The sequence below is a fragment of the Onychostoma macrolepis genome, chromosome 14, assembly GCF_012432095.1.
Source record: "Onychostoma macrolepis isolate SWU-2019 chromosome 14, ASM1243209v1, whole genome shotgun sequence".
NCBI classification, from domain to species: domain Eukaryota; kingdom Metazoa; phylum Chordata; class Actinopteri; order Cypriniformes; family Cyprinidae; genus Onychostoma; species Onychostoma macrolepis.
Window position 1 is genome coordinate 17,987,384 of NC_081168.1, and position 488,760 is coordinate 18,476,143.

At 36.8% G+C, this 488,760-nt stretch overlaps 9 protein-coding genes across 17 annotated transcripts in view; 5 read left to right on the forward strand and 4 right to left on the reverse strand.

Moving 5' to 3' along the window:
- Positions 1-2,162, forward strand: part of sncb (synuclein, beta) — a 13,392-nt gene extending 11,230 nt beyond the window's left edge. Inside the window, exon 6 of the mRNA XM_058797125.1 lies at positions 1,343-2,162. Within this exon, the coding sequence (XP_058653108.1) occupies positions 1,343-1,372 (30 nt within the window). The 3' untranslated portion in view covers positions 1,373-2,162. The remainder of the gene's footprint in view (positions 1-1,342) is intronic.
- A 6,473-nt stretch (positions 2,163-8,635) lies between these two features.
- On the forward strand, positions 8,636-11,511 carry LOC131553511 (G protein-regulated inducer of neurite outgrowth 1). The gene is made up of 2 exons (XM_058798233.1): positions 8,636-8,755; positions 9,219-11,511. Exon 2 carries the CDS (start codon positions 9,303-9,305, stop codon positions 10,818-10,820), a length of 1,518 nt encoding a protein of 505 aa, XP_058654216.1. The 5' UTR covers positions 8,636-8,755; positions 9,219-9,302; the 3' UTR covers positions 10,821-11,511.
- Positions 11,512-11,679: 168 nt separating this feature from the next.
- cdhr2 (cadherin related family member 2) lies at positions 11,680-27,181 on the reverse strand. Its single transcript, XM_058798234.1, has 31 exons — positions 27,173-27,181; positions 26,550-26,615; positions 26,255-26,326; positions 26,012-26,151; positions 25,787-25,840; positions 25,616-25,705; positions 22,652-22,741; positions 22,445-22,567; positions 22,062-22,205; positions 21,658-21,733; positions 21,293-21,411; positions 20,930-21,154; positions 20,667-20,822; positions 20,233-20,391; positions 20,083-20,144; positions 19,742-19,985; positions 19,234-19,473; positions 18,957-19,029; positions 18,246-18,830; positions 17,705-17,776; positions 17,549-17,598; positions 17,266-17,426; positions 16,922-17,018; positions 16,748-16,836; positions 16,523-16,591; positions 15,220-15,367; positions 14,982-15,103; positions 14,417-14,530; positions 14,231-14,314; positions 12,920-12,983; positions 11,680-12,392 (listed from the first exon to the last, which is right to left on the reverse strand). The coding sequence occupies exons 2-31, from the start codon at positions 26,599-26,601 to the stop codon at positions 12,240-12,242; spliced, it is 3,927 nt and encodes a 1,308-aa protein (XP_058654217.1). The 5' UTR covers positions 26,602-26,615; positions 27,173-27,181; the 3' UTR covers positions 11,680-12,239.
- A 7,026-nt stretch (positions 27,182-34,207) lies between these two features.
- rnf44 (ring finger protein 44) lies at positions 34,208-50,861 on the forward strand. Of its 4 annotated transcripts, none has more exons than XM_058797738.1 (12): positions 34,208-34,528; positions 39,023-39,224; positions 39,298-39,517; positions 40,470-40,637; positions 41,567-41,740; positions 42,779-42,940; positions 44,280-44,395; positions 44,557-44,644; positions 44,853-44,897; positions 45,021-45,142; positions 45,240-45,339; positions 47,164-50,861. In XM_058797738.1, exons 2-12 carry the CDS (start codon positions 39,118-39,120, stop codon positions 47,224-47,226), a joined length of 1,365 nt encoding a protein of 454 aa, XP_058653721.1. In that variant the 5' UTR covers positions 34,208-34,528; positions 39,023-39,117; the 3' UTR covers positions 47,227-50,861. The 4 variants fall into 4 exon arrangements, with proteins under 4 accessions (XP_058653721.1, XP_058653720.1, XP_058653723.1 ...); XM_058797737.1 differs by lacking the exon at positions 34,208-34,528 and adding an exon at positions 36,603-37,098; XM_058797740.1 differs by lacking the exon at positions 34,208-34,528 and adding an exon at positions 36,607-37,098 and having other exon boundaries at positions 40,470-40,589.
- A 2,165-nt stretch (positions 50,862-53,026) lies between these two features.
- Positions 53,027-57,923, reverse strand: faf2 (Fas associated factor family member 2). The gene is made up of 11 exons (XM_058797741.1): positions 57,779-57,923; positions 56,840-56,908; positions 56,611-56,745; positions 56,262-56,338; positions 56,016-56,154; positions 55,786-55,871; positions 55,604-55,695; positions 55,296-55,473; positions 54,924-55,095; positions 54,004-54,147; positions 53,027-53,751 (listed from the first exon to the last, which is right to left on the reverse strand). Exons 1-11 carry the CDS (start codon positions 57,839-57,841, stop codon positions 53,569-53,571), a joined length of 1,338 nt encoding a protein of 445 aa, XP_058653724.1. The 5' UTR covers positions 57,842-57,923; the 3' UTR covers positions 53,027-53,568.
- Positions 57,924-58,308: 385 nt separating this feature from the next.
- On the forward strand, positions 58,309-60,988 carry higd2a (HIG1 hypoxia inducible domain family, member 2A). The gene is made up of 2 exons (XM_058798356.1): positions 58,309-58,542; positions 60,097-60,988. Exons 1-2 carry the CDS (start codon positions 58,359-58,361, stop codon positions 60,261-60,263), a joined length of 351 nt encoding a protein of 116 aa, XP_058654339.1. The 5' UTR covers positions 58,309-58,358; the 3' UTR covers positions 60,264-60,988.
- A 175-nt stretch (positions 60,989-61,163) lies between these two features.
- cltb (clathrin, light chain B) lies at positions 61,164-69,621 on the reverse strand. 2 transcript variants are annotated; one of them, XM_058798354.1, is made up of 7 exons: positions 69,537-69,621; positions 69,188-69,428; positions 67,732-67,781; positions 67,485-67,602; positions 66,675-66,786; positions 65,717-65,770; positions 61,164-63,132 (listed from the first exon to the last, which is right to left on the reverse strand). In XM_058798354.1, exons 2-7 carry the CDS (start codon positions 69,366-69,368, stop codon positions 62,961-62,963), a joined length of 687 nt encoding a protein of 228 aa, XP_058654337.1. In that variant the 5' UTR covers positions 69,369-69,428; positions 69,537-69,621; the 3' UTR covers positions 61,164-62,960. The 2 variants fall into 2 exon arrangements, with proteins under 2 accessions (XP_058654337.1, XP_058654338.1); XM_058798355.1 differs by lacking the exon at positions 65,717-65,770 and having other exon boundaries at positions 69,188-69,596.
- Positions 69,622-71,616: 1,995 nt separating this feature from the next.
- Positions 71,617-118,098, forward strand: pdlim7 (PDZ and LIM domain 7). 2 transcript variants are annotated; one of them, XM_058797401.1, is made up of 11 exons: positions 71,617-71,773; positions 74,598-74,696; positions 88,600-88,751; positions 95,596-95,626; positions 96,934-97,109; positions 110,189-110,250; positions 110,732-110,969; positions 112,100-112,280; positions 112,843-112,963; positions 114,776-114,891; positions 116,093-118,098. In XM_058797401.1, the coding sequence occupies exons 1-11, from the start codon at positions 71,753-71,755 to the stop codon at positions 116,177-116,179; spliced, it is 1,284 nt and encodes a 427-aa protein (XP_058653384.1). In that variant the 5' UTR covers positions 71,617-71,752; the 3' UTR covers positions 116,180-118,098. The 2 variants fall into 2 exon arrangements, with proteins under 2 accessions (XP_058653384.1, XP_058653385.1); XM_058797402.1 differs by lacking the exon at positions 71,617-71,773 and adding an exon at positions 73,174-73,312.
- Positions 118,099-120,041: 1,943 nt separating this feature from the next.
- On the reverse strand, positions 120,042-322,232 carry unc5a (unc-5 netrin receptor A). 4 transcript variants are annotated; one of them, XM_058797404.1, is made up of 16 exons: positions 321,647-322,232; positions 224,836-225,057; positions 195,663-195,806; positions 191,839-191,942; positions 190,691-190,871; positions 184,304-184,471; positions 162,530-162,694; positions 149,675-149,863; positions 148,641-148,940; positions 146,929-147,016; positions 146,229-146,397; positions 140,278-140,511; positions 127,647-127,796; positions 124,205-124,369; positions 123,193-123,371; positions 120,042-121,341 (listed from the first exon to the last, which is right to left on the reverse strand). In XM_058797404.1, exons 1-16 carry the CDS (start codon positions 321,735-321,737, stop codon positions 121,176-121,178), a joined length of 2,715 nt encoding a protein of 904 aa, XP_058653387.1. In that variant the 5' UTR covers positions 321,738-322,232; the 3' UTR covers positions 120,042-121,175. The 4 variants fall into 4 exon arrangements, with proteins under 4 accessions (XP_058653387.1, XP_058653386.1, XP_058653390.1 ...); XM_058797403.1 differs by having other exon boundaries at positions 149,642-149,863; XM_058797407.1 differs by lacking the exon at positions 184,304-184,471.
- Positions 322,233-488,760: the final 166,528 nt, after the last annotated feature.

The window sequence follows — 488,760 nt, forward strand, 5'->3', positions numbered from 1 at the left end:
ATATAAAATCTAAATGCCCTTCAGGGTGATAATCAATTTTTATTTTACGATAATACCCAGCTATTTGTACATTAAACCTTACATAATTGTGTGTGTGTTGATCCAGGGTTATAATACTAATGATTCTTCACCGAATTATGTATCTAATTTAACCCCAGACATTTATTATTAACACATGAATTTCTCAAACGTGCCATTGGTGCACACAGATATGGTGGGATTCCCTGTGTGACATCTTTTCTGCTTCCTCACGTTCCTCTATTCCTCCCTCCCCCTCCTTCTGTTTGCTTCTTCCCTCTCATTACCTTACTGCCATGCTGATTATGCCTGCATGGGAGTGGTGGTGACGTCAAATGCCCTGTTGCATTGTGGGTAGTTTTGGAGGCTCCCCCTGCCCTGTTGAGGAGATGAGCTCTTCCAGTAGATGCTCTCTCTCTCACACAGGGAAACCGGGACCATCATATAATGATACTGACATTTAAGATGTAGGGTATCCTCAGATTCAGATCTTCAGACCTTACTAATATAGCTCCAGCATGATGTGCAATTATATTCATTAAATAAATCAGATGCTTATGCTCTGAAAGCATCAGCTGCCACCTGCTGGGGAAAATGAGGCACTGCAACAGACCTCAAACAGAACCAATACAGTAGGAAAAGCATCACGATGAGATGTAGTTAATCGTCATATTCGGATTAAATTGACTTTATGTGTGGGATCCTATTGTATATTGTGTAAAAATAATAGTAATCATTTTAAAGATAACATTTTGTCTTAATATGTTTCTCTGGGCTAATCAAAAGCTAAAGGTTTGCGTACAGTGTGTTTGGGTTCAGTTTAACTCAAAAAGTACACTGTAGAAAAATACAAACAAAAATGGTGTGTATACCAAAACAATAAAAAAACTATGTGGGGAAAAAGTCTGCCTTTTTTGTTTTTGTTTTATAAGCAGTAGAACATTTTAATGAAGGCAAAAATAAATAAATATATAAATAATAATAATTTCTAATCTTATAAAAAAATATATATATATGTTAAATATTTATGTCAGGTTTTCATATTAAAAAGTGTGCCTTTAAGCTAAGAATTGTATTTAAAAAAATTGTATAGGAAAAAAAAGGAATTGAGTAATTATTTGAATTTTATATATATATATATGTGTGTGTGTATATATATATATATATATATGTGTGTGTGTGTGTGTCTGTGTGTTATTTATCTGGACAGTCTTACATGTAGATTTTACAAAAAAAAGAAAAGAAAAACATCACAAAAACAAATCATTTCAGATCATTTTCTTCTCATTTTTAACATATTTAATTTTTCTGTTTCTGCTCACAGGACAACCAAGATTATGAGCCAGAGGCATAAACATCACATTCCAAGTCCAAGTCCAGCCAGCAGCACAAAAAGTTTATATCAATAACAAGTACAAATCCTAAACACAATAAACCCTGTTGCAAAAAAAACAAAACAAAAAAAGTGCAAAAAAAAATAAAAATACTGAAAAACATAAATATCTATTCCAGTTAATCCTGCCGAGAAATGTTCTTCCTATCAGATATATACTTTTATTATGATCTATTGTAAATGTCATGTTCTGACGGTAACGTGTTGGATGTAGCTCTATGCTGACTGCCGGAGGGCGCTCTGTCTCGTTTCCTTGCCTCCCTCCCAATGAAACGAGACCTGCCCTTCCTATTGTGACTCTTTGTACTTGTGTACCTGCATTTCTATTTGTGTAATAGATGTTTCAGATCTTCCAATGACATATTGGGGGATAAAATATCTTTGGGTAAATATGATATTATATATAACTGTGTGCAATGCCTGTTTGTGGGATTTTACTTTCATTTTTAATTTAATATTGAAGCAAACTATTTATTTAATGTTTTCAAAGTAAGAGTTTTATACGTTGTAACTTTATAGTTGCTTGTGATATCATTCCAGTGGATTGTTTGTTAGAATTGGGCAATTTGTATATGTGTGTATGTATGCGTTTGTGTACTGGAGATTTTAAAGTTAGTGTAAATGTGTCTTGAAATGTTTATGGATGTCAGGTCAACATGTGCTTTACAATGCTGGAAATGTCAATATTAAGGTTTCTGTGTCATTCAAGACAAGTGAATCCTCTGTAAATAAAGAAAACAAACAAAAAGTCTCCATGTGTAGTCCTCTTTTTCTTTCTTTCCCTAAAAGTAAAGTCTATGCAACACTATTATGTACTATTTACACAAACACGTAAGAACATGTCAAAACAAGTGCTTATAATAATTATCTACCACTGTTTTGTTATGCAATACAATACAAAGACACACATCTTGTTTAAATGTGTCCATCCTTTGGCATCCAGACAAATATTACGAGCAGAGAAACCAGCGGAGGGAGTGACGTCCTCCCTCCAGTCTCTTATCAACAGGATGTCTGGCTGTCTCCAGAACAGAACACAGTGCTCTACAGACATGCTGAGCACAGCAGAATGAGTGCAGTGCCGTGGCTCAATAGCTGGCATACCTGCATAAGCCGGGCACCATTGATGGATTAGCATGTGCAGTCACAGGGGAATGTGGTGCCCTCCGGCAGCAGAGGGTATTTAAGGACCCCCGCTGGCAGCGTCCAGCTTACGCCGGGCCGGTAGGACTGTGGGTGTATGTGCTCAGTATCATGGCTTCCTTTAAGAAGTCTCTGGAGGGGCTGAAGGACACAACACAGTCAGCCACTAAAGGCGTCACTGACAGTGCAGGTACTAATGGTTACACACTGCTCATCTGGGCTTGCATTTGTATATTTGGAAAATATTTTGAAGGAATAGCCTTACTTTACCTCATATGTGTTTTATTATTGTGCCATGGACTGATTTGAAAGAACTTTGTCCAACAAAATGTTTTAATTTATTTTAACATTAAATACACTTCATCATTTTATCTTATATTTTTGGATGTTTTTTTATGATTATTTATTTATTTTAAAATAATATTTATTATTATTACTATTTATTTTTGGCTGGTTAATACTTGGTTTTAAAATTTTACATAGACAAAATAGATGCTGTCTTTTTTTTAAAGATTGTATTTCTTTTCAAATTTCCGTCAAATTAAATTAAGTAAATGATGATAATTTAGTAACTTTTGTATACATATTGTGAATTCAGAATTAATTATTCCATTAAAATTCATTTTAAAGTACTATTACCAATTTATTAATGTTAAAACTGAAAATGTGGCTGAAGATGAGCCAAATATATGATCACTGAAAATTATTTATTTACACTTGTGTATTTTAGATGTAATCGTATTTATTGTATTGCACCTTACATGTAATTGTATTACAAGTTGTAAAATATTTGTAAATATTAGGTGTGATGTTTATATGTACATAACTTGAGTTTTAAACTATCTTCACTTTGGCATTAATTTAACTAATTTTATACTTGACAAAGCATATTTAAATAATTAAACAATATACTGTTTAATGTATATTGAATATACTATTTAATTAAAGTGTAGTCCGTTTCACCATGCATTAACAACATTTTTGATACTGCTTTTTAGAGACCTTTGCCAATGAATGTGAAAAACAAGCAGTGTGTTTGATAATGTTATTTTAGTTCAGGCAGCGCAAGATGCTGTGCAGCAGGTGGCAGAGTCCTCCAAAGAAACCACCAGTGCAGGTGAGAGAAAGAGTCTGTTCAATACAGCTGTACAGAAATAAAGATGCATTTAAGTGTGGATGTGCATGATTTCACAGCTTTTAAAGTGTACTTTAGTGTATGCATACTAGTGTATGCATTTTAGTGTATGCATTGTCTTAATGTATTTAATCTAAAATTTGATTGCATTGCTTTTCCTTATCTCTATCAGTTTATTTGTATGTTGCACCATGAAGAATATGCAAATACATCCCTAAAGGAACTCTCTCTCTCTCTGTCTCTGTTTCTGTGTATGTGTATATATATATATATATATATATATACAAACAGCTGCTGAGGAGGCGTCCAGACAAACACAGTCTGCTATAGGCACAGCTGCAGAGAAAGCATCAGACACCATTAAGGATTTTGGACACAAATTGAGTTCCAAATAAATGCTGCACTGCCCAAACAATCTGACATTCCTTGTTATCAGAATAGATTCAACCTGAACCTTGTGAACTGAATCGTAAAAAATTGTACTAGCAACTTTGTAAATGTACCAGCTCGATTTCATCTGCACTTCCAATGCAGATTATTTCAGAAAGATTTAATTTCAGTTTAATTGTTGATCAGCCTATATTCCAAAGTCTGTTCAAAGATGCTTGTGCTTAAAAATACATGATACATTCCGTTCAGCTGCTGCAGTGTCTCTTTATGGCCATCCTACGTGCTTTTCTATTCTAGTGAAATACGATTTGAGGATATAGAGTATGCAAGAACACGTCCACTTTCTTAGTAAAAACCCCTTCTATTATTATTATTATTATCCTCTGCTCCCACGTCACCGGAGGGAGGGTAATCAGTGATATGTTGCTATGGCAACATAACACAGCTAGACCACAGTGAAAGAACTTTCATTCAAAAGTGCCTTAGGGCAGATCCTGCTATTCAGTATTCCTGTGGATGTCAAGAGATGATGCTTTTGATTACGAACAATAACCCTTTAAATAACTTGCCATATGTTGGCTGCTACTCACCTACTTGTGCATCCTGTTTCAAATGTGTTGCACAGCTTAAAATCTTTATCAATTTAGTGTAGTTCAATTCAGAAGAACTGCAACAAAGAATTGCAGTGGGCATCAAGTTCAATATATAGTTGAAATTTAAAGAGTACTCAGAATGTAACAAGCATAGCTGACATTTTCATTATGGATGCATTAGCCCTATAGATTAACTCGCTGTATATTTCATGCATGGAAACCTGCTGAGAATAAGCTCTCTCTCACCATTAAATCAATGTGTCGAATATTTCCTGCAAAGTTCAGGAGCAGATATGCTTGGTGTCAGGCACTTTATGTCAAACCTGCCATAAGAGCAGCTGCTGAGTCCATATTGCATGTGTTGTCTAAGGTGTTGAACAGACTTGGTATGATTTCAGGCAGCTGCAAGTAAGAATAATCTATAGGACTATAGGCTATATAATGTAATATTTATTTTGCATTTATGGCATGTAAAATTGAGAAAAAAAAATCAATATATGATGCCAGATTGTGTAGGTGTCTATAAAAGCTATTAAATGGAAACAAATATCCTGAACTCTTTTTTAAAAGCAAGACATCCCCAGTGAATAGGGTTAAAAAATTAACTAATGGACTGATTACATTGAGAATTGCAAACATTTTTTATTACAAGTTTTCTGAAATGTTATATTTAAATATGCAAATGATGCATTATCTAAAATATGCACTCATTTGCATACATTTTAAGAACAAAAATCTGAACACTGGATGAAGCCAGTCTCAAAATTCTTTTTTCACTGTTGATATGTCTTTATCACTCTTTATCTCTCTGTAAATCAGAAAATACTGTCGACAGCCAGAAAAGAAAAAAAAACATTAATATGAATACATACATACATAACTAATATACTAATACATATATGTATATATACAACCTGAATTCCGAACATTTTTTAAATTTGAATAAAATTAAAACTATAAGACTTTCAAATCACATGAGCCAATATTTTATTCACAATAGAACATAGAGAACATAATGAATGTTTAAACTGAGAAATTTTACACTTGTATCCACTAAATGAGCTCATTTCAAATTTGATGCCTGCTACAGGTCTCAAAAAAGTAACAAAGAGCTGAAAAAGCAAGAAATTTTGAAAAGATTCAGCTGGGAGAACATCTAGCTACTAATTAAGTTAATTGACATCATGTCTGTAACATGATTAGCTATAAAAGGGATGTCTCAGAGAGGCAGAGGCTCTCCAATCTGTGAAAGAGTGCGTAAAAAGATTGTGGAATACTTTAAACACAACGTTCCTCAACGTCAAATTGCAAAGGCTTTGCAAATCTCATCATCTACACTGCATAACATCATCAAAAGATTCAGAAAAACTGGAGAAATCTCTGTGCGTAAGGGACAAGGCCGAAGACCTTTGTTGGATGCCCGTTGTCTTCGGACCCTCAGACGACACTGCGTCACTCATCGGTATGATTCTGTCATTGACATAACTAAACGGGCCCAGTAATACTTCCGGAAACCACTGTCGGTAAACACAATCCGCCGTGCCATCTGCAGATGCCAACTAAAGCTCTACACTCTCAGAAATAAAGGTACAAAACCTGTCACTGGAGCGGTACCTTTTCAAAAGGTACACTTTTGTACCTATTAGGTTCTAATATGTACACTTTATGTACTAATATGTACCTTTAAGGTACCAATGGACTCTTTAGGTACAGACATGTACCTTTTGAAAAGGTACCGCCCCAGTGACAGCTATTGTACCTTTATTTCTGAGAGTGTATCATGCAAAAAGGAAGCCATATGTGAACATGGTCCAGAAGCGCCGTCGTTTCCTGTGGACCAAGGCTCATTTAAAATGGACTGTTTCAAAGTGGAAAAGTGTTCTATGGTCAGACGAGTCCAAATTTGACATTCTTGTTGGAAATCACGGACACCATGTCCTCCGGGCTAAAGAGGAGGGAGACCTTCCAGCGTGTCATCAGCGTTCAGTTCAAAAGCCAGCATCTCTGATGGTATGGGGGTGCATAAGTGCATACGGTATGGGCAACTTACATGTTTTGGAAGGGTCTACGAATACTGAAAGGTATATAAAGGTTTTAGAGCAACATATGCTCCCCTCCAGATGACGTGTATTTCAGCAGGACAATGCAAAACCACATACTGCAGCTATTACAGCAGCATGGCTTTGTAGTAGAAGAGTCCGGGTGCTGAATTGGCCTGCCTGCAGTCCAGATCTTTCACCTATAGAGAACATTTGGCGCATTATTAAACGAAAAATACGTCAAAGACGACCACGAACTCTTCAGCAGCTGGAAATCTATATCAGGCAAGAATGGGACCAAATTCCAACACCAAAACTCCAGAAGCTCATAACATCGATGCCCAGACGTCTTCAAACTGTTTTGAAAAGAAGAGGAGATGCTACACCATGGTAAACAGTCCCCGTCCCAACTATTTTGAGACCTGTAGCAGGTATCAAATTTTAAATGAGCTAATTTTGTGCATAAAATTGCAAAATTTCTCAGTTTAAACATTTATGTTATCTATGTTCTATTGTGAATAAAATATTGGCTCATGTGATTTGAAAGTCTTTTAGTTTTCATTTTATTCAAATTTTAAAAACGCCCCAAAATTTCCGAATTTGGGTTGTACACACACACACACACACACACATATATATATATATATATATATATATATATATATATATATATATTAGGTGTTTTTTCTGGCTGTCGACAGTATATTTACTGCCCAAATCTCAAAAATCTCAAAATTGGCCGATGCATGAAAAAAACTGTTTTTGCTGGTTGTGTTTCATAAATAAATATATAATTTTGTTGTATATTGAAGATATAAGCAGTCGAGATATACCCATTAGTGTTCATGTCTGTGGTAGACGCAAATGTCAAACATTGTCATCCTGAGGAAAGGTTACTCACCGCGACTTAATTTACAGTTGATCTCCAGCACTTTTGGCCCTCTCCCCGTATTCTCCACCTCCACATCCCCATCCTCTTTACATCCCTATCCACCTCCACCTCCTCCTCCTCATTTGCATGCAATGACAAGCAGCACCCTCTTGTTTTCAGAATATGACATGTGTTGTCTAACCCCCCCCCCCCCCCCCCCTCCCCCCCCATACACACCATTACCATGAACACAGTCACTCCACCCCCCTGCATGTACATGGCTGGTTGCTAGGCAACAAATATTCTGTGGGAGCGTACGATTGGCAAAAGCCCTCGATTTTTATGGTGAGAACATAGGCGATAGAATACAGCTCTCCAAAACGCACTCTATGGCATGGTGAGGTGCAATGGACCAGTGTACGAGCACCAAGTGTACGAGTCCAAAAAGCCATATTATAGTTACCATTCAGCCTTCAGTTCACTAAAATTCAGAAAGAATATTTATCAGATGGTATTTTACATAATTGCAGCAGTATAGTGACCTACATCATCCACCACTTTACACTAATTTTGTTCTATCGTGAAAAAAAAAATGAAAATGTGAGATCATTCAACGACTTGAGCTTATTCTCTGTCTCATATGAAAAGAAAAAAAAAAACGATAAAAACGTGAATTCATTATATATATTCATTCTGTTATATAAGAAAAACTAAACTCTATCAAATGTTTTGTTCCAGAGATCACAAAGACATTACTGGTGCACCCTTTTAGTATCTTGTCTGCCATAGTAAATGTATTCCATTTGAGGTTTTATTACATAAGAGCCTTGTTTATTTTTATTTATTTTTTTATTTTTTTTCGACACATGGATTTTAATCACCATCATTTGCTTCTGATTAAAAAGCTACAGATACTTTGTCATTTCATTACCACTCACTGCCAGGTTGAGTCTGGTTTCCAGGGAAACTAAAAATCAGAAGCTTTCAGTACTCTCAGCCACAGTGAAATCCAAGGACCACCATCCACTGAGATTCTTCTGGAAAACAAACCATCTACAGCCTGCCTATTATCATTACCAGCACCTAAAAGAGGAGCTTGGAGTGTGAAGATATGCTTTGGCTGTGAAATCTTTGAAAATATGGATACAGCGTTTGATCTGTCGTACAGTTGAGGTATGTGTCGTTGGGGTGTTTTTCTATAGTGGTCTCACTGTGTGCCGTCGTAGTTTTGTTTTTAGAGGGTACTGCTAGTTTTTTTTTTTTTTAAACAAGTTTTGTGTGTGTGTATATGTGTGTGTGTGGATGAACTGAAGCAGACAGCTGCCATAATTGGATCTCTGTTTTTGGGGATAAAAGAGGAATCAGTTTATTGGCAATCGATACTGTATTCCTGTAAGTATTGTAAGACAAGTTTGTGTGTAATTTTATGTTATAATTAAAGAATATAAATCATGATTGTTTTTCCGTGCCTGAGATCATTACAAAACAATCAGACTTGAAATGAATTGTACCTAATGTAGTGTTTTCAAAAATGACTGTTTTTGTGTGTGTGCCGTCATTAATGCATGTCAAGTGCTTTTTTTTATTCATTGCACCTGCATTAATGCACTAATGCAATTATGTGAATGTTTTCCAGCAAAACCATCAGTGGCGTGAGACCGTGAAGCTCAGACGTTCTACTCCCCCTCTCCTGGATCAACACAAACCCATCTCTGAACACATGGAGGGTCCTGTTCTGACAGAAAGTGAAGTTTGGAAAGTTGGCTCAGGGACCAGCACAAGTATAAACACTGATGACTATTCGCCCCTTATGAACGACAACGTAACTGATGAAAACCCAGGGACCGCAGTCCAAAAGGAGATCTGTGGCAGTATCCAGGAGCAACCTGACCAAGAGGTTACATCAGAGTCAGTAATTCCACATGAACAGCGATTAGAAGAGGATCTATCTTCCACTCAAACAGCAGTCGAAAGTGATGAACCACCTGCGGCAGCGTGCCAACAAGAGACGAGTGTTAACCAAGCAGAGGAACCAGCAGATAAGATGTGCTCGCCGTCTGGCCAACAAAACCTGGATCAGGAGATTACCATAGTGGTGACCAACCATGACTGTACTTTAGAGGATGAGGAGGATGAGGAGTTTGGGGAGCAGAAGACTTCCAGCTGCCCTGCTGAACCCGAGACTGTCTCTTCGGTTAAAGGTGAAGGAGTGACTGAGGAAGAGAGTCTCGATGGTTCCATCGTTGTGGCGAACGTGATTGAAGTCAGTCAAGTCCAGAAGACCAGCGTCATAAGCCACGTATCAACTGAGCAGAATGCCACCAATGAAGAACCAAGATTACCCGGAGATTCAGGGGATAGTAGCAACGAGACAAACTCTGTAAGCAAAAGTTTAAGCACCCCGCAGAAAACAGATGCAAGTAGCACAGGCATGGAAGTGAAAGTTTGCAGTCTGAAAGATCAGCCCACAAAGCCTGAAGATGTGGAAGTAAAACTGAAGAAACCGGAGTCCAAGGATGCCGGACGGCCTTTGCAAGAGACACTCACCTTGACTCGGTCGCCTGGACGCACACAGACCGTGCAAACCCAGGTTAGCCTGGAGGTGATGTACCAGTCGGTGGCCACCAGCCCCATGACTCCTCCAGAGGGCTCCGGAGCATTCCTTTTTCCAAGCACCTTTGGAAAACTCGCCAACAAGTGTAGTACAGATGTGTCCCAGACCATAGATGCCGAGATGCAGGTGGGCTTTCAGGTGGAATTCCGTTCAGTCGCCACGGCTCCCATGACCCCGATCATTCTGACCGCACCTGAGGCTATTCCCGAGCCGGAACCACGGATCGGGGTGACAACAGAAGAAGTGCCAGAACCTGTGCAGGAGGTGAGCTGGGACGAAAAGGGAATGACTTGGGAGGTGTACGGTGCAGTGATGGAGGTGGCAGTGCTGGGCTCGGCCATCCAGAAGCACCTGGAGAAACAGGTAAACAAGCAGAAGAAACAGCCTGTGGCCTTGCCCACTCCTACAGATGCTCTGCCAGCAAACCCGACTGAAACATCTATGTCGATGCCTTCCAGTCCTCCCCCAACATCAGACCTTGACGAAAGCAGTCTGGCCAAAGGACAAAGTGAAGAAAAGACGGTGAAGAGTGGCAGGCGTCGGCAGAATCATTTTCGCCAGTGGTTCAGGAACATCCGGCGGCCAAGTTGTTGTTCAAGGCCACGTCAAGATGAGGAAAACTAATGAAGGTAAGGTGGTCCAAACCATCGTAATAGACAATCTTTCCAAATTTTGTGCACTTTGGATGTGCACAGGATTGGGTTTTGTTCAATGATAAGCCCCTTTAAGACATTTGAAACGACTTGTATTGACACTGCATCACAAGAAGCCCCTATATAGGGGTAATCATCAATTTTGGTTTGGTTTGATACACAAATACAGTCGTCTTGATTTCTCCTTGCTCTTGATTTTAAAATGGCTCCTACCAGCTTTGTTGCTTTGAATGTGGTTTTGCTTGCTTTTGTTGAGACCGTGCTACCCTGATGTTGTTGTGGTCAGAGAGGATCACTTTTAAAGTGCCCTTTTACAATATTTTACACTAATAATTTTACCTTTAATATTTATATATTTCAAACATGTATATATGAATTCAGCTTGTATATTTAAGGAACGGTAGAATACATTTATAGAGTGACAGTACCAAGTACTGTGTATTAGGCAAAAATGGTGTTTCAGGTAACAAGTAATAGATGATGTCTCTGATTTTTTCAACAGTGAAATATTTGGTGTTCTTTGAGTTTTGGATTGTTCTTTTTCTATTGGCTTTTGTATAACCTCGTAAATATTAAATGGATTTGTCTTGTATTTGCAGTTCAGCTCAGCACACCCGTAACGAACACACCTTCAAGCCTTACATTCCCTGTGATGTTTTGTGGCTGTTGTGAGAACTGTAAAGTGAATAGTTTTGAAATTAAATCATGTCTACAAGGGGAAAGCAAACTTGATTTGTGACTCATTTTAATAACATGGTCAATTTTATTAGAGCAAAATACCAAAACTATTTTTTTTTAAATTCACAGAACATGTTATCAAATGATTGCACTTAGAACAAATAACAATACACCATATATAGACAATTTAAGATATATATACACACTCTGGTCACCAATCTGGCATAGCAAGATATGAGTTTAATTTTTTAATTTTTAATTTTTTTACTTCATTTGACTCTTAAACTTAGCAGACTAGTGCCAGGAAATATTTGGCAGGATACACAAGCAGTTTTACTTTAGTTTCTGTTGATGCAGTTTAGGTTTTTTGTTCAGAGACAGAAAAGAATAATGATTTTTTTAAGAGAGTCCCATTCTTCTGCATGACAAAACAATACAATCAATGAATAGGTATTACATACTAGAGAATCCAAAAGTTCAGAATATGAAAAAAGGATGATGGAAAATAATGGAGAATAATGTAAGTACAATTTAACTTCAAATACTGTTTGAATTACTGCTTGTTTTCAGTGCACTGAGATTTTTTTTCCCCCTCCAACTTTAGAGTTAGAGTTTGTCCATATGGAATATATTGTGAAACTGAGTCTTTTCTCCTTTTTGGCAGAATCACGTATAAAAAAATGGCAAAAGGGTGGAGGTCAGAGGCTGAATGTTAGAGATCTGTGGTGTCTATGGAAGGGTTTGCAAAAGTGAGACCGGGACTGTCTGCATCTCTCCGCTTTTCTCGCTGGGCAAGTGCAGCACCCAGAGGCTCAATGTATGGAGATTCACTCCTTTCATCATCCTCCTCTTCCTCCTGAATTGCCTACCGCACAACAGAAAATGTAAGTACTCAAAACATACTCAGTTAAAGAACTTATGAAGTCTTTTTGCTGTTGTGTCCCCAGCATTTATAGAAAAATATGTTTTTTGCACAATAAGAGGAATTTCAAATATGCTTGAAATTCTGTGGAATTCAAAAGTCTGCCATCACACTGAAAATCCGTAATTGAGAACCTTAACTTTTAAGGCTCTAATTATTATTATGGAATAAGAAATATTTTAGATCTGTCACCAATCAAATAAGCAAAATTAGTGACAATGTGAATGCCTCAAATCATGCTTGAGAACATGATTATCAAGTTTTACTCAAACTTGGAATGGAATTCATGCAGCTCGAGTGCTGCTGTTACTAAAGCAAAAAGGTAACATGACAAATTATAAGAAATTCTTCAATTCATGTTTTTTTTTTTTTTTTCAGTTCATTGTTTCACAAATTATGTTGACTTTCACTAGTGGTCTCAGACTTTTGCTCCCCACTGTATATTATCTTTATTTTAATAATACATTTACCATCATTGGCATAGTGTCTTTCTCTGTCATGGTCATATCAATGTTGTAGTCCAGGGAATTAAGGCTAAAACAGAACAAACACACAGCATACACACATAATCAGAATCTCACAAAGCAACTCTTCTGTATAAAGACTTGAGGGACATTATGGGGGAAAAAAGTTACCAGTAGAGACATTTCGGACCATTTACGTAGCTTGAAATAAAATCAAAAACATGCTTCATTTAGCATGTAGTATAGCTTAGTGTGATTCTGAGAAATATGGGGTCACCAACATCACAACATCATTTACCTAAATCTACTGCTACTGAAACTAATAATCTACCATTACCCACAGATCAGTGCAGATAGATGCTATCTGTCATGGAGAACCACAGTATCGTTCCTGGACAAATGGCATACTGTATCTTAAACGGATTTGTAGAAGCCATTTAAGTTCATTGGCAGAATGTGGGTTTCCATGACAAGATAAACATGCTTGCAAATGCTTCCATTGTAGGTCAGTGGCTTTCATCTTTTACAGTGAATAAAGGTAAGATCATTGTTTAGATAATTTCAGAGCAAGCAAGATGAAATTTTACCTCTCACTGTCCAATGTAATTACATGGAATCACAAACTGAGAGACCAGACAGTTACGATGCATTATGTAACTAAAGGGGCTGTTGATTTAGTGTTTGATAATTTACTAGGATTAATAATAAGTGTCACATGCCCCTTGATCTATACACAACAAATCAAAAGTTTGAGGTCTTTTTTTTTAAAAGAAATTAATATTTTTATTCAGCAAAAATATATTAGATTAATCAAAAGTAACAGTAAAAACATTGTAATGCTCCAAAAGATTTTATTTTAATATAAAAGCTGTTCTTTTGTAGCACTGATGATAATAAGAAATATTTCTTGAGCACCAAATCATCATGTAGGAATGATTTCAGCAGCCATTACCCCAGTCTTCAGTTTTGCTGTCACATTAATAAATTACATTATAAAATATATATATATAAAAATTAAAAAGTTATTTTAAATTGTAATATTTCACAGTATTACTGTTATGCTAAATAAGCATAAAACACTTCTTTCAAAATCTTACTGACCCCAAACTGTCATTTTAATAAATGAATATCCTAGTAATTAAATCAATTTGGTAATTTAGCACAATTTTAAACTAGAATGACAGTGATGATGTAAAATGAGACATGTTTGTTGATGGTGAGTCTATAAAATCTTCATTAATGGACTGAGCAGTACAACAGTATGAACATCTTTTCATCATTTTTTTCAATAGTGTTTATAGTGTACTGTCACGATACCTCTCTCTGTCTGCGCTGGAGCCATCTTCATCAAAGCCAAGGTCTGTGGCCGTGTCAATATTCATATTAAGCACTGGGTTTGCTCTGTGGAATACATATCAGACAGTCTCACACACTGTTGCTGAATCCCTGTTCACAATTATATAATGGGCCAGCATTTTAGGCAGCCCATGATGTCTGTCTTACCCTTCTTTGGTGTATTTGTTGGTTCCAGGAACAACAGGGCCGGACTTCTGATTCTCTATGACCACTGTGGCTGCTGAATTCATGGCTTTGGCTGCCTTTAGTTTCCTCTTGTAGCTAAAGGGTAGAAAGAGGCCAGCAGCGTTAAGTTGTAAATCCTATACGGTCGCAGACAGGATGAAGAAACTTGTGCATATGTGTGTGGGTGCACATCAAGAAGAGCTATTTTAAAACTGGTTAGCAGATTGGTAATGTGTGTGACCCAGACTGAGGTTAGAGGGTCTTCCATAATGCCATGTACTGGCTCCATGCCTGATGTTGGGAACAGGTCTGACAGGCAGGATCTTGCAAGTTTACTGCATAACATATAAACCTCACATGACTGGCAATGCCTTCCCGTTCAACTTCAGAGGCATGGTTGCTAATTTTAGCCCTTTAAATATTACAAATTATTTATAAGGGAAAATATAAATGAATGGTATAATACAGAGACTGATAAGCTGTACCAAGAGCATCATGCAAACCATAAGTGTTTAACATCATGAATGGGTAATTCAGTAGATCTTACTTTCTTCTGATGCACACGAGAGAGGTGGTTGTTACGACAAGAACAATCGCCAGCGCAGCCATCAAACCAATCATGATGAATACCTCTGTCTTGACTTCTGTAGACTCGGTAACAGTTGTTGACTGGTAAAGAAATTAAAAAAATTTTAAATGTAAAGCTTAACATGATGAATTAACAACAACTTTAGCCTTCATGATTAACTTTTGGAGTACTGGAAGAGGATTTTTTTGTTACTTACAATGCCAGTAAATCCAAGCTGAGTTAGTTGGTATCCAAATTCCGTATAGACCGCCTCTGAATTCAGGATTGAGGTCACTGCATCATAGTTAAGAGCTGTGCCATTTGGGAACACAAAATAAGCCTCCAAAATGGTTGTCTCTTCAGCTCTGCAAAGGACATAATCAATTCTGCTGTCACTGTATATTAATTTATATGCTATTATAGCATTTATTTACATATTTAATGAACATTTTTATACTTTTAGTTTTCAATTTACTTTTAGTCATTTTGTTCTTTTAAAAATTTCAATTTAGCTTTAATTTATTTTTATTTCAGCTTTAGTTATAATAATAGTTCAACTTAAACTTATTAAAGTCATTTTTAAGTTTTTCATCTAGTATGTATACATTTATTCCTAATCTAGTTGTCAAATAAACCTGGAATTGTATATTATGAATATTGTTGACTCCTTGACGAGCTTTTGTTCCTCTTTTGTAAGTCGCTTTGGATAAAAGCATCTGGTATATGCATAAATGTAATGTAAATGAAAATGTATTTCACTTAACGCATTTCAATTTTTTATATAGTTTTAGTTAACAATAACAACACTGAACTTTCTTTAAAATGTCTCCTTTTATATTCCACAGAAGAAATAAAGTTATACAGGTTTTGTGGAGTAAATTGTGAACATTTTTGGGTCCCTTGAACAGTAAAAAAAAAAAAAAATTGTAAATATACTGTAAAAATACAATATGATTAGTTAGTCATGGCAACCTATGTTTTAAGATGAACTCGTCAAAATAAGTTGAGCAATTTCAACTTTTTAAAAAACTTTTATGAGATTCAACTTGATTTTTTAAAGTCAGTTTAATATCATTTCAATTCATTTCAATTCAAATGACTTGTACGACCAAACTGATTATAAATAAAAACTTAAGATTAGTTGCTGACTTTTTCAGATTTTTTTAAGTTGAAATAAGTGGAATTTCTTTACAGTGTAGATAACGTTTTGCTGATCTTTTTCCAAAATTAAATCCAGAATTTTCTGTAATTATGCCATATAAAGGAAATGTTTGCTTAATAACAGAAGCACTGACTGACAAAACAGGAAATCTCCAGAGAGTTTTGTGTCGCTGGGAGAGAAAATATGAACTGACTTGGATTCTACATTAGTCTATAATGTACACGCCACCTGCTGGATTATACATATTATAACAGGAATTAAATGAAAAATCCAGATATTCCAGGTTTACATGAGTTTGGTGAGATTAAATTTAGTTTACTATATGTATAGGTATTCATGGGATAAATTTGAATCTTACCGTTGAGCAACCGTCTCACTAAACACATTGAAGAATTCAACCGTTGCTTTTGTAGCACTTATCAGAATCCTGTAAAAAAATATCACACACATTTACTCCTTTTGACCTGAATTTTAAAAAAGCATCAAATAAATAATAATAATGAATCATACTCCAAGTGTCCTTTAAAATAACACTTCTTTACACATCAACAGATTCAAATCAACTTTAAAGTGCATCTCTTACGCTCTGATTTGAGACAAATTCTCGTTGATTTCAGACACAGATGCACTAAATCTTAGGCTGACTCTGTAGGAGCTGTCAACTGTGAGAAGCTGCAAAACAATGCAATTGGAAAATGAACAACATAAACAAGACTGAATAAATTAATAATAAATTGTAGGGGTGAAAGTGCCTTACCTCAACCACAGAGGTGGAACTGAGACCATCGGGGTTAGACGCCTTCACCTGCACAATGAACTTTCCTCTTTTATTATTGTCCATTGCTTTCTGGGACCTGGACATTATAAAGAAACATTTGCTTGTTTAGTTCCAGTTTAGTTCCTTTTGTGTGTAACCAGCCGCATCGACATTTTGACTGTTGCACACTGAATAGTTTCTATTTTCTGATTGTGTTTTAATTTACACAGCATTTCAGCCTTCAGCATGGACAGACAAATTATTTAATGTTGGAAACTTGTTGCATCACAGCACATTATGCCTATTTGTGATTTACAAACAGGTTAGAAACCTGAATTTCTCACCGTATATGTGCACTGAACCTTCCATCAGCATCTTCCTGATCAGCAGAGTCAGCATAGAGAAACAAGCTCTCTGAGGAGGAACTCCCTTCACTGCCGATAAAGTCCAGCTTGGTCACTTCAAATGTGGTTTTCTTGTTATCTCTTGTGTCTCTGTCTGTGGCCTTAAAATGGTAAGAGGAAACAAACCCGGGAAAAATACTTTATGGAGACTCAAAGATTCCCTTGACTCAATTGTAACATAAAAAAGTCCTCAAATTGTCAATAAGTAAACTATCACACTTACATAAACTCTGCCGACAGATGTGCCCACCTCAACTTTCTCAATGACTACAACTAGAGAAACAGAAATATGTTAAAACTTTTTGCATAAACAATATAAATTTGCTTATATGACAATAATTTATTTATTTATTTATTTTTTAATATAATTTTTGTTTACCATAGAAGTCCTGCAAGACGACGAACTCTGGAGCGTTGTCATTGATATCCACAATATTAATAGTGACAACTCCTACAACCAAGTGAACAATATTTTATTAATATTCAATGCACTCAATAAAGACCAAAATGATTAAAGGTACTGGTTAATGTGAGTGAGAAAAAAATCTCAATGAGATACATTAAAGTTAAAGGAATCATGCACCTAAAAATAACTATTCATCCTTATGTTGTGCAAGTCCTGTATTTTTCTTAATTTTTTAAGTTTCAATTAATTTGAAATCACTTATACCTAATGTGTGTCACATAAATGATTGTGTTTGACTCTATTTGTCCAGAAATGTAAAATTGTAATTTGAAAGGATTGTCCCATTTAAAAAAAAAAAAAAAAAACACCTGTTGTGCTCCATTCATGAAAGAAAATGATACAAATTGGAACATTTTTGGGATGAGCTATTCCTTTAACAACAGAACATATTATGAAAGAAAACGTAAGCGCAGAAAGCACTTTTTAATGGGCAATATGAAGCAACAGAACGCACCGTTAGTACTGTTACTCCTCTTCTCAGTTAAAACATCCACCACCTTGGCATTCAAGAACACTTTATCACATTTCTCGTAGTCAATATCATGGACAGTGTTAGTTATCACGTCACCGTTACGCTCAACTTTGAACCACTCTTCGGGACATGGACCTCTGATGCTATTGCACTGGCATTCAGTAGAAACAAGCTCATATTCTAGACGGTGTTCAGTGTCCACATCTTTGCCTTCGATTGTGTTCAGAGGCAATGACAAGGTGCTGTTCTCTTTTACATCCAGGACCATGTTGGATGGGAATTCAGGCGGAGTGTCGTTCACATCAACCACTATTACTTTGACTGTAGTTTTAACCTTTTCCCCACCCAAATCCGAGGCTTCTACCGTTAGATCGTACGTCTGCCGTTCACTTTCGTAGTCCAGCTCAACAGCAGGATCAACGGTGATGTTTCCCCTGTAACCTTCACTGATGGCCTCAGAAAATAATATGAAACTTCCAAAACTGCCATCAGTAATACTGAAGAAAATTCGGTTATAGAAGTCTGATTGGTCGGCATCGTGAGCCCGCAAAGAGCCAACCCATATGCCTATAGAGGGGAGACAAAAAAAAAAAGTTCATATTTCTTGAAAATATTTATCCATTTCTGGAAATTTTCTGAACAATTGCTTAAAATCATAATGAAATTTGTTCAGAAAAAGCACAGGTTACTTGCCTCTTTCACTTTCCTTTACTTTAAATTCATAGGGAGCAGGATCAAGGTACTGTGGAGAGTTATCATTTTCATCCTGGGAAAAATAGAAAGAAAAAAAAATAAGTTACTTAATTAAATTAATGAATTATACTTTAATATACCTCTAAATCTATTTTGATAAATGTATATAAATATATGCAAATTTATATACATTTAAATGTATACATATAATTGCGAAGACATCAATAAATGGTCAAATTCATCTCTAATATAAATATATATACATATGCATTCTCACCCCAATGTTGATGGTCACTTTGGCTGTGGAGGACAGGGATGGTGTGCCCATATCTGAAGCGATCACCACCAACTCAATCATACCATCTAGTGAAGGGTCAATAGCCTCACGGTCCAATGGACCACTGTTTTTTAGCAAACCAGAGTCTTTTTCTATGGTAAAGTTTCTACTGAATGGGCTGTCATCAATGCTATACTGGATTTCGCTGTTTGGTGAACCTGGATCGTCTCCGTCTCTAGCCTATCAAAAAAAATGGCTCTTCCATTAAAGACATAGATACTTCAGTTTCTTTAAATTACTTGGCAGACACTTTTATCCAAAGCAACTCACAGTGTATACAGTTTTTTCTGTGTTCCCTGACAATCAAGTTCATGACCTTGGTGTTGCCAGCACCATGCTCTACTATTTACATGAGTAACGGTGGCATGCAAAACAATCACACAATCTCTCCTCATTATTTCAGATGTCTGTGCTGCTTTCTCAATCACCATTAAATCCATAAAGTTACCTGGATTCTAAGCTCTAACATTTGGTTCTCTTGTACATAGGCCTCATAAAGATCTCTGTTCATCTCTGGTGTCTGATCATTAATATCCAGAATGTTGATCATCACAACAGTGGTACCAATATTGCGGGCTGAATCTATGGCCTGCAGGGTGGGTGAGTAGGAATTGGTGCTTTCTCTGTCAAGAAGCTGTCCATTTTTTACAGAGATAGTTCCAGTTTCTGGATGAACATCAAAAAAGTCCCGCCTGATTTAGGCAAAGAAAGAAAATTACATCTTAAGTCTTTTTTTATGGCAAACTTGCAATGACTAACTAATGATAGCAGACTGAATATTCCACATACATGTTTTCGGGCATCAATTTGTAAGTGAGTTTGTTTTCATCCAAGGCATCTTTATCTGTTGCCTGCCAAACCAGAACATTAGTGAGTGTCAGATCAATCAATCTTAGTCACCACAAAAAGGAAAAATTAGTAAATAGAAGATGCACTTACAGTAATGGTGCCCACAGCTGTTCCGTTATCACAGTGTTCATCAACAGAAAACGTATAAACATCCTCCTCAAACTCAGGAAAGTTGTCATTCATATCATTGATGTTAATGGTGACAGAGGCCATAGAGATGAAGTCTGCACTGACATCTTCAGCAATAATCTGGTGAGATATAACAAAGTATTAAAAATGCATTTTACTATAATTTTGTCTACTGAAAAGATTATAGATAGATAGATAGATAGATGATAGATAGATAGATAGATAGATAGATAGATAGATAGATAGATAGATAGATAGATAGATAGATAGATAGATAGATAGATAGATAGATAGATAGATAGATAGATAGATAGATAGATAGATAGGCATTGTCCAAACTACTGGACCGGTTATCACATGTGTAAATCTCCAGAGACACACCCTCATATACAAACCTGAACAGACATTACTTTCTTCTTCTCATAATCAACAGCAGATGGATCTTTTACTATCACTTGTACAGAACCTTCTCCCACCCCAGTGCTGGGACTGACAGCGAACGCATCCTTATCAGGTCCTTCAAGACGGAGATTGAACCTGCTGTTTTGCCCCTAGATCATAAACAAGTTAATCATCAACACATGGGGAAAAAACTTAAATAATCTTCATAAAAAAAAGATCTCCTCAGAAGAAACAATGCAAATTTGTAACTACAGACCTGGTCTGGATCTTTGACTCTAATATTCAGGTCATTTACTGAAAGTCCTGCAGATGAATGCTCATCAACTTTGCCTTCGAAGCTGTTTTTCTTTGTGCAGCTTTCAGTTTCACCTTCACACTCATAAAATTCAGGGCCATTGTCATTCAAATCTCCAATAGTAATCTGTAGTTCTCCTATTGTGCTTGCAATAATTCCATCCACATTAAGATTTGTTTCACTTGCCTGAATTACAGGAAGAAAAAATCAGGAAAAATAAAACACAAATCAAGTAATGTTCATGAAATTTATAGCTTATGATAGTTACTACATAGGCTAAAATAATAACGGGATATAATTAAATTCATTAGTCAGTAAACTCACTTTTATTTCCAAAATTACAACAGCATCTATATCCAGTAATTCTTCACGGTCAAATGCAGTTTTGATAGATATGTCACCAGTCATTTCATTGATTTGGAACAGGTCTGGTGCATTAGTACCTACAGGAAAAAAAAAAAAATATTGACAAAAAGTCATAAGTGGCCTAGAAAAAGGTCTCTTCTCATGGTGGCTGCCACATTGATATCACATGACCAGCCGAATATTACTTACTATATCTTAATCACTGGTGACAAAGATAATTGAGTATCACATTTGTGATTTTAGGGACTATGTTTACAATTGTAATTAAAAAAAAAAAAACATTACAAAGTGTAATGTTAAAATTAAATTTCCAATTGACTGACTTTCAATGCTGTAGTGGATCTGGTCATTGACCCCAGTGTCTGGATCTCTGGCTCTCACAGTAAGGATTGACGTACCCTGAGATGGAGTGTACAGAGAGATTCAAAGGTGAGAGGTCATTATATATATATTTATATATTATTAATATTTTACATTTGACACCAAGCGGTGCCCAGTACCACAGTACCAAAACTGTTTAGTTTACAATGTTACACTAGATATTTCATTATGAAATACTGAAATGTATTAATATTACAATGAACTAATATAAAAAAACCTAAAATATAAAATTATAATAGTTGCATCATTTAGCATTGATTTTTGCATTGTGACTTAGCAGGAGAGCAGTATAGCAATTCAAAATTAATTCAAAAAAATAAAAAATAAATAAATAAAAAACACTCACCACAGCTGAATTCTCTTGAATAGTAACAAGGTTAGGTAAATTCAGAAACTGTGGGTCGAGATTTGGCATATCCTTCACCGTAATGAATGCAATTGCTGATGACGATTGAACCACATGGATACCATTCAGTGGCCCACCACCATCCTGGTGAAACCAATGAACACTTAGAAAATTACACAGTAAATGGCTTGTTTGTAGATTTTTTTTTTTTTTCTTTTTGCTTGTGTTGTAAAAAAATAAAATAAAATAAAAATTAGAAGAAAGACCTCAATGTTTTTATGCATCTTATTTTAAGTGTACACCCCATACACAGATATTTTCCCTCATTCAAAAAGCAGCCCATTGCTTGTCTGAACATGATTACTTCATAAATAAATACTCACAGATGCAATGACGCGTATCTGATAGAAAGGACTTTTGTCAGTGAAGCTCAAAGTTCCCTCCAGGAGAACAATTCCAGAAGTCTCAGAGATTGAAAATAGGCTAGTCCCGTCATTTGGGGCCACCTAAGACAAATGTACTATGTTATGAATACAATTAAAGTGAATTGTGAAGGTGAAAATGCAATTTATGACATGAAGGGAACATACTTCATCAATTTTGTAGGTCACAATGGAAGCTGTGCCAAAATCCTTATCTGTGGCGTTTGCTCTGAACAGTGTAGTGCCCAGAGGTGTGTTCTGTAGGAGGGAATAAAAAAAATTAAAAAAACATAAAACATAAATGTGATGAAACTAAAGAAAAAATGAAACAAACACACACTCTCACTTCTTCATGCTCTCTCTGTGCTAAACCGCTCAGACTGAGAGTAAAGTTAAATTGGAGCAGATTAACCCAGCTCACATTCACACAGGATCAACACCATCACAGCCTGTAGATCTTAACACCTCTTAAATGATTAGTTCATCCAAAATAACCCATTTGCGACCCTGGACCACAAAACCAGTCATAAGTGTAAATTTTTCAAAATTGAGATTTATACATCATCTGAAAGATCGGACAATATTTGGCCGATATACAACTATTTGAAAATCTAGAATCTGAGGGTGCAAAAAAAAAAAGAAAATCGCCTTTAAAGTTGTCCAAATGAAGTTCTTAGCAGTGCATATTACTAATAAAAATTAAAAAATTAAGTTTTGATATATTTACAGTAGGAAATTTACAAAATATCTTCATGGAACATGATCTTTACTTAATGTCCTAATGATTTTTGGCATAAAATAAAAATCAATAATTTTGACCCATACAATGTATTTTTGGCTATTGCTACAAATATACCCCAGCGACTTAAGACTGGTTTTGTGGTCCAGGGTCACATTTGTTCATATTATTCATGCTGTCCTAAACTCATTTGTTTTACTTTCTTCCGTAAGATGTACAATTTTGTACAACAATGTACTTGCTACTTTTTTCAGTGCAATTTCGAAACTTTCAAGCTTCAAAAGGGAAGCAATAGCACCATAAAAAGATTTGTGCGTTATAAACCAAGTCTGTCTTATGCCATGCAATACGATAGCTTTATGTGAAAAAAAAAAAAAAAACTAAATTTAAGTTCTACATTTATAGTCTCCTAATATGTTGTTCATCTTATTTTCTTTTCTTTTTTCAGTTAACCTGACTGGAGAACAGTATTTATGACTGAAGCACGGATCAACCAGATCCAGTTCACAAAATAATGACTCATTCACAAAGCAGACAGACAGGCTACAGATCTCAAGTTAAACACACTGACTCAATGACCATTAAAAAGATCCGACCAAAGAATAAAGAACTATGGAAGATGTTTCAGTGAATAACAAATTTCACTTATACTGAAATTAGGGGTGTCCCCGACTATGGATTTTCATAGTCGAATCGGAATTTTCGAATCATGCCGAAAGTCGACTGGTAGTCGAAAAAATATATTTGAGGGCGGGGCAAAATACATTACCAAGAGTCAAGTCAGACATTCTGACAGTCATAAATAAACAGGGAAAATGTGTAACGGACACCTCGCAGATACAAACGGGGTAAATAGTGTTGTATGTTTTGATTAATAGATAGTTAACATTAAACGTCAGCGAAATCCTTAAGAATTAAAAAAAAAAAAGTACAATAGTGCTCTCATTATAATGTTATGAGTTATAACGTTCTGCATTTATGTTTTGAGCTGTGCGCGCTGAAGATGACCAGTAGAATGAAGCATATGATAGCCGGTTTTTAATCAATGGGATTTAACTCATTTATCTCACACAGAATACGCTTCGTTATTTATATAACATAACGGCTCTTCAGTTAAAATTTCTAGTGGGGTCCTTTTGTGGACGCGTTCTTCACGCAATAACATGCAGAAACACAACTAAACACTAAAAAATCACAGCGTTTTATTATAATAGTGTTTCATTATAATGCTATGTACAGTATATGACAGTGCCATTCATAGTTATTAATATTCTGCATTGTTGTCCTGCTCACACCGCGCGCTGAAGAGATAATCACCAGGCTACTACAATGAAGGGCTTTACTGTAGCATAACTCAACCAAATGCATCTTATACGAGATAAATAATATATACACAATATAAATAAACCGACTGAAACGTTTTGAAATCACTTGTTGCACCCTACCTGATCGAAAAAAAAAATTAAGTCTTCCACTCTGCCTGTCAATTTGAAAGATGTTAAAGATTTAAATCCCTGCCGCCAAGATGTTCCTCTGTCGGTGACGGATTAGAAAGCAAAACTTTAATCTATAGGGGAAATTGGATTTATTCACGCACGTTAAAATTTATTTAAAGCTTCTTTCTTTTAAAAGTCTTATTTACAGCATTTTCATAATAGGCTGTATATTAACTTATTGGGAGAAAACCGGTAGTTCTATGTGAAATCAGACACTGAGCACCCCAGTATAGCCAAAATGGCATGATCATAACACCCCGCGAATATTCGACTGTGAGATTGGTAGTCAAATCAGGCTCCTTGAATCGACGCATCGAATCGTCGACTATTCGGGGACACCCCTAACTGAAATACAGTACTCAAGTCATATTGGCTGCTTTTATGAGGCTACTATGATACTTTTTATTTTATTTATTTTGAACTTGGCAGCTTCAGTAGCTATCTTCTTTTACTTCTCAGTAAAAATACATCTAAAGAACCTCACTCACACCTGTGTTTTATGACTTTTACAGCTTTTTGATAACAGTATGTTATTCGGCCAATAGGTGGGCTATTGTCAATCAGAAGGTTTCAGCTGATAAGGTAATAATAATAAAACTGTTTGGTGAAATAGAGAACTTATGTCTAACATCTATGCTAACAACTATACAAAGTTTACGGGGAAATTAAATAAATGCAATGCCATATATAGCCTATTTTGTCATTTATAATATTTTTACTTCTTTTAAAAAAAAAAAGTCCTAGAAAAAGCCCTGTTCTAAAAGACAGGACGTGAGTTAACAACAAAATTATTGGGTTTAGGTGAATTATTCCTTCAATGTAACAACTGTAAGATGTTGAACAGTTACACCACATTTACATCCTTAATACACACCAAAGGATAACAGGCTCACTCACCTCTGAAACCTCTTCATTGTAGGGCAGATTTTGGAATACTGGAGCGTTATCGTTAGCATCTTCAACAGAAATATAAACCGTTTTTGTCACCTAAAAGGACAAAAAGGCATGTTAGGACTCAGGAAAGTTAATTTTCTGAGCATGGTAATACATCCAGTAGATCCAACTTACATCGTCATAAACGCCATCGTTCACCACAACCTCTATGTTTAAGAGGTTGTTTGTCTGAAAAAAGAAAACACATAAACATACACAAAGTTAACCGACTGTTAACCGTCTTTTATGAAGAGTAATATTAACACAAATTATTTAAAATTCATAATTCCCAACTATTGTTCCTTCTTGTCAATTCAGGAATGCAAGGAAAACTTTAAAAATTCTAAAAAAAAAAAATACCTCTCTGTCCAGCATACTCTTGATTCTGACTTCACCAGTCGTCCTGTCGACGTTAAAATGACTAGAGTCTGGCCCAGCAATACCATATATTAGAGGGTCACCATCTGGATCAGATGCTTTGATTTGAAACGCAAATTCACCTGACGGGGAAATACATTAGAAAACGTTACATTCATGCATGCAAAAATGCAAAATTGGATTGAGCAAAAAAGTTGAGACTGAAATTTGGGCTGATGTACAGACCTACTGCAACATCTTCCATCACTTTTTCCACATTCATGTTAATCACAGGGATAGAATTACTCTGTGAGTACGCTACAGAAAACACAAACATGAACCAGCATGTGAGTCATAAGAAAGCAAAAAGAAATAAATTTGTGAATTCTCCTCTGTAAATGACAGTAAAACGAAATCATATTGGCTTCTGTCCACTTAAGACTGTATCATTATTGGATCTGGACTTTGAGCTAGTGCAATGTAACAAGTCACAATTTTTAGATAAATGAAAATGGACACTGACTAACTCTCAGATACTCACAAGAAGCAAAAAAAGCAAAAAGGAGAAATAAAGGTTTCCCCATCTTCCCCATGTTTGTCTGTAAGGCTGTAATATTAAAGAAACAGAAAACAAAATCACCATTAAATGCAGAACATTTCCACATCCAAAATTAGGCGACAGAACATTGATAACTTTGTTATGTTTCAAATGTTATGAAATACACACACACACACACACACACACACTCAAATCTTGAAAGAAAGGTCAATCCAACACTGAAATTTAAGACAATAATTAATAAAGAAATCAATCTGCCTTATTTAATTTTTTTCAGACCTTAAATTACAGGCCCTGGAATGGTTGAATGTCATCAGTGTGCACTTATTTTTCATCTAATACACCCATTAATCACAACTTAGCCTATATCTTTTTAATATCTCAAATAATTCTCATCAATGAGATTAAATTGAGACTTTTGTCTCCTGCTTAGATTCGTCAAGATACTACAGTCTACAATCAAAATTTACAAACCCATCATTCACAAAAGAATAATCTCTAAAAAGTAAAGCTTAATCTGGGTATAGGCTCTTGAGCTACATGCAGTCACTTAAAGTAAATAGACATAATAAGTCGAAAATGATATAAAGCTGATGAAGACTTACTGTGCCCAGTCTGCTCTTTGTACAAGGTATTCCAACAAGTGGCGTTCTTCAAATGAGGGAACAATATATAATATATGAGACCTTTGGCTAGTGCATCACTGGCTATTACTGTCCTTCAGTTGTAAACGTTAATCATTAACATCACAGCGGAGAAAAGACTGCGTGCTCAATACAGTCTTCTCACCCTGTAGACAGATGACAAAGCTGCTTAGTGCCACCACAGAATCAGATCCTAAAACAGTGTTCAGAGAATGGTTTATCAGAACAACAAGTGTGGGTACTAGGCAAACAAATGTCACAACAGATTATGTCCAGAATAATCCGGCCCATTCACACATTCATTCAGCAACTCCTGAGCAAACTCAAAAGACACAAGATTAATGGACGTTGGATTAGAGACATTGATAGAACTAGGGTTAAAGAAATGTTTATTGTTCCTAAATATAAAATTAAAAATTAAAAAAAGAAAAGATTTATTATACCTGATTAGATGAGATCATAAAAGCTAAGAAACCACATGACAAAGGCATGGCGCAGCAACATTAGTGAAGTGTTTAGCAGGGCATCTATACTTCCTAAGCCAACCGTGCGTCTTTGGATCCAGTTTTTATTTTCTGGCTATTTCTTGGCATATCCCCAGTGAGCTGGACATAATGTGGTCTGAGAGATTCCGGGAGCAAATGAGCTCATTAGCTATTCAAGAACCTACCTACCCTCTGCCCAGCTCTAATGAGCCCGTTTCCCTCGTGGGCCTTCATAATTAACGAGAGATGGACAAAAGATTACTCTCCCCTGGGGAGAATCTTTACCGCTACCAAACAAAAACAATGGAGGAACTTTCTCCTGAGACTGACAGAAGAGCTTGTGTTTGTTTGTCTCTAATTGTTTGGTGTTGATCATAGTGGACATGCTGTGGAGTGAGGGATCAAAATAAAGCCACTGCAGGCCTGAAGATCAACTAATACTAAAGTAAATTTTATTAGCAGCAACGGAAGAAACATATGCTGTATTTTGACTTTATAAAATATATATGTATGAAAAGATTGTATTTAAGGCTTGTATAATATTATATGATACAGATTTTATACAATAAATACAAAACACAAATAAACTATAAACTAAAAGCATGTACTGTTAAGTATAAAATTAAATATATAAATTAAAAAATGTAATTTAAAGCTTATCTGTGGCAAGTTTATGCAGCCTTTGACAATGTATAAAGTCAAAATAGAGTGAAATAATATTAGGGACAAAATGCAATTTATTTATTTTTTTATAGGGAAAAATTAACAAACAAATACATTTCTATATAAATATACCATGGGGATCTGTGATTCAGGTGTCAGTGTGAATATGGGTGTTTTAAAATAATACATAAAAATATATAAATCTATCATAAATCTGTTTACTAGAGCTTATATTGTAAAATGTGACCTGTTCGTGCCACATGTATTACAGTACACCAACATGCACCCTAATCTTATCGTTTTAGACTTTGGTTTATGATTTAGCGCAATGATGTTAAATGGGTGAGGCCCAATGATCATGAAGCACAAGACAAGTCTTTACTGATATGCACATTGTGTAATTATGCTGGGAAATGAAATAACATTTAAAGGCGTCATGTCACAACGTTCACTGTAATAACAATAATGTGCGATAAATTTTGGTATGGTTATTATACATATAACCACTGTCTAGTTAATCATTAACAGATCTAATAGCTTTCCATGACACTATGGTGTTTTGCTCATTTATTGCTGTCAACAGTGCAGCCATCTTGCTGACCAAAGGTTATGAAAAGTATGGGCCTGGTTAAGAATATGCACAAAATAAACAAATAGACAAACATACAGTATGCCAGGCTCAAAAAAACCTGTTAGACCTGCGTGAATACATACATTCTAGATGGTGTAAAAGAGACAGACCCTCACTATGAACTCACGTTAAGTAACATTGTCCCTTCCGAAAATTAACTATGGTTTTATTGTAGTAAAATTGTAGTAACCGTGGTTTTTTGGCGTACTGATTACCATTTGTATAACCATAGTTTTACTACAAAAACCATGGTTAAACTATTGTTAGTGTAGCAAAACCATGCTTAATTTGTGGTTACCATAGTTTAACCATAGTAACCATGGTTTTTGTTTTAACTGGTAGTAAAACCATGGTTATTTTTTGTAAGGGCATCTTGTTTTTAATAAGAAACATTGCGAGAATTGCGTGATGGTGCGTCACCCCAGGCGCTCTACTCACTTCCTCGTCTGGCCAGTAGAGGGAGACAAAGCAAAGCACATTCTAATCATAGACTAGAATTTACGTAATGTGACCCTGATTAGTTTTTCCATAATGGATGCAAGGAATCAAATTGATGATGACATATGCCTCCCTCATGATGCAAACAGCTTTAATTAGAAAACAGAGCACAGGTGTAATGTCATCATCATCATCATTATGAAGTAAAAATAATCCAGTCAGCTATCTATTTTTGTCATTGAAGAAGCCCGACGAGGATTTAAGCTTTCATTAGTTTTTATTCAATGTGGAGAACAGGATAATAGGACAGTCTATGCAATGACCTAATCGTAGCCCTGTGATCTTGTTAACCGAGACTTGACATTGGGAGCTCATGAGGACAAACTCGTACAGTGTTTACGGTAGAGCAAGACGACTGTGGCAAGCCGGCTTAACATTCATTCCTTACTAACTAGTGTCTGTTTTTCGTATCTGGTTTTACCTGGCATGGCTGAATATCATAATATCACATAGCCTACACTAATTATTCATTCAGTGTACCAATAGGCTTTAGGTAAAATCACACATAAAATCTTCCGGACAGAAACGAGATTCAATGTAGAGGAAAGAAGACTATGCTAGTGCTTCTTAAAGCTGCAGTCTGTAGGTTTTGCCTCTTTGTCGCCATCTCTGTTTGAAAACGTGGAAATGCAGCTGCTTGCAGAGTTATCTTCCTTGCGGGGGTGTGCTCCGGCATGGCTCCAGCACAGATGAATCTAATGTTTTGAGGTGAATGTGTAGCTGTCAGTCACTGCACCTGTGTGGATGTTTACTGTACTTCGCAATCACAGATTCTAGCCTACGCCTTGGAATATATGACCAAAATAAGAATTTTCATCTTATATTGTCATTTGAACAAGTCTGCCACGTTTGTTCTGATCAACTGAGGGAAAAAAAAACATTATAATAAATCGTACTACCAATGGTGATTTAATCTAAAGATTGGTTAGCTCATGTCACATCGAACTGTGCAAATTATTATTATTGTTATACTTTATTCTTAAATTATTAATGTTAACAACATTAGCATTGCATGACTATGAGTAGTGTGTATAGCGTGTAGATTTCAATTTCTGTACAGTCTAATCTAATTGTCATGCCATTCGAATTTCATATTAATAAATTATTTTAACCCAAAAAGCAAATTATGCTCCCTTCAAACTGGTTTTCTTTAAAATACAAATCTTGTGTAATAAGGCTATCTGTAATCAGAAGTACATTTAAAACTGGAATATAATTTAATTTCATTCACATGTGTTTCATAAACACATAATCCTTTCTGGATTACATTCCGCCATCAAAATGATACATTTAATTATTCTATAGCTGCTGTGAGAAAAGGCTATAAACGATCTGTCACCTACAGCATCCTCACATGCGACAGCCTAGTAGCCGGAACAACTTCTTTATGTTTACAGACGTGATGTAATGATGCAGTGCCATGCTCGAATTTCCCCAAAAAACCTACCCATACCACTCAAATTAGAAAACATTATTATAAGCTAAACGTTGTGAATAGGGCTAAAGCTTTAATTAATATTAGGCTAACAGTCCCAATTGTGAGTATCTACAACCTGAATTCTGGAAATGTTGGGACGTTTTTTAAATTTGAATAAAATGAAAACTAAAAGACTTTCAAATCTCATGAGCCAATATTTTATTCACAATAGAACATAGAGAACATAACAAATGTTTAAACAGAGAAATTTGACACTTTTATCCACTAAATGAGCTAATTTCAAATTTGATGCCTGCTACAGGTCTCAAAAAAGTTGTCACGAGGGCAACAAAGGGCTGAATAAGCAAGAAATTTTGAAAATATTTAGCTGGGAGAACATCTAGCAACTAATTAAGTTAATTGACAACAGGTCTGTAACATAAATGGGATGTCTTAGAGAGGCAGAGTCTCTCAGAAGTAAAGATGGGCAGAGGCTCTCCAATCTGTGAAAGAGTGCGTAAAAAGATTGTGGAATATTTAAAAAACAACGCTCCTCAACGTCAAATTACAGTGCATAACATCATCAAAAGATTCAGAGAAACTGGAGAAATCTCTGTGCGTAAGGGACAAGGCCGAAGACCTTTGTTGGATGCCCGTGGTCTTCGGGCCATCAGACGACACTGCATCACTCATCGGCATGATTCTGTCATTAACATTACTAAATGGACCCAGGAAAACTTCCAGAAACCACTGTCGGTAAACACAATCCGCCGTGCCATCTGCAGATGCCAACTATCATGCAAAAAGGAAGCCATATGTGAACATGGTCCAGAAACACCGTCGTGTCCTGTGGGCCAAGGCTCATTTAAAACAGACTGTTTCAAAGTGGAAAAGTGTTCTATGGTCAGACGAGTCCAAATTTGACATTCTTGTTGGAAATCACGGACACCATGTCCTCCGGGCTAAAGAGGAGGGAGACCTTCCAGCGTGTCATCAGCGTTCAGTTCAAAAGCCAGCATCTCTGATGGTATGGGGGTGCATAAGTTCATACGGTATGGGCAGCTTGCATGTTTTGGAAGGACATGCACTATGAATGCTGAAAGGTATATAAAATTTTTAGAGCAACATATGCTCCCCTCCAGACGATGTGTATTTCAGCAGGACAATGTAAAACCACATACTGCAGCTATTACAACAGCATGACTTCATAGTAGAAAAGTCCGGGTGCTGAAGATCCAGATCTTTCACCTACAGAGAACATTTGGGGCATCATTAAACGAAAAATACATCAAAGACGACCACGAACTCTTCAGCAGCTGCAAGAATGGGACCAAATTCCAACATAAAAACTCCAGAAACTCATAACCTCAATGTCCAGACGTCTTCAAACTGTTTTGAAAAGAAGAGGAAATGCTACACCATGATAAACATGCCCCCGTCCCAACTATGTTGAGACCTGTAGCAGGCATCAAATTTGAAATGAGCTCATTTTGTGAATAAAATTGTAAAATTTCTGAGTTTAAACATTTGTTATGTTATCTATGTTCTATTGTGAATAAAATATTGGCTCATGTTATTTGAAAGTCTTTTAGTTTTCATTTTATTCAAATTTAAAAAATGTCCCAAAATTTCCGGAATTCGGGTTGTATTTCAGTTTTACTGGTACCTATTTGTTAAATAATAGAAACTAATTCTAAAATAGTATCTACTCCAATTGTTTAACATTTCTTTGTAACATTACTAGTTACAATTACTTTTTTACTGGTCATGTCTCTGACGAATCAGAATGGATAGGCCTACTTTTGGTACAAATTCATATTAGTTAACAACTCGAATACAAAAAGACTGTTCTATTTTAACTGTTACAAATTAACTAAAGAATACAAACTAGTCCCTATTTCAGAAGGACCTATTTCAGAGGGATAGTTCACCCCAAAATTTTGTCATTAATCACTCACCCTCATGTTGTTCCAAACTAATAAGACCTCCGTTCATCTTCAGAGCACAAATTAAGACATTTTTGATGGAATCTGAGAGCTCTCAGACCCTCCACAGACAACAAGGGTCCTTAGAAGATCAAGGTCCAGAAACGTAGCAAGGAGATCGGTAAAATAATCCATGTGACATCAGGGGTTCAACCTAATTTTACGAAGCAACGAGAATACTTTTTGTGCGCAAAATAAAAAAATTAAAAATAACGACTTTATTCAAATTCGCCTCCTCCACGTCACCCTAGCGCCATTTTGGAGAATATCCACTCTTCTGTGTCAGCTGCGCCACACGGATATGTTGTTTTCGCTCAAATCAATGTTTACGACGTAGAAAACAGGTGATGCAGAGGAGACGAATTTGAATAAAGTCTTTTTAAATTCTCGTAGCTTCGTAAAATTACAGTTGAACCCCTGATGTCACATGGATTATTTTACCGATCTCCTTGCTATGTTTCTGGACCTTGATCTTGTAAGGACCCTTGCTGTTTATGAAGGGTCTGAGACCTCTCAGATTTGTGTTCTGAAGATGAACGGAGGTCTTATGAGTTTGGAACAACATGAGGGTGAGTAATTAATGACAAAACTTTCATTTTTAGGCGAACTAACCTTTTAACTGCAAATTGTGTGATTTGCTTGTTTGTATTTATCACTATGAAAGTGAATGCTAGCAAAGGTATAGGCTACTGAAGCTGATGGATAAGTAATAGCGACTTATTCAATAGATACTTGTCAATACAGTATAGAGACTAATTAATAGTAATTACTAAAATACTAGTTTCCAATCAGTAAGTGGGCCTACTAGTTTTTAATGGACAATTAGTGACACTGAAAAAGATAGTTGGATAATTGTTATTTACTAACAATAAGCAGCTATGGAAGCCAGCCCCCACCACCAGATAAGTAAAAATAAAGGTAATGGCAGTCTTTCTGACTTTTTCATTCTTTTTTTTCTTGCAATTCTTTTTCTTCCTTATTATTTTCTCAGATATATAAACTTACAGTTTTCAGAAGGAAACAAATCTCGAATAAAACCAAATCTCGAAATTCTGACTTTCTTGTGATTTTTTTTTTCACCCAACATCAATAAAAATGCAAATATAAAAAATATAATTGCGACTTTTTCTCAAAATTATATCCCCCTCATAATCGCACATTTAGATCTTGCAGTTTTCTTTCTTTCTTATTTATCTTTCCCCCATCTCGTGAAAATAAGTTTCCAAAAAGTAGCACACTACATTATCATAAACAGACACTAGTTATTTCTACCGAATGATGTTAAATCGGCTTGCCATAAGTCAGCGGCCTCTAAATGCCCCTCATAGGGGTATGTCACAAAAGCACGCAAATAGGCGGCGGATGATGCTGGGTTCAACCGAGTGCATTGCTTTCGCCGAAGTCTAATGCATTCAGAGAGAGGCTGTTTTGCGCGAGATGCAAAGAGTAATGCCACATTCTGCCTTTATTCCTCGGGCGAGCTCCAGTTTGTACCTTTCTCCCAATTCAGTGGTGAAATCCACGGAATGTTCCATTAACAGGAACAGCTGAGGATCATGCCGCACCGAATATGGGAGAGATGTGCAGGATTACAAGGAGAAATGTCCGCGACTGAGATGCTCACAAATTAACAATCAGGTAACGCACGCGCCTGCGTCTTCGTGTTGATGGCGTGGATTTCCGTGGGTTTTCACGGTCTTGAATGCACCGCACAGAGGCATCGGTGTGTTTTTATGCGTTGTCCCCCTAAAGCCTTGAGCCCCTCCTTGTTTTGTTGCTGTAATGCTGTAATGTTTACATTGGATTGGAAGTGCATGGATGGATGGGACGCGGGTTTGCTTGTCTCGCGCTTGCTTCAGATGTGCGTGATCGTGTGCACGCGCAGCGCAGGTTACTCTAGAATCTGGTTTATTTGAGCTATTTCCCCGTGAGTTAAACAGTAGCAAGGAAGGTTACATTGCGGCAGTGAAGCCAGTCGAGAGGCCCTTTGAAAATGCTGCAAAAATCATTCTGACCTATGCGTACTCCGACGACTTAAACTCAGATTATTGTAAAGAAAAATAAATGCTACACTTAGTTCTCATACAGTCTGCTTCATGCGTTGTATGATGCATTATTCTAGAGCAAATAAAATCCGTATTTTTTAATTTGTCAATTCATGAACTTGAAAGTGCATAGAATAAAGAAGATGTTACTTTGACCGCCCCTCAAGTAAAGACGCTTGTATGTGTTTCTGTCCGCCGGCTCGCCATTTGGCGCAAGGCTTATGTAACAGACTGGGCTGTGTCACACTGTCTCTGATGGAGAGGCGGATGATAAATGCTAGAGAGAACACAGTTAGATGTTCCCCAACATGATGTTCTTTCCTGCATTGCATTTAGTCCACAATAACAACAACAACAACACTAATAATATAATAAATTAAATTGTTATTATGCCACAATTTATGATGAAAAAGTTAACTTGTACATTATTTGCAACATAAATTGTGTAGAAAATATAATATAGTCGTTTGCATATTGCAGTTTACTTTTTCTTGATTCCATTTATAAGAGATATGAAACATATAGGAGATGGTCAATTTTTACAGAAGAAAACATTTAAGAGAACCATAAGTTATTGTGGGTAATCAGAAGTTCAGGAAGTAGAGAAAAGGACTTCCACTTGCAATGACTTGTTCTTATTTATTTATTTTGAAGTATTGCTTTGATTGTTTGACTGCTGTTTGAACTGTTTTAAGATTATATTTACCTTGTGAATTGTGTTGTGTTAAAGGAATTAAATAATTAGATGCTGTCTTGCTGAATTATAATATACAACATGACTGTTGCATCACCCTTGTTTGATAACTGCAACACAGGCCTATCCCTTGTGACAAACAACATCCCCTTTATCTGGGACTACCCATGCAACCTCAAAATGAATGTCAGTGGGATAATAAATCATCACCGATAACATGCTCTGCCTGCTATGCTTATGTTTAATGTGTTGACTTCTGCACAACACAAATCATCTGACTTCATCCGCTGGATTGCAAAACCCTTTTGGCATCTGAAATGAACTCTTTTATAGTGTTTTCACACTTGGTTTGGTTTTTGCGATCTAGCGATTTGCATGGATTTTGACACATATTTGAATGCTCCAAAAGGAGAAATTAAACCATTGGGAAAAAAAAAAAAAAACACTCCAGGCTTCACATTTGCATGAAAGTTACTAAACTATGACATAAATATAATGTAATATTATTTTATAATGACTGAATTTTCTGAAATTTGCCTCCAAATAAATATTTTTATATCATATTGTTTTATTGCATTAATTTTATTCTTTTTACGTTACAGAAAATAAAACTATATGTAATATATTTGATGTGAAAGATCCATAAATCCATATGTTTTAATAAAAAAGCAGTTACATGAACCTCTGTGCTGTGCAATTTTTTTTTATTGAGTGGTGTTAAACATAACTAAGTAATTATTTTCAGTAATAATCATTTTAAATATTATATTACAGCAATTTTTAAGTTTGGTTGTTATTTTTTTTTTTGAAAAACAATGTAAATTATCCATTGTTAATGGACTGCAGCTAAAGTGAACCACGAGTGTGGATGCAAGAACTAGGTACCTTTTTAATTCAATTCACTTTTTGGACCACCTAAAGGAGTCTGTGCTTGTTTTTAGTAAAGAGGAAGTGTGAAAACATCCTTAAAGTTGGGATCAGTTTGGAACGATTCGACCAAACATCAGCATCTAAAAAGTGACTGGCTGTCTGTCTCTTGCGTGGTAGTTTTTAGAGGAAGAAGGCGTGACTACAGCCACACAACCACCACAACAATATTGAACTGCACCCATGTCACAGAGCAACCCCAGTTTGAATGCATCGGACATAATAATAAAGGAAACAACAAGTGCACGCTATAACAAGTTTGTTGGAGCTAAGTTATCCGATGTTAGGCAGCAGAGGAATATGCATTTTTTTTCTTTCTATCCTGAAGATCGACGCCTGTTCAACAGCAACAAACTCAAGCTCGTGGACGTGAACTAGGAAACGGACGATACCTATGTGTTAACCATGACCGTCTGCTAGTTTTCCTGGACGATTTCTTCTGGATTAGTCTGTAAAATCACCAAACGAGACATCCTGCATCGTTTTATTCGCATAAAAGCAGCGCGTGGACTAGTCGGAAACTCGAGCGCCATTGAAAACAAGTAAGCTCGATCATACTTTGCTTATTGGGCACAAAGCTGTCATATTCCACGTAAAATAAAAACGAGAACACTCTTGGTATTTGGAAGTTTGCATTCATGACGTGCAGACTGTCTAAATGTGGCGTTAAAGCAAAACCATGTTTCTTTTGTCAGGGGTGCATCCCTGCATTTCCTGTTTGGGGCTTCATCTGCTCGGTCTGTATGCTAGCGATAGCAGCTAAGGGCTTGGAAAGTGCATGCGATTTGTTGAAACATTTTTATGCAATGTACAACCTCCGTGTAGCATTAAGAACCTGTTCAACGAGCACAAGGGCAACTGCGGATGTTTGCGCGAGCTCGTGTAAAACTTCGGCCTCGCGACTTCTTTGTGCTATTGTTGATGTCCACTGCTGGGCCACAATGACACTTATAAGTGTTTTATTCATGGGAAATGTGCACAGTCCATATTTGAAGTATGAATAATGTTTAAATCATACACACAAGCCCTTTCGAGTGATTATTTTTGATAAAGTGAGGCAGGCAAGGCTTGGTGGCGCTCCTTTGTTATTGCTTTGTCTGTGTGGGAGCACATGGCCCTCCACGCTTTTGTTGTTGAAGTTACAGCTCCCCCTCTTTGTGGCAAATCAGCCCAGTCTTTCCATTAAACACGGTTTACGCTTCCAGTTTGTGAAGATTTGTTGGTATTTTTTTTGTTTTAATTTTACACATGGCATGTAGCCTACATTTGAATGTCATGTGTAGCATGATGAGAAGTTTAGACGTGCTTGCGTGATTAATGCACACTCCACTGATTTTGAAAAGAGAAATGTAATAAAATGTATTATAAATCTTTAGAAATATATATTTTGTTATTAATTCAGATTCATTTCAGTGTTTGTGCCCTGACAAGTCTGGTTTTGTCTAGTTTAAGCTCCCCCAGTCTACTTGTAATTTAAAGATTATTAGATAATGAAATAATATCAGAATCCATAAATTAATACACATTATTGGTGAATTTTGTCTTAATTTCTTGGAAAATGACCTATATGCGTTTTATTCCCATTGAAAGTAGTACTGGTCTTTTCACATTTTAAGCTCATGGTCATTTTTAAGGAATAATTCACCAGAAATATGTTGTTAGCTTGTGTGCTGTTAATTGTTAGTTGTCTACAAAAGGAGAACATTTAAAGAATGCAAATGCTGCTTTTTTTTTTTTTACATACAACATATATAGTGACCACAGCTGACAAGCTCCAAAAAGCACCTTGGAGAAAAACAAACTGAAAGTCATTTTCACTAAAGATTTGTTTTCAAGCATCATTTGACATGCTTTTGCTTGTAATACTGGCTAGAACAAAAGCATCTGTGAACAAAATATATTGCAGTCTCCCCCAAATGCAACACATGTTGATCACTGGCTGTCAAAGTCAGTTGCATTTTTGCGTTCACTAAAAAAACAAAACAATAATTGTGTGTGAGGTTGGGCTTTGAACCAGGTTCCCCTGCATGTTAAACAAAAGTGTAAACTAATTTGCCTCATGTTTTGAAAGCCTGTGATTGTCACTAATGTTGTATAACCTATAAATGATGTATAACCTATTTGAAAGTGCTATATTAGAATTTGAATATAGCAGATGTAAAGGACTTTAGTAATAATAAATAAAATGTTAAGCCTGTTCCTCTGTCTGAAGTTAGGAGGGCTAATTTAATGGTTCTTTGTGGAGCTTGACGGACATGGTTACTATGCACGTAACAAAACAAATAAATAAAAAAATAACAGCATACGGGTTTGAAATGACATGAGGGTGAATAAATAATGACAGAAATATGGTAATATTAAGTTAATCTAACATGAAATGCTCATGTAATTACTACAAAGGGTTCTGCTGATTTTCTCAAATCACCATTCAATTCACAAAACCCATATTTCTTGTGTTTCAAACAGAGTTCCGACAATCTGAGGCTGTTAGACACAAGTGCCTCTTGCACTTCTGGTCCCCCCACCCCAGGCAGGTGTGACTCGTTCATACGACGTCACAAATGCGACCATGGGAAGTAGCAGTGAGTAGGCGGCCATCAACAGCCCCCTTAAACCAGAGGAGGGTCGTCGGGGAGCCTTGCATCACCCCTTTGCACCTCAGGAGAAGGTGGCCGTCATCATTTTGAGTTCATAAAAAACATATGCCGAGTATGTACTTACAATCTGTGTTTATGTCCTAGTCCTCCAGTACGACGTCAGTGGGGACAGCGAGATAGACCTGCTGTGCACACTTCCCTACATCAGGATGAGAACTTCCACCACCCTGTCTTCTCCCAGCATCAGCAGATTCCTTTAGATGAGTCCAGGCAATATAGCCACACCAGTGCACCTCCACGCATGCTGCATACTGCCACACAACCCCCCCAACAGAGCTCCATCATGGTGGATCTTCACGAACAGGTATTAGTTCAACAGTCTTTCCTTTAGACCATAGGTCTCAAACACACATTTCCATCTAGGTGTTGTTCTCCATTAGAAACATTCATTTCTTGTTCTTTATATAATGCACTATTTGATGTTCACTATGTTTAAGAAGTATATATATAAATAAAAATATAAAAAAGGTAATATCAGTATAAACTAAAATAACAATACAATAAATTTTTTTTGTGCTGTTTCTTAGGCTACAAGTGGGCATTTATATTTAAATTTCAGGCCTTGAATATAATACATTTGTAAAAAATGAATGATACATTTTTGACAAATTTGTTGTTGTTGTTACTTAGGCCTGTTACTTGTATTACAGCTACTGGCCATTTGTATTTGCATTTTAGTCCTTTAATATGTTTAAAATAAATGTATAAAGTATAAGAACAATATTATTGAAAATAATTTTGACCGATTTTTACTGTAAAATCAATAAATATAAAAATAAATTAAGAAAATATATGAAAAAAATAATTATATAAAAAATATAAAATCAAACTTTTTGACAGATTTTTTCATTGTTACTTAAGCTACAACTGAGCTTCAGGACTGTTTCAGAAATGGTTAAAAAAATCTATTTAAATATATAAATACATTTAAATTTTGACAGATTTTTCATTGTTAGTTGGGCTACATTTGGGCAATTTGCATTTCAGACCTTTTAATAAATAAATAAATAAATACATTTAGAAAAATATATTTAAAAAAAATCATAAAGAGAACTGTCAGCCCGGATGCAGAGCATGAAAGTTGATTCATGAACCAGATTTAAGCATAAGCTGGTAGTTTGAGGCCATTAGCATATAGTCAATAATTGTATTACTCAGGCTTTGATGTGAAAGTGCTATGTGTAGACTGTAATTATGAATAGCATTTATTTATTTATTTTTTACAAATAACCTGAAATTTTGTGTTGTCCTTCAAGATGCATCAAGGATCAGTTCCGATATCTTACACAGTTACCACGGTGACGACCCATGGTTTTCCCATCCACACCGGGCAACCTATCCCAGCCTGCAATGCTCAGCAGCTCCCAGCATGCTCGGTAATGTTCAGCGGACAGCTCTCTCTGCTCTGCTGCCTTCCTCCTCCAGTGAGTTTGAAAAGGAAGAGCTGGAATGTCAGTGAAGTTTGTGTAGAGCACACCTAACATGTCCCATCGCTCCAGCTTTACTTTAGCCGATGTATGCTTGTCCCAGGCAGCCATTATGCCCACCTGTCCTCTTAGCCAAAGATACTCTATTATGAGTGTTCTGTACATCCCTCTCATGCTTACACATTAGGCATTGGTAAACGGCTACATTTCACTTTTTGATTTTCATGTAGTCATTTCCTGTGTCTCTAGAATGTGTAATGACCTTTTTATGATGCAACTTTCAAGGGACAATGTGCAACCCCCCCTTAGTTTTTGTTTGTATTGCCACTGCAAGTGTCTGGGGTATTCTGTCTTTGACATGGACAGCAAAGGTGTACTTTCTGCTAATTGTACCATCTGCTCAAGTCATTGCATTTGTGTCAACATACCCACCTGTATTTTATTTTGGCCACAGTGATGTACAGTTGAAAGTGTCTTAAATTGTGCAGGGCTATATAATAGGGCTATGTGTATTTTCAGTCATCTTTGCATTATATATATATGTTGTTTTATTTTATGTTTCATGTTTTTTGTATAAAAATTTAATATAATAGGAATTATAAAAGCAATAATAATATTAATATATAACATTTTTATACAAAAAACATGAAACATAAAATAAAACAATAAAAAAAAAAAAAAAAAAACTTTTTAAAAAGTTTTCTCCATGCTTTTGAAATGGTTTAGCAGATTCCTAAATAGTGCAGAATAGCGGAAATTTTAGATGTGCTTTACTCCAGAGTGTGCTTTCCCAGTATTAACAGTCATTTCTTAAACTGCACAGCAATTCAATATTCAAATGCCCATACACTTTCTTCATGAGTGTGTCTATGGTGTTAGTGACACTTTGTTGTCTGCTGTTTCTCTGTCTGTCTGTCTGTCTGCAGCTCATTCAGGCCTGTACCATGCAGCACCTGCCTGTGTCCTATCAGGCATTTCCACCATTGATCTCCAGTGAGCATTTTATCCTGCACCCCAGTCCACCGGTGCCGCCCCACCAGCCTCCTCATCTGCCTCCACTCAACCAGTTTGTCCCCATACAGCCCCAGCACCCGCGCATGGTGAGTGCAGATAATAAAATCTATGAATGCTACTGAATGTTCTTTTCTATGCAAATTATGGTGAACAATGTCTGTAATATTTTTATAAGTGTGTGTAATATATGTGTATGTGTGTGTGTGTGTGTGTGTGTGTGTATGCATGTATGTGTGTGTGTGTGTGTATATATATATGTGTATGTATATGTGTGTGTGTGTGTGTGTGTGTGTGTATGTATATATATATATATATATATATATATATATATATTAGACATTTTTCACCATAATTAAAATATGTAAATATATATAAAATATTATGTTCTTACGATTTTATTTTTTAAGTACAGAAAAAAAAACCTTATTTTGTGCATTTCACATAAGTTATGTTGACAGCATAGGTGGGTGGCATGACCAAAATCCTCTTTGAGTGATTTTATATTAAACTGTAAATGTAGTGATACAATTATTTTTTACTGGAAATTCATCACAAAAAAATTTAAAATGTAGTGATTAGTTTCTTTTGGTGGTAATTCAACATAAAAAAACCCCCCAAAAAACATTTGTTTAGTAGTAGTGCTGTTCTTTTATATAATAAAACAGTTAATGTCAAGTGAGTTTTGATTCTTCACTCTTTTGATTATTTATAATTAAATGAGTTTCTAACCTGACAGATACAAACCAAAGATAGGCTTTTTCTTTTTCACATTGTCATACTTTAGTTAAAAACAAGATTTGAAACCATACATTCACGTGATTGGATGAGCCAGTTTATTATTATTCCCAGTGGTAAGTGTAGTGCACTACAGTAATATGTGTAATGTGATTACAGTTCAGACAGTGTTGCTAGTAAAGCTATCCCTTTACAATCTAGAGAAAACAATTAGTCATGAGTAACAGGTTAGTCACCACAACTGATTGTAATCTTAATAAATAATAATTAAAAAAAACGTTAAATACTGCTGCAACAAAATGAATTCTTTCTAAAATAGCACATGATTTTATGGTATTAATAGTCGTAATTGTATGCTAGAAGTATGACTTGTATACTTGTGTGTTCAGCCTCTGCAGAGGGTGGATAATGAAGTGGATCTTCGAGGAGACCAGCATCCGTTAGGAACATTCTCTTATCCTCCAGCCCACCATCCACCAGCAATGACCCCCTCCGTCCCCCTCCAGTACCTCCCCCAGGAGCCCCTCCATCAAGAGCTGCCCTACGGAGTGGTGAGATGTCTTTGCTTTTGAATGTCAACAAAGCATATAAATCACTGTAATCAAGTCAAAAATGATATACTGATTAAAATGAGCAGCATTTGCATAAACAGGTAATGACATTAAGGAAAAAATATGCCCTTAGTGTAGATAACAGTGAAGGTTTACTGGTGTTCATTAGTGGTTAAAGGTCTGGTTTGGCATGACAAAAAATAGGTTCAAATTCCAGAAAGCAAAGTTAAAGTTTGCAGTAGTACTACTAGTGTCAAATAATGGTAACAGTAATTTTAAACATTTTATTTTAATCAGTAATTAAAAAAATATATATAGTAAAAAAAAAAAAACTTTTTGGCTTGACAAAGCATTGTCAAATAAGTTGTAAAAATTCTTTGTTTAGTGTTGGCCTATGGATATGTAGCTTTGTGTTTACAATTGAACCATTTGACAGTTGAACTGACAGTTGACACTTGTAGAAATATGAGATTTTTGATGACGTGCTGAAATAGTGACCATAGCTCAAAGCTTTAGAAAGAAAATTGTCCGTATAAGCATATGGGAAATGGGCAATTTTGATCAAAAACTGTTTGTCCATTCAGTTAGAATAATACAGCACAAACCAGTCAGAACAGGTTGAAAGACTGTGCCTAGTTTGGTCAACATGAAAGCAAAGTTGGTTTATGTACTTGATGTATGTTCCTAGTCTTATTATGGATGGTTAAATTGTAGAAGTAACCTTCTGGAATTAACCTACTTTGCCTTTCTATTGATGTTATTTAAAATGCACAGGCTATAGGATAATACATCTTAATTTTCCCTTTTTTCTAAATTGCCTAAAGTGGCCTGTTTTTGCTTTGTTTTCTGAATGAAATGCTCTCTACAGTGCTCATACATTACATGTATGCATATTTGCATTGCTTTGACCGTTCTCTCTGTAGATCCCACCTGCTTACATGCCATGCCATTATGTACAGTGCCTGCATACTGTTGGACAAACTGCTTTTGAGTCATCAAGTATGAAAACAAAGCCAAAACCCATACGTTTTAGTCAAATTAGAAATCCCAGCCAGGACATGTCCGGGAAAAGGTGGACATATGGTCACCCTATTGGATAATATTAATCAATTGCAAAAATAGCCACAGTTATCAACCCACAGGTGGCTTATTTCTGTTTCACTTTGCAAAGTAAACGGGAATAAGGGAGTGTATTTCGCACACTTCATCTTTAGTCTCAGGTTGCTGCAGGAGGATTGTTCTTGTAGTAGAAATCCTGCCGAAGTAGCTTTGGGTGAGATTTGCTAAATGAATAATAATAATTCAAAAGGTTTTCCTCATGTGTTGTCTGTTTCCGTAGCCATATCCGCACATGCTGCCGAGGCGTATAACTGGACAGAGGTACCGATTACAGCAGCCTCTGCCTCCCCCACCCCCTCCACCGCCCTACTACCCCGGCTTCTTACCATACTTCCTGTGAGAGTCTCTTCTACTCTTTGTAATACAAATCAAATGAATTTTGCAATGTGAATGTTTCATATTCTAATAATGGACGGTTATGATTTTATAAAGCCTTTGTGATATTTTTTCAGTAATGACAGAAAAGGTGATTTATGTGTTTGTGATCTGTGAAACAGCTCAATGCTTCCTGTGCCTCCAACTGCTGTGGGTCCAGCTATCAGTCTGGACTTGGATGTAGATGATGTGGAGATGGAGAACTATGAGGTAAATAGAAAATCTTTCCCAGGGTGGGTAATGGAGTTGCCCTACTGTTTATATAACCTAACTTGTCAAAAATAAGCCTTTGATGGTTTTCACGTAATGCCTGTTCCAAAACCTAGTGAACTGCCTCACCGTCTACTGTCTGCAGCTAGCTAACTTCTAACGTTTATACACACATATTTGCAACTAAAAGTCATTTGTTTTCAATAAGAGGGACTCTGTGGGCATGTGCAGTGATGCAACAAAGTTGAAAAAGGTTAGCTTTATAGAATTAGCAAGTTACTTTATAGAATTAAAGCTAATTTTGGAACAGAGATAATGTCATTATCTTGTTACAGTTTCGGTGAAGAGTTCTGAACAACTGTGATTTTTCTCTCAGGCGTTATTAAACCTTGCTGAGAGACTTGGAGAAGCGAAACCTCGAGGACTAACGAAAGCTGATATAGAGCAACTTCCGTCCTACAGGTTTAATTTAGAAAACCACCAATCTGAACAGACTCTGTAAGTGTTTTCTGTTCTATGTGCCCTGGGTTATATAATCTTGAAGGTTTGATTGTGACTTGGTATTGATGATGCATTGTATTTAATTTTCTTACAGGTGCGTTGTATGCTTTAGTGATTTTGAGTCAAGGCAGCTACTTCGAGTATTACCCTGCAACCATGAATTTCATGCAAAATGTGTGGACAAGTGGTTAAAGGTAAGAATGATGTATTGATGCACAAAATCTGCAATAACTAACGGCGAAACCCTGTAAATATTAGTGTTCGAATGATATATGTTTTTAAGTGGCTTACGGTCGACAAAATGCTTATGTAGACTATTGTTTAAAAGTGTGAGATCAGTACGGTTTTTAACATTTTACAATGATGTCTCTTATGCTAATCAGTGATACATTTATTTGATCAAAAATACAGTAAAAACAATATGTGACCCTGGACCACAAAACCAGTCATAAGTCGCACGGGTATATTTGTAGCAATAGCCAACCATACATTGTATGGGCCAAAATTATAAATTTTCCTTTTATGCCAAAAACCATTAGGATATTAAAGGGGTCATGTGATGCTATTTTAAAGATCATTATTTTGTGTATTTGGTGTAACAGAATATGTTGACATGGTTTAATGTTCAAAAAACACATTATTTTTCAAATACTGTACATTATTGTACCTCTATGGCCCGCCTCTCTCAAAGCCCCTGCTTCCGACAAGCGCAGTCTGCTCTGATTGACCAGCTGACACAGTGCATTGTGACTGCCGAACACCACAAGTGCGCGTCGGAAATGTAACGCCCCTTACCATAATTGCGAGCTTCAGCTTTCAAAGTAAATATAAAGACAGTTAATAATGTCATTAGTTTTACAATCAGTTCAAGCCCGAGAGGGGAACAGAGTCGCGTGACAGACACAGTGATGATGCAGTACACGAGCCGCGGTTAAGACAGCTGACGTGCTATGATTTCTGATGGGCTGTACACTCTGCTGTGATGTGACCCTGTTCCCCTCACACACACACACACACACACAACGCGTTACTCTACACTGTGCAAAACTCCGCATTTGAACAGTCGATAGCAAATACTTAAACTAATAACAAAACATACTTACAGTCGCTGATTTAGAAGCGCCAGATTGTCATAGCAAAGAACGCTAACTATAAAGATAACAATATTAGCGTCCACACCAGCAAACGATATCGTCTGTTTATTCTAAGCGTAGGCGCGTTTGCCGCTTTAAATTCTTGAGGTCATTATACCTGTATGGATTCTGATTGGTTGTGAATGTTTTTATCGTTCATCAGCACGAAAAAATCGTTCTGAAAGTGATTCCAGTGATATTTTTTCTCTGTGCCTTTATCGTTATAGTTGTGGTGTGAACTCTGCAGATCTTATACATGCACAAACAGCTACATAACACACTACAGAAAAGGAAAACAAGAAATCGCATCATATGACCCCTTTAAGTAAAGATCATGTTCCATGAAGATATTTTGTAAATTTCCTACTGTAAATATATCAAAACTTAATATGCATGGCAAAGAACTTAATTTGGAAAAATTGAAAGGTGATTTTCTCAATATTTTGATTTGTTTGCACCCTCAGATTCCAGATTTTCAAATAGTTTTATCTCATCCAAACCATACATCAATGGAAAGCTTATTTATTAAGCTTTCAGATGATGTATACATATCAATGTGAAAAGAAAAAAAAATACCCTTATGACTGGTTTTGAGGTCCAGGCTCTCATATTGTGAAATATTATTACAATTTTAAACAACAGCTTTCTATTTGAATATATTTTAAACTTAATTTATTCCTGTGATAAATTTTCAGCATCATTCATCCAGTCTTCAGTGTCAAATGATCTTTCAGAAATCTAGTATACTGATTTGGTGTTCAAGAAAAATTGAAGACATTTGTTATTATGCTGTCTTTAATTGCATAGGCAGGCGATGTATAGATCCTCAATAATGTATGGAAACATCTCTGGCTTGTAGAAATTAATCCGTAACATGTCTTGCAGACCAATCGCACCTGTCCAATCTGTCGAGCCGACGCGTCTGAAGTTCACCGCGATGTGGAATGAGTTCAGGTTTTTGTCCTTCACTGGAAAACAGCACAAATCCTTGAGTGTGTTCTGTGAGTGGGGACACCTGATCTCCAGCCAAACGCAAATCTACCCCCCCACCCCGCTCCCAACCCCACCTCTACAATAAGCAATCTCGGAATTTGTACGGAACCTGTTTGACCTCTGCTGTGCGTCATTGTGTGAGTTTCATGAAAGCTACTGCCGCCTATAGCCACTTCGGAGTTCTGGAATTGAGACCAGGTTTTTTTTTTTTTTTTAGGTTCTTTTCATCTTTCTTTTTCATTACCCTGCCCTTGTTTCGCAGATTCCAAAGATAACCTGTAATACGTGTTGTGTTGGCATATTCGTTTACACAGTTGAATATTCTCTAGTTGTTTGATCACAGATAATTAAAATCGTGCTTTAGCGTCGTTAGGGACTGTGGGAGTGGGCCTGGATGAAGGTGGTTTTTGGCTTTACTGTGCAATCAGATGAGTTCGTAGGACGCGACCGCTCCGCCGGTGAACGACCATCATAGATGCATGTCTGTATAAGTGACGGGCTGAGGGACTTGTTAATAATCTATGTTTTGCAATAATGTATTGATCATTTGAATATCTTAATCCCGATTCTCTTTTATCTGCGAATGCTGTTGTGAAGGCGTGACTTTCAGTGGTTCAGAGTTCCAAGGCCTGAGGTTAAAGAGGGAAACGTAGACAAAAAGGACTGCGAAACGACAGCCGTGAATCCATCGGGAAAACTCCCGCTGGGCTTTCACCACAGTTGTAGAGACATTGTGGAAGCTGTGGCGTTTTTTCGCTTTTGCTGTTTGCTGGCGAGGCCAATCGGACTGGCCATTGAGAACACAGGGACGAGGACAGCACACTGCCTCTGCCAGCTCCCACCTGGCTGCACTGCACAACCCCCATCGATTCTGGACTGGCCCTCTTCATCCCGCTCCCTCACACTCAGCTAGATCCAGGAGAACATCTCACAGGCCTCGCGCGGACTGTTCTTTTAGACTAGCAATATTTGAATTAACGAGATCCACCGCATTTCAGCCACAAGAGGAACGTCGGACGGCCTCCGTCTCGCCATTCTCCCGTCCGGAGGCCGAGGAGCTCGCATTTGCCTGTCCAGAATGACTTTTTGGGAAAGGGTGGAACACTTTGCGGAAAGCAATACGTGCAATGAGTGTGTGAAGTGAACGCAACGTTTGACCTGATTTTGGAGGACTAGGCTTTTTGTTTTTCCTTATTCGTGAGCCAAATAATCAATATACTCTACAAGATTTTAGCTCTGCCTTCTCAAGACCTTGACAAGCACAAACCTGTTACTAATCTTCAGACATCCTTTGTCAGTTCCTCTTTTAAAAGTATGCGTTTGTTTTTTTAAGTGGTGTTATTTATTTCTTCTTTCGCGAGAGTTTTTGAAGGATTCGGTTGGAATACTAAAACATCTTTAGCGCGTTTTAGTTTGCCTCCCGTTGTCAGGTCTCAGGCCATGTTCACAGTGTAAAGTGATGTGAAAGAAAAAAAAACATTGTATGCATAGCCTTGGTGTGAAAGGTTGCAAATTATCGTCTTGTTTTTAAGACAAAAGAATGTTGAAACCCTCTGTATTTCTAGTTACGCCCTCTCCTGTGTGCCAGTTGACTGTAATCGTTCCACGAAGATCCCTGATAGGATTCGAAACGGCAGAGATGGAGCGTTAGGGTCGTTTAAAGAAAAAAAAAAATGCACTGTAAAACGCTTAACTCGTGGTTCACTCGATTCCAAAAACTAACCTGAACGTTGTTCGGGTGAAAACTATGAACTATTTGGGTTTTTTTTTTTTTGGTTCCCTAAGTACTTTAATTATAGGACTTTTAAATATATATATTCATGAGTCGTTTGTCCACTGAATAGTCATTGTAACTCAATAGACACACTGGCTTTCTCGGGTAAAGGGACTCTCTTAAGAGAATGTGAGTATCTTGTGTTTGCGTGCCAGGTTTTAAAATAAGCCATTGTAATGAATTTAATCCACACTTTTGATAAGTAATCTATGTATACATATCTGTTCACTGGCATATATTTTGAGTATAACGAAAAAAAAAAATCACTCAGGGCCTCTCTGTAATTGAAAAATAAAGGAAAACAGTCCATTTCAAATGGGATTGACGCCATGGAGATATATTTGGGTATTCTGGGTTGTTTTCCTCAGGCCATGCATATTTTAAATGTAATCAACTGAACTAATATTCCTTTTATAAATAGTGGTGAATATTATTCCATTATAAGACTGGCATGCAAAGAAAAAAAAAGATGACATGTTGTATCGAGTGAGAATAGGCTTTTCGTCACTGCAGCCGATCATTAGCGTATGCTACTCGAACGTGTTTTCCAGCCGTTGCGTTTTTCCGTGTTCTTGTACTTGAACCACACATAAAGGTTGTAATCCCGTTGAAAAACGTGCCACGGTGCACACTGTTCTACCTAGACCACTTCCAAGACTATTCTTACAGTGTTTGCATGATTTAAGGATTAAAAAAAAGAAAAAAAGTCAAAAAATGAAATCTGTATTTTCAGTGAAAGATATCTAGACAGGGGTGGGCAAGTATTTAATTGTGCACAATATGCATGCATGTCTAACCAGGTCCCAACTGGTTTTTAGGTAGATCTAGTTGGCTTTGGGTTCTGGGTGTAGGGGACTTTCTGCTCAGCTGATAACTGCCATGCACTGTACTGCACACATTTGTAATAGAACCGAATGACTACAAGATTTTATTGTGCTTGTACTTGCAAAAGAAAAAGAAGAAAAGAAAAAAAAACTAATAATATAGGACGTTTAAAATAACAACATTAAGCTTGATGCCAATGGGAAGACAGTGGCTTTTTGAAGTGGAAAAATGTGATTTGATAGGCTCCTCACCACATTTGTGCTTCTATTGTTGCCTCAGTTACTGACACACTTGCCTGGAATCTAGATAATGGAAAGCCATATAGTAAAAAGGTGCTAGATATTCTATATTTAGGTGTAATGCTACATTCACATAAGAGAATGCAATAGTTTGTTATGGGTCTCTATTCATGCAGCATGCAGTGCTACTAGTACCCTCAACGGTGGTCAGAAACAGTTAATGACATTATCAACAGGGGTTTCAGTTAAGAAAACAAACAGAAAAAAAAGACGACTATTTAGCTTTACTTGTATGTGCTGGTAGACCGTTTTAAAGGATAATAATATTTTACTGCCCGAGTGATCAGATCCAATACATCTGCCTTAAATCGAAGTAGTAGGAGGTGTTGTGTGGGTTAAAAAACATGGCGTTATCACTCATTCACCAAAACGGTCAGAAATATATGTACCTGTTGTACGGTTCTCTCTACCTTGAGCATCTGTAACTGTTATGGTTTCAAAATAAGTTGTTGATATACACGCAAGCACTTTTGCTTGGGGTAACCGGCTGTGGGCTATTTCTAATATATCCTTATTTAGATTTATAAAGGAATTTTTCATAATAACCAAGATTCCTTGAAAACCTCAGTGTTACCTGTATTGAATTACTAAAAAGAAAGAAAGAAAAAAAAAACAACAACAATCTATGAGTTATGATAAATAGAATCTTGTAGTCTTTCTGTGATTCAACTAATAAATAATCTCACAGCTTGTGTGGTGGAAAATTGTGTTCCAATAAGCAGCTAAATACTTTAGGATTTGTGATTTGTTGATTGCTCCATAGACGCCACTGATTGTTTACCAATGATTTCTTGCTGTGGTGGGATAGTGGATTGTTTACTGTTCTATTCTCCTCCTGGCCTTTAGGGGTCAGTCATTGCCTGAACTCCAGACTACCCAGCCAACAACAGGGCCAGGGGCATGTGTTCTGTATTAGGAAGATATTTTGCTTTGGTACTTGCACATTTACAGTTACCTCATTTTTGCCATGTTTGTATTTGAAAAAAAAAAAAAAAAAAAAAAAAAAAAAATGAAATAAAAAAGCTAATATATATATATTATATATAGGAAATGGTTCTTAATGCTATAATTTTTTCATTCCATTGGAATCATTGTTTGTAGCATTTAACATATAACTAGTTATAGTGTATTATAAATACATCTGTATACTGATTGAAATTTTTAAGATTTGTACTTTTTTTAAATGAAAGTTGCTAGTTCTGCTTTACTGAGTAGTGCAATCATTTTTTTTTTTTTTTTTTTTTTTTAATTGTGGCTGATTGGAGAGGGTTGTTCACTAATAAATGTGTGATGTATACTCATACTACACTGACTAAAGTAATCACTGCTTTAAACGTATTGCACAATACAGATGTATTGCAGTTCAGTTGCTTGTCTGAAGGTTTCTGTCTCTCAAAAGAGTTAAAAGGTGAATCTCATAAAGAAGGTTCAGGTCATAATCAAAAGCAATAAACCTTAATCAGATTAGATGGCATATTTAATTTAATGTGGATGTAAACAAGGCTGTCCTTACAATGGCACACACTATACATCTTTCAGAATTGTTTTAGTTCTTGTCTACTGAATTTATTTTTATTTTTTTAAGTTTCATCATCTGAACAATCGTTACTTTGTTAAACAACAGGACATGCAACGCATTCTGTCATTCACAGCCTCGTTTTCATTCCTGTCAAAAAATCAAATATTGCACTACTCTAAGTTCTATAATGTGTTTTGTTTAAAAAAATTACTCTGTAAAAATTTAGACCTAGGGATGCACAATATATTGCCACCATATCAGTTATAGGTCAATATCTGCCTCTTGTTAAATTTGTTTTAGGAAGAAATTGGACATTCATTTGTTTTCTGATGTCTGTTCCTAGTATGATCTAGGACAGCCATGAATTACTGCAAAAATGTTATATTTGAGAGGGGGAAAAAAAGAAAGAAAAATATATATATATATTAAATATATATATAATTGAAGTTGCTTTGAAATGTACAGTGAACTCTCTTTCAGATTACACACAACTCTCTGGAACATTACCAAAATAATCATTCAAATTCATTGGTTGGGTTTGTGTACGTTTTCTATAGCAGATTTCATAATGAACATTCATACAATATTATCATACATTACAATGTGGCCTAGATTCACCTCTATCGTACAAAAAACATTTAAATTATATTTAAAAGTATAGATTTAAAATATCAACCATTTATTGGTCATAAGAAAGATGTTACCATATTGGCTAGAATATTGATGCATCCCTATTTAGGATTTTTTTTAGATCTCTTTTTTTTTTTTTGCATTGAGATATTAAAATATCACCTACTTATTGGTTATAATAAAGATGTTATCATATTGGCTAGAATATCGATGCATCCCTATTTAGGAAGTTCGTTTTTTTTTTATTTAATTTTTATTTCTTTTTTTGCATTGAGATATTATCAATTCATATTCTGTGTTCATTTCTATGATACAGTAATATAAATCAACCAGTGTGGACATGATTTATTAATTACAATAAGAATAAAGGCAGTATAACATACTACCATGGTATATAAATACTACACATTTTTTTCTCCATTAAAATGAGGATGTATTTTGACTTAATGAAATAACCATATCTTCTGACCAGCTTTATGAGATTCATCCTAATAGTTCAAACAGACTTAATCTGGGTTACTGCCTCTCCAATTACTTTTTTCAAATACAATTTTACAATTAATGTTTTAAGTCATTATTTAGCACCGTATTTTATTTCCACATACCTACAAAAATATTAAAATTGTCATGGCTTCAGGTTTGTGCAGCAGGCTGCAATGCAAATGTTGAACAAGCTTGAACCAAAACATAGTTAGTCAAACCACAACAACATTTTAAAATGTTTAATTTAGAATTGGAAAATTACATCTTTACATGACCAGACCCATCAGATGGACGACAGGCAACATAGGCATCTATGAATTACCACAGCCACTATGGGCAGACTTGCACTATACTCTATATAGACGAAGCCACATGGAAAAGCTGTGGCCTTTAGTTTTCTTGTTTGAATTCACTTGAACCGCAAGCAGCCCATCGGATCCTTTGCCGACAACCCTCTTTTGGTCGTTAGATGAGATACATTATATGGTCGACTTTGATTTGCATTAAAAAAAGAAAAGAAAAAAAGGTAACTGTTGTGGCTTCCAGGCTTGTCCTTAAATATCTAGGTCATAATATTTACAGGGCCATTCACCTTGCACTCATTTTACGGAACAAAACTTCACTGCAGGGAAGGATGGGTTATTTTTTTTTTCTTTTTAAATTCGGTAAAAGGTTTATCTCGGTGACCCCTCGTCCAGGCCATCAAACAGAAGAACAAACTGGAGGGGAGGCGGGACTCGAGTGGTGCGCAGGGGGTTAGCTAAATGTCAATCGTCTGTGAGATCCTGCACAAAGAGGACTTCTGACCGGCTCAGACCAGCCTCCATCAGCGTGGGGGGATTGGGCTGCTCTTCCGTCGGCAGGCAAGGCAGGACCCGGCGTGGGAAATTCGTTACTATTTGGAATTTCTCAGGGGTCTCTTTCAATGAAAACAGGAAGTCGTGTATTACCTAAAATGGGGTGAAAGATGTTTTAGACACTGGTTTTCAGTTCAAAAAGTTTTTTTAGCATTAGGTATCATGTAATACAATAAAAGACTACGCCTTGTTTTTTTCCCCAAACATTGGCGTCAAAACCCTGAAAACAAAGAGTGTCTGGTGAGCCTGTTTTCTTATCTTTAACCACAGACACTGATATCATACTGTTATGGTACTCCATAAACTAGAAAAAAAATAAAAATAAAGCAGATGAAGGGTGTTTACCGTCAATGACTGGCTGAAGAGGAATCTCCGCTCCACGCGAGTATCGTTGGGCAATTTGAACACTATTTTGACACTGTCTGGGTCATCCAGGGGCGGCTCAGGAGGAAGACACTCAGACTTGCGCTCCTTCTCTTCTTCCAGTGTCTTTAATTACACAGTCATTGAGTGTGATTAGTCATAGCTACAGACGTCAGAAATTTGTCAACTGATGGGCATCATGAACAATTACTTGTGATGGGCAAAGAAAGAGACCGAAGGTTTTAAGTTAGAGACAGTACATGCAACTGTTCTCAAGAGTATCAAATTACAAAATACGTTTGTCATAGACAATTTTTTTAGTGCCGTCAAATTTGTGTTGATTTAATTTAAATTTAATTGTATTTTACTATGATCGGTTACTTAAAAGATTTATAGGGATAGTTCACCCAAAAATGAAAATTCTGTCATTATTTACTCGCCCTCATATCGTTCCAAACCTGCAAGACCTTCGTTCATTTTCGAACCACAAATTAAGATGTTTTTGATGCATTCCAAGAGCTCTCTGACCCTCCATAGACAGCAAGGGTCCTTACACGATCAAGGCTCAGAAACGTAGCAAGGAGATCGTTAAAATAATCCACATAATCCATGTTGTGCAAAAAGTATTCTCATAGCTTCGTAAAGTTATCGCTGAACCACTGATGTCATGTGGATTATTCATATCAAAAATATCTTAATTTGTGTTCCGAAGATGAACGAAGGTCTTGCAGGTTTGGAACGACATGAGAGGGCGAGTAAATAATGAAAGAATTTTCATTTTTGGGTGAACTATCCATTTAGTTACTTATATTGTGTAATTCAACGTTCTTTAAATGACTGACAGCAATGGTAATTGTTAATTTCTAGATTTATTTTTCTTTACATAATATCAAATCACTTACTCTTCGTCTCCTCTCTTCGGCAAGGATGCTCTGGCGCTCCTTCTCCTCTTCTTGACGTTTCTGCTCTTGTTCTTCTCTTTTCTTTCTGTCTTTTTCCTGGTCTGCGCGTAGGGATGCCAGGTAAGCTTCATCTTGCTGCTGCCTCAGTACCTGCGTCTGATTCCTCTCCTCCCTGGAGTTAGATAGATAGATAGATAAAAAAAAAATAAAAAAAAATAGCAGAACCAAAACATCTTATGATTAATACTATCAATCAATTACAATAAATTATATAAATAAAATTGTATAAAATATAGTTTCTTTTTATAATTAAATGCCCTTCACACATCGGGTGAGTTTCAATTCTTTAGAAAGCAAACTGCGTAATCTCACCTCTCTAGCCGTTCTGACATGAGATATGTCTGGTTTGCCTCCATGATGAAGGTCAACTGGTTGATAAGATCCTCAGGCTGGATCAGACCCTCCAGTCTCCCAACAACTGTCATTTTGCGGTCCTTCAGCATGATCATAGCCAGGAAGGGATAGGTGTTCTCACGCAGGGCCTGAGAGACTGAACACACAACATAAAGACAAGATAATCAGCTCAAACCACATCTTGTGAGATAACGATGACACCACAACAACATTTAGAAAGGGACTAATCCGAAACTAGGAAGTGAAGTTGATGTCAATCTAGTTACCTCTGTAACCCTCTGGCTTGCTGGTGGAGCATGCCCAAAACAACATCCTTGTGTTAATGAAGGTCAGTACCTCTTCTGAACATAATGTGGTTCTGAGAAACAGACAACAGCTCTGGTTATGAGATCAGAAGCTCACCAGATGTGAATGTGTATAGAGGAGAACATCCCAACTGAAAACCTACCTGCAGAACTCATCTGTGTCCTGGTGATCATCTCCATGAAGATAAACTAACAAGTAGCGAAGTTCTCGTTTGGCATCATTCAGAGCCTAGAAAAAAAAAAAAAAGATACACAATTAGAACAATTTTTGATCTACTTAACACGAGATGTTTCAGTCTTCAGGTGTCTGCCTGGTGAATAGGTCAAATACATGAAAAGTTAAATGTACTTAATCTTTTCTGTATTAACATACCTGACTATATGTTCCCTGGTAGAATACAGGATGTGATCGACCATATTTCTCCTCAAAACTATGAATAAAGGACATGACATCTCCAACAGGATCTGTGACACGACCCCTTGGATCCGGTCGAATGAATCTCAGGGCGAATCTGAAGAATTTGAGAGAAGAAGAAAAAAACCTCAATAGAAGTACTAGGCTAGCTACTACTGTAGTGTGAAATATTACGAGCCTATATTAGATTAACTGCTTTAATACCTGAATATGTCCAGAAATGTATAATACGTAAACCTGAAGGGAAGCATTATCAAGTAGTAACTCCAACCTAATAAGCCCTGTAAAAGAGAAAAAAACCCAAAAATTTATACAAGCAGTTTATTTAATATTTATAGAGTACCACGTTGCAATGTCTGTCACAGCGCTGCTTTATTTACTAGGGCATTACCCTAAATTGTCTGTGTCAAACCAGGTTGAAACCAGAACCTTTCCATGGCATTTTCATATTTACCACAACTAGATATAAATGTTTATTGAAAATACCAAGTACAAAGAAATGAGCACTGGGAATGAAGGAAAAAACAGAACACATAACATAAAAACCTCTTACTCTAGGCTGTGGCCTTGAGACAATATAGCTATACACTCTGTGGTCTGTTGTGTTGACCTGTAACGGTCTGGCGGGCGGTGGGTTGAAGACACTCGGAACTCCTTCTTGCTCATTTAGTCTGTCTTGTACGGCAGCCTGTAAAACAATTCCAATTAATTCCAATAATTATAATAAGGTTCCTAATAAAAAAGAATGAAAGGATCAATTCATTTGGTTTACCAGCTCTCACCTCAATGTTCCAATTGTGTTGTTCTAATGTGCGCCGACATTGGTCCATTGACTCCAAGCCTGTCAGGTCCTGAATAATAAGGCCAGATCTCATGTTATTTGCAAACAAAAGAAAAGTGCTGAAATCTATTGTCATAAGTTAAACAAAAAAATATCCTGCTGCATGGCAGATGTGTTTATAAAATGAGTCAAGTTTTGCTAATGAATGAAACATTTGGGTGGCAGTGTGTTTATAAAATTCTAGATTAATTGAGTGTTTTTGAGATCAGTCATCATTCAAGAGCATATTTTTCTTTTATATTACTCCATGACTCAGGAGTAACGTTAGATGATGAGCAATTAAACTTCTCCGATGATTGCTGCAACCAGTTTAAAAATGTTTTTTTTTTAAAAATCCCCTAAATGTGCCAAGTTAAAAGTTGAAGTATTGCCAGACTGGAGGCAGATTAGCACTGTGTCTTAAAACCTAGTACACTGTCTATCTAGATAGGCATTTTACGTACCATTCTAGTTGTTCCCACTCTGGCCGTCAAAAAACCTAGAATGCTGCATAACTAGAGAACACTTTGGACATCACTTTGACCAAATCTGCAGTCTAGATAAGCAGCTCTCTAGGTTTTGGGACACAACCAATGTCTCGCTACCTAACTGACAGCTGTTATTTCAACTAAAACAAAGACACCTGTATACAGGATAAAGTCTTTATATGGACATAAACGAAAAGGATATTATTCAGATTAAATCTGCATTTATTAGATAAACTGAAGCTGGTCTCGGTTGAGTAAAAACTAACGATCTTTACGGCAGTTAGCTCGCTGACTGGTCAGTGGTCATTTATACTTAAAGCAGCTGAGCTGGACACCACGAACACTATTTTTCTGATAATTGAGTCTATAAAAGATCCAGTCAGTATGTGTTAACCAGACAATCTAATTGGTACCTGAAACTGAAGGAGTTTTTCAGTTTGAGCCTGAGATAATTCCTGTTCTTCTGGCGCCGCCATCTTACCTCGCCGAGCCCTAACAAAACGCGATGACGTTTAAAGCGTGCTGACATTACCAATACGTTAAACGTTGAACCAACGCTTGTTTCTTTTTTGCGCCGCCTGCTGCGCAGGAGTTGTGTGGCGCACATTTTACCTTCATTTGTTTTACAAAGAAAAATATTAATTTATAATATAAATAAACAATAAATAGTGTTCTTGTCATTTAAATTGAACACTAAGTGAAGCTAGTAACCACAGTTGATTAAATATAATTATATATGTTATACAATCATATTGCGGGTAAAACACATGATCTATTGTGTTATTAGAAAAAAAAGAAGAAGAAAAAATAATATATATATATATATATATATATATATATATATATATATATATATATATATATATATATATATTATAAGAAAAAGTCTAAAATTACAACATATAAAGACCAGTTATGTCATGTGATGTACAGCTGGCGGAAATACCCTGTTGTTTCTGTTTATGCCACTTCCTGTTATCTGAAGTTCTAAGCATGGCAACTGCAACGACCCCGGTTGGCCAAGATCAACCGACCAAAGCAGATCGTCCACCTGTCGTGTTTGATTTGTCTCAGCCTCCGGTAATCGAGGGATTCAGCCCGCTGCCCAGAGCGAGGGAGGAGAATTTTAAAGACAAATTCATCAGAAAGACCAAAGAGAATCCATTCGTCCCTATAGGTGAGTTACGCAAGTTGCAAAACATAATTATATGATTCACCAAAATACAGCTTCATATGATTTTTGTTGCCAACAGTTAAACGCCGTTGAAGATAGAATGCAGAGAGTTGTGAATAGACTTAATATAACGTTATTCGTGCAATGTCATTGCATGGAAACCTCTTATGTCGTGCATTTTAGATCAAGGTGATCATTTTGAAACATATATATGGCATGCAGCTGATATCTTTGCACTGACATTAGTTAAATGTGCAGAGTTTGACTTTCCTTAACCCCTGTCAAAGTAACACATAGCAATTGATACACTGAATTCCCTCCTCTGTGTTATGGAAGTGCTGCCGTGCGCATTCTTTGTTTGGTGTCAGAGGCTGAAAGAAAGATGGAACAATAAACAAAAACAGCGACAGTGTTTTTCAGAGGAACGGTGATTCAAACCAAACGCAGTAGAGCGCTTTCTCTCTGTTATTTGTGACTTTTGACAAGTTTGTTACAACTACAAAAAAACAATAATAATAAATGTTCCTAAATTTTGATACCTTCTTGATAGATAGCAAGTTAAAGTTTTCTAGTATTAACAATTACTGTTGTAACAAAATTGTGTCAAACATATACTACTGTTCATACGCTTGCTTGGGGCTGGTAAGATTTAAAAAAAAATGTTTATTCTCACAGAGGCTACATTTATTTGATCAAAATATAGTACAAAGAAAAGTATTTTAAATATTATAATACTATTTTATATATATATATATATATATATATAAGTTCTATTTTAATATGTTTCAGAATATAATTTATTCCTGTGATGGCAAAGCTGAATTTTCAGCAATCCTAATGTCACATGATATTTAAAAAAAACAAAAAAAAACAAACAAAAAAAACATTATATGATATGCTGATTTGGTGCTTAATTAACATTTATTATCAGTGTAGAAAAGAGTTCTGCTGCTTAATATTAACGATAATTTTTTGATGAATAGAAGGTTTAAAAGAACAGCATTTACATGAAATAGAAATATATTTTTTAATGTCACTTTTGGTCAGTTTACTGCATTATTAAAAATATATATATATTTTGAGGATAAAAACCTTTTGATGGTAGTGTTTGGGGTGGGTAGTAAGTGACATTAAATCACATTCTTTTCTTTGCTTCCATTGGTCACTGGCTGAGTACATTTGTAAACATCACAGAGAATCCCATGGCACAGTATATTTTCCACTGAACACACCCTTCTCTCCAGCTGTGAGGTTTGAATGTGACCTGCACAGCTGTCCAGCTGGGCTTTACTCAACCAATGAAAACAGAAAATAAAGACGGTTGCGCCAAAAGAAATAAAACTACATTTTAATATTTTAACATATTTCACAGAAAGATTCCATTTTAGTAAACCACTTAATAATGAATGTGTATATATTGTGTGTGTGTATGTATGTATATATATATATATATATATATATATATATATATATATATATATAATATGCATAATTCTTGTTATATGTAGTTTAAGATCAGTAGAATAGCTGTATTTTTTTGGTGGTCTTCCTTCTCAGGTTGTTTGGGAACAGCAGGAGCATTGATCTACGGCCTCGGCGCCTTCAGACAGGGCAAAACTCGACAGTCGCAGCTGCTGATGAGAGCCCGTATCTTCGCTCAAGGCTTCACCGTTGTTGCTATTATAGTGGGTGTAGCCGCCACAGCACTGAAGCCCAAGCAGTGAAGAGAAGACAGCAGACCCTGTTTGACCACACTGACAAGCGCCTTATATGGTCGATGGCTGTAATGTGATGTGAATCTGGAAAGAACTGAATATCAAATGCCAATTGTTAGCATTTTTATGTTCTTTATATATAAAGGCCCAGTGTAAGAACTCGTATATTATAGATCAACTGTTGCCAGATGGCACTATTTGCAAACTTTATCAATATGCCACACATTTAAAGGAAAAAAATCTGTCATAATTTACTCTCTCTCAAGTTGTGCCAAACCTGTATGAGTTTCTTTCTTCTGTTAAGCACAAGCGATGATATTTTGAAGAATGCTGGTAACCAAACAGTTGACGATTGCCATTGACTTCTATAGTATGGAAAAAATTAGGTCAGTGGCTACCTTCAACTGCTTGGTTACACACAAGCAGTGTGTAACAGAGGAAAGAAACTCATACAAGTTTGGCACAACTTGAGGGTGAGTAAATGGTTATTTTCATTTAATTTAAAGAGTCACAAAATTGTTTGGTTGACAGGCATAATACCTGTTTTTCCATGTTGATGACCATTGCTTGAAACTTTGCATTGCTTTTCTTTTTACATCAATTTTCTGTATGTATTTAGATGGACTACAAAAGGTGCTGTGTATTGTATGCAAAGAAAATATTAACTTAAATATCCAAGTGTAATAAATGTTAGTCTCATTTTGAAAAGTCACAATAAAGATTGTCTGAATGCATATGTTTTTAAATGAATTTATTTTATTTAACGTGTTACTGAATACAGAATAGTTATTGCATGGTCTGCACTGATGCACACACATTTTGGAATCAGGGTAAGGGCTAAGAGATCTATAAAAGGGGGACTGAGAAATCCAACCAATGCTAAATTACAAATGAATTTTCACTCGATCGTTGAATTAGAACCAAAAGTTTAATTGAAGCAGTCAAAAACTTACAGACGATTTCTTTGGTTATTAACCATCATTTGTTGTAATATGCAACGAAAGTTATCTTAAAAGCCAACTAAAATTACATTTTCAATAGAAAGAAGGCCTCCTAACTTAATCAAACTATCTGTAACATGTATACATGTGCCATTAATTAACAAGTAGTATTACAAATTCAAAATCTGGTCTATAAAAAGCAGTATTGTTTTAATTCCAGCAGGTTTATGTAAAAATACAACTACCTGCATTAACTTACCGTGCTACGTTTTATTTCTAGCGGTTTTGGCAGCTTTGAATGATGAAGGCCTACAGATAGACAAGCAAGTCTCACAGTGAGAAAAGGTTTAGGCACATGATTCATTGCCGTAGACTGAGGCCACAATTACAAACTGTACACTAGAAAAGCACATGGTTCAAACATATTCTTAGTCCCTTTTGTATATAGTAACATAAAACAAAACAAAACAAAACATTAACTGCTATGTAAGCAGCACAGGCATGTGCTTAATGTGCCAAGAAAGATTTCTGTGCAGTGGTATATCAGCAGGTTAAATCTGAGTATTAATCCTTCATCTGTACAAGATTTCTTCTATTTTAAATATAATAGAAGCTTTTATGGGCAACATGCACACTGAATTAAAAACTGCACCCTTAACTAATAACTACTACTAGCCGCTTTTCCACTATCGGGCCAAACGGTTCTCTTTGCTTAACCGTTCCGTTCCGGGCCAGTCAGCACGGATACGGTTTCGTTTTCCACTGCGGGGCTGATAACGGATCTCTTTGGAATGCAATTCAAAAGCGTCAGTCGTTGCCATGGTAACACAAGTGTTTACATATGATATGAGGTGTAAATAACCACCGCATTATGGAGGATGATCAGAAATGTCTTTAGATTGTATTACTAATTTGTGTTTACATTGCTCAAAATAGTGCGCTTAGCAAGCTAGAAACTAGCAGCCAGGCAACAGACAAGTGACGGATCCTGAGTGGCGAGGTCACGCACACGCACTCTACCAGCACGGTTCGGCACGGTTTGCCGTACCAGGCTCACGTGGAAAAACAACTGGAACCGTACCTGAGCGTTCTTAGAACCGTTCGGCCCGATAGTGGAAAAGTCTGAATATTGAAAAGTGGTAATGTGTAAATTATAATAAAACAAGAACCTTAGCAAGCTCAGAAATGTAACGTCCCTCTTGGAAGTGAACAGAAATACACAAACGCAGATAATGCCAAACCCAGATACTGATTACAACACATAACATTCAACTTAGGAAGACAAATAAATGGTAAAAAAATACTATATAGGGTGAGAGATGGTAACTAAACTGTTCATGTGTAGAATGTAACCAAACACTTCCATTTCCTGTGTAACAAGGCAATAAAGACACTTATTGGTACCAGTGAATTAATGCTGTCCAATGGGCTCTGCAAATATTGTGACAATCACAAAAATAACTAACCAAAATACTTTTGGCAACATCTGCCGCCTTTCATGTAGCTTGAGATTAAGGGAAAACTTGACTTGTTTTGAATGGATCGAGGCACACTTACAGTATGTTCTTTAACATATGGAACAGCCAAAGTCTTTGCAAAACACCAGGATGCATAAATAGGAAGTTTAAATACAGTAAAGCGTACACATTCAATGACCCTTTTTAAAAACATAAACGCTTAAATCTGTTAAAAGTGTTCAGCCTCACTAAAATAAAGTGCAAGAGGGATCAGGAAGAAAGCCTAGAAAAAACAAGAGGGAGTTACGTTAGCGAACCAGAGGCGTCTGTTTTAGAGAAATAAGAACTGAGCGCATCCGAGAGACGTCTTTAGTCTGACGGCTGGTTTTGGGGTTAAAGTCGCATAGACGGGCCACTTTCTCCCATTCTGTTCCAGGACTGTCATCATCGCACTCCTTGAGGAAGGCCTCCTCTGACACTCTACATGGACGGATAGGAGAGAATCATGAGAACCAGCATTTCACAGATGCTTAGGTAACTTGTCATCATCTCAGAATTCAAAAGAAATTAGAGATCGACCAACATTATTTCTACATCCAATAGCGATTATTTTCTGTCTTAACCAGGTCTAAACACACTGATTGACAATCACAGACATTTGATGTTAATATTTCATCTTTTTGGGTGGGCATGTCTAAGTGTTAAGAAAGAATGAAAGGTGGAAGTTATAGACCTGTTAATAAGAAATTAAGCATGAATATCGTTAAACACGTTGGTGAAACAGATCATTGGTCTACCTCTACATTAAATGAGAAATAAAGCATTTATGTTATTACACTAATTACACTGTTCAAAACTTTGGGGTCAGTAAGATTTATTTATTTATTTTTTAAATATTGATACTTTTATTCAGCAAGGATGCAATAAATTGCTCAAAAGTCACAGTAAAGACATTTATAATGCTACAACAGATTTCTGTTTTAAATAAATGCTGTTCTTTTGAACTTTCTACTCGTCAAAGAATCATAACAGAAACATGTCTAAAAATATATATTAGGGATGCACCGATACCACTTTTTCCAGTACTCGCCCGATACCGATACTTTTATTTTTGGTACTTGTCGATACCGCGTACCAATACCGATATTTTCATTGCATTTGTACATTTTTTAAATATTGGGTACAGAAACCAAAAGAATATGTATAATGTTAGTTGGTTAACTTAATTTATCACATAGATACAGTCAAACCAAAATTTATTCAGACACCTTCAACATTTCTCACGTTATCACAGTTTATTCGCTATAGTTTATGGTAGTAAAATATGACAAGAACTCAGTTAAACTGTGTCAGAACAAATTCAGCTCGATAATATCAGATAACTTTGATAGAAAGGTATGTGATGGATTACAATCAACCAAAATTATTCAGACAGCTGTTAGTATGACAATATTTACACAACTATCAATACTTTGTCAGGCCACCCTTATCCTTAATGACAGCCTGTAGTCTCCTGGGCATGCTGTCAACCAGGAGCATGCAAACCTGAACTTCAGTTTTTTTTCCCAGACTCGGTCTGAATAATTTTTGGTTCCAAATTTGTATCAATTTTACTGGTAGTCCACTGTATGAAGAATTTTTGGATATAATATGTCACAGTTTACTTTATTTTGCTATCCTCACTTACATAAATGAACTATAGTGTCCTGCACCCACTAGTAAAAAATAAGAATTATATTTGGTCTCTGAATAATTTTTGGTTTGACTGTATATCCCTGGGTTATTTTCACACTTAATTATGCACATTAAAATGTATTTTACAAGTTTTTGTTACTTTCACTGTTCATTTTTTTTTTGCTCTATGGTGCATCATCTTTAATTCAATTGCATTAGAGCTGCTAAAATCACGCGTTTTGCTGTAATAATGCAGGGAACCACTCGTTATACATCTCCTAACTGTGATATTTTCAGAAATAGAAGTCGTGTTTTTCTTTGCTTTTCTTTCTAATGCAGAAACACTCATGAAGCAAGCAAAACATGCACAACGCGCGCACGTATTTGTACTGGTGCAGAATGAGAGGGACAATACAGCCTCGCGCATTTCACACAGGCTACTAGTTTCACTTTCGCCAGAAAGTCGTGTATTCTTAAGGTTGAAAATAAATTATTTATTTTATAGTGAATGCCCCTATAAATTGTCTTATATTTACGATTCAGTTTTAATCCAAGTGATGCATGCTATGTGAGCGAACATCAATAAAGATCACAGAAGTGCGCGCATGCTCTATCTCTCTCTCTCCCTCCCTCCCTCCCTCCCTACCGTTAAGTAACTTGTGCATTGTTTTGCTTACTTGTTTCTGACATATCCGACCGAACTACAAACGTTCCAGACCAGTGATGTCTGTGAGAAAAGTATATTCACTCGACAAGCTCGCGCATCTGCACCGGAGCCCGCTCAATCCACTCAGCGCTTTGCTTTTCAGTTCGCGCACATCAGCTATAAAGGCATTAATACTGAATGTTTAACATTATTCATTGCATACATCTGCTTCGTAGACATCCTTAATCTCTAATAACTCCATTCTGCTGCATGTTGTCCTGTTTCTTTGTCTGAATATGGCACTTGTCACATGCTTTGAGGTATCGGGGGATTTTAACGAGTACTAGTACGAGTACAGGAGCTCAGTATCGGGCCCAAATAAAAACATCCCTAAAATATATTAAGCAGCAACTGTTTATAAAGTACCATATTAGAATGATTTCTGAAGGATCATGTGAGACTGGAGTAATGGCTGTAGAAAATTCAGCTTTGCCATCACAGGAATAAATTACATTTTAAAATATATTCACATAGAAAACCGTTCTTTTCAATTTGATTAATATTTCACAATATTAGTGTTTTTAATGTATTTTTAATCAAATAAATGCAGCCATGGTGAGCAAGGGAGACTTTTTCATTGTAAAAAATCTTACCGACCTCAAACTTTTGAATGGTTGTTTATGTGATGCAAGCAAGAAACTGAGTGCAATTATGTGAAATTTCACTGATTTGCATTAAACATACACAAAGCCTATGGCATCAGAGTTGGGCTGTTTGTAGAACGCCTTATCAGCGATCCTAATGCACAAACAGGCAGGACAGTAGAAGAGGAAAAGAAAAGAAGATAAATGAAAGGAAGAGAAAAATTGGGAGCCGGAGAGTGAAAGAGAGGGACACATAAAATGAAAGTCAGTCTCACACAAACTGGACATGAAAAGAAGTGTTAAAGTACATCAAATACTTTTTCATGACACCAAGAAGACTGAAGATACAACACCATATGCTGTTGATTACCATAGAAAATCTGTTTGATCATCTCCTCATTTCCAGTACGATTTTGTCTAAAGTCTACATTTTTTAAGAGCTTAACCTGCATTGAACCAGGAACATTCCTCCATTGATGATTTAACTTGACACGTGCCTTTGTATCTCTCTACTATAAATTCACACACACACAACACACACTACAACTGGAATAAAAGGGATGGTACACCCAATAAAAAATTATAACTATTTGCAATATGACACAAGTCAAAGTCCATGTGATTTCTATCAAGAATTAAAAGCATACAGACAGCATTGGGAACAGTTTTCTTTGTGCACATGAAAAACTACATTAAAAACAGAGAGAATCAGATATCATGCAAGTGTCTGTTGAGACGTGTATGAGGTGGTTGGCATTAGTATCTCAGCAGTAAGACTCATAATGGATTAATTACATTTACTTATGAGTATGACAAAGGTAAGACCTCTAAATCCAAAACATACTATAACTGCAAAAACAATTTCAGAAAACAAATATCTTAAAATCAGCTAAAAATATACTAATGACAATAGGAAGCCTGTGGGAAGCCATTTTATTAGGCGTTTTCCATCACATGTCTTTTCTCATATGGACTTATGGTTCACAACTGTCTGCATCCTAATTTTCACTAACAAATACATACAGCTCAATAAAGCCTGGATGTTAGAGTGAAAATACCTGTTGTTGGCTTTATTCTTCTCCATCTGTTCATTCTGGTGTACATGCCAGTCCTCTAGTTCCTTCCGGGCCTTTTCCCTCCACACAGCCTCAGCTGCTTTAGAGGCTGCATCTGCACATCAGAAAACATAAGAGTTCATACACAACATTTTTTAAGTAATAAACAATAAGCTAAATTTATCCTCATATTTGACACCACATTATCTTTGGCTTTTTTCATTTATGTCTTTAAAATCCATATTTCTATTATAAACCAGCTATTTGAATAAAGCCGTTTAAACTGTTTTTCCATTGAAGTGTTCTTTTTCTCATTTGTAACTTTTTATGTTTTGCTAACAAAATGGTATGTACTGATGTCTTACGTGGCTGCAGCATAACCTCAAGTGATTGTTTTCGATTACTGCTGCCACTGTAGAAGCACTACATTCATCGCCCATGATTCATTTGTTTCACAAAACAAGAATGGTTTGTGAAGTGATTAGAATTCAACTGGCCAAGTGATCTAAACATGTCGGCCCTCATAATAAAGGACCAGCATTTTGTGGAATAACCTGGATAATTTTAAACATATTTGTCAAATGCACTATTAACTGACTGGTTTTAAATTGAAAAAAGGGTGATTTTTAAATGAAATAAAGTTTTTAAGAACCAAGGCTATCACCTGAGACATTTCTCCCATCTAAAATTATGACACGCCAAATAATTGTCTTAATTGAACTTGGCAGGCCATCCAGTTTGTAACACACAAACACAAAAAGCACAATTTCCTCTTTAAGGTTATTTATAATTATACAAGAAATAATTGCATACCTAATTCCTCCAGCCGAGCCTTTTGTTCCTCCCTCCATTTGCGCAGGCTTTCAGGTTCTTGTCTCTGCATGTCAACTTGGGCAATGGCTGAGTAGCTGTCAGCTGTGCCGTTGGTTTCCTAATGTTACAAATGAGGTAACGTTAACAACGTCCATTCCTGGCACAATTGCCAATTGTGTTGTAGTACATAAAAACAAACAAGAACATTTAATATGACAAGATTTGTTGTTTTCCTAACCACACTCACTTGAAACATATCTCCGTTTACAGCAGTATCTGGTGCGTCTCCAAAATCACCTGTACTCAAATAGCAGAAACAACATGAGTTTAAGCACTCGTTAGGCAACAGTTTCTACGCTACGTTGACTACAGAGACATTACAAGCATCACTGGAATGCAGCGCACCTTGTCGGACTATGAGTACGTAAAAACCTCTCTCACAATTTCTGGGTCTAGTCACCAGGTGGGCTGATGTGTTCACTTTTCAAAGCGGTTTAGTTCAGCAACCTTAATTGTCTCTACTTTTTGTTATACACAATTAGCCTTTACTAGTGCGCTTTTCCAGTTTGCTTGCTTGTCTTAACTTGACAGTGTGGCAGGTGTGACTTTAACTCCAGCATTAAAGCTGAAGATGTGATGTTAGACTACTGAAAAACTTGATTTGGTGGTATTACATTGAATTTCACTTAACAACAATAAACTATCCAAATTAGAGTCTTCAAGGTTGTTGTCAATCATGATTAATCTCTCTCCACGACTGTCAGCTTATGGATCATTTTTATGATGATGATGAGTGTCGGCCACACAATTCATATTAGAGGATCCTTGCTATATTGTTATTATTATAATTAGAAAGTAATAACGATTAGTATTATCAAACAACAAATACAGTTGTTATTATTTTGTAAACTTATAATTGTTTTTGTTGTAAGTCATTGAATTAATGTGCACTTTTCTTTAATAAAAAGTACTGTAGCAGTACTAATGTACTTCTTCCATTTAATATAATATAATATGTGACCCTGGACCACAAAACCAATCATAAGGGTCATTTTTTTTTAATTCTGAGGGTGCAAAAAAAAAAATCTAAATATTGATAAATATTGATAAAATCGCCTTTAAAGTTGTCCAAATTAAGTTCATAGCAATGCATATTACTAATCAAAAATTAAGTTTAGATATATTTATGGTAGAGACTTTACAAAATATCTTTATGGATGATCTTTACTTGATATCCTAATGATTTTTGGCATAAAAAAAAAAAAATAGATCATTCTGACCCATACAATGTATTGGTGGCATTTGCTACAATTATTACCCGTACTACTTATGACTGGTTTTGTGGTCCAGGGTCACATATAATATAATATGTTTTGGACATGTATCTCGGGATTCTTAAAAGTACTTGTAAATATCACGGTACAGTAAGTTTAATACTGCCACATACTTTTTGTAAGAAATTGTCAAAATCCATGGCACTTTTTTTTTGGTAAGTGATGTGGCACTCATTTAGTACCATATTCGTATACCCCGGTATTTACATTGTACTCCTGATACTTACATGTAAGAAGGATATTGTAGTAAGATATTACTAAACGTTTACCCTAATAAACTTGAAAAATCGTATAACAATATAATAAAAATCGTATAATTATAATAATAGTAATGAAGTTCAAGCCAACAGGCCGTTGTGACACATTCACCTCCGAAGGACGTGTAGGTGTTCGCGGGCGGAGGTCCACCGTCCTCCAGAACACCGAACCCGGCGCTGTCGTTCTCGATCACGGCGATCTCGTTCTCCTGCTGGGCCAGAAACGCCGCGGCCGGATCTTCTTCTGCATGAACTCCGTTGTCGGAGGCCGAAAAGCCAAAGTCGTCAGCCATGTTTAACAAAGTAACACCGGTTTCCGTAAAGCTTCACTAAAACCCTCCAGCTGTTTTGTTCTTCAAGCAAGTTAGGAGTGTTTAAAGGAAAAATAAACTTACATTAGTTGTTAAAGGTCAAACAGAGACAGAATTGTGCCTTGTAAAAGTATATGAGATAATTTGTACTTTTTTTATGGCAGCAGGTTGGCTATGCGTTGAATGACACGCAGCTCTAGTTGGGAGGGCTGGGAAAATTTCAGTGACAATAATGTTGAACGCACAGTAGATTTGTGGTGTTTTGTCTCCATCTACTGGAGATTGTACGTAATTCACACTTCAACCCTGCATCGAGGTGTTTTGATATAAAGCCATAGTTCATACTGTGATGTGATGATTTCTTTTCTTTTTTCATCTTTAAAAGTGTTTATGAAAGCTACTGGTTATAAACATAATATTTAAGCATATTTGGAAAACACTGCCAAATTGCAATGCTGAGCTGTCTGAGTTGCACGATTGTATGACTGTTATAGTTATGTATGCTTTGACTTACTGAGAAATTCTTAAGGAGCATGGAATATGGATGTATTTATGTCAGAGCAGTTCTCTGATACTAGCTAAAGTTTCATGATCCTGAGATATTCCTACACCTCAGTGATCTCTTGTAAAGTACCTGAAAATACAGTAAAGTGCAATAGCACTGACCTTTTCCCAAAATAATTTTAAATAGTGTAATATATATATATATATATATATATATATATATATATATATATTACACTATTTAAAATTATTTTGGGATATATATAAACTGTATGGTGGCAAAATGATTAGAACACTAGTATTTTCACCAGCTAAAAATGGTTTTAAGTCAGTTATTTCTATTTTTTGCTGTAGTGTGTCAGTAGGAAATATCAGTTTGCATTTCCAAACATTCATTTGAGTGAAATTTTTGTTTGCACAAGGAATCTGATAACAGCCAGTGCTCCACACAGAGATCTGATCTGATCTTGTCATCCAGTCTGCCTGGAATGACATGAAGAAACAGAGCAAACTGAGACAGACTAAATCCAGAAGAACTGTGGCAACATCTCCAAGCTGCTTCAAGAAACCTACCTGCAAAGCTACAGTACTGTTAAAGGTTTTAGGCACTTGTGTAAAAATGCTGTAAAATGTGGATGCTGTCAAAAATATTTTTTTTATTAATTAACTTTTAACTAAATGAAATCAACATTTTCTTGTAGGTTTCTTGAAGCAGAAAGCTGTCTCAGTTTGCTCTGTTTCTTCATGTCATTCCAGGCAGACTGGATGACAAGATCAGATCAGATCTCTGTGTGGAGCACTGGCTGTTATCAGATTCCTTGTGCAAACAAAAATTTCACTCAAATGAATGTTTGGAAATGCAAACTGATATTTCCTACTGACACACTACAGCAAAAAATAGAAATAACTGACTTAAAACCATTTTTAGCTGGTGAAAATACTAGTGTTCTAATCATTTTGCCAATGTAAATGTAACATTTGGTGTGGGACCATCCTTTTAAAGCAGCTTTTGCCCTAGGTGCACTTTTCAGGTAGCTTTGCAGGTAGGTTTCTTGACGCATCTTGGAGATGTTGCCACAGTTCTTCTGGATTTAGTCTGTCTCAGTTTGTTCTGTTTTTTCACATATATAATTAGTTTGGTTATGTAATTGCATTTAATTGAATTGAGGAGTGAGGTTCTTCATGTGGATTGGAAAAAATATAAATGCCATTATGCAATTGAGTTTTTTCCTCCTTATTAATCATGTTTGTGCATTAAAATCTGGTCAAAGCCAAGCCAAAATGATGAACAAATATGTATTGGATTGTTTTCGTAATTACTATCCAATTCTAAAGGATCAAGAAAGAATCTTTAAATATAGGTTAATAATATAATAAAATCCTATTGAAATATAAACAAGCAAATGTGTACATATGCAAATACACTAACAAATTTAATTAACTAACAAATTATTAATGGTAGAAATAAATAAATGGAAATAACTATTTCACTAAAAATACGATATAGGCTAAATGATTGTAAAACAATACAAAACAAACACAACTGTGACTGTATTCAATAAAACATGAGTAGGGGCCTACTGCTTGCTGGAGGGGGTTATAGACTCTCAATAAATGTATAAGTGAATACAAACTCAAACATCACAGAACATATGTGAGTCTGGCCACGGGGGCGCGCCCACCGAGCCCGTGCGTCAGGCCTCCACGTGACGCATGACGTATCATCAGAGTCCTACTAAAAGAAAATCCAACAGGGAAAACCTGCGGCTTCTGCGCGCGACCTGACGCCCAAGTCCACAAAGTTGTGAAGTTTACTTGATCTCTTTATAACAGCCCATCAGATCAGAACACAGGAGGCTGCGATGTCTGCCGATCAGAAAGAGGTAAATGCGCTGCTTCCCAACTTCTTTTTGGATATAACTTACCGGCAACAACCGGCTTTAAAAAAAGAGTGTATCACGTTTCTAGGTTACATAGACTCTCATCTCATATGAGAAGTACTGCAGAAGATTATAACCGGTTATGATGGCAAACTTCTGCATCAGTTTGAGCTGTGTGTATTTGATTCATGATGTAATTGAAATTGCTATAATGTGTTCGTGATAACGCGGCATGTTTAAAACGGTAATTTCACTTGAATGCATTGGCTACTTTGTTTTTTTGTTGTTGTTTTTTTTTGTTTTCCCTTAACAGGCAATTAGTAATACATACGTTTACATTTTAATGTGGTATCTAATATGGGTTCCCTTTTAATGAGCTAATTATTGTTTCTGTAGGAAATTGGATTTTTAAAAAGCCTTTAGTTGTAAGTCATTATTACGGAGTTAAATCCAAGTTTTTTTCATATTGTGTAGTTGTCAGTTAGTTTCACTGATCAAAGGCCTTGACATTTGTCTTATTTCCTCATATTGAAGAAAAAAGTTAAATTACACAAATTATTATAGTTTATGTATAGTTCATAGATCAATACTGCCTTGCATGCAGTTTGCAAAGTACATGATTAATTCTTGCACTCACATAACCCCATAGACAGAAATGAGTTCAGACTGCTTGAACACTTGACTGTTTTATGCATAATTATGTGCTTTTTCAGTTTTATCAGTTCTTAAGCATAACATTCTAATTCACCCTAAGGGATGAAATGTCAGACTTTTGAATGCAAGTTATTTTAAAAGTAATTTTTATCACAAAGGACTGTATGAAATTGGAGGTTGTTAGTGGAAAATTGAAATACACCAGAAAAGAGACCTTTGAGAAAGGACAGTGCCCTCTCAATTACAGTTTTACCACAGGGTACGACAACAGCAGTATTTTTGTGCTCTCAAATTGTATTCAATATGACAGCCTGCTTTTGGGTGGTACGGTTTTGTCGTCTAAAACATATGTTATTCGCACAGTGCGAAAAGACCATTCAGAATTTGTAATGTCTTCTCAATTGCAGTTTTACCACAGGGTAAAAAAAACAGTGCTGCTGCTCTCTCAAATTGCTGTCACATACCCAACCGTGGGTGCAACCATGAAACATATGTTATCCGCATTGAGAGGAATGTTCATTTGGCTTCCCACCCATCCAACCTGCCTTCTGATGTCTTTTCTAGTAGTTTATGGGTTTAAATGTTCCATCTAGAGCCAGATAATCTGAGGTAGTAGATGTTTTCTCTTCTTCACTCCCTCCCTCTCTTTCTCGGTCTCTCTTCCCCCTCTCCGTGACTCGTGGGTGTTGGGCTGAAATAGTTTGGTGTAGTTTTACATTCCTTATATAGCCTGTGGAGTAAGAGAGACGTGGAGCGAACCCGTGTCACAAAGAAGGAGGGGAGGGAGTTGAGCTTTGCCAGCAGTGAGAAAGTCAGGCTGTCTCGCAGTGCCAGATTTCCACTTGGTTTTCTGGAGGTTTGGGTGACACGTTTGGCCCTTGGCATAAGGTATGTGTGCGGCACGCCACACTGTAACAGGTAAACTCCTTGTGGGATAGGATAGCCTCTGGAGTTTGGGGACTATGAGTCACAGGGAGGTGGGAAATGTCATGATTTGGGGGTCTCAGCTTGTCCTTGGCTTTCAGTTTTATGTTATGTTACTATTTGCTCTTGTACCAACCAACATAATCAACATAGTGATGCAATGATGTGCTGGAGCTGCAGCGGTGGATTATTTTAGTGTTTCAGAAATATAAAATGACTCATTAATTCATTAGTTATTAAATTAATCTTCTGTCGTCACATGCAAATGCTTTATTTGAACAGCCACTGAGTGCTATAAATCTGTGTTGAGCTTTTAAAATGTTCTGGGTTGTCATAATGTGTTGCATTTTCACTCGCGGATTTACTGGAGTGTAGATAATGTGCACTTTCATTGTGTATCACTGACCAGTAATTTGCAGTTCACCACGGAAATATATAGGTGCTTATTTCTGTCACCTACCTGATAATTAATTTAAATAAGCCGGTTCTCAAATGTCTCCAGTAACTGTTTAACAGTGAACAATTGGTCACTCAGGAATAAAAGTGTTTTCTAATGGTTTCAGTACTGTTAACTTTCATTGAATTGTCAAGTCAACTTTATTTGTATAGCGCTTTTCACAGAACAATTTTCTTTTAAACCTGCTTCACAAGTGTCTTAATATCTTTATGCCTAGTCGCATTTAGCAGATTAGAACTGGGCGATAATATAGTTTACATTTTGTGGTGATATAACCAATCAAGCAGTTGAGGTTTGCTATATAGTCCACATTGATTTATGTGAGCGTGTTCGATATGCTTATTCATCCAACTTTACATAGAGACCTTTGTGATAACACAGTATACGATATACTGTATATTGTTTTGTGAAGTGAAATATTCCATGGATGTTGAAATATCTTTGTGGAACCACAGATGCCAAAAAAAATCTTTATTTTTAGAAGTGTATATGTATATATATATATATATATATATATATATATATCTCTATCTTTATATGAGTGTACTGCATGCTTGAGGGTAAATTTGGATAACTATATGTTTAATATTGTACTATCTAATTGTTCAATCTACCTTCCAATCCAAAATGTTTGGGTTTAAGTCACGGACAGTCAGACGTCAACAGCATACCAGACACGGTTCATGTGTGTGGGTCTGGAATGTTTGGTTTCAGCCTTGTTAGGAGCTCTGAATCACTTATAATATTATTACTGTGACTATAATCTTTCTTTTGTGTTTGTTTTCTCTTCAGGCCATGAATATATATAGTGTAACGCTCAACGGACCTGCTCCCTGGGGTTTTCGGCTTCAGGGAGGCAAGGACTTCAACATGCCCCTGACCGTGTCCAGGGTAAGTGACCTCCATCTTGGATGTAGCAATGGGTAATAGACATGTTTTGTTTACAGCTTAAGCTGCTAGCTGCTTATAAATTATGTATTCATCTCATTTATTCCCTTTAACTTTTCAGTTTGACAAATGAACAAGGCGTTTCGCAGATTTCATTTAGATAGCGTGAACCCATCACTCACTCAAGGTGTTTTCATCCTCATAATGAAGTTTTGCACCAATTCTTTGTCGGTTTACAGTCCCGCCTCTGCACACAGAAAGGCATCAAACACAACCTCATAAGGAAATGCAATAGAGTTAATGAGAAAAGTGTGCTCAGTGCTTCGTGAGGTCTATTTCAACACTCGCATTCCTTCAGAAACATGTCACTGCTTGATATCAACCCTGTAAGAAAAGGGCTGCTTCAGAACTCCATTCAGATGTCTCCTCACAAGGATATGTTATGCTTTGTTTAGTTTCCAGCATGCGTTGTTCTCTCTTTAAGGTCATTGAATCCTGGCTTAATAGCACCTCCAATGGAGCATATTGAACAGATCAGGTCCAGACGCAGAATTTCCATTCCTTATATGAGCAGTGTTGTTTGTAGTATACACACAAGCTCTGGTAGCTAGTGCGTTTGTGGACCTGAAAGGTCATCTCGCATGTATATGAATATCATAGGGACAAATAATGAGGCCTTGGTTTTGATAAAATGTTGCCGATTATACTTTCTTATATCTCAGATTAATATGCACAGACAACCATAAGTAAGCTATTTGTAGTTTGAGTACACATATGAAATCGTAAACATTGTGACTTCTGATCAGTGGCGTGTTTCCCAAAAGCATCATTAGCCAGCTGTGGTCACATGATGTTCCATTGTTACCAATATTTGGGATTTCCCGAAACTGTAGTTCCAATGAGCATTTGCAAACATTATTGCAAACTTGTAAGGTCTTGACCTGTAGTTAGAAGCATGTTTTTATTTTTTATTTTTAGTTAACTTCTCCAAATCATCAAACTGCAGTGGTTAAGCAGTGAGTTATGGCATTGTACAAGCAACACGCCTCAGCACGAGTTTGAGAAAATTATTTCAAAATGAAAATAATGATTTCAGTTTCACTCAGTTATGCTATTGTGGTAGAAATGACATACTTCACCTTTACCAAGTGTTGTGTCTTCATGTATGAACAGAAGTTTTTTTTGGCCCAACTTGTTCAGTTTTTTTTAGATTAAGTATTAAGTAATCTGTCTTTTTCTTCAACTGCTTGTGTTTTTAAATAATGATTGATACTGCCTTTTTTTTTTTTTTCTTCTTTTTTTTTTGCCATTTTGAGATCAATAACTATTCCCACTTGGCTGAAGAAGTCACCAGAAGTAGCATTAAAGTTTAAAAATTTCCTGAAAGCTTTAATGGATGTTTCATAAATTTTTCAATATATTTCTATGTTTTTAGCTCTGCCAGACTTTACAACATTTTCTCCATTTCCCTCACTTTGTCTGACATGGTAGTATAACCTGCAGCTGTGTACATCTGTTTAGCTCTCAGACGTCTGTCGGCGCTGATGACTTGCACTAACACTCCCTTAAATGTCTGCTTCAGTCAAAATGGTGACTTCATCCGTCAGTGTGAGAGCCGGTCATAAAGCCGCCTGCTGCTGCCAGATGTTATGCAATAGCAGGAGCGTGTCTGTGCGTGTCATCCTTAACCTGATTTAGTTTCTCATAAAGCACGGTGCAGGATCTTGTGTTTATGAAGAATGATTTCATTACAGGATTGAACACATACCGGCATGTCCTCACGCTAGAGCTAACATGGCAAAAATGATGCCTATCATTTTAAAAATGAAGCCTATCTGCTGATTTCTGAGTAAAACTGCAGGAGCCACTTCAGTGTTGCTTCAGAAAAATGAAAACTGATAAAAGTAGAGAGAAGTCCATTCAGATGGATCAGTTATTCACTTCATTGTTCAGTGGCTCTCTATGTAAGGCCTATCTCAATTGTAAAGCACCAAACTGGCAGGTTATCCCCGTTTACTACTTTAATACTAATCACGTGACCTGCACGTGACTTTGACACATCACAGTAAAATAAACACTTCATTCCTCTTGAAAGACGTGAAAATGAATTTTCAAAGGAATTTTACAGCCAGACGGCTTCCTGTGTTCAGGTTGACATCCGCGAGTCATTAGCATGACAGAGGGTGAATCATTAGGTGTGTTTGCTCTGTCATTTGAGATTACACTATGCTGTTAAACGTGATTTGTTAGTCTGATATGAAGGGTGGCGGTTCATTCATCTTGACAGAAGTCTACGCCCTCTTCTTCCAGTTCCGAACTGTTGAGTTATGCAGTGTTAAATCACAATAGGTCTAAGCAGGTCATGAGGTAATGGAGATATGCTCTGTCCACAGGTTCTAAAGTAGAGTGATTTGAAGACGGGTGGTCTGTTCCCCCACCCCTCTCCACAATGGGAGAACAAAGAGGTTAAAGAGTGAGGTTTTATGGGCTTAGGCGCATAAGGCCAGCCATTCAAACAGGAGAGTGATGAAATGGAACAGTGGTTTATTTATAGGGGCTGCTTGAACGTTTGCTGTTATACATAATAATTAGTGGTGCTTGCTAAGATTAGTGATTTGTTCAAATCCTTGTGTTTTAAACTTTGTCATGTAGCATCCTGCATCGTTTGTGCTATACAGGCATGAAAGATGACGATAGGTGTTATTAAGCAATTTGATTTATGATTTTTGTCTAAACGCACAGTAATCCGATAGGGGATAGATCATCCAAACATGAAAGTTCTGTCTTCATTTTCTTACCCTCATGTCATTCCAAATGTCCATGTCACACCCATATTGTAAGTGTTTCTCCATTGAAAGTCCAGGTAACCAAGCTGTAGTAAGGCAAATGTGAAACAGATTGGTCACACTTTATTTTAAGGTCCAGCTCTTGCTAATTACAAACCATTAACTATGACTTTTGCCTCAATTAAAATACTAAATTGCTGCTTACTAATTAGTTAGTAAGGTATTTGCTAAGTTTAGGTATTGGGTAGGATTAAGGATGCAGAATATGTGCTTTATAAGTACTAATAAACAGCCAATATGTCATTTAATAGGCGTGCTAATAAGCAGCTAGTTAATAGTGAGAACTGTTCGCTATATTAAAGTGTTACCAACAAATCCATATGAATCAAGAGGTTTAATCCAAGTCTCGCTTTATATGATGAACAGATATACTTTAGGCTTGAACTCTATTCATTTGGATTTTTGGATCTTTTAGGTTTTGGTTACGTGGACTTTAAATGGACAAACATAAACTTCTCGGGTTAAATTTAAAAATATCTAAATGTGTGTTTTGAAGATTAACCATAGGTGCAACATTTGTAACAACATGAAAGTGAGTAAACGATGACAAGAATTTTTATTTTTGGGTGAACGGTGCCTTTAAATGAGGGTCCAAGCTATATTTAGTGCATGTCTTTGGTTTGGCCTCTTTTGACTTTAAGGACCATTACGTAACCACCTAGAAACACCCTAGAAACCACATAATGCACAAAAAACCCACTCCAGTCTCCTATTACTAATTCCGTCTAGCAGCATTAGCAAATGTGTTTTTTCTATGTCATAAGTAAGAATTCAGTTCATCAGCTGATGGTAGTTGGAAGCTGGATTGGCCTTAATATTTCTCAGAGCATTTTCCTTGATGCCTCCTTTCCTCCACCTCCTCCTCCTCCTCCTGTTCTCTTTCCATTGCACACATCGGCGCATTTCTTCAGCATTCCTGGGATTTTAACGCTGCTTTCCTATTCTTGGCAACAGAGCGGCCCTTTGTCTACTTTTGCACCCACTATCCATTAATGTCTCAAATCATTCCCAAAACCAGATGACATGCTCTTGGACCTCAAAAGAATACTTTCCTGGTGAAATCAATAAAAGTGAAACCTACAGATGACACGCACAGAGATGGCTGGATCTGTGTGTACTAGCTATGAAATCCATAATCATTTTAGTGTACAAATGTTATGATTTGCATTTGCTCCAGTGGATCAGTCCATCTGGTTTGCATTAGCAGGCAACATGCCATTCAGCTGAAATTAAACACAACTGCAATTAGAAAATTATATATGATGCAATCTTTAGAAGATTAGAGCACAGTTTGAGTTTTTCTTTTGTGATTTGTTCCTGGGGTTCCAGCTCTGTGACATTAAACCGAACTGAGGCCGGTCTGCTCCTTTGAAGACATTTATTACTTTGTGCATTTTACTCTGGAGGTTAGAGACCCCATAAAATTAAAGTTGGAGTTTTGTGGCTTTTAGTCATTGTCTGTTAGCTTTTAGGCCATCTACATGCTAGTGTGCTCTTAAAAGTTGACTTAATCCAATTTAATGAAGATATAAGAGTTAAGTCTTTTTCTTGAAGAAAAACAGACCTTAAAGTGCCCCTATTATGGGTTATGAAAGGTTCATATTTTGGTTTTGGGAGTCCCCAACAACAGGTTGACATGCATGCAAGATCACAAAATGCTTTCATTGTGTTATAATATGCATTTAATTTTACCTTATTTGCTCAACGACTCCCAAACGATTCGCTCAACAATTCATTTTTCCAAACACCTCCTTTGCGTGACGGTCCAATTGGTCGATTTCATTTCCGTTTGTGTGTACAGCGTTACCGGGGAAACGGCTATTTTACCGATCTAAAAGCGGCACCTAGTGCCAAAGAATGAATTTGTAATTTCATTTCAAGTGGGCGGGCGATATGCTAATGTTTCATTTTGACATCAACATGAAACGGCTTGGGATTCGTTTTAAAAACGACTCGTTTCAATGATTCAGAGTTGACTCTTTCTTTTAAAAGACAATAGGTGCGTTCGACTTGAAGCACGGCTACAGACGCCGATCAACGAGAGTAGCCTCTTGCAGTCAGGGGCGGAGTTGAAAACGGACACATCAAGCTGGACACTTTCTGCTCCCTTTACTGATGCTCACGCGGTGTTTGCTCTATCACAGATGAAGTGAATAAAATGCAATATTTGTCAAATACACATTTTATATTTCATGAGCAACAGAAACTCTTTTTATATACTGCTTAATACAGCGTCATCTGTTCAAGAATAAAGTTCAACATAAAAATATACTATTTAAATACTAAAAGTGGGGGTATATATGCTTTCATCAGTGTGTTATGATAAACGTGACTCAATATAACATTGTGATTACAGTAAAAAAGGTTTTACTGTTCTAAAAAATACAGATTTATGAGCAGTATTGGATTTGAAGATATTAGAAACACATGTCATTGTTGTCATGTGGTGAATTTGGCCAATCGTGAAACAGCTGTGTCGTCATCAGCACTCCTGCAGTCACTCTGAAAAAGCTGTACCAGCTGAGTCAGCCGCTGCTCTCGAAACGCTATTACGGTACTTTGATTCCACACGTGACAGTGACGTGGCGTTGGCGCCGGTTCAAGTCAGACTAAATTTCTAACCGGCATGCACTGCTTCAAGTCAGCCGCCGATCGGTCTGCGCAGTACTGCATGAAGTCGAACGCACCTAATAACTTCATACATGGTGCACTTTCAGATTTGAAACTTTGCAGGATGTTTTCATTCACTTAGAGCTGTGTTACACACTGCATGAAAGGTCATTTTCAAAAATCCATAATAGGGGCACTTTAAATACTGATCACTTGGTTCAGAAAGTCATCTTTTATGCTCAGTGCTTCATGTATTAAATAAATGAAAAACATGTTGTGAAATAGCATTACAATTTAAAATAAGTTTTTTATTTTAATATATTTTAAAATGTTATTCACTCCTGTGATGGCAAAGCTGAAGACTCTGGTCTTCGGTGTCACATGATCCTATTATATTTGATGCTCAAGAAGCATTCCTTATTATGATCAATGCTGATAATGCTTATACTGCTTAATATTTTTGTGGAAATCCACAGGATTTTTAGGATGGCCTACTAGATAAATGAAAAGTTCATACGAAAAAGCTTTTGTTGGAATTTTTTTTTAACACTATATCTTTATTTCGATATATCGATAAATTTTATGTATCCTTGCTAAAAATATTTAATACATTTTCAAGATGACAATGACTGTCAAGAAAATGTATTTATTCACTGCAGAAGTTCATATTCAGATTTTTTTTAAATGGCACATCACTGTTGTCCTCTTAATATAGCACACAAGTAAATATAGCACACATGTAAATAACTTTTATGGTATATTGTAGGGATGGGACGATACACCTACCTCCCAATTCGATACTATCACGACACTTGGGTGCCGATACGATATGTATTGGGAATTTTTATTTTTAAGATTTCGATTCTACAAGTATTGCGATTCGATATTGATGTGTTGCGATTTTTGTTTTTAACTCTAGACCATGGGAAAAAGTTGAATGATACACTTAATATACAGACTGTCACTATTAAAAAAAAAAAAAGCACACATCTTAGCAGTTACTATTGCGATTCGATATTACAATTTATTGTGATTTTTGTTTGCTTATTAAAGACTAGACAATGGAAAATAGTTGATTATACCCTTAAAAGTGCCATAGAATACATTGATACAATATTTTTAATTGTTGTCTGATATCTACATAGAAGGTATGTGGCTTAGGTAAAGGCAAAAATTCTCCACAAACTGTTTTACATGTGCATTTATAAACCTATGATTTATTTGGAAGGGTCATGAATAATAATGTTTAGCTCTGCTCTGATTGGCTGTTTCACATTGTGGCTCTGCTCTGATAGGCTATTTCACAGTGTGGCTCATTTCAGTAGCTCACAGCAGGAAGGAAACACAGGGAGGAAAAAAAAAAAAAAAAATATATATATATATACTTTCCCTTACAGTTATATCATCGGGTAATTATACTGTATATAAAATGTGGGCATCAGGGAGCCGCTATTAATATGCGAGGCACTGAAACTGCTTTCAAATGCGCGATCGCTTTTTACTTTCACTTTTGCTTTCGAGATTCGTGATCGCACAAACTCTGTTTATACTATGGAGCGGCAGTACTTACCACACATTTTACAAGATCAGATGCTTGTCAGTGGTTCTCAGGATCTGCAAATCATTCGCCATCATCCTCAGTCATCTCTCCTTACTCTGTTTATGTGGTAAGTGAAATCTTATGGACTGTAATGTAACAGGCTACCGCTAGCAAGGAGCTAACCATGTCCCTTAGGTGGCTTGCATTATTTTATTAGAACATGTTATTTGCTTTCCGTGCCTTTCTGAATACAGACACCAACCCATCCCCTGCACAGCCTGGAATGTAACATTTATTTCCATGATCTGCCATTTTCGCTGTTGTCCTCACTTGTTTCTTCACAATACCTGCAGAACTTCTGATGGTTCCCTTTAAAGTGCCCCTATTATGCCTTTTCGAATATTATCTTTCATGCAGTGTGTCATGTAGCAGTATGTGAACAAACTTTCTACAAAGCTGTGAAGCTGAAAGTGCACTATATATATATATATATATATATATATATATATATATATATATATATATATATATATATATATAAGTTATTGTCTATCAAAAAGAGTCGACTCCCAATCGCCTAAACGAGTCGTTAGGAATTCGAATCTTATTCTTTTACTGCTGTACGTCACGAAGGAACACATTTGCATAATGTCCTCCCATGGCTGTCATTTGCGCTGTATGCGGTAGACCAATCACAAAGGACTGCGCCATCTGACCAATCACAGCAGTGAGGGCTCACAGAAAGGAGGGGTTTAGAGAGACTGATTCTTCGCACTAGTCGTTTAGGAATCATTTACAAATGAGGTAAAATTAAAGCCATTTGAGAAAACTAAACTGTTTTTTGACCTTGCATGCATGAAAACAGTATTCATAAAACAATATTAGCAACTTTAAAAATAATAGGGGCACTTTAAACGTATATGACGTCATCTAATGTAGCGGCACCGCGCACACAGAACGATCGTTGTATGGGGTAAATGCGATTTTTATTTTTACATTATGAATGGTGTACTGAAATTAAAATGGTTCAAATTGTTCATTTGTAATAACCACTCTTTTTGGTTTATTGTCCCCAGTGCAATTTTTAAAAAACTAGGTGGAATTAATTTCCTTCTACGTTGTGATTTCGAATGTAACTCATTACCAGTGAAACTTTCTGACTTCCATCAGCAAATGCTGCTTTATTGGAAATTATTGTTCAAGCATAACTTTACGCCTCATAACACTCCAGTTTGGAATAATAGATACATAAAGTTTGGCAGAAAGTCTGATTTATTTATTTATTTATTTTTGAGGATTGGAAATACAAAGGGATATGCGATATTGCCCATTTTTTTGGATGATAATGGAAATTTGTTACTATATAGAGAGTTTTGTGAGAAATTCCAACTGCAGTGTACTGTTAATATCTACAATAGAATGATTAGAGCCATTCCAGTTCCTTTGAGATTAATGGTTAGAGAAGATATTGTGAACTCCCAAGTTTCCCCAGAATTGAGGCAGCTTTCCTTAGAAGGTTATGATTTTTGTGAACAAAAAATGCTCTAATAGAGTTATTAGAAATTTTATTTCACAGGCTTATTATCCAAACCCAATTAGACGGGAATATGTGTTTAAAGATTTTGATACGGTTGAAATTAAAAAAAATTAGAACAAATTATTTGTCTTTCCCCCTCCCTCCAAAAGCTAAAAGTTTTTTGTGAAACATTGAAACTTTAGATCGTGGTTTTTTATTTATTTATTTTTTTTTTTTGTGATACGGTACAATCCTTTTGGAGAGAGATGCAAAACTGGTTATGTTCCAGAGATGTTGAATTCCCACCACTTAATGTGAAGATAGTCAGGTTCGGTATTTTTCTTGAAAACAAAGATTTTTGTATGCAGATGGTTTAAATCTAAACCTAATTTTATCCAATGGTGTAATGAGGTAAAACTCTTATTTAAATCGTTAAAATTTGTTAAGAATAAGAAAGCCCTGAAGTTGACTTCTCTGTTGGATTTGTATAATTTAATTTAAAAGCCCTTTTTGGTGTATTTTATTTTTGAAGCATCTTATGTTCTTTTTTTCTTTATCTTATTTTTCTTTATGGTTTGGTTCATTTTGAATTTTTTTTTTTTTTTCGTCTTGTTGTTCCATTTTGGTTATGCTCAACCAAGGCTGAATAAGATTGGATTTATTCTGGAATGTGATTATGTACCTTGTTTGGTTGTAAAGCTGAATACAAAAAACAAAACAAAAAACAAAACAAAAAAAACATCGTTGTATGACATCAAAGCACCGCGAGAGCTACAGAGAACAGACGGCTCCTCCCACTGATCTATAGCCTAATGATGGCTTTCGCATCACTCTCGCGGGACTTTGATGCCATACGCTTCAAGTCGAACACACCGATACATTTCGCCCTCTGTTGGAATTAAAAAGCGCTAACTTCTCCCCACCACCTCTTAGGAAAAATAAAATAATGAAATAAAAATCGGTTCTGATGTTTAAATCGTTTTAAAAAGAATTGCAATATTTAGGTGAATCGAATTATTTATTTATTTTTTCTCTCCCCTAGTATATTGTTTGTTTGTTTTGAGTGTGATAGCGTTATCATTAACTCATTGTAAGAAGATCCTTTAAAAAAAAAAAAAAAAAGTGCTTTTGTGTTTCCCAAGAGAGAGAGAAAACGAGTATATGGTTGAAACATACGATTAAGTAAACAATGACATAACTTTCACTTTTGGCTGAACTACTACATTAAAAAATTGTGCTGGGTTTATTCATCGTTTTTCAAGGGTCTCTGGCCTGTGGACCTAATCATCAGAGTTTGTCAGTGTCATTTTAACAAGTTTGTCAATATATATTTATTTGCTTTTGGAGGGCTTGTTAGCAGGTGTGGCAGTGGCTGCTCTAGGAGACCTCTGAAGACGGTTTGGTTTGAAGCTTGGCTCTTACATCCAAGATATTTATGGCTCACGCGTATCAGCTGACGCAATTGCACTGAGGCCCAGAGTCTTACAGCCCCCCATAAGGAAATGGAAAGTGAAATATGGCAATGATTTTAATGGTCAGTACAAGCGTGGTCTTTAGGGTCACCACATAAACTTTCAGCACCATCAAGGACAAAAGGACTGGTCGCTGCGTGTCTGGGGAAGAAAATTGTAAATGGGCCAAGATTTTAAAGACTGTTTAGCTTCAGATATCTGGGACGTGCATAGGAAATGTCTGTTGAAATGTTTGAGTTTATTCTTGATTGTGACCCATAAACATCTATGACTGCCATCCTTGTTTTTAGCTGTTTATACAAGTTTAATTTCTTATGTTCTGTATATTGATGTCAGAAGGTTTAAGGTTTCTCAACTCTTCCCTCTTTGACTTGTGAAAGGTCTTAGCGCAGCACTTTACTGCCACCAGACTCAAGTCAAGGAACAGCTGGGCTCTGAATTTGAGCCAGGAACACAGGTGGTCGTGTCCATCAGCTTTATCTGCATACTCCACCGTCCACATTTCCCTCGTCTTCTTTCCTTTTCTTTTGTCTCTCAATCTTTTATTTATTTTTTTCTGTTGTGCCCATATTTCTCCATGTGTTTACTGCTGAAGTGATAGTGCTCCCAAAAATGAAAAATAAATTAATTAATAATAATAAAAAATAAAAATACTCACACTTTTTATTCTGTTTTTTCATACATGAAGTAGCCCTATATTAGTGCTATGTCAAATCGCAAAGGCAGAATGAAGGGAAGAGTAAAGCATGGCACTTCTTAAAATGTTATTTATTTACTTAAATATTCAGCTCAATTTGTTTTGCTTATAACAGATTTGGGAACACAACATGCACAGACCATCTTCCCCAACTTTTAAAAAGCACTTAAACAGACTGTTGTCAACAAAAGAGAAGCTGTGTGAGACGTTTTTAAAAAAATATAAAAGCTTGATGGTTTAATATTTGAAAATGATGAAATTAAAAAAACTTATCAATTTTTATTTATTTTTTTAATATGAAATTGCAACATTTTGGGCCAAATTGTGCAACTCTACCATCTAGCACAGCAAATGTTTTTAAATCGTGAGCACAACTTTTTATCAAGAAAATCACAATGAGGCTTTTTCTCTAAATGGTTCAAGACTAACTTATTTATTTTGATAAATTCTCCCTTTAGGACCTCTTGTGGTCTGGTCTATTTCCTGTATGCTTGCCAAAGTGCTACACCTGGTGGAGGACTTTCTGCGGGTCTGTTATTCAGACCCCAGCCATTTCCTCATGATGTCCTGACAACGTCACAATGCTTCTTATGTTTCATAAATATCTGCATGGTCTCAAACAAGCTGTTGAGGGCAGAGGCTCGAGGACAATAACTTTTGTTCTCTTCCCCCAGTGCTGTCCAACTCCAGATTCCTATTCAGAGCTCGGTAGAGAAGACTTGTAAATGTTTGTTGAAGTGAATAGCAAGCGGCCAAGACAGGAAATGTGGTAGAACTTGGAGAATGGAGGGATAGAGAGTCTGAAATGTCCAGGGCAGATGTTAAGGGTTTGAGTACAGCTTTATATAGACATTGCATTCAAATACATGCCAGCAGCAAAAGCTGGATCTCATTATGGTGTTACCACCAAATGTCTTATGTTATTACCCACACTAAGTGCTATTAATGATGCACAGCATTTTACATTTTGAGTTGCTTTTATTTGTGGCCAAATGTGGTGATGCTGTTGGAGTCCACAGGGTCAAGGTTTCGCATAGTTTTGTTAACCCTGCTGGTAAATGTCAAAACTACACAGTCTGTTACCTAAAGCATCGTTCTCCATTGATGGCCATATAAAAGCAGAGCAACTGCAGTTGAAATGAATGGCAATGCTAACACACATCCTCCCTGTCTGGGTCAAGAAAACCTCAAGAGTGCACCTTTTAGCTTGATGGTGGGACTCTAACCTTTCCTATTTACCGTTTCTGTGGGAGTTTTGAGCAAAGTTTCCTTATAAATGTTAATCGCAGACGGAAATCTTCCTGAACTGCTTGCCAGATCAACAATAGGTCAGAACATTCCTCCAAGACTTGGCAGAGCTCGCATGGTTTGGAATGAATGTTCACAAATTTTATATGGCAGATCAGTTTGGCAGGATCTTGGGTCTGGGTTGTGTGCCTTATCAGTGCGTGTCATTCAAGTTGTTCACACTTTTCTCTGTAGTAATATGAAACTGTCACTAAAGTCTTATTTTCCCAGAAGACATCAGACACAGGCTGACTAAGCCTTGGAGGTTCACATTTTGGTTTTGCTGTTCCAATATTGAACAAGCGATAAGCGTAAATCTGTGACTTCTTTAGCATAAGTCAGGGGATATACATGTGAATGTGACTTATGCATTCCTAGACATGACACACAGAACGTCATTTCCCATTCATAAGGTACACGGAGTCCAGACAGCTGTAGAACATTTTCCATGTTTCAAAATTTGGATGTTCATTTCCATGTAACACCGGCACTTGGATATTTCCCTACATTCTCTTCACTTTCCCTTTTGGGCGATGCCTCAGGCCTTTTTCTGAGTGATTTATATGCTGTGGCTCACTTCATTGCCAAGTCGGTCTTATTTGAAAACACTGCACAGTAAGACTGTAAAAGTCAATGCTGCGTTAAAGTGCTGGATTATTTTAGACTGTTGGTAAACCCTTCATCATAACAAAAAGTCAGTGTTACATTGCGAGTTCGTTGTCTGTGCTGTAGACTTTGCTTCCTCTCAAACGTGTTTGTTCTTGTGCGGTTGGGTTTGATTTGGAAGGTGCTGATTCTTTCTCTGCAGCGGCTTTAGAGTTGACATGGATTTGAATAGATGAATAGCTCAGCTTGAGGTGTGGTTGGCTAATATCCGTTTTTAGCTGATCTTGCTTTTAAAACTAATGCTTGTGTCATTTATTCAAGCTGATGCAACTGAAGTGTTTTTGAATGCTTGTAATATAATGTTGTTCTCTTAATTAAATAGTGACAAAAAGACTTGTTAGAACAGGTTTGCAGGTTCTTCTCTTTTGCTGGTGGCCTACTTAAACACAGAGCCCTGAATTTAGACACATTCAGAATCTGGGTCAAATTATAAAAATTCAGCTGCTTTTAGATATCAAATATATTAGTTTATTCCTTGTTGGAGATTCATATTAGTGGTGATGAGGCAGGCATCACTATGCTATAGTTCATACTTGTCCTGCACAATGCTACCAGTGTTAATTTAGTATTATTTATGTTATTATAATTTTAATTTTAAAATTTGCTTTAATTGTATAATTTCAGTTTTCATTTTTGATTTAATTTTTAGTAGTTTTGTTTTATGCTTTTGTAATTTGTATTAGTTGTATAAATTTTCATTACTATTATTTTCATTTTTTCAACATTTTATATTTAATTTCAGCTTTGTTTCAATTAACTTTTTTTTTTTTTTTTTTTTTTAATAGTCTTAATTTTAATTGATGGCGTTAATGATGATTCCTGCATGCTACAGAATGGAATGATACCTAAAATTATGCAGCTTAATAAGGAGTTACGTTAATCTATGAGATCTACGGTTTCCTCTTGACAGATGAGAAAACAAGTTAAAAATTCCTGTCATAGAAGGAGTGAGATGAGCCATGTGTTGAGACCAGAATAGAGACTTGGGGGTGAACACTTTTGGCTTTGGCCATTAAGAAACCTTCTTGTAACTACGCAAAACAGCTTAGCAACCGCTCGGCAATGTGCTTTAAAACATTCTTTATTTTTAGAGTACCCTGGCAACCACTCAAAACACCCTTGTATTGTGTTTGTTATCAGCACCAGCACCACTCGCACTTTCTTCAAAAAATGTAAAAATCTGGTTTAGATTTGAAATATTTAGAGTTAGTCATCTCATGACACTTCATTACATACAGACTGACTAATGTTTATTCTCTGTGGTTGTTTCAGCTGACCCCAGGCGGTAAGGCGGCCCAGGCCGGAGTGGGTGTAGGGGATTGGTTGGTGTCCATCTCTGATGCCAACGCAGAGGAGATGACCCATGTGGAAGCACAGAACAAGATCAGAGCCGCAACCGACTCCCTCGCTCTCACTTTGAGCAGGTACACACGCGCACACACGCACACACGCACACACACACACACACACACACACACACACTTACTCATCGTCTGTGAGTGTCAGTATCAGAGGGAGAGAGGATGACTTCACAGGAAATTGAGTTCTTTGGTTAATACATCACTGTTAACCCTTTTATTACAGTCTTGAAAGATAGACTGTGAATTTTACAACAGGTGGTGCATTAGAAACAACAAACAAAGATACTCAAGACATTTACAACTGTGATGTCAAAGAGCAGATTCTTGGACTTTGAAAAAAGATTTGATAGACACTATTTACTTTAGTTAATAGATATTTACAGTGCACAGCATAAATGAGTACACCCCCTCTGAATAAATATAAAGATGTATTTTCTTAATGATCACTAATATAATTCATGGAAAGATAGCAAAATTGAAATGTATTAAACATATATACTTAATAAAAACAACAAAATATATGCCAATATTTTCTGTAAGATAAGTACATTTGCCAATTTTGTTTAAATGGATTGCAGAAACGAGTACACCCTAGATTTAATTCAGCAAATGTATAATATTGTAGTACTTAGTATGTCCTCCAGAACTTTAAGTATACTGCTCTGACCCTCTTGGCACTGAGTGTACAAGTTCATGACAAATTTTCACATAACTCCTGGAGGACGACCTCCTTAAATGCTCTGCTCTTTAATGGGGAGTTTTGCTCAGCTCGTCTCTATAGAATCCCCCACAGTTGCTCAAGAGTGCTAAGATTGAGTGAAATACATGTCTACTGAAGGATTTTCACCTTGGGAGAATGAATATCTTCATTGTCATGCTGAAAAAAAATGCCCAACAATGCAGGGAATGAGGGGAGGGTAGCATCTTCTGTTTCAGGTTTTTGTATTCCATCACACAGTGGTGTGTGAATTCATGACAGCGTTGATAAAGCACAACTCCCTCACACCTTAAGCACTCACTCATCCCTATATAAGAGCTTTACTATACTGAACGTCACTGTGGGTACCAAGCACTTCTGATTGTACTCCTCCTCTAGCAACACCAAAACATTTTGGATGCTTTTGGATCCGAAATGATTGACTTGGTCTCTTGAGACCAGAGTATGGATTCCCAGAAGTCTCTATTTTGTAAATATGGGCCTTGGAAGAGGTTAAATGAGTTTATTTTGCTTTGGCTACAGTAGGTAATTCTAGTGGTGACAACAAGCATGCATGTCACTTCTGCAGGCTGCGTCATACTCTGTGAGATAAAGTGTCACTCTTTTCATAGCTTTTGCCGGCTCTGAGACACTTGCATGTTATTTCTCCTGCTCTTTTTCTAGCAAAAATTCACTCATCACTAAATGAAAACTTAAAGTGAAGACCTGATTATTTCAGGAGCCTTGTCACAAGTCCATTGTTTTTGAATATGCTACTTCTGCTATATTTTCACACTTAAAACAATAATTTGGTATTCCTCTTGTACCATTTGTCCTCTTTTTTGCTAAGAAATAACTCACCTGGCAGTTCTCTCCCAAGTAGTTCCACTGCTGCCAGCATTAAGTCTGAGTATGATTCAATGGGCTATATAACACTTAATTGTCAGGAAATTACTTGTCTTTAAAAGTTTTGGTTCAATATACTTAAAAAATAACCTTAAACCTTTTATTTTTTATTTAGTAACTTTTAGGAGGGTGTACTCATTTTTGCAACACAACATTTTATCACTTTGATAAGAAAATATTATTTTGCAGAATAATTTTGACATTCTTCTTTGGTTATTGATCAAGCAGGTTTGATGGAACATTATATCTCCAAAGAACCCTAACATGTCATCTAAGTAAAGAGTAATTGCTGAATTTAAGTTTTAGAGGGGGTGTACTCATTTATGCTGTGCACTGTAATTGTATTTTGGTAGTCCTGTTAATATAACTGTCTGTTTATGGTGGGTTATTATTGTTTTGTTCAGAATGCCAAAAGCATTGCCTATAGAGTGCAACGGTCCAGTCCAGAAGTAAAAATCCCATTTATTTTTTACGTAGAGATATTGAAATGGTGATGACATCTAAAACAAACCTACCACAAGCTTCAAGATTGGTAGAGCACTGTTTCGGTGGATTTTTAATTCACATGTAGCTTAAAGGTGCAGTAGGAGATCTAGGAAAATGCTAACTTTAGCCTGATAGCACTGAAAGCGAACATCCCACCCTCCCTGCAATCGCCGTCCAAAGCCACGCCCCCTGAACACACATACGCTCAAAGAGCAGAATACCAGAGACGACATTAAATTACTTCAATAGGCTACATTAACGGTTTCCAATTACAGTCCTCGCGCCTTCCCTGCTCTGCACATTTCATATGTATATCTTATCACGTCCGATGGTTGTTCTGTTCGACCGTAATAAGTGCCCTGCGAAGTGGACATCACCAGATACTCCGCCATGATTCCAGTTCAAAGCGTATGTTCCATACAAAGGGCATTAAAGTGTGCGAGACGTGAATTTTAAATTGTATTTATTTACAGAGGTATATTATGTCACACTTCTCTAGTAAGTTTCGTCTGTGTGTGAAGACGCCGCGCAGCGCAAATCCGTGAGTGAATGTTCCGAAGTGAAATAAACTTCAACGGATTTCCCTGCTCAGGGAGTAGAGAACAATGAACACTGTGTAGGGAGCATGTCAATCGGAACACAGTTCATGCACAGAGCTCACTTCTAACGAGCTGGTTATCTGAATCAAGTGTGTTAAGAGAGACATGCAGAATGTGCAGAGCGGGGCGCGAGGACTGGAATTGGGAATTGCTGGGCTACATCATATCATTCACCAGTGAGAAAACTTTACAGCACAGTTAGTAAAAGTACTACAATTCCAGGAAGGAAGATTGGGTTGTTATGAAATATGAAATACATTCAGTGTTATTGTTAACTAAAATTAGGTTATTTTTTAATTTTGAAATGAAATAAAATAAAATCTAAAAATATTAGATTATTTAAAAATATACATAAATTAGAAATGTTTCCTTGGCAACTAACTGAAATAAAATGAATGAAGGTAGGATGAAGTACTAAAATTACTAAATCTAAAACTGAAATAAAATAAATAAACAACAAAATTACTAACACTTAAAATTAAAATGTAATGATTATTAATAAATACCATAATATATAACAAAAATGGCAGTAAATATATTATATAAGCACATAAATCATGTTGTTATTATAAATTATTAGATTATAATTATGAAATGCTCAAAGTTTATATTGTACTGTTGTTTTCCTATGCTTTTAATTTAATTTTTTTTAATCAAACTTCATGATTCATCTTGGAGCTGGTTGGTTTGGTTCTTAGAACATTTACTGGAGATTATTATTATTATTATTATTATTATTATTATTATTATTATTTTTTAATACCTATGAAAAAAAATTGTTCAGTAGGAAGAGCATGGCAATAGCTAGCAATGCCAAGATCATAGGTTTGATTGTCAGGAAACAACAAAAACTGTTGCACAGTAAGACTGCTGTAATGCATACATGTAAAGTGAAAAAACTAAACAAACTTTTAAACCAAGGCCACTTAAAAACCTGGCAGTCACACTTGGGCTTTGTTGTGATATTTTAGCTACTAATTGTGGTCTGTTGTTTTGAAAACTGACTTTTAAACAGTTCCTAATTTAATTTGATTTGGCTCAAAACTGTGTCTAGAGAGCTGATCTAACAGGCAGTAACACAACTCCAAATAAAATTGTCTTTTGCTTGTTGCCATAGCAATCATGCCGATAACTTGGCATGGTACCTTGTGTGGCATTTAAGCAGAATTAAATGGCCTCTAGATTTCTTTGGGCCTCTTGTTTTGTGCAAATGGTATTAAATGCATAGAACATACCTTTAAATGTCATAATAAAACTCTCCAATGGCTCAGATGACCCTGGGCTAAAGGTAGAGCAGATAATTTGGAGACATAGTGTTAACTCCGTGACTTGAGCTGACCTCCGCTTTTCAGCACGGAGATGGGAAAACTCCAATGCCTCAGGACGCAATTCTGAAATCGCTTACATTGCACTCCTTTTGGGAAACTGTAGAAAGAGCCCAAAAAAGGAAAGTTTGAAATGGACCTTACTGCCCTCAGACAGAACAGAAGCCACTGGTGGAAAGAGTTTAAAGTCTGTGGCTAAGAGATGAGTAATGGGAAAGATGAGCGTAGCTGCAGAGTGATAGATGCACTCCTTCCTGCTCTGTCATTAGGCCGTCCCTGTGATCAACACGAGAAGACGAAGAGCCAGTTTAATGGTCCAAACCACAGCTATGAATGTAGTGTTCTTCCTTTTTTGGGTGTGCGAGAATCATTTATATGTCATCACATAGGTAAACGCTTGTAGCGGTTATTAATGGCCTGTTTAAGCGAAGAGGGATAAAAACTTGCGCTTGAGTTATGAGAAATGCATCTAAAGAAATTAATACTTTTATTCAGCAAGGATGTGTTAAATAGATAAAAAGTGATTGTAAAAACTTATTGTTAAAAAAGATTTCTATTTTGAATAAATGCTGTTCTTTTTAACTATTTGTTCACCAAAGAATCAAAAGAAAAAGTATCACAGGTTTGCAAAAGATTTAAGCAGCACAATAGTTCCAACACTGATAATAATTCAACATATTAGAATAATTCCTGAAGGATCATGTGACAATGGCTGGAGTAATGGCTAATGAAAATTCAGCACTGTGTCTCAGAAATGAATTACATTTTAAAGTATATTGAAATGGGAAACCAATATTAGAAATTGCAATAATATTTCACAATGTTACTCTTCTCTTCTCTTTTTTTTTTTTTTTTTTCTTTTCCTTTTTTTTGATAAATTTTTATATATTTATATATTTTTGTCTTGACACTTCTTCATGAGATTCAATACCCCGTCATTTCTTGGGGCTTTTTCAGGTCAAAGAGAGGTTGTCATTTTCCATATAAATGTCCTCTGGAATGAGGGAGGACGTAAACGAATGAGGTCGGTTCGGTCATAAAATGTTCCTGATGCAGAGACTTGCCGATTCTCCAGACAGCTCTTAGTCACAGGCCGCATCTTTGGAATGCTGGAAGACGGAATGAGCTGGTTGGAGGTGTGAATGAGAGTGGGCGTGTCTTCATGAGTCATAGCGCCGATGGTTATATGATGTCATTATTATAATTTTTTTTGTGGAGTTTGTTGTGACATGACACAACAAACTCCAAGTGTGAAAACATCTGTTTATCAAAGTTCATAATTACCCTTTGCCCAGTACGCTCATAGATGACTAGTATCCTGACTATTGTTTTGGGAGCTTTGGTTGTCAGACATGTCAGTGTGTCTGTCTGTTGTTGTCTATCACAGATAAATTACAGTGTTTGCATCCCATGGAAAGGCATGCTTGAAGACAAACGTCTGAGCATGTCTGTATTTATTCTGGAATATACTTTTATTACAGAGGGTGGTGTAGTTTTGGTTTACATGGTCTTTGATAGCCGTTTGGTCAACCTCTTTAATTGTGGTTTACAATGGTTCTTTGAAACACAAAGTCTCTTTTTAGCTTTGTTGCTTTAGACTGTTGTCCTGGTTTGCCCTTCCTGTGTGCTTTGGTCAGTGTTTGTTTTAAAGCATTAAGCTTAATTTGAAATCAGAATTGATTTGTCTCAGTGCGTTTGTCATTGTAATCTTATCAAAATGCAATAACTTGCTTTTACCCGTGTTACAGGTTTCCTTGTCTGCTAACATTAAGTAGGCTGCACAGGCTGTTTACTAATAGACAAATAGTTGTTTAGGCTTAAACTACTGTTACTGTCATGCAATAGATGTAAAATGACTTGCAAGTTTAGCTTAATGTTGTTTTGAAAATTTCATCTTTGTGTACAAAGAGAAGGACAGCTGGTATAATGAATTTTAGGAAAACTTTGCAAGCTTTGTTTGTTTGTTTAACTTCCTACCTACCTTGCAGGAAAACAGATTGAAAATAGAATGTATAGTTCAGCTATATATTGCAACTGCCAGTATATATTGTTAGTTGCACTGGACACTGTTCTTTTTCTTCTGCCATTTCCTGGAATAGATAACTCTTGTAAAACAGCCTTGTTGTGCTATTTTCTTCTACATTTTCTCTCTAAACTGCTATCTGTAAGCAGGCCACTGTGCAAAAGGACACCATCGCTGTCACAGGAAGTGGTGTATAGGCACAGGAAATGCAGACTCATGGGGAGGTCACAGATGGAATGCAACTATTTTTCCAGCCTAGTCAAATGAACCTCGACAGTCCAGTTTAGGGCAGATGTTCTTGAATACAGTGCTCATCTTAAGTACAGTGATGGTATTGGATGGTAATACCACTGTACTTTGATATTTGGAACCCAACACCTTATTTATTCAACTGTGTGATTGTATGACTACCATGTTCATGAATCAGTGGTATTTATGTGATGCTTTAGAATATTTCAAAATAGCATTTGAAAATTTTTTGTTAATTGTTAATACAAGAAGAATGAGCTAAAAGGAAAAAAGTAAAAGCATAGTTGAGTGTTTACGACTTCATTAACCAGATTATTATTTTTTTTTTTCAAAATCTGATACATTGCTATTCCACAGGTTTGAGTCACACATGTCTGTTCAAAATCATTTGGACAACCATTAGGTATTAATTCACACTTACAGCTGCAACATTCCATTCAGACTGACAAAATGGGATTTGGAGCCAGAAAGAACCAATTTAATTCCCATGAGTCTTGTTGTGTTTGGCACAAATATCTGTCTGTCCATTAGACTGTCCTTAGTTAAAATTTTAAGCATTTCAGTAAAAGTCCTTTTTATGAATGAGCTTAAGCAAATTATTTCTCTACTTTTCTCTCTGCAGAGCTTTTAATCCTGCCGGAGGAGAGCAGAAGGTAAGACCTTTTTCTCTTGTGTCGGACAGAACTGCGACGCTTTCGCAAGACCACTCAACCAGCTCCTGATATCTGAAGAAACACACATTTAGATCGGTTCTCAGTTGCTTTGAATACTTCAGAACTGAGCAAACACACACTAGCTATCTAAATCTCTTGCCATAGATGTTTTTGTTTTTAAGGTCATTATATATTTAAATATAGCCCCTTTAAAGAGAACTTTTTCACTCTTAGAATGAATTAATATATAGAGTAAATCTTTTACTATTTTTATGTACATATTTATGTATGAATAATTTTTATCTTTGAGGACATCCTTGGACTTCCTAAAGGAAGTTTTTCTCAGATTTAACTTATTTCTTAGAGTAATTTTGTCCCCAAAGCATATCTAAGTTGACTCTCTCACACACACACTCACTCATTTCAGCTTTCAACTAGTGTGATTTTACTCAAACACGCAGTGCTTCATAGCTCATTCATAACTCATTCTCATGTAAGTTTCATGGCTCTTTTGGCTTTCATGTGCTGGGTGCAGTATATTGCGGAAGTTTGGGTGGTTTGCCTGTTTGCCTATCTGATTCAAATGTTAAACGTCTTGCTTAAACCTCCCTTCAGCAATTGTGCATCACCACAGAATGCACAAACCCAGATTGAATCTGCATTTCCCAGTTGGCCATTTGCACATACTATAACAGCAAGTTAATGCAATTATATCCTTTACATTTACATTTGTAGCTGTGGAATTTCAAGCTATAACTATATTTTTATAATATATTATGTTATAAAATAATATTTAATATATAATTGTATTGTGTATGTAAATGTTATTTTATGCAATATAATTTATATATTGTTAAACATTATATATTACGTTTTGTTTGAGAAACTGCGCCCTCGTGTGGCTGAAAAAGCCCATAGCACAGCTCTCTGCAGCAGTGCCTGTTATAATTCTAGTCAAATCAGTTATAGTTTTACTTTCAACCCAGTCAAGAGCAGAGTGCAGCCAAAATGAAGGAGGACCTTTTAGCTGTACCTTGGCCTGATCTCAAGATAAATATTTGTGACCAGGGTGTGTTCGCACTTCTCAAACAATCCCCCTCCACTCTCACTGTGCTCACGATTTGCTGTGAGAACACATGAAGACTATTCACATCATCTTCCCCCTGATAATCCTCTCATTTGGAAAGGATTAAGCTTTAAAACCGTGTCTGGGATTGTGCATTTACCTGTGGTGCCACTGGCGTGTGTGTGTGCATGATTTGACCTGCATGGTGTTGCATTTGCACTATGTCTTTCTCCACACTCAGGATTCACTCGCACCTGCATCCAGTCAGCCCAAGTACTCATTCGCACCGAGCACGGCCATAAACAAGATGGCTCGGCCGTTCTCCGCAGCCCCTGGCAGTGCCAGCAAGGGGCCTGTCATCAAGCCGGTGTCATACGCCCCCAAGCTTAACTTCAACTCGCCGCAGCCTCACAATGGGTAGGTGACCAGCCAGCCAGGTCTCCGACAGAGACTCTGCCTCATATTATGTCTTTAAAGCGAGCTTTGATTGTCAAGGGACGTGCTTGATGAGCTTAGTCCAAAATGATGAACTCCTCATTCCCAAGGCTGCATGTTTCTCGTGATGCAGCAATGCCTGATGGGTAAAAACGCCTGCAGAATCCCGCCGTTGTCTGGATTGTGTCTCTGAAAGTTTAAGTCTGTTTTGCGTTCTTACGCGGTGAGGTAGGAGCTTTGGGGTCAGCGAGTTGAAGAGTCTGGCCTTTAGTGTTTTGCTGGATTTATTGTGTGTGCTTGTAATAAACATGGCGTTAAGCAGCTGTGTCTGTTTTCCTTGTTGGAACAGGCGGTTGCCTCGCCACCCCGGTGACCAGACTGTTCTGGGATCCACTCGAACAGGCCGTCTTCATCTGTTTTACTCTTCGTCATCCCAATGTGGGGAAGTTCTGCACCTTTTTTCTGCCGAGATCCTGAATTTTAACGAGCACTTTTATTAAAGCTAATCAAAACAACAGATGTTAGCAGTCAAGTCCGGTGGAGTCGGAGGCAGTAAAATTGTGCTGGTTTTTAACGTAAACACGTGAAGGAGTCTTTGAAGGTCTAAGGTTTTGATCTGTCCGGGTCGAGAAGGTTGAAATCTGTCTTTAGGCCAGGACTTGATGTCGTCTGTTGCTGTTTATAGAGTCGAGACCCTCCCATAAAATCTGCTGAGCCCTCAAAGTGCCGTTACGGCCCGGTGCTGAATTACTTAACAGCCTTACTTGGAAAGGCTCCTGTACGAATCCACCTTAACACAAGTTTCCTCACAAACAAATTGCATGAAGGAGATATTTTATTCAAATAGATGTCCTCTTTGTTTTATTCAAAAGGTGAAAAAACAAAGAACTTCAGATTGTGGGAACATAGTGGAGGGAAGGAGAGTGAATCAGAGCTCGGCTGCTGGAGTGTTGCGAGTGTGTATGCGATCCAGCACTCTGTGTGTGTGTGATCTCCAGAGAACATGGAGACCTCATTCACGTCAGCATTCTGAGCATGTTTACAGCACCGCACACCTACAAGCTTGTTTTTACGACTGTTCACTGAAGGGCACTTGCTTGCAGTGTTTGATGGAATGATACCAACAAAAATTGTTCAAATTAGAAGTATTATATTTTGTGCACAAATATTGGTATTTGTGTGTGTGTGTGTGTGTGTGTTTATGTGTGTATGAATATATTTTAAAAGGACATTTATTATTGTCATGGCTGCTGAAAATTCAGCTGTCATTACTCCTGTCTTTGTCACATGATCCTTCAGAAATCATTCTAGTATGCTGATTTGGTGCTCAATCATTATTATTATTGGCCCTCAGTCATTAATAATGGTGGTTGTTGTTGTTGTTGTTATTATTATTATTATTATTAATAATGATAACTTGTTTGGATTCTCTGAATAGAAAACTTAAGTGAACAGCATTTATTTGAAATAGTAAAGACATTTATAATGTTACAGCAAAAATCTGTCACTTTTGATCAATACGTGTTTACTAAATAAAAAGTGAATATGAAACCATTTAAAAAAAATTTAATTATGTAGTTTTCTTTTAGCAGTGTTGTGTGCATGTATATTACATGTATAGTACATTACATACATATTTTATTATTAATATTATATTATTATAGTTGTGTAAATGAATAAAATATAAAATTAATAACTTTTCATGATGTTTTCTAATAAATAGATTTTTCCTCTATTTGCTCAACTTTAAAATATAGAAATGGAAACCAAAATCCCTGTAATATGATTTTATTCAGTAGTCACAAATGACTGGAAAAATCATAAATCATTGGTCAAAATTTTGGGAAACATGTATTTAGGGTAATTTTTGTTTTTGCTATGAAGCCTGCCTCAATGTCAGTTAGTTCTAGTGGCTGTAATGTTTAACTGAAGTTTCGGGGATGTTTTTAATAATAAAAACGCATTAAAAGAACAGAATCATTTAACTGATTTAATGGGAAGTACAGCTCATGTTTTCAAGTTTTCCGCTGTGTTACTTAAAGCACACTGTGTTTCTTTTCCCCACTAAAAAACCCACAATTTGCTTTGTTTGTGTCTGCATCCTGTCTTTCTAAATGTTGTTTATTGTTCTCTGCATTTCTGTGTGATTTATTTCTAAACTATTTTCTTTCTCCCTTTTTTTTTTTTTTATCTCCTTTTGTCATTCTACAGATGGAAGTTCTTGACAAGTTAGTAATGCCTTTCCGTATTTCCCTCCTGTTCTGAGAAATGTGTGCAATTATTGTTTTTGCTATCAAATCCCAGCCCTGTGGCTCTGCCTCTATCCGTTTTCATATATGTTTTTTCCTAAATCAAATTTATCTTTCCCAATTCCCAAGCCTGCATTGTTGCAGCACTGGCTTTAGGAGATGGCAGATTTCTCACATCTAAGCTGCCGTCTCGCTCTGTAATTATTCTCTAAGGGATTGTAAATGTACAGCTTTATTTCAGACCGCAGTGGACAGCCTCCATTCACTCGGTCCAAAGCCAGGCTGCTTTAATGGACACTGTTGTGTTCTTTGTTGTCCTGCTCCCACTTTTCCTCTCTATTGTTATTTGTGTTCCTCTTTCTTTTTTCTCCATCCTGTTTTTTTTTCTGTCTTCCTTCACTCTGTCGTTCATTAGAGGAGAAGCCTTCTATGAGGAGTTGTACCCTGAGGGGAAGTAAGTGCTGAATGCTTGTGGCTCTAGTGCACTTGCTGAAAGAACGTAGACCTACTGCTGACCTCGCTAATAAACTCTTGCTTTTGACAACATCAGACCGTGTTTCATTGCTTTTGCACTCGGTAGTTGATCTGTATTGAAACGCGGCACTTTATCTGGGTCGTTTGAAACTATTAGCAGTGACTTCATTAGAGCATGAAGCAATGATGTGGAGCCTGAACTGAAATCACATTTCGTGGGTGTTTTGATTTATTGTTTTGTGTGCATGTGGTTATGAATCTGATGTGTGAAAACGGGGTTTTCAACCTTTACAGACCCAGGGACCCTCACCAGACTCTCAGCCAGCCCACGGACCCCCGTAAAATAATAGTAGTAATAATTCGCTGCAATATTGTTAAACAACTTTAACGAAGACTGTTAAGTTGACTACATTATATAATTTAATGATAAAATTAATAATGATTGTCTGTAATTTCTGAATAAAGCTAGAGCACTATTAACATTACATCATTAAATAATAAAATTAATAACTATTAAATAATATAATTAATACAAATAAAATTACTAACTATAACAACACAAATACATGGTAATTAAAATAAACATTGTTTATATACATTAATTGTTACTATTTATTTATTTTAATTACTTTAAAAATGATTTGCTTATGTATTTATTTACTTGTTCCTTTCCTTACTCATCAAGTTAATGTAGTTACTTTTGCTGTAATTTAATTAATTATACATGTAATTTAATCAATTAAAATTAATAACTATAATTAAATAAATAAATAATTGATAGATAAAATGTATAAAAATAATGAACATTAATTGCTAAATAAAATAATTAAATGGAATAAAATTAGAAACAATAATGAATTTAATAGAAAATGAATAGAAATAATTTTTAAAAATCCTCCCTTCAGGCCCCCGGTTGAAAACCCTAGTGCTAAAACATCACTTTACAAAATTTACAGTGCTAATCATAGTTTCTGCAACATATAACACATAGTTATGCTGCGTTCACGCCATATCGTAATTACCGTAATAAGAGCTTGGCAACCGACGTCACTGCGCAGTGCATTCTGGGACGTAAACAAGAGGGCGCCGCCATATTGTGAGGCCACATCGGGCGAGACTTAAAACGAAAAACAATGTTGAAATGTCGATTAAAAGAACGAAATGTACTATACAGAGGCAAACTTCTACCGGACGCAAGAAAACGGTACCTGGAAAAGATGGCCAACCACCCGCACCTATATTTTTGTCTGATTTAGATAATCGCAGATAATCGGAAAAGTCATGTTTCACAATTCTATGTACAGTAGAATTATGCGTATAGGTCCTGAATTTCGGTGTGGGATTGCGAGATGATAACACGTGACGTTCAACTCGGGGCTGTTCACGTCCTCCAACTGGGGATTATCGGTTTCTATAGCGACAGTCAACAAAATGAGCCCGCCAAAGACTGTTGAGAACAACAACAAAATAACAGTACGAACACGGTATGTTTTTTTATAGTACATTATAGTATCTATATACATGCATCTATTTTCCTTTTTTTTCCTTTTTTTTAGAGCAGTAATATAGCTTTCTTTGAATGCGCCGGCATTTTTCTCTGGTTCCGCGTTAGGTGTAGCGGTCACGTGGTACAAGCCGTAGCTTTCAGAAAGCTCCCAGTTCACAAGTTGTAATTACGAGTTCTGCGAGGACGTGAACACTTTTTACAAGTTGGTATCTCGTAATTACGGTTATTACGATATGGCGTGAACGCACCTTTACTCTAATACAGGGGTCACCAAGTTAGGTCCTGGAGGGCTGGTGTCCTGCAGAGTTTAGCCTAATCAAACACACCTGAAGCAGCTAACGTTAATCAAGGTCTTACTTAGGGGTGTGCGATATGACGATTTTTGATCGTGGACGATAAAAATGTCTCCACGATCTGCTTTTGAAGAAATATCGTAGTATCGTGCTACAGCGCACATTCTATCAGCTGCAGTTCTTATTCCTCCGTCTCAATATACTGTACATTATTCGGATCTGCTTTAAAGCCTTGCCGGTTAAATGGTTTATTCACGCGTTGGTCTAACGTGAGCTTTTTCTGAGCCCGTACAGCCGAAGCGCGCGAGCTAAAGCCTGTCAAAAAGCGCCTGATTACTGAACTAAGTTATCTTGTTCACTAATACTGTCAAAACACACAAGGTTTATGTATAGACTCTGTTGCTTATGTCTAAAATGAGTAAGTAAACAGCTGAGAGAAAACGTATGCGTGCCTCTGTATATTAGATGCGTGCATGTCTTAAAGGGGCAGTACTGAACATGCTGCCGACTGTCATTAAAGGGATAGTTCACCTTAAAATTTAATTTCTGTCATTATTTACTAACTCGCATGTTGTCCCAAACCTGTATTAATTTCTTTCTTGTGCTGAACACAAAATAAGATATTTTGAAGAATGTGGGTAACCAAATAGTATCTGGTCCACATTGACTTTTGATAGAAGGAAAAAAAAATACTATGAAATAAGTCACTGGGGACCAGCAACTGTTTGGTTGTCCACTTTCCTCAAAATAGCTTTTACAGGTGCTGGTCATATAATTAGAATATCATCAAAAAGTTGATTTATTTCACTAATTCCATTCAAAAAGTGAAACTTGTATATTAAATTTATTCATTACACACAGACTGATATATTTCAAATGTTTATTTCTTTTAATTTTGATGATTAGAGCTTACAGCTCATGAAAGTCAAAAATCAGTGTCTCAAAATATTAGAATATTACTTAAGACCAATACAAAGAAAGGATTTTTAGAAATCTTGGCCAACTGAAAAGTATGAAAATGAAAAGTATGAGCATGTACAGCACTTAATACTTAGTTGGGGCTCCTTTTGCCTGAATTACTGCAGCAATGCGGCGTGGCATGGAGTCGATCAGTCTGTGGCACTGCTCAGGTGTTATGAGAGCCCAGGTTGCTCTGATAGTGGCCTTCAGCTCATCTGCATTGTTGGGTCTGGTGTCTCTCATCTTCCTCTTGACAATACCCCATAGATTCTCTATGGGGTTCAGGTCAGGCGAGTTTGCTGGCCAATCAAGCACAGTAACACTAAGGTCATTGAACCAGCTTTTGGTACCTTTGGCAGTGTGGGCAGGTGCCAAGTCCTGCTGGAAAATGAAATCAGCATCTCCATAAAGCTTGTCAACAGAAGGAAGCATGAAGTGCTCTAAAATCTCCTGGTAGATGGCTGCGTTGACTGTGGACTTCAGAAAACACAGTGGACCAACACCAGCAGAAGACATGGCAGCCCAAATCATCACTGACTGTGGAAAGTTCACACTGGACTTCAAGCAACATGGATTCTGTGCCTCTCCACTCTTCTTTCAGACTCTGGGACCTTGATTTCCAAATGAAATGTAAAATTTACTTTCATCTGAAAAGAGGACTTTGGACCACTGAGCAACAGTCCAGTTCTTTTTCTCCACAGCCCAGGTAAGACGCATCTGATGTTGTCTCTGGTTCAGAAGTGGCTTGGTAGCCCTTTTCCCGAAGACGTCTGAGCGTGGTGACTCTTGATGCACTGACTCCAGCTTCAGTTCTCTCCTTGTGAAGCTCTCACAAGTGTTTGAATCGGCTTTGCTTGACTGTATTCTCAAGCTTGCGGTCATCCCTGTTGCTTGTGCACCTTTTCCTACCCAAATTATTCCTTCCAGTCAACTTTGCATTTAATATGCTTTGATACAGCACTCTGTAAACAGCCACACCTTTCAGTAATGACCTTCTGTGACTTACCCTCTTTGTGGAGGGTGTCAATGTTCGTCTTCTGGATCATTGCCAAGTCAGTAGTCTTCCCCATTATTGTGGTTTCAAAGAACAAGAGATACCCAGAATTTATACTGTAGGGATGGTCATTTATTCAAACTCAAATGTAAATATTCTAATATTTTGAGATACTGATTTTTGACTTTAATGAGCTGTAAGCTCTAATCATCAAAATTAAAAGAAATAAACATTTGAAATATATCAGTCTGTGTGTAATGAATGAATATAATATACAAGTTTCACTTTTTGAATGGAATTAGTGAAATAAATCAACTTTTTGATGATATTCTAATTATATGACCAGCACCTGTATGTTTAGCAGAAGAAACTCATTCAGGTTTAAAGAAACTTTTGAGTGAGTAAATGATGGTATAAATATAAAACATTTATTTACTTTTTATTTTGGGGTTAATTATTCCTTCAATGTTAATAAAACACCAAAACGCAAAGAGAAAAATCACTCACTACTCTTGACTGAAAAACGTTAATACAGCTGATTTAATAGGAATCAACCTATGTAGTGTTTTATTTTTATATTTGTTGATTTCAATTTATTGAATGCTCCTGCTAAATACACCTATTGTACCTGAAAATAAAACTGTTTTATTTGTATAGTATGTGTATTTGTAATGTGTATCTTTGTTCTCATTTTTTAATAACAAAGATAAAATAATGACAAAGATTTTTATCTTCGCCCACTTTGGCCTAAATATACACCATTCTTTTTTAATATTTGTTGTTATCTTGAAAGGTTTTGTCTTTATAATAGGGAAATTAGTTTGACTGAAATGCTCAGACAACTTGCAAAATAGTAAAACCAACGTGACAAAGAATCGTGATAAAATCGTGAATCGTGATTTTTCTAAAATTATCGTGATATTATATTTTTGCCATATCGCCCACCCCTAGTAGGTATTCTTGAAACTTCCAGGCAGGTGTGTTGAGGCAAGTTGGAGCTAAACTCTGCAGGACACCGGCCCTCCAGGATCAAGTTTGATGACCCCTGCCATAGATCTGTGATAGCTTGGTGTAGTAGCAACAATACCTGTAGCAAGTGTTGTATTCTGTCAGAAACGTTGGTTACCATGGTAAGATTTTGTAAGGGAATTCATGTACCCCAAGTTTTTATTTTGTTTATTTTTGGATCCTCATGTACTACACGTCCCCTCACTGTGTTTGGCATAGCCGTCTCTTGCTGTGCTGCACGCATTACGTGATGCCGTTTGCCAATTCTTTTAGTTTTTTTCGTGGTGTGCTGTGCTGCTGTGGTGAATGAGAGAGGTCACGAAGGACTCATGTCTCCAGGTACGGTCTGCGGGTGGAAAACACGGCCTGCTTCATCCCCAATGATCGCAGTAAGAAGAGACTGATCGAGGATACGGAGGATTGGCAGCCACGCACTGGCACCACCCAGTCTCGCTCTTTCCGAATCCTGGCCCAGCTCACAGGCACTGACTTCAGTAAGTCAGACACGTTCAGACCGCAGCCTGTCAGTGCCGTGTACTCCGCTCAGAGCAGTTGTGTTTCTCATTTGGGGTTTTCAGCATAAGCTCATTGATGTCAATGGGTTTCTTTGGAAAGATCAGTATTTTGTGAAGTAATGTGGAAAAAGACATTCCTAAGAAGGGGTGGAAGTTAGGACCAAAATCTTCAATCATGATAAAACTTTTCATACTGTGGTAAATCACAAGAGCGTCATTTGTGCCAGAAATTCAAACAAAACTATTTATTTATTTCCCCTGTAATTTACTTGTTTTTTTAAACTAATCTAGTTAAACTAGTAATGTTTATAACTTTTATTGTCTCCTTTTATTTGAAACTTAATTGACACAAACCAAAAGGAACTTATTCATGATGCAATATTTTATTTTATTTATTTTTTAATTTAATTTAAAAAAAAAATTGTCTCTTTTTATTTGGAATTTAATTGACACAGACCGAAAGAAGCTTATTCATGATATAATGTAAACTATTTTTTATTTTTATTTTTGCTTGAGCTGAAATAATGGATGGGTTACATTTTTACAAGTCATTGTAAAATAGCTGGTGCATGCACACCTGTGAACTATACAATTTTTATGTTAGTTGACTGGATTTACTAATGTTAATGCATCATAAAGTTAAGGGTAGAAGTGACGCATTGCTAAGAATAAGAAAAAAATACTCCGTGAAGTTGTCAAAGTAATCGTTATTTTTCTACTTTGTGTCAGATTTTTTCAGTTGCGTTGTGTATTTACTGTGGTATAAACAGGTATTCCGGTTGACACCATTTTAGTGTCACAGTATATACAGTTGTAGCTCGCAGCCCTGTTCCTAAGTTCCTAATAAAACTCCCTCTCCTAAATCCCATCTTTACTTAGTGGCAGGGACTAATCTGAGTGTAGGAGGGCATGAAAGCATGTCCTAGAGGACCCAACCGCTGATCTGATATTGAGAGTGAGATCATAAAGAAGTGGGAAATGTCGTCTATCTATAGCTTAAAGGGTTATGGCTGAGATTTTCTCCTTTATGTGATCTAGAGCCCGAGTGGCTTTGATTTGCTCTCAAGTAAGTGGTTGGAAAGAGGTGTGCAGTCAACCATTGTTGCCGTACCGAGCCTGTACATCTCACGGGATTGACTCTCATGTTAAAAGGTGATGGGGAGTCCCTTTAAAAGCAGGGGCCTTCAAGTGTTGTGTAGCATTGTTCAGATATTGGCAGTGGATTTTATATTGTGTTTGTGTCTAATGGTTGGTCTGATCTGTATCTCTCCTGCTTCCCTCAGTGCAGGACCCGGATGATGAGAACATGAAAAGGTCCAGGTAAAGAACTGTGTGAACTTGCTAATGAAGTGCGGTTTGAAGCATTAAATCGCTGGCTCTGACCTTTTACCACCCTCATTACGAGATCACGGTGTTCAGCTCTCTGCGGAGAGACGCTGAAAATATGCTTTGATCCGCATTATGAGCCGTTGTCTGATCTGTGCATTTGCAGTATAGCTTCATACACCGAGTGCTGTGTGCCTTATAATCAGACCTTCACAGAATCACGCCCTCAGATTTCTGCACAATACAAATGCCTTTCTTGCATAAAATGGAGTTTCATCTATATAGTTTACACCGTGTCAGATACCAATTCAAATTCATTGATTTTTTTGATGCGAATGATGTCTCATGTGGAGGACAAATGCAGGGGTTTATGGAGTTCCATAACCCAAGAGAAATTTTGCCATCCTGTAAGACCACAAGAGCAGAGGAGTTGTTCGATTTGAAAAGTTCTTTAAGTTCCCTACTTTTTAAAAGTTTGGAGTCGGTAAGATTTTTGAAAGGAAATGAATACTTTCAGGAAGGAAGGATGCCTTAAATTGATCAAAAGTGACAGTAAAGACGTTTATAATATTATGTATAATTTCTATTTTTAAGAAATGCTGACCCCTTTTTTTTTTTTTTTTTTTTTGTAAGAATCCTTTAAAAAAAAAAAATCTGATATTTCCACAAAAATATTAAGCAACACAACACTGATGACAATAAGTAATGTTACAGGAACAAATTACGTTTTAAAATATATTAAAATAGTGGTTTTCTATTTTAAATATTAATATTAATAATTTCACAATATTACTGTTTTGATCAAATAAATGCATCTTAGTGAGCATAAGAGACTTAAAAAAAAAAAAAAAAAAATCCAGCCCCAAACATTTGATTATAGTGAATAATAAAGTTGTTGCCTTCAAATGTGTATTTTCATTTAAGCACAATGAATGTTTAAAGTTAAAATTAGAATTTTACAGCTTTGATACTGAAAACATTCTGCACATCTATGAAAGCACAAGAATTTGGAAATGCACTTTCCTATATTCCTATACCAAATAATTTCTTTCCACACCCTTAAAAAAGCATCTTGTGCATTGCTTTCCATCAAAACTCTCTCTCTTGTGTGCAAACGCCCTTAAAACTTTTGGCTCGTTAGAATGTGCTGCCAGTAAGCGTGTAGTACTCTCAGCCCCAAATCCATTTAGCAGGTTTCACATTTCACATTTCACATTAAAATCAAAACGGAAAACGTGAAAAAAAAAAAAAAAAAAAAGTCTGCAGATTCTGTCTGGGCCTGGTTATCTACAGAGACCCTGATTTTTATTTTATTTTTCTGAATTCATCACTACTTGCATATGTTGCATCATTTATTACTACTTTCCCTTCTGTTTTGCTGTTCTCTCAACCTCATATTCATTCCCTTCTTTTGTCTTTGCGTATGTGCTGGCATGTCTTTCTCCTCTTCTGTTTTGTCCTCACCACTCTCCTAATTTCCTGTTCTCTTTGGTGCACTGAATGGCAGGGAAAAGTTCCTCTCCGAGATTCAGAGTCCCCGCTATGCCAGGCTGAGAGACTGGCATCACGAGAGATCCGCCCGTGCCCTCAACATCAAGTCCTGAACGCTCTGCCTCCCGGGCATCAGACGGCCGAGGTGGCTGACATACAGCCGCACTAGATACAAATGCACCACCGCGTGCCAGCTATGAGTGAACACCGACCCCAGATATACCAGGGGGGGGGGTGTTGTCAAGTTAATAAAAAAAAAAAACATTAAATAAAAAAGTTAAATATAGCAAAAACAAATGTGAGAAGAAACGCAGGCATAGTCGGAAAAACCATGCAAACTGAGCCCTACAGTCAAGTTCCCGTTAGGAATATCTGAATGCTGTTGGTGTGACATAGTCTCTTTCAAGTGGTACGTTTCTACAAACTGATAATCATGTTATTTTATTGTCGTTATTATTTTTGTGGTTGTTCAGAGGCGTTATCCATCACGGGACTGTTACTATTGCTCTTTCTTCCTTTCTTTCTTTCTGATTGTGTTGTGTAGCCCCCCCTTTGTGATTTGTCTCAACTTTCTTTCTTTATATTTCATTCTCTTTTTATCCTGACTGTAATTTAGCATAATTCACTGTTATGATGTCATCTGATCGCACTTCCTCTGGATCTGTCTCCAATAAGATAAAATATTCTGTTGACTCATGTCTTTGAGTTCATAAAACATTGTGAAACACTCTGCTGTCCTCCTTTATTTTCTTCAAGTTATGCTTGTTCTCTTTTCTTCATTTCAACATTTTTAGCATTTTATGCACTGCTGTTTCCTAGTATTTTAGCGAAGTTATGGTAAAAATGACTAACCTTAAACTTAAATTTAACCTGTTTTTTTTTTTCAGCAGATAGATTATGGGTTTAGATCTCGCTAGTTAAGCTAACTCAATATTCTAAGTATTACGTAAAATGCTGCATTTCTTAAACAGATGGAACAGATTTATTTTGGTCAAATTCTGTAGCTTCTCACAATTCAGCACAGTGCATTCTGGGATTGGCAATTTTACTTTAGATTTCATCCAAAACAAGGTTATAAACGAGTGCAATTTTCAAGCCTACTGTTTGGAACAGACTTCCTGTTGTGGTTGTGCCTATGGTGCCTAAAAATATTGCCTAGGTGGGCAGCTCACTAGGATTTGGAACAGAACTGACGTGTTTTTCAGACTGGGATTTGTGCAAATAAGAGATTAATTAGACATTGTTTTGAATCAGTATGCATTGATTTTAATTCTGTACAAATTTTCAGCTAAAGATTTAATCGTTCTGTATCTTGCTTTGCCCAGCTGGTATCATTTTAAAGCAGTGTTTGGCAATAAAAAAAAACACGAGACAGACTTGTTTGGCTTACTCTGTATAAATGAATGACATGTTTACGCCCAGGGAACTTCAGGACGTTAATTCTTTTCAGAAGCTATCGAACATGAGGAATAACATGCGCACACAATCACAAACACGCATCTGGAAAACTCATGACTTATGAGTTTTATTACTTATGTTATTCTTGTGTGATCTTGTCGTTATGATGAGGTACAGAATCTGGATATGCTTATCCATTTCATTCCGATGATGTATGATGAAAAGCTCATAAATGCTACAGCTAACTTTTTATTTTTTAAGAGCAGTATGTAAGCTAAAGCCACACAGGGCAATCTCAACTCTGACTTCCAAGGGGGTCCCAAGATGACATAACAATATTTAATATAAGGGGGAAAAAAGCATTAAAAGAAGCTAAAAATATATATATTTTTTTGAATACCTGGATAATTGGGTAGCCTAATTTTAGAAGTGATTTCTAGCCTTTGGAAAAATCATGTAAATGAATAAAATCTTAAAGCCATGAGCATTTTTATTTACATTTTTTTTTAATTATTATTATAAAAAATATACTTTTTGTTGTTCTTGTTATGCCAAGTTGTAATAAATAGGAATGCTCAGTGAAAAAAAAACAGTAAATGCATTAAATGTAACATGTTTTTATCTACAATTAAAGCAAAAAAACAACACCACACCCATCCTATATTTTAATTTGCATATAAATACATGGTGTGAAGTAGTTTTAATCTCATCTTTTTGTTCAGGAGTGTACGTTCCATCCAGGATGTAGATGTCAGAGGTTGTGTTGTGTAGCTTAATAACATTTTCTTTGGCTAAAGCTGTTTTATCAAGGCATGTGTACTGAAGGGAAATTTTTTCTTTCTACAGTCATGAAGTAACTCCCTGTACTGCCAAGTCCAAGCCAGCAGACCAACCTGACGATGTTCAAGGTAAGTACTCTCAGAACAGACGGAATAGATTGACTCTCAAAGTACACACTGACTCACGGCCCAGACTCGCTCCCACGGGGAGGACTTAACTCCCATAAAACACAGACTTGCTCACGGAGTGGCCCGGCTGGCTGAGACAGGCCTGTTGTTAATAGGAAAAGTAAGACATAAGTGGCACTGATGTTTTTATAGTCAAAGATGATAATATGAGTCAATTATCACTCTCTTGAGATGTGGTTTATATAAGCTGAATTAAACCTTGAGCCACTCCTAATGCTCTCCTCTCATGGTGTTAGCGACATCTCGATAGATGTCTTTGTGTTATAGGTTGGTCCCTGGATAAAAGCAAGCCATTTTAGACTACAATTGCACTCATTTTAATAGCAGCCTATAAATGTACACACTTGTAACAGGTCTCTGTTGGCCCATAGTGAAGAAGTGCTGAAAAAATATATGTATTGAGTTTCATTGTCCTTTTTAGCGCCAGCTAAAGCGCCAAAGAAATCTGGTCCAGCCTGCCGGCCGCCATGGGTCACGGATCCTGGTTTCGCAGACCGTTACCATCCAGACAAGACCAGCACTGTAGTGACGCAGCATCAGAAACCGGTCCAGCCTACTCCCATGCAGAACCGCAGCTCCATCATGCAGGCAGCACAGCAGAACCCTGCCGACTCCAGCGGCTGTACCCCGCTCTGCGCCGCATGCAATAAGATCATTAGGTACGGCTGGAACTCTACCGCTTCTGGAGTCAAACTTCAGCACTGACTCAAAATTTGCAGTTAAAGGAATAGTTCACCCAGAAATCAACATTTGCTGACAATTTACTCTCTCTCAATACATCCAAGATGAGTTTGTTTCTTCAGCAGAACAAATTTGGAGAAATTTAGCATTACATCACTTACTCACTAATGGATCCTATGCAGTGAATGGGTGCCGTCAGAATGAGAGTCCAAACAGCTGATTAAAAACATCACAATAATCCACACAACCCCAGTCCATCAATTAGCATCTTGTGAATTTAAAAGCTGTTAGTTTGTTAGAAACAAATCCATCCAGAAATTTGTAAACTTTTAGCCATTGCTTCCAAATAAAATATGAGTTCACTGTTTCCTGTGGAAAAAGTCATATCATCTGAATAAGGAGAGAAACATGTACAAATCGAAGCCATTTAAAAACAGTTCTAAACAGTTAATCATGTTTGAATGATTTGTTTATAACAAACACAGCTTTTCACCTCGAAAGACGTAATTGAGGGACTTGTGTGGATTGTGATGTTTTTATCAGCTGTTTGGACTTTCATTCTGACGGCACCCATTCACTGCAGAGTATCCATTGATGAGTAAGTGATTTAATATTACATTTCTCCAAATCTGTTCCAATGAAGAACTAAACTCATCTAGATCTCAAATGGCCTACATGAGGACATTTTCAGAAAATAGTTTCAGTCATTTTTGGGTGAACTATTCCTTTCGAAATCCCAAAGCTAACCTCTGCAGACAGCCCAAAATACCTCCCAAATCAATGATGACTATGCGCTAAATGTCATTACTTACAGAACTGAGAGAAAACATGGGGAGGGAAAAAAGGTTGTGTCAAACTTTGTAAGGCAGCAATATTTCTTAAAATACGCAGAGCACTGAAATAGGGCCATGTCCTTGGGCTTTCTGCCGTGGAGAATCAATACGGAATGGAGTAGGTTTTTGCATCTGACCTACTATTTCCATTAGAATGGCTTTTGCACACTGAACACTTAAGAGTGCTAAACCTAGCTGTTGATGCTCCAGCTGACCCTTTCACTTCAGTGCAAAAGCTTTTGTTGTAAGGCTGTGTTTGTGTGTCTGTGTTCTAGGGGACGCTATGTGGTGGCACTTGGTCGTTCCTGGCACCCAGAGGAGTTCACGTGCTGTCAGTGTAAAAGGGTGTTGGATGAGGGGGGATTCTTTGAGGAAAAAGGATCCATTTATTGCACCAAGTGCTACGACAACCGTTACTCACCCAACTGTGCCAAATGCATGAAGAAGATAACTGGGGTAACTGCATTTCCTACTGTTCTGCAACACAAATACACAATGCAGTTACTGATCGATTCAAAATGAGTGGTGGAAAAGTTTATAAAATCATTAAGGATGCTGGTATCATTTTTTTTATATACTACCATTACAAAATTTGGGGTCAGTATAATTTAATATAATATTATTTAAAAAAAAAAACATTACATAATATTATTATATATATATTTTTATTATTATATTATAATAATATATATATATATATATATATATATATATATATATATATATATATATATATATATATATATATATATATATATATATATATATATATATATATATATATATATATATATATATATTTGATGTAAGGTAATTTTACGACCGTATAATATGACAGTATGTCGAAATAACCTCAAAACAAACAAAAGCTGTATATTGATTCTGATTTTATTTAGTGTGTAAAGTGTGTGTGTGTGTGTGTGAGTGAGAGTTTAAAAGTGAGATTGGCCTGATTTTCAAAGTGTAAATTCATAGATGGCGTGCGCAGCTGCCTCACACCCCTCTGTCCTCTCCGCAGGAAATCATGCACGCCCTGAAGATGACCTACCACGTACAGTGCTTCCTGTGTGCTGCCTGCAAAATGCCCATCAGGAACCAGGCCTTCTACATGGAGGAGGGAGAGCCCTACTGTGAGAGAGGTGAGCGACCGCGGCCCCTCTCGCACGCCCGGCCGCACATCTTATCGACAGCCCCTGCCGAGAGCCGAATGCGGGCTCCTGCGGTGTTTAATCATTCAAATGCTGCCACTTCACTTCAGACATCAAACCTGCTCCATACTGGCCCTGCACATTGATTAGGAGCTTTGCTGAGAACTTTTATGCTTGAGAATCTACTTTAAATACACCATTAGTAGAGAGTGCTTTGGTGCTCAATGAAACCATTAATACTGTTTCTTTTTTTCTTTTTATTTTATTTTCTTTGTTTAAATTAGATTGAAATCACAAGACAGATTCAAACTCATGTTTACTATACAAGCACCCCACCTCAAAGTCCACTTTTTAGTAACCTGTTTGACACTTACTTTTATAGGAATGATAAGAAATACAGTTTAATGATAAGGCATTGAGAACATTGCAAGCCTGCTTTGAACATGTATTTTATTTTATTTCATTTAAAAAAACAATTTTTATAGGACTAGTGAGAACACAGGAAATTTAGGGGTAGGAGGAGTGGGAAACATTGGTTCAAACCGGTTTTGTTTTATTTTGTCATGTTGTATTTTACCATTTAATTTTATTTTCTTAATATATATTTTTGTAAAGATTTATTTTTGCCTTTTTATTATGATAGGACAGTGTAGAGCAGATTGGGAGGAGAGAGAGAGAGAGAGAGAGTGGTAGGATTGGGAAAGGTCCTCGAGCCGGGATTCGTACTCGGGACGCCTGTGACACAAAAGCGTTATGTTGAGTGATATCAGCAGCAAAATTTTTATTTAATTTAACTTAACTTAACTTTTTTTTTTTTTTTTTAATTTATGGGAACAGTGAGGTTTATGACAGGAAATTATTGGAAGGAGGAGTGGGAAGCATTAGATTGAAACCTGTTTTGCCAATGTTTATTTATTTATTTTTTTGCCACTTACATTTACTGGACTAGTGAGCTTTAGAAAAGGAAATTATTGGGAAGAGGAATGGGAAGCATTAGATTCAAACCTGTTTTGCAAACATGAGCTCCACAGCTCTAAGTGTCAGAGTTTGTGTGCTACCCACTAGGCCACGGCTCTTACAGCAATTCTTTTATTTTGGATCTTTCAACACTTTTGTAGGACCAATTAATCAGAGGTTAGCAAACAGGTGGGAGAAGGGGCTCGGAAACATTGTGGATTGGATTAAATTGATTTGAATTCAGTCATGAAATTTGCCATGTTAAGCTGTGCTTGTTCATTCATTTAGTTTCCTGAGTGGTAAAAAGTAGCTAAATTCAGCCACCTTCCGTGTTTAATTTATATTTATGCAGTGCAGTTAATCACATTGTCACATTTGTTGGGCCCCTAATCTTACATAAACAGACATTAAGCTATCTGAAGGGAGTGCATGTCTTTATTATGTAAATAGGCTTGCATTGCAGTTCCAGTGCTTTACAGCTTTGAAGAGTTTTGGTCTTGTGTCAGCAGCAAGTGGGCAGCTGTTTCTGTTAGAAATGAAGAGCTAAGTGTTGATAAAATAGCTGCAGTCTCAGCACCTTAAAAGGATTGTGCTCTAAACTACTTGCCTTGCGTACGGAACGTAAAGCTTGCCGCTTTTAAGTTTTCCGTAATGGGTAAAACTGGGGCAATCCATGTAGGAATCTGGACCAGTGTCTGTTATCACACACTGAGCATGTGAGGGCTGAGAAAATATAATCCCTTTTCTTTTTCCTTCTGATAACACTCGTTCTCTTCCTTTCTGACCGAGCATTTCCTTCTCGCTGTCTTAATAGGCCCTTTTTGGTTGGTTTGTTTTTCTCTGCAGACTATGAAAAGATGTTTGGTACCAAATGCCATGGCTGTGACTTCAAGATTGATGCAGGAGACCGTTTCCTTGAGGCGCTGGGCTACAGCTGGCATGACACTTGCTTTGTCTGTGCCGTAAGTCATTTTGATGCATAGGGACCTGTCCCAAAACTCCATCTTAAACTTTCTGCACCGCACAACACTATCAAGAAATAGCCCCTGAGAACCTAGACATTTCCCTTCAAAATTCATACATTGTGTTTGCATGTCTTTAATTAATGTGGTTCAGAAGCTTTTAGAATATTCTTCTTTCTTATTCATAATCCAGATAAACTAAGACATCCAGCATTTCATAAGAGAAAATAAAACGGATATGCTCTTGCCATTCATTTCATTTTTTAGGAATTTAAGCAGTTCATTAATTTTCATTCATGCCCCTTGTAGCGGCACGCAAGACCACAATAAATAGCAAAATTGTGTGGTACTTTTACTTGCCTGTCTTCTCATTTAAGTTCACTTCTTTAATCTTTATGTCTCCAAAAATGGGGTTCTTTGAGAGCTTGGCAGTCTGTGTCAGATAGCAATTACTTTCGTTTTGACATGCACTGATATGAACATTGAATATACCCCATACATCATATTCACATGACAGATTAATACAGGCATTCACTACCATTCAAGGCTTGTGTTGGTAATAAGTCTTATGCTCACTAAGGCTGCATGTATTTGATCAAAAATACAGTAAAATCACTAATATTGTTGAACATTATTATGGTTTAAAATAACTGTTTTCCATTTTAATGTATTTTAAAATATAATTTATTCTTGTGATGACAAAGCTAAGTTTTCAGCAGCCATTACTCCAGTCTTCAGTGTCACTTTTAAAACCGTTGTGCTGCCTCATATTTTTGTGGAAACAGTGATACTTTTTTCAAGATTGTTTTATGAAGAGAAATTTCAAAGGAACAGCATTTATTCAAAATGGAAATATCACTTCAAATGTCATTAGTGTCACTCAATTCCTTTCATTTCGTTCAAAATATAAAAATTTACAGACTCCAAACGGATTATTAGCTTGATCAGATTAAAGACCCCCACGTTTATTCATTTAGTAGACATTTTTATCCAAATCTACTAGAGATAATAAAGGCTCATCCTGCACTCCAAACTTGTATCCAATTATAAACGCTCTCTGGAATGCTTATGTTTCTCCCCCTGATATTATTGGCTTCTAGCAAATAATGAATTACAGCTGTATAAAAGCGCTGTTGAACAGTCATGATTGCATAAGAGTTTGATTCTACTGTTTAAACCTCCTTTTTTTTAATCTCCTCAGATCTGTCAAATCAATCTGGAGGGGAAGACGTTCTTTTCAAAGAAGGACAAACCACTATGTAAAAGTCACGCTTTCTCTCCAGTGTGAGGCTCCGCTGTTCGTCAAGGAGGGGCCGGAACGGAGACTGGGGGGTCTATAGCTATGCCAAACAAGACCAAGTACTTTACTTGAAGCCTGTAACATATGGCTGACTGACAGAGTGATGGATATAGTAGCTCCGCTGGCTTTCACCGGCTGTTATAGCAGCTTCGATCAGCATTTACTAAGTATGTGTCATTCAGCAAAGTACGGACCTGAATTTTTGGTAGCTTGCTACAGTAAGCCGACAGACTGGCCTCAGTTTTGCTGTGTTACGATGCCAGTCATTCACCTGGAAACAGCTTTTCTGTTACAACCACCGATGCCAGATGTCGGAATGGATAACAAGGTATTTGGATGAAGTATTTTAGCTGTCCCTCCTCGTCCCACTCCACCTCCAAAAGTACACCTGCAGTATTCATCAATCCAATGAACATAGTACGCTCCTTATACTGCTCTCTTTAATTTCACTTTTTAGATATTTGTATTTGTCAATTTGGTGTATGAGTGAATCTCACAAAACATGTCATGTTCACATTACTCCACATTTTATATTGCATAAAGAATATGGCTTAACCATATGTAAGAATATGATTTTTTTTAATTTTTGTGACTATTTCTCTTGACAGCTGAGCACATTCCAAATACATTCTAATTGCTCTAATGCAAAAATAAAAAAGTGTATTTATACGTCATAATAGTATTTGTTATGCTGACTTGAATACAGTAAAATTATTATATATAAAATAAAAAATATATAAAACATAATAAAAAAATAGTAAACTATCACCATTAAAAATAAAGGGAATTACAAAAAATAAAATGTGATTAGCATGAAAATATTGTCACACTGAAAAATATTATTCTTGATTTAATTGCATTGTAAAATGTGACTCTTTTTTTTTTTTTTTTTTGTGAGATTCGCTCATCTCATCTGCACTCGGATGTATATGTATCATCCAAAATTCGATCCACTCTTGTCACAAATAAGGACAAAGCATTTCCCATGTAATGAGTGAAGCAATCTAGTTGTACTCCAATCCATACAATCCATTTTGTAGGCTAAAGCATTGAGCATGTGATCTACTCAGACAGGATCTTAAAGTGGCCCCTCAATCCTCTAGATGCTGTGCAGCCTACTTTTTTGCTCTGCCTGATTTGCTGTGCCAGGGTACTTAAGGTAATGGCAAACCACAGAGGAATAAAACGCCCCTGGCAGCTACACTGAAATACATTAGCACTGATTGCATGCGTTTCATCCTGACCCAAGCAATGGTCTCTACATGGCTTCAATACTAAATACGCTACATTCATCTGTTCTAATCAGACAGGTAGTTCTAATTAAGGAAAGGCCTGTGATACCATAAAAACGCTCTGCGTTAGTGCAAATGGATCCTGCAATATTATATGGCCAGATTCACTTAGAGCCTTTGTTCGTATTTGCTTGCTGTTATTTAAAGCTCTGTGGCCATTTTGGTGGTTTCCGCAAGCTAGTGAGCAAAGCGCATGTGTGCCAAAGGTTTTATGCATAATCTTATGGCGTTTCCAAACACAATGGCTCTTCTTCAGAGACTACATACCAGATGCTTCCCAGAACATCATTCCCTTATCGCAATCTCCTGCACTCTAAACGGAAGAAATGCAACACTCTAATATCCTGCTCTGAGAAAGCTATATATATATATATTTGAGCCAACAGCTCAATTTTTGTACTTTTTTGTATTGACAGCGTGTTATGTATCAACTATCAAGTGCCTTTTTTTTTTTTTTTATAGCTTTGCAGCCTTTAACTATTGTGTGTGTCATTCAGAACGGTAAACTGCTGTATTCTTGTGCATACTGTAGAGAGGTTTTCTATGTTAGATGACGCAAATCATTTAGAAAGAAATTGTGCTAGAGACATTTAGTCAATAAATCACCTGCAGTCATGTTGTTGTGTGCTGACTTACTGAATCATACGAATGGTGGAGAAATTGGGTTATTCCCAAGGCTACTGATGTAAATGTAAAATGTGTCATGATGAAATATCGTAGATGTTGCGAGCACAAATCACTCAACTCTCTTTTAACAATATATAATTTATTTACATCCATTTTAGGTTCAATTACTATACATACCTTTTCTGAAATTTCATAGAGAGATATATACATAAGGCCAAGTAAATACTTGAAAGCACTTAGAAACGAATTTCCAAAATTCTACCCACAAATCCATACCATTGTCCAAAAAGTACAGAAAACCTTCTGCAGAAGAGGGCTTCCTATTACCACAAGCTCATCGACGACAATTTACATTGACGAGAGAAATGAAAAGTAACTTTACCAAAAAAAGAAAAGAAAACTAATAATAGAAAAGAATTGTACAATTGCATAAGCGCTGTGGCATGTAATAAATACAGCATTTTGACTTGCAGAAAGGCAAGGAACATTGAATTAAGAAATCGAATTGAACATTCACAGGTACACAATTCTACGGTTTTCAGTTCAAAAAGAAAGTCAGTGGAAAGTAATAGCACACTCACACATTCATTTACACAGAACAGCTATGAATGAGGCTGACAAAATCTACAGTCATAACGAGAGATCGGTGGTTCCTTTAGTGAATATCATGGCATCTGCTTTATTCAGTGTTACAAGCTGACTTTGTGAGCTCAGAACGACTGGCTGTCGGAATGATTAGTGTCAGTGAAAAAGAACAACATGGATGAGAAATCCGTTGCGCACTCAGTAATGTTTAGAAATGCGTAACGTGTCTGTTTCAACGGAACTGTTTGTAAACCTGAGTGTTAGGAATTTGACAATTTTGCACCAAATCCTTGTCTAAAGTATCATTTACTGGTGCATCTGTTTTCTCATGACGTAGTGTTGAGGATCGATTACCCATAAACCAACAGCCTCAGGACAAAACAAAACAACGGCGTACAAACTTATGGCGAAAACAGTCTAAACCGCAAACACTGCAGAAAGAATGAACTCAGTGCTATATAACCAATGAACAGTAGGCAAACACTTCACAGGTTATACTTTGACAAATGTTACGTCAGTTGTCTTGTCTTTTTTGGCTTGTTATTAAAATATCATTTACAATTACTTTACAAAGTGCTGTATTAAATATTTAAATTGTTTTACCAGTGAAATGCTCAAAATGAACAAATTTGCACAAGTCATGAGATCTTGAAAGAAAAACAAATGCATGTTGAATTTAGGAACGTGTTACTTGTACTCAAAATTCAATCACAATCGGCATAGATATGAAAGAAATGCTCCAGATGGCTCATACACTTTGGTTGCGCAGAGATGCGTCACATGAAAAGTACTTATCTACAAGACATGATGACTTTTGTAGATTAAAAACAAAGAAAATAGCTGACTGGTTAATTGTTTAACAGAAATCACCAAGTGAAACCTTAAGGAAACATATGGTTAAAAAAAACAAAACAAAAAAACACATTGTGTGCACAATTTGGCCTTTAACTTGAGTTCTCTGTCAGCTGAGTGAAACAGGCCTGTGTATTTCTACTTGCTGTGGAGAGAACGTGCAGGACTCCTCCAATCATCTCCAGACGTGGCCGTCATTACTGGTCGAGATGAAAGCGGCCAATTTGTGATCCACATTTTCTCACAAATCATCCTTCATTTGGAATGAAATACTCCCACATTCAAACACACACAGAAAAAATAATCTGACAATCTTCAAACTGTGTAATGCACATTCATGGCGCCAAACGCAGGGCTGAGACGTGTTGCCGTTCTACAGGGTGTGACAGTTATGCAGAAACAAAGCACACGTGTGATGGAGGAATTTAGAAAAATACGACAGCTGCTGAGTGTCGATGAAGTTTTCTTGGATGTAACATTTGCTTTTTGGGGTGTGATGAAAATATTCTCTCTCCTACAACTAAGAAATTGCCCTGAAGCCAAAATGGCTTTCAGAGAAACATGGACTCATTAAATATGAAGGAGAATAGCAATGGAACATTTGGTAGTATTGCATTTTCTGTTTATAAAAGAAGAAAACCTTTGCAACGGGGAACTTTTTTTTTTCTCCTTCATAAACAAGGAATTCTATGGAATCAGATGAAAATTCTAGTCTCGAAAGGGTTCCATTGACATAAGACGGGCATGGAAAAATGCTTTGTAGAACTTCTGACCCCTTTTCTCAAAAGTCCAATGTTCTTCAAAACAGCTAGGAAAACGTTTGAGGTCCCTGATCACTCATCCGTCAGCAGCTAAACATCCACAGAATCCTGTGCTTATTTACTGATTATCCACCCGGATCAGAACATATATCATTGCGTTGAGGTGAATTTAGGACTTTATGGCTTCATGAACACACACGTTAAGTGCACAGGGGCAGAGGAACAAGTGATGGCTCTCACCAAAAACGCTTTACTTCCTTAATGTTTTCGACCTGAAATTTAGCAAACGCTCTAAAATTTTTAAATGCTTCGTGAGGTAAGAAACGTGTCGGCCAAAGGAAATTGTCATCGATATGTGTGTTTGCATATTGCTAAATGGTACACATTTACAAAATGCATGTCACACATCAGAATTAGTTACCTACATAGTGTACGTTTTCCGCTTGATATCGTTCAAACCGATTCGTTTTAGTTTCCAGTCTGATATTAATATATCAATTTGCCTAACACAAATGTGGTTAGAAAGTACATATTGGTCAGTGATTGAGGGCAGGACCAGAATCATAGAATCTGGGATTTTCTATACACCATTATTTTCAAAACAAATGGATTTTTGTTCTGAGAAAGGGGCATTTGTCTCAGTCACAGTACATCTAAAAGCCCTGCCAGGTTCCTCCTGAGCCTGGTCTTGTTTTATTTTTTTCTTTCTTTTTCTTTTATTCCTTATTCACTGGGGAAGTGGCCTCATATAGTTGGGTAAACCCTGTTCTTTGATTTGTTTCTCATCTATGGTGGGGCAGGCAGAGGGTCGTGTCCTTCACCCACCCCATCACTCAGAGATAGCCGCCGTGCTCTAGTTTTAATGTGTCAGCACTCCCCGTCTGACACCAGGAATATCATGGCCTCCTGCTTGCCAATCTCAGCCATCACAGCAGCGAGCTGATTGAGATTACCGCTGTGGAAGTGCTGGGTCTCCCATAAGTCCAGAATCACTGATGTGGGGCTCGCTTTGGATGCAAAGAAACTCATGTGCCTGGGGAGGCAAACAGAGGAAAGGAAATCGTCAGTCCTATTGTAGTTTGGATAGACAGAGTGAGTCTTGTATCATATTAAAAAGTTTTGCAGTTTATGTCTGACTTTTAAGCATCATAACATGTGCACATTATTATATTGCAAAACTAGAAAAAAAAAAAAAATTACTGATACACAGAGTCTCAAGTTTTACATGCATTTAGCTGAACGTCAGCATCTTTACTTAGTTAATATTAGATTTGTTGACATAAAATTAGATTGAAAGTATTTGTCCATCAAAATTAGTTTGAGATTACACAATATATTTTTATAGCATTTACTAACTTTTGTTAATGTTACTTGTAGGGTTATATATAACCTAACCCTAACTCATATTCATGTTAGTTCACACAGTGCATTAACTAATGTCAATGTAAACAGATGTTAGCAGATGTTTGGATTAACATTAGCTAAGATTCATAAATGCTTTAGACTGGTATTGTTCATTCTTAGTTCATGTTAATCTATTTATTAACTAATGCTAACAAATTAAACATTATTGCAATGACAGTGTTAACGACACATTTAAATTGCAAAATAATAACATGATAGTATTTGTTGCACTAAATCGAATATATAAATTAAACCAAAAAAAAAAAAAAAAAAAAGCTTGACTTCATGCAAATCACACATACACACAAGATGAAATATGATCTAGAGATTTTCAGAGATTCACTCAGCTATAGACTTCTGTTTTTGCTTTATAACCAGATACAATAAAAAACATATTAGAAATGCAATGAATATGCTTCACAATGCATGGTTTGTTTCATTGTGAGAAGTAAATCAGGATTGCAGGAGAGTCATAACTTCCTGAAATGAAATAAAACATCAAGAAGTTTATCTTGCATTGTAAACCAATACATCAACCTCTCTGTCACTTCATTCAAAGCGAGAGTAGAAAATCTATGCATGCTGGTTCAGGGAGACACATTAGCTGGACATATAAAACAGTATTATCCATTCCAATGTACTAAACCTATGCACGAATGCTCAGGTCTTCCAAACAAGTGCTTTACACCCTTTTGTTAACTCCTGGACTAAAGCAGCCTAGCATTTTCATTTGATGAATTATCTACTGTGGGTCTCAGTCCTCTAAAAGGGTAAAGCCCAGGTTGCATGTGACCTTTTCCATTGACCAGGCTGAACCTTTCGGATCAAAGCTGATCAATAAGAACAAAGCAACCCCTTTTTGCAGCGTATTAGATGTTGCGAGATGCATCTCCCGAAGGAAGCTGAAGTGGGTTGTTCGATCTAACGGCCTTTTTCTGTCCCTCAAATGCCTGGGGCTTTAAGTGTTGTTTTCTACATGCTCTCTGTTCTCAGTGAGAAAAGGTTTACAGTCAGGGTTGTATTCACTAGTAGCACTGCTTTCAAGTCCTAAAACATTTTCTGAGGACAGTGTCTTGAGTAAAAAAACATTAAGAATGTTTCCACCTGTGTGGATTCTGTTCCTTAACTAAATAAATGAAAATTGATCGTTTTGTGCTAGTGTGCTAATTGAACACACACCACAACACTTCAAATTGTAATTAATTGGAGCAAGTAAACATTATTGGACAAATGAAGTCTGCCCATTATGTTCCATTACCTGGAGGAAGTTCAATGGGACAGTAATTAAATCACTGCCTTGTAATTTCCTGTGGAAGTCTATATTTAATATGCAAGTGGAGAACCGCACAATCTGCTCTAAGATATCTGCTCTCTGCAAAAAACAGTTTCCACAACTTACAAGAAGAATCCTCAGATTTTGTTAAACAGGATCCATTCCAGACCTTTAGAGATAATAGCTTCTAGCACTGAGAGCTCTTACCTGTCAAGCTTCAGTCTCTGGGCCAGTAGTCTCCAATCTGCTCCATTGGGACAGGGGGTGTCCAGACTGCTGCAGATCTTCTGTCGGATGAGGTAAGGGATCTGGAATGCGCTCGGACCAGCCAGGGCAGGGGTGCAGTTGTCCATTAACAGGAAATCAGAGTCCAGTGGTCTGATGTCCTGGAGTCAAGAACATTTCAAGCTCATGTGTTACTCATTCCAACTGCACACAGACTTTAATATGAAGATCTACATTTGCATGAGAATAAGTTTGGAAAATAATTTAGTAGAATGTGAGAATTAAATTGAACTGAATTCAAAAGGTTTATGAGAAAATGAGTTGCATGAGTAGACTATTTCAGTTCACATTCACATTCAGTTCACATTAAATTCCAAATTCTGACTGTAATTCAAAAACAGTCTACGTGCGGACCACATTACCAAGTCTATTACATTTATTGAAATGAATGAATGAATTTATTTATTTATTCCAAATGAGCAAAATTTAAATTCCAACTAATAATTTAAATTTAAGTGAAATTTAAATTCCAAAATCAATTTCAATTCTTATTATAAACCAAATTCAAAATCTAATTGTTTGCAGCATAATCGGTTTGGAAAATAGTTAAAGAGAATGTGACATTCATATGCATGTGTAGACTACATTTCAATTCAATTCACATTCAATTAACATTCAGTTCATATTAAAACTCCAAATTCTAATTATAATACAAAATTAATATGTGTGCATATGTGCAGACCACAGTATCAAGTCTATTCAATTTAGTTACACTTTCAACATTTTCACTTAAAAAAGTCTATTTCAATTCTGTTCTAAATCCAAATCAACTGACCTAGGTTTTAGAGAATGTCAAAAAAGAATCTTAGGTATGCACACAATACAACATCAAATCATTTAAATTCAAGTCCTATTCTCATTGTAAACCAAATTCAAAATCATAAAACATCTCTACTGTTTACTGGGATATTATACTGCAGGTGGTCTCAGTTACCTTCGAGATGTTGAAGTCCAGGGTGAAGCTTTGTCCTTCTCCTTCTACCTGCCACACACACAGCGTGCAGGTGAGATCACAGGTGCTCAGGCTCTGTCTCTCCAATGTGAAGGTGCAGTGCAGGGTCCGCTGAGAGCCGCTCCAGATGTGATAGAAGGGGATCTCCTAAAGGCCCAAAGACAAGTCCAACTGAATTCTTACTGTCCATAACAAATCTCTTCTGAAATCTAATCTCAGCCTTGTCAGAACTGATTGTTTAAAAAACATAAGTCAAATAAATCAGCAATAAAATCCAAATTGTGTGTCATTTTTGGGCTGCAACTCTATACTTATATATTCTCATATACTCATTTATAATTTATTTTTTCCTCAAAATCAACAGAGACAATGCAAAATATACAAATATAGTGTTAAGTGAATAGCTTTATGCATTGCCACATTTCAGTGCCGTAGAAGAATGCAGTTAAATTTTTTCAGCACATGAATTATGCAAAAGTTTCCACATTTTGGCAACCTTCAGCAAACTTTGGATCTGACATAAATAAACCAGAGAGAACAGTTCTGTCACTTGGTAGATAATCCACAGCTTCCTTTTCATTAAAAGTTCTCCACTTGCAAACAATAGATCCAGCTGAATTTGACGGTCAGTAAGAGACGCAGACAAAGAAAAAGTCCAACACCTGATGATTTATGATGCTGTGGCTGCCGGTGCGAGTCTATGAAAGCTCTTCTAAATCTATTGTTGGCAACATTTTCAAATGAAGCAGCAAAATAGTTTCTTTGTCTCTGACAACAGTAGAACGTCCTTAAAAGCTAATTGTTCACAACCGGGGATTTGGATTTAATTTATGAACGAGCACAATTCAGTAGATTGAGCAGATATGCCTGCATATCCACAGTTAAATAAAATAAGAACACGTATTAAAACAATACATTTAGTCTGTCAAATACAACACGTTCAGCGTGACAGTCTGATTAGACTAATTATTTAGCTTTATAACGTGCTCTCGTCTCATACCGTCTAATTAATTGTGAAGAGAGACAAAAAACAAAGATAAGCGCACGTTATTTAAGACTACACATCAGTCATGAACCAGTCAAACTGCAAATCAATAAAAGGCAGTGTATATGCAGTTCCTCAGTTTACTCCAATTGGGGGAGCTGTTACACAGACTGAAAAACCAAGCCTAGCAACATACTTATCTAAAAAATAAGGGAAGGTTCAGGTGAGAAAATGTTTCCTCTATGCACATTTGTGCTGTAACACTGTTAGCTGGCATCTCCAAATCCTCGGAGGAGCTTTTTACGCCAAGATTCCTCCAGAATCCAGAGACGTTCCTCTGAGGCCCAGCATACATGATCCAGGAAGGGAAATACGAGAAAAATCAGGTGTTGCAGCCTTGAGCATTTACATATTGGTCTATATTTAATCTCCTCCAGTGGGAAAGAGTCCTGAGATGGGCAGAGCGGGTGAGGAAGCCGTATGAGAAAACTGCAGCGCTCTCAATCCTTCTTTACCCAAGAAGCCGTTAACTCGTAGCCAAGGCCGTGCATGTTATTAAGAGCAGACGTTCTAGGGTCCCTGCTCGCCAATTCACTCTATAATGGGCTCCTTTAGCATTCCCACACGTTCAGAAATACTCTAATGAGGCGAAACCAAAGAAATTTCCAATTACAGCAATCCGGAGGACATACCAGATCACACACCCTGTTAGAAAGCTCAGAGCAGCCACAGAGCACAGCACTTCAAATTTGTCCCCAAGAAAAAATAACTTGGCAGTCTAACTCTAACTCGTTCAATTACGCTTCGAAAAGACTTTGACAACAAAGATCTAAAAGACAAACATAACATCTGCAGTACGCGTTACAGAGGCGAAGAATTTCAAACAGAGGGGAAACTTTTTGCAGCTATTTTACCCTTGACTTCTTGTCACAATGCCAGAACAATTTGGGTGGCTGCTCGGGTGTCGTTATGTGGTTGCAAAATTGTTCTGCATGGGTGTTAGCAGATAGTCATGTGGTTGCTAGGACTTTGAGTGATTGCTTCTCTAAATATGAATTTATTTGCCTACACTCTCAGTAAAAAAGGTACTGTCATTGGGTACTCTTTCAAAAGGTATTACCATCCAGAGCAGGTTTAGCACTGCTTTTAACCCTGCATTGCGGTGCCAAACGTACAGTGTGAAACGATGTGGTGTTAGAATGCTATGACTAGATGCTTAGCAACAGACAGTCAATTTTGCATGCAAAATTGCATGTGAAAAAACTGAGAAAATTGAGTGTTTAATCTTATCATTATACATTACTGACACTCTATCCTCCAATTTGATACTGTTAAGTGCTTTGACACAATCTGTATTGTTAAAAGCGCTATATAAATAAAGGTGACTTGACATGCCTCACGTTCACATGCTTTAGACAGTCACAGAAAACTGTATAAAAACATTGTATAAACGGTCATGAGGCAAAAATGGTCAAATGGTGACAGACAACCCATTTACAGTACATGATCAATTTTTAACCCCAGGTAAATTATAAACAAAGTGTAATATTAAGCAAGATAACCCTGGATTAAGCTTTCCCTGGGTTTATAATGACCCAGGATTAAAGAAATGGTAGGTGATTTTTCCAGAAACATTTTTGTTATACTGGTTGAAAGGTCAATCAATAAAGTGGTCTATTTATGTATACTATATATACATATACACATATATAGACATGTATATGCATATGCATATGCATATGTATATATCTTCTGTGAAAGGCTCAGGGCCATAAAATGTTCATCCAGTCATTGCAATGCAATCATTACACTTGATCTGATTAAATGTTTTTTGTTTCAATTGATACGATGAACTTGTGGAGTTTATTCTCAAGAGGTAAGCTAAACTTCAAGTTAAATGTATTGTATGATGGACCTTTTATTGAAAATAGTAGTCTAATTGCTTACTTTTACCTGTTGAGACATGCCTTCACTTCAACAGACTCATAAGAGCTGTGTTTGTAATGCTTGAGTTAGGGGAGGCACGACACGTGAAAGCGATGCTTGCAGAGGTTATTTGAAAACATGCTTTATTTTTGTAGTTCTGTTATGTGACACTAGTAGTGCAAAAACTGCCTACTCCACCTTTAACCATTTCAAACGTGAAAAGCCCTCTTATACGTAGGTACTAATATGTACTTTTTGTAAGTGTGTACATTTTGAAAGGGTTTCACCCCAGTGAAATCATTAGTACCTTTTTTTTTTTTTCTGAGAGTATTTTTTATCGTCTTCCAAGCCTTTTTTATATTTCATGTTTAATTTATTTAATATTTGAGGTTGTGGGTTTTGAAAAACCGCTAACCCCAAGTATTAGCGCTAGCAACAGAGGAGCTCACTGTAGCAAACCCCATTAATACAAGAAGTGCTGCTGCAAGAGAGAGGTGCTTTATAGAAGCCCACCTGATAGCCAGCGAGTAGTTTGCTCCTCCAGTGTGCCTGGGGCATGTCGTGAATCGAGAGGCGCAGGTTATGGTAGCTGTCTTTGAAGAGCAGGACGTGAGGCTCGTCAATCAGTCGACCTCCCAGCTGTCTTTCCATCTGCATCACCTCCTGTGGAGCAACACAGCACAGCACAGTCAGTAAACCCGGTTCCTTTTCCCCTACGCTGCTTTAATGTCACGCCAAGGTCAAGGCATCTCTGGCGAACGCACTCCAAATCCAAGGGTGCTGGGGTAATGAAGGTTCGAGCTGAGCTATTCGTCAAGCGCTCATTGTTCGTGCATCAAAGATTCGCTTAATTTCATTTCTGCGGCTGTGCCAGGAGAAATTTGTACTTGCACGTCTAATGTTTTCGTCTCAGTGGGGTTGGTACGGCAAGGCCATTTGTTGCCATCAGAACGGCCATCTGGAATTAGGTAATAATATCCACGCACATCCTGGCTGATCTATCAATTCTTTTTCAGGGCACATCTCTCATGCTAAAGGAGTGCGCAGAGCAGAGGTCTCTGAAAGCTGAAAGACTCCCATCAAAGACCTCAGCTTGCACAGAGGAACTACAGCTCAAACAACATGATGAATTGGACTCCGAGGTTAGAGGACTGGCAGACCTTCCCAATCAGGACGGCAATCTTTCATAACATTCAAACTTGCTAACAAAACAACAGCACAAAGGTAAGGACTACAGGAAAATGAAACAAGTGAAGCTTTCCCGGCAAGCGAGCTGCGGTGTGTATAAAAGAAAGCTACTTGAACGAATAGACAACAAATGGAGGAGAGAGGTGGGGGTGCGGTAATTACCATATGTTTGATTCTTTTCTGTGTGAATGTGGATGCACATGAATTGTGTTTGAGAGTGCCTCTAATTAAGATGGAGAATCTCAGTGATTTTTATCTGCACATGGACGATTCAATTTTCTGCACTCTTTACCAAGTATCGGCAGGCCCAGTTTCAATTAAAACGGTATAGAACCTGTTAATTATTCATTTGCAAATACCTGCTGTACAAGTACCATATTATCCGCTTAACTACAGTTTCAAAAGCAAGTGAGCTTCCCACTGTCTGTTTCTTACAAGGAGATAATTTCTAACTTAAGGCAATTGCCTTTGAGGAAACTAAGCTAATCTAAACTAAAATAAAATAAAAAATACAATACAATACGACACAATAAATAAAATAAAATAAAAATACAATACAACACAAAAATAAAATAAAATCTGTCTGTCTATCCAGCTATCCATCTATCTATAAGTGTGATCAAATTTGACTTATTTTGAGCTTGTCACAATGCATTATGTCTTAGAATGAGGCTAGAACAAAGTATCTTTACATAACAAACTTAGCTAAAACTAAAAATTCTACAGACGAGTTTTGTCTCTGGTCTCTGGCATAAAACACGCTTTTATCTTTTTAAAGACCACGAGTGGTTTCATGGGAGATAATGAAAGTAGTTTTAAACATTTTTACTATCAGAGTCGGAAAGTCAAGCTACAGTCTTTCTCCATTAGCACAGCAAAGATAGAGACGTTGACATCTTTCATGGTTCTTCAGCCCGACCACTGAGGTGAATTTTAAGAGAACTGAATAGGTTAGAGGTCAAGATTTATCTCATGCCATTAGACCGTGTGTCAGTCAATGGCTAAGTGCACTCCAATCAGAAGAGGAATATAATCTCTGCTTCACGACAAAAGACACTTTATTTAGGCTACAAGCATCTCATTTTACGTTGTTCTCCTAAATACAATCACTCTATGGGAGGAAATTAGCATGGCAAATTGCTGCTTATGGACTTTGATCCTGATTCTGACCTATCAGTACATCTAGCTGCCTAGTAATGAGAGACACAGAAGAGCACGCCAATTATCCCATTATGAATAACTAAGAGCATGCATACCAATGCAGACACAGTCCAGCCTGTCCACCCAATGTATATTAACAAGGCCAGCTCGAAATGATGAGCAGAAACATGTCAGTCTTGGCCCGCCGCTGCTGCATCTCAGCCAAGAATTGAGCTTGCCATTTGTGTGTTTGCTTTCAACATATGTCTCAGGCTGAGCGAATATTGGCCCTGTTTACACCCCATTGTCTTGTTAATAAATTGTCACAGAATTTCATTAAAACAATCCAAACATGACTTCTTACAATGAAAAACCACTTAATTGCATGCAAAATACACTTTAAAAACAATATATCATACAATATACAATATAGATATTTTTACACAGTAAAAATAAATAAACTAAAATAATAATTTTTAAGCGTTTTACACAAAAGGAGATCCTATATTAATTAATCTGCTTTACAGTAGTATTTTTGAGCCAAAAATATAAACATAATAATAATAATAATAAATGAATATAGAAATAATAATAAAAAAATTATACATCACTTTTTATTTAATAAAAATAAAATGTATATTATTTATAATTACAATATATGCTTTAAAATAATAAACAAACAAACAAACACAGCAATATAAATCTATTATTGTGATGTGAACTCCCCTAGCACAAAAATAACTACTAATTTATAATTTATTTATTTTCTCTGTGGTCATGTCTTTTCTTGCCTGGGGCACCAAGAAAGCCAGAACTGCCACTTTTTCCCCTTCAAAAAAATAAGCGCATGACACCCTTGACAAGAACTGTAGTAACTACACCATTTTGGCAGAAACTGGTCGCCACTGTATTTTTGTAAAGAGTCTTTTAAAGTATATAAGGGGGAGACAATGTGAAGTTTTCATGGATGAAGACTAGATGGTGATGACTTAGCCATATAAAATACTTGGGAGAAAAAGGATTTTCTATTCTTTGACAGTGACTTTAGACTAAAAAAAAAAATAGGATGAAGCCCACCCTCTGTCTTTTTCTTACTCACTGGAAAACTAAGAACTGGAGGGTGAAAAAGAGAGCGAGCAAGCGAGCGATATAATACAAAAAACGAATGGAGAGGAGACAGAGGCAGCTTAACACTGGTGTCTTCGGGTCAGAAGAGTGGTAAGCTTTAGAGAGACAGATAACAGGATTATGGGAAGCATGGCCACAGTCCTCCGGAGCCCACAAACCCTTCATCCTCACAGGCCTGGACAGCTCCTGTGGTGTGCTGAGCGGGGGCTCTGACGGACTACTGCTGCACTCTATTTGGGAATACAAGAGACTCTTCTATAGTTTATCTCCCCTCGCTGTCTTTGACAGAAGGAGGTTAGATGCTCTGCTACAACTCACATGCTACAAACGCTCCTCCACCAAACACACAGAAGCTACACATTTAAAAACCATTCAGGCAAAAGGGCAATGTGTTTACAAAGTTTACAGTGACCCAAACTTCCATTAAGATAAAACACTTAATGTCAGCTCTCAGAAGACTGAACCGCAGCGGTCAAAAGTTCATGTTTTTTGCATTTTGTTGTGAGGTTGCTAGGGTGTTTTGGGCAGTTGTTAGGGTGGTTAAGTTTAGTACTTATCGTTATGGGTTTGTTGAAGTCCCAGCCCCCAAGTATGAGCAATGCCTTAATAAATTCCTTCTAGTAAATCTATCTCAGAGCTATTCAAATAAAAAGCTATTAAACATGAATGCAGAGTGGGCTCTATCCATTTTGTCCCCACCGGCTTGCCAGTAATAAGGTACAAGAAATAACCATCATACCGTATAAAATCAAAATGAGCACGCCATAAATTAACAACCACTGAGACAAGTTTGTTACGCAACATCTTAAATCAGTGAACTAAATAAAAAGGCTTTGATTTTAATGACGGTATAGATCCGCAGTAATAGAACATTTCTTTCAGTCTGTTTTACAACTTAATCTCAACTGTCTCACAGTGCATAAAGATATGAGAGCATAACAAAGTGACTGACACTGACTAATTTCCGCATGGCATCTTCCGCGACTCCTCAGCCATGAGAAAACAGACCTTGCACTTTCTGAGCTGATGAGCAAGTCAGAAAAGTCAGAAAAGAGATCTGAATGATGGAGGCAAAGATTTCACAGATGTAAATCATCTAGACATATGTCTTGTGAGTTTTCTCTAGCTGGTGATGAGGTTATTTTTCTCCTTCCCACCCAACACCTCAAATATTTCTCTCCCTTGCCTCCTCTCTCTGATTAAAAACACGAGCGACGTACGAGCAGCTTTCCAAACAAGCATTTCAGAGAAACGAATTTGACGAATCAGAGCAACAAACAGGCTTTGTTTTGTCTCGTTCTCTCGCATCGTCGGTTGATGAAGCCAACTGTCTAGTTAAATGTTGCGTCAGTGATCAAAGCCGTGCACCATTTTTAGTTTCTCCCCCCGACAGCGTGAATGCATGCACATACGCGCAAATTATGCTCAGACGTTAGACGAAAGGTCAAATATGAGAACGCTTGCTCTCCTCTCTCTCTATTTGTTTCTAGCCCAGTCAGCAGATAGAAAACACCAGACGTGGTTCCTCAGACATTTGGCTCCTGGGTTGAAAGGTCTGGAGGGAGAAGAGAATATCACACGGGTCTTGATTAAATGTGAACAACATTTGGAAAGAGGCACCAAAGGTCATCGCTCATTCATCTCTGAAACGAGAGGATATTTTACAATCCACTGCCTGGTGACAAGCCAGATAAACCAGTGAACCCAAAACGTTCCTCTGCTGGTGCTTCAAACCTTTTAGCAACGTTATGTTAAGTGCACTATAATCTGAATCTTAATGCTCATTCTGCAGTGGATGCAGACACTGCCAATCTTGCTTTGTTGAAAGGTCAAATACTATGGTGAGATCACATCAAGAATGAAAGGTTCAGAGCCTTGGCGTAGTGGTTTGTGCATGTCCAAAACTGAGGCTCAAATAAGGTCAGCAGGGCCTAATAAGATCAGGTTTACATTTGGAAGTCATGCATGTTAGTAAGCACTATAATTAACCATTTTAAAGGAGGTGTCTCTCACAGGTCCTATAGTTGAGCTTTAGGAAGGGTGGCTACGATGGGTCCAGCTACAGTAAAACCAGCAGTGGAAGCAGTTCTGAAACATTAAAGCAGCTGTACATTAAATATTTATCTAACTGGTCCCATAAGACTCACAAACATATTGAAAGCATCTCTGCTGAAATGTCACTGACTCCCAAATATCATACTTGTGATTAAAGACAATGAAATTGTTTTAATGTGGCTTAATCGGGAGATTAAATATTTCTGTTGTTTTAGGCACAAGCAAAACTTATGACTGAGAAAGAAAGAGTGAATAGGAAAGAAATCGGAAAGGAGAAAAAGTATTTGTATAGTGTGGTAAGTTCTTAGCTCAACAGAAGAGAGACAACCACCAAAAATAATAGCGGTATCCCTTTCATTTGTGGTGCATTACCGTTTCTCGAAGTAATGTAGTAGCCCTGTGGCAATCAAAATGCAATTAATATTCACCCAAGATGATGGTGGAGAAAGATGTATAAAAAAATAACAATGCATCTTTGTCATGACCGACGTTTCTAATGCTATGCTAATTCCAAAATCCTCTTGTTATCAGCAACAATTAGCATAATAATTCCATCACAATAAATCAGCCTTACATCCTTGAAGGAAAGTCAATCAGGGACTCAGATGTGGTTCTCAGGGGGTGAAACACCTGTTAGACCACAAACATACTCTACACGAGTTCACAAATGCTAGGCAAATACATTGCAAGACTGCACATCGCTTTACAAACATTCTTGCATCAATGCGGCAGTAAAGAAAAAAAAAAACCTTTTTAAATGAATAACAGCAGTCAAGCTAATATCCAATATAGTGACCCCTGCGACAGAGCTAAGAATGCAGCTTGCAATGAGTAAGGGTTTAAAACATTGTAGAATATAATGACATGTGAAACTGTGCTATTGTATCGAGAAGCAGGGTCCCAAACTTTCTGATCGATGATTTAACATGATTTGTTCATGAGTTTTCCAGTTGTTCATGATTCCTGTATGAGGGAGTTTCATAAATCATTGTTTCAGAACGATTTGCCAAAGAAGTGATTCCAACAATACTATTCTTCTGTCATTATTATTATAATTCTGTCATGACAACTTTCTGAGAGTTTAGTCTTGGTGGAATAGATCTGCTTGATTTGCTACTGCCAATACATCCACAGACATGCTGCTGTGAGCATGTAGGAAATATTGCTGCTGCAGCACATATAACATATGAATTAACCCCCATTTATAACAGACATTAAATCACCCCGTAGTAGAGATGTATACAGGTGGAGCTGGGAAGGTGGAGGGTTTCTGAAGCATGCTGCACCTGCTACAGCAAGTGCTAGCTGAGTATTTGAATGTTGAGCAGCAAGCTCATTGGTTGCTGATACGAAAATGAACCAATCAGCTGCGCCATGTGAATAATTGTGTAATTATGTCAGATTAAGGTAGAACCTATCGGCCTGCGCTATCTAGAGATTCATGACAGAACTTTGGATTTGTAGTGTGGACTTTCCTATTCTCATAGAATTTTAATGATTATTAAAAATTTATAGTTACAGCTGGAGGCTTGGAGCAAACTAGAATTTTTCTTTACATTAATTCATTTAGCAAATTCTGTTATCCAAAGCAACTCAAAAATCAAATGTTGTATAAAGAATATAACTTAAACAATTAATTTGTGCAGCAACTCAAAACACCAATAATGTTTAGAAGTACAAAGCAGAATAAGCATTTTTACAAATTTAAAAATGCACATTTCCAGGTTTGACATGATATTCAGGAAACATTCGCATTCATGTACTTGCATACAGTATGCTTCTGGCCTTTGGAACAAAACTCTACCTTTTTATACGGACAAAGATCAGCATACAGTTCACTCGACTCCCCGCTAAACCACAGAGTAAAAAACTGCATATCTTATAAGGCCATTGTGGCTCACCGCAGCAGTCTGTGCATTTGAGGGGAGTGAAAAATGCGGATAGGGTAGATTCATAGAAAGCAGCACCATACGAGAGCATTGCATGACTGAGTCTGTCCACGTATGAAGATTCCCCTGGAGCAGCCCACTCCTGATCAAAGGCAAGGTTAGTATGAAAGGAGGTCATGGGTTAAAAAAGCATCTATATTAGAAGCTCAACACCCTAGCTATACATAAAAGCACATCACACATCCACACCTTCAATCTCTAAATAACAGCATCTGCTGTAAAATAAAAAATAATAAATAGGGCTTTTTTGGGGCCAACAAATCACCACTTCAACACTTCACTTTAAAACGACAGAACAGTCAACGTTCTCGTGAACCCTTTGGAGGGAATTGGAGGGGAGGTGTTCACATCCATCATACACAGGAACACTTCTCATCTCTGCATGGCTAAGAGCTCATTTTAAACAAACCGGGCAAATTCCTGGCATCTCTTTCGTAATCTCTTTCCCCCGACAGCCCACCCTAGTGGGGCCCAGCGGGCAGCTTTGGGTAGGGCAGGTCATCTTTTCTGGCAGGCTCTCAGAGGCTGGAGTGGGCAGAGCAGGGAACGGACCCTCTTACTTTGACAGTGAGAGCTGAGCAGAGCTCAGGGGCCACGGCCAAAGAGTCTCTCCTTTTCATTTACTAATTAAGCATGCAAATGAAATCTTAACAGTCTGCTCAGACGTGCTCCTCAAGGGAGGCTGCTTTGGCATTAGCTCTTGATTATTCCTGATCTTTTAGGAGGGGGAGCGAAAGAAAAATAAGTGTAAGCCAGAAGGAACTGAAAAAAAAAAAAAATTGATTGTGTAATGAAAGAAAAAAAGAAAAAGAAAAGGGATCAGAAAAAGAAAAATCAGCATTTTATTTTATTTTATTTAAATTTTCTAGTGTAGCATCAGAACGAGTCAGACAAAACTAAGATTCGATCAGAACATCGAAACATGAGGAGCTGAAATTCCAGGAGAACAGGACAACGTCGTAAAGATTCCTATCTCCGACTTCTGGAGCAAGCCTAACCAACAAGCCTCTTTCACAGAATAGCTTGCAACATTAAGAAAAAAGAACACTTATTGATAAGTACAATGCCGGAAGGAGATCGTCAAATTTGGGACAAATAATCAAGATTAATGGTCAAAGAGATGGCTATCACATGTGTTCCACAAGAGAAATCACGAGCTTCTTTAGATTGACTTTTCCCCCACACATACAAGACAAAGACTGAGACTGAAATTTCTTTGTCCAAAGAACATGTCTTTTGGTCTCCACAGAAATACACAGAGGCTTTCTTTTTCATATGCACATAAAATCATCCTAAAAGGACATTTCTAGGCATAACACTATATTATGTATGTAACCCACACATTAGATTATCATGTTTTAAGCACATATTATGTATGTCTTTTTAATAACTATTGAATGACTTTAAGGTTTATTCGTGGTTGGTATGTATGAGCTTGACAATTCTAGCTTGAAACGTTTCTTCCAATTGATTCTTTGTCAAATGTATCATATTCTGGTTATAGAAATCACATCCAAAATTATACTTTGCAAGAGTGTGTAAAATTCAGACCATGTGACTGATAACATGCTGATTTAAGATGGAAGGAACAACCCTAGCTAAGAAAATAGCCCATCTAATTGGTCAAGACACCAGATGGGATGTGTCCAAAAAGCCGAGTTTAAAACTTCAGGACACCATCAAATCTCTCTCATCCTTCTTCTTCTTCTCGCCACCGCGTTTTGACGCTGTTTTAGCGCTGTTTTAGCGCTCTTTGAGCGTGCTCTGGCCTACAGGCCAGTTGCTACTTAACACCACGATGAGAAGAAAAACCACCTAGTCTTGTTACTCAATTTATTCTTTTACTGTAGTTTCTTTTCTTTCCGTTGAGTCTCGTATTCAAAAGTTAAGTTTGCCGCAAAGTCCAGCTCCGACTGCACCCGCTTCAAACTTCAACCAGCAACGGACTCCAAGACCACCCTCAGCCAACGCCCAACCATTGGCTTCCCAAGACATCACTTCAAAGACTACTGAACTTCCAGCCAATCACCAACTCGGGAAAACCCCTTTCCTGCAACGACGATGACAGAAGGGAATCCTTGTAACCAAAGGCAACGCAAGTAAAACAACTCCAGATTCTAACTGAACTGGTGCATTTAATATAAAATTTAGCCTCATTGAGAAACTCAACGCGAGGGTTAATTAAGTGATTGATGGTTTGTTCAGGTCTATGTGATAGCACATATTGCTATAAACTTGGGATTTCACATTCTCATTCTCTAAACTCATCCTTTCTCTCTTTCTGCAACGTGTGAATGTGTGAATGCTTGTGTTCATGTGTTAGATTAGTTTATGTCTTAGGTTTATATAAATAAAGTCGTATTTATATTTAAAAGAGAAGTATCTTGTGTTTTGTGCTTACAAGTTAATGTCTTAATCTGCCGATCTTGTTACTGTGCTTATTAATAGTGTTTTCACTATATTTTGGATTTTAATATCCAGTGCAGAATTAATGTTATTCGGCTCGTCCAGTGAATCGCTGCCGACTCAGTGAACAGCCGCAAAACAGTGATTCTGTTCAAATTCCCTATAAAATCATAAATGATTCCCTTTGAGCTAAATTAAATTATATTTATGTATCAAACCCTACACTAGCTTAAACAGCAAGACATCTTTGGTTAACCAGCAACCCAACAATGAAAATTAAGTCATCATACAAATTAGAAATTGTTCTGAACACGTCTGACTCTTTCTTTCACATAAAACAAAACATTCAAAGACTCTTTTCATGCTCTTTTCCATGAAAACATTACATTTAGGGCTGTCAATCGATTAAAAAATGTAATCACGATTAATCACACGATTGTCATGAGTTAACTCGTGATTAATCGCAATTTAATTGCACATTTTTATTTGTTCTAAATGTACCTTAAATTAATACTTTTATGTTTCAAAGGTCATAGATGTTTTTCAAAGAATTTGTTCATGTCTATTAGACACATGAAATAGCAGGTTCCCATTACTTCTCTTTCTTTGCACTGAGCAATTTACTAACACAAACCTGTTTACATTTTTTCATGACAGGGCAGCTCTTCTTCTGAACATGCAAAATGTACATATATTATTTATTATTACATTTGTTTCCCTCTCTGTGCCCACATACTGTATTTAGATGAAGCTAAATTCTCATTAAAACTGTTTTCATTTTATATATTTTACTGTTTCTGTTGTCAGATAACGGAATGAATATGAAATAGTGACTGAAACGCGACCCATAAACGCGATCAACATAACCAGCTCTCCTTTCCAAGATGTTAATCTGCACAAAAATCCTGATAATCGAGCCGTCGTCTGATGAAATCAAATACACATAAGGTAATGACAATAGCTGTGCTGTGATTTCGGCTATACTTGCATGTAAAATTAGAGAAGCAACATAATATCTGTTTAACTGAATTAAAGCTGGCGATTCTCAGAAACTAAATAAGGTTTGGGCGCTTTTTTGAAGGGAAAAAAGTCGCTAAAGGAGTCTGCACTGATGCTAAGTTGGCAACACTCTGCATCTCCATTTCTCCAACTACAGGTGGGCCACGGGTCAAACAGAAAATATGCGCTGCATTAATCGTGGGTTAAAAAAATTAGTGCCGTTAAAATGAATTTGCGTTAACGCGTTATTAACGCGTTAACTTTGACAGCACTGATTAAATTGTAATTGAAAACATCCTCTAATTTCCCTGGTCTCAATGGCAAAAATGTACCTGGGGGCACTTTTTCGCGAGACGCAATACGTACCAATAAATACATATCACTGCAGTTTCCAAAAGAAATGAACACGCGTAACTACGGTTCGACAATACAGTTCAAATCTGCGCATAAGGAAGTTCAAGTGGCACGGTTGCATCAACAAATGTGTTTTTATATCAGTTTTGCATTTGTCAACACTATCGGGAAGGTTTAGGGTTGGGTTTGGTGTAGGGCATATTTCCAACATGATAGAGCATTAACTTTTTCCGACAATCCCCGGATATTTGAATTCTGAACCGCCACAATACATACCTGAAGCAACGTAATAAAAACACAGCAATACGTACCTATATCAATGTAATAAAAATGTGCCAGGGTTCACATAGGCCGCATTTACACTGCATGGTTCAAGTGACCCAATTCCGATTTTTTCCTCCCATGTGGCACAGATCGGATATGGCCCACGACCGTGTAAGCAGGAAAAAAATCACATGGATTCCGATATTCTCAGATCAGTTTCAGGCCTCATTCATATGTGGAAATAAATCAGATTTGAATCGGATACGTGCATTTGCGCCTGCCGTGTAAGCGGTCAGTTCGGATATTCCCCTGCAAATGCGACTCCTACGTCATTGAAAAGTGAGGTTTTTGAAACATTTCGCGGTACAGACATACCTGTAACAAATGAAACATCTCTAGTTGAGTAGCAGAGTATTAATTGCGTTCGTTTGTGTTAAATAAAAGGCGGTTTGACGCTGAAATGTGTTGCTTTTGAAATCACGCTGAGTGCTCGTTCCTGCTGTCAGTTTCGACGGCTTGAAAATTCAATGGTTTCCATTGAAACCACAAAATAAAATGCACACAAACATGTCCCTGCCTTTGATATACAATCACTGATGAACGCATTTAGTTTCAATTACTAAAAAAACACAGACGATGTGACATGCTTAATATCTAATATCTACCACCTGAGTATTCCACTCGCAAGCTTTCAGCGGAGCTGCGGAGCCTACATCACTGTCCTGAAGAATTACTAGGATATATAATTATTTTGATGTATAGATGTAACTATTGCATTAAAAACGTTTCTATATGAATTCCATGTCAATAAATTAAACTTAATGTACCATTCAAATTTATTTGTGATGTCATATGCTATTTTTGGCTTGTTTCACCAAGTGCAGTGTAAAAGGCACACATCGGATACGGGTCACTTTTAAAAGAAATGTAAGTACGCCGTCCAAAAAATCGGATATAGTCACAAAATCGGAATTGGTCATCAAGACCTGCAGTGTAAATGCAGCCATATTGAACCCGTGTTTTAGCGCCACTCAGTGGACATTTCTATTTGAAACTGTGGCGAAACGTGCAGCAAGGTACGTAAAAACGGTGCTGCAGAAAAGTACCCAGAGGTACATATTTTTATGAGACTGGGTTGTCTAATTTTCTCCTTTGGTGTTCCACAAAATAAAGAAACAACATGAGGGTGAGTAAATGAGTAAATTGGGTGAACTATTCCTATCAAACTTGTCTAAGTTTGTTCTTTCAGCTGGGTTCAAGAGGACTGAGGTTAAGGGAGAGAGAGAAGACAAAATTAGGTAAACATTCTCATAATGTATTGGCAAGGTTCTCTCAAAGTTATGAACAAACGGTCTTCCAGTAACATAAATGGAATGTTCGTTTAAAGTTATCTGGTTCTTAAAACGTTAGCACAAATAAGTCATTTATGGAATGGAACGTTTTTCAGAAACTTTTTTTGTTGGACATTCGTCTAACATTTTTCAAATATGCTTACTTACGAATGTTCAGAGAACATCTAATATTAACATTCCCATAATGTTTGCAAAATGATAAAATGGAATGTTTCCTTAACATTAACACAAAACCAAGAAACCTAATGCCAACATTAGAAAAACATAATTAGCATAAGTATACTGTATATTCTGAATCAAAGGCCTCACCTTTAGCAGGTCCTGTGTGTCGTCCATGCAGTAGACGCGGATGTTGTACTCCAGTGTAGAACAGTAGGCGGGAGCAAACATCAGCAGTTTTAAGCGTTTAGCTGCAGCCATGCTGAGGGACTCCCCGACCAGAGCAAAGCGGCCCAGCTGCTCAGTGAACACCCGGCACGTCTCCACCTCCAGCTGGCAGTAGTACGGCTCCGAAACCACTTCCTCACCAAGCTGAAGTACATCCTGAGGAGCCAATGAAACAATGACACAGGGATCAGAGGGGAGGGCAGAGAGCGGCTGTGTCAGTGAAGTTATTGGAGAGATGGTCAACTCCTGCCCTGAGGATGTTCCGTGTCAGATTTTAGATACAGTGAAGCAATCTGGCTGGGCAGAAACTGAAAGATCTGCATAATGAGCTGTGTTCTGTGCTCTAATGAGACATTAATAGCAGGAGTTCATCCTGAATGTTCACACGTGGAAGTGCCCACTAAGTGATCAGGGCTTCCTGTTCTTCTGATTACAAGCAGGGAATAAATCTTCTGAAATTTCTACAGCTCAGATTTACTTCTTACGTGAAAATACCGAAAGTTAAATACAGGAATAGGAGCAATTAAAATGAATATAAATGAATAAAAATAAAATTGAATGAATGAATGAAATAATTATATATTTCATTCAAAAGCCTATATATACATTGCCGTCCAAAAGTATTGGAACAGTGAAGACAAAATAGTTATGTTGGCTGTGGAGTCAAGACATTTGCAAATATCCTGAAAAGATGAATATGAGACCAAACTACAGAATGTCATATTTTATTATTGGGTGATTCAACACATAGATGTTTTACCAGCTAAGAAGTTCAGCACTTTTAGAGTTTCATCCCTCTATCTGATGTGAGCATAAGTATTGGAACAGTTGCCTCACAGGTCTTTCTAAGTGATCAGCTGTGTCCTGTTGCATTAATTCTTCGAATATTAAAAGCAGGGAATGTGTCGTATCAGTTATATCCATTACTTCTGCATTCTGAATCTTGCATTCGATGATGACACAAACCAGGATGAAGGTGAGGAGCTGACTTTGAGAGAAAAGCAAGCAATTTGGATGCTAAAAGAAAAGAGGAAGTCAATTAGAACTATAGCAAAAACAAAGGGCATGGAGAAATCAAGAGTTTGGAAACCACCAGCGACACCAACAACCAACAACTACCTGATCGGCTGAGAAAACAGTAGTTGATGACAGACAAATCATAAAAACTGTGAAAATGAACCCTAAAAGACGAGTCCGTAAAATCACCAACAACTTCCAGAAAGCTGGGGTGATGCTCTGACAATCTACTGTCCTCAGGAGACTTTGACACAGAATTACAGATGCTACACAGCAAGATACAAACCTCTAACCAGCTCCAAAATTAGAAAGGCAAGATTAGAGTTTGAAAAAAAGCACAAAGGTGAGCCAGAAGAGTTTTGGAACTGTGTTTATGGACTGATGAGACAAAGATGAACCTTTATCGAAGTGATGGGAAAGCAAAAATGTGGAGAAAAAAAGGGAACTGCAATGATCCCAAGCATACAGCCTCATCTGTAAAGCATGGTGGAGGTGATGTCATGGCATGGGCCTGCATGGCTGCCTCTGGAACAGGCCCTCTCAACTTTACTGATGACTTAATGTTTGATGACAGTAGCAGAATGAATTTGGAAGGGTACAAAACCATCTTGCCTACCAATATTCAAGAAAATGCCACCAGATTCATTGGGAAGTGCTTCATATTGCATCAGGACAATGACCCAAAACACCCTGCCAGTTCAGTCAAGGAATTTATAAGGGCAAAAAAATGGAAAGTCTTAGATTGCCCAAGTCAGTCTCCAGATTTAAATCCGATTGAACATGAATTTCACCAGCTGAAGAGGAGAGTAAAGGCAGAAACTCCCCAAAACAAGCAACAATTGGAATTGGCTGCATTAAAGGCTGGGAAAAGTATTTCAAAGGATGAGACCAAGAGTCTGGAGATGTCTATGGGTCACAGACTCACTGCTGTGATTGTTCGTAAGGGATCTGCAACTAAATAATAGCTTTTAATCTTTTATATCTGCCTTATGTTCATCTGTCCCAATACTTATGCTCACATCAGTGAGTGGGATGAACTCTAAAAGTGCTGTTCTTTTTATTTGGTAAAACATGTATGTGTTGAAATGGCTAATAATAAAATGTGACATTCTGTAGTTTTGTCTCATATTCATCTTTTCATCATATTTGCAAATGTCTTGACTCCACAGCCAACAGAACAATTTTGTCTTCACTGTTCCAATACTTTTGGAGGGCACTGTATATAGCAAAACTGAATTTCCAGCATCATTACTCCAGTCTTCAGTGTCACGTGATCCTTCAGAAATTGTTCAAATATGCTGATTTGGTGATCAAGAAACATATTTTCTTATTATGAAGGTTGAAAACAGTTGCACTGCTTGATATTTTTGTGGAAACCATGATTATTTTTTTAAGGATTGTTTGATGAACAGCAGAACAGAATTTTTTTCTAACTAAATGTCTTTACTGTCACTTTTGATCAACTGAATGCATCTTTGCTGAATAATGTCTTAATCAACTAAAAAAAGGTAAATAAACAATCTCTTTAAAAAAATCAATCAATCAATCATGACCTCAACTGATCCTATTATTTTTTTACTTTCTCCACAAAAGCTGTATTATTTAAAGTATTGGTCATGATCAGTATGGGATAAGTTTCATACTTTGGGGGTTTGTTCAAATTTCAAATCATTATGACCATTAATAATTAGCTCACCCTCCTAATTTTAAGCCATATCCATTACTTCATTCGTTGCAACGCCACAACCAATCTTACGTCATTTTGCACTCCACTGTTTTGTGTTAATGAATTAGTGAGTTTGACAGTTTGAGGTGCTTCTCTACTAATAACCAGGAGAATAAACTAATTAACAGGTTGCCATGTGCAATATGGAGCTCGTCAGGGCATGGCAAGATAATTACTTTAATTGGATGTAAGAATCCTGACAGACATCAGAGATGCCTTCAAGTGTGCCTCGTATAGGCTAATGCAAAGAAAAATATCCTAAAATCAGGAGAAAAGGCATTCTGTCAGAAAACGTGACTCTAGCAAAGGCCAAGGCTTTTGTGAGGAAACGTGCCGTTTTCTCACTGTCTCCGGTCAGATACAATCACATAATGGCTCCCCAGAGTGGCTTTAATTAGAGAAAAGGCAAGTGGGATATGTGGCGACAGAACTTTCTGCAGGAAGCTCATCAGAAAGATTCCTCACACACCGTCTCTCTCTTTTTCTCTCGCTCACACCATTATCTAATCAAATACAGAGAGGCGGCCCTACTGTCATGCACCTCGGGATCCAGGCCAGGAAATTACATCCAGCAATCAATAAAATAAGCCACTATCTTCATCAGTGAAATTAGTATTGGCACTAGCCGTTTTCCATTTGACCACAATGAAGTCTTGTTTTTTTTTTTTTTCCATTATCATTTTTTTTAAATGACTCAGAAAAAAAAAAAATCCTCCTGCGGTTCGATAATGACAAAGACTATATTTCATTCTCTTCTGCTCGCGTTTTGCTGATCTGCGTCCTCTGGAGAAATTAATTGCTGCGAGTCTGTCTGCCAAGGCTCCTTCCAGGACAAACTTCCCTGTGTTTTTTCCCTCTTTTGTCTGCTGTACCTGGCCAAGAACGGCGACCTGCCGCCGATGGGCTATATTTGGGGCAGGGGATGATTAAAAGTGCTGCTCTACCCTCTATCTAAGACAGGCCTATTCATTCTACTGCCGCCCCATTGCTGCCACACCAAAGAGCCTGAATAATTTATGCACAGTATCAAACATGAAAGAAGACCTTCACTCTCTCTTCCTCCGCCCTTCCTCCCTAGGTTCCTCCTCTTCCTTGTCTTTGTGCCTGATGTATCTCGCACCGACCCGATGCTGTTCAGAGCAGATTTGGAAAAGCCATCAGGCGTAATGAAGGACTCACCCCGGCTCAGTTTAAAGGTGGGTGCTGATGGCCATCGGATGGAATGAGCAAAAGATCCATACAATTAAATGGAGATTAAATGTGAAGGTATGAGAGATAGGTGAAATGAGGAGTATGCTGATGGAGACACTTCAGGGCTTTATTGTCTGAGAGGCTATTTGAAATGATTATGACGATACAGCCCATTTGCCTCCATAAGATATTCAATTCAGTAGCAGGATGATGGGAGAGAAAGAGATGGGAAAGGGCAAGAAAGGTGAATGCACAGCATGAATTCCACCTACATACAGTTCAAAGCTAATTAAAATGAGGCACAATCATATAGAACACAATCTTTATTTATGATGGAATTTATGGCTTCACAGGAGAAACTTGTTTTCAAGTAAGTAAATCTGGCAAAAAAACTTAAGAAATGTTCACCCCAAAATCAAACAAAATTAAAAATTAAATTAAAACTATATTTTGTATAAAGACAATGATGCCTATTTTCAAATAATTATTTTTGCATTGTAATATTATATTCCTGTATATTCAAATACATTTTCCTCCCCACACTCCAATTCTCCAATTTATAGAAAAGTAATTACTGTAAAAATACCAAATTTACATTTGTCAAGATTTCAAGTAAACATGATGGTAGTAGTTTTTTATTAAATACATTTATGTAAATTATATTAAATAAATGCTTTACATGCAGTTTTATATGTATTAAGTCCAATCAGATTTTAACTGTAATTTACCCAAAAAGAATAAAAAATAATTTAAAAAAATCTAAAATAAATTATATTTTATTTACAGTACAGCGAACCAGTGTTGCCAGGGTAGCGGCACAAGTGGGCTATTTTGAAAATACAGTCGCGGGAAAAAATTACAGAGCCGTGGGTTGCAGTTTTTTGGGCTACTTTTTTAATGTACCGCAGCTGCCCCAAGTGTATATAGACAAATAAAAATTTATCTAAAATAGATCCATTTACTAATGTGTATTATACTTGGAATGTATCCTTGGCAACTTAAGAACGGAGAGGCGGTTGTAACATCACAAACAATGTGAGTTTCAGCAGAGCATACATGTTAGGCTTTTACACAGCAGAAATAAACATGACAACAGCCACTATAGATTATATAAGATAATAAACATACGATTACGATAGATATAGTCTGTATGTGATTTTCTTGAGTGAATGTGTACATCTGAAATGCTCATTTGTGTAGCGATATAAAAGGCTATAAATAGCATATTTTAACAACAGTAAATGACCAAATTCCACATGTGATCGTAAAAGGAAGTTATTACAAACACTCGATGGTGGTTTGAAGTGAGTTCTGAGTAAAAGCGCACTATTAATCTCATAAATTGTCTTATGTAGCATGTTAGCTCTAATGCAGCTGCAGAACAGGTCCAATTCTTCTTTATATAATGCATTTTGTCATAATACTTCACGTAAGGTCGCAATAAATGTTTTGTTGTATTTATTTAGAAATACTTTTGATAATAGTTGGGTAAATGTATACTGGGATTGAAGCGATGTGGCTTGGTAAACTCTTATTGCCAGTTTAAAGGCTGATAATGGCTGAATAAAAACAAAAGAATAATGACAAAAGAATAATAAGGATTATGTCTCATACCTGGCGGAGGAGTGAAAGGTTCTGTTTCCTTAAACTAGTTTGTCATGCATTTCTTTTTCAACACATTTACAGGTAAATCCTAGTATTTGTCCATTACAGTGATTAACACGATTACATTTTTTAATCGATTGACAGCACTAATTCTTTTTTCTATTGAAGCATTATAGAGGACAATTTCAATTTAGGTTTTCAATTCATGTTTTATATAAAAATTTACATTTAATAAAAAATAATAAGTAAATGATATACACTATTTACTAATATTTTATTAAATAAAAATTATATTGCTGGACATAAACTCACAAAGACACAAACAAACACTCACCTCCCATGTTCCCTCATATGACTGCTTCTTGAGACGGATGGCCCAATTCTCCAGGCACGCATCAGTGCAATGGTCCATACTGAGGATGACCGGCCGGGTGAGCATCACACCGGGCGGTCCGCAGCTCACCACGGGACTTAGTAACGTCTGACACCCAGCCAGGGGCAATCTAGAGAGAGGCAGAGGGGGAGCACATGGTCAGGATTCAAATAACGGGGCCTGGATGGATGGCCAATGTCAAGCCCAGAGCAGACCCTTTAACAAGATGATGTTCCACTATTAATCAGGGCTCTGGTGCTCTGATCTGACTTTTCACACTCTGCATTCAAGCCCAGTAGGGAGCTGGTTGTGAACACCGCATGAATGCATGAGCAAAAAATAGCCAGACCGTTACCTGGTGCTTCACTCCGACAGGAAAATCTAAAACAGGAGAACATTTCCCTCTCTGCGGCCCATGGCTCATTTACATATAACAGACAAGACACAACACATACACACAAGCTTTTGATATCTCAAGCCAGCATTAGTCATAAATCTGAGCAAACGGCTTACACACACACACACACACACACACACGCCAGCATGTGCAGACTGACTTCAATTATGTTCGACGCTCTGTGCCGGGCCTTTTTAAAATCTGATTCAAACTGTGCATCCCTTCTTTGTGAGGCAGATCCTCAGATTGGTTCCAGGGACCTACCTCATGTCTTCTTTCTTCTGAATGGTGAGATAAATCTCATAAATCTTCCCTCTGGGAATGGCCTCTGGCGGGATGAGCAGGCTGATTCCTAATGTAAATAGGAACAAAAGAGACAAGGTAGGCTCATTTGTTCCGTCTGAATGCTGCTTTTGTCACAGCTCACAGCGGGACTCTATGTGACAAAAGTAAATGTGGTTAACACCATACAAATCCACTGTCAAGGTCAAAGATGTCATCTATCATGTGTATTTTCCAAAACTCTTTCACTTTATGCCCTGGAGATATGGACAGTGGCAGGAAGTACCTAAAGCAGGGGTATTCGATTAAAGTTACAAGAGGTCCAGTCTCATCCTTTTCAGCAAACAGCCAAACAATCACAGTTTACATTTTTTCATAAGTCAATGTCTTTCAGAAAATGTATTGTAAATTTACTTTCAGAATTTTTTTTTTTCTTTCGCAAAATACCTTAATAAACGTAAGAAATAATAAATCCTAAATAGTCTGATCTAAACTTGTATTTGACTGGAATTGGATTTAAAATAATTAATTCAAATTTTAGTAAATTCAAATGTATATTACAATTGTAATTTTCCTAAATAAATAAATAAAAGAAAAAGAAAAAGTTACTCTGGGCAATTTGTAACAGTGAAGATTATATAGATTATATTTTTTTTCTTTCGCAAAATACCTTAATAAAAGTAAGAAATAATAAATCCTAAATAGTCTGATCTAAACTTCTGTATTTGACTGGAATTGGATCTCAAATAATTAATTCAAATTATATTAAATTGTTGTCCAAAGTAACTGACTAAATAAATAAATGAGAAGATGACATACATGCAAAAAAACTTAATTAAATAAATAATAAAATAAAATAAAATAATATACTATTATATGCAATTATAATTATTATATAATTAGTCAACCCCTAACTCTACACAATAAACTTTGCCATGTAACTTGTCTAAGTCTAAAATAATCGCATTTAAGATGAACGCATAAAAGCAGCATAAGCCATAAACCATACTCAAAATAGACACGGATAACAAGTATCAGGCAGTTTGAACAATTTGAAGGGCAATGTTCTTAGTCAAGGGAACCCTGGTTATTTCATTTCCACTGCCTTGTGAGCTGTCTCTTTGACCGCGAGTGATTCATAATGTGACAGCTTGATGAACCCTCTGTCTGTGATTAAGGAGACTAATTGGTTTGAATATACTCTGGTGGTGTCCTTGGAGTGGATAGAGTTGCAGGCACTATGAATGCGCACGTTGCATATCGGCTTACAGTGCCACGGCTGACAGCTAAGTCACTGGCTCGGCTCGGAGAAGATGCAGTGAGGTATCCTTCAAAAATAAGAATGGGAAAAATAAAACAAGACGTTCCCCAATTACAGCTATTTTCATCGAAAAAGGAAAACGGTCGTCATTGTCATAACGCAATCATTAGTATATAAATGGAAGCGCTTCTTTGCCCGCTCTGCCTCGTTACATAAAAAAAAAAAACTCTTTAGAAGGTGTTCGCATTCGCTCGTGTCCCGATTTACATAAAACTGCTTGGATTACCGTGTAATTGGATCACTTCACCCTTCCATTTTGGGCCATGTCGGTATAATAACGTTGCAGTTTAACAAAGCTCCAGAGCTCTTTCACAACACTCCTGACTAAACACAAAAAAAACATTTTGTACTGTTTGCAGTCGTATAATCTTACCAGTGCTGGGGAGGGTTAGGCGACCACCCAGGAAATTGAAAGTGCCGTAGGAGGTGTTGACGTTGTCTCTCGGTAGCGTTTTGAAATACGTCTGAGAGGACAGGCGGTTCATGAAGTCATTGGGGTCGCTGGGCAGTTTGCCGTTGTGCAGCGTGTGGGAGCCGTTAGGAAGAGGCTCCAGGAGGGGGCCGTTGCTCACGGAGAACTTTCCGGTGACTTCGTGGCGAGAACGCAGAGTTCCCTGGTAGCTTGTGGTGGTGGTGGTCAAATCGGGCTGGATGGTGAGCAAATGAGAGTTTTCTGTAGAAACAGAGAGAAAGAAACATTTGAAAAATGATTCAAAAGGTCACAGTGGTTAAAAGTGCACAACACAAATTGAAATTCAGCGCAAATGCACAAATCCATGGATGTAGCCGGGCCTTCGGCGCTGAGAGAGACTCACTCGTAAATAAATCAATGCCTCCTCCTCCTCCTCTTTAACAGCCACAATCAATTCCATACAGAGTTTAAAGAAAGCTTGGCAGTCACGGTTTAAATTTTTTCACACTTACTGTGTGGCTTTTTTCAGGTTCAAATCCACAAAATCCAACTCCATATTTTGCGATTTCAGAACCGCTCTCGTTTTTTTCCACGTTAAACACTTTACATATGTAAAAATAAAAGTGCACAGCAGTAGGCAGATTTGTTTCGTGGGAGGATCAATGGAAATCAGCTTAATGCTACTATTACCAAATCACTTCCCACGGTAGCAGGCGGACGAGTGAAGGTCTCCTCTCACTTATGACTTCAAAGATGATTTAAGTAAAACCACCACAATCGTTTGCAACTGTGAAGATGACACACAAAACTGTGACTACCGCCATTTAACGTAAACACCGCACACACACGAGACTGTGAGTTGCTATATCCACAGGTGGCACAGGAACACGGGCACTGGGATGAAAGGATGGGTGTGAAACACCACGATGAGGGGTGGATAGTGTAGAGAAACGATAGCCTACTGCTGCGGGCTGCCCTGCGCGGTGCCCACACACCTGGCTTTGTGGGCTTGATGCCCATGGGCTGAAAGCCAGTGGTGAGGATGGAGGAGTCAGCCACATCTGCATCGAGACCTTCCTTCTTCCTGCGGTAGACCAGCACCAGTACGATCAGCAGCAGAGTCAGACAAAGAGCCACCGCTACGATCCCCACGTACAAGGCCACATCCTCAGCACCTGATGCCGCTGCGCAGAGACAGAAAAAGAGACACATATGTCAGTAACAGTCACATACAATATTGGTTACAATATTAGGAATATTAGCATTTTTGTATTTGTCAGCAATGAGTAGGAAACCATAACTAAAATATTTTATTTTAAAGCATGTTAACTTCTGGATTGTAGATCTGGTTTACAGTCATAATATTTAGAATATCAGCAATGATATTGGTTAAAACAGAGAAATAAAGAAGCTAGGTTCTCTCTGTAACACTTTCAAATATTTTTGTATTAATTAATTTTATTAAAAACATTAACATAATTGTGTTACATAATGCTAAATAGTGCTGGACAATGATTAATCGTGATTAAATCGCATCCAAAATAAAAGTTTTTGTTTATATACTATACGTGTGTGTACTGTCTATATTTATTATGTATATATAAAGACACACAAACACTATATATTTTGAAAATATTTACATGTATGCACATGTATATATGTGACCCTGGACCACAAAACCAGTCTTAAGTTACACAGGAATATTTGTAGCAATAGCCAAAAATACCTTTTATGGGTCAGAATTATAGATTTTTCTTTTATGCCAAAAATCATTAGGATATTAAGTAAAGATCATGTTCTATGAATATATTTTGCAAATTTCCTACCGTAAATATATCAAAACTTCATTTTTGATTAATAATATGCATTGCTAAGGACTTCATTTCGACAACTTTAAAGATGATTAAACCAAATATTTAGATTTTTTTGCACCTTCAGATTTCAGATATTCAAATAGTTGTATCTCGGCCAAATATTGTCCGATCCTAACAAACCATACATTAATATAAAGCTTATTTATATTATGATGTATAAATCTCAATTTTGAAAAATTTACACTTAAGACTGGTTTTGTGGTCCAGGGTATAAATATATTTAATATTTAAACATAATATTTTTTTTCCTTAAATATATACACATGCATGTGTGTGTATTTAAATATACATAATAAATATACACAGCACACACACATATATTAAGTACAAAAACTTTTATTTTTGATTAAATCACGATTAATCGTTGCCCAGCACTACTAAATACATTACTCCAGTCTTCAGTGTCACATGATCCTTCAGAAATCATTCTAATATGCAAATTTTGTGCTCAAGAAGCATTTTCTTTGATATTATTATTATCAATGTAGAAAACAAATGTGCTGCTTAATATTTTTTTTGGTGGAAACAGTGATCATTTTATTCATTGATCATTATAAATCTTTGATTCTTTGAACAGAAAGTAAAAAAAAAAATCGATTTAAAATATAAATCTCATGTAACATTACAAATGTCTTTAGAGTCACTTTTGATCAATTTCATCTCTCCTTCGTAAAAGTATTAATTTCTTGTATGGCCTAATGAAATTAACAAATTGTGCAGTAAACAAAGGAGAACACTGCATAAAATACCTTACAAAAAAAAAAAAAAACAACAACCTGGGGATGATCATTTGAATCAAGCATACAACACAGAGGTAAATGAGGTCAGTATACATTCTAAATATGTAATGTGTATGCATTGCATACTGTACTCGCCATGCAGTATTGCACTCCAAATATTTGCCTGAATAGATGATTTAAAACAGCGTAAAGTGATAATCAATGTAAATTTAAGAATGAAATACCTGTTCTTCCCATGTATTACTTTGTAATCTGACGTTAACCAAATTTTGCCAGATGCCAGTGTTTTTTTTCCCCAAGCGTAAAATTATTAGCAAACAGAATTACCTAAACCTGACTTGGCTTGCATTGTGTGTAAGGGAATTAACTGCTGGGAAAACATTTCAGTAGATGTGCAGCTTCCCTACCGCCGCCTACTTAAAAGGTAATCATATCTGTGCTTCAGTGGGTTGTTCTGCAGTTGGAAAGACAGGAGTGTTTGCTGGCAGCCTGCTACATCAGCATTCTTCAAGCTGCTGAATTTATGGCCGTGATTTTGAAAGACACTTCCCTCCAAAAAGAGAGAGAAAGAGAGACAGGGAAAGAGAGTGTGTGTGTTTCTGACACAAAAGCAGATTTCCTTATGAATCCACACAATTTCATGTGCCCTCTCTCGTTGTGGCCTGCAGCTTTATGGCTAAGTACCCAGAGACAATCACATCCAAAATTATTCTAATCAATTGTGTCGGTGGGAAATGGGATTTGTGAAGGTTGTCTCTGTGGCGTGCTGATTTGTTGGGTGGTAGAGGTGTCTGTGCTCACTGCTGGGACAGACCCAGTGGCTCTGTATTGTGACGAGAAGCTGCAGAGGCGTATTCAGGCCTATTTAGATGCTCTGTGGACTGACAGCTAAAAGCTAAGAGGAATCGCTCAGTCAAAGCTCCTGAATTCTGGGGTAGAGTCACAGCTGTGCATATGGGCCATTTCACTGAGCATTATGCCCTGCATCATAGTACAACCTCCAAGTGGGGTCAATGGGAGGGCAAATCAAGAACAAATGTGCATGACTTCAGGGAGAAATTGATGAGAAATTATATCTGCTATCCAGTGCTTTAGAGTAAATAATGCATCTTAAACGATATACAAATATTATGGTAACACTTCAGTATAGGGACCAATTCTCACTATTAACTAGTTGCTTATTAGCATGCCTATTATTAACATATTAGTACTTATAAATCACATATTCTGTATGATTATATTCTACATTCCTAATCCTACCCAATACCTAAACTTAACAACTACCTTACTAACTATTAATAAGCAGCAAATTAGGAGTTTACTGAGGCAAAATTCATAGTTAATGGTTTGTTAATGGTGAGAACTGGATCTGTCCATCTATCTATCTATGAATGAAAACATTCCTTATTTGGTTACTAGTGATTTGTTTACCTTTATAGAATAATTCAAATTAATAGTACAAGTGTTTTTGTTTAGATTTACAGAAAGCAAAATATACAAGGGACAGAAGTTCTATTTTACAAAATTTGTGTTAGCTTGTAAAATCATTCTTGTGTATACTGTGTTTACCATTGAAACCCCCCTTTTAGCCCTTAATTAGCCTTTTATTTACTTTTCATTAGTGTGAACAAAACTGCACAGGAAGTTAGAGTCATGATCACACTTACATACATCCTCACACTCTCTGCTTGGTTTGTTTGGACTAAACGAGAGTGAGATTATCAAAGGAAGTGATTCAGTTAGAATCATCCCAAAGCCCAAAATCACACAGACAATTAAAACAGGGCTGTCAATTACCATTATGCCAGTCTGCATCACTCTAATTAAGCTGTCTTCTAATTGTTCATCACACTCTTAATCACCAGAGTCGCAATAAACACCCTAATTGCCATCAGCGGAGTTGTTACTTAATGCAATCTACACTTCTCAGGACAACAGGTGCCTGGTCCAGTTAATTTCATCTAAATATAGCTCCATTATTCCGACGTGACTACAAAGTATCGCTAATGCCGCGCGGGGGTCATCGGCAACATGTCTTGACATGTTTTGTTGAACGCGACTGACTGATGACTCTGTCAATACGACATGGTACCGTGCAAGCAGGAGGGTGGCCGGGCTCCAGGAAGTGGCATTACATCAGGGCTTGTTTCGTGACAGCTGGTCAATGGTGAATGACTGAGCGCATGCAAACAGGAATTGCTCTTGCGTCTCTGTATCGACGATGCATTAAGTATGTCTGCGGGAAGTGACTTTGTCATGGTTTAAGAGGACTTATGATATCATAAACTGACAGTCGACGCACCAAAACACGATGGGGGCTGGGTTTGTGCCTGTAGCGTGTGCACTCCAGGTGCTGAAAATAGCATGAAAAAAAGGCTGAAGAGTCTGTAAATCTGTAAAACCCTCCAGAGTGGAAGCAAACTTACTCTCCACTGAATCATGAAATGCAATTTCTGGGAGAGAGGAAAAAATAAATAACAATAATAAAATTATAAATGGAGTGAAATGTTAAAATGTTAAACTATTGAAAATATTAAAAATGATATGGTAACATATCAAATCTCACAACACTTGAATTAAAGTTTAAACAGTATTTTTTTAAATAAATATTAAATAAATATATTTTAGTGAATTTATATAACAAAATTAACAAGTTGTCACTCATATAACCAAATCAAATAAAAACAAAAACTAATATTAATACTAATATTAATGATGATGCATTTTATTTATTCAGAGCAATCAAACATCTCCAATATACAATATAAAATATTTATAAATATACTGCCAATAAATTCACAACCTGTTGCTATGAGCATGTAAGAAACACTGCTGCTGAACATATAACATGAATAACCCCCATAACATACATTATCAACCCGTAGCAGATCTAAACAGGTGGAGCTGGGGAAGGTGGAGGGTTTCTGAAGTGCGCTGCAACTGCTACCACAAGGATTAGCCAAGTATTTGAATGTTGAGCAGCGAGCTCATTGGCTACAGATGCAGGAGAGAACCAATCAGCTGTGACGTGATAATGATGTCATTATGTCTCACTGAATTAGATCTGTCGGACTGCGCAATCTAGAGTTTCATGCCAGAACATAAATAGATAGGCCACTTATACACTACAATTTTCAGGAGTGACAACCGCATTTAAAAGCAGGAGTTAGTCCCATAAATTATCGTTCCATGTGTGTATGGAACAGCAGTCACAGCTGATTTGTAACCATAGCAACATTTTGGCGTCTTGTGGGAATTTAGCATAGCTGATAGACGTGCTATGCTCAGGAGGCTGCTTTAGAGAGAGCTGTCTTGCAGTGTGTTTTACAAGCGCTTTTAGGCATGTTGTTTGGTCTTAGCTCTATGGAGTTAATAAAGTGGTCTGTTGCGAATATGATATATATATATATATATTTTTTTTTTTTTTTTTGTAAAACAAAGCATTAGGGTGTTTTAATGTTTTTTGTGCTTGTTTGTTGTTTTTTTTTTTTTTTCTATGAAGATCTGGCAACACTGACACTACCACAGGGCTTGTGAGTGCAAATAGTCCCGTGTCAAAAAATTGCGCAGAATTTCTGTAAATGCGGTTGTCACTACTTGTGTTTTTCGGGTGTTAATTCCATTGCCGAATGCGGTTGTCACTCCTGTATTTTAGTGAATTATGTGTGTACAGAACGTGATTAAGGAGTAAAAGGTGAACTGACAACCAAATGTATCTGCAATGTTTACGTGGCCATACATACATACATATATTAAATAAATACATTTTGTCAATTTATTTACCAAAATTACTAATAATTACTTATACACAAGCAAATAAACAAACAAAAAAATAGAATAAATATAAATCCTAATCCATTTTTGTATATAAAATATTATAAATGCAGATGCATGATCCAACACATTAAGTTGCAGTGCTCAGGGAAACCCATTCTAAAAATATGAATCAAATAAAAATATATACCTTAATGTGTGTTATATCACTTAATCCAACCACTGCTACAAATGGTTAAATTATAAGTTTTGTGTGTGTGTGTGCATGTGTGTGTGTGTTTAGTTAACTACACTTGCTGAAAAAAACAATTTCCACTTTATATTTTTAAACGTTCAATTGTGAGAGATAGAAGATATTATATTACTTTATACTTATACTTACTTTTACTATATTCAATTATATTGCCATTCACAACATAAAGAAGTGCTATAAAACTGATATATTTAAATAAATAAGCTGAAATAGCATATTATATTGAATTAGCTGCATCGTGATGTTCAAACCACTGGCTACGACTCCTACAAAATGCTGGATGTGATTCGTCCCTTAAGTTTCACTCCCCATCTATCCACCTGAACCGATCTCCCTCACCCCCTCTCCCTGCTTTATTTCACCCGGTAACCTCTTTGCACTTATCAGAGCCTTCTTGTGCAACTTTTTTTATCAGGTCTAACAGATGTATTGAAGTTGCCTATAGGCTGGGCTGGCGTTTCCTCTGCCCTGCTCAATAAATGAACAGACATCCATCACGCTTTAATTGACACAGTTAATCAGCTTTATAATTGGATGGATTCTGCCTGATTCCGCGCGGCAGTATTCTGCCTCCACAGCACCTCATGTCTGCCTCGCTTTCAAGCGCCTTCACGTGGAGGCGGTGGGGAGAAAGGCAGGCGAACTGCTTTCGGTATCAGATTCCCCCACCCTTACTCCTTTTTTCCTGTAATCAACACAAAACAGAGCGAGCGATGTTCCTGCTGTTCCAGAGGCTGATGTAAGGTGTGTCGAAACACAGGTTTCTGGAGGTGTAACAGAGTGGGCTCCGAACATCTTGTGCTGTCTAACAGCGGGGTGTCAGGTCTGGCCTGAGGGGACCAAACTCCGCCTGTGGGCAAATCTCAGAGAGTGCCTCCCCTCCTCTCACGGTGGGATACAGCCAACAACCTGCAATTCTCCAATCGTGGCTGAGAGAAACAGGTTCAGACTTGCAACAGTGACATTTTAAGATGGTAGTGATTCTGTCAGGTAGATCCAGTGTTGAAGTTTATGCTAGCTGTCTGTCGGTGTTGTGCTAGTACTTATAAAACACTAGTATTTGGTGTTATAGGGAAGCGTATATCAAAGAAAGGTGGAAATTGATAGCAAAATTGGTAGTTATTTGTGGTTATTTATGAAGATAAAAATGTGAAGGTCATAAGGTCATCAAAGTCTAAAATTGAACCTGTTGAATCTTGTAACAGCTGTAAAAATACAAAATGGAAAAAGTAGGTATTAAAGAATTAGTCCCTTATTATAAAAGACGAAGAGCTGATTTGAACTCAAATGTTACAATGTTATTTCCATTATTGCTAAATGGCTAAAAACAAGGTGCTTTTAAATGTCTTAATTTACTCTATTCCACAAATTAGCCTGATTATCAGTGCAGGCTGCATTAATTCAGCAACATGACTTTTCCTTCTCATCATCACTTTTTACCCAGCAACACCTGGGTGTAATTTCACCAGGTGGCGATGCGCCAAACTGTTAATTATCCTGACTAGATGAATGGAGGTTATGAGCATCCACACTGTAGCTATCCACTGATTTGTGAAAATCAAACAATAGACACCTTTAATAAAATAATATTTGTGACGGTGATTTTGAATCAACACCCTTGTACTTCCAGGAAAAATATTCCTTTTAACTAATTAGCTGTAAGCTCAATGCTAGTCTTTAGAAATATTAAAATAGATGAGTTATTATGTTATCTTTATTTTCACAGGAAATATATTGGTATACTTGTATTAGTATAAAAAAATTACTTGTATTGTCAATGCATTGGTATAAAAAAATCCATGTATTCATGATATAAAAATTAGAGGTCGACCGATAGTGGATTTTACCGATACCGATAGTTAGGTTGGACCACACTGGCCGATACCGATTAATCAACCGATAGTTTTCAAAATGGATACTGAAAGAGAGCTAGTGCTTTACTATTTAAAAAAAAAAAAAGCAACAACTGTACAAAGTATGGTTCAGTAAATGAATAAAAATAATATTATTTAATATATTGATCATTACAGTTATTTCATAGTTTGCTAATGTTAAAAGAAGAAACTTTAAAATTTCAAAAAGGTAGCCTATTAGTAGCTAATAGTGAATGTTGAAATGAAAACACTAACAATGAACAATACTTCTACAGTTTTCATTAATGCTACGAATGGACTCTTATTGTTAAGTGTTACCATTTCATTTCAACAGTCATGCTTAAAGATGGCCATCTTTAAATATCTATACAAGGCCATAGCATTAAAAGTACATACATATGGATATTGTATGTGTACTCACACACTTTATTTGCTTTTATTTAACACTTGATAATTATCTAATCAAAAAAAATAAAAATGTAGTCACACATCGTGCAAAAGCGCAGCGCTGCGTCTAGGAGAACTCAGAGGTATCACAAACACACACTCACACACACACACACACACACACCAGACGCTTTGCGTTCAAATCAAGTGGCGGTCTAAAACAATTTATTTAAATCACCAAACGGACATAAGTTTGCTTCAAGAATGAACAATGTGGCATAAATGAGTTTGAGGTTCGGTGTTTAAAAAACAGAGGGAGGAAAGAGAACGCGTGATCTATTACAGCTCTCTATATGAAGCATACAGACTTTATTAGAGCCACAGAAAGACAAATGTTTTGCTGAAAAATGCACAATACATAATTTATAGCCTAGGGTGAAGTCATTATGTACATTCACAACGATTTGGGAGAATATAATGTAATTTAATAGAAAACTATGTGAATGGCGCTTTGTTCCGCGGCAGGCTTTTCTGTCGGCTGTATTTAAATGCACGTCTGGAGTTTCCCGCTCTGTGCAGCGCTCAGTGTCACGTGTCAAAATGAACAACACGTGCTGTCAGTGATTTCCGCCTCTAGAGGCCACTCTCGTACTGTATAATGCCAGCAGACCCTTCTCAGCCACTCCAGCAACGGTTGCAAACCGGAAAACTATCGGCATGGATTTTTGCCGATAACTGATAGTTGTGGCAATCAACTATCTGTGCCAATTAATCGGCAAAACCGATGAATCGGTCGACCTCTAATAAAAATATAACTATTTATTAGTATTTAATATTTAAAAAAGTCAAAGTAAAATAGATAATTGCATAACATATAAAGTCAGTATTGCTATAATTGTGTATCCGTAAGGGAAAATCAATGGTTTGCCGTGCATTAAAGGATTTTAAATGCACAATGCAGAGGCAAAGAACCACCCGGTGCGAAGCGTGGAATCCTGTGGACCATGGAATCCCGCTTATTCCATGGTCATTTGCCAAGTCATAGACAAGTTAAAATTAGTATTGCTCTTTGCAGCGCAATATTTGACCGAATGGGTAAAAATGACAGTTATTTTCGTCAGTTACGGGACATTAGCTCTAGCATTCTGCTTCAAATCAGACACATAGATGAAGTAGTGCGGTATGATCACATTCATTTGAATGAATTATAGCATTTATTTCAATTAATTATCGAGAGAGAGAGAGAGAGATAGAGAGCGATATGACAGTTGTGTGTGTATTACCTGCGTGCTGCGTCTGCGCATCTCTCTCTACAAACAATTAATTACTTCAAAAATCCAATTTTACCACCTCATTGCTGAGGAATATAATGTAACAATCTAGTATCTAGGCTATTTTATTAATAAAACTCGCGGAAAAACTTGCGCAATCTGTAATCTCGGACTTCTCTCTCTCTCTCTCTCTCTCTCTCTCTCTGTGTTTGTGTGCGAGTGATGTGTATTGGTTAGTGTGCGTCAATTAAAGCAGCACATTAATATAGAACGGTGATTAAATTAAAATTGGAACTACCTGTGCATTAAACAATTTTACTGCCTACCTGCCAGCCAATCAGAATCTAGTATTCAGACAGACCATGGAATAAATATGGATAATATATATACAGTATATATATATATACACACATATACATACACATATATATACACACACACACACACACACACACACACACAGAGACATACATATAAAAATATTTATTGATAATGAATATTTTTATTATGGAGTAATTGTTATGAAGTGAATGTAATTATAAAGTACTTGTATATACACACGGTTAGAAGAAAAAAGAAATTCAGTCCAAAAACATCACAGCGTGCTTTGGTGTAAATTATATTTATGGAGTCCTAAGATATTTATTATTAGAAACTCTACCCCAACAGATACATCCATTATAAAGATTTTCACTCGCTGGTAAAAAGTGGCATTTCTTGTACTGCTGCTTGGCACATCTGCATTAACGGATTTAGATGTTTTTGCCCACCCACCCCATCCCAAACAGTACATGAAATCACAGATTATTATTACACTAACAATTAGGACTAAAGGATTGTTTGAAAAGTACCAACTTAAGAGACACTTTTGATTTAGAAACATACCATACCTAACAAAAGCAGTGATTCTATTAGAGGAACATCATGAGTATCAACCTGTCCTCCTCGACCATATCCACATCCTCAAGTCAAGTAAACAGTCAAATCACACAGATGCTTTGGATTTCTGTACTTTTAACCCACAGCAGGTGCTCAAGGCCCAATCTCCACCTTGAATTACGAGGACACTAAATGCTACTTTTATTTCAACAAGAGTTTCCTCTAACAACTAATTAAACCCTCCGAGGAAGGCTAAAAAAAAAAAAGTAGCCAAAGCAGGCAGGATTTTCTGCTCATTACTGTATAAAACAGGTCTATTGTCTGGCGAGAGACATCTGCTGAGAACAGATTGGGACAAGAATTTTTCTGCGGCCTGCATTCCAATTTTAAAGGATTTTTGCCTATTCAGTGTGCCTGTAAGTGTGGGCTTTAAAGAGTTTGAGCTGGTAAATGACGTGTGGGAGGGCTCAGACTAAAATCTGAAAGGTGCAAAAACCTAAAGAACGAGGGGAAGGACTGCCATTTGACCCCAGTGCAAAAAAACCCCAAAAACAAAAACATCCTGGAGGGGGACTACTGTACTGTATGTTAACAGTGCAGAAAAACTCTGAAATAAAATGCCAATTGAATGATCCAAGACACTTTGATCCAAGAGAATGAGAATACAACACTTTGATGCCCATCTGCTTGGCCGGACCCCCAGCTGAGCAAATTTCCCCATGGCTGCCATCGTACCAGCTTCTGTGCTTTTAATTTGAGCAATATGGGCCAATTAATAACCTCCCAGAACAGAGAAACATAAACATCTAATGATAACAACTAGGCCTTGGACTCGGCTGGTGGGTTGCAATATTCAGTATTTTCTGTCTTTTGTTGTTACCGTTTGCAACATTGGCATTTTTTGCACGTAAAATCTCAACGCTGCAGATATGCTGGGGAGGTTTGAGATGATGCTATGATTGGACATGCCTCCATGTGGCCCTTAGTAGAAAAGCTAAAGATTCTAGAACTGTATCGACTCACAGCATGAGGAATACAAACTCTTCACTCTTGACCTCTACTTGTGCATATACTAATGGGAGTGTTTGCTCACATTCTGCCTCTCTTTATCTCTGTCTCTTTCTATCGGCGATCCGTATCAGCAACAGTCATGGCAGTGGCGAGATTAAACGGAATAGCGCGTGAAGCGAGTTGCCGAGACGAGTCCCTGATTTCTGCTGGGAGTGAAACGGCCCCAAATTAACTGTTAATAAAGAACAAGTGTTCGGCTCACCACATTTCATGATAACCAGTGGGTAAATTACAGGGCGAGACATTAAAAGCGCAGCTCTTTTTCTGTTGTTCTGCTGTCTCTATGGGAGGCCTTTAAACTGCGGTTCCTCACAGCTGATATCACACAAAGCGCTCTGGATGACAGACAGGGTGAATTATTCAACTGTAATATGGCCAAACATATGCAAGTAAGTCAATGAAAACACTTCAACACTGACACAATTAATGTGTTAAAGGGATAGTTCACCCAAAATTACAATTCTGTCATTAATTACTCACACTCATGTCATTCCAAACCCATAAGACCTTTGTTCATGTTTGGAACACAAATTAATATATTTTTGAAAATACGAGCACTTTCTGACCCTGCAGACAGCAAAACAACCACCATGTTCAAGGTCTAGAAAGGTAGTAAGGACATTGTTAAAATAGTCCATGTGACATCAGTGGTTCAATTTTAATTTTATGAAGCTACAAGAATACTTTTTTTGCACAAAGAAAACTAAAATAACAACTTAATTCAACAATTTCTTCTATTCAGTGTCCGCCATCTTAGAATGATTTCTGATAGATCATGTGAGACTGAATACTGGAAAAATTTAGCTTTCAAATAAATAATAATAAACTACATAAACTACATTTCTACTGTTTTTATACTGCATTTGTTATATAAATGCAGCCTTTGTGAGCATAAGAGAAAAACATAAAATCTTACCAACCCTAAACTTTTGGTGATGCATTATAAACATAATACACAAACAAATCAATTCATGCATCAATTTTAGCATTTTAAATCACTGTCTGGCCAACGCAAACATATTTCAAGCAGGATTTTTCTAGTTGCAACACTTTTAGCACATAAAGACTGTAAAGCTGTGAAAACACATTAAACCATTTGGTCTAGAAGCTCTTCTGCCCCCAGTAAGTCACACAGAACCATCCTGAAATCACACAAAGCTATGACTTCTCCATAGTCTGCCCTCTGGCATTTGTTTGAATCAATCGTTTCTCACAGAAACAGTTGATAACGGCCACCAGAAGCTCTGATATCAAAAACAATCATCGGAAGAGCGGCAATAACGCCGCCGCTCCTGAGGACGCCCATGTCAGTTCTGCTGTGGTACTATGGCAACAGCGACTGCAGGACTGAGAGGTTTAAAATCATTAAAAGAACAGATGAACAAGAGGAACGGGAAAGGTTGTGTGAGGAAAGAGAAGCTGGAAAATAAACAGAGGGAATGCAACCCAGGGGACATCAAGACCTTGGACAACTCAAGATTCTCTGATCTGGAAAAATGACCTTCCTGTGAAAAAACACGACCCAACGATACACAAACCCGGCCTGAAATACTAAACAAAGCGTGGTGTTAATGTAGACCTCCAAGGTGCCCTTCCCTCCTGTTGTCTACTAGTTAATGGGACTCTCACTGATGCATCCCAGGCTTCACATCACATTTAGTGATCAATAAAGGAAGTCTGTGTTTTAATCGATTGATTAATCAAAGGACAGAGATGGTGGTACTCACTCTGTGGGCACTGCTCACTGGTGCAGTTGAGAGATTGGAGATCCAGCCCCTGGCATTCTTTCCCACCCGTGCTGGGTGAAGGTTGGGTACATTCCCTGCTCCTCCACATGGTGCAGTCGGCTCCGCATGGCGACCATTTACTCCACTCGCTCCAACCTCCATCCACTGAACACACACATACATATACACACAGAGGAAGTATATTTAGCAATCTATCACACATTAGGGCACAAACATGCTCAAAGTTAAGTCCACAAACATAAATGCGATCACCTCAAATATCTGTATGTGCAGTAACGACACTGGAGGACAAAAGTTGTTTTTGAAAGATGTCTCTTATGCTTACCAAGTCTGCATTTATTTGATCAAAAATACAGTATAAAGTAATATTGCGAATATTACATTTTAAAATATATGTTTCCTATTTTAATATACATTTAAAATGTAATTTATTCCTGTAATGCAAAGGTGAATTTTCAGCAACCACTACTCCAGTAATCAGTGTCACATGATCCATCAGAAATCATTATAATATGGTGATCGGTATATGATTGGTGCTCAAGAATCATTTGTTACTAATGTTAAAAACAGTTTTTGCTGCTTAATATTTTTATGGAAACTATCCCAGCAGGCACACAACATCATAAGACACTGATACTTGGTTAAATTTGGGGTGACCAAAATTTGATGTCAATTCAACTTCTAATGTCAATGCTTATTTGATGTCCAATACCGACGTCAGCTGACGTTGATATTTATTGTTTTTAGGTTGTGCAACCAAAATATAACGTTAAGTCAATGCCAAATACTCATGTCAACCCGATCTCATTCTTAACCAAAATCTAACATCTATCTGACGTCATGTCCAATGTCAACCTGACGTTATATTGACGTCCTGTGCCAGCTGGGATGATACACTACCATTTAAAAGTTTGTGTTAAGTTTTTTTTTTTTTTTTTTCAGGAACAGTGCATCAAATTGATCAAAAGTGACAGTAAGACATTTATAATAATAATTAAACAATAAAATAAAATCAACAAACTTCCTATTAATCAAAAATCCCCAAAAAGTATCACAGTTTCCACAAAATATTAAGCAGCAAAAACTACTGCAGCCTTGATATACATAAGAGACTACGTTCAAAAACATGTAAACATCTTAATTATTCCAAACTTTTGGCTGCTAGAGTATCTCAATACTTGAAGGGGAGATACCATTCAACTAGCTGTTGTTGTTCAGGTAGCTAGCTATAAATATTTCACCTTTAGCTAACCGATCTCAGCAACACACATGCTGTATAACATGTACGCATAAACTCTACATACCTGTCTTCTGCTCATGTCAGTCACAGTTTTTGACATTGCGATGTATTAAATAATGCAGCTTATGGAACTTGAGTATTGTCATACTGATGGAAGCAATGCCTGTCTCTATGATATACTACAACTATACACAGATCTGCTGCCTCTGCAGCCGCAGTTTCACATATGCAGCACATCAACCACATTTGAAAATACAATAAAACAACAGTAATATTACTGTTAAAAAACTTCAAAAGAATAGCATTTATTGGAAATACACATTTTATGTATCATTATAAATGTCTTTACTGTCACTTTTGACATTTAATCAATTTAATGCATGAAAATATTAATAAAAACAAATCTTAAATCATCTGGGTTGGCCAAGAATAGTCCATGAATGGTCTGCGTGGAACAAAAAAAAAGGAGCTTTGCATTCACAATTTTAAAGCACGTCTACGATAGCCAGATTTTGAGTGTGAAAAGCCCATAGGAGGATAAAAGGCAGGTGGAAAATTTTGTATGTGTGTTTGTGCCCAGCCTAACGACACTCAAATGTCCTATTTCCTCTCAAGCCATGGAAGAAGTATTTTATTTCCATTTCTCATTCTCACATGGCCACGTTATTCGTCAGCTGGACCGGAGGCCATTTTGGAAGTCTTATTCGGGCTGACGTTGTGCCAGGTTGGGGAAGGTTACTACAGGGCTAATGTGAGCAGCTCTGGTAATGAGCTCTCTAGGGGCACTGAGCTGCGCCCTCACAGGACCAAGAGCAGGGGTGAATTATGGTACTTGGATACAGAGTTACTGATGACTCCATTCGACAGACCGAGGATCAGACACGCTGGGCTGTTCATTAACCCCTGGCTTTATAGCATATTCACTGTGTGGTTCTGCTCCGCTAACCTGACCCTGACAGTACAGTGAGGTCACTGCTTGGCCAAACAAGCAGCTAATAAAATACTTGCGTGCCTTAGCGATAAGAAAGATGAAGAGTCGGCCATCATAAATGGCTGTGAATAAAGGCGCTATTTAGTCATAGCTTGCCAGACAAGAGTGGGTTTTTCATTTTTAAATATACAGAGAGATCATTAAATGACACAGAATGATATTCATACTAACAAAGAATGTGTGGAGTGCATCTACTGTAAAAGAGATGCTGACAGCTTTTGATCAAACATTTGGCAGGGAGAGTGGCGAGGCAATAAAATAATTGTCCTTGTTTGCCATTGAGTGGACTCATTTGCGAGCAAGGCAGGCTTATATCATCACACTAGCCTGACTGAACAGGGAACTGATGCTTAATGAATACATTACAATAAGAAGCGTGTTCCTGTCTCTGATTCTCCGTATGAATTTTAAAAGGCAGGTGATGAGAGATCAACAGCTAAGAGATGGAGAAAAGATTCTCTTTCTTCTCTTGGAAAAACTGTACAAAGCAACTAAGAGGAAGTCTCTTGACTCATCTGAGAAGAAAAGAGTTGCAGATAAAACACTAGCAGCAATATAGACATTAAAGTCAACATAAAACGGCATTCTCAACCCATTTGACTTTGATAACATGACATGTTTTCAAATAAAAAGCATTTTTATGAAGTTGAAAAAAATAGTAGGGCTTTATTTAATCCCTTGGGAATTGATTGGATTATGAAAAGTGGACATTCTGAAGCAGAACAAACCTGGACAAGCTTGCAGTCGATTGTGAAGGACTACCTGAGCACTATTAAGCAACCTAGGCCCACTGGAAAACATGCCTGCAGTGACATTTGTTGCATATTGCGTGTTTTATTGACATTTTCAGAGTGAAATGTTTAGTGAGTGGTGCTAAAATTGCATTCAGTTTTACCCAAAACCGATCAACGTGAATCTGGCAATGTTTTATTATGCTGACTGCATTAAAAGGTTAATGCTCTATCACGCTTGAACATAACATTACAACTACCTACACTAAACCCTACTCTAAATCTATCCAATAATGTTAAAGGGATCCCTGGGTATTAAGACTTGTATGGCTTAATATAACGTAAATGATGTCTCTTACTGAAATATATATAGTAGAAAACCCATTAAAGATTTATGTTATTTTTAAAAAATCACATCGTTTTATACATATTTTGGACTATGGGGGGCGCCATTATTCTGATGACGTAAAATGGTTGCACTCGGTGAGCTGCTGCTGCTACCTGTTACTATTTTTACCACAACACAACTCGGAATGGACAACTCGGAAAATAAAATACTGATATGATTACCACAGCTAGTGAAAGAGCTTACAGGTGGTGATGGATATAAGTATAGCTTTAAACCAAATGCTGTACCATCGATTTTTAAACGCCCTGGATATCGAGGGAAATCCGCGCTGAGAAACTCCTCTAGCAGCCGGCGCATGATTAGCGTCGGCATGTTTACATCCTAACAGATGGTATCGAGCGTTTCTTGTCTCAGCCGTTTGTAATCTCTTTCAGTGTGGTCTACTAAAAGACTCAATGGCATCACCGCTAAAGTGGAGAGAAAAAAGAAGCGGGTCTTTAGGAAGTTTTATCCATCCACAAGCATCTTCCCATTCCCACGTTTTTCGCCTGTACCAGGTGAGCTACTGAGCAAGTTTACTACATCAGAAAAGCCATGGAGTTAATTATATAATGGAAGCATCATGTATTAGCTTACAAATCATGTGCAATGATAAAAGTGTTTTGAGGTCATAACATTGTCCAAGGAACAGCATGAAAATAAGTGTTTTTAAATGAAAAATTGTAATCATAATTTGTATGAACAGTAATTTGTAAGTTGTTGGTGTTTTTTCTCTCCCAAAAAAATGAGTACCCAACGAGACAGGGTTTTATTTGATTGGTACACTGAAGCTAAAGCTCAAAGTGCACCCTTGAAAGTCTCTTTGTAAAATATGTCATAATTTGCTATTGTTGCAGTGAACTTTATGACATTGAATTAGGGGTGTGCGATATTGACAAAAAATAATATCTTGATCTGGGATTTTATCGATGATAATTAGACAATATTTTTCTGAGTGTGTTATTGTGCTGGGATCTTAAGGATTGTCGTGGACAGCTGACTCCTAAAGTTTTTGATATTCTTCATATTCTGTGTGGTGGTCAGTTCACACTGATATAAATTAATCTTTTCCAATAAGTTTAAACTCATTTTTACATTTTATGGGCATTTTACCTTTATAAAGCCATTTTTTCTAAAAGTATCCATTATCTTTTGAGTCAAATTCTTATATTTAATCAGTGAATTATGAAATCAGTATCAACAAAATTCATCTTTGCAATGCAGAGAAAACATAGAAGCTGCATCTGAAGTGGCATTTAGATGCATTTACACAGTTTAATGCAAGACATGAATGCATTTAACCTGCAATCATTTAAACGATTGATTCATTCAGGAACGTTTGGAGTGATTTTTATTGTCGAAATAACGCAAAAACAGGAAATGTGTCTAAAACGTAAGTCTCTTAATTAACCTCTTGTTTATTGAACTGTTGTAAAAAATAAAAAAAAAATCAATATCACATTTGTAATCATGGTAATTTTTTGTGTGAAATTGACTAACTAGGCCATATGAAGTGGTACAAAATAGCCTATATACATTTTCTGCCCCATTATCTTTAATTTTGTGTTCATTCTAAATGTAGTGAAAGTGCAGTGAAAGAACACACTCTACGCACACGCACTTGTCTAGACTTTATGTAATGAATGCCTGTACTCTGTAGGTGTTTTGAATGGTTTTTGCAAAATACTCGATAATGTCAAATTGCACATCATTTAAACAACAACTGCGATATTATCGCAGACGATATATATCGCACACCCCTACATCGAATTATATTAAATTACTGTGTAGATCTACAACAGCAGCCTAAAACGATGCTTAAACAGCTATTTGGTTATTAGTTAATATTAACCAGTTGGTTAGCACTGACCAATAAAAGGTGACATCTGACAAAAAGGAAATTCATGTCAGAGGTACTGCAAGTTATTAGATGACAAAGTATTTTTTTCTTTGTAATAACATGCACTGATGAATTGTGCAAAATAAGAGCAGGAACACACAAATAGTGTCAATTTTGATTTCATGTTGACTTCAAACATGAAGTGATGAGAAGCACAAATAGACAGTGATGGCCAATTTCCCCTTCAAAAGATGCAACAATCATATCTTAAACCTGCTTAACGTGTGAAAGATGCAATAATAAGAAACCAAAGCCAGAAAATAATTGTCCATTCAGACTCCCTGCCATTAAGATAATATCTATGAGTTGTGTGTGTGTGTGTGTGTGTGTGTGTGTGTGTGTCGTGTCAGTGTAGGGTGCCTGTAACACAATAACACAGTGGCAGGTCTATTTGGACGTCTTGTCAAGGGCACATCTAAAGGGCGTCCAACTGCTCTTTACAAGGGCTGCAGGAAGCCCAATTTCCACTCGCCGTTACTCGAAATCACAATGGCCAATGCTGGACGCCTCCAGCTGCCTCGTCCTTGAGCGGGGAGGAAGAACCAAGCGGGAGAGGCACACAATTACCTTTCAGATCAGCGGGGACGAGACAGAGTCAACACTCACATCTGTAATCTCACCTGGACCTAAACATTCCATGTTCAATAAAACAGAGACAACAAGATTACTGGTGATTCATGGGCTCTGAGCCAGAGTGGGCAGGGCCTGAGTGGGTCAGAATGATGTCAAAATGCCTCTATTCTGTATTCAAATGCATCATGCAACATTAACAAAAAAACAACAGGTCTTCCAATACAGGAATCTAAAAGGGTTTTGGGATTCAAAGGATGTTTTAAAGAAGCATACTTCATGTGAAACACTGCCTTGGCCAAAGTGCCTGCCAAAAAGTGGCTTTGGGTACTTTCACACCAAAAAGAGGTTAAGCACAACATCTTCTAAAAAATTCAGCAGTCTTGCACCTTTGTATTGCTTGGCACAATATTTAAGTGTCCTGGACAACTTTATATGCTTACATCTATGAAATAGGGCTGGGTCCTATACTGGGACCTTCCCAAAGACCTCCTAGACTCATGACTTATTACAAAAGTGACAGAGACATTTATGGCATTTATAATTTTTTTAAACTGATATTTTTGTTACATATTTTATGACTTTATTATTATCAAGTCAGTTATCACTTAACACTTAATAACTTTCAGTTGATTCATTCAAAAACAATGACTCAAAGTTACTCTTTATGAGTGAGTCCTTGAATCATTCATTCAAAGCACTGGAATATTTCATGAAACAATGTCTGCAATATTCTGCATGACAATATTACCTAAACTTAACAATTGCCTTACTAACTATTAATAAAGCAGCAAATTAGGAGTTTATTGAGGCAAATTTGTAGTTAATAGTTGCTTAATAGTGAGAGCTGAACCTTAGAATAAAGTGTGAAAATATTTTAAATATTTTAAAATGATTTAGTATTTAATGTTATACAGCGGGTAAAATAAGTATTGAACACGTCACCATTTTTTTCAGTAAATATATTTCTAAAGGTGCTGCTGACATGACATTTTCACCAGATGTCAGTAACATACAAACACATACATACAGTGGGGCAAAAAAGTATTTAGTCAGCCACCAATTGTGCAAGTTCTCCCACTTAAAAAGATGAGAGAGGCCTGTAATTTTCATCATAAGTATACCTCAACTATGAGAGACAAAATGAGAAAAAAAAATCCAAAAAATCACATTGTAGGATTTTTAAAGAATTACCGTAATTGGTAAATTCCTCTGTAAAATAAGTATTTGGTCACCTACAAACAAGCAAGATTTCTGGCTCTCACAGACCTGTAACTTCTTCTTTAAGAGGCTCCTCTGTCCTCCACTCGTTACCTGTATTAATGGCATCTGTTTGAACTCGTTATCAGTATAAAAGACACCTGTCCACAACCTCAAACAGTCCAACTCCAAACTCCACCATGGCCAAGACCAAAGAGCTGTCAAAGGACACCAGAAACAAAATTGTAGACCTGCACCAGGCTGGGAAGACTGAATCTGCAATAGGTAAGCAGCTTGGTGTGAAGAAATCAACTGTGGGAGCAATTATTAGAAAATGGAAGACATACAAGACCACTGATAATCTCCCTCGATCTGGGGCTCCACGCAAGATCTCACCCCGTGGGATCAAAATGATCACAAGAACTGTGAGCAAAAATCCCAGAACCACACGGGGGACCTAGTGAATGACCTGCAGAGAGCTGGGACCAAAGTAACAAAGGCTACCATCAGTAACACACTGCGCCGCCAGGGACTCAAATCCTGCAGTGCCAGACGTGTCCCCCTGCTTAAGCCAGTATATGTCCGGGCCCGTCTGAAGTTTGCTAGAGAGCATTTGGATGATCCAGAAGAGGATTGGGAGAATGTCATATGGTCAGATGAAACCAAAATAAAAAACTCAACTTGTCGTGTTTGGAGGAGAAAGAATGCTGAGTTGCATCCAAAGAACACCATACCTACTGTGAAGCATGGGGGTGGAAACATCATGCTTTGGGGCTGTTTTTCTGCAAAGGGACCAGGACGACTGATCCGTGTAAACGAAAGAATGAATGGGGCCATGTATCGTGAGATTCTGAGTGAAAACCTCCTTCCATCAGCAAGGGCATTGAAGATGAAACGTGGCTGGGTCTTTCAGCATGACAATGATCCCAAACACACCGCCCGGGCAACGAAGGAGTGGCTTCGTAAGAAGCATTTCAAGGTCCTGGAGTGGCCTAGCCAGTCTCCAGATCTCAACCCCATCGAAAATCTTTGGAGGGAGTTGAAAGTCCGTGTTGCCCAGCGACAGCCCCAAAACATTACTGCTCTAGAGGAGATCTGCATGGAGGAATGGGCCAAAATACCAGCAACAGTGTGTGAAAACGTTTGACCTCTGTCATTGCCAACAAAGGGTATATAACAAAGTATTGAGATGAAATTTTGTTATTGACCAAATACTTATTTTCCACCATAATTTGCAAATAAATTATTTAAAAATCCTACAATGTGATTTTCTGGATTTTTTTTTTCTCATTTTGCCTCTCATAGTTGAGGTATACCTATGATGAAAATTACAGGCCTCTTTCATCTTTTTAAGTGGGAGAACTTGCACAATTGGTGGCTGACTAAATACTTTTTTGTCCCACTGTCCATACAAAGAAACAAAACAAATAAATTCAGAAATTAAGTTGTGTAATAAAATGGAATGACACAGGGAAACGTATTGAACACATGGGAGGTGCAACAAGGCATAGAAAGCCAATCAGTAATTAGAAAGCAATCCTGCCCCTTGTCAGTGGAAATTAATATTAGCTGGTTCAGTCCCAACACCTACCAGGATGATGAAGATGAAAAAAGGGTGGACATTTCAGCAAGACAATAATCCCAAACACACAGCCAAGGAAACTCTCAATTGGTTTCAGAGAAAGAAAATAAAGCTGCTAGAATGGCCCAGCCAATCACCTGACTTGAATCCAATAGAATATCTATTGAAAGAACTAAAGATCAGAGTTCATAGAAGAGTCCTGCAGAACCTTCAAGATTTGAAGACTGTTTGTGTTTGTGTAGAAGAATGGGCCAAAATCACACCTGAGCAATGCATGCAACTAGTTTTTCCATACAGGAGGCATCTTGAAGCAGTCATTACCAAAACATGCTTTTGTACTAAGTGTTAAATAAATTTCAGTAAGTGTGTTCAATACTTTTTCCCTGTGTCATTCCATTTCATTACACATAACTTAATTTATGAACTTATTTGTTTTGTTTTCTTTGTATGTATGGATTACTTGGGTATCCAAGTACCATAATTCACCCTTGCTCTTGGTCACGCACTGTAAAAAATTAACATTTTGAAAAATTGTGGAAACTGAAAAATAAACATTGACTCAACAAATTGCTTCCCAAAAATTCCCCCCAAACAAAAAATACATTGTACTAATTTTATCTGAAGGTCTGAAGTTAAAATTAAAAATATACATTCACCGAACATATTAAATTGTGGTCAGCCAATCTATCAAGCAGAAGTGAAAAATCTGTGTTGGCCCAACGAGCCTTGCACCAAAAAACATGTGTACGCATGCGCCTGACAGAAACCGTTGGTGTAGTGAATTCAAATGTCTGTGTGCGAGAGAGCGGAGCCGATGCTGAGGAGTGACAAAACATTATTTCCAGACGGATTTTCCATCATCAAAGTTATGGTGAGTACAGAACTTTGTCTTTATTAAGTCATGTTTAAAAGTTGAGCCAACTTAAAATTTTAAGGCAACCAGCTTCAGCAGATTTTTGAGTTTGCTCAATTTATTTTTGTGGGAGATTCTCAAATTTTTGCTGTATAAGCTTAAAATGACAAGTTGAGAAAACTCAAAAATCTGCTGATGCTGGTTGCCTTAAAATTTTAAGTTGGCTCAACTTTTTTTTTTTACAGTGCAGAGTGCAGGTCTCGGTAATTTCAACATAAAAACGAAAAACGTGGGTATTACATTACCTTACACTACATTACATTACATTACTGCCTCTGATAAGTTAATGTAAGTATTCGCTAAACGAATTAAACCGAGTTTCCGAACGTTTTACTTTAGGACACAAAACATTTTATATAAATTACATTGTATTTTGCAGAATAATGGTGAATTCACGCCTGTTCTCATGTCATGTTGGCGTTATAATAACCTAGTTTAGCTCATACTGATCTCTCGGTAGGGGTGTATGATAGGCTATACGTTATATCGTCTGCGATAATATTGTAATTGCTGTTTTAACGATGTGGGGTTTGACATTATGAGTAATGTTACTTCGCAAAAACCAAACAAAACACACCTACAGAGTGCACTACGTAATGAAGGTTAGACTAGTGCGCATTAGAGTGTCTTTCACTGCATGATTCAGTCTATTATTAAAATGCATTTAGAATGATCACAAAATTCAAGATATGGGGGCAGAAAATGTACAAACCTGATTCCAAAAAAGTTGGGACACTGTACAAATTGTGAATAAAAACAGAATGCAATGATGTGGAAGTTTCAAATTTCAATATTTCATTCAGAATACAACATAGATGACATAAAATGTTTAAACTGAGAAAATGTATCATTTTAAGGGAAAAATAAGTTGATTTTAAATTTCATGGCATCAACACATCTCAAAAAAGTTGGGACAAGGCCATGTTTACCACTGTGTGGCATCCCCTCTTCTTTTTATAACAGTCTGCAAACGTCTGGGGACTGAGGAGACAAGTTGCTCAAGTTTAGGAATAGGAATGTTGTCCCATTCTTGTCTAATACAGGCTTCTAGTTGCTCAACTGTCTTAGATCTTCTTTGTCGCATCTTCCTCTTTATGATGCGCCAAATGTTTTCTATGGGTGAAAGATCTGGACTGCAGGCTGGCCATTTCATTACCCGGATCCTTCCTCTACACAGCCATGATGTTGTAATTGATGCAGTATGTGGTCTGGCATTGTCATGTTGGAAGATGCAAGGTCTGGATGGGAGCATATGTTGTTCTAGAACTTGGATATACCTTTCAGCATTGATGGTGCCTTTCCAGATGTGTAAGCTGTCCATGCCACACGCACTCATGCAACCCCAAACCATCAGAGATGCAGGCTTCTGAACTGAGCGCTGATAACAACTTGGGTTGTCCTTGTCCTCTTTAGTCCGGATGACATGGCGTCCCAGTTTTCCAAAAAGAACTTCAAATTTTGATTCGTCTGACCACAGCACAGTTTTCCACTTTGCCACAGTCCATTTTAAATGAGCCTTGGCCCAGAGAAAACGCCTGCGCTTCTGGATCATGTTTAGATATGGCTTCTTTTTTGACCTATAGAGTTTTAGCCGGCAACGGCGAATGGCATGGTGGATTGTGTTCACCGACAATGTTTTCTGGAAGTATTCCTGAGCCCATGTTGTGATTTCCATTACAGTAGCATTCCTGTATGTGATGCTGTGCCGTCTAAGGGCCCGAAGATCACGGGCATCCAGTATGGTTTTCCGGCCTTGACCCTTACGTACAGAGATTATTCCAGATTCTCTGAATCTTTGGATGATATTATGCACTGTAGATGATGATAACTTCAAACTCTTTGCAATTTTTCTCTGAGAAACTCCTTTCTGATATTGCTCCACTATTTTTCACCGCAGCATTGGGGGAATTGGTGATCCTCTTCCCATCTTGACTTCTGAGAGACACTGCCACTCTGAGAGGCTCTTTTTATACCCAATCATGTTGCCAATTGACCTAATAAGTTGCAAATTGGTCCTCCAGCTGTTCCTTATATGTACATTTAACTTTTCCGGCCTCTTATTGCTACCTGTCCCAACTTTTTTGGAATGTGTAGCTTTCATGAAGTCCAAAATGAGCCAATATTTGGCATGACATTTCAAAATGTCTCACTTTCAACATTTGATATGTTATCTATATTCTATTGTGAATAAAATATAAGTTTATGAGATTTGTAAATTATTGCATTCCTTTTTTATTCACAATTTGTACAGTGTCCCAACTTTTTTGGAATCAGGTTTGTATATATTTACATAATTTCAAATGGTTAATCAACATCACATGAAGAGTGACGTTTTTTTCTTCCACAAAGCAACATGATTACAAATGTGATATTGATTTTATACAACAGTTCAATAAACAAGATGGTAATATTAAGGGACTTACGTTTTAGACACAGGGCGAATTCCAAACAGAAGTGAGAATCCCTATGCCCTACTCCCTTCGAAGGGCAGAGCCCTTGATGTGTGTTCTTTGAAGGGTGTAGGGCATTACTGTCTTGTATAAGCGTTTGTAACTCTCTTGGCGAAGGGAATGACGGACAAAATGTTACCTTGACAACGCTGCACGTGCGTGTAGCATTCAGCGCTCCAATAGTTGTTGCAAATAAATATTCCTTCTTATTGTTATTATTTTATTCAAATACTGTTTAATTGTGTCTTATTTACTATTAAACTTTTTCAAACTAAACTTGCTAACAATACAGTCTTAAATCATATTTTTATCACTGACGAAAATATTTTGTATTACATAAAAATAAAGAAAAAGTTTATTTGCTTATTCTACTTACGTTTGTATGTAAAGTAAAAATAAACCCCAACTTCGCTTTAAAATGCATCACAATATCTCCTAAGTGAAGATCACATGATCACAAACGGAAATCACTTCTGTGAAGTGACCATCGCATGTTACCTTCACTAATGGACTTCTGGAAGGGCCCTTCATGAAGGGAATCAGTTGCTCACTTTCGTTGGGAACGTCCCTACAAATGGCGTCCCCTTCCCGAAGTGCCCTTAAATGGCGCAAAAAAGCTGTTTGGAATTCGCCCACAATATTGGATGTTTTTGCTCTATTTCACCAACAAAAATAATTACAATTTGCGTCTCTGAGCAACATGTCGGTGTTTCGTTCCAGAATGAATCAACCGTTTAAATGATTCGGTTCAATCGCTTATTAACAGTGACTGCCACCTACTGGCAGTTTTAATTTCACATTTAAAGTATCTTTTCATTTTTTAAATAATTCCAAATATCAGTATTCAACGTTTTAATGTTTAAAATATCAAAACATTATTCATGCAGTTGTAACTGTAGCTTAAATGGTTCATGTCCTGCATTAAACAGTTTGTAAATGTTTCTAAATGCCACTTCAGATGCAGCTTATGTGTTTCCTCTGCATTGCAAAGATGCATTTTGTTGATACTGATTTCATTTGCTTGGTAACAGCCCAAATGTCTTATTCTAATTGACTACTAAAATGTAAGAATTTGACTCAAAGGATGATGCACATTTTTATAAAAATGGCTTTATGTAGGTAAAAATGCCCATAAAAGGTAAAACTCAATTTAAACGTATTGGAAAAGATTAATTTTTATGACTGCTGTGAACTGACCACCACACAGAATATGCAGAATATCAAAACTTTAGGAGTCCACGGTAGTCCTTAAAATGTCAGCACAAAAACAAAAAAACAAAATATCATCCGTCTAATTATTGTTATCGATAAAATCCCAGAAAATATTGAGATATAATTTTTGTCACACACCTCTATCTCTCGGTTACCTGAAGTTACTATTTATTGAACTAATTTATTTTTATTTCACATTATGATTATTATATTAAATGTATGAGGCACAAGGAAAACGTTTCTGCTTTAACAATTTTTTTTGTTCCCCTCAGTGTAACCCACCATTGCTAGGTCTGAGCTTACGAGGCACCATTTAGTCAGGAGTCAGAAGTGTAAAAAAGGAACCACTATGAATTTCACAGTGAGTATTTAACTCAGTTCTTATTGAATATGTTAATTCCATATTAGTGTCAAATACTTTGAGCTCTTAGATGTAATTTGTGTGACGTGGCTCTGTGTAATGCAGGCTGCATAAGTTATTGAAGTTATATGTAGACTTATATTGACATTGCTATTTTATATTTTTTTTACGGAGCCATTGGAGAACCACACAACTGCAATGAAAATTGGAATAGTAAGCATCAACAGTTGCATTTCAAGAGCCCTGTCAAGTGTGCTAAATGTCTCCGTTGTCCTGGAAGAGGAGGTGGTGATTCACAACTTAGGAGACTTTGTAAATGTATTTATTGTACTCTTTGGATTATTGTATGCACTCAACATGGAGTACAACAAGGATTTACAGTAACGCAACACGAGTTTTGTTTGCAGAAAAAGACAAAAAACAATTTACTACTTTATTTACAAAATAATATCCAAAGTGTGGTGGTGCTTCCCCAATTGGCTTGCAGATCAATGTTTTAGTAAATAAGGTGGTTATTTATTTATTTTTGCGCAAACAAAGCACTCATGTTGCTTCCTAAAATTGAGGTTTAAACCACTGGAGTCACGTTGATTACTCTAATGATGTCTTTCCTACTGTTCTGGACCTTGAATGTGTAAGCTGCATAGCTTTCTATGGAGGGACGGAAAGCTCTCAGATCTCATCAAAAAATATCTTAATTTGTGTTCTGAAGATGAACAAAGGTCTTACAGATGTAGAATGACATGAGGGTAATTAATGACAGAATTTTCATTTTTTAGGTGAACTAACCCTAAAAAGTTCAAAGTACCTCTTATGAGATTATTTATTTATTTTATTTTATTTTTTGGCAAACATTTGAAGTGTAAGTTTCATGAGCTCAAAGTACCTTTTGTGAGAATGCTAATATTCAGGAGACATTACACTAAACACTGGTTGAAGTAACCTCAGATAAATTATTACATTTTATGTTTTTTTTTTATATTTTTGCATGTTTGTGAATGTATTAATGTTTAAAGTGCAATTCATCAGCTTTGTGTATCTTATGAGAATTAAAATGCATGATTTTGTAAGGTTTACTGTGTAGAAAATTTCTAAATGTATTTATCATTGTAGGGTATTTTTACAATATTGTTGTAGATTTTATTAAAAATTTATTAAAATGTGTCCGTGTTCAGTGTATTTTGTTTATATGTTTTTTTTTTTTTTTTTTTTTTTTTAATCATTTTCTTTTGGGACAACGGGGAATAAATAATTCATTAAGGTTGCTTTAGCAGTATACATTTGCCAATATACATTTTTAGATTAGGTGTAACAAAACAAAAAATGTATGCTACTACTATTTAAAATATTTAATTGGGCCAATAACATGGTTTGGTAGATTTAATGTTTTTCCAGTTGGCTCAACATATTATTTGTCATCGAGCCAATATTAACAGACTGTTGCCACAATTGAAAAAATTCAATTCGCAGAAATTCAATTGGGCCAATGGAAAAATGAGATGTAATCAGTCACTAGAAAATTTTGATTTGGGGAGGTCTGAAATGTTTTACAGTGTGTGAGGGCACAGCTCGGCGCCCCTAGAGAGCTCATTACCAGAGCTGCTCACATTAGCCCTGTAGTTACCGACATCTGGTGAAAATTTCATGTCAACAGCACCTTTAGAAATATATTTACTGAGAAAAACGGTGACGTGTTCAATACTTATTTTACTCACTGTATATGTTGGCATTATGTAGTACTAATAAACAACCAATGTGCTAATAATATGCATGCCAATAAGCAACTTAATAGTGAGAATTGGTCCCTATACTAAAGTGTTACAAGTTTTTTTTAAACTCGATTTTCAGCAACAATAGCAGTTTCTGAGCAAAAATTGTAATTATATATTTCAAATATCATCACAAGGCTGTACATTTTTTTACAAGATAGAACATTATTTTAGTTTTATTGCCCAGCTCTAGTTTTAAGCACAGTTAAAAAAAAAAAAGAAACCAGAGGAAAAAGCAAACGGGCCAAAAAGTGCTAAAAAGATTTTCATCTTTTTGGCACTGAGCCTTCTTCCAAACCTAATTCATATTTATATAAGCCGACATTTTATCTGTTAAAAAACTTGAAGGGGGGTGAGGGGATGCTAAGAGATAAAGAGCAGCGGAATAGGCTAGCATGCAGAGAAGAGGAAAACATTTGGTGTGAGTCCTACAAACATACTGCAACATAAGCTGGAAGGCCTGTTTGTTCTCCATCAGTTAAGACACTGGCATGGTTCCATGCTCAACACATCAGACTAACGATAATGCATCAGTGAAAGAAAATGTTTTATCTTTTTCTGATGTTAACTTTTGTTTTGTTCCCCCTTTGTATGATTTCAATTTCATGTTAAAATTACTAGTTAAGAATCCAAATTAATCTGCACTTGCTCTGAGCTTTAAAAGTACTCAAAAGAGAAAAGTGTTAGTGAAATGTGAAGGTGTCTGAGGGACCGCATTCTATATTAGATGATTTGCTCCTTAGAGACCATTAAAGTCACGAGGCTCTCCAGTCATAGGTGAGGATTGTCTTTGTGTGTGTGTGTATGTGCTAGATGAGGTGTATGTGCTAGATGAGATGTCTGACGTCTCTGACGTGTCAGGTTTAGATGAAGCAGCCTCTTCACCGTGCTAAAGGTCTAACCAGCCAGTGATTCAACAAGAGCTGGTACAAGAGGCTCATCAGGGTCAATTAGCCCTTTAAAGCCCACTTATTACATTAGACTCTTCACAGCTGAACTCATCCAGTTGATTGGCCAATTGTGTTAAGTTACTGGTTTGTTCCTTTTGAAAAGATTTGAAAGAAGAAAAAAAAAACCCCAAGTACTATTGATTCTTGAGACGATGGTAATAATTTTCCATGAGAAAAGGAAGGAGAGAGAGAGGAAGAAATGGCAAGCCAGCACATCATGCAGATGAGTCCTCAGGTTCAGAACTGAACTGTACAGTTTGGTTTTGGGATTATATGGACAAATATTCCAATGGTGGTTTAAATTGCAATATGATAAACATTTAACATTTATTATTTCTCCTGCTAAGGTATCAAGGCTAAATGTACAAAAAGACATAAAATTCATAATTAAACATACTGAATAGGATGTGCAAAACACTAAAACTCCCAATAAAGTCATGCTCTGCTGCCAATAGAAAGACTTACACTTCAAAGGCTCTCTTTACAATTCACACTGTCCTTGGACTCGTGAGTGTAGTTTTTTTTTTAAATCTCTTTTTGATCTATTTTAGTTATTATAGTGTTTCAGGTGAATTTTGAATTATTGTACTGCGTGAATTTTGATGGTACATGATAAAAAATTATTCCACATAATTTTTGGGTTCATTTGGGAACGTTTTATTGATAAAAATAAATTTTTGACCACCCCTCACCCCCCATCCCAAAATATTTTTTCGTTGCCTCAGGGCAACGTTATGCAACAAAGGTGCAAAATCACGAAGGAAATTCTCCATTCACATATCATAGGGCAATGTTCAGAGAGCAATACAAAATCACAAATCTGTCAAAAATATGTCAAGAAATCAATAAGAGAAAAGGGAAAAACACTATGCAGTAGAGGGTTAATGTACATTTAAATTGAATTTCTAAAACAATTGAATTTCAATTGTCTTACTGAACAACTTCTTAAGATTCAATACTACTACAACTAATAATAATCCAAGAATATAGTCACACCACTATAGATATGTAGTTACATTCACAGCCTAATGTCGTTTTTGCAGTTAATAATAATCACATTATTTTATTTCAATTGGTTTTGCAGCCTTGGTGCTGAGGATAACATTTTGAGCGCCTTGGAAACATTAGTCCAACGTTTTCGCATTACAAAAAGAATCCAGCTTCATCAGCATTCACACGGCATCGCACACTCGCCGCATTACACAAAGAATCACGTCACGTCCTTTAAAGTCGCCCTGTCCTGAGGATCAGTAGAACAGCGGCGATGGACTGTGTGCACATACAGTGTCGTTTATCAAAGCTCTGCTGTTTCTCTTTCTGTCTCCTGCTGTCTGACTGTGCTCTGGGAACACGCTGCCTCTACCTGCAGCTAGTCAGTAAATGATGATTTATACCTCCTGCAGTCAGAAGTCACATTTTGATAAATCGGGATGAAGTCTCAGATGTAATTTTTAGGGCCTGCAGTTGTCCGTGCGCGTCTTTGTATGGTGATAAATGGAACGGGATGGTCACTCTCTCTCCTTCTCCTTTTCCATCTCCGCTGACAGGATTTGGGGTCCTCTGGTGAGCACATTAAGCAGGCAGGTGCTCGTTTTTGATTGGGAACACAACTAAGTCATCCTTGGCCAGGACACCACTGCTCCCTCGCTGCGACCCATGTCAGGATTAATCAGTCGGAGTGTGAGATACACGGGGGGAATAAAGCCACCACGGGAACAATGTCCAACTCGCTCGCTCAGCATGACCCTTATCAAAAAAACCTGCACTGGTCACCACTGTGAACCTCTTTTCTTCCGATTTTTATTTTTCACAGATTTTTTCAGCCTCCCTCTCTCTGTACTAAGTTTCCAGCAATAAGCAACTTATTTATCTGCTCTGAACAAAACCGAGGTGTGACTCAACACAATCAGAACCAATCAGAATGTATTCAGTATAGCTGAGAGGCAGGACTGAAAACAAATCTTCGATAGCAGGTTACATTTATTAGTAACAATTATCGGAATAAACAATTATTTTGAATGAAATATTTATAAAATATAGCTAATTTCCTTATGGTTTCAAAGCAAAAGCGGCATCAATTATAGAATACAATAGCTTCAAATGAGGCACATCCAGTCAGAAATTAAGTTTCATAAACTTCTATTTGCACTTTCACTGAAAATTTTTTTTTTATTTTAGCTACATTTAATGAAACAAATTTAGTTGACTAACTTTCAACATTTTTTAAAATTTATTTAAATGTAGCTAAAATAAATTGATTGCAACCACTTACCTTAAAATTATTGGTATATTTAATTAATCTTTTTTTTTTCTTTTTTTTTTTTTTCAATTTCTCAAATAATTGTTGTACATTAGAAAAAGGTTTGTAATTTTAACAGTTTGTAATTTTAATCTTACAGTAAAAAAAAAAATTTAATTGGTTAATATGTACAGTGAAAAACTGTATGTAGTACTGTAGTAGATCTAACAGGATATTTTATGTAATTTTACAGTAAAATACAGTTTAATGTACAGTTTGAATAGTCATCTTAAAATTTACAGTGAAAAACCGTAAACTGACATTCCCATAATTGTGGAAAGGCTACTTGATGAAATTTAATTCATCATGTGCCTCTTTTACCACTTGTATTACTATGCTGGTTATCAGTATATTATACAAGTACAAAATATCTTTTACTGCATTGCATGGAATGTTAAAATTATATTTTGTTAAGTTAATTTTTACCACAAATTTAAGTTCAGCCCTGTAAAACCTAAAACATTGCTATCATATTTTTTACGGTAATGTGCTGCCATATTTTTTTTACAGTACATTTTCTGGGATTATTTTTTATAGTACTCTCTCTACTTCTCATCACTGCTTTCCTACAAAAATGCTACTTCCAGAGTTTCTCTTTAACAGTGTTCATACCTATATTTTCTTACCCATCTCTCTTCTCCCCCAAAGAAATGCTATTTAAGTTGCAATCATGAGAAATCCATCCCCACAGAGCTCTGTCAGAAGCGTTCCCCCATGCTTTGTATTTTTGCTCATCAAAAAGCCATCTTTTGAGAGCACGTTACTTACAGAGCAGTGTAAAGGTGGCGTCTTATTAAATTTCACTGGATGCTTTGTAATGAAACAGGAGATTGGCTTAAGTAGATAAACCCTCTCACTGGAGAAGTGGAGGAAGAGAGGGGGTGAGCGAGGGAGACGAGCTGCAGCTGACAAAAGCTTCGATTTCCTCTCCTGTTTACTAAGCGTGGATATTTTCCGACCGGTCAGCAGCGCCTGCATAATGCCATTTTTGTCCCTGCTGAAATACACTCACGAGCCTATCACAGTAATCAAGAGAATCCCTTCCCCCATCTACCTGAGTCTAATGTCAGCCTGTAAATGAAGCGGCCTGACTTTCATTTCAAACTGCATGCGATCGATAAGCAGCCACGCTGCTTCCTCTTCCTTTCTCTGTTCCCTCTCAAGCCTTGAAAGTACTACTAACAGCAGTGAAGGAGGTCAGGGAAACAACTTAAGCAGTGGCATAGCACGCTAGCATCAAATCATTTGCTAATCTTTGAATTTATAAAATGTGCAGTAGTGTAAATATCACTCTGTACTGCCCTGTCTGACTGTTTAAAAGACAAGCCTTTTTAGTTTTCTGCCACCAGCTTTGAACAAGGGTCCAAAATGAACAAATTTGATATTGTTTTCTGTAAAATTTAGTTTAAACAACAGTAAAACGATGCCTTCCTAGTTACCTACGCCATAGCCTCAACGCCGTAAGCTGTGCGTCGGTTTTCATTTATACTTCTGCGTCGTCGTCCGCGTCGACGTGCAGTACACATGCAGACCGCTAGTCTGCAGTGTCCACGGGCATGTTGCTGGTGTAACCCGCAGTACCACGGCAAAAGCCGAAGAAGAAGCGGCTCGTCGGAGAAGCTGTGGTGGCGGCAAATAAATATCAAATCATTAAATCATTATTTAAAACTACAAAAAGGAGACAACAACGGAACAGGAGAAGATGGCATTCTTTCAATCTCCACAAGGACGTGTACCACAGCAAATCAACATTGTTTGTCGCGGACAACTACTGATGTATAATGCTATGTAGTATAATAAATGATAAGACACTTGTTCTTTGCTTTGTTTTATTTTAAATAAGAAGGTGTAACATTAAACTATATTACAGTGCTCATAAACGCACACAAAACTCAAGTACATACGGAAGGAGGGGTTCTAGCAGACCAATCACAGCGGTTGCATTCCGTGTAGAATTGACGCGCTGTTAGATTTTTGTCAGGTACGGCGTAGGTTATGGCGTAGGCCTGTGCGTCTCTGCGTAGGCTACGGCGTAGGTTCGACGCAGAAGTATAAATTGGGCTTTAACATTTTAGTTTATTTTAATTTTTCTAATTACACTTAAAAACATTTTTTCATTAAGATTTTAATTCAGCAAGGATGCATTAAATTGGTAAAAAATTACACTGTACAAAAAATGCTTCAAAATATAATGATCTATCAAAGAATGCTGAAAAATATGCATCATAAATTTTAAACCGTTTTTTTAAATATCATATATATATATATATATATATATATATATATATATATATATATATATATATATATATATATATATATATATATACACACACATACATATATAAAATAAATGTTTCTTGAACACCCAATTAACATTTTAAAATGATTTCAGAAGGATCATGTGACACTGTAGACTGACTGCTAAAATTCACAGAAATAAACTACATTTTAAAATATAATAAAAACAAATAATTTACTTTAAATTATAATAATATTTAACAATATAACTTTTTTATTGTATTTTTGATCAAATAAATGTAGCATTGATGAGAATGAGACTTCTTTAAAAAAATAATAATAATAAATAAATAAAAATCATACAAACCCCAAAATATTTAAACAGAAGTGTCAATTTAAATTTGAACTGCAATTCTGCAACCTGTTTGCTTCCTTAATTCCAAGTAAATTTAAATTTTAGAATTGAATTGGAATTTTGGATAAAGATTTAAGGTAAAGACTGAAGACTTAATTCTTAATTAAATTCTGTATAGAATAAGTTCCAGAACTCCATTTGGGGACAAATGTAAATAACAACATCACAACATAAATGTAAAAAAACAAGCAAAAACCAGAAAAATGTTTTCGCCACTGGCAGGCAAGTTAATTTTGGACCCTGCTTGCAACCGAACAGAAAAAGACCTCATGCAGCAAAAGCGAAAGCAGCGCAGAGCACAGCAAAATCAACATGATGGTCGGAATGGACACACAAGCACTGGTTTAGCTATGAATAATTCAAAAGAAAAAAAAAACATGAAAAAGTTTTGCTTAAGCACAAAAAAGCTAATGCCAATCAAGCTAGCCATCCTACAGAGAGGGGGCTACTGGTGCCTTAGAGCAAGGGGACCGTGCAAGGGTCTGTGTGCTAATGCTAATCTAGCTCTACTCTGCAGTGAGCGACGCCCGGTGGACGTTACCTGGACAGGTGGCAGTGCAGGCACTTTTCTGGACACTCTGGCCCTCGCAGGACGTCCCGCCGTTCAGGGGAGTGGGGTTGGTGCAACTCCGGCTCCTCTTCTGCCACCCCCGACCGCAGACAGCACTGCAGGCCGACCAGGTGGCCCACGTGGACCAGCCACCGTTCACTGCTCGTGCGCCCAGTGCAAAGGAGAGGGGGAAACGAACACAGCGAGTCAGGATTACCCGACAAGCACGAGGATGATAAACAGCCACAAACATGAGCTCTGTGCTTAAAGGCAGGCCACGGGGACAACGGCAACACACGAAAGCTATGTTAACGTCAAAAGTTATCAACACTACGCTAACTCTAGTGTTGATTTGAGGTAGTTGTGTAGCAGCTGCCATTGTTGTTGTTGTTGTTTTTTTCATTCAGTCTAGATTCGTGTTCATTTGATGTTTACACAGTTTCTGTGTCAATGAAACAGCACTTATCGTACACTAAGAACAAAGTACTATTTGTATGCTGATATTAAAGGTACGCCACAGAGGATTCCTTGTTTATTTTTTCTTTAAATGAATTATTCAGCCAGTACATAAAAAGCATTAAGAACTGAACTGATCTCTTTTAATTCAATTAACAAATTTTTAATTAAGGTAGCAAAAAGGATGCAGAATTGCAATTACAATTTAAAGGAAGCAGAATCAAAAAACTAAAATCCATGTAAATGTCATTTTTAACTAGAAAACAAAGGTTTAAAGGTTTTATAGGCCTTACAAAAAATTGCTTTATTGCAAATCTGTTGTAATTGTATGTTTCAACCACAGAGGGCAACGGAAAGACTAAACTTCTATAGGGTACATTTAACATGCAATGGCTGCATCCGAAATCACATACTTCGCTACTATATAGCAGGCGAAAACAGTATGTGAGCAGTATGTTCAGATTCACAGTATTCACAGGAGAGGATCTGAGAATGGCGGTAAAGCATTGCAACTGACGCTGGAAGGTCACATGACAATGGCAACATTACAAATATAGTAGGTCTGGATTTCATTCATAATACATGCATTCATACTATATAGAAAACACTTTTTAATGGCTGCAAAGTAATTACTTATTCAAAAGAAAAACATGCTCAGAGACAGTGTTATTTCGGATGCAGCCAATATTTCCAAATGGTGTTGTTTACTCTATAATTTGCATTTCTACTTATACCAATTTTACTTATTTAGGTTGATTTGAGTACCAATTGCTATAGCACAGTAGGCAGGCATTATTGCATTAACAGAATGACAGAATAACCAGCCAATCTGACATGTTTATATGCCTGCATTTTGCCATTCCCCAAGTCTGAAACTTCATAGGTTTATGTCACTTGTATATTAGAAGGGGCAGTCACACTAGATGATATGATTTTTTTATTTTATTTAACATATTACAACTAATAAGAAATCAAAATATAATAAACATACAATCTACTCCACTTTGCTGCAATGCTACAAGCCTGCAACTTTAAAGTTTGTGTTCTCATAATTCAGCTAAGAGGTCACACTGTGATATATTAATCTTTTATTATACAAATTCTTACGTCATAGTTCACCAATCTTGAACTTTGGAACACAGTGAAATGCAAAACATTTTTGTTAGAGCTTGCATTTGTAGTTTTCAGCACTTCCATGTGTGTAACTTTATAGTCAATGGCATAAAAATGTAGTGTGACCACCCCTAAATGCATTATTTCATCTCCTGTTTTGTAATATTTGTTTACATTTTGTACTGTTATTTATTCTCTCATACAAATTGCTTGATGCTTCTGAAAAAAAAAAAAAAATCTGGATGTGGTAACAGAACCAAACATAATTTTCTTCGGTTGCCCTTGTCAAGTCGCAACACTATCAGTCAATCACCCTTTATAAGCTGTATATTAATAAAAGTCATCGCTAAATCTACTGAGCAAACTGGGTTACACATGGGGGGTTGGATGTCTTAAAGGAAACAGCCTAGATTTCATCTGACAACGTTCACACAGGGTGTATATTGGTTTTCTGCTCTACACCGATACACAGTATGGTTTTTATGGCACCAATATCCTGGCTCGTGAAATGCATAATCCTGCAAGGATTCCACAATGATCCCAAGTCCAAAGTTCATGCAGGGTTTTTAATCAAGTTCCCAGCCTCCTCACTCTTGGTGGGAGAATTCAGAGCAAATCTGATTTCTTCTTCCCCCGGTAACTCATCCGATTTGTTGTCCTGAAGCCTTGATCGGCGGTCAGACTCTATATTGTGCCTGGAGCTGCTCGGTAATTCTGCTCTGGTCAGACCGAATCAATTCTTTAGCCTCTCTTCTACCACTGATTGCTCACCACGAAGAAGGAAATTGCGCAGCAACTCGGGTCTTGATTACCTCTTAGCGCACCGTTGTGTCAAGTCAAGTCCAGCCTTGTTAAAATTCATCTCGGCCTCTGTCCAACAGTACTAATAACAGCTCTCACACCACCTATGGTTCAGCCAATAAGCAAGCCTGCAAGACTTCAAATTAGTAAACTGACATTTTAATGTGAAGCCATGGGGAAAAAAGAATAGCATAAAGGACCATGCCTAATAGTTCTTTTGATCAAAAGGTATTCACAGGGAATTTTTCTTTAATTAATTTCTACAATGGTAGCAAATTGCTTGGGGAACATTGCACAATTTGAAACCTCCAAATTGTAAGGCGCTGCACCTAGCATTCATGTGCCATTTCTCTTTTTCCCTGTGTGAGAGCTTTATTGATTGACAGCATAAAGAGCAAACAATAGAGCGAAAATGTTCTTGGCTCACTTTTGCAGAACCTTCCATCAAAATGTTCCCAAATTAGGCAATTCGAACAAAATGCAACAACTTATCTAATCTCGCTTTGTCTGATAAATAATTGTCAGTTTAGTTCCCCTATTAAACACAACATGCTGATTGCTCTGATTGACTTGCAGTCCCTGTATTAAAAAGTATGTCTGCATTTATTCCTGTTTAATGCAAATCACACAGCTGTCCCTTGACTTATTATCTTTAAGCTAGGCTTCATAATAAAACAAATACATTATCTCTGACAAAAGAGTTCAGATTCTCCAGTGTCCGTGTCCGTCTGTGGTTTAGGAGTATTCTCAGTAGATCTGTCCCAGTACTGTACTATGTGTCGTGTGTGATTGACTCGGTCCGGATCAGTAGAGAGCGTGTACAGGGTTGTAATGCATGCTACCTTTAGAACGGCGCTTGTCCTGGGACCCCTCCGGGGTTAGCGATGCTCTGCCGCTGTGCATTTTAATAAAGGTCAGCTAGCTTATAAACCCCATTCATTAGTCACTTTCTGCCATTAATTCAACAAGCCCAACTACAGTGTGAGTGTTTGTCAGCTCTGCTGAGATTTCTGAGACACTGTCTGGCTGCTTTGCTCCCAAATTGATATGTTTTAATGTCGCTGCAATCATTCACAGCATGGACAATTTTTAGAGGAGCTAAGCTAAAGCTAATACGAAGTAACAACAAAATGTGGCCATGCTGTAATGCTTAGTTTTAAGACAGCTACAAGAAACATAATGGCCTCAGATGTATTTGGACACTTAAGCCACATTTAAAAAGTGCATGTAAATATATGTTATAAAATGCAAATGCATTTATATTTATATTATGTAATAAAATAAAGAAAATAACATTCATTTTCAATAAAATTATTCAAATGACAGGGTCCTGACACTTTCTGACCAATTGCTGAGCACTTTGTTTTCTAGTTAATTGTGACTGAAAAAAAAAAAAATCATTTTAAAAGGTATCACTTTTTTGATGTACATCTCCATATTTAAAGAAAATTATTCACAAAATTATGTGGAACGACTTGCAAAACAACTTATATGTTGCTGTTCCAAAAAAAAAAAAAAAATTATATATATATATATATATATATATATATATATATATACTGTATATATATGTAAGGGATAATCAACGGCTAGCTGTGCATTAAATGATTTGAATGCATGACGTGGAGGCGAAGAACCACCCGACACGCAGTGGAGTGCATTCAAATCGTTTAATGCACAGCTAGCCGTTGATTATCTCGTTTATGCCATGGTCATTTCCCAGCATTCACATATTAAAGATGTTAACAATATTTGTGCTGCAATATTTGACCGGAACGATAAAAATTATGGTTATTTTCGTCTGTATTACTATTAAACTGTAACTGTATGTTACTATGATTACCAATGTTTATAGGAAACGCATTAATATAGAACGTGATTAAACTGACCTGGAACAACCTGTGCAGTTAAACGAATTTAATCAACACATGCCAGCCAATCAGAATCGAGTATTCAGACAGACCATGGCATATATACAGGGCCTAAAATTAACACTCGCTAAGCGCCAAATGCGAGTGAAAATCGACGTTGGCGAGTAAATGTAACAGTGTCAGTCGCTAGTTGGCGGGTAAAACTTTTCCAAAATATAACAATGCAATGTAGTGAGAACAGCCAGTTTTAAAAGGGATTCGCTGTTTCTGACGTAAGCGAGTAAAATAATCTTTTCCGAAGACAAGGTCATTGTGATTAGCTGTTCTAAGAGCGAATCAAATACGTTAATAGAATACAAAGGGGCTGATAAGGTCAGAGCAGTGTGATGGCCCACTTGTGCCTAGACACAATTAGGTTCTAATAACTTTTACCAGAGAAGATATTGCTGATTCATTTCTGAAGATTAACTTTTCCCTTCTTTATCCTTCATAACTCAAGAATGTGATGACACATAGGCTACCTGGGATTTCGCCGTCTAAAAGGTGCAGTGAAGTAGGCTACGTTTGGCTGTACTCAAACACCGATCTGCTTAGACAGCGCACCAGTAGCACTTCAACAGACGAAAACACACTCAATTATGTCAAAATATGTGGTTTTGGCGAGTTACCTCGTAAACGTGGTCTTAAATGAGTTATAAAGTCTTAAATGACCGTAAAGAGTTTGGAGAAGATGTGTGTCAGATCCGCGTCATGTGCATCAGGTTTTAAAGAGACAGCACTGATTTTAAAGTAAAACCTGCTGAAGTCTGTCACTGATGTAAATCAAAGAACAAAAAAAAAAAAAAAATTTAAATCACTCGACTGCTCTAGAGATTAATCTGTATAATTTATGTATAAACAATTTATAGTTTATGTGAAGATTGTTTTAAAATCACTTAATATTTCAGAGCCTATTAAATGTTAACAATAATTGCTTTCAATTATACTGTAATGTTGAATGGCTATAATTAATAGGTAGAATTGAGGGAAAATGCATTTAATAGAAACACCAGTAGCAGTATTGCTATCAATAGGCCACTTAGTAAAAGGATGCCATTAAAACCATATTTAAAATATACTATCTTTGTTGTTTCTACATTTATTTGGAGGTTCAATGTGAAATTATGACAATATTAATATGCGATTAACCATGATTAACTACAAAAAAATTAGATTTTTTTTTTTTGATCGACAGAAAGCACTAATGTTAACCTTTTATAGATTTTAGATTTCAATTTAATTTCTAATTTTATAGGTCCCCCCAGAAAGAGATCAGGATGGCCCCCACCCCCTTGGCCCCTTTTTAATTTTCAATTCGATAATCCAGCCCTCAAATGAAGCTAATTGAATAGCCCTGCTCTAATCCATTAACGGAAAAAATATCCGCACCACATATGCACTGCAAACTGAGTATGTGTGAAACAGGCGTAACACGATGGCCTGCTCCGTTTGCCAAAAACATGCAAAGGACAAGAATCTCAACGTTTTTTAGGGACAAAAAAAGAAAAGATAAATCAATAAAGAAATAGTTTTTTTTCTCGTAAGTAAAGGACAAATTAAAAACATTGTAAATACGTTTAGTCATTGTAGTAGTAACGACTGCCTGTTTTTGCAAAAAGAGTTTCATGGCCGGTAAAAAAAAAATCACCGGCCATTGGCAGGTGTGGCAAAAAGTTAGTTTTAGGCCCTGAGTATATATATATATATATATATATATATATATATATATATATGTGTGATCACACTCACAACTTTCTCGTCTAAAAAATAGAAAAGATTGAATTAATTTCCATGTTTTTTCAGGCCTATAAATAAATAAATAAATGGATAAGAATAAATAATGTTCAAAATCTACTGAATGGAGACTACAGATAGTGCTGTTATAGTACAACACTGATAAACTTTGGCAAAGCAGTAAGTATATTTTGTTCTCAAAGTCTGATCAAAATAGAGTTGTCCATCAAAGCTAGCCTAACTCTCTTAGTAAATTACCCCTGACTCTGGGTCAAAACCATTCCAAACTTTTGTCAGGCTGTTGAAAGGTGAAGTCCATTTATCTGTGACTTAAGAATGGAACAAAGTATGAGAAGAAACACACCGTAGACAATCACAGTAGCTGAGGAGCTCTTTCGTCGAGCCACAATGTTCTTGGCCACGCAGGTGTAGTTGCCTGTGTCGGCCAGGCGGGCTTGTTTGATGATGAGATTATGGTCCACGGTGATGAAGAAATTGGGGTCAGTCTTGGGGTCGATCAGCTCCTCGTTTCTCTGCCACTCCACCTAGAGATATACACAAGAGAAAACATTTCACAGCTTCAATCTGGCTCAAACGGATGGAAAACACTCTGTATGCTCCCGGATCCAGCGGCCATTCTGGGCAGCTCCCAAAGACCCTGCCTGGGCTGAAGATGTAATATTTTGGCAGGCACTGCATGGCAGCACGGGGCAGTAGAAAAGTGGATTAGCATTTTTCTTTCTTTCTTTTTTATTTTATTTTATTTATTTTTTGTACAATAAAAAGAAATTAGGAAATCAGAACATTTCTTTAGCACTTTGAAATCAGAAATAGAACTAAAAGCAGGACTTGGGATTATGATAATACTTTGGTAATAAAGAATAACGTTGATTATCACAGAAAGTAAAATTTATATGTAATCATATAGTTTCACTTTTCTGCTTTTAAATTGGGCAACATTCATTGCGAGAATTAGCTTCTATTGTAACTATGATTTATAATAATAATTAATAATATCAATCTGATGAATTAGTCAAAATTATTTATCATAGTAATTATAATTATGCCAAAAATGCTGAAATTGTATGAAACCAGGAATGTTCTTTTGAAATTGACTGAAAAAAAGAATGAATGAAGTCAAACATGCAGTATCAGTCACGTTGGTAGTGAAATGGTGGTGAAATTGGACTTGAATATTTAATATGACAACATAGCACAAATACGTCGCTGCTGTTAGGTTTGGAAGTTTGGATGACCATTTTGAGCTGTAACAGCTGGTCACAGACTAGTCTAGTCCTGCACCAGTGCAAAAATACATGTATTATTAATGGGACTCCCAGAGCTGCCAAATCACATTGTGTGGTTCCTCATCCAAGTCCAGCTCATGGAACAGACAGAAAATGGTGAAAGACGTCAGATCTCTGGCTCGTTGGTATATTTGTGAGAGTACATTAATGAGAGGGATAATTAGCAGAGCTGTTGGGTGTTAACATGTTTACTTGTTGCTCTCACCTCTGCAGGAGGAACACCTTCAGGAGGATGACAGCGCAGAAGGACTTCCTGATCCAGTGCCACTTCCTTACCCAGCGGTTCCTCCTCAAAGTTCTTCCTCAGATCTGCAGAGCAAAATAATTATATTTATCTGTTATTAGGTGCATTTGGAACATATATGTTCAAACTTATCAGCACAACTGTAACTAAAACATAAGCTTCCCGATGTGCATAATAAACTAAAGATAATGTAATAGTTGCATATGCCACGCAATACGCAAAAAAGCACAGAACTTGTAGTGCACAGTATATTTAATATTAAACATGTTTAATAATTAGTGTAACATTAATTTGGTTAGTATTCTCATTCAATGTGAGTATGTGTTCTGACATGCTGTGCATATGTGTGTATGATATGATGCATTATGCACAACTGCAATTGTGAAAACACTATTTATTCAGTTATAAAGTACGAACATGGTTAAATATGACTAGCTCTGGAATGAGCAATATTCAGTTAGTTAAAATGTATGAGACTGAACCTGCATGATAAATGCATGAACCTGGGTATCGTGCATTTAAAACAAGTTCATTTCATTAATACTACTACAGAAATCTTCTGTTTTATTTTTGCATCACTGACAAATTTGCATCAGGTTTATTAGTTTATGTTAAAACTGTAATCCAAATGTACATACATTTTATTTTCAATTCAAATACATAAGTCTTAAATTCAGGCCTTTGTGTGTGTGTGTGTAGACTTTATATAGACACAGATTTTCACTTTAACACCTTTAGTTTTAAAATTACTGTCAGTGTGAAGAGGGCATTAATCAAAAGGGAAACCACTGAGATTTTAAATGGATTGCATGTTGCCCTTTTTTCCCTATGGGCTCACAAGCCAAAAATATCGACTAAAATCCTCCAGTAGTCATAAAGTGGATCAGAATGTGTACATGTATCACCAGGAAGGTAAACTGCCAAACCATTTAATCTAACATTATCTGTGTCATATTTAGCAATGTTTTTTTTGGGGTTCAGAGCTCCTCCATATATAACTCAGGGCTTTGTTTGCACCGTGTACGTTTACCAGGAGCCGTGAGCGGCCTTTCTCTCTTGGAAGGATCCATATCACAGACCCGAGCGCTTATTAGACCCTGCTTGGTTGCTTCAGAGAATGGTTGTCTGCAGCCCCCAGGCAAAGCATCAACAAAGAGGAATTGCATTATCTTCCTCCACTACTCGATACCGCACCGAGGCTGTGGTATCCACACGACCACCCACTCTACCTAAAACCCCTGGGACAAGTGTTGATGCGAGTCGAATTGTATTTGCTTGTCAAAATTGCATTACTCTTGATGGAGGGCTTTCTTGCCCTCCTGACTATGGATGGCACAATTTCAAAACAATATTTGCATAAACGTTTATAGCTGTTATGACACGAAAAAGCTTTTGGAAGAAGGTGTCCATTGAGACAGCGGACTTGTCTTCGGTTCAGATGCTGGGGAATAAAATCTCTCTCAATAACGACGGCACTGCCAGTCATTTCGTTTCCTCAAAACAGATGTCATGCCTGTCTTCACCAATCAGGCCTTGGCAAACATTAAGAGGTGAAGATGGGGTCTTTGACATTCGATTTAATTAAATAGGATTTAATGGGAATAGGAAAGGCACAAAGGATTAGATGGCCATCAAGTCCTGAGATGACATTGTCATGACTTTGAGAGGAAAACTCTCAAACGAAAGGGGTTTGTTAAAGGAATATTTCACCCTAGTGCGATTACAATGAATGGGGACTAAGGCTTTCAAGCTCCAAAAAAGATTGAAGCACCATACAAATGACACAAAAGTGGCCCATATGACTCATGCGCTATATTGAAAGTGCTCAGAAGTGCAACAGACTGAAAGTTATGTAGCACACAAAACGTTTGAACCACTTTTACAGTACCTTTCCAGAGCGCCTGTTCGCTGTAATCATTCTTGGGTGAGCCATTTTTTTTCTTCTTCTAAGGGGAGCATTCCTTTAAAAGTCCTTCTCATTACCCAAAAGTAAATCAGAGGTGAATCTAGATAAATATCTATTATCAGAATATTTTTAACCACCATACTGAGACAAATCCCAAATCAAGTTTAATCGCACAATGCTTTAATCATTGTTTTAGACAAAATATATACTGTCTGTATACACATGACTGTATTGTATCTTCTTTTAGACACTACTTTAAAGTAAGGACGTCTTCTCCTCTGTTTTGTGATGACGTTTGTTCTGAGTGAGGCGGTGCGGTGGTGCGGTTTCCTGGTGTTTAATCACACAGAGATATCAAAACCACCAGGCCTCTTGAGGCAATTACAAAGTGTTACATTGCAGATTAGCAGATTTCCTTGCCACAGGCTCTTCCTGATCAAACTTCCCAATCAAACATTAAATAAGTCATATAAAACCAACAGAATCAATCAGCCTTGGGGAAAAAATGGAACATAAGTGGTTAGATTGATTGGCTAAATGGAATTCCAAAATAACTTTTAATAGAAAGTATATCGTTATCAAAACACTCTATGGTGGAGTGATAAAAAACAAGCAAATGCTACTGTGATGTAGAGCACTTTAAAGACATTAGGGACAAATTAATTTGGTTAGACATGCTTTTTACCAAAACACACTGTTTGCACAGTATTTGAGTATAAAGGTATTCAAATAAATGGAGTTAACGTCTATGGGAGGAAACACCTGTTAAGTATTGTGTTTTCCACTCACAGCACCCATAGAGATCAGCTATTAATGTTAAATTTGTCCTTTCAGGGTCTGTTTTTTTTAGTGGAAGATGGAAATTTGCTTTAAGCCGTGATTCTCAGTTGTTTTGCTTTGGGACTGAGATTTTACATAGGGGATGAAATGATGTTCATACCAACATTTTATTTAGTTCAGTATACAAAATAACTAACTAAATAAATAAAAATACTGAAATTAATTATTAGTATTTTATATTAAGCCAATAACTGATGGCACAAAACAAATGTATCCGTCTAAACCCATAATCTGGTTTCTTGTATTGTGAAGTTTCTTTGAATGCACAAAATTTAATTTCGGTAATAACAAGAAAAAATACTGCAAATGTTTTCTTCCAGTTTTGTTGATAATCACTCAGTATGTTTTTTTTTTTTTTTTGGTTTGTTTTTTTTTTGGTTTAAAACATTTATACATTTATACAGCAAGGATGCATTAAATTGTAGTAAAGACTTTAATATTGTTACAAAAAAATACATTTTAAATAAATAATATAACATGGTTTTTACAAAAATCACAACCGTTTTCAGCAAGTTTCAGCAAATCAGCATATTAGAATGATTTCTGAATAATCATGTGACACTGAAGACAGTGTCACATGATGCTGAAAATTCATCTTTGCCATCACAGGAATAAATTATAAAATAAAACAGAATAAAATAAAATAAAGGAACAGTTATTCTAAATTCTGATATTATTTCACATTACTGTTTTGCTGTATTTTTTACCAAATAAAAATAATAATAATAATAAATAAATAAAAATATTACCATCTCACTCTGGAATATAAATATTTATTTATTTTGGAACTGTATCTTTATTATATTTTTATTATATCCGCATTATGCTACCTGATTAGTTGCAATTTATTATTTGCATTTATCCGCCTCCCAGCCCCTCTCCCCCCCTCCAATCCAGATCAACACAGACCTGTGAACATTTTGGGGAAGCCTCCCTACCAGTTAAGAACAACTGTGCTCACATTTATCACACCATCACAGATTATAAAACGGCATTCGGTCAAAATGTTTGTGTTCTAAGACAGCAGAGCTGAACTCACAGGCGATGCGCACATATGCCTTTTGGCTCTTCTGGGTTCCTGTAGTGCTCCAGGCCACACACTGACACCAGTAATCCTCCAGACCGAAGATCTTCTCCACCTGCTGTCTGGAGATGTCAATCTTCACCTGCATCACCGGCAGTCCTGGGACCAAACCAGACAAAGCAAACATGTTCAGCTCAGCGTCATTGACAGAGACAGAGAGAAACAGAAACAGTCCTTCAACTGAAGCGAACTGAGGCCCTTGTAAAAACTGTTTATTTGCGTCAAACTTGCAGTTAATGTGTGGCAAATTAGTTGGCAGAAATTAGCAGCTCTTTACTGGCAGTGGTGCATCAAAATTTATCACAGCTGTCAGACTTTTCACAGACGTGGTAAACTGTCCACTGTTTCCAAAGGTTTTTTGCAGGTTCACCATGTCCAGTGAAGAGCTGCCAACCATTTGAGGTAAGGTGAAACAAATGAACAAACTAAGTTTTGTGCAGATAAACATTTTTGTTGCTTGGCTAATTCATGGAATACTGACAGATGATTGAACGCTGTCACAATCATTGTTAGCTAAATGCAGGAAGTGTATGACATATGAAACCACCTCGAAATAGAAAATCCCAAACTCTAATACGCTTTCTGGGATGAATTAATAAATAAACAGATATTAATATTTATGTGAGCTTCCAGTGGGAGATATTTTTCCTGGTTACTCAATCTGTGCGTTTCCATTCAGACATGAGTGGCTAGGATTATCCCATCAAAGCTCAGAAGTCTTTTGTGAAAACAAAAATTAAAAGAGGACAAGAAAAAAAAAAGAGGGATGAAGTGATAATTTGTCAGCTGCAGCAGGGTGAATAATGTCTATACAACTGGTGTGAAGTCATCCAACAAAATGATTCATTTTCAGCTGACAATTACAAATGAACATCATCAGAGTTAACCAACACCAACAACACATACTGTGTAATGCATAATAAAGCTCTCTTTGAGGATGAAGGGAGGGGGTTAGACAAAGATCATTTTTCTTTTCATTATCTCTGGACCATCTCCTCAACCCCTAAGCCTCTCTGATATTTTCTTCCATAGCTATCGCTCATCTCAACACGAAAGTGTGACCTTGAAGATGTCCACATCCCCTCAACAACCACCTTCCTCCTAATTTCTCCCATAATCTCTCTCCCTCCAACCTTGTTCATCCCTTTTTTCTCCCTTTCTCTCGTTTGGCTTGTAGGGCCCTATGAAATCAGTTGGATTTTTTCCCAAATTCCCTTTCATGTTTTTCCAAATTCCATTTTTTTTTCAGTTTTAATTTTTCTGGATTCAGGATTTTTTCCATTTTGAATTTAGAATTTTTCTAGACTTTTAATGGATAAATTTAAGTTAAAAAATATATATATTTTTAAGGCCCTATGAAATACATTTTTTTTCTTCTCACATTTAGTTTTTATTTTTAGATTCTGTGTTTTCCATTAATTTTCTGGATTCCATTTTAATGGTTTCATTAAATGTTAATAATCAAAAGCATAATGTGTTGTGTATTTAATTTTTTCTGGTAAAAAAATACAGGTAAATACATTTCTGGTAAATATTCCAGAAAAAAAAAATATTTATGGTAAATAAATAAAAAAGGTTTCAGTGATCATTTTATTATTATTATAATTATTAGTAGTATTAAAAAGACATATAGGCCCACAACATCAAAAATACAGCAGTATATTTCATTGTACACATGGGGCACTTTTTATCCCTGTGTTCACCAAACCCATCTTGGTGTTTGCTGCTAAAAAGCTCATTTTTTTAGTTTCATCTGACCATAGAAGCCAGTCCCATTTGAAGTTCCAGTCGTGTCTGATAACTGAATATGCTGGAGTTTGTTTTTGGATGAGCTAGGAGAATTTTTCTTGAAACCCTCCCAAACAACATGTGGTGATGTAGGTGCTGTTTGACAATTTTTTTTTTGAAGGTTTTCTGACCCCGAGACTCAACTATTTTCTGCAATTCTCCAGCTATGGTCCTTGGAGAGTCTTTAGCCACTCAAACTCTCCTTCTCACCGTGTATTAGGACGATATAGACACACGTCCTCTTCCAGGCAGTTTCGTAACATTTTATGTTGATTGGAAATTCTTAATTATTGCCCTGATGGTGGAAATGGGAATTTTCACTGCTCTTTTCTTAAACCCACTTCACTAATTTGTGAAGCTCAATTATATTTGCTGCACATCAGCGATATATTATTTGTTTTTTCTCATTGTGATGGATGATTAAGGGAATTTGGGCTTTGTTTTCCCTCCTATTTATATTTCTGTGAAACAGGAAGCCATGGCTGGATAATTTCATGTTCATGCTCAAAATTGTGAATATGAATGGGAATATACTTCAGAGATATTTTACTCATAAGAATTTCTAGGGGTGCCAATAATTGTGTCCAACGTGTATTTGAGAAAGTCGATATTTTTGGCCATGACTGTATATATATACATATATATATACATACATATATATATGTATATATATACACAGTATATATTTGACATTGAAAACTTATTGATTGATTGCTTCATCAAAAATGCTTGTGCATCAGATTTCTGGGCATTTCAAATCCTGTTATGTACCTAATACAGTGCATTTTTGAATTGATTTTTGTGCATGATATGAACATTCTAAATAATTGTGTGATACCATTCAAATGTTTAAATAGATTTTAGTACAACATGTATGCCTTCAATTGCTCAAACAGATTTCTACCCATTTCAAATGTTTTCTGTTTATCATAGTTGCATTTGAACTCATTATTTAATTTTTATTTTGTGTGTGTGTGTGTAATTAAACATTTAAATAATTAGCGTTAAGAAATGTTACACAATAGGTGAGATCAAATGTGTAAATCTATTTTAGTCCATATCTGGACATTCAAAATTGTTTCACATGTTCTTTTGTGGTGCATCATAGGTACATTTAAAAACATTCAAATCAATGTTTGGGTACAATTAAATGTTTGAATAGATTCTTGGGCATCATTCCAACATTATAATAGATTTTTTGGGCATCATTTGAATGTTTGAATATATTTTTAGAGCATGAGAGCTGCATTCAAATTGATTTTTGAACATCATTTCAATGTTCAAATATATATATATATATATATATATATATATATATATATATATATATATATATATTTTGCATCAATGGAATAATCATCAAGAAAAATCTGAACTGCCCCCAGTGATGCCAAAATATGGTGTCTAGGTTGACTGTACACTAGGTTCTGAACTCATACTGCACTGCATGAGCAGTCAAGCATTTAATGTCAATGCGTCGTAATAAGCACAAAACCACATTCTGCAATTAGCTGTGGTGTGGTCAGACGCTCAGGCAATGTGACAGAAATGCATCATTTCAAATCCTGCTGGTCATTTGAGTTCTTGCTCCAACCTGTCTGTCACAAATCAATGTACATCACATCCATCACCACTTGGCAGAGAGTCTCTGGGAGGAAAGAAATAGGACAGCACAGAGAGCTTGTGTCTCACTATCTTGGCAGACATTAGGAGCACATGCAATTACTGTTAGATTTAAACCACCCTCCAGTGTTACTCAGGGCGTCAACATCAAAATGGACCTCTCAGGCAATCTCGCTCTCCTCTGACACAACGTCTGGACTTTAATCCTCGCTGATGGCTCGAAACACTTTTGCAACGGGTCAGAAATATGGGATTCAATGCACAAATCTCTAATCCAGACAAAAATAAGTGCACTGAAAATAACACACTCTCAATTAATTGCTCCGCTCGCATTGCATTTAATTCAGATTGCATAACCAATTCAATATGAGCGGAAATAGTTATGATATTAGACCACTAAAAGGGGTGATTTCTTTCAGAGAACGTAATTATCGTTCGCATTAAATCGTAAAATACAATTAAGGGAAACAGGCGTAGTCCTGAAACAGTCAGAGGAAAAGCTATCTTAAACACTGATTGTTTTATTAATTGCTTTTTGTTTCTTTTAGCAGCAATTACCCGGATTTCTGACCTCATATTCCCTCTGCGCTTCATGACGAACCGCTGAGGCCACCACATTCGGTTTCGTTCACTTTTGTGAATATGCCACATGGCCTGCACCGCTACTCAGGCATGAAAATTCACTTTTCCTGCATGACAGATTTAGCTGCATGATAGGCCAGGATAATACTGTAATGCAGATTTGTATAATGAGTAATTAACCGAGTATGAAGTCTTTGACTAGGAACACCATTAAAACCTTCACCCCTGAGCCCTTGAGCGAGGTCACTGTGGCAACCCTCCCTTTGGGGTCTGAGAGGTCACACGGTTAAAGAATAATTGACTCTAGACCAAGTGTCACACGCGAACACCCGCTTCCAATACTGTGTGAAACCCCCACAGACGGAGGAAATTATTCCAAAATGAAGACACATTTATTAGACCCTGAAAGAAAAAAGGCCCTGTGGAGATGGGATCGTAATTCTGAGTTATTGCTTTATGCTTTTGTCGTGTTGCATGTCTGCATACTCAATACATGCGGCACACCTTCAAAATTAATTGTTAAAAATTCATAACCCGTCCCATTTTTCTACGTTGACATCTAACAAATTATTAAATACAGCCGTAAAAATTCAGAAAAAGAATAATAATGATGCTGCTTTCCATTCTGGGGTGAGCTGAACCGAGTGCATTTTTCATAACAGACCACAAGGTCAGCTAGTTCCAAGGCATTTCCCAGAATTCAATGCATGCATCATAAGGAATACTGAGAATGAAGAGAATTAAAAAAAAAAAAAAAAAACCACAGAAATACATTTTCCCCCATTTTTTTCTTTTTCATTTTAAACTTACAGATACAGTGTTTTAAAAATGCAACACTCTGAGAGATGCTGAAAAAAATAGTGAGACTTTATGCAAACATCAGTCTTTAACTCATGAAGTTTTATTTTTGGTGAGCTAAACCTTTAAAGCCAGGGCCCACTAGAGGGCTTCAGCAAACTTCCATGACTAAAAAGTAATTAATAAAACATTTTAAAACAATCTAACTCTAAATTAAAATGCTAAAAATGTCAACTGAAATGTATTTCTCATATAATATTATATCATAATATAATAAAAAAATATAAATAATAAAATAAGTTTTTGAAGAATATTCTGTTCTTTAAAAAATATTCCTAGTACTCTGTACTCCTATAGCTTCTGTTAATGCAAAAATTACTAAATAAAATAAAATAAGGTAGCAAGCAAAAATAAATAAATAAAGTTATACATTTCTCAACACTTAGGCCTATTGAAAAAAAATAAATAAAAATAAACAAAGAAAAAAACCTGCCATCATCTATTCACCCTCATGTTGTTCCAAACAAGAAAAGATACCAAACCAAACAAAATAGTTTCTAGACAAAATTACACTTCTCAAAATATCTTTTTGAGGTTTGGAACAACATGACAGCAAGTAAGTCAGCATTTTCATCATTTCAGTCTTAAACTATCCTTTCAACTGTGGTATTTGTAGAAAGCCTAGAGTCTCACAGGAAAAACCATGGATGAGATGTTTCCTCCAGGGAACAAGCAGGGTCCTGGTCGGATTCGACGGTGCATTTATAGTAGAATCCAGGGATATGATAACATCCCGTTCCGACACACTACACCATAACTTTATCTTAGTCCCAGCGTGACTTTGCAGTGACTGCTCTACATATTATTGCAGCGGCGAACATCTGTTCCTTGTGTCTGCACCAACAGCTCCCAAAAGAAGCAGCAAACGCTGCTAGAAGAGTGACTAGGTGGCAAAGGGATGCATTATTCAAGTATGTTATCCTTCCAAATGTGTGAGTAACAGTTCTCATTACTGTTATAAAGGACTTTTATTATGAGGAGAATGAGGCTGCTAAATCAAACAGCATGTGTGTGTCTAGAAATACAGACAAGACTCACAGACCCGCAGTGACATTGCTGCTCTTATTCTCTTGTGAGTCGATGCGGAGGCTTGACTGGCGCAGAGACTTTTTTTTTTTTTTTCACTCACACTTGTTTTTGCTGCCGGTGACCTCAATTCCACGGGGGTCATTTGCTTATCAAAGGCGCAGCCCAAAACTGGCAGGTTGGAGTAAGTTTTCATTGTGACCGAGGAAATTCAATTAGGCCGCATCTAGAGTGCGAGAAGCTAAGATTCATCAATGGGAGCTGGGATTAAGGGAGAACTGACTTACACTAGAACAACACACAACTATCAGTCAGAAGGTCAGTGTGTGGCCTTTCTATTTTTCTATTGGCTTGGAATATAGTGTCACTCTCCGATACGCTGAATCTTACAGATAATTGCCTCCATCACCTGTATGGACACACTAGTGGCAATAATGATGTTTATCATTAGTGTCGAATTAGAGAGGTAAATACGCATTTAAAAAACATTAGTGTTTTGAACTGTGTTGAATAATGTAATGTTTACCATGTTGTTTGACAAACATATCACTCTCTTTCAATGCATTACGCTCTTTTCATTACCCGTTATCACTTCTGGACGTCTGAGCTCTGAAACAACGGCCAAAGCTAGAGAGGTAAACAAACAAATGAGTAATCAGAGCAATTCGAAAAATGTCATTAAAACACTGACAGAATTCAGAGCTGTGCACCGACACATCGAGCCATGATGCTCTTGAGGTCAACGTGAGTTCACATCTGCCTCTTCTGTCTTCTCCACTCTTCTCTCCCTCATTCTTATTCCAAAAACAATTAAACAAATTAAGCTAGATTACATTAATATAAATATTAAATTAAATAAAAACAATACAAATAATGAAACAATAAATAAAATAATTAATTATTTAATACACATGCTTAAGTTCGAATCTGACCAAAAATAAATAATAAATAAAATAAATAGATAGATTAAATAGATGTATACAATTTTAAAATTAATAAAAATTCTGAAACAATAAAATATGATATTGGATTTCCGGTTATGGAGTGGTACTGAGAAGACGCGAGTTAACAACCCTCCTATAATTTTGAATATAAATCCTTCGAGCTCACTTAAAATTTTTATACATCCTTTGTTATTTAATGCACAAAAGTCTAACAACCGAAATGGCACTGAAAAAGAAGAACAGAATTCAAGAAATAGTGAATAACGAGACTCAAGAGATGTCGCAGGATTCTGACTACGCAGATGAACTAAAGGAGGTAGAGGAAGATGATGACAGCGAATCTACTAAAGGAACCGAGTTGAAACCCAGCAATGCAGATGTGTTACAAGCCATTAAAGAAATGCTTTCCTGCTTTCCTGTAGCTCAAATAGTAGAGCATGGCGCTAGCAACGCTAAGATCATGGGTTCGATTCCCAGGGAAAGCAAGAGCTGATAAAATGTAAAAACTGTAACTTGAATGCAATGTAAGTCGCTTTGGATAAAAGCGTCTGCCAAATGCATAAATGTAAAATGTAAATGGACAAACGAGTTACGAGTAAAATTGATGATGTTATGTCAGCGGTCAAAGAGGTAAAGGAACGCGTGAAGGAGGCCGAGGAACGCATTTCTGGAGCGGAAGATGAAATCGTTCAACTTAGTGCTCGTGCAAACTCCCTTGAATCACAAGTTAAAAAACTGACAGAAAAGGTTGACAACATGGAAAACAAAAACAGACGGAACAACCTGAGGCTGGTGGGTTTACCGGAAAAAGAAGAAGGAAGCGATGCCTGTTTTAGAGTTTTAGATGCCTGGATTCCAAAAATATTGGAATTGGATTCGAACACATTGGTAGTTTTGGAATGCGCACATAGAGTGGGCCCACAACGAAATAAGGATGCTCGGAACACAAGACGGGATACCAGTGCATCACCAAGAACACTAATAATGAAGTTCCTAAACTTCAAACAAAAAGAACAGGTGCTTAGAGTGGCCAGGTCCAAGGGGATTATTTCATACAAGGAACACACTCTTCGCTTTCATCCAGATGTTTCGGCTGAAGTTCACAGGAAACAAAGAGCTTACGATGGAGTGAGACAGAAGCTGCGAGAGAGAGGAATCGGTAAACACAGGATCATATATCCCGCTCGTCGGCTTCTTACTCACCAGGAGAAATCAAGGGTGTTTGACACACCGGAGGCGGTCGAAAGCTTCATTGAAGGATTAGAGACAGAATAAAGGTGGGCTCAATCCATCTGGACTATTAAAATCCTGAATGTAGGTTTAAAATAACCATAAACTATCCCTTTTGTTGTGGAAACTCGATAGTGAATCGAGACCAATTTAAAAATAAGTATGTTCAGATATTATTGTTCTCTGAAAATGTGAAAAAGTGTGTTTATAGTTTAATATAATATGTGAGAGTAATGTTACAAATAGGGTTGTGATGATAAATATAGACGCAGAAGTACCTGATAGTTCCTCACAGGTGTGTGGACCAATCAGCGCCATATACAGAGTGAAAGGGGTGGGGGGGGGGGATCAAACGCAATAGTATGGACGCTACTGGGGAAATTGGGGCTGTTGTTGAATGTTCTTTAAGTGTGTTGTTCATGATTTTTTTATAGTTTTATTTTTTGCTTCTCAGTATTTAAGATAGTTGAGTTTGTAAAAGGCAAAATACCTCTTAATAGGAAATGTAAAAGATCATGGGGGAAACAGGGAATGTGAAATTTGTAATTGCAGAGGATTGGGCAATATTAAAAAAATAAAGCAGGTAATGGATAGGATCAAACAATTACAAGCACAAGTAGTTTTTCTTCAGGAAACCCACATGGTAAAAAGTGAGACAATTAGGATTCGTCGGAGATGGCAAGGGCAAGTTTTTGCTGCTTGTCACACTTCTAATGCGAGAGGAGTAATGACTTTAATTCATAAATCAATCCCAATACAGGTTCAGAGAGTAACTAAGGATACACTAGGAAGATACATTGTCTTAACATTTATGGTGCAAATGACGACAATCCCACATTTTTTAATGATTTGTATTTGTTAATTGCTAATTTGCCTGGATACTATCTTATGGCAAGGGATATGAATTGTGTGTTAGATCCTACTAAAGATCGTTCAACAGGGATTGATAAAACACCTACTAAAGCCAGGAAGGTGATACAGGAATTTATGAAAGATCTTAATTTATTAGATGTTTGGAGGGATCTTAATCCTGCAGCGATATCATATTCCTGTTATTCTGGTATGCATCAAACATACTTGCGTATTGATTATTAACTAATTTCTGCACAATTGCTTAACAATATAACAGATTGTAGTTATCACAGTATAGTCATCTCTGACCATGCAGCGGTATCTTTATCATATAAAACTACAAAATTCATAAAAAATCCCCCTAAATGGCGTTTTCAGATAGGATGGCTTCATGACCCAGAGTTTGTATAATATGTGGGCAAACAAATTGATTTGTTTTTTGAAATTAATAAATCTGAAACATCTACTTTTATTAGATGGGAAGCATTCAAAGCTTTTATTCGTGGACATATAATTGGGTTTTGCAGTTCAAAAGCTAGGAAGTCTAGACAAGAAATGAAACAATTAGAAGATCAAATAAAAAAATTAGAAAATAATATATTCCAGAAAACTACAGATATAGTGGAAGCAAAAGAGAAATTATTTTTACTCAGGTCTCGATATAATGAATTGTCAGCAAGTAGAGCAGCTTCAAAAGTTTTAAGGTTGAAACAAAATTTTTATGAATATGGAGACAAAACAGGACGGTTGCTTGCTTGGCAAATTCGACAACAACAAACAGAGCGTACTATCACAATAATTGAGAGTTCAACTGGAAATATAGTTGACCCAGTAGAGATCAATGAAACATTTAGAACTTATTATGAAAAACTCTATAGCTCAGAGTGCTCACTAAATGTAGATATCCAGATGCAATTTTTAGATAGTCTAAATATACCTCAGATTTCAATTGAAGAAAAAAACAAATTAGATGACCAGGAAAAACTAACACAAAGTGTGAAAATATGCGCCCAATTAGCTTGTTAAATTCAGACACAAAAATATTAAGTACGGTTATGGCTAAGAGGTTAGAAGGTACATTATCAAATTTAATAGGAGAGGATCAAAATGGTTTTATACAACGTAGGCAAGGATTTCACAATGTTCGAAGAGTCCTAAATATTCTTTATGAACAGAGGGGTGAACGAGATACTGCTCTACTATCATTGGACGCCGAAAAGGCCTTAGATCGGGTTGAATGGTCTTATTTGTTTGATTTATTGGTCAGATTTGGTTTTGGTGAAAAGTACTGTAGGTGGGTTAGATTACTTTATAATAGTTCTACAGCAGAAGTGTTGACAAATAATATTGTTTCAAAACCATTTAGCATATCAAGAGGGTGTAGGTAAGGTTCTCCCCTTTCTCCTCTTCTCTTTGCCATCTCCATCGAGCCTTTTGCAATAGCAGTAAAAAAACATGTGGAATTAACAGGCATTAAGATTGGACAGATAGAACATAAAATTGCGTTATTCGCTGATGAACGACTTAAAAAATGTTCACTAAATTCATTTGGAATAACAGATGTTCCAGACTCCGTCTAACACTTCTATATTTACCATATGATAGAGGAGGTCTACAGTGTCCTAATTTTCATTTGTATTATTGGGCTGTGCAACTTAGAACAATTATGTTTTATTTTTTTATCTCAGGACTGCCCATCTTGGGTGATATGGAATCGGCTGCCATTAATTCTGGCCTGCCTTTAAATTTGTGTTTATATTCCTCAGAATTGAAAGATCTTAAAAAAAAAATGTTTTCAATCCTATAGTTATAAATATGATAGCCGTATGGTTTGATGTGAAAAAATATCTAGGTGCCTTCTATCCTTTATCTTGTTTTAGTCCCATTTGGGCAATGAAAAATTTAAACAAGGCAGATTAGACGCAGGTTTCAAGATTTGGGCTGACAAGGGCATTCGAAAGATAGCAGATCTATTTGTTAACAATACTCTTATGTCATTTGAGGAAATAGTTAATACATACAATATTCCTACAAAACATTTCTTTAAGTATTTACAAATAAGAAATTTTGTCCTCAAATCACAAAATAATTTCCTCGATATGCCACCATTGTCTATTTTGGAAAAAGAAGTGACAAGAAATTGTTTTAGTAAAGGTTTAATTTCTTCATTATATAATATGCTGGTGTCAGGATCAAAGGACTCTTCAAACAGTAAATTGGAAGCTTGGAGTTCGGATCTTAAGGATGATATTCAGATGGAGGACTGGATGGAAGCATGCAAGGAAGCTCAATCACTAACAATGAACACACGAATGAAACTGCTACAATATAAATGGCTGATGAGGATTTATATAACTCCAGTTGTATTGCACAAATATAATGAAAATATCCCAGATACTTGCTTAAGATGCAGCAACTTTAAAGGAACGCTATATCACTGTATATGGGAGTGTGAAGAAGTTAGGAATTTTTGGAATGAAGTGAAAGGAATGATAGAAAAGATCCTTGATGTTAACACTGTCACCTTTAATCTTTTTATTTAATTTATATCCTAAGGAGATCAAGTTAAAAAAGACGGAGTATATATTTATAAATATATGTATTCTTCAAGCGAAACGGCTTATTTCTTTAAACTGGAAAAGTATATATGCACCAAACATAGGACGATGGCTGAAAGAAATGGTATCAAATGTGTTAATGGAAAAGATAACTTATATACATAATTTTTGATGGAGTTTGGGGACCTTTCAAAATGTTTTTAAAATGTGGTGGAGTTGGAAATATGTTGATAGAAGACTAAAAAAAAAAAAAAGAGGTGATATTGTATATTAAATGTAAAATACTGAGAAGGTTTTTTTTGTTGTTGTTGTTTTGTGCATGTTTTCTCTGTTACATGGACATTTTTATGTACATGTGTATGTTAAAATGCAATAAAAATAATTAAAAATAAAATAAAATATGATATTACAGTAAAATATATTAATAGAGAAAATAAGTAAATAAATGAATCAATAGATTTAGGCATACAATAATACAATAATTGAAATTAATGCACAATTATTAAATATCAAACAAACATACAAAAAGTAATTAAATTATATAAATGATCAAATAAAATAAAAAATACAAATCTTATTCCAAAAGTAATTAAATAAAATAAATTAAGATATTGTGCATTGATACAATTATTAAATTAAATAAACAAGAATACAAATAATGAAACAATAAATAAATGAATGCACATGCTTAAGTTCAAATCTGACCAAAAATAAATAGATAGATAGATTAAATGAATGTATAAAATTATAAAATTAATACAATTGTATACAAATAGAGAAAATAAAAACGTAAATAAATAAATTTATATATGCATACATTAATACTACTATAATTATTATTTTTTTATTTTTTTTATTTTTTAAATTGGTAAACATAAAACAAACATACAAAAAGTAATACAATAAAATAAAATAAAAATAAACTAAGCCCACTTCAAGTATCAATATATGGTTTGGGCCCCTCCTTCACTAAATCTATGGGATTTTTTATTCGCTTAGAAAAAAAGAAAGAAAGGAAACAAAAAACTCCAAATGCATCTGTTCTTAACAAGCCAAATGATTTGAGGTATCTTTCAGAGCATAAATGGTGCATAGAGGTAGGGACTTGAACACACCTCTTGGGTAGCACCACTAATAATAAAAAGTCCCAAATAATGCCGTACACAGACAAAGCATCAAAACTAGAATCCATCCCACCCCCCAAAAAACCTTTCAAACTCTAAGTAGCACATTTAAAAAAAAAAAAAAAAAAAAGCCATTGTCCTCAGGCGCTCTGAAGCTGGATGTGTGGTCCATGTGGACCAACAGGCAGGATGACTCAGTGCACGGCTGTCTCTTTTCCTGCACTAATAAGATACTGTAATCCTCGGCTCACTCCAGTGAGCAGCTGTCTATGAAGAAGAAAAAAGACAGACGGACTGTTTCAAGGGCCACATTAAATCCATCAGCCATGGAGGGGCCTACGCAGGGACCTCCAACCAGTGCACTTTTTGGGTCAAGGCTTGGCTCAAGGATTTTAGTTATTACAGGAATATTTTTTTGCTAGTTCTAATTTGATTGAACTGTCCATTTGCGACTGTGAATGCACCGTTCAAGGCCCCCGCTCGCGCTCGCCGTTCTATTATGGATTATTTAAGGCTGGTGACCCAGCATGTGGCTGCGGCACCAATCAATCCAGTCTAGTTCAGGCCGATGCCGCAGCTCAAGGTGAAACGACTCACAGGTAGGTTAGAAAAACAACTGTTGTGCATGCTAACATGTCAATCTGTGGCATAAAAAAGGGAAAATACACTGATATTCAAGTCTAAAAATGGATCCTGAAACGGACTGTGACACGAAAAAGCAAGCTAGAGTGATTACAAGCGCCATGAAAGACAACACTATGATTTTATGTCGACATTTATGTGACTGATATTAAATCAAATCCTAACTGTCTGTAACCTGATAAAGCCCTTGCAACAGTGAAACGCATAACAGAACATGAAAACACATCTGAGTTTCCTTTATGTACTGTAAGACTCCTTTGTTTTGTAAGATTATTTCAACAGGCAACTAGTGAAGGTTACTCAAGGTGTAATTTGTCATTCATCTGCTGATTGATTTTTTTTTTTATCTTATGGCATCAACACCCCAATCTGCGCGTAGCACCATATTGGCATGTCACTGTTGATTGCGGTTATTTATTGGATGTTTGATGCTAAATTGCCTCTGGAGAGAGTGTTTGATGTGATGTAAGATCAGCATGCAATGATCATGTACTGCAGCAGAAGGGGGCTCTGTTTTAACACTCGTAGCATCTTCAGTGACGAGAGGACAGGAATTCACAGATCCACAGAGTCTGATGAAATGCTAATTTGCTTCAGTATTTTTAGAAAGTTGAGTAAAGAAAACACTGTCAACACATACTAACATCATTCGCAGGTGACTATTGTATCAAATTGAAATGTATCATTTAAACTGGCTTAAAAAAGTAATCTGTGTGAAAAACAGAGAATTTGTTTTAACAAGTGTTTAACTAAACAATCCATACAGTATTATAGTAATCAGTTAATTAATTGATGGACAAATTCCTGAATATTGATTATTTCAGTATCATAGAATAAATAAATATATATATATATATATATATATATTAGTGGTGGGCCGTTATCGGCGTTAACGCGCTGCGTTAACGTGAGACTCTTATCGGGCGATAAAAAAAAATATCACCGTTAATCTATTCTCAAAGTTGGGTTGGGAGCTGGGTCTATACTACGCAAGCTATGATGACTTTCACCTTGATATTTTAGCGCGGATGTATACCTAGCCGAATTGCACTGTAGGGGGCGAGAACGAGTCTTCGAACCTGTGTGTATGTCTAATTACCACATCAAACGTGACGTGATAACATGGATGCAGCTATGAAGCCGCCGGGTTTGCTTCAGGGAAAATTTATTTTTAAGAAACTTCCCAATGGAAATCGGAAGTCATTTCTGTCTCTACGTTACATGGTTGCGCTCTCTGTATCGCGCGCACAGCGGAGTTCCGCCCCGGTTCGCACACACACACACACACAAACAAACACACAAACGTAAGCGCACACACAAGTGAGCACACTCCCACTCCTATTTGTAAATATTAAGCCGCAAAACGTCTATTTAAATATGACTTCTGTGTGTCTCTGTGTTAATGTATGGCGCAGACGCATGGGTTTGTTCACTACTCATACAGAAGCCCGCGTGACGCTTGCGGCGATATTAACATCTGTCGTCTCACTAAATGAGGACATAAATACATGAACAACATCTCCAGAACTGCTCTGAGAGTCACTTCATGAGCATTCGAGCGTTTCATTTGAGAAAAACTATCCTCACGGCAACCCGTCAAAATAAAAGTTCGGTTTCACTTGAAGACATTGGGCAGAACGTAACAGGCTACTACTACTAAAACTATTAAAACCTTATCTTTAAAGAATAATCATACAATGTCTTCAATGTTATTATCAATATTAAATTCTTGATGACTGCTAGTTGTTTACTACTAGTAGTGAATTTATTCTGATCTACTTGGCAGAATTCAAATGAGCCATTTTAATCTAGATTAATCTAGATTAATTCCAAGATTACAGTGAGATTAATCTAGATTAAAAAAAATTAATCTATGCCCACCACTAATATATATATATATAGATCATATTTTTTTAATGCAAATTAATCATTTGATAAGGTTTGACCCCAACTTCTTGCCGTCATCGCAGCGCGGAAGGTTATCTATCATTGTTTGATAAGAGTACAGCGAACCAGTGTTGTCAGGGTCGCGGATTCGCAGTTTTCCCATACAATTGGGCTATTTTGAAAATACACATTTACAATCATGATTAATTACAGCCCATGACTGTGATTAACGTGATTAAATTGACAGCACTAATATATATATATATATATATATATATTAGTGCTGTCAATTGATTAATCACGATTGATCGCAAATTTAATATACTAGATAAATGTGTTGAAAAAGAAATGCATGACAAACTAGTTTAAGGAAACAGAACCTTTCACTCCTCCGCCAGGTATGAGACATAATCCTTATTATTATTTTATCATTATTCTTTTGTTTTTATTCAGCCATTATCAGCCTTTATACTAGCAATAAAACGTTTACCAAGCCACATCGCTTCAAGTCTAGTATACATTTACCCAACTATTATCAAAAGTATTTCTAAATAAATACAACAAAACATTTTCTTGCGACCTTACGTGAAGTATCATGACAAAATGCATTATGAAGAAGAATTGGACCTGTTCTGCAGCTGCATTAGAGCTAACATTAGCATCATGCTACACAAGACAATTTATGAGATTAATAGTACACTTTTACTCAAAACTCACTTTAAAGCACCATTGAGTGTTTATAATAACTTCCTTTTGCGATCACATGTGGAATTTGGTTGTTTACTGTTGTTAAAATATGCTATTTATAGCCTTTTTTTATCTCTGTACAAATTTGCATTTCGGATGTACACATTCATTATTGTTGTAAAAATATCCAAATCTCAAGAAAATCACATACAAACCATATCCTATTGTAATCATGTGTTTATTATCTTATATAATCTATAGTGGCTGTTGTCATGTTTATTTCTGCTGTGTAAAAGCCTTAACATGTGCTCTGGCTGAAACTCATGTTGTCTGTGATGTTACAACGGCCTCTCCGTTCTTAAGTTGCCAGGGATGCATTCCAAATATAATACACATTAGTAAAACAATCTATTTTCATTTTGATTTGTCTATATACACTTTGGGCGGCCGCGGTACATTATAAAAGTAGCCCAAAAAAACGCAACCCAAGGCTCTATAATTTAGCATTTTTAAAAAATAATTTTTTTTTTTTTTTTTTTTTTTACATATTTGAATATTTAAAATAGTATTAATATTCAGGTCATTCTACCCTGTGACAACTAAACAAACTAACTAAAGAAAGTAATAATAATAATAATTATTATTATTATTATTAGTAATAGTAGTAGTAGTAGTAGTAGCTAAATAAATAAGTATTATTATGATTATTATTATTATTATTATCTGATATGTCAACAAAGCCTCAAAGATAATCATACATTTTACAGTTTCTAATTATAGTGTGAACAAATTATTTCCTAAGGTGTGGCTGCATTAAACTTAAACTGTGAAAACAATCAAATCATTAATCACAATTACATAACAATTAATCACCAGGCAACATTTCATATAATCATGACAGCACTATATGGAGTCAATCTCTCCAATGATTATGTTTCCTAAGGTTCATAGACAGGTGGGCTGCACCTAAGATTTCACAACAGCTTCTGTAAGTGTGTGTGTGTGCATGCGAGTTGTTAGTTCATTCCTCTTCCAGCTACATTTACTGGCCACATGAGCCTTGGTTGGTTGTAGCAGGCCAGCAACCAAGAATAAAACCAGCTCTGACAGAAGGTATTCCTCTGTTGACAATTTACACCTCAGGTAATAAATTATCAAAGCTACAGATAGACACTGAGACGGTACATCTGCTAGCTGATAGCACTGGAGCTAACAAAAATCATATCAGCCTCATTAAACCTCCATTTCTGTCAAGCTTTTTAACCAGAAGGCATATCTGTCAGCAAGTAGCTGTTAAGGTAAACCAATTAAGGACTGAGTACGGCCAAAATATTCTAAATAGCTCCAAGCTAAAGACCTACAAACCCATGAAAACCAGCTGGCATCACACTATCTTTTGGGTTTATATCTCTTAAATGTGTTGCCTAGCAGACAGGCATTTGACAACACTGCAAAATAAGAGTTTTATTAACCAAATGACAACTAAGACAACTAAACGAGTCTCCTGTGACCACTTGTGATCAGATTTTTTCACTTAACTCATCAGAATGACATATTGACAAAAAAAAAAAAAAGTTGGTATACAGTAACAAGTTTGTTGGCTATGTACAACTTAAGAAGAAAATAACCATCTGATTAAAAAATAATAATAATGAATGAAAAATTGCAAGAGAGCGAACAGTACTTGTACATAGTCATTACAGGCATTATTTCAGTCTTCAGTGTCACATGATCCTTCAGAAATCATTCTAATATGCTGATTTGATGCTCAATTATTATCAATCCTTACTGGTGCTCAGTTATTAATAATCAAGTTTCAACAGATTTTGTTGATTATTACTTGAGTGAAAATGATACTTTTTCAGAATTCTTTGAATAGAAAGTTCAAAAGAATAACATTTATTTGAATTAAAAATTTGGATCAGTTGAATGCACCTCTGTGAAGAAAAATATTATTTTATTGTATTTTTTAATACTTTTTTTTTTTTTAAATGTATCTTCCACAAAACATTAGGTTGGAAAAATCATTTTGAACATTAATAACAGTAAGAAATGTTTCTTGACCAGCAAATATTAGAAGTGTCACTGAAGACTGGTGTAATGGCTGGTGAAAATTCAGCGTTGCCATCACAGGAAAACAAAAATACATCTAAAATATATTGAAATAGAAAACAGTTCTTTTAAATCGTAATAATATTTCACAATATTACTTTTTATTGTATTTTTGATCAAATAAATGCAGCCTTTGTTGTCTCAGAGACCAAGAGGGATGTCAATACCAGATGTAAACGTGCCAGAAACTGTATTTAGATAACATGGTTGATGAACAAAGGATATTTCTGAAAGCATGAATCTTTAGGGAGCAGCACACTGACTGTCACAGCCACTTTCCCAAATATCATGTGGCAATCTAGACCTATTCCAAATCCATTCAGAAACAGACATTTTCTGTCCCAAACTACCTCCTCTCTCATAATCCAACATGCGATTGGAGCTCAAGCTGACAATGAAGAGCCGTGTGTTTTGATATTTGAGTGCTAAGTGAGTTTATACTGATTCGTTCCTAAGGGCTAGTGCACACAAAGCACAAACTGTCATCCACCCGGTTTCTCTGCCTATCCAAAATCTTCATGCACTATTAAGCTGTCACGTCCCCTCCCTCCTCTCCCAGCGGCTGATCTATTTATAAAGCAACGTGAGCTGAACAGGTGTTGATCTGCATCAAAATTCATCTTACTTGATTGGTGACAGTTAAAAACTGTAACTGTCTTGGTGGATTGTTTATGTTTGGAAAGGCTTGAGTGACAAGCAGAACTAGTCACAGAAGCATTTTTATGTTTTTGCATATCTGAAATATACATCTTCACCTGCACAATGCTGTTTTACAGTATTTCTGTACACTAAATGTGAGCAGAAATTCCAGTCTCTATATTTCTCATTAGGGGTAGATGGTATACTAGATGAAGACAGAAAAACAGTAAAAATTTCCAACTAATGTTTGCAAAATGGTCATGATGCAAAATGCTGGTACATGAATGAGAATTACAATCAGAGATGGAGGAAGAAGGCAGAGCAGCAACAGATGTCAATCAAATTAGTTGCTGTTGCCCTTAGTTACAGCTGCAATCTCTGTAAAGATTTCCTAGTAGTACTTGTTCTGCTTTATGAAATATGGAGAAAACAAATTACTGGATTGACTAAAATAAAATCTAATTTAACAGTGCATTTATCTACTTGACACAAACATGCCCATATGCCACTGAAGAGTACATCAAAACGCGAAATCAGACAGAGAGGTTTATCATTTAAATCATATTGAACTAAAAAAGACTTTTTTTATTTGGACAGAAAAAAAAACAAAAAAACAAACATAAAATTAAATTAGAACCGAAAATAAAATGAAATAGCACTTATTAATAAATATTTTAAAACAATTATTTTGATACAGTATACAGATTTTTGGGAGCCATTTATGAAAAAAATCTGTATGATACTTTGGACTATAAAAATGTATATGGCAATATACTGTATCTTTATATATATTTCATTTTTTTTTATTTACTATTATTATAAAAAAATGTATATATTATTTCACATATTGTTTTTTAAATCACTCATCCCTTATGGGCTTATTCTTGAATGCTTTAAGTCAAATGGCCAAATGGTTGATTTAAAAAAATAAAAAATAAAATAAAATAAAATAATAAATTAGTTGATTTTATGACTTAAATATGGATCCATTTTAAAGCATAAAATACAATGGCAAAACCTTCTTTCACCAATTACTGTGCTTCTGTGTACCCTACAGTGCTACAGGGTTGCAAAACGACACACATCCATGACACAGTTCATACAACTGGAAACCTCCCAGTGTATGAATATTTCCAACACCGGCCCTGAGGATGCCACATCCCATTTTCTGTGCCATTCCTTGAGCATTTTTCAAACTCTGAACTACATTTCCTCTCTTCACTCCCATCACTGCCATTTTAATTGTGAAGTAAACAGCTCTCCGGGGCTCTTCGCAGCAGCTCTACGGTGTCAATCTTCATTTCCTTTCACAAAAAGCAACACATCTTAATGGTACAGTATTGATAATCCATTGGTCTCCTAGTGCACAGTGAGAAAAAATAAATGCTTGAATCACTACCACAGGCATGTTGTTAGTCTAGATTGCATTCTGTGCAACAACAAGGGCATAGCTCTTGATCAAAAAGTAATTACTTACTAGCTGTAAGCTATGGGCTGAGCTGAAATGGATTGTGGGAGTGCAGACTGTGTGTACTGAGAGGAGCTGTTTTCATCGTCCAGCAGAACTTCTTCTTTGTGCCAGACATTTCCTCTAAATGCAGAAGATTTGGGGCACATTAGGTCACTGAATTAAGCCAGCTTGAGGTAGCCAAAACAGCCATAATCACACCTGAATGACTCAAAGATCAGAGCAGCCCTCTTTAAACCATTACAACAACACAAGGTTATTTAGAAAATGTGTATGCTAAAAATGCAATATATAATTTTCTTTTTTTGTATCTGCTTTGAAATGGTTCAAAAGTATGTGTGTGTGTGTGTTTCCTCAATCAGAGGAGCCATAATTTCTACCAAATAGCTAAAACAATTATTAATGAGAAGTAGGCTATAATGGATTATTTAAATGAACACAAGAATGACATTTTAGAACATTAGTTTGTCTCACTTTATTTTAAGATCCAATACTCGCTATTATATATAACATTATTTTTTTAAATTGCTTATATGGGCCTAGTCATAAATGCTTTAAATCAAATGACCAAATAGTTGATTTAAACAATAAATAAATTAATAATAAGCAACAAGTTAGTGAGAATCGATCCCTATACTAAAGTGTTAGCAGATTTTGTCCTTAAGAAACGCTTCTTTTTATTATCAATATTGAAAACAGTAGTGCTGCTTAATAATTCTGTGGAAACAAATTACTTTCAGTATTCTTCAATGAATAGAAATTTCAACATTTATTTGAAATGGAAACCTTTTGTACAAACGTGAAAGTCTTTAGTGTTGTCTTTATTATTTATATTAATTTTTTTTTTTTTTCATTTTTTGCAGAATAAAAGTTTTAATTCATTGCAATATATATGAGCAAAACTTTTAATGCAAGTCAAACTACGGCAAAACCAGAAAGTATTCCTTAGAAGCACAGCACTCATTCCCTGTTTAACTTTTAAAAAGGAAGCACGGCAGACTAATAAAACCCTGCACACCCTGATTTCCTATAATTATGAAGAAGCCTGCAATCAGAGTTCAAATTTGCAAATTTTGTAAAAAGCGCCGGCATTTTAGTCTCAATCTACAGTGCAATCTAGTGCAATCTACATGAGACACTTTGTAAATGGTTTGTTTGTGGTCCATGGCAAGCCATCTGAACCCAAGATTAATTTAGGCCTGAATCCAACGTTAACAAAAACTGGTTCTCACAGACCGATGTGATTTGATCCTCAAGACAGCCTGTCCTTAAGGAACCTGATTTACGGTCAGCGATATTATCTTTCATGTAGACTGCTTGCATGTGGTCAGTTTCTAAACAGTCTCTTTATGAAGCATTTGCAGTAATGCAGATCCTCTCGCTGGTGCTGACCCGGCTAGGCCAGTTAATGGGTCTGCCTGCTCGCTGGATTACTGGAGCTGTTGACCTTGCCATCTGCTCCTGATGCCTCAACGCCAAACCCTCTCCCTCTTTGCCGTTCAGACAGGATGAAATATAATTCCCATTAAAGGGAAAGTTGCTAATAATGCCTTATCAATTAGCCCCATTGCTACTGATTGATGTCTAGCAGGTGGCACGAGGCGATTATGTTCATTTAGAGGTACACTGACTGTCCTCGACTCCTACTCGTTCTTTTGATGATCATTAAAGCCCCGGCTATAGAGACATCAGCTACTGACTAAATCAGCCCTCTAACAACCCATTAAAGATTGCTTCATCACTGTTGAGTCTCATCTTTGTATTTCTTCATTGTTAGCAAGATGTTCTCAGATGTGTGATAATCTTCATTTGTAGTCTTTATGATATTTGCTCTAAAAGTTGCTGTATAATACAAAATAATATATGCAGACGGTCAAAAGTTGTTGTTTTTTTAATGTGTTTGAAAGAAGTCTCTTTTGCTCACCAAGGCTGCATTAATATTATTGAGCGCGTTTACATGGATGTTCTTAAGCCGATGATGCTTAATAAACCGAAAACGCACATGGTCATGTAAACGCGGTAACCTGTTTTCTTTTATCAGAGTAAAGGTCATAAATAAAGGCATAAACCGGTCATAACAGGTAGGTTTTTTGCCTCAATTCAATAAGCTTTTTCAGTAAGCTAATTTTTGTGAGTTATCAGCTTACTGATGTGCATGTAAACGTGCTCAATTGTGAAATATTGTAACAATTTAAAATAACTGTTCTATTTCAATATATTTTAAAATGTACATGTAATTTATTCCTGTGATCATTACTCCAGTCTTCAGTGTCACATGATCCTTCAGAAATCATTCTAATATGCTGATTTGGTGCACTGGAAACATTTATTAATATTACCAATGTCGAAAACCAGTTGCAGTCCTGCATAATTTTAATAAAGTCCTGCTTTTTTTTTTTTTGGAAACCATGATACATGATACATTGTTTTTCAGGATTCTTTCATTGATAGAAAGTAAAAAGCAAACAGACAGCATTTATTATTATTATTATTATTGTTGTAACATTATAAAGGTATTTTCTGTCACTTTTGTTTAATATAATCTTTGTTAAATAAAGTATTAATTTTTCAATAAATAAATAAATAATAAAGTAAAATAAAATTTAAAATAATAATAAACCTTTGAATTTTATACTTATAAAACGAATGAATGCAATTTCATTTTCTCTTCAAATCACCATGCAGTCCAGATTAGACTGTTTGACAGCTCTGCTAGACTTTTATGTTTAATGAATAAATAATATAATATTTAATATATTCACATCAAGTCTATAAGTACTTTTTCCAGGTAGTTTCAATCCTGAAAGAAATAACAATGAATAATAATGATTTCTGTAAATGGAACCCCGTGATTGCTTTTCTTTCCGTTATCCAGTAAATGTATGACCAGGAGGCCTGGTGTTTCAAGAAAAATCTTAGTATGACAAAGAATGGTTTCATGTAATCAAAGACATTAGAGTCTGCATGAACTTAATTACACTGTTCCGAGTATGTGGATAGGGTGGCAATAATTCTCATGAGTTTCTGAAAATTGCCCATAATTCATTTCACCTTAGGATATGCACTCACTCTCCTCTCCTACAAGCTAAACTAAGGTCCTTTTTTTGTACGTTCCTCCTATAATTCAGATGGTAAAAAGGCCACTGAAATTCTTTTTTTCTACCTGAGATCTTTGGAGTTGGCAGAAATCTGCCTCACCAATTAAAAGTGATTGTACTAATCATCTTAGTTTGTCTGTAGGAACCCAGGAGCTTTACTCGAGAACAGTGAAAACAAGCTCAAAATGTTGGCACGGAAAAAAATATTATAATGTGCTCATTTAACAAAATAAACAAATGGAATCAGATCCAAAGGAACTTAATTTACTTAAACTCACTTTCATTTGATTGAGAAAATATTATCAAAAATTCATACTGCAAACTATAAGAAATGAATTAATAAAACCAGGATTTCTAAGAAGTCAAAGAGGCTCATGGGAAAAATTTAATTTAATACATATCTACTAGTCAGTGAGGTGTCTTTTGCAAAGAACTATCTCTAAAGAGACAAATATTTCAGATTTTTTGACAATTACTCTCAAAGTGTTGCCACAAATGACCATATAAGTGGGAAATGAGATGGTGTCAGGTAAGACAGATTGTATGAGATAAAAATGATCACGTTCAAAGCATATTCATCTCCTATGAAAGCCTTTCGGAGGCATCAAATCAAATATAATCGGACAATCCAAAGCATTTGCAATCTTTCCTACCCATGTCTGAGACTGCAGTTAGTTAAACGAGAATATTGCCATAATGGATCAGCCGGCATCCAGGTCTGGTCCATGCAAATCCACTGTCATCATTGATTTCTCTTTGAATGGATATGTCTTCATCTCTCCCCTGTCTTAGCTTAGTTTCCTCAGACGAGAAGATGTGAAACCTGGGTGTGTGTTAAAGCAGAAGGGGAGAAGCTTTGAACTGGCCAGAGAAATACAATTGAGATAAGTTACTGGAGACAGGTAATGAGAACCAATAGACTCCCAGGAAAGAATCGATAGTGGACACTGATACACTGGAGAGGAAGGACACATCACAGCATTATTCTTCATTCAAGTAAACGCTGCAGATATAAGGGAGACGTGCACCAAGCAGACAGATACCAAATAGTTGTCAATAACTTGATATTTGCAAACTAAAACATCCATCGATGAGATCAAACTGCCTCAAGGTACCAATGACTGAAACTCTGATAAGAGCGAAGGACTGTGCAGTCTGAGTCTTAATGGTGAGGGCAGAAATATGATGGCTGATGATGATAGGCTGTGACATTTTGAAGTATTGATAGTAAATATAACATACTGATATTGTGGGGGGAATCTCATTAAGAAATATACAGGTAATTTTTTTTTTTTTTGTATTCTGAAATGATTTTCACATTTTCAACTCAAAATCATGCTACTATAACATGAAACATTACTGTAATACTGTAAAACAAACATCTCTTTACTGTAATGCAGTAATAGTAAAATGATCCTATCTGGAAACAATTTCTTAAATTTAATTCTGTACTACAAATACTACCATGATGGACAAATATTTTAAGCACCCTTAAAACATATATTAATAACATATTATATATATGTATTATATATTTTATATATATATATAAAAAATAAAAAAAACTATGTGATGGAGAAAAAGAACAATAAATAAACCCATTACATCAAGTAGTGTTATTTTAGTATTATTTATACACAAATACTGTTTATCAATATTTTGAATTCACTTTTATTTTCATACTATAGCCTAACTTTTTTTTGTTTTTTTGTTATGAACCTTTGTCATTTTTATTTGTTTTTGTTTATTTTAATTATTACTATTCAAGGTTCATTTATTATTTTTTGTTTCAGTTTTAGTTTTTAGTTATTTTAATTCCAGTTAGTAATTTTAGTGCTTCAACTTAAATTAAATGAAATTGACTTAAGGTGTTTCATAATGTTTTTAATTTATCATTTTTATTATTATCAGTTTTTGAATTTCACCTTTATTTAAATTAACAAAAATGTTTTAATAGTTTAATTAACGATAACCCTGACAGCACTTTTGTTGTAGTGTTCCCTCAATTATAAAACACTTTGCATAAATGTATAAAAATGTAAATGTCGACTAAGGACAAAAACATGTTTAGCACAATGACATAACCTAAGACACAATATCCATACAACACTGATTTCCTTTGCACCTGAGCTGGCAAGACAAGTGGAACTACTTTGTACTCTCCGCTTCAATGAGCTGACATATGTTTGAGTTGTTTTTCTATTCAAAAGGAAAAGTCAGGAGTCTAGTTTACTTCCCGGTACTAACTTTGAGCCAGACTTTCTGAAACTACACAGGAGACGATGCCTCCCGCTGCTCGCCTTTCAAAACACTGCTGACAGCACAATGTGGAAGTTGGGAGAGATCAATGTGGGTACCTTCGGAAACCTATACTGTTGGACATCTGTTTGTCCTTCATCTCTGGCCAAATGCTGGCCATTCATCAGCAACACACAGGCAAGAGGAATGGGGTGTCATGTTGAGACCTTGTACTGTCTCACTGTTGACAACAGACTGTATTCAAACAGAGCGACAGTTACCGAAGTCATGCAATGCTTCAGCTAACACTGCGAAATAAAAAATAAAGAATCTTAATCACTGAATTTACTTGAGTCAACATAGAGCGACAGTTACAAACAAATTGCAAAATTTATATTAAAAATGGTTTTCCATTAATTTAAGTTTTTATTTTTTCAGAGAATATATTGGAATCAATTTTTTTTTCTAGTTTAGGCAAAAACCTTAATGTGTGTTAGATTTTTACTGAAATCCCAGAATATAAGCTTTTTACATTTTTTTTCATTCATTTTTAAAGGATATTTACTTAACATGTTAATATGTTGTGATTTTGTAAATATAGTTTCATAATCCTTCCAGGTGGCAAAATATACACTATGTAAGTGATGTACTACTGGCTCAGGTGACAGTCAAACAGACTAGCCGACTTCACATCAGCGAATGAAGAATGTGCGTGTGCATTCAAAATGCGACTCACAGCTAAATAAATAAACACAATGTACTGTCTGCCAAAAGAAACTGAATGTTAATAGTCTAGTGTGTGCATGTGTTATAGACAGATGACAGGAGTTTATGCCTGTCTGCTCTAATACCTAGCAGCATATCCTCCATCTTAAGAAATGCGACGTTCCCCTGAAAATTGTTGCAGCTCCTCCGCAGCATGTCATCCGCACGTCAGCTCTCCCAATCAGCTGTCATGCTGTGAATTGGAGGTTTTAAGTTACAGATCACTTCTGAATCCTAGCACACGCGTGACGTGAATCCCTATGCCCCTACGCTGCCTCTGCCAAGGAGCGTCAAACAAACACACAAACATCCGCTCACTGAATGCTGACGAGCCGTTCCCCGCCTCCACCTCCTGAGAGAACGAGGGGAAGACGGCGAACGGGAGACACAGAAAACCCTTTAGCAAATTCTTTTATTCTACTGACGCTAGGAACAATCATTGTAGAAAGCCGAGCTGAGTACTTGTCAGCAGATCCCAATCAATCACGAGACGGAGGAAAATAACAGAAAACACAGCATGTCCACATAAGAGCAGGTACAGCTGAACAAATCGGCTACAGCGCCGGCTACATCTCTTAAACTGCTCTCAGAGGGGAGAGTGATTAAACCTCAGAGGAATTACAACACGAAGCTGCCTTGAAAAACAAGTAACAAATCACAAACTGCAGAGAAACCGTGCTAAACTTGTTTGAGGGAACTGACACTAATCATTTAAAAAAAAAAAAAAAACAGATAGTTCAGGCTTTAAAATATTATTGAGCAACATTGCAAGACCTAAAAACCAAGTATTTTGGGACATGAGGCAGTGACTTATTGCTTTCATAAAATAGCAGCAAAGGCAATATGAAAAACCAATGTATATTAATAATAATAAACAACTCTTCTGCCAAGTAATGTAAGTTGCTGGACCAACCACAGGGGCTGTTTATAGTGGCCAAGAAACATAGTATCTTTGAACATTAATATAGGCTGTCTCTATCCAATCTCTAGTACAATAGTATACAGGGAGTCAGTTATTTTTAGTCAGAATCGTTCAGTGCACCAAAACAATCCCTAGAAATTCCCAAAATGCATCGGAAAACAAAAGTGAGCCCCAACTATATTCACACCAATGTCTTGCAAAATCCCTCACAGTATCCTATCTGCCTTCCTCAATGCCTGATTATCTTCTTCAAGCTAATCAAAATAGCCTTTCTTAACCCATTAGCGCCACACTAAGCTAGCAGCAATAACCAAATGCTACTGAAAATAAGATTCTGCAGTGGATCTGATCTTGCTTTATGGTGGCCCAGTGGTTCACAACACAACGGAATTGCAATGCATAGGACACAACGCATAGGACTGACTTTGTTGTATTGTGCAAATTTTGCTGTGTTGTGGCTTGTTTCCATTGTGTTGTGCTAATTTTGTTGTGTTGCGGCTTGTTTCCTTTGTGTTGTGCTAATTTCGTTGTGTTGTGGCTTGTTTCTGTTGTGTTGCAGCTTGTTTCCGATGTGTCATGCTAATTTTGTTGTGTTGTGGCTTGTTTCTGGTGTGTTGCAGCTTGTTTCCGATGTGTTGTGCTGTTTTTGTTGTGTTGCAGCTTGTTTCCATTGTGTTGTGCTAATTTCATTGTGTTGGGGCTTGTTTCTGTTGTATTGTGGAGATTTCATTGTGTTGTGCACTACTGGGCAAGAGATAGCAACTCCTACTGCACTGCATATAGCTTGTCCTCACATGCGCTAACAGGTAGACAAACATCTAATATATTTTCTATTACAACCTAAATTATAGAGTAAATGAGATGTGACAATAATCGGAGTGATATAAAGAGATGTAAAACAAAACTGGTGGCAACCAAGTTAGAAAGCTAGTAACAGCTGTTTGAAATCTAATTATAGCGGTAACAACGTCAAACGTTCAAATTAATGGCACTATTACAATTAAATTAACAGCCAAAATATATTGAGCACATAAAATAAACAGGAAAAAAATCAATTAAAGGAGTTAAAATTAAACATAAAATGATAAATATGTGCTATGTGATCATTTTTGTTGTGTAATAGCCTACACAATAACGCAAGACAAGTTAATTTCAAACTTAAAATGAATGTATTTATTTTTCAAATATATTATCTAGAAGTTATTATCTAAGCATTGTTTAGGTACCTCTAAAAGCCTTTAATTTTGTGGAGCCACTTGACTTTCTCAGTTTCTCAAATTAAAGGTATTGTTTTCAGTCGTTGCACATGATAAGCTTCCTGATATGTCGGTAAAGAACATCTGGCTTTCAATCCGTTATCATTTATCATGGGTCACAAACTCTTCATTAGGTGACCTTACATTATGTAAGGCCAAAATTGTTCATTAGGCTATTCATACAAAAACATCTGACACTATATTGCCCCTGTGTAGAGTATGACATCATTGTTATGTATAATGTCTAGCCTAATACTTATATATTAGTTTGCCAAGTTTACAGAATGAACTTTGACCATAATGTTGCATGGAAACCATGAACAGCCTACGGTTAAGCTAAATGATTACTATTAATAAATAGAACATTAGTCTTATATAATACTGCTGTTCCTGCAGTTTTATAAAAGCTTTCAGTGTGCATAGCAACATCTGGTAACTACAGTAAAATCACTGTAAGGCATTTATTATTAAATTATATTATTAATAGATTACAAAACTGACATTTTTGCAGTTAATTATTAATATCGCTGCCTCTGCTCCAAAAACCAAGAAGGATCCAAACTAAACCGGCCCTTTATGATAGACAGTACACTAATGCAACAGTCCAATCCCTGAGCACAAAGCAAGCCCTGTTCATGATATGGGCAGAAGACATTTTGAAAATTGCTTTGAAGGAAGTCCTTGTATTTTGTGCTATACTACAGAAGAAGAAAGAGCATCACATCTAGAAAGCATCCTTTATAGGCACTCCTGTTTTCCAGTGTCATTTTATAAATGCTGCGGGTCAGCCTGTATTGTCAACCTCGGAGAGAGTGTTGAGGGGGTCTACCTGTGGCAGGGTCCACGTCACGCTCGATCAAGTGCTGATCTTGATGAACCCATTCGCTGTTGCACTTGAAGTAGATCTGAGTGGCAGGGGTCGAGCGGCAGGTGAGGGTCACTGGCTTGTTCTTAACGATATAAACATCATCAGGCTCCACCAGGAAGTGTGGCAGCAGGTCGGCGAAGGCCGCAGGAAGTGGATGTGTTACAGTGGCCGCATGCTCTCCACCTGTGAAAGCAAGTGAGATAAAACTTTAGGGACAGGTTGTGGTTGTTCAGATGCCTGAAACCTTTTAGTAGTGCAAAGAGATAATGAGTGTATCTGATTTAATTTCACACACCGAACCCTGTGAGCGGACAGATTGCTTCTGACACGCACCTGAGTGCAATACTAATTTTGTGCATCCGTATTTGGTAGAAAACAGATATTCTGCCAACCACAGCTGACACAACGTCTCCGCTACAGCAGGTCTGGGAGATCATGCTAATAGTGTGGCGTTAAAAGTGCTTGCTTTTGCCTGAGTGACATGGGATTGTATTTCTAGACAAAGTAGGTTCAGCGATGCTGAACATGTTCATGTGTAGGGTTAACTCATGAATATTAATTAGAGTGGACTGACTTTGCTAGGGTTAAATAAATATTATAAGCAACTTATGTCATAAGAAACTAATCTAAAATGTTCAATTAGATGTTAAATCAAGAGAAATAAATACTTTTCAACAATTAGAAGTGTCGATACCAAATTCATTGGGATAAATACACATAAATGTATGCCTAATTCAGTCTACTTGCACAGTGATCTGTGAGCTATCATTCTTTTTTCTTCTTCTTTTTTTTTTTTTTTTTTTACTTATTTGTGAAATTCATCCTTACACTTGCCAGAATACTCTCAAATGTAAAGTTTTTAAAAATATAGCAAATGACTTTAATATACTTCAAATTTAAGTCACCATGAGTCATGACAACATGCATTTTATTTGAGATGCTAATGAGTAAAAGTAATAACAGGACTTTCAAAATAAACCTATTATTCACCATTCTAACTCCAATAAAAACTTAGATAATATATATATATTTATAGATATTACTGAAGCTTTAATTGTATTTTTTTTAATGACAAAATAAAACAGTTTTTCAGAAATAAGACCAATGCAGTAACATTGCTTCTGCTTGCTTCACTTTGACTCCAACAAGCTGAAGAAAATAATATCAATAACATTTTTAGCATGTAAAAATTCATTGTATTTGAATACTCTCTCTCTCTCTCTCTCTCTCACACACACACACACACACACACACACACATTCATTACATTACAACTCTCTGGGGTCGGCTGTCTCGCCGGCGAGACCAACTCGTTTTTTTTTAAGATCAGTGCAAAAGACACTAAAAATACTCTGTTGATTTTGGTCACACAAATAAGTGTTATACATCAATCGAAACTGTTAAGTGTCTACTTTTTTTTGTGTACACTCACAATAACAACACAACTTTGTGCTTTTGGAAAAATAATAAAACAAACAGGGTGCGCTCTCTGTCTTCTCCGTCTCCGCAAACTGTTTTTAGAAACGCGTCACTAAAATGAACTGTAACTCAGCAAATATTATTTTTACACCAGGAGTCCCTGGGATCCCAAATAGTTATAACTTTTTATGAAGGACAAATAATTAAATAGATTAGTTTATAATTCTCACAAGATATAAAAAAAGACGTTAACAAAAGACCTTATTTTTTGAGATATTAAAACGCCATTGTAGTCTCTCAGATTTAAATATATTTAGATATATAAATTTAAATAATTAAAAGAAAAAATAAATAAATAGGTTCAAGAGCCCCTGAATAAGGTCTTATTCCATCCTGAAAGAGACATATGCTACTATCTGCCACCCCCCCACAGAAAAACAATGTGTGTGTGTGTGTGTGAGAGAGAGAGTTCCCTTGTTAACAGGCTGAGTAAAAAGCTTCTGAGTGGTATGGCCTTGTCAGGTTTGCCTACAGCAGTGCTGAATCCCATCTCTACTCTCTCTGCTGTTAATCACAGCCTTTTAAGATCAGAGCTGATGGACCGCAGGCCATAAATCCCTCTTGCTGAATGACCACGGCACTTCAAAACACGCTCGGCGGGCCCTGTATCCAGGGCTTTAACTCAACTCTTTATTACACCCGGGCTGAACACGGTGACGTGACTGCCAGCCATTCACTGACTGACAACCGCCGTCACAAATAGGCCGCATTAAACGTGAGGCGAACTAGCTCTTTATTCTGACGACCCCCAGTAGCGTGGCAAGATCAGGCGGGGTTTACAGATCAAAGATCTGCGTGACTTTGTGGGCGGAAATGTTTCTCCCCCGCGTAGATTTATGGAAGGAGCACCGAGGCGGTTGGATTCATAAATGTTTGGAAAGATTCAATGAGAAATCATCATTAATCAGAGCTTGGCCCTGCGACTTGCGGGAGAGAATGATTCTTTAGCGCGGCGCGGAAACGGTGCTCACCCCTATCAGTAATTTTGTCGCTTCATTTGTTAGCTGCAATGTTTTTCTGGTCTTTGTAATTAAGAATGAATTGCTAATTTATCCTTTTCTGCCCACAACCCAGAGCAATCAAGCAGCCTCGGCTGGCTGTTTATTCCCTCTCCATGCTGGAGGTCCGACACCATTGTGCATCATACACAAAAACACACACTACATGTCTGATAGCCTTCAGGACTGAACTCAATTTTTAAAGTGATCACTTTTGCCAATTAGTTATTCCCTCGGCGAGTTTCTCATTATAGAGTTTCGCTCTGTTTCTAGACACTTGTTGAGTGCAAATAGCCAATATGACGCCAAAGCCATGAAGCATAACTTGCCTGCATATAATGTAGACTAAAACCCCAACAACCTTGATCTTGATTTCATCAGAATTCAACAATGGGATGCTTGTGCAGGTGCAAAACATCAAACACGCTTGGAAAAGGGCCAGTTCTGGGTGCGAATGAGATTAAATTATATTACACTGGAAGTTAAGAGTGTGTATTTTCACCTACCACCACAAACATATGTTGCATTCGGCTGAGGAGGTAATGATAGCAACGAGAGACTGCTTGGATGCTTTCTTTGAGGATTAACATCGAATGATACATCAAGAAAACACACAATGTTGTAGATTTACATATCACAGGAAGTTTTGAGATTCTCAGCATATTATGCCCAGAAAAGCGCTATATAAATAATGGTGACTTGACTTTTAATTTTATATTTTAGCAATGTGCTATTGTTATTGACATTTAAAAAAAAATTGCTTTGGTTTTATTTCAGTTTTAGTTTGAATAATTTTTAGCATTTCAACTTTCAAATTTTCATATTTGTTCAGAAGTTTTTAATCTCATTTACTGTATTTCATTATATTACTATATTTCTATTTTAAATAAATTCTACTCTTTATAACCTTTTATTCATCAAAGAATCCTGAAAAAAAGTACCACAGGTTCCAAAAAAAAAAAAACATTGATAACATTGTGACACTGAAGACTGGAGTAATGGAGTAATCTGAAAATTCAGATATGCATCACAAGAATAAATTTAACTTTAAAGTATATTTAAATAGACAACTGTTATTTTAAATTGCAATAATATTTCAGTTTTTTTCTGTATATTTATCAAATAAATGCAGCCTTTATGAGCATAAGAAACGTCTTTTAAAAAAAAACAAACAAACCAAAAAAAAAACATTAAAACGCTTACTCAGGGTGCTTGACATGTCCACACAATCATCTCTATACTGTATATACAAACATACACACAAAAATCACTTACATCATCTTTAAACAGCTATACTCGTAGATAGGAGATCACAATGTCACAATCACATAATTAAGCTAATTTGTTTCTGGACTGCGATATTAATTCCCAAAGTAATAGAAGACATTTTATATCACAACTGGCCTGTGGCACAGAACACAAAAAGCACATCTCTGCTAATGAAACAGCAAGGCTAACGCTGACCTTTTCAGCACCTTCCTCATCTCCCCCAGCAGAAAAACACAAGCTGGATCACGCAGGTAACATTAGCCAAAGTAATAAACATCAAGCCTCCACGCCAAGACATTACCCAGCCTCGCCAGGCCTGGTGCAACACGTCATAATAATGCTGCTCTGCTCATTTCCTTTTGTCATTTTACGTGGTGTACTGAGTTGCTAATTCATCAGAGTGAAATACAGTGAGAAGCAAAGCTACGGCTATTGAACCTCCACTAATGTATCGTGTACGTGTTAAACTCTTAATAAAAACTAAATGTTCTGTGTCCAATGAAGGACATACATCACTTTCCAGTTTCACCCCCGCCACTGCTACATTACATTTTGTGCTACGACAGACAAGTAATTTATCTTACAGGGACATTCATTTATTAAAAACATGCTCAAATGAATCGGGAATTCAAGCCATTCTGTTGCAAGCAGAGGATGGTGCAATCAAGGCAATTATTGCAGGTCAAAATGGCTTTCTTTGTGCTGATGTAAGACCGAGCGCCCACGGGATGTAGTCCATCTAATGAGCCTTAATTTGGCACAGTGATGATGGCCATTAGCTCCTCATGGTGACCTTTTCTACAACATGAGAGCTCGGTAAACCAGCAGGCAGACCTGGCCCAATCTGTCCAGGTGGGATCTATGTAAGGCTGTGGTGAGATACGACAATCATAAATGAGCTTTCAAACTGTTCGTGACCGTCTACATCTGTTTTCCTGACCAGTCTCAAAGGTTTCACGCTATGTTGGACGTAATAGAGATGAATTCATTTTTGTTCGGTATTTCAAAGTATTGCAATATGTTATTCTCACTATACTGAATTGATATTCTCACTGCAAGAGTCCATCTTTTTCCTCATAATTTATTTATTTATTTAGACACTGACTGCTAACCAAGGCTCACTATTCCCATGGTGCAATTTTTAGGCTATATTTTTGGCCTTGCTGCCTTTATTATGAGAGGACAGTTCAGAGAAAGACAGGAAACAACTGGACAGGAGAGAGAGGAATGGGATCGAGAAATGACCATGAGCCGGAACTCAAACTTGGGTCGCATGAAGCGCTATTGCGCCATGTGTCAGAATCATATTATTTTTACTGGAATGTGCCAGTGCTCAACTATATTTTGAAGGCACTGCAATGAGGTAAAGCAGGAAATTCAGCACTAGTTGCACATTCAGAAATGTGAGAGTAAAATATTGCAATACATCAAATTTTCGAAACACAATACAATAAACTGAATATATACAATAAATTGCTACCAGGATGATCTTAAATAGGAATATGGTAGTTAAAAGTTGCATATGAAAGCAATGTGAGTCGATCGCTTGAAGTTGTCAAGCTCATGATCAGAAGTGGGACTTATAAAGTTTGTGATAGCATGAAACCAGCTATGTTGTTATTTTTATCCTGCCGTGCTCCCCATCTGTGTAATTCATAAACGCGGATTTATTATGCACAGTATAATCAGATGACTGACTTTGAAACAGAATATGTTTTCTGTAAAGAAAACAGGCTTGTATTAATAGTGGAATGTTTATTTGCAAAGGCTAGCACTGCTAATGCCGGAGCTCTTGAAGCTCCGCCCTCTTCCCTGGGAGCAACAGCTCATTTGCATTTAAAGCAACATACTCAAAATCTGAGCGTTTTGGCTCATACCCTAAAAGTGACAATTTTAACAAGCTATAAAAATTTATCTGTGGGGTATATTGAGCTAAAACTTCACATGCTCTGGGGACATCGGAGACTTATTTTACATCTCCTTTAAACAGATACTGTATTGCAACTGCACTGCATTTTTTGTCTCCTACAATAAAAATTACAGAGATTTGATCATATCATCTTAGGAGATACAGAATGACAACTGATATTTATATGCATTTTGTGAAGGTAGTCTGCTCTAAGATCACAGTAAGATCTCACCGATGTACAATACAAGCTATCAAAATGTCATCTTGTTGGCTATATAAATATCACCGACCACACTAAATTGCATATTTTTGTTAGGTTTAAGCCTCTGAATATAACTGAGGTGTTTTTCCTCCTCTAGTATGAGCCCATAAAAGCCATATGTACCAAATAATATAATCAAAAAATATTTTTTTCTAGGTTTAATAAAGTTCCATTTTATTTTTATTTTTTCAAAAGTCACTCCACAAGACTAATAATTGGTCAAAAAACAATATAGACTTTTGATTTTTTTTTTTTAATCTTTAGAAAATATGTAAATTAATGACCACTCACTTTAAAAAAGATGATTATAAAACATTTAAGCTGCATTAAAATAAAATTCGCAATTTTACAAGTGATGAGAACAATCACAACTGTACATTTAATCGCAAAAAAAAAAAAGATATGAAACAAAATTAGAATAAAAAAATCCAATTAAGAGAGAAAAAATGAATAGCCTTTTTCCTTGAAGACAGTAAAATTACAGGTCATGTCAGCTGCCCGTGTGACGTAGAATGTTTTAAACAGCTGGCTCGGAGGAGGGCACCTTTACATCCTAAACGGACAAACTGCGTGGGTAGTTTGCACGTTCTGTTAACACACGTTTCAGCTCATGACAAAGTTAAATCCTTTATTCATGAGAGCATATTCTAGCCATGCAAAGCTTCAAATTAAAGTCATTCTGTAAGGCTGATTGATGAGCTTCCCACGCTTATGTTGTTATAGAGTTTAATATATTCATCACTCTCTTTGCACTTATTTCATATGCATGCATGCACACACACATACAAAGAAGAAAAACAACTGCCCGTCCGTGCTTAACGGGCTCCTCATGGATCAATGCACAAATGAAGTAAACACTTCATAATGGTTAACATTTGAATTTGAAATCCGATATTACACACAACTAATATCTAATGGATACGATCTTGTGTGCAATCTGATAATGCAGATTCTCATCCCTGAACATTATACCAGCGATGAAACATATTTATGAGAGCGAGATATTTCTGTCAGTGCCACAGAAATGTGTCAGCTCAATAAAATAAATACTAAAATTACATTCTCATGCAAGCGGTAGATGCAATTCATAACGTTCCCAAACCGTGAATAATGAATCCAAGTGAACAAATTCATTTAAATACACTACGTGAAAAGGCACGGTTGTTTGTAATGCCATAAATGAAAGGCTTGTATCTCTCCAAATACTGCCAAGTTGAGTAAATCAAAAGGGTTTTGCAACAGCTGACCAATCAAAGCCACACTGCAAAGCACCAAAGAGACCAATCAGAACCAGGTGATCAGACCGCAGCTGCAAAACCCAGAGCGCACCAAGAACAGACGTCCAGCATCAGCCAATACATTCTGCCCATCAACGACTTCCTTTCTCTGATCTGATGCATGACACAGCGCTGGCATTTGACTTCAGAGGAGAAATCTTCTGATAACCGGAACCAAACATGAAGACTCTATCAGCTAAATTGGAATAAATCGTTGTCAGACTGTAAATACGGGCCTGGTCGCATACAATGACAGAGAAAGGTCACGTAAGGTCTCTCTTCATTGGCCAAACTTACTTTGCCTGCCCTTTCCAAGCCAATTAAACTCCTTTACCAGTGCTTTGTCCCTCAAGCAACGCATCATAGAGCAATCACTCGGCATAATTTAAAATCACAATGATGAACGGCGGCTGTAATGCGTTTTATGATGTCATCACCTCTTTACAATGTCTTCAGAAATTAATTTTATTAAAATTACTAGACAGATTATTAAGCCATTTCATGTGCCAGTAACTTAACAACATAACCATGGCGATGGTGGCGGTTACAAAGTGTTGATACGGCCCTACGTTTTGAAGGAAATTAATTTTCTCAATTCCATTTATCATTTATAGATGAAATTACAGTGAGGTCACAAAACAGGCATCTGCACTTCCGGATCCTTCAGGCAAGAAGTTTTCAGCAGCACTGCGTGTCTAATGATCTCTTGAGCACTATATAATGCAATAAAGTTCATTCATTTAATTAAAGCTATTATGAAGTGATGCATACGTTTTATAGAGAAGCTATATACAGTACATAGGCTTTTTATAAGGTGCAGGTGCAACTAAATGAATGTATTTTAATTCATTTGTCCAACATAACAGGTCATGACAATCTTAAAGCTTGACAAATAAAATAATAATAATAATAATTAATTATTTTCCAAATGCACATTTAACCACATAAGTAATACAAAATAATATTATAAAATTATATAACTTTATAACTCAAATAATGAGTCTAGATCAAGGTCAAAACAGTACTTTAATTAATAAATCATTACATTTAATCAATAAATCTGCAATAATCAATGTACTTCATTGTAAAAAAAATGTCATTGTTTTTTTTTTTGGTAATGCTCCTAGTGATTGATAACAGATACTGGTACATAGAAAGCACAGTCTAGACAGGAAATGGTGTTGTCTGAGGCCCTGACTGATGCCTGTTTACCACCAGACAACAAATATTTGCTCTGCCTTGAGTCCAGGTTTAGTGAAAAGCTTTCCAGCCACAGCCTCTCTTCTTTTCCCCCAAACAAAAAACACACCTCTGTTCACATCACAGGCTACACACACCTCAGCTATGAGCCACAATCAGAAAATATCCTATTTTTGTTCCATCATGCACAAGGTACAGTTTATGTCAAAAGAGAGTCACCTCATTAAAACTGAAAATGTTAAATCTCAAGGGGAGCATTCTTGGGTCAAACTGTCACCAGTTTGAAAATGTAGAAAGTTCTCCTTGGATGCTTCAAATGACAAATCACAGATGAGCAGAGCTTCTTATGGAAGCCTGTTTCTGCCACTGAATAAAAAAATAAAAAAGGAAATTAAAATTTTTTCCCTAACATTTATTACTTTTTTTCTCAGAATTCTGAGATATAAACTCGTAATTCTGAGAAATAAAGTCAGAATTGCATGATATAAACTCGCAATTTCGAATTATAAAGTCAGAATTGTAAGCTATAAACTCGTAATTCTGAGAACATAGTCTTTTTCCCCCTCAAAACTGGACTTTATATCTGAGTTTATATCTCACAATTCTGAGAAGAAAAGTCATAATTACGAGAAAAAAGTCTGAATTGTGAGAAAAAAGTCAGAATTGTGAGATAAAAAGTTGCAATTACCTTTTTTATTTTTATTTTTTTATTCAGTGGCAGAAACGGGCTTCCATAGCTTCTAAACAAGCAACGTATCGCCTAGTGAATTCTCAAAAGTCCAGGCCAGTGTCTGAGTGTTTCAGGTCACTCTGGAGAAATTTTACTTATAGGCCAGAGTTGCATTTTGTCATTGAAGCTGCATTATAGGTATATAATTTACAGATATTCTATGGCAAAATAAAAAACAATGAAGTATATGTTTTACATCATTTAAAGAGATTTAAAACAACAACAGTAAATGAAAAATACATATAACCTATAAATACACAAACCTAAAAAATCTTATGTCATACAAAATTACATTGTGATGGATTAATTACATTGCAAGCTTTCAGGAAGGATCCTGGGGTAACGTGAATAGAAAAGACAAACATTCACAAACGACCAGCTGGCTTCATGCAGGGCTGATTTAAAATAGCCAAGATATGCAAATTAAGAGAGAACTGAATGAAATATAGTAATGGATTTGCTTTTTTTTGTACTTACCAGGGGTCTGTCTTTCTCTCTCTCTCTCTCTCTCTCTAAAGCAGTGCAGAACCATAATGTTGAGGAACGGTTTTGATTTACCCATCAAAACCAATTCGCTCATTAAGCTCATTTGAATGTGTTAAAAGGTACAATCTGCAATTACCAAAACAGCACTGCGGTAATTGGTCGGCTCAACATACAAATCAGCTATTAACTGATATTTGTGAACAATGGAAGGGGTCAGTATAATTCAGTATCACTTATATGTGCAAATGTAAATCGATAGGGGTTGTGTATTGTACTATTTTGAATGGTGTCCAATAAATAGCATGTCATACATAATAAGAAGACCTAAAAATTAAATAAAATTACTTTATTTTGCACCAAAAAAGGCAAAAATATGCATACATTCATTTATTTTCTATTATAGTATTTCAGTAAAAGAGGGTCCTCTTTCTGAACAATAACAATAAGTATTGCTGATGTGAAAATGTGGGTAGTCATGTTTAAAAGTAAGTTCAATTTCAAAAAATGGTCAACAGTTACAGTGTGTTTTCATAGCTTGATGAATTCTTAAAAAGATCAAGGCAAAGTAGATTTCTCAGTAGATGACCCCTTTAAAAAACTCCCTTGAAAACTACTCATATTCAATAGCGATTCATAGGAGACTATAAAAAGCCAACATATCTTTTAAGTTTCTGATCAAAAGGAGCCTTAACACCTTTCAGCTGTCACTTTAAGTACACATTCACACCACATTTACACTAACTTGCCCTGTGAAAATCCCAAAATACCATCACATTCTTCTTATGAACTAATCTAATACCTCCAAAAACCCATGATCGGTCAACCTGCCCCCAACCCTTTACCCAAAGGAACTGTGAATCTAAAATGACACATGTAAAACAGTCATGCCAGCAGCGATCTCGGCCTTAAATGTATATGGCAGTTCATTTGTTCACCAACTGTCGAAGTAAGCGCCGCTGTTAAGGTGTGAAGTCTTTTAATGAGTACTTCTGTGCTGTGAAACAGATGTCTCCAAATTTCAGATTTGATTTGCTTTTTATCATTTATCTCATTTATAATCTCCCGTCTCAGCACGAAAGGCCTGCAAGAGGTTGCAAGGTGTCAAACAAATCCAGTTAAACAAACCTCTACAACCTTGCAACCTAACCTGCAAGTGACATGGCAGTACTTGTTTCAGTAACAAAGAAAGACAGTGAGAGTTTAAGGTTAATGCTAAGTTTTCTTTCCCTTTCATTCTCCCTTTAGCTCAGTCTCTCTCACACACAAGCACGATAAAAGAAGAAAAATGCACAAGAAAAAAGGACATATATTAAAGAAAAGATTAGTGAGCAACTATAAAAAGACTAGACTATCTTTTCTCCTTGCACACGCAGACAGGAACCAATATGTTTTATCTAGTTTCTTGTCCAGATATGTCTAATCAATATCCAGGGTCTCTCGAATGTTCCTTGAAAGGAATAAGGGCTTATTTTCCATTGATTCAATGTCCCATGTTAACCCGAAAAATGACACAAACTTTACTTTTAAATATATATACAGTAATGGATGTTTCAAACAAGAGATTGTTGTGAAAATGGAAATGATTGTGATTGTTCGCTACCCACTCTGGTAATTGCCACTTGCACAATATGCACTTTGCAAGGAAAGTGCATGATGTGAACGTAAATGTGGACGTAAATGATTCCTTTTCTTATGGTTGTCATTAGGAGCCCAACTTTCCTTTAGAATAACTTTAAAAATGAGACAGGGAAACAATAAAGGCTCATTTGCCTAACAGAAAAGATCACAGGCTGCCCTCTAAAGGCACTAGAAATGAAAGACCAGACTTACAGCCTTGTGTTACTGGGGGACTTAAAAGCTGTTGAATTGAGTGCGATACACAGGGCTAATAAAGCATGACATTTAATTTAGCTTGGGTCTTTAGGTTCATACGAAACATCCCCTGAATGGAAATGTTTAATATAGGAAGTGTGGCATCTTAAGCTAGTCAATTATCTGACCTACACACAACAACAACAAAACAATTACGTTTTTTTTTTTTTCAATCCAATAAAATCACACATTATTATTATTTTTAATAATAATAATACATATCCTTTACACACCCAGTAAGTGACATCCCTTGGTCTCTTTCAACAGCAATGCAAGAAGTCGAACCATGATTGGTGATAATTTTCTATATAAGGCATGTTCGGCTTCTACTGATGGGTGTCTGACTTGAAGTGTATGTTGTTTCAAAAATTTGTCAATGTGAAGCATGCTATTAAAATACTGTAAGAACAATTCGAGACTGCCTCATTCTGCACAGGTTTGATGAAAATACAGCTGTTTCACCATTCACCAGATTCACGATTATGTGTTTTCTGTTTATTCCGACTCCTTCAGTTCTGCAAATGCTCACAAAATCAGTGTTTGTACAACAGTAAAAACTCATTTCATGCAATCTTAATAGAAATCGCTTGTGCTACACTTTATTCTTGCATGTAACAGGCATAGTAAATAAATTACATTCATTCATACATTAAAATGTCTAAAGCATCTGTGTATTTGACAAATATTGCATCTAATCCACTTCATCTGTGACAAAGTATGCAAACACAGCGCTAGCTTTACTACGGAAGCAGGAAGCGTCCAAGTTCGCATCTCCATTTTCAATTCCTCCCCCAACTGGAAGATGCAAATTTCGCCAATCGGTTACATTCAGTCACAAAGAGTTGTCGGTTTTCAAGCTGTTCAAACTTATTATAAAAAATGTAAAAACGTACAAAACCAACATTTTAATTTTAATTATTAAATGTAAACTATTTAAGCTATTAATGTAAACTTTATTAATTTAAACTATTTAGACATTTTAAGATTTCAAACGCTATTGCATATCTCAAAATAACTAAAGCACACACAAATTCTGGAGACAAAAAATAAATTAAATGAATGACAATCCTTGAAATTTTTGGAATGGATGAGAAAGGGATGAATGTGGTAAAAAAAAAAAAAAAAGAATTGGAAGAGGCCTTGTGGAAAAAGAGGAAAGTCATGAAACAATTTAGATTAACATTTTAATCCCTTATCTAATTACCCAGCTTCCCCAGAGATAAAAATAAATTTAGCCGAACTCACTCTTGCCATTTTTATTTTTTTTTCACAATGCAGTTCTCAAACTCCAGAAACAAAATGCCACAGAAATGACACATTCATCTGAAGAAATGTTCTAAAACCCCAAACATTAAACACAACTTTATCTTTTTTGTCGCATGTATATATAAATGTGCCTGAGTTAATGTGAGAAAACTATCCCAATAATTAGCTAATTATGTCTGGAGAATGTGCTTCGTATTATACTTTCTTTGCGACTACACCAAATGAAAACCAGAGGGATCCTCTTGCGACTTGTCAACTTGTTCACCTGAAATCCGCATCCTCCTCCACATACAGGCCTGGCTGAGCTTTGAGGAGTCTGACTTCAGCAGTTTAATTAGCGTGACAAAGAAGCAAGGCAAGTACACCAGAGATTCCTTTTAAAAAGACACATAATATAATACTTAACAAGAACAAGACAAAGCAGCACCTGAGCACCTGCTCGGGCCTAATTATAGCCAAGCTATGCTAATGCAAAACAATAGAGTGCCACAGTACTCTTTTACCTGTGCTTGCACAGTGAATTTAAAAGGTAATTGAACTTTAAAAAAATAGGCACTAAAATATTTACCAGTTCCACAATATTGAACCTGACAAAGCACATGAAGTTTTCTTCAACAGAAGTTAATGAACCTTCAAGTGTTGGAGTCATTCTGGTCTCTGCAGTGATTTTCAACATGATCTACTGAGGCAGAATTTCCATGATGATCCAAGCCAGAGTAAAAGCTATCCGTCAGCATTCCCATTCATCTCGAAGACTCTTTCTCAGCGATAATAATATCAGCATGTAATGGAATGAAGACTTTTCTTCGAGAAGAAAAACTTCAGTTATATAAGAGATGGAGACTAAACATTCATTATGGTTCAGTGTTCACATCTGGTCATTAGGAAAGCCATGAAAGGTGTTTGACTTCAATCTTAGATTCAAGATGAATACATTTTGCAGCATGTAGCCACATTATCATCCTGGAATATGGGAAGATCACTGGGGAAGAGTGTTCGAACCCTAGGGTGCACTTGATGCTGTCAAATGACCTTGTATTATTGGCCGTTACAGGGCCATACAGTGCGATGATTGGACCTAATGACTCCCACCAGACGGCTGGACATACCATTACAGACAACCCGCAATGCTTAATGGGAGGCAATATTGTGTGTTTAAAGGGATTGTTCAACCAGAGATGAAAATGCTGTCATCATTTACTCAGCCTCATGTCATTCCAAACCGATATTTTGTGTGAAACACAAAAGAAGATGCTCCGAAGAATGTTTCTGTCCATAAAATGACAGTCATATTGCTTTGAAACCCCATTGATTTTTCAAAATACCTTTTAGTTCGTTTCACAAAAGAAAGAGAATCATGCAGGTTTGGAACAGATTTTTGGGGGTGAACTATTCCCAGAAACTGATAAAAGAGTTTACATGCAGAAATTGGGAAATGGATTTACCATTTGAAACAACACGGTTTCAAGGTGTTTACATGACATTAAACATTGTCAGTTTATTAAACATAATTGGTGTAAGATGTACATGTAAAAGCACTCATTGTTCCCCTTTGCAGGTAAATAATAATAAAAAAAAATGATTAAAGAGCAATTATTGCTAACAGAGCGTCTGCAATTAAGGCACCAACCGCTCTGCTTGAGAAAACTCACATATTTAAGTGTTAATTGTCAGACTCCTGTTATAACAGACACATTTTTAATTGGCAGCGCATCTAATGTGACTAACTTTGGAGATGCATTTGAAATTCATCTATAATTGTAATTTAGCAAAGGGCAGTTAGTTGATTTAGTTTCCAGAAGAATCAATATTCAATCTCATCTGTCCTAGACAGTCAAATATGCCTATTAGAGCTGTAATGTTTTCAGATGATGTGACATTAAAGCTCACACCCCTAAACATTTTAATCTGGAGACTGAGTTCTGATGAAAGACAGTCACAGAGAGAGACTAGATACTCACATGAAAGTGAAAGGCAAAACGGGACTTCATGTGATAAGAGTAAAGCCCGTCGAGAAATGAAAGACAAAGCAAGAAATCTGATCCGAGTTTTCCTCAGAGTCAAACAGACAGGATCAGACTCGCACGCGTGTTTAGGATATCAGCCCTCAGCAGCTGAGGAAACTCAAGCTCCCCTCAAATGCCGTTCTGATCAATTCTATTCATTTCCCCCAGCAAACTTCCAGACGGATTGCTCTGATTTCACAAGCGACAGACATATCGTGTCCTCTGACTCCGACCATGCATGAATACAAATGATGTAGAAAGCACATCTTTTATGACTGGAGACCACCTCCGAAGCGTCCTGTCCAAAGCCAGAGATCAAAGATAAGCTGGAGCGTGTAGTACCCCGTGAAGCTGCTTTGTTACGACGTGAATAATCACATAAAGGAAATCCGTGCACATAAAAAGCTCTGCTGCATGCGAACATCACGTCTCTGATGGATGGGCTCTGAGTTTAATATGATCATATTATCTAAGTATTTTCTTTGCCATTTATTACGCGCTCCCATTTTTTGTTCGCCGTTTGGCAGCACGTGTGACCTCTGGCGGTGCGGCGTGATTTATTTTTCACAATTATTAATATGAAGTTATTGAAGGACAAGAGTTCCTCGCATATAATGAATTGCTAACTCCAGAGTCGATAAATTCTGTAGATTATTGCTGACATTTCATTGGTGAATCTCTCTTGGAAACTCGGGTAAGCCAAAAAGTGACTTCACAAGTCGTCCTTTTCAAATGCTGTAACTAAAACTAATAAAGTGGCTCAGCAGCTCTCTCTCAAACTGTGTTTATGCCTGGCAACCCCACAAACGGTAACTATGTAAAACATAATGGCTACTTTTATTCATAAGGACTTCATTTTAAAACAGGGAACGTTCATTATCAGACTCCATAAGAGACATTCTGGAAAGGAACAATCTATACCTGCTTAAAACGTGGAGAGACTTTCAAACTATCTATAGCACAGTTGCTATAGTGAGCTAGAAAATGGCGAGAAAATGGCAAAATATATGTGCATGCTCAAGCATGAATGTGTGTGGGTTTACTTAGCTATACTTTGGGGACAAAAATGTCCCAGAAGTGAGCTAAATCTGTCAAAACTTTACAATGGGGATGTCCTCTAAATGTAAAAATAATTCATAAGTAGGTATGGGAATCATAAGGCATTTAACGAGTCTGCTTTAAAGTGACTCTTTAACGATTCATGTGTGACTCTTTTGGTACTTCTGATGAAATCAGATGTTCTTAAACAATAGGTGCGTTTACATGGAGCATTGTAATCGGTTTAAAAGTCCAGTCCGAATGAAAATGCTCCATATAAACACCTCAATCGGAATAAAAATGCCCAAACCGAATTAAATTGTAATCGGTTTGAGAGGGGTGGGAAAAACCTTTCTATAAACCGAACAAAATTAAAATCCTGCCATGTAAACACTTTAAACCGATTACTTTGCGTCTACGTCATCACGTCCAGAGGTCGGGTCGTCAGAACGTGAACGTGATGATGTCGGCAACGGTACATTCTGTGATTTGGGGACACCGACACAACAGTAGAGACTGGGTAATAGTGGAGGTATAAAGTTAAAATTTCCATTATACAGTTAAAAACACATTAGAAAGGAGAACGCTTGCTGTGTGACGGACTATCTGCTCTCATGTCCGGAGTGAAAAACAGATCTGAAATGAAGCGCAATTTTCTGCTTTTCAGCTTAGAAACAACACAGTGATGATAGTGAAAGTAGCTCAATGAAAATAAACAACTTGACCAAAAGTTGCCTTTGTCATTTGTATTTGTATAGATGACAGATTCATAATTTCCGATCTGCTTGAATTTATACGTGCTCACGCCATGAATGTTGTACAAAACACGATTGTGATAAAGCAATGCTTCTTTGATTCATTGTTCAGCAACTCTTCGTAAGAAATTGTGTATTTGTTCCATTTAAGTACAGTACAACTTTGTAGTATCAGAGTACAATTAATCTCAGAGCTGCATTACAGAGGGGCATATGATTTCTATGATCGCGTTCTGGTCATATGACTGAGCGCTCGAATGAACGCAAGGGATTCAAATATTAACCGTTTATTCTAAGCAAGTGCAAACAGATATTAAAAATATTAACGTAAATATGGGCGTTTTTTCCTCTGGTGACTTGTTTTTATTGTCACTGTAGGCTATTAGCATATCCTAAAATCGAAAGCACAGGCACATGTAAACACCATATCGGATTAGATAACGTCTCATGTAAACAGTTCATCGAATCTTTCAATCGGAAAGATTTTAATCGGAATGACAAAAAAAGTGTACATGTAAACGCACCTAATGTTAAGAACATTATAACTTTTAACATATAGTCACAAGCCTCTGGTAAATCAGTTCGGTCTGACTGATTCAGAGATTAAGCAACTCAGTAAATCAATTCAAGCCAATAACTCAATTTGAGGCTGATTTGAGTCATTAAAAATTCATGGAAAAACTACCTCAGTGACATACATCTGATTCAGATTTAATCAGTCATGTTTTTAGTTTGTGTATTAAAAAAACAAACTAACTTCAAAATACATATTTATGTTATTTTATAGAGAGAGAGTATATTTTTGTAAATATATTTATGACAAATTATATATTTATACTAAACGTACTACTATAATATATATTATAAAAAAAAAATTATTTTGCAAATGACGTTACATAATATCTTGATAACATATACACACACATACAAACACACACATACATTGTATAATACAATTCTATGTAAACAATTACATTTTCAAATTTTCTATTTAAAAAATAAAACTTCTAAAAGCATACGGAAATCTTTACAAAATGAAATGCAGAGGGTAGGAACATTTGCCATGGCAGGAAGAGTTAGGAAGGAAGAGAAGTTTACAATAAAGTGCATTGCGAGCATCTGTTGATTGCGATCATCCATTCATTTAGATTCACAGGAAATAATAGCACACTATGAATTATGGAAATCTAACAGAAGACTACAGAAGACATTGCAGACAAGATTACATGGCAGAGATGTCCCCAAACACTACTTAAGATCAGAGGGAGAGAGAGGCACATGCCAAGAGATAAGGTTGCATGGGAAAATATACAAATGAGAGAAGAGAGACAGAAATGAAGAAAAAGAAACCACACATATGTCATGACAAGCAGTGTGTGTGTGTGTGTGTGTGTGTGTGTGTTCTCATTTGCTTTCTGGGGCTGATGATTCTTTGACATCAGGATGGGTGTGACAATATAGCCCGTTAATGACACCTTACTGCAAATTGGAGAGAGAGGACAAGCTCTGGCCGATAACAAGGGAACAGGTCCCTGAATGTCTCTGGAATTTTCTTTATCTCCCAATATTACCTCTCTCTCTCAGTCTGTCTCATGCTTTCTTCCTCTCTCTCCATCTCTCTCTCACACATCCACTCCCTCTGGGACAAGCTTATCTCTCTGCTCGGCCCAGAAAGAGACGTTTCTTAGTGCTGAAACACAATTTATTTTTTTTTCACCGCACAGCTGTCATGTCAATGATGGGTAATTTATGGCAACTGTGCAGGCTAACTCACCCAATAAGATGATTTTTCACCAAAAATAAAATAATATTAATAACAGCTTCACCCTTTGGGGATATGGGCAGCAAAGTGTGGCTGAAATGAGTGGTGGTTACACGTTAGATTGTGGAATAAAGCTCCTGCCTGAAGAGCAGAAAGTCTCCAGATGCAGTTATGTTTACTATGGTGTTTGAGGTCAGAGTTGCTCTCTATAAAAGGTTCAATCTCAATGTTTCGAATAAAGAATCAATTTCACTTTTCTTGTAATATTAATCAGCCTATAACAGTGAATGAAAGTGAATTTATTAGTCCATCCTAGAGCTTCATAATATGAGAAAAATCTTACACCATTGTATGAGTAGTCTTAAAATCATGATAAAGGTATATCTGTTTACAGATATATTATGTTGTATTTACATGTGACATTACTTCCCCCCTCCCAGAAGGTGCGTCCTGCGCTGTAACAATTCTAACGGGGAGGGGGAAATGGGCAGACAGAGTCCAGGGTGGTGATGATGGAGGGAGGAGCCAGGGAGGAGACAGGAGGGTCTTGGAGCAGGAGGAGCCAGGCGGGACCCAGGCCACAGCCATGATGTCGACCCACGGTGGAGCCGATGGATGGAGGACACATGGAGGAGGGATGGCCGCCGACTCCAGGGGGCCAACCCACAGCAGCGGAGCAGGTGATGGAGGAGCCCGAGGCAGAGACGGAGAGCCAACGAGCCAGGGGGATACAGAGGATCCGGGGAGCCAGGGTGGAGCCGAGGGCTCTGGCGACTGAGGTGGAGATCCGCGGCGGAGCCAGTGCAACTGAGGACCAAGGTGGAGCTGGTGGGAGGAAGGGGCCCTACTGAGCCGGTGGGACGGAGCGACGAGGTGCAGCCGGAGGAGCAGAGTCCTGAGCTTCCGGGCTTTCAGGGCTGCACTCCGGGATCAGAGCCCACTCCTGGCTGAACTCAGGGACTGAGTCTCTCTCTCGGCTGGACTGGAAAACGGGAGCCCACTCTGGGCTGGACGTGGGGACAAGAGACGAAGGAGGGCTGGACGGGACCAGCGGGAATGAAGGAGAGAGGAGAGGGACAAGTCGGCATCCAGATCTGTTTCCCAGTCAATGAGGTCCCAATATAAGTCCAGCAGTCCCAGATGTATAATCAGCTCACCCTCAGCCGCGGTGTAGTGGGCGGAGCTCCACTCTGTGCTCTCACCGTCCACGGCTTGCTCCCTCATGGTGGGCACTGTCGCCTGGTCTGACCGGTTGGGCTCAACGTCCGTGGCGATCCCCCCGCTCAGTCGCTCGGCTTTGCGCTGGCTCAGGGCCTAAAACTAACTTTTTGCCACACCTGCCAATGGCCGGTGACGTGTTCAAATTTACCGGCCAAAAATGTTTTTACCGGCCATGAAACTCTTTTGCAAAAACAGGCAGTTATTACTACTACAATGACTAAACATATTTACAATGTTTTTAATTTGTCCTCCTACTGGTGTCTCTATTAAATGCATTTTCCCTCAGTTTTACCCAACCTGGTCTCATAAAAATACGTACCTCTGCGCACTTTTTGTGCGACACCCTTTTACGTACCTTGCTGCGCATTTCACCACAGTTTCAAATAGAAATGTCCACTGAGTGGCGCTAAAACACAGGTTCAATATGTGAACCCTGGCACGTTTTTATTACGTAGATATTGGTACGTATTGCTGTTTTTTTATTATGTTGCTTCAGATACGTATTGCGGCGGTTCAGAATTAAAATATCCGGGGACTGTCGTTAAAGGTTAATGCTCTATCGTGTTGGAAATATGCCCTACACCAAATCCAGCCCTAAACCTACCCGATAGTGTTAACAAATGCAAAACTGATATAAAAATGTATTAGCTGATGCAACTGTGCCATCTGAACTTCATTTTATGCAGATTTGAACTGCTTTGTCGAACCGTAGTTACACGGGATTCGAACCAGTGCTTCTCGTCTCCTAAATCCATCTCCGTACTCTGTGAGCTACCGAACAAACTTGTCATCCATGAAAACCCATAGATATGAAGCTGGATGTGCGCGATGCTAACATTCAAAAGAATCAGTTTTCAAATCTCCCAGCATATTAATATTGTTTTGAAGTCATAGCATGTTATTCTTCAAGTAATTGTGTGAAAATTACGCTTTATTAAATAGCAACTCTGTAAATTTGTGTGAAAGTGTTCATTTATTTGGGAAACTGCAGTGATATGTACTTATTGGCACGTATTTCATGTCACTTTAAAAACTGCACCCAGGTACGTAAATGCCATGAGACCACGTAGATTTTACCTATTAATTATAGCCATTCAACATTACAGTATAATTGAAAGCCATTATTTTTAACATTTAATAGGCTCTGAAATACATAACATATAATTTAAGTGATTTTAAAACAATCTTCACATAAACTATAAATTGCATAATGCATAAACTATACAGATTAATCTTTATTCAAGCTACAAAAGTTAATCAGCCTCTATAACAGTCCAATGATTTCTTTTTCTTTTGGTCTTACATCAATGACAGACTTCAGCAGGTTTCACTTTAAAATCAGCGCTGTCTCTTTAAAACCTCATGCGGATATGTCACATTCGATTATCTCCCAACTCTTTACGGTCATTTAAGACTTTATAACTCACTTAAGACTAAGTTTACGAGATAACTCGCCAAAACCACGCATTTTGACATAATTGTGTGTGTTTTCGTCCATTGAAGCGCTACTGGTGCGCTGTCTGAAGCAGCTCAGTGTGTTCACCGAACGAGCAACCTTTCAAACTATATTTCACTGCACCATTTAGGCAGTGAAACCCCAGGTATGTGTCGCCACATTCTTGGGTTTTAAAGAATAAAAAAGGGAAAAGTTAATCTTCCGAAATGAAGCAGCAAAATCTTCTCAGGTAAAAGTTATTAGAACCGTGTCTAGGGACAAGCTGGCCATCACACTGTTCTGACATTATCAGCCTGTTTGGATCCTATTATTTGATTCGCTCGTCGCTTATGTCAGAAACAGCGAAGCTCTTTAAAAACTGGCTGTTGTTTTCACTATACTGCATTGTTATATTTTGTAAAAGTTGTACCTGCCAACTGGCGACTGACACTGTTGCATGTAGCCTACTCGCCAACACCGATTTTCACTCGCATTTGGCGCTTGGCGAGTGTTAATTTTAGGCCCTGCGCTGGCTCGTAGAGCGCAGCGGCAATAGGCTCTCTCTTCGCATGCGGTGTTCAAACTTGCATCATAGAATGAGCAGATCACGTTGTCTGGGTAGCTGGTGGTGTTAGCTAGCATCAAGAACAGTCTTGTATGGTCCTCGAGAGATCTGTCCCCCTGCTACAGCAGGAGGAGGAGGAATTCTGGACGGGTGAGGATCCATAGAAACACAACAGAAAGAAAAAACACTGAGAAAACACATAAAACAAAATCAGAGGGAACACACAGACATAACTGTTTTAGGTCGGGTCTTCTGTCACGATTACACAGATGGAAAGAGCACAAGGGAAACAAGGAGTACAATCATTAGTCTTTAATCCAAGGAACACAGGGGAAATCCACAACACAGACACTGGCGCAATCACACGTAACACGAGTAGATCCGACAAACACTAACTGAACAGACTGGGGCTTTTAAACACAGGATAACGAGGAACTAAGGAGACACACCTGGAATCAATTAACTAAACAAGAAAAGGAACATGACCAAATAAGGAAACAGGGGCAAAACAGTCCAGGGGCGTGACACTAGTAAACATTTTTACATATTAATATTATAAATACATTACTAGATTTACAGAAATATACTATTTAATATACTGAATACTATTATGTATATATACATACTCCAGTTTTGGGCAGTAACTAGTTACTAGTAATTTAGTTACTGTAATAAGATTACTTTTTGCAGTAACTAGTAGTGTAACTATTTACTAATAAGATTTCAGTTATAATATTACAGTTACTTTCCATAAGATAGCTTAGTTACTTAGTTACTTTTGATGCCTCAACCCCGCTGATTTAAAATCTAACAATCAAATAATTCCTAGATTAATTTTTTCATGATTTTCATGACTCACACATGCATGTGATGTCCCCAGTGCAGCAGGCAAGCTTGGAATATGGAAAAGCTTACATTCAGCAGATAGAAATATAGCATTATATTGATTTTGTCAGGAAAAAAAGATCTGTTGTGTAAGTTGTGGCTTTACTTTACTCTGATCAGCATGTGGTACATTATATTAATATAATTTAAAATATTTTTGGAAAATTAAACAGTTTCTTACAAACTCATGTGATTTGATAAAATACATAACGAAATTTAAACGCATATGGGTAACGGAGAATTTACTTCACGCTACACATGGCAATTAATATACAACACTTCTACTTGAATGCCACTATCAATCACTATTGAGTATTTGTAATAACTTCTGACTGCGATCCAATGTGGATTTTGGTCAAATGATGAGGCAGAAATATGTTGTTAGTAACATTCTAGAATAATTTTATCTGGAAGATACCAACTTCTGTGGGGCGTGAAGAAAAAAGTAATGTAACTAGTAGTGTAACTAATTACTGTTGCCAGAAAGTAATAAGTAAAGTGACAATATTACTTTTGAAAGGAGTAACTAGTAATGAGTAATATATTACATTCTTTGAGTAACTAGCCCAACACTGACATACACACACACACGCAAACTTTCCATTTGTATAATGTTATATGCACTGAATTAAAAAATATGATATACTATAATATAAAATAAATGTATTTATTAAATTACATTTATTTATTACATTTATAAAATGTATACTATAATATAGGTTTATTATAAATATATAATAAGGGTTTTATTATAAATATATTTACAAAAAATATTCAATACACATAAATATTTTATTCATTGTATAATCTAAAAATTATATATTATAACTCCAATTATGAATCTACAAACCGAGAAACAACAAATCACTAAATAAGTCCCATGCTTTGGCAAGTGGGGTTGACACAGTGAGCTGTTCAAAAAAAAAAAGTTTCAACAACTTGCTATTTAAATCTTCTCCAACTTTCTACCCTATGTTTTCCACATTTGATGCGAATGTTGTGAAGTCTGCGCTGCCAGTGTGACAAAAACCGGACCTCCTGTGGCTGCGCAGGCGAACACCCAGTGTCACCGCCTGCAGCACAGACTTCATACCGCCATCCCGGTCAGTAGGGGGCCTCACACGTACCACTTACACGCTGTCCTCTTTTCTTCCTCATCTGAATTTTGCACTACACCCCAGACGACTGGTGCTTAGCACAATTTGTTCCCTCGCATAATACTGTGCTTAAAATAACACATGGAATACTACCCTCAATATGTAGCAGAACGTATCACAGAACTGCCGGTTTTTGTTACAAAACAGCACAGACACAGATTGGGATTACAGAATCTTTCTGGCTTGTGACCAATTCAGCTATTGCTAAAAGGAATCGGCAGAAAGAGAGGGGGAAAATATTGACTCTCATTCTGTCTCTGTCAATGAATGGCACTCAAAGTCTGAAAGCCGAATGGCTCATGGATGTGTTTACTGTTAAACAGGTTAAACATTTGTCTGGACTCAAAAGCAGTAATACAGGGTCTAGGATGGATAAATATATTTAACTTAAAAAAAAAGAGACTACTACTATATTACTACAGCTACTAATAACAATAATATTAATATGAAACATAGTAATAATTTTTTGCATACATTTATATGTATACATAAATATATTTATGTATGCACATGTATACACACACACACACACACACGCGCACAAATTTTATTATTATATTATTATTATTATGTGGAAATAATATGAAACAATTATTTTAATTAATCACATTTTGTAATTTAACAATTCTCAAGAATGTAATAGTATGCACATTTTTGTATTTACAATCAAATTTTCTAAAACCTCTAACAAACAAATTGGACAACCTACAGTCTTGTGGGCTTTCACGCATATCCAGAACCCATTGCAAGTCCGCAAGTACATCAAATATAAACAGTGACTATGTAAACATTTATCTTGAAAAAAACTGATGGTCTGGGGTGGGCACCATAAAAAAGCATCAACAAAAAGGTAGTAATTAAATTTTAAATGGTGAAAGAACAGTCCAAACAGGCCAGGCAAACAAAAGAATTCTAGTGCGCCACCAAAGAACTGGTCAACAGAAGAGCCTTAACAACAACATAACATTAGGGTACTCCATTTAAATATTTGAAAAGCACTCTAAAACAAGAGAGAAGAACCTCTGATTGTGGGTTGCCAGGGTTTGAGGCCATTGAGAGCGCAAAAACGCAACTACCGCCTTGGCATAATCCCTAAACAGATTTGGTGGAGGGGAGCAGAGGACACGGGAAGAATACAAATAGTTTGTGTTGGCACGCTGAACGAGGCTCGCCTACTGACTGAGGGAAAGCTTATTTTTAAAGCGTATTTGTCAAAAGTAAATGCTCAGCCTCTCTCATCGTTCAACGTGTGTCTACCATTTGTTAGCCTCTGAGCTAATGGCAGCCCGGTAAAAGCAAAAGCTGCGGTCATTTTCCTTTCAAACATAGATGGCTAGATCCATCACTGAGAGAGTGAAGGTCTGAGCCCACAGAAAGAATGGCTGGTGCTGGTGCTGAAATGTGCCACGGTGACAAATCTGGGTCCTTGAGGAGCCCGTGAACATATGAAGCTCCTAATGCTAGCATTGACAGCTATTTACAGTGCGCTAGCGTGACAGCGACTCCCTGGGAGTTTACCACAGCTCTCTAATTCTTCTCATAAATATATTTCGCAATCTCTCACAGCACGTTTTAATGCCAAAATAAAGATTATCCTTGCAATAGACCCCCTTCGTAAAACAGTCAGAAATAAATTTGCATAAATAAACACATATTTATACAGTGTGCGAAAAATAGTAAGTGTCATACTGTAAAGATGTATGTACATTTTTTGCCATTGTATTTAAGGGCAAAAGATTTATTAAAACATGAATCATAATCAAAATAGATTTATAGAGTAAACTGCCTTACAACCACCAACAATGGATGGCTTTATAAACATACTACATTCATAGAGCCGTAGACTAAAAACTAATAAAACAATCAAATGCCCAAACAACAAATGACCAGATAAATTACTAATTACATATGTGCAGGTTAATGGCGTAGGCTTGGATCTCTGTTTAAAACATACTGAAATCCTGAAAGTTTTAAAGCCAAACAAAGTGATACAAATCAATTGCTTAATGGAATTAAAACACAAAAGGCTAAGCGTCTCCTGACATGGATTTATTATGCAAATAAATGTACACATGCCCAGAATGCTAATTCATTAGAATGCTGAAGTATGTGCAAAACATCTCAGTGCGTCAACCATAATATACCTCCTGTTGGGAGGTTTACGATTCCCCATGAACAACAGATTTAGACTATAGATTCCCATTTCATGTCTGTAATTAAATTCACATCTGTCCTGGATGCCACAATTATCCTTTCTAGAGATAATCACAAAATTGCATAATTTGGATTTTCTGGGCAACATTACAATGATTAACTGTGCATTTTTTGTTGCCTTTTTGCCAATATAATTCAGACTGTTCTGCGCACGACTGGATAGCAAACTAACAGTGAACTGAACGCCCTTTAAGTGTTTATTTCCTCATTATTATTTGTTTTAATCAATTAATTAGGGCCACAATGCAGAACTTTGCATAGGCACGGTTTGTGAATCTTCCACATTATGACAGGCTTTGTTTTTATTTATTTCATCAGCCCGTTTACTGATTTATTCATCAAGTGATTTGCGTTTCGTGAGCCAGAGCCGGGCAGATTCAGCATAATCGCAGGCCTGCAATATGAAGATTTATACACTAACGCGTGCTCCGCGAGTTTTTGTCACAGATGCACAAACAGACTCGGAGCACAACTGCCGAGTCTGTTTATATATCAAAATCCACACAAACTAAGCGGTCCGTGGAGAATGAACGAGTCTTACGGCTGTATGCGAAAGCTTTTGCAATGTCTATCATTTGGCAACAGGATAGAAGCGTTTGAGAATAAGGGACTTCTTTATGGCTTCCTCCCGCTCTCTCTCTCTCCCTGCATCATTCTTTGGCAAGATGGGCGATTTGTTTTACAGATGCCTTTGTCCGACACCTGGGTGAATAGTGCAGTGCAGAGTGCTCTCCTTGGCTGACGTATGGCCCTGCTGATGCGGTCTGACTGAACCTCGCTGATAGCATCCAGCACGCATTAGCTTCAACCGCATGGCCTAATCAGTCTCCATACATCCCCAATATCCACTGACAGCCTGGGCATCAAGCCTTCCCATGCCCTTTAAATGCATCTAGTATCACAAGCTCACTGCAAGCCTAATTTGCTTCCTTATCTAAATTAAAGTAAAAGCAGTCTGTTAATTGAGTTGCATGACCTATCAGGAAAAGGTTGAGCCATTATACACTAATTACGATCCTTAGTAGATAACTATATATGCTGGCGAATAATGCGCATCATTTTGGCAGTACGCAGGCAATGGGCCGTAAACCACAGGCGAATAATCGAAAGCATAGACAAATGTGAAGTTTTAGAACCGATGGGGGCGTTGAGGTCAGTAGAAGATCATGATGGTATTGCGTATTCCCCTCGGAGTGTAGGCAGTCAATGGAGGGACGACTCTTTTCAAAAGTTCCCTGCTTCTGCCCTGGGAAAAGGTCAAGGCACGGTCTTGCCTGGAGCAATGAATTCTGCTTTCATTCTTCATCTGTAATGTGCTGCAAATGATGTATGGAGTCATATTTATTATAGACCACCTGGCTGTTCTGTGGCAGCGGTGAAATTAAAGGAGCTGGTGTGGAGCCACGGGCCTGCGTTTCTGCAGAGACAAGGAATATGAGGTTCAGCAGGATGGCGTTTCAGAACTGCAATGCATAATTGGCACAAATTTGAAAGGCGCCGATTCAACAACCCTAGGTTTTTCACGATGAGGAAAACCCAGATGGGATACAGTCGTAAACATGGAACATACTGTATAATGTGGAATGCCATGGAATTTGGAAAAATTGGGATAAATAAATCAAACGTAGCGGTTTACAAGTAATCACGTTGCGACATGAATATTATTCTGAATGTCTCTGCCTGAAAATACATATATATATATATATATATATATATATATATATATATATATATATATATATATATATATACATATACTATATGTACATATATTAAGGGTGACCCTGAATAGTCGAAGATTCGATGCTTCGAAAGGAGGAGCCTGATTCGACTACCAATCTCACAGTCGAATATTCACTGAGGTGTTATGATCATGCCATTTTGGCTATATGGGGGTGCTCAATGTCTGATTTCACCTAGAACTACCGGTTTTCTCCCAATAAGTTAATATAGGCTACAGCCTATTAAGTTAATGCAAATATAAATCTGAAAAGAAAGAAGCTTTTAATAAATATGTGTGTGAATAAATCCAACCACCCCTATAGATTAAAGGTTCACTTTCCATAATCCGTGACCGACAGAGGAGCATCTTGGCGGTAAGGATTTAATCTTTAACAAGACACAAATTGACACAGGCAGAGTGAAAGACTGGATTTTTTCAATCAGGTAGGGTTCAAGTGATTTCAAAAGATTTCAGCCGGTTTATATATATCACGTGTATATATTATTTATCTCGTATAAGATGCATTTGGTTGAGTTGCAATAAAGCGCTTCATTGTACTACTACGATGATTAGGCTATCTCTTTAACTGCTATCATAACATCATAATGAGAGCACTGTTGTAAAAAAACAAAACAAAAAAATCCTTAAGGTTTCACAGACATTTCATGTAAACTATCTTTTAATCAAAATATAAATTTTTTTGTATCTGCGAAGCGTCCGTTCCCTGTGTGTTAACATCAGTAGCTAATTATGACATGTTGAATGCCTGACTTGACTATTTTATTTTGCCGCTGCCCCAAAACATATGATCCGACTATCAGTTGACTATCGGCAAGATTCGAAAATTCCGATTCGACTATGAAAATCCTTAGTTGGGGACACATATATATATAGTCATATTAGAGTTACAATTTTATGAATCCAATTGATTAGACATGCTATTTGATTATTAAAATAATTAAAGCAATTAAAATGCCATCTGAAAAATGAAAACAAAATTTTGAAAAAAAAAATAATAATAATAATGTAAAACTGAGGCCCTATGCATCTCTGACACAGTCTGAGTCTGTTTCCTGTTGGCCTGTTAATCTGACAGATGCATATGATTAAAACCTGCAGTTGTTTAATCTCATATGCATTCATGTGTTGCTGACATCTGTTAAGATATTACTCATCGAGATCTTCAAAGCCTGTTTATGTCATGATGCATTTTCAATCCATACACTGATAAAATCAAGCGAAGCATCATTAAATTACGTTTGTTTTTATTGACAGAACGCTAAAATTTCTTTCATCGAAAACATCAAATGATTTGTTATTCGATTGCAAGATGCCAAACCATTGCTAAAGTTATGAGCATATCAACCATTGCATTCTCAGTAGTGATTCCTGTATTCAACACAAACGGAATGATAACTCAGGGGATTCGCTTCTGCGTTATAATGTGATTGTCACTCTCAAAACATCACAGCTCGTACGTGGCTGGTGTGTCAGTCATTTTAGATTATTTTTCTTGATTAAATCTATGTAATGTGAGCTAAATCCCACCGCTATGAACTGGGAGGTTGGATTAAAGTGCCGTAACATGAAAACCTTTATCTGGAAAACAGCCTCTCGGTCAATACTAAGTGGCATTTAGACGTCCACGTCAGATAGCAAGTCCAAAATGACATCATAATTGACATTTATTCTCAATCACATGCCATTAGCAATCAATAACAACCTAAATACATCCTGAACTATCTGCACTCTGCTTTGAAGGTTTAGGCCATAACTGTCAATCAAGAAAAACATATGTTAATGAGAAAGCTTTAACAAGATGAAATGGGGAAGGAATGATTTCTCAGATACTGCAAAAATTCAAGATTTGGGAGTTAAATAGCATATCCTGTTCTTCTAAATCAGTGTGTTCCTACAAATCTGTGAAACCCCTACTAGGAAGAAAAAAAAAACAATTTTTGAAAAAGAAAAGAATTAGAAATTGACAATGACAATCAATTTGCTGTAAGACATGAAGACATGAATATTTCCAATTAAAAAAACACATCAGTTTCACTTCCAGAAATAAAAATTTCTTGATAGTTTACTCACCTCCATGTCACCCAAGATGTTCATGTCTTTCTTTATTCAGTCGAAAATAAATTAAGGTTTTTGAGGAAAACATTACACGATTTCTCTCCATATAGTGGACTTCAATGGGACCCAATGGGTTGAAGGTCCAAATTTTAGTTTCAATTCAGTTTCAAAGGGCTCTACACGATCCTATCTGATGAATAAGTGTCTTGTCTAGCAAAATGATCAGTCATTTTCTAAAAAAATTTATAAATAATTGATATACACAAATGCTCGTCTTGCACTAGCTCTGCGATGTGCATCCACAACTTCACATTGGAAAGATCAAGCATGACGTAGGTGGAAATACGACCCATTGTTTACAAAACGAACGTGCAAAAAAAAGTCAAATGCCCTGACCTTTACAACATGACTACGTAATGCACAAAGTTGTGGACGTGCATCGCAGAGCTAGTGCAAGATGAGCATTTGTGGTTAAAAAGTATGTACATTTTTATTGGACCAATCGTTTCACTAGATTAAACCCTTATTCCTTGGCTGGGATCGTGTAGAGCCGTTGATCCCAGTTGAAGTCCACTATATGGAGAAAAATCCTAGAATGTTTTCCTCAAAAACCTTAATTTATTTTCGACTTAAAAAAAAGAAAGAGATGAACATCTTGGATGACATGGGGGTGAGTAAATTATCAAAAATTAACTGAGTTTTGGAGTCATGAGTAACTTTTCCCAAGCAGCTCCTCTGTGCTATATTTCTCACCACACCGCCTTCAACTGCCTGTCTGTCTGCCCATGAGAACGTCTCAGCACCTGCCATGAGCCAAAAGCGAAGGAGGAGTGAATGTTAACGTTGAGAGAGGCCGTGTTAGGTCAAAGGCCAAATTAAAACCTGGTTTTAAATAAATGAATGAATAAATAATGTTGCTTATTGTAATTTATTACATGGAAGGAAAAGCGCATTACTTGTGACTTTTGCCTAGAAGACCTCATATGAGACATCGATTTGAGTCAATATAAACCCTGGATTGATCTTAAAACATAATCAATATCCAATCCAGTTTGCATCACATCAATACCAGAAAAGCCAACAGTGACATTCCTGTGCATTAGTCAGTCTTAATGAAGTTAGAAACACAGACGAAAAAGGCAACAGTCACATAACCTTCATAAAGGCATCACTGTGTCCGAATGGTGTTGTTTTTGACAACTTTAAACAAAACCACAAATTTATGGCTCTTACGAGTACAACAAATCTGTTGTGGCAAGTTAATGTCTAAGTAACACCATAAGGAAGCCTGTTTGTGTGACTAAGCCATTACCTCTGTGGGACAAACAAGCCCAGAATCATTTCTGAAAGAGGTGGTTACACAGATCCATTTAGGCCCATTTGGACCTGAAAGAAATGACTCATTTATTCAATCTTTAGCAGAGTGCTGTGTAGCATTCTGAGCAACCCACCTATGCTTATTTCAAATAGCTGCTATTTGCAAAAAAAAAAAAAAAAGACTAATCTGCTCCAGCCAGTGCACTGCTTTTTCATAGGCAAGAGAACTGTCAGTTTTTCCACAGGAAATTATCAAGGCAAATTGGAGACAAAATAAAAGATGCGATGTGGAGAGTGGCAAGTCTGCTTCAATGCATTCAGCACAGCCAAACAGGGCAGAAATTGTTATGCGGTCACTATTTAGGGTTGTTTTAACAAGCTACAAGTGCAAGCGTTTGACTCAGGAGCTAAGACCCTAAACAAAATCTATGAACAGAATTGGAAGTTTGCCATGGTAAAGTGCAAAGGAACTTTAAAAAAAAGCTAATCTGCATATTTATACAAAACGCACATTTCGTGATAACATTCGTCTGAAGCAGCATGTAGGCGTCGAGACACTGATATCACAGCGCTTTTAGCCTTTAAAAGCTTCTAAAAAGTAAAGTTAAATGCTGATAAGTCATCAGCCCACCTATATAAATTGAATGCCTGAACGTAGTCGAATTGAAAATGAAGGCGGAAGACGTGAAACATAATCGACGTTTGGTTTTGCGGACCCCATCTAAATACTCCCACAGATGCTGTAGTTCAAGGAGGCTTTGTTGAGGATTCTTGTGGTACCTGCTTGCATGTTTGTGTTTGGATTCGGATTCCAGTAACGACGTCTTTAATGAACACCTCATAAATATTTTAACAATTGAAACGCATCTGTAAACGTGCTGAGAGATCGGCCGCCCTGGGAATTAAGCATTCAAATATGGCTTCTGCAGCGAGCGAGGCCCCAGACTGCATCTTTACACAAACTCCTTTGTGAGGCGATGATAGCCTTGTTATGGAAATTCTCTCCTCTGTGTTTAAGACAAAATGTCTCTCATGGTTTAAATGGCCCTGTAATTGCGATTGCGATAAACACGCCTTTGTCTCAGATTACGGGTGAATGCAGGTGAAACACAGATATATTGTAATTACAGAAGACATCTGGAAATAAATTCTGACACTTTGGCAGAACTCGTGACTAGCGCGTGATGGGCACCTCTGACACGTGGTAAACGGTGACTATAGAGTACTGTCACAGTCGAGCAAAAACACAGTTGCACTTTCTCGCCGACGTGCTGTGTGCGTGAGAGACAGCGAGAGCTCTTTGATCTCTGTTCCACTTTTACTTCATTCCCTCAAGTATTCGTTGTTATCTTTTTTTATTTTCCACAAGAAAATAAGGAAAGTGCAAAGGGGGTAGAAAGCATAGTATGAGAAGCTTCTTTCCAGCCGAACGTTCTCATTTAAGTCACAATACAGAGTTTATCGTTAAAGTCACTCAAAGTAAGATGGAAGCAGAAGCGAAGAGCATGTCTGTTTAAAGTCTAAGTCTATCCATTGCAAAGAACTCTCAGTGTCAAACTGTGCCAAAGGAACGACATTTATAAAGTTAAGTGCTAGGCTAAGTGACAAAATGCATAAGTAGCACGATACTAGGTTATCTGACGAATTCAACAGCTTGCCTGTACAGTTAATCCATGTGTTGAAAAGACAACAGCCAATAGAGATCTCAGTTCTGCCAACACAAGTGTCCAGTGGCTTCTCTGAAGGCTGTGGTGACTTATGTGCAGAGAATACAACTCATCAATGCATTCATAAGCAGAAAAAAACAAAACAAAAAAAAAACTAAAATCAGTATGCATGTGGATGCATGTTTGGTATTTTGTATTTCACACAGAAATCCAATAGGAACTTGCAGGAGTGACCTTAATAAGTTCACATTCCATGTGACCCCACTTACTGTTTTATTTTAAAGTCCCCCTGTAGTCAGAAATTTTATCCCTTAAAACTCATCTTTGATCATCAAAATTACATATTTAAATGTTTTTTTCTTGTGAAAATAATTTTCTCTTGCCTTAAAATAGCTTGAATGTAACTCTACACCCTTGCCTCATTTACTATACGTGGATCTATGAATATGCAAATAAGCCCCGCCTCCACTCAGTCACACTAGCCAGGGCCTCCTGATCCACGTATAATGACTGATAAAACTATGTTTTTACTAGCGGACAACTACAGTGGATACTGTAACAGTCGTTAAATGTACTTACTTCACGATGTTGTGTCCTCAACATGTCTTGGAGACTCGAATGCAGCCAAGTTTGTGATTCTTAATTCGCACCCGCGAGCAAATGCGGGAGAGGTGGGTCTGACTCCGGGCTACTTTTACACTGCTGCTGTGAGTTATTATTCAAGTTAGCAGTTCTAAATTCACGTTAAACCACGGCTTCATGGGTTTTTTGCTCTATTTTATTTTTTGATTTTGTGCTAGTAATCCTATTAGTATATTTTGCATGCGATCTCTATGCATGCCGCGTTTGTATAAATGGAGAGAGGGATATGCTAGGAATCTATCCCTTGACGTGATTGGTTATTGAATTTTGTGACGTAGCAAACCGAGGGTTGTTTCAAATGGCGTTTCTGGGACTGCCATTGGGAAACTACAGTTTTAAGGAGAAAATGCTCAGCAATGGTGTTGATTAATGGATTGGCACATGGTTTGTCTAAAAGCAAATTAAAAACACTACACAGTAAAATAAACAACATAAAAACTTGATTTTCACTACAGAGGGACTTTAAAAGAAATAATGCATGTTAGAAATGCATATATTTGAGAAAAATATACACACACAAACACACACACACACACACACACAAGTGGTCAAAATAAAAAAAAAATTAAATAAAAATGTTATTTTTAATGTTGTTTAAATTTGTCTCTTATGATCACCAAGGCTGCATTTATTTAAATCAAAAATATAGTAAAAAACTGTAATATTGTGAAATATTATTACAATTTAATATAAGCATTTTCTATTTGACTATATTTTGAAATGCAATTCATTTCTGTGATGGCAAAGCTACATTTTCAGTGGCCATTATTTCAGTCTCCAGTGTCACATGAACCTTCAGGAATCATTGTAATATGGTGATTTGGTGCTAAATTATCATCAATTATTAATTGGTGCTCCATTATTAATAATGCTTCTTATTATATTCAAAGTTGAAAACAGTTTTTGCTGCTCAATATTTTTGTATAAGCCATGATACATTTTTTTTTCAAGATTCTAAGATGAATAAAGAATGTAATTAGCAACATTCATTTAAAATCTTTTTTTTTTAAAATAACATTATAAATGTTGCTACTGTTAATTTTGATCAATATATTGCATCCGTGCTAACTAAAAGTATTAACTTATTTCTTTTTTTCATGAAGTTAATCTTACCCCCCAAACCTGAATAATTGTAAACATTTATTTAATTTTTATTGTTATTATTATTAAATTAAGTTTTTGACAAAATTTTAACTGAGAGGTTAATTTTCAACTTAACATTATATATACAAAAACATGGAAAAGAAAAAAAAGAAGCCCTTGCAGATCTTGGCAAGCACGCACCTACTATTAAAACATAAGCACATACTAAAACAATTTTCATGAAGTTAATTAAAAGCTTTCCCACAGCACAACAACATAATGAAATGAAACTCCACAAACAAAATAGCTGTCTAGCGAAAGCCATGCAGACGTTCCTTTGGGCTGGACTATTCCGAGATTTCACACCTTGTTGAGTTAGCTGGCCCACGGTAACTTGTTAGCGTGCTTGCAAAGGAGCCAGGCCAAGTAGTGTTCGAGGATTTCAGAAACATCTGGCGTTTATCACCGCACATAAAGCTCGCACACAGCACTGGATCAATGTGATATGCAAATCTGAGCTTATTATGCATGACACCACCTCTCCGCAAGAGAAGACAAAGGACTGAGTAAACATTGTTGGCCATGATTTGTGCAATTGTACAAAATCCCGTCTCGGCATCCCGTGGTTTCTCGCCGCATGTGTGGGAAGCCTTCTTCTTCAAAGCTCCATAAGTGACAGTGATGAGCAGGAGGAGAAGAGACTCGTCTCTTCATCAACTGCTTCAACTTGATCAGGAGGGGATTCATTGCTCCTTTTAACTGTCAAGAAGGTAGAGAACAGGAAAGTGTACTTAAACCCCTTCACGCGATTTGTTACATGTCCAAAGCTAGACAACATGCGGCTGGGTGTAATTGCGGCCATACATCTCTGACCCACAGACAACCAATCAAGATGGATCCCTTTCTCAGCACAGGGCCGAGCAGCGGTGAATTTGGGTGAATTAGAGACGGGACATTATTTAACGCCCACCCTGAGTCACATTAAGGAGCATTAGGTTCCATGGCGGTTAAAGTGTTTGTCACACTCTAAGGGCATCCATCTGTGCAATGCCGGGCTTCAATCAATAAGTGAGTAATCTACCGCAATGAGAACAAGTGTGGTGCATTACTCACCCGTGCCCGAAAAGAGGCAGCCACCCGGGAACATGGCAGCCGATGAGCAGCCCGGTTTGTCCCGGCAGACGCTTATCTATTGCCTGCCTGTGACAATATCGACAACGTGGGACTCCAGGCATGTTCTGTATTGAAACTACAATGACTGATCAAAAACGACACTTTCATTGGATTCCATTGCTCCTGGCAGCCATTTTCTTTCATTCCTGTTTGGTGCTAGACACTCCGTCGAATCTGAACTTTCGCAATTTGCTCGCACTGAGGACAAGCTCCGATGGTAAATGGAAGAGGGAATCTAGCACATGATCTCTCTAAAAAAACCTGAAAACAAGGAACACTAGTGCTAGGTAATTAACAATTAGAAAATGTTGTCTCTTTTATTAATGTTTTTTTTTTTATTAGTTTATTAGTTTTAGTTTGTATTAGTTATTTTAACACTTAGTTAAACTAAATATTATAATATATGCCATTTATACATTTTAATTATATATTATGTATAATTTAATTTAAAAAAGTATGGTCACACGTTATTTAAAGGTCCAATTCTTGGTATTAAACAAAACATTATCTACGACTTTTGCCTCATTAAACTCCTAATTTGCTGCTATTAAGTTTAGGTTGGGTGGTTTTCATGCAGAAAATGTGCTTTATATGTATTAATATATGGCCAATATGCTAATAATAGGCATGCTAATAAGCAACTAAGCTTATAGTAAGAATTGGCCCCTATACTAAAGTGTTACTAAAAGTGTATGTACAGCAAAATAGGGGGGGAAAAAACTACACTGGCTGTGTTTTGCTCATTTTTGTATGAATGCTGCCTTCACGTGCTATCAGAATTATCGTAAATACGAAAACAACTACATCCCATGGTCTTGATGCTAAAGTAGTGTATTTGTAGGCTAGATATGAATGATCATTTGAAGCATGTTGCATGTTTTATAAGCAGTGAAATAAGCATGTATTTGATCGAAATTCCAGAATTGTCAGCAAACTGCACGTATGAATGTTGAATGGTGAATGTTTATATGATTGTCAACCAATGGGATGCTACATTTTATTCTTTCCGACATTAAAGCACTTGAATACGACAAGCTCATAACCATGACTTCATAAGTGGGAAATAGGACATTTCCTATAACACGTGAAGGCAGCAGAAGAACATGAGAACAACTCAACAGAAAAAAATGAAACAAAACATGTTTTCTTGAAATTACTTTGAAGTACATATCTCATATTCAATTCAGACTGAAACATGCACAACATGGAAAAAAAATATGATTTATATACTACACTGACAATTACAACCGTCCTCTGTGTAAAACTTTAGTCAGCTATTTAATTCTCCATGTCTTGAACATCACAGCTCATGCAATTGCCTCTCAATTATGCATGACAAGGGTTTGTCCAGTATCGCTTTCTGGGAAGCAAGATATTACCATTCCACATGTAAAAAAAAAAAAAAAAAAAAACACTTCTAAAACCCTATTAAATGGCTCCAGTGGTGGTATTTCAGTGTGACATTGAACAAACCATGAACCAGTGTTTGTTTACACAGCTCTTGACTTTTACCACTTTTCATCATGTTCTCAAATATCTCCACATTCTGAAGTCATGGCCCTGGTAATCTACAGTCTACAGTTGACATTTTGAGTGAGGTACCAAATAACTCTGGGAAATACAAGTGAACATGCGGGTATGTCCCAACTCCATCTGCCACAATGAATGATAGTTCTCCATTTCCTGTTAGTGTTCTTTTTGATAGTGTCGAATATGACACAATATCCGTTTCTCTAGTAGATGTGCGCAAACTGGCCCTTAATTCAAGTTACTGATGTCTACATAATTCTGTGTTGAGTAACAGGGTGGAGGGTTAAACATTCAATTTAATATGCAATATGATATACATGATTCAAAATACAGACAGTATCTATTTGGTAATGCCAAGGTCATGGGTTGAATTCCCATGGGAATGCATGAACTGACAAAAAGTTGCTTTGTATAAAAAAGCATGTGCGAAATGGATAAATACTAATGTAAAACTAAACCACAATACAGCACCATAAACCAATTGTTTCATTCTCTGTCATCATGGATTAAATAAGATCATTTGTTTAGTCTGGATGAACTGACTAAACACTTGTGTAAATGGCCTGTCAGCTGGACAACGTATTTAGCATCCTAGACAAGCAGAAAAAGCAAATAGACCGCCCAAAGTAACGCTACAATTGACAGTTTCAAATTGCTGTCTAGATTCGTTCTCTTCATCCTCCTCAATAGTGGAGCATCATTCACCTGCTGACTGTGCGTATTGATTTGCAGTCACAAAATGCACGTAATATCAGTGAGGTGCATTCACTTTTGTGTAGTCGGCTAGTAAGGATCACCTCAATGAACATATTAAATGTTTATTCAGCTCTATAGCTCACTGGCTCATATTTAATGACTTAACCCAGGTGAAAAAAACAGCTTGAAACAGCTTCTGGTTTTAGCACTTTAGCACTTACTAAACTTTCTTTCTGCTAGTGTTGTTATTGTTAACTAAAACTAATATAAAATAGTTTTTGTTATTTGAAATAAAGCCAAAATAAAATAAAATACTTAAAGTAGAATTAAAAAAAAAAAAAAAAAAAAATATATATATATATATATATATATATATATATATATATATATATACTCTTACCGCATGGGTATTTATTCATTTTATATTACTTTTTTGAAGCAGAAATTAAGTATGTAAACCTTGATAAAGTATACTGATTTTAGTTTTGTCCTTCAAACATATTGTGCATGGACTTTTGGTGTATCATGCACTTAGACAGACAGTTAAATGCTAAATGGAAAGTACCCCAAAAACCTTCTAAAACCAGCCAACAGACCAACCTGACCAAGCTGGTTTAAGCGTTTTTCATCAAGGAACTACAATAAAAATGGTGACAGCATTTCAAAAGTTAACGTATCGGCTTCAAAACATTAACAACAGACCTGAAACAAGGACATCCTGAATTATACTCAGCGCTTTATGATTTCTTCTTATTCTAAAACAATGACACAAGCTATGAATTAAACGTTAGCGTAGCTCACGGTTTCATACATTGGAGAAATTCAATTACGTTCTCCTTTCCACTCCATTAATGTGAGACCGTGCTGCACTCAGAACTAATGTGCCCAGAATGATGTGTGTGACAGAGCACAGGCCTCACCGACAGCTCGATTATACTTGATTCGGTCAAAACGATTGGCTTTCAGAGCACCTGCACAGACGCCAGTGTGGAAAAATAGCGGCTGATTCCATTCTGCGGATAAACAGAAATTTCTGAAAGCAAGATGATGTGCTAAACTAGTTCTGCCTAACACTGATTGGATAAACCGAAGCGGAGATCGCTCACGTTCGTATTCATCATAATGGCTCTTGATGTAGCATCTGCCGCAAACAAAGGTCTTTAAATAAGCTCGCACGCAGCTGATGGCTTTTCACGTCGAATCTATGAGCATTCATCAACTACAGATGGCGGTCAGCCGTATTAGCGATAGGATTACATTCATGTCTGATATTCCAAAATTATTGTTATTTGTGTTGCAAAATACCGGACTTTTTAATCGCTCTCATCAACAGGAGATTACCGGTCTATACAACTGCCATCAATAACCTCACACCGGTTTCCAGCAAACTCCTTCTGAAATTATGCAGGGCTTGTCCATGCTTTTTAGTTGGGAATTTATGAGCTAAAGCTAGCAGGAATAAACAGGATTATTTCTGGCAAGAAAAGAAAAGACTCAGAATTAGCCGAATCCTCTCAGAAGATAATCTGATGCACTAGTCAATTATTATTGAGGGAATTACAAAGCTAAGAAAGAGGGACTTCAAATTGTGTAACACGAGGTACAACTCTTTTCTTTCCCCAACTGTATGTTGCTAAATCGATTCTGTGTCAAAAGGAACACAGTGGATCTTCGCAACACTCATTTGCAAATTTAATTCCACAGATGGACCCCAAAGCTGTTTACTCAAACGGCAGCAGTCTGGCTGTCGAGAGCTCAGAGGAAGCGTCTCTTTTCTGTGCGAGAAGGTACGCGGCATACACTAGAACTTTTAAAATGGTGCAACATGCTTACAAATCGAATTCCTCTGTACCGCGGCTTTCCAGCGCATGCTTTCTCACCCACGTATCGTATGGCACACGGGACTCTGGCACATTGAGACAAAAGAAAGCTTGTGGCCTCTCCGATAGTTATAATCACAGCTGAACGTGAAAATAGGTCAGTACGATGGGCATGAAGCCAGGCTGTGCTGGCTGTGCCAGCTTTCACAGTCCCTTTTTTCAACCCAATCGCAAACACTCAGTGATAATTGATGTGTGGTGGCTGCTAGGCTGGGAATCAAAATTTGCAAACCCAAGCGTGGCCCCATTGGATAAATTGTAAACACCGGGTCTCATTGGTGGTTTAGAGTTTGCTGAATTGTGAAGTGAATAACAGGCGAAAGCACGCATTTATAAGTGTGTACCTGATGAGTGATAATAGCTATTAAAAACCAAGAGAAATAATTATAGCTTATTATGTTTTGTAGGTAATAATTAGAGAGAAATATTACAGCTTATTGTGATCTCAGTGGGGTACAAACAGCAACACAGTGCTTAAAATCACAACCTTTGTATAATAAGATCAAGTTGTGCTCGCCATACTTTGCAAAAATACCATTAAAACAAACTTAGCTAAACCAGAGAGTATAGGAGTAGAAAAAGGTTAAATATTAAAACCACAAAGAAAAATGGACAGGCGCACAATATGGCAGCTATTGTTAATATAATGAGTTAAACGAGCCAACGCAGATTCTTGACAGACGTATTGCTTTATTTATTAGCTGGATGTCGGTTTGCTTTTTTTGGGATACTGCATTACAAGAATCTGGATGGAAACTAAGATGCAAATATATTATTTCAAAATGTGCATTAAAAAATGTGTATACTTTGGCTTGAGGTGGATAAAGCTTGTGTGTAAAGTAAAATTATTCACAATAATAGCAAATCAATCAATCAATAAATAAAACAATACTATTGTAAACTATTATTAATATTTATATATTTTTTCAACTTGGATGGAAACATAGCTACAGTATTAAAATAACTAAAAAAAAAACTAATATACTACAAATACATAAATAATATACTGTAATTTATAAACAAAAATAATAAAATAAAATTAGATTTAAACAGATTTGTTTATAAGAAACAACAGAAAAACAAACAAATAAATAAATAAATTTGAATAGAGCTCATTTGAAATGTGTGATTAAAACATAATCATGAATAGTATTGAGATTTCTGTCATTCTCTATTTCAGTACACAGGAGCTGTACTTGTATGCCAGTTTCCTAGAAAAGAGCTGCCTGAAGGTATTGCCAAGATGGTCGCCAAGTGAACTGACTTGCCTTAAAGAGGCTTTGGCTGTGCTCAACCTTTACAAAAGTCTTAAAAAAAAACAATTAAAAAAAAAAAACAATCAAGTGCTTTGACAATATTTCCCAGAGTTTAATGAAAGGAGCTTGGTGAACAGCCAGTAGACCTCCTTCCACCCTCCAGTGGAGAGGACAAGAAGCTGAACCTGGGTCACACAGTAGGACTCTCCAGATTCACCCAGTCTGCCCTCATCCAAACCAGATGGATTTGGCAAGAACGCAGAGTTTCTCTGAGAGTGAGCGAGCGAGTGAGCGAGTGAGTAGAGCGCAAGCAAATGATGAGAGAGGTGGAGGTGGTGTTGCTAAGAGATCAGGGAAGCAGAGAAGAAGTGACGATGGCGTTAGGGACCCCATGCTGGGCTCTGCAGCACTCCGAGCCTGATGGGCCATAAAGTGACCTCTGAGAGGGAGGAATCCGCAATAGCCACATTCGCTCACCTTCTCAAGCTGTGAGACGAGCCGTCAGGATGAGGAGAAGGTTGTAAATGCAGTCACTGTTCTTCATACATACATATGATATGACTCTCCCACACAATCTAGGTCTAATCTCAACCTATGAAATCATTAAGTATGTATAGTCAGCAGTATGGTACATCTCACTGAACATAAAGCTATTAGAGGATCCTGTTTTTATGACTTCTCATTTGGCTGATGCTTTTTACACTACGCCAAATAAAGGTTGGGCATTTAAATGAACAACAACAAAAAAAAAAACTGTAATCAAATGATTTTCAGGACATTCGGTAAGGTTAAATACTCTTGACAGTGTTTCCTGCACCACTACAGCGGCACAAAGACAAAGTCTGTGGTTTAAATTGAATGCATTGAGAAAGACTAGGCACTTTTTTATTCAGATGTCAATAAAATCAATTAATCATCTAAATACATTAGGTTACACCAACAAAACTTAAGAGTTTTCTTATTTAAATGCTAAAAGAATCACATAACCCGAAACATTAAGTGGAACTGCAATCAAAACCAGAATCATTAAATTCTCAGCATTCCCACTCCTAGCACATTCACTGCATACGCAGTTCTCACAACTCAAGCTGGGGTCAGTAGTCTGCCATAGGCACAGCGGTGCCATCAGCTCACATCTTTACCCACTCAACTTGGTCATAAAGAGAAATTTCCTTTTTGAGAGAGGAACTTAAAACTCAAAATGCATGCAGGGTTAAGCACCTCGGTCCTCTTCGGTTCTGTAGGCTGCACTGATTGATGGAACAGAAGCTTAGTCATTCAGTCACTTGGCATATAGCAGGCACTTTTCATCCTGAGTGACCCAGGCCAAGGGCCTTGCTGAAGGGCACAATGCTTATTGAGCAGGACTGCAATCTCAGTAGCTCTCCAGTTCCTGGGTCACCTCTACTTGAGCATGAACCTTCAGTCTCAATTCATAAACATAAGGTTAGCACGACCCCAAGCTGAAATGATACGCTACCTAGAATCCATTCTGCTTATTTAAGGAACTCCTTTACAAAGTCTGCAATATTGATTATTTAGCAATTACAATGAGTGAATTCATTTACTCGCTCTTCTCTGGAAACATATTATAATTTTCTTCAAAATGCAGTAATTGCTATTTTCTCCAAATTTATTGTGGCCTAGTGCTCTTGTTACCTTAAATTACAATCCATTTAATCATCTTTCAAAACACGTTTTTGGACATGCTGACAGGGGACTAATGCGATCTCGTAACCGCTTTCATTTTGACGCATGGGTGATTTTAATATGACGAATGTTACTGTCATCCTTTAGGTTCGAAATTATCCAATCAATGACGCTAAAAGCTCTAATCTGATTGTTAAAACAGCTGATTTGACAAAGCTGTTATCAAACTGATTTAAGCATCAATCAATATCACATTACGGGCCTCTTTTCTCTCGCTGAGCTGAAGCAACTTTTCCAAGGACTCGTTGGTCCTTACAGCTGACCTACACATGCGCACACACGCACACGTGTAAGCATGTTTGTGCGGGTGAGCTCAAATTAATTGGTCTGTTCGTGTACAAAGCATGCATTAGAGAAATAAGACTGAGGTCATTTAATGGAAACACACGGAGCCTGCTGAAACCACAAGGACCCTGCATTCATTTCTACATTGTTTACAAAATATTTGACTAGCTGTAGAAGCAAGAAAAAATAATAAATGATTGTCATTTTAGATTTTTTTTGCACTTGCGCATAAGCTCAAATCAAGAAAATGTCAACTTGCATGGTTTGTTCGCAGATTTAAATTGCAGAAAACCGTGCAAACGACTGTGTGAAAGAAAACTCCATGTTTGCCAGTATTTTCAGCTCATCGATGCTTTTTGGTTAATGTTGCGAGAATGCGTGTACATGGTTGCCAGTTTGTGAAGAATTAGTAAACCACTGAACAGAAAAGGTATCCATTAAAGAGAAAAGCTCTGGTTGGGGGATTTAAACTCTTGACATCTGGCAACTGCAAGGTGTATGAAAGCTTGTGGAGGCTTGTAATCAATGCAAGATAACGCAAATTCTAAATGAAAACAAACTTTTTCAGGATAAATAACCAGTGGGAAAATATCAGAGATGATTTTTTTTTTTTTATAAATCGGGAGAAGCATAAATCCTGATCATGATCTACAAAATTATACAATATACATCAAATTTTCTATATGCATTAAATACCCAGATCACTCACAAAATTTTGAAAATATACAAAATATACAGTATATAAAACATATAATAGTTCTGCACTACAGAGTACAATGCATTTGCTATATTGCCTAATGTAATGGGCTTGCCTTGATCGTCCATCTCCAATGTGACAAATTAATCTGAAATATGATCACTGTTAGGCATATTTTAAAATCATTTTCTGGACTCATTATCTGACTGAACTGCAAATTTTAGACATTTCCATACAAAATTGCAAAATAACTAGATGTGAGTGGTGAAATTATACAAATAAAGTTTGAAGCACATACTGTTTTTTAATACTGCATAGCATGCAGCATTCAGTGTATGCTGCAAACATTATGCTACTATTCCATTCCAAACATACAGTACCCCATGTGTGTATCAAATCCTTGACCTTGGTGTTGCTATCAGTGTACAAGCTACAGTTAACCAAGAACGCACATTTGAGACAAAGAACACACACACACACACACGAAGGCATCAGAAATCACGGCATTCATTATGCACTGTAGCATAAATGAATGTATGACTTTAAATATTCTCTTTTCCCGTCTGGAAGAAGGACGGATGGTGTTCTCACCTAGTCCTGTGCCTGCATGGGCAGTGATGGCCAATTAGGCTCTCTCTGATGAGCAGTCCAGGGGCCGGGCAGCAATTAGGGGAGCTGGGAGAGGCATCTCATTACCGGCAGCAGCCAGCTCTATTATACCGCTCCTGAAGTCTACAGTGCAGCCTTCAGATTCCAATAACACTCATTAGAACGGCCCATATTGTACCTGCATCTGAATCAAATTCCTATCAATCGCTCTTTAAGTCGTTAAAGGCTGAATAAGGAACATTTCTCTTGGCTTGGATGTGGTAGTGGGTGAGTAATGCATTAAGTTGTCAGGGGAAAGTCTATGAACTAAGACTAATAATTGAATCAGAAGCAAATTCTTTTATTAATCCTATTTGGATGCAAACGAGTCCAGAGCGGGAGACATCAAAATGTAGTTTTGAAGCTCTGTGTGTTCAATCTAATTCAGTGAATGCTCTCCGCTTCAATCTTTTACACAGACAGGTTCCGCCAATACAGATAACCATACTCACTTTACTGCAGCAGTGCTCCTGCCATTTTGCTGACGCTGCCATTTTTCATCCACAGCAATACTAATTACAGACACAGTCCTCCCTGCAGCATTGTGGGACTGAATTACTTGCTCATGGGCACAGTGGTGAATGAGCAGGACTGTGGCTTCAGCATGTGTCCAGTTTTTGGGATTTAACCTACAGCTGCTGATATAGCACCATTATACTAATACCACCAAAACCTACAAATAATAGCCCCATTATAATAGCCCCATAATAGCTCCACTGATTAAGTTTGGTGTCAGTAAGATTTTTTAAAATGTTTTTCAAGAAGTCTCTTAAGCTCACCAAGGCCACATTTATTTGATCAAAAATACAATATAAAAACAGAATATTGTGAAAATAGTATTACAATTTAAAATAATTGTTTTATATTTTAAATTGTAATTTATTTCTGAATTTTCAGCAGCCATTATTCCAGTCTTTTGTGTCACATGATCCTTCAGAAGTCATATGCTGATTTGGTGCTCAAGAAACATTTCTTACATTAATCAGTTGAAAACCGTTTTTTTCTGCTTAATATGTTTTTGGAAACTAATTCATTTTTTTCAGGATTCTTTGATAAATAGAAAGTTCAAAAGTACAGCATTTATTTATAATCTTTAACATTACAGACGCCAATTTAATGCATCTTTGCTGAATAAAAAGTGAATTTCTTTCATAAAAAAAAAAAAAAGAAATGTCATTTTTGAACAGTACCGTATTTAATATATAAAAAAAAAACAAATATATATATATATATATATATATACACACACACACATGTAGAAGATAATCTACATGATCGTCGTGTGATTTGAGGTATCATTTATATCTGTTACAGGGTTGCCAGGTTTTCACAACAAAACCTGTACAATTGCTACTCTAGCCCAAGACTAGCCCAACGGCGATACGAGGGGGATCCCCCAGTAAAAATCGCGTTCAGGGTGTAAAATACACGTTTTTTTGGTGGGGTTCCCTTGGTAAAATTTGCATTGCAGGGGCTAAATATCATGTTATTGGGGTCACTTCAACCCGTGGCAACAGTGTTAAAGTAGCCCAATTCCATGGGAAAATCGCGGACTTGGCAACACTGGTCTGTTAACACAAATGGGCGGGATGAGTTACTTGCCAAAATATAAACATTTTAGTTTGCAGAAACAGTATTTTTAGATTCCAACATTAATTTTCAAACGGTGTGCTTTGAAAACTTTACCTTCATAAATCATACACGTTTCACATATGAAATCTCCCCAAAAATATTATTCCACTTGCATAAAGAAAAACTATTGCTGCATCTCTGCAAAGCTGTGGTTAATAAACCATGCAGAGAGGTTGACAGACAGCACGTTACCCACGCAATGAATAGATTTAGTTTGAAAATTCAACAGTCCTTTAGGTACCTTGAATACACAACACATTGTTTTTCTCTGACATAAAGTAACTAACTCCATCTGTTCTCCTCAGTGAATTCATGGCAATCAATGTTACAAAGAGAGGAAATATGCACATTGCTGTTCTGAGAAAAAACTAAAAACTCCTGCCAAACAGAAAAGAAAAGTGAACAAAAGATAAGGGCACACGCATGTACCGCTCACCCTGTTTTGAATAAACATACATGTGCACCAAATACTTTCAGCTTCCAGAGATGTTTGTCAGGTCTAGAGGCACTGAAACAGGGGCGCTGCGCTGAACCACAGTATAACAGAGGCATATCTTGTAGTATCAAGGGTTGCATTTTATTATTATTTTGTTATATAAACAGAAGCCTGTGGGAACCCTAGCAAAAACACAGAGCATGAGAGTCAGGATAAACGCCTGTGAGAATCTCTGCTCTGCCAGCAGCAACGTTTGCATTCATTTCTGACTATATTCACATATTTGTATTTACAATCACAAGCACACTCAAAGAAAATGCACATGAGCTGTCGACTAACATCCAACCTTACCAGAACAACACAAATGACAATGTGAATGAACCACAGTACATTAAAAACGATGAATCGCGGTTCATCACCTGACACTAAAACAAACGGTATTTGCCATCTTTGCAGCAAACAAAAACACAAATATTTGACAACTCATAATGGAGGACTTCTAAGGTCAAGTGCTCAGAAAATTAGTATACAGATTGCTTTATTAAACCAAATGTCATTCCGACACATTTCTCCTTGAATTCTCATCTAGAAAAGACAGATAATTGCGTTTCAATTGCAGCACAGAAAGCCAGTGCTGAAAAGGCTTTCAGTCCCTGAAAGTAAAGTGTTTCTGCATTTTTTTGCTTTTCGCTCCCAATATTCATCTAAATATTTAAGATTGCTCACGGTGCATTTATATTAGTACACATTTCTGATTTGTTCTCATGAATTCATGCTCACCCCAAAGATATTTCAAGTAGGGGCCTTACAAACCATCAAGCATTGCATCTAGCATTAGATGCAAACATCTCAAAAGAAACAGGATGAGTTGGCCTTTTTTTCAAATGTCTCCCTCAATGAGTTTTCCCCTTAATATTCCCGAGTAAATTGCATTAAAAAATACTTTTAATAAACTAGGCATGCAAACAGCTCCCTGAGATAATAGAAAGCCTTAGATTTCCCCCAAGTGTGTCTATCACATTAAAATACTGTAAATGACATAGCTTTTCTCATAAATCTAATCTGTTTGCGCTAATTTTACGCAGCTTACACCTGCTCTACCCTCTAGAGTAGAGCAGTTGAAGAAAGCGGGTGTAGATCAGATGTAAAAGAGACAAGCTCCATTCTGCTCGTTAGTTGATTCAAGGTGATGTTGCTCAATCTTTGCCAAACTAAAATCAGGCTGCCACTCTACCTCACCTCCAAATTCAACAACAACACCGCCCAAAGGCAGGTGGCATGAAACCCTCGCCATATGGCATCTGCCGAAAAAACAACTGTGAGGAATTAGCCCGAAATGGCTCAGAGCGCTCCATAGATGGAGATCAATGATGGCTACTTATCACCTCAGGACAAGAGTCGTGTGTTATTTATCTAACAAAGAGTGACTGCCGTGTGTGCCCTCTCTTGTCTCTGCCTTCAAACTAGGGTCAGGACGGTCAACAAGTCATGATGTCAGCTAGTTTATCTAGGTTTTTTCAGCTTAAAAGAGATAAATTAAGAGATGCCACTTCTCAGAGAGGGTTTTAGCATGCTGACAGCGTGTTGTGCATTGGCGTGCTGTTTGACTGTCAGCACACTAAAACTCTCTCTGAGAAGTTGCGTCTTTAAATCAGCGCCTCCAAAACATCGCTGTTAGAGCCATCAAAGCAGCACTTTTGAAACAAATTCACCATCTTAAGATATTTCAGGATAATTACTGTCAAAACTTCAAAATCACTTGCTGTGAATCGTGTTCTTGTTATTATATTTAATCCACAGGTCTGAGAGGACTATGATAATTAGGCTTACAGCCTATATACCTGACTATGCGTATGTTATCTATCCATCCATCCATCCATCTATACTGAATAAAATACTTAAATTGATCAAAAGAATTACATTTCAAATAAGTGTACACACTTGTTCTTTTGGACTTTCTATTCATCAAATAATCCTGAAAAATAAGTATCTCGGTTCCATAAAAATATTAGGCAGCACAACGGTTTTCACAATGGGCACAAGTTACATATTATTTTCACATTTCCATAAGTTCCAACATTTTTGTGGACAGATAATTACAGAATTTCACTAGATTTGTACTGAGACACATTTGCAAATTTGTTTTCACAGAAACTGCTGTTTCCCACCAAAATAAAAGCTCAAACACTTTCAAGTGAAGATATTAAGTCATTTTCATACTGTGGTGTAGAGTTTAACATAACTCTTAAAATATAAACTCTAAATATACTTATGAAATGTGTTTTTTTTTTTTTTTTCTTTTTTTACATTTTTTAAAGTGCAGTTGCATTACAACAGTAATATTACTTTTTAGGGATAATAATAATAATAATAATAATTATTATTATTATTTTCTAATTGTTTGGCTTTAAAGTTTAAAGTCCAGGTATAAGTCAATACAAAGACTTTTTACTGTGTTCGGTTTGGGCAATGAAAATGCACTGGAGCTAATTTTGAACTTTCAACGTTCACCACTTTGGTGCATTTAACTTTAAAATGCACAACATTTATTTTATAATAATAATAATAATAATAAAATAATGCATAGACAACCAACCAACTACTTTATGATAATATGGAGCTGTGCACATCCCTACCACATCACTTCAACCTTGTTGCTCCAAAAAAAGAAGGAAAAAAAAGAAGTGACTCTGCAGCCCCGCCCACCATTTCCATCGAGGAACTCCTTTGCATCTCTCTGACCGCACTGCAGTTGCAGGCAGCGAGGGAAGCACTTTAAAGGAGAACCTGTTAGGTACATCTCCCTTCCTGCTGAGAGAGGGGCAGTGTTGCCCCAACACTCCATCACTGCGCTGACACGCCAACAGCGATTCATAATGAGCCAAGGCTGTAAGGGACCGGGACCCGCGGGGGGGTGGTTTAGTGCAAAGTGAGAGAAAGGCAGAGGCAGAGAGGCCTCATGGAGGAGTGTGGTTTCTTCTACAGGAAATCAAATCAGGCCAGTTTATTAGGAGCATGGCTCCAGAGAACAGAGTTTACAAATAGAAGCCGGTGGGAGTGCTCGAGTAAGGAGGGGAGCCTGGGAGCCGACATGAACGCCTATGAAACACGCCCCCACAGTACTTACCCAACAGCAGGGCAAAGCCGCATGCATGGGTATAAACGTTTCTATGAATAATAATTGACAATATTCAGATATTTGCATTCATGACTTGCAACGTATCTATGCAGACAGAGAGCAGCACTCTTTCAGTAAACTGCAAATATACACACACATATATATATATATATATATATATATATATATATATATATATATATATATATATATACTGTATTAGACTAGCCATTAACGATCTGTCCATCACGAACTGCGTGACTTCGCCTGTGGATTTTTTTCTTCCTGCGACTAAGCGACTAATAAAATTTTGGTCGACCAAGCCTCCTCTGGTCCACTAACAATTAGTCGACTATTAGGGGACAGCCCTACTTAAAACAACTTTTCTTCTAATAAATTGATCTTGTTTTTCAATAAAAATATCTAAAAATATCAATAAAAATATTTTATCATCCTTAAAACTATATAAGTTTTCATGTGAGACAAAGTTGTGCAAGATATTTAGAATGTGTTATACATTTTAAAGGATAAATGATAATTTGCTGAGGTTTATGCTAAAAGGTAACAAAACAAACAATCAAACAAATAAATAATTCTCTAAACAATGAGTTGGTTTTCTTCCTTTGTTATCATTATTCATAACAATAAAAATAAAGTCTGAATAAGCAGGTTAAGAAAAAAAAAACACAGTTAAACTAACTCTAAAATCATTCATTTTGCTTCAAGTTAATTGTCTTGTTTTCCAGTAAAAATATCAACATCTTTTTACAACAAGACAGAAATACTGATTAATAAAATACATTTCATCCGAACATGTTCTTTAAATAAACATTGAGAGCATTTTGTTTTGTGCTGGTGGTTGTCACAATTTATCTTTTGGTCAATGTCTAATTTTGTTTTCATTCTTTGAGTGGAAAAAAGAGGATAATAAAGAGAGAGAGAGAGAGAGAGAGAGAATGGCTAAATGTCCAAATGTCGCCAGGATTGATGTGTTATTGAGGTGGGACGTGCCATGTTTCAAGAGTGAGAGAGATAGGGGTGTTTAAATTGAATGGGGTGCTTTTTGTTTGTCTCGGATGTAATGTAAATTCATCTGTCAGTCAAAGCAATTGTACGTATTAGTGCCACAATCATTCTAACACTCAGAATGATAAACAACACAACTGTCAAGCACTGGTAATTTCTCAGTCAAATGTGGAGGAAAAAAAGGAAAATCAAGGAAACATGGAAATAAAAAAGAATATGACCGGGGATCTATGTAACAAATAGTTTCATGTCCTAATATGCAATTAGTGTTCTTCCCGCTACTTAAAAGTATTCAGAAAAAGCTACTTTCTCCAGAAAGTGCCAATGACAATGAAAACATTCATCCTTGAAATGTCCTCAAGAATCACAGACAATTCAACCTGCCGTAGTGCTGTTTGTTGATTTGAATACCTTATATATGTGAACGCACAAACAGAATGTGTTTGTGAATGTGCAGAGACAAGGTGAAAAAAAAAATCAAGCTTGAAGATGAAAAAAGGTGAAACATCTTCAGGGTTGATGTAGAAGTGTCTCACACCGCCGTACTGGCAAAGCTCCAAGAGCAATCCGCTCCGACCGCATGCCAATGGAAAAGGTAATTACACAACACCTTGAAGCTCCGGCGTGAGGTTCAGCCCTTTCGTCTCCATGTTTGAAAGAAGAAAAAAAAAAAAACACAGGAGATTGGCTAAATCTCGCTGAGCGAAACGTTGTGAACTATCGCTCCTTTTCTACTGTCTCCCCTGGCGTTGCCCAATTCAATTGTTCAGTTCCACATACAGATGTCGCAACCCGTCGCCTCGGCACAAGGGTGTCATTTGATGAGCACCTGCACACTACACGCTCCGCCAATGCATTACAAAGCAGGATATGTCGCCCTGCCCCGCACTGTCTCCGCCATTTACATTTGATTTAGCAGCTTGATTGGGTCCACCTGGCCTATGCACCCATCCTTACCTCCACGCCAGCCATCTGTGGAACGACAGATTGAGAGCCACCGACTGAAACTGGGAATGATGAACACATCTTGTGCGGCTGTCTCTGAATTGCATCGCACTAACATGGTAGGAGTGTGACCGTCTGCGCAAAGGGAGAAAGTTCAGAATGGAATACTAGCCTACTGTATATTGCAAAATATATACTGTATACTGCCTAGTGTAGCAGTATGTGACATGTTAACCCTCTGGGGTCTGAGGTCATTTTGGGGCCCTTGAGATGTTTTGACATGCCCTGATATTTGTGCTTATTTCAGCTACTTAAAACATACTATTGACCAACATTTAATTTTTTTTTGTATTCAGCACAAACTGTGCTACAATAATATGTGACCAAGATGCATGTACATGTTTGCATTTTTTAGAAAAAAAAAAATTATGCGTGGTTAGTAAGTTTTGGGAATTTTTTTTTAGCTGAAATAAGGCCATAAAACCCACATTAAATAGTTCTGAATAAGACTTTTGAGTAATCAGTCTTGTAGGCTAGAATATTTACTTCAGAATTATGTGAAAATCATTCTGCTTAATCATTCACAGAAAACAATATATTGATTTAAATTTTTCAAGACATGTTTTGTCATCAAGGGTCATATGCGAGGGAGTGGCAATGGCCTTGAATATTAAGTGAGTCTCACCTGAGAGACAAAGGGCCCTCCCCTAATGGCCCATCAGTGTGACTGTGAGGCAGGTAAGAGAGAATGTGAGGAGATTGAAAAAAAGGTTTTTTTAAATTATTTGTATTTTATTTACAACACAGTATAATCAAAACATACATAATGAAGGTCAAAGACACATTATTGTGCACACTGATCTAACCACAGAGATGTGAACAGACTTTGAGTCATTCCTGCAACAGATTCTGTTCAACAAGTGAAACAAGTAAATCATACCTGATATTTACGTGTGTTATTTAAGTGTTTATACTTCTTTCCATGGATTCAAGAAGAAGAAAAAAACATAATCAGTAGAAAAGGAGCTTGTTTTAACATAGAATATCAGTGTAGTTGAACATCTGATGTTGGTGCAGCGCTCTCAGAGGAAAACAGTTTGAAGAGACATCAGGATACATCTGGTGCTGGTATCTGACTCAAAATACAAACAACCAAAAAAAAAAAAAACATTTGTGAGCATGTTAATATCAGGAACATCTGTATATATATATATATATATATATATATATATATATATATATATATATACATACATAGGTTTTGTAGCCATAGACTTACACATGCTTTGTACTATCATAAAAAGAGAAAGAAATTTTATATCTGAGAAACTAATTATTATTGTTTAGCACATTATTAAAATCTATTTCTGAACAGAGTAGGCTATTAATAATAAACATGTACTAAACATACTTAGACTCGTAGCATTCATCATGTTACAGTGTACACTTATATTACTTTTATTGTTTTATATAGAGCATGAAAACATCATCTCGCCGTATGAAATCATATTCAAAATGTTTTACACAATTTCAAACATTGTAGTCAGGAATTATAGTTTGGGAAAAAACCAACTATGATTTTGTAGTCATATAGTCTATCTAGTATGTATGATTTTATAGTAGCCTATGATATGATTCTGTAGCCACAGACTCAAGCATGCTTTGTACAATAAAATGATGTACTTTGTACTATAAAAAATTATATTTTATATCTGAGAAACTAATTATTGTTTAGCACACTATTAAAATCTATTTTTGAACAGAGTATTAACAATAAACATGGTCTAAACATTCTTAGATGCGTAGCATTCATCATGTTGTCGTTTGGGTAAAACCCAACTAACTGTTAGTAAATCTGTTCAAGTTTATGTCACAATAACACAGTAACTAATGCAAAAAAGAAACATTACTTACTCATCAGATTGATCTCCTCTACTGGATGAAATCGTGTTCTTCTTTCGAGGGAAATCCTGCCTTTACTCAGCGCGAACAGTAACAGTAGCCGCGATTAGGATCTTCGCTCTTTGTTTGTGTTGGGCGTTGCATGTGCACATCCCACGTGGATATTTACATATTAACGGCACGAGCCGCGTGGGGGTGGGATTTCATTAGAGATAATGAGTCAGACGGGAAAGACTGAACACTTGCTTCATTTCAAAGTAGACACTTCAAGCTTTCTATAGATATAACTCCCATGTCTGTGTGCTGAGTATTTGCTGAGTTACAGTTCATTTTAGTGACACGTTTCTAAAAGCAGTTCGCGGAGACGGAGAAGACAGAGAGTGCACCCTGTTTGTTTTCTTATTTTTCCAAAAGCACAAAGTTGTGTTGTTATTGTGAGTGTACACAAATAAAAGTAGACACTTAACAGTTTCGACTGATGTATAACACTTATTTGAGTATTTTTAGTGTCTTTTGCACTGATCTTAAAAAGAACGATCTGGTATCACCGGCGATACCGTCAACCCCAGAGAGTTAAACATTAGGCAACAATAAATGTTTCAAACCAGTGTTATTTTAGTATCACTGAGATATTATCATAGTTTTTATTACAATTTTGAATGTTTTTATTTATTTCATTTTAATTTTAGATAAAGATTGAAATTTTGTTTTGTGTTTTTGTCATTTGTATTAGTTACTGTTTTTTTATATATAAAAATAGAAACAGGTTGAAGTAAAGTAATTAAGTTTTTTTAGGTTTTATTTAAGTTAACATTTATTTGATTTCAAGTAATATTATGGTTTTAGATTCAGTTAACTTTAATATCCCTGTTTTAAACAGTATATGCTACCTTATTGACATGATTGCAAAGCATTACCTTCAGTTCATCAAGACGTGGCTTCTGCATTTATTTCCACTTTTGGATCAAAATCAGGGATGCAATACATCATCACATTTCTGGCCAACGGAGATAATGTAATTAACATTTAAATTTATTATTAGTTATTTCATCTTAAGTTTCATCAGTTTCATCTTAAGGCAGATAGGCAATAAAATACAGATGTTGTATCTAAAACATTTTTTTATCAATTTTAAAAGTGAATTTTGGCATTAAAATATAATGTATGAAAAAATTAAGATGACATTTAACAGTGTTATTATATTACTAGTATTTTTCATAGATAAACTTTAGCTGAGTTTCAGATGACAGCAAAAGCAATCTAAATATAGGAGAACTGAGAATTCACAATTAAACGATCAATACTGACTAAAAAAACAATAAAATGTTAACATCCCCTAGTGTAAAAACAAATATACTAAACTGTATTTAAAATACATTTATAAAATACAAATACCCTGCAATTGTACTTTTAGTATACTAAACTGGTATACTTAAAGTCTGCTAAATTGGAACACCTATGTACCTAATGCACTTTAATTGTGCGGAAGTAGTGCTGAAGTCCAACTAAAGATATACTGAAAAATATTTGATTGTGCTATTGAAAGTGGAGCTATACTTCAGGTACACTTTAACTATCTTGCATTTAAAGACCGATATTATTCAAAGATCATACAATTCTCATCAATAGTGACATTAAAATACATTTTAGGCTTAATATTAAAAATGTGCATTGTGCACAAGTAGAACTCCAAATAAAGTTTAGTTATAATTTTTATATCAGTAGTCTCGAGCAACATGTCAGTATATATTTGAATAGATTTGAACTATACTTAGTATGAAATAAATGTATTTTAAATAAATTACTTTTTAACAAGGGACTGATTTAAAAAAAAAAAAAAAATCTATTTGTGTGTCCCTAATCAAAATGTGGTAACTTTAGACAGCCTAATTATATGTGCCAAGAAGATATTTTGAAAACTTCAGCTATAACCTCCGGTTCATTCTTTACACTAAAAAGGAATTAAGTGAATTGCATTTTGGGATATCAGAGTGCTCTGTTGCATTCTGCACATTTTATAAGGTGGCAAGTAACTCCATGCATACAGAAAATTTTCATACAGGGAATAGTATACAAGCTTTACACTGCTGAAATAGCACTAGCAGTACACTGTTGATATTTAAGCACAGCCACTGAAGCAGTATGCTAACAATTAGACCTCACCTTTCAATACAGCAACTACACATGCATAAATTGTGACGTCTAGGACAAAATGTTTCTGTGTATTTAGCCGCAAAACATGGCAAATGTATCCTGGGTAGAAGAAAAAAAAAGCTTTTCTGTAGGAAAATTCCAGCGGATAACATCAAACAAAATTGCTTGCATTTTCTACCTCTGTTCTTGTAGCAAACAACCACTGAATCAAAGAAATGCTTCATATATAATTATGTTATTTTATCACATGCTTTGAGATGTTACATTTTGCTTATGTTTAGATCGTATTTTCTGAATGGCCACCAATTTTCACTGCCGAACAACATAGTGCGTGCCAATTAGAGGATTATACTATCCATCTGTCAACAGTGCCTTAGACTTACATGTGTCAGTCTGTTTGGCGGCAATTCCTCTCGCCACACTTATTTCAGATGAATGCTTTTGCTGCTAATGCTTTATGCTACTCGAAACTACTATCCTATGAGACTGTAGCTCAGAACTCATCTAAACAGTAGTAATCTGCTAAATGAGCTGAATCAGTGTCCCACGCCAGTTAATCAGGAAATTTAGCATTTAATTAGCAACATACCTCATTTTTATGCCTTAACAGGGTCAATATACTGAGGCATGCCAAAAAAGTTTTGAAGGTTAGCACTCCAAATCAGTGATTCATTCAAGCGTCATTCATTCAGCATTCACATTCATTACTGCCTCTGCTCATCACTGAATTATTTTCTATTTGGAGAACAGCAGACGCCCAACAGATTGTCTTCCCACAGTCCTTTATCCAAGAACATTATCATTGGGAAAACAGACGGTTACTTCAAAAATGGACAACTGTTCTCATTTTGGCTCAATTTAAAGGCACGAGTTAGCATAAGAAGACGGTTTCATATTGAGAAGTATCTCAACCAATTTATCAACAACAAATTAGCACCATTTCGCTGTTTGTGAAAGCGGGTGTTGGCTGCAAACAGCCTATGAGCATGCAATTTTACCCTATAAGACAACTCTAGAAGTATTGAAAACCATTGAGAGTGATAAAACAACTCTGTTAAATTCCTCTCTGAAGGTTTTTCTTGGTAGGTCGTCCCTATAGCATTGCTGTTAATGTTGTTCCACCACTTCTGCTAGCAGATGGTAATGAAGAATGCTCCAGTGAAACAGAACTTCAACTAATGGCTCACAGCATCCAATACTGAACACAAAGTCTGCTGTCCAGCCTAGCTGTTGCCTTGAGATCTCAACAGCACACTGTACAAACACGGTAGCTTCTTTTGAATGGATACATTTGTTATATTATTTCATTCTAATTGGCTGCATTCTGCAATAAAGTGCCCATATTTATAATGACACTAAACAGTATAATTTACAGCTGTTCGTAAATTTAACGGTAAAATACTTTTAACTGGTTAATGGTAAATGCCAGGTTCTGTCATGAAACTCTAGATGGTTAACACAAACCGATCATATTCACAGTGTTAAACTTGTACGTGGCATGTTGCATACGCAGCCAATGAGCTTACTGCTTCACATTTATGGCTGGTTAGCATTCACTAGCGCATTAAGCAGTTCCTCTGAAACCCTCCACCTTCCCCAGCTCCACCTGTACAGATCTGCTACGGGTTATTATATATGCTACTTATGCAGCAGCAGTATGTCTTAAAAACTCACAGCACTGTAGATGCATATTTATTGGCAGTAGCAAGTTCCTGTACTTGCTTTGCAGCAGCAATAATCTACAACAACAGCAATAACCAACAGCAGCAGCAATTCAGCAGCATCGCAAATCTATTCTGCCAAGACCAAATACAGTACATTGCCATATCCATTATCAGAGTTGTCATGCTAGAAGTTCTCTTACAATATATGGTCCAAAAATTGTAATAAATCAAATGGAACATGTACATGTTCATGTACTTTTAAAGTAAAATATTGTTACATTTACAGTTTTTGGAAGTGACAAAGAACAAGTCATCTTAGAATTTACAGTGAATAACCGTGAATTGACATTATCAGAATTTTCTGTGTAGCATTTTAAGGTTTTTCATTTAAATAATTTTTCCATCTTAATTTTTTTTTTCTTACCAGTTTATGTACATTACAGATTTTCAGTGTTGGGCAGTAGCGCTAGTAGTTTAACTACATTTCTCAGTAGCGTGGTGGTAGCGTCGCTGTTTTCTGAATCAAATAGCTTTTTAATAGCAAAGCTCTATTTTTGATCAAGTAGCGCGGTTACGTCAACAAAAGCTAACGTAACATTTTTACAAAGCATTTCTGAAACTCAAGCTCAAATCACAAATATAACAACTAAGGATCACTGATCCTGGATCAGTAAGTGACCTCCACTTCGTACCTCCATTGGCTTCTCAAACTGTGAGTCAAACCTCATTATTCCTCCCGCCTCTCTCGTGAATGAAGTGCGGCACGCAGTTTGTAGCTTCTCAGCTTGTTTGCAGTCTGAAGGTAAATAAAGAACTGTTGATTTAATAAGTACAGCGTTTTCTTTACTCAAAAAAACACTATATTTATAAAGGTTAATGTTTTCTTTTGGTTTTTAAGGAGCAGAGAGTGTCTTAGTCTATCATTTGTTGTCGAGTCACAGCCAAATAGCTTATGCGAAGCGGTGAATATTTTATAATATGATATTTTGGCCAAATAACAGAAAAAAAAACTGAGCGCCCACCAGTGTTGGGCAAGCTACTTGGAAAATGTAGTGAGCTAAGCTAACAGCTACTCTTCTTTAAATGAAGCTTAACTACACTAAAGCTACAGCCCTGAGAAATGTAGCAAGCTAAGCTACGGCAACATGGCAAAAGTAGTTTACTACATCCAAGCTATTTTAAAAAAATTTAAAAAATTCTATTGAACCAACTTCATGCCAAGTCAATGCTCTCTCAGTGATCAATAAAACTGTCAGTCAAGTTGATAGACAGGCATGTTCAGTTTAATTGTTTATTCAACAACTGTTCCAAAGCAATTTGGCAACATAATCAGTATCAAATACAGGCCGGATTGACCTCCTATTGGTTGTTGGTATTGTGGCTTTATTGTATACAGATACATTTATATAAATGGTAACACTTCACAATAAGGTTCAGTAGTTAACATTAGTTAACTAGTGTAGTTAACATGAACTAAGAATGAACAATACTTCTGCAGCATTTATCTTAATGTTAATTTCAACATTTACTAACGCATTATTAAAATCAAAAGTTGTTTGTTAACATTTGTTAATGCACTGTGAACTAACATGAACTACCAATGAACGACTGTATTGTCATTAACTAACATTAACAAAGATTAATGAATACTGTAACAAATGTATTTTAATGAAATCGTATTGTATAGTGTTACCATATAGATGTTTAGGCCTACAGATAGGCTATGTTTATTTGCATCGTTGCATGTGTCATTAGATATTAATATAAACATTTCACCAAAATCAAGTTCAAATACGAAGCTTTTGACTAGCGAATGTTTTTATTTATTTATTTATGATTTTTTTTTCTGACTCGTGTCCCGTTTTCCCCAGTTTTCTGTCGCTATGTGGGCGTTCAGTTTTTTTCTGTTATTTGGCCAAAGTATCATAAAGGATTCAGCGCTTCGCTCGAGCTATTTGGCTGTGACTTGACGACAAATGCTAGAGAAACTCTTCTCAGCTCCTCAAAAACAAACAAACAAACAAAAAAGCATTAGCCTTTATAAATAGTGTTTTTGAGTAAAGAAACCGCTGTACTTATTCAATCAACAGTTCTTTATTTACCTTCAAGTTCAGACTGCAAACAAGCTGAGATGCTCTAAACTGCGCGCCGCACTTCATTCACTAGAGAGGAGCTTGAGGAGCCAATGGCGTTACGAGCTTTAGTGTCTGTGGCGTCACTTACTGATCCAGGATCAGTGATCCGTAGCTGTTATATTTATGATTTGAGCTTGAGTTTCAGAATGCTTTCTTTGGAAAATGTAACGTTAGCTTTTGTTGACGCTACCGCACTACTTGATCAAAAAAAGAGCTTAACTACCGAAAAGCTATTTGATTCAGAAAGCAGTGACGCTACCACCACGCTACTGAGAAATGTAGTTAAACCAGTAGCGTCACTACTTGTAGCGACGCTACTGCCCATCACTGGCGCCCACATAGCGACAGAAAACTGTATAACCTGTACAAACTGTATAAAAGTTAATGAAAACGTAAATGCGATGCACGTACTGCCTCTGATGTGGTAGTAATGACGGGGAAAAACATTCGCTGGTCAAAAACTTCGCATTTGAACTTGATTTTGGTGAAATGTTAATAATAGCCTATAATGACACATGCAAGGATGCAAATAAACGTAGCCTATCTGTTGGCCTATACATTTATATGATAACACTATACAATAAGATTTCATTAATGTATTAACATGAGCGAAAAATGAACAATACATTTATTACAGTATTTATTAATCTTTGTTAATGTTAGTTAATGAAAATGCAGTTGTTCATTGGTAGTTCACAGTGCATTAAACTAATGTCAACAAACAAAACTTTTGATTTTAATAATACATTAGTAAATGTTGCAATTAACATTAAGATTAATAAATGATGCAGAAGTATTGTTCATTCTTAGTTCATATTAGCTACACTAGTTAGCTAATGTTAACTAATGAACCTTATTGTTAAGTGTTACCCTTTGTATAAATGTATCTGTATACAATAAAGCCACAATACTTCCGGCCGTCAGCAAAAATTTATTTTGCCTATGTCACAATTTGAGGTAAATCTGGCCCTGTACATGATACTGATTTTTGTTGACAAATTGGTTTGTTGAATAAACAATTAACCTGAACTATGCCTGTCTATCTGCTTGACTGAGAGTTTTATTGATCACTGAGAGAGCATTGACTTGGTATGATGTTGGTTCAATATAAAAATGAATTAAATAAAAATAGCTTAGATGTAGTAAACTACTTTTGCCATGTTGCTGTAGCTTAGCTTGCTACATTTCCCTTATTTGCTACATAGTGAAGCTTCATTTAATGAAGAGTAACTGTTAGCTTAGCTCACTACATTTACACTACAAGTAGCTTGCCCAACACTGGAGATTTTTGTTACATCTTACATTATTAAAGTAATGATTATTGCATTATTTTAGTGTCATGCATGTTACCATCGTGGTGTTTAGTATTTGTACATGCATATAATGTATATGCATGCAAATAAATGCATAAAATATAGAGAAATAAATAACATATTATGTACGTCAATTACCTGAACACAGTGAGATGTAAATATTGTAATAGAAGAGATAGTTTAAGGAATTTATTAATCTGGTCCTGTGAGGCACGACATTTCGTTCCACTGTATGCCCCCGCATGTAGCGGAATGACAATAAAGCTCAACTTGACTTGACCTGAGGAACCTACAATTTTAAGGAAACTTAAAACAAATGTTTTCTAAAGCAACTAATTATAATATAATTATATCATTATACAATATAATTAATGTGTATAAAATTTGTACATAAAATAATGTATTCATTTTAATTCAATTCAATTATTTATAAGCAATGTACAGTACAGTCACTGATCATTACAGGAAGATAAACTCCTTCAAAAGTTAATTTCTACAACAATAACCTGATGCATCTTCCATACAAATACTACAAGATGCATGGGAAAAATGAATAAATACATAAATAAATTCACTCTATCCATCTTTCTGTCACAGTTATGTTCAGTTAGTTTCTGTTTTCATGGACTTTCAGTTTGTTTTCACCAGTCACACGTGTTTCTTTCTCTTTGTTTCCCACCACTCATCTGTCCCCATGGACACTAACCATTCATCTCAGCTTATCATCATTTAGTTCATCACCATTCTGTATTTTAGTTCCTCTTTGTGGAGTAATAATAAACCTCATTATTATTTTTTAACCTGCCTTCGTCCGCTTCATCTTCATCTGGTGACACTTTCTTAGCCATTAAGCATACTGTTCAAGCTCAAGCTAACTTGGTACCCAGGTGATGATTACGGAGATGACAAAGGATCTGTGTACCCCAAAGTCATTGCCGTCATAGTCCACCGATCGTCATCCCACATGCTGGCAACATGATGAAGCACACCTGACACACATTGTGCCGTTCACCACAGCTTACGTGTGTGTTTGGTTGTCTGTATGTGTACCAGGTGTCCTTCAGGTCCAGGTGCAGCGAGTCACAGCCGGGTCACCAATAAGGTGACCACCTAACCTAATGCCTCAGGATCAATCACCCTGTCTTCACTTCCCAAAGGCACTGTCACCACTGATCTCACTGTGTGTGTGTATATATATATATATATATATATATATATATATATATATATACACACACACGATATGAATTAGGTTTTCTCATTTTCACTGATTTATTTAATTCTAAATCACTTTTTTTGCCCCCACTGTTAATTTTAAATGGTCCTGCTGTGTGACATTTTTTTTTTTTTTTTAAATATACAACTATTCCTTGTAGCCTTTTAATAAATAAGCAGTCATAAAATCTGCATGCATAGTCATTGAAGAATTGGAAAAATGCACTTTAAAGTCATTTTAGATCGAGTATAGCATGTCACACCGCATGACGTGTCAGCTTCTCGTTCCCTCCTCGCCACATGGAGGACTGCACGTTGCGTGACCCCAATTCCCATGTTGAATCCCCCATATTAGAGTGTATGCAGTTACCAATTACCCCTGCCAATGTTCAATATGATTAAATACAACAGCCATCACTGACTATTATTCATCAGAGGAAAATGACGAGTACAAGTTGCTAGATTAATTAAAGTGTCACATGCAACTCTCCGGTGGATAGTTTGAGCCGTAATTAAGTATCTTACATCATTAGTTAGCGGTTCATTTCTCTCTCGCTGCTTAGAAAAGGTTAATCTCGCTTCGCTTCTTTGATTGAAAGCTGTAACGCTCATTCTTTGTTGGGTCAGTATAAGAATATCACTTCATAAATTAAGTGTGAGCCGTCAGAGCTGAAAGATGGGCGTGAAATATTGTTCAACAAGATTTTTTTTTTTAGCAAGATTGCTTTACACCATGATGATAATGCATATTGTTCTCCCTAACAAAGCAAATGTGCTGCCAGTTCTTAGACAAGTCACAAATGCTAGTAGAAAGCAGGCAGAACACCTCTATGCAGGGTACAATATCTACACTCAACAAGCTGGAAACGTTTGGTTTAGTGAAACAATTAGCAGGAAATGGCATTACATCAACATACTGCATGGAGTTGAATTGTAAAAATTAATTAATTAATTATTATGCAAGTGACTCAATGACCTGCGCTGATTGTCCCAAATATGCAGGTAAAAAAAAAAAAAAAAATTTCATAAAAAGCAAAAGATAATTGTGCTGAGGACAAAAAATACTATCAATTAAATTAATTTATAAACATTTTATTTATTTAAAAAAGAAAGAAAATAGCACTATACAGTTTTATGGCCAGTGGCTTGTCAATACATAATACAACAATTTAATTTAGCTTTTCTCTAAAAACCATGGCAGTTTAATTTTATTGCAAGTTAATTAAAACCTTTTAATCGTTTAATAAGAAATGTATGGAAGTCTGTTTCCACCACAGAATTAAAAAAAATAAATAAATAAAATGAAGAAGAATAAAATGGGCGTGACTTGTGAAATGGGTAATCTCACAATTCAGACTTTCTCGCAATTCTTTGAAAAAAGAAAAGAAAAAATAGTCAGAATTGCCAAACAGAATTGCATTCTGAATTGTGCCTTTTTTCACATTTCTGAGTTTAAATATAAAAATTCTTGATATATCAAGGACTTTTTTCCTTGCAATTCTGAGAAAAAAAGTCAGAATTGTCACAATTTTGCCTGCTGTTCTAAATAAATGTTCAAGTTCAGGTTGAAATGTGTCTTAAAATATAATTTAATTCCAATTTACAAAGTTTCTCAGAACATTTCAGTAAGTGTTGGCTGAACATCCATTGGTCAATCTTGGACAAAGCACACAATTGTTAGCATAGGAGAACAGTTTGACTGGTCTATTTCCCTCAGGAAGAGCAGAGAATAGGGACATATCCAGATAAGGTAAATAATGTGTCCGATTCAAAACATTTGTTTCCACTTGAAGTTGTGGTTATTCGTTTCCCTGGCCTCTCAATGCTGGCATAGAGCCCTGCAGAAAACCACTATATGACAGCAACAGATCCCACTGGTCTACTGTAACTAAATGAAGCGTCCTGAGAAGAATATCCATCAAGATATCTCCGGAGCAATTATAACATTAAGCTCCAAATCCTTGAACTCATTCCAGTAGCCTGGGGTGCAGTACCAGCAAGGGTCCGCGATCTGAGAGCCCTAGCTGTCCGACAGGTGAGCGGTTGGGTTGGAGAACCTGGGTAAATGTTTGTCTCCGCTAGAGCAGAGAGGCCGAGCTCCATCCTGACCTGCCTGCATTAGGAAAGTGCTGATTTACGACGATGCATTTGCTACCTATTGAGCGCAATTACACAGAGCAAGAGTGTGTACAAACAAGCCTCAAAAAGAGGCCACACCACATTCACGGGGTGCAGGGGTGTGAGAAAAGAGGGCGTCCCTGAACAGAAAGCTTGGGAGAGAGATTTATCACTCCCACTGGCTCTAAATCTAATCTAACTGCGATTCGGTTCGTGCTCCACGGGAAATATACACCATCTAGAGAGGAGCTTACGTAATCATAAAGTAGGCAAAATGCTCCTTTCTCTTTCTCTCTATTGTTCTTACAACTACTTTTAATATCCGAAGGACCTCCATTCAAACTATAGGCCTAGGTGTATTTGTGATAACATCTGGCAACGGTACGGGTTTGCTTTCCTCTATTTGCATTACGCAAGAGACAGCGAGAGAAATATGACATCCGGTACATAGGCTGACAGATTACCTCAGTCATTTGTTAGTTTGAATAAATGTTGAGTTTTACTTTAGGGCTGAGTCTTTATCCACTCACTGGATTTGCATACAGCCGACACTGAAAAGTAACAACAGGGAAAAGCACAAAAACAGCTTAGCCAGAACAGATGCTCAACACAAACACATTTTGTCCTCACTACTGTAGCTCTATTGACTCATTCAGACATGCCTGAATTTCAACAAGATTTGCTGTGAAGGTAAACGTGGGACTGTTTAGCTTTTGTTATTAAAGGCGAAGTGTGCATTTTTTTTGCACCAAGAGCTGCACCAGATGAAATTACAAAAAAAAGTACATTTTGCTACATATTGCTATGTGGTTTCTAAGGTCTTTTCAGTGGTTGCAAAGTGGTTACTTATGGGTCAAAGAAGCCCAACCACCAAGATATTCTGATCCCTAGATACAGACTTATAGACAATCTCACTCTCCATCAATGTCAGCCCATCAATTGTTCCACCAATTATTGTCTGCCAGTCAAAATAAGCAAGCTTTAAAATAGCATATTTCACCCCAACATACTTAATACTTAAATGTAGAGCTTTTGAAAGTACAGAAGCCTGTTTCTGCCTCAGAGTAACTGCATTTTTTAACAGCTGTGACTTTTTTCTTATTTTAAACTTTAACTCACAATTACATATGTATTTTTTACTCTGAGGCAACTCAACAGGCTTGCAAATGAAACTCACAAGAAGTTGACATGTCAGACTACTCAAGACTACTGTACAAGGGTTGTGCAAAATTCAGAATAAAAGATCTGGGTAGAATATCTATCCATCCATGCATCTGATAAACCTTTCTAAACTTTTAAACAAGGTTTTGTTCAGAGTTTGACAAACTTTGCTTTTATGAATTTCAGCTCATTTTAAATTCCTTACATTTAAATTTGAATTCCTCAAATCATGTTCAATTTGAATCAATTGGAAATTGAAAAGCATTCTCAATTTAATTCTGAATAATGCATTCATTTCTGTCAAACACAACAGGTTCTGGAGATTTTCTTTTTAGAAGCACCACAAATTCTTCGTGATAAGAAGTCAAACTCTGACCATCTTACTTATGGCCTTAACACATTAAACTAGGATATGAAAGAGCACTGTACTTTAACAGCACAAAAAATTACACATTTTGTCTTGAAGCGTGACTAAGATATGGGCTGAAGAGAAAAAAAAAAAATTAGAATATAATTTGAAGTAGGAGGACCAGTTCTCAATCATTAATGATTATAATGTTCACTCATTAGTGACTATTCAAAATGTGTGAATCAATTTGCATTGTAAGGAAGAAATAACCGTTGTAGCTTTATTCATTTCTGAGAAAAAAATCTGAAGCCGGGCGTCATTACGTAGCCAAGATGAAATGTGAGAGCCATTCACACAGGAAACAGCACCGAGGTATGATGACGGATGGGTCAGCAGGGGGTAGAGCAGTGAAAAAAAGGTGTTGAATATGCTAAACGTGTAGAGACTAACAAAGAAATGGTGCTCAGAGTGGAAGATCAGCACAAGTCTCCCTCATAAATTTTATATTATTGCCAGAGGAACCAAAAGCCTCGGAGTCCACTAAAGGCAATTAATATCTCCCACACAGATCCAACACAATCCTAAAATCCACCACATCATTATCTGTATAAAAATGCCACACGTTAAATATTTCTTGCAAGCTCTTAACCTGCGTTTATGTATAATTAGAAGGCTTTTTTTCGTTGCAGGCTTCATTGGAGAAAGGGGATGGTTAGGGCCCTGTGATAAGATGCAAGTTAGACGTCTTAGTAGATAAGATGACAAGTTTTTGTCTGCGATGGCAGATTTAAGACATTTTAGATCTCTTCAATATGTCGCGCACTCCATATCACTTTAAACCGGCACAGCCTTGATTCTCTAAGAGCCAAGGTAAAAAGTAGTAAGAGAAGCTTTTTATTTCCATAAAAAAATGTGAACTGCCTGTCAAAATGCTCTTTGTATTCATAGAGACTGAGTTGGAAAGGAAGAGAGTAAGAAAAGAGGGTTGGCATGATTTGTTAGAAACAGTAGTTGCATTTGACAGTTACACATCACTGTTTTCTTCCCCCGACAGTTTTTCACACTAGCATCTTATACCTTCCTGATTACAGATTTTCAACGGATTCATTTTTGCCAAAACGAAGTCTGCTTTTACTGAGTAGGTGTTAGAGACAACAAATACGACTCTTAGTGTATGAACAAGTAACTGAAACTTATTCTGTTTTCATGATAGTAATATCATTCTTTATTACAACAGATTTGGAGAAATTTAGAATTACATCGTTTGCTCCCCAATGGACCCTCTGCAGTGAATGGGTGCCGTCTTAATTATGGATAGAAACTGACAGCACTCATTCACTACAGAAGATCCCCTGGTGACCAAGTAAGTGATGTAATGCTAAATTTCTCTAAATGTGTTCAGATGAAGAAACAAACTCATGTATATCTTGGATGCCCTGAGGGTGAGTACATATTCAGCATTTTTTTTTTTTTTTGTGTGTGAAAATCAAATAAAATAATTGTATTATACATTTTCAGCAAATTTTAATTTTTGTGTGAAAAATAAAATAAAAACAAGTCAAGCCCAATTTTTTGTTTTTGCAATAGTGAAAATGACTACAGTAAATATCCAAGACTACAGCTTCCATAAACACCAGAAAGGATTATGACAAAATGTTATTTAAAAAAAAATTAAATAATAAGTTCAAATCTTTATTAACCAACATTAGCTTTAATCGTGTGTGTGTGTGTGTGCGCGCGTTTTTGTGACAAATGAGGATATACATTTGTATAATGAAAAGGGTATGACAGGTATTACAAGAAGAAGGTGACTTTTCAGAACATTACCCCATGTCCTCACTTTTCAAAACGCTTATAAATCACACAGAATGGAGTGTATTGAAAATCTGAAATAGCAGAAAGTTTCCTGTAAGGGGTAGGGTTTGGTGTAGGGTTGGTGTAGGGCAATAGCACATACAGTTTGTACAGTATAAAAACCATTATGCCTATGGGATGTCCCCACTTTTCACAAAAACAAACATGTGTGTATGTGTGTGTTTCTGCATATGCATTTACACAGCACATGCTAACCAATCTCACTCTCAGTGTGATTGTGAGACCTGAAAGGAGTCACTTTTGTTGCAGAATGTGCTTGTCAACTTATTCATAACCAAACAGTATGTGTGAACAAAACAGAAACATAAAGATTTCACAGTGTGCTCCAACGAATGCATGTGTTTACAAATGAAGTGCTCCATTATTGGCACTGTCCTGTAATCTAAGTTAAAAATACATCAGAAAAGTAGCTAGAGGCCAAAACCGCAGTCTGCACTTCTCTCTAACTGTCATGATTTGTTTACCATTATCTTGTGGTCATTTTATACTCCGGTCTTTGATTAATTGGCCATTTAAAGTGAGTGGTAAAATGAGAAAATCCTTCACTCTCCCACATCTCTCTCTCTCTCTCTCTCTCTTTCTCTCTCTCTCCTTCTCTTTTAATTTGTTTAATGCAGTCACTTAAAGATACCTCAGTCAAGTCATCCAATCAGTCTTGATGGAGGGCTGCCGTATAATCAGTCTGATAGTGGTCTGTAAGTGTGAGCTTTAGAGCAGGGGCATTTCAAGGTTAAATGTGAGCATTCAACTGACTCTCATTCAAAATGGTGGCTGGTACTTTATGCGCTGATTAGAATATGGTAAACATGGAGGGATATGCAAGCTTGAGCTTGATCTCCATTTGAGCTCTCGTCTTCAGACGTTAGTCAAGGGAGGCAGAAGCAGATGTTTGGAATTTAATAACCATGCAAAATATCCACGAAAGGCTTAGGAAACAGACAGGGAGTATCTCTAACCTAGCTGTTTGCAGTTATTACAGATGCATTTCTGGCCAAGAGTCATGCAAATGTCCATACACATGGAAACACATGTAATGCTTGTGCATATGCATATTGCATGATGATTTTGCAGGATTTTTCTCATGGTTCGTAATTATATCTAACAAAGTGTTTATGATTTAATCTCCAGCAAAAATGAATGAATGTAAATTCAATTATTTATGAAGTGCACTCAAAAATGTTCTCTGCGTGACATTTTTCATTTACTGAGATGTTTTAATAAATGTGTATGTAGGTAAATGTTAAGGTATCATTAGTAAAAATAAATAAAAATGCTTCCTTTTTTTTTGTTGTGTTCAAGTGATACAAAATGGTGTGGAAAACATGCGTTGGTTATTTTTAACTGGATGTTTACTCTGTTTTTGCTCTTACATTCAACATTATTTCAGCCAAACAGCCATTGGAGCCAATTATGATTCAAAATATGTAAAGAGATACTGAACAACATGAAAAGAAAGAAAAATAGAGAAATGCTTCACGTCGCCAATCCCTAATGCACATAGAACACACAAAGAGAAGCCCAGACAAAACAAGCACTGAGAAACACACACACACACACACACCCAGACAATTAAAGAAATGCTTTCCAGACAGAAGGCTGATTGTTTATCTGTGTTGTAGCATAGAGAATTGAAATCTTCTGCGTCAGATAAGACATCAATCTCCCTCTGTGGGCTGCGTACATAAATCTGATTAGGAGCAGAATCATTTCCCCTTCAGGACTGTTTTATCTGTCCGCTCCATGCATCGGCGGCAGATAACTCTGACGGAACTCACAGCCAGAGGTTGATGTTCTTCACTCACCACTGAGATGGCACACCAATCCAAATGATGTTATATTTGCCAAACAGGAACAAGTCCATCAACTGTGGGCGACTGCTGGTAAGCCAACGCTCAGTTAGCAGGAGAGGAAACGTTTGAAATGAGATTTTCCAAATTACGCCCGTTTAAATATGGACAAAGGCACAGTTTTATGTGTGGCTCATTTCTTGGTTTGATTGCACAGAAATTTTTTTTTCTTAATCACTTCTTTTCCCAGTAAAAACAGCTAAACATACTTGAGAGGCATGACTGCATGAGATAAATACTTGCAGGAAAGATATTTTGAATTAATTGCATTGCTCGTAATCTATTTCGTGACGTTTGTGATTTTCAAGTGAATGCATGTTGTTTTAAGGATGTTCGGTCATTTTTCCTGGAAAACAAGACTGACTAAGGAAATTATTCTTGCAATGTGAATACTTCAGATGCACATTATCAACTTGCCATTGCACTGAATAGTGTGTCATGGAAATAAATAATTATTGGAATAAAATTAGTGCCAGGTTGTTGTAGTCAACAAAACCGCAGTTTTACCCCTGAAGATGCATGAAAAGATTTTTGAAAGGACTGCATGGGAAAATTTAAAAAGTGGGAAATATCTGGTTTTTTAAAAAAGAAGAAGAAGAAAATGAAATAAAATAAAAATAATTGATAAGACAACAAAACCCCAGCAGAAAGAAAAAGGAAATCAAAGATAATGAAAATATGAGTAATGCCTCTGATCTGTGCAGATGGGGGCCCACCCCCATTGCCATTTACCTCCTCTACAGAGGAAATAAATCATCTTTGTGAAGGACCACAAATAACTGCTGAAAACAATAAAACAGGAGGTAAGTTGGGCTTATCAGCACCAAATATTATTTGAGGGAACTCTACAGCAGTGTTGCCCTAAAGGTACCCCTTCAACAACTAAAAATGTGTTTCTTTTAACTTGTATAGTATTATTTTGAATGTCATGTAGCATTATCCAAAAAAAATAAATAAATCACGAGAGAAGCAGAGATGGTTTAAAGTTAAAATGCCTTGATAGATTTATTACAAACACATAGCTTCTCGCTTCAAAAAACATTAACTGATGGACTGCATTCATGTTGGTTACTTGTGGATTATTGTGATGTTTTTATTAGCTGCTTGGACTCTCATTCTGAAGGCACCCATTCACAACAGAGGATCTATTTTTGAGCAAGTGATGTAATGCTAAATTTCTATTCCAATGACGAAAGGGTGACTAAATTTGCAGAAAATTTTCATTTTTAGGTGAACTGTTTCTTAAATAAGTTACCTGAGCTTGCAAGTGTATCACACGTTTTTAGCACTCTGGTGGCAATCATTGAAAAACTTTTTCTGATAAACACGTACCACAACAGCAAATTTATTTAGAGATGAAATCCAGATGGGACATTAACAAAAGAAAGTCATTTAGACTCTCTGTATGGTAGAATTTAAATACCATAAAAGCTCAACGGGTATGAAATATCACCCACGAGTGAATACACTATGATTTGTTCATATTTTAATGAGAAGTAAAGACTTACAGGTTTAAAAATTGAAATCTTTCCAAGTACCCCTCATGTACTTGCATCCCTGCCTGGGAATCACCGCACCTACAGTACTTCATAGACAATAAATAAAGCATCATAAGTTGGCACAGGCATACCAAAATAAGCCCTGCCACATTCTTGGATGCAATAGACATGGCTTTCAACAATTATCCATCACGTTTCTCGTTTAAAAGAGCATGCAAATTTATGAAATGGAAATGGACGGTTTTCTCGGTCAGACCAGATGCATCAGGTTATTTCCAGAGGACAATGAGGTTCTGGCATGAAGCGCAATGGATGAGCTAAAATAAGATGATTATGATGCATTGCTAACAGAGCTGCTGCCGCCAATTATATCGGCCAGTTAAAATGACAGACCACATTATGTGCATTTCTCTCCAATCTCATTGGGAGGGATACGGTTAGTTTACTGTAATTCCCTGCATGTGAGTGCATCAAAAGCACACTAGACTATCGAGACAAGCTCTTTTTTCTCCTGGGTTTAATTGTCGTTAAAGATAGATCCAATGCAAGCACTCTACGCTGCCATGAGTGCATAAAACAGTCCAGATCATAAAAAAACTGCATTTGCAGGAAATATGTCTTTATATTTTTCCTTTCAAGGTCTTAGAAAAAAGTAACTCAAGTGATATGGAGAGTATGAAGGCTATTTATTCAATACACACAGCTTATTTTTGATGAATGTTTCTATGGGATATCTGATTATGGTGAAATGTGAATAATATGAACATAAAACATAATCATTGCTCTGAGAAACAAGAACCATGGCTCGACAGAGGTTAGTTAGTTTAAGATTTTCAATTAAGTTTTTTGCATATTACAAGTTAATCTTTATTGTTAGCATTTGCATAATAATGTAAAATTATTTCCATTTTTTCTTTTTTCATCTAACATTATTTATTTAATATTACCCCCCACCCCATTGAGTCACATACAATAAAAATGAATGGGCCAAAATACTTGAAAAGTATCAAAAGTATAGCCACAAGATGTAAATGTGTGTTGATATGGTTTTAGTGTAAAAAAAACAATAAATAAATAAATAAAAATTACATAAAATTTTACAACTTTGTTGCCATGACAGTGCAAGGACACAAACCCCAAAATGCAACTGTAAAAATGATTATTTAAGCAACTTTACAGCTCAAATAATACATTAGTTAGTTTAAGCTGAAAAGCAAAATGTTCTGTACAATTATAAGCTTCACAATTCTGTGTTTAAATCCAAAAACTGGCTTCCTTTACTTCCATTGTGACTACCATTTTTGCTTTTTGACAAATACCACTTCTACTGAACCTAAAAATATTCCTTTTAGGGACTTGTTAGGATAGATTAGTTGACTAGTTGAGAAACCAACTTGCTAGTTGATTTAGAAATATATGTTGACTTCAATCAATTAAAAGCTCAATTCTCCTTGAAGCAATTCACATTAAAGCATTCTACTCACTAAGACACACTCTTCATAAATCTAAAAATTAGGCCTATCTTTCTGAAACTGAAGCTTTACTGGAAATATATATGAATATATAGAGTATAAATCTGAGCAGCAGTTTCTAAGCCACTAGCTATAACACACATGAAAGCCCAACAAAAGACAAAAGAATCCTCTAAAATGTTCTTTAACAAACTGGACAGCAGTCGACATGGGGAAAAGCGGTAAAGTGGATTATTTCCCAGTGCTGAAACTCATCTTGTCATTAGAGCACAAAGTGAAAGGATGGATGAGAGAAGAGAGGGGGGGATAGAAAGAGAGGAGCGCAATGGAACTGATAGCGCATCATTTATCCTCACGGCAGCCTGGGCCTCTTGTGAAGTATGAAAACATAACGCTGATGAAAATCCTATTGATTCCCGTCGATTCTGCTTACATAAATTGCACTCTGCCTCTGTGCTCCAGGCTGTTAGAGAGGAAAATTTTGTTGCATCGCCTAGAAATAGCTTTACTGACGGTCAACAATGACAAGTGGCAATATTGAATGCAAACAGATGCGGTTTTACAACTCAACAAAAGGTTTGACCTTCAGGGTGTTACTGAACAATTCTGCTGGTCACATTAGATCTTCCTGTTCAATGTTGGATCAACTTTTTATTTTTATCGGAGAACGGCCAAGAATTGTTTGTATTGTAAGATTTATTGCTGTTTTAATTAATTCATGCACTTCCACAAAGCCCTTTGTTTCAAAATGTAGGGCAGAATCCTTGTATGTTCTTGCTTATTTTTGTGATGACATATTCATGAATAGAAAATATTATACAAAATTCAGTTCTACCCTGAAAACGAATTGATGTGGAAAAAGTTGCTTACTTTCAAGAAATAAACTTGACTTTATGTGAACTCAGTTGACAAAATAAAAGCAAATATATATCAGCAGTCAGTGCACGTGCATATATTGAGTCGGGTCTGTTATGCATCCTGATCTCATTTCCTTCTCTCTCCCTAATAATTTCCTGTCAATCATCAATGTCTGTCTTATAAAAACTTCAAAATAAAACTAAATGTATGACGAGAAAAAAAGCTGATTAGAAAAAAAAAAACAATTATCTGTAATGATTAATCAATAAAAATTAATTAATAATTAACAATAATTATTTTTAGAAATAGTTTTACTTGACCTTTTTTGTTGTTGTTGTTAAAAAATATATGACATAGTTCAACCAAAAAGGACTTGTTATATTTTCTCATTATAAATCTGTATGCATTTCTGTGTTCTGCAGACAGTCAGTGGAGTCCAAACAACTAACTTTCATTGTATGGACAAAAAAATAAATAAAATAATAAATAAATATATAATAATAATTTTCAAAAATTCAAAACATACATGACAGTTACACATGTTTAAAACAACATGAGGTTGAGTAATGACAAAAGTTTACATTTTAGGGTGAACCTTTAATATGTAGAAATAACTATAATTTAGCCATTCAGAGAGAACTTGTACAAGAAAATGTACACGAAAACATTAATTAATTCAACATTCATTTGTCAATTCTGGTCAGAAATGAAACACTTCAACTTTAAATCATTTCCAAAAGACTAACCCCTTCACCCAGATGTCAAAACATAAAAAAATGAGTAGCCTCATAAAGAAGTTCATTCAAGCCCTGAAAACAGATTCTTGAAGCATCTTGTGCTGATCCGGTTATATTTCTTTCATGGTATTTGGGGTGTGTAGAGGAGTCCCAAGACTGTGTTCCAGAGCTAAATGAGTTTGCAAACCCACTATTATGGCTCTCTCAGCCCATCTCCTCATCTCCATGATGAGCAGAAGTCAATCAGATGGGAACAGCAGAGGAGCCGGAGCTGATTTAAAGCACAGAGGTTAAAAATGAAAGGGCATTCGACAAGACTGAGCAACATGTATGTTGAGACAAGACGGACGGCCGGTCCTGATATTTATCTCCCTCTCTAGCAGTCCTGCTGCATTTTTAAATTAAAGATAGTGAGATAGCAGCAGTAGGAGAGTGTTTGAAACCCTGTGATCGGACAGAGTAATGAGAAATGGAGAGGGGGTTAGTATATCAGCCCATCTGGCCTCTATCATGGGGTCAAGGGTTCCTGCAATGCTATTCCATTATTACCAGCGCTCAGCCTCATCTTATCAGCCTGCATTTCCAGCAGCAGAATTACCGTTGCCAAGCTCTACGATTAACAGCGATTATGTTTTGATTGTTACTTCTGTCTTGGTGTACAGACATGGGGTATTAGGGGTATTCACTTTATCAAAAATCATATCGGAGGTATAAAAAATAAAAAATAAAAACTTGCAGATAAACATTCGATTACATTCAGATTTATAGCAATACTGTTTTTATTAATAACTATATAGGACAATACTAGGCAACAGTTCACTGCACTGCCTTTTATAATCAGTGTCACAATCTGTAAAATATGTAAGGGATAATCAACGGCTAGCTGTGCATTAAACGATCTGAATGCACGACGTGGAGGCGAAGAACCTGGTTGCCTCCGCGAAGTGCATTCAAATCGTTTAATGCACAGCTAGCCGTTGATTATCCCGTTTATGCCATGGTCATTTGCCAGCATTCACATATTAAAGATGTTAATAATATTTGCGCTGCAATATTTGACCGGAACGATAAAAATGACGGTTATTTTCATCTGTATTACTATTCAACTGTAACTGTATGTTACTATGGTTACCAATGTTTATAGGAAGCGCATTAATATAGAACGTGATTAAACTGACCTGGAACTACCTGTGCGGTTCAACGAATTTAATCAGCACCTGCCAGCCAATCAGAATCCAGTATTCAGACAGACCGTGGCATAATAAGACTTATTTTTCACTCATATAATCTCTCTTTTTCTTTGAGCTGTGGTTCTCAAATGGACAATTTCATGTCATTTCACGATCCTGTTCCTCCAACACTATTTCCTCCCATCTACAGTCAATAAAATATCAAAAGGCCTTTCTTTCATTTTAAAAAAGGAAGAAAGGCAGAGCAGAGCATATCAAAGGCTCATGTATTTATTATTATTTTTTAAATAGTTAATAGGTTACAGTCTACATCACAACCACGAACCATGATTTGCTAGTCAAAGGTATATCTGTTATCTGTTACTAGCAGGGTGCGTATTCTCAAATCTAGATAGCACTGTTTTGGGAAAAATATTTTACATACTACCAGTAAAAATTTTTAAAACGGTAAGATTTTTTCATGTTTTTGAAGTTGTCTCTCAAATAAACATAGAAGTAGTCACTTCTGTATTTATTTGATACAAAATACAACAAAACAGTAATATTGTTAATTATTATAATTTTGATGTTTGAAAACAATATTCTATCTGAATATTTAAAATTTTAAAATAGTTGAATAGTAGAATTTTCAGCATCATTACTCCAGTCTTCAGTGTCACATGATAATTCAGAAATCAGTCTAATATGCTGATTTGATGTTCAAGAAACATTATTAATATTATCAACATTGAACATTTTGACTATTTCAATATTGACTATTTTAAGGATTTGTTTTTTTTTTTATGAGTAGAAACTTCTGTAAAATAATTCTGAAACCATTTAGGAGTACACTAGCACATACTGTATATGACCTCAAAACTAACACAAAGTTAAAGGAGTCTTTAATGAAGCCAAAAATCAATACACTTTTGGTCTCCAAAGTACCATATAATCCAAGAACTATATTTCTTATTGCTCTGTTTGATATGGTAAAATAGCATAATTTGAGTTGAACAACATTCTTAAAATACCACACAAAAGCACAAGGATGCAACCGGGGAATACATGACCAAAAGCACAGACAGCATAATTCCCCTCACAGTATGTTCACAAACAACGAAAATGTGAAAAACGAGATTCACATACACAGACAGATGGGCCACAAAGGCACAAGGAGGAGAATGTGAATAACACTTCAGAAACATGCTGAAACACCAGCCATCAAAGACAGCCCAGACGCTGATATAGACACACGAGCACAGCAGGACCACACTGGGCTGAAATAACACGATATGTTCCAGCTATTGAGGGTATTACTCGGATATTAAACATAAACCAGTAGGATTGGAATGAACTGGCACATGTGCAGCCTCGTGTAGCCAGACCTTTGACTAAACAAAAAACATGGTCCACACTGAGGTTATTCTCGCCAAGAAACCGCCCACTTAAATCAACATGTTAAAGTGACTGACCACTGTTTTTGTTTTATTATCTGAAATAGATACAGAACAAAAGCAGAATGGCATTAAATATTATATATATATAAAATACACACACACACACACACACACACTTATTTTTCTTGTAGTAATTACATATAATTAACAAGTATATCATGGAAAAACAAAAAGATTTAATGGGGCTGCCCTGAAATATAATTCATATTCAACTTTACAAGAAAACTTGCAAACAAGTACAAGTTTTATCTTGTTTCCAGTAGAACAGAGGCGACACACTTTGTCATTGTGACTTGGATGGGATGTGACACGAGTGGCAAAAGCTATAAGCATATAACCCCAGAAAAATGCTCACAATGCAAAGCTTATGTGCCGCTGTTCAACGTTTGACAATCTCAACACACATCTAAATGGCAGATCCCATGTTGCTTCAGCAAAGCCAGTTTGAAGTGCAGGCCACTGTTAAGCTTACTTTCTTTCCATATAGAATTCCTTACTTCTGAACCTCCTTTATGTTTCTAGAGTTCTCGGAATTAAACAAGATATGGAGAAGTCTGGAATTGGAATTTCTTATCTAGAGCGCTCATGCTCTACTCGCTCTGCACTTTAACTATGAAATGATGCAAAGCTTTCGCATGAACTGTAAAAACGGCACAAAAAAGTTGGCAGCTGCATTAATTCAGAATACGTGAATAATCTTAGCATCTGCTTACAGTGTAAATCGGTTATGAGAACTGAGAGCAGATTTCAAATACGAAACCAGCTGACATCAAGCTTTTTTATGAGATTGATAACATCTGTACATATCTTTGATGTTTATGGGTACAAATAGATTCTATCATCTTAATATGTACTTTCATGACTAAAGAGTTGCCAGCAGTCACAGTCATATGCTGGCATAAATTGAGGATGATTAAATTCATACATGTGTTTTGGTTTTTTTAATCATAGATTTACTGGAACATCAGTAACTTGAAAGTTTGATTTAATTTAATGAGGACAAGCATAAAAAAAATGAAGTGTTCATCCCACATTTCTCAGCATTATTTACTTATCCTCATGTTGTTCCAAAGCCATATACTGTACTTTCTTCTGAAGGAAAAAAAAAAAAAAAGTAGAAATCAAGTTGAATCCTTATGCAACTCGTGCATCATGGTACTCTCCTGAACGCGCTGCGGAGACTGACACGGAAGAGAAGAAATTGTTGAATAAAGTTGTTATTTTGTTTTATTTGCACACAAAAAGTTATCTCGTAGCTTCATAAAATTAAGGTTGAATCACTGATGTCACATGGACTATTTTAATAATGTCTTTACTACATTTCTTCGCCTTGACCGTGGTGGTTCCCTTGCTGTCTATGCAGGGTCAGATTTCATCAAAAATATTTTCTATATAAGTTCTTAATAAGTTCTTATGGGTTCGGAGCAACATGAAGGTGAGTAATTAATGACAGAATTTTCATTTTTGGGTGAACTATCCCTTTAATTCCCAAGTGATATGAAAATCTTGTTGTCTTTGAAAATCTATGAAAATCAGTCGTATGGACTACTTTCATAATATGTTCCATGAGAAAAAATACACGTTTAAAACAACATGACTGTGAGTAAATAATGGTATAACTTTATTGCTGGGTGAACTATTCCTTTAAATTAACAGAAGTGTGGAAGTCTTCTTAGGCATCACCATCACGTTAGCAACTCATGCATAAATGGAGATTACAGACGTTTTCAGATACTGAAATCAAATGACGAGCGGATAATGCAAATGGGGTTCGTTTATAACTCATTTACAAACCTGCATTAATGTGATGATATTCAGAGCTCTCGTTGTCATGCAGAGACGAGAGAAAGAAACAAATGAGACAAGTTGATTCATTACTTTTGTGAGACTTCTTTTTTCATGCATTCATTATTCGGAAGCCAATTAGCAACAAACATTATGCCATTTCTCTGGATTCTCTCCAATTACCCTTAAAAACAGAGGCAGAAAAATTGCTGAATGTTTTTTTTTTTATAACAGAATTGAGATTTTTTTTTGTATCTATTTTGAGATGGGCAAAAAGTGAGGGAAAATATATATTTATATTATATATTATATAGCAAAATAGCTCTAAAATATCAAGTATGAGTCAACGGCATCAGATCAGACCATGTGATACAAATGTGTATTGGAATGTAATGGACCACATGCGCTCACACTAGACCATTTATTCAGCCATTACGATTCATTATCCCAGTTGTAACAGACTAATACACTGATCCATTAATGTGCAAGAACAGTAACATGTTGAGCAAATGAGCTCATCTTTTCATCCAATTAGCACTGAGTGTGACATCTATTGTGGATCAACATAAAGAGTATCATTAAAAGAGTGGAGAGCAACCATCACATGATTGTCCACTACACAGGCATTAAATGTTCACTGTGTGAGATCATTACGGTTTTGAAATTCAGTTGTCAATGAATGTTGAATGTCTCATTACTCAATACATGACATGCAATATTTAGATTGACCACAGATCGTAGTCTAATAATCAAGTGTACTTCGACATAATGCCACAGTATGTTTTGCTCTCTCACAGACTTACTGTGAATAGCCGTCAATAAATTAACCCTAAAAATATTCATGTGAAAATGTAAATAAAAACACTGTTAATATGAAGAACATTGAGAATATGAATAAAGCAACATGAAGTAAAATAACGAAATAACATATATGCCGATCCAGAGCATCCCAAACATGCTCAATGGGTGACATGTCCGGTGAGTATGTTGGCCATGCAAGAACTGGGATGTTTTCAGCTTCCAGGAATTGTGTACAGATCCTTGCAATATGGGGCCGTGCATTATCATGCTGCAACATGAGGTGATGGTCGTGGATGAATGGCACAACAATGGGCCTCAGGATCTCGTCACGGTAGTTCTGTGCTTTCAAAATGCCATCAATAAAATGCACCTGTGTTCGTTGTCCATAACACACGCCTGCCCATACCATAACCCCACCGCCACCATGGGCCACTCAATCCACAACGTTGACATCAGCAAACCACTCACCCACACGACGCCATATACGCCGTCTGCCATCTGCCCTGTACAGTGAAAACCAGGATTCATCCGTGAAGAGAACACCTCTCCAAAGTGCCAGACGCCATCGAATGTGAGCACTCAAGTTGGTTACGACGACGAACTGCAGTCAGGTCTAGACCCCAATGAGGACGACGAGCATGCAGATGAGCTTCCCTGAGACGGTTTCTGACAGTTTGTGCAGAAATTCTTTGGTTATGCAAACCGATTGTTGCAGCAGCTGTCCGGGTGGTTGGTCTCAGACGATCTTGGAGGTGAAGATGCTGGATGTGGAGGTCCTGGGCTGGTGTGGTTACACGTGGTCTGCGGTTGTGAGGCTGGTTGGATGTACTGCCAAATTCTCTGAAACGCCTTTGGAGACGGCTTACGGTAGAGAAATGAACATTCAATTCACGGGCAACAGCTCTGGTGAACATTCCTGTAGTCAGCGTGCCAATTGCATGCTCCCTCAAAACTTGCGACATCTGTAGCATTGTGCTGTGTGATAAAACTGCACATTTTAGAGTGGCCTTTTATTGTGGCCAGCCTAAGGCACACCTGTGCAATAATCATGCGGTCTAATCAGCATCTTGATATGCCACACCTGTGAGGTGGATGGAGTAACTCAGCAAAGGAGAAGTGCTCACTAACACAGATTTAGACAGATTTGTGAACAATATTTGAGCGAAATAGGCCTTTTGTGTACAAAAAAAAAGTCTTAGATCTTTGAGTTCAGCTCATGAAAAATGGGGGCAAAAACAAAAGTTTTGCGTTTATAATTTTGTTCTGTGTATCTATCTATCTATCTATACGCGTGTGTGTGTGTGTGTGTGTGTGTGTGTGTGTGTGTGTGTGTTTTATATATGAATATTTAAACATATTTATATATGTATGCATGTATGTGTATACACACACACACACACACACATTATATATACACTCTAAAAAAAGATGGTTCTTTAAAGGTTCTTTACATGCAGTAATGGTTTTATTTAGAACCACAGCATTCTAAAGAACCCTTTTATGCTGAAATGGTTCTTTGTGTTAGAGTTTAGTGTTCTTTGTTCCCGCCCTTTTTTTTCAAATCTGTAACTGTCAAATCACCTTTTTTTTTTTTTAGTTCTTGGTCAAATATAAGTCTGTGTAGCTCTGCAGCTCTGCTAAACTGTGGACACTTCTCTCCTCTTCTCCACTAAGTAAAAGAGACAATAAATTTATAATTTATATTGTTCATTACTTGGGTTTATGTATAAACATACCCAAGTCACAAAAAATATTAAAACTATTCCATGACTTTATATCACTTTTTTCTTTTAAGATTGTGAAGGGCTCACATACTGTACTTCATAAACATAATTGTTTTTACATAAACATGCTGTAACTCTAAACTCAACTGTGCATTTCAGATGTATCACATCCTAAAACATCATCATCTGCAGAGAAAAATCGCCACTTAATCACACCAAAATGATGGACTTAAAGGCATCATATTGATTGGATTGTGATTGTTTCACTGAAACTTGGTCTTTATTTTTTGTTCTTATTTTGTGTTTTACTTTTGTGTATTTATTCATGTTCAATATCAAATGTCATTCATTAATGTATTCAACTAATAACTGTTGTTAAGAGCACTGACAATTTTGCATGTCAATAAAAACATACTTAATTCACACAACATGCTGCTGTTGTGGTTATTGTTGTTGTTGTTTTAATGTAAACCCCTAACCAAGGCTACACTCTTTCTGGAGCTCAGCCATCCAACTAAACAGACTGTCAACGCACTCTCAACAGGTAAATAATTTCTTTCTTAAAATGTCTATAAATTATAACTTTCAAATGCTAATTGGTTTCCTATGTCTTTTCTCTTTTTAGTTTAAGAGAACATGTAAGTGTGACCAGCTCTGTTCAGTTAAGGATACTCTCCTCTTCTTCACTAAGTAACAAAGATATTGAATTTATGGTCCATTTTGTTACTAGGGTTTATGCATAAACATACCCAGCTATCCCATGACTTTATATTACTTTTTCCTTTTAACATAGTGGATTGCTCACATACTACTTTTGTCCTTCATAAACAATTGTTTTTACATAAAGAAATGAAAGGAGACAAACTGTATATCTAAACTCAGTTGTGCATTTCAGATGCTGTCACATCCTACAACCTCATCAGCTGCAGAGAGAAACTGCCATTCAATCACACCAAAATACAGATAACGATTAACTTAGAGGCATCATAGAGGATTGTGAAGATATTTCCCTGGAGCTTGGTCTTCAATACACTATTTTATGTTCTATTTTGTTTTACTTCTTTAAGCAGTTTTTATGTTCAGTGTCCATTGTCATTCATGAATGTATTCTACTAATAACTGTTGTTAGAACACTGTCATTTTTGCTACAATTTCACGTCATTAAAAAAATAAAAGTTCCTAATTGACACGTCGTTGTTGTTGATTTTATGTAGAACCCTAATAGACACTTCAAGATATAGGAGCAGGCAGAGGGGTAAAAAACAATATCAATAAATAATAAATACAAATAATACTAATATTAATGATATTAACATACTAACATTAATGAAAAACTATCATTAAAAAGGTTATTTATAACACCATTAAGGTCCTATATAGCATTTTCAAAGAATGGTTCTATATGGAACCCTATAAAAAAGGTTCTATTTAGCACTAAAAAGGGTTCTGCTATTGTTACAAGCCGAAGAACCCTTTTCTGGTACTGTTGAGAACCATTTTTCTTAAGAGTGTATATATATAAATTTTAAACTAATATATAACTATGTATAATTGCATTTTAAGATACATTTTCACAGAGACAGTATGAGCATTTTTTTTACTTATTGTACAAGAACAATCTGCTTATATCACATATGGCTATAAATTAATGTAATTAACGCATTGCAAATGTTATTTTATGTTGTTGTTAACAGAAAAGCAATAGTTTCAGCACCACTAGTGGCACCAAATGGAATTGCTGTTTATTTGATAACTTTGTCTCAACCAGTGGTTTAAGAGGTTTCTGAACCATTCAAAATAAGGGGAAATGACTGCTATTGCTGCAGAACTTACACACTTCACCTCTAAAGTCCTGCTTAGAGAAAACACTTTGTCTCAGAAAATGTTCTTTTACAAAAATAGCACTAATGCTTTGTTTTCCACACCCATATTATACTGGCTTGGCTGCACCTGCATCCCTGCGCTTGAGCTTTTCTTGACATTCAGCTTGTGGGCAAACTGCCACAGAAAATTAGAGGTTGAGCCCATGCTCCTTATTTCCTGTCCGTATCTCTCTCGTCCGCTCTCTCTGTCCCCGTCATGTCTCCATGTCTGAGGCCACACCTTTGTGTGTGAACACAAACAAAGGCGGATGCTCTAATAGAGAGGATCTTTGTGATTTCACCCCATAAATCCGACCTTTGTTCCACCCCACACTATTAGGAAATGCCATTAGTGCTGTGCCAGACAGTGATGGGTACTGACAGCCAGCGACTTCTCTGGTCAAGAGAGCAGCCTACAGCCATAAGTGTGTCACCAGCCTTCTCACATGTCACTGCCTCTGACTCTGGCTCGCAGGGATCACCTTTGTTCTAGCTCTTTCAAACAGGACAGCTAATTGTGTGACCGAGAGTCGAGGACAGAAGACAGGCGAAGGAGAGGGTGGTCTAGACAACCCATAGTTTGCTTAATGTTAGCTTCACTTGTTCAACACAGTGAGGGAATTCAGGCAAAATTAGAGACGTGTGCCCTTTCTCTGTATTGACAGGATTTTTTATTTATTTATTTCCATACACAGCCTTTGTCGGGAAAATTAATGCCATGTGAAAAGTACACATAGGCAATTTTGTCTAGTGGCTGGCTAATATGATAAGACGGCTTCTACAAGGCCTGGAAAGAGGTGATAGCAAAGACTCAGCATATATCACACACTTCCGAGTTGATTAATGTTTTGTCAAATAACACCTTCTCACGGAGCGATCTGCAAGAATGAAAAATTCTAGGGTGAGGAAAAAATGGCATATCTCAGCATTTGAGGGATATCGCACCATAGACATGTTTTAGTCGCTCTTTAGGGGGAAAGACTCGCGTTGACTCCTGCTGTCCTGAGATCTGGAGGGAAACGTGGGAGGAAATGGACTGGAATATGACTGGTTTTTGTTCAACCAGGCAGACGGGAATGACATGTGAGTGGCAGAACAATGCTATACTATTCTTTTGCCGTCTTAAAAAAGGTTTTCTCCGTATCAAGTGATCCCAAGTCTCGAGTGATTGTGCTTCTGCCAAAAGCAGTTGTCTTTATAGTAGAGGATTAGCAGTTTCCAGGAACATTCACTTACTACATAATCAAATGATCATATTACATTGCTCAACATTAAAATCACTGTTTAACTTTAGAAGAAAAAGGTATAATCTAATGCTTTCTTACAAAGACACACATTAAAGCAGAACATTGGCTTTAATTAAATCGTATTTGAAGATCTTCAACTCCGTGACAAGATAACTGCAGATTTGTTATGAGTAGGCACAGATGCAATCTGAAGACATTTCTGTGCTAATTTTTCAGGAAAATCTGAGTTCTGCAAAATGGATTTCAACATTGTAAAATGTGTGAAATGGAGCAGAGAGTTCAAAACTCTTATTGGTATCTGAGATCAGAATCAAATTAATCAAAATAATTAATAAACATATTTAGAATAATGGGCATACCGATGTTTCCTGGAAATTCCTACAGAGTTCTGATTCTGTTTAAAATACAATGTCATTATAATATGGTAAACACACAGTACAACATTATACAATCAAATGCACTGTGGTATTATCATCTGATCCCATCCCTGAACCATGTAATTATAACTAAGAAACACCAAAAATCAGGAAAGTCTTAAAATCAATTCCAACTCCAATCAGTATTTTTGCATCTAGATAAAACTACCAGCCAAGCGATAACAGAACTGAAGACAATCAGAGGTTTTTATCGATGCCATCTAACACATTTAACGAGTTGGCTCTGATACGGTCTAAGAAATCTTAGAAATGGTGTTGACAAAATCTTATTTTGCAGCCAAAATCTTAATGGATACTGATCTGAAAAAAAAAAAAAAAAAGTGAAGCTGTTTACCTTTCATTAAAACACTGATATGTTTTGTAAGCAACTGTTTTCATCGAAAAATGGTCATTAACGAAAGCACAAAATGGCTCAAGAAAAGAAATATAAAGCCAACTATCCTACATCTCTCTTCCTCTCTATGAGACACTGTCTTGTCCAATGCATAAGGACAGCTAATGTATGGCATTGATTAACTTAATAGAATCTGAAAGGTAAGACGTGCTTGTTAGACTAAGACTGAAGCTTGTAGGTAAGAGAGAGGCCTATGGGGAATCGTAAATCATTTATAAAAATGACAGGGTTTGTGTTTCATTCCTAATTGTTTCAGCGTCCAATTTTTAATTCCTTATCCTTTAAACCCAGAACAAATCTCTCACGTTTGGCTGAGACAAATCCTTTGCTACTTTCTAGTAAATCCAAGTAGGAGAGTTGTTGAGGGTACAAAGTGGCCCATGTAAATAGTACAAAAAGAGAGGAAGAAAAATAAGCAGAATTAATCAAGAATGTCATTTATCATTGCTGGCAGTGTGGTGTTTAGCCAAACAACAACAAAACTCCTGAAGCAAATCTGAATCAGTCATACCACACCTCTCAGAAATGTAATTTATATTTTCCATATAAATAGAAATTGTGGCTGTTTTTAATGAGGCGAAAACCCATAATGACAGCATTATAAGTCTATAAAATGTTATAAGAGTCTACTGGGTCTCAAAACCCATGAACAAAACTAAGAAAATATGACTTAAACAACATTAAATAAGTTACAGGGTCACAGATTACAAAAATTAAAGATACTAGTAAAAAGTAAGAAATTATTATAACTTGTGTAACTAAATACATTACTACTGTTTAAAATTTTGGGGTCAGCAAGGTTTTTTCATGTTTTTGAAAGAATACTCTTATGCTCACCAAGGCTGCATTTATTTGATTAAAAAAATACAGTAATACTGTGAAATATTATTACAAATTTAAATATAAAGAAATCTTCCTTTCTATCTACAGTATTCTTTGATGAACAGAATGTTCAAAAGAATTTGAAGTAGTAAAGATATTTATATTAATGAAGATTTGTCACTTTTAACTATTTATTTTCTTGATAAATGAAAACTTTTCGTAATGTAATTTAAATAATTATAAATAAGTATAATTATTATAGCACATTATTAATAAAAGCTGCTATGAACAAATAAAATGTGAGAGACAACATTAACCAAATATAAGAATCTGACTGCGGCACTCAAATGCTAGCCAATCAGAACACGAGTCTTTTCCAATCTCAACCAATGGCAATGGAGTTTAGGATGGGACAACTATGTCAAATTTGCAATCAAATCTAACATTAACTGTGTCATACATTTAGCTTCTTTAGCTAAAATAACAAAAAAATAACTATTGCATTGATCTATTTTTCTATTAATTACAATTTTTTTTTTTGTTTGTTTTTTTAAATCTATTTCAACTAAAAGACGGGGATTTCATTCTATAGCTGCCACACTGAGCATCACAATTTCCAGTACGAGTAAACCATCCTCCTTATTTTGTCTCTAAAAGAGTTGAAAAGGCTTGACTAAATAAAATGTAGCCAAGTCTGCTTTTAAAAATGCTACACTTAAACCACATTAAAAACCTTAACACAATCTCTGAAAAAGGCTGAATAAAGGCTTTTCACCATATGACTATCTCAGCCAAACAGCAATAATAGAGTACATTTGTGAAGCACCAGTGAATCTCAAAGCTCTTTGTGCTCTGGGTTAATTCATGAACGAGAGGCTGAGATTGTTATCACCTGAGCTATACATAACCTGATTTGGCATCAAAACACCTCCTATCCTGAGCGTTTGACTATTTGGAGAAACGTATGTGTCTAAGTTTAACAGCGCAAGATTTATTGTAATGATTCAGTGGGTGAAGCCGCATGCTTACCAGCTCTCGGCTGGGTAATTAGGTGGCCTGAGCACTGAGACTGAGACAATGCCAGGACACCTCTACTCTTCCCAGCATGGCGAAGTCTTGAGTAACCACAGTGAGTCAGGGAAAGAAGAAAGGAGATGATTCATAGAGCTCTCAATGAAGGCGCTTCGTTGAGGAAAGCAAGACAGACATGTTTCTTACACTGGGAGCTGTGAAAGTCTGGGCTGAAAATTCAATTGTTTTTAAAATAGCGGCAAACCACAATCTACAGGCAGGGAGTCTGCCTACTTGGGTCATGGTGGACTCCACAGATATTTTTAGACACATTTAAAGAAATAGCTCACCCAAAATTGAACATTAATCCACATGTTGTTCTAAACCTGTAAGCTAATTTATCTTTCCATAGAACACAATAAGAGAAAGTCTTTTCTATTTTATTTTGGCCTCAGAGTTTTACTATGAGACACATACTGGCTCATAGTATCATGACTGGTCAAACTAGGACAAACACATTTCTAAAACAGTAGTACATATTACTTTTGTGCTATATTTCAAGTCTTCTAAGGCCATATGACTGTGTGAATTTCAGTTATTCACAAAATCGTTCTTTTTTCCCTGCAGCTCTGAAATATCATTATCCATTCAAGATATTCAAACTGTCGAGTTATTTCAGAAGCAAGGCACAGTTGGCATCAATGACGTCAAATGAGGGTAATAACTTTTTCCATCTATATCTGACACAAAAGTGACCCCAAAAAAGAATAGAATCTAAAAACTACTCCATCATTTTATTGCAATTCTTAATAACTCTTGACTGTAGCTTAATGGCAGAAACTGTGGTTAATATGTCAAAGTCAGAGTAAAATCTCAAAAAATTCATTTCTACCAAGACTTTTATGATTTTAAAACTACAAAATGTCAAAACTACAGTTTAGAGTGAGGTTCCAGAAATCGCTGATAGCCTTTTTTGGATTTCTAATCTTTAGCCATGGGTAAGATTTTGAGTAAATAACCTCAATTTCAGCCTGTTCTTGACACAAAAGTGAAGACATATGAACTACTTTCAAAGTGCTTTTATGGTGACTTGTTTCTTATTTTTTGGTCCTCACTATGAAACTTCAACACTCCCATTTTGTGTTCAACAAAAGAAAAAGAAAGAGAAAGTAATACAAGTTTGGAACGACATTAGAGTAAGAAAATGATAACCGAATGCAAACTATGCCTTTAACACTTGAAAATATCTTCAAAAACGATATTGACCTTGCTGAGGTTAGTTGGAAATAGCTTCGCAGACCTATAAAAACATAAACTCCAAGAAAAGTCTTTTGTAAACCCGCAGCAACTTCTTGTGTATAGACCATGACTGAAGCTGAAGGGAATATTCGGAGTTAACAACAACTTAATGTCTAAAGACAGCATTTGTGGCATGCTGTCAATTACTGCAGCAATAATTTCATCATAATGCACTTACTGAAAGCCTTGCAGGCGAGCTGACAGCGGCACGAATAAACGATTAAAATAAACATTAAGTTGTAAATAAGCAGGAATATTCCTTTAAGGCTTTGAAGTTGTTAAAAACAGCAAAAATCCATTTACATTGGCTCTCTCACAAACTCTCTCACTTTCTCCAGTCTGCATTAATCATTATTAACACTCCATTTCTGTATTGCACTTACATATTCTAATTTAAAATGTGCTAAAGATGTATGACAATCACTTGAGAAGGAAGATGGCACGTTGTCCTCTAAGGACAGGATGTGACATAATGAAACATTTGGCACCATAGAGCCTTTTATTGCGGTGACATCATATCCTCGGGTTACAAACACCTCACATAAAGCTTAGAAAAGGTTCACTTCCACAGCGAGAGCAGAAATTAACCGAAGGCCTTGTTAATTTATATGATCCAGCTCTCAAATCCTTTTGCCCCTAGAGACTCCTGCTGAACACGCAGTATCTCGGCAGGCCATTTCTGAAAATGTGTGTGATTTACACTGAAAATTAATCCGATACGTTTGGCTTTGTTTAGGAGAAGCCAGGAGAGGTAGCAGCACTCAAATTGCGTTTAACCACTCTCAAGAGCTGAATATGTAAGAATATCTCAACGTTATCCTTAACAGGTTTTCGAATCAAACAAACGATGTTGCTTGTATCCTCTCAGTGCTAAAAGACACCGCAAACGTCCTTCACTACAGCTCATTCAACATGCATGAGAGCCAAACGCTAACACGAGCTCATCATTTTTTGTAAATGAACCCGAAAACATGTTTTATGGCTGAAATAATACGATCAAAGTCATTTTAGAGCACACACACATAAACAAATTTACAGTAAAGGCATAGACCGACTGTCTCCGTATGCCATTTCACGGATGCACGAACAGTCAGGTCTCTAAAGAACGCCTGTATGACTAATGAGCCCCCTGGGTTACTATAAACAAAGAGAAAGCGACGAGAGGACCACCTTTAAAGGTCTTTCAAACGTACTGAAATCCTGCGCTTTCAGGGATTAAAAAAAGTATAGGCTTATAAGAAAAAGCAAATGACACATTTACAGTATTCATTAAAAACCATAGGCTGTGCAAAGTCCCAGAATGAGCAATTCTGTCATGATTAATTATACAAGCATGAAGCCTTAAATCTATTTCAATGGCTTCACTGCTCTTAACGTCCTTGTCGAGAAATGTTGCTTCTCCATCTCAAAATCTGAAATCTTGTCTGCTATGACCATATTTCACATGCATCCCGAGCTTAACGCAAAGGGCTGGCATCATTTTATTCTCTGTTAAAGTAAAACGAAGAAAATTAAATGTTTTACCCACACACTTTTCACAAGCTAGAGGCTGCTAATAAAAATGGTTGCCAAAGGAAGTAGTAAACGTGCTACTTTTGCCAACCCTGAGTCTACCAAATGAATACACTGTCATTACAAATGCTAGTGTGATGCTGACATCTAACCTCACAAAAGATTTACCATAGTAGCTTCTGCCAAAATACCAGTTACAACTGTTATTGTTCTACTGATAAATCGTAATAAGTAAACCTGCCGTGCACATTTTTTGGACTACTGTACCATGCATAACATGTTGTAGATATCACTAAAATATGTGTTATAAGAAAGCAAATTTATTTTTGTGAACGCCCTCTGCTTGAGCTTATTCTTAAATAGAAAATAGGCTACATGAAACTAAATACAGAAATAAAAAACAAAACAAAATGAAACTAATATTCAGTGAACAGTTCATATCACATTGTCACATTTGTGACTAATCGCCCTCTGCAATAATGAATTTTATATTTGTTCCTATTAAAATTTCTGTAGTAAACACTGCATTACTGTACATTATTAAAATTGTTGTTTCCCCAACTGCCAGATATTTTCTCAAAACAAACAGAGCCATGAGACTATTAGTTTTGGCTACTGCTTGTTGATTCTGGCAAACATCCGAGTGATCTGACAGGAAACAAGGCGGCACTGATTGTCATGACAACAACAAACTTTAATTTTATGCGACATTGCATTTTTACACAGTATCTGGAGCTGGCACAAAAGGCACTTTGTAAGAAGCTTTTAGATTCCGTTTCATTTATCTGTTTACTGACGACAGTGGTAGCTAATATCCAAATTACAACAATTTACTGCAAACAATAACTCCAGAAAGGTCATTTCTTATCATTTTAAAATCACAAAATGTAAATACTCAAATACAGAATGAGGTTACAGAAGCTGGCAAAGTGTAAAATTAAATATTCAGATTTTAAACATCTTTCGTGTCTCTGAAAAGGGTGAGCAGATGTTTTGAGCTGGCCGTTGCATTCCCTGATGACTGCTGAGTGAGGGCTGAGCTACGGCCAGTGTTGACTCAGTTGAATTGCCAGCCTGAGGCACAACCGCATGGAATATGAACGTAATGAGCAAAGGTCAATAGGTCTCCTTCCCTGTCAACATCATCACTTCAAGAGGACACGTTTTGACCGTCTCTGAGCCAAGCCGCCCTCAAATATCCTTGCCATTAGAGAGCTTACCACCTCCAGCCTGCCTGAGGTACTTTGTATTGACTTGAGACATGCTCATACACTCACACGTTAATACTAAAACACGCATGCCAACATTCAGTTCATGTGCTACATATGCCACATGGACATCTTTCATACACAATAAAGAAATGAGCTGCATTTTTTTCTTAAGAAAATGTCATAAAATGCCATGTGTGCTGCTATGCAGTCCCAAAGTGTTTCTTAAGAGTGTTGCTATATGCAGTTGCTAGGGTGCTTAAATAGTTGCTTACTTGTCCAAGTTTAAAAACCTCACCCTCTTTATGATTTATGAAGGAGGAGGAGGTAACCATAACAACAGTACTATCACAAGTACTGTCATTATGTATCGCTTTATTATAGATTTAAGTCACAAATATAAAAAAATAAATACATTTTTAAAAATCTGATTATCATCATTAAATAATTCAGCAGAATTAAATTTTAAATTCCTTTTAAAAAGCCACTTTCGGGTATCATTCATGTACGTTGAAGTTTAATAGTATTTTTATACTATTCTGATTTTCAAATCTCTAATCTTGAGCAATAGTAATAGAGATGCTTATGTATGTAAAGTGTAAGTATTCTCATATGGTCAACCTATACTTTCCAACTGCAATGTACACAAAGTTCACAAAGAAACCTCAATCACATCCAATATCAATATCTCTTAGTGACCAAAGAGCTTTGCTTTGATACCCACTGGTCTAATAACTGAAACCCCTGACATTTGCCTTCATGATTATAAGCAAGCAGGTTTTGAATTGAGGTTAGCCAAGAACAGCAAAGACAATGTTGCACTTTAAACTCACAGAACACAAGGGTCAACCGAGTACATTAAACTCAACAAAACTCATCCTGATCAGCCACACGTAAAAGAGACAGGCTGAACTCGAGAGTTTCATTAGCCTTGAAGTGGGCAAATATCAAAATGATGTACTGTCATTCCTTTTGATTCTGGACCAGTTATGCAGTTCAAAAGAAAGCTCCGCCCTCACTTGTATTATGGGCTGGCAGAGCGTTCAATCTACATCACGGTAGTAGTCAAGACAATGCTCCCTTGTGGAAGCCCTCTGGAAGTCTCGTGTGCTGCTGCTGCTGCCGCTGCTGCTGTGCGGCGCATACAAATAACAATATTCTGGATGCAACTTAGACAAACTTAAAGGCTACAAGAGGACCCAGAGGACTTGCATAAAAGGCGGGGATTGAGTACCTCCGTGTTTAACTCTACCCTGTCGTTGATTGATGGCCAATTAAACAGTTAGAGGGTTATTGATCACTGGAGAATGAAGAGCATCCCCAAACAACCTTAAATATGCTGGGTGATGAACCACAGATGGGCTGAGAGCAAGCAGAGCTCCACAGCAAATTTTTCATGTTTATGTTCTCCGTCGCCACCGAACAAACCCTATGGAGTAATAACAGTTGGAAGAAAAAATTACCCCTTTTGTTGCGTTACTATTGCAGGACGAGGCAAAGTGCTTGAGTCTATTGAGTATTCAAGCAGATGGTTCATCATTAAAGCGGACAGATCTTACTTAGATCTCGCAGGCTGCGAATCAAACCAAAAGCACCTTGGGAAATGCACTCTTATCTCTTCGGGGAGGGGCATTCACCCAAGGCTTTCATAGACTCTAGTGCTCACAATGTGCTGAGAAGCAGTGTCTGCACATTAAATGCATCTGCTCTCAAGGTCAACAGTACTCCAGTTTTCTGTGGCCACTGACAGCACCTCGGGGAAGAACACGATTAGTCTCTCTGGTGACAGCGCTGATCTTTGGTTCCTCCTGCTGACCGCATCCTTTCTGAAGGGCGTCGCCATGCTGCTTGCAGGAAGGAGCAGGTGCTGAAGCCCAGGACAGGACCAAAGAGGCCTACAACAAAGATTGTACTACAACACAGAATTCCTCATTAGCAACTGTTCCTGTATGCAGTATACTTAAGCAATCCACCATATTGGTCCATTGAGCAAGTCTATATTGACAATATTCATAAGATTCAGCCTATCTTATCTAGGTATCAATAGATATGGTCTACAATACCTGCTAGAGACTAAGCTGAACTACAATTGAGAAAGACAAGAGAAAAAATATGTCTATTTCACATTTTTAAAACAATCCAATACTGAATCGAGTCCTGTAAGACATCTACTGTAGTATTATATTGGCAAAAAAAAAATGCATTTGTTAACCATGCTAACCAGCCAAACCTTGACCCCTTGGATGGCACAACGGCCATTTCGAAAGGCTAAGGACCCACCTAAAGCCCCGAGTCCACCCCGTAATCATTAGTCTACATGTGCTTAACTGAAGCAAAAGGGCACATTTCTGAGATATGATGCGGCTTGATAGGAGACTTCCCCCACCCCAAAGGTTCGTGTCACACTTTCTCATGTTCTCTGCCTCGCCTCTCCTTCTCCATTTGCATTTGACACTTATGGAGAAGACATATATAGCAGTGAGAGATAAGAAAAGACCACATTTGTCATCAAATGGAGCATGCTCTTAGATTATGGAAAGCCAGCTGCTGTTGACTTACACTGTTTGCCATTTCCTCATCTCTGTTACACCATTTCACGCCTCTCCATTCATCAAACTCAAATACGGCTATACATACATACGTGTGGAAACTGAGAGAGTGGGAGAAATATACCGTCTATTTAAAAAAAAAAAAAAAACCTTAAAATTGTGTCGAGTGAAACGAAACAACAAAAACGGATTTAATCACATTCTGCTTCCGAGCACTTGCCACAACTCAAAATAGCTCTGCTCTCAGACATTAATCTGTTCAAATCTTCCATTTTTCTCTGAAATTCTTCATTGCTTGATACTTTTTCTTGTACTGTACATCCTGAAAAGTCATTGGTTAGCATCAAAAGCCCAACATGACAGCATAGTCCTCTCTTTACATGCATCATTTGAGTTTATAGCTTACAAGGCCAAAAATCTTTTTCCTCATTTCTCGCTCTTTTTTTTTTTTTTTTTTTTGATACTGTATGAAAATCTGGTATGGTTTAGAGAAAGGCCTAATTAATGTTAAACTTTAAAAATTCAAGTAAAATAATTTCCCCTCAACAAAAAGTGTCGAGATCACCAAAACGCTAGCTTCATATTAATTGCAATAATCCAAATGACAACAGTAAAATCACGTCTCTGGGGTCTGAGGGGCCTTTGAGAAGCTTCTTAACCACATAAGAAAGCTTTTGAGTTTCACTGCACCCCAAAACCCATCCCTTTCAGTGAACAACCAAGCACACTCACAGCAGTGCCAAAAATCTCTGAAACAAGCCCACCACAAACTCCAGCCACAAAAATCCCCTGCCTCTTTCTCACACACACAACGAAAACAGCAAACCCATTATATCACTCCTTTTCCAAAGAGATGGGCACAAACAAGAAACCATACTTTACTGCAGGGTTGTGTTGATTCCTGTACTTTAAGAGCGTGCACTGAATTTGATGAAGCTGAAGTTGTGTAGATATGCAGGTATGCATCATAAACACATTCCTGGAAATATGATTTGCATGTTTGATGTCTGTGTCTGTGTTTTATTTGTTTGTTTTTTTCTTACCTTTGGCATACTAAATACAAAAACTAAAATACTAAGGTTGGAAGATTGCAGATCAGATTTTTAATTAACATTAAAAATGGAAAACAGCAATTCCATATTATTTGTTATTGACGTCACAGGCTGTGCATCTAATCAATGTTTGTTTGTTTGATTTTTTTTATGCAAGTTTATTCATAATACTTTTGTATATTACTATGACAGTACGCAGTTCATTTAAAAAGTCTAAATTTAAGGATTTACTTTCTTACAATAAATAATTTTAGTCCTGTTCTGAGTCAATATAAAATCCTGAAGCAAAACAAAGCCACTAACACAGGCTATAGTATGAAACACACACACAAACACACTCACACACATCACAAACACAATGTGCTGATTCCTTTTGTCTACAGACTGATGAAAACCCTCCTGTCGGCTCAACGGTAGCTGATCTCCCTGAAGGCACCACATTGTTCGAGGAAGAGCTCTGTTCTGTCTCTTGTGTTCTCTCTGATGAAGACTGACAGGGCGACCTTTATTTTTGACCGGATTATGTTTCAGGGGAAAGACAAGTTGGCTGTTTCTTTTTTTTTTTTTTTTTTTTTTTTAAATCGGAAAATGCACCGTCAGCCCGTTTCTCCCTGGCGAGAGCATCTTGTGTGATCTTTTATGGTCTTTTGGATTAACAATGTCTGCGAGCACACGTGTTTCCATTATCTCCCCTCCATCCAATTTACATTTCGTCCTCTTACAAGAATAAGAACATTCCTGTCTGATCAATTTTTCATTTAGAAGTGAAACAAGATAAGTGTCCTTGACAAATTAAACAGAGCATGTAAGATGTTGGGAATTTAGGGCATTTTTCATGATGCCCTGCAATCTACTTTAAAAAACAAATGCTCCATTTGAATAGAAGTTTGAAAAACCTCAGAAATGCCACTGTGTTTCTCATATGATTCCCCTGGGTATGACTGTTTACCTAGTCTTAATTTATGCGAAATCCTTCACTAATTAATGCACAAGAAAATACACTCATAATTTAGCTTTCTCATGCAGAGTTTCCTAAAGCAAGACTGATAATTGCACAACTTTTAACAAGTTAGCCCTCTGTCCACAGCAGAGAGGGGGCAGAACAATGTAAGCCAAGTGTGAAATTTTGACGGTGCTCTGAGGATACTCATCAGTGGTCCCCAGCTGGGCTCTATGGTGATGATTACTATAAAACCTCCAGAAACTTTCCCACAGTCAAGTTTCCCACAGCCAAGACCTTCTTTACTCCTCTTACTCTCTTGACACAATGTAATACAGATCTCGGCAAGCCCAAACTGGTCCACACAAACACACTGTGGGTGGACTAGGTCAGTATTTCCCAACCTTTTTTGTTTTATGGACCCCCACAGCCCAAATACTGTTTAAACACCCTTTCATCCATACCAAATGCAGCCTAGAATAAGTTATCTTTAGCTGATATTATGCTGGATATAATTTATAATTATTAAAATGGTTGTTATTTAAATTACAGTGCGTAAGAGCCGATCAAATGCATTTATATAATCTATAGCCTTGAATGTCTGGTTTACAGGTTTAGCAAAGAAAAAAAGCTAAATCTCTCTGGGCTACACACACTTCTGGTTTTGGAAACACTGGGCTAGGTGACTGTGATTCTGTAACTGTAATTATGTCAAGGCATGGACAACAGGTTAGTGTTATTATGATGTTATAATATGCAACAGTCTTTATTTAATTATTTTTACAGTATGAAGCTGGGAAAAACAACTACAGTACAGTAAACAAAGGTTTGCTACACAATATGAAATTTCTCCCATTAAAAATATGCCATGAATGAATCTTAATATGCATATCCACACTGATTCTTATGTAAAAATACATAAGCTTGGCATTTTTTAAATGATATGATCTTAATTTTGGTTGTTGGAGTAATACCAAGGAGTCATTAGCAACCAGTACTGACAATGTGTCACATCGCTGTTATTGCAAATAAATACAATTATAAAAGCAAATTTATCCATAATGAAAATATTAATTTAGAATGTTTAATAATTACTGCAGCTTTACACATGTAGTAAATCTTCACTTCGTTCCTTGTAAGGCTGTAATTGGTAGCTACCCAAGACAAGTGCACGATGTGTGATGGGAGGAGAGCACGATTATTTGTGCACGTTCTTTTCCACTGAGCTGACCACGAAAGCATGTTTACCTCATCTTATATATCTGCACACAACAAATATACCCTGCACCGCTCAATGACCGTCAGAGCTCAATGTACTTCTTAAAGCTGTCAAAAACACTGCCAATGCAGCAAGAACGGATGAATGTCGGCGCGTGGAAATGTGCGCGTGTTGAGTACTTCATTCAAGCTGACGCTCACAGAAATGCAACGCGGAATACAGGACGCAATATGCAACACTATTTATTTGTTTAACCCCCATGGTATACATTTCTAATCAATTTCAAGTAAATAAACCCTTGGTTTCGTATATTTATATTCCTTTAAACGTTTCGTCGTAGCGTCTCAGGCGCGCCTCGAGAGTCTCGTGCTCGCAGAAACATGTCAATCAAACTTACTGCACGTTCAAGTTCCTGAATAGGTCCTTCACCTCTGTTTCTGCGCGTTCTGGTTATTCAAAGTAACAATAATATGACAATTTGGAGCAAACTGCTCATTTCGCACACAAACGAACCCCGTGAAATATTATATTGTGTTATTATTCGGGAAATCACATCACAAAGGAAGCCAGCTGCTGTGTGTAAAAGCAATTACGCATGGCTTACACATGGTTTTATCAGTCGTAAGTGAAAGATGCGTTCCGAAATGAATGAAACTCACCAGTGAAGGTAAATCCGGACGAAAACAAGCAGATCCATGTGAGTACAAGCCCGGATCTCCAGCGGACAAAGGGACCCAGGTGTAACGGCATCTTTATCACCTTCTCGTTCAACTTTAAGTCAGTAATATCTGCTGAATGAGCTGCGAGGTGTATCTGCTGTCTGTCTGGGTTTAGTTTTTTGTAATATTACACCGATCAGCGCATTTAGAAGTCCTCTTTCAACACATATCCTCTTCCTGTACCTTGGCCATCAGTGCGTCTTCGTTGCTCAGAGACAGCAGCGCATCACAGGTGTGGTAAATAAAGACGCGACTCTAATTTCTTCTGCTCACTCACCCACATACACACACTCCAGACGTGTGAAGAGAGAAAGCAAACGTCCTCACTCTTCTTCGTCTCCTCGCTGTCCGCTGCAGAACACTTGCTCCGGTAAAGAGAACGGTGGATATTGGCTTCAGCGCGCGAACATCTGCTGCTACAGCAATGCAGGAGTGAGGAGACGCGATGTATAGAGCAGTGAGGGAGCAAAACCCGGAGCGGAGTCCAGCCCTTTCACCGGAATGGAGTGCGGAGACCCTTGGAAACGACGCGTCATGTAAGCGAACAAGTGAATAAAAGCGCCTTTAAGTGTTTTAGAAATAGACGAGACCGGGGCTAGTTGTCACACTTTTCCCAAAGTGAATATGTTTAAGGGTGGGTTTGTGTAGCGTTCAGTCGTGGCTACGAAAAATAGCTTCTTAACATTCTCACCGTTACTGCTCGGGAAAAAGATCAAGTTCATTAAACACGTTGACATTTTGTGTAAACAGCGTTGCTTGTGGTTTAGGTTGTCATAATATAACCTTCCATTAAAGAGACTATTCTAGACTTTTCAGCTTAGTATGAAACACAAAATTAGGAAAAATGATAAAAAGGATACATGGAAAAATATTTGGTCATCGTTTTGGCCAATGAATAATAGTAATAATAATAATTATTATTATTATTAAGAAGAGGAAGAAGAAGAAGAAGAAGAATTATAATTGTTTTAATAATAATTATTATTACTATTATTGTTGTTGTTATTATTATTCAAATATTTCAAATTAATAACTTTTAAGTCCCCCTGTGACAACTAGCCCCGTCTCCCTTGTATTGTATATTTTAAGGATATTATCCCATCAAATGCAAAATCACTCAATAAACAAAATTAATAATATTTTTTTTTTATCTATCTAGCTATGATCTCTTTCTTCATTAAATGTTTGCTTTTTTTCTTTTCTTTTTTTTTACATTGACAAATATGCTGTCAGTCTATTATTGCCAATGTCTAGCAGTTATTAAGGACATTGTCAGATTAAAAAGGTTACAGGTTACAGCTTCCCATTTCTATGTGTTTTGTATTATTACACATGCAATTTAAATCAAAAAGAGCTTAGCGCTTTCCACCCAAACATTGTCCTATTCCACATATCTGGATCATGAATTTTAGATACTTCACCAGATTAAAGAGGTGTAAGTGCAAGCAATATAGCATTAAATGTAATCATTTCAGTGTATTGCACATCGCAATTAGATTTCTGACCAACAGCAGAGCTTGTTAAGGTTTGCTTGATTTGAATGGTTTAATAGCAATGTTGACAGTTCACTCAGGTTAGTTTAAGTAGCAAACATGAACACTGCACTAAACCACCATCTGGACGGCAAATGGATTACACACACACACACACACACACATCTATTCATAACATATGAACTGATACTCGCATTGTTTTATGAGCCAGATATTCTGCCTATCTGCTCAGTGCATGAGTATCAAGTTCAGTTTGTGTAAGATGAGAGACTTCAAGGCAAAATAGCTAATTAGCAATGAGGGCATTTGAATTGTTTGTTTATTGATCTCATGTCCTTTGACTGAAATTAAAACGGTACTTGCGTGTTAAGTTGGCAAACATGCAGAAAATACCGTACTTCTACACATCTGGGCCTTTTGAGTTGAGTATGATTAAAGATTTAGAGACACCACCTTTATAATGAATTGTACAGGCCGCTGAAGCTGTAGCCGTTGATCAATAACAGCATTCCTAGATGCTTTGCCAGCAGCCTGTTCCTTAAGGTGTTTTGCATCTGTTCAGTCAATGTTTGTATCGAGGTAGAAGTTACTTCAGCCTTGATGTACTTCTCAATACTTTTCAAGATAGGCTTCTCTGAACTGGCAATATTTATCTGCTCCCCAAAACAATTAGCTGTGAGGTACGAAGCGGTCAGCATGACTCTTTGTATTCACTGGCTGCATTTCCAATTTTCCCTGAACCTCTGCTTAAGATGTTTCATGGCAGTAACTAGGGCATTCAATAAACAAAATTACATAATTGCTTAAATGTAGTGCTCTATTTAATAGACATGCTCATCCAATTAAATTGAATAACATCTAAAATGTATTTAATTCCATCTTTGTTTGCTTCTTATATATTTTCTTTTGTGCCAACACACAACATGTTCAAATTATTCTTCACAGAGGGTCACAGAGAACAGGGAAAAACAATGCTAAATGCAAATAATAAAATACCATTTTGTAATCATGCATAGTTAGAATAGCAGAATAGTTAGAATGGCTTTTCAAAGAAAGAATAAAATGCTTCCAATATCCGTAATGAATAAAACTCACCAGTGAAGGTAAATCCGGACGAAAACAAGCAGATCCATGTGAGTACAAGTCCGGATCTCCAGCGGACAAAGGGACCCAGGTGTAATGGCATCTTTATCACCTTCTCGTTCAAGTTTAAGTCAGTAATATCTGCTGAATGAGCTGCGAGGAGTATCTGCTGTCTGTCTGGGTTTAGTTTTTTGTAATATTACACCGATCAGCGCATTTAGAAGTCCTCTTTCGACACATATCCTGTGTATATGTAAGTGAATTAAAAAATGTACTATATACTATGCCATCATTTACTTAATTATACTATAATTTAGTAAATTATGACAGACAAAGCAAAAACCCAGTGAAAGAGATTCATCTGCAAAGTAAATTTATTCTGTGACTTATATACAGGCTTATGAATATTTGCATAATTAGTTGCTCATGTTGTAATTGAAGATATGTCATAGCAACAATGAATGCAAATTCACTGATTTCAGTCAATTAACCTGTAGGTTTTAATGAAAAGCTGAAATGTGCATCTAATTCATGGAAATACTGAATAACAACCCCATTAAATACAATAATGCCTTCTGTGCCAATTCTGAGGGGCCCATCTTTTTGCTTCAAAATGAAAACCATAATTTTTACTCTAAAAATTAGTCCACAAATCCCCCATTAACAAATATACATAAAAAACATGTCATAGATCACTTTTCCACACAAAATTATATCAGTTAACCACAAAATTGCTTTGTACAACTAAATTTCACAAATTTGGACATTTCTGATGAAATGAGAGAGTTAAAAACTGCATAGCCATTCATCAAAAGCGCTGAGATGAGATTTTGTGCCGTCTATGGTCAAGAGGAAAAAATTAAGGTGGGGGAGTCATCTTACCCTACATTTGAAATATTATGTTAGAAATTGTGTTTAAAAACTTTTTGATCAAATAAAAAAACAAAAAAAAAAAACATGGAAACCACAGGAAAACATGCACAGCTTTGGGTCTGGGTACATTTCCCTTCTAGAACAGGTATAAAAAGAAAAGAACACCCACAGAAACACCTACACCTACACACACACACACACACATACCCACACTACACACTGATCACCTTTAAGCAAATTAGCTGCATCATATCATCTTCTACTGCGCTCGCAGCCTCTCAGTTTGAACTTGTGTTTTATCAAATTAGATTTCAACGCCACGACACAACGGCTGAGAGACTGTGCGATCATAATAGCTAGTCAGTGGATTGCACAGTGTAGTGAAAGTCACTTAACCAGACTGCAGGAAAATGATGGGTTTGAATTTGCATACTTCCCTTTTATTCTCGTTGTGTGCCATCCTCGAATTAGCATGGGTAATGTGTAACTGCACATTAGCATAGCATGTGTAATGGCATATTAGTGTTAGATTAAATTCTAAAAAATAAAAAAACGCAGTAGAGATGCGAATACGAGAGGGCCGAAAGCAATAAATAAACCAACAGAAAGTAGATATTTATGCAGTCTGCCACAGATTACTGCTGCATGGACATTAGCATTATCTGCATAGAGTAAAAACAGTGCTAATATACAGTATATATCATTTATAAATGTTCAAGTTTTATAAATATTTGGCTTCAATATTTGACTCAAAAGGGCTATAAAAGATTACAAATTGATAGTTATGCCCTCTTATTGCTGTAATTTTGAAGACGTTTCAACACCATTACATCCCAGAAGGCATGCAATTTACCAGTATCCAAAAACAAAAGACCTCTAAGGGTTCTGTGGCACTTCAACATGCTATGCCTTGATCATGGCTGCTCTAGAGTCTGGAGATTGCTGATGAGACCATATTCCAATATCCCATCATTCTCTACTACAGCAATTTCTCACTTTCACAGATACGGACATGGAATGGAAAAAGGAGGAAAAACTGGGAGGAACAGTCTATGGAAGATAATGCTAGAAAAATGACTAAAGTATGCTTTAGGTCGTGCAGAAGAGTTTGTCTTCAGTTGTTGTTTGCGGGTCCTCGTCTCATATGTTTTCTTTACGTGGTTCCCTATCTGGTCATTATGCAGAAAAATCAATACTAATATTTTGCATTTTACATCATTGAAATGCTCAAGCAGGGTCCACAGTTTATGAATAAACTAAGAATATTTACTGCCTGTAAGTTTCTATCCACCATTTAACTGTATTTTGTACCAATTAATTATTTTTTTTAAATAAATAAACAAAGAAATAAATAATTAACTAAAATATAATGCAAGGTTGTAAGAACATTTCTTTCTTTCTTTCTTTGAGAAATATGCCACATATATGTTGCCCTAATCTTATCTGGTCAATATACAAAAGAATCAACACCAATATTTAGCATTTTCCATCACTGAAATGCTCAAGCACGGTTAATGGTTTATGAGTAAATTAAGAATATTTACTGCCTTTAAGTTTCTATCCAATATTTAACTGTATTTTGTAGTAATAATAATTTAAAAACTCATTCACTAACTCAATCAAATAATAAAATACCATTTTGTAATCATGCATAGTTAAAATAGCAGAATAGTTAGAATGGCTATTCAACTTTTCAAAAAAAAGAAGAAAATGCAATATCTTTAGATATTGCCAGCAAAGGCCATGCGTCTAATAATAAAAAAAATGATATAGCAAAATAGAAAATTGACTCAGACATTAAAAACATAAAAAATGCTATTTTCTCAGAGCATCTTTAATTGTGAAATGGGACAATAATTTAAATGTCATTTGGTCAAAGAAGCTTGTTTTTCACTCAGTAGGGTAAGATAGGGTAAGATGCACAAAATGTAAAATTATGTAAAAAATGTAATTAAATGACTTTATTACAGTCATGGCCAAAAATATTGGCACCCTTGGTAAAAATTATCAAAGAAGGCTGTGAAAATTAATCTGCATTGTTAATCCTTTTTATCTTTTATTTAAAAATTCACAAAAATCTAACCTTTCATTGGATAATAAGAATTTAAAATGGGGGGAAATATTATTATGCAATAAATGTTTTTCTCTAATACACATTGGCCACAATTAACGGCACCCTTTTATTCAATACTTTTTTGAAACCTCCATTTGCCAGTATAACAGCTCTAAATTTTCTCCTATAATGCCTGATGAGGTTAGAGAACACCTGACAAGAGATCAGAGACCATTCCTTCATCCAGAATCACTCCAGACCCTTTAGATTCCCAGCTCCATGTTGGTGCTTCTTCTCTTCAGTTCACCCACTCATTTTCTATAGGGTTCAGGTCAGAGGACTGGAATGGCCATAGCAGAAGCTTGGTTTTGTGATCAGTGACCCATTTTTGTTTTTGAGGTTTGTGTTTGGATTATTGTACGGTTGGAAGATTCAAACATGGCCCATTATAAAACTTATAACAGAGTCAGTCACTTATTGATTTTTTTATCTGTTGGTATTTGATAGAATCCATGATGCCATGTGTCTAAACAAGATGTCCAGGACCTCCAGCAGAAATATAGGCTCACAACATCAAAAATACAGCAGTATATTTCATTGTACACATGGGGTACTTTTTATCCCTGTGTTCACCAAACCCATCTTGAGTGTTTGCTGCTAAAAAGCTCATTTTTTAGTTTCATCTGACCATAGAAGCCAGTCCCATTTGAAGTTCCAGTCGTGTCTGATAACTGAATATGCTGGAGTTTGTTTTTGGATGAGCTAGGATAATTTTTCTTGAAACCCTCCCGAACAACATGTGGTGATGTAGGTGCTGTTTGACAATTTTTTTAAGAGGTTTTATGACCCCAAGACTCAACTATTTTCTGCAATTCTCCAGCTGTGATCCTTGGAGAGTCTTTAGTCACTCAAACTCTCCTTCTCACCGTGCATTAGGACGATATAGACACACGTCCTCTTCCAGGCAGTTTCGTAACATTTTATGTTGATTGGAAATTCTTAATTATTGCCCTGATGGTGAAAATGGGAATTTTCACTGCTCTAGCTCTTTTCTTAAAGCCACTTCACTAATTTGTGAAGCTTAATTATCTTTTGCTGCACATCAGAAATGTATTCTTTGGTTTTTCTCATTGTGATGGATGATTAAGGGAATTTGGGCTTTGTTTTCCCTCCTATTTATATTTCTGTGAAACAGGAAGCCATGGCTGGATAATTTCATGTTCATAATCACCCTGGAGTGCTCAAAATTGTGAATATGAATGGGGATATACTTCAGAGATATTTTACTCATAAGAATTTCTAGGGGTGCCAATAATTGTGTCCAACAGGTACAGGTGCATCTCAATAAATTAGAATGTCGTGGAAAAGTTCATTTATTTCAGTAATTCAACTCAAATTGTGAAACTTGTGTATTAAATAAATTCAGTGCACACAGACTGAAGTAGTTTAAGTCTTTGGTTCTTTTAATTGTGATGATTTACGCTCACATTTAACAAAAACCCACCAATTCACTATCTCAACAAATTAGAATACTTCATAATACTAATAAAATAAAAAAACATTTTTAGTGAATTGTTGGCCTTCTGGAAAGTATGTTCATTTATTGTATATGTACTCAATACTTGGTAGGGGCTCCTTTTGCTTTAATTACTGCCTCAGTTCGGCGTGGCATGGAGGTGATCAGTTTGTGGCACTGCTGAGGTGGTATGGAAGCCCAGGTTGCTTTGATAGCGGCCTTCAGCTCATCTGCATTGTTGGGTCTGGTGTCTCATCTTCCTCTTGACAATACCCCATAGATTCTCTATGGGGTTCAGGTCAGGCAAGTTTGCTGGCCAATCAAGCACATTAACACCATGGTCATTGAACCAGCTGTTGGTACCTTTGGCAGTGTTGGCAGGTGCCAAGTCCTGCTGGAAAATGAAATCAGCATCTCCATCAAGCTTGTCAGCAGAAGGAAGCATGAAGTGCTCTAAAATCTCCTGGTAGATGGCTGCGTTGACTGTGGACTTCAGAAAACACAATGGATCAACACCAGCAGATGACATGGCAGCCCAAATCATCACAGACTGTGGAAACTTCACACTGGACTTCAAGCAACATGGATTCTGTGCCTCTCCACTCTTCCTCCAGACTCTGGGACCTTGATTTCCAAATGAAATGCAACATTTACTTTCATCTGAAAAGAGGATTTTGGACCACTGAGCAACAGTCCAGTTCTTTTTCTCCACAGCCCAGGCAAGACGCTTCTGACGTTGTCTCTGTTTCAGAAGTGGCTTGGTAGCCCTTTTCCTGAAGACGTCTGAGAGTGGTGACTCTTGATGCACTGACTCCAGCTTCAGTCCACTCCTTGTGAAGCTCTCCCAAGTGTTTGAATCAGCTTTGCTTGACTGTATTCTCAAGCTTGCAGTCATCCCTGTTGCTTGTGCACCTTTTCCTACCCAAATTCTTCCTTCCAGTCAACTTTGCATTTAATATGCTTTGATACAGCACTCTGTAAACAGCCACACCTTTCAGTAATGACCCTCTGTGACTTACCCTCTTTGTGGAGGGTGTCAGTGATCATCTTCTGGACCATTGCCAAGTCAGCAGTCTTCTCCATTATTGTGGTTTCAAAGAACAAGAGATACCCGGAATTTATACTGTAGGGATGGTCATTAATTGAAACTCAAATGTAAATATTCTAATATTTTGAGATACTGATTTCTGACTTTCATGAGATTTAAGCTCTAATCATAAAAATTAAAACAAAAAAAACTTTTGAAATATTTTACTTTACATGCAATGAATCTAAAATATATGAAAGTTTCACTTTTTGAAATAACTTACAAGAGAAAATGAACTTTTTCACGACATTCTAATTTATTGAGATGCACCTGTATTTGAGAAAAACATTTATTTCATAATGATATTTCCCCCCATTTTAAATTCTTATTATCCAATGAAAGGTTAGATTTTTGTGCATTTTTTAAATAAAGGATCATAAGGATTAACAATGCAGATTAATTTTCACAGCCTTCTTTGATCACATTTACCTAGGGTGCCGATATTTTTGGCCATGACTGTATAAATATTATATATATAAGTGAATTGAAAATTATACTATATACTATGCCATCATTTACTAAATGATACTATCAAAAACCCAGTAAAAGAGATTCATCTGTAAGGTAAATTTATTCTGTGACAGTATATTGACTTATACAGGCTTATGAATAATTACATATTGTCACGGTGCGCTGGAGATGAAGGAGCGAGGAGACGAGGAATTTCAACAAAACAGTCTTTAATTGTTCAATCCCTGGAACACTGGAAATGTAGGAGATACGGAGAACATAAAATGACATAACAGCAGACAAAGAACCAATGGAGAACACAGGACTTATAAAGATAGGGAAATCAAAGGAGTAAACGAGAAGATTAATGAACTCAGGTGAAACGAATGAACAATGATTAACTAATAATGAGACCACAGGAAACTGACCAAGTAAGGGCAAAACGGAACCAAACGGGAACAAACATGTGACAGATCGCCCCTCCTCTGGAGAGCACTTGCGAGGAGCGGAGCTGGCTGGGACCAGCGGAGATGAAGGAGACTCTGGAGACGATGGGGAGCTGGACAGGACCAGCGGAGGCGAAGGACACTCAGGAGACGAAAGAGGGCTTTCTGGAGAGACCTCTGGGGTGAGGACAGGAGCCGAGAACTCCGGGGGTAGCCTCAGGCGGGCTTGAGTGAGCCGCGGACGGTGGGCTTGGGAGAGCCGCGGACAGCGGCGTTGATTTCCCCGCGGACGGCGGGCTTGAGGGAGCCACGAACAGCGGGCTTGAGTGAGCCGTGGACGGCGGGCTTGGGAGAGCCGCGGACAGCGGCGTTGATTTCCCCACGGACGGCGGGCTTGAGGGAGCCACGAGCGGCGGCGGCCAGCGGGCTTGCGTTGGCCGCGAACAGCGGCCTTAACTTTGCTGTGGACGGTGGTGGGCTTGTGTTGGCTGCGAACAGCGGCCGTGACTTGGCCACAGACGGCAGTGTGCTTGTGTTGGCCGCGAAAGGTGGCCGTGACTTGGCCACGAATGGCGGCAGGCTTGAGGGAGCCGCAGACGGTGGCGGGCTTGACTTCAGAGCCACGGACGACGTGAATCGGGCGGTGGGCTCGGTGGCGGGCTGGTTCTGGATCGAGGCTGAACACTCTCCAGACACCGGAGGATCCCTTCACTCCAGCTCAGTCCTGTGGTGTCTGGGAGGTCCACAGGGCGATGGTAATTGGCCCCGATCCAAAACAGAGAATTCAGTGTGGCGTCGTCCACACCGCGAGCCTGCAGAACTCCCACGCATACTCCAAGAACGGGAGGTCTCGGCGGGTGAGGGCAGAAAACCGTGCGGTGGTTTCCATAGATAATCAAACAGGAAAAAATAAAAGACTTTTCAAAAACAGAAAAAACAAACGAGGAAAAAGAGCACCGATCACTATTGTTGAGGTCTGCTGTTCTGTCACGGTGCGCTGGGGACGAAGGAGCGAGGAGACAAGGAATTTCAACAAAACAGTCTTTAATTGTTCAATCCCTGGAACACTGGAAACGTAGGAGATACGGAGAAGGGAGAACATAAAATGACTAGTGCTGGGCAACGATTAATCGCGATTAATCGCATCCAAAATAAAAGTTTTTGTGTACATAATATATGTGTGTGTATTGTGTGTATTTATTATGTATATATGAATACACACCCATGTATGTATATATTTAAGAAAAATGTGTTATGTTTATATATTAAATATATTTATATATCATATAAATTATATTAATAAATATATACATGTAAATACATGTAAATCTTTTCAAAATATATACTGTATGTGTGTGTCTTTATATACACATAATAAATATACACAATACACACAGATATATTATATAAACAAAAACTTTTATTTTGGATGCGATTAATCGCGATTAATCGTTGCCCAGCACTAAAAATGACATATGACAGCAGACAAAGAACCAATGGAGAACACAGGACTTATAAAGATAGGGAAATCAAAGGAGTAAACGAGAAGATTAATGAACTTGATGAACGAATGAACGATGATTAACTAATAATGAGAACACAGGAAACTGACCAAATAAGGGCAAAACGGAACCAAATGGGAACAAACATTTGACACATATATAATTGCTCACATTGTAATTGAAGATATGGGTAACACTTTATTTCGATAGTCCACTTTAGACATTCTACTAACAGTAAGTAACTTTGCAACCACATGTCAACTAGCAATCATTAGAGTATTAGTAGACTGTCTGCTTAATATCTTCTAACACTTTACTTTGATGGACCCACAACATACAACATACTGAATCTTTGCAAGTATATGTCAACTTCTACTAACCCTAAACCTACCCTACTGAGAGTTAGTAGACATGTAGTTGCAAATTAATGAGAATTAGTTGACATGTAGTTACAAAGTTACTTATAGTTAGTAGAATATCTAAAGTGGACTGTCGAAATAAAGTGTAACCAAGATATGTCATAGCAACAATATGAATGCAAATTCACTGATTTCAACCTGTAGGTTTTAATGAAAAGCTGAAATGTGCATCTACTTCATGGTAATACTGAATAATAACCCCATTAATTACAATAAGTATTACATTTGAAAATAATAATAATTGGCATTCTGTGCCAATTCTGAGGGGCCCATCTTTTTACTTCAAAAAGAAAACTATATTTTTTACTCAAAAAATCCAAAAATAAATTAAGAATATTTACTGCCTTTAAGTTTCTATCTACCATATAACTGTATTTTGTAATAATAATAATAATAAAAACACTAAATAATAAAAACACACTCAGTTAGTCAGTCAATCTATCAATCAATTTATTAACTGAAATATAATGCAATTTTGTAAGAACATTTCTTTCTTTCTTTTTCTTTCATTCTTTCTTTGAGAAATATGTCACATATATGTTGCCATAATCTTATCTGGTCAACATACAAAAGAATCAACACCAATATTTAGCATTTTACATCACTTGAGGTGCTCAAACAGAATCTAGAATTTATGAGTAAATTAAGAACATTTACTGGCCTCCTACACACCAGCTATATTTAACTTTTGTAACTGCAATATAATACAAGGTTTTAATAACATTATTTATTATGTAAATATGTATTTATTTACTTATCTTTTTTGAGAAATATGCCACTTGGTGTTCTGAAGGGGGAAAACTTACAGTATAAGCCTTTCACTATCGTAAAAGATGTTTTCTTTACTAGAGAATTTGCTTGTGCTTTATTTGTCCTTACACCAGTGAGAGTCAGCCTACCATTCTACAACCTTGTATTCCTTTGCAGTTCCTAATAAAGTTACCTGCCATTTTGTTAAAGCAAACCTTTACTCATATTTGGCACTTATTGGGTGTTAATTCTGGACCCTTTTTACACATCAGTCCTGCTGAGTAATAATACATCAGGTTACATCCTAAAAGCTTGTTATCCTTTGGAGCGATCTTATAATATTTTCAGAACCAATTTAGCACCACCTCCCCCTAAGGTTTAAATTCCATATATAAGGTTTAATTAGATTCTATAGCTGCAGGGCCTAAAAAAATAAACACCAAAATCAGCTATTTAAAGTTTTCTTTCATGCTTTGAACTTAACACGCAGTGCATATTCTTCCTTAAATACATTGTGTTAAGTATCTTTTCCCGCTATTTTTAAAAGCAGAGTTAGCGAGAAAGAAACATATTTCACAAACACATTTTATAAATAAAACAGGTTGAATTGTTGTTTATGAAATGGGCTTCTGAACCAGTGAACTGTGAAACTCAATTTACAGACCTTATTAAATTTGTTCTCCTTTATCTAATCTTCAGGCCATTGACCTTCATAGAGTGTTTAGCCTGCCTGTAGTTTTGAGGGCACTATGACATCAGTTCCTGTGTTGGGTTGACTGAAATTGGTTCGGGGAGTCAAACACAGACTTTTGATTATAAACCATCTTCGTTTCCAACTTTGTCTTTCTTTTTAATAGACTCCATTTACATTATTTGAACAACGGGGCAAACAATCCATTCAGTAAATGCTCATCTATCACAAAATAGATTTCTTTACTATTACACACCAGAGGGTTGTTTTAGAAGATATGCTGATTTAATTTTCTTGCAGTCTTCAGTGTTGTAAATAAATTTGCATCTGAGAAGAATGAAGTACCAATACCTCTGAATTCATCAAGTTCACTGTTGGTGATGGTGTAGTTCAGCAAGAGGTTACCACATCAGGGGGCTCATGATGTTCCTAGTCCTACTTCTCAGCTCTAAAATATCCTATAATCAAGCAATAACATTAGAAACGAGCGCTGCTGTACAACAGAAACAGAACAAACAGATCATTCCAGTGTTTCCCAAGCGTTTTTTTTTTCTTTGTGTGTGAGTGTGTTGTTACAACTCCATCTGCACCAAACTAAAAATGTGCACACTAAATATTTATATACTATGCACAATCATTAATAATACTAATAATATAATATTAAAATGATTCCCTTTTAAGGACCAGAAAGATCATTTTATTGTTCATTGTTATGCAGACACACAAAAATATGTTAACTGAAATAAAATTAAATATTTAAAAATTAAACAAATGTATTTTATTTCAGCTAGTTGCCATTAACATTTCTCATTTTTATTTAAACTACTAAAATAACAAAAACTAAAAACCAATAAATAAAAATAATAAACATTTAAATAAACATTTTAAAAAAATACTAAAACTACAAAAACACACAACAAAGTAAAATGAAATGTAAAATGTAAAACAGAAAAAATAAAAATAAAATTTAATTCAACATTCAAAAACTATAACGGTATACAGTGTAAAATCTTTTTTTTTTTCAAAGTTACTAAATGTAAATATTTTTTAAACTTTATATCACTGAAACAGGCATATATATATATATATATATGTGTGTGTGTGTGTACATTACAACATTAACATCAAAAATCACATCACAAAAATTATATCAAAAATTACTACATTAATTATTTCACAGCCCTTCTCTCTCTCTCTCTCTCTCTCTCTCTCTCTCTCTTTTACTGCAGGTTATAATTTCTGTTTTATAGGTTTAACAAAGCCAAAAACCAAAATCTCTTCAAGTACCCTCTGGATCCTGTGTAAGTACCCCCTGGGGTGCACGTGCCTGGTTGAGAATCACTGGATTAATCAGATTTTCAATTATAGGGCAGAATCCGAAAAAATACGCCTCTATTTCTTCCTATCTTTTCCTCTACATTTGGGTGATTTTTTTCTGCAGTTGAAGATGGCAGCATCACCCTCCTGTGAACGGCGGGTAAGATGTGATCAGACAAAAAAGGTGCCTTTCTCTGAAACACACATGCTCATTTGTGACAGTAACTTCTGAGAGAGACAGAATAAAAATGTCAAGTGCTCAAGACACGCCGCCTGCAAGAACTTCATTGGGATCTTTCACACTCCAAGCGGTGACATCAAAACGCATAGAAAATGTAACACAACATGTCAACGCTTAAGCAGGAACAGGTTTGGTGACAGTTCCTTGCCCAAATCAGTGGGTAAAGACACACACACATACGTGTGTATGTGTGTTTGAGAGGAAAGTAAGAGAATGTAAGTGCTGACAGTTGATTGTTACTGCATATGAATCCAAGTCTCTAGTCGCTGTGCCCCCTCGTGTTTTTACAATATGATTACAGTAATGACAGACAGTGTCTTTTGGCACAAAAGACGTAAACATCTTCATGAGCTGATACTAAATTTATGGTGTTTATGTCAGCCTCCCTGAACAAGGCCAGCCACGTCTATCAAACTTTAGACTGAGACTGTTCAGAAACCTAGGAAGTTCACATAGCGGTTTAGTATTCACCATGTGTTTCTGGATAGTTTGAGGTATTGGTTTTATACTAGAAGGATATTCCAACAGAATAGTCAAATTCTTGAGCAAGCATAGACCTTGGGAAAAAAAATAGAGGAAATATTTTATTTTTAGAGGTTCCTCGAACAACTGAATATGCCTTAATAAACAAAACTCCACTGAAGACGGTTGCTTCAGTTTGCTTGCTTTCCTGAAATGTTCCTGTGGAAAAAAAGCATGCAAGCTTGTGGTTTGTTTCTCTCTTTTTCTGTATTCTATACACTCTCTCCGGTTGAAAAAAAAAAAAAAACGGATTTCCTGCACTATACTTCCCAAGACAGTGTTCCTTTGTTTTCTAAACAATCCTATTGTGTAAGTGCGGGCATAGACCTTGAGTGATGTTGAATGTTTTATGAGTTTGCAGCATTCACATCCACTGACTGGGAAAGGAAGGGCTTTAGGAACCAACGTGATAAAGTGTGTCGAAAGACAGAGAATAAAACAAAAGAAACTTATAATAGATAGTTACACATTTAGTTCAGCAGCAGGTCCTCCTTTCTTTGAATAAAGTCATGTGTGAATGCTTTTAGCTTATGTAAAATCATTGGCACACTGGTGAGTTTGTTTACTTTGTTGTTGGATTTGGTGTCACGGCTATATGTGCTTGAGGAAAAACAGTTTCTAGAGTTCTCTATCAGATTTATGAAATAGAAACTTGTGTTTGGTTCTCCATTCTGGTTTACAAGCCAGGCACTGCTGGAAAAAAAACAGGCCTGTTGTCCTGAATAAGCAAATTCACAGTATTGTTGCTGTCAGATTGATTCCACAGCGGCTGTCGGGCTTCTAGGGATGACTCTTTTGATGACTCAAAAAGTTGAAGAAAAGAATGATGCTTCATCCCTTTTTAATGCCTTCTCAGATACTAGTTCACTTGCTTGAACTGTGATCTTAAAGGCACAGTTCACTCTGGATTGAAACATTCTGTTATCCTTTCCATATGTCGTTAGGAACCTGTATGATTTCTTTCTGCTATGGAACACAAAAGGAGAACTTTGAAGAACATACTGGCTATTTTTCCCATGCAATTACAGTGAATGGGAACTGCTGCTTTCAAGCTTCAAAAAAGGACACAAAGGCACCATAAAAGTGGCCCATACTACTCATACGCTACTGTATATGCCAAGTCTTCTAAAGCCCTATGATAGCTTTGTGAGAGGAACAGAGCAAAATTTAAGCTGTTATTCACTCATAGGGCCCTATTTTAACGATCTAAGCGCATGGTCTAAAGCGCACGGCGCAGATGCACTTAGGGCGTTTCCGAATCCACTTTTGCTAGTATAACGATGGGAAAAACGGTCGGCGCTCCCGGCGCGTAGTCTAAAAGGGTTGTCCCTATTCTCTTAATGAGTAATGGGTGTGTTTTTGGGCAAAACGTGCAATAAACGTCAGAGTCTCATCTCCCATTCCCTTTAAGAGCAAGTTGTGCTCGCGCCATGGCGGATTCGCTATTTAATCGGCGGAATTTTAACTCAAGGCGCACAGACTGAACGCGTCTCCAGAGAGCAAACGGATCATCTGCTCATGTGCAAATAGGTAGGTTAATTCCAGAGGTGGGTAGTAACGAGTTACATTTACTTCGTTACATTTACTTGAGTACATTTTTTGGGTAACTAATACTTTTAGAGTATATTTAAAAATGGGTACTTTTACTCTTACTCAAGTACATTTTTAGTGAAAAAACGGTACTTTTACTTCGTTACTGTGGGCGACGCTCCTCTCGTTATTTTATCTTAATGCAATACAAGTTAAAAATCCTTCAATTTATTCCAAACGCCCCGTCTACTTTTTTTCTGGGCAATGAGCGATGCGCGTTCGCGAATGATTCATTATTTTGAGTCAATACTGTTCGAAGGCTTGATCAAACCAGTTGGCAAACCAGTGAATCGGTTCGCGAATCAGTTTGAATGATTCGTTCAGTTCCCTGCCGCACGCGCTGAGTCGTCTGAAGCGGTTCTCACTCAGAGTTGTAATATCAAGAGCCTTGAAGACGTGGCTTTGGATCTACAGTCAGTTGAAAGCAAAGGCTATGGTTTGCTAGCTATGAAGACCTTTATTAGACGAACATCGCGTGTGCTGTCGGTTCCACAGGTATAGATTCGATTACAGTACACGATACCACTATGACATTACCAGTTCGTTGTACATGTACCTTACACATTAAATACAACATATAATTTATTCATTAAATAAGCTGGCACAGAGTATGAAATAAACACCCGCCAAACCCGTGTTAGTTCCAGGAGGAATGCCTTGCCTAGACACAATTAATATTGATATTTTCACAATATTTACGCTTGCAGAAATAAAGGCTACATTTGTTTACATTTTGCAGAACAGACGGAAGAAGTGCATTTGTTTCGTTATGTTCAGATGTTCTGTAGCAGTCATGTGAGGAGTTTTCACTCTTCTCCGTGTCAGAGGTTATATACATATATACATTTATTATACATAATTAATATACTTTAAAATGCAAATCAGAATTGTTATCAGCTGTTACTCCAGTTTTCAGAGTCATATGATCCTTCAGAAATTATTCAAATATATTGATTTATTACCAGTTGTTGAAAAAAACAGCATATGGTGGTTAGGTATGTTTTGAAGCTGGGATGCTGGTTTATGCTGGTCCTTTGCTGGTTTAAGATGGTCCTTTGCTGGTCACGTGCTGGTCTTAAGCTGGTCGGACCAGCACATGACCAGCATAAACCAGCAAAGGACCAGCTTAAACCAGCTCAAACCAGCATCCCATGCTTCAAAACATACCTTACCAGCATATGCTGTTTTTTTCAAAAGAGAACAGTTTTGCTGCTTAATATTTTTTGGAACCTGTGACATTTTGTTCAGGATTCTTTTATGAATAGAAAGCTAAAAAAGAACAGCATTGATAATAAATCAGGCTGATAAAAATTCTGATTTGCATCACTGAGAAAAAAAAAAAAAAAAAAGCATTAAAAGTATTTTAAACTGTGTTTTAAGCAGTGTGTGTATGTATATATTTGTGTGTGTATATATATATATATGTATGTATATATACATTTTATCTAAATATCTATATATCTAAATAAAAATAGACTATATTCAGTATATGATCCAAAGTAACTAGTAACTAACTACTTGAGTAGTTTTTTTTATCCGATACTTTTTTACTCTTACTCAAGTAACTATTCAGACTATTACTTTTACTTTTACTTGAGTAAATATTTCTTAAAGTACTTTTACTTTTACTTGAGTACAGTTTTTGGGTACTCTACCCACCTCTGGTTAATTCTGATACACGCAATTACTATCCATTATGACATGTATGACATTTTTATATTTATGTAGCCTACACAATAATATTCTTTTACACTGTAATCCTTTAATTTTTAATAGGCCTGTTTGGCATGTTTGTGTGCTGCTGCGCATCCCTGTGTGTAATAAGCAAAGTGCGTTGTGGACCCGCCCAGAGGCGCATTTTCTACTAACGCTCTCTTTAAACAACAAAAAAAATATTTTCAGTTCCTCAAAATAGCAACGCGCCAACAATGCACACCTTTTTTTTAGACCAGCACGGCCATGGGCGCACAAATGGGCGCAAATGCATTTGCTATTTAAATAACATGGCGCTGGATGGGAAAATGAGAACTGCTTCGGGCTGAAACTAGCAAAAACACTTGCGGTCTTATGCCGCATTGCGCTGGGTGTATGATAGGGCCCATAATCTTTCTTGTGACACAAAAACCAAAGGAGTCCGATTCATGAATAAACCATTCAAACCAGATCAAATGACTCATTGAATAGATCCAACTCAAAAGACATTCTTTCAAGGCATCACTTCTTCTATCAGTGTTTTGATTTTCTCACAGATCTGTGTATGTCAGTAAATAATGTCTTTTATCAGATTTCAGTCTGTTTCTCGAATGAAGACTTGAAATATTGCTCTCAAGTGGCACTTTCACTTATTATATTGACAACAGTGACCATGGTATTCATCAAATGTTTTTTTGTGTGTGTTAAACAGAAGAAACTAAGTCATGCAGGTAATGAAAGGCATGAGGGTGAGTATATGATGACAGAACAGTCATTTTTGGATGAACTATTCCTTTATCTCAAATAAGACTCTTTTGAAACTGTGACAGTGTGCATGTGGAGCAAAAAGCTTGTCAAGGTAACCGCTAATTAAAATCTCTCTGATTCTGTCATATCCACTCAAAGCCTGTCACATCAACACTTCCGAATGAAAACAGAGATGTCATAAAACCACAAAGAATACTTCCCAAACTAAATCAAACTGTTTTAGTGTCAAGAGATCTCCAAATTTGTTTGAATATGGCAGGCCAATGATCTCCTAACTAAAGGGAATAATTAACCAGCATGTACAAATTACATTCTATGAGCAGCAAAAGAAAAATTCAATATTCAATATGCCAGATCAGAGATGGACCAAAAGGAAGGCGACCTTCTGTACATCGCTCCTGGTCTTTATAGTTTGGCTCGCACATTTCTTTTTGCAGCTTTCAACTTTTTTCTCTTCTTGGACCCTGTCCATTTATCTGACCACATTTCCAGAGACGTCAGATGGATATCGACAGACAACCCAATCTAGTGGCAAGTGCAGATATTGTACGCTCCACACATCCTGCTCATTCAATTCTGGGAAATTGGTCTCTTTGAAAAAAGCCTGTCATTATTTTGTCACGCCTTGTCCCAAGTGACATTTACAGCAAATAAGTCTACCAGCCAAACGGCACAAAAAAAAGGACTACTGTGAAGTCATGGCAGTTTTGTTGATCCTCTTTTGTTTTCGAAAAGAAAAAAAATTGTATTGGCAGACATCTCTAATCTCGTATATGTACTGTAAGAAACAGAGAGGTCATAATTCCTTCTCGCTTCTTTGTTTTGTGTTATGGCTCCGTTTAGGTTTGAATCATATCTCAGGCGCAGAGTTAGTTCTTTTCAAACTTCCTTATCGCTGTCATTGTCTTAAATCAAAACTCATGAGCCAGTGCAATTGGACAGGAACGTTTATGGCCTGTCTGGTTGAACTCATGCGCTGACTATATCTACCCAGAGTGATCGTACAGCTGGACGCTGTAACTCTCTTTGCACTTTAAATCATCCTGTTTGCTTTGATTCTTTATTAGATTTATGTTCAAGCAATAGCTGGAGAAAGCTATCTGTTAGTATTAACATTTTTTTCCCCCCATTTCATCAAAAATAATGAAATTTTGACAGAAAAAAAGTGCATTATGGTGATAAATGAACTAGTTTAAGTAAATATAAAAACACTACACAATTAAATACGATAAAAACACTTTCAGATATTATTAAAATAGACAAATCTTAGAAAATATTTGAAATAATAAATATAAAAAATTAGCTGGAAAATAGGTTAGTAATGTAAATGCACTAATAATATTTCTGAAGAAGCAAAATCAATAAAAAAAATAAAAAAAAAGAAGTGTAATCCAATCATAGCTAAGCAGCAAAACAGTCAATTAATGTCAAACAGTGAATGAAGCTTTGCTACAGTCAAAAAATATACAGGCCTAAATTTAAGATTTATGTATTTGATTTGCATATAAAATTTTAATTCATTTGGTTTAATGATTAATTACAGTTTAATCTGTTTGTTTTCAAAATGAACATACTTATGCTGATTTTTTGAAGCAATCTGAATAAATGTATACAATGCTATGCTTTTTTATTTTTTTGGTTACACAGAAATGTTACAAAGTTTCATTTATGTATACCTCACAAATATTTATCACATTAACATTTATTAATTTATGTTAAAAATGTGTAATCAAAATTTGGAAATTTTATATGCAATAAATCCTAAATTTAGACCTAAATATTTGCAACAGGCTCATTAACTCACCCAAAATGCATCCTATACGTATGAGAGTTAAACAAATGCGCCAGTATCCAGAATGTCACACCACTGTCACTGCTTAAAATGTCACGGCAGCCACCCCTAATGTCGTGTTGTCAATATTGGTTTGCTAATGCTAGTGCCATTGTCCCCCTCTAAACCCTTCACGGCAACCATTATAAAGTCTATTACTCTTTTTTCATAATTCGAAGTCATCCTAATCCAGATAAACAAGAGCATGTTATGCCAAAGGGACTTAATATCCAGATGCCTGTCACATAAATCAAAAGCCTGTCTTTAATGAACATGCTGGAGAAATCTTGTAAAGGAGATACATTACATCAGTAAACTGAGAGAGGAAATAAAAAGCGGCTGAGCTTCCTAAAACCTTACAGCGTGCAGTATAATCTTTCATTGTTGTCAGGGCAGTCACAGGTGCTAAACAGTAAAGAGTAAACAATAATGACTCCGATAATAAGTTTAAAAACACAAAGAGGCCCCAAGTGGTGCTGTTTCAGCAGCAACATTATTACATTTCAGTGATGCAATTTATTTCCTTGGGCTCTCTTTGACTTCGAAATACATTTAGTACATTTCCTTAAAATTTGCGAGGGTTTAGATGGTACAGTAAAAGCTGCAGTATCTCACCGTAATCAGATTCAGACCTTGACATCAGATGGGGGAAACTGCATCCCCTAGCATTTTTTAAAGAGCGTTCATCCTCGTGTTGTTCTTCCTTTGCTGCAATTGTTGAAAACAAGTCCGTAAAAATAGTTCAAGGAGCCATTGCCGTGGTACTCAGAGATTCCTTTCATCTTTCATCTTCTGAAGCTCTCCATCAGCAAAACATCCGCCCGATCAATCTGTCTTCACTTAGAAATAAGGCACTGAAATACATTAACCACTGGACGCCACAATTGCCCAGAACCGTGAAATTATAATATAGCGCAGATCATTTTAAACCTAGCTGAACTCTCTAGTGGAGCACATGAATGAGTGAATGAACCCCAACGCTTGTGCTGCTTGATACTTGAAATTATAAGAAGATGGGATTGGAAAATGACACAAACTGGATTCAACAAAGACTTTCAAGATAGCAGGCCAACACAACGGGGAAAAAGAAAAGCCCTTTCAAACTTTGCAACCTATTTTACTTTCAGAATATGAAGTATATTATAGCGAAAAAGGACATAACAAAAAGTAATGTAGGGCAAGAAATAAATTTCATCCATCATTGATTTGATTGTAACTCCCGTGTAATGTCATATGCGTTACACAGTCTCTGACTGTGATTTTTTGCAAATTGACCCTTTTAGCTACAATTGAATCATGCACAATTCATTATTATTATTTAAAATATGATGTACCGTTCAAAAGTTGTTTTTTTTTCTTTAAAGAAACTAATACTTTCCTTTTGCAAGGTACATTAAAATGATCAGTGACAGCTAAAATTTTACATTCTTGCAAAATATTGATATTTCAAATAAATACTGTTCTTTTGAACTTTATAATCATCAAAGAATCCTGAAAAAGATATATCATGTTGCCATAAAAAATATTAAAAACAACTATTTTCAACATTAATAAGCATATTAGGTAATATGCTCACAATATTACTCATAATATTTCACAATATTACTGTTTTTACAATATTTTTAACCAAATAAATAAACAAACTTGTTTTACATTCTATATACTGAATTTTGAATTCACTGAAAACCACATCAGATGATGTGAAAAATGGTTTGCGAAGGTTAAAATGTTGCAGGTTTTTTTCCCCCTCTTGTATGTTGGTCTCTTATTTTGAAAGTTTGTGTTGCTTTACTACTTTCGTGGTTCATTTGTGTTTTGCTTAGTTGTTTTGGAGGTGGGGGGTGGGGTCTTACACCAACTGCATTTGAGATTAATGGGAATGCTAACGAATAGCCATCTTATTGATACCATTTACATTTTCAGTCTAAAATTTTAAAAGTAACTATTGCAGTCATAGGATAATATCACTTTCTTTTTGTTCAGGCTCTTGTCATGAAAATTATAGATCATTTTGTAAAATAAATAAAGCTTCACTCAGATGCACAAGACCTGCATTGCAATAACAAAGAAATGTTGCTAACTGCTGTATTTCATAGCACACGTGCACGGCTGTACTGAATGTCAAGCATCCATCAAGTTCAGCGGTATTCAGATTCCACGTATGGGAGTGAAGTTGATTAATGATGTATCTGGAAAAGATCTGCTCAGATTTGACTGAGAGAAGGCATCCCAGATAGATTCTGGGGGAATCAAATATCAACAGGAAATAGCAATACACTTACAAGCGCGAAGGTTGAGTGTGTCAGAGAAATTTTATACAGCTTCCTGACGGAGTTCATTTTTCTCCCCTCCATGTCCTTTTATAGTATTTAGTGAAGATGCTGCAAAACAAATTAGACCCGTGGCCTCTCGTGACCTGCCACTGCATGGCTTTAAAGATTGATATGTATCGATGAAGTATGGATATCAAGACAGCGACTGTCTCCAGTTACCCTCAGTTTGAGTGACTTGACTTGAATGCCTGCCCAGACAAAATCTATACTGAATATATTCAAACACGGTTTATGCTACCGCAAATATAAAACACAAACTGAAAAAGATCACACTCTCCCATGAAATAAAGCCTTTACAATAAATATTGAATTACTCTCACTTTAAAAAAACAACAACAACTAGACAGTGGTATGTTTTCAGCCATAGTTCTCGTTCTTTTATATGTATGAAGCCATAGCAGGTGTGCAGAGCACTTCAGTCGATCCTTACATAAACCAGCTAAATGCTGACTTTTATGAACATTTTATGGAGTATTAAGTGAAAGTACGGTAGACAGTGTTCGATTCACAGCTGTGATTGTAGAGGGATATAAAGACAGCACTCCTAAAGACACAGGGCAGAAGGGATGGTAATAAAAACTTACTTCATTTCCAACATCCGCAGCTGTCAGAGAAGCAACACCTGAGACTGCAGCAAAAGAACAGTGCCTTTTAAATGAGAAACTCAACTCCAAAGCACAGTTTTCAGTCTATTGCAGCTAATACGATCCACTTAGCTCTTAATTTACAGTCCATCTGTGAAGCATTTGCTTTGTCACCATCTCAGGCCCTAATAAATCACAGTGTTAGTTCTACATGCCACTGATACACATTTAAAATTCAAACCCTTTTAACATTTACACAACCCTGTCACTCACCACCAAGCAAATCCTGAGAAAGACCTGAAGAGACTTTTGTAGGCAAATTAAACCAGCAGAGAGACAAATTTATGCTTATTGTTTGAGGTCACTAGTGTGATCTATGTATGTATTAAAATTGTAATATATATATATATATATATATATATATTTAAATTAAACAAATACACCAAGTACCAACAACATTTTATTTTAAAATTTGTACAATTAAATCGAAATATTTAAATGTATATTTAATAATCTACTATACTGTGTGTGTATTCAGTCTTCAATTAAAAACACAAAGTATCAAAAAGATGGATCACTTTGCATTATATTTTCATTTAAATATTTAAATGTATATTTTAATACCACAATACACAGATGCACACTGTATAAAATATAATTTGAATAAAATTGTTCTCATATTTGTGTGATACAATGTAAAAAACAGTTTTTTGTTTTTTTTTGTAAAACAAAAATTATTAGATTACATTTTAAAAGAACAATTTCACTTTTTACTTAAATTTTACTAAACTGTTTAAGTTTTTCATGTTTAGTTCAACCTGTTATTAGCCTTTTCTTTGTAATTGTTTATGAAATTTATTAGCAATTTCTGGGTGAAATATTTCTAGGCCATTTTTTTTTTTCAGTCTGTGTATTTTATATACATTCGTGCTGCACATGATTACATGCACTAACATCAAAAATCAGTCAATATGAGTGACAAACTTTGCAGGGTTTTTTTTTTTTTTTGTATGGACCACAACAGTTGCATAGAGTTGCTGTCTATGTAGAGCATTTCAATTCAAATCAGTGTACTTTTAGGTTCCATGTTGGCTAGGATGCTGTTTTAGAAGGGAGCTGCCCTTATAGACAGCAGACAGCAAAGAACTGTACTATTAGGTTTTCAAACCAAGCTTATGTTGCTTCTTTGTGCATATTTCTACAGGCTATGCAATAGCTATTGTTATGGCAACTGTTCTTGAACACACATTTTAATTCTTTGGCTTAAATTCACTAACAGATAAAACACAGTATCCCTTTTATATTTATAGAGCCAGAAGCATTTCCACTGTTATGAGGTAAGCTTATTCCTCTGTAAAACACAGTACACTGTTAGACATTTCTGTAATTTCTGCAGTTATTTACCGTGAATCACCCAGTATTCAATTCAATTCAATTCAATTCAAGTTTATTTGTATAGCGCTTTTTACGATACAATCGTTGCAAAGCAGCTTTACAGGAAATTAAGTTTCTACTATATATATATATATATATATATATACATATATACTGTATATACATACACACACACACACACACACACACACACACACATTCACATACATATATATATACAGTATATATATGCATACACATATGCACACATATATACACATACACATGTGAAGAAGAAACCCAATATGTTTAAGTTATGACAGACTTAACTTGGTAATTGTGTATGTTGTCTGAGGGTTGGCATCCTCCGTGGTCCTCTGAGGTGTTGCCATCATCTCTTCTCAGGTGTTTGGTCATCCCGGATCTTTTTAAGGGTTGGATCCAGACTGTCGCTTCAGTAATTTCTAGTTACCATGGGATGTTAATCCCGTGGCAGAATCAGAGAAACAGATAGAGACATAATTAGCGTAGCTGCTGTTCTATTCAAGCAAAAATGATTTGTTCAACCCAATCTAAAGAATTATAATGTACATTTGATCAGATATAAATGCAGTACAAGATTATTATGTGAATGCTTGGCTAAAGAGATGTGTCTTTAATCTAGATTTAAACAGAGAGAGTGTGTCTAAACCCTGAACGTTATCAGGAAGGCTATTCCAGAGTTTGGGTGCCAAATGTGAAAAAGCTCTACCTCCTTTAGTGGATTTTGCTATCCTAGGTACTACCAAAAGTCCAGAATTTTGCAACCTTAGGGAGCGGGTTGGATTGTAGCGTGGTAGAAGACTAGTTAGGTACGCAGGAGATAAACCATTTAGTGCCTTATAGGCAAGTAATAATATTTTGTAATTGATCCGGAACTTAATAGGTAGCCAGTGCAGAGACTGTAAAATTGGGGTAATATGATTTTCTTGACCTGGTAAGGACTCTAGCCGCTGCATTTTGGACTATCTGTAGCTTGTTTATTGAAGATGCTGGACAACCACCTAACAGTGCATTACAATAGTCCAGTCTAGAGGTCATGAATGCATGAACTAGCTTTTCTGCATCTGAAACAGGTAGCATGTTTCGAAGCTTGGCAATGTTTCTAAGATGGAAGAATGCTGTTTTTGTAACATGGGAAATATGATTTTCAAAGGACAAGTTGCTGTCTAATATAACACCCAGATTTTTGACTGTAGAGGAAGTAACAGTACATCCGTCTAATTGCAAATTGTAATCCAAGAGATTCTGAGTACTGTTTTTTGGTCCAATAAGTAATATCTCGGTCTTATCCGAATTTAATAGGAGGAAATTATTGGTCATCCAATCTTTTACATTTTAACACAATCTATTAGCTTAGATAGTTCAGAAGTTTCATCTGGTCTTGTTGAGATATATAGTTGAGTATCATCAGCATAACAATGAAAACTAATCCCGTATTTTCTAATAATATCACCAAGGGGCAACATGTATATTGAAAATAGCAGAGGACCTAGGACAGATCCTTGTGGTACTCCATACTTTACTGGTGATAGTTGAGATGGCTCCCCATTTAAAAAAACAAAGTGGTAGCGATCGGATAGGTAGGATCTAAACCATCTTAAAGCCTGCCCTTGAATACCCGTATAGTTTTGTAATCGATCTATGAGTATGTCATGATCTATAGTGTCGAACGCAGCACTAAGATCAAGTAAAACTAGCAATGAGGTGCAGCCTTGGTCTGACGCAAGAAGCAAGTCATTTGTAATTTTAACAAGTGCAGTTTCTGTGCTATGGTGAGGCCTGAAACCTGACTGAAATTCTTCATAGAGATCATTTTTTTGCAAGAAGAAGCACAATTGAGCAGACACAACTTTTTCTAAAATCTTAGACATAAACGGCAGATTTGAAATGGGTCTGTAATTTGCCAGTTCACTAGAATCTAGTTGTGGTTTCTTAATAAGAGGCTTAATAACCGCCAGCTTGAATGGTTTTGGGACGTGACCTAAAGATAATGATGAGTTAATGATATTGAGAAGCGGTTCTTCTGCTACAGGTAACAACTCTTTCAGTAGTTTAGTGAGTGCAGGATCTAATAAACATGTTGTTGGTTTAGATGCAGTGATAAATTTATTTAGTTCTTCCTGTCCTATAGTTGTAAAGCACTGAAGTTTTTCTTTGGGAGCTGTGAATGAAACTGAAGTACTAGACGGTGTAGAACCTACATTTGTTATTGTATTTCTAATGTTATCTATTTTATCAGTGAAGAAATTCATAAAGTCATTACTATTAAACTGTGAGGGAATATTACTGCAAATTCCCTTTACAGAAAATAACTGTAATACCCTTTGCATCATGGGAATTTTCTGTGACGTCAGACCCCACATACTCCCCACAGAATTACTGTATTTGTAAAAATTGCTGTATACTACTGTATGTGCTGTAACGGCCTCTTTGGCGCCATTCTAATTGACCTTGTTTTATTTTCCTCATTTCTTACATTTGAATTGATACGATTTGCCCTACACCATAACGCTGCAACAGCTTGGGACTGACTACACTGGATGTGTTACATTGCTTGTAAGGATTGGAAAATCCATTTGAACTTTGTGTCAGAAACAGGGCTAGAGCTTGGAGTGCATCTGTACATCAGAAATATACCGGGGAATCACTTTACTGTCCACATCCACTGTAGATATTATATATAATGGGTTCTATATCGCTTTTTATCGAGTCGCGCCGCGCCACTCGCGTCCGAGGAAGACATGGAAGCAGCGGGGAAGCGCCACGGGTTTTTCCTGGGGATGAACCCGCAAGAGTGGAAGAGCTCCGGAGAACATCTGCGCTGTGTGTCGATGCACTTTACGCCTTTTCTAGTTTTAGTTTTTAGTTTTTTATAGTTTTTAATGGAATTTAAGATTTACTGCATTTTTTGTATTTGTGTTTTAAAGGCTGCAATGAAGCATCAAGAAAGACATATACAAAACACAAATACAAAAAAATGCAGTAAATCTTAAATTCCATTAAAAACTAGAACAAACTAATTCTAAAACTAGAAAAGGCAGCTAGCCATAAAACTTGTTTAACTTAGCTATATGATTTGATTTTCTCAGTAGGCAACTGGCCAACATTAACCACTAACACCTGAACAAAATTTCACATGAGTTAATCTAATGTTAATATAAGATAAGCGTTGCTTGTTAAAAATAATTTTAATTCGGTAACCAGTAAGATAACAAACGTCGTTTGAAACGACAGTGCAGTTTACCACAGTAAGTTTGTTACCGCCATGTTGACGGGTAATGTTACTAACTTTAGGTAAACTGGTGTGCACAAATCTGACACAAACACACAGACAAACGTACATATATTTTTACTTTGCTTGCTGGTCTTATTCTCTCGTAAGGTGCATCGACACACAGCTCAGATGTTCTCAGGAGCTCTTCCACTCTGGCGGGTTCATCCCCGGGAAAAACCCGTCTTCCTCGGACGCGAGTGGCGGGGCACAGCGTGGCGCGACTCGATAAAAAGCAAGGAATAAACTGAATTCCCTATAGACCCACAGGAACATCCCTGCTTTCATACACAGGCAACTTAGACAAAAAAAAAAGTCTCTACAAATGCTGGGAGGTGCAAATGAACCACTGGGTTCTGCATACAAACTCTTTACCCTGATGAAGTGGAATTAAAAAAAATAAATATTAATGTAGGTGAAATCCCCTTAACTGTTTTAACTCTGTCCACAGTGTGTCCGCTTCAAAAGAAAAGCTTAAATGAACCATGGAGCTAACAAATGGCTTTAAAGAGTTATCTCACCATACAGATTCTGGCCTGCATTTTACAAATGGATTAATTTTATAAGTACAAATAATTCAGAAAAAAATATTTTAGCTTATCATGTTTTAAAGACATGCAAACAGCTGGTGAAAGTTTAAACTGAGTGCAACTCAGAAGAAGACTGAAGGTAGGCCTACTTTATGCTTGAAAGACACACACTATGTAAATAAATGGATCTGATTATGCAAGACTTATTTAATTTCCATAATTCCTCATATGCTAATTTACCAAAGATTATGAAGACAACAAAATGTTTTGAGTAATACTGACTCATCTTTCTCAAAATAATATACTTTGTAATTTGCAAGATCAGGTATTTGCTGTGCAAACATCCAGAGCTTTCCTGGCTCTTTAAAGATGAAAACAAAGATCTCAGATCAGACAGTGAAAAACAAAAGATTCATTGTATGTATGTATGTACAGTATGTATGTTTGTATTTATTTATGAATGAATGCATAAATGAATGAATGTTTGGTTTGGACCCTCAAATTTTCCATGAGATTTACTTTGGTTTACTTTTAAATGAAAGGCCACTTTTTAACACACATAGGGAAGTGACACTGCAGTTTGGTCAGCTCTCTTTGTTTGACTTTTAAAGTGATTTTGGAAACATCTAAAAGCTATTCTGTCTTATTTTCAAGACGATGGGCTGGAAGTTCACCCATCCAAACCATATGATTATTCTGCCTCTTGTTTGTTTGATCTCAGCTTGGAAGTTGGTTCTCTTTTTGACCAATTTAGGTCTACATTTATTTTTATTTTGCGTTGATGGCTGCAAATTCTGCCACTTTTCTTTTTTATTTTATTTAAGTTTTTTTGGAAAGAGATACAATTCACAACATATTTTAATGACATTTGTCACTTTTACAGCATTTCCAACTCATGTTCCCGATTCATACAAAAGAAAGGGGATGTAGACACAATATTTATATATAAACACAAAACATATGTTCTATAACAAAAAAACATTTGGTTCTATAGGAGTTATATACTCAAACCATTTGGACCAAAAGTCAACAAACATATATTTTTGGTTATTCATACAGAATGTAATTTTCTCCATAATAAAAATACTTTTTACAATATCAATCCAGTCCTGTATTTGTGGCAGATTAGGTTTATACCTGCATCTAGTAGTTTTTTTACTTATTTAATTACTTAATTATTCTATACATATATATTTTTTTCCTTTCCCAGGAAACCATTGACACCTGGCCCATGTAAAGTACCTCAAAACTGAAATAAACTGAAATGTCTAAAATCTTTTCTAATACATTATGTATATCTTTCCAAAAACTTCTGACATTAGGACAACCCCAAAATATGTGAAAATGATTAGCATCCTGTGAGCCACAAAGTCTCCAACAATTTGAGTTGCCTAGAAATTTATTTTTCTGTTTTGGAGTACGGAATAACATCTCAGGTTACGTATGTAACCATGGTTCCCTTTCAGTCGGTCACTCCGAGTCACGTCGGATGACCGACGAATTGGGATCTCGCCAGAGAGACCAATCCACTTCGAGTGTAACTAAACGAGCCAATGGACATTGGCATGCGACCATTGCATCCAGCTGCCGCTGATCACAGCGTGAGTATAAGAGGTAGCAGGTGCACTGCATTAATTCATCGTTTCGCTTCGGAGCCGAGCGGTAGTGGTCGAAGCTACTGCTCTCCCCTTCCGTAGAGAGTGTTCTGCGAGCGAGTGCGGGCGATACGGCGCAGCAGTGGTGGTCACGTCGGGCGGGAGAGAAAGTTTGTCTTCTGCTGACAGCCACACTAGGAGTGTGCGGTGGCCAGCTCCCCTGCGTGCTTCAGCAGTAAAAGAGCATTTCTCTGAAAGAGCAATTTCTCTAAAAGAGTAACATGGGTGATCGCGTCTTTTTAAAGATGTCTTATCACCTGTGCGTTTCTGGGTGTGGTCGTTTCCTGACGCCTCAGGACGGTCACGATCGCTGCCTCACGTGTCTGGGCATTCAGCACGCTGAGGAAGCTTTCGTGGGTGGTTCATGTTCTTCTTGTGGGGACATGACCATCTCGGAGTTGCATAATAGACTCCGCTATGTCAAACATGGCAGAGTCCCTCTGCCTCTGCCGCAATCCAGCGTTCGTTCCCGGGGCGGCGCTGTATCCGGTGGAGTCAGAGGTGATCTGAGGGTGACAGTGAGGGCTTCCCCAAGAGGAGTTACTCACCCCTCAAGCACTCTGCAGTCGGTGGAGCTACCAAAGGAGCGCACCACACGTTTCCTTCGATGCCCCCTCTGACAACCAGGTGGACAATATTTTGTTTCGTTTTGTTTTTGTACCAAGCGGTACCCAAAACATCAATAAAAGAGCGGTTTCCTCAATCTCTGGGTCTCAAGAGGAGGAGAGTGGTGAACCGTGCATCACGGGATCACTTCCCTCCTCCTCTCTCGCCAGCAGGCAGCAGTGGGTTGCCCAAGAGCACCCCTCCTGCCCATTCGTGGAACCAGGTAAGGGCAGTAGCACTCGAGTCCCCACTTCAAGTCGTCACACGCCAGGCTGTCACAAGCCTCAAGCCGGGTTCCTGTGTTTCCTCCCTCACGAGGAGGAATCAGGTGAGTGTTACACTGCACACCCAGACCCCGGCTCCGGGCCGGGTACCTGTGTTCCACCTCGCTGCCCCACCACGGGTACGTCAGTGGCCCCGTTGGTCCCCCTGGTATGGTCTCTCGGAGCCTGGCTAGCGCTCCCCAGTCCGTCTCGGTGGCTCCTGCGGACCATCAGACTCGGCTACGCGATTCAGTTCGCCCGGCGTCCCCCCAAGTTCAGGGGCATCCGGTTCACTTCAGTCAAGGCCGTCGATGCCCCTGTCTTGCGTGTGTGGAAATTGCAGTCCTGCTGGCGAAGGACGCGATAGAGCCGGTCCCCCGGAGATGTTCAATCAGAGCCGTGCTTTCCCTTTTGCAACAAGGGTTGGAGCGTAGGCTGTCCCCCTCCACCCTTAAGGTTTATGTTGCTGCTATTTCCGCTCACCACGACCTCGTAGAGGGGAGGTCGGTGGGGAAGCACGATCTGGTTGTCAGGTTTCTTAGGGGGGCCAGGAGGTTAAACCCTCCTAGGCCTCCCTCCCTACCCTCTTGGGATTTGGCATTGGTGCTAAGAGCCCTACAAACTGCCCCCTTCGAGCCTTTGCAGTCAGTTGAGTTGAAGTTTGTCTCTATGAAAACCCTACTCCTGACTGCGTTGGCCTCGATCAAGAGGGTGGGGGACCTGCAGGCATTTTCGGTCGACAAATCGTGCCTTGAGTTTGGGCCGGCTGACTCCAGTGCAACACTGAGGCACCGGCCCGGCTATGTGCCCAAGGTTCCTACCACTCCCTTCAGGGACCAGGTAGTGAACCTGCAAGCGCTGCCCCTGGAGGAGGCAGACCCAGCCCTAGCTTTGCTCTGTCCTGTACGCACACTGCGACAGTACATGGATAGAACTCAGAGCTTCAGGACCTCAGAACAGCTCTTTGTCTGTTACGGAGGACAGCAGAAGGGGAAGGTTGTCTCCAAGCAGAGGATGGCCCACTGGATAGTGGATACCATCACCTTGGCCTATGAAGCACAAGGTGTGCCCTGCCTGCTCAGGTTTCGTGCTCACTCCACTAGGGGTGTCGCATCGTCCTGGGTGCTGGCTCGTGGTGCCTCACTAGCAGACATCTGTAGAGCTGCGGGTTGGGCGACTCCTAATACGTTCACTAGGTTTTATAGCCTACGTGTCCAGCCGGTTTCCTCCTATGTTCTCACCTCGAACGGGTAGTGGCACTGAGAGGAGAGAGTTCCTTAACCAGGCAAACCCTGTCAAGTCCTCCACCACTCCGGCATCCGGACGTGGCGGAGCGTCTGGCGCCAGGCCTTTCAGCCAATGAATTCTGGTGTGAGGTTGGTGCCCATATGAGTGACCCTGTTGGGATCCCATATGTGTATTCCATGGTATACTTATTAAAGCCATGTTTCCCCTGGCAGACCATGTTCTGCCATCTCTAATGATGCAGCCTAAGCCATCTCAGAGACTTCCATGTGCAATAGGGCCCTACGGGGTTACTTCACATGTCTAAATGCCACTTAACCCCCTCTGGGAGGAGGTGACTCCGCAGTGTGCCTCTTCCAAACGGAAGGGCACACTTCCCAGTGTTATCCAAGTCCTACTGTCTGGGTTGCTCAAGGAACAACAGGAACAACACCTTCTCTGTGTAGAGCACGGTCCTATCGTCTGCCTTATAGGAAGGATCAGGAGGCCTACACAGGGCACTGGAAGGGGCAGCTCCTGTGGCGCTTTGGTAGGGATCCCAATTCGTCGGTCATCCAACGTGACTCGGAGTGACCGACTGAAAGGGAACGTCTCGGTTACGTATGTAACCCTCGTTCCCTGAAGGAGGGAACGGAGACGTCACGTCCCGTCGCCACAGTCGCTGTACCACCGCTGAGCGGCCGGGTCAGAATTAAGCATGAATTAATTCTGTGCACCTGCTGCCTCTTATACTCACGCTGTGATCAGCGGCAGCTGGATGCAATGATCGCATGCCAATGTCCATTGGCTCGTTTAGTTACACTCGAAGTGGATTGGTCTCTCTGGCGAGATCCCAATTCGTCGGTCATCCGACGTGACGTCTCCGTTCCCTCCTTCAGGGAACGAGGGTTACATACGTAACCGAGACGTTCCTCGAGGAACCGAGACGCTGCGGACTGCTCGAGTTCCTGAAGAGGAACCTAATAGTATTTCTCCAGCAAAATGCTCTCCAATAAGAAGAACGAGAAGCTGCCCATTGTAGTTTACATATATTTCCCCAGTTCTCAGTTGAGACGGTAATACCACTTTCTTTCTCCCATCTCTCCTTAAAGAGATGAATCTCCTCGTAAGTCCATCAATGCTCTATATAATTTAGTAATATTCTTTGATATTGGTTCAGCCTTGTAAGCTGAAGATAATATTTTAACTAGAGCACTCTTATTTGGATCTCCATCAGTCCCTTTTTTAATTCTCTGACAGAAATGTTGTCAGAGCTGAAGATATCTGAAGAAATCCTTGGAATCTAAACTGAAATTTTCTTTTAGAGAATTAAAGTCTAATAACTGTCCTTTATCTATGATTGTCTGCCACTTTTCTGATACAGAAACATACAGTATACTTAAAATTGTGGAGCTTATTGAGGAGAGGTGTGCTATCAATTTTCTAAGTTATCAAACTAACAATTTTTGCTGTATACCTGTAGCTCAAACAGTAGAGCATGGAAATAACAACACCAAGGTCTTGGGTTTGATTCCCACCAGTGTTGGGTGTAACGCGTTACTAAGTAACTAAATTACTTATCCACTGAAAAAGTAAAGTAAGGGATTACTGTTCATTTTTAGGTCATTTAATTACAGTTACTTATAAAGTAATTGCGTTACATACACGAAATAATTACAACAGTTCTAAAATCAATATTGAATTTGAAATCTAAATTTACCATCTAAAGATAAAATTGAATGTTTAATGTTTAAACATTGTTATATGCTTGAACTGTTTTAGTATATCTATAGATTTTATTTTATTTTGATGATTTGAGAAGGCTAAATTGATCAAACATAGGCTATGATCAGCTCACTGTATGCCGCTGGCCGCTTGGTCGTTATACATTATATAAAACTTATATTTAAAGAACAAAAATACTCCAAACGTTTTTCTAAATTAACTTAATGAAAAAAAAAAAAAAAAAAACGAAACGAAATAATCATTTTGCCATTACATACAAAACTGAACTATTTTAATAGCCGAAACAGTAGTATAAGCTGTTTTGGGAGAAGGGGAAAAAAAGACGGGCTCGGGTCGGACTCGGGCCGGTAATTCTGATAAGCTGTCGGACACAGGCCGGATCAGGGCCTAAATTTGAGGCCCGTGCAGAGCTCTACTCGCACTATCGCCAATTCCGTCCGTGTTTTGACTTCAGTAAATCAGTTTTGGTGAATACAAACAACGTGATTATTTTTCATGAGTCCAACGCCGCGCAAGAGACGTACATGGTCAGTAAGACATCTATCACTATTGTAATGTTGTTAAATAGGGAAAAACATTTTATATTTAAGTAGGCTAACTAATAGCATAATTCTTAACCTTATTCTTGAAACACAAAATGACCAATAAAAAGGTGTCAAGCACCAAAAGCAGCCCATATAAATCCATAAGCTGTCTTTAATTGAAAAATAAGCACTGTGTGTGTGTGTGTGTGTGTACATGGTCACTCACCCAACGCAAACGCCCACACCCAGATAAAAAAAAAAAAAAAAAAAAACAAGATTCATGTAATTTTCACAATTTTTGAAAGAAGACCTGCTATGAGGAATTTACCTCATAAGAACAGCGCGATCTGACATGACTTTATTCAGCAGAGAAGATCATTTCTGTAATTTATTCTTACCTACATTAGTTAACGTGTTATTTTTACATAAACCTGTATGGATTTTACTAGTTGGGCTTTTCATGAACATCTTACCAAACTGAAATTTATTGTTTAACTTTTAAGCTTTTTTGTTATTCAGATATTTTGCAGAGTATTTATATTTGTTAACCAAAGAAGGTTAACATTTTTTATAAAAATGTTTAAGTATTAAAGTTGTGTTAAAGCTAAAAGGCTAAACTATTCTATGTTTGACTCAAATTGAAATAATAAACAGTTTAATTTCTATTAAGGTTTATAGGGATTTTAAGATGTAGCCTAATTAGCGATTTGAATAATTAAGTTACTTATTGAGTGACTACTGATTACTCTGTCTGAAAAGTAACTTAAAGTAATTTAAATACAATATTGATGATGTAATTAGTAACTGTAATTAATTACTTTTTGAAAGTAACTTACCCAACACTGATGCCCACACACAGAGAGAGAAAAAAAAAAAAAAAGTATAAAATTTGTCAGTAAAGTGGTACCTTTTTGAAAGCTACACCTTTGTACCTTATGTAATCCTATAGGGTGCCTGTTGGTACCTTAAAATTAATAAAATCCCCCTAACCCTAACCTTATTAGTACCTCTTGTCACCCCGATATTAAAATGCATATATTGAATGCAATGTAAGTCACTTTGGATAAAAGAATGTGCCAAATACATAAATGTAAATGCCTTGTAGACAATTAAAAGTGTGGGAAAATCCCACGGGTACTTATGTAAGAAGCAACCTCTGTCAAATCTAGGGAACAGAATGACTTCTGAGTGGAATTTTTTGATTTCGCAATCACCTAGAAACCAAAACATCCCAGCAAACATCCAGCACTCTCAACCCCCTAGCATAACCGTAGTTCTGTAAAAAATGTCAAATTATATAGTAGAACTGAAAAGTATTGAAGAGCAATATCTTTCATTCAGAGACCCTACATCACAAAGATCGCACTTTTTTCCTTTCAATCTTTTCGAGTTTTGAAATGCTTCGCTTCTTACAAAAGGCCCCTAATCTTCTGTTATGAGATGCTCCTCCCAGTTCCACCAGCGAGAGCCACTCGCAAGTGCTGTGGCAATTCAAGCAAATGTATTTTTTATGAATTACACTGTTGGGAAGAGTCTTGTAAATTACATCACTGCAAGGCACGGTGTCTGTGTGATAAATATATATAAATATATATCTAGAAGAGAAAAAATAAACAGTGTTCAGCAAAAACAAACATCCCCAGTAGCTACGGGTAGTATTGTGCCGTATTTGGCGGCGGTGATAGCTTAGGAACAGCTTGTGAAGGATGCGCTCTGCTCTTCCCATCGGCACCACAATCTGGCTGAGTGTGTCCCAGCGGACACCATCCACAGCACCACAACGCAATCGGCTCACACCTATACGCTTACGTGTGCAAACTTCCCTGCTGTGCTTGACCTTAAAAAACAAACGCACACACACACACAACCACAACAAGCCTGCAGAGAAATATATCCACATCAGGCTCTGTAATTTCATCTTAATGAACAGAAAAAAGGCCGATATTCAGGACTTGTGGATGTCAATCATGAATTTCATCAGCAAGAGCTTATGCCTGCTTAGCTGGATTAAAAGAATGAATCTGCACCCAATGCTGCTTTGAGTCATTTGAGTGACAGTGTCGATAAAAAAACATACATGCTTTTTACTGACAAACAATGTACGACAGTGTTTTTTTTTTTTTTTTTTCAATTCGTGGCATTTTGTACTATTTGATACTTCTTAAATGAGTTAAAGATGTTGTGGAATAAAATCTGATCAAGTGTAGACTGTGTAATTTGTAATTTGAAATCAAATTACTATTGCAATTTGTAACTTGACCCATTTGTAAGGACACCAAATGAAACTTAATTTTATAAATTAAGTATTACACTAAAAAACAGCATATTGATATATAATAAGTAAAATTTAAAATCTTAAAATAAAAAAATACATTTCTGATCTTTAAACTGTCACTCTGCTGCTCTGTGAGAGATGTGTACTCATTTCCATCTTAATCAAATAGAAACACTTTTTGGAAAAGCATAAAAATCCTCATTAAAAAGAAAAAAAGGTGGAAAAAAAGACAAATTAGCCTACAAATAGCATGCTTTACCTTTAAGATCTTAGGGAAAAGTACTTTTTTTGATGGAAAGACAAGTCTGAATGGGCGATAAGTTTAATATTTCAAAGTCATTTTAATTTGTAAAATATTAAAAAATAATTAAAAATTAACCATTTTTATAAGCAATTCATATAAATTATAATAATGATAATTATCAAAAAATAAAAATCTTTAGAATCATACAGGAGAAAGAAAAGTTCCCCTAACTGAAAAATAATCTGTGTACAGTACAGTACACTGAAAGCTGCCTACAAGATATGTGGCCTACAATATACTGCAAGACTTGGATCTATGTCAAGTCACTGACACGTTCAATTCTTGTTGGAGGGTTGTGTGCTTAGGCTGCGTTAGAAGACAGCTAATAGGAACAGATCGCAGAGAGCACATTTCCCCTCCTCTAAGTTTGTTTGAGGCGAGAACAGCTGTTCCGGGCTCGAGAGGCACTTGGATTGAATCGTAATGAACCAGTCCTGTAGTTCGTCAAACAGCGCTGTCAGACACAAAACAAAAGAAGACTTGCTACCCACTGTAACGCAAAATGTCACTGAGTCAACGATCAAAGAAGAGGCAGGCTTTTAAAAGACCTCAAATAGTCTATCCAAAACCTAAAGCTCATTTGATACACTGAAAATATGGTGTTTGAACACCAATGTCACTGCTCTGCAGGTCATTCCTGGTATGCAGTACATTTTGATCTCTGTAACTTGAAAGAATATGCTTGCATTGTAATTTAAGGAAGAAATTCAAGTAGACTGTCAAAAAGATGTTCTGGTCAAACTCATTTGCTGGTCAAGCATTTAAACTGTATTAATTATAGTAAAATGAACAGGATGGAAATAAAGAGTTAAAGTTAGCCATTCACTGAGGGATTGAGAGTAACATGATGGCTACTTGACATTATTGAACATTATTTGTTCATCATTATATTTATTTCTATTCTAATCAAACTGGATGTAAAGCTTTAGAGTGGACAAAAAAGGTAATTCCACTAAACATCACAGAACTAATCCAATCCGTTATGAACACTTACTGATGTTTGTAGTTGTTGTCCCTCAAAAATGATGTAACTTCCAGGAAAATAGAAGGAACTGACTTTTTTAAAGACTAACAGAATAGAAAGTGCTGTTGAGGACAGAAGAAATCGATAAATAAAAAGAAAAAAAGAATCTATAATTAAAACTAAAATCCTGCTTTGGTGGTTTTTTCAGTTAGTGGCACTTTGGACTATTTTAAACTTTAAAATGGAAGAAACCTATAATTCAGAAGAAATAATCTATAAAAATCCTAAGAAAACATGTTTGAAAATGGATGGCCATTTTTCCATATTAGTGTTAAGACCAAAAGTTTTTAACACTGGTTCAAAAAGTATTTACAATTCAGCTCTGTTCGCTTAACTATGATAGTTAAGACTGAAAACTATGATTTCCATTTCTAAAAATTGTCGTTTCTACTATTTTATTTATTATACTGAAACAAACATGGATATGAAAATGAACAGAATAACAGGAATGACCCATGCACTGGATTTGTTTCCAAAAGAGTCTATTATCACCTAAATAGCCTCCGCTCACCCTAAAAAACATCACAAATCATGTAACTTTGGATTGCAAAATGAAATAATTGTGCAACATAAGTGTGTCAGTGAATTAATTTCTGTAGACGGATTGTATCATACGGATTGTATCATATGAGTTGTGCTGTCTCCGCCATGATCTTCCACAGTTTATTTTTTTCCTCCCTTCTCCAGGAGAAGCAGGAACATCATAAGAGGCAATTGTCAAGGGAATTTGCAGGTATATGCAGGCAAGTGCTTGCCCTTAAAAACGAGAAGTCTCACTGAACTGTACTTGAATCTGAGAGCCTGCACCATAAGCCTCATTAAAACACTGCACCACAAAGGAATCAACAGTATTGTGCACTACAGGACCAAAGTGGGGAGTTTGTTCCTTTCTTTCAAAGTGAAATTATAGGACTTGAGCCCAAGGGAGAATATGCTACCCTTATTGCTGCACTGTTGCAATGAACCCGAAGCAAAAAATAACAAAGATACAATCACCAATGGACTGTTAACGTCATCGTCAACATGAAATCAAAATTGCCCTTATTTACTTTCTAACGCAAGCTCCTGCTTATTATGAGCAATTCATCAATGCACTTTATTGCAAATAAAGAAAATGTTTCCAGTGAGTATGTTATGATAAATGTAGTCATAATCTTGTTGTCATAACATTTGGACAGTACCATTCAGAATTTAATAAAGAATGCCCTTTAAATTCCAAATGTAAAACAGAATTTTAACTTAGATAGAAAATGCAATTTGAATGTAAGGAGTAAACAACACGGATGGATGGATAACAGATAGATAGATAGATAGATAGATAGATAGATAGATATATAGATATATAGATAGATAGATAGATAGATAGATAGATGGATGGATGGATGGATGGATGGATGGATGGAACAATAGTTAACAACACAAGACAGATGGATGACTGGATGGATGGATTGGCAGATAACAACAAATAGACAGATGGATGGACGGATGGATGGAATGATATATAGAATGAATGAACAAGCAATCTATCTATTGATCTTTCAGACACCGGAGTATCTTTTAAACATGTACAGTAGTATACATCACATTAAGGAAGTAAAATAATTTGTGAAAAAAATCCACTGATTACCACCATATTTTAAATAACAACCAACTACCGAGAGATGCCAGTGCTAGTTGTATTAAGCTCATCATCCCAAAATTCAATAAAAATACACTAAACGTCAATGTGATCACTTTCACTGAAAAGGAGAGTTGGCAGAGCAGGAAAGCTATCTATGAGAAATTTCAATCATCGAAACAGGTTATTGCCCGATCCCGCATCTGTTGGTATGCAATTACGTGTTTCAACTCGGATGCGCTCTGGGACAGGAATCAATAACGACCAATTAAAGGTATTCATCAGGGAAAAGGGCGAGGCATTTTACAACCCTGACAATCAGGCATAACAAGTACTGGATTGCATCACATCGGACAGGCAGAAGAGGAGAACACAAACAAATAATCGTGCATCCTGGAAGTTTATCTCTTCCATTCTACGAAAGCCAACAATCCGCTTCTTTGTCCGCATGCCAAGCTCTTCATAAATGACATAATCTTCAGCGGCGAGCGCATTGGGTCATTTGGAGAAACAGACATGAAACATCAGCGGCTGAGCGAGCAGTCTGTACCCAGATTACTGCAGCATGCTGGAAACAAACACTCACTTCACATTCTTTGATATGTGGCAGCATATTCGCACGCTGATCACAGCAGAGCGTGTGCACAAGCAAGCTGGGTGCTTGACATGGCAGAACCAATTTCTAAGAAGATTACAGATTTCTTCAAATGAAATAGGCCTAATTTCTCAAGTGAACAGAATAGATACAAGAGAATATTTCTAGGGGCTGAACGCTTTCAGAAAATGACACGCAAAATTTAGCAAATTATTCTAACGTCAGCCTCATTACAGACCAAAATAGACGAGGTCGCATTCATGCTGAAAGAACGCTGAATATTAGACTAGTTTTAACACTAATACTGAAGAAGTGCCTATACTTCTAATATTGGAATTCTTTACTTGGGGGAATAAACTGATGCCTAAAAAATAAGAACAACTTGTATCTAGTTTCAACTGGATTTTTTTTTTTCTCAAGTAGCAGGGAAGTGGGCAGGATATGTCCCATTAAAGTAAAAATGTCTCGACTCGCACACTGGAGAGAGAAATTCATAGATTTGTGCCGCTCAAACACTTCCCCACCATCTGTAACTGACAGCTGTGAAGATGTGCAAATGAAGCCTAGCAGTCTTCCGAGCAGACTGAGAAGATTTGATAAGCTGAATGATTTATCTGGTTTACTGAACTGATCATTTACATATACATATATAAAGTTGGGCCCAAATGTTGGAGAACAGCAGTGAAAATGCCTGGGTTTTGCATTATTTTTGAAATGAATGTGAAATATAGCTGATATCAACAAATTGATATGTTATTTTCAATTGATAAAAACAAACAGAACAATCTGTGTGAAATGTTTGTATATATAAAAATCTGAATGTCTTAGTATTTGGTTTGTACATCTTGGAAAATCTTGGATTTGTGTCTGAAACAAAGCCTATGCCATAATATATTTAAAATACATTTATGTACTTCAAATCCATGAACATATTTATTGACATATCACTTAACACAAAATAAATGCCCTTCTTATGACCTTTCTATTCATCAAAGAATCCTGAAAAAATGTAGCATTGTTTTTGCAAAAAAAAAAAAGCAGCAAAGCTATTTTTCAACATATATAATAAGCAAATAAGCATATTATCTTGAGCAGCAAGTCACCATATTAAATTATTTCTGAAGGATCATGTGACATTGAAGACTGGAGTATTGGCTGCTGAAAATTCAGCTTTGCACCACAGGAATAAATTACTTTTCAAATATATTCAAATAGAAAACAGTTATTTTAATTGGTAATAATATCTCACAGTTTTATCATATATATTTTTAATCAAATACTGGAAATGCATGGTGAGCATTAAACACTTTCTGCTTGTTGTCAGGTCTACATCGGATTTCTACTCCAAAATTTCCAACATGGTCTAAGACCTCACTGTATAATATATGCAGATGTTTAGTGTTGTTTATGCTTCAGAGATGTGGGAAATAAATGTCTTAGCCTCTCATCTTTTTTCTCGCCTTAAACAACTTGCTAAACGCATACCATCTCGTCTGAGAATCAATCGCTCTCTCTGAATTTCATATTTCACTCCCGTTAGCATTGCCGCTCTCTTACCACATTAGTATGGGGCCACTAAAGGATTGCATTAATACAACATCAGAAATAAAACGTATGGAACATCCTTGACTTGCATCAATCAATAAGAACAGAATTATAGTGCAGTGGAGTGAGCGATTTTAATCTGGGACTAAATATCATGCAGTGGATTAGTTTTAGACGCTTTCATACCCCCAGTGTTCTTCATGAAATATGGATAAGGCAGAGAGAGGATTATGAAAAATAAAGGCATTTTCCCAAACCTGCCTCCACAAGACGGAGATCAAAAATGGGAGATAATGGGCAGCTAAAGGATTTCTCCATGCTGTTCCACAGCAGATGAAACTCCTCGTCCCCCGGTTTGGGTTCTAGATTAATGAGAAGCCCCCCTGGCACGATACCTTTCAGCAGTGACAGGGCACTTCCTCAAGAGACTCTGCCTTCCTCTCTCTGGGGCATATCTCATGGTCACTCCTGCTATGATGAGCAAAGAAGCTTTTATAGAAGAAGGAGGGGGAAAAAAACACAAAAAAATGCAAATGTGCGAGCATCATTTACATACAGGAAGATTATAAAGGTGACATTGATACAGCACTGATACGGTGTAATCCTTCCCAAGTCCTTGGACAAGCTGTTTCCTGTGTGCTTGTTTCAAGGAGGCATTTCAACCTTCTTGGCTAAAGTCTGTGAAAAGACGAGGATGTAATTAGGGCCCCTTTTTCCCTGTGTGATCTAACAATGCAGTTATAATGGGAAATCTGTGTTAGTTCCATGCAGCTTGTGGGCTGTAACTGCTTCATAGTATTACATGAAAGAGGATGATGCATATTAATATTTATGAGGATGCAAACACAAGGCTTTTTTGGAATGTATAAGGCATTTCAGCCCTTGTCACCTACACGCGTGTCTTGCCCTGGGTGAAACAAACGACCTTTTGCCTGGTGTGTGTGATTTGTTTTCGTTCGTATGTCTGTGTGTGAATGCTCATATAAAGTTAAGAAATGTTGTGTGAAACTTTTGCCATGCTACAAACTACCCATAGTAGTAAGCAGTCCAACTAACAGCTACAGTCCAACTAACCTTTAGAAGTAGTTAGCTCTACTACAAACTACAGTTCTAGCAAAAAGCTAATTGTGAACAAACAAACAAATAAATAAATAAATAGTAATTATTTTAATAATTAAAATTTTAATTATATTAATATCCATTATTATATTAATACATTATAGTCATGTATATGGTTTTTGGTATTTCTTTAAATGTTATTTTATTTTTTAGATTTTTTTGCTTTTATGTTCATTTTAGTTTAAAATTTTTTTTTAATTTGTTGTGTTTTTTCTGTAATTTATTTATTTATTGTTTTTAATTATGTCTATATAGTTTTTTTTTCTTATAGTTACATTTTTTTAATTGTTTTTATATTATTTTAATTCAGATTTAGTTTGATTTATTTTAGTACATCAAGTTTAACTAAATGAAAATGAGGAGAAATGCTGCCTTGGAAACTAGCTGAAATATTAATATTTGATTTTATGTTAGTTAACATTTATTTTATTTCAAGTAAAGAAAATGTTTTGTTTTGTTTTTTTAATGGTTTTAGTTTTTGTTAACCATAAGTATTATATTATATTAGGCCTATATTAGCCTCAATGTAGTCAGATAATGAATTCTGCTTTTTTTTTTTTTTTTTTTTTTTCAGTGAGGAGTTCTGAATAAAAATGGTACCAGGCAGCATTACAGTTGAATTAAAATTAACATTTAATTACAGCTAGACACACACAGAGAGAGCGAGAGAGAGAAAGAAAGCCTAAAATAATTTACATAATTGTTTGCGCAATGTAGTAATGAACAGAAGAAATTTTTCCCAAAAATCCCTCTTTAAAATGACCTAAAATGAATTGGTCAATTACTTTGTGAATCAGTTCATTTATGAGAATCATCTGAATGAATGATTCATTAGAATAAATGAAAAAATGAAAAAGTTTAGCACTAAATATGAGAGAGGACAGTTTACATCAGCATGTTTAATTGCTGTTCAGCTTTAATGGTACATTTAAATACAATATGACATTAAAAACAGCAATACATCCTGTTGTTGCTGTGTTCAAATAAGCTCCAAACCAGAAATTTAAGTTAATATTGAAGCTAATTTTATCTATGTAGTTCCTACATCAGAAAATCAGAAAAGGAAGAGTGATCAGAGCAAGCAAATGCATCAAAAAGAAACCCAACTGGGCCAAGAGTCAAACACTCAGACAAAATGTTCTCAAATTAAGCTTAAGCACATAAAACAGAATTTGACTTATGGGTAGTCCCTCAGAGATAATTAGCTTTGGCTAAAAAAATCCTCTATTCTGCTTTAAGATGAATTAAAAGCGAGGAATCAATGAACATCTTTGTCTGTTAATGCCCTTTAGTAGCACAGATAAGAAACAGTGATTACAATTAGATGTGTAATTGTCTTAGGCAAAATACAGCTGGCAACGGAGATCGATGGGGAGGGTTTTAAAGGGACGCGTGATAGGGAGAAAGATAATAACAGTAATCAGTCTGTCATTATACAGATAATTCTGATTTTACTAAGGACCTCAAGGTCTCCACTGAGCATCTTAAAATATTAATATGTTTTCTTGAAATTGCAGCGGGGGTAATTTTATTTAATGCCTCAAGGAAAACAGTGCACTGTAAACAAGCTTGCTGGGTGGTTGACACTACTCAACTGGGTACAAAATTTTTAGCACATACTCTCGGACGCATATGTCACATACGCCTTATCCTCTGGCTCATCTACGTAAGGTAAATGTGCTCAGACGGTGCCAAGAACAGTTAAGTTGAGTCCAACTAGCATATCGCCTCATCTTCTCCCAACGTAGGTCAAACCACGTCGTCCCAGTGATAAAGCGGCCTGTGCTTCACGGTCACCCCTAAATCTGTGATTTAACAGCTGAGGGACTTCTCTTTGCATTGGTAAAGTCTGTTCTCCAAACAAAGCCTCCTGGCCGTCCCCATCACTGCATCTGTTTAATTGTTTCCGCACATTTCAAATATATCAACTGACTGCTCCAACGAAATGAGCCAAATTGCTGTTCACCCTGCAGTGATTTCATACAAGCAAACTGCGTAATCCATTCTTTGTTGATAGCCGTGGAAAACTATGAAGGGAAAGTCAGAAATGATAAATTCAGTTCTGAAGTTTGTTAGCGCAAACATTTAGTCACCCAAACGGCTTCAGAACAACACAAGAAAAACTCTCCAAATGGACTGCGAGCCATTATTTCACCTCGTTACTATGTATGCTCTTATTTTCGAGATATACTCAGTTAACTCTACTGTAATGGATCTCATTTAGGCAAGCAGAGAGGCAGTTCTCCAGGGCCCTGCTGTTCAGTTCGGAGTCACACTCTATACTGTGACTTACATTCTCCATACATACCAGTATAATAGCTGCCCACCAATCAATAGCCTGGATCAATAGCGGCATGAAAGTCAACAGGGGTACACATGTGGACAGACCAGGCTGTACCTGATTTTTACAGGAATACAAAATGTTTGCAAATGCATGCCATGTACTGGAGCTATAATAGGTGTTTGAAAAGCCATATTTATCTTCTTACCAAATTATTACCATGGTAACATGACAAGAAATTACTCAAGACTCAGGAGATGTAGTTAAAGAGACAAAACAATGACTATATTTTCATTATTATTTTAAGTCGAGCAAACGGATTTGAACACTAAGTATTAAACTTCAACAACCTTTTTTTGTTTTGTTTTTTTTAAAGAAATGAACACTTTTATTCACCAAGGACACGATATAAACTGATTAAAAGTGACAGCTACATTGTTACAAAGAATTATATCTTACATAAATGCTGTTCATTTGAACCTTCTATTCAAAGAACCCTGAAAAATTTATAATAAGGAGAAATGTTACCTAAACACCAGATTATAATATTGAATTATTAATATTGAATGATTTCTGAAGGATCACAAGACACTGAAGACTGGGGTAATGATGCTGAAAATTCAGGTTTTCCACAAAGGAATAAATGTATCCTTGGTGAACATAAGAGACAACATAAAAATTCTTACCAACCCCCAAAAAGTTCAGCCAATAAGTGATTTAAAAAAAAAAAAAATTATCAGTTCACTTAAATCACTTTTTCCAATGTTAAATATGAAGGAGGACCTTTTAGGAGAACAAACTTACAAACTTAGCAACAAATAGAAAGACATTAAAAGCCACTCAGAACACTTTAATAACCAAATAGCAACCACTAAAAAAAAAAAAACCTAGCATTGTGCAATTGGGTTATACTTCATCCACAACACTATCTTGTACAGTTTAGTACAAGTCCAATCTTTCTAGAGTAATCTGAGGTTAAAATTCTTGTTCAAGGACAAATGTGTTTGTACCAACAACCTCTTAGTTTCCAATCAAAAAATCATCCCAGAACATCCAATAGACATACATATCATAATTTCTTTCCAGTGTACCGAATGTATATGGAGAGCAATAGATAGATTGAACAATATAGAATGGTAGTTTCATCTAAAATGAACGAAATGTCGTTTCCATGGACAACGGTGTAACCTCTTCGCACACCAAGCTGAAGCGCTGGAACTGAATTGCTTAGCTGATGTAGAGGCGTGAATCACGCAGTATAGACTACATGACTCTGCGCTAAACGCTAACACTGAGGAGCTCAGCAGAATCAAAGTGCTGACAGATTGAGAGATTTACAGCAAAGAAAAAGGGGTCATCAGAGGCTGAAAGGAGTTGTGCATGCATAAACAGCACTGCTGGCCTCAGTTTATTCACTGCTGTCGGTTGGTTAGCGCAAGGAAGAATGCTTAACGAAATGCTCTCTGCAAATTATCCCTGCTTTATCACTCCAGCTGCAATTTTGACCCTGCGTCCCAATGTGTATACTATCCACCCTATCTGCCCTAAATAGTAATTGAAAATTACTAACATCACATAGAATTTAGGATGGATAGTGTGCACATTGGGATGCGGGATGAGTCACATAAATCCACTTCAATGATTCAAACACATCCATTTCATTTTCCACTGATTTATATTAGCTTGCATCTGTTTAATGAGGAGTCTCAGCTAGGTGGAGAGAGAATGATCTTGCCTGATGACCAGAAGTAAAGGAAGATGATGGCCATAGATAAAAGCTCTCTCCTGTTTGTCATTGCAAATTGTTCTCCAATCAGAGCACCTCTATTTTTCTTATTCTGTATGTCTCTCGCCTTCTCTGTCTGAATCTTCTTGTTGGCATTAGAATTCCTTTCAACACTCTAATGCCCCATCAAGGATAAATGTTAATTAGATTTGTTTGTAAACTGGAACCCTTCTACGGCTCACTATTTGGGAAGGATTAAACGCAAGCCACTTTGGACTGTTAAATATTAACGACTGTTTCCTTGCACTTTTTTTCCCCTTGTACAAGCGCCTTGAAAGATCTTTTTTGGTGAGTCTCATATAATGTTCAAACTAATTTGTATTTTGCATGAAAATGAAGCCTATTTTAAGCCTGTTTTTGCATTGTAACATTGTTTTTAAGACATTTATGCCAACTAAATTATCATTACCATAATGCATATAGATGTTTTACTTTATTTTTTTTCTATTGTTATGCTTATTGTTACCATTACCATAATACAGTATTACAGTACAAAATATTCTAAAACAATGATTTTTTTAATTCAGTGTGATACAAATGCTTCAATGATGTATAAATACTTCACCATTTTAATATCATTATTTTATGTTTGCATTAAACTAATGAGAATGAGATTTTTTTGCATTATGATAATGAGACATGGGTTTGGGGTGTGTTTAATTGTCAAGAAAATAATGTCACAATGCAAAAATCTTAATGGTCCTAAAAATAGGCTTCATTAGGTTTTCATGAGATTCACCCATATACCAGTCCAGAAACTGAAGTCATGTTGTCATTAGAGAGCAAGAGAGAGAACGAGTGAAGCAAAATAAAGAAAAGGTCAGGATAAAATTTTAACATGAGACACAAAAGTACCAGATTTTTTTCCTGTTTACAAGCTGCACCCAAACTCTCCCACATTTCAGCTCCCCAATGTGTTTTACTGAGCCAAAAATAAAGAACAAAACAACAAAACAAAATCCATCTATAACCCCTTCGATATACCCAACTGTTCATACTGCCTTTTGGAAATAAACAATGACACAAACCAAAGCTCCTTTAGACTATTTGGTGGATTCAATCAAATAGAAATGAACAAATACACTGAGAACTGGATACATATTGAATGGATAAACTGAGGAGAAATGAGAATCGAGGAGAAGAGAAGCTTTCTGCAATTTTGGTATGTACAACATTACTGGATATACAATATTGCTGGTCTTGAAGCAACATTGAATCAATAAGATTTCAGGTTAAGGTTTAGGGTTTACCTATCATTTCCAGCAAATCATAGATATATTAGATGGATATATTGTTTGTTTGACGGGAACAAAACTACATGTTGAACTAGGAGCACCATTCGGTTTCAGCACCACGGACAGCTCATTTGTACAAGAGCCCTGCAGAATAACAGCCTGGATCAGCCCATGATTTGTATATGAAAACCACAAGCTAACATCAAACTTGACCAAAATATAGCTCTTTCAGATCACACCTGCACTGACAGCAGTTATGGAAGCGTTCACTAATTCTACAGCTGGCAAATCCCTCAAAAGACTTCACAAACCCTGTATGCTGAAGGTTCTGTGGATGGCGGCAGGAGATGAGGAACTGAGTGGCAGCACACAGTTTACTGATTACACGCCTGACAGATCTTCAGGGCAGATGTTTTCACAGCCACCCCCAGATCTGTTCAGCTGCTTTGCCACATTGCAAAATTTAATTAAAATTAAAAAAAAAACAGAGGCAGAATTTGGATGTTTCCCAGAGTGAGTCAGCTAGAGAGAATTCTTTGTTCTGATGACTTTGAATGACAGGTGTCCAAAAAATATGTGCAACCTGCTTGAGTGCAGAAACAACTGGATGGAGTTGCGAATGTTTCCTAGTTGCTACTGATAAAGACAACCAACTCTGGTTAGTTTGTTGCAAGGTTTTAAGATCAGTTTTAAACATGGTAAAACCTAATGGAGGATTGCAAGAGTGGCCATCCACTATAGGCAGCCTTTGCACCACAACTGTTTCACATTGATTTTCTTCATAGGCATTTACAATAAAAACTTTTCTGTAGACATCTGAGCTTTGAACCAGCCTGAATCATAAAATAGAAACACAACTTTACTTTTGATTCAAAGCAAAGCAGTATCTGAAAAAGGCAAAGGTACAAGATGTATAACTCTTATTCCAATTTGAATTTTGTTTTAAATTCACTGAATTAAAATTAATGGAAATGCAAATAAAATTGCAATAAAAAGTGTCATTATAGAAAAAAGAATGTTTGTCAAGACAAACTTTGAATGATGGCTTGAAAATGTTTAAAAGTTTTGTAATCTTTACAGACAGATATACAGAAGTGTACATATATGTATTTCTGTATATTTAATGAAGTTATAGACAATTTCCAAAATACTATAATTGGTTAAGATTTCCAAAACACCATTTCTAGTAAAATCCACTTTATCTTGCTGTAATGTGTAACAAATTCAACCCTCACACTCATGAATTGAAAGGGAGGTGGTTCTTACATTTTGAATTTTGCCCAGCCCTGCTATAAGTCACTGATTTTTAGTATAAAAAAACACTGTAAATAATCAAATGCATATAAACATTTGAGTTGTTTAAGAGTGCAGAGACAGACTCTATTGGGTCAGTTCTGTTGAGCCACACTGACTTGTGGCTTAGACAGAGGCATATACCAACAATTAACAACCTCAGAGATCATGATAGGTCTGTCTTGAAAGGTTTATATTTCAGCACTAAAATCAATTTCCCTATGGAGACAATGAATGGGATTTTTACTTCTGGAACCCTGTTGTTGTGCTCTATAAATGAAATATGATCAGATCAGCATCTCTTAAGGATGCCAATAGCCCTCTACTGAAGGCAACATAACATTTATTTCTTTATATAATGTCTGAAGGGTACTTGTTTCACCTAGTACAACTACTCTATATTCAAAATACAATGCTGTAAACCCAAAATTTAATAAATGGCTCCCTTTTATGAGTGTGAATTTGAGTTAAATTAGCAACACCTTACAGGAATTTGAAGTGGAATTTACTGCTAATGGCATTTTGGACATTTTCCTGGAAATGGTCCATAAATTAACATATGTGACCCTGGACCACAAAACCTTAAGTTAAAATTTTTCGAAATTGAGATTTATGCAGCTGGATAAATAAGCTTTCCATTGATGTATGGTTTGTTAGGATCGGACGATATTTGGCCGAGATACAACTATTTGAAAATCTGGAATCTGAGAAAAAATCTAAATATGGAGAAAATCGCTTTTAAAGTTGCCCAAATGAAGTTCTTAGCGATGCATATTAAGTTTTGATATATTTGTGTTAAGAAATTTACAAAATATCTTCATGGAACATGATCTTTACTTAATATCCTAATGATTTTTGGCATAAAAGAAAAATCAATAATTTTGACCCATACAATGTATTTTTGGCTATTGCTACAAATATACCCCAGCGACTTAAGACTGGTTTTGTGATCCAGGGTCACATATTCTCTTAAGCATCTCTTGAGGATGTCAATAGCTCTCTACTGACAGCAATATAGCATTTTTCTCAAATAAATAATACAATAATACATACATATACATACATAAATATTATATTATATTTTGGATGTATCTATGTCTATACCAAAACCATTTAAGAATGGCTTGCATTTTTTTTCCAAAATAAGATAAACTCACAAGAAAGCTTTGAATTCACAGTGAAATGAATGTTAAATTTAGATATGACATATAAATAATCAGTAACTAATAAAAATGTTATTAGTTACTAGTTATTAGTCATGCATTCACATGAGTGATCTAAATCACATACAGAACCTTGAAAACACAACCATCTTGGCCTTAGATCAACATCTTTCTCTCAAGGCAACATCCACAAAAATAAAAATAAAAACTTTTGCATTAGTGTTTGTTTCTATTTCTGCCCTCTGGACTTTTATGGCCTTGCTAAAGTCAGTTTTCCGTAACAGTTTTGGCAATTTATTTATTTGGGGATTAATTTCCTCTGAATCTTTGTGTGTTTACAGTTATTCATTAATAACTTTCTCTTTCGCTGTCTCTCTCTCTCTGTCTCTCTCTCTCATGAATTATTGCATGCACAGACAGTGAGCAACCTGAACACTGTCTACCCATATCAGAAATGAAACAGTGCAGTTTGCTGAAATTGCCCCTGATTTATGTACACCATACGTCAAAGTCAAGGATGAAGTTATTCTGTCACAAATCCAAGTCAATTCTCAAATTCTTTTTGGCAATAGTTTTTTATTTATTTATTTTTTAGCTGGCAAGGAAGGGTTGCGCACCTAAAAATTAATTAATTGGACAACTTTTAGGCAAAGTTTTTTTTTTTTCCCCTCTTTGTAAATGTCAATTGATAAATTTCCTCTGTTTTTTTTTCTTTTCTTTTTTTTTTCTTTTGCTGAGTACATAGGAGCAAATGCAATCTCACAAAGAAAAACTACACAGTGCACAGAAAACATATTTTACATTTATAGAAAATATTTCTCCTTGTGTACCTAAAGACTATGTTGTTCACGAGTTCAAAGTAATCCGAATAAGTCAATTTATTTCACCTGGAGTATCCATCTCTGCTGTCAAGCTCCAAAAAGCACAAAAATAAATAAATAAATGAAAAAAAGTGACAAAGCTTCAAAAGACTTGGAATATAGCACACATAGCAGAACTACTTTTATGGTGATTTTTTGTCCTTTTTGGAGCTTGAGACTTGATCGCTATGAACTATTGCTGTATAAAAACTACCTACATGAAGATATTTCAGTTTTTTTTTTTTGTCGCTTGAAAAATAACAGCATTCAGATTAGACATGATATCAGGGTGTGTAAATAATGAAAAAAATTCGATTTTTGCACTATAAATTGAAGTGAAGCCGAAATTACAGAATATGTAATTGTTCAATATGAAAAAGTGCTCAAAACAGAAAGTTATGATTCATAAGAGAGAGAGAAAATTACAAAGGATCATATGCATAGATTTATTCATTTGTTTGTTTTGTTTCTATCTGTCTATCTATCTTTCTTTTGTCCTTTATGTAATAAAAAAAAAAAAAAGAATATGAGTATTAGCATTTTTCTATAATCTGCTAGTGAAAGGTCCAGGAATCCTCCATCCCTTTTTCATTAGGTCCAGGACAGGCCTATAGATAGGACTTTCTTCGCTGCAGTACATGCACATATGAAAATCACATTTAAAATGCAGATTACACAGAAATGTAAATTTCTCTTCCAGGTGCACTGCTTTATTACCGGCCTGCCTGTCAAGATGACAAATTACATGATTTAGCTCTCAGTCAAACCAGTTGGTCGAAAGGGTTGAAGCATTTTAAGTTTCTGTACCCCTGAAATTTTCTCACTAAAAGTCCTAAAATGCAGCAGAAACTTGCTGAATTCCAGCACAATTTACAGTAGTTAGTTATCAGCAGTTTTCTAAACATTACAATGAACAATTCCCCTCCAGCAACTATCTCAAGAGCACAGTAATGATTAGGTCTTTACCTACTAACAAACATTTAACTTATAGTATCTCATAATAATAGGTCTCAATATAAACATGGGATTTTTCACTTGAATGCCTATAAAACAATCATGGAACACCAAAATCTATTTTAATGCACAGCTCTCTTCTATATTTGGATGTTTTCTCAGCTTACTGGTACAGTATAACAAGAATTAATTGCTGCTTATTTACTTTAACAGCATTGTAACCCACAGCCCATTAACAGAAAAAGAGACAAGATTAAATGTTTCTCTTCAAAAGTTTTACTTACTTTGTATATATATATATATATATATATATATATATATATATATAAAACTACTAGACTAATTTTTCATAACAGGGACAATTTGACTACAGCACAACATACTGCATATTTTTTGCCAAGGCTGTCAATCTATTAAAACATTTTAATTACATGATAAGCTGATCAAAATAATCTAAATTAATCATTTGCATCAATATTTACAAGCCCCAGACATTATTATGGCACATGAAAACAAAAATGAAGCCTAAGTTAAAGGTCAGAGGGTATTAACGAATGCTTTTATTTTTTAATGGGATAATTGCACTAAATTAACATGTTAAATTGACAACCCTGGTTGTTTCACTGAGTCTACAGTTGCTGCACACCCACTCAGGCCAGATTTGCGCTCCAACAAGTGTTGTCACACACTAGTTACCTAAACTGCAATCACATGCAACTTTAGTGGGCTGTTGCAGAATGTTGCATGAACAGTTATGTTGCTCATAACAAGCTAACGTGACATGGCATTTGTGAATCCACAAAGCAGGATGCCTGACAGTTTTGTCTCCGTCTTGTCCATTCTGTCAGCTATGTTTCGGGATTGAGGCTCTTTAATGATATACCAGAGCTGCTGACTATAGGATGGCAGCCACTTGGTTGCTCATATTTAATTGGATCCAGAGCATTGAAATTTTTCCCTCATTTTCAAAGTGTAACAAATTCCCTGCCCACCCCAGGATATCAATTTTATTACACATATTGGTGACAGGGGCATTGCAAATGTTCCTTTAAAAAAAATATATATATATATATATATTTTAAAAATAATTACAGGTCAAGAAAGAAGTTTGTTATATCAGCTGAGAACAACACTAGGATGGGAAAAATGCATATTGAACGCACTCTCGGTGGGCAACATAGCTTGTTATGCTTAATTAATTTCACCAATATTTGTCATGTGTACCCAGCCTGAAGAGTTATGAACTCATCATTTACATACTCAGAAATCATTGATCAGAACAACTGCATTGATTTGCGCCATTTATATAAGCGACGCGACACCCACGCTCATTGACAGCAGAATCAGTCATGTCAAAGATGGCTTCATTAGTGCTACAACCATTTGCATGCTGAAGAACGATCATAATGTGATGTGAAATATGAGCTAACAGAACCAACATTACAATGCACCACTGATTTCTACCCCCTACGGTAAAATAAGAGGACATTTACGAACATATTATGAACATTTTAGACCGGAGACCACAAGAAAAGGCCCGCTGAACCTCCACGGCAGTCCTTGAACTCTAATCCCACATGCCCCTGATGAGGGAACACAAAGGACCCCTGGAAAAGGCCACATCAATTTACGAGGACGACCCAGACTAACCTGCAAGCCAAAGGAACAACGGCTGTCTCGGCTTGAAATGTGAAGACACAGAAGGAGTGCGATTTGTATGGATTTTCTTTTAAAGGTAATACGACTCTCGGGGGGCCACGGCAACTCTGCTTTGGATTTGGAGACACAAACGGTGATAATTGAATGCGACAGCAGGTTGAGTACAATGAATGACTTGATAACAACAATCATAACCCTGTAATCATCTCAGCAAGGTACGCTCAACTTCCTAGGTAAACAAAATTACCCGACTGACACACACCATCTTGCTTCTTTGCCTATTTTGGCCATTGATTGTGATTCACACACTGAAGCCCACAAACAGAAGAAGAGTGACAGAGCCGGGAACAGTTTGTCCTATATTTGTGCTGGAGGGAGCGACAGCGGGAGTGTCATTCGCTGATGCCTCTCTCCACGACCTCAGGGACGGCCACAGCCACTAACGGACACCCCCTGCCCCACTTTCCCTCCTCCTGATGTTCACCGCGGTGTGCAGGTTTGTGAGTGATTGCAGGACTAAGCGGTTTGCCTGAATGTGGCTATGAGTGGACAGGACTGCTTTATGTTTTCTGAATCTCAACAATAATTAAGAAGAGACTAAAAATAATGGAAATTCACTTATTTTAATTTAAAAATATATGAAATATCAAATAATACTGTGAGATGATATGCTCTGCTAGCGAGTTAACTTAACAAAATTCACCCCATATGAGAATAATTAGATATATACAGAACATAAATTAAATATTACAACTTATATTTGCATAAAATGATACAAATGCACAAGTGAACTTGAACTAAGGCATGCTAGTTAAAATGTGTAAATCACATTAAATAATACTTTTTATAACAAGCACTAACAAAAAATAACTAAAGCATAAAGAATTCACATCAAAAAAAATTAACATTTTTTAAATTAGATCCCAATTAAGTCAGAGTAAAATTGTAAACACTAATTGAATATGGCATGATGAAATTTTGACTAAATTTAAAGAATGGAATTTTGTCAAAAAAAAAAAAAAAAACTATACATTGAATGGAAACATAAAATAAATGAAATTAGCGGTAGATAAAATGCACAATTATTTGTACACTAATTTTAACTAAATAAAAAAAGTGGCATCATCACAAGATTAATAAATAAAGCCTTTTCTCTGTTAATATATGCATTGCCAGCATTGCCAACTGAACTGTCGTCTTCTACTATTACTTTTCACTTAAAGGTCAACTATTGTGAAATACTGTAGGATCAAAGTTTGAAATGATCAAGTTGAAGTCAACATATTTATTCATAGTAGCACATCGCCTTCAAATAGCACAGAGACAGTTAAAAAGACAACTGAGGGATTTTACCACTACAGAAACTCAAGAATGTTTAAGTATGCACTGTGGAAGCGCATATGCATTGGCCAAGCATTAACATTTGTAAGTACTTACTTGCATAGAGTATGTTTCTGGTCTTAAGTAAGCAAACTACTGTTCAGTATAACATTATTTTGAATAGCAGCCTTTCATCTTATGTGACTGCCATTGTAGTTTTATACTCTGCTGCTGAGTGATTTTCTTACTTGAAATGAACAGATGTTCTGAAGCTCCTATTGTGATCATAAGAACCTAAGGAAACTAGGTAAGTGAAAATCATTTTTCAATCACCAGGCTGCTTAAAAGGATTTATCAAGACATATCAAACAAAGAAACAGAGAACAATCCACCTGCAGTGAACTGTCTTTTTGAAATACAATACAATAACAGAAATGTGCACTTTTTCACATTCACCCACCTTTGGGGGAAGTCTGGCCTAATGGTTAGAGAATCGGACTTATAAGTTGAAATGTGTACTTTACAAGGAGATCTATAATGCTTAGCAAAATATCTACTATAATATACATATTACAGTGGTTTCCAGTAGGAAGTTTAACTGGAATGCTGTCTTAAGTCCATTTGAACCAAATCTAAAATGGCTGCTCAGTGCATCAACAGTAATTAGCTAGATATATACATATTGTTTATTAGGACTTCTGTTTGTGTGTCTCAGTGAATTCAGTAGTGCACACAGTACTATCTGACCTCTATCTGTGGAAATGATACTTTGGCAATATTTGTGCAAAATACCACCTTTTATCAACTGGTATTGCTAACAATAGACACATGAGTCTTGGTTTTCTGACGTTCAACTCAGATATGGCATCATTCCTAGCTCCAAGGTAAATGGAATGCAGCATGAGACTACTTTTTAATGACTGCCAATATATATATATATATATATATATATATATATATATATATATAAATGCTTTAAAAATAAATAAATAAATAAATGCTTACCGCTGTTTTAAGGAGAACATTAAACAAACAAACCCATGCTGTTGGGTAAGCCAGTTTTGCAGTTTTCGGCTGACCATGATACTTAAACAAACAGATCAATGTCTTAATAACTCCACAGAGCCAGTACAGGGGACCCAACCTACAGTTTTTTATTTTTATTTTTTTGCATACTAACGTGGGCTAAAAGACATTGGAGGGAGAAAAAAATAAAAAAAATAAAAATTCACACACTTCACCTTTAACAAGTTCTTATGGCCAAAATTCCCATGACTCACATAGATAAACGTCTGGAGTTGAAAACATTGCTGCAGGAATTATAAAAATATTCTTGTGCGAAGCTACTCTGAATGTAGTGACCTATCTTTCCAGTCTGCTGTATCTTTGAGAATGTGTCTGTACGTGCAGTGTTGACTCAAGCAACAGGGAAAAGGAATTACAGGTTCACATCCCCTGGCAGTGTACCTTGGCCCTGTTAAGAAAGAACATGCTCCACTCCGCTTCCCATAACATCAGATCTAGGATGCACTGCTTTTACAGGATGTTTACTCCTCAGGGGCTCAGATTCATCCTCTTTGGGTTCAGGTCACCTCTCTTTTTTACTCTTTCTTTCTTTCTCTTTTTCTCACTCCCCCTGTCCTAACACCGTGTACCATATGCATTACCGACCCGAAAATGGGTTTCCATCAACATGTACAAGGGTACTTTAATTAATAGCAACAACCTCGGTTGATTAATACATAAGAGGCGTTTGGCTTTTCGCTGAGGTTAAATTAAAATTAAAACAGACTGTCGACTTAAATACAAGCTGAAACGTGGTCTTGTGAAACGGCATCAGTTGTCCCTTTCTCTTTTTGTATTCGTTTTTTTCCTCAAATAAACTATCTGATACTACACTAAAAATCACTTGCGCTGCATCATACCGGACAGTGGATTCAAGATGACCCAAGTTACTCTGTAAGTGCATGCCCTATGCACAACACATTAAAGTAATGAGTGTAATCTTGTGCATGAACGCGCTTTTGGTGCAGACCCTGGATGTGTCCTATCTTGGCAGGAACACCCGCCTGCCATTGTGACACAGATAATTTCACAGATGATAAATAAATAATAAATGCTGTGATCATCTTTGCAGGGCCTCAGTTGGGGGCAAATGCCACTAACGTTTTTCACACCGCAGCTTGGATAGGCCACACGGACACATGGCAAAACTGCTTACCAGACATCCCAAGATGAAGGGTGTTGCTCATGGGAGAACAGCACTTGTCAAAGGGTGTTTGTTCAAAGACTCCTTCACCAAATCACCCTCAACATCTGATGCATTATCTAAGCAAAAACAAGAAAGTTGCAAACCAAGAAAAAATAACCGCTATAACAATTCAAGAGCAAAATCATTTTTAGGTATGAATCTTAAAGGTTAAAGTTGTCATGTGGTATATTCATCTAAACACTATTTTAACTGCCTTCATGTGGAGACCAAAATATCATAATATTGTTCCTATCCCAAATGTTAAAAAAGTCGAATGAAATATATTGTCAAAAAATACATAAATATAATATGCTTATAAAATATAAACAATATGTAAATTCTGTGGTTCTTACAGTATACTGGTGGCCAAAAGTTTGGAATAATACATTTTTTTAAATGCTTTTGAAAGAATATATCAGCATATTAGAATGATTTCTAAAGGATCATGTGACGTTGAAGTAATGGCTTCTGAAAATTCACAATTTAAAATATATTCAGAAACAGTTATTTTAAATAACAGTATTAGTATTCATAATTTTACTGTTTTCACTGTAGTTTCAATTTTTTTCTTCTTCATCGAATACATGTTATATTATGCCATGCCGTATTATAATAAAAATTAGAATTCAATTAGATTCATATTGTGACATTAAATATATTATAGAGTAATACAAAACTAACCATAAAATGCCCTGCCCCCGTCCACAAGACTCTGGATGTTCCTGAAGCTATAAATGTTTGTTTTGGTAATGCCTAGAGCACAGCATGTAAGTCTTGCCAATAAATTGCTCAAAATTGTAAGGAGGATGATTCAGAGATCCCCGTGATCACTCTCCAATCTCACTCACAGTAGAGCATTTCAATTAACCATTGTGCTAGGCGACAGTCTGCCTAACCCTCCGATTGGAGCCGGGCTCGGAGGAAGAAAAGAGACGAATCCTGCAGTTCGGAGACCAAATACACATCATCACCCAGAAATTCTCCTTCTGTCCATCCCAGCCTCCCTTTCTTCGGCCCAAAATGGGTCTCCATTGAATACGTTCTGTTGTTATTGACAGTCAGGGGAATCAATTAAAGCCCCGGCAGTTTATTCACCAGCCCAGCGAGAGCCATCTACGGAGGGCTCTCCAATGACGGAGAACAGTTAACATTATAACTCATTTCCTGTGGAGGCACAAAGGGCCTCCTGGTGACACAATGACTTCTGAGTGCTTTCTAGAGCTCTCTGAAAGAAACAGGAAATGTGTTAAAAGGACATAATAGGTGCCATGCAGCAAGAGGATGGGCAGACCCTTGTACAAGCAACTATTTGTTGGATCTGTAACCCAGGATGACCGATTTGGCTTTCTTCAGATATGCTTTAAAGAAATAGTTCAGCAAAAAATGAAAATGAAGTCGATTACTCATCCTTATGGCATTCCAAACCCTTGACTTTCCAAACTGACTTTCTTCTATGGAGCACAAAAGAAGCTGCCACAAATTTCAGCCTGTCTCTTACACAAAGCTATTGTAAGACATCAAAAGAATGCAAATGTAGCACACAAGTCATATAGACCACTCATATGGTCATTTTATTCTGCTTTTTTGTCCATTTTGGAGTTTGACAGCCCCTTGCCACTATGTGATTTAACATTTTTGTGGAAACCGTGATCTTTAATAATTAGAAAGTTCAAAGAACAGCATTTAATTGAAAAAGAAATCTTCTGAAACCATATAAATGTATTAAGTCACTTTGCATGCTTGCTGAGTAATTTCTTAAAAAATAAATTTAAAAAGTATGAAGCATTTTGTCATATGAATTATGCTTTTACTGATAAACAGGTCATATTTTTTATGGGTTAACAAGAATATAGCTTAGCTTTTTTAAAAACCTAAACAGAATTATATCATTTTGTGATTTATTAATTCAAAAAGATGCAAGAAAAAAACAGCTTGCAATAACATACATGTTGGAAAGCCAAAAAGATGCAGTGTTCTATACTCATACAGTATGTATGTCTGAAAACTGCTGGGGCCATAATGATTACCATCATCTACAAAATGACCAGTCAGATGACCTTAGGAGACTAACTAACATATTGACTTTAACACTTTGAGATCAGTGATCTCATTTCTCACTCGAAATAAATGCTTGCATCTTTGCAAAATTGAAAAAAGAAGGGGGAAAACTGAAAGGAAAAGCAGGCCACAAATGGATATTGGTGATGGATTCACTTTCACGCTCTGTATTAGGCGGTAAATTGTTGCACGGCTTCTAACGTGCGTGGCTTTATCGGCAGGCATGCAGGTCTGCTGAATTTGAATCCGCTGTTTGTAGGTCTGTGTTGTGATGCTGGATGTCAGGCCTGTGTTAATTGACTTTCTGCAGGTGGTTTCCCACATTTCCAGCCTACAGAACCCAACTTTCACAGTCTCCATCTGGGCTGATGGGTTTGGATTTTTCACACTCTTCTGCTCTGAAGGCTGACTTCAGTGGGAGAAACTCCAGACTGTTTGTTTTTAAAGGCCACCTGCACATCAGCTGCATGGAAGGATCTACCACACATATCGCATTAACTCTCTCCCACACGTGCATGTGCACTTACCCTTTTTATTCTTAGCCAATACATCACAACTGCACTAAACTACAGTTCACTTGAGTGGTTCGGTATGGTTTCACGAAAAGGGATATTTGAGTAGACGTCTTGAACAATGTACATGTCAACAAGAGAGAAACAATTGTTCTCGAAGCATGCATTTCAGACATTAAGGAGCTGACATTTGCAGATATTCTGCCAAAAGATAAGCCTATAGCTTTGCGCTGGGTAATTAAGAGAAAGTATAACTTAGACTGTGTCAGTAATGGAATACTATGGTGTATACTGAATACTGTGCAATACACACTGCATGCTGGCTACTATTTAAGTGAAATGATAGGCACTATGCAGTAGACATTTCAATCAACAGCACACTGCTACAATGTGGCTTTGAGTTATCTTAAAATATATGGTTGTTTTGCATTTTTAATTAAATTTTGTATTAAAAAAATGTAGTTTGATCAGATCAAAATAAAGATTTATAAATTGTGATTTGAATTCCTGTTCATTCATCATCTCAAAAACTCAAGGTCAAATTGAGCTGACTGATTGGGACACAGTATTCAACCCAATGTGCTCTGTTATATAGGCTACTGTACATTTTGGCTATTGTGGCGTCTATTTTGAACACATTCAGAAAGGAATACTAGCTTACTACCGAATATATACTGCCTAATATTTTTTAAGTTAACAGTATTAGCCAACAATATAAAGGATCAGTGGAGTATGTTCAAATTTTCACTTTTAATTCAATGTGTTGCTTGACATTTCTTGTGAAATATCTTGTGAAATTTACTAAATCTGAGTGAAAATTGTCTACACCATTTCCAGTGCACTATGCAATGATACTTATTCAACAGTAGTAAATTATGCTACATAGATGTTATGTACAGTTATCATCTTGAGATGTAGCATATTTAGCAATATGTGGACACAACCACACTGTAAAAAAAAAAAAAAACAAGTTGAGCCAACTTTTTGTGGGAGATTCTCAAATTTGTGTTGTATAAACTTAAAACGACAAGTTGAGAAAACTCAAAAATCTGCTGAAGCGGGTTGCCTTAAAATTTTAAGTTTAACTCGTGCAAACCTGAGACTGAGAACAACTTACTTTAAGATGCTTTTTTAAGGTTAGATGTTCCTTTGAAGCCGAGAGAAGTTTTGTTGCAGGTAAACATAAAATACATTGCACTGTGATGTTCCGTCCTTTTTCACATTTATCAGTAAAATCGTCTTTGTATTTCCATGACAATCACACGCTTGGCTTTCTGATTTTCTCTTGCATTTTAGTGAGTCATCACTAGTCTGCGCTCTACAGGTATGCTGCACAAGAGTCAGCATTTCCAATCATTTCACATTAATATTAAAATAAATAAATGACATTAAAATTCAAAGTAATCACTTTGGAAAAATACTTTTCGGATATAACTGTAATTTGATTACTACCCATTTAAAATGTAACTATAACGAAATACAGTTACTCATATTTTGTATTTTAAATACGTAACGACGTTACATGTATTTCGTTATGTATTTCTTTTTTAATCCCCCAAAAAACCTAAACATTGTCAATTAAGCCGTTTTGATGTCATACAGCTCAGGCCCCGCCCACAACCGCTGACAGACTCCCCCTGTATTAGCATATTTCCACCCTCAGCAAGTTGTACGCTGTCCGCCATTTTCCCCGCACTCAAACAGCTGTAGCAACAATAATGTCTCATAAGCAATGTTGGTGTTTGGATGTAAAAGTGAACATAAGAGTCTTCATTTTCTCCCGAAAGGACGCAGATGGTGAGTTTTGTTTTTGATGGTAATGCACCACCAAATACACAAAAAGAAAGAGAGGGTGGGGTAAGCAGTATCTCATTATCATTTAAAGAGAAGTGCACTGAAATTGCTCACTGTGAACAGATCTGATTATGGGTAAAAAGGAAAAAGGGGAAAGGACATGAAGTGTGGCCAAGTATGGTGACCCATACTTGGAATTTGTGCTCTGCATTTCACGCAAGTGCATACACACAGCAGTGAGTAGTGAACAAGCAGACACACACACACAGAGTTGAGGGCAGCCACTTTTGCTGTGGTGCCCAGGGAGCAGTTGGGGGTTCGATGCCTTGATCAAGGGTCTCACCTCAGTCATGGTATTGAAGGAGGAAGACAGTGCTGGTCATTCACTCCCCTGACCTACAGTCCCTGCCGGTATCGAGACTCGAACCTGCAACCTTTGGGTTACAAGTCCGACCCTCTAACTATTAGGCAATAACTGCATTAACTGCACTAACTATTAGGCAATAACAAAACTCTACTAAGTGTGTTCTATTGCATACTGCTCATTTTGACAAATGTAGTAGCTCAATCCATGCATATCATCTGCATACTGTGCAAAGTATAGTACTTACTATACACTACATTATTAAATGTGTACTCTAGAGTATGCTATTCACAAAGTACATGATCTTTGTATTTCAAATGCCAACAAAAAATGAGCTATTCAAGTAATATTTTGAGAGCATCAGCACACTGTCGGGGTCAGATAAACACCCCACAGCTAGATTACTCCACCGCGCCTCCATCTGAGTGCCGTTTCCTGTTTCAGAGAGCTGTTTCCTTGGCAATTCTCATTGGATGATGATGAGGAAAGCTATCATAACATCTGAGAGTTTCCACATATACTGTGCAGCTCATCGAATGCAATGCAATTCTCTAAACTTATTGGATCCGGTTTCACAGGTAGGAGTCAGACTGAAATTAGCATCTGTGCACTTCAGACATGTGAGAGTTCAACGAACTTTGACGAGCATACAATAAAACAAACTAAAATGCAATAGAGAGACTATAAATCTAGTGTTTCACCCTATCAGACCTCCATGATACAATCAGAGGAGGAAGAGATGCCCAGAAACCCACTCAGCAGTGATATCCGCTGCCTGTGGAACCTGACCAGAACGCTGTGGCATAATGTAGCTGATCAGTAAAACTGACAGACTCTGGGGGTGTGAGAGTAGAGTGAGACAGCTGGAAAGGTCACAGGATACAAAGTAGCTATACCTCTTATTGTAGAATGAATCAGCTTAGTGAAGCTGCCCTTTCCTCTCTGTCATCCCACCAGAATCCAGATGGGCTCTGATGGAAAGACCGTCCACGACTCTCCATGGGATCTGGGCGTACTTCTATATACATTTAAAAATGTCTATGAGACCTATAGTATTCCTCTAGTGACCATATCACAATCCTCATTATAAAAACTCTACATTAAGATTGGATGGAGGCAAAAACGCACACTCGTGCTACATTGATTTCCAAACAGCTGACAGACTAATGAATGTTATTTCAGGAATACTTGATTCTGATTGGTCAAATATAGTATTCAGTTTCCACTTTTCATAATAATGACCATTGCCCTCAGCAACACCGTGTGACTGACTATTAATCTAGGAAGCCATTGTTTCCTACAGTATATGTGGTAACTGTGTTCTTTCTCTCCTCTACAAGTATGAGAATAAAATAATTCAAATCAATATTTCATGTCTAAATATTTATTTATTCTGTAAGTAGTTGCATAATATGCCGGATAATGCACAGTCAGGCTGCCATTATTGCAAAATACGCACTGACAGGTTGATCAGGACTCAATGTAGGGCTTAAATCAATATTTTATGAGTGAATTTCATCGCAAAATAAACCTTTCCTCAGCACTTTGGTGTCTTGATCAACCTGTCAGGGTTTATTTTGCTATAATTAATGTAATCTGAATGTACATTCTCCTTTATTACATGATGAATGAATGTTGATACTGATCATAATAATTAGTTTGCTTAATATTTACATAATATACGTGCACAGCAAGTAAAACGTTAAAAAAAAATCGTATTTTGCTGCCTTTTTATAGCAGTAGTAATAATTAAGCATATAATTATTAATACTTAACCAATAAGCATTAAGCATTTAACCATGCATTGGTTAGGTTAGCAAAATAAACATGCTTCTCATCTTTAAAAAAGGAGGAGAAAATTCATAAAACCATTTAAATTCAAGAGACATATAGAAAACACAGTTTTGCACATTATTTTATGTTTTTATGCAGTTTATGCAGTTTATGATAATTAACAACAACAATTTAAAATTTGTTCATTATATTGCTATTGCAGGCATTTTATATAATAAATCATATAATTATTAATAATTGATTAACATTAAGATTAGCCCTTATTCGTTTCTGATTTGTCAAAGAAACATGCCAGCCGTGCAGAAGTCTAGGATTATAAAAGGACTAAATTTTTTTTTTTTTTTTTACCAGAAATGTAGTTAATACATTTGCTTAATAAATGTACCCATTATAAAATCACTATACAATCTTCTCTCTGGCTTATTGCTTAATTTGAATCTAGATGAGATAGTAGAGACAAAGTCACACATTTTGTTCAGCTAAAATCCAAGACATAGTCGAGATAATTAGATATCATTCGTATCAGAGTGCAGGCAAGAAGTCACAGCCAAATATTCTTGAATTTTTCTCGCAGAGCACGTTACACATGGAAGACACCGTCACGTCTGAGCCACAACAGATCAGAGCATTTACCAGCCCAAGCAACAACACCATCAATAAAAACGGCCGACTTAGCCCAAGAATTTTACATGCTGTGTGCTTAACAATTATTGAACCACAGGGAGGAAGGAAAGAGAAGGAACACAAGAAAGAGAAAGAGAGCGAGAGGAAAAAGGGAAATGAGTTTTAATTGGTTATTTAAACCTGCTGGACATCAACAAAGCACAGCCAGCTGAGAGACCAGCGTTATTATACGCAGGGAACATGCACTAATTTTATCCTAAAATGACAGCCCCACTGGTCAGCTTCGAGCTTGTGGTGCTTCTGAAGATTAATCAAATCACTCAGTCATTTTTTTCTCCTCATAATCACGAAGCTAATCCACACTTCCGTTTTTAAAAGACTCAAATTGCAGGATTTCACATGATGCCTTTCATTTGGCGTCCAAGTGCTCGCTGCATGTTAAATTGTTTTTGAAAATGATTGCAGATGTATTTAACCTGCATGTGTTTCACTGCATTCATCATGCCCGGGGCACATGCTCCTGCCAAACACAAATCCAAAATGGAACTAGGATGTGAAAATAGTGAATAAAGCCATCAATACCTGGCTAAGACTGCAAGTGTGCACTTTTTTTGGAAGCTAGTGTGGCATTACTCATGGCTGTAAGGGCAGAAGAAAGTGGAGAGATGTCAACTCCATTACTTTGCTACCTGAAATGGACAGGTGACCTTTCTAAAATCAGGTCAGATCTGTATGTCACATACTACTCCATGCAGTGCTAGAAAATCATAATATCTCTAAATGGGATGTCATTCGGGGGCTGCAATGATATTCCCAGTGATATGTGCGAATTAAGAATTCTCTGTGCAGGCAGAAGCCCAGCTTGAATCGCACAGTTTTCGCACAGTGGGAGCTTTCCCCTCTGGGCCAAGGTTTTAGAAAGTGATATAGCAAGATTTTAGCTCTTGCACTTTGAGTTGAGATGCATTTCAGTGCACAGAAACTCCTATTGCAAACTAATGTGTTTTTTTTTTTAACTTTATTATGAAACTTAGTGTGGTTTTGCACATAAAGAAATATTCAGAATGCATGCCTCACCAAAATAACAATTACTTATAAAGGAAGACCAGCAACGTAATGGCCTATGATTGTAAAGAAAACACTACATTCTAAATTAAGTATATTATCATAAAAGATATATTACAAACAATACCCTTCACTCATACTAACGTTAATTTCAATCTATTAGCTACAATCCAAACATGATGCGTTTGATGCACATGGACTATTCAGTCCAGAAATAAACACAAATGTAATTTCATCAGATGAAAAACACTCCGGCAATAATTAATGAGAACATTTTGTTTCTCCTACCCTTGACTCCTTCGAAAAAACAATTGTAGCTACACCACTTTGACATTAAGGTTAATTTAATGAGCGTGTTATAAAAGCAAGGCTTTAAATAGCAGTCCAATTGGAGCCAGAGGAGAGTGCAGTGAATGAAAAAGCAAGTCTTTCCGGGATCAATGCAGTAGGTTAACCTATACTGTTGTATCAGTGCAGTCAATGTGGACACATCAAAGAAATATGTCAATGAAGAGAGTTAACAGAAGTTAAAGACCAACCCTGTAGGATGGAGATCAGATTTGGGTCAAGAAAACATTCCAATTGGGTCAAAAGATGATGTTGGCAGTGGTTGAAAACCCCTTCAGACTTACATGAGTCAATAAGGCACCTTTTCCACCTCTAAACAAACCCTTAACCCTAAGCTTTATAGGAATAGTTCACACAAAAATTAAAATTTGCTGAAAATGTACTCACTCTCTGTCCATCCATGATGTAGATAAGTTTGTTTCTTCATCGGGACAGGTTTAGGGAAATATTAGCATTGTATTACATTCTAAAAATAAAGGTGCTTAAAAGGTTCTTCACAGCGATGCCATATAAGAACCATTTTTGGTTCCACAAAGAACCATTCAGTCAAAGGTTCTTTATAGAACCATCTCTTCCTTACCTTTTTATAATCTGGAGAACCTTCTTTCGCCACAACAAACCTTTTGTGAAACAGAAAGGTTCTTCAGATGTGAAAGGTTCTTTATTGAACCATTTAGACAAAAAAGGAAATGGTCATGTTCTATGGCATCGTGAAGCACCTTTATTTTTAAGAGTGTACTTGTTCACCAATAGATCCTCTGCAGTGAATGGGTGCCGTCAGAATGAGTCCTAACAGCTGATAAAAACATCATGATAATCCACAAGTAATCCAGTCCATCAATTAACATCTTGTAAAGTCGATAAACTGTAACGCTTTGTCCAGTGGAAGAAGCCCATTCTCTATTATCCTCTCACATCAAAATGCACTAACAAATTTATTTACAATTGTTTTCGCTTGTAAATGGTGTGTGATCTGGGCATATTTCTCTCAAACGAGATTACTTTTTTACTAAAAGCAATGTTATGTGTGGCCAGAAGCATGGTCTGAAGTTAAAAATGTCTTAATGATAAATTTGTTTATAAACATGCAGCTTTTCACTTCACAAGATGTTAATTGATGGACTGGAGTTGTGTGAATTACTTCAGCACTATAGTGATGTCTGAACTCTCATTTTGACGGCACCTATTCACTGCAGAGAATCAATGAGCAAGTGATATAATGCTAAATTTTTCCAAATATGTTCTGATGAAGAAACAAACTCATCTACATCATGACCTGAAGGTGAGCAAATTTTCAGTTCTGGGCAAACTGTTCCTTTAAAAACAGTTTGTTGAACAACTTTCTCTAAGGGCATAGAATGCAAATCATCTGGCTTGTTGAAATTTTCACCTTGCAGACAAAAAAAATAAATAAAAAATTCTGGAGATTTTCATTGAAGCCATATACTTGCACTAGTAAAAAACACCCTACAGTAGCAATCACATAGCAACAACCTAGTGTAAAAGCAATTAAAAACACAATATGTTTTCTGTGAACAAACCTGTTCATAATAAACCTGTGAAAAGTTATTATAGAAAGCATATTGCATTTTCAAATGCTTTGTTTAATAGATTAATGGAGGTAATGAAGCATTGCTCCAGTTCCTAATGAAACGGAATGGCTCCTCCAGCCGTATGCGTTCCCGTCCGTAGTTTTTATCGCATTCAGCATTTCTTTACAACAACCCATGTGTAAATTAATCTACTCAGCTAAACGGGCATCGTTTGAACATTTGAAAATTCCTAAAAATGTGCTGGAGCAAGCAAGTCAACAGAGTACATGCTAGTGGAGAGTTGTTAAAGCTTTATGGTGCTTCCTTATTTTTTTATTGGTGTTACTCATGTCTGAATACAGAGTATTTTTCTCTCTTCTGTCAGATAGTCGATATCAGCTAAAGTTTGTTCAGGCTGTAGCCTTCCGAGGTTTGGTTTATGCTTCCCCTCCTGGAATACAAGTGGATGTTCAGCGTTTGGTTGCAACGACAACTAGAACTAACAAGCTGAACATGACTTGAAGAGAATAAGACTGTAGTGTAACATGAAATGTGTACTAATGACAAAAGAAGACAAGTTCTCTTTTCATCACTACAGAAATGTCATTGCATTTGACTTCTAAAGGTCAAGAGGCAAGACTCTCACAAAGCAGATGAACAAATGTCAAGGCCATTACTGTATACATCACATCTTGGAAGGACAAATAACGGACAAATAGAGTTTTCATTTTCAACTGACCCTCAACGAGTCATGAAGGTCAAAGGATCTCAACTGAATTGTGTATGTCTGATTCTAACTAGTGCTGTCAAATGATTACAGTTTTTCTCGATTGCTAACACACTGTAACTGATTCATTTGGCCCATTTTTCCAAACCATACATACAGTTCTCAAAACAAAGACGTTTCTCAAAACTTTTAACACATTTCACCTGTTTGTACACACGTTCCAATTTGCTCAGTGTTTTCTTCAAAACTCTACACAAAAACGCCATAATTTTGCACAGGTTTAACCATGTTCTCATTCAGAAAACACAAACACACAATATAATTAACTCAAGAATCAAAAAATGAACACAAACAGCACATGTTTATCCATGTGTGAACATTCAGTAGCAAAACTGATGACACACAGGTCAGAATCTCAGAATGATATGAACAAGAGCACAAGTGTTTATGTGTTTTGGAAAATGAATACAGGTAGTGGGAGACAAAGAGAAATTGGAGGAGAAAAGAAAAAATTAAGGGGATGAGGTCAAAGGTCGTTTGTTCCTGATGAAATACAAAGCATTATAGTTGACCACGTTCTTCTGCATGGACTGACCGTGAGGGAAGATGGCCTACAGGCTCATCTACAAGGTTTCAATACTACTGACACATACAATATAACTACAGTACATAGCAGCAGTACTTCAGATGAGAGAACTTTCATTATTCTATGTACAGTAAATACTGTAGCACACACCCTCAAACTCATTACTGTACTGTTGAAATGATTTGTAGCCAAGTAGTCCTTACATCTACTCTATTTTTGCAGAACTGAGAGACGACTGTCCAGGGAAGGCAGATAAGTCTTTTTTCAGAAGACTAAAGAAACCGCTATACCAAATAAGGATACTACCAATACTGTAATGCAATTTGGCTGAGGATGCTGAATGAATGAATGAATGAATTTATTTATTTATTTATTCACAGTAACTGACAATATAGTCCAGTGTGTGTTTACTGTATATTCAGTTGTTTGGTCTTTGAACTTTTCTCTTCTAGTGCTTTTCATCTACTGTAAGATATCTTTACAGTCGTGTAATGAAAGTAAACTTTTCTTAAAGTTAATTGCTGAATTTTACTGTATCTGCACTCCTTTATTTATGCTGTATACTGTAACAGACATTGACTAGCAAAAGGATTCCTATTTCCCAAAAGGAGGTTTTTGTAACAGTGTTTTGAATTGATCTCACTAGTGTTCTCTAGACAGGAATGTAGTCTGAGTATTTGACAGGTTTGTGTATCATATGAGGCCAAAGTTTGAGTCTGACAAAAGAGAACATGTTTTTGACTAAACTATTTGATTTTGACCTGGAAGTTTGAAGTTTGCACAAGTTGGTGTGTAATTTTGAGATTGTGTTTATAGTTGTGAGAAAATGGTGAATTGTTTCATGAATTGTGTGTTAGCAATCGAGAAAAACTGTAATCACGATTAATCACATATAAAATTAGAGTTTTTGTTTGCACAATATACAGGTGCATCTCAATAAATTAGAATGTCATGAAAAAGTGTAAGTTCATGTAAGTTATTTCAAAAAGTGAAACTTTCATATATTTTAGATTCATTGCATGTAAAGTAAAACATTTCAAGTTTTTTTTGTTTTTATTTTGATGATTAGAGCTTACAGCTCATGAAAGTCAAAAATCAGTATCTCAAAATACTAGAATATTTACATTTGAGTTTCAATTAATGACTGTCCCTACAGTATAAATTCTGGGTATCTCTTGTTCTTTGAAACCACAATAATGGAGAAGACTGCTGACTTGGCAATAATCCAGAAGACGATCATTGACGCCCTCCACAAAGAGGGTAAGCCACAGAAGGTCATTACTGAAAGGTGTGGCTGTTTACAGAGTGCTGTATCAAAGCATATTAAATGCAAAGTTGACTGGAAGGAATAATTTGGGTAGGAAAAGGTGCACAAGCAACAGGGATGACTGAAAGCTTGAGAATACTGTCAAGCAAAGCTGATTCAAACACTTGTGAGAGCTTCACAAGGAGTGGACTGAAGCTGGATCAGTGCATCAAGAGTCACCACGCTCAGACCTCTTCAGGAAAAGGGCTACCAAGCCACTTCTGAACCAGAGACAACGTCAGAAGCGTCTTACCTGGGCTGTGGAGAAAAAGAACTGGACTGTTGCTCAGTGGTCCAAAGTCCTCTTTTCAGATGAAAGTAAATTTTGCATTTCATTTGGAAATCAAGGTCCCAGAGTCTGGAGGAAGACTGGAGAGGCACAAAATCCATGTTGCTTGACGTCCAGTGTGAAGTTTCCACAGTCTGTGATGATTTGGGCTGCCATGTCATCTGCTGGTGTTGGTCCACTGTGTTTTCTGAAGTCCACAGCCAACACAGCCATCTACCAGGAGATTTTAGAGCACTTCATGCTTCCTTCTGCTGACAAGCTTTATGGAGATGCTGATTTCATTTTCCAGCAGGACTTGGCACCTGCCCACACTGCCAAAGGTACCAAAAGCTGGTTCAATGACCATAGTGTTGGTGTGCTTGATTGGCCAGCAAACTCGCCTGACCTATTGTCAAGGGGAAGATGAGAGACACCAGACCCAACAATGCAGATGAGCTGAAGGCCACTGACAAAGAAACCTAGGCTTCCATACCACCTCAGCAGTGCCATAAACTGATCACCTCCATGCCACGCCGAATTGAGGCAGTAATTAAAGCAAAAGGAGCCCCTACCAAGTATTGAGTACATATACAGTAAATTAACATACTTTCCAGAAGGCCAACAATTCACTAAAAATGTTTTTTTTTTTATTGGTCTTATGAAGTATTCTAATTTGTTGAGATAGTGAATTGGTGGGTTTTTGTTAAATGTGAGCCTAAATCATCACAATTCAAAGAACCAAAGACTTAAACTACTTCAGTCTGTGTGCACTGAATTTATTTAATACACGAGTTTCACAATTTGAGTTGAATTACTGAAATAAATTAAGTTTTCCACAACATTCTAATTTATTGAGATGCACCTGTACAGTATGTGTGTGTTCTGTGTATATTTATTATGTATATATAAATAAACACACATACAGTATATATTTAGAAAATATTTACGTCTATTTATATTCATATAATTTATATTATAAATAAATATATTTTATTTATAAACAACATATTTTTCTGAAATATATACATGCATGTGTGTGTATTTATATATACATAATAAATATACACAGCACACATACATATATTATGTAAACAAAAACTTTTATTTTGGATGCGATTAATAGCGATTAATCGTTTGACAGCAGTAATTCTAAAAAAAAATAAATGCAACTATTACAACACAAATAACTACATATTCATGCATTGGTAGGACAGCTAAATAAATAAATAGGCTTTTCAAGTTTCAAAAGAAGAAAATTCATGAAACTATTATGAATATTATTGGGTCTATGCAATTCATGATTATCATGTTATTATGTTACGACAACAACAAAAACAACAACAACAATACTACTACTACTAATAATAATATGATTCAATTTATTCATTGTTGTTGTTTTAAACAAATAAATGAATAAATAAACAAACAAACAAACAAATAATTATGTTGTGCTACTTGAAGTTGAAAGCAAAACTTATTGTTGCCTTTTGGGGAATTACCTTAAAATGAGGGGGTAATTCTATATCTAAAATTTAATTTAATCAAATATATACTGAACAAATGTATACAGCAAATGGACTGAAATGCGCTCTGGATAAAAGTCAATGCATAAAATGTTAAAATTTAAATAATTTGAATGAAAGCAATATCACACTCTCAATCTTGCTGTTGTGGCTACTGAACATCACCGCAGCTATGATTAAACTACAGCCACAAAGCAATAGTACGTTAACAGTCTTGCTCCTGTGATACTGCTTAAATAAAAAAGCAGGGGGGGGAGTAGAAAAACTGTGGTTACTGAAAGAAATGAAACAAAAGTAAAGTAAGAAATGAAATAAAATAAAACAAAAAATATTTGGCAGACCAGGCTACGGGTTAGTGAGTTCTGGGCTCAAAGCGAATGTCAGAGGGATCATTACGGATCTATAAAGCACCGAATGGAAGCTGGCGAGCACAGGTCCAACCTCCATGGCAACCACATGCTCAGATAAAGATGGTGAGAATCGCACATTAATAAAGAGGCCACACATACTCTGTGATTTCAATAAAGCAGAGAGAAAACTGACATGTCTGACATGCAGGACAGAAGTCGATTCCTTCAGCCTTCTGGGGATTCAGCATGTGCACTGATGCATGCTGCTATTCAGCTCTCAAGATCTATGAGAGTCACCATTCATGCTCATAAAGAGAGATCGTATAAGATTCACAACCCTGTCACCCCGGTTGGCAACCATTACATCTTCCAGTGTGTATTCGTCAAATGAACATATTCAGGTATTGAAGGTTATGGACCAATATTAATGGGCGCAGAGGTTGTGAAACATTTGTCAAGTATTTACACACATCTTACTGATTTTTCCTTCAAGCATGTACATCAGAGGTCAATTAGCCGAACGTGGCCCAGATCCGGACCTTCAATTGGTTCACTTCGGACAGCAATTCATAAATTAAACAAACATACAATGTGGACAGAAAACGAGAACATGTCTGCACTGGAAGCTGGTGGTGCAATGTACTGTGACAAAACTAGACCGCACTCATTATAATCTACAAAGTTGTTTACACATTACATTTACATTTATTTATTTAGCAGATGCTTTTGATCAAAAGCGACTCACAAATGAGGAACATCATAAGTAATTTGTCACAACTGCAAATTTTTATGTACATTCTGTCACTTATTTTAAAACATGATATAAAGGTTTCTGCATTAAAACAAAGGAATTTTAACACCACTGGCTTTCCACTGAAATACAAAAAGCAGATAATTATGTACCCTTTAACCTTGGAGTGTATATCAGAGTTTTTCACCAGGGGTCTACCTATTTGTTTGATCTCAAACTGAGTCTTGTGTTAAACAAAATACAATTTTAAATTAACTTCAACAAAACCTAAATTTTCAATAACTTATTAATATGATACTTTACTCAGTTTTCATTCCAACCAATCAAAAACTCAAATTGTATGTACTGTATGTAGCTGCACATCTCTTTTGATGAAGACCTGTGAAGTATAATGAAGAAACACAGCAGTTTTGGGAAGACTAATGTGACAATTCAAGATTTTCTTTCTTTAACTTGGAAATATATAAATATTCCTCAAATCTGCATCATTTATCATATCCATGAAAGCCATATTGGCCTCTAAATAAAGTAATGGTTTTACAGACCTTTGCTGGAAAGGAAATTTAAATGTTTGACCTCTTGAATACCCCTGGTGTACAAGGTCCATAAAGCAACCATGAAATGGATTTTCTAAATGCATATTAATGATCTTACTGTGAACAATTCGTCCATGCATGTTTCATATTTTGACCTCGTAATTTTTAATAAACAGACTCTCTGGTGATGTATGCCAGACTCCTCCAGTCATTTAGTCCACTTAATCCCCTTCTCTTTCTTACAATTGACTGCAAGTTTGCATTCAGATATGCCTCCATCTAATCCACAACCAATGGATCGAAACAAGTCTCTGCTCATCTTTTTTTTTTTTTTTTTTTGATAATCGTATATATATGCTACAATATGGGGGGAAAATGGTCTGTTGCTACTTCTTTACTCTTTCTAATTTTAAATGTTAAAGGGATAGTCCCCCCGAAAAATGAAAATTCTGTCATTGATTACTCACCCTCATGTCATTCAAAACCTGTAATACCTTAGTTGGTCACACTTTATATTAGGTGGCCTTAACTACTATGTACTTACATCAAAAAAAAAAGTACAATGTACTTATTGTGTTCATATTGTATTGCAAAACACTTTTGCTGCTATTGAGGTGGGATACGGTTAAGGTTAGGGACAGGTTTGGTGGTATGTGGACAGTAGGTTTAAGGGTGGGTTAAGCTGTAAGGGATGGGTCAACAGTGTAATTATAAATGTAATTACAGAAATGAATTACAGATGTAATTACATAAAGGTATTATTAGCAATATAAGTACAATGTAAGAACATGTATGTACACAATAAGTGCATTGTACCAAATGATTAATTTAAATGTAAGTACATAGTAGTTAAGGCCACCTAATATAAAGTGGGACCCCTTAGTTCATCTTCAGAACACAAATTAAGATATTTTGGATGAAATCCAAGAGCTTTCTGACCCTGCATAGACAGCAACGCAACTACCATGTTCAAGGCTCAGAAAGGAAGTAAGGACATCGATAAAATAGTCCATATGACATCAGTGGTTCAACCGTAATTTTATGAAACTATGAGAATACATTTTATGCGCAAAGAAAACCAAAAAAAATGACTTTATTCAACTATTCTTCTTTTCCTTGTCATGCATGAGAGTACCATGATGCATGCTTACAACGCATATTTTTGTAGCTTCGTAAAATTTTGGTTGAACCACTGATGTCACATGGACTATTTTATCGATGTCCTTACTACCTTTTTGGGCCTTGAACATGTCAGTTCTGTTGCTGGCTATGCAGAGTCAGACAGCTCTCGGATTTCATCAAAAATATCTTAATTTGTGTTCCAAAGAAGAACGAAGGTCTTAAGGGTTTGGAACGACATGAGGGTGAGTAATTAATGACAGAATTTTCATTTTTGGGTGAACTATCACTTTAGAAAATCATCATTTGAGAGTATGTCATTAAATATACACTATATGGCCCTAAGTATTTGAACATCCACTTTTAAAATTAAATTAAAATTAAAAGGCTATTCCAGTGTAGATTAGTTCTAATGCTATTCCATACAATGGCATTCAAGAGAACTGTGTGCTTACAACGTTATGGAAAAGAAAGGTTCCTTTTTGACCATGGCAATGTTACTGTCCACAAGTTTATCTAGAAAGACCACAAATAAATGGGTTACTGACTCTGATGTGGAAGAACTTGACTGACCTGCACACCTTTGGGATACATCTTAACGGCAGCTGCAAGCCAAGCCCCATTCCTCAACATCTAGTGGAAAGCATTCCTAGAAGTACAGAAGCTGTTAGGATGAACCAACGCCAATGGTTTTGAATTTAAATGTTCAGATTGCAGACTTAAGGCCATATAGTGCAGAGTTTTTCCTTTCAAAGCAACCATGTTACAGTTACAGCTAATGCAAAATGATTTCAGCGTTTGAAGATGGGTCATTTCCCTAACCAAAGCAGACTCAGAAACACAACAGAACCCCAGAATAGGAACGTTTCAGAGATCAGGCATGTGGAAATCCTTCGGGGTGGTTCTTATAGCTCTTGACTGATGTTTAGTTGTCTTCAGATTTGGATTTCAAAGCTTCTCCTCTCTTTTACAGTCTTTACTCCTGAGGACGCCTGTGAATATCGTGCATTTCTCAAAGCATTAAATCTGTCCCACTGTCACTATGGTTACAGACAGCTTGCTGACGTACAAACCAGATGTAAGATCTCCCAGAAAGCCTTAGGAGGGCTTCAATGTCTTCCTTCCCCATTAACAATACATGGAACTCATAACTGGTCCTCTATATTAGTCAGCAGGTTTCCATTTGACTAATGACAAAATCAAGGAAGCCATGCTGAAGACATGATGTCTTCAATACATAGAGAACGAAGAAAATCATTTCTGAGCAGAAGCCTCCTTATGGTCTCATTAGATTTACTTGTGATGAATGACTACTTAGATTTCCATATGCGGTTGAGAGGTTATCATTCAATGGAGATATTAAAATATTGGTCTCACATATGAAGATATTAAACGAAAGCCTTAAATTATGTTTTTCATCAACAAAGCTAATCACCAATATCCTGCATGAGAGATATTCAAAGACGTGTTACCAATCACTAATGAATCTTCCACTGTCACATGACAGATATTGGACCTGTAAAGCGAATACATCAAGCTGCTTAGGATTCAAGGACAGTAGTTACAGTGGTTTATCTGCTGGAAATAAACGTGGATTGGGGGATCAGAAAGCTTCCACTTCGCTATGTGGTTTAAACTGTAATGCCCTCAAGGAGAAAACCGTAAAAACTAACCTACTGGTTACTTCGGTTAATTAAGCAACAAAATCACTGGGAATGTGTCATAAATATTACATTTATTGGCCAAACGACAGAAGGATATTTCTGGTTGTTCAGAGTATGATGCAACATAACAAAGTATTGATCTCATAAGAATTCATAGATATACACTGAAACACACAATATGGATGCACTGACTGACCTTATATAAAGCATATGTTTGTATTTGAAAATCTTCAGATATTTTATAAAAATATCTGTGTAAGTGTTAATTATTAAATATACATGTGGGCATTGAACACTGATAATAAAGTCGTGGCCTAATGGTTAGAGAGTCGGACTCGTAATGCAAAGGTTGCGAGTTCGAGTCTCGGGCCGGCAGGGATTGTAGGTGGGGGGAGTGACTGTCCAGCGCACTCTCCACCCTCAATACCATGACTGAGGTGCCCTTGAGCAAGGCACCGAACCCCCAACTGCTCCCTGGGCGCCGCAGCATAAATGGCTGCCCACTGCTCTGGGTGTGTGTTCACGGTGTGTGTGTGTTCACTGCTGTGTGTGTGCATGTTGGATGGGTTAAATGCAGAGCACAAATTCTGAGTATGGGTCACCATACTTGGCTGTATGTCACTTCACTTTCACTTTCAAATATGAACCTAAAAGGTTTCGGAAACCTTTGTACACTTTTAAAGTTCTTCATATGTAAATGTTTAACCCTTGTGCTGTGCTGAAAATCCTTTACCTAATTTGTTTCTGGGAAAAAAATGAATAAATCGTTTGTAAATGCTGGTTGCATTCGTCAGGGTGCCTTGCAGACGTCAAGCAACCTCCTGTGTGATGAAGGAGAATAATAACAGATAGCTTTCTCCAAGTTTTCTGCACCTCATCGATGTAAACTCGTGGAGACTCTGTACAACCTCTCATTCTCATCTGCAGGGGAGAAAAATGTATCCAGAAAAAACTCAGACTAGGAAATTGAGGCTCATTCTAACACGGTGTATGAAATTATTCACACGGGTGATTCAACATTAATTTCCCTCTTTATGCTTGGCAGAGATGAGACTCATGAGAGCTTCATTTTGTGTTAAATAAATATATTGACAGAGGATTCTGCATAAGGACGTGAAGCTATTAATAATACAGTTATTCTCCTCGTCCAGCTCCAAACTTTAAGACAGTGATCCAGCTTCCAGCTTCCGTATCTCACTTTTATAATCCTTAGAACAAAACCAAAATTTCAGGCAGCGGCACATTAATTTTGCCATTTAGACTTTATATTCTGCTTGGGTATTCACAATTTCAGAGATTTCTGTCGTCATTAACAATTTAAAACTAACAAGGACTTTCTCAGAGGAATTCATTAGCCGCTGTGCATTTTGCAAAAGAGGAGCTAAGAAAGGCTAAAATAAGGGAGGAAACAAAGACCAAGTTTAGGTATTCTGAAAATGTAATCCCAGTGTGTTTAATATGCTATCATGCATATTATATGCTTAAAGTAGAGCTATCAATCAATGAAAAATTACAAAAAAAAGAAAAAGAAATTATAATTCCTATTTAATCAAATCACAAATATCAGCATTTGCTGAGAAAACTCTCCAAATAAAGTTTTTTAATGACAATACATTATTGATGTTGCAGACAAATAAAGCATAGATTTTTTTTATTGGATCATTTTTCTACTTTGAATAAAATCAAATAAAATTTGAATAAAATAATGAATAAATTAAAAAAAAAAAGTCTTTAAAAAATCAGAAGTTGAGTCTCAAAAACTCAAAAACTTGAAGCAACCAGGACTTTTTAATGAATATTCAACTACGGGAAAAAATGTTGGATCAACTTAACAACCAAAGTTGGTCTGTGCTTTTATCAAAAATAATAAATTTTACCAACCTATAACTAATCATTTTTCTTACTTGAGGACTGATCCAAGTTCAAAAGCTCGCATTTTCGGGTTAATCAGTTAATTGCACATTACATAACAGTGATGCAAAACATATGGAGTTATGTTTTGTACAAGTCTTTCAGTTTAGCAAATTGTTTATACAGTTTATACAGAAATACATCTATACACTAAATAAAGTTTGTATTCATTCAAATGGAAGAAACTGGAAGGAACTAATATGCACCCTTTAAGGGTATTTAAGGTTTTGAAAAGGTACCGCCAGAGTGCACCAAACTTGACATTGCTGTTTAATATTTTAAGTAACTCATATTAAATGGCCTAAAATAGTTTGTTTGACAAATGCCATCACTTTTTTTTTTTTTTTTAACAGTGTACATTTTTTTCCCTCACTGAATATCCTGTTTAACCCAGATACATCATAAACTGTATTCAAATTCCACAAGCTTGGATTTGCAAACAGCCACCACATGGTTACCACAATATATATGTACAGTATAATCTCAACATAAACTTTATCCTTTTCCCTTTCCTTATGTCTTTCCAAATAGGTTAAGACCTGCCAATGTTTGTGTGAAAGCGTGTGTTTTTTGTTTGTTTTTTTTGTTTTGTTTTTGGCACAGCACAGGTAACGTCTCGGGCGTGGACAAGATTGTTTTTGTCGAGTTTTTTTTTGGCACCCCATAAATTGCACCACGCTGATAAATTTCTGTCATTGTGACTTTCCATCAGTGGCTGCTGGTGGCACCGTAGCATCTCTCCAAAGTGCTTACTGTACTATTGTTGTATTAAAATAAACAAGAGCCTAGAGGTAAATACATGCATGCCAATGAGACAAGAACAACTGCTCTCATGCAAAACAGGCAGAGACAGATGACAGAGCAGAGGAGAGTAACTATGATAGATACGCCAGGAACATTAATGAACAATACATACAGTTGAAAGAAGTGGCTAAATTATATTGCAATGACAGGGCTGTGGTTCTATTCAGAATTGAATAAAGGATGTCTTTAAATGAATTCCAGAATTTGAATTGAAATAGGAAACAGAAAGTAGAATTAAAAAAGGGAAAACATATATAAGGTATTAAAAGCATTGTGTTTTTTAGTCCATCAAACATCAAACCAATTGGTTTTCTACAATATAATAAACTTGTGAGTGTTTGTTACATAATGCTTTAAGGAAAGTTTCTGCTGTTTTGGGTCTATGTAATCACAAATTCCAGGCTTATTGTCTTACAGGCAGAAATGCTCAGATTTCTGGATTTGTGCATTAAAGATGCAGCCTAATAAAATATTAAGATCCTTTCCAGAAGCCATGAAGTCTGAACATGCACAAAAAATAAATAAATAAAAAAACTGGAAAAGAGCTCTTTCTTTCCTATGAGCACATACGCATACTGTACACTGAGCTGCTCTTTCGGGAGAAGTATTATGCTGATTCTGCATGCTGAGAATGTCAGAGATTATTATTTTATTTATTTATTATTTCCCGATTTTACCAATTTTGGATGACCCATAACCTTTCATGGTGGAGAGGAGGACTGTTTTGGTTGTGAATGGTAGGTAATTATATATATATATATATATATTTTTTTTTTTTAATGCAGCTTTTTGTTGCAGTTTCAGTCAGATACAGTTATGAAGTACATTTTTACATAGATTTAACTAACTATACAAGAATGAAGCTGTCGTCCTCCATGTTTTGTAATCTCTCCAACCACAAAACAAATGAACATGATATTTGTGGAAAATAGGATGGTGCAGCACGTGAAGGCAGCATAACGTCAACTCTTCATCTGAACTTTGACCTTGGAAGTTCTTTACCATCTTGTATTTTTAAAATATACATTTTAAGATTTAAAAACTATTTTTTATATATTATTAAATAACATGAAGTTATTTTGCACGTTGGTAATATATGCCGTTTCTGTGCCCATGTTTTTTTTTGTTTTTTTTTGGTGAGTGACCTAAAACTGAACTCATATTGTTGTGGACTGCCAGCTGAATTGAACTAAGCGCACACAATCAAACAAACAATCCCACCAGCAACATGTTGACATTACAAGATGGACAGGTGGATGCATTAGCAGAATATCCTTGTAGGTGACAGAATGATTTGCCCTATTTCACTCAATCAGACAGTTGGGACAGATACGGATAGATAAGCTGAATTCAAATCAGTCATGCATTGTGGATCGGCCCGCAGCGCATTCGCTTGAACTCTAAACCCTTCAACAAAGAGAGGATGAATCCCCTTCATCCTGTGACAGGCTTTATTGCAACAAAAGAAACCCATCACAGCAAACTGATCCTCAAAATGTATTTCCTTCATCTGTTTGTTTATTCTTAAGAATGAAATATCGCAGTGTTTGTACACTACCATGCTCCGCTAACCGATCTAGAGTTTACATCCAAGGCTATAGGGAGTCATCTGGTGTGTTAGAAAGCACTTGATATACAGTATCCGAGTCTCTTTCCAGACGGATAAGATCTTGTGTCCAGAAGCACTGCTGGTCAGGCTGAATGACTGCGAATGCCCCGTGTGACTGATCTACAGCCTCTGAATCAGCCTGTATCCCTCGGACACGGCCTGTAGAACCTCACTAATAAATGACACTGGAGGACAATGTCCTATTTCTACTGCAGACTCATCTGTCATAGTGTAGTGCGAACAGCCCAGAGACACGCGTTTAAACTGCTAACAGTCTTCAGATGACAAACATTAACATGCAAAAGAAATGTTTAACACTGTCTGTCTCATAGTATTCATAATCTTAAGCAAAGGTCTCAGACAACCCACAAAACCATTTTCTAATGCTCTAATCTGATTGGCTGGCTGAACACGGTTTCAGGGAGTGAGTGTGCACATGTTTTTACAAGGCTACCATGAGTGTTTCTGGGAAAGAAATAATCAAGTCAGCAAGGTTTATGACTTAAAGTCTTGAAAAGGTATTCAGTTTTTGTTTGAGACACTTAGTAGCTAGTAAACAAACCTATATATTTCACTGTGTTTATGTACAATTTCTATGAAAGCGCATTTTTGTCTCAGAGTAAAAAATGTAGAGTAAATTGTGAGATTTAGATATGAAGATAACAAGATATCATGTCAAAATGTGAGATAACGTCAAACTATGAGATACAAAGTCAAATTGTGAGATATTGAAGGCATAGTTTACCCAGAAATGAAATCTGTCTTTTACTCACCCTCAAGCTGTTCCAAACCTGTATGAGTTTCTTTCTTCTACTGCACACAAAAGAAGAGATTCTGAAGAATGCTGGTGACCAGACAGTTGACGGTAGCCATTGACTTCCATAGCATTTATCCAAACAATGGAAGTCAATGGCTACCATCAAACTATCCCAAAGTGTAAACTTCAGATATAAAGTCATAGTTTGAGAAATAGTCAGACTGTGATATGCAATGTCAGTTTGCGAGATATTTAGCCAAAACAATATAAAGTCACCTTGTGAGATGTAGTCAAATAAGACAAAGTCAAACTGAGATATAACTCAAACAACTCAAACTGTAATATGCAAAGTCAAATTGTGAGATTAACTTAATTAATTGTTATAACCTGAGATATAAAGTCAAATAGTGAAACATATCGTCAGATTGTGGAATATAAACTAAAATTGTGGGTAATAAAGTCAAATTGCGATTGCATTGTGAAACGATATACTTGTTGCATAATCTCAGTTAAAACAGTAACAACATTAAGAAAAACAAATTATATCACAAATGCTGGCGACAGAGTTCTTGTATTGAACCAACAACATTCCTTCAAGCTGCAAACTGGCAAAAACTATGCCAATCCAAAGTCCAGCTATGCAAGACTGAAACTATCATGATTTCCGCCGCTGTCCTCATTATATCCATGCTACACAGGCACTACATCTAATTTGGTGTATTAACTGCTTAATTAGGCTTTGGATTGTATTAACTGAGTGCCAAGAAAGACATCTTGAGATTTAATATCAATTTGTAGGTTAATCAGGTCAGCATGCGTCACCTGCCAAAACTCACAGCGCCTTTGAAACACTGTTTTAATTACCAAAAATCCTGCAACCTGCTCTTTTTATCATTTACCCGCAAACTTTATTAGACTGTTCTCAATATTGTTTCTTTTTTTTCTGACAGTTGTTTAATCTCTCAGAGTCTGTGGAAAAGTTTAATGAGCTGGATTTAAATTACAGTAATGTGATTTTTATTGAGGCTGCATTAGTAGATTAAATGGGTGTAATAATTCATATTTTCCAGTTCCTCGGGGGTGAAACCCTAGTGAATAAGTTCTCAACTTTTTCTGCATCCACATGACTGCTTAACATTGACAAACCTTATTAATATTAAAATGCAAAATTCACTCTGGATTACACTGGAAACGGGACAAGTGAAGCCCAGGGGAAGATGATAAGACCTGCTGAATGATGGTTAAATTAAAGAATGACAGCTAGGAAGACGAAAAACAGCTTGATTTCACCTTGAATTCTCCTTACTACAAAATAAATATAAAATATACTTTTCCTCTATAAATACTTAATATACATTTTTAGATTATATACTTTATATATATATATATTATTTTCTCCAGGTAAGAAAATGTATATGAGTTGGTTACTGAAAATGTTCATTTGCATTTACATGACTTTATCATGAATAGTACATTAGTAAATAGGAGTAAATAGTAAATGATTTTTAAATAGAGTAAATAGTTTTTTTTTTTTAAATGTTCATTTAAATGGCAAATAATTAACGTATTCACCAATTACTCAAGCTTCCCCTTGACATAACACAGCTTACCCCTTATGTAAGGACTAGTTTTCTGAAAAGTCATATTTCTAATTTCTAATTTCTAATTTCATTTGATAGCAGACAACCTGAAATATATTTAGCCATATTAGTTTTACCTCCACCTTATTTCTCCCTGCCTATAGGACAAAGTACAAAGCTTCGGTATCAATGCACATTGGTGTGAACTCTCTCAATGATTCCTAACGGTTTGTCTCATTTGCACAATCAAAAACTGACACAAAACAAAAACATTGCTCATTTTCGTTCTCAGAAATAGAACCAGCAGTGTGATACTTCTCACCTGGCTTCCTTTCCCCTCTTTTTCTCTCACACAAACATCCTTTTTTCTCTCTCTCAATACCTGTTTCTCTGGTGAAAAATGTTATTTACATGGCGAGGGGAAGCATCGTGAATGCTTAGAGTGAGGCACCTGGTCGTTCGCAGGCAGAGACAGAGTGCCTGCAGATAGAAATCTAACAGCACTATCTATCTGGGTTATTAAACCTGCCCCTCAGGATTCTTCTGAACAGAGGACTGGCTATTATGTAGGCCAGAGAGAGACAATATGGGAAGGCCACGTCACCAAGACTGCGCCTACGTAGGACAACACCGGAATTAACAGAGTTTTTTATACAAAACTCAGCAAAGCAATGGCCGTCTGGTGAACGGCGACCGCTGATCGCCGTTTCACAGTCCATCAAAGCAAAGTCGTGCAATGACAGCTAAATAAATAATGTGCGATGGAAAAAACAGCACAGGCGCAAAGATCCCACAAGAAGTGAGGAGAAAGAAACAATTATGCAATGCCACAATAAAATATGCACTAGTGCATTTTACCATAAATAATTGTTTTGTTCTACAGGGAAGCAATTTCGACACAGGAAAGGGAATGAAGCAGGAAAGCGTGATATTGGAAATTCCGCTGTAAATATTAGCACATGAGAACGCTGTTTGCCAGACTCCAGAGACGACAAAGAATGGCAGGAGGCAAAGAGGACAGAGTAATTGATCAGGTTGCAGCCCTTGTACTGCCTGTTTTGAATGTTCAAAGAAACGCTGCTCTAGCTGATAAATGCGATGGAGGATGCGGTTCGGGGGAAAAGTACACCAATACCTATTCTGTCCCCAGGTGGGAGGAAAGAGCGCATTGTTGGTGTACATAAGGAAGATGAGCAAATTTGAGCTGCTCTCTAGCGAGTTAAATACTTCTTGTTGTTTACATTAGTTATTAAATTAGCAGAATAAAAATGTCATTACGTAACATTTCACTGACTGATCACACTGATCACAAGGTCCCTGCGTTCATTACCTTGCAAAGGAAGTGACTCACAAAGCAATACGAAAACACTTAACTTGTCTGAAATGCAATTACAGATGTGTGGGTTAATAAAATAAAGTGGAGATTACACTGTGCATGTGAACATCACGGCTTTATTTCTCTCACACACACACCTGCAAAGCGATTCTCAGACAGTCAAGTCATTAAGGCCGACGTTAGTCGGGAGCATTTAATTAAAGCTTAAAAATGAGGTCAGTTTCAGAAGGACAAACATATTCCGATGAAGAATCTCCCATCATTCAACATTGGTCTTCAAAACCGCTTATGTAGCCAGCTTCTGTTTCTTCTGAAGGTCTGTCGAGGCCCAAACGATCCTTTACACTGCGGAAATCAATCTGGACAGGTGGATCTCCGGGGTCCTGTGTTTGCGAGAGAGGGGTCAGCAGTGTGAGGTGAGCTTGACCTCGGCTCTATGCTGGTCCTGACATGGTGCACCTGCCCGGGCCGATCTGCATCCCATGTCAGGTGGCGACACACTCGGGTCACCCGCTGTCGGCGCCACGGAGCACCGATGCGGAAACATTTCGGGAACACGCTCACCTCCGGGATCTCAGAATGAGCCGCTGATAAAATGTTAGAGCTCTAAAATATTTACACACGCCATGCGTGTGTATCATCCAGGATGTCTTCTACTGTTTACTGACGGCGCACGATCTTGTCTCTTGAGTCTTTTAGCACACATGGCACAAAAGGTCATCGGATGTCGACGGCAAAGCAGAACGGACTCTGATAGCATGTGAAATTACATTCGTCATCTTTATAAAACCACTTAAAGATTTCATAAAATCTGTATGGCTGTTGATAAAGTAGGAATTCATGCGTTACGTGGAACGGGACAGGCTTTCAAAAAGATTACGAGTGATGGAAATGACGTGGACGCTAATGGCAGCTGCTATTCTTGGATGTAATCGCTGGCAAATGACTACAGGAAGCATGCAGACGGGCAAGATTTCCCTTTTGCTCTCAATTTTACTTATTTCCCTCTCCACAACCTCCACGATCGGCACACGAGAGCCCAGACAATTTATATGCTGAGTGGAGTTTGAAATTCTTTTTCATCAGGACAGAAATGACAGTTTGCACTCTTCACGCATTCTTGCTCCTGTGTGCGCTGACGGCAGCGGCATAAAACAGCCTGCCGTCGGTGTGAAAATTAAAGCGAGTAATGTTATTTTTTTTCCCATCATCTCCTTCTAGCATTTCTGCTTTGTTTTCTTTCTTTTTTTTCTTTCTTTTTTACATCACATGTGTTTTAAATATTGATTAAATGAATGCAACAGCTCATGCCGTCATCCGGAAGCAAGAGTGTCACAACATGGCAAATTTACAGTGTTAAAGAGCTGAACGCTGACTGTTATAAATTATAAGGCATCTGATTAATATTCAGGTGCCATCTAGGGAATATAATCCTATGCTATTCATTTTCAGTACCATGGCACAAGTTCCCATAACTCATGCCAAAAATGAATCAATAAATCATGACTCACGGCAGCTATATGGAGGCCAAATATTGTGTGGCCACTAGGAAGCCTTTCAGGAGGTTATTTGCCACAGACGGATCAAATAATACCATATGCTCCACAGCGACATGACTGCGGTACCACCCACAACATTTCAAAGGTCTCAAGCTGAAGTCAACAATGATATAATGTTGGATACGACCTGTCACAATAATCGTATTAGGAGTGTGTCAGCCCCTGCCATGCACGATTCAAAATTTGCATCAACTTTTTGAAAAGGGACACAACATGGAAAACAGGATTTTTAAATAAAAGAGATAAATATAGACATACATAGAAATACACAACCACAAAGCTCCCTTTCTAGTCAGTCCAGAGCATCTATGGAAAATACAAGACAAAATCAGGTCATTCTGTAAAACCTACATGGTTATGACACCACAACCATTAACGCTCTGATATGTGACCATTTACCGAGGCAGAGTGATGCAGCTAAAAGTTATTTATTTGTTAATATTTCATTTATTAATTGATTTTCAGCATTTTATGATAAACACCATAAACTTTAAATGCAACAAGTTAATTCAAGCATCACAAAATAATAATATAAAAAAAATGTATGAAAATTGGACATTCATTTAGAGATATGCAGGGCTATTAAATTATTAGTGTTTTTTAAAAATACTTTAAGCGAGCTTTAGATGACAGGAAGGGTAACCTAAATGTAAAATTATTGGAAGTGAACATGAACAATTAAATCTCTAAAACCAACAAAAAAACAATATATCATGCTTTCCAAAAAAACAGGTTTTTCACACTAAAATCAATACTTTGACTTTCACTAAAACATTTTATTATGTAAAAAAATGCCACTTCAGAAAGTAAGTGATGACAGGGATGAATCGTTAAATAAGAGTTCTGATATAAGAATTGATTAATTGAAACACACGATTTGAACTAATTCACTGAAATTAATTTTTAAGTGCTGCTCAGTATTCAAATGCTTAGCTAGTGCTTGCTGTAGCAGTTGCAGCGCGCTACAGAAACCCTCCACCTTCTCCAGCTCCACCTGTATAGATCTGCTTCATGGTATTTTCATGCATGTTATATATGGGGGTTATTTCATTTGTATGTGTAGTAGCAGTATTTCTTACATGCTCACAGCAGCATGTCTGTGAATGTATTGGCAGTAGCAAGTCTCTGTACTTGCTCTGCCACAGAAGCAACAGCATAGCAGATCTATTCCGCCAAGAGCAAACACATTAACATTGGCATGTACATTACCATACTAAACTCTCTGAAAGTGTTGTCATGAAAGAACTAGTCTAATAACAAATTCAAGGAACAGTAACAGTTAAAAGCTCATTATAATCATTTTAATTTCGATAATATTGCATCCTTTTATATCATCAGCAAAATCATCACAAATATATTGTGAAGATTTGATATATTGTTCACCCCTCCTCTCCACACTTACTATGAAGACCTATTCAGTATTTTGCTGCTTGGCCAGTTGCAATGTCTGTCATTGGTGAGTTTAGCCAATGACAGACATCATTTAACCATAGAAAAAAAAAAAAAACTATTTGTTATTTTCAAAAAGCTATAGTCACTTAAAGGGGTCCTATTATGCTCTTTTACAAAGTCTTGATTTTGTTTTGGGGGTGTACTAGAACATGCTCTCATGCTGGGTGGTTCGAAAATCGCATTATTTTTCACATAATTTACATTATTACAACACCTCTCTCCCCAGCCTGGCACAAACGGCTCGATTAGTTCCGGGTTTGATGAAGGCTCGCCTTCCGAAAAATGAAATGTGTTGTGATTGGTTAGCTGTCCCAGTGCGTTGTGATCGGCGAACAGCTTAGATGGTGTTTCAGTACTGCCCCGCCCCTTGCCAAAACAGCAAGTTCGTCAATATTGCCATATCAATTCAGACCCTGAGAATATTGAACAAGTGGATCGAGCAGAACCTTTGTACGCACGGATATTACAAGACATGATAAAGTGGTAAAGTTATTGTTGTTGGTTTTTTTGTGTGGCTAAATCATGTTTTAGATAGGATGTCAACAACAGCTTAAAAATAACTGCATTTACTATGTACAGATAAGTGCAATGGCAATACGTATTATGTTTATTGTTAATTCTAACATTATAACATGAATTACAGTGAAACTGTTATACAGTTGAACTTATTTATACCATAGTCCCACAGACTTACACTATTTGTGGCGGCATATATATGCAAATTAATTATCTGCCAGCGGGAGGAGCTGGAATGGTAGAGAGCGAGGTTTCCCTGGTAACGCTGTACACAAAACAGAGCTCCGCTCACAAACGCTACTTTATCAGACATTACATGCGAGATGAAATGAAAATGACATCCAAAATTTTCTGAAAACAGTCGGTTTCCTTCAGAAATACAGTGACATAAAAACACGTTTTTTTTCACGATTTTGAAACATGCAGTGCTCAACCAAGCTTTTTCCCCACCCACCAACCATTCGAATTTCCGTAGGCGGGATTTATTTTAATAGACCAATTTGTGATATCACAAATACAGGAAAACAACTTTGTAGTCCAAGCGAGCCGTTCGTTTTAATTGTTGAAAAGGGATTTTTTTAAAAACGAAATATCTCCCTTTGGAGTTGACTTTGAGATTTGTAACTTTGTAGATATTTTTATGCCCAAACATACACCCGCTGACTAAAATTCAAAAAGTGAAAAAGCATAATAGGACCCCTTTAAAATGAAGTTACAACCATTTTTGGTCTAAGCTTTGGTCTAAGCTTGCTTATAAAACCTTTTTCAATGCAGCTCCCCATTGGCCACCTGGGGAAAAAATTCTGACACCATCCTATGTTTCTCATGTTAAATGTCAGAGTCCATTTGTCTTTCAAGTTGCCTGTTTGAGATCGTACTGGGAACAAGAGGGCCGGGGAGCCTGCAACACTGGAAAGTAGCTCTCCTGCAGCTCCAAACTGCCATGTCACACCATTACAGTTAATACATACTCTGCTGTTTGAAAAGAGGGCATTTGGAAATCTGCACACTGCTGTGATAACTGGGGAGATGACAGGTCTTTTTCTCCCTCAGCCTCACCTGCCACTACCTGTCCCCGCCATCTCCACTCAGTCAGCCAAATGTCACGAAACAGAAACTGAAATATCAAACTGGCATCCGATCCACTGGTGAAATGACGGGCGGAAGGAAGGAGCTTCTGAGATGTTGTCCTCTGAGGTGGAGCGAACATCATGCAGTCCTGCTCTCCTGGACTCACACCATTCCAGATGACAGTTAACCTTCAGAGACTCAACAGGGACAGATTACAGCTTCATATGTTTGTCACAAGATATCATGCACTAGTCTGACAGTAATTCCACCTGTTCCATGCTGCCAAATCATATCATACCTAAAAGAGGTACCACAGCATGATCATAATTTTTTTGACATTGAACTATGGAGTGCAAGGTAAATGCAATGTTAATTCATTAGTATCATGGTACAGTATATAATCGAAGTACCATGGTTTTACAATATAATATCACAGAAGCATGGTACCAGCAAAGTATGTCATTTAAAAAATTTATTAATGTTTTTGGACTTGTACCATGGTAATACTGTGGTATTCTTTGATCTACCTTGGAGTATTATGTAAATATTAAGTAGATGAATAATGGAAATCATAAAGCTCAAGGTATATATAATCAAAGTACCATGATATTACCGTGTTTTTTTTTTTTAAGTGATCCATGCTTTTTTTGGACATATCTATATACAGAGTTCTGGCATGAAACTCTAGTTGACGCAGTCCGATAGGTCTAACTCAATCTGACCAAATTACATCATTATCACATGGCACAGCTGATTGGTTTTCTCCTGCATCAGTAGCCAATGAGCTCACTGCTCAATATTCAAATACCTGGCTTTTGTTTGCTGTAGCAGTTTGGCAGCGCACTTCAGAACAGCTGAAATCAACATCTAAGACAAGTGAATGCTCTTTTAATCAATATCTCTGTGTATATTTGCATGGTCTGCCTAATTGAATACAAAAATATGACCCTGGACCACAGAACCAGTCTTAAATGTACATTTTTTTCGAAATAAGCTTTCCATTGATGTATGGTTTGTTAGGATCGGACAATATTTGGCCGAGATACAATTATTATCTCTGGAATCTGAGGGTGCAAAAAAATCTAAATATTGAGAAAATCGCCTTTAAAGTTGTCCAAATGAACTTCTTAGCAACTGACTTTTGATTACTAATCAAAAGTGAAGTTTTGATATATTTACTGTAAGAAATATACAAAATATCTTCATGGAACATGATCTTTACTTAATATCCTAATGATTTTTGGCATAAAAGAAAAATCGATAATTTTGACCCATACAATGTATTTTTGGCTATTGCTACAAATATACCCCAGGGACTTAAGACTGGTTTTGTGGTCCAGGGTCACAAATGAACAATCATAAACAAGTTTAAACTAAGGTGGACTTGCTGGTGTGTTTGGGATCATTGTCCTCCTGCATAACCCAAGGTTGCTTGAGGTCACAAACTGACAGCCGGACATTCTCCTTCAGGATTTTCTGATAGAGTGCAGAATTCATGGTTCCATCAGTTACGGCAAGTCATCCAGGTTCTGAAGCTGCAAAGCAGCCTCAGACCATCACACTACCACCACCATGTTTGACTGTTGGTATGATGTTCTTTTTATGAAATCCTGTTTTGGTTTTATGCCAGATGTAACGGGACACACACCTTCCAAAAAGTTCAACTTTTGTCTCATCAGTCCACAGAATATTTCCCCCAAAAGTCTTGGGGATAATCAAGATATTTTTTGGCAAATGTCAGACAAGCCTTTGTGTTATTTTTGGTCAGCATTGGCTTTTGCCTTGGAACTCTCCCATGGATGCTGTTTTTGCCCAGTCTCTTTCTTATTGTTGAATCATGAACACTGACCTTAACTGAGGCAAGTGAGGCCTGCACTTCTTTAGATGTTGTTCTGGGTTATTTTATGACCTCCTGGATGAGTCGTCCTTGTGCTCTTGGAGTAATTTTGGTTGGCCGGCCACTCCTGGGAAGGTTCACCACTGTTCCAAGTTTTCTCCATTTGTGGATAATGGCTTTGACTGTGGTTCGCTGGAGCCCAAAGCCTTAGAAATGGCTTTATAACCCTTTCCAGACTGATACATGTCAACGATTTTGTTTCTCATCTGTTCTTGAATTTCTTTAGATCACGGCATGATGTGTTGCTCTTTAAAGCATGCTTCACTTTGTCAGACAGGTTCTATTTAAGTGATTTCTTGATTCAACAGGTCTGGCAGTAATCAGGCCTGGGTTTGGCTAGTGAAATTTAACTCTGCTTTCTAATATAATGTAGTTAATCACAGTTCTTTTATGATTTAACAGGAGGGGGCCAGGTAGGTTTGGACAACTTTTTTTGCCATAATAAATGAAATCATCATTTAAAAACTGTATTTTGTATTTACTTGCATTATCTTTGTGTAATATTAAAATTTGTTTGATGATCTGAATCTTTTATGTGTGACAAATTTGCAAAAAATTAAAAAAACCTCTTCACGGCACTGTATATATATATATATATATATATATATATATATATATATATATATATATATATGTTTGCGTGTGTGTGTGTGCATATATACACAACCCGAATTCCGGAAATGTTGGGACGTTTTTTAAATTTGAATCAAATGAAAACTAAAAGAATTTCAAATCACATGAGCCAATATTTTGTTCACAATAGGACATAGATAACATAACAAATGTTTAAACTGAGAACTTTGACAATTTTATGAACAAAATGAGCTAATTTCAAATTAGATGCCTGCTACAAGTCTCAAAATAGTTGGGATGGGGTCATGTTTACCATGGTGTAGCATCTCCTCTTCTTTTCAAAACAGTTTGAAGACGTCTGGACATCGAGTTTATGAGCTTCTGGAGTTTTGGTGTTGGAATTTGGTCCCATTCTTGCCTGATATAGGTTTCCAGCAGCTGAAGAGTTTGCGGTCGTCTTTGACATATTTTTTTGTTTAATGATGTGCCAAATGTTCTCTATAGGTGAAAGATTTGGACTGCAGGCATGCCAATTCAGCACCCAGACTCTAATACTACGAAGCCATGCTGTTGTAATAGCTGCAGTATGTGGTTTTGCATTGTCCTGCTGAAATACACGTCATCTGGAGGGGAGCATATGTTGCTCTAAAACCTTTATATACCTTTCAGCATTCATAGTTCCTTCCAAAACATGTAAGCTGCCCATACCGTATGCACTTATGTACCCCCATACCATCAGAGATGCTGGCTTTTGAAGTGAACGCTAATAACACACTGGAAGGTCTCCCCCCTCTTCAGCCTGGAGGACACGGCTTCCGTGATTTCTAGCAAGAATGTCAAATTCCTCTGACCATAGAACACTTTTCCACTTTGAAACAGTCCATTTTTAATGAGCCTTGGCCCACAGGACATGACAGCGTTTGTGAGCAATGCTCACATATGGCTTCCTTTTTGCATGATAGAGCTTTAGTTGGCATCTGCAGATGGCACGGCGGATTGTGTTTACCGACAGTGGTTTCTGGAAGTTTTCCTGGGCCCATTTAGTAATGTCAATGACAGAATCATGCCAATGAGTGATGCAGTGTCGTCTGACGGTCCGAAGACCACGGGCATCCAACAAGGGTATTCGGTCTTGTCCCTTACGCACAGAGATTTCACCAGTTTCTCTGAATGTTTTGATGTAACACTGTAGATGATGAGATTTGCAAAGCCTTTGCAATTTGAAGTTGAGGAATGTTGTTTTGAAAGTATTCCACAGTGTTTTTACGTACTCTTTCACAGATTGGAGAGCCTCTGCCCATCTTTACTTCTGAGACTCTGTCTCTCTAAGACATCCCTTTTACAGCTAATCATTTTACAGACCTGATGTCAATTAACTTAATTAGTTGATAGATGTCCTCCCAGCTGAATCTTTTTAAAAATGTCTTGCTTTTTCAGTCCTTTGTTGCCCTCATGCCAACTTTTTGGAGACCTGTAGCAGGCATCAAATTTCAAATGAGCTCATTTAGTCACTGTAAAAAAAAAAAAAGTTGGGCAAAATTAAAAGTTTAAGACAACCAGCTTCAGCAGATTTTTCAGTTTTCTCAACTTCTTGTTTTAAGTTTATACAACAAAAAATTTAGAAATTTCCTAAAAAAATAAGGGTTGCCTTAAACTTTTAAGATAGCTCAACTTTTTATTTATTTATTTTTTTACAGTAAAAGTGTAAAATTTCTCTGTTTAAACATTTGTTATGTTCTTTATGTTCTATTGTGAATAAAATATTGGCTCATGTAATTTGAAAGTCTTTTAGTTTTCATTTTATTCAAATTTAAAAAAAACGTCCCAACATTTCCAGAATTCGGGTTATACAGGTGCTGGTCATATAATTAGAATATCATCAAAAAGTTGATTTATTTCACTAATTCCATTCAAAAAGTTAAACTTGTATATTATATTCATTCATTACACACAGACTGATATATTTCAAATGTTTATTTCTTTTAATTTTGATGATTAGAGCTTACAGCTCATGAAAGTCAAAAATCTGTATCTCAAAATATTAGAATATTTACATTTGAGTTTGAATAAATGACCATCCCTACAGTATAAATTCTGGGTATCTCTTGTTCTTTGAAACCACAATAATGGGGAAGACTGCTGACTTGGCAATGATCCAGAAGACGAACATTGACACCCTCCACAAAGAGGGTAAGTCACAGAGGGTCATTACTGAACGGTGTGGCTGTTTACAGAGTGCTGTATCAAAGCATATTAAATACAAAGTTGACTGGAAGGAAGAATTTGGGTAGGAAAAGGTGCACAAGCAACAGGGATGACTGCAAGCTTGAGAATACAGTCAAGCAAAGCCAATTCAAACACTTGGGAGAGCTTCACAAGGAGAGAACTGAAGCTGGAGTCAGTGCATCAAGAGTCACCACGCTCAGACGTCTTCAGGAAAAGGGCTACCAATCCACTTCTGAACCAGAGACAACTTCAGAAGCATCTTACCTGGGCTGTGGAGAAAAAGAACTGGACTGTTGCTCAGTGGTCCAATGTCCTCTTTTCAGATGAAAGTAAATTTTACATTTCATTTGGAAATCAAGGTCCCAGAGTCTGGAGGAAGAGTGGAGAGGCACAGAATCCATGTTGCTTGAAGTCCAGTGTGAAGTTTCCACAGTCAGTGATGATTTGGGCTGCCATGTCATCTGCTGGTGTTGGTCCACTGTGTTTTCTGAAGTCCACAGTTAACGCAGCCATCTACCAGGAAATTTTAGAGCACTTCATGCTTCCTTCTGTTGACAAGCTTTATGGAGATGCTGATTTCATTTTCCAGCAGGACTTGGCACCTGCCCACACTGCCAAAGGTACCAAAAGCTGGTTCAATGACCATAGTGTTACTGTGCTTGATTGGCCAGCAAACTCGCTGACCTGAACCCCATAGAGAATCTATGGGGTATTGTCAAGAGGAAGATGAGAGACACCAGACCCAACAATGCAGATGAGCTGAAGGCCACTATCAGAGCAACCTGGGCTCTCATAACACCTGAGCAGTGCCACAGACTGATCGACTCCATGCCACGCCACATTGCTGCAGTAATTCAGGCAAAAGGAGCCCCAACTAAGTATTGAGTGCTGTACATGCTCATACTTTTCATTTTCATACTTTTCAGTTGGCCAAGATTTCTAAAAATCCTTTCTTTTTATTGGTCTTAAGTAATATTCTAATATTTTGAGATACTGATTTTTGACTTTCATGAGCTGTAAGCTCTAATCATCAAAATTAAAAGAAATAAACATTTGAAATATATCAGTCTGTGTGTAATGAATGAATATAATATACAAGTTTCACTTTTTGAATGGAATTAGTGAAATAAATCAACTTTTTGATGATATTCTAATTATATGACCAGCACCTGTATATATATATATATATATATATATATATATATATATGAAGAGTTCAATGCAAAAGTTTCTAAAAGCCATCTTGGTCAAAAATCAGATAACGATACTGAGTGAATGCTCTCCACACATAGGATATGTTTATCAAGTGCTTTCACTTAAAATGTGCTAAATCTTAGCCTCAACCCATTCAGAAGTACCAGTACTTACATAGAAACCTATACATAGTAGCCAGAAAGAAATGCTCATTTTAAAGAAAAACATCAGACGTACTTAGAAGCTTTTGCATCTGAACTCTTCATATATATATCATGATTACATCTTTCAGGTACAATCGTATTTACAAAGCAGCAAGGAATGTTAACACCATTTTACCATGATATCACTGCAGTACTTTAAGGGCATATAGCACAATTTATATTAAAATATTATTTTATTATTATTATTATTGTACCATAAAAATTGCATGATACTCTGTACTATGTAAATGCTATCTAAATATCATAGTAGATGAATTTGGAAATAACTCCTCATGGTATTTTTTGGACATACAATGGCTTTCATTAAAGTACTTTGAAAGAGACCGTGCGTACACTATTCATGTACGATGGTATTCAAAAATTATCAAGCTATTACTATGTTAACATCACTGTACCATGTTATCACTACAGTCCCTTTTTGTAAGGTCATTCTGACAGAAAAAGAGCAAATCCTATTTTACAGGCATCACTGCAAACTATTACATAATGCATCTGCAACAGAACGCTGTGCTAGGAGTTCAAACTCAGAAACAAATACAACTACATTTATTTTAGTCAGTGCAAATCCACTCCTAACAAAATATACGAGAGTGCTTCACCGGGGTGGTTGGATTTAATATTCCGAGTGAGAGAGGGAAAATGCACCATCCTGAAGGTGTTTAATAAAAACGATTCTGCTTTATACACAGTGTATTTTAATAAAGTACAATAATTGACTGTTTCTGCATGTATCTGCACACAGTGCACAAGTTCTGTGGTACAAGGTCATGCTTTATGAGTGCAGTTGCACATAGCTTTCAAATCGTCATGGTCAGCATCAAAACACTGACATGAGCGTGAAGCACGTTCTCAACTGAAACTGCCACGTTAACCTAAGCTCAACGAGCTGTCAACATGTGTCAGCCAGGTAATCCCATTCAATTTTCTAAGACTTGTGGCTTTAACTTTGAAAAGTTTGCTTGCTCTCCAGGGTCATATATAACAAGGCTTGTCTCTGTCCTAATATGGAATAACAAGATGGCAAAGAATCAATGTGGTGGAAAAAATCATTAATAATAATCACAGAATTTATTGGCATTTGTAAGACGGCTGGTACAAACCCCAAGTGTGTTATTTCGATGACTAGAACCATTTTAATTCATGGAGCAATTCATTTATTGTGACCCTCAATGACAAGATCTGCGAGAATAAGATATGAATGTTCAGGAAAAGTAGACATATTCTCAAAAATTATGGCTCAACAACACACACACAGACATGTAAGTGAGTGTGTTCTGTATGTATTTAGCAAATGTGTTTATATTCACACATTTTGGACAGAAATGTATATTTTATATTATATTTTTATATTGTGTATTTTATTACAAAATACAATATATTAATAATATATATTTCATACATTAATTAAATTTACCATGAAATGTATACAAATATATAAATATTTTGCTAAAGAATACATTTATAATGGAACCAGTGAATATGAAACATTTAACTGTTCTTTCTTTGTTTTGTTTTGTTTTTGTGAATGAGTCTGAAATCAACAAAAATCCCCTGTGGAACAGATTTTTTTTTTTTTTTTTAAATAGAGGAGACCCTTTGGCTATGTGTTAATCAACCTCTTTATCTCACACCTAACACGAGTGTCCAGAGCAAATCCCTGTGAGTGGTAATCAAGGCTATTTTGCTGTTGTTGAGATGCCTTTTCCCTCCAGTTGTTTACTAATGAATTCCTAAAGTGCTGCAGCAAAGTTGATTAGAATGGATTAGCTGACCTCTCCTCATCGCCATTTGCATTCGGAGAGGAAAGACCAAGTGCTCGCCTGGCCGTACCGGCAGCCAACCTTAAAATATCTCCATCTCACTAATGGGATTGCCACAGATCCGATGGAACTTTCCTAGGCTGGTCCTTCATGCCTCATCCGGTTCAGGTGCGCACACTGGTTTATGAGCGTGCAAGCAGAAGAGCCACGTTGTGAAGGTCTCAAACCAAGAGCTGTGGGACTTCTTCAGAACATGACCCCTTGGGCGCATTCTCCAATCATTTTGGTCAGCTAATTAAGGAGCAATGTTCCAGCTGATTAGTTTCCATTGTGTAATTACCATGCAGTCTGTTGTGGGATGTTTCCGAATGACTGCCAGTCGCTCATGACTCACCACAAAGAGAGTAAAGTGGAAGGAGACGGTGGCCTTGTGGAGAAAAGAAATGTCCCTCATAAACACTCAAAGAACAGATCTGTAAAGAAACTAGTTTAAGGGAAACAGGTCAGTTTAGCTCAAAGGGAATCATTTATGATTTTAAAGGGAATTTGAACAGACTCAGAATTTTTTTCACGGCTGATCACTGAGTCGGCAGCGATTCACTGAACGAGCCGTACAACATCAACTCTGCACTGGATATTAAAATCCAAAATATAGTGAAAACACTACTAAATAGCACAGTAACAAGATCGGCAGTTTAAGACATTAACTTGTAAGCACAAAACACAAGATACTTCTCTTTTCAATATAAATACGATTGTATTGGATAAATCTAAGACATGTAAATAATCTAACACATGAACACACGCATTCACACATTCATACACGTTGCAGGAAGAGAGAAAGTGAGGAAAGGATGAGTTTAAAGAATGAAAAAGTGAAATGCCAAGTTTACAGCAATATGTGCTATTGCATAGACCTGAACAACCATCAATCACTTATTTAACCCTCGCATTGAGTTTCTCAATGAGGCTAAAATTTATATTAAATGCAGCTAAAATGGCTGAATATGCGGAGTTGTGGCTGGTAGAAGTTTTGAGGCGGTCACAGACTCGAGTAGAACTTGGAGACAAGGCGTGGCGGCAAAACTTAAACTGAGAGCACGAAACTCACAACGGAAAAGAAAAGAAACTAAAGCAAAAGAAAGAAAGGATGTAACGAGACTAGGTGATTTTTCTTCTCATCGTGGTGTTAAGTAGCAGCTGGCATGTAAGCTAGAGCATGCTCAAAGAGCGATAAAAGCAGCGTCAAAACGCGGTGGCAAAAAGCAAAAGCAAAAAAGAGAAGAGAGGATGGTTTAATGGTGTCCTGAGTTTTTAAACTCAGCTTTTGGACCAATTAGATACTGTCTTAGCACGGGGTGTTGCTCTGTTTCTTCTCCCAATACATAAATCTATGATGTTATCTTATCAGTCACATGGTCTGAACTTCACACGCTCTTGCAAAGTATACTTTTGGATGTGATTTCCATAACCAGAATATGATACATTTGACAAAGAATTAACTGAAAGAAGCATTTCAAGCTAGAATTGTCACACACATACATACCAAACATGAATATAAACCCTTAAGCTATTCAATAGTTATTAAAAAGACATACACAATAAGTGATTAAAACATGATAGTCACATGTGTGGGTTATATACATAATATGGAGTTATGCATAGAAATGATTAGTTGCTCCAGAGACCAGAGAACGCCACTCTCTCGTGAAAACACATACCAGTTAGCGGAAGCTAGTGATTACAGTTCATAAAGTTTTAAATATTTTTTCTTACACAAACATCTCTTAACTTCAGAAGGCCTTTATTAACCCCCTGGAGCCATGTGGAGCACATTTTATGATGGATGGATGGATGCATTTTTGGCTTTCAAAATCTCAACCCTCATTCACTGCCGTTATAAAGCTTGAAAGAGCCAGGGCATTTTTTTTAATATAACTCTGATTGTATCGTCTGAAAGAAGAAAGTCATATACACCTAGGATGACTTGAGGGTGAGTCAATTATTGGGTAATTTTAATTTTTGGGTGATCTAACCCTTTAAATAGCTTCAGTGTAGTTACCTACTGTTTGCTAGTAGCTTATAGTGTAGCATGACTGTTTATTTGACTGTATCGTTTAGAGTAGTTTCTCCAACATCAGTAGGGACAAATCTTTGGAAAATGCTAAAATAAAATGGCATTTCTCTTGACCAGAAGAGCTGAAGGCCAAAGTCAGCAAAACTGCTCCCTCTAAAGGAAATTCGGTGCAATACTTCACTTATACATTATGGACTTGGAGCACAAAAATGTCTGAAACAGAGTTTAATCACAGAGGGGCATTCAGGGGACCACTTTCTCCACAATACTTTCCATTTATCAGATGGAAAACGATTGTTGCAGAGAAAAGACTAGAAAATTGCTTTTTTTCACTTCACACCCAATACGTCCATTCAATTGTCCAAATGGCGCTTTAATAGAGGTACTTGTAGCACAATAACATAATAATCAACGTATTTCACATTCAATATCATACAGCGATTATACAGTCGGATTCCGCATCCTCCATCTCTTCAGCCAGGCCAGTTTATCTTTACGATAACACTTAGTATTTATAAACTCTGTAAGCCATGCACAACTAATAACCCATTTCCTCGGATGTTTGTCACGCACTGATGACTCAGTTATATTGGAACTGGCTTGAGAATTGGAAGCGGTGGAATCGGACATATGAGCCTCAGCTGCTTGGCTCCCATTTGTTGGATTTGAGGTGGCTAGCATGATGATAGAAAATGAAATAATGCAAAAATCCATCTTTCCCCCACATCGTTGAGCAAGCAAACTGAATTTTGCTTAATCTACAAAGGGCTCACAGTCAAAAGCATTCTATTTTCAGAGAGCAGGGAAAGAAATCTTACCTGGCAGTCTACAAAACGCATGCTACAAATAGATTGCCACCCGTATCAAAAATGAGTTTCCTGGTGTGATTAAGGAAATAGCAAGCCTGCTTTCATAGCGAGGAATTTGCTTACCCTTGTGTTTCATTTTAAAACTCGCATTCAAAGTGAAACACGCTTTCCGAGCACCCCCGCGGGACAGCATTTGTGTAATGATGACGCTTACGAGGAGATGCAACAAGCGCCAGCCAATCTGTGTCTGGAGCCAATTAACACTTGAATCAAACCGGAGTAGCTTCATTTGCAGTTTTAGAATAACTGACAAACATGTTTAAACAAGCGTCAAATCAACTATAAAGGTGCCACAGGCCAGAATTCACAAGCAAAACAAACCAACTGAACAACAAGATTTCCCCCCACCGTGACTCTTCCTGTTTGTTCCAGGTTCCAACATCATAATGTAGATGATCTAATAGAGACCTCCTTAAAGTAGCAGTAGGAAGTGTCACAGATTGCTTTGATTGCGACAAAACTTGAGTCGAAGCACTGAAGCAATATGAGGCACTGCAGAAACACATAATGCCATGCCATCTCTTCCCAGCTGGTGGGCAATCTGGGCAAATCTCGCACCGCGAATCGGGAATGACACGAAGACGGCTGCATACCGCAGCAGTGTTTTGTCAAAACATGACCTGTCTTCACAGAAGCAGAATTCATTTGCTGGAGAGCTTGGAGAGGGAAAAAAAGACATATATATATATATATATATATATATATATATAAATAATGGTAGTTCAAGTAGATTTGAATATTAACATTATATTACTTTAATGAAATATATGAGTATAAGTTTGAAAATATACAGGCAGCAGTATGCTATCCTGTAATAAGGGAAACAATATTTTTTAGAGTGACTGGCAATCACAGTTGCCTTTTTTTTTCTTTTCGTTTTTTACCGCATTTCAGTTAGTTGTCATTTCTCATTTTCATAAACTGATGTACTACAATAACAAAAACTAAAACTGAAATAAAAATTAGCAAAAAAAAACCCAGCAACTAATAAATGTCAAAAACACAATAATATTACTCAAGCTAAAATAAAAACAAAAAAATTGGAAAATACAAAAATAAAAAAACTAATGCAAAATTATATAAAACTATACTAGTCTCGATAGCATTAAAATAACACTGTAACCAAGTCAAAGTCAATAACAATTCAATGCTTTTGTGCACATATTTTCACATGACTCTCTTGAATGAGAATCAATAAACAAAATATAAAATTGAAATGTTTTATTCAAGGGTCAGAGGGGCTGAAAGTGTGTGAGTGATATCTTGATTGTATTATGCAGATGAGGGATGCTCATCTCCTGGCTTTCTTTTCCCTGGAGTGGACAGGGTTTAATCCAAGGCTCTCTACTGTTTTGTCGGAAATGTCATTCAGTAAACAGGAAGCATTTGCGGGACCTGACAGGATCAACAATGCAAACACCCCTCAGATGTGGACGGGGTGCTAAGTCACGTTGTTCCCTACGTAGGTGAGAAATTATGCACGGACATGACCGCATTCTCCAGGCTATGTCCGTTTTGAGCTATGAATGAGATTATTCATTCACAGTTTACCATTCCTTGTCATTGTTCAGGCCTGCTGTAAACATTCAAAGAGCTAGCCTAGCCTGCTAGCGGGCTAGCACTCCCGCGAGTCTGCAAAGCCTCGACTCTAACACTGTGGCAGATGTCAATGTGAGTCAATGTGAGACTCGCAGACAGATCTCTCTCACACCACCTACATGTTCAAGCTGACATGCGGGGGAAACGTTTAAAAACAGAGCCAGCGAGCTGGTGTCAAAATATATTTGACAGGGACGTGAAATGCCATGAGCGTTGGTCAGTGCAGCCCATGTCGTGTTGCTGTGGAAATACTGCAGGGTTTGATATTGATAACCATCCTAAGAAGGAGCCGTGCTACTGAGCGGCTTGGCCGAGGATAAAGGCAGCGAGAAACAGACAGGTGGACGGCTTAGTTTGATATCTCGTTACTCTCATTTTATCTCAGTATGCCGCCAAAGCGCAGCATCGCATGAAAGCCCCAGGGGAGCAAAACACAAACATCTTTCTTCTTCCTTACTCTATCTCTCTCTCTCTCCACTGCCTGTTATTTATATATTTTTACTGTGCATCTCAGACTGTTCAGATTCATTAGTTTTTAGTTTAAGTAGCTTAGTTGTGGAGCAAGGTAATAGCAAGGTTTCTAGCTGCAAAATAGTCAAAAGTCGTATTGTGTTTTTGTCTAGTGTGAGTGTGTATACAGACAGGCCACATCATGAAAAGGAGTCTTTCAAATCGCAAACAATTTTGAGCCAAATCAAACCGCCTATTTGGTTTCTTATAGTACACTGCCATTCAAAGAAGTTTTTGAAAGAAGTCTCTTATGTTTAACAAGGCTGTATTTATTTGATCAAATACAGTAAAAAGTCACTTCTGATCACTTCCTCTTCTGCCAATTCTAATCAACTTCCTTTGCTGAATAAAAGTATTAATTTCTTTAATAAATAAATAAAATGCTGATGTATAATAGTAATACAATCTGGAGATACCACATTTGCCATGTTGGCGTCATGTGACGCTGCCTCGCGGGATAGTAAAGTGTCCATCGGATGCGCTCTTCAGAATCTCAGCAGAAGCACTCAGCTTAGTGTTTTAATATTTAGTATTTAACATTTAATATGCTGCTTTTGGCATACTGCATAGAAGTGAATATGCAGATTCAGATGCTTGATTTATCGTTGTAACCTTTCATCAAAATGTAATAAATTGCTCCACCTCTGAATCGACTTTCCTTTCCACATGTCATCACCAAGCCCTTTTCCTTGTTACAACCCAATCAGCTTCTGACTGATAAAATAACATTTTCCCACAATAAATATCACATCATGATTTTTTTTTTTTTATTATTCAGAAATTTCTCATGCTACTGAATATAAATAAAATTTGAATGCCAATTTGATATTGACATGAAAATGCTTTATTATGGAGAATCATATATTTATGTCAAATTTGAGACCACCATTCAGGCGACAAATACAGCTGTCACTTCTCTTCAGATGACTAGAAACATAGTGGACGTCATCGCCAACACAGGGTCTGACAGAGGGGCTACAGGTTTGCATTATTACTGAGAGAAGCTCAACCTGCTCCCTTCAACCCATGGCACACAGACAGGCATGTAGCGGGGGCATCCACAAAAGAAAGAAGAGCCGGCAGGAGTCTCAAAATAAGAACTCCAGCTGTCATTCTGGAATCATGGAGACAAAGTCACCTTGCATCCCCCTCTGGACAGGTGACATGCAGTGAGTGGGTCGCAGGGCCAAGGGTGGTTTTGATTTGAGGAGAGTGAACAGAGGTGACAGGCCTGGAGCTCAGAGCCCAGGGGAACACGCGCCACAATCCCACACCTGCAGCACACGGCATGCTGCTTCAGCAATATTTCCCTTTTCCTTCCTTCCTCTCTCTCTCTCTCTTTCTCTCATATCGTTCTTTATCTCTCCCTTCTCCCCACCGCCTCCCCAACCTGCATCTGTTCATCGTCTCACCCTAGACCCTCAAGGCAGGGGCATAAAAAATTTATATGGTTAGTGTCTCACGTTGCATTTTACAGTAACGGTGTAAGGGCATATAGATTTCATCGTTTGCTTCATCAATACTGAGAACAAAGCAACAAATACAGCACATTTTCCTGTTTGGCAATGCGGTTGCTATGCGTCCGACTCTCTAAAACTGTTATGTTACCACAAAATGAGCCATACAGTATATAGCTATCATACAAGCAGAACAGGTGGTTGGTGAAGAGGGGTTGAACGAAAAAAAAATAAATGACTTTGTGATGTCATCCAAAAAAGGTTGTTTCAGAGGCAAAGCAAGATTTTCACAAGATTACAAAGACAAACAGACCAAAGAACAGATTTGCCTCATCAATACTGAGAACAAAGCAACAAATGTTAGCAATGCAGTTGCTATGTGTCAGACTCTCTAAAACTGACCTGTTACTTCAAAATTACCCATTTATGACAAAGGGCAAAACAGATGGTTGTTAGAAAGGGGTTAAAAACAACAACAACACACAAGATCACAAAGACAAACAGACAAAAGAATAGATTTCATACCAAAGAACAGATGTCATAACTTGCCTCATCAATACTGAGAACAAAGCAACAAATACAGTACGTTTTTTATGTTGTCAAACACACAAAGACAAAAATACCAAAGAATAGATTTCATACCAAACATACCAACAGCGTTACGCAATTTAATTACAAAATAAATGCAACTGTAATCCATTAGAGTTACTGAGAAAAAAATGTGCAATTAAATTACAGTTACTTATGAAAATGTTAACGATTACAAAGGGGGTTACATTAAATTATTACAATAATATACGTTATATTAAATAATTAAATTATTATAATAATGATGTCTGACAATAATCAATGTTGAGTACAACTGTAATGTTAAACTGCCTGATTTAAAGGCATTATTGAATTGCCTAAATTTAATTGCTTAGTTAACCTGATTTAAAGGCCTGATTTAAAGGAATTCATTCAAATGTAATCAGTTACATTACTTTAATAGAGTGATTGTGTAATTACACTACTTATTACATTATAAATAGGGTAACTTGTAATCTGTAACCTAACCTTTCCAACACTGCATACCAAAGAAAAGATTTCACTGTTTGCTTCACCAATTCTGAGAACAAAGCAATAAATACAGTATGTTTTCCTGTTGGCAACACAGTTGCTATGCGTCCGACTCTTTAAAACCGATATTTTATCACAAAATTACCCATATATAAGCAATATCACACGAGCAAAACAGAAAAGGACTTGGTGATGTCATCCAAAAGGGAAAGTTGTTTCAGTGGGGAGGTAAGATTTTGAAAAAAATCACAAAGGCAAACAGACCAAAGAATAGATTTCATTGTTTGTTTCATTAATACATTTTGCCATTAACAATGCAGTTGCTATCTGTCCAACTCTCTGTTACCACAAAATTATCCATATATAAGCACAGGGGCAAAACAAATGGTTGTTTCAGAGGCAGAGCAGGATTTTGACAAGCTCAGAAAGGTAAACGAAGCAAAAAAAAAAAAACTTCACAATGCAACCAAAAATGTGTATTACGAGATAATTAGGGTTTGTTTTGGGTTAATGTTGACTTTAAATTAAACAATCAATTTGTCCTCTTTCTTTGTCTTTGCTATGGTCATTTATGAAGTGGGGTGATGATGCGAAGGAGCAGAGTGCATCATGGGAGGCTGACACTCCCCCCCAGCTCAGCATCCATCTCGGCTCAGGAGGTTGTAGCTCCTCTGACAGCTTTGTCAATGGAAATTACTCCAATCTGTCTGGAGTGGTTGCGCACGGCACCAGCTTTACCTCTCTCCTCGGGCTTTAGTGTAGGTAAGCTCAAAATAACTGCCTCCAGGGGTTAAAACCCCCAAAACCAGACAGTCAGGTTTCTGAAATAAATTTAAAAGAAGGAAAAAAAAATAACGATTCAAGCTTTAGGGAAGAGAATACAGCTACACAAATAGCATCAGGGTGTCAAACTTGTGATAGAGTATGTTTTTTTCTGTAGTAAGTGTCTCATAATAATTCAGTATTTTTATAAAGTTTTTTTTTTTTTTCTTTCTAGAAGTTAAGCTTCGTGTCCTAATAAGATAATTTGACTTTGTCTCATTCTGTGTTACCTTTTTGACAGTTTCTATTTTTGCCAAATTTCTCCAAACACCAGTGTCAGATTTAATGGTGTTTTGCTGGAGGAGGACGTGGCCTATTTTTGTGCTTCAAATGAGGTCTCAAAGGGGTGCATTTACAAAATAGCAAAGAGCTAAAAAGATTTTGTTGTTGTTGTTAGTCATGTACTATATGGATCACAAAGAAAATAATATTATTAATAATTATTATTTTTAATTTATCATTAAAAATTATTAAATTCTTTTTTAAAAGAAATGTAAATATTCCAGTCTTCAGTGTCACATAATCCTTCAGAAATCATTCTATTTTGTTGATTATTTATTATCTAATTATGATAATTGACCACCAAATTAGCACCAAATTGAGCACCAAATGCATATCAATTTTATATGTGTGTGTGTGTGTGTGTGTGTGTGTGTGTGTGTGTGTGTGTGTGTGTGTGTGTGAAAGAGAGTGTGTACCTGTTTTTCTATTCTGGTGGGGACTTAAACCTGAATACACACAGACTCATGGGGACCCGTGTCACCGTGGGGACCTAAATTGAGGACCCCACGGGTAAACAAGCTAATAAATCACACAGAATGAAGTTTTTTGAAAATCTAAAAAGGCAAAAAGTTTCCTGTAAGGGGTAGGTTTAGGTTTAGGGTTGGTGTACGGCGATAGAATACACGGTCTGTACAGTAGAAAAAGCATTACGCATATGGAGAGTCCCCACAAGGATAGCAAACCAGACGTGTGTGTGTGTGTGTGTGTGTGTGTTTTATTTTTGTCTGGTTTTATGTAGTAAAAAGATCTAAAAATGTTATATTTAAAATATTAAAAATACTTATAACTTCTTGTTATGTGCATGCATTAGCCAAGTTTAAATTCTAGTCATCAGTAAAATAATATTGTCTCTCTCTCTCTCTCTCTCTCTCTATAAGCACAATCAAATATACAAAATTGCATACAAGCCTAAGGTCATTTCTGTTTGTTTTATCAACATGACCTTTGGTGACACTCGACAATCGTGCAACCTTGAACCAATTTACTCAGTGAGCACACAAGGGTTATGTGTAGAGGTCAAATACAGGATACTACTGAGATTATGAGCTTAAATGTCTCCCTTGAGGGTCGCTACACACAACCAGACAACCAGTGTTGGGGAATAACTACCTAAAATTAGCAACACAACTAACCTAACTACATTTTAGTAGCCATTTAGAAAACAGTTCCAGTTCTAAAGTATAACAAGCTACTTTTCCAGCAGGTAGAGATGGAGCATGACAAAACACTACCTCATTGCTTTGAATATCACAGTGCATTCATTGAGTCAATGTATCTGGCTGGTCGGGATGAACAAAACAAACAGTGCAATGATTTGAAATCAGCCTACAAATGGCTTATTTATAGTTGTCTACAAAACAGGGATATAGAAGAACATATTTAACATTTAAAAATTTCATACTTCAGCTTTAAATTATACGTGCTTTACTTATAGCTTTAGTTTTAGAGTAGTTTCCGCAACATTGCATACAGCCAGCAAAAACACTTCTGTGTTCATTAGTCTAACAGAGAGGGAAACCCCACTCAATTTGGTGTGTGGGTTGAGATGCTTATTGTCTCTAGCTGTGTACAGTGAGGCTTGCTGTAGACTAACAGCAGCTGTTTTAGAGCTGGTGTTATTACTGGGGGGTTTGGCAGTGGGAAACATCTCCAAAGAATCTTTGCCAAACACTGTAACTCGGGGAAACTATTATTGGCCAACACATCAAACAGCTTGCGCGAGTGCTGGCCCCCTGCCACTGCGAGGGGGAGCAGAGGAACCAATTATTTAGCAAAGCAGCCATAAAGAGGGATCCGTTTTAATGATGTGACACCAGCAAAGCACACAGGTTTTAAAGGGGAGGGATGAAGATGTTGGGGGTGGCGAACGGCGGAAATGAACAATCAGAAACTTTGTGCTGTCATTAGTGCACTCATTGACGAGCAAAGACATTTTCAAAACTAGAGGTGTAAGGTAAGGTACATCACTACAGCACATAATCAAAATAAAAACCTTCAGACTACATTATATATATATATATATATATATATATATACACACAGTATATACACACATACATTTTGTGACACTACCGTTCAAGAGATTCTTTAAAGAAATGACGATAACACATTACAATAAGGTTCATTAGTTCACATTAATTAACATGAACTAAGAATGAACAATACTTCAACAGCATTTATTAATCTTAGTTAACGTTAATTTCAGCATTTACTAATGCTTTATTAAAATTACGAGTTGTGCTTGTTAACATTAGTTAATGCACTGTGAACTAACATGAACAAGCAATGAACAACTCTATTTTTATTAACTAACATTAACGATTAATAAATAGTGTAAAAAATGCATTGTTCATTGTTTGTTCATATTAGTTAATGCATTAACTAATGTTAACAAATGACACCTTATTGTAAAGTGTTACCGAAATTACTACTTTTATTCAGCAAGGACGCATTAAACTGACCAAAAGTGACAGTAAAGACGTGTATAATGTTACAAATGATTCATATTTCAAATAAATGCTACATTTTTTAACTTTGCATTCAAAGAATCCTGAAAAAAAAAATATTATGGTTTCTGCAGCGCAACCATTTTTGAGAATCAAATAATTTCTAAGTGATCATGCGAGACAAGCAATTCAGTTAACACAGGAATAAATTATATTTTAAAATATATGATATTTTTGAATAAAAAATCCAGTCTTGGTGACCAAACACATTTTTAAAATTATATATTGTATTGTCTGTCTAACATAGACAATTGGTAGGAGTGTAAGATACTGTAACTTAAATCAGTGGAATCAATTCCAAGAGTGAATGAATACAGGTGCATCTTAATGAATTAGAATGTTGTAAAAAAGTTCATTTTTTCTTGTAAGTAATTTCAAAATGTGAAACTTTCATATATTTTAGATTCATTGCATGTAAAGTAAAACATTTCAAAAGTTTTTTTTTTTGTTTGTTTTAATTTTGATGATTAGAGCTTACAGCTCATGAAAGTCAAAAATCAGTATCTCAAAATATTAGAATATTTACATTTGAGTTTGAATAAATGACCATCCCTACAGTATAAATTCCGGGTATCTCTTGTTCTTTGAAACCACAATAATGCAGAAGACTGCTGACTTGGCAATGATCCAGAAGATGAACATTGATGCCCTCCACAAAGAGGGTAAGTCACAGAAGGTCATTACTGAAAGGTGTGGCTGTTTACAGAGTGCTGTATCAAAGCATATTAAACGCAAAGTTGACTGGAAGGAATAATTTGGGTAGGAAAAGGTGCACAAGCAACAGGGATGACCACAAGCTTGAGAATACTGTCAAGCAAAGCTGATTCAAACACTTGTGAGGGCTTCACAAGGAGTGAACTGAAGCTGGATCAGTGCATCAAGAGTCACCACGCTCAGACGTCTTCAGGAAAAGGGCTACCAAGCCACTTCTGAAGCAGAGACAACGTCAGAAGTGTCTTACCTGGGCTGTGGAGAAAAAGAACTGACTGTTGCTCAGTGGTCCAAAGTCCTCTTTTCAGATGAAAGTAAATTTTACATTTCATTTGGAAATCAAGGTCCCAGAGTCTGGAGGAAGAGTGGAGAGGCACAGAATCCATGTTTCTTGAAGTCCAGTGTGAAGTTTCTACAGTCTGTGATGATTTGGGCTGCCATGTCATCTGCTGGTGTTGGTCTACTGTGTTTTCTGAAGTCCACAGTTAACGCAGCCATCTACCAGGACATTTTAGAGCACTTCATGCTTCCTTCTACTGACAAGCTTTATGGAGATGCTGATTTAATTTTCCAGCATGACTTGGCACCTGCCCACACTGCCAAAGGTACCAAAAGCTGGTTCAATGACCATGGTGTTGGTGTGCTTGACTGGCCAGCAAACTCTCCTGACCTGAACCCCATAGAGAATCTATGGGGTATTGTCAAGAGGAAGATGAGAGACACCAGACCCAACAATGCAGATGAGCTGAAGGCCACTGTCAAAGAAACCTGGGCTTCCATACCACCTCAGCAGTACCACAAACTGATCACCTCCATGCCACGCCGAATTGAGGCAGTAATTAAAGCAAAAGGAGCCCCTACCAAATATTAAGTAGATATACAGTAAATTAACATACTTTCCAGAAGGCCAACAATTCACTAAAAATGTTTTTTTTTTTATTGGTCTTATGAAGTATTCTAATTTGTTGAGATAGTGAATTGGTGGGTTTTTGTAAAATGTGAGCCAAAATCATCACAATTCAAAGAACCAAAGACTTAAACTACTTCAGTATGTGTGCACTGAATTCATTTAATACACGAGTTTCACAATTTGAGTTGAATTACTGAAATAAATGAACTTTTCCACGACATTCTAATTTATTGAGATGCACCTGTATGTTTGAAGGAATCGCTTGTAATACTAAAAAAGATACTCACTATTCCCCACCTACTGGTGTAATGACAACCTACAGTAAGAGCCAATCATGTTAATGGAATGAATCCAAATCACTCTATTAGCTCTTAAGGCTCTTCTGAATCATGGATTAGTATTTCCCTGAGTAGAATCGACTCAACTCTTGTTGACTCGTGATTCCCAAAGCCTCAAAATCTATGAATCAATTATTTTCTGAAATCAGTGCTTGTGCAGAAACAACAGCCATTAGTTTTATCTTTAATTATAACCAAGAAGATCCCAATTAAAGGTTAGACAGTCTACAATTATTCTAAAAACAGCTACAGTAAAGTATTCTTGAACGTAAAGCAGCAATAAAATCAGTTGCAGAATATAATTTCATATAACATCTCAGTGTGTCCCAGAGCCTTACATAGTCAAGACATTTAGTAAACTGTGACTAAACAAACTGCATTACAAAGTTCATGCATTATGCTACTTTAATGAGAGAAATCTCCACGGTCTTGTTTTCATGAGCCTAAAACATTTCACTTTAGTACAATTAAATGTGGAAACTTTTGTATTGTAAGTGTTTTTGGTTATACACTTTTGAGTAAAAGTTCAGCATACTTTAATACAATTTCTCTTTACAATTTCATACCTTTTTTGCTAAAACCGACTCCAGAAGTGTTACATCAAAGTTATGCTTATGATCTCACATGAATCAAATCGCGTACGATGCTGCGCTCTTCTGTGCCGAGAGCACATAAATCAACATGCATTTGCTGCAATGCATATGCTGCGAGTACCCCACTTGCACCTGTGCTTTAGGCACTCATGCGACCAAATTTTATGCATTCCGTGGAAATGAAAGATGATAAGGGCATAAATATATAATGTTGTTGCTGTAAAGCTTCAAACTGCTTTTGATCTCAGCTGGGTATCCAATACCTGGGAACTGGGAGCAGAACACATGGACTGGGTAGGTAAGATTGCCTGCCTTCAAGCTCGGAGATACAGCCACCTGTCACTTGTCCAGTAACACAGCACGCAATCATCCAATTTCAGCCCCACTCATGGAGAAGGTCACCGGCAAAGTGCTCCATGCTTTGCTGAGGGACAGAATCACTCTTACTTATAAAAGCACCCACCTCCAATTCCTTTGACACATGTGCTGTTCCGTCACTGTAAAGCATTCCTAAAAAACACAGCCAATGCACAGATGGCCTGGCAATGACAGGGTTCATTTCAAATTAAAATGACAAATTTGGTGTTTCATAATATGCGCTTACCTTAGCAAGTGTCAGAGACATGGAAAATGTGCTATATGCCAGTCATGCCACTGAATATCACGTCTGGCCTGGAGGAGAGAAAAAGAGAAACAGAGAGAGAGAGAGAGAGAGAGAGAGAAGTCTTAGCCCAAACTTTTGCAGAAATAATTGCATGCACTGTCACATTAAATTCAAAAATTATTTATATAGATATATAAATCATGTACTGAATGAATACACCAAAAAAAAAAAAAAAAAAAAAATCTTAATGCAATGTGCATGCTGCAATTCCGTTAAAGGCTATCACAATATGGCATATGTTACAGAATAACTCTACAGTTTCACTCCACCACTGCAATCCAAGTACCTGAATCAACTCTTTTAAATGCTAAGTGTGCTTGACTGCACAGCCCATTTGGATATATTCCCAGTTATAACACTCTTCTCAATCATTTGATGAACTACTGCAGCCATGATCAATAGTATAAAATGTACCTGAAGATCTCTTTTAAAATACAGCACATTTAAATTTGTGTAAAATGGAAATATACTGTATTTATTTACAGTACATATAATAGCCACATTAAAAAGGACACACATGAATAGACAAATAAACACACATAATAGCCACAAATTAATGTTGTTATTAATATTTACATTTATTTTTATTTTTATTTTTATTATTATTATTATTATTCGAATTCCACCATAGAATATTTCAGAGTTGACATCACTTCAGGCTCCAGTCTATCAGATGAAGCTGCGAAGGAAGAAAGGGATACACCCTTGCCTTTATATAGGCAGGATCAAATTTATTGCATCAGTTTAGATCCACAACGAGCACAAAAAGAGAGAAAGACATAAAAACTTCAAGCTTTGAGTCAAGAAAAGAAGAGAGATATCTGAGAGATAAGAGGCACTTCAAATGCTCAGGGCACACAATAAATTCTGCCTGAGAAGTAATCAACACACATCGATCATGGAAGTGCCAAAAAAGATTCAAGCCATTGCGTGGCCTTAGATATTCAGAGGTGGTCAGGAGGCCCATGAAATATTGAGGGCTGAGGTATGTTTGTGTTGACTTTGATCCCCCCCCTCCGTCTGCCCACCTGTCTTCAGCCCCTGCGCCCAGAGCCGGCTCACATCAAAGCAGAGACTTAACTTTTTTTTAAGGGCGAGAGATTTGCCCTCGCTCAGATTCACACACTGCGTCTTATTATAACAGAGGCCTGTTACTGTTCACCCTGTCTTGTTCTCTTTATTAATTTATTTAGTCTCGCAAAGACAACTGTTACGGCGAAGCCACTCTCGCTAGCGCAGCTTCCTGACAAGTCATCAGTGAAAACGGAGGCAGGTGATTTTTGGTGAACCGCGGAGGGTATGACTGACAGGAAGGCACTTCTACTGCTGCTGTGTTCAGGTGTTACCTAAAAAAAACAGTTCCCCTGTGTATAGATGAGCAAAATGTCAATTTCTCCTCAATCAGGGTACGAAGTTCAGTGACAGATGACATGAGTGCAATTTAAACTGTGATTGAAGAAACAGCTAAGGTGTAAATGTCGTGATGGGAGGGAGGTAGCATTTTTGTTTCACCTAAAAGAATGCAAATCGATTTAATTGCATGTAAAGAATTAATGTCTTCTTCACACCAGTTGCACTGTGCGAGCAGATGTTATCCAAATCAAACTTCCGTTTCTATTATGTTCTTTGGGGTGCAAAGATTTAAGTATAATGCACATCACGAGATAGATGCTTGCCCTGCGCACATTTAAAAATAACTGTTTTCTGTTGTTTTGTTGACAAACTCATACTAGGTATGTCAATTACAAGATCGCTCTCCTCCCTGACTGAAGCTACGAACCCGGAATACATTCTCTAACAAAGCATACAAATTTCTTCTTGACAACACGTCAACAAAATACATGGAAAATGGAAATACAATGTCATGACAGAAATCAGCAGCTAGTTGGCACTTCTAACCAGTTCCAACTTAGCATCAGCGACTGTTCAGAGCATGTGTCACAGTTACATTAAAAATATTTATTGCTATTAAAGGCATAGTTCAACCAAAAATTTACTCATGTTGTTCCCAAACTATATGCCTTTCTCTTCTGCTAAACACAAAATTAAATTTTCAAGGAAATACTTATTTTTTTATTCCATACAATGGAAGTCAATATGAAAGAAACTCTACAGTTGGAAACATTCTTCTAAAGATCTTCTATTGTGTTCCACAAGAAAAAAGTTCCACGGACCTGGAACGACATGAGGGTAAATGATGACAGAATGTTCATTTTTGGGTGAATTATCCCTTTAATATACCATGAATATGAATTGTATACTTTAAAAATATATTAAGTATTTGATAAAAGAATAGTAATAAAAATATTATTTATTAAAAAATATTTTATATACGCATTCCCAGTGGTATTGCACACACAACAATAGTGACTTTTTCACATGGATTCTTAAACTTGTGTCTTTATACACAGGCTTTCTGTTCCTTAAAAAAACATATCATAACATTAATAACTTATTTCTGTACTCCTTCATTATTGATATGGCTTGTGCCCCCTAGAAGGATACAATATTATAGTAAAGTCCACTAAATGTTTAGAAACAAGACTGAGAGATGGCTGTCCCAGAATCTGAGCTTCATTTTACTCTTTAAATTGTTCTGGGAATAAAGTCTTCATCAAAGTCAATAAATCACATTCTATAAATCATTCAATTATCCGTTCTCATCCATTTTTATACTTCACATTTGCCATGCATGACATGCATGATTGTTATTAAAATGTCTTAAATATGGATTTCCTTTATATTTTACATTCCTTCACACTGAAAAAAAAAATGATTCATTGAATTTACAAAAACATTTTAAGGTAAGTGGTTGCAATCAATTTATGTTAGCTACATTTAAATAAACCAAATTAGTTGACTAACTTTCAAAAAAAAAATTTTTTTAATTAAATGTAGCTAAAATTAATAAATTGTTTGCAACCATTTACCTTACAAAATATAAGTATCATTTATATATATATATCTATATATAAAAAACACGTAGAAAAAAATGCATGTCACTGATACTGAGTGATATATTCATTCATTCATATTCATTCATATTCGCATAGAATAAATAAATATTAATTTTAATAAATTATTCTATATTTGTAATTTTATATACTTTTAGTATTTATTCTTAATACTTCCAAACCCCAATAATCTGTACTACAGCCTACAGTTATTATCAGGTACAGCATAGTCCCTAACAAATCCTTAGAGTAAACCTTCAGTGTGTTTTTGTATATCTTAACTCGGTAGAAATGAATCTCAGTGGACCTAATTTCACCCACTGGCCAATTTCATCTGGGAATTCTCCTGGCGTACAGGACTCAACCGCTAGAGTCAGACTGAATAATTTTCTCCCAAATATCTACAGAGCACTACAGCAAATAAAACCCAATGAGCTGCAATTGAGCCGAACGCATGAAAAACAGTCGGATATCAAAGAAACAGATGTCAGACATGGATTTCGTAATGAGCCCTGCACAGATCAATTTATTCCAGGGCCTTCTGGATCCCCTCGCACTGTGAGAAACAGAGGTCAGAGTTCATCTCCCTCCGACAGGAAGTGATGGAAAAGATCCGGCGTGCCCAAAACACAAAGAACCCTCTGTAACACGGCAGTGACAAATGACGGTATAATGAGTCTACGGGAGCTTCTGACTTCCGCCCTGAATTAATCAGTGGGGATCCTGAGAACGGGATGCAGGAAGCCGAGAAGGATGACATCGGCTCGGGGCCCGTTTACTGGAGTGTTCTCTAGAGGTCAAGTGACTAACATGTTGCCGGTCCCGTCGCTGATGTGTCATCAGTAACCTCTATAATCTGCCCATTGTCTTAATGATGCTGTCAATGGGCACCTAATGGTGGTCCACCGGCATCGCCTGGCTGCTCCATATTAATTTGAGCAGGGCCCTTACTGCGAAGGTTATTTTTTATTGTGTCTGTCAGGGGCTGATAAACCTGCTCGCTGCCATCCATCTATCAGCGGCGTAGCTCTCACTTTCTATTTTCCACCACCCTCTCGTGCTCACTCACCTCCCTCCCACCTCTCTGTCACTCCCTGCTTGCTATTTCTAACCCTCTCGCTTCCACACCCACTCGCCCCTTACCTCCACGGGACTTTTTTTTAAAAACACATTGCAGCTTTATATTATCTCATGTGGTCTGCCCACTTCTCTCATGCCGTGATGAATGACCACGGCACAGGTATCGATTTCCAAACCGAAACAATTTGGACACAAAACAAGTAGCAGTTTATCATATTGATTTTCCTCCCAATTTAGTTTCTCCCTTTAAGGTGACATGACGACAGGAATGAATAAATAAATAAATGAACAAATGAATAAATAAAGACAGGTGCTGAGTTGTATCGATGATACTGTCCAACCCAGCCCTTTATTCGAACTATGTTTTTTTATTTATGCATTTTATTATTTAGAAAAGAAGTCTTGAAACTTTTTGGCTCACTCTTGATTTATATGTACATTCATGCATGCATATACCACTCTCAGGTTAATATGATGAATCGAGTATTGGGATACTGTGACAGCGATTTAAAAATACAGATAAAAATTACCACCCTGTCACATATTCCTGTGGAAATGCTTTCAGGCTAGCAAAGCAAGCTAGTTAAGAAATGGAAGATTAATGTAAAAGTCACTGGACTAAAAAGCTCAGGGTTTCGCAAGCTGTGACAGGCTATACTCCATCTAAAGCATTTTTGTAATTCTTTTGTAATTATCGTGCATGCATATTTAATGACTTCTCATTACCTGAGAGACTACATAGCATATTGAAGCAATGAGCCACGTGGTTTCACCACATGCTGGGGTGTTCTTAGGCAAACATGAAGTGGATTATTGCTTTAATATAAACACAGGCGAAAGTAACATGATAAAAGACACCAGTGTTCAATAGGCACATTTATCAGTATCAATACTCAAAATCACTAACAATCATAAACTCTGATTCTGCTCTACCTCAAACTCAAATTAATTGTTTCTATGGCAACAGTCGTAATGCCAGTATGGATGCATGTGTGGTTTTGTTGTTTATGCTTATGATGATTAATCACTTCAGTAACTCCTTATACATTCATTTACTCTTTATACTTACATATTTAGATCACCTGGTGTGGTTTCTTTATTAGTTATTTAACAAATGTCATCATGGACATATAATACTGCATTTTAAATATTTACATACATATTTCAATGGTCTAATGGTTTAATTGGTTGAAAGTCTCTTCACTTGCCAATAGCAATCACTAAGTTAAGTGGTCTAAATGTATTTATGTATATATAAATGTATTTATGTACATACTGTATTTATATTGTCTGTGGAAGGCATAGGACCATAAAATTTTTGTCCAATTATATTCCTCGGTCCAAGGGCTACGATAGGCTGTCCTACCTGCCTATAAACATAATATATATTTGCATACCTGTGTGCACCCTGTTCGCACAGACATGATACATCATCAGTGCACTCCATAACGCTATTGCAAACCGAGCGAGAGTGGAAGGCGTTATATTATTGTATTATTATTTGTTTTGTACTGTAATGTTTTCACACCGGTGAATAAGACTTAATCTGGCAGCGTTACATTCAACCCTCCACCGTCTCTCGTGGTGTCGCTGGTTAGCCTCTGGTCTGCCTGTGTGCGTTCATGTTTTGGAGGAGGTGTGGTTTTGGACAGTGATTTGCAGGAAGGGTGGGATCTTATGCTTTCAAAGCTGGCTTGCTATTGCTAGCCTCTCTGAAATCACCTCCCCTACCTTTAAAAGTACAAAGGCTGCGCTCAGATACAATTTTAAAGTTATGAAATTTTGCCCTCAGCCAAAAGTATTTGCTTCATAACAGAAAGACTGTCCATTATATATACCGGAGATTAATTATATCTCATGTTTAACCACTATAGAGACATCTGCAAATTCCAAAACAACTGGCCAAGGTGAGGCTGCTCTCGGTGGGTTCATGAACGCTGAGCTCACATATCTGAAAACATTTAATATTTCAGAAAAATATGTTATTTTTATATATTAAATATATTTATTTATAATTTAAATTATATGAATATAAATTTCAAAATATATACTGTATGTGTGTGTATTTATATATACATAATAAATATACACAGAATACACACATATATTATGCAAACAAAAACTTTTATTTTGGATGCAATTAATCACGATTAATCGTTTGACAGCACTTTACCTATCATACAAATTTGAAAATAATAATAAGTTAATGTCCTTATTATTTGTGAACTACCCATCTGCAGCACAGAGCGCACATGTTAGATGCAGAAGTAGGGCATTCCACGCTGTGTCAGTGTGTATCAGTTCACAGCCGCATAGGTGACAAGACTCCTCTTCAATACAACACTGACTCCTTTGAGATTAGACTTCTCTGAGAACCACGAAAGAAAAGATTGCATCACAGGAAAAACTATTAACACTTTTCGTCTAACACATAAACACAATGCAGAGAGTGTTTCTATAGCCGAGAGAGCACAGCGGTACCTGAATGCGAAACTCAAGTGGAGAAAATACGCTTTTCGATCTTGGTCTCACAGTGCTACTCTCGTTTTAATAGAAACCATTCAAATCGTACTAAAGAATGAACAAACAATTCTCCGCCAGCACAAAAGAGGCCGGTCGTAAACTCGAGGCAAAACAGACTGAACTACAGCGAGCGAACGCTGAAGATGCAATATTCACATCGCCTCGCCGCACACCACGGTCAGCGGGGACTTCGCTTCCTCTCCAATCGCATTATACAAAGTTTTTGTTTTTCTTTTGATGGAGCCAAATGTCAAGAGCATCTTTTAATAACAGATTGGATTTGATTACAGAGTGCTGACGAGGCGCGGTGCTGGGCACCTGAAAGGCGTGAAGTTCTGCCCTGAATACATTACCGCTGACGGGAGGGGGGCCTCTGCGACCGCCGCTGCCCTTGGCTCCTGATCTCACGGCCGCTGCGGCAGACAGCGAGCACATTGTGAGGGGCCTCAAGACAAGGATGATGTCCCCAAACTATGCGGGGAATAAAAACGAGAGGCCCTTACAAAAGCCAAATACGAAGAACCATAACAGCAAGAGGTGCGGCGCACTTAATATCAGAAGCATATTACAGAGTTAACCTCGTGTCCTTTCCCATCCCTGGCTTTAAAACACCCCTACTGTTTAAATTAGCCCGACACCCCACCGTGTCCTCGATTGAAATTCTCTCTCCATGACACTCTCTTCAGTGTGGCATGAACGCTTGGGCGGTAACAGGTGAGCTTGTCGCCGCGTGTTCGGGAATAATGGTAATGATGAAGCTGAATAGAATATGCTTGGCCAGAATCTAAAAACTGGGTAATGATGGGAGAAACAGCGACGCTCATTTCTTCCATTCTTTATATAACAGCAGCACATAACGTTGTGCTGATGATGGGCAAAAGGAGGCAGTCGAGAGAAGGAGAGAGAGAGAAGGTGAGTCTTTTTTGTAACCTCACCGTCACATGTGAACACATCAACTGCTTCCCTGCCAGCTGGAGAGCGTTCCCTAGGGTCTACACACAGAAAACTGTCTAAACCAGCACAATGTTCCCTAATTTTTCATCTACACTATGAACAGTTACACAAAGTCAGAAATCTTCCAGTTTTACTTCTCAACAACAACAGCTGAGAAATTATCAGATAATGGGTGTTTCTTCAACTACAGGTACATTCGTGAGCCATGTGTTGGTTTTTTGCAAATTAACAGATTTCAGCCTTAACATTTTAAATCTGATTTGAAAACTTATAACTATTATTTATCATTTATTTTTGCTAAATGACTTTTTAAAAATTTTACTGTGTTGCACTTCTCTCAAATTCAGACTTTCAAAATGAACACTAAGAAAAGAAATAATAACAATATTACATTTTTAAAACCATGGATCCCAGTGTTGAATAAACAAGCCATTATAATGTGAATTTATATCCATTTTTAAACAAACCTTCCCCACTGTTTTCAGTTCAACCACGGAAAAGATGGTTTCAAAGTACACTGCCGGTTTTTGCTTGCAATGAAATTGAGACAGAATGTTTTTATTAAATCTGATTAAATACATGATGTAATTATGTTTTTGTTTTGTTTTTTACATTATTTTAAAGTGATAAAATATTAAATTCTAGAGATCACATATTTATAAATGATGTAATTGTGTATAAAAACATTATGTAAAATTGAGAAAATATAAAATGATTGCTTTCAAATGCTTATAAATGTTTATGTACATAAAAATGTAAAAAAAAAAAACAACATTTTAAATACTAGCTATCAAATGGTAGCTACTGTAAATCAAGAAAGCTGTCTGCAATTTTGGTCCAAAAAATTATTACTTCAGCACACAGGAAACTGTTTGTACACTGTTCGTAAGTAGGTAGATAAACTAGTAAGAGTGTGAGAGTATCCCAGGGTCACAACAGGGCCAAACATTGAAGAAACACCCTTAAAGTGATTAACTGCTCACTCTCTAATTAATAAAAAAAAAAAGTTCATCCTCAGATGCTTTGCACCAATTACCTACTTTCACTTTGAGAATGAAGTGTAAAAAAAAAGGTTAAATAATTTCACGTTTCAGTCAAAGTGCCTGCAAAATTCACACCCCCTAAATTCCAGCTCTTACAGAGCTCAATAACTCTCGTGAGATAATTGTGTCTCTTGTCTTTCTCTCAGTGCAATTCTCTGCACTTGGAACACGATCTGAAACTGACCCGCTCCTGAGATACGCTGACCTTTTGATGACACGCTCTGTGATTTGGGGACAGCACATGCAGCTGTGCACGAGCACACATTTATTTCCTCTGGATCAGGAATTCTGAAGTGCAGTCAAGGGGCTTGGAAGTGGGGCTGGGTTATTCCTGTTATGCAGCACAATTTCATGCACCCATCAAATGTCTTAATATACAAAAAAAATAATAATTTTCAACTCAGATTAGTTTTCTTTTATTACAATATCATAAGTTACAATTGGGGTGAATTTTAAATGCCGCAACTTTGGTTTGAGTAGATGTTACCATTTTCTTGTCATTGTGTATAAAAAGTGCCTCAACTTGACCAGAGAATATTTCTAAAAGTAGGTCCCTATGATTTCACAGAATCCAGTCATAAAAACAGAATTTACTGTATAATGCAGAATGTCATGGAATTTTCCAAATTTTAGATGGATATAACAAAAGTAGGTCAACTACACTTAAAGCAAAAGCAATATGGACTAGTGTATTTTAATATTAAGTGGCAAAAATACCATTTAAATATGAATCCTGCATGTTCTGCATGTCTCTGTGTGAATGAATGGTGCAGACACGTGGTTTCATTTACTCGCAGTGTTTTAAGCCTCTGCCGCCATAATATAAGAGTACATGAATACATGAACATAATCTCTAGAACTGTCACTGTCACTCTAGTCACTTCATAAGTATTTTCCATTTCTTTTGAGTTAAACTATTGTCATATACAAAAAGAAACCTAAAGGTCTTCAGAGCAACCCGTCAAAATAAAGTTTGGCTTAACTTGAAGAAACTGTGACAGAAATATATTACTTAATGAAATGATAGTACTACTACTAATAATAAAATTATTATTAAAACATTATTTTTAAAATAATATTTACCAAAAAATGACTTACCAGAATTTATTTAGCAGAAAAATGTAAATACACAACACAGTATTTCTGAAAAAAATAAATAAATATACACTTTTTTTATACAATCAATTATTTTGATTATTAATATTTAAGGGAAACATTAAAACTGAGACTAGAAAAATTCAAACGAAAAAACAAAACTGAATTTGGGAGGAAAAAAAATGGAAAAAATGAAATGAAAAAAATGTTGAACCGAATTTGGGAAAAAATTTAAACGGATTTCATAGGGCCATAAAAAAGGCTGTTTCTAAAGATTAAATAAATTAAAGCTAAATATAAATATGTATTTTTAAAAAAATAATAACAATAATAATAATATCACATAAAATAAATTAAAGTAAAACTCCCTTTCTAAACACACAAAAGTACTATAATATATTCACTACTTTGATTTAAGTAGACAACAATTTTCCAGTCATTGTGTATACAATCAAGGCATAATTAAAGTTTAAGTGCCTCAGCTGTGACCAGAGCATATTTCTACTATTTTAGAGAAACACAAGTTTAAATTTCCACGTTCATTTCTTTAAAAGCTACAGAGTTCAAAATATACTGCATAACAGGAAATGTCTGACAAGAGGATTTTGGCAAACTGGCCCTGACTGTTAAAAGAGCATTACAGGAGAGTTAAAAGCAGTCAGCAGCACAGTGAAAGTGAAAACACTTAACTTGAGAGCATGTTGGAGCAGTTTAATGTCAGGGATGACCAAAATCAAATATGTTGATTGTAATTGTTATGAAATGATGATAGTGCGAGGAGAGAAAGCAGTAGAAGCAATGGATGATTTCTCTCAACAGCCCCTATTCCATCAATGACATGGTTAGTTACGAATCGTAGCAGAAGAAATTTCCATAGGGGGGAAATCCCTTCAGCTGCAGAATAAGAGAAGACGTGATTGCAATACAACTACCTACATCTACTGTAAGCTCTGTAGTGAGCTTACAGCATTTCTAACACACTTCAACACTAAAGATGTTCTGAAAGTCAGATACCAATTTACCAAGGTAAAACTAAAACTAATGAAAAACTACTTAAGATAATGCTGAAATAAAACAAATATTAGATGAAAAACTTAATTAATAATAGTAATTACTAAAATCACTAAAACTAAAACAAAAATTAAATCTAAATACACTTAATGTTCTGTGTTAACAAGGAATTTTCCATATTATTATTATTTTTTTTTTTTTTTAAACAAATAATGTCCTGGCAGAAAAGTGCAATTTTCCATTTATATTTAACACTTTAGTTTGTTGGTCCCCTTAGATATTCTGTTTACTTTAAGTATCTTTGCAACTACGTCAACTACAATTCATTACTAGCAGACTACCTGCTTAATATCTAATATCTTAATATCTTAATATCTAACACTTTATTTTGATGGTCCCCTTGTTTACTATAAGTAACTTTGCAGGTACATGTTAACTTATTCTACTAACACTAAACATAACCTAGTAGTCTACTAATACTCTAATGAGAGTTAATTGATATGTAGTTGCAAAGATACTTGTAATCAGATTTCTAAAGGGGAGCATCAAAATAAAGTGTATAAAGTTATAGAGTTTGTAGAATAAATAAACATAAAAAAATTAAGTGTATAAAGTTCTTTAAAAAAAAATAAAACTCTATTTTAAAATATTTTCTATTTTAATATATTTTAAAGCATAATTTACTCCTGTGGTGGTAAAGCTGAATTTCATCAGCCATTACGACAGCATTTAAATCAGCAAATCTTGTAGTTTGTAACAATATACAGTACCATTCTAGATTTTGGGTCAGTACGTTTTGTGTTTGTTTGTTTTTTTATTCATATTTAATAAAAATTAATACAAGGTCCAACAAGGCAATATTAAACTTACATTTCATTAAGTACTGGAAAGTATATATAAAAAAAAAAGAAAAGAAAATATATTCTAACAGATGCTTTTATGCAAAGCGACTTACAAATGAGCAACAACACAAGTAAAAGAGCCAACACTGTTCACAGTACACAATGCCAAGTTAAAAATATAAACTAAATTAGCACAAGCTAGAGCATATGTGAAATGCAGATATGAAGAAAAAAAATAAATAAATATTTGAATAAAATCTAAAAAAAAAAAAAAAGTTGTAAGAAGAAGACAACAAGTACTTTCTGGACCAGAGCTCAAGTTTCTTTATCCCTTTCAGATATGGAGATATGACTCATAAAAGCACACAATTAGTTACATGAATATTCACACACACACTCTAATTTGAATTCTTTTCCCCAGTTGTGCAGCGGGCACATCTGGCGGAGAACAAAGCAACAGATAACAAGCGAATATGGACAATGCACTCGCTTATATGTGGGTCAAGGTAGATAGAGCGGAATATACAGCTCCCATATGTTTGTATTCCCAGAGATCCGCAGTTCTCTTCCCACGTGTCAGAGCGAGCTCACCAAACTTAGAAAAATCTCCAGGTCCGGCGATTCATTTAGCTGCCCTCCGGAGGCTGGGGGTCTTGCGCTGGCTGAGAGTTCTTAAACTCAAACAATAGATTATGGTCACCTCCGCAGTGCAGTGTGCTGTGTTAGGGAGAGCTCTCTCAAAAGGACAATGGGGTGCAAATTGATTTATGAGGATTCTGGGAGCCATAATGTGCAGTTGTAACAAGGAATCAATGGGCTAGAAAAATGCTAACAGCAGACCTTTATGTCCTGGGCCTTTGTCCCCGCACAATTTAATTAATTTTCCTTTCTCTCTCTCACTCTCTTTTTTTTGCACAGGCTGTGACGGGTGATGGAAAGCTACATCAGTGCTGCTCGCGTGGCTCCGGTTCAGCAGAGGTGAGCCACGGCGGCGTGAAGCTCATCTTACAAGAGAAAGAAGAGTAAATATGACAGACAGAATGAGGTTTCTCTCTCCGAGGGATTGTCTCCAGGTGAAAAAGTTAACTGGAAAAAATTAAAAGGTGAGAGGACTGTGATTTAGGGCAATGCTCAATATTGAGTTGGCTGGATATATATTTTTTATACCTCCTAGGGAGAAAGAATTACAATTACAGTGCCAATTTTAATAAATATAATGAAGTGTGCTTTAAAATCAACTGCCATCTTAATGTAGAATCTCTCTTTTCTCTCAGGTCTGTTATTTTTCCTTTTATTTCAGCACTCAACGTAGAAAAAAAAATGAAACGCTGAACATACAGACAAATTGTTGTGACATTATGCAGTAATGAGTGTTTCTCCGTGCAATGCTATCGGCCATGCACATCATGCCAAAGGCAAAATTGAAAGTATTTTTTCCTCCGATAGAGTGTTTATTACAGTAAACAATCAAACCTCATGTGCTGGGATGTTTTATACTTGCTTTGTTTGTCCTAAAAATAGTGTAGTGTGCCAATTCCACTACACACACACACACACACTCATACACCAGGACTAATAAAACAGGAAATTGGAAACAGGATAATTAGCTGTGGGTACTGCTATTGCCCTATTACCCAAGACCTCCTAATCCTCTAATTACACCATTTGTCTATCCATTCCTCCATTTTCCTCAAGCTGTAAGCAAGAGGAACACTGTAGTAATTACGCTTTGCATTAGAGAGACTCGGCTGGGCTCGTTCCTCTGCGGTCGACTCTGAGGTGCACAAAGAAAGCTTAAGCGAACACAAACACACAGAGACTTTGGTAATCCTCTTAAAACATGTTGAATACAATAATCATAACTGAATTTACCATAATGTCACAAGTTAGAAAGTAATGGCTCTACATTTTCACTTCACAAACAGAGCTCTGAAAAATCAGCTCTTTGAGATAGATGACAAACTGGCACCTCATAAATGAAAAAAAAAAAAGTGTTCCAATCTTTTTGAACTCGTTTCTTTATTTTTGTGAAAACAGCACCAAATGGTTCAATTTTGTTGACATCAGGAATAGCATTTTTATGTTTTTGTGAGCACTATCCTGCCCTAGAAAGGCAAAAATTGCAATCACACACTTTGTTCTGTGACAGATAAGTCTGCCTCCACTATGTTCAGATTAAACGCATATTTTGGTTCTCATAGTATTTAAAGACCTCTGGCCTCCTAAACTTTAATAAAATTACAACCTGAATTATGGAAATGTTGGGACATTTTTTAAATTTGAATAAAATGAAAACTAAAAGAATTTCAAATCACATGAGCCAATATATTATTCACAATAGAACATAAAAAATGTTTAAACTAAGAAATTTTACAATTTTATGCACAAAATGAGCTCATTTCAAACTTTATGTCTGCTACAGGTCTCAAAATAGTTGGGACGGGGGCATGTTTACCATAGTGTAGCATCTCCTCTTCTTTTCAAAACAGTTTGAAGACGTCTGGGCATCGAGGTTATGAGTTTCCGGAGTTTTGGTGTTGGAATTTGGTCCCATTCTTGCCTGATATAGATTTCCAGCTGCTGAAGAGTTTGTGGTCGTCTTTGACGTATTTTTCGTTTAATGATGCGCCAAATGTTCTCTATAGGTGAAAGATCTGGACTGCAGGCAGGCCAATTCAACACCCGGACTCTTCTACTACGAAGCCATGCTGTTGTAATAGCTGCAGTATGTGGTTTTGCATTGTCCTGCTGAAATACACAAGACCTTCCCTGAACTAAACGTTGTCTGGAGGGGAACATATGTTGCTCTAAAACCTTTATATACCTTTCAGCAGTCATAGTGCCTTCCAAAACATGCAAGCTGCCCATACCGTATGCACTTATGCACCCTCATACCATCTGAGATTTTGAACTGAACGCTGATAACGTCTCGGGTTACTTGACTGTAACCCTGTACCCTGAAAAAGCCGTAACGAGATGCTGTGTTTCAATAACGTTAATGAGAACATTCTTTGTTTGACCAGTTGTGAAGCACGTGTGTCAAACACGCCAAGAATTGGCTTAAATAACCTTGGTGAGTGACGTCATTGATTACATACACCTGCAGGTTATAAATAGACGTGAGACGTACACGACTTCAGGTTAAGAGATGTCCAGGCACGCCTATAGTGCGGCATTGAGGCGCAGCATCTCGTTCCCGCTTTTTCAGGGAACAGGGTTACAGTCGAGTAACCCGAGACGTTCCCTATCAAAAGCTACTCTCGATGCTGCGTTTCAATAACGCTAATGGGAACGAGAATACCAACGCTGCTGCACTGGAAGTGTCTGGACCCCCCAAGGTTGTGTAGTGTGTGCGCTCAAACATTGAAGAGGTCTCAGACATGACTCTAAGATGTTGACTCAAGGACATGCGAGCCCAGAGTAGCATGGAAATCCAACTATTGAGTCTGACAAATGTGTGCGGAGAGGACCAGCCTGCCGCACCACACACTTGATGCAAGGGGAATCCTCCTGCTAGAGCCTTAGCATAGGATGCAACCCAGCTGGTTGAATGGGCCCTAACTCCTAGAGGTGAAGCTAAACCGAGCGCCTCATAGGCTAGTGCAATATCATCCCTCACCCAATGCCATAGCATATGAAAAACTGCTATGATTTAAGCCACTGGCTAATGTGGTGGATGTAAATCTGAAGAGCATGTACTGGATACAGTAAATGAAGGCCTTCTTTCTCCGGTGTGCTGAACGGCGGAGGTCAGAGGCTTCGAGAATGACCGTAAGATAATAGGGTGAGGATGCAAGATGGTTTGACCAGCCCAGGAGTAAAGTCTAAGCTGGATGACAACACTGACAGAGCCTGCAAATCCCCAATTCTCCTCAGAGACGTAATAGCCATGAGAAAAAACATCTTTAGAGTCATAAATCTGACAGGCGCTGACTCTAGTGGTTCATAATGGGGTCCCAACCAGACCCCTTGGGCACTAAGGCCAGGTCCGACGAAGGGACTGTCGCTCTGGTGTGTGGCCTCAACCGCTGAGCTCCATGAATGAAGCAGGCAACTAGAGGGTGCTTTCCCACAGAAACAACATCAATCAGAACACAGCAAGCTGAAATGGCGGCCACATAGACTCTGAAAGTATCAGGACATGTGCCTGAGGACAATTTCTCTTGCAGGAACTCCAGCACTGAAACAACCTGGCAGTGAACTGGGTCTGCATGGTGTGTCATACACCAACTTTCGAAAAAGCACCATCTGAGGGCATAACTTCTCCTAGTGGAAGGAGTCCTAGCAATCAGAATAGTCTGTAGTACATCTGCTGGAAACCCAGTATCTCTTGTGGTCCTCCTCAGGGGCCAGAGATGAATGTTCCAGAACTCAGGCCGAGGATGAAATACTGTCCCCTGTGCCTGAGATAGAAGAACTCTCCTGACCGGAATCGCTCATAGCGAGCCATCAAGGAGGAATATTAGATCTGAGAGCCACACTCTGGTCGTTCAACGGGGCGCTATCAGTAAGAGGTGAGACCCTCATTGACATACCTTGGCCAGGACTCCTGGGAGCAGAGCGATCGGGGAGAACATGAGAGAGAGGGGTGGTTCGCGTGCCCCTCGTCTCTCAGCCAGCTCGACACGCGAGCCCCACAATCGCAACGAGGATGCAGAGGCTCTCCCACTATACTAACGCTCATTTAACTCCAACCTTTATTAATTATGGATATGAGTTCTGGAGGAAACAGTTGTTGAAAGGACTCTTAACCCAATGCAAAAAAACAACAATTTATGATGGACCAGAACTTGTCCCACATACAAAGCAGAACCTGCTGTGCTAGCCTTTTCTGGCAGCACGGATGCAGTCTGCCCTGTCAACCTATGTAAGTGACTACCACCGCCATGTCCCCCCACACTAGGACATGGTAGCCCCTGCTGGAGGATGTATTTCAGGGCCTAAAATACAGCCATCATTCCGAAGCAATTGATGTGCCAATAGAGAAGATGACCTCTCCAGAACCCTTAGGCTGGAAGGTCATCCAAGACCGCACCCCAGCCCGTGAGGGAAGTGTCTGTCGTTAGCATCTTGCAATGACAACACATGCCTAGAGTGGGACCCATAGTCAAAAACCGGGGTCTGAACCACATAGAAAAGGGTACGAGGCCCTAGCGCGTAACCCTTATATGCCTCTGGGGATTGGCCCTTGGATTAAATCCCCTGGCTCTGAGCCACAACTGTAATGGTATCATGTGCAAGACGTCCAAAGGTTTCACGTGGATGCAGTCGCCATGAGACCTAGAACTTTCTGAAAGTAATGTACAGTAACTTTCTGGCCTAGCCTGAAATCCTTCAGGGTTTTCAGAATGGATTCAATACGTGTAGGAGACAGCTGTGCCCACATTATGATCCTTCCTGTTAACCCTTAAATGCATTGTCCCCTGGGCAAGAGAAAAACACTTTCCTTGGCATTGAGTCTCAATCCCAGATAGTTAAGATGAGCGAGGACGACATCCCAATGTCGAAATGCATGCTCTTAAGACTGGGCAAAATCAGCCAGTCGCCGATGCTAAAGCTGCATCAATACATTTTGCATATGTGCGGGTTGATAAGGCTAGGCCAAATGGAAGAACCCGTAAGCTCAACCCCCAACAGCAAACCTCAGGAACTTCCTGCGTTGTGGCAAAATTTCTTAATGAAAGTATGCGTCCTTGAGATCATTTGTTGATAACCAATCACCTGATTGGATCTGAGAAAACAATCATAGACTGTCAGCATTTTGAACTTATACGTCCTTAGAAAGCGGTTCAGTCCGCAAAGATCTAGACTGGACGCAACCCCCCATCATTTCTGGTAACCAGAAAATATTGGCTATAGAAGCTCGACTCTCTGTCTAGGAGGGGAGATGTTCTACGACCTCCTTGTCCAGCAGAGCTTGCATATTATGTGTCAACGAATACACTTGTTCCGGTTTCACGGTAGTGGAGACCACGCCGTTGAAACACGAAGGATGATACGCAAATCGTATCCTGTAGCCCTCTTGTGGAGTCCTTACAACTCATGGAGAGATTATTTGGCAGTAGCTTCCACGCTGCCAAATTCTCTGAAAGGGAGACTGTCTGTGACACATTGATTAGCTGGGGGGGAATGTTAAATGTTTGGTGTCCTGAAACACGGCAGGAAACAACTGAACATGTAACATCTCACTGGAGATCACTGACCCCCGAAACAGTGATGGCGGAAGTTGTACAGTGACCCCCTAAGGGTGCCGGGAAGGAGCCCTCGCTCTCGTCGTTGGAGTTTTCCGTGGCATTCCCCGAAGGTGAGTCCCTCCCCCTGACCACCTGACAGAAACATGTCATCTCCAGTGTTGGGCAGTAACTAGTTACTAGTAATTAGTTACTGTAATAATATTACTTTTTGCAGTAACTAGTACTTGAACTTGACTTGTACTTGAATGCCACTATCAATCACTATTGAGTGTTTGTAATAACTTCTGACTGCGATCCAATGTGGATTTTGGTCAAATGATGAGGCAGAAATATGTTGTTAGTAACATTCTAGAAGAATTGTATCTGGAAGATACACAGTTACAACTTCTGTGGGGTGTGAAGAAAAAGTAATGTAACTAGTAGTGTAACTAATTACTGTTGCCAGAAAGTAATAAGTAAAGTAACAATATTACTTTTGAAAGGAGTAACTAGTAATGAGTAATATATTACATTCTTTGAGTAACTAGCCCAACACTGGTCATCTCGAGTGAATCCTTATTCGTTTTACAATCATGGGAGGAGCACTTGGGAGGCGGCGCTCTCAATTTCCATTTCAAGAGAATCGAGAGCTGCAACATTCGCTGCCCAATCCGAAGAAATGCCGGGGCACGCTTTGGAAGCGGGTGTGAAAACCTCCCGTTCTGGCGAGAGCACGACAGAAAGGGGAGGACCCGCCTCTCAAGCCTTAGCCAGATCAAAGTGCGATCTTAACGAGGGTGCAACGGCTCGTTCTTGTAAAAGAAAGAGAGCCGAACGCGAAGCACGTGGATAGACAGTGAATCGCTGTGCTCACAGTCACAGCCCTCAAACTCAAGAGCAGCATGCTCTTACCCCAAACACAAAGTCATGTGAATCATCTTCAGAGATGAGCCGTAAAGGAGGCACGCAACTCTTGCAGATTAACTCAACAAGCTTTAAACTTTCATTTTCACTTTCAGCGTGACACACACTCACACACAATGCGGTCTCTTAAAGACAAAGAAACCTGAAGTTGTGTACTTCTCACGTCTATTTATAACCTGCAGGTGCACGTAACCAATGACGTCACTCACCGAGGTTATTTAAGCCAATTCTTGGTGTGTTTGACACACGTGCTTCACAACCTGTCGAACAAAGAATGTTCTCATTAGCGTTATTGAAACGCAGCATCGAGAGTAGCTTTTGATAGGGAATATGCTGGAAGGTCTCCCTCCTCTTTAGCCTGGAAGACACGGCATCTGGGATTTCTAACAATAATGTCAAATTTTTCCACTTTGAAACAGTCCATTTTAAATGAGCCTTGGCCCACAGGACACGATGGCGCTTCTGGACCATGTTCACATATGGTTTTCTTTTTGCATGATAGAGCTTTAGTTGGCATCTACAGATGGCACGGTGGATTGTGTTTACCGACAGTGGTTTCTGGAAGTATTCCTGGGCCCATTTAGTAATGTCAATGACAGAATCATGCTGACGAGTGAAGCAGTGTCGTCTGAGGGCCCAAAGACCACGGGCATCCAACAAAGGTCTTCGGCTTTGTCCCTTATGCACAGACATTTCTCCAGTTTCTCTGAATCTTTTGATGATGTTATGCACTGTAGATGATGAGATTTGCAAAGCCTTTGCAATTTGACGTTAAGGAACGTTGTTTTTAAAGTATTCCACAATCTTTTTATGCACTCTTTAACAGATTGGAGAGCTTCTGCCCATCTTTACTTCTGAGAGACTCTGCCTCTAAGAACAATGGATAGAATAACATTAACAATAGATAGAACAACAATTGTAATTGACTAATACTTTAGATGGCCGCTCCTATGCTTGCTCATTCTAAAAGTACTTTTGTTTATCACCCTTAGATCTGTACACACTTGAATAAAGCAACTTTATCTCTAGTCAGAGGTCACGACCACTACTATAGACATAAGCTGACCAACATTACTTTTCCTGATAGTAGCTTTGGTATGGTCATGCCATGGTTTCCCCATGTACACTTAGCTAGAGTAATATTACAATAAACAGAGGTTAGGCTCACCCTATTTAGGTTGGTCGAACAACATCTAGTTGACCTAAACGGAAATTCCTATAAGCCCTGACAATCTAAGTACACTTGAACTAATACCAAGTGTTAGCCTGATCTCTAAAGATACAGTGCTATGCTCCACCTCAACTGAATTTTAGCCCGTACTAACCTGATGCAGGAAATGCGGTAACAAGGATACAACGTAATCTACTAGAGTCAATAGTTACAGAGTAAAATACAAGTACTCGGCCCAAGGCAAAACATCCCCCCCAAATGGAGACAGGAACTAACTATTTGAATTTGTATTGATCAAGCTGAATTAACACCTTTTGGGACAGATGGTAATTTGCATGGAATGACACACCCTCTACAGTAATCAAAATATCTCTTAACTCTTAAAATCCGTATTATCTTTTAGTCTACTTTTGTAAGATTGAGACCATTGTACCACACACTATTCAAATGATACCAGACATGACTGTAAATATTACTTGCATTTATGTAGAACATTATACTATTGACCATTCTGAGTGAACCAAGTGGAGGAAGGATGGGTAAGGGGAAGGAAGGGGATGAAAAGGAACTGATGCATTGTGTTGGGGAAAGTTACTTTTAAAAGTAAGGCATTACAATATTGCGTTACTCTATAAAAAAAAAAAAGTAACTAACTGTGTTACTTAGTTACTTTTTATGGAAAGTAATGCATTGCATTACTTTTGCGTTACTTTTTGTCACCTGGGCTGGGCTCGCTTATTTATTTTTAATAACAGAAATCCCAAAAGTTATATTTTTGGCAACTGTAAAGGCCCTTTCACACAAAAAGTGAAAATAATAAACCTCAGGCTGAAGAAAATGCCTCTGCCTCTACACTTACTCCCAATTTCTCTTAACACGGGGACAGGAAAGGTGTCAGTGAATAAATAATAAATAGGAAAACACAGTAACTTGTGTTACTTATTTGAAAAAGTAACTCAGATATTGTGTTGTTAATTTAAAAGTAATGCGTTACTTAACTAATTACTTGAAAAAGTAATCTTATTATGTAACTCGCGTTACTTGTAATGCGTTACCCCCAACACTACTGATCCATACGTGAGAGAGGCGTTTTCCCACATTTGTACTCAGTGGGATGTGGAAACAGATGTCTGTATGTTAATGCACTGTGTGTGTATTGTCCGTCTCAGAAGATAAGTTTTACAGAACGATAGATAGAATGACAGAACAATAACATAATATTCAGAATGACAGAACAAAAGTATATAATGACAGAACAATAGATATAATGACAGAACGATAGATAGAACAATAGAATGGCAGAACAACAGCATGATATAACAGAACAACAGAATGGCAGAACAACAATGGCAGTATAATATGTAGAATAACAGAACAACACATAAAACAACCAAACAATAGCATGATATACAGTATCTCACAGAAGTGAGTACACCACTCACATTTTTGTAAATATTTTATTATATCTTTTCTAGTGCTGTCAATCGATTAAAAAATTTAATCGCGTTAATCACAGTCATGGACTGTGATTAATCATGATTAATCACAAATTTAAAATACTGGGATTTACCTGTAAATGTGTTGAAAAAGAAATGCATGACAAACTAGTGTAAGGAAACAGAACCTTTCACACTTCCGCCAGGTATGAGACATAATCCTTATTATTATTTTATCATTATTCTTTTGTTTTTATTCAGCCATTATCAGCCTTTATACTGGCAATAAAACGTTTACCAAGCCACATCGCTTCAATCCCAGTATACATTTACCCAAATATTATCAAAAGTATTTCTAAATAAATACAACAAAACATTTCTTGCGACCTTACGTGAAATATTATGACAAAATGCATTATGAAGAAGAATTGGACCTGTTCTGCAGCTGCATTAGAGCTAATATTAGCATCATGCTACATAAGACAATTTATGAGATTAATAGTACACTTTCACTCAGAACTAACTTCAAACCACCATCGAGTGTTTGTAATAACTACCTTTTGCGATCACATGTGGAATTTGGTCGTTTACTATTGTTAAAATATGCTATTTATAGCCTTTTATATCGCTGCACAAATTAGCATTTCAGATGTACACATTCATCTAAAAAAAAATCACATACAGACCATATCCTATCGTAATCGTGTGTTTATTATCTTATATAATTTCTTATATTTATTTCTGCTGTTTAAAAGCCTTAACATGTACATTATGCTCTGCTGAAACTCATGTTGTTTGTGATGTTACAACCGCCTCTAAGTTCTTAAGTTGCCAGGGATACATTCCAAGTATAATACACATTAGTAAAAGGATCTATTTTAATTATTATTTGTCTATATACACTTTGGTTGGTCGCGGTACATTATAAAAGTAGCCCAAAGAACTGCAAACCACGTCTCTGTAATTTTTCCCACGACTGTATTTTCAAAATAGCCCACTTGTGCCGCGACCCTGGCAACACAGGTGCTGTACCCTCATCACACATTGATAGATAACCTTCCGCACTGCGATGACGGGAAGAAGTCAGGGTTAATCGCATGCGTTAACGCGTTAACGTTGACACCCCTAATCTTTTCATGTGAAAACACTGAAGAAATGACACTTTGCTACAATGTAAAGTAGTGAGTGTACAGCTTGTATAACAGTGTAAATTTGCTGTCCCCTCAAAATAACTCAACACTATTAAATTATATAACCATTAATGTCTAAACCGCTGGCCACAAAAGTGAGTACACCCCTAAGTGAAAATGTCCAAATTAGGCCCAATTAGCCATTTTCTCTCCCCGGTGTCATGTGACTCGTTAGTGTTACAAGGTCTCAGGTGTGAATGGGGAGCAGGTGTGTTAAATTTAGTGTTATCTCTCTCACTCTCTCATACTGCTCACTGGAACATGGCACCTCATGGCAAACAACTCTCGAGGATCTGAAAAAAAGAATTGTTGCTCTACATAAAGATGGTGTAGGACAGGTTCCACTCAGAACAGGCCTCGCCATGATCAACCAAAGAAGTTGAGTGCACATGCTCAGCGTCATATCCAGAGGTTGTATTTGGGAAATAGACGTATGAGTGCTTCCAGCATTGCTGCAGAGGTTGAAGGGGTGGGGGGTCAGCCTGTCAGTGCTCAGACCATATGCCGCACACTGCATCAAATTGGTCTGCATGGCTGTCATCCCAGAAGGAAGCCTCTTCTAAAGATGATGCACAAGAAAGCCCGCAAACAGTTTGCTGAAGACAAGCAGACTAAGGACATGGATTACTGGAACCATGTCCTGTGGTCTGATGAGACCAAGATAAACGTATTTGGTTCAGATGGTGTCAAACGTGTGTGGCGGCAACCAGGTGAGGAGTACAAAGACAAGTGTGTCTTGCCTACAGTCAAGCATGGTGGTGGGAGTGTCATGGTCTGGGGCTGCATGAGTGCTGCCGGCACTGGGGAGCTACAGTTCATTGAGGGAACCATGAATGCCAACATGTACTGTGACATACTGAAATAGAGCATGATCCCCTCCCTTTGGAGACTGGGCCGCAGGGCAATATTCCAATTTGATAACGACCCCAAACACACCTCCAAGATGACCACTGCCTTGCTAAAGAAGCTGAGGGTAAAGGTGATGGACTAGCCAAGCATGTCTCCAGACCTAAATCCTATTGAGCATCTGTGGGGCATCCTCAAATGGAAGGTGGAGGAACGCAAGGTCTCTAACATCCACCAGCTCCGTGATGTCGTGATGTTGTCACTCCAGTGGGCAACCTGTGAAGCTCTGGTGAACTCCATGCCCAAGAGGGTTAAGGCAGTGCTGGAAAATAATGGTGGCCACACAGAATATTGACACTTTGGGCCCAATTTGGACATTTTCACTTAGGGGTGTACTGACTTTTGTGGCCAGCGGTTCAGACATTAATTGCTGTGTGTTGAGTTATTTTGAGGAGACAGCAAATTTACACTGTTATACAAGCTGTTTACATTGTACATTTACATTGTAGCAAAGTGTCATTTCTTTAGTGTTGTCACATGAAAAGATATAATAAAATATTTACAAAAATGTGAGGGGTGTAATCACTTCTGTGAGATACTGTATATAGACAGACAGAATGATAGCTAAATAGACAGATCAATAGAAGGATAGATAGAATGACAGAACAACAGAACAATAGCATGATATATAGACAGACGGAATGAATGATAGAACAACAGTCAGTCAGTCGGACGGACGGACGGACGGACAGACAGACAGACAGACAGACAGACAGACATGTGTGGCCCTAAATCGTATAATCCCAGTGACTTGAGCTATCATCTCTAATGCACTGTACACAGCATCCTGTTTCTGTTGTTACCATGGTTACTACACCTGCTTGAACATGACAAAGAGCCTGGCTGTATACTTTATAGATCGGCAAACGAACCTCTTTAGTGTACCCAGACTATTTCCATGGTGGCTTTTCATAAACACATCCTCCAGAGAAGAATCTTAATTTGACAAGACAAATTAATTGACACAAGTACATTCCTTGCACATTTCCATGAGAGAGCTGTCTTCATCACATCATAATTAATACATTTGTGCTGAGCAGAAATTTATCAGAGTGGTTATTAATCAGAAGAAATGATCAAACATTTGATGCTTGAGCCAAGACTCTCCCACTATACTAACGCTCATTTAACTCCAACCTTTATTAATTATGGATATGAGTTCTGGAGGAAATAGTTGTTGAAAGGACTCTTAACCCAATGCAAAAAAACAACAATTCCCTTCAGCGCAAAGGTTGCCGTTTGACTGCAGCTTCTCTTACAGCATTGTATTCACTTTGTAGAGATAGTACACAGAAGTGCGCAAGTTAGAAAGCAAATCTATGAAATATTCATATTTTTTCATATTTCAAGCATCCATGTCAGAGGTGAAGTTAGGGGGATACAGTAGAATAGCACTTAAAATCTTGTTTCATTTTTCATTTTTCTTTCATTTAAAGAAGTAGTTCAAGTCTTCTGAAGTCATATGACAGCTTTGTGTGAGCAGTCATTAAATCACTGGAAATCTTGACATCCACCCCTTGCTCTCCTAGTAAGTTAATGAAAGTGGTAGTCATGTCTGATTGGTATCGGTTTTTTTTTTTGTTTGTTTGTTTTTTTCAGTTAATTAGTTGATTCACAAAAGGGTCTGAATGATTCATTCACTAATCTAGTGTTCAGGTTTAAAGTGATAGTTCACCCAAAATTGAACATTTCGTTATTACTTTAATTCCTCATAACTCTCATGTTGTTCCACACCTGTAAGATCTTCGTTCATCTTCGGAACACAAATTAAGATATTTTTGATGAAATCCGAGAGCTTTCTGATCCTGCATAGACAGCAACACCATGTCCAGAAAGTTAGTATAAGGACATTGTTAAAATAGTCAATGTGACATCAGTGGTGAATGTTTTGGGTGAATTATCCCTTTAACTCACTGACTTAATGATCCAGTCTTGTCAGAGTTAACATTAAACTGCAGGGAAAGATTATCTGTGGACAGCTTGAAAAACAACCAGAACATGCTTCAAGATTTTCCCTTTTGTGTTATGACTTCCTGTATACAGGTTTAGATCGAGATGAGGGTAAGCATCTGATTACAGAATTTTAATTTTAGGGTAAACAGTTCTTTTATCAATACATAATGCTGTATCATGAACCTGGGGTGAAAATAAAGTCATCATGAGTTAAATTTGAATTCAGAGCCCACAAACACCCAGCATATAAATGAAGCGCTTCTATTCAGCCTTAAAATGAAACTTTCCAAGTTATAAACCAGATGTCTCTTGACTTATATGCTAAGGCCTGCAGTTTTTGCCAATCTCAGTGCATTATAAAATATGACAAATGACTTTTTCAGCATGCTGGAAGACTAAAATAGACTACCGTCACACTTCCCTCTGCTTTCAATTAATATGGCAACCTGCGAGCAGCTGAGGAAGCAGATGAACCCATGAGCTTTCTGAAGGAGAGAATGAAACAAAGGACTTTAATGATTAGTTGTTTGGTCAATGAGCATCTGCTCTGATTTGAGAGTAGAAATTTGAAAGTGTTTTGGAATTCTTCCAGAACGTTCCCTGCATCAGCATTCCTCTCAATCAATGGTTATCGACGCAGGTAAGTAGGTGCTTAATCATTTTTAATTAGTGATAATCAGACATCTTGTCTGTTTTGGTAAAGGGGCCGCAATCCAGGCTTGTTAGGTCAAGTTTTCTATTCAAATGGCTTAATTGTGATTCATTTTATCTGGTTTCTGGAAAAGAGGGTGAATATTTTACCATTGGCTTATGTTGTTTTCTCCTACAGCCAGGATATACACCTCAGCTTACTTGAGAGGTTCTTATTTACACAGTATTCTCTTCATTTGCAGATCTCACTTCAACGTTTTATTTCTGTAATGTGACATATTTCCAGGTGAAATAGCTTAATACATGTAAAAATGGAGGACAGTATAATTGTATCTACCTGGAACTGATTTGCACATGAAAAATGAACATTTCACGCCAAAATGGAGCTAAACTAAAGCAATTTGGTTATTAGTTTAAAGGGATGAAAAAATAAAAATGTTGTCATTCACTCACCCTCATGTCGACTTATTTTCTTCTGTGGAACACAAAAGAAAATATCTAAAAATAAATTTTCACAGGTTCATGCAATGAAAATCAGAGGGGTCTTCAAAATATCATCAAGAAAGGAATGCTTAAAATGCAATAAAAATTTTACATTTAAAAAACAAGAAAATTCATTTGTGGGTGAACTTGCTCTAGACATCATCAGATAGCCTGCACTGCCTAGATGACATCATCTAAAAAGGGATGTTGTTCCAAAGTACTGATGGGCGTATCAATCTTGAAATATTGGCATTTCAGATACAGATGTGGCATTGAGAGGATTGATCTTCACATTAGAATACTGATGGCATTTTATAAATGAATAACACTTCAAATACTAATGCTTTTGATGTGAAAAAAACTAATCAAAACTTTCTCTGCACAAAAAGAAATGCTGAAAGCTGTTAGAGAAAGAAGTGTATATTAAAATATTTAATGTAATTAAATAACCGCTAAGCTAAATGTTACATTTATTATGGCTGATATAGAATAATAATGGATGTAATTATAATTATATTTAGAAGTAGCTAAATGATTGATCATGTTCTATAATTGTTGTTAATAAATGGAGGAGGGAGGGTAAGTGTCTAATTTATGTCTATTTAATTAACCATTAGAAATGGCTCTTTAAATGTTAAATTGTTATATAACTACCAGTTTTATCCTCGTAAATTACTTTATTTGTATCAATATCAGCAGTATTAGCTTTGATAATACCTGGTATCAAAGGAAATGAAAATGATACCGCCCATCCCTAATTCAGAGGTAAAGCAAATTGTTAAATTTGAATGCAAGATTATAAAGACTTTGGAAACGTGCATTAAGCAAACGAGGCAATTTTGATTGTCAGGTTGACTTTAAACATTCTAGGCAGGTTGCATCCTCAAGTACAACAAAGCAGGGTTTACTCTTTTAGTTTCCTCCAGATAACGAGGTCTTGAAATTCCAAACTCCCTGCGTCCCTCCAACCTCCCACTGAAAGTTCATACATCATTAATGCTCACACATCATAGCAGTGATAATTGCGGAGGACATGAATGTCACACGAGTCACACCTCCCAGACACCGACTGACAATTCTCCGGCCCCTGGTGCCCCGGCTGCCTGGCGTCATGTGAGTGTGCAACATTCGCTCCCTGTCCTCTGACACTCCCCGTCGTGAACGTGAACTCGCTCCAACCTCTGCCAGTGAAAATCACAACCTAGATTTGGATCATTACCACAGTCAAAGCCTACATAAGCTACTCAACAAAAAGAGAAGCTGTTATTATTATAGTTTTTTGGACAGTTGCCTACAGCATATGGCCTGTTTTTATTTTTTGCCTTTTTAATCAATTTCAGCATAACTTACCCCAAGTAACATGGTATTAAACAGGCAGAGATCGATTCGGAGAGTACGCTAGCTGAGCGAGCTTCTTTGATCCCTGAGCTTAAGGATCAAGCCTTTCTAAACATCCAAGGATGATTATACCATAAACCAGAGCATGTCTACAATTTATCACAGATAGCTCAGTATTCACTGAACCACAAACATCACATGGATCAGTCCCTAATTAAAGAACACCCCCACAGCTGTACTGGCAGGTAACACATCTGAACATATTTATTGCCTGATTTTCCTCCTCCAACACATCTCTATCAAGTTGCTCTGCACTCGTACCTGTGCGTTGTACTTTTTAACAAGCCTGGCGTAGACTGTATTGTCTCTAGCAGTCATCAACTTGACAACCCGGCCCTCCCTTTGCCCCCTGAGCTCCTCTTAAAGGTGCAGCTGACAATTCCAACAAGTGCCCACGCTGCCATCTACTGCAGAAATGCTCCCTAAAGAATTAATTTAAGGTTTTCTGAAGCAATTCAGTATTTACTTTGTTTACTAAAAGAAAACAAAAAGGCTGCATATAGTGCTAATTTTATCCAAAAACTTATTTCTGGTTTCTTTCGTCATGCACTAAATTTCAGAAGTACACCACCATCAAATTCTCAGATCTTTTCCAGGAACCCCCACAAGCACAAGCACTTGATTTGCGGAGTTATCCTCTTGAGCACAGACATCATTTGCCACGCCACAGAGTCGCGGCGTGACAAAAACGACGCACAACTCAAACCGCAGACTCATCTCCCCTTCATCGACCACCATTTCTTACACCCCGAGCACATCACAAATCCCTCCACTTGAGATTTCAGCTGCGGTCGAATCTGCATTATTCATCTGAGGAGCATATTTACTTGGAGTCTGCAGTGATTGAGGCCGCCGGCCCCAAATTAACCTTCTCATCTCAGAACGCATCCTCCCTGTGGAGCTGCACTCCGACTGGGGGGTTCATATCGATCAGCGGACTCTCGAGAGGTGGGTGCTTGCATGTGTTTGTGTGTGTGTGTGTGTGTGTGTGCATACGTGCAGGTTTCTACAGAGCTCTGCGAAGGTGCTGGGCAGCAGGTGGTGCTTGGCTGACGGTGAGCCTGCTGGCTTCTCTGTTTGAGTTATGCCAGCAGTGAGTATAAGGCCCCTGCAGTCTGTCTGACGAGGCTTGTTAGACGCTGCTTAAAATAGAGAGAAACATCTCTACCTGCCACTCAGCTCCTGGCAGAAGGTTACCTGGCGCCCAAAGTGCAGCGAAAAGACAGAGCAAGGGAGGATCTGGATTGTTTATCGGAGTTCTCCCTCAGCACATGTTCTTATTGGAGACAGCCTGCCGAGATTTCCCCCAGGATGTGGGGCGCTATGCTACAGGGGAGTTGGGGAGGAGAGAGGGCACCGCACCAACCTTCACTTCATCACACAACAACACCTCTGACTGGAAAGCTCCCCTGCTAGTTACCTGCTTCTTTTGTTTTGTGCCATTCCGGCTGATTTACTCAGCCCTTTTTTTCTTCTAGCAAGCCGCCCGCTAGCAGGTAACGTAGGACAGATATGGCAGATTATTCCAAGATGTGCGAGAAAGATTTGTCCCGAAACATTCCTGTAAAAGACACCTTTGTGTTGTGCGCAAATGTGTAAAACAGATATGGCGAGTGCTAATATCAATTAGCGTGCAGCATCAATTAGCATGCAATCTCACAGCACATTAAGGAGGGTAATGGCTTGACCCCAAATTCTGCAGGCTCTAAAACACTCCAGAAAGTCCTTCTATAACTTGCGTGAAAGTCATTCGCGCACTATCAGACTTTCCATAAATGTGACGTAAAAGCAATAATTACATTCGGCCAACTATAACATGCGTAACTCATTACGATCATAAAAAGTATACACAAAGATTTTATATTTTTTTCTGTTTTATAACTGTTTTTAAAGACCCGATGTTCATTTCAAACTGTAAATTAAGTCAAAAAGGCACTCAAAACCATTTGAGATAGCTATGAGTTAACAGTGTCAATAGTGTGATTTATTCCTTCTCCAGATGTAATTAAGGCATTCGCTCATTATTAGATCTTTCCATAAGCATGATGTAAAAAGCAATAATTTGTCCAACTAATTTTGGCAGCCATTACTCCAGTCTTTAATGTCACATGATCCTTCAAAAATCATTCTAATATGTTGATTCAGTGTTCAACAAATATTTATTTTTATTATTGATGTTGAAAAGAGTTTTGCTGCTTAATTTTCATTCTACGTATAAAGTGTATGCACAGTTTTTTTAAAGATCTTATGTTAATTTTCAAACAATAACAAACTCAAACACTCGTGATAACTGTGAATTAACAGTGTCAATGGTGGGATTTGTTCCTTCTCCAGATGTGATAAAGGCATTCGTTTGCTATCATATGTCCATCCATACATTTGACACATTAAAACAACAAATCTAAACATAAATTAGCAATGATTTTTCAGTTTCAGAACAGTCTTTTTTTGATGTTCATTTTCAGATTGTAATAAAATCAGAGAGGCACATCAAACCACTTGAGATAACTATGTTTAAACATTGTCAATGACGTGACTCGTTTCTTTTCCAGATGTGATAAAAGCATTCACTCGCTATCAGATCTTTCCAAAATGTGACATAAAAGCAATAATTGCATTTGTCCGGCTAAAGCATGTGCAACTCATTCTAAGCAAAAAATTTGATTTTTCACAGTTTCAGAACTGTCTCTTGATTTGATGTTCATTCTTGTACTGTAATAAAGTCAGAGAGGCATTCGAAACCACTCGAGATAACTATGAATTAACAGTGTCAATGGTGTGACTCGTTCCTTCTCCAGATGTGATAAAGGCGTGTATGAGGGTGTGAAACAGGCGAAGATGCAGCGAACGCACCTCGCTTTGATTTTCATGAGTTATACTGTTGTGAGCCCATAATAACCCACCCCATTAAACTTTATGAGAGGTTAGAGAAGAACAATTTCTTGCTGCCACCTCAATGTGATCTACAGTCGCATCCAATCTTGTTTCTCTGCAATATTATTGTCCATATACTGTACATATTACCCAGTCTGTGGTCATAATGAAACTTTGCTGTTTGAAATGAAACATGTTTTCTGCACTCAACACTGTATTTGGAGACCAAGGACGGATTATGGACCAAGCCAATGGAGCATCTACGTTCACCGGACAGGCTAGTAGTGGATGGAAACCTGGGAACAAGCCACCGCACATTTAAAATTGATATATAGACAAACATCCAGTGTCACAATGTGAAATACACAAAGAAATGACCTTATAATGTTGTATACTAGTTGTGATACATTGTCACCTCTTTTGCTGTGTATTACTCCCATGGTGGGTTCAATGAAATTTCTTGTTATTTGGACATTAATTGCGACAAGAGGAGCCTCCAGAGAACCTGGTGCCCTGGGGCCTCGCAAGACCATAATCAGTCCTTATTAAGAGCAGCTTAAGTAGAAGTTCACCACAACGGAGCAGACCACAATCCAATAATGGTGTCATCTAAACAGTTCTACTGTAATAGAGCGCAACAGGGTTCCAGAAGTAAAAATACCATTCATTTTCTGCTTAGATTTTTAGCAATATTGGAATATGAACCTTTCAAGATGCACCTACTGTGAGCTTAGAGCTTCCAAGTTTCCATCTCTGAAAAGATACTATTTCAAGTTTATTGCAAAAAAATAAATAATAATATATATTAATATAGTTAAATTGTTTGGGGTCAATGAGATTTTGCATTTTTTAAAAAGTCGCTTATGCTCACCAAGGCTGTTTTCATTTGATTAAAAATACAGTAAAACAGGGATATTGTGAAATATTATTACAATTTAAAATAAATGTTTTCTATTTGAATATATATATATATATATATATATATATATATTCTATTTGAATATATATATATTAAATCATTTTTCCCTGTGATGGCAAAGCTGAATTTTCAGCAGCCATTACTCCAGTTTTCAGTGTCACATGATCTTTCAGAAATAATTCTAATATGCTGCTTCTGTGCACAAGAAACATTCCTTTGTATTATCCATGGTGAAAAGAGTTTTTACTGCTAAATATTTATGTGGTAACTGTACTTTTCCCCCCAGGATTCTTTGATGAATAGAAAGTTGAAAAGAAAAGCATTATTTAAAACTATTTAAAACTATAGATATTTTGTAACAATATAAATGTCTTTACTGTTATGGCAAGAACAATTTAATGTGTCCTTGCTGAATGAAAGTATTGGCCGTGGCTTATTCCCAATACAGCGTCTCAAGTACCTACTCGAGTACATTTTTTTAATATTAAAACCAAAACAAATAAATAAACCTGACAGTGACAGTAAATAACAAGAGAATGTTCAGATGTAACATGCCTCATCTTACGGAGCTTAAATAAAAACAGAGAATAGGAACTGTTCTCATCCACTGTGTCATTTTTTTCAACAATGTTATATTTTCTCACACGCATACATCTGCTTATCCCTCAGCATAAGAAAACATCTGGTCTTCCTTTTTTAGTTAAAAACAGACCAATTCGCAGCACAGTGCGAGTTTGCAAGTTTCATTACAGCGTAAATGGATGGACATTCAGTACCTTACCTAAAACAAAGAATTAAGAACTACGGTAATATTCCCTCCACACTTTGGACTGTGGGCTTCCACGCAGACATGCACACATCAATGTATCTCCCATATGAGAAGAGTTTCTTTAACACCAGGAAAGGCATCAAAATTAAAGGTGAAGTATGCAACATAGGGGTCACAACAGGGGTCACTTATAATTCATTATAAATAATGAAGAACAGTTAATTTTGCTAAAATACATGGAAAAATTTTGATGCCATATTAAAATCAAGGACTGGAACGAACTGCTTTATAATATAGGCTATAATATAGATTTTGCAACAAGCTGTTAGTATCTTACAGAGATTGATTTTATAAACAAACATTTTTTTATTCCATTTATTCTATTTTAAAGAAAGTTTCTACATATACTAGTACATTTTTACAATTTCAAGATGTACAAATTAACATTATTATGTTATGAGATTAACCTAGATGAACAAATTGTGAAATTATTGTTCATTGTTAGTTTATGATGCCTACTAAATAAATACATTTTAACAAATTGATGATAACTGTATGAATAAATTGGGGAAATCTATATGGTAAAAACAAAAGAGTAAATTATTTGTGGAAGCAAGGTGACTTAAAAGTGGTCGGTCACTGTTACCGCACACATTCTGTTACTGTGTCTTTTTGGCATGCTGTTGAGAAAAACACATGGGTGATGTAGGCAGAATCCGGCCCGAGTGCAGGCCAAGGGCGAAGGATGATATATGATTGAATGTGCATCTTTCCCAGGGGAACTTCCTTCCAGTCGGCTGAAAGGAGGCTATTTACTTGGTCACAGTGCTGCAAAGGTGCGAGACAGACAGGGACTGAAAGTGCCGTTAATCCAACCCGTTTAGGCAGGCCTGTGACTCCATCTCGAGCCAAATAGCTCTGCAAGCGGCAGATATACTGCTTTTGCAGAGGAGTGACAGTGACATATGAAGATTAAGGGGGTGGGGGGGGGTCTGGCATTCACTGCTTCGTTTGCGGGCTCAGACTGAAGGAATATCAGAGAAGTTCTCAGGTACGGAGATGCTTTTCCCCAACACGGCCTCCACACGCGTTACTGCGGATGGTTGATAATGCCAGCCAGCAAACAGTCATGCGCAGATTAAGACATAAGGCTGTTATAATTGGCGTCTCTCTTCGTAAAGAGGTGGGAAGTGACTCTTTGATGTCCTCTTATCTATACGTGTGTCAAGTCTGCACTCGCTATTTTATACCATATCCTGCTTTCGTATTAACTGTGCAAAGTGTGCCTTCGGCGACATATTGAACGCTGCAAACTGACAGGGCATTTTTTTGCAGTTCACACTCTCTCTGCCTTTTTGTGCCTCTGGGACTAATGTTTACAAAGCCATCCACATTACACACACGTCCACTCACTCGCAGCTGCTCCAGACCTATCGCGTGCCAGACAGGAGAATGTTAGATGGGATGAAATCAGCTTGATCACCCGTTCACTTAACCTTCCACTGAATCACTTGAAAAAACAGATCTTGTTTATTTAATTACGCTTGATAAGGAAATCACCACAGGCCAAAGACAGCAGTCAAACTCCATTGCGTTTCAGATAAATTCGATCCCCAGGTGAGGTCACTGGACAGTGCTGCTATCTCAAAACTGCAAAGCCAAACGCAAAAGTGTTTACGGAAAATATTTTTTATTTCAGAATCTTGAATTGTGTGCCATAACTCAGCTAAATCCAACATCAAACACTGCATCTATTGAACAAAGAAGAGTCGGATCATATACACGTAAATTAATAACCGTGTTGAATGTTTGGTGTTTATTTTGGTATTTGAGTAAAACGGCGTTACTGTGAGCAGAAGAGTTTGAGCTTATGACAAACTTTGGCCTGTAGCTCTGATCAAATCGGCTCTACTGTTGCATGGGATTTTACAGTAATTACCCATATGAAATTTTGAGCGTTTCATATTACAGTCAGTACCACGGGGTGTTTTTCCATATTTTTATTCTTGTTGCAGTCAGACACTTGATTTATTTTAGAGGCTAGATCTTAGCAAACAATTTGAAGTCCAATGTTAAACACAGAAGATGACTTTTCTCTATTTTTATCATTCTCTCTCTTGATCACTGTCCTACAATATAAAGCACATTTAATTGGAATTGATAAATATACATGGGACCACAGACCAGCAGAAAATGTTATGAAATATAAAAGCCATGATAAAATTCTTCTCATAAATGTATCCCTTGCAGAAGTTTCATACACTGTTCAAACGGTTTGTTTTTGTTTTGTGTTTTTATTTTAGTAAAGATGCATTAAATTGATCAAAATTGACATTAAAGACATTGATATGGCAAAAATAATCCATTTTAAATACACATTGTTTTGAACTTTTAATTCTTCAAAGAATCCTGAAAAATGTATCATGGTTTCCACAAAAATATGCCGTTTTCAACATTGATAATAATAAGAAATGTTTCTAGAGCAGCAAATCAGCATATTAGAATGATTTCTGAAGGATCATGTGACACTGAAGACTGGAGTAATGATGCTGAAAATTCAGCTTTGCTATCACAGGAATAAATTACATTTTAAAATATATTAAAACAGAAAACAGTTATTATAACTTGTTATAATGTTTCACAGTATATTTGATAAAATAAATGTAGCCTTGGTAAGCAAAATAAACTTCTTTTAAAAACAGTAAAAAAAAGTTTGAGTCAGTAAGATTCTTTTAAAGTCACACACCATCACTTTTAAAGTGATAAACATCTTTCAAGAACGGTATGTGAAACGTACACAAATGTCCCCCATTTCTATGCAAGTGATTATGTTGAACCATTACTGTAGGTTAAAAAACATCTAACACATTATGGCAGAAATTACCATTCAGATGCACCTTTCGCAGATCATTTGCTTTAACGATTTGCATCATCCATCCTCCCTCATGTAGCTCAAAACTCATAGACTGACACATAGTTAGTGGTATGTCAAATCTGCTGTTTTCAATACTAAAAAAAAAAAAAAAACACACATGCTGATCACTGTTCAGTGAGTTTTGCTTGGTTTTAAAAGAAATACATAATTTGAACATGGGTGTCATTGTACGCTAAACAAAAATTGCACCATTAGACTGACACTTAAACTAGGAACTATTTTTCCCTTTAGTCTTTTCTTGCCAAGGGCACCAAGTGAGCCAGAACTGCCACTGGTGCCCCCTGAAGAAAAATAGGTGTATGACGCCCCTAGAAACATAGTATATGAATCCTGATGAGGATGCAGGGTTAATTACACACACGGGCAGCTGGTGCATAGTTTAAAGATACCACATTACTGCCTTTGGCAATGCATTACTGTAATGAGGATGTCAAAAATGTCAAGATTATTATTTAAAGGTCAAACAACTGCTAGAAACGCTCTACTGCACTCTCTAGAGAACATCAGACATAGGTAATACAAGATGTCACAATACTCTTACGTATTATCTTATGATGACTAAGAGGTTGGATATAAATTAATTCATATTTTAAAATGTATTTTTAGAAATTTTAGGAAAGGTAAAGTTATATGCAAAATGCAATACATATTTTATATTTATTATATTATTATTATTATTATAAATATTTTGTATTTATATTATATATAATGTAATTTTTATAGAACATTGTTTCAACTTGTCAGATATAACAATCAATTACATAAATTGATATGCAAAAAGCAAAAGAGTACTATAAATTATATATATTAAAAAAAAACTATAATGTGACCTTCACTCAGCAAAGTGAAAAAAGAAATTTGTAAGATATAATGAATGGAACATAAAACCGCGTGTACTTGAAGAAACACCTTTCTCACAATCACAATTTCAGAATTGTGTTAGAATGACAGCTGAAAAGAAACCTGTCTGTTCTCACAGACCGTCTGAAAGACTGAGACGTACATGAAATTCAATTGTTTCCGGCCCACGTTATCCATCATTTTTATTAGTGCGGCAGTGAGATAAGACTTAGTTATCTTTTCAGGGAATCCATTTGCTCCACTTGAGTAATGTCAAACGAAAGAGAAAATCTCAATCCGGGGCTAACGGCACCACGGCTCGTGGGACACGCGTCCCTGTCATTGATTAGAAACAGTTAAAGTGAGACGTGTTTTGGTCAGGTGGGGGAGGTGGTTTGGTATGTATGTTATTTCAGCATCATCAGATTAGAGACGCGTTCAGCGGGCTGTTCCTTAAGCATTTTGCCAAAAAAAAATAAAAAATGCTATGACGGATTGAGATGAATGGGGAGCCAAATGAGCTGACAACAAAACGCCCCAGGCAATGCTTTACTATTCAATTAGTCTTTAAAAGGGCTTTGGGGAGAATGGCTTCCTTCCATCAGTCCACATGAAAGAGAACTGGTTTCATGCAGTAGTCTCATTAGGGAGAGCTTTAGGGGGAATTCTTATTCATGTATCTCCACCTATCAGCCCACCCAGGTGTGCATTATCTTCAGACTTAATAAAGAAAGTCTCCCTCAACAGGTGATAAATGTGCTGAGCCATGGTGCGCATATGGACAATGCAGGTTCAAGGCCAACTAAAATCAAAACTAAAATTTACCACTAAAAAAAGGCTCACGTGCAGGAACTAAGTGCATAATTTATTTAACACTAAAACCGCCACGGGGTAATTTTACCCGTAGCTGTTTTTCAAATGTAGATTTTCAACAGAACATTCAAGTCTCCCAGTCATTGACTTTTACTAAAATTATGTAATTTACAACCCAATGTTGTTAAAAAATATTTAGATAAAACCAGATAAAAAACAGAGCATTTATACACCGCCGCGCAGGTCAAATTTACCCGCTATAATGCATGTATTTTCGCTGTCATTTTCTTGCCGATTATGTTTTAACACTGTACATTTCTAGGCAACGCCTTTCACTCACTGATTTAGCGGTTATCAGTTTCATAAAAAAAGTAAAAATGACTAAAAGAAGGCGATTTATGGAAGGTAGGTATTAGAAACACTAAATGCCATGATGGAGAGTCTGATGGTAAATTATGCGTCCTGGGTCGGCTCAGCATCTGACAGTGATCCAGACATCATATTTAGATGTTTTAGCCTAAGGTTACTCAAAATTGGTCAAACTTTGGTTTTATTATTTCATTTTTGTCTTGCCATATCGTTTATTGTTCGCTACGTACGGTGCTGTTATTTATTCTACTCTGGCCGTTTCCTGAAGAAAAAAAAATCCGATCTATGATGTATTGAATAATTTTTCTTTCTTTTTTTTTTTCTTTTTTTTTTTTTATTGTTGTTGTTCTCTTATTCAAATTATAAATGATATAACTAAACAAATTAATAATTGGTCCTAGGTGAAGCTGTGCGCTTAAATTTGTCATAGCATCATCCTATGCAGTGTGGAGAATTATTATTGCTCATTATTGTCTATTGGCTATTTTAGTAATTTAAATAACATTGGTTATCCTAATATATTGATTAATGGCATTGTATTATAATATTCCACAACCCAAATATTTACTACCTTCTAATTTTCGTTGTCAGTGCAGGCTTTTTTTTTTTTAGCTTAGCCTACTGACCATTATGGATTAGTGTAGGCTGCATTAAAAAGTCTTAAACATAAAACAACAGGGTAAAAATATAGTTGACGACTAGACATAATCATTTCATGACTCTAGACACTTCTTTGTGAAGACAGTGGCATAATACAGTGAAATAATATGTTCCTTAGCCATATAAAAACAGTTGCCATGTGTGCAGGTAAAATTTTCCCGCTGGCGCTTTTAGGTTATACAGTTTATACAGCGACCTCTGGCGGTATTGTTTATACGTAGGTATTATTACATAACATTTACAAGTAATTTACTGAAATGTACAATTTGGAAGTATTACATTTAAAATGTAAAATTACTATGTATTTGCAGCAACAACAACAACAAAAAATAAGATATTTGCAAATATTTTGTATTACGATATAGGTAGGGTTCATCATACTTCTTTTTATGCGTTTTTACAGTGTTGCATATTATAACCAATCACACATGATTCTGTTAAGTTTATGAATGCAATAGCCAATCAGAAGTTCAGATGAGTCAACGCTGAAACACCAGAGTTTTGAATTCTGCTCACTCCTGAAATCTCTCATCATACTGTACAACAAAGCGCAGATGTACGTGCAATGTAAGTATAAGAAATGTATTCATCATACAGTGTAGACGGCTTCACTGATTATAACGGGAGTCAGTGATGATGTATGTTCTTTGATCATGAAAATGTTCTTTGCTTTTCTGTAACTGCTGTTTGAAAACTGAGGAAATGTAAGCATTATAAATAGTAACTTTCAATGTTTTTATTAATTTATCATTTACACAAATACAAATTCAGTCATATAAAAAATATCCATATGCTGTAATATAATTGCTGCTTGACTAAAAACATATAATGTGTAGATTACACTAACATTAGGCTGCTTTTAGCCGTACCCTGGAGTTTGTTCACTCTCCAGCTATGAAACTAAGTAAATAATTAAATAAATTAGCACAATAATATTGTGTATTGGTGATCTTTTTTTTTTGCGTTTTTACCTTTTTTATTTTTATGACAGGACAGATCAGAGCTGACAGGAAGCGAAGTGGGAGAGCGAAGGGGGGCGGGATCGGGAAAGGTCCTCAAGTCGGAATTCGAAATCGGGAACCATTCAAACAAACTGGTTTACTAAAATGAATCAACCTTTCCAATTTTTCCAAAATTGAGCAATTAAAGTTAGTAGCATCACTCATTTTAGTTAGTTACTCCCAAAAAAGTAATGAATTTGGTGCACTATTATAAAAATACAACTTGAGCTGTCATAACTGATATAATGCAACAAGGATTGCTCAAGTCCATAGAAACGTTGCATATGATGCTACCCTCTTAATTTTTAACCCCCTGTAATTTGGCTCCAAACCTCAGGTGAAATTTGTCATTTTGACCCTCCTCTACAAAACAGTGGACTACTCGGTAAATATTCATCAATTGCATTTAAAATTTCATTTTTTTTCACAAGAAAAAAATAACATTTTCAGCTTAGGATCTCTAGTTGAGTTGACACGGAATGACCCAATAGTGTTTATTTTTAGAAATACATTATATAGCAATGTAAAACCCCGTCAGTCTAACGGCACACCTTTACTGCCTTTATAAAGCCATTTATGAGCACACAAGGAGACAAAATCTAGTACAAATCCATCATAAAAACTGATAAACAAACAAGACCTATGCTACGTCCATAAAAATCACATTAATGCATTGTGGCATGGTTTGGTTATGTTTTAACCTGCGGGTAATAAACGACTCAGGAGGCTGATAAGGATACATGTCGCCTTGGGCCCGTGTTCTCCCACCTCTAACGGCAATGATGGGAAAAGTCAACAGCAAAAGGCCAGACTCTGAAACTAATGACAGCCAGCAGCACCTGCCGTGCACAGCACCACCTTTTCCCATTTCTACTATGAATCAATTGAGTTTTTTTTTTTTTTCTTTTTTTTTTAATTATGCCAAGATGATGATGTATGCCCCCCTAATAAGACATGAATGGGAAATGAAAGGTCGGTGTTAGCTAGATAAATGACCACCATTATTTCACCAATCGCAGAGAAGCCCTCTATATGTTCTAATTTGAATGATAATAAAATTCTGAAATGCTTTGTCCTAGCAGGCCACTTTCTCCATGATAAGCAGCTTGGCAAGGTAACCTTGTCCGGTAACCCAGGCTATTATGGGCTTCTGAGAGCCGCTGTGCTTCCAAATGAGAATACCCAAAATAAATCACAGTTCCCCACCAAGAGACAATAGTTACATGACAATACAAAAACTAGCTTTAGAGTTTATAGATCTTTAACTTCAGACTGTGCTGCTTAACCCTGGGTCTTTATAAGTCTCAAACTAAGGCCCTGGGCAAAGCCAAATTTCAAACTTGCAATTTTGAAAGAGGGTTAGCAGAAAGAATGGAGAAAGAAAAACAGGTTAACTTGAGCATTAGCTAAACTTAAAACAGCCAGGGTAAACTTGGATGGAAAGTGATTCAGAAAACAGGGCACATGTTCATCAGAGCTGATTTGACCATAAAATAAATAATAATAATTTCTGAATTTGAATTAAAGCAGAAAGATGCAAAATAGCAATATGAATGAAAGGAAGTTGAATTAAAAAGTTTTGAAAAAGATTTTTTTTTCAAAACTAGAAAAAAAAATGTAACTCAGAAACTGCTAGAAAATTTCACAATTAATTACAAAGAAATAGCAAGTAATAAACTGAATTAAACATGAAATTTTTAAGAAATAAGACTGAACAGCATTTTCTTGGAAAACATACTTCAATAATCTTTATTTACAACTTTAAACATTCAAACAACATTTTTAAAAGTGTTAATAAATGAAAGAGAACCAATTCTGAAAATTACCCAACCGCTGTCATGAGCTGTTTTTATCCAATCAATGCCTTGACCTCATATATATATGCAAATAAGAACATTAACTCAGGGTTTTTTACAAATGCATAGTGTGAAATCTCCAAACCTGCCCACGCACTATTGTAGGAAAAAGTATGAACAGCATGAAATGTGAAACAAGATAACCCAGAGGTTACAATGGCCCTCGGTTAACAATTTCATGTGTGAAAAGCCCCAAAAAGTAAGGTCGCTATTTTAAGCCATCAAGAAAGAGTTTTATCTAATATCCCTGATGTTTGATGTCTCATCCGACGTTTGAAGTCTTGGCTAATGTAGATGACACACAAATCTCTGATTAACCTCTTTCACAAAAGACGTTTCGGAGCAACTTCCTCCCTCTGTGATTACATAAGAGGATTTCGCAGAGCAGATATTCCTCATTCAGCTTTATTTCACAGTGTCTAATGGCAGTTAGAACAAATGAGGTGTCTAGACAAGCCGTCCGGTTGGGACAGAGAAGCAAAAGTTCTGCATTTCCCATGAGCTCGGCTGTGCATCAATGAAAACAATCTTCAAAGCCAATTTATTTTGCACTAATGTGTTGTTTCGGCCGCATGCAAACCATCATTAGTGTTTGGGATCCTAAATAAATTGTGTATTTTTAGTCTGTTGAAAGAGAGGTATAGGATGGCCATGCAAACATAAATAATAAATCACATTGTCCTTGTCTTAAAATACATCTGAAAAGCAATGAAATGTGATAAACTGTTTCATCCGGATAGCCTGATATTTGCGGCAGTCACTTTCGAGCCGATAACACGACTATATAAGTTACTGATAGCACTGCAGACTGAGTCTCTGTGGGTCTACAGCTCAGGAAGAAAGAGGCCAAACAAGTCGATCCTGTATTGTAACTCAGCAGCAGTCCCAGCCGAAGATAAGTACACGTCTGGTGCAAGATTGTCAGGAACTGCTTCACAAAAACACAACCTTCTGTGTCTGTCTTTGCTGACCAGCAGTATTTCCTTCCCTTATGTCCTCTTAAAACCAGCTCCATGTCCGTTCTCAGCACTGTGGTTTTTACTGTGTTTCTGAGAGACGCCACACACATCCTGCTCAAGTTCAATCCAGTTAATTATCTTATTAGTGGTGCTTGCTTATGCTCATTCTTGGGGTTAGGGATTTTAACAAATCCTTAACCCCAAGTGTTAAGCGTTGGCACATAACTCGCTGCTCTCACTGAGCTACAGACATGAACAATACTTTTAAATAATACAGCTTGTTAAGGAGAGATGTGTGTTTTTTTTTTTTGTTTGTTTGTTTGTTTGTTTTTTACTGGAAATCAAATTGACTTTTATTTTCAATATTTTACCTGGCAGTCAGCAAAATAGCTTAAAACATTCCCAGAAAGTTTGTGAATGAGCATCTTTTGACTTGGAGTCTATAATGATAATTAAATAATAATTATAATTATGTTTTTAATAATTATAATTAAAAACAAACAAATAAATTAACTAATTAATATTTTATTTTATGTATACCATGAATTAAGAGCCGGGGGTGAAAACTTTTGAACAGAATGGAGAAGTGTACATTTTTCTTATTTTGCCTAAATCTATTTTTTCATTTAGTACTGCCCTTCAGAGGCTACATGTTTCTCAGAAGACAAAATAAGTTAAATGAACCCTGATCTTCAAATTCAAAAAGTTTTCACCCCCCGGCATGTTAATGCATGTTTTTTCCCTCTGGGGCATCGGTCAGCATTTGAACCTTCTGTAATAGTTGTATATGAGTCCCTCAGTTGTCCTCAGTGTGAAAAAATTGATCTCAAAATTATACAGTCACTTTTGGAAAAGGTTCAAATATGCAGAATATGCTGGAAAACCAAAGAATGTGCAGGAGCTGGGGGATTTTTCTGAAGAACAGCAGGCAGTTGAACTGCTCAGGACCAACGCAGGACTCATGAACAACTATCACAAAACAGAAAAACAGTCGTGGATCATCCAGGAAATATATACATATACATATACATATACATATACATATACATATACATATACATATACACACACACACACACACACACACACACACACACACACACACATATATATATATATATATATATATATATATATATATACTACTGTTGTATATTCAATGTTAAAACCTGTCAAAAACAGATTGTTGATACTTGTCAGATTTGTGTAAACAAACTACATTTCTCATAATTCTCTGTGGCAGCACAAGACAAAAATATACAACGGGAAAAAAAGTATATTTGGGACTGCATAATTTGGGGAAAGAATCTAAATGAACCTAACTGTGATTTAAAATGCAGATTTTAAAAATTACAGGCTTGCTTGCTGTACTTGTTTGTAGGGCTGCAGAATTTGGTCAATATTGATATATATATATACAGTGCCCTCCAAAAGTATTGGAACAGTGAGCATAAGTATTGGGACAGTTGAACATAAGGCAGATATAAAAGATTAAAAGCTATTATTTAGTTGCAGATCCCTTACGCACAATCACAGCAGTGAGTCTGTGACCCATAGACATCACCAGACTCTTGGTCTCATCCTTTGAAATACTTTTCCCAGCCTTTAATGCAGCCAATTCCAATTGTTGCTTGTTTTGGGGAGTTTCTGCCTTTACTCTCCTCTTCAGCTGGTGAAATTCATGTTCAATCGGATTTAAATCTGGAGACTGACTTGGGCAATCTAAGACTTTCCATTTTTTTGCCCTTATAAACTCCTTGACCGAACTGGCAGGGTGTTTTGGGTCATTGTCCTGATGCAATATGAAGCACTTCCCAATGAATCTGGTGGCATTTTCTTGAATATTAGTAGGCAAGATGGTTTTGTACCCTTCCAAATTCATTCTGCTACTGTCATCATACATTAAGTCATCAGTAAAGTTGAGAGGGCCGGTTCCAGAGGCAGCCATGCAGGCCCATGCCATGATATCACCTCCACCATGCTTTACAGATGAGGCTGTATGCTTGGGATCATTGCAGTTCCCTTTTTTTCTCCACATTTTTGCTTTCCCATCACTTCGATAAAGGTTAATTTTTGTCTCATCGGTCCATAAACACAGTTCCAAAACTCTTCTGGCTCACCTTTGTGCTTTTTTGCAAACTCTAATCTTGCCTTTCTATTTTTGGAGCTGGTCAGAGGTTTGTATCTTGCTGTGTAGCATCTGTAATTCTGTGTCAAAGTCTCCTGAGGACAGTAGATTGTCAGAGCATCACCCCAGCTTTCTGGAAGTTGTTGGTAATTTCACAGACACGGGTTCATTTTCACAGTTTTTATGATTTGTCTGTCATCAACTACTGTTGTTTTCTCAGCCGATCAGGTAGTTGTTGGTTGTTGGTGTCGCTGGTGGTTTCCAAACTCTTGATTTCTTCATGCCCTTTGTTTTTGCTATAGTTCTAATTGACTTCCTCTTTTCTTTTAGCATCCAAATTGCTTGCTTTTCTCTCAAAGTCAGCTCCCTCATCTTCATCCTGGTTTGTGTGTGTCATCATCGAATGCAAGATTCAGAATGCAGAAGAAATGGCTATAACTGATACGACACATTCCCTGCTTTTAATATCTGAAGAATTAATGCAACAGGACACACGATGTAAGGATCACTTAGAAAGACATGTGAGGCAACTGTTCCAATACTTATGCTCACATCAGATAGAGGGATGAAACTCTAAAAGTGCTGTTTTTTTTATTTGGTAAAACATGTATGTGTTGAAACAGCTAATAATAAAATGTGACATTCTGTAGTTTTGTCTCATATTCATCTTTTCATCATATTTGCAAATGTCTTGACTCCACAGCCAACAGAACAATTTTGTCTTCACTGTTCCAATACTTTTGGAGGGCACTGTATATATATATATATATATATATATATATATATATATATAGTTATAAATATGGTTAAAATATGGGATTCAAATTAACTTTTTTACTCACCAGCCAATTTGGCTGCAAAATGTTTAGTTACTAAAATACACTTCACTCAGAAACACAAAACACATATCTAATTGATTTCAGTCTTTGTGATTTACTATCATACTAAAGCCATTCCGGGTTTATTTTGATTAATAGTGCATCCCTAATTTACACACCTAATGTGCATTTTTTGCTCTTTATTACTAACCTAACAACCAACTTGAACCAGAAAAGCAATTAATTGATGTGTATTATTATGTAGTTTATTTAAATTTATAGAATAAATCCACATATTGTTTATAGTGCAGAAATTCTCCTAGTTCTGTGAGCTATATTAAACTATATTGAAATACGTGTGGTACAGAAATAGTGAGAGACAGAAAAAGAATTAAAAAACGAAAGGTTTGAGAGGCAGAAAAAGTATGTGTGTTGTGTGTATGCGAGCACACCTGGGAACAGTGTGAGAGATGATGGAGTGGATGAGAAAATGGAGGCTGACGCTGAGGGCACAGTTTTAGCTCAGAAAAATAAAATTGGTGTCCGGTGAGCCGGATCTTCCCTCCAAACACCGATCAAACGGTCAGCTAATCCCTCACAGCTAACCATCACTCGACTACAAACACATTTACAACAAAAAACAAGCAACATTCAAGAATATCCACCTCAAGTAAGCCCTATAATAATGAATACATTAATATTTATGCATGTTTGAGCATTTACCTGATATTGTTTACCATTTACCTGATAAATAAGGTTTAGGCCAGGGATATAGTTCATCCAAAAATAATAATTATGCCATGATTCACTCTACCAAAGCATCTATGGTTTTATTTCTTCAGAAGATGGTTTGCAGGCAAGAAGTACCATAAAAATACTTCATAAGATATTGTAGATCTTTTAAAGCCATCACTGATGACAAACCTGGAACAAAACATCTTGAAGTGCCATGCATCTGCAACAAAAATCAGCTTAACCGCAGGAAATGTTCATCTAAAACCAGTTAAGACCATGAATGTTTATAAATGTTGCTAAGGAAAAGATCTAAATTGAAACATATACCATTTTGTGATAAAATATATCTGCATCCTAAAGATTTTCTCATTAGATTTTCTCATTAGGTAGGCCTATATGCATGATCATTTTCGTCTCAAGAAAGTTGAGTGAAATTGTCCATGTCCTCCCTCACTTTCTTTTGAAAGTGCTTCAGTTCCCCCCACTGAACATCATTCTCAATTAAAAGGAATGAAAAGCCTTTAAAAAGCTGAAGGCAGCAGAACATGAATTGGTTCACATCATCAAGATTGATTTGTCACTCAAAAAAGGTGCGTTCCCAGCCAACAATGGTTCCTTTTGAGCACATCAAAGCTGAGTTCCCCCCAGGACACAATAGTGTGGCGCACCTGTTTTAATCTCAAAATTGCTGTTCTGATGTTTTCAAAAAGCTGTCTAGCTTTGTCACAAACTTCACACTTCAGTCCATACCTTCCAGTCTTTTACACCTCCTATGAACCACAAATACACTCTCAGCTTTACACAAAGCACACAGAATATTTATAACTCCACTTCTCTGCTATAATAAAATGTACTACGTCAGACAGGCATATAAATTAATTGTTAACTAGCATCTTTTCTATTTTGGTTGGTACATAAATTTGACTACAAATGTGCAACATTGGATATTAATGTTTAATATGCCCCAAAAAATATTGCATTTACTTTGGAACTTCCACCATAATACAATTTCTCCCAGCCGCTTAAACCGATTTCCTGAAACCAGCAGAACATTTCTCAAAATTATATTCACCAAAGCAGAACTAGAAACTCAATTGTAACCCAATTTAAGCTTAAAACAATGTGAAACTATTTAAAAGCATATTAATAATTTAATCTTACTTAAATGTTTCATTCTAATGACAAAGAAATGTGATATATGGTATTCTGCACTGTATAAGTCTCCAGAAGTGATGCAATAGCTTTGTGTGCAGATCAAAATTTAAGTTGTTATTGGCACGTAACTCGCTGCTCCATTGTGTTACAGACAAGCTTAAATAATGCAGCTTGTTTAGGAGATATGTGCTGCTTTTTTAATATGCAGTTAATTTGTGATTTTTCAACTGGCAATCAATAAAATGACTAAGAAAAAAAAAAAAAGAATAATACCAGATAATTTTGGGAAGGGATGGGTGGATGGAGATAAATAGCTTCAAAAATTTCCAGAAATACTAATTTATGGGGAGACAGATTTGTTTGACCAAACTTTTTATTATGCCACATAATACAAAGCCAAAATTTGAAATGTGTAACTGTACTACTTTACTAAAAATTAATTAACCATTAACTAGTATAATTTCTGATTTGGTTGCTATATAAATCTGACAATGTGAAACTATGGATATTAATGTCTGCTTTTCATGCAAATAGCTGAAAATATGATATATACACTGTGTCTCCTAAGTGATACAAAAGCTTTGTGTGAGAAACAGATTCAAATTTAAGTTGTCATTCACTCTGAAAATCAATCTGATCCGGTTCTTGAGTCAAACTCACTATAACTGAATCTGGTCACAACAGTTACCGGTTCACTGGAGGGGGAAATTATTAATATGAATGAATAAAAACTTTCAGAACTATCCTATGAATTTAGAAGACTTAACATATGGAGTATGGACCACTTTTATTATGTCTTTGGGTCCTTATTTGGACCTTGGCAGCCTCAGTCCTCATTCATTTGCATGATGTTAAAAGGAGTAGCCAGGATATTCTTTGGGGGGGTGGGGAGAAATCACCTTACGAGCTCCACAAAAGAAAGAAAGTGAGATTGAGAAAATGACAGAATTTTCATTTCTGGCTGAACCATTCCTTTAAAATATTAACCAAAAGCAGTAAGAGAAAAAAATCTTGTATGGAGAATGCGAATCAGCATCTTCAGGGTCAGGCCCGAGAACCTCATCTCACAGGAAGTATTACAGGACTGCAGCTCTGCCCAGACAGCGGGAGGGAAAGCCTCCTGTTTGCCTCATGAACTTCAGGCAAGACTCCAAAGTAATGTTCTCACAAGCCTCCTCCACAGCCTTCAAAAGATTTTACTGCTCAGTATGCAGATTTCTGTCACATACTTTCCAGCCTTCCATAAAGAAGATCAACTAGTAGAATAGATCTCATCACAGACAAACATTATCCTTGACCTTCTTCTCCCTCATCCTCCTCCTCTTCTAATTTGAGCACTTGCTGCATTGCTTTGATTCAGAGCCAATGACCTCACTCATCTGTGAACCTTTTTATACAGCCTAAAGTTCTGCCTGAACAATTTTGCTTACTAGCATTCACATGGTGAAAACTGAGTTAAGTGTACTTACATTGTTGTGATGGCTTTTGAATGCTAGTGCTTTGTACATGAGCACCTGGTGTCAAATTGTGAATAGTTTGAAAATTAAAAAAGGTTTGCAATGTGTGAAAGAGAACAATAATGTTTGTAGTTTTGATAAATCATCCAATCTTCTGGTTTGTCCGATTTTATTGCATAAGCAATTGAGAAAAATTTCACTGGACCGCAAAAGCATTATCTTGGTAAAACTCTAGCACATTACAACATCTCAAAGGTTAATGGTTAAAAAGAGCTATGCCAGCAATTCCAAAAGTATTACGAAGTATTTATGGTTGGATTAAATCATGAGAGATGATTATGTAAATTTTCCCATACTACAAAAGGGTAATAAATAAACTGGAGGCGTTCATTAGCGCTTTGGCGATGTAATGTATGGACCTCGCATCTGATAGGAGGGTTAGTTAGCCAGCTATCAGCATGATGCATCAGACCAGGCCGCCGTGCTCAGCGCTAGATTTGAAATGTGTCAGAGGTAATGGGAAATATCGTCTTATGTTTTTGCTATCATGACTTGCAGTGAGTTTAACTCCATCAAAGGGGCAGTGCAGTGTGAAGAGAGAAGATGCTCTCTATCCAAGATTCACGATGAAGCAATTCCCATTGCATTTCATATCGAATAATATTATGTTCCAGTTGCACGGAGTACATGATGCTTTATATCTTCCACTCAAGATTTAGAACACCAGCTGCATGAAAATACATTACAATGACAGTAAATATCTAAACAGGGTTTTACAGAACGTATCTATTTACAACAAAAGACTTACACATGAGACACGATTCATCCCATCATTCATGCCAGCTATATGCTGATCCACTTCATTTATTTTCATTCATTTTTAATGGAAACACAAGAACGGCTTTTCGTGTTGCAGCACGCCAAAGCGTGTGCGTCTCTCCCCAGAGGAGGCAAACAAAGTCATCTCAGCAGGGTGCTGAAATTTATTTCACCCTGTCCTTTTTCTGCGGCCCTAAACCGCAGCTCTACACACAGCAGGGGCGTTTTTGCAGAGGATCAGAGAGAGAAAGCTCCTCCCCCAAAAATTCGCAGTACAAATATAATGATGATGAAAACACTTTAAAGTAACACTGTTTCACAGTGACACCAGAGGATTTAAGACTCACGAGACTCATAAACCAAGTGCACTATATTTACTATCTTAACTTATGTAGTAATTTACGTCTAGGGATGCATCAATATTAATATTCTGTCTAATAAGCTGATGAACTTATAAATGGTCAACATCAGAATTCTATGCAATTTTCTCTAAAATTAAGAACTAAAAATGTAAAATCAATTGTTTTAAATGCTCCAAATTAATTTAGTCATAACATTGAAAATTACATTTAAAGTCAGCATGAAATACAAATTCAATTTATTTTCTAAATGAATTTAATTGATTTTTTTGAACAATTGTTCAAAATTGTGAATTATTCGTCCATGCATGTTTTGTTTTGACCTTTTTAATTAAAATATCTCAATCCCATGGTGAAATGTCAAACTTCTCCAATCACTTTTTTTCCCTTTTCTTCAATAATTCATTTCACTTGGTTGTACATCACAATATGGAAAGAAAGAAGAAGAAAAAACAGCTGTCGCAACAGTATTTCCTTCTCATCACGACTTTAACAAGGTTATTATTGTTTTTTAAATTATTAGTATTAAAGATTAAGTGAGTGTGACCGCTAAAGTAATCTAAATGTGACCCTGGACCACAAAACCAGTCTTAAGTGTCAATTTTTTGAAATTGAGATGTATACATCTTCTGAAAGCTGAATAAATAAGCTTTTTCATTGATGTATGGTTTGTTAGGATCGGACAATATTTGGCTGAGATACAACTATTTAAAAATCTGGAATCTGAGGGTGCAAAAAAATCTAAATATTGAGAAAATTGCCTTTAAAATTGTCCAAATTAAGTTGGACAATGCATATTACTAATCTAAAATTAAGTTGTGATACATTTACAGTAAGAAATGTACAAAATATCTTCATGGAACATGATCTTTACTTAATATCCTAATGATTTTTGGCATAAAAGAAAAATCGATAATTTTGACCCATACAATGTATTTTTGGCTATTGCTACAAATATACCCCAGCGACTTAAGACTGGTTTTGTGATCCAGGGTCACAAATGTAAATCGAAAAAAAGAGCACACTTAAAGGAATAGTTCACCCAAAAATAAAAACTGTCATCATTTGCTCAAACTCATGTCATTCCAAACCTGTATAAGTTTCTTTCTTATGTTGAACACACACACACAAAAGATATTTTGAAGAATTTCATAGAGCCAAACAGTTGTTGATAGCCATTGACTTCTATAGTAAGGGAAAAATACTATGGAATACAATGGGGACCATCAACAGCATTTGATTACCAGCATTCTTCAAAATATCTTCTTTTATGTTCAACATAAGAAAGAAAGTCATACAGATTTGGAATGACATGAGGGTGAGTGAAAGATGACAAAAGTTTCATTTTTGGGCAAACTATCCCTTTAGATAGCCAACATGCACAATTAAATATCCAATATAGTAATCAATAAAAATACATAAAAAATAACAAACTTTAAAAAGCTGATAATGGATATACCTGAGCTGTATCACATGCTTCCCTAAGTTAGATAATCATGGAGTTCTAAAGACACTGAACACATAGGCTAGATCTGAAAAAGAGGTTTACAGATACACGAGCTCTGCCACAACAAACACTCAGTTTTGGTAGAAAAGAGGAACCAGAGAGGATAACTTTGCCTCCTAACTTAAGAAGTCCAGCACACAGGCTGCAGTAGTGTGCATTCACACTGTGTATGAAGAGTGACAACAGAAAGAGTGTGACTAGCATTCAAAGATGACCCATAGAATCAGTGCATGGCCCCGTTTCTGCATCTCACTTTTAACTTCCTGCCCAGCAAATAGAAAGGGAAAGCAAGCAGAGGGAGGGGTCGTGACCCCGGCTCCTCTGGTTTTGAGTGGCGTTGGTTACGCCAATGAATATCAAGGGCAGATCAGTTCCATTATTCATCAGCAAGCTGCTTAAAAGTGCCTAAATTTACACATATATTGGAGAAGACCGCATGAACTTCCTGTCCTCTCTCTCGCTGTAATATTGCCTCGCTCATAGTTTTGTTATTGTGGGATCTTCACAAAACCTGGCACCCCAGAGGCGTTGTGTGCAATTGTGGGTGGCAGAAGATTTATAAACATAGGACAGCCAGATCACATTTACCCGCTGAATTATTGAACAGGGGTTTTATGAGTTTCTCCTCTCTCTCCATCACATTTTCTGTTTGGCAATGTCATTCAGAGTTTACCGAGTTGCCAGCTGCCTAAATGATCTCAATATACTGAAAGATGATGAAATCTGTGAGGACTAAGCACTATGGTGTTCAAACTCAGCCCATTATCCATAGTTACTGGGTTGATGATGTCAAACATCTGAGTTTCCATTAGAGCGCTTTCAGAACTGCTTACCTCACTTGTCATTCTGCTGCCGTGTGACGTCAGGTGTTTGTGTTGTGGAACAGCATGTGTAGGATTTTTTTTCCCAGGGTAATGCCGAATCCTGCACCCAGCCGGTAGCCTGATCAAAATGTCAGTTGTGTTAGGGCCATATTTTATTCCAGCTAATCAAAATGTTCTTCTAAGCAGTCTGTTACTGGACTTACCTGGCTAACTGGTTAGCTTGCAAACTGTAAACAATACAGGTAACATTTTAATGTTTTTGAAAGAAATATCTTATGCTTATCCAATGCTCATTTATTTGATAAAAAATACAGTTAAAACAGTAATATTTTGAAATATTATTACCATTTAAAATAAATGTTTTCTATTTGAATATATTTTAAAGTGCAATTTATTTCGGTGATGGCAAATCTGAATTTTCAGAATCATTACTCCAGTGTCACATGATTCTTCAAAAATCATTCTGACATGCTTCTCAAAAAACATATTTTTATTATCAAAATCAAAAACATAAATGTATCAGAAACCATGATACATTTCTTTTTTTCAGGACTCTTTGGTGAATGGTAAGTGAACACATTTTCATACAAACTTGCCATAAATATGCTAAATAAACACATGGACTTTTGAGATAAACAAACACCACATGGTAGAACCAAACATGCAGAGTGATGACGACAAACGCTCACTGCATAATGCATAAGGTTTCACTTACTATTTTTATAACATAGTATACAGAAATTCACTCCAAACACTAGTCCAGCATTTCATGCTGAACATAGCCATGATTTGAATCATTTCGGACATCCACTTATAGTATGGTAAAACAAATAAATAAAGAATAAATGCATTAACACACATGCAGAACAAAACCCATTCCATCAACCTGACAAATAAATTAACAGGCATACTAATGACCCGGCTTCTCGCCCCCCCAGGCAGAGTTCATCAGCCCAGGTGTTTACAGCTCTTAACATACTGAGCGGAGCATGTAATTGACATTCATTTGAATAACAATAGCACCTGTGTGTTTGATTATATGGACGCCAGCCATCACTCCTGGCAATTTGAAGCCATCTAACCTCTTACAAGACCATTCCAATCCCTTATCAAAACCAAGTGATGTAGCGGCCGCTAATACGGCAGCAGCTCAGCACTAATGGAAGATAGCTTGAAGCCTGTTGACAAAGCATTTGAGAGCAGGCCCTAATGCTGTGCCTCATTAGGATTACCCGAGGCCTGAGCCCCAGCAACTCACTCATCACTCACCACGGCCATCATGACAACAGGAGACTGCCGAGCTGTCACGGAGCCCCAGCTACAGCCAAACATATACTTCAGGCGGAGCTAGAAAATGAAGCGTGCGACAAAGGAGAGAGAGCGAGAAGGAGGGGGAAAAAGAGAACAAGGGTTGATATACAGTCTATCACTTTCCCCTAAATAAATCCTCACAAGGGCAGACCGGCAGTGTCTCTTACCGCGAGACGGTCCAGATAGCTACACAATACAGAGGCAGGGCTTGAACTGTCCCCAATGGCTAATAAATCTCTGCATCAAGACAACGCTGCAACATGAGCTAGTTTATCCAAGCACTGGTCAGTCCAACAAAGACCTGGTTATCGTCTCAGGGCTTTTCATCGCATGATCCAAGGGGAATCGAGACGGCCAGATGTTGATGACTGGATGTAGTTACGGCTTGCATATCTTATTCATGTGGTCAGATTCCTCCTGGGACTTGAGGTCGTCTAGAAACATCTATTTGCCACCATTGTTATTTTTTTCATTTACTGTGTACCTCAGGGGACGAACCAGACCAGACAACCATTACAGGAACAGTAAATACATTTCAGGGCTATCCCAAAGCTAGCGTGTTACAGATAAATCCGGCTAAGTGAAAATGATCTGCGCACCGTTTATACCTCGACAAAATGTTGCTTGCTAGCGTCCATAGCAATCAATTTCAGAAGTCGTCTTTTTATTTTGCAGCAAAATGTAACTATATAATTGCACGGTGCTCTATATAAAGTTAAATATAAATCCCAGGTAAAGCAAGAGCGGATAAAATGTAAAAACTGTAACTTGAATGCAATGTAAGTCGCTTTGGATAAAAAGCGTCTGCTAAAAGCATAAATGTAAATGTAAATGTAAATATACTGTTTAACTTTATCCACATACATACAGTATATGCACGTATATACAGCACATCTCAGCTACTTGATTGCTTGTATAGTTGCATTTTGCAATAATATTATTGCCCAGCTTTAATCTACTAAATGCAACTATAAAGGGGTTTTCCTCTCCATCTCCAACAAGCAACAGACCAGAGGCCATTCGTTTTGAATGAAGACTAGTATGGGAGCTGCGTGAAGCTCTAATTATATGTGTATGTGGAAATTTTGGATCTGATTTTAGCTTTGAGGATAAATCAATTTATTCAAATTACTCATTAAACCATGGTGAATAAGTCGCTCCACAACCAATTTGCTTCTGCCACTAGGGGCAAAATGCCACAATTGTATGCCAATGTCAGAGATGGTGGAAAGGTGGCTTGAAGCATTAAGATATTGAGATATAATAAACATTAACATTATTATTTTCTGTAAAGCTGCTTTAAAAAAGTGATATACAAACCACGGCAAGAATACAGCTGTGTCCCAAATGATGCACCATACACTGTGTACTTACACTATGTGAACATATGTTTTCTGCTGTCTCATTATGAGGTTATTTTGTCATCCAACATTGGAGTCTGAAATTCCACACATCGTTTTTCAGCTAATTAAGTGGATTATACATGCATTTAAAGTGCACCTCTTCTTTTTTGGAATTTTCACACTACCTAAAATGGCATAGAATAGTGAACAAGTACACATATTGCCAAGCACAATACATCTTTCCTCCAGGTGCACAATTCACATGATTGTTGCTGAACACAGTTTTACATTCTCAAGCAGCAACAATAGCTAGCAGAAATCAGAAGCTGTGGTCATACACGGATTCAAGGTTGGCCTGTCAACACTTTTTGTCCACGGGAAGGGAGGCACTCCAGAGAGGGCATTTGCATGACTTCATTGTTTTCCGCCGTGAGTCATTTGAATGGCGCAGGGGGAAGCGTTAGAACAGACACTCAACGAGAACTAGCGCTGGGGCAACAGCTGCCTTATCTTCTCTCCATCGCTTTTTTTTGTGAGCAAAACCATAACGGCTGTGGCACGGTAAAGGAGATGTCATCGGAATGGAAACGAATTTGACAGTTGAGAATGAAATGAGGTGAAAAATCAAAGTCACATTCTATTTGGACTCGGTGTGTGTGTGCAGCTGTCTGTGTATTTCCAAACGCTTGAGCCCCTGCTCGTTCATATTATCCGCAACACACTAATAATTCACAACTAATCCCGGCCGTATCAAATCACAGATGAAATGCAATTTACGGCAGTAATCACTGGTGATCATTGAATTCCTGGCTTCAAAATTGATTGGCGCGATACACTCGAAACATTCCCCTTACAGGCTGGAAATGGAATTTCACACAAAATGTCTGTTCTCCGGATTAATCTGTGTTTTCCAGGCCCACCATGATGTATATTCCGCAAACCGTGTTTGTTTGCGTGCACGTGCGTCAGCATAAACTCAAAGAATCACTGTAGTCTGTTCAAGTGGCCTGTGTTCTACTCCGAGAACAGCCTGCATCTAAAGAGCCCTAAAAGCGGAGAAAGGCACGGCAGTTACATCTGACACGGTGCCGGTCAGGGAAAACAAGCAGGATGGATGAGTCTATTCACAAGCTGTCCATTAGTTTTCATTAGTCTGTTCTGGGAACCTGTAGATTTATTGGCCACATTTGCCTCACACTAAGTCCTGGGGGCTTCCGTCTGATTGCGGCACTGCACAAAAGAGTGATCAGCTCCCATACATTTCAGCTTG

Coding starts and splice junctions, on each gene's coding strand:
- unc5a (XM_058797403.1), bottom strand. CDS start 321,737: ATGCCGTTACACCTGGGTCCCTTTGTCCGCTGGAGATCCGGGCTTGTA. Junction 225,058..321,646: donor GTCCGGATTTACCTTCACTG/GTGAGTTTCATT, acceptor TTGCTTTCACAG/GTGGAGAGCATGCGGCCACT. Junction 191,943..195,662: donor GGCATATGTGCGCATCGCCT/GTGAGTTCAGCT, acceptor TTTGCTCTGCAG/ATCTGAGGAAGAACTTTGAG.
- cltb (XM_058798354.1), bottom strand. CDS start 69,368: ATGGCTGACGACTTTGGCTTTTCGGCCTCCGACAACGGAGTTCATGCA. Junction 67,782..69,187: donor CACCTACACGTCCTTCGGAG/GTGAATGTGTCA, acceptor ATTTGAGTACAG/GTGATTTTGGAGACGCACCA. Junction 63,133..65,716: donor TCTGATGCCATAGGCTTTGT/GTATGTTTAATG, acceptor CCGTCCATGTAG/AGTGTCAGAGGAGGCCTTCC.
- rnf44 (XM_058797738.1), top strand. CDS start 39,118: ATGCGACCATGGGAAGTAGCAGTGAGTAGGCGGCCATCAACAGCCCCC. Junction 41,741..42,778: donor AGCCCCAGCACCCGCGCATG/GTGAGTGCAGAT, acceptor TTGTGTGTTCAG/CCTCTGCAGAGGGTGGATAA. Junction 44,396..44,556: donor GGCTTCTTACCATACTTCCT/GTGAGAGTCTCT, acceptor TCTGTGAAACAG/CTCAATGCTTCCTGTGCCTC.
- cdhr2 (XM_058798234.1), bottom strand. CDS start 26,601: ATGGGGAAGATGGGGAAACCTTTATTTCTCCTTTTTGCTTTTTTTGCT. Junction 12,984..14,230: donor TCCAGCGCAGACAGAGAGAG/GTATCGTGACAG, acceptor GTTCTGTTTTAG/CCTTAATTCCCTGGACTACA. Junction 12,393..12,919: donor AAGACACTATGCCAATGATG/GTAAATGTATTA, acceptor GTTGTGCGGTAG/GCAATTCAGGAGGAAGAGGA.
- pdlim7 (XM_058797401.1), top strand. CDS start 71,753: ATGTCTGCCGATCAGAAAGAG. Junction 95,627..96,933: donor CTGCCGGAGGAGAGCAGAAG/GTAAGACCTTTT, acceptor CTCCACACTCAG/GATTCACTCGCACCTGCATC. Junction 114,892..116,092: donor ACACTTGCTTTGTCTGTGCC/GTAAGTCATTTT, acceptor TAATCTCCTCAG/ATCTGTCAAATCAATCTGGA.
- higd2a (XM_058798356.1), top strand. CDS start 58,359: ATGGCAACTGCAACGACCCCGGTTGGCCAAGATCAACCGACCAAAGCA. Junction 58,543..60,096: donor GAATCCATTCGTCCCTATAG/GTGAGTTACGCA, acceptor CTTCCTTCTCAG/GTTGTTTGGGAACAGCAGGA.
- faf2 (XM_058797741.1), bottom strand. CDS start 57,841: ATGGCGGCGCCAGAAGAACAGGAATTATCTCAGGCTCAAACTGAAAAA. Junction 56,339..56,610: donor TCTCAAGGCCACAGCCTAGA/GTAAGAGGTTTT, acceptor TCTCTTTTACAG/GGCTTATTAGGTTGGAGTTA. Junction 55,872..56,015: donor ACCAGGGAACATATAGTCAG/GTATGTTAATAC, acceptor TTTTTTTTCTAG/GCTCTGAATGATGCCAAACG.
- LOC131553511 (XM_058798233.1), top strand. CDS start 9,303: ATGGAGGGTCCTGTTCTGACAGAAAGTGAAGTTTGGAAAGTTGGCTCA.